Below are 576,716 nucleotides of genomic sequence, written 5' to 3' on the forward strand. Positions count from 1 at the left end.
TAACTGGCGTTAATTAGATATTTGAGATTTGGGGAAAATTACGGTCGCCAGTCCTATGGACAACTACTATAGTAACTGAAAAAGAAAAGTTAATGCACATGTAATCAGCGCTAAAAGTGTGGCAACTGAAGGTTGACACGTGTTGTGTGATAACTGAATTCTTGTCAGAAGTAATGAATTTCGCTACACTCTGACTTAATCTAGCAAAAGAATTAATAAAACGGGAAAACTGAAAGTTAATTTAGTGACTGAAATTAACAGTGAACTTAGCTCCTGAAGCACTACGAAATTAAATTGGATAAGGTTAGTCTTGGCCTGCCTTAACTATCATCTCAAAAGCTTCTTGAATCTACGCAATAAGAGATTTAACTTTGAACTTGAATTAAATGATTTTGAACAATAGTAGAATTTAGTACGTACCAAGCTGAACTGCAGTCACAGGTAATCTAAAATATGGTAACAAAACTCGCACTGATAATTTGTGCTTGCGTAATCTAAATATTATAGCTAGCTATGAATACTTTAACTGAACTTTGAAATTGAAGCAGTTAAATGGAATGATATTACTTTAATGCTGGCGTTTGAATTTCAACGACACTCGGGTTCATTCCGGAAAAGGAAGGGACCCTGCTGGGTAATGCAATTGGGACAATGAGCAACAAATATTCATGTTAAGTTGCTGTATTTTAGGTGTGCAAATGGAACAGTTTGAAAAGCTGAGGTCTGCCATACAGTTCTAAACCTTCGAGTGCTTTCAGTCTTCCTTGTTGGTTGACTGAAGGTTAGAAGCCGTCGATCGAGGAGGTGGCGAGAGTCACTCATTGTTGGCCGTCGCTGTTGCACAAGCCGGATGTTGGCGCGCCTTCTTCTCGACACCGTCTCCAGGCGAAACGGGCTCTTGATGTGCGCCAGCCAATGCTTCCCGTCCGCGACACCGAGTCAGAAACTGTCATAGCACTTCGAGCGCAGTTACATGCTGCCAAACCCCGAGAGCGCGGCAACTCGCGGGAGTGACACACAACACACCTGCTCCACCGCACTCTTCCAGCCAGACTCTCTCTGTTCTGCCCGCGCTCCATGTGGCGAGTTCACACTACCAAAGATCCTAAACACTTTGGTTCTCCACACAACCTATCGATGTATTCGTTCGATAGCATTGTTTTCCCTAGGAAAGACCCAGCGTAAAAATATAAATAAAATTTTTACAAAACAAACCAATTATACATCGACATAAACGCAAATATATAAAGTCACAGAAATGTCATAGCTTCAGGTAACAGAATAAGGAAAAATATTTTAGTACAATAGATGGAAATAGGCCTGATATGCATTTCCGGCGTTAGAAATCCACGAACCATAAAACTCGGGATATTCGCTGCAGTAAAATCGTGAGGGTTCTGTGTGTAAACGTATGTGTAAAATGGACAGCAAAGTTTGCCACGGCACACACAAAGGAGATATTCTGGTTACCAACGGCACTATCAGGAACGTTACCGGTATCCCTCCCTCTATCACGGGCAATACGTCACTTGAGATCGGCTGCCTGATACTCCTCGACTTGGACGGGGCTTCCACGGACGGTGGTATCTGCCGGGCTTACCCCATCGTGCTCTCTGGGGCGGGGATCCGCTCCCCCGCCTGGCGCAATACCGGAAGACCGACAACGCTGTTTCGTGCAACTCCCCAGAGATGAAGTTGTTTTAATTAAAGGCCTTAATCATGATTTTATCGAGAAACTTACGAGGATGTGGAGGGTGGCGGGATAGGGCGGTGGCGGTGGAGGAGCTTGTGAGGAGGTAGGGGACCAGAGTTTGGAGTGGGCAGCGCAAGGACGGGGAAGGCCGAAGCGAGGGCTTATTGCGCACCGGTGCGCCGCCGTGAATGCCTCGCACTCATAATTCACGTTGTTTACTTCTCGTCGCAGACGCAGGAAGTGCGCCGGCGCTCCGAGTTGCGCCGACCGGCGCGCTTCGACTGTTTGCAGACGCGCTTCGTGAATTCACAGAGGCGTGGCTGGCAGCGGCAGCGGCGTGCGTTCGACGCGCAGCAGGCGGCAGGCAGACAGATCCGGATGGAGCAACTTAACTGCTCCACTCTGGGATTCTGAGAAGCCAGCGTTAAGCTGCTCACAGTAGCGAGTCCTCGATGCTCCAGTCTGGCACGAGAGTTAAGCCGGCGTGGCGTGATATTCTGCACGCTCAACAATAACACTTGGTGAGACTTCTCGTCTACGTCTTCATCTGCACTGCAAACCCGCCGCGCGGTGTGTGGCGGAGGCTACCTAATATACAAGTGCTACTTCCTCCCCTTACCGTACCATTCGTATATATCCACCGGAAGAAAGATAAACACTAAATAATGGACGGTGACTGAATTTAGATAAAACACAATACGTGCAACTCAGTACTACCCAAAGCCTGATTACATCATTAGAATGTTATATAAGTCTAAAACAATAAATGAAACGTCATATAAACTCTTAAGTTACACTGATCAGGACCTGAAGGGTTTAATGGTATTTGAATTACGTAACCATTACGACACCGCACCTGAACCTCTCGATACCAGCAATATGCTACTGTGTTTCTGTAAAGTAGTTGACATATTTCTGAGACAACATTCAGATTTGATTTCATTTGTGATACATCGATATGTATATATTGCAATGATATTATTCGTATGTGTATTCTTTCTTTTATCACTATGATCTTTGACGTACTAGTAACTCCTGATAATTTGGCGTTATTAGTTAGTTAGTTAGAGAGTCGGACCTTGAGAAAGTCAAGTCTTAGACGTCATGTTGGAAAGACGCATATTGTAGTCAGCTTATAAAATGTGAACTTAAACAGTGAGGAAGATGTTTTCAAGTATGTTTTGTATTGTGAAATGATGTTTTGTGTGTTAGGTGATATTGCAACAAAAACAATAAAAAGGAAGTGTAACTTAAATTCGGAGTGCTGATTATTTTTTGACATCACCATTGTGCTAACTTTGAAATGTTTAATCTTCAAGAATGGTTTGTGAAGCGCAGCTACAAAACTTTTGAATATATCAGAATAAAACCTAGGCCCCTTTGCATCCTAGCTAGGAATCATCACCATCTAGATTTTCGACGATTGAGCCACGATTTTACAACGAGACCAGCGTGGGAAAAACGAAAAGATGAGTGCTTCGTTAATTCATTATTACATGAAATTACTTTATTAACTGTGGTATAATGACACCTGGCACATAATAACTTTGTTGTTGCCCGAAAATGCAGTATTTTACAGCGTGAGCAACACCACAATCACTATTAAATTTTGCCCTTTGTTGTGGTAGGGTTGTTAGAACGGGAAGTCACATGATACAGGATATCTCTACCTTCGTAGCTCTGCAACATTAGCGTAAAGGATAATAGCAAATTCTGCAGACGAAAGTGTTTGAAATTTGGCTTAATTTTCGGTTTTTCATCAACTAATATCTTACGGCATTGTGTTATCGTGTAACACGTCGACGACAAAAATGCCGTTTGTGGCAAATAAGCATGTAACAAGGATAATATACCGTCTCCCATCTAAGACCCTTTGTAGACGGCTCTCTGAACAGTTGAGCATACTAACAACGGTCTCGGAGTATACTAACTGCCTTGTGAAGTTCCTCGTCAACAGTCAATCACCGCTTGGAAACAACAGTGACGTTTACAAATCTACGAGGTCACTCCAAAAGAAATGCACACTGTTTTTGTAAAAATACAGTTTTCATGCTGCATGTGTGAAAGTCTTACAGTGTGTATATACATCCTACCCGCTTGATTTCAAACCTATTTCATCCGTTTTCCGTGAGTGGCGCCGTCACAGCATGTCTTCAAGGTGGCTGCTACACTTGACGTTCGACAGAAGCAACGTGCTGTAATAGAATTCCTGGGCTGTGAAAACGAGACCGTGGAAAACATCCACAAGTGATTGAAAAAGGTGCGATGAGATGCTGCTGTCGATCGCAGTACAGTTAGTCGGTGGGCAAGCAGGTTACGTGATGAAAGCGGGCACGGCAATATTGAGAATTGTCCTCGCAGTACCAGGCCTCGTATTGTACACACCCCAGACAATGTGCAGAGACTTAACGAAATGGTGACTGCTGACTGGCGAATCACAGTGAACCAATTGTCACGCTACGTTGGGATAGGGGAATGAAATATTTGCAGAATACTGACAGTGTTGGCGTTAAATAAGGTTTGTGCCAGGTGATTTTCAAGGCTGTTGACAGTGGCTAACAAAGAAACAAGAAAAATAGTATGCAGCGAACTTTTGGAACAGTACGAGAATGGTGGAGATGTGTTTCTTGGAAGAATTGTGACGATGATGAAACCTGACTCCATCATTTTTCACTACAGACGAAGAGGCAATCAGTGGAGTGGCATCGTGTAAATTCACCCAAAAAAATATCTAAACCAAACCTTCTGCTGGAAAAGTTATGCCTACGGCGTTTCTCGATTCCGAAGGACTCTTGCTTGTGGACATCATGCCAAGTGGAACCACCATAAATTCTGATGCATATGTTACGACACTGAAGAAACCTCAAGCACGACTGAGTCGTGTTTGATCATATCGGCGAAAGCAGGATGTTTCACGACAAAGCATGGCCATATGTCAGTCAAAAATTCATGGAAGCGATCACAAAACTCGGATGGACAACACTGAAACAACTCGCCTTACAGTCCTGACCTGGCTATCACATCTTTGGGAAACTGAGAGACTCTCTTCGTGGAACAAGGTTTTAAGATGAAGACTCCCTTGTGCACGCTGCCAAACAGTGGCTCCTAGAGGTTGGTCCAGAATTTTACCCTGCGGGTATACAGGCGCTGGTAGGCGTAAGGCGGTTGAGAGGTATGGAAATTACGTGGACAAATGAAAATATTGTTACTAAAGAATGTTTCTACACGCTGTAAGACATTCACACATATAAAACAAAAGATGGATTGAACTTCCGTTTCTTTTTCATGAAGCTTTTAGCTAATTATTAAATTTTGTTTTGTAGATTAGTTGTTGAAAGTGTATTCTTATAACTGCCATCATGTCAAAACTTTTGGAATCTTATCTCACAACAGAAGCTGTACGTGCACTGAAATTATACTGGTAATGAAGTGTAGAGAGTAATTTAGTTTTGACAGGAATCATTAGTTTGGCAAGATGTGAGCATGTAATTTGTCGCGAAATTTAATTGCCCTTCGTATATGGACTATAACAACGAATATTCCATGATGAAATGTAGTTCATATTATATGATAACTGTTGTAAATATTTTCCTTTTTATTGTAATCCAAATTTAATCTTATCAATAAAGCAATATCATACATATCTTTATTAAGAAGGTATATATATAGCCAGGTGCTAAACATCTTTTACTGTGAAGTGAGGTTGACAATGTAAAATGCAAGCTACGACAATGTATTAAACTCCCGATGTACTCTATTTGTAACACAGTGAGAGGTGACAGTCATAAACCAAGGAACATGGAGGTAAGTACTGTGTATTAACTCTTATTTCTCTAAGTTCAGGGTTGTGGGCGCCAGTGCGACTTGTAAGTTGGAAGGAAGTAGAATATCACCAGAGAGACTTTTTAATTTGAGTTTGTTAATAATCCTCTCCGTGATGGAGAATGTTATTCCTATACACAGAATCGGTGCTGTCCGTTTTCCTCATCTATGACAGACTCATCTCGACTAAACCGAACCCTGACGAATGGTGAAGACATTGTTTCACTATTACATGTTTTTATTCATACATAGAAGACAGTACATTTAATATACTCAGTATGTTTGTTGGACAGGTAACACGTTAGTTCTATTTTAGACTATATTTTCTACAACGCTTCATTGTACAATAATCTTATTAAGCACTATAAACAGAAATTACTATGAGATGAAATGGCCATAAAGGCCTCAGTTAGGACTAACAGATGCTTCATTCAGCTATCACACTGAAACCCTGATGCACTGACGTATCCTATCGTACAATTTTGTACCCTTGCACAAGTTGGGCATCAAGAAGTCAATCTTGAAACGGTGTTGGACGCAAAAGACATTTCAAACACCTCACTAGACAAAGTCTAGTGGCTGTAGTTTCGTAGAAAGCGGAAGCCAAACAAGCAGCGTAACTGATCCTATCCAATTTGGCCTAGAGTCCTGTGTTCGGAGGCCGACAGGCATTAACGTTAAAACGAGGAGGAACTCTATCATGCTTAAACTACACAGAACTGGCCACAGAGATAAATACACATCATTATAATATGTGAAGGAATGTATTCTCTATAAAATCATTGACATCCCTTTAGCTAAGCTTGGATAGATGATTAAGCCTTAAACGGTTGTAAGTAGGCTGTTTAGGTTTTTATACCGGTAACGCCACGTAGCGCTCTATATGAAAATCAGTGGCTGTGCTGTGTGCAGTCTGTGGCTAGTTTGCATTGTTGTTGGCTGTTGTAGTGTTGGGCAGTTGGCTGTTAACAGCGCGTAGCGGTGCTCAGTTGGAGGTGAGCCGCCAGCAATGGTCGATGTGGGGAGAGAAATGGCGGAGTTTTGAAATTTGTAAGACTGGATGTCATGAACTGCTATATACATTATGACTTTGGAACATTATTGAGGTAAACACATCGTTTGTTCTCTATCAGAATCTTTCATTTGCTAACTATGCCTATTAGTAGTTAGTGCCTTCAGTAGTTAGAATCTTTTATTTAACTGGAAGTAGTTGCGCTCGCTGTATTGCATTATCTTGAGTAACGTAGATTTTGTGAGGTAAGTGATTTGTGAAAGGTATAGGTTAATGTTACTCAGAGCCATTCTTTTGTAGGGATTATTGAAAGTCAGTTTCCGTTGCGCAAAAAATATTGTGTGTAAGTTTAGTGTTGATCAGAATAAGTAAAGAGAGTAATGTCTGAGTACGTTCAGTTTTGCTCAGTTGTTTGAAAGGAAAATAATGTGAGAGGTTTACCAGCACAGCAATTCAATAATTTTTCAAAGGGGACGTTCCATATGTCGACCCTTAGCCGAGAATACCTCACTGGAATCTTATGATTTTTTCTTATAGTTTGTGCAATTAGTGCAGCCTTTGTTTATTGCTAGCGCGTCATTGCAGAGAGAATTTCCTTTGTTGTTGTAGTTTTTTATTCTTGGACAGTATAACAGTTGTGGCATGCATGTAGATTTGCACCAAGTATTTTGCAGCTGCGCTTGCTACGAGATATTATTTTCCATGTTATGTTAATGTGTTTTCTTGTTTTGCTTTTCAAATTGTTTTTTTTTGTGTTGTCCTGTGAAATACTGTGACAATAATGGCGCGTGAAAAACGTAATACTAGGCTCCATAGTAAACTGAGAAATGACAGTGAAGACGAAAGCAGTGTGTTAGTGCCACCTTGTACTGAATGAACTAATGTTCAAACTAGTAATTTGGTAATTGTGCATAGGGACATGCAGCGGGCGGCAAATATTGGTGTAGACACTGAAACAAGTAGTGAACAGGGAAGCATTATCGATCGATCGGTTGGCAACAGCTCGCCTCAGGAATCCGAAATGACAGAACACAATATTGCAAATACGGTAGTCTCAGGTTTTAGGTCCTCACCATTTTCTCAAATAAGTCAAGACACATTTGCTGCTCGTCAAAATGTGAATGTTGCCGGTGCAAATGCACTGCCGAAAAGGATAGAGGAACAGGTTCCAGACACTAATACATTATTAGTGCAATTAATGCAGCAAATGAAACAAAATCAGAGACAAACACTTTAGACACAATGGAACAAAATCTTCGGGAGCTGGTTACCACGCTTGAACAAAGACGTGAAGATTTAACTACTGAGTTACATAAAATCGAAGCGAGATGTCAAAAAGTGTGTAATGACGTAAAAACACAAATTTGTGAGCATTTCCACCCTATTGTTTCGCGTTATGAAAATGCATTACAGAATCACGAAGCAGCCATAAAGGAACTGCGAATTATTGTTCATGAAAATCACGACACCTTGCAAGCTAAAATTGACTCAGTTGCATCCACCGATTCGGTTACGCAGCTTGAAAAAACTCAGGAAAACTTAAAGGACACAGTAGATGCTCTGAAAATTGGGTCAGAAAGACACATGGAGGAAATTAGTTCATTATCAGAGAAAGTAGGTGAGCTTTCGGATCAGCTAAATAATTTATCTACGAAGGTAGATGATAATCTGAATGACGTAAAACCGGTAGTCTTTAATGACACAGAAGAGTGCGAACAAATCGGGAAGTTGAAACAAAATCAGAATCAAATTAATACGCAACACCAAAGAGAAATCCGGGATGTACAAGAACAGTTGGCACAGGTAATACAAGAATTAAATATTTTAGAGGACACTTGCGCTCCAATACGGGAAAAGGGACATACACTCCTGGAAATTGAAATAAGAACACCGTGAATTCATTGTACCAGGAAGGGGAAACTTTATTGACACATTCCTGGGGTCAGATACATCACATGATCACACTGACAGAACCACAGGCACATAGACACAGGCAACAGAGCATGCACAATGTCGGCACTAGTACAGTGTATATCCACCTTTCGCAGCAATGCAGGCTGCTATTCTCCCATGGAGACTTGATATAATCGTGTAGCTATCAAAGAAACCAAATAATAAGTCAACGGTAATCTCACATAAAGTACTTTAAATAAAGAAAATCTTTTCAAGTAAACGAAAATGTAGCATTAAAATCTGATTAACAGTATATGTTCTAAGTATGTAAGCCGTATATTCGTTACGTAATCGTGCAACTAACAAGCAAGAATATACACACACAGTAACACTGTGTTGTCTGTTCACAATAACAATGCATTCGTAATTTCTTTTTAAATAAGTTCTCTTGGTTCTTGACTGGAAAGTTAACTTCAAAACATAGTTGCATGTTAACGGTTTGTAAGTGTGACAAAGAGTACTAGTAACGCGAAGTGACAAATTTTATAGCAAAGACAAAGTTAACAATCAGATCATCTTTCAATAAACGGATTTACATGTTAAATGTGGTGCAAGGCTTTACTCTTCCTCCTATGCAGAGCTCCAGCTTCAACGGAATTATCATGTGGTATATGGTACATCGGTGAAGAATGCTCAAATTTATCTGAAGGTCAGCTTCTATGTTATTTTTCTCAAGTCCAGCTGGCGTACGTGGCTGCCTGCGGTGCGAGTCATTGTGTTTCTTGGTTGGCGCGCGTCGTTATTGGGATTAGGAGACCTAACTTCTACAAATTATCCTTGCCGAGAGGGCCCTGCCCTGTTTAAGTCCCGCCAGTTCTGATGAAATTCAGGTCTGACATTTTGTCGGTAGTTTACATAGTTTCTTTTTTGTCGGTCATGTGGTGGAGAATTTCTCCCGGAATCGTAACTGCGCGGTGGACCATTGCGTCTGACGTTATCCTATCTCTTGTAATAATTATAGTTCTGGTAGCCATATTGTCTGTTTCTATGATTGTCTCTGTCATATTCATTACTACGGAAATGCGGTCATTCTCTGTAACTATTACCCTGCCAGTGGTTGTCATATGGATGGTGCCTGTTTTGTTCAAGATTTGCGTTGTGAGAATAGCCTTGTCGTGTGCAGTTATTATTTCTTTCATCTCGGAATTACGACGGAGGTGATCTGTAATTGTTGTGTTCCTGTTTTCGCGTTCCGCGATTGTCAGTGTCAATTTCTAATTCTTCTAAGAGTCCATGAAAAGCTTCAATGTCGTCTTTGCAACGTCCTGCCAAAATAATATGTTGTAAATGTTCAGCTAATTTGATTAAGCAAATGCGGATGAGTTCTGAGGGGCTGTATGGATTTGACAGGTACTGATTCTTGTGCAACATGTCTTCAAAATATTTCACAAGACTGGAAAATTCAGATTGTTCGAAATGTTTCATCTTTATGATTCTATGATTTACACGGTCTTGTGTAGCTTGAGACCAATGTGCTGAGAGGAAGGCATGATAAAATTCTCCTTCACTGTGGCAATCGTGAATGACCGATCGCATTCTTACAGCTGGTTCATTCTCTAAATAGCCACACATAAATTCAAATCTGTGCTCTAATGACCATATGGCGGGGGGGGAGGGGGGGGGGGGAACAATGAGAGAATTGATGAAGCCACGCTTTTATATGAATGTCGTTGCCAGAATTCTTAAATATTTTGAATTTGCGTGTAGTAATTAACTGCTTATAGTCAAAACCATCGTGTTGGCGAGTCGCATGTCGTTCACTGTTACTTCGTTTCGGCGGTTCCATCTCAAAATTCGGTGCACCTTGCCAATTTCTTTCATAACTTCCAAAATGCGCTGCGTTATTATTTAGTGGCTGTTCCGTATTTCTACACTCCTGGAAATGGAAAAAAGAACACATTGACACCGGTGTGTCAGACCCACCATACTTGCTCCGGACACTGCAAGAGGGCTGTACAAGCAATGATCACACGCACGGCACAGCGGACACACCAGGAACCGCGGTGTTGGCCGTCGAATGGCGCTAGCTGCGCAGCATTTGTGCACCGCCGCCGTCAGTGTCAGCCAGTTTGCCGTGGCATACGGAGCTCCATCGCAGTCTTTAACACTGGTAGCATGCCGCGACAGCGTGGACGTGAACCGTATGTGCAGTTGACGGACTTTGAGCGAGGGCGTATAGTGGGTATGCGGGAGGCCGGGTGGACGTACCGCCGAATTGCTCAACACGTGGGGCGTGAGGTCTCCACAGTACATCGATGTTGTCGCCAGTGGTCGGCGGAAGGTGCACGTGCCCGTCGACCTGGGACTGGACCGCAGCGACGCACGGATGCACGCACAGACCGTAGGATCCTACGCAGTGCCGTAGGGGACCACACCGCCACTTCCCAGCAAATTAGGGACATTGTTGCTCCTGGGGTATCGGCGAGGACCTTTCGCATCCGTCTCCATGAACCTGGGCTACGGTCCCGCACACCGTTAGACCGTCTTCCGCTCACGCCCCAACATCGTGCAGCCCGCCTCCAGTGGTGTCGCGACAGGCGTGAATGGAGGGACGAATAGAGACATGTCGTCTTCAGCGATGAGAGTCGCTTCTGCCTTGGTGCCAATGATGGTCGTATGCGAGTTTGGCGCCCTGCAGGTGAGGGCCACAATCAGGACTGCATACGACCGAGGCACACAGGGCCAACACCCGGCATCATGGCGTGGGGAGCGTTCTCCTACACTGGCCGTATACCTCTGGTGATCGTCGAGGGGACACTGAATAGTGCACGGTACATCCAAACCGTCATCGAACCCATCGTTCTACCATTCCTAGACCGGCAAGGGAACTTGCTGTTCCAACAGGACAATGCACGTCCGCATGTATCCCGTGCCACCGAACGTGCTCTAGAAGGTGTAAGTCAACTACCCTGGCCAGCAAGATCTCCGGGTCTGTCCGCCAATGAGCATGTTTGGGACTGGATGAAGCGTCGTCTCACGCGATCTGGATATACACTGTACTAGTGCCGACGTTGTGCATGCTCTGTTGCCTGTGTCTACGTGCCTGTGGTTCTGTCAGTGTGATCATGTAATGTATCTGACACCAGGAATGTGTCAATAAAGTTTCCCCTTCCTGGGACAATGAATTCACGGTGTTCTTATTTCAATTTCCAGGAGTGTATATGCGTAATGTATCACAATGCCGACGAAAATCTTTTGGACACTGTTATATTGATAGGATTTTGTTGCCACACATCTGTAACGCAAATTCTCAAACTGGAAAATTTTTATTTGAGACTGTCACTGCTGTGTTAAATATTTCGGTAAGAAAGTTAACTGACCACCTTCACGTAATGGGTCGTGGGCACCCAGCAGCGCGACAGTCGCCTGGAAAAAAGGCATTAGTGTGTGGCTTTCAGAGGCACAGGTGGAGAAAAAAAAAGGAGGCCATTATCCTCGCTATTGACATTCCTTTCTAGAAAGGATCGCAAATACGACACGCTCATTACTGTGAAAGATGCTTACATTTGCACACCTGATTATGACAAGCGTCTTTTTACAAGAGTTGAGTGAATTTCTACTAACTTATGAAATGCCACATGATTATTGAATGACATTTTTATGATGTAATTTGTACATAGTTGCATATTTCATTTGATATTTGGTTTCCAGCTGTGTTGCAGCATTGGTTTTATAAAATAAAATTAAATGCATTTGCTAATGTGAACACTTTATGCCAACAGATCTATTAAATAACAATTTTATGATCCAAATTCATCAAAAAAGGAGCGCTTGGAATGGAAAGTACAATAAGAAGGGATTAATAACAGTAACTGTATACACAAATTTCTTTTCAGATATTTAGTAATTTCATTTGTAGAATACATTGTGGTGCACCACTTTAATGACATAGGCAATAAAATGTGAATAGACATTTCTCTTATCTGCATTGTTGTCTTTAGTGTAATTTTTTTTCTGCTTGAGCTTTTTCATGTTTAGATATAAGTTATTGCATTAGCTGCTGCTGTTTGTCAGGCATAGTGCTACTAAATTTCACTTTGTGTTACTGTGTTAAGCCAGTTTCACTACTGATTTATTTTTCTTGTTGCTGCTCATTGCCTCATATTAGTTGTATTTGCTTTGCTGATTTCTGTAATGCTGCTTGCTTTGCCAATTAGATTTTTTTTGTCATTACTGTTTGTGTTAATTGTTTTGCACAGCTGCATTGCCTCGTCCCTTAATGTATATATATCTGACCTCAGTAGATTTAAGTTAGCTTAAGAGGGGGTAGACTATATAAGAGAATGAGTTGCAATGAATTGGAAGAAATGCATTGAGAAGTTTACGAAAAAAGTACAGAAAGCAGGTATAGGTAGGATTTTGTTGGAAGATGATGATATGGTAAAATAATGGAAAATAATTAATGAAGTAAGAAATATGTGAACATATAAATACAGGAAGCATGCTTGGATAGGATTTTTTGGTGGAAAGAAATGTTGAAATAAGACGAAAGATCTATGGAATGAAGTTTTGGGTTGGACTGCAGTACCAAATGTTACACTGAAAAGTAACGCTGTTCTTTCCTTTTGTGTTATCCCACTATGTGTTTGTGTACCCTTGTGTATTTGTTTTCTTCCTGTCTCTGTGTACTGTTTCATAAAAAAATTTTCTCTTCTAATACTAAACCACATTCGCTATGATGAGGAATACTATTATCCTCAAATATAATTTGCATTAATAATATGTTATTTACTTTGTAAAGATGTTTAAACGTTATTTATTGTGTTTTGTTTTAATGCTCACGTGTTAAGTTGATGTTTCAAAACTTATTCTGATCTTTTATGTATGTACGCATGCCAAAATTCTTGTAACACTAATGTACATTTTTGTTTCTCTTCTTTTGTAAAGCCTGTTTTACTAAAAATGTAATCTGTATTGTTATGTTCTTCAATGATGTGTTTTGTACCTTTGTAATTGTATTCTTATGTTATAAAATTGTAATTGACACCCGCTCGTGAAATTAAGTCACTTGTAGGTTACATTTCACGGCACACGTTTCTGTTGGTCGTACTTTATGCACAATATGTGGAAAACAACGAGAACTGTTAGTGTTTGCACGTGTGTTAATAATTCAGCAAGGGACTGGATAACAGCATCGCTGGTTCAAATGACATTTAAAAAAAAATGTTTGTGAGTGCACAAGTGGTGGTTCATGGACTTGCTATATTGTCCGCAAGACTCTTCGATGGTGATTGGGCACCTGCACAGACGCAACAGATGGCTGCTGGCTGTCTCTACAAGGACTACAGTGGATCTGCAACTATGATGGCCCACCAATACCATTATTTCTACAAGTACTACAGTGGGTCTGCATCTTTGATGGCCCACCAATACCGTAATCACTACCAGGACTAAAGTGGGTCTACTCTGTGATAACCTATTAACCAATATTCTTAAAAACTTGGACTGACTCTGCTATGGGTTTGCTCTGTTGTGGCCCATTACCTGTCTGCATCTCAAGAGTCAGCACTGTATTTCCGTTGGAAGGACAACACTACTTCGAGATAAACACCGCAATTGTACTGCGATGAATAATCTGGACTATCGTTATGGACTGTGAGAGAATTTTAGTTTTCGACCAACATTGTATCAATAATTGCGTGCATTTGATTTCTTCGTTATTGTAATTATGAAAAAAAGTTTATGAAAAAAAAATTTTATGATGGTAACGCCACGTAGCTCTCTCTATGAAAAACACTGACTGTGCTGTGTGCAGTCTGTGGCTGGTTTGCATTGTTGTTGGCTATTGTAGTGTTGAGCAGTTGGCTGTTAACAGCACGTAGCGTTGCGCAGTTGAATTTAAGCTGCCAGCAGTGGTGGATGTGGGGAGAGAGATGGCGGAGTTTTGAAATTTGTAAGACTGGATGTCATGAACTGCTATATACATTATGACTTTTGAACAATATTGAGGTAAATACATTGTTTGTTCTCTATCAAAATCTTTCATTTGCTAACTATGCCTATCAGTAGTTAGTGCCTTAAGTAGTTTGAATCTTTTGTTCAGCTGGCAGTAGTGGCGGAGTAACGAAGGTTTTTGTGAGGTAAGTGATTTGTAAAACGAATAGGTTAATGTTAGTGAGGGCCATTCTTTTGTAGGGATTATTGAAAGTCAGATTCTGTTGCGCTAAAAATATTGTATGTCAGTTTAGTGTTGATCAGAATAAGTAAAGAGAGTAATGTCTGAGTACGTTCAGTTTTGCTCAGCTGTTTGAAAAGCAAATAATGTAAGAGGTTTACCAGCACAGCAATTCAATAATTTTTCAAAGGGGACGTTTCACGGTCACCAATAACACTCTCTTAATCACTGAAAGAAAATATTTGTTAATGATGTGCGCAAGAATACTCATCAGCCCATACCTACAGCCTGTGAAACTGCATAATACATAAGCTAGAACAACGCTTATTCGTTAGCAGGACATCTGGGCGGTTAAAAGTTCACACACTGATAAATGAACCATTTGCAGCATTTTACCTGTGCAGGAAAATCAGATGTTGATAAATGACGTAAATTTGATGGACTTTGCGAGTATTCATGTAACCTCCGGTAGGCAGTTGTGTGGTCAGCAATATTTGCTGCAGCGCATTATCCTGCTTTGCAAAACGGGACATTATCAATTTCTTAAAGATGTTAAACCAGGGAAAAGAAGTATTCCAGGAATAACTTAGGCAGAAAACCCGTCTCTGTTTATAACGTCAGTTGGTGGTTTAAACACAACACTTTTTTCTGCAGTGTTCTGCAATCGCAGATTCTCCTGGCTGGCTTCAGCGTGTATGAATCTTACACTCTAATGAACCATTCCTTACAGACCTGAAAGTCTGACCGGTGCAAGACATCCCACGGCAGTCGGTATCCTTACACATATCCGTCTTACGAAAATACAAGGGCATCCATGACAGACCATTGAACTGGCCTGAACCTAGACACAGGTCGAAAAACACTCTTCACACCAACTGTGTTCGAAATACTACGTAAAAAAGCTGTACACTTGTGAGTCACGAATTGTTCGCGTCCCACCGCTGATTCCTAATTGCTTCGGATCCCTCCCTCCCAGTTAAACTCACTCAGATTCAATTTTCTCTGTAACTCGTTCTCTTGCATTGCGGCAGTAGGCAATTAATATTTCCTAATACATTTGTGGTACTAGATCCTCCTGACATCGAGGAAAGGAAACACAAATATAATGGAGTAGTATTTATTTTAATGGAAATGTGCCACTGCAGATCAAATGTGTTATAGTTATTACTGGACGGGAGGGTTTTGGGAGATGCGATGTCATTTATCTTTTTTAAGATATAGAGCCGATAGCAGAAGATTGTCTATAGTTACATACATTTCTGTGTTAAAAACCGAGACTCTAGTTTCAACATCGACTAAGGAATGATTGACAACCATACGTGTGGCGATGGGCATTGTGAGAGACTCACGGTGCTTCTCAGATCATCGATAACTTAGAAAGACGCTCAACACGTTCATTACCGTAGAGTATACTGGGGATTCCTTTAAGGAACAGGATTTATTTGTCTTGAGAATGTTACTGTGCAAAGAAAGGCCTATAGCTTTTAACCTTGGTACCAACATATTTTGCATAACATATACAGCCAGTGGAGGGAGGGCACATTACGTTCACCACAAAAAATTTAAAAATTCAATTTCATTAATCTTAACTTTTATTAACAACACAATTCTTAAACGACCACGGATATATAAGTAGTGTGCACAACTTGAAAATAGCTTTAAGGACCATCTTAGTAATATCAACGCCTTTTCCGCAAACAAACACTACACGACAGCAAAATTTCACTAATTGTCGTTGGCGTCTACTCTGTACATACTTTCTAAAGATCTATTGAAATGTAAGAAGGGTCCATAACTAGAAAATAAGCATATGACATTAATTGTCAAAAGTAGCATCCATTACTAGGACTAAAATTTTTGTGTTGTTCGACAGAAATATTTAAAACAATTACGGAATGTAGTAGACTAAATTATTAAAAACAATAAAATTTTTTCTTCAAAATTGTAAAATATAAGGTACAAGAATAGATAACAACGTTTAAAAGGTTGGGCATAAAGTATGATCCAACAGCCATCCTAGTACTGCGAGGATTAACGTCCTATCGCTACCAACGCCTACTAAATAATCAGAAAGCAAGAAGATGATTAATAGTGGTGTAAAGGAAAATAACGACTTACTTAACTTAAAAATTGGGGTAGACATGCTAATGAATGCAGTGAAACAATTACCATATACAGGAAATAAAATTAGACATCTTGGCTGAAGCAACATCACATCAGAAGCTGAATGAACCAAAAAAATATAGCCGTGTGAAAAAGCTGTATTTGGGAGAGATATTGATATGGAAGTGAGGAATCAATCCCCGAAAATTAACGTGTCAAGCAACACCTTGTAAGGAAGTGAAAGACCATCCATCTGAAAAACCAGAGAAAGATGCTGTGAAAATTTAGAACTTGACGCTCTCGAGCAATATTAAAATTAAATAGGTGAAAAATTGTATGTACTGAAGAGGTTCTAAAAAAAATATGTTAATACCGAACCCCACCGAAAATCGTTATCAAAAGAAGCTACGGTTTATTATTACACCTCCTACGTCATCTTGGAATAAAAAATGGTTCAAATGGTTCTGAGCACTATAAGACCTACCATCTGAGGTTATCAGTCCCCTAGAACTTAGAACTACATAAACCTAACTAACCTAAGGACGTCACACGCATCCATACCCGAGGCAGGATTCGAACCTGCGACCGCAGGGTCACGCAGTTTCAAACTTAAGCGTCTAGAACCGCTCGGCCACTTCGGCCGCCATGTTGGAATACTTAAGCTAGTACTGGGTGCAATAATATAAGTGAAAATCTGTATGCGCTGGGAAGAGAACGTGTGCAAATCAGACTAAATGGGATGCTGGACGTCATATTTACGTGGAGCGAAAAGTATTGGAGCCCCATATGTTGTTAACGTCGGCAAGTGTTCATCGGAGATAGGGGTAACGTCAGGAGTGCACCAGAGGAGTGTGATGGGACCGCTGTTCTTCTCTGTGTACATAGATGATTTGGTTGACGGGGTGAGCAGCAATAAGCGGTTTTTTGCTGATGACGCCGTGGTGCACGGTAGGTTCAAATGGTTCAAATGGCTCTGAGCACTATGGGACTTAACATCTGTGGTCATCAGTCCCCTAGAACTTAAACCCACTTAAACCCAACTAACCGAAGGACACCACACACATCCATGCCCAAGGCTGGATTCGAACCGGCGACCGTAGCGCCTAGAACCGCACGGCCACACCGGCCGGCTGCAAGGTAGAGTGTCGAAGTTGAGTGACTGTGCAAGGATGCCGGATGACTTAGAACTTGTTTCTGGTTGGTGTGATAAATAGCAGCTGGTGCTGAATATGGAAAAATATATATTACTAAGTAGGAAGATCAAAACTGTAATGTTCGGCTTATCCTGCTTCACACAGTAAAGTCGTTTAAATTTGTGGATATAAAGTTGCAAAGCGATATGAGGTATAACGAGCATGTGAAAACTGTGGTAGGAAAAGCAAATGGTCTACTTCGGCTTATTGTGGGAGTTTTGAGAAGCAGTGGTTCACCTACGGAAGAGACGGCATTTAGGATGCTGGTGCGACATGTCCTTAAGTACTGCTGAAGTGGTTGGGATCCGTACCAGGTCGGACAGAAGGAAGACACCGAAACAACTCTGAGGCGGATTTTTTTCCGGTAGGTTCGAACAACACGTAAGTGTTACGGAAATGCTTCGGGGACTCAAATGGGAGTTCCTGGATGGAAGATAGTGTTCTTTTCGAGAAACAATGTTGACAAAATTTGGATAACTGGTATTTGAAGCTGACTGCCAAAATACATAGCGCTTAAGGACCACTAAGATATGACACGAGAAAGTACGGAGGAACATAGTTGTTTCTCCCTCGATCTGTTTGCGAGTTCAGCAGGATAGGAAATGACAAACAGTGGCACATGGTTTCCTCCACCACGCACCGTACATTGGTTTGCGAAGTATCTATGTAGATGCAGGTGGAAGACAGTAGGGAACTATCTGATTGAATGATCTCTTCAAATGAAAGAAGAGACGTGTATGACAATCTTGCGTTGCTAATCTCAGATAGGGAGCTGCATTAAAAGTGAGCTGGTGCCTCTTGTTTCTGTATTGTTTACATAGTGAAACGTACAATCCAGGTGGATGCTGGGCACTATATGCCAGTCGGAGACAGTGGGGCGAGCTTCACGTGCCGCAGTGTCGGTCCTGAGTCCTGGCGTGTAATGGGGACCAGCTGCGTCGTGTGACGGATGGTCACCATCGATTCCTGTGCCTCGCGGAGCGGAGCCAGTGTGGGAGGGGAGCGGAAAGCCCCTGCCGTGGGCAACCGTAGGCAACCGTGCGTCACAAGCGGTCCCCTGAATGCCTGAGAGCGCACAGCACATTCGTGCCGCTTTAATGTGCGTCAAAAAAAATCTGCGAACCGCGTCGTTCTTCTGGTTAGAAGCTAAAATCCGAATCAGTTGTGACTAACATCAGAATTTACCTGGTCACCTACAGTTAATGGTCGCTGAGACAGACCGCTCACTGTGAAATTGCTTCAGTCATCAGTATTGTAAAAACTTGACTGACTCCAAATGTGAACTGTTGGAATAGACTGTCTACATTTGAGGTCTATTAAACACAATATGATATTAGTACTCCACGCCTTCTTCGTTATTTGGAAGATTTCTTTTGGTGTGTCATTTTCCAGCTTGAGGCTCTTCTTAATTCTGATTCAAATAAGTTAATTGGCGATTAGCTATTTTCATGGCTTGAACTATCCGAAATAATACCACCCATTAATATGTTAAATGCTTCGTTATACTAGCAAGTCATTATCCACACTTAAGTGTTGGAAAAACAAATCGTAACGATACTAGGTATTCCCAACAATTAGCATGGTATAGCACAACAGTTTGCGTATGCCATAGTCCACATTTTCAAAATAAAATCAACTCATGTCAGGCTCCATACAGTCCATGATCAGCTTATTAAAATTAGGCACCTTTGGCTATTTTATGCGAAGTTTCTTCCAATACAGATCATGTAACTACTTTTTGAAGACAACAGATCTCGACATTTCACTACTCTGTTTCAAATGACTCAATGATAACTTGTGAGTCTAATGTGTTTTTAACATCAAAACCGTTATGTGAATTTGGATGTTATAAATTAGGCATAAAAGAAGTTTCTCCAGGCATGGGGGAACAAATATGAGTTTTAATTTTCTTGTACCAAGATACAAAGTTATGAGGTTACCTCATAAATTCTTTCCTGAGAATGAATGAACTTTTTGTCAACAAACCTCTTATGAGAAAACAATATTACACAAAAGATTAACATTAGCAAAGATATACAATCTTTTTTCACAACAAAAGGTACATAATACTGATATACCAAATGCATTTTTTTAAGCATCCTAATATTTCTGGATTGAGCTTAATAATTTGATGATTATCTTATTAAGAAGCACAAGAGACTTCGCTACAAACCTTGAGGTTACTTGATGACATGCATTTATGTAATTGTTCTGGGGCATTATCGTAATAGAATTCGTGAGGTAAGAATCCTTTATAAATAAATTTCTGTGGAAGAGTAATACAATTACCACACATTTATCTTTGAATGCATAGTCTTGGAGAAGAGTTCTATCCGTCGATTCTTTCTGTACTGAAACAGGTATTTATCTTCTGAATTGTATTCAAATACATGTATCTAAAAACTTTACAGGAGATATTATATATAATTTTCTTGTTTGGCGTAAGCAATGGCCTAAGTTATTTTTGTACTTTCTGAACTTTCTATTTGTTTCTAAGGACAGTGACTAGTTTTTGATAGCTTCTTAGTCATTGAATTCCAAACCTCAGGTATATGATCAGTAGTAAGTCGTGTTTCCTTTCATACAAAATCATAATCCAGGCTATGTGTTAAGAAAGAGTGCCCTCATGTAGGATTGTAGCAGGACGTTTTGAGAGACCATTTACAAAGGTATCAGTAAGCTGCTATTCTTTTATTAAGTACAGTAATCTGAAAGTAAAATACTTAAAACTTACGAGGCGAATCTACATTTATGTTTGAACCACTCCTGCGTGATCCAGATATCTTCAGAACGTATCTCCATTTCATACCACAAAACAAGTGTACACATTGGCAATAAGCCACATGATATGTGAATAACCGAATATGAGCTTGGTCCTTTTACGAAAATATGAATAGTTAACTATAAATACAGCATTTATGACATCCACAAAACCATCCAGATTCTACACCAAACCTAGAATTACTGGCACAAAGTAATAAGTTGAACATGTCAACTACCCACACGATGGTATATAAAAACACCAGTGCATCAACGCAGCAGTGCTGATACTCGTGCAGTTCAGCAAGGAAGAATTCTAATTAACAACTTTCCAGGACGTCATACAATAAAAGCAACTGAAGGGTGTAGTACATTTTTAATGCACTCACAAAGTTAATTCCCCCATCTGCTATATTAATACAGAATTCATGAGTAAAGTATAACAATCTGCAAAATTTGTAAAGAACCTAGAGCAAAATAATGAATCACAAGAACAGAATGAAAGGGAAAGAAAACGGTAAATATGCTAAGTCCCATAAAACAGTGTGTAACTAAAGTGTATCGATATTGTTTACACTTGTGTCCAACGATCTGTAACTATCTTGATCTACTCTGATTACATTGCTTATTTGTTACATATTTAACAAAGAGTGTTTGCCTGCATAGCTGGGTGGTAACACGTTTGCCCTCCGTGCAGCCGGCCAGTGTTCGATTCCCCGCCAGGTTGCAGATTTTCTCCGCTCATGGACTGAGTATTGTGTTGTCCACATTATCATTCATCACCACTCACACGAAAGTCGCCCCATGTAGCATCTCGTAAAATAAGGCTTGCAACCCAGCGGCCGAACTTTCCCAGATGGGCCTCCTGGCCAACAACTACACACAATCATTTTTTACACAGAGTGCAGAAGCACTACAAATTAATGATCTGCTGTCAAAGTAGCCTTAAACCACCAATGCATATTACAAAACTGAATAGTGTCAACAGGGATGCTTCACTTATGACACTTTTTAATATAGGAGACCATTTGATTTTGGAAATTGGGCTATGTACCCTAAATTTACTACCATAGTCGTTGATTGTGAACTAACTGTTCATTAAACAAGACCAGAAACGAAATAACACACAGGCCCATCGATACCATAACATCTACCATATCAAAATTTGAACAGTAACGAACAGATCTGATCCCGCAGAAAGCAAGTGTCACAGGAAGGGGGATTAATGTAAAGGTGCCGTAGTCGACAATTAGCGTACACAGATAGTCTGCCTTTGACGATTAAAGGAAAAGTTAAACAAGTAGTTGCCCACTAGGTAAGGAGAAAAACGTGTTTGAAATGTGGAATGTAGTAAGGCAATACTGGTGGAAGTAAAGCTGTAAGGATAGGCCCCAAGTCGTACAAAGATAGCTCAATCGGTAAAGCATCTGCCTGTGGAAACCAAAGGTCTCTGGTTCCAATCCTGGAACGGCACACAGTTTTAATCTCGCAGAAGGACAGTGTCACAGGAAGGGAGATCAGTGTGAAATTTCCATCAACGACAAGGGCATAGGAGAAAATAGTCAAGTCTAGGTTGGCGATGAGCAGGGAAGAAAACTGTCATATCTTTTTCCTGTTAAGTGCCTTAAAACACTTTTGGAAGCCAGCATGTTCTACATTGATGTGTGTGTTCGGAGATTTAAACGTTTCCAATCATAATTACAGTTCATTTTGTAGTTTGATTCTAATTCTTATCTCATGATGTGGCTGTACAAATCAACATCAATTGTACTATTAGCTTTTGTAACATGTGCTACATTTGTATAAAACATTCTTGTATCAAAGAGTACTGATACCACTCAAGATATGGATTCTAATTAAACGTTATAAATCACAGTCATCTTCTAAAGTTACACAGGTTGCGGAAGTGAAATTCACATAGGAACAACTGGCGTCTTCTTAAATGACAAAGGCATCTGTTGTAAAGTAACCTCAAATATCTTTAGGCTCTACGTATTTGTAAAATATGTAGCCCAATTTTAATTTTATAATATATCCAAAGTTGTTTTTAGCTCGTCTCGCTGAGGTAGCGTAACACTATCAGTGGCACACGTAGCCACAGCTAACATGACCAATGTGTCCTCTCTGTTCACATTCTGTATATGTTTGCCACTTCGTTTATCTGACCACGTCGTTACATCGTTTTTGAGCGTTTTCTTTATTTTGTTTCATACAGCTTCCCTTCAAGGCAATGGTAGTGAAAAATATTGGAACTTAAATGGTTCACCAATTTTCACTTTCCTGTTACCCTCATAATCATTCACTGACTACGGACGATCCGCCATATATGAATAATGCTTCCTACATCCCTCTCTTATAAGCTGATGGAAATTTGGTAAAATTTTAATTTTTCCCTGAGTGTTCAAAACAGAATCTTTAAGTCCCAGTGGCAGCTGCGCAGATACTGGATCATATATACACTCTGAAGCATCACTCCTTCCTCAATTTACTTACAAATTAATCTTTTCGGACCACCGTCCTGACCTTCCTGCATGAATACAATACGGAGAAAGATGATGACTTCTCCTTTCTTTGCTGATTCTCTCACAGATAATGATTTGTGCATAATTAGTGCTTCTGATGATACCCTGCTTGCTCACAGTATCAGAATTTTAATGAACAGGAGGTTGGCATGCATCAAAGGAAATTAATTTGGTAATGAAGAGAGTGATGGGAGTTACGTTTGGGAGTGATTGAACTGAGGAGGCGACGAAGGCTTCACTACAGTAACGAAGGTTTAATTGTTGTGGGTTTCACCTGTTACGCTGTGATAATCTTGTTTTCACAGGATACACTAACATGGAGACCTTCATCAGACCTGTCTTCAGACTGTATACCATAACATCAGAGACAAAAGCCATAAAAATGGGGAGTTCTTAAGTTTCCAATCATGATCCTTCATTATACCAAAAAATGCGAGTCAGTGGCTCAAGGAATCAAGATGTAAGACATGTTTATACTCTTTGTGGTTACTGAATTCTTTTAACCGATGCAGCATGACAGTTAGTGCAATCAGTTTCTCAAGGATGTTCCATATAGAGTTTTTATTGAAGGTCGAACCAAATTATTAACCCTAAAAGGATTACCTAACACGTAACAGTATTCTTGAAAGAAATTTATGACTGAACATTCATTCAGTTCGTAATTACTAAAAGAAAATCGCTTCCCATTCGTACTTCTGCGAGTAAAATTTGGCAAAGAATACTGTGTCAGACACAACAAATGATATTTTTACCACGTCTGTACACCTGAACTATAGAATTGCTCTAGTCTCACTCTGCATGCATGAAATGAGAACCCTAAACTGCTTCAGAGATTGAAATGAGGGAAATGGATATGTGTATGAAGATCTTTAAATTAACCTCTGCAAGCTGTACTCACTTTAACCATATTAGCACAAAAATTTGCTTTTCTATTTTGTTGTATTACTGCTCTCGTATTCTAGCATACTGAATCTGCATCAGCAGAATCTTTACGTTACAGCATTTTTAAAAAGTTATCCAATTCTTGTAACGACCTTTCTGAATTTTAATACTGTTGCTCCACGCCTACGACTTGTTTAAGAGCTTAGCCTTGTTTTCCTCAGGTGCTATCACGCAAACATCTTTACCAGAGTGTCTTGCACTTGCTCCTCTGACTTTTTCTACAAATTATTGCTCGACTTCGAGTCTGCGTTTCAGTCATATTTATTAGTACATGTATATCACGTCCGATATAAAATCAATGAAACCACATTAAAATATCATAAATTTTGGATTATGAGCATTTAAATTAAGTTTAATTGTCGAAATTTCCTCTCCAACCTGTCATTTCCTGTTTTTAACTTTGGAACAATGTTTATAGTATTAGGTTTTTATCCACTCCCCCCCCCCCCTCCCCTCTGCAGGTCCAGGGGTCAGAAAAGGCCCAAGGTAACCCTGCTTGTCGTAAGAGGCGACTAAAAGGAGTCTCCACTTAAGGCCCTATAATTCAGGTCCCATTCTATGGTCTGACCTCCCACATTTCAAAGTCTTCTGTGAAGTATGGGAAGTAGGAGACGAGGTACTGGCGGAAGTAAAGCTGTGAGGACGGGGCGTGAGTCGTACTTGGGTATCTCAGATGGTAAAGCCTTTGCAAAGGCAAAGTTCCCAAGTTCGAGTCTCGGTCCGGCACACAGTTTCAATCTGCCAGGAAGTTTCATATCATCGCACACTCCACTCAAGAGTGAAAATCTCATTCTGGATGTTTACGACCTGCTAACTAAACTCGACCTATGTCTACTAAATACAGGTGTCCCCACAGATTCCAGTATGGCACATGGCACGTAGTCGGCCACAGATATCTCGGTTTGCAGCCGTTCTCTCATCTATCTATTGGAGAGCGCATGACGACTTGTTTGCCACTGACCACTTTCCATTTTTCTTGTCCCTACCCCAGCGTACTTCATCTCCATGCTTGCCCAGGTGGGCTCTTCCCAGGGTTGACTGGGACACTTTGACATCCACTACCACCATTGAACATCCTACCAAGGATGAGGTGATTCAGACCATTGCTAATAACATTATTACCGCAACTAAATCGGCAATTCTTTCTCCTCCAGTTGTCCCTCAGGAAGCAAAGTAGTAGCGAAAGTGGTCGTATTTAGATTTACTGTTACACGCGAGCTCGTACCCACTTCACATAGTTAGATCATTCACAATCTCATCGCAAATTACAAGTTCGATATTCCACCTTGTTAACTGTGGGAAGAGTTAGAGTTCACACCAGGCACGTGGCTGCTCACCGCTCAGAGACTATGTCCTGCGATACCACACAATGCGACATTTTCTAAGTCGTTTCACTTCCTAGTTGCCTAAAGGTCGACTATCCACTTTCGTGCCACAATCCGAACTGTCCCCTTTGGTAGCTCGACCAGAAGTCTCCCTACATCTACATCTACATCTACACTAATACTCCGCAAGCCACCCAACGGTGTGTGGTGGAGGACACTTTAAGTGCCACTGTTATTTTCTCCCTTTCCTGTTCCAGTCGCGTATGGTTAGCGGGAAGAACGACTGTCTGAAACCCTCCGTGCGCACTCTAATCTCTCTAATTTTACATTCGTGATCTCCTCGGGAGGTATAAGTTGGGGGAAGCAATATATTCGATTCCTCATCCAGAAACGCACCCTCTCGAAACCTGGCGAGCAAGCTACACCGCGATGCAGAGCGCCTCTCTTGCAGAGTCTGCAACTTGAGTTTGTGAAACATCTCCGTAACGCTATCACGGTTACCAAATAACCCTCTGACGAAACGCGGCGCTCTTCTTTGCGTCTTCTCTATCTCCTCCATCAACCCGATCTGGTACGGATCCCACACTGATGAGCAATACTCAAGTATAGGTCGAACGAGTGTTTTATAAGCCACCTCCATTGTTGATGGACTGCATTTTCTAAGGACTCTCGCAATGAAACTCAACCTGGTACCCGCTTTACCAACAATTAATTTTATATGATCATTCCACTTCAAATCGTTCCGCACGCATACTCCCAGATATTTTACAGAAGTAACTGCTACCAGTGTTTGTTCCGCTATCATATAATCATACAATAAAGGATCCTTCTCTCTATGTATTCGCAATACATTACATTTGTCTGTGTTAATGGTCAGTTGCCACTCCCTGCACCAAGTGCCTATCCTCTGCAGATCTTCCTGCATTTCGCTACAATTTTCTAATGCTGCAACTTCTCTGTATACTGCAGCATCATCCGCGAAAAGCTGCATGGAACTTCCGACACTATCTACTAAGTCATTTATATATATTGTGAAAAGCAATGGTCCCATAACAATCCCCTGTTGCACGCCAGAGGTTACTTTAACGTCTGTAGACGTCTCTCCATTGATAACAACATATTGTGTTCTGTTTGGTAAAAACTCTTCAATCCAGCCACACAGCTGGCCTGATATTCCGTAGGCTCTTACTTTGTTTACCAGGTGACAGTGCAGAACTGTATCGAACGTGACAGTGCAGAACTGTATCGAACCCCTTCCGAAAGTCAAGAAAAATAGCATCTACCTGGGAGCCTGTATCTAATATTTTCTGGGTCTCATGAACAAATAATGCGAGTTGGGTCTCACACGATCGCTGTTTCTGGAATTTATGTGGATTACTACAGAGTAGATTCTGGGTTTCCAAAAACGATATGATACTCGAGTAAAAATCATCTTCTAAAATTCTACGACAGATCGACGTAAGAGATATAGGTCTATACTTTTGCACACCTGCTCGATGACCCTTCTCGAAGACTGGGACTACTTGTGCTCTTTCCCAATCATTTGGAACCTTCTGTTCCTCTAGAGGCTTGCGGTACACGGCTCTTAGTAGGGGGGGGGGGGGGGGGGCATGTTTCGCGTACTCTGTGTAGAATCGAATTGTTAGCCAGCCAGGTCCAGTGGACCTTCCTCTGTTGAGTGATTCCAGTTGATTTTCTATTCCTTGGACACTTATTTCGATGTCAGCCATTTTTTCGTTCATGCGAGGATTTAGAGAAGGAACTGCAGTGCGGTATTCCTCTGTGAAACAGCTTTGGAAAAAGGTGTTTAGTATTTCAGCTTTACGCGTGTCATCCTCTGTTTCAATGCCATCATAATCCCGGAGTGTCTGGATATGCTGTTTCGAGCCACTTACTGATCTAACGTAAGACCAGAACTTCCTAGGATTTTCTGTCAAGTCAGTACATAGAATTTTACTTTCGAATTCACTGAACGCTTCACACATAGCCCTCCTTACGCTAACTTTGACATCGTTTAGCTTCTGTTTGTCTGAGAGGCTTTTGCCGCGTTTAAACTTGGAGTGAAGCTCCCTTTGTTTTCGCAGTACTTTCCTAACTTTGTTGTTGTACCACGGTGGGTTTTTCCCGTCCCTCACAGTTTTACTCGGCACGTACCTGTCTAAAACGCATTATACGATTTCCTTGAACTTTTTCCATAAACACTCAACATTGTCAGTGTCGGAACAAATTTTCTGTTTGATCTGTTAGGTAGTCTGAAGCCTGCCTTCTATTACTCTTGCTAAACAGATAAACCTTCCTTCCTTTTTTTATATTACTATTAACTTCCATATTCAGGGATGCTGCAACGGCCTTATGATCACTGATTCCGTGCTCTGCACATACAGAGTCGAAAGGTTCGGGTCTGTATGTTATCAGTAGGTCCCTCTGCCCATACCTAGCCGCGCCCCCCGCGTGTCGAACATTATCGTTCAACTGACTAGGGCAGTTCACTTTCCTGAAGCCGTCCGTCTGATTGGCTACAGTTTATTCTACATCATTTTACATTTTAACATATAATCAAAGCTTGACATCTTTCACGTTCTAAATAGAGTAACAATAATATCCATAATATTATAAACGTTATTTTCTTTTACATAAAACCAATACAATTTCCTTCTTAGCTTTGAATGCAACCACCAGTAGCCTTGCACCAATGTGCTTCCTGATAAATAAAGAACGTAGGTAATGTGCACTAAAGTGTACAACAAATATACTTTTACCTAATGATTCAATAACGTGTATGATGTCATTGTTCAATGTGTTTTGCGTGGAGGAAATGATGATCTTATACGTAATGAAAATATTGATAATTTAAATTTAATATATATTTCAAACAAATAAAGTTACACAGTTGATATTTACTGAGTTTGTCATTTTAATGATGCTATTTTATAAGAAATGTCGATCGTTAAGATCGACAAAAGCGTTCAGATATTAGCATTCAGGTCTTTCTTACAACACCTGTTAATTTCACTTTGACAGAAAATCCTAAACTGTTAAAGGTATCATCAATATTAAAGTTTTATTGAGATCACCATGAAAATTTATGGAGGATGGCAGATCAAAATTACTGTGGCTTGATTACCTCCATTACTACAGAATTAAGTAGTTTTCATATATGTTTCCCTTTATTGCCAATCTTAAATCCACCATATTTAACACTCAACATCTCCTCGTTCGCAGAAGCCTTCTGCTAGGTTTCCTATGCCACTGGTTCCCCTCTGTCTCACTCGCACACTACAGCCGCTACGCCTCAATAGACAATAGACGTCTGTGTTTCCCCATCTCGTGGTGATTCTGCGCCCTTTGTGGCATCCGGTATTGGACGACAGGGTTCTTTTTATTCCTGAAAGCTGAGTCTTTCGGTCATGTACTTAGAGCGAAATGCATTTAACCCACAACTGGTAATTTCTGTGGCCATTAGAGACCGTAGACGAGCCCTACAAGGTCATAAGCGCCTCCCTCCGCCCACCCTCATAAACTTTATTGCCTTCAAACGGCTCCATGCCCAGAGTCGCCTCCTCGTCAAGTGAAGGAAGCAGGAGTGTTGGGAACGCTATGTCTCCACTATTTGAACACGAACCTCCCCCTCCTGGATTTGGACCAAGCTCAACGACTTTATGGCTATCACACTCCTACAGGTGTATCTGGAAATTCCACAAATGGAGCTCTATGTGCCGATCCTGACGTAATCACAGAGTGTCCTGCTGAGCATTATGCTCGCATCTCTGCCTCTAAAATTACCACGCCACCTTTCGTCTCCTCAAGAAGAAGCCGTAGCAACAAGACCTATCTTTTGCTCCACGCCACCATGAGCCTCATAATGGTACCGTCATTGAGTAGGAATTTCTCAGTGCCCTTGCCGATTGTCATGACACATCCTGTGGCCGAGATCGCATCCATTCGCAAGTGCTGAACCATCTCTTAGCGGATTCCCACCACCACCTCATTGCCATCTTGTGCTGCATCTGGAGCGATGGCAAATTCCCATCGTAATGGCAGGAAAGCATCGTCATTCCAAGTCTAAGGCCTGGGAAGAACTCATTAAATGTTGATAGCTATTGTCCTATTACCCTCATCAACGTTGCGTGCAAGCTGCTCAAACGTTTGGTGAGCTGGCTTTGTGTTGGCTCCTTGAGCCTCAGGGCCTTCTGGATCCATCCCAGGGCGGGTTTTGCCAAGGACGCTCGCTCATCGACAAATTGGTGCTCCAGGAGTCTGCCATTCGATCGGTATTTTATTGGTGACAACACCTTATTGCAGTCTTTTTTGACTGACGATGGCCTACAATACCACTTGGAGGCACCACATCAGCGCTAATCTGTATGAGTGAGACCTCCAGGGCCTGCTCGCGATTTGTATACCGAACTTTTTGCCCCTCCGCACTTTCAGAGTTGGTGCTTCCCAGAGTGCACCCCATATACAAGAGAATGTGGTCCCGCAATGCTCTGTTCTCAGTGTCCCACACTTTCTAACTGCAGTCAATGGTCTCACTTTTGCAGCAGGTTCATCAGTGTCTCCCCTCCTATATACTGACGATTTTTGTGTTTCCCTCTGCTCCTCTTCTACTGTAGCGGCGGAACGCTGACTGCAGGATGCTATACGGAAGGTGCTGTCGGGGGCCCTCACTCACATCTTTCAGTTTTCGGCTCCCAAAACTTGTGTCATGCACTCCTGTCGTCGTCGTACCGTCCATCCGCATCCAGGACTTTACCTCGATGACCAACTACTAGATTCGGTGGATACTTACCGCTTCGACGCCCTCTTAACTTGACTTCCATTTTCATTAGATTAAGGACAAGTGCTGACAGCAACTTAAACTTATTCGTTGCCTGAGCCACACCAACTGAGGTGTTGATCGTCCTATACTGCTGCAGCTGTACAAAGCCCTCATATAGTCAAATACCGATTATGTGAGCGTGGTGTACAGTTCAGCATTGCTATCTGCATTGCGTACGATGGACACTGTCCTCCGCTATGGAGATCGTCTGACGACGAGATCCTTCCGAACGAGACTCGTGAACAGCCTCCTTGCGGAAGCTAGCGTTCCATGATTGCAGCTTCGGTAGCAACTACTGCTTGCGAATTACACCACCCACACTCATATATCGCTTCGCCATACAAGTGACCGTCTCCCTTTCCCTAACATGGCGATCCATCTCCATGAATGGCGGCCCAGAAGTGGAAATCCCTCCACCGTCCGTGTCCGGTCACTTCTTGATGAACTCGATGCTTTCCCCTTACCGCCCATTCTGCGGATCCTCTTCTTTACACGTCCTTGGTCCATACCTTGGCCACTGCTTCGGTTGTACTTCTTGCAAGGGTCCAAAGGCTCAGTTCCAAATGAGTCCCTCCACCATCAATTTATCTCTCCTCTTGGCGAGGTTGAGGGCTGAGAAATAATCTACTCACATTGATCAATGGTCGACGGTCTTGTGGGCCTCGCTTACGCTCACATTGGCCACACTGGACAGCGCTCCTTTCCGTATAGCTGCAGCGTTTTCAATGCAGAGTTGGTTGGCACCTATCGCACTCTTGAGCATGCTCGCTCCTGCTTCAGTGAGTCTTTCGTCATATGTAATGTCTCCTTAAGCAGCCTACAAGCTCTAGGCCAGTGATTCTCGAGACATACTTTGGGAATGATTATCCTGGATCCTCTTTATGCCCTCTGCAACAGTGGATATTCAGTGACCTTCATTTGGACTCCAGGGCATTCGGGATATCGAGCGACGAACTTGCTGACCAGCTGGCCAAAGAGGCTACCAGTAAACCATCTGTAGAGAGGGGCCTCATGGAGACCGATTTACGATCGGTCTGTAAGATTTCTGCGATATGGATTACTGAATGGCGCATATTGAGAACGCCAAATAAATACCGTTATCCAGGAGGCAACAAATGCGTGGGTGCCATTTGCAGAGTAGCTACTGTCCTTTGCCAGCTCCACATCGCCCTATATGGCTAAGACATGGTCACCTCCCTCATTGCGAGGAGCCACATCAGTGACGCTGTGACTCGCCTATGAGTGTCGACCACATCTTGTTGGACTGCCCAATTTAGCATCCGACTTACGGTGTTGAGCGACAATGCCTCAATACCAGACTTTCTTCTACGTTTTATTCGTGAGGGGGTTTTGATTATAGCATCTAAGGTTGGGTGCCCGGCCTTTTTGAGTGGCTTGCTCATCCTGTTTTGTTCTAGTGATCAGCCAGCACAGACCGTCTGCACTATGGTTTTAATAATTTCCTCGGATTTTCCCTGTGGTGTACGTTTTCCCTGTTGTTTTTTTCTTTTCTTTGGTTTTCTCCTTCAGTGTAGTTTCCGATTCCTTTTCCTCCTCTTACTTTCCCGACCTTAATTTGGGTGTTGTTTTATCTTGAGCCTTGTTTGCGTCAGGAAAAGAGTCGGATGACCATGCAGTTTGGTTCCTTTATACCCCAAACCAAACCACCAACCTATTCTCTTCCGCAACACTGGCCACTGGATTTGTCATAAGCAAATCTTGTGTCTCGGAAGTAGAATTTTGATTAAAATGTTTACCAATAACTGACTTACGAGTTTACTGCTATAGTCGAGTTGGAGGAACATCCGCAGCTGACCATTAGAGCAGAGGTTGAAAATACTGCTTCAGTTATAAGTTTATTTTTATTTAAAACACGATCGGTATCGGGCTCTCACACGCCTATCACCGGATGTGATACTGAAAATTTACAAGACATCGGAGCTAGTAATAGCTTTTACACACAGTAGTACACATAAAAAAGCAAAAAAATTCATATCACTTTTTACGATGTAGTTGTCAGGCAATGTGCCACGAAACAGTACTACGAATTACTGACTACCTAGGTGGCCGAGCGGGACAGCCGTGCGGTCGGGGGGGCACACCACGGTTCGCGCGGCTTTCCCCCTCGTAGGTTCGAGTCTCGCTTTGGGCATGTGTTTGTGTGTGTGTGTGTGTGTGTGTGTGTGTGTGTGTGTGTGTGTGTGTGTGTGTGTGTGTGTGTTGTCCTTAGTGTAAGTTACTTTAAGGTAGATTAAGCAGTGTGTAATGTTAGGACCGATGACCTCAACAGTTTGGTCCCATAGATGTTACCAAAAATTTCCATTTCTTACCTTGGTGAACAAATATGCAGTTAACTCCAAGACACTTGCTCTTAATGCTGTGAATCCGCGCACGAGTATAGGACGTGGTGTATCACCACTGACACCAGAGCAAGGAGTAGAGTACACGAAGAGGGAAGTTAACTGGTAAACCAGACTGGCATAAGTACTGTCATTCTGTTGACGGGAGGAACAACGTGAAACCAAATATACAGTTGGTTCACAATATGAATTAGTGATTTATAATCAAAATGAAAGCACCATTACACAGAAACTCACGTGAAAAGAACATTATGAGTGGTAAAGTAACATAGTGAACAGGGGCAGTAAAAAACTGTAATAAAACTGACTTGAAGCTTGCGACATAAAACATATATACACCGTAAAACACAATGCAAATTTTTCCCGTTCCACGAGTGGCATGCCAGGTGTTAACCCCTTCAGACCTTACTTTTTTCGGGAGGAAGGAAAATTTTTATTTGTGTGGCAATGCTCTAAGGCGATATTTTAGTGATTTTAGGTGCCAGATTTATACAAAAATATGTGCCCGTTATTAAAACGTACTTTGTACACTTGGCTTCATTTTATGGACTAAAATAACTAATTGTGAAATATTCTCCATAGTAATAAATAGTAAAATGTTAATTTAATAACTACTATGCAAAATAACAATGACAATGTTCATTTATACAGTGGAATATAGTGAAGCAATAACATCCGAGTACTATGGTGGTCAAGAGCTGCTACACACTGCTACATTGACTTGCTGATATTGCCATAGTAATGCTCAACAGTTGGCATATCCAGTGGGAAAAAATACTTCTATTGCACTCAACACAGTAAAAGTTAATGCGCACATTTGGAATATAGTGAAGCAATAACATCCGAGTACTATGGTGGTCAAGAGCTGCTACACACTGCTACATTGACTTGCTGATATTGCCATAGTAATGCTCAACAGTTGGCATTTCCAGTGGGAAAAAATACTTCTATTGCACTCAAGACACAGTAAAAGTTAATGCGCACATTTGGAGCCAGTGGATCTGAAAGGGTTAATTTAGTGGGGAAATATGTGGCCACGTGTAACAACGCACCGCAGTTACTAGTTAAAAGACCATACACAGGTGGCACTCCCATTAAGAAGCATAGCACCACTGAACAAAGTAAAAGGTGAGATAGACACACGATTGTGCGCATATACGGTACATATCTACAGGAAGCAATATGAAAGTAGTATGAGGCTGTTGTAATACAACAGCCATGAGTAGAACAAAAATAAGCACCAAGATAATTAATACACATTTGTGATTGTGTCCCATAAATCTATGCATTTAAATGTAACTACGATTCCTGTTATTAGAGATTTGACTTCCATCCCCGTCAGCTGACGGGATGTAACATTTAGCCAGACAGTCGATCTCGGCAAGTCAGGGCGCATATTTCGCCCCTGCTTTCAAATACCAAACCACGTATACTAATCGGCTCTGTCCATTTCAGGAGTGGCGAGGGACATGCTTCTAAAACAGTTGTTTGTTGCATAAATTGAACTTGGTGGTCGGCAGCAGCTGTTCGTTTAGTGCGTAAAGAAACGAAAATGTAGCCTCACAATGTCTTTCGCACGATGGACGTTTGGGTGAAGTGGAGGAAGATGTTATTATGAATGAGAGTAGTAATGACGGCATCGACGATTCAAATGATGACGCTGACTTCACGCAGGAATCACTGTATTGCCTATTTCTTCTACAGTGAGTATTTTTCTTAGTGATTTCTTAAAATGTTCGTTTAACGTTATGTTCTTTTAAGTTCTATCTTAGGTTCCTGAACCACGAAAAATTTTATTTCCCATAAGCAAAGAGAAAAGACTGCAAGAAAAGACACTTTTACCAGTGCAGCGAGTGGAAAACAGTCATGTCAAAGAAGACTCATTTCAAGAAAATTATCCCATGAGGAAGAAATATTTAACTATTTAAATATGGAACCCAAAAGTAGTAGTTTCTGCCTGTCATAAAAGATTAGTACCACAGTTAAATGATGGCTAGTATTTTTAATAAAAAAAACATATTGCAAAACCACGTAAATGGCCGGTATTAGAAGACGCAGCATCAATCGTCTGTTCACACAGATAATACAACATTACGCGTAACTGCCATCGTGTCTCGCTGCCACGTCGATACTCTTCGAATCGTCCCGCGAGCACCTGAATAGGCGATCGTTAGCAATCGCACCACGGCAAAGATCGACCACAAGAAAGAGCCGACACACTAACCTATCCAGAGTTAAGTTACGGTTGGTTACCCTTTTTGAGAAATACCTTTACAGAAGATCTCCTGCGAACCATGCAGAACTGACACTCCTGAAAGAGAGGATATTGCGGAGACACGGTTTAGGCACAACCGAGGGCTGTGTGAAGTTTCGAAGCTAGCAGACGGGGTACTGGCTTAAATAAAGGTGTGAGGACGCGCCGAGAGTTGTGCTTGGGTAGCTGAGATGCCGGTACAGTAGCTCAACGTGTTCAGCTAGAGGGCTGCGTGCTCTCTCTAATAAAAAAATTGAGTAAAAGTATCAACCTGAACGGATGTCTTGTGAAGTCCGCCCAGACCAAATGCAACGAACTATATCGAACCCAAAAAAAAAGCAAAAGGATGGTAGAGCACTTATCCTGGAAAGGCAAAGGTCGGAAGTTCGAGTCTCGGTCCGGCACACAGTTTTAATCTGCCAGGAAGTTTCATATCAGCGCACACTCCGCTGCAGAGTGAAAAATCTGATTCTAGAATTTATGATTAATTTGCACGTAATAATATAATAGATTTAATTGTATTCGATTAATGCAATGCCTTGAGAGGGTACTTATTTAAAGGAAAGCAACAAGTGTCGCACCTCATTCGTGAACTGAGAGAACCGTGATAAACTGCGAAACGAGTGAGGTGAACATGGCTACGGCGCAGTTTTCCCAGGTTTTCTGAACGCTCATAGCCCAGATTGGGAAGCCAAAACTGTAATGAACCGGAGGCTAGCATACGGTCATCTCGCAAAGTGGAGGAGCGACATACATTCCTCGAGAAAGTATTGGACAGTGCAAACAAACTACCGTGTCACCATAGTGAACAGAGTGAGCTACGGTGATATACGGTGACGGTGTTGACGTCAATGGCAACATATTGACAAACATTTGCCAATGTCAGTCACATGCTGCCAGGGGGCGTTGTGACGTCTCCTGGCAAGACATTCACCAAATCATTATAATATATAAAAACTAATAAAAATAAACATTTATCTGTATAATTATTATTATTTCATTACTGTATGATTGGTACAGATTAACTATAAAAGGAAATAAAAATTTTACATTCTTTATGTTTCTGCAATATTTATGTATCTATATTTCACAATAACGTCTGTGGTCAGCGAATGTATGTATCGAAGCAGAGAATGAAAACTCATTATAAAGATTCATATTAAATTGCCTATAAACAATGGAGGTTGAAACATTACTCTCTCTGTCTCCTTGTAGCCGTTAAAGTTGTTAGAACCTGTTACGCTCGCTTGAATGCTTAGGTAGCCTTCGTTTATTCACTCATTGACAAAGATTCCATTTGAAGCTGATGTTTATAAAAGATGTGTACTTTCAATTTTGGTTGATTTTTTGAACACAGAAATTGTTAAAGTTATTACCTGTAATAATTTATTGCTACCTTGCTCAAGATTTCATCCCACATTCTTAGCCGTTTTCTGCCTATTACGAATTTTTCATGGCGCAGAGCTGTGCAGCGATGGCGGGAACCGCTGCTGCGGCAAATTCAAATTAAATTGAATGAAAGCAGTTTTCCCGCAATATACCGGGTACGTAATGGTACGTTAAAATTATCTCTTTCAGCTTCCTGGAGACTTCAGAGGAAAATTTTGGATTTTATTAAGTCATTTTCAGGTGGACATGTGCAGCTGCTATTGTTATGTTACGTAAATAATACCTGAGGGACAAAATTTTACTTGTGTGTGATCAAAGACTGCTGTGCAAAACCTGTTCTGGCTAATAACATAAAAATCAATTTTTTTTTAGTTACATGCTCTGATGTTAGTCGTGGCAGTCAATAGTGTTCACATATTAAAAAAAGAATCCACTGCAGCTTTTATGTTTAGCGAACATAACATGCTCTACCTTCCGTACAGGTAATAAGAGTAATTTTCAGTGCATTCAAGAGATGAAAGTAGCGAAGGGCATTTTTTTTTATTCCATAATTAATTACACTAGTGATACCATGTTCCATATGTAACGAGTCAGATCAGTTTTATAGAAAAATAGTTTGCAAATGAAGGATCGTAAAGTCCATAGTAGGAAATCTTTCAGTGTTCTGCGTATCCCCACATAATAGGTCAAAGTGCATAAAGTTAAAATATTTTCAAGTGCAGGAACTAACAGTGAGAATCGTATTTTATCTGTCGTGCTTGCAACAATGAGCAATATAAGATTAATTAAAATATTATGTCATATAAACTCCATATAAAGTAAAAATGGTGTGCGGCGGGGAATACGCGACTCGACAAAGAAACTGGTATTTGGTCTGGTGCAGTTGTCTAATCGGTTACTGCTTCTGCAATGGCAGGTTATTAAGATCAAAGTGAGCTTGAATGTGGTGCAGTAGCGATGGATCACAGCGTCTCCGAGGTAGCGATGAAGCGGGGACTTTCCCGTAAGATCACTTCACGAGTGTACTTTGAATATCAGGAATCCGGCAAAGCATCAACAGAGGCATCGATGCGGCTGGAAATAAATCCTGGAAAAACGGGTCCGACTGAAGAGTTTCGCTCAACGTGACAAAATTGCTACCCCGGATTTCAATGCTGGGCCATCAACAAGCATCAATGTGCAACCATTCAACGAAACATCATCGATATAGACTTTCGGAGCCGAAGGTACACTCGTGTAACCTTGACGACTGCACGATAGAAAGCTTTACGCCTCGCATGAACACGTCAACGCCGATACTGGGCCGTTTATGGATGGAAACATGTTGCTTGGTCGGATGACTCTCGTTTCAAATTGTATACAGCGGATGGACTTGTACGGATATAGAGACAAATGAATCTATGGAGCCTGCATGTCAGCAGGAGACTGTGCAAGCTAATAGAGGTTCTGTAATGGTGTGGAGCGTGTGCAGTTGGAGTGATATGGGACCCCTGATACGTCGAGACAGGTCTCTGACACGTGGCACACGCGTAAGAATCCTGTCTGTTGACCTTAATCTTTTCATGTCCATTGTGCGTTCTGCCGGACGTATACAATTCCAGCAGGACAATGAGACACCCGAATCCTCTCAGATTAAACACTTCCTTTTGAATAGATTACGGGAAAGGCAGCGATCAATATCTTACAAACATTTACTATTAAAAAGAGTCTTGTTCACGATGTAGGGAAGCAGGCTACTCACGCCGTATAAAATTCACAGCAGTCTTTCCATTGTGTGCCAGCCAGTCCGTTCTAACAAGCTCTGGCGTCACAAATGTTGCGCAATACTTTAAAATGAAGTAAATAACATGAAATGTTTCTAGCATGTCAGAAGTAATACCAAATCAGTATGTGTTGAACATCAGTTCAATAACTTTAACCATTTTCGAATTTTGGACGTTTTTCTGTAAAAATCATTGGCGCAACAGAAAAGAGCTAGGAACTTAAAAATTTATATTTAGATTCCTTTTGCATAATAATTAAGTAGAAACAGTGTTCCAGATCTCACAAATTAAAATTTTAGTTGAACTTAAAGATTTTCTGGTTTTGTCTTAAAAAATAAGGAAGCAAGGTACATTAAGTAGGTGAATAAATAAAGCTAGGATGTTTAAATTTAAGTAGAATGGAGATCTGCTATAATCATAAAGATGTGAGAAGTTTCAACTGAATAACTATAAAACTATAACGATAGCGTATCTCCAAAGGGCCAGTTCCGAGCTCGTCTACTGCGTGTAGTGTGATTAAAGTAATTCTCTCGCCCGAAATATTTGACCTAGCCACGTCAGACTTTTATTATGATAAGTTACCTGTGTGCTGATTGTACATTTAAATTGAGAGCTTCATCGGCCATCAGCAAAGGAAGCAATGATTTATTCGATAACTTAAAGTGGTGCATTACTAGCTCAGCGGCTAGTCGGGAGAGCGGATTTAATCATGCGTTCCCTTAGCCGTCCGCACCGCGGCTTTATATATAAGAACGCTGCGCGAGTAAAAGAAGGCCCCAGTTCTCTCCAGACGCTGATTAGCGCACCATCTGTGCCGGGAGTCGCGTCGCGTCAGTATCATTGCTATAAACAGCCTCGGATGCCGTAAGAAGTTACTCGGGATACGCGTAACCATGACATTGTTTTCGAGTGAAGTGTTGATTCTGGGATGACTTTAATTATCTATCTTCAGTTTGCGTATGAAGTATTTTCACGTGCCGCCGCGGGACAGACATTCTACCATTATTTAGCGTGGCGTTTGATGAACATTATCATCAAATTATGGCAGGCATTCACTTAAACATTTAATTTGAACAGTTATAGTTGCATCAGCACATTAGACTCTGAACTGCTCTGGTAGTTGGATTGTGTGGATTCTTTTTGGTGTGTGACTTTCAGAATATAGTGAACATTTTTGAAAGAATCGTTTTTCACTATGAACCCCAGACAATCTCCTAATTCCTCAGAGCTATAAGCTGTAGCTGTAAGTGTATTTCTCAGATGAAGTGGGCACTAGGAATTCTAATTACAGGCTTCACGTTTTGTTAATCACTTTCTGGTTGCCAATATTGTAATTAGAGAGCCAGTGTTGAAAACGGCAAACAACAGCATTAAATAAAACATAGGAACACATTTTAATAACAACAAAATTCCATACGCCGCCCCACATATGGTGCATCGTTGGGAAAGACATTCCACATTCATTTATTTCTAACAACAAATTTCTACACGCCACCCCACATTTGATGCATCGGCCGGGAAGAAAACGGGAAAAACTGAGTAAAAGTAAAAGTGATTTTTAAATATTCGGGAGTGAAATGCGACACGCAGCTGAGCCATAGAACAGTGATAGTGTTACGTGTGCATGTGGACGACGCAATCGAATTAACAACGCATCTGGATTGACGGAGCTGGCACTGAGTCTAGCGGCGCTGCCGGCATCGCGAGAAGCCAGTTTCGCCTCACCGCAGCAACCGGACCCGCGCCTCTGTTGCGGGCCAGCAGCCGTCGAAGTGCCATCTGCAGGTCAACGCGCCGCGTCGCATCAATAATCCTGGAACGCCGCGCCGGCAACGCCATACGTCGTGCAGAAGGAACTAAGTGAAAAGCTGCACTTAAAGACTGTCGGCGATGGAAGTGCCAGAAGAAACCGAGGTTAAACTTAAATCAGAACCTATGTCTGTTGTGGAACTGTAAATCCAGACTACGTTTCAAGTGTAAATATGTATGAAAATAGTAATGTTAAAGTGAAATATGAAGTATTGTCTCCTGACAGTAGTGTGAAAAGGGGCAATGATTCAACGATAGAGACCCCTGTAGCAAAGCAGAAATTTATTTATCAAGGTGAACGGTTTCGACCACTACTGTGGTCATCTTCAGACCATTGAGTAGGAACCACTTTCTGTTGGAGAATAACTAGTACTGATTCTGTTGGAGAATCACTAGTACTGATTGTCCAACAGAAAGAGGTTCCTGCTCAATGGTCTGAAGATGACCACAGTAGTGGTCGAAACCGGTCACCTTGATAATAAATCGTGATCATGACTGTTTTTCATAGTAAATATTTAAACACTGGCCACCAAACTCCCAAAACATGAACATTATTTGGCATATCTGGGATGCCTTGCAACGTGCTGTTCAAGAAAAGATCTCCACCTCCTCTACTCCTACGCATTTATGAGCAGCACTGCAGGGTTCATGGTGTCAGCTCCACCCAGCACTACTTCAGACATGAGTAGAGTCCATGCTACGCGTGCTGCGACACCTCTGAGTGCTGGCGGGGACCCTACACGATATCAGGCAATTGTACGAGTTTCTTTGGCTCATCAGTGTATTTACTGGTTCCGTATAAATTTTGGCTGGCACGTCTTAGGGATCTCACTCTGTACAAAAGTTGACATTATGTCTTTAAATAACGAGGGAAACTAGAGATGAAATTTTCATTTTCTTTTTTTAAAAAAATAAAGGAACAGAATTCCATTTCAGCGCTTTATGTGACCATTTGCGTAGAAGAAACAGATTTGTGGGTATGTCGCTTCATGCCCCAGTAGGAATGTATGGAGACAGCCTTCTTTGAATATAATTACCTGTAGCATGAAGAGCAAATTTTCACATGGGGGAACTCTTTATCTATTAAACAATGGCTGCAGCATCCACACCGCAAAACCCAAAGTACCATCGTTATACCTTACTTCTGTGAAAAATACTCTAGAAACAGTACACTGTCCCAGATTCATTGTTAAATATAGCTATTTTAAAGGCCACAAGGCAGTAACAGAATAAGTGTGTGGAGCAAGCCCGTGACTGGCATTGGTATGGACAGGGTGGCAGTCCCATAGTCTAGGTCGATAGCAGACTGAGGGGCCTTGTGCCGTCCATGACGGAATGGAACGATTATAAATCGCTGTCATTACACAAAATTGAACCCGCGATCTAGAAACGTACTGATATACCTGCTAGACCACCACCGCCACTTTAAAACAATCATATCTGTTGAAAATTATGAGTTAAGACAGCTCTTTTCAGTGGGGAAATGTATATTTTAATGGGTGGAGTGAATGTTAACAATAATTTGACCATATTAATAGTGGCTGTTCTTTGTCGTTCTGGACTGTAGAGAACTTTTTGGTGAGCTAAATAATTTGGATGGAATGGAGGTCCTTCCGTAAAGGGGCATGTATCGCCCAGTTTTCACTACAATATCTCGACATATAGAACTAAACAGAATTTATCACATAGCTGAATGCTAGAATATATGCTTCAGTACAAAATACAATGTGATATGCTGCCTAAAAATCCGGTCATCCAGACTTTCTAGATGGCATATTGCACTTGCATCATATGTTGTACACTAGACTTCTCGATAGTACACTATTATCGGCACCCACACAGAACGCACAGTAACGGACTGCTCTCTCTCTGTTCACACCAAATGAGCAAGAGCAAACGGCGGAAGTTGATTGTCCTTAATGAAGTCAGCCAGAGGCCCCATTCGCAGCTAAAAGAGGAGAAACCGTGCTCACTTGACGGCCTTTTGTGATCGCAGCGCGATCCCTGGCTCCAGGGGACGCTAATTGGAGTTGGCGAACCAAACAAATGTGTGGCTGGCGCGTAATTGCTGTTTACCGGCGCTGTACGAACGGGTACCGGGCCGTGGGGTGGAGCACCTCTCTGAACAGCCTTTCGGTGGGTGAATCGAATCGACTAATCAGATACCCGTGCACACAGAACTACTGGCAGTATCAAAATACATCACTGCCTCACACCTGCAACATGGAAAATCACGTTTCTGTTTCCAAAAGAGCCCTTGGATTTGCACTTTTGTGTAACCACTGTCAGTGAAGCTCTTGTTGAGACTTTTGCTTCGGTGAGCTCTTATTTTCCTATTATCCTGCTACATTGTTTTTTGACCGTCAAGCGCCACAATTTTAAAGCCACTGGACAGTTCAATTAGTTTATGTGTTTTTTCGGTTCCACAATGACTGTGAACTTGTTACGCGCTTATCCGCTTGCAGATCTCTGGTATACACTGGACACCTTAAGGAAGTGAATATTGTTCAATTTCAATTTCTTTTCATATCACGGAAGTTTTCATATGAAATATATTACTGCAGTTTTTGAGAGGAAACAATTATCTCCTCGCTGCGGGAATGTGCTTTCTCGACGAGACGGAACACTCACGCGAACCTTTAAGTCATTATATTTTTTAATGTTGTATAGCTAGTGGGTTGCTCCTTGTGGAAGATAGTAGCGGTAGATGCGTCTCCCAAGAGAGGCGAGGGAGATGGCAAAACTGGGAAAGGTAATAAATGTCAAAGAGATGGGTATTCGACACAAACATTTATCTGTTTGCGACGATTATAAGTACATATTGCAAGTTACTTACTTGATATTTTAGACACGATGCCCAACAGAACTAATATTATGGAACGTGGGCTGCCAATTACACGGTATAAATGTTATTCAAATTGGAGCCTACCGTGGTCCTAATAGAGAGAACACCTACGGCTTCGTTAGCCTCACTTACTTGCTAAAATACAGTTGTAGCTCAAAGCCTCATCAGAATGCTCTATTAGCATGGTACATTTGTCTTGAGTGTCAGCATTTACACACATTTCACGGCTTCTCCAGTCGAATTCAGACAAAATTTTGTTAAGACAACAAACGCAAAAGCAGTTTCCCGCCGGTTACTGTTGATCGACTGACTGTGGCAGCCTGTACCTGTGTACAGCTCTTGCTCCATTCAAGATGGAGCCCAAGGGAGATGACAGTTGTGTGTTAGGAGGGGGGGGGGGGGGGGGGGAGCACTACGAAGGCTACTCCTTTCCTCAACCGACAGCTCCCTTATCCCGGCTTGATGCTTCGGAGCGGCTTTCTGGGTCTTTCTGTGTAATTTTTTGAGTTTCAACAACTTTCTCCACCATATTATTGTAGTGTTAATGATTTGTGTGAAATCTGCTGGCAATGAACGTAACATACTACTGCACAAGCTATACTCAATTTTCCTGTACAACGTCGTGGCAATAAAAGAAACAGAGAGTAGTTTGCTATCTACCAGCCCTGGAGACAATCTGCAACAGTGTCCCTCTCCATGTTGTATCCTTCCGCCGGGAGGCTCCAGAGAAATTCAAGGACGCTATTTCAAGGAAGCTATTTCAAACTGCCTTGTTGGTGATTTATTAACTTGGCCTGCCTTGCAGTAATAGATGATTGTTGACCAGTCAGAACATTCATTCACTGTCTTCAACAAAGTGCTTCTCGCAGAATCTGCAATAGGACACCTATTTTAGTAAGTGCCCCTCAGTAAAATGCGAACAGAGACTGGTCTAAAAAAGGATGTTACATTAGTTAATAATGAGAGAAATATAGGTATTCCTGACACAAATTTTGATGTAATACAGAAATGTCTTTGTTCATCACAACTGGCCAACTTTAGACTAAGAAATCATTTGTCCACTGATACCAACAAGCAGCCTACGGTATCAAGAGAGACTACAAATAGCTCATCTTTCGTATTCCTGGCAGAATGTTGTAACATTTGTGTCCCTTTTTACAGGATTTCACAAGCTGATGCTTTTGGCTGCTTGTTGCTGATGTGTCATATGATGGTCACCACTAGAGCCTGAGACAAGACGAAATAGTCTTCATCCCCAAACAGCAGCATGTGAGCGCAGAGCGAAAGGGGGTTGTGGCTCACAAGCCCAGACAAATAAAGAGCGCAATTTAATATTTACTTTGGAAATCAATAACAAATGTGGGAAAAACTTTTACAGCTGCAATCAAAGTGTAACTTTACGTCGCACTTCAATCGATGGTGACTGTCATATGAGAAATAGGATTAATATTAAAATTTCAAGGGTTTATTTAGTTTAACTGTCATTAAAATAGTAATTGATATCAGGGAAAACCAAGAGAAAAATCACGAATGTAAACTATAGAATATCGAAGGGAATTATAATATTAGCAAGTGTGTACCAATCAAGTAATGGGACGGTGCCTGTTTCCGAGACCTAATCAGATATAGGGTCTTAATTAATTTGCATGTGCAGTAAAAAATTGTGTAGTTAGTGACGCATGGGCATCACAAGTGAAAAATAAAGAAAAATCCTTTGAAATTGAATGAGGTCATGCTTAGGTCGTATGATCTAAAGATGTATTTTTTAAAGTTCAGTCAAATGAAACCAAGAATGAAGTAAAATAAGGTAGGTTACTATTTCAGAAATAATCATCGTAACTGCTAGTATATTTATTCGACTGTGGGGTAAGACGGTCGATGCTTTCGTGGAAAAATATTTGCGGTTGATTACAGAATCATGATTGTACCCATCCGTGCACCTCTTCTTCCGAAGCGAATCGATGGCCACCATCGTATTTCTGCAGGTGTCCAAGAACATCAAAATGACACGGAGAAATATCGGGACTCAATGGAGAATATTTAAAGGATTTCTAGCGAAATTGCGACAGCGTACTCGTAACAATTTTGGCAACATGTGGGCGGGTTTGATGGGATAAGGAATGAGGCAGTTCTCCGCAGACACGGCGCAGAAAGGTACATTCCGAAAACACTCACGAAAAGAAGGAACAGGATGATTGAATATGCGTTAAGACATCAGTGAATAACTTCTTTGGTACCAGAGGTAGTTGTAGACTGGAATAGTTTCAAGAAACAACTGATGACGTAGGCTGCTCGGAGATAGTTGCGGGGCTGCATCAAAAGAATCAGGAGAATGATTGCAAAACAATTTGCAAACGGGCTGGTCGGTCCAGCTATCTCTAACTTGATCCAGCGGCTTCAGTATGTCATATAAAGACGTTCGATGTATTCACTCGTTTCGTGGCGAAGTCTAGCGTTGAAGGTATACGTTCCAAATCGTGGTTGATGTACTTCACCTTTGTGGAGTATGTAGTTGATACTCTGCGTCGACGAGTTCCTCTGCGCCCCCCCCCCCCCCCCCTCTTACGCCACCTAATGTCACACTGTGACGATGTTTTCTTTACTCTTCTCATTAGTTACGTTGTCCGTTCTTACTGGAGTTTCATGTTGCGTTCTAACATTATCGAAAAACTTGGAATAACTGACACATTTTTGAAAATAGATGTCAGCGCTCGAAGGTATAGCGTGGCTGATCCAAATGTGAAATCGGATTGCTCATGACACACTTGCATGTACCATATGAAATGTTAACAGAACTTAGGTAAGAAATCACTTAAGGTCAAATTAACGCCCAACATTCATCGCCGTATTCAGCGTTGTACGAAGTAAAAAACTTCACTTGATGTTGAGACACATTTGAGATACATATTGTGTACTAATAAAATGTTCACCTACATTTATGTACACTAAAGTCTCTAGTGGAAAATGTTCATGTGGTTCCAATGGCTCTGAGCACTATTGGACTTAACTTCTGAGGTCATCAGTATCATAGATCTTAGAACTACTTAAACTTAAGTAACCTAAGGATATCACGTACATCACGCAGGGTTCGAACCTGCGACCGTAGCGGTAGCAAGGATCCGGACTGTAGCGCCTAGAACCGCTCGGCCATCCCGGCCGGCGGAAAACGTTTCTTTTAATTTGATGGTGATAAACTTTTATAATGCAGCGTTTAATTCGAATGATAGACTACATTCTAGTAATCGACATTCTTCATAGGTTAGGTGGGTCCAAAATAATGGCTAGTAATTATCGCTGGAAATGAAATATGTGTGCCAGCCGAAGTCTTCGTAAATGAAATGCATACTTTCCAGATAAATAAATGCGTTCGACCAAATATATACGTATACCCGAGTGCCATGATATTGAAATTCAATTTCTGTGGAGTGGTTTTTATCTTATTAGCAGTTAGTGACATACGCAAGCAACATCTATCACAAATGAGCAGTGAGTGACATATACAAGAAATACACTCCTGGAAATTGAAATAAGAACACCGTTAATTCATTGTCCCAGGAAGGGGAAACTATATTGACACATTCCTGGGGTCAGATACATCACATGATCACACTGACAGAACCACAGGCACATAGACACAGGCAACAGAGCATGCACAATGTCGGCACTAGTATAGTGTATATCCACCTTTCGCAGCAATGCAGGCTGCTATTCTCCCATGGAGACGATCGTAGAGATGCTGGATGTAGTCCTGTGGAATGGCTTGCCATGCCATTTCCACCTGGCGCCACAGTTGGACCAGCGTTCGTGCTGGACGTGCAGACCGCGTGAGACGACGCTTCATCCAGTCCTAAATATGCTCAATGGGGGACAGATCCGGAGATCTTGCTGGCCAGGGTAGTTGACTTACACCTCCTAGAGCACGTTGGGTGGCACGGGATATATGCGGACGTGCATTGTCCTGTTGGAACAGCAAATTCCCTTGCCGGTCTAGGAATGGTAGAACGATGGGTTCGATGACGATTTGGATGTACCGTGCACTATTCAGTGTCCCCTCGACGATCACCAGAGGTGTACGGCCAGTGTAGGAGATCGCTCCCCAGACCATGATGCCGGGTGTTGGCCCTGTGTGCCTCGGTCGTATGCAGTCCTGATTGTGGCGCTCACCTGCACGGCGCCAAACACGCATACGACCATCATTGGCACCAAGGCAGAAGCGACTCTCATCGCTGAAGACGACACGTCTCCATTCCTCCCTCCATTCACGCCTGTCGCAACACCACTGGAGGCGGGCTGCACGAGTTGGGGCGTGAGCGGAAGACGGCCTAACGGTGTGCGGGACCGTAGCCCAGCTTCATGGAGACGGTTGCGAATGGTCCTCGCTGATACTCCAGGAGCAACAGTGTCCCTAAGTTGCTGGGAAGTGGCGGTGCGGTCCCCTACGGCACTGCGTAGGATCCTACGGTCTTGGGGTGCATCCGTGCGTCGCTGCGGTCCGGTCCCAGGTCGACGGGCACGTGCACCTTCCGCCGACCACTGGCGACAACTTCGATGTACTGTGGAGACCTCACGCCCCACGTGTTGAGCAATTCGGCGGTACTTCCACCCGGCCTCCCGCATGCCCACTATACGCCCTCGCTCAAAGTCCGTCAACTGCACATACGGTTCACGTCCACGCTGTCGCGGCATGCTACCAGTGTTAAAGACTGCGATGGAGCTCCGTATGCCACGGCAAACTGGCTGACACTGACAGCGGCGATGCACAAATGCTGCGCAGCTAGCTCCATTCGACGGCCAACACCGCGGTTCCTGGTGTGTCCGCTGTGCCGTGCCTGTGATCATTGCTTGAACAGCCCTCTCGCAGTGTCCGGAGCAAGTATGGTGGGTCTGACACACCGGTGTCAATGTGTTCTTTTTTCCATTTCCAGGAGTGTATATTTCGCAAATACTTCTATGTTCTGCGCCGAGGAAACTGCAGATGTGTCCCATTAACGTGCGTTTCACAGCGGTCATCAACTGTTTCGACACTATTATAAATGCAAATATTGAGCACGCTATGCGGGAATTCACTGCTTATCTACTACAGATAGTTACTCTCAATTTTCAAACAGTTAGTTCTGTCAGAGTATTTGCCTTAACAGACGTGTTCCTTATGAATAGATGTATGAGAGTGTATACGTTGTTATCATGGAGCATCGCACCGAGCCGCGGTAAAAATTGCTGATTTGTAGAGGGCGCCGCAGCGCGTACTGTGAAGTAGTCGTCCTCCGTTTCTGGTGGTGGCGCCGCTGTGGCAATCGCAGCTTTGGTGTCTCCCTCTGGTGGGAAAGAGGAAAGGTTGCCTGTTCACGTGCATTTAAGGGACGCTCTGAGCTCGTCAGTTGGTCAGTCTGGGTCAGTCTCTCGTCCCCAGCTTGCTAGTCCGTCTCTCGTCTGCATTTGTTAGGCAGTTAGTGTCCGTCTGTCGTTCGGAGTGCTAGTATGTCTGTCGTTCGGATCAACCTTTAAATCTGGCAAAATGAGAGTCTTTCCACTCCGCCAATAAGAGAACTCAGTGTGTGGTCGCCCGGTCGGGACATAGCGCGCGGTTGGATCGATCGGTTGGTCGTTCGCTCACTGAGACAAAAGATGACTTGTCCGTCTTGAGCGTCGGCGCATGTGAGGTCGCCATGTGGGTCCAGTGGGCCGCGGCGTATACCGAGGGGTGTTGATTTCGCCGTCGACACGAGGGCAACAGGAGTCAACCCACGACATCAGTCTGGCCGGAGCGAGCTGCGACGCCCTGAGATGGGAGATCGGCCCGCCTTCCTCGTCCGTTGAAGCGGCTGGCAGCCGACGGTTCGGGATAGCGATTTCGCGGCGCTGCGCCAGGTCTTCTCGAGAAATCGTAGTTTATTAGAAGTCATTAGTGATATGTTGTTAGATTTACCGTTTTGCTTTGGGGTCGTCCTACCATTCTTCTCCGTTTGGCCACCCGCGGGAAAGTGCTTGTTTATAAATTGGGTGGTCCGTTTTTCCCTTGTGGAGTAGGGGTGGGTTAGAGCAACCTGCGGTTCGGGTTTTCCGTAATCTCCCTATCAATCTACCGTAGGCTAGTAGCTGCCTCTGTCATGTTTCTCGGATTTGGTGTGTTAACGAATTTATTGATTGGAGTGCAACGGCTTAACACTTGAAATATATTTTGATCTTTGGAAACTTTGATATCATTGCCTATGATCGTGAGAGGCGGTATCTTTGTACTGTAGAGTATCCTAACTATTGTTTGGCCAATCTTGTAGAATTTTATGTAAGATGCATTTCATGGGCTTTTATTTAAATGATCATTTTAGTATATAAAGTTGCCACCCTTTCACTGTAAGATTTTTCTTACAAGTTAAAATCAAGTTGCACCTTCGGTGGCAAGGTTAATATTTTAATTGTTAGTGGTTTGTACCATTTCCAGCGTGTGGGGGGAGCTAGTTTGTGTGCTTGTGTAAATTGTTAGAACTCTTAGTTTAAAGTTATCTGGTTTGTTGCAGATTTGCACCTGTGTTTTCTTTCAGAGGCTGTTAGGAGCGGTCGTAACAACAGTTGTGTCGAAAGAGAGAGGCAAGGTTCTCCGCACGAAAGCTCATACAGTCAAAACTTCTTTCTGTCTCCCTCTGAATAAATTGTAAAGTTGATATTTAAAGGGTACTTTCTGATTATAATTTTAAATCTGTTCCTTTAAAAAATGTTTTTAGCCACTATTAAAGTAAATAAAATTCCCATTTGTTAAAAGGAATTGGGTTATGCTTATATAGTGTGATTAAATGTGTTAATGTTCTTGATGAACCGCTAGTAAAAAAAAAATTAAGAATATTTTTTAAAAATAAATCACGGTTCACATGCATTTTGTGATATAAATGCTCAGTATCGAATGTGACTGTACTGCTTCAAACAGAATAACCTTGTGTTCGTGAGGGTAGAGGCTCAAATCTTCCTCCGTCCATCGTGGTTCGTGTTTTCTGTGGTCCCGTAAATCATTTCAGGCAAATGCCAAGATGGATACTATAATAAGGCTTCTGACGACTACCCGCCCCGTCGTTGTCAAACTAGACTTACATGTAAACGTCCGTACATATAAATTTGGTCATTTACGTTTTTATTAAGTTGTGATACCAAGACATGTTCCGTATCCTTGTAAAAGTGATGTACAGTTGATAGGAATTGCTGCTGCAGTTACTACTGCTACTACTACTACCACTCTATTGCTGTTAGTGGCTACAAAGCCTGTCGTCCGTTGTTGAGAGGTGTGGCGCAAAGCTTCTGTGCAGCAGGATGGCGTCACTGCCCTCCCACCCGGGCGTTGTGGGTTCGATCAGAAGGGCGACGGAGATTGGAGTGCGACTATGGTAAGGGCAGCCACAATGCACGGTGCCTGGCGGCGGTGGTGGTGGCGGTGGCCAGTGCACGGCTGTGCAGTGTCCGTGCAGACAAGAGGTTCGTCGCTGCTGTAGCCGGCGGCGACCTGACGAAGGCTCGTCGCGGTCGCTGCCGCAGGATTCCATGGACAGCCCAGTAACGTCCAACCTCGGGACCATGGGAAGTGTGGCATGTTGCTGTCTGGCAAAGGCTGTCCGACCCATCACAGGTCTCAACTCTTCCATGCTAGTAAGTCGCAGAGCCTGGCTATTTGTAACACCATCATGTCAAGTTTTTTTTTTTTTTTTTTTTTTTTTTTTTTTTTTTTTTTTTTTTTTTGATCTGGCGGCGATGACAAGCGCAGCTGATTTGGCTTAAGCTGCGTCGAAGTATAGTTACTTACTGGAGTCTTGCCACTCGTTGAAGTAACGCCAGTGTGGCTAGTAGGTTGGTTACACCATAAGCTGGTTGCACCGGAATATATTAATTGGATCACTGTGTCTCAAAATTACTCTGCTTCGCTATATTCCGTCCGCACCACGACATATCTTCTCCCGTCGGAGAAATTAGTTCCTCAAACCTCAGCGTGGTGCTGCTCCGACCAAATCTAAGGATGGAGGTGGTAGGACTAAATATAGTCACCTTTAGAAGCCGCAGTTATCTCTGTTGGGTTGTTCAGAAGCTTATGTAACCGCACTGGGAAGAGCCTCCACGATCGACGACACATTTGTACACTACAACTTTTATAGTCACTTTTCCCATACATCTCTCACAGTGTAGTAATTCAACTATTTACGCTGCCCCGCTTCATTTCTCGTTGACACTAGCTTATGGAACACTAATATTCTTGACGCTTGTATCGAATTCACATGGCAGTCGCAACTGTGCCAGTACGTGATCGTAGGGAACAAGTAACTAAGGTCAGGTCCCGAAGGTTATCACATTTATCTACACTAATGGCCTTTAAAATTGCTAAACCACGATGGTGACGTACTACAGACGCGAAATTTAACCGACAGGAAGAAGATTCTGTGATATCCTAATGATTAGCTTTTCAGAGCATTTACACAAGTTTGGCGCCGGTGGCGACACCTACAACGTGCTGACATGAGGAATGTTTCCAACCGCTTTCTCATACATAAGCAACAGTTAACCTGTGTTGCCTGCTGAAACGTTGTTGTGATGCCTCGGGTAAGGAGGAGAAACGCTTACCAACACATTTCCGACTATGATAAATGTCGCATTGTGGCCTATCGCCATTGCGGTTTATAGTAACGCGACATTGCTGCTCGCGATGGTAGTGATCCGTGATTGTTAGCAAAATGTGGAATCAGTGGGTTCAGGAGGGTAATGCGGAACGCCGTGTTGGATCCCAACAGCCTCGTATTCCTAGCAGTCGAGATGACAGGCATCTTATCCCCATGGCTGTAACGAATCGTGCAGCCACGTCTCGATCCCTGAGTCAACGGATGGGGACGTTTGCAAGACAACAACCATCTGCACAAACAGTTCGACGACGTTTGCAGCAGCATGGACTATCAGCATGGAGATCATGACTTCGGTTGCCCTACACGGTGCATCAAAGAAAGGAACGCCTGCGATGGTGTACTCAACGGGGAACCTTGGGGCACGTATGGCAAAACGTCATTTTTTCCGATGAATCCAGATTCTGTTTACAGCATCATGATGGTCGCATCCGCGTTTGTAGACATCGCGATGAACGCACATTGGAAGTGTGTATTCGTCATGGCAATAGCTGGCGTATCACCCGGCGTGATGGTATGGTGTGACATTGTTTACAGTTCTTGGTCACCTCTTGTTCGCATTGACGGCACTCTAAACAGAGGGCGTTGCATTTCAGATGTGTTACGACCCGTAGCTCTACCGTTAATTCCATGCCTGCGAAACCCTACATATCAGCAGAATAATGCACGGGAACATGTTGCAGGTCCTGTAGGGACCTTTCTGGATACAGAAAATAATCGACCACTGCCCTCGCCTGCACATTCTCCAGATCTCTCACCTATTGAAAAGGTCTGGTCAATGGTGGGCGAGGAACTGGGTCGTCACAATACGCCAGTCACTACTCATGATGAACTATGGTATCTTGTTGAAGCTGCATGGGCAGCTGTACCTGTACACGCCATCGAAGCTCTGTTTGACTCAACGCCCAGGGATATGAAGGCCGTTATTACTGCCAGAGGTGGTGGTTCTGGGTACTGATTTCTCGGGAGTCATGCACCCAAATTGCGTGAAAATGTAGTCACATGTCAGTTATAGTATAATATCTTTATCCAATGAATACCTGTTTATCATCTGCATTTATTCTTGGTATAGCAATGTTAATGGCCAGTAGTGTAAAACCACGTTATTTGATCACTATGTTTTTGAGCATAATAGCAGTTGCTTGCAAGCTCCTGTATCGGCATTCAGCTGTAGAGGACTTAGATATTAGTTTGCATATATCATAAATCTTTACTAGCAAACACGTCAGTTTTACTCTGTTTTAATTAACCAAAAGCTGAGAGGGACACATCGTTTTGGCAGTACTCGTATATCAGACTACCTCATAAACTTAAAAACGGTATCTTACAACTCAGCTTCTTGATATCACCGCAAAGAACGACACTTATACAACAGAGCCATTTATACAATAGTCTCATTCTCCTTCCATCACCTTAAGACAGTGAACAATATTCGTTACTGCAGTAAAAAAGGTTCAGCCTATCGTGTCGCTTGGGCACTATGATAAAGTGTGATGCAGTTTTCTCTGTCAAATTAACAACAGATCGTCGAGTTGGAACTTCCTGCTGCATCTGTTCAGAACGTCTGTCAATCGTAGCAGTTTTCCTCGTCACAGTTTTATCATGGCTCCAGTTTGCTTTAGCCCATGTCACACCGTCTACCCAGTCCCACGGCGGAGAAGAAAGTCTTGCTGCCAACTCCAAATGTGTGTGGAACGTGTCCTTTGACACAGAATCCAATTCACGCAGAGTAAAACGAATCCTTTCTCTCACCAAAGCCATGCTTGCTTTACGTTTGATCTAGTTTGCAGCAGGAGTATTTATGAAATGCACAATTTTAGCAAATGTTGAAATAATGCCCTTGTATCTGCAACTTAATAATAATATCAATGAGCTCAGCAGAATAATGTTGCAGTTTATCCTTACAGAGCGTTCTCGCTTTCACCTGTTCTACCTTAGTCCAACCCTCAATCATTACGTAATTAACTACTGATTAATCATCATTCATTATTTCGTCATATTCTGCCATTCGGCGAGTTCTCCCATTCTTCCAACATTTATGTCGTCCTCGCACATGACACGCGACTCTGTTTTCACCACTTACGTGGGTGTAGTTACTGTTGTCACATTATTTTCACTCAAGGGACTTTTGACCGCACTAGAGGGATGGTTTCTTGGCCGATAACATCATGTTGTCATGGCTGTAAATTTCGTTAATGTTAAGTATAAAAGAAAATTGGTTAGTGACAATAGGAAGTTCTCGTATAGCTGTGTATTAAGGGGACTTGCAGAAAACCGTTGAAGTGAGCAAACGCAGGGGTGTCAACATGCAAAGCGGAAAGTGGCGCGAGCACAGCCTCAGCACGGTTACTACGCTGCAATAGCTTCACCCTAGGTAACAATGAACAACCCACAGACAATCAGACATGCTCCCAAGGCTACACGTATTTGTAAATCTTGCAAAATGAATTCGTAAGTTTCCAGAAATTACGACGCAGTAAAAGAAATTAGATTCAAATGGTTCAAATGGCTCTGAGCACTACGGGACTTAACATCTGAGGTCATCAGTTTACTAGATCTTAGAACTATTTAACATCACACACATCCATGACCGCTTATTACCGCTCGGCCAGAACGACATGCATAAGAAATTACAAGTTGTTACAAGATAGACTACAGTCGTGAAACTGATAGCCAGTGATGTGTTGTAAATAAAGGGCCATCACAAGTACCAGTGAAGGTATGGCAGCCGTCGTTGTACATGAGTCGCACGTCGTACGTAGACACAACGTTGTTCATCGGAGGAGCCTCGACGTCACAGTACTGACTGCCATGTGGCAGGAATAAATCTCCAAAGAAGTTGGTACTCCATTTTCGAGAGCAAATGTGAAGCAGTAGGAAGCGATTGGGGGAATGGAAAGATACTACGAGATAAAGCGTACTGGACTAGTATTGTACCATCAGAAAAATTTATCATGTACAATAAGAAAATACGCACTTAAGCTATATCGCTGCAAATGCATGAGAGTAACACGATGCTTAAAAAGGAACAAAGGCGTCCCCGTGTTGGAGGGTCAAAAGGAAATTGTCCATTAATTCTAATATTAAGCAGTAGCTGCCAAACTGTTAATCGCTCTAGGGCTTTGTATGTTAACAGGTAATTCAAACATACGAGTACATATTGACTACCACAGCAACTGCAGAAACGGGCCAGCCGCGGTGGTCTCGCGGTTCTAGGCGCGCAGTCCGGAACCGTGCGACTGCTACGGTCGCAGGTTCGAATCCTGCCTCGGGCATGCATGTGTGTGATGTCCTTAGGTTAGTTAGGTTTAAGTAGTTCTAAGTTCTAGGGGACTAATGACCACAGCAGTTGAGTCCCATAGTGCTCAGAGCCATTTGAACAATTTTTTGCAGAAACGGCTTAAGCTCTAATGATAACTGTCTACTGCGGTGAGCCGAAGGTAGTTTAAAGTTTTAAGTGGGAGCAGTGCAAATGGTTAACTAAGAGTGACACGTGAAGTCAAGAAAAATCAAGTAATTATACTTAGAAAATGCACAAAAGGACTAATTGTAATGGTACATTCGAGCTCTTTTCGTAAAGTAAGGTCAGACCGGTCTCGAAATGAAAACCACAGTGAAAGTCATAAATGTTTTATTTGCAACAGTTAGCTGCAACTTCCAGCTACTTCTCTGCATAGTCGCTGAGCTGATTGAGACATTTGTCGTAACATTGTACCAACTCTCCAACATCCAAAGAAAGCACCTGCCTATGCTTTCTGTCAAATCTCTATGCCGATCTACAGCTTGTTGTCCGTGCCTAAATGTTGGTCTTCATAGTCAAAATATCATGTGAGCAGACATTAAAATCAGAAGGAGCTAATTTTGGACTAAATGGTCGGTGAGCAAACAGTTTCCATTAGAAACGCTGGAGGAGGGTCCTGATAGCCCACGTAGTGTGTGGGCGAGCGTTGTCATGAAGAAAGAAATCCATGACAGTTACGTTTTGTAAGCTGCATCAAATCAGGCGAAATTTCTCACAAACACACTGGCGCAGGGTACTACACTACTGGCCATTAAAATGATATACGAGGATTCGTTGTACAAATATATTATACTAGAACTGACATCTGATTACATTTTCACGCAATTTGGGTGCATAGATCCTGAGAAATCAGTACCCAGAACAACCACCTCTGGCCGTAATAACGGCCTTAATACGCCTGGGCATTGAGTGAAACAGAGCTTAGAGAGTGTGCAGAGGTATAGCTGCACATGCCGCTTCAACACGATACCACAGTTCATCAAGAGCAGGGACTGGCGTATTGTGACGAGCTAGTTTCTCGGCCACCATTGCCCAGACGTTTTCAATTGGTGAGAGATCTGGAGAATGTGCTGGCCAGGGCAGCAGTCGAACATTTTCTGTATCCAGAAAGGCCCGTACAAGGAACTGCAACATGCGGTCGTGCATTAACCTGCTGAAACGTAGGGTTTCGAAAGGATCTAATGAAAGGTAGAGCCACGAGTCGTAACACATCTGTAATGAAACGTCCACTGTTCAAATTGCCGCCAATGCGAACAAGAGGTGACCGACACGTGCAACCAATGGCGCCCCATACCATCACGTCTATTGATACGCCAGTATGGCGATGGCGAATACACGCTTCCAATGTGCGTTCTCCGCTATGTCACCAAACACGGATGCGACCATCATGATGCCGGAAACAGAACCTGGATTCATCCACAAAAATGACGTTTAGCCATTCGTGCAGCCAGGTTCGCCGTTGACTACGCCATCGCAGGCGCTCCTATCTGTGATGCAGCTTCATGGGTAACCTCAGCCATGGTCTCCGAGCTAATAGTCCATGCTGCTGCAAACGTCGTTGAACAGTTCGGGCAGATGGTTGTTGTATTGCAAACGTCACCATCTGTTGACTCAGAGATCGAGACGTGGCTGTACGATCCGTTACAGCCATGCGAATAAGATGCCTGTCATCTCGACTGCTAGTGATGCGAGGCCGTTGGGATCCAGCACTACATACCGTATTACCCTCCTGAACCCACCGATTCCATATTCTGCTAACAATCATTGTATCTCGAACAACGCGATCAGCAATGTCGCGATACGATAAACTGCAATCGCGATAGGCTACAATCCGACCTTTATCAAAGTCGGAAACGTGATGGTATACATTTCTCCTTCTTACACGAGGCATCACAACAACGTTTCACCAGGCAACGCCTGTCAGCTGCTGTTCGTGTATGAAAAATCGGTTGGAAACTTTCCTCATGCCAGCACGTTGTAGGTGTCGCCACCGGCGCCAAACTTGTGTGAATGCTCTGAAAAGCTTGTCATTTGCATATCACAGCATCATCTTCCTGTCGGTTAAATTTCGCGTCTGTAGCACGTCATCTTCGTGGTGTACCAATTTTAGTGGCCAGTAATGTATTTTCTAGGCATCTTTACGTGCTTATTGTGCGCTCAGAATTGGAAAGAGCGTAATTGCCGAACGAGTAGTATACTAGTCACTGTTCAATACATCTTTGCCAATCCTTGCGGGAATTTCACTCTGGTTTCTATTTCGCGATCGATCGCACCTTACTTCCAGAATAGCCATCGTATCTACCATAGCTAATCTATACGCACTAATATAATTTCATTCACTGGTTTCTTTAACAAACACGAGAATTCGACGAGAAAGACTAGTTTATAGGTAACACTGATCAAACTTAAGTGGGTGGAATTACACTACAAGGAATGTTGTTGGCATTTACCAAATTCACACGATAACTATTTTACAGCCGGCAGACATGAAACAACTTTACAACTAGTCATGGTAATTCTATAAATTAGTTACTGTTTTGGAGAATCTTAACTGGAACACAGAGAGCTTTACAAAACAGTAACTAAGCAACACGTCAGTTTAAACTTATACTAAAGGCCGCCTCTGGTTAAGGTCGCTTAGATATATTCAAACGGGATTGCATTAAGTCATACACAATTGACTTCTAAAACAGTAAAACAGGAGAAGCTTGAAGCTTGCTCTTGAAGGAGTTAGCCCGTCACTCTTAAGAGTAAAGCCATTATAATACCCACCTCTAAGTTCAGTATATATGTGAAATAAGTTATCAAATTGTTAACACAATACCAGCTTTACTTCCTAGCATGATCCTCTCCATTCCACCCACTTATCCTAAATAACTGAAGAAAGTTTCTACTCCTTCGCACTTCTTACGACTTTACAAATGATCCAGTCCACAATTTATTGTTGCTAATGTAATGTCTGCAACTAATCTGACGTGGAATATCCGTTTGTGTACCGGTGCCAGTTTATCGTATCTTACTGCCTTATCAGTATATTTTGTATAACGTACTGCCTTTGCGTATCGTGTTTCCTACATTTTCATCTTGTTTACTCGTTTCAGTATACTGCGGATGTATACTTTGTTTTGTGTTGAAATCCGCATCTTGTCAAGCCTACGTAACCTCGCACCATGATACGACTTGAACTGATGTATACTATATGTTATCAGAACAAATTGTAGCATAACGTTTTCATTGATAGGATAGTTGTATGGACACGTTTGAAAATAATCTAATGAGAACACTACATAAGAAAATCTTTGGTGTCGAATGTGTGGCAAGGGCGCTTTTTATAGGCTGGGTCCGAAAGAAGAACACAGAACATAGAAGAGAGTCCGAGGATACCTATCCGCACTCCCGATTGTTACAGCAAGATGAGAGCTGCTTATCCCTGCCGAACCTATAAAAGTAATATAAGTCGAAAAAAGAATGAGTAATCACTTTTAAGGTCCAGACGAGCTTATCAATTTATATATGTTAAAACAGCATGGAAGGCAACGCCACAGGAAAGATGCCATGGGCACTGTAACAGAAGACAACACAGGCAAGTACTACAGCTTTAGTATAAGTATATTCATTTATGTTTCTGTGATACATTCCTGTTTCGGCAGTGAAGTATCGGAATAAGGGGTAGTAATGGAATAATCTCAATAATTTCGTATTTCGATACGAGTAAGTTAGAATTTAGTGAGTTTTCTTAAAAGGTGAAAGCAGGATTGAGTGTCATGCCAAATGTAGCTAAGATATTAATTTTTCAGTATGTAAAGTCTAAAGCTACTGAAGATTCAAGGGCGAATCTAAATTTACACTATAATGGTACCACACTGAGCCTGATACTCGAGATATTAGAAGATAATTACTCAGATCACAGTGTTATAGATGCTTTTTATGTTGGATGGTTCAAGCTACACGACCTAGCCAAAGTAATCTTCTTGTGGGGAAAATGGATTTGACGAGCTTTGCAAATCAGTAGATGCCATAGAATGGATGACAGACGTGGCACAGATAAAAACATGATAAGCTCTCATTCTCGTCCTCAAAGCCCTTGACATCGCTTAGCGCATAGCCACTCGCGTCTCTACCTTCACAGAGTCGGTCCATTTCATGGCTGCTTATGATGTGATTTGCATTTGCCACGTGCGTTAATGCAGTATGGCCTACACTGAATAGATATGCAACCGAATTTGAAACATTTTTGACAGTTTAGATTCTAGTCGGTGTTATTTTTTAAGTATATCTGCTAAGGAGACCATTAAAACTTCGAGTAAAACCGCCCAATCAAAGCTCCAGCAAATTACGTTTATTGTAATCAGTATAAATAGGGTTCTCTTAGGTCGAGGTGTGTCGTGCACGCTCACAGAATGGTTAGTTTTTGGAGTTACGGCATAGTATTTCTGCCAGTAATGCTTCGAAGTATATAAATTTCCGTAATATAAGCAATTTCGAGTTTTTTCGACTATCACCCTTTCGCTACCCCGTAACAGGTGACAGCCTTGACACTGTTTTTATTTTTAACATATGGTGAAACTTTACTGATATCTTTGAAAGTTAGCGAGCATCATGTCGGAGACACTCCAGATCATTCGAACAGTTGTGCTACTGCTTTGTTACAGTGGCTGTTGGTGGGTAAGGAAGAAGGCCGGGCTATCGACTTGCAACTGGGAGTCTCGCCGCAGAGCACCACTCGCGTGGGTGCACTGTGCAAGCCCGCGGGGCTCTGGATCACCAGCAGTCTCGCGGTGCCAACTTCCAGAGCGGAACCATTAAAAAGCCAGCCGGGCCATCAGCGCTCCACAAGTTTCACCGCCCCACCTCTCCCAGTTCCTGGCGACCCCGATACCTGCGCGGGCTTCTGCTATGCTCTATACAGGCACGCATGTCACAAACAGTAGAGCCAGACATTCAACAGCTTGGAAGAAGTCTTTCGATTCGATGCAACCATGACAGTGTGTCTTCCGACGTCAAAGTCAAGTAAGTGAATCGAGGAAGTACAGTACACACTGACGAAACTAAAATGAGCTCTAACATGGAAATTAAGCGTTTCCCGACACATGTCCACTAAACGTCTTTTCTTTATTTGTGTGAGAGTAATGTTCCCTGAAAGTTTGGCCGTACCTTTTTGTAACACCATGTATGTACTGACTTGGCAGAAAATCCTAAGAGATTTTGGTCTTATGTCAAAGCGGTAGGTGGATCAAAACAAAATGTCCAGACACTCTGTGACCCAAATGGTCCTGAAACAGAGGATGACAGAATAAAGGCCGAAATACTAAATGTATTTTTAGAAATCTGTTTCACAGAGGAAGACTGCATTGTATTTCCTTCTCTAGATTGTCGCACAGATAACAACATGGTAGGTATCGAAATAGACGACAGAGGGATAGAGATGCAATTAAAATCACTCAAAAGAGGAAAGGCCGCTGGACCTAATGGGATAGCAGCTCGATTTTACACATGTACGCGAAGGAACTTGTCCCCCTTCTTGCAGCGGTGTACCGGAAGTCTCTAGAAGAGCGTAGCGTACCAAAGGATTGGAAAAGGGCACAGGTCATACCCGTTTTCAAGAAGGCACGTCGAGCAGATGTGCAAAACTATAGACCTATATCTCTAACGTAGATCAGTTGCAGAATTTTGGAACACGTATTATGTTCGAGTATAATGACTTTGATGAAGACTAGAAAGGTACTCTGTAGGAATCAACATGGGTTTCGAAAAAGACGGTCGTGTCAAACCCAGCTCGCGTATTCGTCCACGAACTCAGAGGGCCATAGACACGGATTCACAGGTAGATGCCGAGTTTCTTGACTTCCGCAAGGCGTTCGATACAGTTCCTAACAGTCATTTAATGAACAAAGTAAGAGCATATGGACTATCAGTCCAATTGTGCTTTTGGATTGAAGAGTTCCTAGATAATAGAACGCAGCATGTCACTCTCAATGGAGAGAAGTCTTCCAAAGTATGAGTGATTTCAGGTGTGCCACAGGGGAGTGTCATAGGACCGCTGCTATTCACAATATACACATATGACCTTGTGGATGTCACCGGAAGTTCACTTACGCTTTTTGCAGATGATGCTGTGGTGTATCGAGAGGTTGTAACAATGGAAAGTTGTACTGAAATGCAGGAGGATCTATAGCGAATTGACGCATGATGCAGGGAATTGCAATTGAATCTTAATGTAGACGAGTGTAATGTGCTGAGAATATATAGAAATATAGATCCCTTATCATTTAGCTACAAAATAGCAGGTCAGCAACTGGAAGCAGTTAATTCCATAAATTGTCTGGGAGTACGCATTAGGAGCGATTTAAAATGGAATGATCATATAAAGTTGATTGTCAGTAAAGCAGATGCCAGACTGAGAATCACTAGAAGAATCCTAAGGAAATGCAATCCGAAAACAAAGGAAGTAGGCTACAGTACGCTTGTTCGCCCACTGCTTGAATACTGCTCAGCAGTGTGGGATCCGTACCAGATACGGTTGATAGAAGACATAGAGAAGATCCAACGGAGAGCAGCGCGCTTCATTACAGGATTATTTAGTACCGCGAAAGCGTTACGGAAATGATAGATAAACTCCAGTGGAAGACTCTGCAGGAGAGACGCTCTGTAGCTCGGTACGGGCTTTTGTTCAAGTTTCGAGAACATACCGTCACCGAAGAGTCAAACAGTATATTGCTCCCTCCTATGATATCTCGCGAAGAGACCATGAGGATAAAATCAGAGAGATTAGACCCCACACAGAAGCATACCGAGAATCTTTCTTTCCACGAACAATACGAGACTGGAATAGAAGGGAGAACCGATAGAGCTACTCAGGGTACCCTCCGCCACACACTTTCATGTGGCCTGCGGAGTATGGATATAGATGTAGATGTAGAACCTAACTAACCTAAGGACATCTTACACATCCAAGCCTAAGGATGGATTAAAACCAGCGCGGTTCCGGTCTAAGCGCCTATAACCATTCGGCTACAATGGCCGGCTTCATCTACATCTACACCTACATACATATTCCGCTGTCCACCATGCGCTGCTTGGCTGGGGCCACCTCGTACCACAACTAGCATCTTCTCTTCCTGTTCCACTCCCAAACAGAACTAGGGAAAAATGACTGCCTGTATGCCTTTATACGAGCCCTAATCTCTCTTACTTTATCTTCGTGGTCTTTCCACGAAATGAAAGTTGGCGGCAGTACAATTGTACTGCTGTCAGCCTCAAATGCTGGTTCTCTATATTTCCTCAGTAGCCATTCACGAAAAGAACGCCTCCTTTCCTCTAGAGACTTCCACCCGACTTCCTGAAGCATTTCCGTAACAGTCGCGTGATGATCAAACCTACAAGTAACGAATCTAGCAGCCCGCCTCTGAATTGCTTCTATGTCCTCCCTCAAACCGACCTAATAGGGATCCCAAACGCTCGGGCAGTACTCAAGAATAGGTCGCACCAGCGTTCTATACGCAGTTTCCTTTACAGATGAACCACATCTTCCCAAAATTCTACCAATGAACTGAAGACGACCATCCGCCTTCCCCACAACTGCCTTTACATGCTTGTCCCACTTCATATCGCTCTGCAATGTTACGCCCAAATATATAATCGACGTGACTGTGTCCAGCGCTATATTACTAATGAGTGTTCAAAGATTACAGGATTCTTTTTCCTATTCATCTGCATTAATTTACATTGATCTATATTTAGAGTTAGCTGCCATTCTCTACACCAACCACAAATCCTGTCCAACTGATCTTGTATCCTCCTACAGTCACTCAGCGACGACCCGACACAGCTTAACTGGTGACTTATATTTCATGTGCTGGTGGATTTCTCCGATATTACAAAATGTACTATTGGAAGATATGATCGTCCAAATGTGAAAGCATGTCCCAAGATACAACATTACAACATCGTAATGTATACTCCTGGAAATGGAAAACAGAACACATTGACACCGGTGTGTCAGACCCACCATACTTGCTCCGGACACTGCGAGAGGGCTGTACAAGCAATGATCATACGCACAGCACAGCGGACACACCAGGAACCGCGGTGTTGGCCGTAGAATGGAGCTAGCTGCGCAGCATTTGTGCACCGCCGCCGTCAGTGTCAGCCAGTTTGCCGTGGCATACGGAGCTCCATCGCAGTCTTTAAAACTGGTAGCATGCCGCGACAGCGTGGACATGAACCGTATGTGCAGTTGACAGACTTTGAGCGAGGGCGTATAGTGGGCATGCGGGAGGCCGGGTGGACGTACCGCCGAATTGCTCAACACGTGGGGCGTGAGGTCTCCACAGTACATCGATGTTGTCGCCAGTGGTCGACGGAAGGTGCACGTGCCCGTCGACCTGGGACCGGACCGCAGCGACGCACGGATGCACGCCATGACCGTAGGATCCTACGCAGTGCCGTAGGGGACCGCACCGCCACTTCCCAGCAAATTAAGGACACTGTTGCTCCTGGAGTATCGGCGAGGACCATTCACAACTATCTCCATGAAGCTGGGCTACGGTCCCGCACACCGTTAGGCCGTCTTCCGCTCACGCCCCAACATTGTGCAGCCCGCCTCCAGTGGTGTCGCGACAGGCGTGAGTAGAGGGACGAATGGAGACGTGTCGTCTTCAGCGATGAGAGTCGCTTCTGCCTTGGTGCCAATGATGGTCGTATGCGTGTTTGGCGCCGTGCAGGTGAGCGCCACAATCAGGACTGCATACGACCGAGGCACACAGGGCCAACACCCGGCATCATGGTGTGGGTGAGCGATCTGCTACACTGGCCGTAAACCTCTGGTGATCGTCGAGGGGACACTCAATAGTGCACAGTACATCCAAACCGTCATCGAACCCATCGTTCTACCATTCCTAGACCGGCAAGGGAACTTGGTGTTCCAACAGGACAATGCACGTCCGCATGTATCCCGTGCCACTCAACGTGCTCTAGAAGGTGTAAGTCAACTACCCTGGCCAGCAAGATCTCCGGATCTGTCCCCCATTGAGCATGTTTGGGACTGGATGAAGCGTCGTCTCACGCGGTCTGGACGTCCAGCACGAACGCTGGTCCAACTGAGGCGCCAGGTGGAAATGGCATGGCATGCCGTTCCTCAGGACTACATCCAGCATTTCTACGATCGTCTCCATGGGAGAATAGCAGCCTGCATTGCTGCGAAAGGTGGATATACACTGTACTAGTGCCGACATTGTGCATGCTCTGTTGCCTGTGTCTATGTGCCTGTGGTTCTGTCAGTGTGATCATGTGATGTATCTGACCCCAGGAATGTGTCAATAAAGTTTCCCCTTCCTGGGGGCAATGAATTTACGGTGTTCTTTTTTTAATTTCCAGGTGTGTATAAGACGCGGTCAAAAGAAACGAGCCGGAGTGTGGAATGCGCAAACCGGTGACAGGAGAGCAAAATCGTGGCGTGTGTAACGAGGTGTGGTTCCGACTAGAGGGTGGAAGTTCACAGCCCATTGCTAGAGGGCATGCGTGCATGCCACGTGACTACACAGAGCTATCAGCAGCATCTAGTGCTGCCAATCGCATTGCAAACAGTGACAAGAGCAAAGGGGGTTGTTCGTTTTCTGACAGCGGAAGGAGTAGGAAGAAGGAACATTCATCCACGAATGTCAGAAGTGTAAGGCAAACACTGCATGTCCCTTGCAAGGGTCAATGTGTGGCACAAGCGCTTCAGGGAAGGACGGATGCCATTATCCGATGATACAGTTTCTGGAGCACCACACTGCATTACCGATAACAAAGTCCAGCTTGTGGAGACACTCATCACCCAGGACCGTCGAGTGACAGTGAAAGCCATAGCCACCGTGGTCGGACTCAGCGTCGGAAGTGTTCACACCATCATGAAGCAACGACTGCACATGCGCAAAGTGTGTGCTCCCCAGTTTGTGGCCCACAGTCCTCAACCATACCAGGGAGCATGTCGAATGGCCAACTGACTTCCTCATCTGCAGCGCTATGCTCGGGAAGGGAAAGGCGTTCCTGGCAAGAGTGGTGGCTGGACATGAGTCATGGTGTCATCACTTCGAAACAAAATCAAAACGAAAAAGTGGAAGCAGCCAGGGTCACCACCACAAAGAAAAGGCAAGGCCATCCACACGAGTGCAGGAAAGGTTACGCTTTCTTCTTTGACCAAGATGGCCCCCTTCTGTTTCCCTTCCTGTAGTACGGGACAAGTGAATGCCCAGAGTTACTCGCAAACCTTGACCACCCTTCGCCAAGCGATCAAATCACAACGACCAGGAAATCTCACCTGTGGGGTCATTCTGCCCCACGACAGTGCAAAGCGTCATGCAGGCAACACAGTCGCGGCATTCCTGCCGAAATGCTAATTTTCTAGACACTTAAAATTGTTTTGACATTAACAAAAGTCAGTTAATTTGCACAGTTATCGTGCGAACTGGGTTAAAAGACCTGTTTCAAGGTACGAGTGATGCAAAACGGACGATGTGTGGCTCAACTGCCGACATGTTAGGTAAACAGTTCTAAAAATATTAGCATTTTACTCACCATAAAATTTCGTAGCTGAGGAAGTAATAGTGTATTCCAAATATCTTTAATGTATCATACACTACTTGGACGTGTAGGAGACGAAATAACTACAAATTCAGCACAAAACACGACCGCAGTAACTAGAATGATTTTTCATTGCACAGTGGAGCGTGCGCTGATATGGAACTTTCCTAGCAGATTACATCCAGTACGCAACACAGACTCGAATTCTAGAACCTTGCCTTTAGCGGGCAATTGCTTTGCCGCCTGATCTACCCAAACACGACTCACGCCTATTTTCTCAAAGCATTACATCCACCAGTTCTTCATCTCCCACCTTCTAAACATCATAGAATATCTCTTACAAAACGTGCAAGACAAACACTCGTGGATGAAAGGATATTGAAGAGACAGATGAAGTACTAAAGGAAGTGTAGCTGTGATGGACAGAGCGTGAGCCATGCTTGGATAGCCCAGCGTGTCCGGTCAGCGGGCAGGCTGCTCTTCGTAATAAAAACCTCAGTGAAAGGATCTACGATGAACATGAACGGTTCTCTGGTGACGTCCGCCGCGACCAAATGCAATGAACAATAACGAACAAAATGAAGGGACTTGTCCGCGAAAGGCAAAGGTCTCTAGTTACAGTCTCGGTCCGACAAGCATGTTTAATCGGTCAGGAAGATTCAACCACAAAAACTGTAGAAAATGGTGAAAACTGCTTATGAAGGTCCGTATTGCGCATTCATATATGTAATTCTTGAATCCGTCAGTAGTCTGGAACACTGAAAGGAAAAAAAGGGAAGTTGCGTGTTCCTAGATACACCGTCAATTAGGTGCATCGCTCTCCTGATTTGTTTCAATGGCTCTGAGCACTATGGGTCTTAACTTCTGAGTTCATCAGTCCCCTAGAACTTAGAACTACTTAAACCTAACTAACCTAAGGACACATACACATCTATGCTCGAGGCAGGCTTCGAACCTGCGACCATAGCAGCTGCGCGGTTCCAGACTGAAGCGCCTAGAACCGCTCGGCCACAGACGCTGTCTCCCGAACTAGGTGAAGAGAAATTTTCTGCTTCCTAATTTGCATATGAGTCTTTGAAAACGAGTACATAATAATTATTGATAGCCTTGGGAAACCCAGTCATAACAAAACTCTTTCATCTTGTGATCAATATGTATGCGACAGCTAAAATACCTTCAGACTTGAAGTACAATCCATCATTTCCAAATCTAAAGAAGTCAAGTAGGCAAGTGTGATATTAGCGAACTATCAATTTAATAAACGCTCGTTCTTTACAGGAGAATGGGAAAACTGGTGGAATCCGACATTGGAAAAGATCAGATTGCTTCTAGAAAAATGTAGGAGCACGCGACTCCAGTTAGAAGGTAAGCTAAGGAAAGGGAAACCTATGTTTATAACATTTATAGACTTAGGGAAACCTTTCGACACTGTTGCCTGTAATACTCTCTTTGAAATTCTGAAGGTAGAAGGGGTGAACTGCAAGATGCGAAAGGCTGTTTACAGCTTGTACAGAAGCCAGAGAGCTGTTATAAGAATTGAGAGGCATGAGAAGGAAACAATGGTGGGGTTGTGTGAGGCATGGTTGTAGTGTATCCTCACCGTTACTCACTCTCTACATTTAAAAACGGTAAAGGAAACCAAAGAATTTGGAACAGGAATTAAAGTTCACATTGAAGAGGTAAAAATTTTGAGATTTGTGGAGGACACTGAAGTTTTGTCAGAGTCAGCAAAGGACTTGGAAGATCTGTTTGAAACGAATGGACAGCGCTTTACAAAGAGAATACAACACGAACATGAACCAAAGCAAACCATGGATAATGGACTGTAGGTGATGCTTGGGGAATAAAATTAAGGAGCAAGAAACTAAAGGTAGGCCAAAAGCTCTGCTATGAAGGCAACAAAGTAACTTATGACACGTGAAAAAGAGAAGATAATAAATTCAGACCGGCAGTGGTTAGAAAAGTGCTTCTGTGGAGTAAAAGTTTGTTAACATCGAATATAGATTTAAGTGTTAAGAAGTAGGTTCTCAAGGTATTTGTCTGGAGTGTACCCATGTATGGAAATGCAACATGGACAATAAACGGCTTAGAAGAGAGGAGAATAGACGCTTTTGAAATGTGCTGCTACAGAAGATTGCTGAAGATTAGATGGGTAGATCGCGTAACTAATGAGGATGTAGTGGAAAGAATTGGGGAGACAAAAAAGTTGACTAAAAAAAGAGAATGGTTTAAAGGACATATTCAGAGACATCAAAGGCTTAAAATTTCGTACTGGTGGTGAGGAGGGGGGGGGGGGAGAAGGGGTTAAACGTATAGAGTGACCAAGAGCTTAATATAGTAGGAAGATTGTGAAGGATGTGGGTTGCAGTAGTTTTTTGGAGATGAGTTTTGAGCAGGATAAAATAGCGTGAAGACCTGCATCAAATCTTTATTCGTACTGAAGGCCACAACAAAAACCTTCTGTAATTCAGCATCTTATTGTTGAAAATTTTCAATGGGGAAATAGATGTCAAAGGATAGTTACAAGGCGACAATATAATTGTTCCCTAAACTTATGTATCTTTCTTTCGAACGACACAACAGCAGTCACCAAGTTTTGCATCTACATTCACGTAAATAGTACCTACTACGTTGGCCATATTACAGTGAGTATTTCATGCTTATGTCATTAACTTTCTATCATAGTCATTTTCCGATCTATACCTCATTCCTTATGTCCAAGAGGATGTCATGTTCACAGTTACAGTTTATTTATAACGACACGTTAAAATCCTAAAACCACATCTCTGAAGTAGCTTCATTTCTGTTGTCGCGCTTACTTCACACGGCCTCTTAAGACGGAGAGATTTCTTTACAATTAGTCCTAATTCCAATTTTTGCTTCCTGGTTGCTGCATCTTTCCAGAACTTTTCCAATATATCTAAATATTTTTATTAGACTTCTTTATTGTTGATTTTGCCTTTTCGCTCTACTTCATATATTTCCCGAAAAATGTATTTGATATCATAAGCTACAGACATTTAGCGTTAATCTTTTATCAGAATGGGCATGGCCTTGTGGGAGAATAAGCGAGAAATCTATCTCGGTTCCTTATGTTGTCCAGAGTTTGTTCAGCTGATTCTTTTAAAGTGGTCATGAAATGACTTCTAGCTCAGTCACATTCAATTACTGCAAGACCTGTAAACAAAAAACTTACTAGTAACAAAGGAATGATAGTACTACCCACATTATCCCATTTTTGAAAACATTCTGGTCTTGCCGTCATTGTTTTCACATTTCCTCCAAAGAAAAGAAGAAGATTAGTTTACCGAAATACTTCTTTGTCCATACATGTTCCTCTCGCGTTCTGCTACTGACATCCAACATTTCGCAGTCAGTATCAATAACAACTATGTTCATGAAACTTCGTGGCAGATTAAAACTGTGTGTCCGCCGAGACTCGAACTCAGAACCTTTGCCTTTCGCTGGCAAGTGCTCCGCTGCAGAGTGAAAATCTCATTCTGGAAACTATGTTCATTATACTGAAATGTGGCCATATTCGGGTGAGTGCGAATTTAACAGCTGCGTGTATTAACATATTATGGGGCATTGTAGAGAATAATACAGAAATTTAGATTTTATACCATACTCTACACTACGCCTCTCTTTACCCCATTTTACAACAGTGAAATTATACCGTCTTGAATGATGTTACCTTTCGATAATAACTTTCCGGTGCAGTCAACTAAGCATTATTTCATTTCATACGAATCTTCATCAAGAGTGTTATTTTTCTAGAACTCATGCACTGAAATCTGAGTTCCAGCATATTGCTTCAGTTTGTACATGTAACACATGTTGCTTAAAGCCTCAATCACCAAGTTAGTAGGTTATAAACATTTCTGGCACTCTGCTTACATTTATGGGTAGTGCTTACAAAGCATATTGCTTGGTACACTTCTGATCTAATTTAAAAAAAAAAATACTTATTCGCCAACGGACCATACAAATTGTTGTGCGTACACAGTGTAACGACGATACAATATTATGCTTTCGTATTTTTTACAGCCCAGAAGACGATTCCATTAATGTGATTAATGTGTGTGTGTGTGTGTGTGTGTGTGTGTGTGTGTGTGTGTGTGTGTGTGTGCGGTGTGTTTCTGAAAGGTTCTATATTTATAGTTAAGATCAGTACTGGGTTGTACATGTCACTAACATTCCGCCACCTCTTTCTTGAAATGGTGATTCTTTTCAATTAGATTTTCTTATTTTTGTCGTGATTTGTATGTCTCTATCTATATTTATAGCGCTATGGCTATGGGGTTTCTGTATTTGGTGAATACAGAACGACTTCATGCGCACATCAGACTTCGGATGAGCTCTCTTTGCCTCATTTACAATTTTCTTCCAGTCAATTCTACGTTCAGTGCATTGAAACTTTGTCACTGAAGTTGGTATGCACCTTCTAGTCACAACTACTTCAGTTTTCTTGTAGAGTACGTTGAAGTTTCACATAGAATGTATTTCATATTTGTGAAATACATCAACTACCCTGCTACTACTTAATGTGTGGAAACATTGTGCATCACATCCTACTCCTGTTTGTATGTCAAGACTATTACTCTACCATTCACAATTTAGTGCATGACAGAGGTTTCGTCGTATTCCCTTCAAGCTTTCCACTCTTGAACAGCGTAAGGGAACAACGAACACATAAACCTCTCCATGGGAGCTTTGATTAAGCTGGGATTACGATGATCATTTCTCGCTATTTTAGTGAAGGCCAACAAAATACTTTCACATTCACAGGAGAAAAATTGAAATGAACAATCCGTTATTCTTGTCAGAGCGTAGTGAAACGCTGTGGTAAACCCACACCGTCGAGCTAGGCAAGGTCCTAATGGAGGTGGTTTGCCGTTTCCATCCTCCGACCATAATGGGGATGAATGACGGTAATGAAGACGACACTAACAACAGCCAGTCTTCTCGGGGCATGTTAAAAATACCTCACCCCCGTTGGGAATCGAATCTAGAACCCGTCGGTCGGGGAGAGAGAAAACGCTACCTCGAAACCATTAGCTGCGGCCCAAAGGAGAAAGATGGTGATTGTAATTTCATGAGGAGATCCTACCACAACGAAAAACACGTTTGTCTTAATGGTTTCCATCAGGTTCGCGTATCGAATCCATGGCTCTCTCTCTCCGCTTTTTCGAGATTATACAAAACGAGCCGCCCTTCTTACAGCTTTTTGGATGTCCTCCATCAGTCCAACTCCTTCGGTAGTATATTGTATTTAGATTTACAAGTGTGTCTGTGTATAGCGAGCTTCTGTATATTATGTGGCCTTTTATACGTGGGCATCGGACTTGTGAACTTTTCAGCTACTTATTTCGGTTACTCTTATAGCGGAGCCTGCGTGCTAAGTGTAATATCAAATTTCTTTGCTAATTGTAGACATTTCGTATTACTGTTCCATAGCTTATGTCGTGGAGCTCCTCCTCATTAAATGTAACAGCTACTGAAATGTACAGTTGTTCTTATCAACTACTGGCTGCAGAATCTGATACAGTATTTTCCATAGTCGGTTTATGTGTAAGTGTTAAAAACGAGTCTACATTTAAGTATGCCACTTTTAATCGAAGTGGACTGCTATTTTTCTTTCACATAAATAGACTCCTGGAAATGGAAAAAAGAACACATTGACACCGGTGTGTCAGACCCACCATACTTGCTCCGGACACAGCGAGAGGGCTGTACAAGCAATGATCACACGCACGGCACAGCGGACACACCAGGAACCGCGGTGTTGGCCGTCGAATGGCGCTAGCTGCGCAGCATTTGTGCACCGCCGCCGTCAGCCAGTTTGCCGTGGCATACGGAGCTCCATCGCAGTCTTTAACACTGGTAGCATGCCGCGACAGCGTGGACGTGAACCGTATGTGCAGTTGACGGACTTTGAGTGAGGGCGTATAGTGGACATGAGGGAGGCTGGGTGGACGTACCGCCGAATTGCTCAACACGTGGGGCGTGAGGTCTCCACAGTACATCGATGTTGTCGCCAGTGGTCGGCGGAAGGTGCACGTGCCCGTCGACCTGGGACCGGACCGCAGCGATGCACGGATGCACGCCAAGACCGTAGGATCCTACGCAGTGCCGTAGGGGACCGCACCGCCACTTCCCAGCAAATTAAGGACACTGTTGCTCCTGGAGTATCGGCGAGGACCATTCGCAACCGTCTCCATGAAGCTGGGCTACGGTCCCGCACACCGTTAGGCCGTCTTCCGCTCACGCCCCAACAACGTGCAGCCCGCCTCCAGTGGTGTCGCGACAGGCGTGAATGGAGGGACGAATGGAGGCGTGTCGTCTTCAGCGATGAGAGTCGCTTCTGCCTTGGTGCCAATGATAGTCGTATGCGTGTTTGGCGCCGTGCAGGTGAGCGCCACAATCAGGACTGCATACGACCGAGGCACACAGGGTCAACACCCAGCAACATGGTGTGGGGAACGATCTCCTACACTGGCCGTACACCTCTGGTGATCGTCGAGGGGACACTGAATAGTGCACGGTACATCCAAACCGTCATCGAACCCATCGTTCTACCATTCCCAGACCGGCAAGGGAACTTGCTGTTCCAACAGGACAATGCACGTCCGCATGTATCCCGTGCCACCCAACGTACTCTAGAAGGTGTAAGTCAACTACCCTGGCCAGCAAGATCTCCGGATCTGTCCCCCATTGAGCATGTTTGGGACTGGATGAAGCGTCGTCTCACGCGGTCTGCACGTCCAGCACTAACGCTGGTCCAACTGAGGCGCCAGGTGGAAATGGCATGGCAAGCCGTTCCACAGGAGTGCATCCAGCATCTCTACGATCGTCCCCATGGGAGAATAGCAGCCTGCATTGCTGCGAAAGTGGATATACACTGTACTAGTGCCGACATTGTGCATGCTCTGTTGCCTGTTTCTATGTGCCTGTGGTTCTGTCAGTGTGATCATGTGATGTATCTGACCCCAGGAATGTGTCAATAAAGTTTCCTCTTCCTGGGACAATGAATTCACGGTGTTCTTATTTCAATTTCCAGGAGTGTATTTCTATAAAACCCGATATTCCAGAAGATATGGATAAAATACTGTACAAAATTATTTAATGTAGCAGATAATTAAAAAGATATTTGTTTTTCGGCGCTATTATGTAGCCAAGGCAGTTGGGGTTTTTTTGTTTTACTTATTATGATAAGTATTTGCCGTTTTTTATACGTTGGCCAGAGAAGTAGTTGGAATTCAGTGGCTAAGCTGACACACGAACTACTACCGTAATCACTCGATATGAGATATCATGGGGAAAGACCACATTGCCACAAATAGATTCTGAAAAGTACTTTAGTAAAGATTAAATTTCAGACGTCATCCATAGGAACTCACTTCTAGCAGCAGACAACCCCCGTAGTGCTGTAATCAAAGGAAAACGGACTTTTCACAGAATTTGTTCACTGTTACTTGTAGTTAAGTAAGTTTTTGTAATAACTCATGTTGGAAAGCATATAAGATAGGGTTCAGAAGAGAGCTCACAAAGAAAGCTGCCCCTCTTTCAAAATTTAGCTTACTCAGCTTGTCTACTTTCGTTACCGCCTAATAATATGATTACCTGGCGAATGGATCATTAACGGAGCGCGAAATATCAGCCATCTTTGTTCAGAATTGCGTTAGCGGCGTACCAACCGACGTCGTCAGACGGAGCACAAACTTTGAAGCCGCGAGAGCGAAAGACTTACGGGGTACACCTCTAATGAAAAAGAGAAGTCCGCCCTGCGCTGTGAACTCGGGCCAAAGATTACCGCTCTCCTCGTCCCGAGCCCTCCAAGGAAATTTTCCTTCCTGGACGGCTGCACACGCCCGGAGGACAAGAAGATAAACGGAGGAACAAGTTCTGCGGCGTTATGGAAGATCCTGAGCGGAATGAAAGGCTCCTTCCACGCCTTCGTCGCAGTAAGTGCAACTTTTCGGTACGCTCAGTTTAATTTTTTCTGTCTATATCCAGAATTACGTTCAATTTAGACAGTACGCGCAATTGTGTGAAAGTGTGTTTAGTTTTCAAAATACTTTAAATAACACATATGTTGTCGGACATGGTCATGAAAGTCTTGGATACTGGTATTTAGTTCTAATGACCGGCCACGTGCAAGAAGCGTATGTGTACTCAGCTTGAAAACACTCTCATGATAACCGAACATGTGTGATCTTAATTATGAAAGCTGGTTCATCACGGAGCGCCTGCTATGAGCCAAATTATGTAAATTGAAGTTAGTAGACATAATTGAATTAAGGGTGAAGCCCGGATGACATTTCACTAATTTACTTCACCTACAATCTCCCTAGTATTGCATGACGTATACGCAGAATGAAAGACAAAAGATGCACCTTTAGTATTCTATCTTAAACGTGGAAAGAAGAAAAGGTCTTAAGAAAATACATCATTCCAGCGGAAGTCTGGCCATACATCTTGGAGATAATAAGAGAAGTAAACTTTCCTCACAATTGGTTTACACTGATGTAACAAAGGACGTGGGAAACCACCTGATATAGTATCGGACATCGTTTTGTCCTACGTAGTGCTGCAAATCGATGTGGAACGGACTGTACAGGTCATTGTGAGTCACATACAGAAGTGCTGAGCCATGCTGCATCTATACATGTCCATAACTGCGAATGTGTTGATGGTGCAGGATTCTATTCACGAACTGCCCTCTCTATGATGTCCTATAAATGTTTAGTGGAATTCAGTCGGGCCATCTTGATGGTCAAATCATTTGCTCGAGCTGTCCAGAATGTACATGAAACCAGTCTCGAACAATTGTTGTCCAATGACATAGTGCATTGTCATCCATAAAAGTTCCACCGTTGTTTGGAAACATTAAGTCTAGGAACGGCTGCAAATGGTCTCCAAGTAGGATACCATTACCATTTTCCGTCAACGATTCGATGTAAACGCAGCCGACATCATTATGGAGCCTCTGCCACCTTAAACAATGCCTTTTTGAGAATTAGGGTCGATGCCGCATGGGGTCTGCACCACACTAGAAACCTACTGCCAGCTCTTACTAATTTAGGCCGGGACTCATCTGAGGCCACGATTTTCTTATCATTTAGACTAAAAACCGATATGATCACGAATGCAGGAGAAGCGCTACAGGCTACTAGTCTGTTTGGAAAGCTACTCACGTCAGTCGTCTGCTGCCGAAGCCGATTTCCCTTTATTGTCCAAAAGGATATTCGTCTCACATTGAGTTCAGCAGTTATTCCCCGTACTTCTGGTTAGCACTGACGACTCTACACGAATCCCACAGCTCTCGGTCGGTAAGTTAAGGCTGTCAACCAACGCGTTATTCGGTGGAGATGTGACGGCTGAAATATGGAATTCCCGGTATACTCTCGACACTGTGGATCTCGGAATATCGAATTCCCTAATTATTTACGAAACGTTAGCACATACACTATGTGATCAAAAGTATCCGGACACCCCAAAAACATACGTTTGCGTCTTGAGTTGCAATCTACTGCCAGGTACTCCATAGCAGTGACCTCAGTAGCCATTAGACATCGTGAGACAGCGGAGTGAGGCGTTCCGCGGAACTCACGGACATTGAACGTGATCAGGTGATTTGGTGTCACTTGTGTCATACGTCTCAACGCGAGATTTCCACGCTCCTTAATATCCCTAGATTCACTGTTCCGATGTGACAGTCGAATGGAAACGTGAAGGGACACGTGCATCACAAAACCGTACAGGCCGACCTCATCTGTTGGCTGACAGAGACCGCTGACAATAGAAGAGGGTCGTAATGTGTAATAGGCAAATATCTATCCAGACCATTACACAGAAATTCAAAACTGCATCATAATCAATAACAAGTACTATGGAAGTTGGGTGCGACGTGAGAAATTTTCAGATTTCATGGTCAAGCGGGTACTTACTAGCCACATATCACGCTGGTAAATGCCAAACGACACCTCGCCTGGTGTAAGGAGCGTGAACGTTGGGCGATTAAACAGAGGAAAAACGTTGTGTGGAGTGACAAATCACGGTACACAATGTGGCGGTCCGGCAGCAGGTGGCGGGTATGGCGAATGCCCGGTGAACGTCAACTGCCAGAACGTGTGGTGCTAAAAGTAAAATTCGGAGGCGGTTGTGTTATGCTGTGGTCTTGTTTTTCATGGAGGGGGCTTGTACCTGTTGTTGTTTTGCGTGGCACTATCACAGCACGTGCCTACAATGATGTTTTAAGCACCTTCTTGCTTCCCACTGTTGAAGAGCAATTCGGGGATGGTGATTGCATCTTTTAACACGATTCAGCACCTGTTCATAACGACACGCCTGTGGCGGAATGGTTACACGACAATTACATCCCTGTAATCGACTGGACTGCACAGAGTCCTGACTTGATTTCTATAGAACACCTTTGGTATATTTTGGAATGCTGATTTCGTGCCAGGGCTCATCGACCGTTATCGATGCCTTTCCTCAGTGCAGCAATCCGTGAAAAATGGGCTGCCATTCCCCAAGATATCTTCCAGCACCTGACTCATCGTATGCCTGCGAGAGTGGATGCTGCCACCAAGGGTAAGGGTGGGCACACACCATATTGAATACCAGCATTACCGATGGAGTGCTTTCAGAACTTGTGTGTCATTTGCAGGCAGGTGTCTGGATACTTTTGATCACATAGTATACATCTAGCTCCAACTACCATTCCACGTTCAAAGTGGTATCGAGTTGAAGCTGCATGGGCAGCTGTACCTGTACACCCCATCCAAGCTCTATCTGACTCAATGCCCAGGCGTATCAAGGCTGTTAATACGGCCAGAGGTGGTTGCCCTGGGTACTGATTTCTCAGGATCTATGCACCCAAATTGCGTGAAAATGTAATCAATTGTCTGTTCTAATATAATATATTGGTTCAATGAATAACCGTTTGCCGTCTGCATTTCTTCTTAGCGTAGTGTGCTTTAGGTTTTAGAGGTCGCTAGTCGTATTCTTATCAGCTAACCGTCAAGTATTAGTAGAGGTAGCTAGTATCATTCTTGGATCAGCTTCACAAGAATAATGGGCGGGTCGTGGTATTACAATTTAAGAGCAGAATAAAGTTTCTAATTCTTTTGCACAGGTTCTTACGTACACCCCGGTCAAGTAACAGGCCGAGGCCTAATAGCAGGAAATGTCACGCCATTAGCCAGAAGTGATTTATGAGCGTCAAGGAAAACCAAAATCAGAAAATAAGATAGTTCTAAGAACTTCCACCTCCCCGAATACTTGGCCAATCTGTTCAAAATAGTGTTTATCCTTAGTGAGTAATAGTGTTTCCAAGTAAGTTATTCAATAATGTAAAAGATTCGTGCTACACCACACATTCACTTTCAATTACAGTCACTACACACACCAGACACACGAGATACACGCTATTTCGTAAGGTGGCACTAAACAGCTTCCTAACAGCAGGAACATAATGATTATGTTTGAATTCTATTTTGTGTGCCACAGATTACTACATGCCAGTCAGGAACATTGAGCCCACATCTCACTATAATGAGTGACACTTTGAGCTCTAAAAGGGGATAAGATTTTAGTACCGTGTTTTATATAGCAAGAGGATGGGAAGCTCCCCCTAAAAGGTGGGAGCTAGAGGCAATGGACACAACAGCATTAAAGACACATCATGCGTTTCCACAGGACATGTGCCCTTAACTGAGAAAGTGTCCAGATTATCTTTGTCTCTCCATTGGTAAATGATCTCGGTGAGTCACCAAATTGTGATTTCGTTGAGGGAACTGCCAAGACTGAGTAAACAACGGATGCTTAACGTTCTACTGTTTGAGGTGTGGATTGTCAGAAGTTTGAACTTGGCATGGAAGCTAGAAAATCTGAAAAAGGATGTGCTATGGGTCAATCTATGTATAGTCAGATTAAAATAAGATAAGGGTTCCTGGTCGGAAGAATATAGCGTAATATTAAGAGCAGCAGAAAATCGTACAACGGGAGTAGGATCTGCTACGAGAATGAAAGTAGGCTACAGAGTGAGCTATTGTGAACAGTTTAATAATAGGGGTGTTCTCGTCACGTTCAAGAGTAGACCAACACCGACAACGGTAGTTTAACAATACACGCTGAAGTCACAAGCAGAAGGTGAAGAAATAGAGAAAGTGTATGAGGATATTGAATGAGTAATTCAGGATGTAAAGGGAGATGATAATGTTCAAATGGTTCAATTGGCTCTGAGCACTATGGGACTCAACTGCTGTGGTCATCAGTCCCCTAGAACTTAGAACTACTTAAACCTAACTAACCTAAGGACATCACACACATCCATGCCCGAGGCAGGATTCGAAACTGCGACCGTAGCAGTCGCACGGTTCCGGACTGCGCGCCTAGAAACGCGAGACCACCACGGCCGGCAGATGATAATGTAGTAGTCATGAGGGATGAAATAAGCTCCTAGGGCAAATGTAGTACTGCAGTTAATTTTGAGATGGTACTTGCGAATACTCTGTTCAACAATCAGAAGAGACGGAAGTATACTTGAAAATATTCCAGCTAGATTACATCATGGTCAAACACACATTCTGAAATTAGAAATTGGATTGTAAGGTTTACTCAGGAGCAGACCCTAGATCACAATTTAGTATTGATAAGGAGTAGGCTGAAATTTTAGAGACTCGTCCGTAAGAATCATTGTAGAAGACAGTGGGGTAATGACGTACCAAGGAAAGATGGAATGAGTTTGAAGTTCACTGAGGACATTGCATACTGTGGTGAGGAATACCACAAGAGGCTTTCTAGATGAAGAGGAAAAGACATCCCTAAAAAGATCCATCATTAATTTTCGGAGAGTAAAATACAGGTGCAAGTGACGTAAGTCCGAAGAAACCTTGGGCTACGGGAGATATTCTTCAGTTGATTGGAAAATGAAGGAAATATTCAGTAAAAGACAGGAATAGAGCAACATAAATGATTTAGCAATTTAATAAATAGGCGAGCGAAATGGCTGAATGTAAAATTTGTAGATTCAGAAGAGATAATCATCGGTAAGATTTACTGAACAGATAGGAAAGTTAAAACAGCAATGCATGAACAATGCTGAAGAAATTCGAGTCAGATATTACAATGGAGATCCAGTATTAAACACAGACCGTGCAAAAATTTTGCAAGACCTGAGATCAAATAAAGAACGTGGACTGATAACATTTTATGGGAATTTCTAAACATCGTAGGAGCAAATGGGATCCAAACGACTATTCAACTTACACGTGAAACGTGTTCACAGTTACGAGTATGGTCAATCATCAACTAATTAATGGAATGACGACAATTAAAATATTTTCCAGTCTGGGACTCGAGGCCGTATCTCTCACTTATCGTAAGCGGTCGCCTTACCAATTTTTTCCTGATCTCATTTTATTCGTCACTGTGCGTTGGATATGTTCGGGGCGGACGTTCTATGACACATTGTAGCGTTCATCGTTGATCCGTTCACTCAGTTTTTTTCACTACAGAGGGCAGCAAACCCGGTGACTGAACACGCTGAGCTACCATGCCGGCATACCAATAGGCTCTCCGAGCACAACTCGGTGCCACAATCAAACTTCCATATGAATTCAACCATATGTTTAAAACCTACACTCGTGGAGGAAAGGGTAACGACTCTGTTTAGTTTGTTGGCTGCTTCATCTCAGACTCTACCTGACTAACATACTGAGCTACTGTCCCAATAATTCTGCTTTACGTCTACTTTCAGCTTTTTCATGAATTTCTTGAAGTTCCAGGCAAATTACGGCTGCATAACCAATCCTTATCTTTCTAATTACTTCTGCTGCACAAATCAACACGAACCCTTGCTTTATTGCTGTCCTGCTGCTTATGAGCTATTAGTTTCTTTTATATCATTCACTATTTGTACTGCAGTAGCTTCTTAGCATGTTGTAGTAGTCTCCTGTACCTCATGAAATTCATTACTCTTCAGTACTTTTTACTTTGTTATCTTCAGAATCTTTAAATATACCTGAGATTTCTAAGAGAATCTCTTCTTTCATGCAGTTAATTGTAATATTTACTAATTTAATTTCTTCTAGAATTGCTTGTTCATTCTCCTCAAGAGAAATTTTGACTGCTTTGCTCTTCTCCTTAATAAAATTTTCATTTTTTTATTTGTTTCACTAGGTTAGTTATTTATTTTTGCTTTAATTTACATTTTTATGACTAAAAGCCTTGAAAAACTTAATTGTACTATTCTTATGATAAGCAGCCATTTAATTCCGATGTATTTGATTCTGTTACTTCCTCATTTTAATATGACACAACATCGTCTTCATACTCCCCTCCCCCCCTCCCCCCTGATGTGAATAATTAAACTGCATGCTTCTTAAGACTTTGACTTCTTCCTTTTCACCCGAGTTAACACGAAACAAAAAATTGTTATGTCTCGGCTATTTAATGTGAACTAACGAATGGCTGTACTCTACGCTACAAGTGTGTATGGCCTGTCCCGCATTATGGCACTCACCACTCTATTTCCCTGGCCCCAAAGCGATAAGATCTGAGAACATACACTTTTAAGACACAACGCCTACTACAAAGGGAGCAGGGTGTCCATGTATCAGCTTTCAACGGCTGCCTCCGGTCGTGATGAGAGGTCGTCTCACTTGCCACGTTTTTGTGAGTGGGGTGCCGCGCCTGGCGTTGTTACGAGCCCACCGCTGATGAGGACGTATCGCTAGGTATTTTCTACTGCGCGCGCGCCTCCCGGTTGCCTGTGTCCGTCTCGAAGTTGCCGAAGTTATAATCCCGTGCATTCTTCTGTTCCTGACTTCAGTTCTTCCTCATTGCATTCCCGATCAAAATCTGTATGCTTGCTCAGTCATCAAATAGGTCCCAATCCATTCGCTTACAAGTTGTGTGCACACCACTCTTTCCCACTCCTTAAGCAATATCATTGTGCTGCTGGACTAATGGTAGCGCTTAGGACCACACGAGAGCTTCTTTGCACTTATTTCGTGCGCTGTTCTACACCTATCCCGCGCAGTGTTCGATGATTCCTGTCCGTCAGTAGACTACATGGCGTTATCTTCGTCTTGATTACTGCGGCTGTAGCTTCGCGTTTCTAATTCACAACCACGTCATCAGTGTCGATTTGCGCAATTCTAGAAGGGTTGAACTGTCGCTGCTGCCGGCCGCGGTGGTCTCGCGGTTCTAGGCGCGCAGACCGGAACCGTGCGACTGCTACGGTCGCAGGTTCGAATTCTGCCTTGGGCATGGATGTGTGTGATGTCCTTAGGTTAGTTAGGTTTAAGTAGTTCTAATTTCTAGGGGACTGATGACCTCAGATGTTAAGTCTTATAGTGCTCAGAACTATTTGAACTTTTTTTTTTTTTTGTTGCTGATGCGTTCGTTATTCAGGTGATATCCAGTTATGAGCCACGTTCGAAGTCTCTGATCCGGACTGACCGACCCGTTCTGAAGTTACTGTTTCTGCACTAACTACAACAAATCAACGCCTACATTTTTATTGATGATGATGATGATGATGTTTGGGTTGTGGGGCACTCAACTACACAGTTATCAGCGGCCGTACAAATTCCCAATCATTACATGATAATGATGAAATGATGACAACACTATCACCCAGTCCCCGGGCGGAGAGAATCACTAACCCGGACGGGAATCGAACCTGGGACCCAGTGAACCAGAGGCAGCAAAGCTAGTCACTAGACCACGAGATGCGGACCTTCTTCATTTTTTATTTTTATTTTGAGGGGTCCGCCTCTCGTGACATTTAATTGTGAAATCTGATTTGATAGGGGTTTCCGGACACTATTGATCAGGAAGTCTATTATGAATGTTACAAAGGTTTCTGTTTCACTCATTAGTTTTAAGGAACGTTTTAGTGTATAAAAGCTTGATGTCAGTATAAAAACGTCTTCACAACTCTGACTAAGCTAAAGTAAACGGACATTAAAGAAACATTAAGCCAAATCTTTTAATCTGATTGAAATTCATAATTTCAAAATTACTTTTAAACCTGAGATACTGATCACAGTAACATGTAATCACGCTAAAGGTCGTGTCAGTTACAACAGCAATTTCAGTATTAGAACATCTCCTGCCAGAACGAGTTCATAAACCCATACAATGGGGAATGTGCAAGGAAGAGAAAGATTCGTATATGGACCAGCTGTCAGGCAGGATATGCAGGCAGAAAGAGGAAGTAAAACATAGTGTCAGGAAGACAAGTACGACAGCTTTTAGTGTCAAGGAGGTAAATGTGTTTCTGACTTATTCCATGATGAAATCTGATATTTTTAACGTTATGGAAAGAACGTAGATGTAAAATGTACAGCAGGTCGGTGTGGCCGAGCGGTTCTAGGCGCTTCAGTCATGAACCGCGCGATCCTGCCTCGGGCATTGATCTGTGTGGTGTCCTTAGGTTAGCTAGGTTTAAGTAGTTCTACGTTCTAGGGATCTGATGACCTATGCTGTTAATTCCCATAGTGATTAGACGCTTTTTTGTTTTTTGTTTTTGTTTTGTTTTTGTAAAATGTAGACTGGCAATGGAAATGGCAAGGAAAGCGCTTCTGAAAATGAGAAATTTGTTAACATCGAGTATAGATTTAAGTGTCAGGAAGTCGTTTCTGAAAGTACTTGTATGAATTGTAGCCATGTATGGAAGCGAAACGTGGACGATAAATGGTGTAGACAAGAAGCGAATAGAAGCTTTCGAAATGTGGTGCTACAGAAGAATTCTGAAAATATGCTGGGTAGATCACATAACTAATGAGGCGGTATTGAACGGAATTGGGGAGAAGAGAAATTTGTGGCACAACTTGACTAGAAGAAGGGATCGGTTGGTAGGGTATATTCTGCGGCATGAAGTGATCACCAATTTAGTATTGGAGGCCAGCGTGGGGGGTAAAAATCGTAGAGGGAGACCAAGAGATGAATACACTAAGCAGATTCAGAAGGATGTACGTTGCAGTAGGTACTGTGAGATGAAGAAGCTTGCGCAGGATAGAGTAGCATAGAGAACAGCATCAAACCAGTCTCTGGACTGAGGACCACAGCAACAGCAACAACAACAACAACAATGGAAAATACTTTCATTTTCGTATGCTACATCACAGTTCCCACCATTTTTCAACACTGATCACGTACAACACTAATGTTCGGTGATAGACGAATTTGAAAGTAGAAGAGAAGGCGTATATTAAAGACAGAACAGATAATTCATTACCAATGGCATCCTGTTGGTTGCATATGAAGTGTTGTTCAGATGTTCCCCATTATTGGTACACAGGTACCTCCTGCATTTCTGAAGAATTTAAAGAAGTTAAATTAATCTATAATTCACTGTAGTCGACACAATTGTCCCGAGAGGATTAGCAACTGTTTACAACAATTTTCATTTATTCTACTGTCTGCGTTGGACATTTTTAATTGCACGACACGTTTCGATCACTATGGATCATCTTTTGATGTAAAGGAAAGGCAAACTAAGGATGGAATCAGGATAGTTGGGTGAAGGGAAAGGACGCAGGAAGGGAGGAGATGCACAAATATCATTAGATTAACAAGAAGGGTCTTGCTATAATGATTAATTCTTGTCAAATGTTAACAGTGTAGAACAACAGCGTGTAAACTGTGAATGGCATGAAACCGTATAAATAGTAAAAATATGAAATTTAGTGAGGGGATTGAAAGCAGTGAAGGAAAGCGAATGGGAAAAATGGTAGTGGAAGGGATGTTACGGTTTTAACAAGAGTGGTTCTTACACGGAGATTCATCTTTGTAAAAAATATCGATTACAATATTAAAAATGTGCTCCAGTGGATCAGGAAAACTATAACACCGATAAAGCACATAATAATATAAATATAAATAAGTTAACCAAAAAAGAATGTATGAAAAGTAAAACAGTATAAATATTCACATTAGAACACTAACAGTATAAACCGTGGATGTATTAATAGTACAAGTAGTGCAGATTGTAGGAGCAGATTTACGTACGGAACCTACAACAGATTTAAGTGTCACTAAATATATAATAATTTAATAAACATTTTAACTATAAAACCATGAAAAGTATGAAAAGTAATATATACACTGCTGGCCATTAAAATTGCTACACCAAGAAGAATTTCAGATGATAAACTGGTATTCATTGGACCAATATATTATACTAGAACTAACATGTGGTTACAAATACATGCAATCTGTATGCATAGATCTGAGAAACCAGTACCCAGAACAACCACCTCTGGCCGTAATAATAGCCTTGATACGCCTGGGCATTGAGTCAAACAGAGCTTGGATTGGGTGTCACGTACAGCTGCCAATGCAGATTCAACACGGTACCACATTCATCAAGAGTAGTGACTGGCGTATTGTGACAAGATAGGTGCTCGGCCACCATTGACCAGACGTTTTCAACTGGTGAGAGAGCTGGAGAATGTGCTGGCCACGGCAGCAGTCGAACATTTTCTGTGTCCATTAAGGCCCGTACAGGACGTCCAACATGCGGTCGTGCATTGTCCTACTGAAATGTAGGGTTTCGCAGTGATCGACTGAAGGGTAGAGACACGGGTCGTAACACATCTGAAATGTAACGTCTACTGTTCAACGTGACGTCAGTGCGATTGAGAGGTGACCGAGACTTGTAACCAATGGCACCGCTAGTATGGCGACGACGAATACACGCTTCCAATGTGCGTTCACCGCGATGTCGCCAAACACGGATGCGACCTTCATGATGCTGTTAACAGAACCTGGATTCATCCGAAAAAACTACGTTTTGCCATTCGTGCACCCAGGTTAATCGTTGAGTACGCCATCACATTCGCTCCTGTCTGTGATGCAGCGTCAAGGGTAACCGCAGCCATGGTCTGCGAGCTGATAGTCCATGCTGCTGTAAACGTCGTCGAACTGTTCGTGCAGATGGTTGTTGTCTTTCAAACGTCCCCATCCGTTGACTCAGGGATCGAGACGTGGCTGCACGATCCGTTACAGCCATGCGGATAAGATGCCTGTCATCTCGACTGCTAGTGATGCGAGGCCATTGGGATCCAGCACGACAAACCGTATTACCCTCGTGAACCCAGCGATTCCATATTCTGCTAACAATCATTGTATCTCGAACAACGCGATCAGCAATGTCGCGATACGATAAACTGCAATCGCGATAGGCTACAATCTGACCTTTATGAAAGTCGGAAACGTGATGGTACACATTTCTCCTCCTTACACGAGGAATCACAACAACGTTTCACGAGGGAACGACGGTCAACTGTTGTTTGTGTATGATAAATCGGTTGGAAACTTTCATGTCAGCACATTGTTGCTGTCGCCACCGGCACCAACCTTGTGTGAATGCTCTGAACAGCTTATCATTTGCATATCACAGCATCCTCTTCCTGTGTGCTTAATTTCGCGTTTGTAGCACGTGATCTTCGTGGTGTAGCAATTTTAATGGCCAGTAGTGTAAATGAAACTACGAGCAGCGACTAAGGTTACAGGGAACGGGATGTAACATTTACGGTTAGTTGGGTTTTCTTCTTCTTGGTGGCGCTGTATAGCGCGTTGTTGTAACGTATTTATCGTAGCCAGTCTGCACGCTGACCTGCTGCTGCAACCCTTCGAAATTGCTTAGCAATAATTTCTGAAGCTCATCCTCTATACCTCATGAGTATTAGACGAAGAGCTCTAGACGGCATGAGAGCTGAGATTTCCCTTAATCATTTGGGACACCAGTTTTTCACTAACACCGCAGCAGGAGACTACCACGTTCTTTACTATTACAACTACATGGATGATGTTAGTTAAAGGAGATCAAAGGGAATTTTATGACGGAGCAGAGAGAATTAGCGCTGTCACCTAAAAGTTTGATTTACGGCTAAGCATGCAAATAAAGGAGGCATAAAGAATCTCGACTTTAAGGTAAAGTGGAGGCAGGCAAACACCGTTTAAGCGTATTACTAATTGTAAGTCATAAAATTCTGTAAGAATGAAGACGGCAGATTTTTAATAACACTAAGACGACCAGACTTTTTCTACCTCCTCTAACGCTCAGAGAGGTCATTTTGACCCCTACCATTTAAAAAAGTTTTCAGAACTATTGTTTCGAAATTTTAAGCATTTATAATATTTTGATGTTTACAAGATTCATAGCCATTTCATATACAGAACTATGAACAGACTCAAATTATATTATTTACTGATATATAAACAAATTTTATTGAAGCTGGTAACATCCGAACAAGTGTAAGCAAGTGGAAGTCTTTTGTTAGTTCTAAATTCACAAAAAATTGCATTTTTCATTTGTACAGAAATTGCAGCTACTTCATTGTTTTTCATAAATGACAAATTTGTATTCAGTTTCTTTTGTACAGTTTACAAAAACCACCTTCTTAGAAATATCGCGCTTGGAAATAGTTTTATCCCCTTCGCAGAATGTGAGAACTTGACTTTTACGGCGATTCTGTGGCCTTTCGTCTTCATCTTAATTTTCATTGTTTTCACACTTGCCTGTGGTCATACGAGGAAAGCGGCTCTTCACATACTAAGAGGTTAGTTCATCTGTAAACTACTGCATAAAATGTTTTCTTTAGATCTTATTCCCAGTAACAGCCCCACATATTGCATACACATTTATTCCTCCTAGGTGAAGGATATTGCAAAACGAGTGCACTGGCCATCTTCTTGAATAAGCCTTGCCTAAATACTGACTCGCTATTTCGTCTATTATGTCAATCCCAAACTTTGTTTTTTTTTACAATTACACAGAGTTTGTGGAGTTCTTTCGTCATTTGTATTTATGGTAGCACCAAGATGAAGGGTGTGTGGTTTCCGCACAAAATGATAGGCCCCAGGAATATGACAAATAAGCTGCGAATGTAAGAACTTCGGCAACCACTCACACCACAAACATAAATAATTGTAATAAAAGCTTCCAGTTATTCCGTGGGCATTGACTAGCTATAATTTCCTAGTACTCTGTGTGCCTTTGTTATAGGGCATTTCAAGATATGTCTATTATGTAATATACTATGTGCAAGGGCCAAGCACTTGACACAAGTTCATCACTCACATGGCTTTTTGCATGTGGTATAGGTCCAGGAGATTCTCTCAATATATTGTGATTAGGAAGATGCCCACCTTGTAATTTACGCACTACTTCTACCCAAACTGTTCCATCCCGAGAAACTTCTTTAGGTCTTTCATCAGCAGTCACTTGTTCTATACTGCAAGGAACAGGATATCTCATCTTTTGTTACTTGATTGTTCTCGACATATAGAGCTCGAATAATACACACCTGGAAATTGAAATAAGAACACCGTGAATTCATTGTCCCAGGAACGGGAAACTTTATTTTATTATGATCACACTGACAGAACCACAGGCACATAGACACAGGCAACAGAGCATGCACAATGTCGGCACTAGTACAGTGTATATCCACCTTTCGCAGCAATGCAGGCTGCTATTCTCCCATGGAGACGATCGTAGAGATGCTGGATGTAGTCCTGTGGAACGGCTTGCCATGCCATTTCCACCTGGCGCCTCAGTTGGACCAGTGTTCGTGCTGGACGTGCAGACCGCGTGAGACGACGCTTCATCCAGTCCCAAACATGCTCAATGGGGGACAGATCCGGAGACCTTGCTGGCCAGGGTAGTTGACTTACACCTTCTAGAGCACGTTGGGTGGCACGGGATACATGCGGACGTGCATTGTCCTGTTGGAACAGCAAGTTCCCTTGCCGGTCTAGGAATGGTAGAACGATGGGTTCGATGACGGTTTGGATGTACCGTGCACTATTCAGTGTCCCCTCGACGATCACCAGAGGTGTACGGCCAGCGTAGGAGATCGCTCCCCACACCATGATGCCGGGTGTTGGCCCTGTGTGCCTTGCTCGTATGCAGTCCTGACTGTGGCGCTCACCTGCACGGCGCCAAACACGCATACGACCATCATTGGCACCAAGGCAGAAGCGACTCTCATCGCTGAAGACGACACATCTCCATTCGTCCCCCCATTCACGCCTGTCGCGACATCACTGGAGGCGGGCTGCACGATGTTGGGGCGTGAGCGGAAGACGGCCTAACGGTGTGCGGGACTGTAGCCCAGCTTCATGGAGACGGTTGCGAATGGTCCTCGCTGATACCCCAGGAGCAACAGTGTCCCTAATTTGCTGGGAAGTGGCGGTGCGGTCCCCTACGGCACTGCGTAGGATCCTACGGTCTTGGCGTGCATCCGTGCGTCGCTGCGGTCCGGTCCCAGGTCGAAGGGCACGTGCACCATCCGCCGACCACTGGTGACAACATCGATGTACTGTGGAGACCTCACGCCCCACGTGTTGAGCAATTCGGCGGTACGTCCACCCGGCCTCCCGCATGCCCACTGTACGCCCTCGCTCAAAGTCCGTCAACTGCACATACAGTTCACGTCCACGCTGTCGCAGCATGCTACCAGTGTTAAAGACTGCGATGGAGCTCCGTATGCCACGGCAAACTGGCTGACACTGACGGCGGCGGTGCACAAATGCTGTCCAGCTAGCGCCATTCGACGGCCAACACCGCGGTTCCTGGAGTGTCCGCTGTGCCGTGCGTGTGATCATTGCTTGTACAGCCCTCTCGCAGTGTCCGGAGCAAGTATGGTGGGTCTGACACACCGGTGTCAATGTGTTCTTTTTTCCATTTCCAGGAGAGTAGAACAAAAGTAAGAAAGACACTATACAATCAAAATAAGTACAATAACATTATATCTAGATTAGAATATGATGGTTATAAATTAGCAGAACCGTGGACCTTGCCGTTGGTGGGGAGGCTTGCGTGTCTCAGCGATACAAATAGCTGTACCGTAGGTGCAACCATAACATAGGGGTATCTGTTGAGAGGCCAGACAAATGTGTGGTTCCTGAAGACGGACAGCAGCCTGATCAGTAGTTGCAGGGGCGTCTGGATGACTGACTGATGTGGCCTTGTAACACTAACCAAAACGGCCTTGCTGTGCTGGTACTGCGAACAGCTGAAAGCAAGGGGAAACTACAGTCTTAATTTTCCCCGATGGTATGCTGCTTTACTGTATGGTTAAATGATGATGGCGTCGCTTGAATTTAATTGATGAAAGGAGAAAATATAAAAATGCAGTAAATGAAGCAGGCAAAAAGGAATACAAACGTCTCAAAAATGAGATCGGCAGGAAGTGCAAAACTGCTAAGCAGGGATGGCTAGAGCACAAATGTGAGGACGTAGAGGCTTATCTCACTAGGGGTAAGATAGATACTGCCATCAAGAAGTTTAAAGAGACCTTTGGAGAAAAGAGAACCACTTGTATGAATAACAAGACCTCACATGGAAACCCAGTTGTAAGCAAAGAAGGAAAGCAGAAAGGTGGAAGGAGTGTATGGAGGGTCTATACAAGGCCGATGTACTTGAGGACAATATTATGGAAATGGAAGAGGATTTAGATGAAGATGAATTGGGAGACTCGATAGTGTGTGAAGAGTTTCACAGAGCACTGAAAGACCTGTGTCGAAACAAGGCCCCCGGAATAGACAACATTCCATTAGAACTACTGACAGCCTCGGGAGAGTCAGTCCTGACAAAACTCTACCATATAGTGAGCAGGATGTATGAGACAGGCGAAATGCCCTCAGACTTCAAGAAGAATATAGTAATTCCAATCCCAAAGAAAGCAGGTGTTGACAGATGTGAAAATTACCGAACTATCAGTTTAATAAGTCATGGCTGCAAAATACTAACACAAATTCTTTACAGTCGAATGGAAAAACTGATAGCAGCCGACCTTTGGGAAGATCAGTTTGGATTCCGTAGAAATGTTGGAACACGTGAGGCAATACTGACCCTACGACTTATCTTAGAAGCTAGATGAAGTAAATGCAAACCTGCGTTTCTAGCATTTGTAGACTTCGAGAAAGTTTTTGACAATGTTGACTGGAATACTCTCAAATTGTGAAGGTGGCAGGGATAAAATACAGGGAGCGAAATGCTATTTACAATGTGTACAGAAATCAGATACCATTTCTAAGAGTCAAAGGAACATGAAGGGGAAGCAGTGGTTGGGAAAGGAGTGAGACAAGGTTTTAGCCTCTCCCCTATGCTATTCAATCTGTATATTGAGCAAGCAGCGAGGGAACAAACGAAAAATCCAGAGTAGGTATTAAAATCCATGGAGAAGAAATAAAAGTTTTGAGTTTCGCCGATGACAATGTAATTCTGTCAGAGACAGCAAAGCACCTGGAAGAGCAGTTGAACGGAAAGGACAATGTCTTGAAAGGAGGGTATAAGATGTACATCAACAAAAACAAAATGAGGATAATGGAATGTAGTCGAATTAAGTCGGGTGATGGTGAAGGAATTAGATTAGGAAATGAGACAAAGTTGTAAATGAGTTTTTCTATTTGTGGAGCCAATAAGTGATGATGGTCGGAAAGGATATAACATGTAGACTGGCAATGGCAAGGAAAGCATTTCTGAAGAAGAGAAATTTGTTAACATCAAGTATAGATTTAGGTGTCATTTCTGAAAGTATACGTATGGAGTGTAGTCATGTATGGAAGTGAAACTTGGACGATAAATAGTCTGGACAAGAAGAGAATAAAAGCTTTCGAAATATGGTGCTACAGAAGAATGCTGAAGATTAGATGGGTAGATGACATAACTAATGAGGAAGTATTGAATAGGATTGGGGAGAAGAGAAGTTTGTTGCACAACTTGACCAGAAGAAGGGATCGGTTGGTAGGACATGTTCTGAGGTACCATGGGATCACCAATTTAGTATTGGAGGGCAGCGTGGAGGATAAAAATCATAGAGGGAGACCAAGAGATGAATACGCCAAGCAGATTCAGAAGGATGTAGATTGCAGTAAGTACTAGGAGATGAAGAACCTTGCACAGGATAGAGTAGCATGGAGGGCTGCATCAAACAGTTTCAGAACTGAAGACAACAACAACAACAAATTAGCAGCAATAGTAATGAAATACTTAGTAGTCTGCGAACTTCCATTATCGGTACCTGTAGAATCAGAATCATTAGTATTACATGATTCATCTTGTCTCAATGTCTGCAGTAGAAACTCTTGCTCTGAATCTTCAGAAAACTGTTCGCTACCATCTGAATCATCCCTCCATAGCTACTTGTAACTCAGCAACGACCTCTTAAATTCGTAAAAACTCTTTCCGATTTGTTTCAGTCTTCAGCTCTCAATCACTGATTCTTACAAGGGAATGACGAACAATGGTGAACCGAGTCCAATGTTGTCATTTTATATGGCAATAATGTGAACGAAATTAATTTACTGCACTATAGAGTAAAGTAACCTAAGCTTGAGAATCTACGAGAGAAATGTATGTCACAGCTCTAAACAAAATTTTAAAGCTAAAACAGGAAAAAAGTGATAATCCACTAGATGAAATGCACTCTTTTTTAATACAATGGAAGTACATGCCAAATAAATAAATGTCAAGAAAGTAAATGTCTCTAGAATCGTTCTTCTAAACGTAGCTAGAACTTAAAAACTGATAAGGGTCATTTTGACCCCTCTGGGCGTTCGAGTGATGATTAGTAGGTTATTGGAACTGCCATTAAACGAGTGTGAGAGGAAACAAGAAATTGCTATTATAAAATAAGGTGCAGTTATCATCGGTTACCCAGCCTCAACAGTAACCAGGTTACAACAGAAAATTGAAAGACGGTCAATGGCTGTACACTAACAGCTGAAGTGTAAGACAGGAAAACAGTGTTTTGCCCATGATTTGACTGATTTCACAAATTGTTGCTAGACAATCTCGTAATAGCAGCATGCGAATAGGGTTTAAAACTAATGACGTTATTCGCTTCAGATTGAGGGATCATGTTATCAAAATAGCCTCCAATATCATTGCAGCAGGTGCACATAAACTAAAATGTGGAAGCTTCCCAAAAACTTACGATGATAAAAAGAGACAGGATATTTTAAATACACTTCAAAGATAGAGAACACGGTTCTGTCCACAGGAAAAATAAACAGCTTTTGGTGAACCTCTAATATCGAAGCATGCTTTGAAACCATTAATACACATTTTCAATGGCTGCACAGGAACGTATGCAAGATTTCATCACAATGTTTGAATGAATGACATTTATACACACCTTCTGCTAGAGACTGGCAACGCATTAAATCAGCATAACGATTTATTAACAGAGCATTTTCTTACAAAATCAACAGCCCCACTCATCGACATGAGAGAGCTTCTGCTCACACACCGTCTAGCACCAGAAGGTCGGCGTGCCTACGGGAAACGTCAAATACTGTATCGCCACACAACTCCACCTAGCAGAAGAAAACGCAGTTAACCGTAAGTGTTACATCCCGCTCCTTGTTACTTTACTCACTGCACGTTGTTTAACTCGATAATTTTTAGAATGAGATTGTCACTCTGCAGCGGAGTGTGTGCTGATATGAAACTTCCTGTCAGATTAAAACTGTGTGCCGGACCGAGACTCGAACTCGGGACCCGAGTTCGAGACTAGATAATTTTCGTTTCATACTTTTCATGGTTCTATACTAAAAAAATTTAAGAAGTTTCTTAGACTTAGTGGCACTTGTTATACACACTGTACACAAACAGACCTCGGTAACTTCACGAACTATATAGCTTTTACTACTTATGAATAAACTGTAACAATCTTTCAACATTTTAACGAGAATTTTTACAGATTTTGCTTCTTGTACTTTCAGAGCAAGACCATATGGTTTTATCCATTCAGTGTCTCACAGTTATGATGCTAAGATACTAACTCAGTTTTAGTTACCTTATTTCCAATATCATAATTTATTATCTTATCAATTTTACAATGTTATCATCCATGTCCCTACACTTGGAATAATTTTACAGAAAAATTACATAACGTATTTTTTGCTACTTTCAGATAAGGCCCTCTATTGTTAAACCCACAATACCTTTACTACTACTGCCCCCACCAACTGTCCTCTGTGGCCTTATTTCACGGTATTCAGTCCTCCTTGATCCGTTTTATAATTTTACTGGTTCACCCGATTTACAGTTTAGACACACGTTGTTCTACACTATTAACGTTTAACGAGAATCTTTACATTATTATATGTTTTTAGCAGGGCCCCTCCTATTAAACTCATAACATTCCTGCCACTCCCCCTCCGTTCCTCCTTTCCCCTCTGATAACCACCCTCCTTTCATTCCCCTTTTGCCCTCCCCTCTCCCCTAACGCCATAACCTGCCAATTTCAAACACTGACCGCAGTTGCAAAACAGAGTACATCGGTATGAGGTTCTGAACGGATGTCTGACACAACAACTTACGTAAATTCTGCATTTATGTATAGTTGTTTTCTATTTATTGTAAAATATTACTCGGTACATACTTCAGTCTTTCTTTGTTTTAGACCTGAAAATAATCCAAAGTAATCGAGACATGTCATGTAATTCTGTATATGCAACTGCGGGCAAGTGTAAATTAGACTTTTTTCAGCCCTCAATTGCAATACTTTATATACGCAATGGTTAAGGGATGGCTACGAATGTAACAGTTAAAACCATATTCCCACCTACTGGAACTGTATCAGATACAGAAAATAAATGCGTACATGCCTAAAATTGCATTGTTTCGTACTTGGTTGAATTACTATCACATTTATACTGTAAGCAGGCTCTTTAGGTTTTTATGTTGGTAACGCCACGTAGCGCTCCGTATGAAAATCGCTGGCTGTGGTGTGTGCCGTATGTGGCTGGTTTGCATTGTTGTTTGCTATTGTAGTGTTGGGCAGCTGGATGTGAACAGCTCGTAGCGTTGCGCAGTTAGAGGTGAGCTGCCAGCAGTGGTGGGTGTGGGGGGAGAGATGGCAGATATTTGAGCGCGGACGATCTGGACGTGTGTCCATCAGAAAGAGTAAATTTGTAATATTGGATATACGTATTATGTCTTTTGAACACTATTAAGGTAAATGCATTTTTTGTACTCTATCAAAATCTTTCATATGCTAACTATGACCATCAGTAGTTAGTGCCTTCAGTAGTTTGAATCTTTTATTTAGCTGGCAGTAGTGGCGCGCGCTGTATTGCAGTAGTTCGAGGAGGAGGAAATTAGTGTTTAACGTTCCTTCGACAACGAGGTCATTAGAGTCGGGGCACAATTTCGGATTAGGGAAGAATGGGGAAGGACATCGGCCGTGCTCTTTCAAAAGAACCATCCCGGCATTTGCCTGAAGTGATCTAGGGAAATAACGGGAAACCTAATTAAGAATGGTTGAAAGTGGGATTGAACCGTCGTCCTCCCGAGTACGAGTCCTGTGTGCTAACCACTGCGCCACCTCGCTCGTTAGTAGTTCGAGTAAGGGAGATTTTTGTGAGGTAAGCGATTTGTGAGGTAAGCGATTTGTGAAACGTATAGGTTAATTTTAGTCAGTGCCATTCTCTTGTAAGGATTATTAAATGTCAGATTGCGTTGTGATAAAAATATTGTGTCAGTTTAGTGTTGATCAGAATAGGTAAAGAGCGAAATGTCTGAGTACGTTCAGTTTTGCTCAGCTGTTTGCAAATCAAATAACGTAAGGGGTTTACCAGGACAGTAATTCAATATTTTTTCTAAGGGGACGTTTCACTACGTTTCAATTGAGTTGAAATATTGTAAAGTGGGGTATGGCTAACACGCCGATGATTACGTCACTATACCTTAGTGCTACGGTCGCAGGTTCGAATACTGCCTCGGGCATGGATGTGTGTGATGTCCTTACGTTAGTTAGGTTTAACTAGTTCTAGGTTCTAGGGGACTGATGGCCACAGGTCTTAAGTCCCATAGTGCTCAGAGCCATTTAAACCGTTTTGAACTATACCTTAAGCTGAATTATTTTTAGAAAAAGTACGAGTAATAAGAGTGGGGACTGCCACAACTTTCGTAGGTATATGGACAACCGACTCGTGTCTCTCCCTGTGAACGTCAACGATGTGCGAACAGTCTGTGTCGACGGCTGCAGGTGCCACGTCAAGGGCAGGCACCCACACACACTTTTACCGGGAGCTGGATGGTGACTTACTCGACGAGATGAAATTTTGCCTCTTTCCGGAGACCTGGCTGCATTCCAATTTCCGCCGCAGCTGCGACCGACTTACCACAAATTGCCTCACCTTTGGCTCTTTTCTTCGCTTCTTACTCCATCACAAGAGACACCGCCTTGGAGCTGCGTGGCAAACACGGGAGTGTTTCAGGCGAGATCACGACCTCCCAATTTGACGTCTCGTCCTACGAGGAATAAGAGGTGTAGTGCTGTACGCGATGGCCACGCCGTGCCTCTCTAATGTCACCTTTTGCTGACGGCATGTACTGCACTATCGATGTTTTGAGCGACGTTATTTCATTGACAGGCTCTGCCACCAGTGCTTTCTCGTGAGAGACGTAGTAAATAAGGTACTTGATAACGGTCTGCTATGAAAACTGTATTCAGGTAGTGAAGGGAGATGAAATTTTAATAGTCATGGGTGACTGGAATTCGTCAGTACGAAAAGGGAGAGAAGGAAACATAGTGGGTGAATATGAATTGGGGCTAAGAAATGAAAGAGGAAGCCGTCTGGTAGAATTTTGCACAGAGCACAACTTAATCATAGCTAACACTTGGTTCAAGAATCATAAAAGAAGGTTGTATACATGGAAGAATCCTCGAGATACTAAAAGGTATCAGATTGATTATATAATGGTAAGACAGAGATTTAGGAATCAGGTTTTAAATTGTAGGACATTTCCAGGGGCGGATGTGGACTCTGACAACAATCTATTGGTTATGACCTGTAGGTTAAAACTGAAGAAACTGCAAAAATGTGGGAATTTAAGGACATGGGATCTGGATAAGCTGAAAGAACCAGAGGTTGTACAGAGTTTCAAGGAGAGCATAAGGGAACAATTGGCAGCAATGGGTGAAAGAAACACAGTTGAAGAATAATGGGTAGCTCTGAGTGATGAAGTAGTGAAGGCAGCAGAGGATAAAGTAGATAAAAAGACGAGGGTTGCTAGAAATCCTTGGGTAACAGAAGAAATATTGAATTTAATTGATGAAAGGAGAAAATATAAAAATGCAGTAAATGAAGCAAGCAAAATGGAACACAGACGTCTAAAAAATGAGATCGACAGTAAGTGCAAAATGGCTAAGCATAAATGGCTAGAGGCCAAATGTAAGGATGTAGAGGCGTATATCACTAGGGGTAAGATAGATACTGCCTGCAGAAAAATTAAAGGGACCTTCGGAGAAAAGAGAACCAATTGCATGAATAGCAAGAGCTCGGATGGAAACCCAGTTCTAAGGAAAGAAGGGAAAGCAGAAAGGTGGAAGCAGTAGATAGAGAGTATATACAGAGGCGATGTACTGGAGGACAATATTATGGAAATGGAAGAGGATGTACATGAGGATGAAATGGGAGATATGATACTGCGTGAAGAGATTGACAGAACACTGAAAAACCTAAGTCGAAATAAGGCCCCGGGAGTAGACAATATTCCATTAGAACTACTGATAGCCTTGGGAGAGCCAGCCCTGACAAAACTCTACAGTCTCGTGAGCAAGATGTAAGTGACAGGCGAAATACCCTCAGACTTCAAGAAGAAAATAATTATTCCAATCCCAAAGAAAGGAGGTGTTGACAGATGTGAAAATTAACGAAATATCAGTTTAATAAGCCATGGCGACAAAATACTAACACGAATTCTTTACAGACGAATGGAAAAACTGGTGGAAACAGACCTTGGGGAAGATCAGTTTGGATTCACTAGAAATGTTGGAACACATGGAGCAATACTGACCTTATGACATATGTTAGATAATAGATTAAGGAAAGGCAAACCTACGTTTCTAGTATTTGAAGACTTAGAGAAAGATTTTGACTATGTTGACTCGAACACTCTTTTTCAAATTCTGAAGGTGGCAGGGGTAAAATACAGAAAGCGAAAGGCTATTTAGAATTTGTGCAGAAACCAGATGGCAGTTATAAGAGTCGAGAGGCATGAAAGGGAAGCAGTTGTGGGAAAGTGAGTGAGACAGGTTAGGCCTATTTCCGATGTTATTGAATCTGTATATTGAACAAGCAGTAAAGGAAACAAAAGAAAAATTCGGAGTAGGAATTAAAATCGATGGAGAAGAAATAAATACTTCGAGATTCGCCAATGACATTGTAATTCTGTCAGAGACAGCAAACTACTTGGAAGAGCAGTTGAATGGAATGGATAGTATCTTGATCGGAGGGTATAAGATGAACATCAACTAAGGCAAAACGAGGGTAATGGAATGTAGTCGAGTTAAGTCTTGTGATTCTGAGGGAATTAGATTAGGAAATGAGACACTTAAAGTAGTAAAGGAGTTTTGCTATTTGGGGAGTAAAATAACTGATGATGGTCGAAGTAGAGCGGATATAAAATGTAGACTGGAAATGGCAAGGATACCGTTTCTGAAGAAGAGAAATTTGTTAACATCGAGTATAGATTTAAGTGTCAGGAAGTCTTTTCTGAAAGTATTTGTATGTAGAAGCTGTCGAAATGTGGTGCTACAGAAAAATGCTGAAGATTAGATGCGTAGATCACATAACTAATGAATAGGAATTGAATAGAATTGGGGAGAAGAGAAATTTGTGGCACAATTTAACTAGAAGAAGGGATCGGTTGAAAGCACATATTGTGAGGCATCAAGGGATCACCAATTTTGTTTTGTAGGGCAGGGTGGAGGGTAAAAATTCGTAGAGGGAGACCAAGAGATGAATACACTAAACAGATTCAGAAGGACGTAGGTTGCAGTAGGCACTGCGAGATGAAGAAGCTTCCACAGGATAGAGCATCATGGAGAGCTGCATCAAAGCAGTCTCAGGACTGAAGGCCACAACAACAACATGAAATCTGTGAAGTTGTGTCAGTTATTACAAGACTATGATCGCTTGAGAAATAGTGCATTTCTAAACTACGAATAGAGAAGGAAAGTTTGTTTCAGTTAATACAACACGGTCCAGCCAAATGATGTTACCTCCAGTACTCCTATTCCCAGTAAACAAAGTAATCTCAGCAATACGGTATCGGTCCATCATACGATATATTCACCAAGACTTTACTTAGATATTTCTATTTCGATTTTTTTTATTTTCTCCGTCACTTTTACACCTCTTAATGTACGAGGTGTGTCTGATATGTACCGTATTGCAACACATTTTTTCCTGGAAACGTGTTTGTTACATTCAGGATCCCGCACACCATATTATTCCTCACTCTTTCGGCTGCAAAACTCTATAATTCAACATACTCTCCGTTCAATGCGACGGACCACACCCCACCTTACTAGGAGATCCTGTACGCTCTCACAGTACAATCCTCTTGGTTGACGTCGGAGATAGTGTCCTGCAGCATCAGTGACCTACCACACCATTCACGAACTGCATCCCGGTGAGTGCATATTTCGATGCACCGAACTCCTCGCTCCTCATCGTCTTGTGTTAGGTGCCGAGAAAAGCTTTTGTGTACCCCAACTGGTGGACGATTGTGTCATCACTACCAACAGAGACGTTCACTTATGCAGCGAGATATTTGACTGTGTTCCGTCGATCACCTCGAAGAAGAGTCAGTGTCTGTACATTGAAGTACTGGACTAGTCACCGCTGTATGCATCCGGCCGGCATACGGGAGACCAGACAGGATTTCGCGACGCTGTGGCGATGATGACAGACATCTAGCCCAAAGATGCACCCTGCTTTTGTTCAGCGATGAGTCCCCTTAGATATGCCGCAAGCTCCTACGAATGTCAGCAATACTCTGACATTCCACCAAAAGAAACGCAAGGACAGCGCTCTGCTTGGAAAACACGTCCACTTCAAAAGACGCTTTGAAAGCTATGTACAGTGCCACCAACTATCGGACATTCATGAAATACTGGACCAGCACTAGGCACGAAGACAGAACAAATCACGTCCGGCCTACTATATTTAGGTTTTCTGTGATTTTCCTAAATCGCTTCAGGCAAATACCGCGATCGTTCCATTCATAAAGGCACGGTAGGTTTCCTTCGCCCTACTATCCTAATCTGAGCTTGTGATCAGTCTCTAATGACCTAACAGTCGACGCTACGCAAAAGAACTTATTCCTTCTTTCTTTTAATGGATGCTCTATCTACAATTTGTATTTTACATTGCGAATTCTCTACTTTTAAGCAGTGCTACATCTTAGGTGACGGTTCTTTGCGTATACTGTTGCGAACTAAGATTTGTGTTTGCTATTACGGAGTTATGAGTAAAGGAAATACCTCGGTATCTATCGCGTATAAAGTACAGTTCTGTCCACGCATTTCTTATAGCCGCGTACTGCTATGTCGCTATTAGATTATCAAAAGCTTTTAGTGATTAATATTGCAAGTTCTCACTTCAGAATGTCAGACAATCTTTCTTTCAGTCATTCCATCAACTTACATTGTTTTGAGAGTTAATTTTCTTCATTTTCCCTCCGTAGGACCCCCAGAGTGGTCTTTTCACATGACATTTTGTATTAGTTCATTACAAAATCCTGCTTCCATTATTTATCTACGTATTATTTCCGGCCAAAGTATTGTTACACTCAATAGGAGAAAAATACTTGTATGTTGTGGAAACTGAGATTTGATTTACGTATCCTAAAATAAGCTCCAATTTCATAGTTTACTGAAGCCGACTTCTGTGACAGAGACGCCGACAGCAAGTTATCGACTTGGTTCATGTCAGCCACTTGCTCCAAAAAGTTCCCCACATTCATGCTGTTAACCCAACCAGACTACACTGCTTTCCACTTAACGCCAGTCTCCGATAGCTCTATGGCCTCTCTTGGAACTTGAATTAACGCGTTCCATTTCTAAGACCTAAGACATTGACACCTCGTGTTTGCTTAGTTCTAACACATAAACATCAACTTTGCAAATGGGCAAAAAGATCGTCAAATCTGGAGTAATAGTAAGGCAAACACATGCTAATTGTGGCTCAGCACCTTCTTTTGCACACTGCAACAGAGTGTGCACTATTTTCAAGCTTCCTGAGAAATGAAAATAGTATGCTTTTCCGGAACTGGATATAGATAGTTTTGGCCTCAGTAGGAAATTTCTCTACCGATTGAACACATAGACTCAGCACGTTCGCATTCTTTACTTCTCCGCGTACTGTCTTTGCACTATTATATTTTCTTGAAGCGTTAATGCTGCACGATACTAGTTTCAATTTCTCAGAAGTTAGGAAGCTAGGGTAGCGTTACTTGTGAAAGCTTAACTGTGAGAGAAAGTAGTGTATCGCGTTGGGATAGATCAGCCGTTAGAGTACCGTAATTCTAATAAAAAGTGAGGTCCTAACAGAATAGAATTTAAATACCATATTGCCAAATGATCATAGGTGTGGAACCATCTGACATCGAATACAGGGAGGAAATAGTACTAAATTGTCGATGAAACTATTCCAGTGAAACTAAGGTTACGCTCTATCCATCTTGAGGATATCTCCAAATGTGATAAGTGTGATAAAAAGAGTATACTCATAAACCGATCCACATGTTACCACACACGCGCAATCTGTCTCTGAAAGCAAGAAGCATCGCTATGCAGGATGGGAATGCAGTACACACTCTTAGACAATAAACGAAACGCACCACGGAGCGAAATACTTTGGACAGGCTCAGGATACACTACCGAAATTATCACACAGGAAAGTGTCAATTTTTGCCGAAGGAAGACAAATTAACATAAAAAATCGTATACTGGAGTGCAGCTGGATGCCGGAAATGGAGAGAATGTGAAGACGTTCCCAGTGCGAGAGAGTAGAGAAGAAATATAACGATACCTAGGTTTAATAGTATACTATCAAATGGTTCTGAGCACTATGTGACTTAACTTCTCAGGTCATCAGTCGCCTAGAACTTAGAACTAATTAAACCTTACTAACCTAAGGACATCACACACATCCACGCCCAAGGCAGGATTCGACTCTGCAACCGTAGCGGTCACTCGGTTCCAGACTGTAGCGCGTAGAACCGCACGGGCACTAAAGCCGGCAGTATACTATCAAAAATTAATAAAAAAGTTCCGTGAATTGGCAATCCCATTGCCTGAGCTAGTAAAGGCCGACGAAATATATGAATGCGGAAAACACCATAAGAATATTTTCGGAGGATTAAACGAAGTATTAATGAAGCCTTATATATTACAGCATCCAGATTCTGAGAAACCTTTCATCATTACCACACTTGCAAGCGGTTAAATGGTAGGGCCAATTTTTTCACAAGTTAAGACTGGATGCAACCTACCTTCATCACTAAATATACCAGAGAAGAACTAGTCAGCAACAGCGCTGGACAGTTTGGCATTAGTTTTGACAACGAAGTAATTTACACCAAATATGTATGGCAGCCACTTCACAGTCATAACACATCATACGCCACTGAAGTGCATATTTAGCGTAAAAGAGCAGTCCATACGTTTATTATAGCTGAAGGTGAAACTGGAAGAATATTCTTATGAAATCATGTAAGAACTGGGCCGATTAAACGTTAATGTAAATGCCCTAAGCTGAATGCCGTGATAATATGCAGAGGAAACCGGAAGGTAGGTAGGATAGCGAATGGTAATAGTGACTAAGCACGAAGAAACAGATGAGGATACGGTAGAAATAAGCTACGAAAACTCTGAGACATGTACATAACGCTCCATTGGATGGTCACCAAGGAAACCCTGGAACGCTGGTTTGACTAAAGAAATATTGCACAGGAATGAAAAGTGATGTAAAAGAATACTTCAGAACCTGTGGTATGCACCATTGGAAAAAAAAAATACACGCAAAGTTAGACTGGGATGCCATCAGTTATCGCTGACACTACAGAAACCGTCTTTAACAAATGTTATTTGGAGATATTAGATTTATCGTCAAAAGGAGATACTAATATTTTACAATTTCAGGATAATGTAAGTAAACTTACAGTAGCCATTCTACTAGAATGTCAAGAGGATGATACAGTAACAGAAAGAATGAGAAGAACTTGTATTAAGGTAAGGTTTTGTATTAGTGCAGTTAACAGATGGAGGCTTTCTTTTTCTAAGTGAGGTATTTAGGAGAGACCGTAAATTATTAAAGGTAAAGAAGATTAAGACAACAGTTTTCTGTCCAAGAGAAAAGGAGAGTTGGGATGAACTATTAGGACGTTAGTGGCATATTTGAGACATTTCATAACTGAAGATCATACCAATTTGTAATTATGGGTTCCCTACAGTATGCCCGATTTCAATACCATGACGCACAGTAGTACGGGATACATGCCTTTTAAGTTGATGTTCGCCAGAAGGAAAAACCTACCAGGAGTATTGCAAAAGTAAATGGTTACAAAGAGATTCATTTATGATGATTACGTCTGTAAGTTCAGCACTAGGAGGCAGGAAGCAAATTGCGGAGTAAGAGAAAAATAGAACATACCAAGCAAAGCCCATTAGAACAAGACACAGCACTGAAGAACATTTCAGACAGACGACAAAGTACTGCTTCATGATAAGACATTAAGGCGATGGAGATCAAAGAAACTTGACTCCCTATTCCAAGGACCTTATGACACTGTAAGAGAATAATTGTCTACTCTAGTAATAAAAGAAAAGAGATGAAGGGATTGAAATCACACTCCCATAGACTGAAACCAATTAACACAAAAGTACACAAGATACACTATTAAGGGAAGTAAGATAGGCTTCTACCTTACACAATATCAACCGATCATGATGCCATGTTGATTTGGCTCCTCGTTCGACGAACGGATGAAGAGCCTACAATTTCGAGTGAACAGGGCAATGGACGAGACTGCAGAGACCCATACTATAAATGCATCATCAGGACTATACTACCATCTTGAAGGAGAATTTACCAGTACAACCTGAAAGCAGGTAGCTTATGTAAATGTTAGAACACTTTATAATATTTTTAATAGTGTAACAAGAGTGTGTTTGAGACAATTCGACAATGTAAGGATAAACTAGAGCATCTAAACCTTAGTAAAACAGAATATAATATGCAGAGCATTCATCTGAACATAGCCTTTTAGGTACAACATGTTGCGTCCACCCCTGAAACGTTGAACGTTTTTAGCTCCTTTACTAAAGTCAATATACATTTGAGTTAAACTGATTTGTAGACAGCTAGTTGAAAGACATAAGCTAAATGGTATCAAAAAAGAAAAAATGAATTTAATACAATATAACTTGTTCAAAAGCACTCTTGATTACAAGTAAATAAACTAATTTTATAAAACCGATGAAAGAGAAACTGTTTTTAAATTTACCTACAAATATTGCGTTCACTTGCAATGTTGTGGTTAGGAAAACTCTTCATCTGAGACATCCCACATGCATTTTTCGCTTAATTTATAGCCCTCTACTCTAATGCTCGTCTTGAACCCTCGATCTGCCTATGTGATGGAGCTGACAAGTATGTTATGAAGTGGATCTTCATAACATATAACGTCACAAATATTTAGCGACTCAGCTTCCAAGAACCCTGACAGATGGCTTTTCAAGGAAACAGGACATCGTTAAATATAGTTTCGAACAATCCACCACTGCAGCTTTTTCTCTGCAATTCTTCTCACCAACACTTGACGCACATCCTAGATTCTTCTTATATCTACGTTTCTTCTTCTGTAGGTGTATTATGTTACTGGATAAGTTCGTCATGTTTTTGTTTTTCATGTTGGTATTCTGATCGCTGTAGGTTTATTTACCGAATTTCATTCTTTATTTGTAGTTCACTGTGATTATTTGTGTTTACATCTTGTCACTTTGTCACCTGGTGAAAGTGAGTGGAGCTCTGGACGCTAGAAAATGGATTGCCAAATGGATGAAACGGAACATTTTCGATGTGTTTTTCTGTTTAAGTTCACAGAGGGCTTACAGCAGTGAAGGCAGACAGACACATTTTCGTCGTCTATGTGGACAAGTCTACTGGACAAAGAACGCCAAGAAAATGATTTTCCTGTTTTCAAAAGGATCGTTTTCACGTTAGTGACTCTCCATGTACAGCGAGACTTTTGGGTTTTGATGGAAGATCGTTTAAACGAGTTAATCCATAATGATCCGTGTCAACGCGCTCGAAAACTGACAATTTTTCAGTCTGTGAGCATTTCACCGTCACGCAATAGGGAAGGTTCAAAATTTGGTAATATGGGTACAACATGCTCTAAGCCAAAATCACAAAAATCGGCGGATGGTCATATGTGCACCTTTGCTTGACCTTTAATTGGCTCGTGAACGGCGCCAACCATTTCTATCCTCAGTCGTTTTGGTGACGAAAAATTGTGCCTTTATGCTAACATAAGGAAAGGAAGGAGTAGTTGAGCCCAAACACAGCAGCAACTCCCAGTACAAAGTCCTGTGCGAATCCACGAAACATAATGTTATGCAAGTGGTGAATAGTAACCGAGTGGTGTACTACGTATTACTTCCCTGAGGTATAGCAATCCCTCGTGACATTTGCTGTCAACAAGTGAGACATCTCGCAGGCGCAGTCCAAGAATAACGACCGGAAAGACTGGATGAAGTGATTTTTCTCTATGATCACGCCCACCAGGAATTCGGCTAGACTCACAAGAAACACTACACTGGAGTTATGTTGGGAAGTTATTTCGCATCTACCTTATTTACCTCATTCTGTGCACATTTCCCGTTCTATATTCAACAATCTTCAAGGAAATTTCTTTATGGATGAAAATGCATTTCGAACAAGACTCGCCGGCAGGAGTGGCCGAGCGGTTCTAGGCGCTACAGTGAGGAACCGCAACACTGCTGCGGACCCTGGTTCGAATCCTGCCTCGGGCATAGATGTGTGTGATGGATGTCCTTAGGATAGTTAGGTTTAAGAAGTTCTAAGTTCTAGGGGACTGATTACCTCAGAACCTAAGCCCCATAGTACTGAGAGCCATTTCGACCATTTGAACACAGCTCCACAAGTTCTTCGCCTCAATACCACATTCATTGTACAGTCGTCTAACGAAAAATTTATCCCAACGTTGGAAGACTGTTGTAGGTAGTGAAGGAGGATGCATTACTGATGACTGAAGTCTTTAATACACTCCTGGAAATTGAAATAAGAACACCGTGAATTCATTGTCCCAGGAAGGGGAAACTTTATTGACACATTCCTGGGGTCAGATACATCACATGATCACACTGACAGAAGCACAGGCACATAGACACAGGCAACAGAGCATGCACAATGTCGGCACTAGTACAGTGTATATCCACCTTTCGCAGCAATGCAGGCTGCTATTCTCCCATGGAGACGATCGTAGAGATGCTGGATGTAGTCCTGTGGAACGGCTTGCCATGCCATTTCCACCTGGCGCCTCAGTAGGACCAGCGTTCGTGCTGGACGTGCAGACCGGGTCAGACGACGCTTCATCCAGTCCCAAACATGCTCCATGGGGGATAGATCCAGAGATCTTGCTGGCCAGAGTAGTTGACTTACACCTTCTAGAGCACGTTGGGTGGCACGGGATACATGCGGACGTGTATTGTCCTGTTGGAACAGCAAGTTCCCTTGCCGGTCTAGGAATGATAAAACGATGGGTTCGATGACGGTTTGGATGTACCGTGCACTATTCAGTGACCGCTCGACGATCACCAGAGGTGTACGGCCAGTGTAGGAGATCGCTCCCCAAACCATGATGCCGGATGTAGGCCCTGTGTGCCTGTGCGCTCACCTGCACGGCGCCAAACACGCATACGACCATCATTGGCACCAAGGCAGAAGTGACTCTCATCGCTGAAGACGACACGTCTCCATTCATCCCTCCATTCAGCCTGTTGCGACTCCACTGGAGGCGGGCTGCACGATGTTGGGGCGTGAGCGGAAGACGGCCTAACGGTGTGCGGGACCGTAGCCCAGCTTCATGGAGACGGTTGCGAATGGTCCTATCCGATACCCCAGGAGCAATAGTGTCCCTAATTTGCTGGGAAGTGGCGGTGCGGTCCCCTATGGCACTGCGTAGGATCCTACGGTCTTGGCGTGCATCCGTGCGTCGCTGCGGTCCGGTCCCAGGTCGACGGGCACGTGCACCTTCCGCCGACCACTGGCGACAACATCGATGTACTGTGGAGACCTCACGCCCCACGTGTTGAGCAATTCGGCTGTACGTCCACCCGGCCTCCCGCATGCCCACTATATGCCCTCGCTCAAAGTCCGTCAACTGCACATACGCTTCACGTCCACGCTGTCGCGGCATGCTACCAGTGTTAAAGACTGCGATGGAGCTCCGTATGCCACGGCAAACTGGCTGACACTGACGGCGGCGGTGCACAAATGCTGCGCAGCTTGCTCCATTCGACGGCCAACACCGCGGTTCCTGGTGTGTCCGCTGTGCCGTGCGTGTGATCATTGCTTGTACAGCCATCTCGCAGTGTCCGGAGCAAGTATGGTGGGTCTGACACACCGGTGTCAATGTGTTCTTTTTTCCATTTCCAGGAGTGTATGTATCTGTTGTGTTCACTAAGCTTATGGAAAAGCGGTGTTGCTTACAACTTTTTTTTCAAAAATGATGTCTTATTTTAGTCACTGAAATGCTACAAACTGTCCATTGGCACTTCCAGCAGATGAACATTGGAACATCTCTTGGAGAAGACGTGGTGAGCTGATTTCAGTGAAGAATGCCTTTAAGGCGACAAAGACCCCATTATCACTGAGTGTGAACGAGGTCGTGTAGTAGGGCTAGGAAATAATGGATGCTCCTTCTGCGATACTCAGAAAGACGTGGCAGGAATGTAGCCACATGATTGCTGGCAGCGGGCAGCGGAGGTCACGAGAATGTACAAATGCAATATGACTGGACTCCTGGCGTCCACGTGGAGGAAGACCGACGTTCTCGGCATTTGTTTTCTGGGGCATCGTACTGCATCTGTAACAGACGTTTGAGCAGCAGTTGGCACCTCAGTGACACTACGATCTGTCTCAAGTCGGTTATATCATGGACCGCTCGAATACTGGAGTCTTGTAGCATGCACTGGACTGGGTCCAAACTATCACCATTTTCGACTTCCATGGTGAAAAGGAAGAGCTCATTGTAGGGCGGGGTGGTTTTCCGATGAAAGATTGGTTCTCCCTCGGTATCACTGATAGCCCTGTGTTGGTTAGAAGGAGGCCAGTTGAGGGCCTCCAACCATCCTGTTTGCGTGCTAGACACACTGGAGTCATGCTCTGGGGTATGATTCCGTATGTCAAAAGGAACACTGTCGTGGTTACCCCATGAACGCTGCCAGCAGATTTGTGCGTCAGTCTGGTGATTCGATCTTTTCTAACAGATAACGATCGTCCTCATACCGTTGACCTGCTCTACGACCAGATCTGTCTCCAGGCGAGCCCACATGTGTCATCATTGGACAACTCCAGCGTCAGAATAAGCTGTTCCTGTGCAGTCCGGCCTACTGCAATAGGCATGGAACACTGTTCCACAAACTGACATCGAGCACGTGTGAAACACAATCCATCCACGTTTGTATGCTTGCATTCAACATTCTGGCGGCTACGGTGGTTATTAATCTACCAGCATTTCACCCTTGCAAATGGTTGCTTCGCACTCGCAGTAACCTGTCTTCTTGCAATGTTCATAAGATTCAAAGGGCTTTGAGCACTATGGGAATTAACATCTGAGGTCATCAGTCCGATATAAATTAAACCTAACTAACCTAAGGACATCATACACATCCATGCCCGACGCAGGATTCGAAGCTGCGACTGTAGTCTTGCAATGTTAATCACTTGAATAACGTACCTATAAAAACACATTCTTTCTTCTCCACTAATTATTTTGTGGTGTTGCTATTTCTTTCACCGGCCGTGGTGGCCGAGCTGTTCTAGACGCTGCAGTCTGTAACAGCGCGACCGCTACGGTCGCAGGTTAGAATCCTGCCTCTGGCATGGATGTGTGTGATGTCCTTAGGTTAGTTAGGTTTAAGTAGTTCTAAGTTGTAGGGGACTGATGACCTTACAACTTAAGTCCCATAGTGCTCAGAGCCAATTGAACCATTTCTTTCCGTGAGTTTATTTAAAGTACGAGTAATAACGAATTAGCTCTCTTTAACTTTTGATGGACTTCTGTACAACGAAAATGCCAAAAAAAAATTTCATTCAAAATTTGATACGTGTTTCCTTTTGCTTTCTGCAGGTGGTGGAACAACTAAATCAGTTGGAGACATATCTGCAGGATGACGATGTTTTGAAGCAACTTAAACATAAAATTTAATACTTTCTATTAAGTGCAAAATTCAAGTTGTGTAATGAGCTAATTCTAATTAAATAAAAAATTATAATAACTACAGGCTAATTTTTTGACGTTCTTATTTTTATACTGCGAATGTGAGCTTGTCCACGGAAAGAAATAAAACGCTTTCTGGGAACAACAGTGAAGCTAAGCATACGGAACGCACCATACTAAGCGATCATGGATGCAAAGAGAATGCGTGACAGCGTCGGTGGCTGCTTTGTGACGGTTATCGAGCACAGAGCTTCGGGCGCTTCACTCTCTGCTGAGTCTGCGAGCGGCCGTGTCGCTCTGAAATTTAACCAATCAGCTAAACGCGAGTTATGGCCGCGGGCAGCTTATCAGCGCCCGCTCCCCGGGCTGCAGCTGGTCACCCTCGAACTCTGTTGGGGCTCGCATCACTGCCTGTCTCCCTACCTCCCTAATTGACACAGTGAAGCGATAGGCTGGGCCTCGTAGAAACACAGCAAGCGGAAAAGTAGACTGGCTGAAATGGAAAGTTTTAAACTATGACGTAACTGCTGCATTTCCGAGCCTATGGAATGGGTCCATTAAAATTTAATATTAGCCAGGTGCATATGTTTGCAGCATTATTTTTTTACAAGTTTTACGAACGCAATAGATACATATACCAGAGACTTCAGGCATCAGTAATGTATTCTACCTCTCTATTTACAACGGTCTTTCAACGCTGGGGTAACTTTTTGATTCCGTGACTGTACAAATCAGGTTGTTTTGAGGTGAAGAACTCGCCGAGCCACGTTAGATCACTATTTAATTCTGTAACGAAATTTCTTGAAGCCTGAATCCGAGAACATGAGGGCGCATGTTTAAGTGAATGAGATGGGTATGAAATAGTTTCCCAGCCAAACACCTGTATTGTGTTTTTGTCGGTCTGGCAGAATGAGGGCCGGTGTTATCGTGGAATACCATCACTTCACACAGTCTTCCTTGTCATTGTAGTTGGATTACGTTTGCAAAGCGTCCCTTGTTCCCAAGAAATCCAAGCAGTGAAGGTTACACCTCGGGGAAGTAATTTGCAGTACACCATACAGCCACTCTTCCACCAGTTGCATAACATTATCTTTTGTGGAAGCGCGCAAGTCTTTGAATGTGGAGTGGCTGCTTTGTTTGGGCTCAACCGGCCCTATCTTTTCCTTACGACAGCAAAAACATTTTCTAATGTGTGTGAAATCTTATGAGACTTAACTACTAAGGTCATCAGTACCTAAGCTTACACACTACATAACCTTCATTATCCTAAGGACAAACACACACACCCATGCCCGAGGGAGGACTCGAACCTCCGCCGGGATCAGCCGCACTGTCCACGACTGCAGCGCCATAGACCGCTCGGCTAATCCCGCGCGGCTATGATTGCACAAAGACACCATTTCTCGTCACCAATAACTGTACAGGATAGAAGTGGTCGGTGTTGCTTATAAGCCAATTGACGACGAGCAAGCAGAAGTGAACATATGGCAACTTGCTCTCTTATGTGATTTTGTCTTAGAGCATGCTATACACATACACCCGATATTTTAATCATCCCCATTGCATGGAGACGCCGGACGATACTGGAATGCTCACATTTCACCACGTCGATTACATCGACGAGCATCATTGTGGATTAATGCTTTTAAACGATCTTCATCAAACCATGAACCTCTCCCTGAACGTGGATAAACTAGTGTTAAAACGATCCTTCTTAAAACGAGACATTCATTCTCTTGCTGTGTTCTAACATACGGCATTATCCCCATACACAGAGCAAATGTTTCTGGCGGTCTCCCATTCTGTCGCCGTCTACTAAACTCAAAGAGAAGAACATTCCGGAACAATTTCCATTTCTCCAGTTGGCCCTCCATTTCCTAGTGTCAACAACTCCTATCACTATGTCCAAATGATAAAACTACAGTAGGAAGACTGAAAAAGATAAATCTAAAAATAAAACCATCACAGCCGGAATACTAACATGCAGAACAAAATCTTACGATATTGTGCATCAATCTTATAGTTATGGGACTTTTTTCGATAAATATCATTCCTGCACATAAATGATTGTAAGTGGGCGCGATGATACGTACCGGTATGTATAACGTCACGTGAACTTTTAAGGTTCAGACGGCACCATTGCTTACCCAGATAATGCACAGTATCACTACCTTTCGCTCTTTGAGAAGCGTTGATTCATTGGCATCGAATCATTCGCATGAAGGACTTGGTGTCTCCATAATATTTTTCACAGACAGTACTTTCGGAACCTGTGTACTTCCAATGCAACAATGAGTGCATTTTTACCTGTTATAGCAACATTAGGACTGTACTGGAAAGATTTGTAGTTATTTAATACCTGTTGTCGAATATATATACATTAACTGTGTTAGAGACATGTCATGAATTACCCCCAGATTACTTTCGGTATCTGTATGTTTTCATGTGACAATGAGTACATTTATACCTGTTATAGTCACGTTAGGACTGAACTGGAAAGATTTGTAGTTATATAACACCTGTTGAGTGACGAACATCTCCAAAAAGTTTGATAAGTAAGACACTGGGGCCTCAATATGGAATTTTTGCGGCCTCTGTGTTAGTAGCAAGTGAAAGCGTTAGATAGTGTGCTATTCACATAAAGAGCACTAACCCATACACGTCATGAAGTTCCAACGTGTTCTGAGAAGGAAATACAATAATCTACAGAATGGGAGGTACACGTGAAAGAAATAGCAAACTGGCAACAACAGCGTCCAACCATGCCACTGAACGTCAAGCGGTACCGGCCGGACCGGCCACCATGTCATCCTCAGACTATATGCGTCACTGGATGTGGATATGGAAGCGGATGCAGTTAGCATAGCGTTATCCGAACTGTTGTCGGTTTTCGAGCCCGGAGCCGCTACTTCTGAGTCAACAGTTTCCTCAAATGGCTTCACGATGGCTCGGTACTAGCCAAAATGGCTCTGAAACTGGTTGGCAATCCCGTATAGTTGTCTACACAAGTGTTAGCGAAGCATGACAGCGTTTAACTTTGGAGATCTGATGATAATCAGTGTTACCACTGTGGAAGGGCCTTTGGCAGTAATGTGGCTGGTACTGTGTGATATGTCTGTGGTGGTGTCTGTGCTATGACATTCAACTGGTACTGGCATTGCTTTCCTCAAAACTATCCCTAATGCCAAAGATTCTTCTGCTTCCAGTAGCCAACAGATCTAAACTATGCAATTTCAGACATCCCCAATCTTTACAGGTTACTGAGTGGAGCAGTGGTGAAATACACTCCTGGAAATTGAAATATGAACACCGTGAATTCATTGTCCCAGGAAGGGGAAACTTTATTGACACATTCCTGGGGTCAGATACATCACATGATCACACTGACAGAACCACAGGCACATAGACACAGGCCACAGAGCATGCACAATGTCGGCACTAGCACAGTGTATATCCACCTTTCGCATCAATGCAGGCTGCTATTCTCCCATGGAGACGATCGTAGAGATGCTGGATGTAGTCCTGTGGAACGGCTTGCCATACCATTTCCACCTGGCGCCTCAGTTGGACCAGCGTTCGTGCTGGACGTCCAGACCGCGTGAGACGACGCTTCATCCAGTCACAAACATGATCAATGGGAGACAGTTCCGGAGATCTTGCTGGCCAGGGTAGTTGACTTACACCTTCTAGAGCACGTTGGGTGGCACGGGATACATGCGGACGTGCATTGTCCTGTTGGAACAGCAAGTTCCCTTGCCGGTCTAGGAATGGTAGAACGATGGGTTCGATGACGGTTTGGATGTACCGTGCACTATTCAGAGTCCCCTCGACGATCACCAGAGGTGTACGGCCAGTGTAGGAGATCGCTCCGCACACCATGATGCCTGGTGTTGGCCCTGTGTGCCTCGGTCGTATGCAGTCCTGATTGTGGCGCTCACCTGCACGGCGCCAAACACGCATACGATCATCATTGGCACCAAGGCAGAAGCGACTCTCATCGCTGAAGACGACACGTCTCCATTCGTCCCTCCATTCACGCCTGTCGCGACACCACTGGAGGCGGGCTGCACGATGTTGGGGCGTGAGCGGAAGACGGCCTAACGGTGTGCGGTACCGTAGCGCAGCTTCATGGAGACGGTTGCGAATGGTCCTCGCCGATACCCCAGGAGCAACAGTGTCCCTAATTTGCTGGGAAGTAGCGGTGCGGTCCTCTACGGCACTGCGTAGGATCCTACGGTCTTGGCGTGCATCCGTGCGTCGCTGCGGTCCGGTCCCAGGTCGACGGGCGCGTGCACCTTCTACTGGCGACAACATCGATGTACTGTGGAGACCTCATGCCCCACGTGTTGAGCAATTCGGCGGTACGTCCACCCGGCCTCCCGCATGCCCACTATACGCCCTCACTCAAAGTCCGTCAACTGCACATACGGTTCACGTCCACGCTGTCGCGGCATGCTACCAATGTTAAAGACTGCGATGGAGCTCCGTATGCCACGGCAAACTGGCTGACACTGACGGCGGCGGTGCACAAACGCTGCGCAGCTAGCGCCATTCGACGGCCAACACCACGGTTCCTGGTGTGTCCGCTGTGCCGTGCGTGTGATCATTGCTTGTACAGCCCTCTCGCAGTGTCCGGAGCAAGTATGGTGGGTCTGACACACCGGTGTCAATGTGTTCTTTTTTCCATTTCCAGGAGTGTATATACTGCCTGACAAAAAAAAAAAAATCAAGCACATTAATGACATGGTCAGATGTCAGCATAACTACTGTACAGGTATGTTGTACAAGGAGGGGCGCTGTCAGAATGCGCAGCATTAAAAGTCGTCCAAGTTTCCCAAGTGATTTATTATTTCCAACTACAGTGCCCCCGTTCCCCCCAATCTGCGCCACCAGGCCCCACAATGCTGAGGACACCACTTCGCTGTCATGTGAAACGGCTTCGTGTGGATTAGCTTTCTCAGTGACCCATGCAATGCCCTGCAGTCTGTCGGCCTTGTATGGCTGCGGACTTGTGGCAACGTCGGGATATGCCGGCAGTAAGTGTTCTCTGCACCTGCTGCCTCAGCACCGCCCGCAGAGAGCTCCAAGGTGGCGTGCAGCATGCTTCCTCGCCAGCATGTCTAAGATGGCAGTGACAACAAGCATCGGATGCGATCGGGCATCTGAATCTGTGGCCATCGCCTCGGGATGCCTCTGGCGTGTGTTGGGAGCCACAAGGCTGCCCAGAGTAGCGAGCCATTGGCCGGCATGCTGCTGGCTAGCTGCAGACCCCGTGTTGGCCTCAGAGGGTCGAACCAGTGACCTGCCGTGAACTGGAACGCAGGCGCCCCATCTCCTGCTGTGTGAAGCCGGTAGTGTGACATGCCCCGCCATACAGGACAGCTGTCACACTTGAATCCTTGTTAGTGAACCAGCGCCTATTTATACTTGGCTGTGCGCCTCTCTTTTGCTAAGGTACCGATCCGAGTCGTGTACTCATAACACCTGGGTTGGGCCAGTGGGCCTTTTCTGCCGTTAACTTGCGACATGCAAACCGCTGTGTTTACACTTTTCAGCGGGTCTACGGCCCTGTGGCCTCCATTCTACTCCTCTACTGCTGGTAGCGTAACTTACTGTCAACAGGCCCAAGCTATAACTTGTTCACTCTGAAATATTGCACCAAAGGTAGTTTTTCCCCATCTTAAACGGTGGTGCCGCTGCACTACGTACACACACACATTATTGGCAGATAGAGCAGGAATACTCAGTGACAGGTAGAATACCCACCAGAATGCATTGGCGTTGTTCGAATTTAGTGTTGTTACCAGGCTTGGTACGTGACGCCATTGTGCGTCTTTATTTGGCTGGCTGATTGAATCGTACAGTTCCACATTTTTGGGCATTTACTCTCACGCATTCAAAAACGGAACGTGAGGAGACACAAACAGGCCATCAATATTCCGGTCGACCATTTTTGACCATGATGAGGGAGGATCGCCGTTTTGGGCACTAAGCTTTCCTTAACTTCTTCAAATTTGCACCTCCTATCCGAGAACAAGTAATGACCTCTACATCTACAACGAAAGAGACACACCGAAAGCCATCATACGGAGCATGGCGAAGAGTACTCTGTTCCCACCACCAGTCATTTCCTTTCCAGTTCAACTCGTAAAAACAGCGAAGGAAAAGCAACTGTTTTTATGCCTCTGTATGAGCCTTAATTTCTCGTATCTTTTTGGCCGGTAGGTGCATTGTGTGTTATTGGCAGTAGAGTCGTGTGCCAGTCTGCTTCAAATGCCGGTGCTCTAAATTTTCTCAGTAGTGTTTCTGAAAAGAACGTTACCTTCCTTCAATGGATTCACTTTTGAGTTCCCGAAGCATCTCCGTAATACCATAACACTTACTTGTAGTTCGAACCTATTAGTACAAGTCCAGCAGCCCGCCTCTGAATTACTGGATGTCTTCTCTCCATTCGACCTGGTAAGTATCCAAATATTCAAGCAATACTCAAGTATAGGTGACAATAGCGTCCTTATTTGAACCGCACTTCCTAAAATTCTCCCAATAAACAGCGGTCGGCCATTCGTCTTCCCTACCACCGTTGTCACACGCTCTTTCCATTTCATATCGCTTTACAACGTTATACTATGGTATTTAAAGGATCTGACTGTCTCAACCAGGACACAAGTAATAGTGGATCCAAACAATACAGGTTTCCTCTTCTCACTCACCTTATTTTACTTACATTTTCCACAGTTAGAGCTAGCTGCAATTTATCACACCAACTAGAAATTTGGTTTACGTCGTGTTCTATTTTCCTACACTCACTCAAGTTTGACAACTAACGTAGGCCACAGCATCTTCAGGAAAGAACCGGAGATTGCTGCCCACCCTATCCGCCAAACCATTTTTGTACACAGAGAACAACAGCAGTCGTGTCACATTTCCGTGGAGCACTCCTGAGGATAGCTTCGTCTGTGATGAACACCCGTCGTCGAGGACTACATACTGGGTTATATTACTTAAGAAGTCTTCTAGCCACTCACATATCTGTGAACGTATTCCAAATACTCGGCACGATACCAAATGCTTTCCGGATATCTAGAAATATAGATCTGCCTGTTGCCCTTAATCTATAGTTCGCAGTGTATCATGTGAGGAAATATCAAGCTGTGTATCGCACGAGCGATTCTCTCTAAAGCCATGCTTATTCGTGGACATAAGCTTCTCATTCTCAAGAAAGTTTAATGTATTCGAAATGAGAATGTGTTCTGAAGTTGGGGATGTTGGTTTGTAATTCTGCGGATCCGTTAGTTTACTGTTCATATATACTTGAGTGACCTGCTCTTTCCAGTCAGTTAGAATTCGTGCAGGGCGAGAGATTCACAATAAATCAAAGGTATGTAAGGGCCAGTACCATGGAGTACTCCTCGTAAAGCCGATTTGAGATTTCATCTGGACCTGGTGAATTATTTACTTTCAGGTCTTTTGGTTTATTTTCTTTGCGCTATACAGAGGTCTGTCCGATGGTCAAATGATGATGTGATTGCATGTTACTTCTGTGTGAACGTTTTCTTCAAAGTGAAATGGAAAACGTCGGCTTTCGTGTTGCTATTTTCAACTGCCGTATCAGACTGGTGAACAGGGGACTGAAAGGAAACCTTAGACCGCTTGGCAGTTTTACATAGGTTCGGAATTATGTCGAGTTTTCAGCCAGATCTTTTTCTAAGGTATGACGGTATTGGTTGTACGCTTCGCGCATAGGTCTTTTCACAGACACACGAATATCTACTAATCTTCGCTTGTCGTCATTTATGCGCTCTCTCTTGAACCGAAAGTGTTTTCACTTACATGCCACATGTTTGTGGAAAATCATTAAACTATTGCTTCCTGTACCCTCTTCCTTCTCTAGCCGCAAATAATTACTGATTCTTCCAACTTAAGGACAGTTTACCGGCACAAGGGCAAGGAAGGAATGTAGCCTGAATCCATTTCCGCTCCTCCTTCATCTTTAAGAAGACCGTTCGCCGAATGATAGTGATTCGTTACGTTGGAAATCTTAAGTGATAATATACGAAGAGTTTTGTCCTAAATACACGCTACGATAAAAAAAGAAAAACACGAGTCCTTAGGATGTCATGTAACAACTGTATGATCAATGCGAAGGTGAATAACTGCTTACATATGTGCCAGAAGTGGCCCAACGCATTACTTACTTTCTCAAATTGTGAAAACTATTCTCTTGAAAAAATCATTCAGTTTTTCTGAAACTGTTTTGATTTGTTTGTCTGTACAAGCACATACATCCACCGACTTCCGTCCCATTCGGATAACTCATTTCTTGAAGTCGCTTTATTTTTTTCTTGCAGTCTACGAATATTGACTACGATCCACCAGGAGAACCATAGCTTTTGTGTTACTAGTCAACGACTCTACCCCTTGGCCACTGTGGTCTTCCTGTTCACAGACAGCTTGCGTTACCTCTCGCGCAGAAATTGGTGGTCAACATTACCTGTTAATTTTTCCGGTAAACTGCATCACCCCCTATTCTTGTGTACACATTGATTATAAACTCTTTCGTCTGTTGTGGCTCGCCGATTTGCTTCTGGAAGGAGATTTTCATCTGCAGCCCTGTGGTGCCGTGGAAATTAATTACTGCACCCGGTGTGAATCTGACGTAATTCGTAAGTAAGGCTGAAGCGTTCAACTGTGGAACTTCGGCATTTCTTCTTAGAATCCACTGGCAGAACAATAATTTGGTATAATTGTCTTTAGAACTGTAGCACATACTGAAAGTGGTATGGCTAAAGTAATTCTTCGTAACCATGGAATATAGTGATTTGTACTCTCAGAAGCTCCAACTGTTAATATAACTCTCTGCAGGATAAACTTCTACTGCAGCTTTGAGGACTTCATTCGGTGTACATGATGTGTGGCTGTTAATTTCGTTGGTTAAATTATAGCAGAAAACTATGACAGCTATTTCCCACATAAACTAACATAAGTACTCTCCCTTGATAACATTGTTGATACCCTCAGAAAAGACTGATCCTGAAGCCCGTGCAACCACAGAAGGATGAGTACGTAATGGTTCATTTAAGAGGCAAGTTTGTATTCTGTGACTGACTGTACAATCACAGACATAGACCAACGTAGAGAGACTAAGAGTGTCAGTGAAAATGCGGCAGAGGACATTGTTAGTAGGTTCTTCCAACGACTCTCAGATACTCTGACGTCCCAAAAGAAGGCAAAAAGTCTATTTCAGCATCACAATTTCCACGCCGGATGTGAAGCGATTGTGGTAACTAATAGAAGATTATCCTGGAAACAGGTTTGTGAGCAATTGCATATTCTGAGAGTACAATGGTACAAAAACTGTACCGCTGATTGCTGGGTAATCTCGCCACCAGTTAAATAGCCTATATTTTAACAAGTACTTTCCTTGGACACATATTTAGGAATCTTTGGTAGTTTAGGCTAGTGATGGGGCTATCACGAACAAATGGGACCGGGGGAATGGTTCACAAAAGCAGTAAGGTCGGGGCCGGCGGAATGGTTGACAAAAGCGATCAGATCTCTCTCTTTCCCGGAACGATCACGACGAGTCTCTTTCTGAGAACTTTCGGAGCAGCCACGGGTGGCCTTATTCCCGGAATGGATAGAGAGATTTCGGTCTGTCTCGTTCTCGACACAGTCCCGTTTCTTTTAGGGGACTCGTTCCACGTTCCATTTCAACTTCTTTATAATTACATAACTTAAATAAAAATTAAGTTCTATGTAATATGTAAGTTTTCCTACTTACCAATTCCTTATTGTCATCGCCTGTAGAGCACATACTTATTGTCTGGACCTTTGATTTTCTTAGTAGATTTTTTAGTTTTAATCTGCTTGATATAAGACATAATTTTTCCAATAACTTTTAATAATTTTTTCCTGTTGTGTAAGAATATTTACATAAATGTTGCGGTTTTAGCTTTTGTTACAAAACTAAAACATGACACAGACCGAGGTACTTATTTTTCACGTTTGGTTGTTTCCTTGTGCAACTCCTTGTTTATTCTCTTTGCAAAAGAATGATGTTTTCGTAATTCCGAATTTGTAGGAACAGGGAAAGGGCTGTCTCTGCATTACAAATTTTGTAGACTGATATAAACTCGTATTTACAAAGTTATATAGTTCACAAGCATCCTTTGAGCGAAAAACGTCACTGCTTTCAACATAATAATCAATACAGTATTGCTGCATCAAGTTTAACAATACAACCTATAAACATGAAACTTACATAGTGTGTGAGGCCAAATTGACAAGAAAATCACATCTTCTTTTAACACACACTTAATCTGTGATAAAGTTTCTTTTCAATACACTTATATCTAATGGGATATTCAGCCAAAACCAAGCGTATACGATTATGTAGCATCCATTCCTAGTTTCCTTTGATACATTACTTATTACATTGTTGCATCAAATTGATGTCTGCCTGATCGGATAATTTTCAACTTTGAGCTTATTAACTTGGTGTGGAGCGTCGACATCTTCATTTACATGCCACTATGAAGAATCTCTTTTAAGGAAGTTGTAACTCGAGTAAAATTGTTTGAATATATTATAAACGAGCAGTTCAGTGTCACTAACCATAAGTTGATTGATTTCAACTTGAATCCATATCCACTTACATCAGGTGGTTCTGCTTCACAATTCGGTGCAGAAAGTTTTCTCATATTTGATGAAGAAGATTTAACGGGAAAGAGTTAGGGACAGGAACTATAAACGATATTTTAGTATTCGTGAAGCTACACGAGGAGTAGTACAAACTACAGACTTATGTAGTCCCAATTCTACTTCATTGTTGTTGCTGTGGTCTTCAGTCCTGAGATTGGTTTGCTGCAGCTCTCCATGCCAATCTACCCTGTGCAAGCTTCTTCATCTCCCAGTACCTACTGCAACCTACATCCTTCTGAATCTGCTTAGTGTATTCATCTCTTGGTCTCCCTCTACGACTTTTACCTTCAACGCTGCTAAATTTGTGATCCCTTGATGCCTCAGGACATGTCCTACCAACCGTTGCCTTCTTCTAGTCAAGTTGTGCCATAAACGTCTCTTCTCCCCAATCCTATTCAATAACTCCTCATTAGTTACATGATCTATCCATCTTATCTTCAGTATTCTTCTGTAGCACCATATTTCGAAAGCTTCTATTCTCTTCTTGTCCAAACTAGTTATCGTCCATGTTTCACTTCCATACATGGCTACACTCCATACAAGTACTTTCAGGAACGACTTCCGGACATTTAAATCTATACTCGATGTTAACAAATTTCTCTTCTTCAGAAACGCTTTCCTTGCCATTGCCAGTCTACATTTTATATCCTTTCTACTTCGACAATCATCAGTTATTTTCAGAATGAGATTTTCACTCTGCAGCGGAGTGTGCGCTGATATGAAACTTCCTGGCACATTAAAACTGTGTGCCCGACCGAGACTCGAACTCGGGACCTTTGCCTTTCGCGGGCAAGTGCTCTAGCAACTTTATTTTTTTTAATCTCATTTTGGTCGCTTTTGTTCGTTGCATCTGCTCGGGGCGGACGTCGTAAGACATCCATTTCTGTTCGTATTTGATCGATTGACTCAGTTCTTTTATTACAGAGGGCGCGTGACCCTCTGACCGAACACGCTGAGCTACCGTGCCAGTGAGCTACCGAAGCACGACTCACGCCCGGTACTCACAGCTTTACTTCTGCCAGTACCTCGTCTCCTACCTTCCAAGTGAGTCGTGCTTCGGTAGCTCAGTTGCTAGAGCACTTGCCCGCGAAAGGCAAAGTTCCCGAGTTCGAGTCTCGGTCAGGCACACAGTTTTAATCTGCCAGGAAGTTTCATATCACTTATTTTGCTCCCCGAATAGCAAAACCCCTTTCCTGCATTAAGTGTCTCATTTCCTAATCTAATCCCCTCAGCATCACCCGACTTAATTCGACTACATTCCATTATCCTCCTTTTGCTTTTGTTGATGTTCATCTTACACCCTCCTTCCAAGACACTGTCCATTCCGTTCAACTGCTCTTCCAAGTCCTTTGCTGTCTCTGACAGAATTACAATGTCATAGGCGAACCGCAAAGTTTTTTTTATTCTCCCTGGATTTTAATACCAACTCCAAATTTTTCTTTTGTTTGCTTTACTGATTGCTCAATACACAGATTGAATAACATCGGGGAGAGGCTACAACCCTGTCTTACTCCCTTCCCAACCACTGCTTCCCTTTCATGCCCCTCTGCTCTTATAACTGCCATTTGGTGTCTGTACAAATTATAAATAGCCTTTCGCTCCCTGTATTTTACCCCTGCCACTCTTAGAATGTCAAAGAGAGTATTCCAGTCAATATGGTCAAAACCTTTCAGTAAGTCTACAAATGCTAGAAACGTAGGTTTGCCTTTCCGTACTCTTTCTTCTAAGTTAAGTCGTAAGGTCAGTATTGCCTTACGTGTTCCAACATTTCTACGGAATCCAACCTGATCTTCCCCCGATGTCGGCTTCTACCAGTTTTTCCATTTGTCTGTAAATAATTCGCGTTAGTATTTTGCAGCTGTGACTTAATAAACTGATATTTCGGTAATTTTCACATCTGTCAACACCTGCTTTCAGTGGGATTGGCATTATTATGTTCTTCTTGGAGTCTGAGAGCATTTCGCCCGTCTTGTACATCTTGCTCACCAGATGGTAGAGTTTTGTCAGGACTTGCTTTCCCAAGGCCGTCAGTAGTTCTAATGGAATGTTCTCTACTCCCAGAGCCTTGTTTCGACTCAGGTCTTCGTAAAGAACATAAACATTTACAATATGTAATTGATTTTGTCCATCCAGCTTGCATGATGGTTCTCTTCTGAGCACGAACACATGTTAGAAGAGCTGGTTTCTCCAGAAGATATTTCGCAGTTTGTTAAAAAATTATCAATAAAATGGTCTCACGTGTCTTAGGCCTGCAAGATAAATACAAGAGATGTTTTCCCAAAATGTTTTCAATCAAACCACACGTCTGTGTGAAAGGGATCGTATTTGACGCCACTGTGGCAGAAACTAACTATTTAACGGAAAAGTCGTTTGATGCGAATTTCATGGATAACTTTTTCTTGCCCTTTTCTTTACTAATGTAAAGTACTGGAGTGTGTTTAATATTATTAACACTGAATTAGTACTGCACATTTCGTTTTTTTGAAAACACGTGTGAGTAAATTAAATGTTTTAAGTATTTTACGTTTAATTTACTGATTTATTAATTTTCATATTCGTTTTACTTTCGTCTGTCAATGACATCTGTGCTAGCTCGGAAATTTTCTTTCTGAAATAACTGATGACAGAATCTTTGCACGTACTTTTGGCGCTTTGTAGCTGCCGACTGACGAAAAACTGTTTATCACTTTCGGTTGTAAAGATCTTCAAAGCAAAAACGTATGTCATGTCGACAGGGTTTTGAAAACAATGTCTTACTTCGTTGGGTTGTTAATTGTCTATTTCTGCAGCCACCACTGCTAATACAAACTAGTTTTCCTATACAGTTTCTCAGTTCCCGTGTAGTAAATAGTATTCCAAATAAGTATTCACCTCTCACTCAATATGACACTCTGATGGGTAATTGATTTACGCACGCTTCAATTGTATAACAAAACTATTAATGTTGGTTTTACAGATGATGCGTTACAAGTAGAATTTCCGCCTAAAGTGATTGACGATTGCTGTGGTCTGCGCTGCGCTATGAACGGGTTCCGTCGTTCGAACTTCCGTTCAGCTTGTCCTCGACTCTCACTGCCTGGCATTTGGACGCAGTGATAATGTAAGCTTTATAGTCTCTGCTATTGGTTGTATGGAGGAAAATTCTCCAGCCACGTCCCTTAATTTCTGTTGGTCAGCCATGTCTAGAAAAAGTCGTTGTTTTTATTGATGAGAACTTTGTTTTTTCGTGTCTGTGTCGACGAGTATAGCGTTGGGGTCACTGCGTGGCGTTTTCTAGTATTTCCTACTTTTTGGACTTGCATTTGCTAATGAATTACCGAGTTTTATGGTTCAGCCAGCGTGGTTGCCGTATGTAGGTGTTTGTCTTGCTTTGTTTAGGACAAAAAGATTGCATTCTTGTACTGTGTCAACTACGATTTGTCCCCTATTGTCTGTTCTGTCTGCGTGCCATAGAGTAGACCAGGCATTCCAGTCACTAAGTATTAGTAATCTTGAGTCCATAGAAAAATGTACTATACCTCTTATATGGTCAGCAAAAGGGTCTATATTATACGAATACTATGCATACACGGATATGATCCAAAAGTCTCGTCCACGAGTAATTTCAGTTGTGACCACATGTTTTGTTTTTTCTGATTGTGCAATTTATGTTCGCAATTGTAATTGCAGCTTTAACATTTTGGGTGGTGGTGGTTAGTGTTTAACGTCCCGTCGACAACGAGGTCATTAGAGACGGAGCGCAAGCTCGGGTTAGGGAAGGATTGGGAAGGAAATTGGACGTGCCCTTTCAAAGGAACCATCCCCGCATTTGCCTGAAACGATTAAGGGAAATCACGGAAAACCTAAATCAGGATGGCCGAAGACGGGATTGATCCGTCGTCCTCCAGAATGCGAGTCCACTGTGCTAACCACTGCGCCACCTCGCTCGGTAACATTTTGGGTTCGGGTAATTGTTATAAAGTGTTTGAGGAGGTCTGGAAGTCAATCACCTCGCGTTTATGACTCTTGCACACAGATCATATCTACGTGCACTTCGTTCAGAAGTACAGCCAGTTTCACTCCAATGAAGTTGCTCTTATTGCGGTTTAGTTGTAAGATCTTCGCAGCGTGGAGTATCTCGTAAATCCACAGCACTTAGGTGTCTCTTTAGCGCCGTAATAAACGTGCCCATGCACCCCCATGAAGTCCTTAAAAACTTTATCTATATTTAAACCTTGACGGTTTCTTGTGCATTCTTGTCCTAACTCTCTACGGAGCTCCCGATGTACGGCTAGGATGTTCTTCGTCATAAGTATCATCATGTCGGTCAGCTGCACTGTAGCAAAACATATTATTCCCCAATTCTGGTGACTGAGGTATATCACCACACGCAGTCTGGACAAATACCCTGCTTTCTAACGTACTTAGGCGTAAGTTAGTCTCAAGATTGTCATAATGATTCACTTTATTGTCGTGTTGTTTGGTGTTTCTGTGTGCGTCCTGTGAAACATCCTGATCTTGTCTTCCTCAGTTGTTTGTGTACACTGGAAATTGTGTGTGGATGAAGTATTTTTACCGTATCGTTAGGCAGATTGTTTGTATTTAGCACTGGACTTTCAGTATTACTGTTTTTGGAATATTGTTTGCCTACCTCAAGATTGTTTGGCAACTGGATGTTTTCCGTGTGGCTATTTCCCAGTGTATCTGTGCTGTGTGCGCTGCGACCATATACACTGAAAAGCCAAAGAAACAGGTGCACCTGCCTAATATCGTGTAGGACCTACGCGATCACGCAGAAGCGCCGCATAGCATAGATTCGACTAATATCTGAAGTAGCGTTGGAGGGAGGTTGTACCATAAATCCCGCAGGGCTGTCCATAATTTCATAAGAGTACAAGGGGGTGGCGATCTCTTCTGAACAGAGCGTTGCAAGGACTGCCAGATACGCTGAGTAATATTCATGTCTGGGAAGTTTGGTGGCCAGCGGATGTGTTTAAACTCAGAATAGTATTCCTGGAGTCACTCTGTAGGAATGCTGGACGTGTCACAGTCCTGCTGGAATTTACCAAATCCGTTGGAATACACAATGGACGTCAATGGATGCAGGTGACCAGACAGGATGCTTACGTACGAGGCACCTGTCAGAATCGTATATAGACATATGAGCGGTCCCATATAAAACGGCAAACACCATTACAGAGCCTTCACCAGCTTGAATAGTTTCCTGCTGATATGCAGGGTCCTTGAATTCATGAGGTTATTTCCATACCCGTATACGTTCACCCGCTGGAGTGAATTTGAAACGGAAGTCGACCGATCAGGCAACAAGTTTCCAGCCGTCAACAGCCCTATGTCGGTGTCGAAAGGCCCAGGCGAGGCGTTAAGCTATCTGTCGTCTAATCATCTAGGGTACATGAGTGAGCCTTCTATTCCGAGAGCCCATACCGATGATTTTTCGTGGAATGGTTCGCTCGCTGTCACTCCTTGATGGTCCAGCACTGTTATTTGCAGCAATTTGCGGAAGTCTGGCACTTCTGTCACGTCGTTGGTCCAGTTCTTGCATGTAGCAGAATTGGATGTTTTTTGTGGAAAAGTGGCTCTGAGCACTGCGGGACTTAACTTCTCTGGTCATCAGTTCCCTAGAACTTAGAACTACGTAAACCTTACTAACCTAAGAACATCACACACACCCAAGCCCGAGGCAGGATTCGAACCTGCGACCGTAGTTTTCACGCGGTTCCAGACTGTAGCTCCTAGAACCGCTCGGCCACTTCAGCCGGATGTTTTAGTGGTATCCTGATATTCGCGGTACACTCGTGAAATGGTATTACGACAAAATCCCCACTTCCTCTGTACCTCGGAGATGCTGTGTCCCATCGATCGTTCTCCGATTATAACACCACGTTCAAACTCACTTAAATCTTGATAACCTGCCATCGTAGTATCAGTAACCGATTTAACTGCACCAGACACGTGTTGTCTTATATAGGCGTTGCCGTTCGCAGGGCAGTATTTTGCCTGTTTACATATCTCTGCATTTGAATACGTATGCTTATACCAGTTTCTTCGGTGCTTAGATGTGTAATACACAAGTGGCCATTAAAATTGCTACACTACGAAGATCACGAGCTACATACTGAAAATTTATCCGACAGGAAGAATATACTGTGATATGCAAATGATTAGCTTTTCAGAGCATTCACACAAGGTTGCCGCCGGTGGCGACACCTCCAACGTACTGACATGAGGATAGTTTCCAATCGATTTCTCACACACAAATAGCAGTTGACCGGCGTTGGCTGGTGAAACATTGTTGTGATGCCTCGTCTAAGGAGGAAGAATGCGTGCCATCACGTTTCCGACTTTGATAAAGGTCGGATTTTAGCCTATCGCGATTGCGGTTTATCGAATTTCGTCATAGCTGCTCGCGTTGGTCGAGATCCAATGACTATCAGAATAATATGGAATCGGAGGGGTTCAGGAGGGTAATACGGAACGCCGTGCTGGATCCCAACGGCCTCGTATCACTAGCAATCGAGATGACAGGATCTTATCCGCATGGCTGTAATGTATCGTGCAGCCATCTCTCGATAGCTAAGTCAACAGATGGGGACGTTTGCAAGACAACAACCATCTGCACGAACAGTTCGACGACGATGCTGCATCACAGACATGACCGCCTGCGATGGTGTAATCAACGACTAACCTGGGTGCTTGAACGGCAAAACGTCATTTTTTCGGATGCATCCAAGTTCTGTTTACACCATGATTATGGTCGCATCCGCGTTTGGCGACAACGGGTGAACGCACATTGGAAGCGTGTATTCGTCATGGCCATACTGATGTATCACCCGGCGTGATTGTGTGGGGTGCCACTGGTTACACGTATCGCTCACCTCTTGTTCGCATTGACGGTGCTTTGAACAGTGGACGTTACATTTCAGATGTGTTACGACCTGTGGCTGTACCCTTCATTAGATCCCTGCGAAACCCTACATTTCAGTAGGATAATGCACGACCGCATGTTGCAGCTCCTGTACGGGCCTTTGTGGACACTGAGAAACTTTGACTGCTGCCCTGGCCAGCACTTTCTCCAGATCTGTCACCAATTGAAAACGTCTGGTCAATGGTGGCCGAGCAACTGGCTCGTCACAATACGCCAGTCACTACTCTTGATGAACTGTGGTATCGTGTTGAAGCTGCATGGGCAGCTGTACCTGTACACACCATCCGAGCTCTGTTCGACTTATTGCCCAGGCATATCAAGGCCGTTATTACGGCCAGAGGTGGTTGTTCTGGGTACTGATTTCTCAGTATCTATGAACCCAAATTGCGTGAAAATGTAATGACATGTCAGTTCTAGTACATTATATTTGTCCAATGGATATCTGTTTCTCATCTGCATTTCTTCTGTGTGTAGCAATTTTAATGGCCACTAGTGTACGTACACACTGTATGTAAGGCCAGCTTTTATTACAGTATATTCACATTGTGAGTGTAATTTTTAAAATGTGTGTTTACATAGTGGATTGTTAAGAGGTGTTTTATCTCTTCGTGTTTGTTGTGCTAGTGTGTCAGTATGTCTATCTCTTCCTTTATTTTCGGTGTTGTGAGATGAATATGCGTTGGCGTTGGCGTTGGCGTTGGCATTGCCCTTGGGCATTCTTTTCTTTAAGTTTTCTGATTGTTTTGTTACATTCCGCACAAAACTGGTAGAAGACTTACTCTTCCAGCTCTGCCACTCGTAAAAGAAGTCCAGTCGGGAAGATTGCCCACTGCAACAAATTGTGTTTTATCTGGTAGTGCTAGTCAGTGGCTTCCTGCACCAATTTGTAATCGTAATCAGTGATGTTAAAATATCTTTGCTGTATTAAGTCACAATTTTGCAACGATTCAAGATTATTGTTTCCAGATCTGTTAATTGTGCTCCATACCTATACGTTGTCGACAGGCGACTGCACATTGCTTCGTTTTTAATTGAGGGAGACTTATGTTTGCGCCTATATGTATTGTTCCTTTGCATATGCGTATCTGTATTTAAGGAGGGCTTTGGTGTGTGACCGTTGTAGTTGTACTGAATGTTAGTGAACGTTGTCGGAAACGTCATATTCACTCGTCATATGCACTCTATCTGCATCTCATACAGTTGCCTGTAGATACGGCAGTGCCACTGCTTTATCGCAAGCCCTGGTTCTGTATATTCATGGTATACATCCAGCTGTGTCAGCCTTTCGGTATTCTGACTTTTTGTGGCCCGGCAACGAACATTTTCCGCAGAGTAGTTCTTTATCGCAATGCTTTGGTCCGTGACCTAGGGCCCAGGAATTTAACCATTTCTGCACCGTCACAAAATGTTTGATGTATAAGGACTCTAACTGAATACATATTGATTTTCTTTTGCTGCAGTATATAAGGAACCCTTGGAGTGATTTTCAGGGCGTTATTAACTGTTAGTTAAGGGATTAATTCGGCCAACCGAAGCTGTGCTATCTTTCTCGGTGAATTAATGTGGTAACATAGCACCTTAATTCTCTGACAGAAATAGTGCCACGAGCGGGGACATTAGTCACGGGGTAAATCAGGTGAAAGCAGACAACCGCGAGGAGAGAATTACCTCTCCTTTTGTTGAGGTGCCGACGGAGTAACGGTGACTCTAATTTAAGGGATCCTCAGGAACGACAAATCTCTGCGGCTGGGCAGACAATGGGTACGAATTTCCATGAACATGAGATCTATCCGTCACGTTGCTTGATCCGACACGCCGGTTTTGTGAGAGTACTGAACAATATTGTAAAGCGTATAACCTTACGAAAATGCTCGACATAACCACTTTCTGTTGAATTTATTACGTTAGTAATATCAACAGACCATAGTGAGACGTTCTCGTTTCAGATGCATACTGACAGTATCACAAAGTGGCCTCCGATTTACATTATGTAGGTTCTGAATAATGAATAATATTGTTTTCATTTTAGCAGCTGTGTGCCCATGTATGTGTTATATACTGGATGGTTGTTATTAACGTTTAAAAACCTACGACGCGACGTGGATGACGCTGAGACAACTAATTTCATGTAACACACAATAGGGCTGCACATGCCGGATATGACCCAAAAATTTATGACGAATGTCCTACATGCTACGTCACCAGATATCGTACCTCACCGCAAGTGCAGCGGCGTAACCTCTCTGTCAGTCGCACCTGATTATGCAAAGGCAAGTGAAGTAAGTACTCACGTTGGCGTGGTGCCTGGCCTATGTGCGAGACTTGAGCGCGTTGGGCTCAATGGTCACGTTTAGTGTCTGGTACGCAGCACTTCTTTGCATACCGTTAGACAGCTAAATGATTACTTTGAAGTAAAACTTACTTTCTTTCCCGGTCTTGCGGTCTTCGCTGGTTAGTTGCAAAGTACAGTTCAAAAACCTATCTTAGTGCTTCACAGGTAAGAAAGTATAAGCTTCTGATCTGCATCGCTAGCAGTTGCTAAAAAAAAGTATGTGCTCAAAAAAGAAAAGGAGGGAAAATGGAAAGAAACACAAATTGGAACACCTTCTGCTAGGTTACAGAGGGGAAACTAACTTTGTGGCTTCTACGTTTACCGCAGATGACATTAAAAAATAGTGTTCGAAAACAGAGTAGTCAAGCGGAACGATGAGTAGCACTGCCTCTACCGGCGATGATAGGTTCGACAAGACGAGTCGCTGCCCTTGAAACTGGCTACGTAATGTGGTGACACCGCATGTTCAACATTTTTCATCCACTTTTGGGGTATTTTCCGACATTTGTGTGGTCCAATGTTTCTTATATTAAAGTACGTGTCTCAGCATCATCTAGAATGCTTATCTTTTTACTTTCTTAATTTAGTTTATAGTAATGTAGTTTAATATCAATCAAAATGTATAGGCTATTAGGGTCATTGAAAATTTTGGTGATATACATCTCAGTAAATTAGCTTACCACGCATATTTACATTCTCTTCTTTCGTATGCCATCATTGAGTAAAAGAGGGTTCATTGCACAAAAGCGTGTAATCAGAATAATTGCTGGAGCTCATCCAAGATCATCCTGCAGACACTTATTAAAAAAGAGCTAGAGATCTTCATTGTAGCTTCACAATATATATATATTCACTTATGAAATTGTTTTATTAACAATCCGAACGATTTCAAAAGTAATACACTCCTGGAAATTGAAATAAGAACACCGTGAATTCGTTGTCCGAGGAAGGGGAAACTTCATTGACACATTCCTGGGGTCAGAAACATCACATGATCACACTGACAGAACCACAGGCACATAGACACAGGCAACAGAGCATGCACAATGTCGGCACAAGTACAATGTATATCCACCTTTCGCAGCAATGCAGGCTGCTATTCTCCCATGGAGACGATCGTAGAGATGCTGGATGTAGTCCTGTGGAACGGCTTGCCATGCCATTTCCACCTGGCGCCTCAGTTGGACCAGCGTTCGTGCTGGACGTGCAGATCGCGTGAGACGACGCTTCATCCAGTCCCAAACATGCTCAATGGGGGACAGATCCGGAGATCTTGCTGGCCAGAGTAGTTGACTTACACCTTCTAGAGCACGTTGGGTGGCACGGGATACATGCGGACGTGCATTGTCCTCTTGGAACAGCAAGTTCCCCTGCCGGTCTAGGAATGGTAGAGCGATGGGTTCGATGACGGTTTGGATGTACTGTGCACTATTCAGTGTCCCATCGACGTTCACCAGAGGTGTATGGCCAGTGTAGGAGATCGCTCCGCACACCATGATGCCGGGTGTTGGCCCTGTGTGCCTCGGTCGTATGCAGTCCTGATTGTGGTGCTCACCTGCACGGCGCCAAACACGCATACGACCATCATTGGCACCAAGGCAGAAGCGACTCACATCGCTGAAGACGACACGTCTCCATTCGTCCCTCCATTCACGCCTGTCGCGACACCACTGGAGGCGGGCTGCACGATGTTGAGGCGTGATCAGAAGACGGCCTAACGGTGTGCGGGACCGTAGCCCAGCTTCATGGAGACGGTTGCGAATGGTCCTCGCCGATACCCCACGAGCAACAGTGTCCCTAATTTGCTGGGAAGTGGCGGTGCGGTCCCCTACGGCACTGCGTAGGATCCTACGGTCTTGGCGTGCATCCGTGCGTCGCTGCGGTCTGGTCCCAGGTCGACGGGCACGTGCATCTTCCGCCGACCACTGGCGACAACATCGATGTACTGTGGAGACCTCACGCCCTACGTGTTGGGCAATTCGGCGGTACGTCCACCCGGCCTCCCGCATGCCCACTATACGCCCTCGCTCAAAGTCCGTCAACTGCACGGCATGCTACCAGTGTTAAAGACTGCGCTGGAGCTCCGTATGCCACGGCAAAGTGGCTGACACTGACGGCGCCGGTGCACAAATGCTGCGCAGCTAGCGCCATTCGACGGCCAACACCGTGGTTCCTGGTGTGTCCGCTGTGCCGTGCGTGTGATCATTGGTTGTACAGCCCTCTCGCAGTGTCCGGAGGAAGTATGGTGGGTCTGACACACCGGTGTCAATGTGTTCTTTTTTCCATTTCCAGGAGTGTAACAGCGTACATGGCTACAACACTAAGGGAAAGGATAATCTTCCATACTCAAGGTTAAGTCTAACTTTGGCTCAGAAGGGGGTAAATTATGCTGCCATAAAAGTATTTGGTCACTTACCTAATAGCATGAAAAGTCTGACAGATAGCCATGTAGCATTTAAAGGGAAATTAAAAGAATTTCTTAACGGCAATTCCTTCTACTCATTAGAGAAATTTTTAGACATAGTAAGTTGGTAACTTCCCCTACCCCCACAATAAATAAATAAATAATAAAAACATAAAAATATTAAGTGTCATGTATTATTTTGAGTAATGTAATATCTTGTATAGACACCTTATATTAACCTGATACGTTCCACATCATTAATAAGTGTCGTATTCATGATTTATGGAACAAGTACTTATCTAATCTATCTAAATGTCAGGGTGAAAATTACGCAAATAAAATGGGTTCATTAAATGAGTACTCGAGACGACGAACCAATGATTAGAAATGCATATATATATATATATATATATATATATATATATATATATATATATATATATATATAGAGAGAGAGAGAGAGAGAGAGAGAGAGAGGGGGGGGGGGGGAGAGAGAGAGAGAGAGAGAGAGGAGAAAACGACAGACTGGACACAACTTTCCGGAAGAATCCGAGAGGCCATGAAACTATCACAAGCACGACGCACAAGGAAACACCGATGGTGGAACCACACATGTGACAAAGCTATTGACCAACGAATCAGTGCATGGGAAAAAATTAGTAGCCATAGATCCAAAGAGAATTGGATGAACCTCTTGAAAACCCAGCAACAATCAAGCAAAATCATTCGCAGTAAAAAATAACAGTATGATAAATGGCAACTGAAGGAGATCGAATCGGACTTCATGAACAACAATACAAGAAACTTCAACAGAACGTTCAGAGAAAATATGACTGGATATCAACCACACAACTTGTGCTTCAGAAGACCGGATGAAACCCTAGAAACCTATACCAAAAACAATTGTGACAGCAATTCTTTGAAAAACTGCTCAACACTGAACCCCCTATGGAAGAAGTGATGACAGAAACGACCACGTACAATCCAGATAGTGAACCTCCGACTCTAGAAGAAGTTAAAGAAATAATCAAGTCACTCAAGAATCGTACAGCACCAGGAGAAGAGGGCATCATCGCAGAACTCTGGAAGTTACAAGACCTGAACTCATCAAAGACATGCACAGGGTCTTGGAAGACATCTGGAAGACCATGAAAATCCCTGACGACTGGAAAACTGCCCTGATACACCCACTACACAAAAAAGGTGAAAAGACTGACCCGAACAACTACAGACGAATATCCCTACTACCGGTCACATACAAGATCCTCTCTAAAGCTTTACTGAACAGACTAGAATGCAAGACCGACCACTTGGCTGGGGAATACCAAGAAGGCTTCCGTAAAGGGCGGTCTTGTGCCGAACAAATTTGTGAGCTGAAAATGATTTTACAAGACAAACAGAACCTGATCATTACCTTTGTCGACTACAAAAAGGCGTACGACTCTATCTACCGGGAAACTGTCTTCAAAATTCTAGCAGAATACAAAGTAGACAAAAAAACAGGGGCTATCATTGAGAAAACTTTAACCAACTCGACCTCCAAAGTAAAGTTCTGTTGGGAACTATCAGAGCCCTTTAAAATTCGCACAGGTGTCCGACAAGGCGATGGCCTCTCACCTCTGCTTTTCAATCTGGTGTTAGATAAGGTAATTAAAGAATGGGAAACATCACAACCGGGGATAGCCTTAGGAAACCTACAGATAAACGCCTGGCTTTTGCAGACGATTTGGCGATTGCCACGAAAGGTATAAAGGAAACAAAAGACGCTATTGAAAAACTACACGAATTCGCTTCCAAAAATGAACTACAGACATCTTATGAAAACACACAGTTTGTGAGCACAAAGGAACTGTCATCTCTGAACACAAAGCATGGCACGATTTACAAAATGGCAAACTTCAAATACCTCGTTGAAACACTACAAATGAGTGGACATAACAGAGACTCAAACGAAGAAAGAAAGACTAAATTGGACAAGGCATACAAAGTAGTGAGGAATCACTACAACGAGAGGTCTATCTCACAAAAAGCCAAATTACGCCACTACGACACGGTGGTGCTCCCCGAGGCACTGTACGCAGCAGAGACCTCACTAATCCTAGGGCATACACGTACCAGACAAATGGAAAAAGTAGAACGGAAAATACTTAGGAAAATATTTGGCGCCACTAACAACAATGGAATATGGATCAAAAAACCTACAGAGGAACTATACAAACATTCGAAGACAATCACAAAAAAGATTAGAAAACGTAGACTACAATTCTTTGGACACCTGTACAGAATGCCATCACACAGGTTGACCAAACAGATCTTCGACTGAGCAACCACTAGAAACAACAAATGGGTGGCAGAGGTAGAAAACGACCTGAACCAACTCAACATAACAGCAGACACAATAAACGACAGAATAAAATTCAGAAACATCATTAAGAAAAGTAAACTACATGAGATACAATGTGACAAACGAGTAGGCGTAAAATGGACCGAAGAACGCTAGAAAGATCACAGCCGGAAGATGAAAGAAATATTGGCAACCAAACAGGCAATCAAGATGAAGCCGAAGACACAATGCCGACAAGAAGCATGGCCAGAGGACCGGAAACAGAAACAGAGCGATCGAATGACGGAAGTTAGGACAGCAATGACAACAGCAAAAGGAACTGGCCACGTAGTTTAGTCCAAAAGCACTCTTTAAGGGCAGACCTCACCTCACAGTCTCACAGTTCTAAATCACTAAGGGACGTTCTGTGCAAATTTTGTTCCTGATAGATGCGAAATTGATGTTTCATTACGGTTGCAATGCTATACATCTTGAATGAGCGTTTCTCGTTAACGTTGACAGATGTTGTTGATAGATCCTCATGTAGGCGATTTGGTAAGGAGATTTCCGTAATGAAATGAAAGTAGACTTTCAACATGTTCCCTGTAAACATTCCCGTTCCTATCCTCGTTCCGCTCGACGCATTCGTTGGTGTGCATTGGTTTCCTGTCTACAAAAAAAGGTTTGGGATGCGCACCTGACTGTGTAATTTTTAATCTAAGGATTTCTGATATTGTCTACAGATTACGAAATTTACACATACAGATGAAGTAGCTTTCCATTTATGAATGATATATTTGACACTTCTTCTGAAATTTTCGAGAGTTCTCTTCGAATGACTGAAACTTGAATTAAATCTCTAACCTCAAAGACTTCCGTTTTGAAAGAAGCATGTAATTTCACTTATGTACTTTCACATAATAACTGTTTGACTTAGATTGTTAAGATGAACACATTGCAAGCTATAAAATTACAAAAATGATGAAAATGTTTCAAAGTCTCTCACATTCCCGAATTTCAACACCCTAGTTCGTTTCTCATTTACTAAGACCACACCTAAAATTAGGTGCATTAACTCCCAAACCTTCTTAGGAACTTTCTATAACAAAGTAAAAGTATCAGGCCTTTCATAATCACTTTTAAAGTACATAGTGAAACAACTGTGCCTAGACGAACTATTGAAACGTCAGATTGAGAGTGGGCGTAAATCCGAAGCACTTCCTAGATTACAATAAATGGGTTCACGCACTGCATGAAAAGACACAATTGTATGACAAACTCAGAAGAAGGTGAGTAGGATAGTGTTGCTTTTAAAACTCGTGCTAGTTTGTGGAAGATGATACGTATGAGTTGTTAGTTCAGTAGATCAATTATAGAGACAATAATTAGTTTTCAAATAATGTTTGTAGTAACCAAAAGGAGATTACAGGTCTGCAAATTAATTAACTTATCTAGTAATAAGTAATTTGTGGCCACATCCTTTCAACTAGCATTTTTGCTATATAAATCGTGTAAAACGCCTTACAAAATGACTTCAAACAGAAAATTTGTTTGCTAATAACTTTGCAATGTACTTGAGTAAGTAAAAGCAAATACCAGTTAATTGCCTTATTTGGCTGGTTCCATTATCGGGACTAATCCCATTCTACTTTGAACTGTATTAGAAACTGGAACTCTTTTTGTTGTTCTTGTGATCTTGAGTACAAAGACTGATTTGATGCAGCCGTTTTCACTAGTTTATCTAGATCAAAGTTATTTATCTCCATGTAACCAGTAAAACCTGCACTGAAGAGCTAAAGAAACTGGTACACATGCCTAATATCGTATAGAACCCCCGCCAAGACACAGAAGTGCCGCAGTGCGACGTGGCATGGACTCGAATAATGCCTGAAGTAGTGTTAGAGGAAATTGACACCAATAATCTTGCAGGGCTGTCCATAAGTAGGTAAGTGTACAGGGGGGGGGGGGGGATATTCTGAACGGCGTGTTGCAAGACATCCCAGATACGCTCGATAACTTTCATACCTGGGGAGTTTGTGGCCCACGGAGGTCTTTAAATTCAGAAACATGTTCCTGGATCCACTCTGTAGCCAATCTGGACATGTGAGGTGTCGCATTGCCCTGCTCGGATTGCCCGAGGCCGTCGGTAGGCACAATGCACACGAGTGGATGCTGGTGATCAGATGCTTACGTACGTGGCACCTGTCAGAGTCGTATCTAGACATATAAGGGGTCACATATCACTCATACTGCACACGCCCCACACCATTACAGAGCCTCCACAGACTTGAACTGTCACCTGCTGACATGTAGGGTACATAGATACATGAGGTTGTCTCCATACCCGTACACGCCCATCCGCTCTATACAATTCCAAACGAGACTCGTCCGACTTGCCGACATGTGTCCAGTAATCAACAGCGCTATGTTGGTTTTGACGGGACCATGTGAGGCGTAAGGCTTTGTGATGTCATCAAGGGTACAGGAGTGGGCCTCGGGCACCGAAAGCCCACATCGATGATGATTCATTGAATGAATCCCAAGCTGACTTTTGTTGAAGGCCCTGAATTGAAATCTGCAGCACTTTGCTGAAGGGTTGTTCTTCCTCCACGTTGAACGAGTCTATTCTGCATTCTCAGTCATCATTGGTCCCGGTCTTGCGGGACCATTTTCAGGCCCCAGCAAGGTCGAAGATTTGATGTTTTTGTCGATTCCTGATATTCATGGTACACTTGTGAAATAGTAAATACTCGTATAGCAAAATCCCCACTTCATCGCTACCTCGGAGATGATGTGTCCCATCGCTCGTACGTCGACTATAACACACGTTCAGACTCACTTAAATTTTGATCACTTGCCATTGCATCATCAGTTAGAGATCTAACAACTTCACCAAAGAACTGTCTTGTACAGGTGTTGCCATCGGCAGCGCCGCATTCTGGCTGTTTACATATATCTGTGTTTGAATACACACGTTTATACACCGCACACACCGTCAGGGGGCTTACGGAGTATGGATGTAGATGTAGATGTAGATACCAGTTTTGCTAGGCGCTTCAGTGTACATCCATTTGCAGATGTTTACTACAGTCAAGCATTGGTCTCCCTCTAAAATTTCCCCTACTCCCATATTGAATTAGCAAACTAACGATTGCTTATTACCTCAGGAGATGCTTTGAGTTATGAAGTCCATTTGAGCAGATTAACCACGTAATTGTATTGAAGCTAAGCAACAATGTTAGCTTGCAGGTTATGCTGAAACCTTCTGCCATTAATTATTGTTTCACATGGTCTGTGGTAAGTCTCCCTCTTCCATTGAGAGCCAGATATTCCCAGACGTAATAAAACGATGATAATTCTCACGACGGTGCTCCGACAGTGAACAATATTGCTGAACAATAGAGTACATTGGACAAACTACTATGTGATTTCACAGTGGATCCCACGCGCTCGGGTACCGGGATACTTACGAGCAACACTAATCAGACTAGTTGGATACATATTACCATTATAGTGAAATTTCACAGTAATCTTCCGTTACCTCATCCTGCAATTTAACTGTTCTAAGTAGATGTTAACTCATGGCAGGCGGCTGCTGTGGCCGAGCGGTTCTAGGCGCTTCAGTCCGGAAAGAGGCGGTTACTACCATCACCGGTTCGAATACTGCCTTGGGCTTGGATGTGTGTGATGTACTTAGGTTAGTTAGATTTAAATAGTTCTAAGTGTAGGGGACTGATGACCATAGATGTTAAGTCCTATCGTGTTTAGAGCCATTGGACCATTTCGAACTACTCATGTTAGGGGCACTCAGTTTGCAAGTAAACAACGTTAAGTACCCAGTGATGAAGTCTAAGAATTAAATTTTAGATAGAATTCACGTTCACATTAGCTTGCTGGGGCCAACACGTTTTACACACGAGGCCCAAATTCATTTGCTCCAGGCCTCATGCAGCCAGCTCCATTGTTTTCCATCTCGCATGATGCACATCGGTTCGCTTCACGTATGGAGCCAGATTGAACGATAGTTCTTCCTCTGTAGTTGTCGCCGAGGCAACCTACTGGACTTCGGACCAATCTTAATCTGCCAAGTTTTCTGCCGGGTCGACCAAGTCAGCTGTTCTACTTCGTGCATCACTGACAGCACAAAATTCGTCATTTTTCTTACCTACTTGAATAAACACGCGAATATGTCCAGCAGTATAATTCTCGCCCCATCAACGGCTAATAAATACTAGGCTGTTAAAACTTCACTCCACACCGTACTACAGTCTGGAACCGCGAGGCCGCTACGGTCGCAGGTTCGAATCCTGCCTCGGGCATGAATGTGTGTGATGTCCTTAGGTTAGTTAGGTTTCAGTAGTTCTAAGTTCTAGGGGACTAATGACCTCAGAAGTTAAGTCCCATAGTGCTCAGACCCATTTGAACCATTTGAACCTCACCGTATCTCTCGCACCCTTAGAACTGTTACACTGTATCATCGGTGTTGACGATTTATATGACAGAAACACTATGATATCTGTTACGCATTCGTACAGATTTGAGGTGCAAAGCTTTGCAAACCCGTAAGCGATGTCATAGAAGCGACGGTATCTTGATAGACGTAAGAGAACGGTGGAGAAACATTGTCTCGAAAATTGGTAGAAAATCCGAAGAAATTCTGGTCGTATGTAAAGTACACAAGCGGCAAGACGCAGTCAATACCTCCGCTGCGCAGTGCCGATGGTACTGTTATCGAAGACTGCGCCGCTAAAGCGGAGTTATTGAACGCAGTTTTCCGAAATTCCTTCACCAGGGAAGACGAATGGAATATTCCAGAATTTGAAACACGTACATCTGCTAGCATGAGTTTCTTAGAAGTAGATACCTTAGGGGTTGCAAAGCAACTCAAATCGCTTGATACGGGCAAGTCTTCAGGTCCAGATTGTATACCGAATAGGTTCCTTTCAGATTACGCTGATACTATAGCTCCCTACTTAGCACTCATATACAACCGCTCGCTCATCGATAGATCTGTACCTACAGATTGGAAAATTGCGCAGGTCGCACCAGTGTTCAAGAAGGGTAGTAGGAGTAATCCATTTAACTACAGACCTATATCATTGACGTCGGTTTGCAGTAGGGTTTTGGAGCATATACTGTATTCAAAAATTATGAATCACCTCGAAGGGAACGATCTATTGACACGTAATCAGCATGGCTTCAGAAAACATCGCTCTTGCGCAACGCAGCTAGCTCTTTATTCGCACGAAGTAATGGCCGCTATCGACAGGGGATCTCAAGTTGATTCCGTACTTCTAGATTTCCGGAAAGCTTTTAACACCGTTCCTCACAAGCGACTTCTAATCAAGCTGCGGAGCTATGGGGTATCGTCTCAGTTGTGCGACTGGATTCGTGATTTCCTGTCAGGAAGGTCGCAGTTCGTAGTAATAGACGGCAAATCATCGAGTAAAACTGAAGTGATATCAGGTGTTCCCCAGGGAAGCGTCCTGGGACCTCTGCTGTTCCTGATCTATATAAATGACCTGGGTGACAATCTGAGCAGTTCTCTTAGATTGTTCGCAGATGATGCTGTAATTTACCGGCTAGTAAGGTTATCCGAAGACCAGTATCAGTTGCAAAGCGATTTAGAAAAGATTGCTGTATGGTGTGTCAGGTGGCAGTTGACGCTAAATAACGAAAAGTGTGAGATGATCCACATGAGTTCCAAAAGAAATCCGTTGGAATTCGATTACTCGATAAATAGTACAATTCTCAAGGCTGTCAATTCAACTAAGTACCTGGGTGTTAAAATTACGAACAACTTCAGTTGGAAGGACCACATAGATAATATTGTCGGGAAGGCGAGCCAAAGGTTGCGTTTCATTGGCTGGACACTTAGAAGATGCAACAAGTCCACTAAAGAGACAGCTTACACTACACTCGTTCGTCCTCTGTTAGAATATTGCTGCGCGGTGTGGGATCCTTACCAGGTGGGATTGACGGAGGACATCGAAAGGGTGCAAAAAAGGGCAGCTCGTTTTGTATTATCACGTTATAGGGGAGAGAGTGTGGGAGATATGATACACGAGTTGGGATGGAAGTCATTACAGCATAGACGTTTTTCGTCGCGGCGAGACCTTTTTACGAAACTTCAGTCACCAACTTTCTCTTCCGAATGCGAAAATATTTTGTTGAGCCCAACCTACATAGGTAGGAATGATCATCAAAATAAAATAAGAGAAATCAGAGCTCGAAGAGAAAGGTTTAGGTGTTCGTTTTTCCCGCTCGCTGTTCGGGAGTGGAATAGTAGAGAGATAGTATGAGTGTGGTTCGATGAACCCTCTGCCAAGCACTTAAATGTGAATTGCAGAGTAGTCATGTAGAAGTAGAAGTAGAGAATGAATAAATCAGTCTCATCCCGGACAGTATATTAAAGATTGACAGTAGCTGTATGAAAGTCTGCTACGTACCAGACTCCTTCGATATGGCGTCCAACAAACAAGTACATATTAGTACTGCAAATGTTACAATACAAAGGTTTCATTTGTGAAATCTGAGCTGCCCATACTTCTCTCAGGAAATTTTGGAAATTTGTAGTAAGGTCTTATGGGACCAGACTGCTGATATCACCAGTCCCTAAGCTTCCGCACTACTTAATCTAACTTAAACAGACTTACACTAAGGACAACACACACACCCATGCCCGAGGAAGGACACGGAACTCCGAAGGGGTTGGGGGGGATAGAACCGGAGCCGTGACAACAAGGCACCCCTGATCACGCTGCTACCCCACGCGCCCATCTGTCAGGTCGGACATTTACTTGCGCTTGATAGCGGAACGATTTGCCTCACAAATAATATCCTAATCGTTAACTGCGTATGCAGTCAAAGGAAATTATAGACGTCGTCAGATTTTTGCGCAGATAATGTAGTGATTGATTTTGGCAGGAGGGAGAACACTTTAAAAAATTTTTTATAGCACACAGATTAACCAGTCTTTTTTAATAAATGGTTATCTTGAGGTTATGTTGCTTTGTCCCTTCCTTTTGAAGTTTTCAGCACTGCTCTGTCCGCCCCCAGTAGCTGAGTAGTCAGCGCTACAGAATGTCAATCCTAAGGGCCCGGGTTAGGTTCCCGGCTAGGTCGGAGATTTTCTCCGCTCAGGGACTGGGTGTTGTGTTGTCCTAATCATCATCATCATCATCATCATTTGACCCGCATCGCCGCACTAGTCGCCGAAGTGGCGTCAAATCGAAATACTTGCAGACGGCGAACGGTCTACTCGACGGGAGTCACTCCTCACACGAAATTTTTAGCGCTGCTGTAGCTTTGTATGCAAACGCGTGACGGACATCGACCTGCGGCACACCGGTTGGGAGTCGTGCACTGTTGATACGTTGTGGCGGCGGAAACCGCTGGTGAGATTTAAGCCACTCCGTACGGCTTTGCGCCGCAGCTACACCCGCCTACCAGATTTGCCGGTAATCACTCGCTAGCCGCTTGTTTACACGCTAACAGGAGTGACAGTAGCTCGATTTCCAATTAACGTGACGCAGCATGCTGATGACCCCATTAGATTTATTGACAATTATGAAGCTCTATGCACACATTTACGACGCCTTATCTGCATTATATAACCCCTGCGGACGGTATCATTACAAATGGATGGAACTACTGATTTCGGCCCGTGTCACTTTCACACATATGCCTGACACCTAATTATTGGCCTCAATAATTGGCAGATTATGATGTTTGGAGGCTCTCTGTTGCCTGTACATTTGTTCGTAATTGTACGGCAAAGGCTAAATACGCATTTCATCACGAGATAAATGAAGGAATGTATGTGGACATATATCGCGTGTGAAATGTACTGATATATTCCTAAACAAAATACTCACGTTGTCATACGTACAACTACGTTTCGATCGAGTTAAAAATCACTCAAGACATCTTCAGTATCACATACAGTACGACACTAACGAAGACATAATGGAAAGCGCTCACAAGGCGTTCTAGTATGATTAAAATAACGTGACATGTGTACGTACTGATAGAAACTGCAACAACACTAGCACTGAATGAGGTATGTATGTCACTCTTCAAACTCTTCACATCATTGTCTGATAAAAAAATCATTTCATCTAAATCATTTGTAAATAAAGAAGCTCTTATCTAGGGAATAAACGTCTGTAACACTGTACTCATTATGTAAAGGCGTCACTGGGCTACCTGCCCACGAACAACCCCATTATCCTTGTAATTTCTGTTGTGGTTACTAGAGAGTGGCTTTTCATACAGCGCATCAGTCATGCTCAATGGAAATCATCAGAGCGGCTGCTTGTTGTATGGAAACGTCAGTTCCAGCTAATAAAGACTACACACTAATAACGATCAGAGTTACTTCTTGTCGAGTGTAAAATTAATAAACACACAAAATTACTTCGCTGTAATTGGGAAAATGATTACTGACACGGATACAACTACGAAGTCTCAGGAGACATGATCTACCCCAAGAAAACACTTCTGTAAAAGTATTCATACATTTGCATGTACCAGTTTCCTAATGCTTCTTACAGCTTTAGAGAATAAAATAGATTACAAAGGATCTATACTAGAGCGAGAAATAACTAGTTATGTGGCATTGAGGACACGTTTCAGGCGCTTGTCTGTGGGCTAATCTAAGTTGATAGGCTTGCGCCTAGATCAGCAGCCGCAAACATTCCACTCACGCAATAACACCCATTCAGAGGTTGACTGTACTTAATGCCATAACACATCCAACAGGCCCAGTACACAGGTAGAAACAGCAAACCGAGCAACACAGTAGTATGCATGCTGTTGTTGTTGTTGTTGTCTTCAGTCCTGCAGCTCTCCATGCAACCCTATCCTGTGCACGCTTCTTCATCTCCCAGTGCCTACTGCAACCTACATCCTTCTAAATCTGTTTAGTGTATTCATCTCTTGGTCTCCCTCTACGACTTTTACCCTCCATGCTTCCCTCCAATACTAAATTGGTTATCCCTTGATGCATCAGAACATGTCCTGCCTAGCGATCCCTTCTTCTAGTCAAGTTGTGCCACAAACTTCTATTCTCGACAATATTATTCAATACCTCCTCATTAGTTATATCATCTACCCATCTAATCTTCAGCATTCTTCTGCAGCAGCACATTTAGAGATCTTCTATTCTCTTCTTGTCTAAACTATTTATCGTCCATGTTTCACTCCCATACATTGCTACACTCCATACAAATACTTTCAGAAAATACTTCCTGACACTTAAATCTATATTCGATGTTAACAAATTTCTCTTCTTCAGAAACGCTCTCCTTGCCGTTGCCAGTCTACATTTTATATCTCTCTACTTCGACCACCATCAGTTATATTGCTCCACAAATAGCAAAACTCCTTTACTACTTTAAGTGTCTCATTTCCTAATCTAATTCCCTCAGCATCACCCGAGTTAACTCGACTACAGTCCATTATCCGAGTTTTGCTTTTGTTGATGTTCATCTTATATCCTCCTTTCAAGACACTGTCAATTCCGTTAAACTGTTCTTCCAAGTCCTTTGCTGTCTCTGACAGAATCACAATATCACTGGCGAACCTTAAGGTTTTTATTTGTTCTTCAGAGATTTTAATACCTACTCCGAATTTTTCTTTTGTTTCCTGTACTGCTTTCTCAATATACAGATTGAATAACATCGGGGAGAGGCTACAAACCTGTCTTACTCCCTTCCCAACCACTGCCTCCCTTTCATGTTCCTCGACGCTTATAACTGCCATCTGGTTTCTGTACAAATTGTAAATAGCCTTTCGCTCCCGGTATTTTACCCCTGCCACTTTCAGAATTTGGAAGAGTGTGTTCCATCCAACATTGTCAAAAGCTTTCTCTAAGTCAACAAATGCTAGAAACATCGTTTGACTTTCCTTAATCTGGCTTCTAAGATAAGTCGCTGGGTCAGTATTGCCTCACATGTTCCAATATTTCTACCGAATCCAAACTGATCTTCCCCGAGGTTGGCTTCTACCTGTTTTTCCATTCGTCTGTATAGAATTCGCGTTAGTATTTTGCATCCGTCAATTTTTAAACGGAGTGTTCGGTAATTTTCATATCTGTCAGCACCTGCTTTCTTTGGGATTGTAATTATTATATTCTTCTTGAAGTCTGAGAGTATTTCGCCTGTCTCATAGATCTTGCTTATCAGATGGTAGAGTTTTGTCCCAAAGCCGTCAATAGTTCTAATGGAATATTGTCTACTCCCAGGGCCTTGTTTCGACTCAGGTCTTTCAGTGCTCTGCCAACTCTTCATGCAGTATCATATCTCCAATTTAATCTTCATCTACATCCTTTTCCATATCCAGAATATTGTCCTCAAGTACGTCGCCATTTTATAGACCCTCTATATACTCCTTCCACTTTCCTGCTTTCCCTTCTTTGCTTACAACTAGGTTTCCATTTGAGCTCTTCGCATTCATACAAGTGGTTCTCATTTCTCCAAAGGTCACTTTAATTTTCCTGTAGGCAGTACCTATCTTACCGCTAGTGAAATAAGCCACTACATCCTTACATTTGCCCTCTAGCCATCCCAGCTTAGCAATTTTGCATTTCCTGTCGATCTCATTTTTTAGACGTTTGTATTCCTTTTTGCCTGCTTCATTTACTGTATTTTTATATTTTCTCCTTTCATCAACTAAATTCAATATTCATTCTGTTACTCAAGGATTTCTAATAGCCCTAGTCTTTTTACCTGCTTGATGCTCTGCTGCCTACAATACTTCATATCTCACAGCTACCCATTCTTCTTCTACTGTATTTCTGTCCCCCATTCCTGTCAATCGTTCCCTTATGCTCTCTCTGAAATTCTGTACAAATTCTGGTTTAGTCAGTTTATCTAGGTCCTATCTCATTAAATTCCCACCTATTTGCAGTTTCTTCAGTTTTAATCTACAGTCCATAACCAAAAGATAGTGGTCAGCGGACACATGTGCCTCTGGAAATGTCTTACAACTTAAAACCTGGTTCCTAAATCCCTATCTTGTCATTATATAATCTATGTGGAACCTGCCAGTATATCCAGGCTTCTTTCATGTATACAACTTTCTTTTATGACTCTTGAATAAAGTGTTAGCTATGATTAAGTTGTGCTGTGTGCAAAATTCTATGGAGGCTATGTAGGTGTAATTCTTGCCCATACGCACCCACAATTACAGATACACAGACGATAAAATATTAAATCACGAACTAATTGCTATTGATGTTATAGAAATAACACTCGGGAAAGCCACGTGAAGCTATTAAGAAATTAAATCATGTAATTTGCTAGGGTTCCAAGGCCAGAGTCAATTCGCAGGAAAGTTGTGGGCCAGACACAGAGCAAAACAGTTGGAATTTTGGTCAAAATGTCAATTTAGTTTACACAGTCATTTCACATATCACAGCATGATGGGCAGAAAACTTTTATATTAACATCAATTAAAAGAAGTGAGTGAAAATTTAAATCTCAGTGTCATAGTTACTGAATCATTGTCTTACATACCAAAACCTCACTGGTAAGATATAAGAGTTTTATAACTGTACAGTTTTCTGAGACAAGTATTTAAGAATATAAGTATATTTGTGGATTACCTCCACAAGTGGAAATGGAACTGTGATATGGAAATTCTGAATGTTTACTGTCATATTATAAAAGTTATGTATCTCGGTCAGTTTTACTTTTACAGAGAATGCACCACAAGTATTTACACCCTCCTTACCATTTGGATCAATTTGTGAATTGTATGTACACAGTTGAATGCTTCAGCATCATTTCGCTTCATTAAGCTGTTACATCGATGTAAAATCTTGTAACAGAATAGAAGGCTATGTAGCACCTAACCTCATGGCTGTGGGACTGGTTGTGAATCTATGAGGATCAAGTGTCAGTAAACGTTTTTCACTGCAAGCAGTAAATGTATTAATGATTCTCCATTTACAAGGATTTTAAAAAAATGACATTCTCATGTGTTTGATTATAAGGGCCTTAGTATTCCTATATCTTTACTAACTTTTCCATTTAAATTTGAAACTGTATTTTCTATCGAATTAATCCTTGTTTTTGTGTTATTTAAATCCTTATAATGATGCTCCATAGTACCATCATGAATGTCGTTTCTTCTACTTAAATTTGCTATAAGATTTGCAATTGATTCCACAAGATTCGTTATTATAGAATATTCATCTTCTGATGACTTATTTCATATAAGTTCGGATATAAATCTGTCTTTTAAGAGCAATCTGTCTATATTTCCTTAATATCTTTCTCACATTTAACATTGCTGTTTAGGTTCTAAAAGTGTAATTTCCCAATTTCTTTTACTAACTGCATCGAAATTATCAAATATACATTAATGTTAACAATTCTACTTTTGAAATCAATATAATATTGCACTACTTAAAAAATTTACTCATTATTTTCCAAAATTGTTTGGTTATATTATTAATTTTTGGATCTGTTGATGATTCAAATCTCTGTTTATTTATTGAAAATCTACAGATTTTAGTTCGATGTCTGAAAAATATCCATTTTCTCGGTGAAAAATATGACTAAACTTATAATATTTACATAACAATTCCAATACAATCAAACAAAAATGACCACCAAATATTTTTTAGAACTTTTGTATTCTCACGCTATTGTAGTAAAGATCATGTTTTCCCAAATTGTGAGGTGTTTGTGAATATTTCTTCCATATGAATTAAATACGAATTTTTTACTCTCGTTCCTATAATAGCAAATCCGATTAGTGCCAACATGATTAGAAATATCTAAACTTACTATTCCACATTCTAAACTTTTCACTTCATTTGGCAATTCATCAACTATAAAAACACACCAAAAGTGTTTAATTTTTATTTGTTTAACGTCTTTCTATGTTAAAATTGGATAAAGATTGATAAATTATTGAATTTTTTTTTTGTTCTTTCAGTCGAGCATCAGTTTTCTTTTTCATTTGCTAATTAATATCTTTTTTGTTCTTCTAGCTCTTAATCAGCTTTTTTCTTGTTTATGACTGCATTTTCGATTGCTGGAGGTCTGCCAGTAAGTGCGCTAAAAGTTGCAAGTTAAGGAAAAGTTGCTCACAACAAAAGAAGAATAGCACCTTTGTGTTTTGTTAGCCCAGAACCTTCCTTTTTCACTGACTTTCAGTGATTTTTTTCACAACAGGAATAGTCAAAAATACAAGCAAATTTTCGTCAACCACAGTTGAAGCAGTCTCTGGACTGAATCCAGTATTGTATTCTTTCTTCCTCCTCTGAATATGTGTCAAATTAATTGATAGGTATTAAACCTTGATATAATTGATTTTGGTTTGGTTTTGCCGCTTGGAAGCACAGTATAACCGAACGAAAAGTTGTTCATTTATGAAGATTGAAGGTTGTTATATAAATATAAACCCCATCCAGCTTCTAGGCCCATTCTTAATTTTCGTTTTCTGTACATTATTCCCCTTAGAAGCAGTGGCTGGAATTTTCTCTATCATAGTAGCAGCTGTGCTGTGCATCACTTTTTTCCAAGTAATTAAAGTTCTTTATCAGGTTGATGTCTAGATTCTAAATCTTTATGAACACAGTAAGCTATATGATGGTTTTTTACAAGCTTCACCTAATTTATTTATTCCTGGATAACCGTGTGCTAATCTTTCTTCTAGCTTAGTAAAAGGTCTGCAGTGTGAATATCATGCTAAATTCACCTCTGCTACTGGTAAATTACTTAATGCCTATTTGATTTGTTCATTTACAATGCTTTTCATATTTCCAAACTGTGCGAGGAACACTGTTCAAATTTCTAATTAAATATGGCATTTCTTTTACATTGTTTACGATAGAATTACTAAATTCGTTTTTTAACTTTCGTGTTGTTCGACAGATTGTCATTGTGATAATTTCCTGATAATTCTTCACCATAAGTAACTGTTAATCTGTCAATTAACTGACAAACATCATTCATATGAACATATTCATCTGGTTTTCCTGTATATTTTTTTAACTAATCTTTCATCAACTTTTCATCTGCACCTGAATCGCAATCTGATTAAAATATTTGGGAAGAAAAAGTTTAGAAATTTCTGTTATGAGATACTTTTATTTGTTACCTTTCCTCGATCTTATTTCATTTGGATTGTTGTCAGAATATAATGCTCCTGACTTAATTACAATGTCTGCACTATTTGATAAATCATAACTTGTGAATAATGTGTTCATATCATCCCTAGTTATTTGTTTGTATGTTAAATTGTTCATTTCTCCATCGGTAGCTTCATATGTTCTTTCACAAACTGTTAATTTATCTGCTTAAAACTTTACAGGTAATTACCAACTAATTTAAATGTTCCAACAGGTCCTAATCTAAAACCTTCATCTTCACTGTAACTGATATCTTCTAGCATTCTTTCACTCATGATTATTTTCAGTAAATCATTCCTTTTTTTTCTTTCTTCATAACAGTATGGTAACAAACTCAATGATTCTGATTAGCCTCATGTGTAATCTCTTTTTCCATCTTCATAATGTTTAATTGTTGGAATATAGTTCAATTAATCAAATTAATATTGATTATAAAGAACGATTTGTTTTTTAATGGCTCTATTTTCTTGAATTGCCTTCAGTACTTTATCACCCATGCAGGCCGTTGTGGCCGAGCAGTTCTAGGTGCTACAGTCTGGAACTGTGCAACAACTACGGTCACAGGTTCGAATCCTGCCTCGCGCAGGGATGTGTGTGATGTCTCTACATTAATTAGGTTTAACTATTCCTAAGTTCTAGGGGGCTGATGACCTCAGCAGTTAAGTACCATAGTGCACAGAACCTTTGTATCACCCAAACCATCGATTCTTTATTTAACTTTTTCTGTTGTATCGATAACTGGTTGATCTTTTTTTTTTTTAATTTATTGTTCTCTCTGTTTCCTGTTTTCCATTTCTTAAACTCTTCTTTTAACTGCTCTTTATTTCTTTTATTTTGTCTCACTTTTTTGTCGATTTTGGGATCGTATTTCACAAACATTTGTTGAGAGTAAAATGAAAATTTTTTTATATCATCATTTATTCTTATTGTTCAACATTTATGTTTATTGTTCAATGTTTCTGTTCATGGTTAATGTTCAATGCTCATCATTTATGTTCATCATCTGTCATTTGTGTTATTCATTCAGCATTTATGTTCAATGTTATAAAAATCCTTAATTTTTTCTCTATATTCTCCTTCATTAATTTTTCTTGACATATGAGTAGGGACAAAACCAATTTTTTCTCTATTCCTACATTTACTACATATCTCCTTAAAATCATTGAACTTCAAATCTCCACAAATAAAGCATGATAAATATGATTCATATTTATGTCATCCTGGCAGAAATTATGTAAAACATTTTCTGATCTCTCACTAACTGTTGTGTTTTATTTTTCGGATGTTTGGGCCAAGTAAAAGCAAACTATTACCTTATACCTTGCCATTGTAAAATATTCTCTAACTGTATATTGGTTTTCGAGAACGAAGTAATCAAGAACAACAGCTGAATTATCTTGACATTCATCCAATTGAATAATTTCATGTAGGTTTTTCATAAATGTAGCAATTTTCGCAGTGTGCTTGCCTTCTATGTTTTTCAAATCTTTTAAAAAGGTTCTTGATATTTTGGCTGATCAAAACTTTTGGAGTAAACATACAAATGACTGATTTTATTCCAACTCACCTAACTAATGGCTAAAATACAATTGCTAATTATTAATGTTATTTTTACACATCTGCTCGGTCGTATTATGGCACATCAGACAGAATATGGTATAAGATTGCAGTATTTATTTTTTGTCCTCTTTTGGGAATTCTAACTTTTGGCTCACAATCTCTCATTCATTTATTGATTTAATGAGTAAATTGTGGCAGTCTAAAGACATTTAAACCAAATGCGTGATTTGGAGGACCAATTATTCGTGAACCACGTTATCCAATAAATATCCGATTTTTAACCCATTCAAGATTTAGAAATTCTGTAACTGACAAAAATATTAATTTGACTGGCTTCAAAGGCGCCCATGTGTCTGTAATTTTAAAACATGTATTAATAAACTCTTTCCCAAATAAATCATCATCAGTTAAAGCAGTCTTAGTGAATGTCATGAACCAAACCAAGAGTTAGTGATTCTACTCATTTCTCGTGATTGAGATAACAAAAGGTAATATAAATCTCCCCAACAAGGAGACCGAGATTAATATTAATACTCTTGAGGGTAGGACCCATCCTAATTGCTCACAACTTTACATGAATTTTGACATTATTCATACACATGGAACCGAGTTTTACATGTTGTAAAAAGTATGGCAATTTATGTTTCTGTTGTTAAATATGAACCAGAATTCTTGCTTGAAATAGAAAAAGATTTACTTAAAAACCCAAAAATTCCAATATCCTTCTTTGATCTCCAAACAACTGAATTTGCCAGATTACAGTGAGAACGAAATTTTGAAATGGATATAATTCTACAGAACGTGACATGCTCCACTTTATTTTCCTTGTTTTCTGAACTAACAGTAAGAATAATCATATGCTTGATTCATCTCTATTCGACCCTCTCAAATTACTAATTATGTATGTCAAAAATGGAAGAAATTAAGTTTTTCCCCAGGAATTGTGGAATATTGAACCGCCAAATAACTTCTTAAAAGCTCATAATGTTGTCAGTGATTTTAAAACACTAACTCACAAAAACAACATTGTAAATGTGAGCATATTTAATTTTACTTAAAAATTATATGATCTAAGCAATTAATATGTCCAAGTTAATGGTTGTAACTACTCAAAAAACAACAATGAAATTATATGCATTCTTCAACGAAAATATTCCAAATGATACAATTGCATATGTCGTCTGTAGTAAAAAATCTGACATACGATGCACAACATGGAATACCTACTGAAAATATTTAAACAGATAACCTGATTTTTTCAAAAATGAAATTGGTCTCCAAACATTAGGAAAAAGTTTGGAAAACATTTTCATTTTTCATTCGGTTTTTTAAATGCTTTTCATTTTACATTTTTCATTTTTTAATTTTTTATTTTTTAAATTCCTTTCTACATAAATAGAATTGTGAATGAGCAGAAGTACCGATGATCTATTATCTGAACTCATTGTAATGGTTCAGAATTATGGAACCTGGAAAAAGATTAACAATATTTAATTTCAAAAGCACGAATTTGGTCAACTAAATTTGGAGATATCATTAGTTTTAGGTGAAAAATATAAAATTACTCTTCATGATCGATATGGTAAAAACATTACAAATGTCGTGAAATTGAATTAACTTGGTTAATTTACATTTCGTTTATCAAGTTAATAACAAATAAAAATTTTGCAAGTCGTGTTATTGTATTTTAAAGAATTGATTGATTTCTTCTTTACTCAAATTTAGCTTTTCTTCACATTGACGTTCTAAGCACTCAAACAGCTTAGCTTAGCTCATCATTTTTAATATACAAATTGATATTTAGTTTTTTGAGATGGCCAAACGAGATCTTATTTTTATCTGGAAGTTGGCGAGAAAGCGAAATTGAATTCGGCATTTGTGAAGGTGAGATGTGATGGTTTCTCACTCGTGCAGGTTCTTGATAAACAGCATCAGTGATGCTGTTTGCACATGAAATCTCACGAGTATCCTACTGTTGGGGCTCAAAGGTTGGGTGGACGTTGAGCTGTGGCGACTGGCGCTAGTTATGCTCCACTTGCGTCCCTGATATCGAAACTCGTGAGGTTATTGTATCACTGACTGTTCCGCCTTGGGTTTTCCGGCTTGACGTGTGGCCAGCGCTCTCTCTGGTCGACATTCAACTAGGTTTTGAAGGAAGGCCCTCGTCTCGATCTTCTTCTCTGCCTGGGCCTCGCCGTCCTTGCCATTTTGGCACTCGCCATGTGTACATTGATGATTCGTCGACGCGTTTGCGTATGAAACGGTGGTGGGTCTGTCATCTCATGGTGTACATCTTCTCATTGCGTAACTGTATGCATTAACTTACTTATGATTCATATTCTGCTGTTAACATGTGAAGATTTCTGAAACTTATGGTGGCATGTTTTATTTACCAGAGATCACTTCAAGATAGTTTTGAATAGGAGAGTGTCATATGCAACTTTCAAAGTCTAATGCTTTGATACGTTGCTTCTGTGGAGCGGAGTCTAAATATTTGGGCATACTCAAAAGGAAATAGTGTTTTACTGCTTGTTTTAAAGGTACCTTGCAGTGATAATTTTATGTAGTATGTTAATTAGTGTGCTCTTTGCCCAGTTTTGGTTTTAGACTTTTTTTTAATTTGTAGGTCCGAGCTTTTAGATAGTCTGCATAATTTTAATTGTTACAGTTAGTCACGTAGTAAGTAATCCTTGTACGGTCTTGAGAAAGGTGAATGAGGAGTTGAATTTGTCTGCTGTATGTAGTATTTTCTGTTGAAGAAATGGTCTTGCATGTGGGGCAGATAGGGTTTGTCACTTTGGCGGGTAGGCTGAGGTCGTGTGTGTGTGTTCTGTCCCGGCTTGCAGCCGGATCATCTTCGAAATTGCTTGGCAGTTGCTTTCTACTCGTTTGTTCCGACTACCACCATATATTTGCTTTAGTTACATGTCCGGTCTATCCGCCAGGATGGACGAGATCTTTTCCTAATTAACACAAGTTGAAACATTAGTCTTGCGTAGTGCACCCTGATAGGTGAGTGGTCAACGTGACGGCTTGCAGTCCTATAAGCCCGGGTTCGATTCCCTGCTGGGTCAAGGATTTTCTCCGCTCAGGGACTGGGTGTTGTGCTGTCTTCATCATCATTTTGTTTCCATCTTGCGCGCAGGTCACCCAGTGTGGCTTCGAATGTAGTAAGATCTGCACCACAAGTGCCTCCCGGCCAATGACATCAACTGCTCATTTACATTTCGAATTTTATATTAGACTAACTTTAAGAAAGATAGTACGCCCGATTTTTCATTCCCATCTCTGTTTTTTAACATTTTAGATGTGCATTACTGCTTTACCGTCGTCTACGCTGGCGGCTCCAAACAAGGGAATTTTCTGGGCTTTTTTGTGGTCTTCTCCGACCATGTCACCAGGATTCGCCTGCCTGATGAATATGCCGTTTTCGCAATGGAGCACCATGCGATCCTGTAGGCACTGGAGCACATGAATCGTATTCGGTGCAGTCGGTTTCGCATCTGCTCCGATTCCCTTAGTGCCTTACAATCATTGCAGAATATGTACGCATATTGTCCAGTTGATATATAACCAACGGAGGGTAAGCAGATGTCAATCTGCTGGGTACTAGCTCGTGTCGGAATATGGGGCAATGAACAGACCAATCGGGCTGCTAAGGAGGCCTGCAGAGTGCGGGATGTGGCACAGAGTCATTCTTTCGCAGTCTGTCATTTCTGCATTCCTGAAGAAGTACTTGCAGTTGTGGGAGGATGAATGGTTGGCGGTGACGGCCAATAAGCTGCGGTTGGTGAACTCAAGAACTCGGCCGTGCCATTGGTTCAAATGGCTCTGAGCACTATGGAACTTAACATCTATGGTCATCAGTCCAATAGAACTTAAAACTACTTAAACCTAACTAACCTAAGGTCAGCCCACAACATCCAGTCATCACGAGGCAGAGAAAATCCCTGACCCCGCCGGGAATCGAACCCGGGAACCCGACCGTGGGAAGCGAGAACGCTACCGCACGACCACGAGCTGCGCCGTGCCATTCCTCCTGCCAGTTGCTCAGGAGGGAAGAAATGACCCACACGCGTCTTCGAATCGGACACTGTCCTCTCACACATAGCTTTCTATTACAGCGGAAGGATCTCCCTTAGCGTGGTGCTTGGGATTTGCCCATCTCTGTCCGCGATATTTTAACAGAATGCGTTTTATACCGTGATGCAAGGGTAGAAGCAAGAATTGGTGGTGATCTACCCTCTATTTTAGCTGATTATGAGACGAGTGTAACTAAGGATTTAAAAATTTGAGACACATCAGGACTCTGCCCTAAACTTTTAGGCTGGAGGTTTTCTCTTTGCAGTGATCCTGCCACTTCCGACTCATATATTGTTTTAGCTCCTTCTACCACTTTCCTCCTGTGTTGTCCATGTTTCAATGCTTACGCCTTGCTTCGTCCCATGCTTCAACGTAGGTAAGAACATAGTTTTCCAATCTTGGTTACCTGTGTTTTACGTACTGTTTTATCTTCCTGCTCTGGGTATCGTATTGACACATGTGCCAACCTGTTTTGGAGGAGGCGTTGAAGACCTTGCCGTCGTGCGTCCATACAAACGTCTCCATCCCTCCATCCACCCATGCAGTACCATAAAACCCAGTCCATTTTATGTCCATAATCACACGATTATGGAGCCACCATCAGCACGCACAGTGCCTTGTTCACAACTTGGGTCCATGGTATCGTGGGGTATCCGCCCAACTCGAACCCTACCATCAACTCTTACCAGCTGAGATCAGGACGCATCTGACCAGGTCAGGGCTTTCCAGTGTCTACGAGCAAACCGATATGACCGAGAGACAAGAAGAGGCTCTGCGCGATGCAGTTAGCAGTGGGAAAATTGGTCGTCAGATTCCACGCCCATTTAACGTCAAATTTCGTCGCACTAACGGGTACGTTCGCTATACGTCGAACGTTCATTTACGCAGTTATTTCACGCAGTGTTGCTTGTCATTTGAGCACTGAACACTTTGCGAGAACGCAGGTGCTCTCGGTCATTATATGAAGGAAGTCGGTCTCTGCTTTGTCCGCGGTGAGAGCTAAAGCTTGAAATTTTCTATTATCGGCACGCTCTTGAAAGTGTGGATTCCGGAATATTGAATTCCCTAACGATTTCCGAAATGGAATGTCCAATGCGTCTAGCTCCAGCTACCTATCCACGCACGAAGTCTGTAAATCTACGTCTTGCCGCTGCAGTCACGTCGGAAACCATTTCACATGAATCATAAAATTTAAACAGCTGTAGTGGATATTATCAACCGTGAGTAATAAGTTCACTTTTAGGGTTTTACATCATCTGTAGCTAATTGCTACCTACAACACACAACCAATAGAGCACTCTTAGATTACAGCTTCACAATATCACTCTCAGTAGTGTATAGAGGCCTACAATTTATGTTGACGAGGTAACGGGTGATGTATGAATCGACGAGTGAATCCTCATGCGAATGTCACAAGCGCTAATAAGGAAAGAAGTATCCAAAGCGTAAGCTCTCAGCTACATATTGCAACTAATGTAAAAGTTTCACTGGCCATTGCCTCGGTGGCGTGGTTGTTATTGATCTCATCGCTCTAGTAGTGTGTAACCTTGGGATTAATCTGATGCTCTAACATATAAAAATTTCTACTTGTTCCATTTTTTGACCTTATAATATATTTATTTTTTGTAAATATTATTATTGACGAGAATTATTTTTGAGGAAAAGTAGTGGGTACAGAAATCTGAAACAGTGTTGTTTGATTAAATTGATGGGAAGAAAGCTGGCACCTCGACTTGGGATTGTTTGACTTCTTCCACGAGGACGTGACACATCGTTTTGGAGCGAAGAGCTGCTAAGATGTCAAAAGATGTGCAAAGATGTAGCAGAACCTTTTGGTTCCTACAGATGTGATCTCTGAGCCGTGTTATTGTGGTTTGGCTGAAGAATGAATGGTTTAATGAAGACAACTTGACCACGAAACAAGATAGTTGTCACAAGTATTCAAAGTACTAATTATGAAATCGCCAATGGAGGCTGATGTTAAGTTCCTACGTTTGGATCTTTGTCGTAAGTTCTAGAAGTGACTATCGTGCAGCCGTAGTGAACAGTGACATGGATTCTCAGTTTTTTAATCAGTCGACGTAGGTCTTCTTTCTCACAAAAGGGCTTTCAACGATTACAACACATCTTACTATGTGTGAAAGAGACTTTGTAATATCATTGCAACGGCACTAATAGAAACCATTTTCAGTATACTAAAGGTAACTTAGTTATATCACGTCATTGCTGGTAAAATAAAAGTTGTCCACCATAAAATTATGGACAAGTACAACGAGTTATCGTAATAAAATGGGTACGCAAACAGTTATGAAGAAATGAAAGAGTGTTGCAAGAAACAGGTACTGTGATTCCTCTCTGGTATAAATACTTCTACTCGCCTGAAAGTAATAATTCTACGTTAATGCAGATCACTTTTTCAAAATTGATACTGAAGTGCAGTGTGCTTAAATTTTTATATGCGTCACTTAGCTTTCTATAGGCTACACTTCATTCACATCCAGTAGTATTTGTTCTCTTGTTGATTAAAGTACAGTTGATTTACACACGAGACTTTTAACATACTCATTTCACAAATGGAGTGGTTGTTTTGGTTTATAGATTACATTCAGTGTTAGGTCTGGATAGAGTGTGGGACTGTGATTTAATAATTCAGATAAGTAATGAATGAAACTTAAATGCTATGTTACTGTGTTTTATCGACTGTGTTGTTACTTGTGTATTGAGGCAAACCTACTCAAGTGTTTTTGTTTATGTGGTAAAAGAGAAGCTGTTCGTGATTTATGTTAACTATGGGAGCACACGTTACGTTGTGTATATGTAGAGAACTGTCTCCTTGCGAAGGTATTGGCACATTAACTGTTTTGTTTCTCTGAGAGCCCGAATTGTCAAGACTGCACACGCCACTATTTAGGCAACTGACTGAATAAATTGAGCCAATTATGACACAGAAAGAGAGTCTAGCAAAGCAAAAGCAACTCCAGTCGGCATCTGATTTCTTTGGGTTTACAAGAGTCACATTTACTATGTGGATTATATTAATGATTTCAGAATATCATTTAATTAATTTCCAAATTTAATTATCGCCTAGCGGGTCAAGATGCTGGACACTCGCTGCAGGTTTCCTATTAAATTTGCGAAACAGAAGCTCACGTGGTTCGTCTCACGTGCCATACGTTCCGGTCACGATCAGAGTGTAATTTCGCACGACGCCAAGGGAAATTCGACGACGAAAGAAAAAAACGTTTCGCCTGGATAAGCCTTTGCCAGGATCGTCACCGACTTGAGGCATGAACAGTCACAGCGTCACCGATTAGAAGCAAGGTTCATAGCTTCATCATCGTTACGTCACAATCTGATGCACATCGAAGAAAATCAAGGGAAGGAATCCGCACATAACCATCGGCTGAGTTTGTTCAGATGGTTTAAATGGCTCGGATCACTATGGGACTTAACTTCTGAGGTCAATAGTCCCTAGAACTTAGAACTACTTAAACCTAACTAACCTAAGGACGTCACACACATCCATGACCGAGGCAGGATTGGAACCTGCGACCATAGTGGTTGCGCGGCTCCAGACTGTAGCGATTAGAACCGCTCGGCCACCTCGGCCGGGTTTGTGCAGATATTTTAATATTTATTTTCAGTAGAGGTACTTATATATGTCGTATTTTGAAAAGTATGAAAAACTAGAGATGGCTTTAGACAATTAACTTGTAAGGTGTCAGGCAAATCCAACATATTCCATGAAAACCCTGACATGATAAGCAAATCCAGTAGTATGTCACATAGTTCCGAATAACTTGTGACATTAAATTAACGAAAGTAATACGAGTGACGAGTGAGCAAATGGAATACCACAGAGTAACACAAGAATCCCTAAATGCATGTCATACCTTCCCACCGTGAAACAGACGCATTTCCGAGGGGAGAAACGAGAACAGAAGCCGAGAGCAGAACCGTGTTAAACTAAAAGGCCCTACGATAAGGGACGGACACCCACTTTTCCAGCTAACCGCTAGGACCACCCCCCAGCAGATGTTAAAAGATAGACCCCTCCAGGAGAACAGTATAGATCTTATGATAACACTAAAAGGACCACACCACCTGCAAGTTTTAGCGTGAGACTTTTTCGCGTCTCTGTTACGTTGCAAACATTAAAAACATTGACCCATGACGAAAAGGGTAACGTTTCTCATTGGATAGACAGAAGTTTTATAGGCAGAGCTTAAGGTTAACATTGAGACCCTGATTGGTAAGATGAAAACACAGCCAGATAGATTTTTTTAAAAACCAACTTCGGTAAATTGTAGTAAGGAGAAGTTAGGAGAGGTAGTTGCTTGCGAGACAGTGAGGTTAGCGGAGCTGTGCTGCCCGCCGCCCCCTGACGAACAGCGACAAGGTAATGAACGCACGCGACGCCCCATAACAGCGCATAAAACTTCACTCAGAACTGCAGAATCTCATCTGTTATACCCCCTTTTTGCGTAATACTAGTGTCGATCGTCAATTAAAGCTCATGGTGTTCACATTTGCCACTTGAAGTAAAAATCTGAAACGCGATGACTTTTGTGCTATATAGTTATTGAGAAGCCACATAGCCACTGTAATTTACCACAAGATAGATAGGTAATTAAAGATAATTGAGGGTCACTGTAGACCATTTTGATAGTTTTCCCTTTTGTGACACTTAATTTAAACTTAAATTATAGATGTGATATGGCATAGGTCATCCTTCGATCCATTGTAGAACTTGGAAACCCATTCAGGGAATATTCGTTCACATTTTTGTTGAACGCAGTTGCTTTTTATCATCCTGTATTAAATAATTTCCTTTTATCAATAGTGCAATTTATAAACAATGTTTTGTGAGTAGAATAAAATTTCCAGTGGTAAACTGAACTGCTTTTTCAACGTTATTCTACCAGCTAACTAAGTATAGGAAAGCATTGAACCCCTTCCACTAAATTTAGTTAGTATTAAGATTATTTTACATGGAGTGCAGTGGATCGGACGCTGAAATCATTTAATATTTGGTTATATCATCGCTCGTCTCACTGCACTCTTCTGAACTCTATATGTCATGTGTGGTCTGACGTCTTCTTACCAGCAACAGGTCCCAGGTTCAAACAAGTCAATTCCCTAAACTACACGCTCAGAGCGTTGTTGCGCGGAAGTGGTAGGCACACACGATATAGAACAACAGGCACCAGGCAGAATGTTAGAAATTACCAAGTAAAGGATATAGAGGAACCAGATGGTAAGAAGGAAATTTCGATACATATTGATTTTTGAAGCTTTGTGTACTAAAGGAACTGTAGATGATGTGCTGAATGACACTAAAAGATAGGTCAGTAAGGAGCTAAGACGGAAATGACGAGACCAAGGGTAACGTATTCCAGAGGAGAAACTTATTTTACTTCTAAAGCCGGTATTGCCTAAATACCAAGAGGCAGAACTTTACGGCTACGAGGAATGAACGTACAGTAATAGATAAATCGCGTGTCAAAATGAAATTACAAAAGAATACAACGTGTGTTAAAGCAAGCGAAATACAATTAGGAACCAGGGTCCATAAGTAAGACTGGCCCACTCCCCTGCTTAAAAACCTGAGAATATGGCTAAGTGTGCTGCCTGTATTACAATATTCAAAACGTCGTCTCATAAAAACGAGATAAGGACAATGTAAGAGAATAAAATCATTGAAATCAGACAATTTCATTGTCAATTCATTACCAGAGATCTAACTATATACATATACTGACAAATATAATTAAATAATCTACTAACTTTGCAAAACGTAGCGAAAGCCACAATGAAAGCCGATATCAAGATAGTTAAATTAACAGAAATCAATTATAGTTGCGGTGGTTTACAATTTTGCAAAGAATATTACATATTACACTGGATATAGAACACATTGCTTAATTTTTACTGTAGATGCTGATTGAGCATTACAGTTCCAGTGAATTTAGCCTCGGATAATCTCCTATAAAGACATGGGAATAGCGAAATTCAGAAGGAGAGATTCGTAAGATCCTGCTCACCAAATTAGTGGTCCTCAGTGACTGCGGGGAGAAACCGTTAACAGCTCTTTTCTTCCACTGACCCGACCTCTGCAAGTCACTAGCACGACCCTCTTCAAAGCCAGTCTAGCGACTGAGTCCAGTTCCAAAGGGATCGCGGTGGTTCAGCAAGTACCGCCTTCACTTGTCAGGTGCAGCACGGAAACTCCAAACAGTATAAGAGGGAGTCAGGAACGAGAGTGCTCTAAAAGCCAGCAGGCGGGGTGTATCGCACAGTCCAGTGGAGAGCCACGGGAGCTATTGCTAGGTTATAGTCACAGGTAAAACTGATCCTACGACTTATCTTAGAAGCTAGATTAAGAAAAGGTAAACCTACGTTTCTAACATTTGTAGACGTAGAATGCTCTCTCTCTAATTCTAAGGGCGGCACGGGTAAAATACAGGGAGTGGTAGGCTATTTACAACTTGTACAGAAACAAGATGGCAGTTATAAGAGTCGAGGGGCAAGAAAGGGAAGCAGTGGTTGGGAAAAGAGTGAGACAGGGTTGTAGCCTCTCCCCGATGTTATTCAATCTGTACATTGAGCAAGCAGTAAAGGAAACAAAAGAAAACTTCGGAGTAGGTATTAAAATCCATGGAGAACATATAAAAACTTTGAGGTTCACCGATGACATTGTAATTCTGTCGGATACAGCAAAGGACTTGGAAGAGAAGTTCAATGGAATGGGCAGTGTCTAGAAAAGAGGATATAAGATGAACATCAAGAAAAGCAAACCGAGGATAATGGAATGTAGTCGAATTCAGTTGGATGATGCAACGGGAATTCGATTAGGAAATGAGACACTTAAAGTAATAAAGGAGTTTAGCTATTTGAGGAGAAAAATGACTGATGGTGGTCGAAGTAGAGAGGATATAAAATGAAGACCGGCAATGACAAGGAAAGCGTTTCTGAAGAAGAGATATTTGTTAAAATCGAGTATAGATTTAGGTATCAGGAAAACGTTTCTGAAAGTATTTGTATGGAGTGTAGCCATGTATGGAAGTGAAACTTCGACGATAAATAGTTTGGACAAGAAGAGAATAGAAGCTTTCGAAATGTGGTGCTCCAGAAGAATACTGTAGATTAGATGGGTAGATCACATAACTAATGCGGAGGTATTGAATAGAATTGGGGAGAAGAGGAGTTTGTGGCACAAGTTGACAAGAAGAAGGACCCGTTGGTAGGACATGTTCTGAGGCATCAAAGGAATAACGAATTTAGCATAGGAGGGCAGCGTGGAGGGTAAAAATCGTAAGAGGAGGCCAAGAGATGAATACACTAAGCAGATTCAGAAGGATGTAGGTTGCAGCAAGTACTGGGAGATGAAGAAGCTTGCCCAGGATAGAGTAGCATGGAGAGCTGCATCAAACTAGTCTCAGGACTGAAGACCACAAGAACAACATAGTCACAGGTAATGAAAGCGAAGAAACCTATACCGATACGAGCCGGTGCAAGGCTCCGTCATCGTTAGTAATTAAGGGAGAGAAAACTGGAAAGTTAGGTGAAAGTTGCAGAGCAGAGTGTGGAGCTAGCCTGGGATAGTGTCGGATATAAGGGACTGACTTGGCTAGGGTAGTTTCATGTCAATTAAATCATTTGCTGACGTAGAAATTAGAGAGTGGCATTCTTTCTGTGACGCTTTCCGCACTGACTTTGAACTGTAATCCGGTTTTATTGTCGTTTATTGGGGCAGCTAGGAGGAGGAGGAGGTGGATGATGTGTTATCGGTGTACATATTCTAGGCCCGTCGTTGGATTTCGGAATTTGTTCAAAGTATTTATATAGCTATGGAGTTTTTAATTGTTAACTGTGGAGTTACTAGTTACTCCGTCTCGCGGATTAGCGTGAAGCAGGAAGCCACTGTTACTAAGACGGATTTTATGTGGGGGTAAGCACGGGACGTTGAACGGGATTTGCCAATACACGTTTCCAATTAAATCGCAGAGTACTACATCCCTCGATTTGTTTCACGTGCCGCACATCTTTCAAGTACGTGGATTCTGGCCGAGGCCGTGAGCGTGACTTCGAGCGATGCCACGGAAGCTCCGAGGCACGCACGAAATGAGCATCAACAAAGGAAAGAAAATTCTCATGTAACCCAGAGATCCATCTGAAGGACAGGCTTACGCCCTTGAAACGTGTTGTGGAAGGTATAAAAGGAAACAAAACAGATGATAAATTTTTTCCTATTGATGAATATCGACACATATGTGGACAGTCTAAATATGAAGCAGTTGGTAGCGTATCTCAGTATTATATTTTCTGTCTGTCTTGTTTGCAATGTACAGTACTTACCTCCTTCGAGTCATAAATTCTTTCGGTGGAGATTTTGTAAATATTCTTATTGAAAAAAAGGTTATACATATTTCTAAATGTGTACTGATGTTTACAGTCCGATGGTTTCGACACTGTATTTTGAGTCTGCTGAATACACTTAGTTTCGGACATCCCGCAGAAAGCCGGAAACTATAACTATAATGTATTCAAGCAAGCTGCGCGGGAGTGGCCGCGTGGTTCGAAGCATCATGCCACGGACTGCGAGGCCCATCCCGCCGGAGATTCTAGTCGTTCCTCGGGCATGGGTGTGTGTGTGTTTTTCTTAGCATAAGTTAGTTGAAGTAGTGTGTAAGTCTAGGGACCGATGGCCTAAGCAGTTCGGTCCCTTAGGAATTCACACGCATTTGAACATATTCAAGCAATAAGCTTTCAGAAGTATTTATCTTTAAACATTCCTGACTGCCAATTGAACAAAAGCTCTCCGGTTTTTTTTTTTTTTTTTTTTTTTTTTTTTTTTTTTTTTTTTTTTTTTTAGAAGTAGGTCCTTGGATTTGCTTTATTGGTAACTTTCATTGGGGACCAATAATGTATATGAGTGTAAACGTAGGCTTCCGCAGCCGTTGTCACAGTACATAAAATTCTTCTGGATTTGTGTCCGCATTGTCAACAATAAAATTCCGTCGTTTCGGCGTCTGTTGCAAGACGCTTTCGTAAGGCTGTACTGCAAACTGTTGAATGAGCGCTGGTTTCATCACTTATACACTGTTGAGGAATGCTGTCATTGGATATAAGGGTGAGGAGGAATCTCACTAGGTGTTATTTGTGGAAGGACATCTCTTGCAAAGCAACAGGAGCGCGGTAGGCCGAAGCGACGGATGGTACACAGAGTACTGACACACCCTGGCCGACACTAGGCGGTTAGTAAAAAGCGCTTACCTGCAGTCGCCGCTCAGTTTCCCATTCGCCGACTTTCACCAATCACAAGACGCAATGCAATGACCAATAACATATCATCTAATAACCTTCATTCCCATCCTCACATCCAATGAAAGCATTCCATCGTAGTACGTTTATAAGTATTTAAACTATCATCTATTCAGCAGTTAGCAATACACCTTGAGCAAGGCGTCTTGCGATACTCGTCGAAACGGCGGAATTTTGTAGTTGAAAATGCGTTCACAAACACAGAATAATTTGAATGGCCATGGTATATTTGAAAAAAACTCATTTTCCTTCATAATTGGTAAAATTTGCTTAGGTTTTCAGAATTATCTCAATAAACTTGTGCCTCGCTTTTTACGTAATGAATTGATATTATCGATTTTCCTGTCTCATAATAATTCTGGATAAACATGCTAACTAAATTTGCTTCGGTGAGAAAAGCCTTTAAATATATTTTTTCGCTTTCAGCTGCACATTAACTTTTAAATGTATAAGGCCGGTTTCGTGGTTTCAGATCAAATTTTCAGGTATATATCTACAGGATAGGAAACGTACAATCGACATTATGATAAACAACAGATACTTTCCTAATAATCTGTTCCAGTTAAAATTGTAAGTAGACTGTTTAGGTTTTTGTGTTAGTAACGCCACGTAGCGCTCTGTATGAAAATCACTGACTGTGCCGTGTGCAGTGTGGGGCTGGTTGGCATTGTTGGAATATTCGCTTGTGTAGTGTTGGGCAGTTGGATGCGAACAGCGCGTAGCGTTGCACTGTTGGAGGTGAGCCGCCAGCAGTGGTGGATGGGGGGAGAGAGATGGCGGAGTTTTGAGAGCGGACGATCTGGACGTGTGTCCGTCAGAAAAAGGAAATTTGTAACACTGAATGTCATGAACCGATATATGTAATATAATTTTTGAACACCATTAAGGTAAATACATCGTTTGTTCTCTATCAAAATATTTCATTTGTTAACTAAGCCTATCACTAGTTAGTGCCTTCAGTAGTTAGAATATTTTATTTAGTTGGCAGTATTGGCGCTCGCTGTATTGCAGTAGTTCGAGTAAGGAAGATTTCAGTGCGTTAAGTGATTCATGAAAGGTATAGGATATTGTCAGTCAGGGCCACTCTTTTCGGGGAATTATTGAAAGATTGCGTTGCGCTAAAAAAATGTTATGTGTCATTTAGTGATGATCAGAATAAGTAAAGATAGAAATGTCTGAGCACGTTCAGTTTTCCTCATCTGTTTGAAAATCAAATAACGCAACAGGTTTATCTGCAGAGTCATTTATAATTTTTCTAAGGGGACGTTACACAACCTATACGAATGTCTGAAACATCAGCAAAACATTTAAACCCTGCAATGCGAGGCGGTTGCCTCGAATAGAAAACTATTTGTTTTATAGACAAATCGACATGAATTTACGAAGAATCACTCATGCGAAAGTCATCTTTCCATTTCCTCTCACGATATCCAGCGAACCATCGACTGACTACAGGCAGATTCCATATTCCTAGCCTTCCGGGAAACGTTTGACACGGTCGCACATTAAAGGCTTTTGCCAAGAGTGGAGCAAATGATAAAGGTTCACAGATATGTGAGTTATTCAAACAGAATTTAAGAAATAGAACCCAGAGGGTGATTCTGGACGGCGAGCTTTCATCGGAGACAAGTGTTCTCAGGCGTGCCCTGGGAAGTGTGATAGTACCACTCTTGTTCTACATATCTGTGAACTGTAGCCGACGGTATTAGCTGAGCGGTCTATGGCGCGCTTCAGTCATGGACAGTGCGGCTGATCCTGGAGGTGGTTCGAGTCCTCCCTCGGGCATGGGTGTGTGTGTTTGTCCTTAGGACAATTTAGGTTAATTGGTGTATAAGCTTAGGGGCTGATGACCTTTGCAGTTAGGTACCATTAGATTTCACACACATTTGAACATTTTTTATAAACTGTAGGGTAAGTTGCGACTTTTCATGAGGACGCTTTAGTGTACGGATAAGTGTCGTCGTTCGATCATTGTGATACGGTACAGCATGACGTGGACAGATTTTGTATTTCGTATGTAAAGGAAATTACAGCTAATGTACAAAGGAGACCGCGTACAGAACAGCTGTCCGACCAGTTCTTGAGGATGACTATGGTGTCACCAAAGCCTATCAGGTCAGATTAAATGAACCCATTAAATCACTTACAAGTGATTTAATACCTGTCGGTTCTATCAACATGTAATACGCAAATACTCCATAAGTTCAATTGTAATTCCCTTTATGGAGGAAGACATTCTTTTCGCGAAACACTACTAAGAAAGTTTATTGAAACGGCATTTGGGACAGAAGGCAGATCGGTTCTCTTCTCACCAACGTATGACATGCGTAAGCACCGTGAAGACAAAAAATATGAATCGTTGGTCCTACGAAGGCACAAAGGCAGTAGTTTTACCTCGGTCCATTTGTTAATAGGAGACAAAGGTGAATGACTAACAGCGGTACAGGTTACCCTATGTTGTGCACCTCGTGGTGGCTAGTGAAGTACACTACTGGCCATTAATATTGTTACACCAAGAAGAAATGCAGATGATAAACGAGTATTCATTGGACAGAAATATTATACTATAACTGACGTGTGATTACGTTTTCACGCAGTTTGGGTGCATAGGTCCTGATAAATCAGTTCCCAACAACCAACTCTGGCCGTAATAAAGGCCTTGATACCCCTGGGCATTGAGTCAAACAGAGCTTGCATGACCTGTACAGGTACAGGTGCCCATGGAGCTTCAACATGATACCACAGTTCATCAAGAGTAGTGACGGGCGTATTGTGACGAGCCAGTTGCTCAGCCACCATTGACCATTTCAATTGGTGAGAGATCTGGAGAATGTGCTGGCCAGGGCAGCAGTTGAACATTTTCTGTATCCAGATAGGCTGGTACAGGACCTGCAACATGCGGTCGTGTATTATCCTGCTGAAATGTAGGGTTTCGCAGGGTTCAAATGCAAATGAAATTTAGCGTCCACTGTTCAAAGTGGCGTCATTGCGAACAAGAGGTGACCGAGACGCGTAACCAATGGCACCCCATACCATCACGTCAGGTGATAACGTCAGTATGACGATGACAAATAAACGCTTCCAGTGTGCGTTCACGGCGATGTCACCAATCACGGATTCGACTATCATCATGCTGTAAACAGAATCTGTATGCATCCGAAAAAATGACGTTTTGCCATTCGTGCACCCAGGTTTGTCGTTGAGTACACCATAGCAGGCGTTCCTGTCTGTGATGCAGCGTCAGGGGTAATTGCAGCCATGGTCTCCGAGCTAATAGTCCATGCTGCTGCAAACGTCAACGAACTGTTCTTGCAGATGGTTGTTGTCTTGCAAACGTCTCCATCTGTTGACTCAGGGATCAAGACGTGGCTACAGGATCCGTTGCAACCATGCGGATAAGATGCTTGTCATCTCGACTGCTAGTGATACGAGACCGTTGGGATCCAGCACGGCGTTCCCTATTTCTCTCCGGAACCGACCGATTCCATATTCTGCTAACAGTTTTGGAGCAGCAATGTCGCGATACGATAAATCGTAATCGCGATAGGCTACAATCCGACCTTTATCAAAGTCCGAAACGGGATGGTGCGCATTACTCCTCTTTACACGAGGCATCACAACAACGTTTCAGCAGGCAACGCCGGTCAACTGCTGTTTGTGTATGAGAAATCGGTTGGAAGCTTTCCTCATGTCAGCACGTTTAGGTGTCGCCACCGGCGCCAACCTTGTGTGAATGCTCTGAAAAGCTAATCATTTGCATATCATAGCATCTTCTTACTGTCGGATAAATTTCGTGTTGGTAGCACCTCATTGCCGTGTTGTAGCAATTTTAATGGCCAGTAGTGTACGTACAAAGATGCAGATGCAACCACGCAATACTAGCAAGTCATTTAGGAATGAGGGATCTTTTCTCCACATTCCTTGCACGGTGAGTAGCTTTATGCGCGTTGCCCCTAGCTCTGGCAGTGGAGCGAGTCGCTAGGTTGACACGGTAACGGAGAGACTGGGGCATGCCAGCCCCAGGGTCACGTGTCTGGATGGCGTAGCAGCAGCAGCAGCGGCGGCGCTGAGACAACACAACGGACAGGGCGCCCCCAGGATTGGGACATTGCCGGTGACGTCACAGGCCACAGCAGGCGGCTCTGGCCCGTCTATCTGCGGTCCGTTGCAGGCGAAGCTGCCCCCGGCAGTACAGTGGCGGCGGTGACCCTAATGCCATGCAGATTGGCTTGACGCTGCCGCCGGTCCACAGCTGGCGGGCTGACTTTGACGCCAGGTGTAGCGAATTGTGGCAGCATCAGTCGTAAGCAATTCAGATTAGCCTCTGCCACCAGGGTGGCGTCTGGACCGAAATCAAAATGATGTACACAGAATTTCGCTTTTGAGTTAGAGAGTGGTATCGTTTGTGTGGTGCACCTAATTTCCAATAAGGTAATTCAAATGAATAGATTCGCTACCATTGCTTTTATGGTTGTGATTAACAGTTGATTTTTGTAAGTACTTACATATGGTTCAAATGGCTCTGAGCACTATGGGACTTAACTTCTGAGGTCATCAGTCCAGTATGACGGTTAACTATCAGATGATCAAAAAGTCAGTATAAATTTGAAAACTGAATATATCACGGGATAATGTAGACACAGTGGTACAAATTGACATACATGCATCGAATGACATGGGGTTTTATTAGAACCAAAGAAATACAATAGTTCGAAAAACGTCTTACAGATGGCGTTTCATCTTATCAGTATAGCATTAATTAGCATAACAAAGTAAGACACAGCAAAGATGATGTTCTTTACAGGAAATGCTCATATGTCCACCATCAATCCTCAACAATAGCTGTAGTCGAGGAATAATGTTGTGAACAGCACTGTAAAGCATGTCCGGAGTTATGGTGAGGCATTGGCGTCGGATGTTGTCTTTCAGCATCTCTAGAGATGTCGGTCGATCACGATATACTTGCGACTTCAGGTAACCCCAAAGCTAATAAACGCAGGGACCGCGGTCTGGAGACCTGGGAGGCCAAGCATGACGAAAGTGGCAGCTGAGCACACGATCATCACCAAATGACGGGCGCAAGAGATCTTTCACGCGTCTAGCAATATGGGGCGGAGCGCCATCCTGCAAAACGTCGTACGTTCCAGCAGGTGTTTATCAGCCAGGATGGGGATGATACGATTCTGTAACATATCGGTGTACCTCTCACCAGCCACGGTAACAGTTCTGTTGTCTAGTGCCATCTGTTGGACATTTTGTGTTTTGTTTTGTTCTAATAAATCCCCATCTCATTGCAAGCATGTGTGTCAATTTTTACCTCTCTATCTACATTATTCCGTGATTTATTAAGCTTTCAAATGTATATTGACTTTTTGATCACCCGGTATTTAAACCTAACTAACCTAAGGACATCACACACATCTATGCCCTAGGCAGGATAAGTATGTACATACAACAAATCGTTGTACACAACACGTAAACTCTCAATCTACATCTACATCTACATCCATACTCCGCAAGTCACCTGACGGTGTGTGGCGCAGGGTACCCTGAGTACCTCTTTCGGTTCTCCCTTCTATTCCAGTCTCGTATTGTTCGTGGAAAGAAGGATTGTCGGTATGCTTCTGTGTGAGCTCTAAACTCTCTGATTTTATCCTCATGCTCTCTTCGCAAGATATACGTAGGAGGGAGCAATGTACTGCTTGACTCTTCGGTCAAGGTATGTTCTCGAAACTTTAACAAAAGCCCATACCGAGCTATTGAGCGTCTATCATTTCCGTAACGCTTTCGCGATTACTAAATGATCCTGTAACGAAGCGCGCTGCTCTCTGTTGGATCTTCTCTATCTCTTCTATCAACCGTATCTGCTGCGGATCCCACTCTGCTGAGCGGTATTCAAGCAGTGGGCAAACAAGCGTACTGTAACCTACTTCCTTTGTTTTCGGATTGCATTTCCTTAGGATTCTTCCAATGAATCTCAGTCTGGCATCTGCTATACCGACGATCAATTTTATATTATAAATCCATTTTAAACCACACCTAATGCGTACTTCCAGACAATTTATGGAATTAACTGCTTCCAGTTGCTGACCTGCTATTTTGTAGGTAAATGATAAGGGATATATCTTTCTATGTATGCGCAGCACATTACACTTGTCTACATTGAGATTCAATTGCCATTCCCTGCACCATGCGTCAATTCGCTGCAGATCCTCCTGCATTTCATTACAATTTTCCATTGTTGCAACCTCTCGATACACCACAGCATCATCTGCAAAAAGCCTCATTGAACTTTCGATGTCATCCACCAGGTCATTTATGTATATTGTGAATAGCAACGGTCCTATGACACTCCACTGCGGCACACCTGAAATCACTCTTACTTCAAAAGACCTCTCTCCATTGAGAATGACATGCTGCGTTCTGTTATCTAGGAACTCCTCAATCCAATCACACAATTGATCTGATAGTCCATAAGCTCTTACTTTGTTCATTAAACGACTGTGGGGAACTGTATCGAACGCCTTGCGGAACCCGTGTCTATGGCCGTCTGAGTCTCGTGGACCCATGCTGATTCCCACAGACTCGCTTTCTGGTCTCCAGAAAAGTTACTATACTCCCACATAATACGGGTGAAATGGTCGATAGTGATGTCTCTGTTTGTAAGAATTAATTAACTGCTTATCTTTTTATCTTTTTGCCAAGTATCTACATCTACTCACACACCAGGCAAACTACCGTCTGGTACGTGGCGGAGGGTACCCTGTACAACTAACAGCCGTTTCCTTTCCTGTGCCACACGAAAATCGAGAGGGATGAGGACAACTGTCCGTACGCTTCCGTACAACCTAAACTGCTGGATCTCATCTTCATGGTCTTTAAGCAAGACGGATCGTCGATCACAGTAGAATTGTCCTCCAGAAAACCTCAAATGCCGATTCTTCAAATTTTGTTAATAGAACTCCTAGAAAAGAACGTCGACTTCCTTCCAGTGTTTGCCATTTGAGTTCCCCATGCAAATCCGTAATACTTGCGTGTTGTTTGAACCTACCACCACTAAATCTAGCAGCCCGGCTGTGAATGGTTTCGAAGTCTTCCTTTAACCCGACTTGGTACGGTCCAAAACACTCTAACAGTACTCAACAATCGGTCGCACTAGTCTACTGTAAGCAGTCTCCTTTGCGGATGAACCACAGTTTCTTAAAATTCTGGCCGGCCGGAGTGGCCGAGTGGTTCTAGGAGCTTCAATTTGGAACCGCGCGACCGCTACGGTCGCAGGTTCGAATCGTGCCTCGGGAATGGATGTGTGTGATGTCCTTAGGTTAGTTAGGTTTAATTAGTTCTAAGTTCTATGCGACTGATGACCTTAGAAGTCAAGTCGCATAGTACTCAGAACCATTTGAACCATTTTGAACCTAAAATTCTTCCAATAAATAGAAGTCGTCTATTCGCTTTCCTTACTACGATTCTTACATACGTGTTCCATTTCTTATAGCTTTGCAACATTACACCTACATATTTAATCGGCATGACTACGTCAAGTAGCACATTACTAATTATGTACTCGAACATTATACTGTTTTTTCTACATTTGGAGTTAGTTGTCATTACCTAACGTATATCTACATTTAGAGTTAGTTATAATTCATCATACAAACAAGAAAATTTGTCTAACTCGTATCCTCCTACAGTCATTCAACAAATGTAAACTACAGTATCATCAGAAAACAGCTGCTTACCCTTGTCCGCCATATCGCTTATGTATACAGGAAATAACAGCGGTCCTATCACAGTTCCCTGGGGCACATCGGACAGTACCTTTGTCCTTCGTGAACAATCGTCGTCAAGGACAACATATAGGGTTCTATTACTGAAGAAGTCCCCAACACACTCATATACCTGGTAACCTATTCCGTACGCATGGGCCGTGCGGTTCTAGGCGCTACAGTCTGGAACCGAGCGACCGCTACGGTCGCAGGTAAGAATCCTGCCTCGGGCTTGGATGTGTGTGATGTCCTTAGGTTAGTTAGGTTTAATTAGTTCTAAGTTATAGGCGACTGACGACCTCAGAAGTTAAGTCACATACTGCTCAGAGCCATTCGAACCATTTTGAACCGTTTGCATGTACCTTCGTTAACAGTCGGCAGTATGCTACAGTGTCAAACGCCTTACGGGTAGCTGCCTGTTGCCCTTCATCGATGGTACACAGCGTCTCATGTGAGAAAAGGGCAAACTGAGATCACACGACCGATGCTTTCTAAAACCGTTTCAAATTGTGGACAGCTTTTTCCTCTGAAGGAAATTTTAATTTTTTTAGTTGTTTAATTACATTATTTTTTTGGTAAGTTCTATGGGACCAAACTGCACAGGTCATCGGTCCCTAGGCTTAGTCACTACTCACGCTAAGGACAACAGACACACAGACAGGACTCTAATCTCCGACGGAGGGGACGAAATTTACTATAGTCCAGGTGAGAGTATGTTCGAGGATTCTGCAGAAAACCGATGTTAGAGTCACTTGCGCTTATCTCCACCCGCTTGAGACTTGGCACTGGTTTATAGATTCAAGATAAATGTAAGCTAAGTAGTTAGCCAGTGGTGCAGAATACTATTAGTCAGACTAAAGTGGGATGTCTTCAAGAGCTGGAGACTTACTTGCGTTCAACTCTTTCAGTTGTTTCTGTACACGAGCGATGCTTATTACTACATCCCTTAAAAGCGAGTGTGTGCGATGGTCAAACGATGGTATCTTTATACGATTCTTCTGTATGGGAAATCAGATTTTCTTTTGCTACCCTTTATTGCCACATGAGATTGGTAAACGATTGACTGGATACATGCTGTGGTATGGGCTGCGGAACTAATTGCTCTAGACAGTTTTTGGAAAACATCTTCAAAAGAATTCGCAGGTCACTCTGTGTGTATCCCCTTCAATGAATACATAGACCTCCCAGTCTATAAGCGTTAGGTTAAAATCGCCTCCAACTAATATTGCACGATCTGGATATTCCGCACTGATGACCGAGAATTTCTATCAATCACCGAAACTCGTCACAGCGGAATCGGTGGAATGTAAAAACATCCAACATTTAACTTGATTACACCTATAACTGTTATTCTCGATCAGACGGCTTGACTGTAGCAATGATTTCGACCACAGTAAACAAGACAATGCCTTTGTCACTTGCAATGAATACAACCCTTCCTACGGCCTCTAATCTGTATTTCCTATATACGTTCCATCAGTCAATAAATATCTCAGAGCTTCCTACTTTGGGCTCCAGCCAGCTCTCAGTCCCAATGATAATTTGAGCGCGAGAAGTTTCATGGAGAGCAGTGAATTAGGGAACCTTCGTAGTATACTTCGACAGTAAACTGATAAAACTTTGACAGTCGAATTTCTCTACTGTGAACGCGGTCTGATCTTGATACCTGCATTTCGTCTGTCGAGCGTTCATCAGAGAACCTCAAATCACCACCCCACCTATGAAATCCCCTTGTGCGCTCAGTAAGTAGTTTCTTGCCCGAGGAACTGATTTCTCTACGTAAGGACACCTGATCTTCCAAAGGTAGTTCTACAGTTCCCCACCCAGTAACGTAGGTTCAGATACTTGCAGCCAAGCCCGTCACAGAGTCGACAATGCCATTGGTTAAGACCGTTCACAAAGACCCCTATCGACTCAGTTACAAACTGCAAGCTCCCTTGCACCCTGCGAGAGTAGCCAGCAGTCTTCACCACCTCCGCCAGCCGCCTGTATGAACTGAGGATAGGATGGCCTCAGAACCCAAGCGACAGGTGTCGTGGTGCTGACCTGAGCCGTAACTAGCAAACTGTATCCTGCAAGCTCGAAAGCCGTCGGAATGGCCGTCTAAACGTCTCCAATGAGGCCCCCGGGCGCACCTCCTGACTGGACATTTGGTTTCTTTCCAGCTCTGGACAGTATCTGCCTAGGGGCTCAATAACGCTCCTAACGTTGGAGCTTCAGATATCTACACAGACGGGAAAAAAATGTCAACACTGAAAGGAACTTGTGAGACATGAAAAAAAGTTGGTAGACGTGTTTCTAATGCTGAAGGATGATGTTTATTCAAATTTCGCACAAGCCGCTAAAGAGTGTCGACAGCAACGCAACTATGAGCAAGAAAATCGGGTTTGCATGAAATACACGCTGGAACGGTCATGAGGATTAGTCACATTTGACATTGGGCGTGGTGAGTTGATGTTAGTCTGGAATGCCTTTCAGGAGACACAGACGCCATTATCAACACCTTACTGAATTTGAATAAGGTCGTAGAACAGGCCTACGATACGCTGGATGTGTCATCTGCGATACTGCAGGAACACGTTGCAGGAAGGTAGCCACTGTACATAATTGACGGCCACGGTGGCCACAATAACGTACGGTGGCAAGGAGATCGGGCTGTGGACGTCCCCGTGGCAGTACCGAAAGGAAAGACAGTCGTGTTCAGCGTATGGCCCTGACTCATCGTACTGCATCTGCAGCAGCAATTTGAGCACCACATTGGTACAACCGAACTGTTGCGTATCTGTTACTTATAGGACAGCTCCGAGGCAGACGCCCTCTAGCGTGCATTCCACTGAACCCAAACCACCGTCGTTTGCATCTTCAATTGTGTCAACCGACAGGGCAGGATGGAGGGCTGTTGTGTACCCTAATGAAAGCTGGTCCCACCTAGGTGTAAGTAATCGCCGTGTGTTGGTTAGAAGGAGGAGAGTTGAGAGCCTGCTACCAACCAGTCAGTCTCTTGTCTTGCACCTAGAGCTATGGTCTGGGGCGTGATTTTCTTACGACAGCAGGAGCCCTCTCACGGTTATCCCACGCACCCTGAATGCAGATTTGTACCTCACTCTGATTATTCGACCTCTTGTGCTGACGTTCATGTTCAGCATTCTTGGGGTGATTTCTAACAGGATAACGGTCGCCCACATACCACTGTTGTACACTAATATGCTCTGTTTTCCAGTTTGATCTGCCAGTTCTGTCTTCAGTTGATCACATATGGGACATCATCGGACGAAAACTCCAGCGCCACCCACCTGTGTTGACAGACCAAGCGCAAAACCAATGGAACTAATTCCCACAAACTGACATCCCACACTTGTACAGCAAAATGCATGCACTTTTGCGTCGCGGTATTCGACATTCTACGGGCTATTAATGTACCAGTATTTCACGTGTGCAATGTCTTATATCGCTCTTATATGTTAATCTACATCCACATTTATACTCCGCAAGCCATCCAAACGGTGTGTGGCGCAGGGAACTTTACGTGCCACTGTCAATACCTCCCTTTCCTGTTGCACTCGCGTATGGTTCGCGGAAAGAACGACTGTCGGAAAGCCGCCGTGCGCGTTCCAATCTCTCTAATTTTACATTCGCGATCTCCTTGGGAGATATAAGTAGGGGGAAGTAATATATTCGATACCTCATGCAGAAACGCACCCTCTCGATACCTGGAGAGCAAGCTACACCGCGATGCAGAACGCCTCTCTTGAACAGTCTGCCACTTGAGTTTTCTAAACATATCCGTAACGCCAAAACGCTTACCAAATAACCCTGTGACGAAACGGGCAGCTCGTCTTTGCATCTTCTCTATCTCCTCTGTAAACCCGCCCTGGTACGGATCCCACACTGCTGAGCAATACTCAAGTATAGGCCCAACGAGTGTTTTGTAAGCCACCTCCTTTGTTGATGGAGTACATTTTCTAAGGACTCTCCCAATGAATCTCAACCTGATACCCGCCTTAGCAACAATTAATTTTATGTGATCATCACACTTCAAATCCTTCCGTACGCTTACTCCCAGATATTGTACAGAAATAACTGCTACCAGTGTTTGTTCCGCTACCATATAATCATACAATAAAGGATAGTTCTTTCTATGTATTCGCTATACATTACATTTGTCTATGTTAAGGGTCAGTTTCCACTCCCTGCACCAAGTGCCTATCCGCTGTTGTTCTGCTATTAAAACTGCTGAGTCGGGAGGTCGGTAAAAGGAGCCAATTATTAACCTAACTTGGTTGTTGAGTATAACCTCCACACATAATAATTCACAGGAACTATCCACCTCTATATCACTACAGGATAACCTACTACTAACAGCGACAAACACGCCACCACCGGTTGCATGCAATCTATGCTTTCTAAACACCGTCTGTGCCTGTGTAAAAATTTCGGCAGAATTTATCTCTGGCTTCAGCCAGGTTTCCGTACCTATAACGATTTCAGCTTCGGTACTTTCTATCAGCGCTTGAAGTTCCGGTAGTTTACCAACGCAGCTTTGACAGTTTACAATTACAATACCAATTGCTGCTTGGTCCCCGCATGTCCTCACTTTGCTGTGATCTTCAAATGTTAATCACCTAAATATGTTACTTAGACAAATGTTTCCCAGAAATTTCATTACTATAGGTTAATTATTGTCGGATGTCCCGAATTTTTTCCTCAATGTAGTAAATCTCTGTCCACGTATACCGGCACCTACCCTGCTGAAGGAGCGGCTACGTCGCACTCGAAGGGTGAATGGGCGGGACCAGGCAGCCAGCGTCCAGATTTGCCCTCCACCCCAACGCGTTAGCTCCTGCCAGTCATCCTCCTATGAGGGCGCATCCACTGCTTCCGATACACTGGGAGGTGCCTCAGCAGCTGAGCACTGAGCGAAAAACGTGACAGCAAAAGTGTCACATGTGACACGCCACGTTCTCGCCATTGCTACACCTCTTGTATTGAACCCAGCCCCTCCTGCGGCCGTACACAGCATGCTCGCATCCTAATCATCCCAGAATCATGTTTTTTTTCTTTTCTTTGAGTCATCAGTGTTCTGGCAGGTTTGATGCGCTCCTCCATGAATTGCCCTCTTGTGACAACCTCTTCAGTTTGGAGTAGCACTTGCAACGTGGGTCGTCAATTATTTGCTGGATGTATTCCAACCCCTGTCTTCCTCTACAGTTTTTGCCCTCTACAGCTCACTCTAGTACCATGGAAGTCATTCCCTGATGTCTTAACAGATATCTTTTCATAATGTTCCTTCTCCTTGTCAAAGCTTTCCACATATTCCTTTCCCCTCCAATTCTGCGCAGAACCTCCTCATTCGTTACCTTATCGCTCCACGTTCACAATATACGTCAGTAGCACCACATCTCAAATTTAGTTAAGGCGTATGTTTTATGCAAGTCAAAGTTTCTTGGCCAGGAATGCCCTTTTTGCTAGTGTTAGTCGACTTTTTGTGTCCTCCTTGTTCCGTCCATCATTGGTTATTTTGGTGGGTAGGTGGTGGAATTTCCAACGGCCTTGTCGTAGTAGTAACACCGGTTCCCGTCAGATCATCGAAGTTAAGCGATGTGGGGCTGGGCTAGCAGTTACCTGGGTGACCATGCGGTCTGCCGAGCGCTGTTGGCAAGTGGGGTGCACTCAGTCCTTGTGAGGCAAACTGAAGAGCTACTTGACTGCGATGTAGCGGCTCCAGTCTCGGAAACTGACAATCCGGTGGGAGAGCGGTGTGCAGACCACATGCCCCTCCATATTCGCATCCGAAGACTCCTGTGGCCTGGGGATGACACGGCGGTCGGTCGGTACCGTTGTGCCTCCATGGCCTGTTTGGGCAGATTTTAGTTAGGTAGTGGAACTCCTTAACTTCATCTAGTTCGCGACCATCCAATATCCTCTTCTAGCACGGAGCAGAAGGTGCCTTGCCCCCACTGCCATCCCCAGAAAATAAAGGCACAAAGTTTTTTGGTATTGTTTTCCGGCGAATAATGGCTGTACAAACACGAAGAAGTCGATCAACCTAGGGGACACTACTTCATCTCAGCGCCAACTTCTTACTCATTAAGGAGTGTTTTGTATATGAAGAGAAACTTCCTGCAGCCTTCCCCGTATTTTCTTCCAGAAAGTAAACAATATTCTAGTCCAATGCATAGAGAACAGTGTCGAGTCGTCAGCTCAACACACAGTGTTTCTGAAACAGGACAGTTGTAGGGGGGGGGGGGGGGAGGGTATTGGTTCTATGCTAATTCCATCTCACGTTCTAATAGGAACAGGGTTTGCTACGTTTTGGGGAAATGTAAGTGACGCAAAATTCTGACACGTTCGTAGGATTTGGCGATCCGGAAAAAGCGTGCAAGATGTTCGGAATTCTGAGAAAAGTTGGGATAAGCATAGGGAAAGATGGATAATATATAATATGTACAAGCGCCAAGAGGGAATAACAAGGGTGAGTGACCAAGAACTAAGTGCTCGGTTTAAAAGGGGTGTAATTCATAGATGTACTCTTTCACCCCTACTGTTCAATCTGTAGTACGGAGAAACAAAAAAAGAAGGTTCAACATGGGATTAAAATTCAAGGTGAAACGATATAAATGATACGATTCGCTGATGATATTGCTATCATGAGTGAAAATGAAGAACAATAACATGATGTGCTGAATGAAACGGACTAATGAATACGAATACGGATTGAGAGTAAATCGAAGAAAGACGGAAGTAGTGAGAACAGAAGTGAGAACAGCGAGAAACTTAACTTCGATATTGATGATCACGACGTACCTAGGTAATAAAATAGCCAATGACGGACAGAACAAGCAGGACATAGAAGTAGGGAACCACTGGCAAAGAGGGCGTTCCTGGCCAACAGGTATCTTTTACTATCAAACATAGGCCTTAATTTGATGAAGAAATTTCTGAGAATGTACGCTTGGAGCACAGCATTATATGGTAGTGAAACATGAACTGTGGGGAAACCGGAACAGATAGTTAGGTGGACTAATAAGGTAAGGAATGAGGAGGTTCTGTGCAGAATCGGAGAGAAAGGAATATATGGAAAACAATGAAAAGGAGAAGGGATAGGACATCTGGTAAGACATCAAAGACTGACTTTCATAGAACTACAGTGAGCTGTAGGGAGCAAAGAGTGTGGAGGAAAACAGAAATTGGAATACATCCAGCAGATACTTGAGGACGTATGTTGCAAATACTACTCTTTCATGAATAGGTTGGTACAGGAGAGAAATTCATGGAGGGCCTCATAATAGCATGCAGAAGACTGATGACTGAAGAAAAGAGTGACGCAGTTGCAGTAGCGTGATCTTTACCTGCTTATTTGGCACGAAATTTATGCTGGTTGGTTGGGGTTTAATTTGTGGCACCTTGATGTATCATTAAGTTTGATTTTGCAAGCTACCCAGATGGGCAGATATTGTTACCATTTCCCCGCACAGTCTTCCACAGTTTTGGGTCTCTCCTCACTGTTTTATCATTGTTCAGTTTTTTGAATTTTAGAGACTATGTTATCTTTTAGTTTTGGTTGTAGTATTTGGCATTAGAGCATCATACTCGCTATTCTCGTATGAAAACAAATTTGGTTTATGGCGAGCATTGCACATACGCTTCATAACTGAGATTCAGAACTGGGTCACAGCTTTCAGATTAAATGTATCATATTGCGACTAGATTATCCCATACATAAATTTCCCTTCTCTTTTTTACTCTTCCAGATCACGCTATTTTTCAAAGAATACGGAACGGAATTGCTTTTTAACTGACTCATGAACATGTATAACCCAGTATGTTGCTATTAATAAGAATTTTTGCAACAGGAAGTTAGTCAGGAGGAGTAAATGAAAAAAGAAATCCACATTGATAGATCGCAAAAAAATCTGTTTTGATCATACGTTATGAATATTCACATAAAACTGCAATTGTTTTGGAATCTCTTTAGAGATTCAGAATTTGATTACCTTATCGAGTTTCGGCATGATAACAAATGAAATGGAAATGCGGGGATACAAAGAGTGTAAACCGAGATCCTAGAATATTTCTTGTTTAGAGGTAAGTAATTGAATTGTTTCACTGAAGTTCTCGGAACGAAAGAAAATACAGACTACTGTAGATTTATGTACCGGAACCTAACGGAAGCTCAAGAACGTAAAGCATTGATCTTGGAACATCAGTACTATCAGAAATCATTTATTCCATTAAATGAATGTCACTCTCGTTTTCCATGTGAGCCATTGTTTACCAGACACACAATTGCTGATGAAAACCTTCTACTTGTCTGATGTCAGTCTTCACTACTAAATAACAGGAAATTCTTTTATCTCATATGCGTGTCCCTATTTTCATATGTATCTCATTAACAGTCGCTTTCCATATATGTTTTTTATGTATCGACACTACATACGTCAAATCATAATTTAGGGTCGTCTGGTTTCACGACTTTGGGTGATCGTTTCGCAGTGGAACTTTATTTGGTCCACCATAGAGTTCAGTATGCTCAAGGATGATTATGTGCATTGACATTCGAAAGTTTCCTCTTCCCTACTATGTAAATGAGATATTTCTGGCAGTAGGGCTACCGGCTACAGTCCGTCCTCTGCGAAAGGTGGTAAGGGGGAGGGGGGTGGTTGTGGTGGTGAAGGAAACATTAACACTTGTTCCTTTCATAATCTCTCTCTCTCTCTCTCTCTCTCTCTCTCTCTCTCTCTCTCTCCCCTCCCTCTCTCGTGGGTGTGGGTGTGTTAAGAAAAGGATGGAGGAGTTGATAAACTTCACTAATCGGTATTTAAATTTACATATATGGCACCAGAACATTACTAATGAAAAGGAAAGTAGACTGTCATATATATGATTTAATCGTCATTATGTTGATACATTCCTTTGACGTAAGGTATCTGAGGGATGTGTGTGTGAACACTATTACGTGACACGAAATTTTGCCGCTTTGGCTCTGAAAGACCTGTATTAACAGTTTCCGAACAGTTTCTCTCGATATGTAAGTTCTCTTTCTTCGTGTGTCAGGAGATTAAAATATTTCAATATTTCTGCTACACCTCTGGCGAGGCAAACAGGCATTTTACCATTGGCAGCTCTCTTCTATGTTCATTGTAGAAGGCCAGTGTCAGTTGAACTTGATAAGGGTCTCATTCACTTGATCGATGTTGATGTTTGAACCATACAAGTGCTTTTTGTGGCATCTCATTTCTGACTAAACTGGATTACCCTAATTTACTACCCATTTATCATTGCCTGTCACTTGCAATATCGGTAATAAGCCTCTGCGAACGTTCTACTTCATATCTGCACAGGCTGTTACTCTCAAAAACTTGCACGACGTGATTGGCTCTACTTGTAGAGGTCGTGGTCTAAAGAGAATAGAAGAGTTTCTTGGACCACGATTTCACATAACGAAAGGATTACCAGCAGCTATGTCATCCGGTCGTGAAAGCCTTCATTCCATGATCGGCTTGTTGTCTCATTAACATTGTATTCTCACGACACCACAATGTTAATATTATTGAAATATTTTCATTTTAATTTGTTTTTTACTAGTACTTTTTAAACACTTACTTTGCATGTTGCTATTCTGGGCGCGGTTAGCTTGCTATTTTTGCATTTCTCAATGATTATGTTAAGAATTTTAAACGGACAGAACGTACTCGTCGATAACTAAGTCCGTAGGGAAGGGATGTGATGGCTACTAATTCTATTGAATTAGTCACTAGTTTACACTGACGAGCCAAAACCTTATGACCACCAGCCTAATAGCTTATTCGTCAAATTTTGGTATGAAATATATCATTGATTCTGCGTATGAGGCAACCGATAGATTGTTGGGAGGTTTATGGAGACATACGGCATTAGACGTCGGAGCAGCGTTATTGTCATTCGCTTAGATAACGGGCCGCTGATTAGGGTACGGTGTGATGGCGACCAGTATCGATCCTGATGCGTTCCATAGGATTTACATTATCCAAATTTTGTGGGCAAGACATCATTGTGAGCTCTCTAAGTTGTTTTTCGAACCACTGGAGTATTGGTCTGGCTCCGAGACACGGATGATTATACCACTGAAAGATGACATCATCGTCGGGGAAGACATCAAGCATGAACGGATGCAGGTGGTCCGCATCTCCCAGTGTATTTTAGAATTCTACCACAGGTCGTATGCAAGGGAAAGAGAATGTCGCATGTAGCATAACGCTGCTCCTTCCACCCCTGCATCCGTGGCGCGCTGATGGTTCAGGAAGGCGTTTGAGGAGACGACATCAACATAGTATAGCAAAAATGTTATTTACCCGAAGATCTGAAACGTTTCCGTTGATTGACGGTCGATTCCCGATGGTCGGTGGCCACTGCAATCGTAGTTGAAGATGTCCGTGGGTCAACAAATGAATACGTAGCGGTGGTCAGCCTCGGAGTCCCATCTTCATTCTCCGCAGCACTTGCGCGTGATCCAACATCATGCTCTTTAAGAAGAAACGCCACAAACCACCATCTCTCCTACGTTACTGAGTATACGAACCTCCAAACCCCACATTCTGTGTAGAGTCGTGGAAGTCCAACTTCAGCAGATGCTCAAGACAGCAGCATGAGAACGTTCGACCAACTTCACCGGTTTCAAGGTATTCGGTCTTAGGACTTGCGTTATAGACTACTGGCCATAAAAATTGCTACACTATGAAGATGACGTGCTACACACGCGAAATTTAACCGACAGGAAAAAGATGCTTTAATATGCAAATGATTAGCTTTCAGGGCATTTACACGGGGCGCCATCTACAACGTGCTGAAATGACGAAAGTTTTCAACCGATTTCTCATACACAAACAGCAGTCGACCGGCGTTGCCTGGTGAAACATTGTTGTGATGCCTCATGTAAGGAGGAGAAATGCGTACCATTACGTTTCCTACTTCTATAAAGGTCGGATTATAGTATATCGCGATTACGGATTATCGTATCGTGACATTGCTGCTCGCGTTGGTCGAGGTCCAAGAACTGTTAGCAGAATGTGGAATCGGTGGGTTCAGGAGAGTTATACGGAACGCCGTGCTGGATCCCAACAGCCTCGTATCACTAGCAGTCAAGATGGCACGCATCTTATCAGCATGGCCGTAATGGATCGTGCAGCCCGTCTCGATCCCTGAGTCAACAGATGGAGACGTTTGCAAGACAACAACCATATACACGTACAGTTCGACGACGTTTGCAGCAGCATGGACTATCAGCTCGGTGACCATGGCTGCGGTTACCCTTGACGCTGCATCACAGGCAGGAGCGCTTGCGATGGTGTACTCAACGACGAACCTCAGTCCACGAATTGAAAAACGTCATTTTTTCGGATCAATCCAGGTTCTGTTTACAGCATAATGATGGTTGCATCCGTTTTAGGCTACATCGCGGTGAACGCACACTGGAAGTGTGTATTCGTCAGCGCCATACGGGCGTATCACCCGGCGTGATGGTATGGGATGCCATTGGTTACACGTCTCGGTCACCTCTTGTTCGCAGTGACGGCAATTTGATCAGTGGGCGTTACATTTCAAATGTGTTACTACCCGTAGCTCTACCCTTCAATGGATCCATGCGGAACCCTACTATTTCAGCAGGATAATGCACGACCGCATGTTGCAGGTCCTGTACGAGCCTATCTGGATACAGAAAATGTTCGACTGCTGCCCTGGCCAGCACATTCTCCAGATATCTCACCAACTGAAAGCGTCTGGTCAATGGTGGCCGAGCAACTGGCTCGTCACAATACGCCACTCACTACTCCTGATGAACTGTGGTATCGTGTTGAAGCTGCATGGGCAGCTGTACCTGTACACGCCATCCAAGCTCTGTTTGACTCAGTGACCAGGCGTATCAAGGCCGTTATTACGGGCAGAGGTGGTTGTTCTGGTTTCTGATTTCTCAGGATCTGTGCACCCAAACTGCGTGAAAATATAATCACATGTCACTTCTAGTATAATATATTTGTCCAATGAACACTCGTTTAGCATCATTATTTCTTCTTGGTGTAGAAATTTTAATGGCCTGTACTGTATTTAGCTGGTAGTGGTAGGCTCACTGTAATACCAGTCGATGCTCAAGACAGCAGCATTGAACACTCGACCAGCTTCACCGGTTTCTAGCTATTCGTTCTTAGGACTTGCGTAATAATAATCTTTTCTTTACCGAAGTTAGTGATTTCAGTGAATTTCACCCATATGCAGCTAATACTTTGCTAATCCCCCATCTGTCTCCGTAGGACTTACATACTTTTCATAGCGCGTCACGTACCAGCAACGTCACCAGGCGGCTTCCAACCACGTAGTGGGCTGCGGTCACAATGTTTTGGCTTATCATTGTCTAACATGTAGCAAACGATAGTAAACGATACTGTTTCACTACCTGGGGCACTCCTAACAATTTATTAGTAATCTAGACGATTTTAGAAGAAGAATCTAGTTGAAAACCTGGCTAGACGTCAAATAAGAACGTAATTTCTTCACGACGCTTCTGAATTTTACATGTCTCCAAAAGCCTATACACCACGAGAGAATTTGATTTCTTTTAAGCCTGATACTGAGTACAGGGCAATTCTAAATGAATATGTGATTACATACGGTTAAAACTATTTAATGCAAAAAGTACTTAGACTGAAAAGTAAGCTCAGAATACTGTATGTGACCCATCGTAAGTAAATTTGTTCTGTGCCATATCAGCACAAAACAGTTTCAGTCCTTTCCTCTTCAATCAGTCACGCATTTCAACAACAAAAATTCTGGACGTTCTTGAGATACTGCCACAGCGTGATACAGATACTATAAATTATTTAATCTTTCAGCAGGATTGAGTGCCCAGGCATCAGGGATTCTAGGTTCGCATTGGATGAGAGCGTGTAATGCTTAGCATATCAGACTTGCATTTCGGAAGACAACGATTGATATCTTCGTATGGCGTTCGAGCTTGGGGTTTGATTGCCCTAAATCGCTCCCAGGATGGTTCCTTTCACTAGGAAACGGGCGGTTTCTTTCCTCATCCTTTCTTAATCCGATCTTGTACTTTGTCTATAATGACCACAGTGTCAACGCTGCGTTAAACTCTAATCTGCCTGCCTTCACTCTAGGCTTATAGCTTCTAAATCAGATCTTCCAGCCCTAATATTAATAAGAAGCACCATTGTTTTTAGATCACATTTAATATTTTGCAATAGGTTTCGTTCAAAGAACATCAGGTGAAACTGCCGATACCCTTCGTAAAAAATTCTAACTGCGTAAGAACATAAGATGGTCGAGACTACCAGCCAAATCGTTGGATAGGCCACACTGAATACATACTATTGTTCTCTTTGATGTCTGGCTCTGTCACCCATTGATTAATTCTTATGTGGTGATGTGAAAGGTACTACGTATGTGCCTCCTTTGATAGAAGCAATAACCTCTAGTTGGTGATGGTACCTATGCTTCGTAATGTGTGATGCGGAGAGATCAATCTTAAATTTTGTCTATGTGAGCAAGGGGAATCATATAAAAGACCTATGAAAAATTTAAAAACACTTTGTACTTTCTTTTATAAGCTCTGTAAGTCTTTTTGATGCATAACAATCACATAAAAGCATTTCTAATCCCTTTAATCAGTTTGAATCACCCTATATGTATTGTGTGAAGAGCGTGAGTCAAGTTCATATAATCGATGTTTGCGAGAATCACACGTTACCTTATGGCGAATGTTACATAGGTCCCTAACGTTTCAGCTCCATACATGACCTAATATTCTGCTACAATTCACGTGGGTTTTCTGGATCTGTTGTACATCGTTTTCTATCGCCACAGGGGGCAAGTGACATACTTCACCCGTCAGGTTCTGCGTTGCATCCTTGGTCTCACACCGCTTTGGTGTTTCAGTATCTGTGGAGAAATACTGCTTGTATATACATGAAAAGAGAATAAATAACCTGAGATTGGGTGATGCTGTTTTGGTATTAGCAAAGAGTATACAAGAACTTCAAATATTAGTTGTTGTTGTTGTGGCCTTCAGTCCTGAGACTGGTTTGATGCAGCTCTCCATGCTACTCTATCCTGCGCAAGCCTCTTCATCTCCCAGTACCTACTGCAGCCTACATCCTTCTGAATCTGCTTAGTGTATTCAGCTCTTGGTCTTCCTCAACGATTTTTACCCTCCACGTTGCCCTACAGCAATTGGTGATCCCTTGATGGCACGCTGCCCTCCAGTACTAAATAGGTGATCCCTTGATGCCTCAGAGCATGTTCTACCAACGGATTTCTTCTTCTAGTCAAGTTGTGCCACAAATTCCTGTTCTCCCCAGTTCTATTCAATACCTCCCCATTAGTTACGAGATCTACCCATCTAATCTTCATTATTCTTCTGCAGCAACAAATTTCGGAAGCTTCTATTCTTTTCTTGGCTAAACTACTTGTCGTCCATGTTTCACTTACATACATGGCTACACTCCATACAAATACTTTCAGAAACGACTCTCTGACACTTAAATCAATAATCGATGTTAACAAATTTCTCTTCTTCAGAACCGCTTTCCAGGCCGTTGCCAGTCTACATTTGATATCCTCTCTACTTAAACCATCGTTAGTTATTTTACTCCCCAAATAGCAAAACATCTTCACTACTTTAAGTGTCTCATTTTCTAATCTTAATCCCGCAGCATCACCCGACTTACGTCGACTACATTCCGTTATCCTCGTTTTGCTTTTGTTGATGTTCATCTTATACCCTCCTTTCAAAACACTGTCCATTCCGTTCAACAGCTCTTCCAAGTCCATTGCTGTCTCTGACAGGATTACAATGTCATCGGCGAACCTCTAAGTTTTTATTTCTTCTCCATGGATTTTAATACCTACTCCAAATTTTTCTTTTGTCTCCCTTACTGCTTGCTGAATATACAGATTAAAAAACATCGAGGAGGGGCTACAACCATATCTCACTCCCTTCACAATCACTGCTCCTCTTTCATGTCCGTCGACTCTTATAACTGCCATCTGGTTTCTGTACAAATTGCAAATAGCGTTTCGCTCCCTGTATTTTACCCCTGCCACATTGAGAATTTGATAGAGAATATTCAAAATGATTCAAATGGCTCTGAGCACTATGGGACTTAGTTTTTGAGGTCATCTGTCGCCTAGAACTTAGAACTACTTAAACCTAATTAACCTAATGACATCACACACATCCATGCCCGAAGAGTGATTCGAACCCGCGACCGTAGCGGACCCGCGGTACCAGACTGTAGCGCCTAGAACCGCTCGGCCCCCAAGCCGACGAAAGGGAGTATTACAGACCTCATTGCCAAAAGCTTTCTCTAAGTCTACAAATGCTATATACGTAAGTTTCCATTCCTTAAGTTTCCTTCTAAGATAAGTCGTAGGGTCAGTATTGCCTCACGTGTTCAAACATTTCTACGGAATTCAAACTGATGTTCCCTGAGGTCGGCTTCTACCAGTTTTTCCATTCGTCTGTAAAGAATTCGAGTTACTATTTTACTGCTGTGACTTATTAAACTGATAGTTCGGTAATTTTCATATCTGTCAACAACCGCTCTCTTTGGGATTGGAATTATTATATTCTTATAGAAGTCTGAGGGAATTTCGCCTGTCTCATACATCTTGGTCACCAGATGGTAGAGTTTTGTCAGGAATCGCTCTCCGAACGCTGTCAGTGGTTCTAATGGAATGTTGTTCAGTCCTGGGGCCTTGTTTCGACCTAAGTCTTTCAGTGCTCTGTCAAACTCTTCAACCAGTAACATAGCTTCTATTTCATCTTCATCTACCTCCTCTTCTATTTCTGTAATATTGTCCTCAAGAACATCGCCCCGGTATAGACCCTCTATATACTCCTTCCACCTTTCTGCTTTCCCTTCTTTGCTTAGAACTGAGTTCCAATCTGAGCTCTTGATATTCATGCAAGTGGCTTTCTTCTTCAAAGGTCTCTTTAATTCTCCTGTAGACAGTATCTATCTTACCCCTCATGAGATAAGCCACTTCATCCTTACATTTGCCCTCTAGCCATCCCTGCTTAGCCATTTTGGACTTCCTGTCGATATCATTTTTGAGATGTTTGTATTTTTTGACTGCTTCATTAATTGCATTTTTATATTTTATCCTTTCATCAATTACATTCAATATTTCTTCTGTCACCAAAGGATTTCTACTAGCTGTCGACTTTTTGCGTACTTGACAGTCTGCTGTCTTCACTACTTCATCCCCCAAAGCTACCCATTCTTCTTCTACTGTATTTCTTTCCCCCATTCTTGTCAATTGTTCCCTTATGCTCTCTCTGAAACTCTGTACAACCTCTGGTTTAGTCAATTTATCCGGATCCCATCTCCTTAAATTCCCACCCTCTTGCAGTTTCATCAGTTTTAATCTACAGTTCATAACCAATAGATTGTGGTCAGAGTCCACACCTGCCTCTGGAAATGTCTTAAAATTTAAAATCTGGTTCCTAAATCTCTGTCTTCCCATTATGTAATCTATCTGAAACCTTCTAGTATCTCCAGGATACTTACATGTATTCAAATTTCTTTCATGATTCTTGAACCAAGTGTTATCTAGGATTAATTTATGCCGTGTGCAAAATTCTACCAGGCGTCGTCTTCTTTCATTTCTTAGCACCAATCCATATTAACCTACTACGTTTCCTTCTCTTCCTTTTATTACTGTCGAATTCCAGTCACCCATGACTATTAAATTTTCATCTCCCTTCACTACCTGAATAATGTCTTATCTCATCACACATTTCATCAATTAGTTCATCATCTGCAGAGCTAGTTGGCAAGTAAACTTCTACTACTGCAGCAGGCGTGGGCTTCGTGTCTATCTTGCCCACAATAATGCGTTCACTATGCTGTTTGTAGTAGCTTACCCGCACTCCTATTTTCCTATCCCTTATTAAAGCTACTACTGCATTACCCCTATTTGATTTTGTATTTACAACCCTGTAGTCACCTGACCAAAAGTTGTGTTCCTCATGTCACCGAATTATCTAACCTAGCTGCCCGATTAAGGGATCTGACATTCCACACTCCGATCCGTAGAATGCCAGTTTTCTTTCTCCTGATAATCATGTCCTCTTGGGTCGTCCCCACCTGGAGATCCGAATGGGGGACTATTTTACCTCCGGAATATTTTACCCAAGTGGACGCCATCATCATTTAACCATACAGTAAATCCGCATGCCCTCGGGAAAAATTACGGCTGTAGTTTCCCCTTGCTTTCAGTCGTTCGCAGTACCAAAACAGCCAGGCCGTTTTGGTTAGTGTTACAGGACCATGTCAGTCAATCATTCAGACTGTTGCCAATGCAACTACTGAAAAGGCTGCTGCCCCTCTTCAGGAACCACAAGTTTGTCTGGCCTCTCAACAGATACCCCTCCGTTGTGGTTGCACCTATGGTACGGCTATCTGCATCGGTTAGGGTCGGAAGCCTCCCCACCAATGGCAAAGTACATGGTACATGGGGAGAGGGGGGGGATATTAGTTATCCGACATGAATAAGTCTTCCCTGAATTTGGTCTGGAAACGATCTATGGCAAAACCAAAGTAATGATAAGTCCGAGATAGGTGGCGCTGTGGCTAGCACACTGGACTCGCATTCGGGTTCAATCTTGTGTCCGGCCATCCTAGTATAGGTTTTCCATGATTTCTCTAAATCGGTCCAAGCAAAGCCGGGATGGTTCCTTCGAAAGAGAACCCGATTGCCTTTCGTAATCTGATGAGACCGATAACGTCGCTGTCTGGTCTCCTCCCCTAAAACAACCCAACCCATAAAATAAAAGACGCCGAACTGAAATATAGGTTTTGGGAGTAGACAGGTGGAAAGAGTCACTGAATATCTCTATCTCGGTAAGTTTCTAAAAGAGAAAGGAGGCTTTAAACAGAAATATTTGGACGTATTAAATTGGACTGAAAAGCTCATGGAAATTTTCATCTAAAAGATATCGGCTGAGCATTTTTGACAAACGTATACCACCTACAATAGCTTTTGGATGGGGGCATGAACCTTAAATAAGTTGTTTGGTGCAGACCTCACAGTAGCTCCAATAGGAGTGGAAATATTAGTGTTGGCATGCACAAAGATATATAGAAAAGAAGCTGTAAGTATTAGAAGTACAGCAACTGTCAGTACCACAATACGAAAAGTACATACATAAAGTGGCAGTGGACTGGTCATGTCACGCGAAGAAACAATGACAGGTGATCACAACAAACCCCAAATAGAAGCTCAAATAACCAATTTACAAAAAAAAGTGAGAGAGACTTGCGAAAAACAAGTGGATTCAATTGGCAATGGGATGCCGAATATAATCAGAAATGGAAGAAATTGCTAGGATGCGATGCTTCACACTAACTCAAGAAGTAACTACACCTAGTATGGCAACTGGGCAATGATATGCAAGGTGTTCGGAACTTCCAGTACAGACGTCAACGACTGGTAGAGGGAAGTGAGAACACAATATTCTGAGTAGGAACCAATGTCTTAAAAAGTAACATTTACATGTTACAGCTGTTTGAAAAAATGTTTGGTAGCTAGGCAGCATCAGAGTAGTGGCAGTAAGTGATAGGGTAACGACGGTATCAGTTTAGTTTTAATATCAAATTGATATGCAAATTAAATTCATCAATTAATTATGACCCCCAAATTACCTTGCCAGCCCACAGCCACACAACAGGTTGACATCATATCATTTCCTCTACCAGAAATGAATCACCTGTCCGTGTCCCTCCCTCCCCCTCTCTCCTCCTCCCTCCCCCTCTCACTTCACCATCTACCATATAGGCAGTAATTTAGAATTTTAGCGGTAATTTCGAAGTTTCGTGCGAATTTATTTGTCTCAGGGCTGTGCTACATCCCGCATCACCCCTACCTGAGAGGTGACAAGAAATTAAAAATAGTGCTTCCCTTTCCGGGATCTGAAACCTGGTCCTTCTTGATAAAAATCCCAAGTGCAATAATACATGGGAATCTGCCCAGATGCAGGAGACGGAAGTTTACGTTAATGTAATTTATTTATTTTGTTTGGGAAACCGAATCAAAGATCGGTCGTAATTACGATGATAGGAATATTGCGACACAGGAACTGCCTGAAACAACAATACAGCTCAAAAATGGATGATGCAAAATAACTGGTGTTATACTACTTCGAAAAGCTTTCACAGTACCACTCGAAACAAGTGGCAGACACACTCAAACTCTACCTTATCCTACAAGCTAGCGGGAGAAAAGACTCGAGCGGGAGATAAGATAATTATTTTTTTGTGGGAAATATATTCAACTAACGAGATGCTGATATTGGACAGAGAGTAGTTTAACAAGTGTATTACCTATAGGCATACAGCAAAGGGTTGTACCAATAGCTAGCTGTTCACTGTCAGAGATCGCTATTGATGCCCTCTCGTCAATCATCCTTCTCCCAGGAAATCTAAGACAATACAGGCTATCAGAACTGATGGAAAATGCTTCTCTGCTCTTATGATACATCAAAAATGCCGTGTAAAAACCAGCGCTCGTAATCACCGTGTCACAATATGACATATGCACTGGGGAGGATGGTCGCCCCAAAAGACTGCAGATGGGGCGGTAGTTGAACGTGCAATCTCCTCAATGTACGGTCACAAACTTCGTAAATTAGACGCCCTCTTATCTCCACTCATCCCTCCCCCACCCTCCCACCTTCCACCTATGCTGGGGACACAGGCCTTTTCACACATTCAAGTACTACTGATGTCTCGCAATTTTTCTGCCAGCTCTCACCATTCTGCTGGCAGACGAGTGTCACCCAGACTGCCTTGAGGACATCGTCCTCCACCAACACAATGCAGGTACGCCCAGCAAATCAATAGGAGATAAATGTGGCACTGCCCCAAGTGCAACTTGTTTTTCCATAAAACTTTTAACAGTGCAGCACCACCACACACTGCCCCCTGACTGAAGCATATCTACCTCGAGCGACTACACTCTACACTCGCCAGTGCCCGCGATTCTGATAGGGAAAAAACTCCCTGTAACAATTGTATTTAACGTAAATACGTCTCTCAGAATCGAGCATCTATTTGCAGAGGAAAACACAACTAAAATGATAATAAATGGCTTCTATCCACGAAACTAAGTACAACCACTTTCTACTATTTCTATGAGCAGAGTCGGTGCAATTTTGACACTTGACTGCTGGCTACAATTCACATCCCTGCGGCATCCAACTAAGTGCACCGCCACCGATTACAGATAACAAAAATTCAGATGTTACCCTATAGACCCCCTATACACTCACCCTGTGTAAAATGGAAAAGAAACACTTCCACTGTTTTACTGCAAAATCTAGATATCACTGCAGAACGTCCTCGTTATTTCGAAACCACCATCGACGTAAAGTAAAGCGAGAATTTAAACTGAGAAGAAAAAACATCAATTTTAAAAAATTTCTTTCAGCTTCATGGACAGAATACGAGGCTAGACAGCGTATTTTGGTTTCAAAAGAGTGTCTGTTACTACACTGACATGCCCGTCTGCATTACAAACATTTCACAGACGTGAAATACCATTACATTCTATCACGCCGTATTCTCACATATCGGAGAAAACACGATCAAATTACGTTCGACTGCAACAAATTATAATTCAAGAGGACGTTTGCTATGGCAAGTTAAGTGTTACCAGTACGAAGCTATATCACACCAGCGTTTGCGAAATAAATCATGAGAGCTTATCCTGTAGTAATACCTCCTACACGATTTTACCACATCCCTCTCTACCAGTACATTAAAGTAGAATACTTTAGCGTTCTAGTTTTGTAAGTAATTGGATCACCACAGACTGTTCCATACAATCCACTGACATATCGGGATCAAAACCATCGTGTTGAGATTCCACAAAGAGCTATATATTGAGTGATGTCTAATTTATAATTAGACGTTATGATGTATGACATTACACAGCATTTGTGGTAACACCAATTTTGAAACACGCAATGATGATGATAATATTAAAAACAGTCGTGATCCACCAAGAATAGATAAGCCGGTTTCTGTTAGTGTTATGGGAAAACCGTTGTAATTTTGAGAGAACTATATGCATCCAAACCTTAACCAGTAATACTAGTCATTGCATAGAATCTCCCTTAAGATTTTACAAGGTTTTACCGCAGCTCTCTCTTCCAACATATCGTAAAACAAATCTGCCTGGTGGTCGACATCGACCACATTACGCATACACCCATCGTGCTATTGAAACAGGTGGTCAGTGCTTGAAGTCCCTTCCATGAATCTTCATAAACTGTTGTCGACTGTATTGGAAGAAGACGATATCGAACAGCTTATCAATTTAAAGAAAGGGTTCCTGTAAAATTTCCTTCACAGTCCGTTTAACACATTGTTTTACTGGCTGTAACACATCTAACCCCTGTTTGACTACAGCTTTGAACACAGCCTTTCACTTCGTTTTTCTAACATGACTTCGAGGTCTGTGGCGGGTGCTAAATAGTCATAACTGTTTTTGATTAACTGGCTCTCACAGGAAGCTGAACATCCCTTTGGTGTAAACTATTCAGCTCCTAAACCACAATGATTGGTAGAATTAAAACACAGAGGCAATATCCGTCAGCGACAAAAATGTGGAAGACATCGCAACATATGCAAACTGGTATGGTTTGCGGGAGTGTAGAGTGTGATGATCTATACAGTTAATCTCGTCTGTGACAGGGAGTTAGAGGTCTCAGTGATGCCATTTCAAAGAGCATTCTTTCCTCAATATGAAGTAATTTACATAACTATTGTTCTGGTGTATGTAACTCCAGAAATGCATATCCTCCTATTTCCATCTATTGTACTATAAATTTGTTCCTTATTTTATTACCTAAACATATGACAATTATGTGTCATATATATATATTATATATATCGAACAAAGAATCACCAAGCTCCAGACGGCCTACATGGACGCATTACAACAAGAAGTGCATTTCGACAGACGTAAAATTAAGGCACTATACAACAGTGATTCTTCCAGAAGCAATCTATGCAACTGAAAAAAGGTGACTGATGCTCATTCTAAAATTAAGGAAATAGAAAAGCAGGAAAGAAATCTCAGGAAGATTTACGGTCCAATCAACAAAAATGCCATTTGGATGAGAAGACCACAAAATGAACTCTATAGAAAGATCAACATATAACAGATGAAATCAGAAAGCGCCGAGCCAAATTTTACACACACATCTACAGGATGGAATACTCCAGAACAGGAAAGAAATTATTCAATATTATAACAAGGAGTAAATGTCGCACAGAATGGCTGAATGAAGTCCAGAGGTATCTACAGCACATCAGCATAAAAAATCTGCACCGAGTGCAGGCATAAAATCACAAGTGTGAAGTTTGGGAAAGAACATCACGTGAGCCTGGTAAAAAATGGACAGAGGAATGGAAGAAGGAGCATTCTGAGAGGATGAGGAGGTTTCGAGAAGCAAAGAAGAAAAACATCCGAAGGTGAAATTATGAATTCAAGTTCAATCGCTCTCCTAAAGGGGAACAATCGTTATATATCGACACACACACACACACACACACACACACACACACACACACACACACACACACACACATATATATATATATATATATATATATATATATATATATATATATATGTGTGTGTGTGTGTGTTTGTGTGTGTGTGTGTGTGTGTGTGTGTGTGTGTCGATGTATAATTGGTTTGTTTTGTAAATATTATTTGTATTTTTATTATTGGTCTTGCCTAGAGAAAACTATGCTCTCTAACGATTACATCGATAGGTCGTGTAGAGAAGGAGAGTGTTAAGGATCTTTGGTAGTTTTAACTCTGCCGCGTGGAGCGCGGGCAGATCTGAGTCTGGCTGGAGTAGGGCGGTGGAGCAGATGTGTTGAGTGACGCTCCTGTGAGTTGCCGCGCTTCTGTGGTTTGGCAGCATTTAATTGCGCTCGACTTGCTATGACGACTTCAAACCTTCAATCAACCAACAACGAAGACTGGAAGCACGTAAAGATTTAGAACTATATGGGAGACCTCAGCTTTTCAAACTGTTCAATTTTCATCACTAAAATACAGCAACTTAGCATGAATCTTTGTTGCTCATTGTCCCAATTGCATTACCTTGCAGGGTCCCTTCCTTTTCCGAAATGAATCCGTTTGTTGTTTATATTCAAACTCCATCATTAAAGTAATATCATTCCATTTCACTGCTTTAATTTCAAAGTTCACTTAGAGTATTCATAGCTGGCTTGCTACAATAATTAGATTACACTACCACAAATGAAGAGGGCGAGTTATATTACCATACTTTAGCTTACCTGTGACTGCAGCTCAGCTTGGTACGTACTAAAACTTAGTATTGTTAATTGTTCAAAATCATTTAATTCAAGTTCAAATTTAAATACTTTATTCTAAATTGTGTAGATTTAAGTAGCTTTTCAGATGATAGTTCAGGTAGCCCAAGGCTAACCTTATTTAATTTTATTTCATACTGCTTCAAGAAGTAAAGTTTACTATTAATTTCAGTCAGTAAATTAAATTTCAATTTTTAAGTTTTATTAATTCTTTTGATAAATTAAGTAAGAGTGTAGCGAAATTTATTACTTCTGACAAACATTCAGTTTTGACACAACATGGGTAAACCTTTAGTACCACACTCTTAGTGCTAGTTTTCCGTAGGACTGGCGACTCTACTTTTCCTCAAATCTCCAATATATTATTAATTCCAGTTAGTTGTTAACGTAACGACTGCACATTTACTCTCTTCATTAAATGTACCCTTTTTTCCAAATTAATTTCACCAATTTCATTTGCATTTTCCTTTCATTTAGATGTAACCCTTTCCTCCCTCTTTACTGACAGATTAACTTCAGTGACAATTGCTTTCCCCAAATTTCTATTAGGTACACGCAGTTTAATTTTTGTCATTAAGGTCGAATAGTGAGGGAGAGGATACATGTTGACCATTGCCAGAATGTGCTGTTCACAACATGTGTGGGGAAGTAGGAATCAAATTATGTACTGTTGTCTTATTGATGAAAGTGAAAACCGTGTGGAGGGTGTCGCAGCATACAGAAATAGGGAGAGTCTCCAGCGTTGAGGATCACTTCCAAGCAACTGTGTGAAGGTGATGACCTCTACATGTAACCCTATGCTCCAGAGCGACAAGTAGCTGATATTCAGTGTTCTGGCAAGGCACTATCCATCTCAACCAAGTGTTGTCAGTCAATCATTATGTGGTAATCAACAGCGTACCAGTGGACGAAGTAATGGCAAAGATTCCACTGATGGGTATAATGTACTGTAATACACACGTAAGTAGATAGTGCAATACATTTCAGCAAGTTTATCAGTTCTTCTGTAATTTCAATGCCAGGCAAGGACTCAGCAGAATGCTTCCCAGTTTCTATTCGTTACTATATCACCCCTCTACTACTTTGCAATTACCATGTGCTACATTGTCAATACAGATAGATGATTGTACAGCACATCCATATACACTAAAGAATATCAGACAACATCCTATACAATGCAATTAGTCTATCTACAGATTTTCAGTGCATCCATGTAGTACAGGTTTTTTTAAGATTATGGCTGGTCAGCTTTCAATGCATGGATGGGCATCAGAGAGTATTTTGACATTGGTAGGAAAAAGTCAGAGAATAAGAGATCCCTCTGACACTGTCCTTCACCAATACCCCCTGCAACACTAATCTCGCCCATGGCACAAGATCTCAGCGGATGAGCACGTGTCGTGGATAAAGCCACTTCTTGTCGGTGTGTAGAAGACATGAACGTGTTACAGTGATACAACAGATAGCTAAGAAGAAAAACGTGTGGTTTATACATGATGAACCTCCAAATGGAAGGAGTTTGAAACAATTTATGTCAGTCAATGGTATTATCGATTCTGAAGTATCATTCCACTTTTTGGAACCAGTACCAACATGGTACCAGAAAGACAGAAATGACTATAGAGCATAAACACCTACTCATATGGTTATATGGTTCCCCACATGAAAATGCTATATTGTTAAAGCCTTCTGGTTTTCGGAGAATTAATTTTGTAAACTGCAACACTCTGAATGCTCTAATGCAGGATATATTTGTCCAACATCAGACATACAACCACCCCACAAGTTTTCAACCCCATTCACTAGAGTGAAATACTTTAAATTGATAAAACTACTTCCCTATACAAAGTTCTGGTGTCATAAGAAGGTGGCATCAGTGTGTATTCACTATTTGAGCTGTTTATAAACAAACTACAATGAAGTCTGGGGACTTCTGTTCGGTCTCTTATGAAATTAATGGACTCTGTATGTCTTTTTAAGTCGGAAATGTATTTACCTTCACTCAAACGTAATGTGTCAGTTGCATATGCATCCCAATGTATAACTCCACACTCACACATGGAGTCAAATATCGTTATTACTAAATTATAGTAGGTTCTCACAAACAATGTTTTTCCTAAAGTATAAAGGACAAGAATCAATGCATTTATAGGACTTAAACCATTCCCTATAGTATTCTGTTGGAGAGTGGATCAATGTCACATCACATTTAATAGAGTGAGGGGGGGGGTGAGGCTGTGATGTTAGAACGAAATTGCGGTATTATCTTACACATGAGCAAAGCTACCTAACCCACACCAGGACTTCCTCGTGCAAGAGGAATGCTACCAGAACTGTAGTGATAACACTGTAAACAGCAATAAGACTGTAACATCTCCTCTGGCTACTAATGTTGGTGCTTACTCTTTTGTAAGAAGTTGCTGCTTCTTCTTGCGCATTTTCGTGCAGAAGTGCGTGGATGGTTATTTAGTGTATCAACTATCGAAGATATTCATGTCAGTTTTTCATCGATCTCTTTCCCAGTGAGATATAGCCACATCCATCAAAAGTGACATTTCTAATAATAATGATGATAATAACAACGGATGCAGGAAGTGTGATTGATTGTATGCACATTGCCACTTGAAATTGTCATATAGAATCCATTAATTTCCGAAGTGGCAGAGCAGAAGTCTCTCATTTTAGTTGGTTTAGAAGCTGGTAAAGCAGTAGATATACACTGACAGTGCCGTCCTAGGACACCAGAATTGTCTAGAAGGAAGTAGTTTTATCACTTTAAAGTTTGTCATCGTAGTGATTGAGGTAGGAAACGTGCTTGATGATTGTGTGTCTCAAGTGGGACGAATATAACCTGCATTAGAGTATTAAGAGCATTTGATTCCATGCAACTAATATTTCGAAACCACAAGGCCTTAACAGTATATCATTTTTATGTGAACAACCATTTAACCATAGGAATGTGTGTGTGTGTGCTCTACAGTCATTTCTCTCATGCCGATACTTTGCTGAAACTGGTTCCCGACAGTGAAATAACGCTTCAGAGTTGATAGTTTAAATTTGCCACTCTTTTTTAGTTGTTTCTGCAACAGTGTTCTGACACATTTTGTGTACCACGTGGGGTCAGCTGCGTCGTTTGTTGATTTATTTGGTATACATCTCTCAGCTGCTCTCCATAGTATTTATCTGAATTCCAGCCACATCTGGGCTATAGTTACATTGTTAATTTGGAAGATGTGGAGATTTTCCCCCAGGAAGGAATCAAGTGAATTTTAACCACTTTTCTGAATAGGTATACTTTTCTTTAAGTTTTGGAGGATTAGGGGTTACAGTATTCAGTTTCGGTACGACAACCCAGTGTTCACTAATCCTTGTACTCGGTTTTAGTTCAGGATTATTTGTTTCTAAGAGGTCAAGTGTGTTTTCGCAACCGTTTCCTATTTTTCGTGAGCTCATGAACCAATTGCTCGAAAAAATTTTCATAGAACGCGTTTACCACGATTTCGAATGATGTTTTATGGGTGTCTCGTGATTTATACATGTATTTTCGCCGACATATCGAGGGTAAATTAAAGTCACCACCAACTTTAACAGTACGAGTTGGGTAGATGTTGGAAATGAAACTCAAGTTTTCTTTGAACCTTTCAGAAATTGTTTCATCTGAATTGGGAGATCGGTAAAACGGTCCTGTTATTATTTTATTCCGGTTGCCAAGAATGACCTCTGCCTATATTAACTCACAGGAACTCTATACATCAATTTCGCTAGAAGATAAACTACTTGTAACAGCAACAAACACGCCAGTGTCAACTGCGTTTATGATATTCCTTCGGAACCCCCCCCCCCCCGTTTTTAGCCAGCTCTTTTAGTACCTGTAACGACTTGAGCATCAGTGCTTTCTAATAGCGTTTCGAGATTTATTACCTTCCCAATATAGCAGCGACAGTTTACAACTGTTATACCGATGGTTTCAGCATATATGTTCATACTTTATTCGATCTGAATCTTTAGAGACTGAAGCCCTTTTAGTGTTTTGCAGAGGCCCTTTACTCTAATCTAAAAAGCGCCCAGTCCACGACACACAGCCCCTGCTACTCGTTTAGCCGCCCCCTGCGTTTAGTGGACACCTTACCTATTCAGATAAATCCTAAAAGCATTGTCGAAGTCGAGAAAGCTGCAGCAAACACGATCGCGGAACCATCTAACCCTGTAATTCAGACTCTGTTGTGTACCAGAGAACCACAATCTCTCCTGTCGACTGCGGTGCAAATGGCGAGCTCTTCTTTCATCTTCCAAGCAAGACTGCTAGCCTTTACCACTTCTGCTAGTCGCTCGAAACCAGAGATAATCTCTTCCGATCCAATGTGCTACACATCATTGACATCGACGTGAGCCCTCACCTGAGGTTGGTTGCACCCTCTTCTCTTCATGGTATCTGACAGGACTCGTTGCACATCTGTAGTTACTCCACCCCGTATGAGTACGGAGTGCAGATTGGCTTTCTTCCCCTTCTTCGTAGCCATGTCCCTTAGAGGCTTCAAAACGCACCTGTAACTGGAGCTCCCGCTTGCCTATAACCCCACCATGATTGCCTTGATCTTGCTTACTGAGATGTTTCCCCTGAAGCACGACAAGTTACGGACTGTGTCTGAGGGACAGTGTCCGCCACGGACGGCACCTGGAATCTGTTTGTCTGACTAACCGGGGAGGCCTTACGTGCGGCCCCTGGGAAGTCTTTCGTCATGAACTAAAGCGACCTCCCACTCGATCAGGGGTAATGGATCGGCCTCAGTGCGAGTATTGACTGGACTGGCCATCGGCGTGGACTGAACGGCGTACTCAGACATTCTGCTCGTCCGTTGGATCCCAACATCGAGTCCACAGTAGTAATGCTCGTCCATTGCGGCTTCAAGCTATGTGGCCAAAGCCATCACAGCCTGCAGGTGAGAGCGAAGTGTCCCCAACTCAGTACGCATACGCATACAGCAGTCACAATCCGTATCCATGCTAGAGACCGCGGAAAACTATGCTACACAGACAGGGGACAATCGATAAGCGCTTCGAAAATCCACTGTAGACACGGAGGAAAACTCGAGGTGACTAATAAATTACATTAATTCGCAGAGATTGAAAAGCTGAACTACCAAAGCACTCAGGTGCGACTAAGTAATTGTCTCCTAGTCAGGAGTTAGCAATAAGTCCTAGAAACGGTTTACTTTCCAACACAAACGAAAACAGGAGAACTGTGTCTATTAAACATTAACATGCAGAAACTCAAGAAACTAAACTACCAAAGCGCACCAATAAACTATACAATTTGCTCCTGGTTAATAACTCGTAATATATCAAAAACTTGGTTTCTTCCCTGTTACTGCTTGTGTCTCGGCCTTCCGTTGCTGTCTGACTAGCTGACCACTTTGAACCTAATGGCATTTACAATGTTCACGAGACAGTCGTTTCTAATGTCCTAAGGAATTTAAGGGTTTTGTCACCAACGTGCCACAAACTAGTGGATATGGCAAAAAATTGGTGAAAATGGCACTATACCAACAGTTGTTTCTGCATTAGTGCTTGAGGAAAGCATGTTCCTCCGTTTTCTTTATTTTTAAGAGGAAGCTAATGAATACTCAGTTAGTGCGTGGAGGCAATGCTGATACGATAGCAACAATTAGTGATTCGAGTTGGATCAACGACAAACTGTTCCTAGACTGGTTACACTGCTTCATCTCCCATGCTAAGCCAACTCTTACAGAACCCAGTATACTTGTTGTAGACAGTCAGTTAAGTGACGCTAATCTTGCTTGCTATCATATTTGTAACTGGAACAGAATAATATCGTTATCCCTTACACCGTATGCATCATATCGTGTTGCAGCCACTGCAGCTGACACATTTATGCAACAGAGAACGCGACTTGTACATCTCTCCAAATGTAAACCGACAACTTACACAGTAACAAGTTGTAGGACTTTTCATGAAAACCTTTAGTCGCGCAGCAGTATAGAGAAAGCAACAAACAGTTTCCAAGTAGTTGTCATTTGGGCAATAGATAGAACTCGATGTTTACTCGCATAGCAGTATAGAGAAAGCAGCAAACAGGTTCCAAGTAGCTGGCATTTGGCCAATAGATAGAACTCGATGTTACGAAAATCTCGTAGATGGGACAACCGTGACACCAGACGCGCAGGTGTCATTGACATCAAACGTGCTAACAGCAGTGACATTTGACACACAGCTAAGCCTGGTATCGACATTAAGCTGTTTTGGACGCATCAGTTCCAGCCAAAGATATTGTTAGGACTAATGTTCCCATACTGCCACATCCGAAACGTAAAGTAAATGCCAGAAAATGGCATTGAGATATAATAACGAGTTCCCTACGGAAGGTAGTTTAGAAGAAAAGAAGAAAGGAAACACAATAAGGAAAAACCTTAAGAACCTTCAAGCATTTGCAGATGATAACATTAAAATGAAGGTTCCAGAAAAGGAGGTTTCATCTGTGACTTACTTACGATTAGACCATGTGCATCATTAACTCACACACCAGCCGTAGTTACCCAACCCTTAGTGGTGTAATGACCAACGCCAAGGTTTAGTTTCCTTCTTAATATTTCATTCAGTACTGAAATTTTATGTACATTAATTATGTGAACTTCGTTTAAGTAAAGTAAAGTTGTTTCCTTCTTAATATTTCATTCAGTACTGAAAGTTTATGTACAGTAAATATGTGAACTTCGTTTAAGTAAAGTTTATGTAATAAATAGTATTTTCGGCTTTAACTGGATTTGTTTTATTTCAACTCTCCCTGAAGTATTCGCAATTATCCCACTCTTCCCTACGCTATGACTCAAGGTGCTGGCTTGTAAAGAAATATGGGCTGTTAGTGCGATATTAGCTTTTTCATGAGAATCGGTAGTTATGTTATCTGTCTATTGCTTAGGAATATTTGAATCTATTTAAAATAGTTTCTTATTGAAACATCTTACAGGTTAAAATAGTGTAAGACTACAACTAATCTAGGACAGTTTTAGTCAGCCAGAAAGTTTCATATCAGCGCTCACTTCGTTACAAACTGAAAAACTTTTTCTCGATTGTTCAAATGGTTCAAATGGCTCTTTGCACTATGGGACTTAACATCTATAGTCATCAGTCACCTAGAACTTAGAACTACTTAAACCTAACTAACCTAAGGACATCACACAACACCCAGCCATCACGAGGCAGAGAAAATCCCTGGCCCCGCCGGGAATCGAACCCGGGAACCCGGGCGTGGGAAGCGAGAATGCTATCGCGAGACCACGAGATACGGGCATTTTTTCTGGAGATTTTATTATTATTATTTTGCTGTTCCCAATTTAAGAAAGAATTATTCTTTGAACAAACTATTCTTTATTTACAAATTTCAGAGTGGGAGTTATCTGTATTTCGTAATGAAGGGTGTTAAAAACAAATAACTTTAAAAAGGAGCCCATTCTCAGGCAACCATCAACCCAAAAGCCCCTCGACCAGAATTCTCTGCTACATTGATGTCTGTTGGAGCCCATAGCCTTAAGATTACCTTGTTTACAAATTGTGTTTTCCTTTCTTTTTTAACGTTGCAGATATGGCCATTAGTTGTCTTGTTGTCGTTGTGGTCTTCAGTCCTGAGACTGGTTTGATGCAGCTCCGCATGCTACTCTATACTGTGCAAGCTTGTTCATCTCCCAGTACTTACTGCAACCTACATCCTTCTGAATCTGCTTATTGTATTCATCTCTTGGTCTCCCTCTACGATTTTTACCCTCCACGCAGCCCTCAAATACTACATTGGTGATCCCGCCATATCTCAGAACATGTCCTACCAACCAATCCCTTCTTCTAGTCAAGTTGTGCCACAAGCTCTTCTTCTCCCCAATTCTATTCAATACCTCCTCATTAGTTTTGTGATCTACCTATCTAATCTTCAGCATTCTTCTGTAGCCCCACATTTCGAAAGCTTTTATTCTCTTATTGTCTTAACTATTTATCGTCCACGTTTCACTTCCATACATGGCTACACACGATACAAATACTTTCAGAAACGACTTCCTAACACTTAAATCTATATTCGATGTTAACAAATTTCTCTTCTACAGAAACGATTCCCTTGCCATTGCCAGTCAACATTTTATATCCTCTGTACTTTGACCATCATCTGTTATTTAACTCCCCAATAGCAAAACACCTTTACTACTTTAAGTGTCTCATTTCCTAATATTATTCGCTCAGCATCACCCGAATTAATTCGACTACATTCCATTTTCCTCGTTTTGCTTTTGTGGATGTTCATCTTATATCCTCCTTTCAAGTTACTATCCATTCCGTTCGACTGCTCTTCCAAGTCCTTTGCGGTCTCGACAGAATTACGATGTCATCGGCGAACCTCAAAGTTTGTATTTCTTTTCCATGGATTTTAATACTTACTCATAATTTTTCTTTCGTTTCCTTTACAGCTTGCTCAATATATAGATAGAATTACATGAAGGAGAGCCTACAACCCTGTCTCACTCATTTCCCAACCACTGCTTCCCTTTCATGCCCCTCGTATCTTATAACTGCCATCTGATTTCTGTACAAATTGTAAATAGCGTTTCCTTCCCTGTATTTTACCCCTGCCACGTTTAGAATTTAAAAGAGAGTATTCCATTCAAAATTGTCAAAATCATTCTCTAGGTCTACAAATAGTAGAAACGTAGGTTTGCCTTTCCTTAATGTTTCTTCTAAGATAAGGCGTAATGTCAATATTGCCTCATGTGTTCCAACATTTGTACATAATCCAAAGTGATCTACCCCGCGGTCGACTTCTACCACTTTTTCCATTCGTCTGTATGGAATTCGATTTAGTATTTTGCAGCTGTGACTTATTAACGGATAGTTCGGTAATCGTCACATCTGTCAACACCTGCTTTCTTTGGAATTATTGTATTCTTCTCGAAGTCTGAGGGTATTTCACCTGTCTCATACATCTTGCTCACCAGATGGTAGAGTTTTTTCAGGACTTGATCCCCCAAGGCTGTCAGTAGTTGTAATGGAATGTTGTCTACTCCTGGGGCCTTGCTTCGACTCATGCCTTTCAGTGCTCTGTCAAAATCTTCTCGCAGTACCGTATCTCCCATTTCACCTTCCTCTAACTCCTCTTCCATTTCCATTATATTGTCCTCAAGTACATCGCCTTTGTATAGACCTTTTATATACTCCTTCCACATTTCTGCTTTCCCTTCTTTGCTTAGAACTGGGTTTCCATCTGAGGTCTTGATATTCATACAAGTGGTGCTCTATTCCCCAAAGGTCTCTTTAAATTTCCTGTTGGCAGTATCTATCTTACCCCTAGTGAGATAAGCCTCTACATCCTTACATTTGTCCTCTAGCCATCCCTGCTTAGCAGTTTGGCACTACCTGTCGATCTCATTTTTGAGACGTTTGCATTCCGTTTTGCCTGCTTCATTTACTGCATTTTTATATTTTCTCCTTTCGTCAATTAAATTCAATATTACTTCTGTTACCCAAGGATTTCTACCAACCCTCAGCTTTTTACCTACTTGATCGTCTGCTGCCTTCACTATTTCATTCCTCAAAGCTACCCATTCTTTTTCTACTGCATTTCTTTCTCCCATTCCTGTCAATTGTTCCTTTATTCTCTCCCTGAAACTCTGTACAAGTCTGGTTGTTTCAGTTTATCCAGGTCCAATCTCTTTACATTCCCACCTTTTTGCAGTTTCTTCAGTTTTAATGTGTAGTTCATAACCAATAGATTGTGGTCAGAGTCCACATCTGCCCCTGCAAATGTCTTACAATTTAAAACCTGGTTCCTAAATCTCTGTCTTACCATTAAATAATCTATCTGATACCTTCTAGTACCCTCAGGGTTCTTCCATGTACACAACCTTCTTTCCTGATTCTAGAACCAAGTGTTAGCTATGATTAAATTATACTCTGGGCAAATTTCTACCAGATGGCCTCCTCTTTCATTGCTTACCCTCAATCCGTATTCGCCTACTATGTTTCCTTCTCTCCCTTTTCCTACTCTCGAATTCCAGTAACCCATGATTATTCAATTTTCGTCTCCCTTCACCAACTGAATAATTTCTTTTATCTCATCATACATTTCATCAATTTCTGCATCATCTGTAGAGCTAATTGGCATATAAACTTGTACTACTGTAATAGGCATGGGCTTTGTGTCTATCTTGGCCACTATAATGCGTTCACTGTGCTGTTTGTAGTAGCCTATCCGCACTGCTATTTTTTTTATTCATTTTTAAACGTACTCCTGCATTACCCCTATTTGATTTTGTATTTATAACCCTGTATTGACCTGACCAAATGTCTTGCTCCTCCTGCCACCGAACTTCACTAGTTCCCACTATGTCTAACTTTAACCTATCCATTTCCCTTTTTAAATTTTTTAATCTGCCTGCCCGATTAAGGGATCTGACATTCCACGCTCCGACCTGTAGAACGCCAGTTTTCTTTCTCCTGATAACGACATCCTCTTGAATAGTCCCCGCCCAGAGATCCGAATTGGGTACTATCTTACCTCCAGAATATTTTACCCAAGAGGACGCCAACATCATTTACTCATACTGTAATGTTGCATGCCTTCGGGAAAAATTACGGCTGTAGTTTCCCCTTGATTTCAGTCGTTCGCAGTACCAGCACAGCAAGGCCGTTTTGGTTAGTGTTACAAGGCCAGATCAGTCAATCATCCAGACTGTTGCCCCTTCAACTACTGAAAAGGCTGCTGCCCCTCTTCAGGAACCACTCGTTTGTCTGGCCTCTCAACAGATACCTCTCCGTAGTGGTTGCACCTACGGTACGGCTGTCTGTATCCCTGAGGCACGCAAACCTCCCCACCAACGGCAAGGTCCATGGTTCATGGGGGGAGGATTAATTTTGTACCAGGCGCGAATTGATTATTCAACGAAGAATTACTCTAACATGTACGCATTTGGGGGTGGTCTCCTGCAAATAGTGTTGATGAGTTTTTGTGACAGCTTTGACAGGTGATGGACGAGTTACTGCAGTTGACATTTGGTTAGAAAATATACACGAATAAGGTCATTGAAAATGTCGAGTTGGTCCTCGCAGTAATCGAATTGGTCCTGAAGTTTTTAGAAAATGAGACATAGCCACAGCGGCCGCTGAGTATCTTAAACGTCAAGATTACACACTGTGTACCTGTTGGCTATGATTTGTTGTTTATAGTTATGCAGACGGATATTAAATGGATCTCAAAACAAGGCATGTGTATAAATTAGAATTAGCGAATTGTTGTCTGCATCCGCTTCGCTTGACCAAGTATGTATTTCATTATGATTCTAGTGGTATGTGCCACTGAGGCATACAAACTAGAGGCCTCTGAATTTAATACTAGTCACGTGTTTTTTTCAATGACATGTTGAAATTTTTTTCCCAGTATGGCCAAGAGTGAGGTGTGGCCATGTTCGTTTGAGTTATGCTTTATGTTAGGTAGCTATTGAGATTTCAGTTGTTGTCAATTCCTGTCCTTTTTGAAAGGGACAGATGCTAGCTAGTTTTGCAGGAGGGGGGAGATAGTATGCATTGCAAAAACTTCACAAAACCGTTGTCCGTCTACCTGCCCTGCTAGCCATGGCACTCTGCTTCCCTGAACTTCGCTAAGGCGAAGCAAAACAGCAACATTCAGTCAGCTGTTTCGGATAGAATAGGCAACATCGAATTAGGCTGGTGCCAAGGATTTGACCATACACTGACCACACTTGTTTATGTTGGTGTGGTTGGGCAAGGAGTCGCCACAGCATGCAAGGTGTGAGAGAGGACAAATTTTACCAGCACTGGACTCCACTGCTGTGGTGGTGAACAATCATTGGAAACGTCCTGCAGGTTTGGTCGGATGACGACATATCGGTGATGACCAGCAAAAGCGCTGAGGAAGTGGGCAGTTTGCTTTTAGAGTCACAATGGTCAAAACTGGGCGTGAACCAGATGTGTGGGGAAATTTTCTACTTAGGGAGCGGATGATGTCAAGGACAAGACAATAGCTTTTAGCAAAAGACGAGGAATTATGGGCAATTTCGTTACTGAAGTATTATAAAGAGTACAAATTATGGTGCTCTTGTGGCTGTATCTATGGATAAGCAGGTGATTCAGCTGGTAACTGTTGTGGTGGCGCTTACAGTCACGTCAAAGACATTACATATTGTGCAGAGTGAAAATCGACATTGCACATTCAGGCCTTATTGCATAACAAAGTGCTCCTTTTTTGCATTGTTACTATTGTCTTCCTGCAGACATCATGATTCAGCCCTGAGTACTCTGTGTTGCATTTTCCTTTGTCTGTAATAGCTACGTCTGTGTGATTGATTCATTAGCTTAGGCTTGGTAGTGTGTGGAGGTTGATGTTGCTTGAATGTATCTGTTTTTGTGACAGCTATTAGTGTCCGTTACACATGTGATTCTGGTACAACGCTTGTAAAGCCTTTATAGACTGGTAATGTAATATTTGCGTCTTTGTTGTTGCCTTCTTGGTACGTCGTGTGTGCAGAGTAAGATGACTGCATATAATTGTTACCACCTGTTTAGTGTAACTTTTTGTTGTCATATTAATGAGCTAGTTTCAGGTAAGATGCATTCCTGGGCTGAATAGTGTACATGTGATATGTTGCTATATAAGAGACACGGTCTCAGAGCCCACAACCTATACTCACGCATACACACTGGCACCTTTCCTACCAATCAGTACGCTAATACGGGCCAGAGTTGGTGCAACGTTTTTATGAACTTGTTTCCGTAGTTTAATCATGCAACCATCATCTCATGGTTTCTCACTTTTTATCTCACTTCCTATCCTTCATCTCTTGGAGATGCTTCACTTTGTTTGTCAGGTATTATATGAGGGTTGACCAGGTACAGATGTGTTGGGCAGTATCTCTAGTATGCCCGTCAATCGTGTCGCGTCGCTGTTTTCAGTTTTGAGTGAAAAGTGAGCAAGTACAGATGCGTAGGGAATAGCGTCTACCGCCAAGTATGAGGGCCAAGTTAAAGATTTCGCCTGTGTCATGCAGCCCACATAACACAACTGTCGAGCCGTTCCTTCTCCATGCCAGTTCACGGCCGCACACTGCAGCGCCAATGAAGAGTACCCTGCAGCGGTTCCGATGATAAGTGTTTGATGATTCAAATGGCTCTGAGCACCATGGGACATAACGTCTGAGGTCATCAGTCCCCTAGAACAAGAACTAATTAAACCTAACTAACCTAAAGACATCACACACATCCGTGCCCGAGACAGGATTCGAGCCTACGACCGTATAAGTGTTTGATCACCCACAATACAGTCCTTAATTGGCTCCCTCTGAGTCCCATCCCTGCTGAAAAGAACCGGTGGCTATGAAGACAAAATTATTCCACAGGCAACGAGCTGCAGACCAGTGCAGGTAACAGGCGAAAACGACAGGCAGCTGCTTTCTAGGACGAGCATATTGGAAAGTTGATACAACACTAATACAAAACTCGAAGTTGGAGAGGCGAGTGTGTAGAGAAGTAGATGGAAGGTGTACCTAAGTGGTGCAGATAAAACATTTCTTGTTTTCGCTATGGTTCCTTTTCGCGATATATACGCGCAACAGATGTAACCTCAGGCTGCCAAACTTCATTTCTAAAGAAACATTTGTGGCGTAGTTAGACGTTAGTGACATATTTCTCTATGTTCATTGAATTGTGTCGTACATGCAGATCACCACAGTAGCAATACAACACATATTTAGTACAGGATGGTGACCTATTGATGATATTTTACAGAGAGGGCATGAAATAAGTAAGAATCATGAACATAATAAGAGTTGGCAAGATTCCCATTTGTGGGACAGTTATTTATGACTGATTTTAAATTCTGAACCGTAATTCCCCTTAATACTACATCTCGCTCAAGAATCACGGGTTTGATACCTATGCAACAGATTATGTAACTGCAATTGTTCTGAACTGGTTCTGGTAGTGAGTCGTGAGTTGTCACTGTATTAGAAGTTAATAAATAGCTGCCAGTGTATTGCCATCTACAGATACCGTTGTGTGTAAACCCCATGGTCACCGCTGAGTAAAATCTGGAAGCTGGCGATCTGAGCCACTGGCTGTGAGTGAATGAAGCCATCACTAGTATCTCGTCTCTGAATCGCTAGGCCTTCCAGATCTGAATACTCCGACCTACTCATCCACACGTCCGGCAGTCCACAGATCGCGCATTCCGATCTTGCATTCGGTCCCTATCTGCACAAAGATTGCAACAGGACGAGTCCGCCAAAGGTCAAAACAGGCGATAGTGGACGGCAGAATTTATATTTATCAGTCGTATAAAGAAACGACTGGAAAATCCTCATACCAAAAGAGACCCTAATCGGGTCGCTTTCCGCCGAAAATTAGACACCGCATTGTGTCGATTGAAGTCACAGTCTGTTCTCCAGCCAGAATGGAAGAGTTTTAGGGGCGCAGAAGTTCAGCAGGCGTGCGTACACAGTCTTACAGCCACCCTGCTGCGCCTGGCGCATTTGTATTTGGAACGGGAACGATCAGAATGCCTACAGATACTGAACTCGGAGAGTACGCGCCCTGCTATTCAGCCAGCAATCTCCGCCAGGCGTCCAGAACCCTCCTTCGCTGCCGTTAACTCATTTACGAGGCTCCAGCTCGGTGTGGCCTGCTGTGACAGGAACGCAGGGACAGCGGCACAACTAGCGAACAAAAGCAGTGGTCCAGCGTTAGCAGCAGCGCAGTAGCGTCAGTTCAGTGCCGTCTCGGGTCTCCCCTTTGCATCAGCCAAATCCAGGCCCACTGTTCCTACCTGGCCCGCTCCTCCTAAGATTTCGCCCGGCATCTCTGCCTGGTGAGAATTTTCCCCTGTAACGTAATTTCTGAGAGCCAAGTGGCAATGAAACATGCCCCTCACAAATACGAAGCAATGAAGGAACAGTTTGTAACCACAGCAACACGTTGTCGAAGCTCTCAGTGCCCTTCAGTGTCATTTCATAACATTAGCCGGTTTGATACCAGTAAGTAAACTTAATAGACATAATGAAAATTATAGGAATTCAAGCCAAAAGGGCTTGACGTTTTGCAGGTTCTTCGTTAATTTAATTGGAGAAGGCACAGTTCTAGAAAGCGTGAAAATTCCTGACAGTGGTTAACAAGCTTAGAAACTGGGCAACTAGTCAAACGGTGTTACAGGTTTTATGCCAGTTTCTGACTCTTCTTCAATGTTGACATCTTATAGCGTTGTGCTACAAAAAGACTGGATGCATATCACAAGCCAGCGGTCGTTAGATACCGGACCTGTGGATTCGCTTTGGTACTTTAAGTGATCAGCGGAATAATTTCCATAACACATGAATTCCTGTTCCACTCTCAACAAATGTGGTAAAGACAAATGTGTTAAAAACACATCCCAAATGATCATAATATTATTTCCTAGGACATAGTGAATGCTACTTCAAAGATTTATTTCTTCTTTCTACGTATTTTAAAATAGTTCTGTTTGTAAGTCTATGTTATACGAATATAAGGAAAGATTAACAGGAATTCAGTGTCTTTACTCCAAAGTTACCGGTCGATCATCATTCCACCCATAATCTTACACTAGTTAGACTTTGAAGCTGGATGTGAACGGATTCCTCCTCTACCCAGACAGAGGTGGACCATTGTTATTTCTAATCATGCAATGAAGGCTTTCACGACCGGATGGTACTGTTATTGATAATTCTTCCGGGTTATATGGCCGTGGTCCATGGAATTCTTCTATTCCTAACGTTTCGTCCAATACTACGTTGGACATCTTCAGAGGTATGGCTGGTCCTGCTGAGTTTCTCCAATGACCTAGAAGACCAGGATATGTTGCATTGTATTTTTGCTTCAAATTCAGAGAAATACGAAACGAAATTTTGTATAGATGAACTATCAGATGAGGTTGCAACATGTTGTTGTTGTTGTTGTTGTGGTATTCAGTCCTGAGTCTGGTTTGATGCAGCTCTCCATGCTACTCTGTCCTGTGCAAGCTGCTTTATCTCTCAGTACCTACTGCAACCTGCATCCTTCTGAATTAATCATACAGTAAAGTTGCATGCCGTCGGGAAAAATTACGGCCGAAGTTTCCCCTTGCTTTCAGCCGTTCGCAGTAGCAGCACAGCCAGGGCGTTTTGGTTATTGTTACAAGGTCAAATCAGTCCATCATCCAGACTGTTGCCCTTGCAACTACTGAAAAGGCTGCTGCCCCTCTTCAGGAACCACTCGTTTGTCTAGCCTCTCAACAGATTTCTCTCCGTTGTGGTTGCACCTATGGTACGGCTATATGTATCGCTGAGGCACGCAAGCCTCCCCTCCATACTACCCAGCCTGAAACAATTACTTCACTTTCAGCGCACAAAGAATGTGTTGCAAATCCCACGACACATATCGCACACACTTCTAATAATTTACGGGTACGCAACCGGATCCCGTCGACATTCTGCCACCGACGGCAGAATGCCGACGGGATTCGGCTGCATACCGGGAAATTATTAGAATAAGAACTACCCTGGGAAAATTTCAGAACTCACATCGCATATACTGATTGTGATAGTGACACAGGCATAATTTATTCCTTAGTAAGGGTTATAACACGTCATTTTGAAATCATTACGAAGATTTATTTGTGAATAATAGTAGTGCATATAAAGTTATCGATCTCGTTATCGTTGTAGACGGTGTTTTTATTTGAATGGAGTTTCACACATCGAATACTTTTTTTCCTTTTATTTCCTGTGGCGTTGCGAAAATTCAACTGCTGTTGCCTCAGTATGATACTTGAATTTCGGTAACTTATGTAGATATCTCATTCGTAAAGCAGATTGGCTGTGTTTTCACGTAATACCAAATCTTTTCCAACCTCCCGCTCCATTTGAACCACACATCTGTGCGACGAACCTCAAAAACAACCTGCGTCTGATCCAAGACTCCTTTGTGTTCAAGAGAAGACTAAATCTTAACCAACTACCTTGTCTGCAACATCGCACTCAGTATATCGCCCCTTCCTTCCTCCTCTCCAACAGAAAACCAGAAACTGTGTTGTATTTTCAATGCCATTCTAGTTTCTCCAGCTCTACATCTCAAATTTTATCTGCTAATTTTATTGTCTCTGGCTCTTCTCCAGACAAGCCAACATGTTCTTCGACATAATTTCATCACTACAGCTGTCTTGCATTCCTGTTATTATGTCGTTACTCACGGTTGAAAGATACGTTACGTTGTGAAAAAATTACTTAATGTTAAGGACTGGCATAACTGCAATTCTTCTGAAACTACCTGGCAGATTAAAACTGTCTGCCGGAGCGAGACTCGAACTCTGGATCGTTGCCTTTCGCGAGGTTGTGAGGACGAGTCGTGAGTCGTGATTCGGTAAGTCAGATGTAGAGCACTTGACCGCGAAAGGCAAAAGTCCCGAGTTCGAGTCTCGGTTTTAATCTAACAGCAAGCTTCATATCAGCGCACACTCCGCTGCAAAGAGAAAATCTCATTCTGGAAACATCCTCCAGGCTACGGCTAAACGATGTCTGCGAAATATTCTTTCTTCAAGGAGCACTAGTTGTTCAAGTTCCGCAGAAGAGCTTCTGTGAAGATAGCAGAAGACTCACTGGCAGAATTGAAGCTGTGAGGAGGTGACGTGAGTCGTGCACGTGTAGCTAAGATGGTAGAGCAGGTGCCCGCGAAATGCAACCCTCCCAAGTTCGAGTCTCGGTCCGGCAGACAGTTTTAACCTAGCAGGAAATTTCATATCAGCGTACGCTCCGCTGCAGAGTGGAAATCTTATTCTGCAGTTCCTCTATTATTCTTAATTATGTCCTGCTCGTTTCCTGTACAAATTGCTATGTGAGCTAGCTAAACAGTTTGGATATTAGAGAAGGCCTGAATGCCCTACCCTTGCCAGGTAATATAAGTTGGTAAATAAATAATTTGAAAACTGCACAACAGGAAGCAGCTGTCCATCGTATTTGGGTTACAAGGGAATTTTCTGTAGGATAATATTGTGATTTTCCTGTGCTTGCCTGGTCATTTGAGAGTAGCTCTTGCACTCTGCGTCCTCGATTATTTGATCGATATATTCGGATCTCTGTCCTCCCCAAACAGTTTTTATTCCTATAACTCCCTCTAGTACCATGGAGTTTACTCGCTGATGCCTTTACAGATGTGCTATCATCCTGTCCCTACATTTTGTCAGCGTTATCACTATGTTCCGTTTTTCACCTATTCAACAAAGAGAATCTCATCATTCCTTATCAGTCCACATGATTTTCCACATCATTCCTTAGCATTACATCTCAAAGGCTTCGATGCTCTTTAGTTCCAGTTTTCCCACTTTCTATTACTCACTGTCATAAATACTGCGTGTTCCAAACATTATCAGGAATTTTTTTCTCGATTTCAGGCCTATGTTTGATACTAGTATACTTCCCTTGACAGGAAATGTTCTTTTTGCCTGTACTAGGATGTTCTTGCCTCGTCCATCACCGGTTGGTTTGCTTCCAAGATAGCAGAATTCCTTAAATTCGTCTACTTCGTGACCACCAGCTTAGATCTTAAGTTTCTCGCCATTCTAATTTCAGCTACTTTACATTACACTTGTCTTTTTTCGGTTTATTCTCATTCCACATTCTGAACTCATATATTACTTATTGCATTTAGTAATCGTTTAATTCTTCTCTTTTTTACTGAGGATAGCAACGTCATTAGCGAATCTTGACATTGATACTCTTTCTTTACGAATTTTAATCCCACTCTCGAACATCTATGCTGTATCGATCATTGCATCTTAGATCTATGAAGTGAGCATTAGGGGCTAAAGATTGCTTACCTGTCGTAGCCCATTTTTTAATCAGAGCACATCTTTCTTCGTCTTCAAATCTTATTGTTCCTCTTTGCTCTTGAACATATTGTTTATACCTGTCTTTCCCTGTAGCTTACTTCTGTTTTTCTCAGAATTTCGAACGTCTTGCACCATTTAACATTGGAGAACGCTTTTCCTAGATAAATAATATAAGCGTATTGTGATTTTCTCTCAGTCTTCCTTACATTATAAAGTGCGAAGTAAGAAATGTCTCCTGGTGCCTTTGCTTTTCCTCAGTCAGACTGATGGTCCTCTAACAGATCTTCAGTTTATCCACGTGGAAGCTTCATAAACATCGGTAATTTTGCTTCGTTAAGCCAGTATTAGAGACCAAACAATGATGATAAAACAGCCTCACCACCTGCCCTAGCCCTTCCTAAGTGCTAAGAAAGACTGAACTGGAATCAGTTGCTTCATTAATCGAATGAAAAATATTAATTTCATTTAAATTAATTGGGACAGTTGATGAACATAACTGGTGTGACAATGTCTTGAAATATAACTCATTCCTCTTTTTCTGACCATATTGGGCTCATGCATTTATCTGGTTACAGCGCTTCCCAGAGAATATATAAGAGGAACATAAAAATTTCAATTTTTAAAAATAAGGAAGGCACTTAAACAATTGTAGATAAGCGAAGAGGACACAGTAGGTTAACTTTCACGAACACTGAAGCATTGATGTGATACAATAAGACAAAGCACTTCATTCTGTAACGAGGACGAGGGGGCGATAGAATAAAGTGCGGGAAACAGTCACTCATACACTGATACGCCGGAACAGAACAGGATACAATTTACCACCACTAAATGCATATGCAAACTCATAAATAACTCTGATCCGTTTAGAATAGCTTACAAAAGTAATATCAACGCATAATAAATTGCGTCCGACAGCCGACAGCTGAGCTCTCCACGTGGCAAATCACCATATATATTTTTGCGAAGTGGAACGTTTCTAAGAAAATAGAAACTCCAATAACACCGGAAAGTTGACTAAAACCACGGTAAGATCAAATGATTGCGAGCCACACATTAGAGAACTAACCTTGCAAAAGTAAATGCTTGGGAACGATTTCACGGTGCACGTGTCCCACTACTAGACAAGACAGCTCTCACAAATAAATACTCAAACCTGTAAGTTTGTATCATCTGCCGGCAGAACGGATTTTAAACCGAATCAAGAAACACGATTACAAACTACGAGCAGCACCCAAGGATCACCTAACTTACAAGAAGTTCAAACACGAGAGGGGTCCAGACATAGAAATCACACAGATTAATACGGAAAATCAGAAAAACCAAAGCAACATGCATTTATGTGCAATCACAGCACATTCACAAGATATTTTAAGTAACTGGCTCACATAAAACACCTACACTTGTGATTATTCCACCCGCTGTTCCAAAGGAACAAGGGAAGTTTTGCTCCCTGATAAATACAAAGACAAACCTTTTCCACTTCAAAATGTAAAATGAACTGAAAAATGAAAAAGGAGCTTCAGCTAACGCGAAGGAAATTAATTATACTCAACGATTCCCTTAGCAACTATGTTGTAGTTGTTATTGTTGTGGTCTTCAGTCCAGAGACTGGTTTGATGGAGCTCTCCATGCTACTCTATCCTGTGAAAGCTTCTTCATCTCCCAGTACCTACTGCAACCTACATCCTTCTGAATCTGCTTAGTGTATTCATCTCCTGGTCTCCCTCTACGATTTTTGCCCTCCACACTGCCCTCCAATACTAAATTGGTGATCCCTTGATGCCTCAGAACATGTCCTACCCCCTTCATCTAGTCAAATTGTGGCACAAACTTCTCCCCAAACCTATTCAACACTTCCTCATTAGTTATGTGATCTACCCATATAATCTTCAGCATTCTTCTGTAACACCACATTTCGAAAGCTTCTATTCTCTTCTTGTAAAAACTACACTCCAGGAAATGGAAAAAAGAACACATTGACACCGGTGTGTCAGACCCACCATACTTGCTCCGGACACTGAGAGAGGGCTGTACAAGCAATGATGACACGCACGGCACAGCGGACACACCAGGAACCGCAGTGTTGACCGTCGAATGGCGCTAGCTGCGCAGCATTTGTGCACCGCCGCCGTCAGTGTCAGCCAGTTTGCCGTGGCATACGGAGCTCCATCGCAGTCTTTAACACTGATAGCATGCCGCGACAGCGTGGACGTGAACCGTATGTGCAGTTGACGGACTTTGAGCGAGGGCGTATAGTGCGCATGCGGGAGGCCGGGTGGACGTACCGCCGAATTGCTCAACACGTGGGGCGTGAGGTCTCCACAGTACCTCGATGTTGTCGCCAGTGGTCGGCGGAAGGTGCATGTGCCCGTCGACTTGGGACCGGACCGCAGCGACACACGGATGCACGCCAAGACCGTAGGATCCTATGCAGTGCCGTAGGGGACCGCACCGCCACTTCCCAGCAAATTAGGGACACTGTTGCTCCTGAGGTATCGGCGAGGACCATTCGCAACCGTCTCCATGAAGCTGGGCTACGGTCCCGCACACTGTTAGGCCGTGTTCCGCTCACGCCCCAACATCGTGCAGCCCGCCTCCAGTGGTGTCGCGACAGGCGTGCATGGAGGGACGAATGGAGCGCCACAATCAGGACTGCATACGACCGAGGCACACAGGGCCAACACCCGGCATCATGGTGTGGGGAGCGATCTCCTACACTGGCCGTACACCTGTGGTGATCGACGAGGGGACACTGAATAGTGCACGGTACATCCAAACCGGCATCGAACCCATCGTTCTACCATTCCTAGACCAGCAAGCGAACTTGCTGTTCCAACAGGACAATGCACGTCCGCATGTATCCCGTGCCACCCAACGTGCTCTAGAAGGTGTAAGTCAACTACCCTGGCCAGTAAGATCTCCGGATCTGTCCCCCATTGAGCATGTTTGGGACTGGATGAAGCGTCGTCTCACGCGGTCTGCACGACCAGCACGAACGCTGGTCCAACTGAGGCGCCAGGTGGAAATGGCATGGCAAGCCGTTCCACAGGACTACATCCAGAATCTCTACGATCGTCTCCATGGGAGAATAGCAGCCTGCATTCCTGCGAAAGGTGGATATACACTGTACTAGTGCCGACATTGTGCATGCTCTGTTGCCTGTGTCTATGTGCCTGTGTTTCTGTCAGTGTGATGATGTGATGTATCTGACCCCAGGAATGTGTCAATAAAGTTTCCCTTCCTGGGACAATGAATTCACGGTGTTCTTATTTCAATTTCCAGGAGGGTATTTATCGTCCGAAGTTTCACTTCCATACAGAGCTACACTCCATACAAAATAGTTTCAGAAATGACTTCCTGACACTTAAATCTGTATTCGATGTTAACAAATCTCTCTTCTTCAGAAACGCTTTCCTGGATATTGCCAGTCTACATATTATATCCTCTCTACTTCGACCATCATCAGTTATTTTACTTCCTAAATAGCAAAACTCCTTTACTACTTTAAGTGTCTCATTTCCTAATCTAATACCCTCAGCATCACCCGATTTAATTTGACTACATTCCTTTATCCTCGTTTTGCTTTTGTTGATGTTCATCTTATATCCTCCTTTCAAGACACTGTCCATTCCGTTCAACTGCTCTTCCTAGTCCTTTGCTGTCTCTGACAGAATTACAATGTCATCGGCGAACCTCAAAGTTTTTTTTTCTTCTCCATGGATTTTAATACCTACTCCGAACTTTTCTTTTGTTTCCTTCACCGCTTGCTCAATATACAGCTTGAATAACATAGGGGAGAGACTACAGATCTGTCTCACTCCCTTCCCAACCAGTGCTTCCCTTTCATGGCCCTCGACTCTTGTAACTGCCATCTGGTTTCTGTACAAATTGTAAATAGCTTTTCGCTCCCTATATTTTACCCTGCCACCTTTAGAATTTGAAAGAGAGTATTCTATTCAACATTGTCAAAAGCTCTCTCTAAGTCTACAAATGCTAGGAAAGTAGGTTTGCCTTTCCTTAATCTTTCCTCTAATATAAGTTGTAAGGTCAGTATTGAATCACGTGTTCCAGTATTTCTACGGAATGCAAACTGATCTTCCCCGAGGTCGATTTCTACTAGTTTTTCCATTCGTCTGTAAGGAATTCGCGTTAGTGTTTTGCAGCTGTGACTTATTAAACTGATATTTCGTTAATTTTCACATCTGTCAACACTGGTTTCTTTGGGATTGGAATTATTATATTCTTCTTGTAGTCTGAGGGTATTTCGTCTGTTTCATACATCTTGCTCACCAGATGTTAGAGTTTTGTCAGGACTGGCTCTCCCAAAGCTGTCAGTAGTTCAAATGGAATGTTGTCTACTCCTGGGGCCTTGTTTCCACTTAGGTCTTTCAGTGCTCTGTCAAACTCTTCACGCAATATCGTATCTCCCATTTCATCTTCATCTACATCCTCTTCCATTTCCATAATATTGTCCTCAAGTACAACACCCTTGTATAGACCCTCGATATACTCCTTCCACCTTCCTGCTTTCCCTTCTTTGCTTAGAACTGGGTTTCCATCTGAGCTCTTGATGTTCATACAAGTGGTTCCCTTATCTCCAAAAGTCTCTTTAATTTTCCTGTAGGTAGTATATCTTATCCCTAGTGAGATAAGGCTCTACGTCCTTACATTTGTCCTCTAGCCATCCCTGCTTAGCCAGTTGGCACTTTCTGTCGATCTTTTTTTTGAGAAGTTTGTATTCCTTTTTGCCTGCTTCATTTACTGCATTTTTATATTTTCTCCTTTCATCAATTAAATTCAATATTTCTTCTGTTACCCAAGGATTTCTACTAGCCCTCGTCTTTTTACCTACTTGATCCTCTGCTGCCTTCACTACTTCATCCCTCAGAGCTACCCCATCTTCTTCTACTTTATTTCTTTCCCCCATACCTGTCAATTGTTCCCTTATGCTCTCCCTGAAACTCTGTACAACCACTGCGTCTTTAAGTTTGTTTAGGTCACATCTCCTTAAATTGACACCTTTTTGCAGTTTCTTCAGGTTTAATCTACAGGTCATAACCAATGGATTGTGGTCAGAGTCCACATCTGCGCCTGGAAATGTCTTCCAATTTAAAACCTGGTTGCTAAATCTCTGTCTTAACATTATATAATCTATCTGATACCTTTTAGTATCTCCAGGCTTCTTCCATGTAGACAACCATCTTTCATGGTTCTTAAACCAAGTGTTAGCTATGACTAAGTTGTGCTCTGTGCAAAATTATACGAGGCGGCTTCCTCTTTCTCCCTTTTTCAATACTCGAAATCCAGTCGCCCATGACTATTAAATTTTCGTTTCCCTTCACTATCTGATTAATTTCTTTTAATTCATCATACATTTCTTCAACTTCTTCGTCATTTGCAGAGCTGCATATAAACTTGTACAACTGTAGTAGGTGAGGGCTTCGTATCTATCTTGGCCACAATAATGCGTTCACTATGCTGTTTGTAGTAGCTTACCAGCATTCCTACTTTTCAATTCATTATTAAACCTACTCCTGCATTACCCCTATTTGATTTTGTGTTTATAACCCTGTATTCACCTGACCAAAAGTCTAGTTCCTCCTGCCACCGAACTTCAAAAATTCTCACTATATCTAACTTTAACCTATCCATTTCCCTTTTTAAAGTTTCTAACTTTTCTTTAGCAACTATAAGTGCACTAAACGCCATATTCTAACCCATGAGACGACCTACTTCATGCTTTGACCATGTTCCGCGGCGACCAGACGAAAAGTACCCTTCTGAACGAGGCTCCCAGCTACCCGGATTACAGTCGGAACTGACAACAGGGGCCGTTTCCGTTACCAACACAACAATAAGAAACCCCACGTGCTTGATGGATAGCCCTCTATGTTCATATTAGACGGATTCTAGATTAATCACCCTGTTCCGAAAGTAGGCGACAACCATCTTCACTTCTGTTCCGAGCAGATGAAACTCCACGCTGCTAGTACTAGCTAACAGACCCCGAAATATACACAAAAATATTCATTCGCTTACATACAGTCACACGTACAGTAAAATAAAGGAAGGACATGACGTTTGTATTCAGGTCTGAACACAAAACTGTGGAGAATAATCAGCTAAATTGATTGTACAAACAGACACAGGTTGCTTGTATTTATGTCATGCAAGCATATAAATTGTCTGATATACACTTTTCAGTGTTTCAGGATTTGTTGATGAACTAAGCTGCAAACCTGCGGTGTGCAAACGTAGGTGATACAATATTATAGGAGGCAATAGCGTTAGCGAATGGCGGTGCCGAGAGGTTTTAGCTTTTGTATTCTTGTGCATTTTAGTCTTTTTTTTTATAGGTTAATAAAGCGTATTAGTAGAACTTTTATATGATAGACACCGAGAGGCATCCAGCTACTGATCGAAAAATCCATGTAAGGGTCCATCGACCGTTGCTTCGGTAAAACATTCAGATTAAACGAAAACTTGACCAACGGAAAGTAAGTTGAAATTCAAATTCGTAAAGATCAGGGCTACCCTTAGGAGAGATATGACTGAAACGACATTCGTTCAACATATTCATTGTGAAAGTTTAGTCACAAGAGGTGTGTCAGTCCAGGGGAAAATGCATGAGACGCACGATGTAGGTTGGTTCAAATGGCTCTGAGCGCTATGGAGCTTAACGTCTGAAGTCATCAGTCCCCTAGAACTTAGGACGACTTAAACCTAACTCACCTAAGGACATCACACACACCCATGCCAGATGTAGGATTCTACCCGGCCACCGTAGCAGTAGCGCGCTTCCGGACTGAAGCTCCTAGAACCTCTCGGCCACTGCGGCCGGCTCACGATGTAGGAAAAGGTGCCTTGGGCGACCTCCGCGAAAGAGTTCTCGCAAATAGAAGCATGAAACAAATGTTTCAACAAGTGTTTCACGCACACAAGAGTAAAACTAACTTTGGCACTACAGGTCAGTAACATAATTCAGCTGATCATTGTCATGGAAATTCCTCAGAATGTCTAGAGATACGTTCTTTAAGAAAGCGCACTAAATCTAGCGAAAATAATTTTCGAAATGGAGGTTCCAAATTCATTCTTCTACGTTCTGCTTCACATTTCAAACATTTTCGCTGACTAGTGTTTGTATGAATAATTCATGCAGGAGATCTTTTCCATTTTGGAGTTACAAGGACTATGTGTAGGCGACCAGCCTGAGATATATTACAGAATTCCCGAACACTCACTGACCATTACTTTGAAATGACAATTTATCTCTGATACACTTAGAGCCTTTGACGTAGGAAAGACAGCGGGGATTGGTAATCCGTCACACGCGGCGCTCACAACCACTAGCATTTCATCAGCTCCGGTGAAGCTCGCCTACGAGAAGTGAAACGCGCTGGAAAGCAGCCAGAGGTGGGCGGGTATTTTTCTCGCGGCGAGACGGATTACGGTATCAGAAAGGAAACCTTGACGGAAAGCCCCCAGAACTGGCTCGTAAAAGAGCACCCCCACCAGACCATCCACAGACGCTTTGGCTGCAGCGCAGATATATTTATATACGTACGTGTATTTTTTATCCGCTCGGCGGAAGAGGGAAGTTCACACCCCAGAGGGCGCGGCGGTGACACCGGCGACGGATGCTCGGCAGCAGCCTCCAAAGTGTGCGGGGGTGGCGAGGGACGTGCAGGGGAGTAACGGCCACGGTTGCCGCCTGACAGAGCGGATTTATGGGGACCAGCGACAGCGCTACGCAGGACTGCAGCTGCCTGCGGAGGTGGCCACACCCGCGTTCGCCACTGGACGGTAGTGGTAGGGCGTCAAACGGGCTGCCTTGGAATAGGAGAGGCACCACCGGACATTTTAATTTCCGCTGTGCATACCTTTACAAATAAATTCAAAAAACTTCTTCACCATGACCAGGAAGGATTCATAACTCACACTCATAGCAGTGGAAGTTCAAAAACATAACAAAATACTTTTTTTTTACTTGTGAAATTTCGTCATTTCTTCCGCTTACTATTGGGTGCATTTGTTGCTATAGGTACACTTTTCTTCGTAAGTAACAGAGACTGTTAGATAAATTTTGCACAGCATACAAACCATACTTACAGGTGTCTGAAACTCTAGAATCTACTTAATTTATGAAAAAATGGATGAGCTGCTACGTTTTACACTTTATGTTTAGAAAAAATCTAATTTTATAGTTAGTTATCTCAATTTTTACCATACTTTTTTATAGATTTGGAAAATTCCAGAGTTTCCTACACCTGTATGTATGATTTGTATGCTGTGCAAAATTCATCGAAGAATCTCTCTTACTTGCGAAGAAAAATGTACCTATAGCAACAAATGCAGCCCAGAGTAAGTGAAAAATTGATGAAATTTCATTTCTAAAAACATTTATTTTGTTATGTTTTTGCACTTCCACTGCTATGAGTGTAAATCATAAATCCTTACTCGTCATGCTGACAACGTTTTATGAATTTATTTGTAAAAGTATCGACAGTAGAAAAGAAAAGTCCTGTGGTGCCTCTCCTGCTCCAAGTTGGCCCGTTTCGGGTCGTACCCCACTTAACCGTAGTACGAGTGTAGGATGCCACTACGAGATTTATCAGTAGAATTAAGCTTCCTATTTCAATTCTAGTGTATAAAATGTTTTTACATTTATGTTTTATTCTATGCGCCAGACTTCTTGCTATCTGTTATGCTCATTAGTCCGAAGATTGGTTTGATGTAACTCTCGACCCTAACCTACCATGTGCAAGTCCCTTCGTTTCTGGATATCTACCGCAGCCAAGAGAGATTTGAGCTTCATTGCTGAATTCGAACATTGGTCTCTTCCCACTGTTTTTTCTCTCAAACTACACTCCTTCAATAAACTGACCGGTCGTTGTTAAAAAATATATCGGCTCAACCACTTGTTTATGGTGTAAAACACTCAGATTGACGCGTTTCGGAGGTCAACCTTCCATTATCAGAATAATAAAAAGTAAAAGAACCTGTTAAGACGCACTGAAATTGAACATGCACCAGGCACAATAAAATCGATAATAAATTTAAAACATCGTGACTACTTGGTTTGTTGCAGCCGTGTCTTCCAAGGTGCATCTCCACATAGCCGTCAAAATATAAAAAAAACTCTAAAATTGTTTCGCCTATGGTGTTAAACATCTAACCACGTCGCTCTCTCCTCTATCGTCGTAAACCGCCCGTGCGTCTTCGTTGATACCACACACGACGCTGAAACGCGAGTGAGCTCACGCGCAAGTAAACAAGGTAGTCACAGAGATGTCTATACAAACAGATAACGTATACATGTTCCAAGAACCTTATGAAATGATGGTGGCCTGCCGATTGCTAAAAATGGAGTTAATAAAAGAAACCAGTGAAATGTTCGAAAAAGGTATTTGTATCACCAGACAGCTGTTCATTCAGTGTGTTCTGATTATCAACGCTATGTATCGTAACTTCCAGCCGGTCTAGTAAGTATAAATTTTATTCAAATGGCTCTGAGCACTATGGGACTTAACAGCTGAGGTCATAGCGCGGGTCAAGACTGAAGCCTAGAACCACTCGGCCACTCCGGCCGGCTTTAATTTTATTATCAGTTTTATTTATGTTCCATTGTAGCCAGTTTTAACAGGTTCTTTTACATTTTACTATTCTGATGATGGAAGCTTGACCTCCGAAACGCGTCAATCTTAGTGTTTTACACTATAAACAAATGGCTGAGCCGATATATTTTTTAACGTTGACATTCACAACAACGACCTGGATAAAATCAAAATGACCGGTCCTTAATGCCTCAGGATAAAAATGTCAACCAATCCCTTTTTTTCAAGCAACGTCGGGACACAAATTTCTTCTCCATTTCTTGTCAGGACCTCCTTATTTGTTATTCGATCTGCTAATCTAATTTTCCACATTCTTCTGTTATATACCATTTCAACAGCTTCTGTAACCTCTTTCTCGGAATTGCTTATAGTCCAGTTCTCATTTACGTACAAGGCTATACTCCACACATATACCTTCCTAATACTGAGATTCGATTAATAGAATTTTCTCGGGCTTCCAGCCGCGTCAGATGCTTGAATGCAGACGAGCTTTCGACCGAGTTCTGCTCAGTCATTTTCAAGTGGTAAGAATGACAGTCATTTTCTCGGGCTTCCACATGCGTGAGGTGGTTGATATCCCACAAGCATTCGACAGAGCTCTCCTCAGTCATTTTCAATTGGTAGGAATGACAGTCATCTCAGCCTCATGACGTGGGTGGAAGACCGAGAAAATTTTCTTCATTCATATCGCCGCGAAACCATACATTCATTCTCAGATTCGATGTTATGAAATTCCTCTTTTTTCATGAACATCTTCCTTACTGCAGTTAACCTATATTTCACATCTTCTCTTCTCTAGCCATTGTTAGTTATTTTGTTGGTCATGCAGGAAAGCTCTTCGACAACATTGTGTGTCTCAGATGCTGATCTAAGTCTCTCAGCTTCGTCTGACTTAATTCTATTTGTATTACTACTAGCGATCTTCATCTCACAACCACTTTTCATGACACTGTGCGTCCGTTCACCGCACTAGGAAGCACATCGCCATCTCTGAAAGAATTAAAATGCCATTTGTAACCCAAAAAACATTTTTTACCGTAAGTTCGGTTCCCTTCTCAAATTATTGTTAGGTTTTCCTTACTGCTCGCTCATCGTACAGCATGAGTACCTTAGGAGAGAAGGTACAACGCTACCTCATTCTTTTCTTAAATTCTGTATCCATTTGATGTCCTTCGATTCACAAAACTGCATTCTGGTTTCTCTACAAGCTGTAGTGACGTTTGTCGCTCGGCAGTTCGTCTCTGTTACATTCAGACTTTCAAGGACTGTAGTCCTGTCAACACTGTCAATAGCTTTCTCTAAATTTTTAACCTACGTTCTAAAACAAGGAGCAGCACTATAGTCCATCACATCCTACCTTAATTCTCCTGAACCCGAAATAATCCTCCCCGATGTCGGCTCCTACAAGTATTTATATTCATCTCTGAATACTTCGCTTCAGAAATTTTCAGTCATGACTGACCGCACAGATTGTTTCGGTAATATTAACATCACTACATTCATGAAGTCGGGAGGTACTCATATTTTGCCTGTCTGGCACATCTTACACATGTTGGAATATACAGGATGAACACGAATGAACTCCACAGACTGCATGGATGTATTCCTTACTGCAAGTGGGGGAAAAACTCCCTACGAACACGTGTCCGGGAGTGGACAGAGTGCATGCAACGGCTACAGATCGCACCAGAACACATGACAGAGAAGCATCGCATACAGAAGATTCGAAGAAGAGCAGCACTTTTCGTTACAGGTTCCGCGAAAGTATAACGGAGGTAGGCAAATCCAGTGTCAGAGGCAGCAAGACAAGCCCTCAGCATCACGGTGTGGTTTACTGTTAAAGGTGCAGGGAGCGGACGTTCTTTTAAAAACGGACACAAATATTGCTTCCTGCTATGTACATCCTGTGGAGATACCATGAAGGTAAAATTATGAAGTTTAGAGCCCTCGCCGGGGCTAGCCAGCAATCATTCTTCTTCACGTGACTGGTATGGGAAGAGGGGTAAGAGACAGTCGGCCGTTGTGGCCGAGCGGTTCTAGGCGCTTCAGTCCGGGACAGCACTCCTGCTACAGCAGTCGCGTGTTCGAATCCTGCCTCGGGTATGGCTCTGTGTGTGATGTCCTTAGATTAGTTAGGTTTCAGTAGTTTTACGTCTGGCGTAGTGATGACCTCAGATGTTACATCCCGTAGTGCTCAGAGCCATTTGAACCATTTTGGGAGGAGACACTGGTAAATAAAATAACCTCCGAGACAAACCTTAACATGGCTTTAGGAGTACAGATGTAGATATAGATGTAAAACTGGGGACTAAGTGATAAGTAAAGTGAAGAAATTCATCTACCTTTGAAGTAAAATAACGCATGACGTACTAAGCAAGCAGAACAACATACCAAGCTGACTAACAGTGGCTAAGAAGACATTCTTGATCAACGGAAGTCTACCAATGTCAAACATAGTCTTACACTGAGGAACACATTTTTTGCAAGGTACATCTGCAGTACATTATTTTGAGGTAGTGAAGAATGAACTGTGAGAAAATCAGAAAGTAAGAGAAACAAAGGATTTGGAATCTGGTGCTTCTGAAGGACGACAAATATCAAGTTCGCTGATAAGGTAAATTTGCATCCTAAGAATCGTCGAGACAGGAAATGTGTGGAAAATACGACTTACATGAAGGAACAATCAGAGAGAAACTTCGTTAAAACGTCACTGAATATCTCCAATGGTTCTGGCGGGTGCCACAAGGGAAAAATGTGGATTGAATGTATGCAACGAACGATGCAGGTCGTTGTGTGCAGGTGCTTATTTCAGAGTAACAGAAACACACAGATTAGGAAGTCGTGGTGGACCGCGCTAAACACTCTGTCTTTAGAAAAAGAAAAGAAAATGGCTTGCGATTGCCGAGAGGCCTTCCGCGCCAGTGTGGTGAGAAATACGGTTGATAATTTCACCCCTTTAGCTACCTTCAGTTTTCAAGACGAGGGCTCAGATTTTTTTCGTCGACTGTCCACTGTCGTCTAGCCGTTGCTAGGCTAAATTCTATTTTCCTTCCTTGCTCTCACAGGGAGTGCTCCGAAGGTAATGTGGCATTCATGCCCGTAACATGGGTAAACGAGGTGTCAGTGTCATCGGCAGCACTGCATGGTTGTTCGGTGATAATAGGGTTCACTGCATCGTTGTTGAACGCTCGTAAGCAAATGAAACACTTTGACGAAACTTCCACTAGATGAATAGCAACTCCATTTATGTGTAGATAAATGCAGGTTTAAGCCCATACTAATTAAAATATCCCGATGGTATCCACTTTTAGTTATGGCGCAGTAGAGCGTTTACTTTTGACGTTTACATTTGTCTGACTGAACGGACACATGATCACGTAAACACCAAATAAGGGAATCAAATGTTGTGTGGCGGAGTTGGTATTGCTCCTAGACTGGTTGTATCTGCTTGGCCGTGCACAAATACAATCTCAGCTTGTTTACCACATGGATACCGGACCACTGTGCTGCTTATAGTATACTGCTTTAATCACACAGCCTATAGCGCACATGGAACACACAGCACGTGGTCAGAAGGACTGTCATTTGTCAGCCCACTTTACCTTGTCACGTGTTCTTAGGATCATTTTTCCTCCATTTCCAGTCAGGAACGCGTCCCTTAAATTTTCCGGTTTTCCTGAATTCTCACCCTGTGTTTGATACGGTTGGTCCTTCCAAGGATATCAGTAACTCCGATGAACTGCTGTCTGCACAAAGGGGCTGTTTCGATCTAGGTCACTCAAGAAGGAAAAATGAAGATGACCATCTCGGCGGCAGCCAGGTCAATAAAGACGGAGATCACGCTCTGGTAAGTAAATCGACGACCACATTTGAAAGGAACTGAGCCGTGGCGACTGCCGCCAGTTATGCTCCACTGGCGCAGCTGGTATCGACACTCGTCTGGTCTTTTATCTCTGACTGTTCCGCCTTTGGTTTTCCGGCTTGGCGTGTGGCCTAGGGCTCTCTCCGGTCGGCATTCAACGAGCCAACGTGTTTTGAAGGCAGGCCCTCGTCTCGATCCGCAGTGCCTGAGCTTCGCCGTCCTCGCCGTTCTTGCCGTTTTACCGCACGCCTGGTGTACGGTGCTGATTAGTCGACGCGTTTGCTTGCGAAACGGTGGTCGGTCGGTCATCTGATGCTGTACATCTTCTCATCACGTAACTAGAAGCATTAAGCTACGTACAGGGTTATTCAAAAAGAATACCACAACTTTAGGAATTTAAAACTCTGCAACGACAAAAAGGCAGAGCTAAGCACTATCTGTCGGCGAATTAAGGGAACTATAAAGTTTCATTTAGTTGTACATTTGTTCGCTTGAGGCGCTGTTGACTAGGCGTCAGCGTCAGTTGATGCTAAGATGGCGACCGCTCAACAGAAAGCTTTTTGTGTTATTGAGTACGGCAGGGAATTGGCTGTTAGAGAATTGGCTGTTCGCTCAGCTCGAACAAGAAGCACAACAATTCATATTTCAGCAGGATGGAGCGCCACCACATTGGCACTTATCTGTCCGTAACTACCTGAACGTCAACTACCCGAGGCGATGGATCGGCCGCCAGGCAGCCCGTGACAGAGCACTTCATCACTGGCCTCCAAGAAGCCCTGATCTTACCCCCTGCGATTTTTTCTTATGGGGGTATGTTAAGGATATGGTGTTTCGGCCACCTCTCCCAGCCACCATTGATGATTTGAAACGAGAAATAACAGCAGCTATCCAAACTGTTACGCCTGATATGCTACAGAGAGTGTGGAACTAGTTGGAGTATCGGGTTGATATTGCTCGAGTGTCTGGAGGGGGCCATATTGAACATATCTGAACTTGTTTTTGAGTGAAAAAAAACCTTTTTAAATACTCTTTGTAATGATGTATAACAGAAGGTTATATTATGTTTCTTTCATTTAATACACATTTTTAAAATTGTGGTATTCTTTTTGAATCACCCTGTATGATTCGTATTCTGCTGTTAACCTGTGAAGATTTGTGAAACTTATGGTGGCGTGTTGTGTCTACTGGAGATCAGTTAAGGATGATTCTCAATAAGAGTGAGCCCGCATCGTGTGGTCGTGCGGTAGCGTTCTCCCTTCCCACGCCCGCATTAAAGGGTTCGATTCCCGGCGGGGTCAGGGATTTTGTCTGCCTCATTATGGCTGGGTGTTGTGCGATGTCCCTAGGTTAGTTAGGTTTAAGTACTTCTAAGTTCTAGGGGACTGATGACCATCTATGTTAAGTCCCATAGTGCTCAGAGCCATTTGAACCATTTGAGCCATCAATAAGAGTGTTATACGGAGCTTACGAAATCTAAGGCCTCGACGTGTGGTTTCCGCGGAGCGGAGTCTAATTATTTTGGCAAATACAAACGAGAATAGAGGCTTACTGCTTGCTTTAAGGGTTCCTTGCAGTGTTAATTTGATGTGGTATGCTAATTAGTGTGCTCTTCGCCCAGTTTTGGATTTGAGCTTTCTTTTAATATGAAGGGTAGAGCTCTTGTTAAGTCATTGTAATTTTAATTGTTCTTTTATTCGGTAAATGCCTCACTTTGGTTTTCAATTATGTTACAGATAGTAACGTAGCTAGTAAGCCTTGCATGATCTTGAAAAGGTAGATGACAAGTTGATTTTATCTGCCGCGTGAATTATTTGCTGTTACAGAAATAGTCTGGTATGTGTGGCAAATAGGGTTTGTCGCGTTGGCGGGCAGGCTTAGATCGCGTGTGTGTTTGACATGTTTTCTGTCCTGGCTTGCAGACTGATCATCTTCGAAACTGCTTCGCGGTTGCTTTCTGCTCTACACCACCGTGTATAAGACTCGCTTCCATCCTTTAGTTAAATATCCGGCCTGTCCCCAAGGACGGACGAGATCATTTTATAAGTAACTCAACGTGAATCATTAGTTTTGTGAAAATTTTGGTTACGTAAGCAATGAACTTTAATGTGTGCTTACGCTGGTGACTGTCTGTGATCCTTTTGCAATCAGGTCTAACTATTATCTTTAAAATAGTCTTTGTTATGTTAATTCGTGATCTAATCACACAGTTTTTCTAAGTTTGGTGAAAGAGAAGCTTCCGTAGTTTGTAGACTTGATCTTCGGTAGCTTCATTTGTATTTTTTTTAAAGGGGAATACGCTTAATTCAGTTCTATGTTTTCTTAAGAGGACAAAGCACTCCGTCTTCACGCCACAAGTGGCCCATCGGGACCATCCGACTACCGTGTCATCCTTTATGAGGATGCGGATACCAGGGACGTGTGATCAGCACACCGCACTCCTGGTCGTTATGATGGTATTCTTGACCGAATCCGCTACTATTCGATCGAGTAGCTCCTCAGTTGGCATCACGAGGCTGAGTGCACCCCGAAAAATGGTAACAGCGCATGGAGGCTGGATGGTCACCTATCCAAGTGCCGGCCACGCCCGACAGTGGTTAACTCCAGTGATCTCACGGGGATCGGTGTATCCACTACACCATGGCCGTTGCCTCTAAGAGAACAAACGACCGAATTATATTTTTATATTGTAATTGTGATTGTGTAATAATGAAATTTGTTCTTTGCTTGAAGTTAAAATTATGTAGCAACCACAAGTTTGTCCATCAGCAAACATTCCTAGCTCCTTATCTCATTTGAGTAGCTGTGGTAAAATAGCAATTTTGATTTCTCTAGCACGTAACTTGAGAAGTAACACAGCTCAGGAACCATTTGCCTGGAGCCATTTTGAAAAACAACTGTAAGCCTTAATCAGGATGGCCAGACGCGGATTTGAACCGGTGTTCTTATTGAGAGTCCATTGTGAAAACTACTGTACCACCTTGCATTATCGTATCTCCCGCCCGATTGTCAAATGTAAAAGCTCTAATGTGCCTAACTGAAAGTGGATCTTGTACTTAGTATGGGCTTAAACTTGCATTTCTCAACATGTGAATAGAGATGCCATTCATTTGGTGGAAGTTTCACCCAAGTCTTATTTTCAACGACACCTTCATGCAGAGGACCCTATTGTTACCGATCTACCATCAGTGCTGCCGATGACTCCGACATTTACTCATATTACGGAGATGAATGCCTCATTACCCTCGGAGCACTCCCTCTGGGAGTATGGAAGGAACATCGGATTTCGCTTAGGAACGGCTACACGACAGTGACCAGTCGTCGAGAAAATATCCGAGCCCTCGTCACTTAACGTTGGAAGCTGGAGGTAGCTGAAGGGGTGGGATCACCAACCGTATTTTTCACCCCATTGGCGAGGAAGGCCTCTCGGCAATCGCAAACCTTTCTTTCCTTTTCTAAAGACAGAGAGGGTTTAGCGCGGTCCACCACGACTTCCTCATCTGTGCGTTTCTCATACTCTGAAATTAGTACCTGCACACAACGACCTGCATCATTCGTTGCAGACATTACAGTAACATTATTCCCCTCTGGATTCCACCAGCACCATTGGAGTTATTCAATGACGTTTTAACAAAGCTTCTCTCTACTTGTTCCTTCATCCAAGTTGTATTTTCCACACATTTCCTCTCTAGACCATTCTTAGGATGCAAATTTACCTTAATCAGTGTACTTCATATCTGTCGTCCTTCAGAAGCACCAGATTCCAAATGCTTTGTTTCTCTCCGTTTCTGATTTTATCACAGTTCATGCTTCACTTCCATAAAATACTGTACTACACATGTACCTTGAAAAAAATATGTTCCACAGTGTAAGACTATGTCTGACACTGGTAAACTTCCGTTTATCAAGAATGTCTTCTTAGACTCTGTTAGTCAGTTTCGTATGTTCGTCTGCTTGCTCACTCCGTCATCCGTTATTTTGCTTCCAATGAAGCTGAATTTCTTCACTTTACTTATCACTTAGTCCCCAGTTTTACATCTAAATCTTCATATGTACTCCGAAAGCCATCTTAAGGTTTGTCTCTGAGGTTATTTTATTTAGTAGTGTCCCTTCGCAAAAATGGTTCAAATGGCTATGAGCACTATGGGACGTAACATCTGAGGTCATCAGTCGTCTAGACTTAGTAACTAATCTAAGGGCATCACACACAGCCATACCCGAGGCAGGACACGAACACGCGACTATAGCAGCAGCGCGGTTCCGGACTGAAGCGCCTAGAACCTCTCGGCCACAAAGGCCGACTGTCCCTTACCCCTCTTCCCATACCAGTCACGTGGCTAGCCCCTGCGAAGACTCTAAGCTTTCTAATTTTACTTCCATGGTCTCTCCACAGGATGTACATAGCAGGAAGCAATATATGTGTTCGTTTTTATAAGAACGTACGCTCTCTGCACATTTAACAGCAAACCACACTGCGATACAAAGGGCTTCTCTTGCAGCATCTGACACTAGACTTACATACCTCCGTGATACTTTTTCGGAAACTGTAACGAAACGGTTTTCTTTCCTTCGCATCTTCTCAAATTTTGTCTGTTAAACCTTTCTTGAACCACGGATATCAGACTGCCAAACAATATTTAAGTACTGGCCGCCAGTTTTTTTTTTTAGACTATCTCCATTGCAGAATCCTGAGAATTCTTCCAAAGAATCTCAGTCCGGGATCTGCTTACCCGTCGATAAATTTATGCGGTCATTTCACTTTAAATCACCCCTTACGAATATTCCTACATATTTTATGGCAGTAACTGTTATCAGTGACTGTTCTGTAATCGTGCAATCACACAATAATGTGTCTTCCTATCTACATATGTTTATACTGACTTGACTACTAATAACGTTTCTGATTATTATGAATACATTCAGTGAAACCTGGTGGCCAAGGGAAGGCTGGATTCCGTTACGATTGTGGACGGGGCCGTAATCAGTTACTACTGGTTGCCTTTTACAGTTACACACATTTATGTTAAAAACAGTAATCACACACTAAACAATTAATAAAAGATAAAACAAGTCATTAATGAAGTAATAAACAGCTGTGTAAATAACACTGTTTTCAGTGCGATACAATTTAGAAAATCACCGTAAAATACAGATACAGATAATGTTAAAAAAAAAAAAAGAAGACACTGACCACTACTGAAGGCTGTAAGGCCGTGAATGGAAAAAAAATTAAGAATGTTTTAGAACTTGCTGAAATTACAACTTACAGATATTGAAATATTAAAAAGTGGCCAGAAACATAGCAGAAGGTATCATGCGCCAGAAATGTCAGGAAATAAGGTTTTAATGCTTACTGCCATAATACAAATATCGAATTATTATTTCAAAGCAAATGACCACCATCACGGCTGAAGGCTTTACATGCCAGGAACGGCCATTATATAAAAAAAATTAGAGACTTGCTGTAAAAAAGCAAATACAAGCCCAGATTAATTAAAAGAAAGAAGCAACTGACCACCAAACGGGTGAAATAAGATGTTGGCAACCTTGTAACACAACCCTTACACTGCTAGATTTATTCCAGAAGGCGACCGGTAATGTTAACTAGACATACATAACCTTAAATTTAGGCATTACAAGGTATGATAATAAATAATACAATAATAATACACAAGGACCAGTCACAAACGGTGCTCCAGGAATCGACCTCTGAGAAGGTCCGGCAATAAACAGTTTCGCGAGCGATGAGATAGTCAGCCTGGAGTAGCATTCACTTCACAAGATGGTAACTCAGACTAGTGGCAATCTAACGAATGACTAATGACAATCTTGCTGAATCTGCTTACTTCAATAAACTGAATGCAACGATGGAACAGTACGCTAAAGCCGGAACCAGTGGTCTGCATTACTTCCCAGGAATACTGCGTTTAGAGCACTCGGAACGAGAAAGGAACCTCTGCCACCAGAGTAGAAGAATCACCAACGGGCCGCTGGTTGAACTTAATAAACTGTAACAGGCTCAACCCAGTAAACAGTAATAAGAAGTCGACGAAAGCTAATCAGATCCGCCTTCCCCAACCACACTACTCACTGCTCTTCACCTCGGCGACACTACGAGCAGCATCAAGAACCCAAGTCACTGGAGAATCGCGAGATATCACAATGGTAGAGGTTTCTCTACTTGGATAAAAAGGCACTCATCTTAAAGCTTGCACCCTCGTGACTATAGCCCTTCCATCCCACAGACCGTGCGTGCCGCCAGCGGTCCCGACGTGTTCTCCCACTGCGTGGACCTGGTTCCTCCTGAGCCCCCAACCGAACTGACACACACACACCATCCGGAAAATCAACGACGTCGCCCCAAAATAGGGCAACATTTACTACATGTCGTTAACGACCGCTGCTGCCACTAGCGGACAGGCAAGGCTGGCGTCAGTCAACACGACAGTAGAAGACGAACAACCGCAACCATGCCAACTAAACGATACCGTCTGTCCTCCAACAGAGGTCAGAAACCTACAAACAGCACCACCGCGAGCCGCCGCATGGCTCATTCAGCTTTGGGGTATTACAAGTCCATATTCTGGGTTCAACAAAGGCTTAACAGCTTTCAGTATTTCCTGTTATATGTATTGAATTATACATGGGAAAACAATGTCATTAATGAATGTCATCACTTACGTTTCTGATAAACTAATTCCGTTTTAAAATCTCGGCCTGAATATTTTACTGTAGCTTTTTACTATTAGAATTCTCCATGACAGTTCCTTCTAATCGGATTAACACAGAAAATGTTATTTTTGTGATCCAGAAGGAATAAAGTGATGCCAAGGAATTTTGTGGGCAAGTGGTCCCCTTCCCTGTCCTATTCCTATTCCCATATTTCGTAAGGAGATTGGCGGCCACACATTCAGTCCAATGTAGACAAACAATTCTGTATTCCGTAATTTCAGAGTAGACCAATAGTTAAGCAAATAATTCATTTCTGACCACCTCCCTTCTGGCAACACCATCTCCCATCCTTGACGTAGGCCACCTCCACACCAGGTGTGATCTGTATGTATCTGTGTCAGAAATGGAACCACCTATCATCTGGATCGAATGATGGCTGTGTAACCACCTCCCTTCTGGCAACACCATCTCCCATCCTTGACGCAGGCCACCTCCACACCAGGTGTGGTCTGTATGTATGTGTGTCAGAAATGGAACCACCTATAATCTGGATCGAATGATGGCTGTGTATTTTTGGGTTCGCGTCGAAGTTGTGTGGCTGATTAGAGATTGTTACTGCTGTACTCTGCTGACACACTGCAATGGCGTGCCAGCTCTACTGACAAGAAGATGCCGGTTTCTAAGGTTCCTGCTCTTGAGTCCAGCCAACTGCCTACCTGCTTACAGACAGCTCACTCACAAGTCCACGGAGTCGCTGCATGCTGCTGTGTTCACCTGCACGCTGCATATGTCTGGCATGTCTGATGGCTGCAGCTAGTAGTTTGGATCCTCGCAGATCTACACTCGCTGTGCACTAACGCTTAGCCAGTTGCTAGGGCATCAAAAACATGCGTTTCGTCTTTGCTGTTTCCAAAGACTCGTCAGCACTTCCCTGCATTGTACGTAGGATATGGTTGTCATTTTCAGTGTGCTTGGCTGAACTGACGCCACTGCTTCCGAAATACGTCACTCACTGGTATCACTTTGTACATCGCTCAGCAGCCCGAGCTGTCATCCTAGATGTTCACGCTGCCAACCACGCTGTACCCGCCACCTGGCTTTGTGGTCCTTATGCCTCAACCAGCGCTTGCAGTGATTCCCCACTGCCTGGGTGTAATCGATCATTGCAGTCTATATACAGACCATACGGCTCGTCACCAGTCATGCTGCAGCACCAATGATGACGTAACCCACATGATCTGCTGCTGACTGTGCCTATGTGTTCCACTTGCCTCTTGCTCATCGTAGCAGCCCTTCTCCCCAGCCCAAAGGTCCTGGCATCGAATCGGGTGCATATCTTTCTCCCTACCCTTCTGCTAGCGCCTGCATTCTCCATATCACCAATGCATGGGTGCTACGTGTCCGTCACCCACTCGCCAACAAACGAACCATGCCACACTGTGCCTCGACGAGTCAGTGTTGGATAAGTACCTTTAAACTCTCATTCCAGAATATTGCGTTTGTAATGAACAGCGCCTCTTATAGCTGCAACGACAGAGTGCAGACTCGCACATGAAAGTATCGTGTGGAATTATTGACTGTATTTGGTAGGTAATTTATAATAGTGTACAAGCCGTGTAGTTAGATTTGTTAGCAAGAGATAGAGATTTGTCCATGTTTAAAACCGTTATGCCGAAATGATGAGAGATATTGGTTCTAGTGAGAAAATAAGTTCATCATGTGGCTACGTGAGACCCATCTTCCTACAACGCCTTTATTAAACCTAGTAAACACGTTTCATGCAGGCTCCCCCGGCTCTCTAATGGGTGGATGTGAGTCAGCTCATTGACGGAGGTTTCATGTGCAGTGCCCCCACAGAAAGCGAAACTGACGCTTCGTGTCTCCACCTCTGGAGGGCCAGTGTTAACACCCGGACTGGAGCCACTTACCACCTGCAGGGCAAAGACGTCGATCGACGCGGCGAAAGGGCTAACAGGGGGCAGAGCCGGGGTGGCGACCTCCGAGCCTCCGGAAGCTAATTATTCCGCGGCTCCCAACTTCCCGTCTAATTAGTCTCCGCGGGTCGCGAAAATTTCACAGTAATTAGCGTATTGACCCATTAAAGTTGGCGAAGCCCACGCCTATTGTTTCGCCGGGGAGCGCGTTTCCTATTTCCACGTCGCAAATTTACGGCTAGGGTGGCGGTTCGGGCTGCTGACGTGCAGTTTGGAACTTGCAGTTGGTCTTTGTGCGAGGCTCCATTCTCGGTGACGGTTAGAGCTCGGTGTTAGCACTGTCAGCTTCTGTCCTACGTTTCACGTGGGACTCTGCCTCATGAGATATACGGATTTCCCTTACTGGGGAATTTGACAGGTGCTGGGATGACAGGCTTTACTGGAACACGTGCATGTTCTCTTGCTCCTGTGTAGAACTTCATTACTCCCAAATTCAGTACGTTGAAGCTACTGAAGGCTGCAATGCGCACGAGCTCTAGTGCATAATGGCACATACTGAAACGTCCTGCTACCATCGCAGGACAGGACACGTAGTAGGAATTGCGGAAGGGGGCCAGAATGAGCGGCTGTCAGCTACACTCCAAACACAACACTTTATTTAGTTGTCCACACATTACAGCGCAACTTCTAAGCTTCACTATCGACTGAAAACGTCTTTAGTTTTAAAAACGGCTGAAGGCTCATGTACTACATAAAACTGCAATTTTTTTTTCGAGGTAGAAGGGGCTCTTGGCTTTAACCTAAAATACTACTTAAGCCCAAGCTCTGTAAGACTTGACTAGACAGATATATTAAGTTTTTAAAACCAGCTGAAGGGGCATAAATTTAAAATAACATAACTACAATATCGTTTCAACAGGCGGAAGGCCCAAGCTTCATGACTAATAGGAAACCTTACTTCAAAACGGCAGAAGGCTTTTGTTTTCATAAAAACTGCAACCAATTTTTCAAGGCAGAAGGCTCAAAGGTTTTAACCGTAAATAGTATTTAAGTCCAAGTTATGTAAGACTTGATAAGTAAGAATACAAAATTATAAAGCGGCTGAAGGCCCATTATTTTAAGAACACAACTTCAGTAAATTTTCAACAGGCAGAAGGCCCACAGTTTTATCTCCCAATAGGTAATACTTGATAAGTAATAACCTTAAAACTTAATGTGGCTGAAGGCCGACGCCTTAAAAAAAATGCAATAAATTTTCAATAGGAAGAGAGCCTTTGATTTTCTGATGCAATTACAAGCATACAGATTCAAACCATCTCCTGTAAGCCATTAAAAACACACAATGAAACGTCAGTAACAAAGGCAGTATAGGCAACGACACTCAGAAGTTTCCAGTGGGCTCGGTCTGCACCTGAAATCTTAACGTTCGCCTAGGTGAGACAAGACTTCGACACAACCATACTCGCTCCGCCGGCAACACAACCAAGTGGCAGTCAGCAACCCTCCGATAAGACCGCTTGCTAACCACTGACCAGTATACAAGGATTCCAAAGCCAAAACGTTACAGACACAGCCCCTAACAACCAAATAGACATTACGCTGTCAAAAACTACACACGATGTTGGACAGCGACAACAGGTGAGGAAAGGACACTGCCAGAATTTACGTCAGCGACCAGGGCAGATAACCGGAACACCATCGGCTAGAAGGCAGGAAATTCCGCTGGTGCACTTGTATTTCAAATCTACAAATATAGTTAATTCCACTACACGGAGGCTAAGTCTTCACTAATTTGAACACTCGCTGTTGCTCCCAGGAGTACCACCAACAGCGAACCACCAGCCAACGGCACAACTCGAACAGACATGTCCTGGGTAGGTGAGCCACGAACCTTGCAACACTCGGGGCAGCCCCCACACACTCCGACACTGCGTACAGACCGCCAGCAAGCCTGGCCGACTGCGCCACGCGGAGACTTGCTTCCTGATCCACTCCAACCGACTCGCTGCACACTGCCAAGCCAGAACAAAAAGCAGCAGACCAAAGATGGTATATGGTGGAAATATCGATACACACCGCTGCTGCCACACGTAGAAAGAGGAGGAACCACAGCATAATGACAATAACCGTGGGAAACCAACCGCAGAGTAACAGCCAAGATTTAAAGCAACGCATAAGCCTGGGTCAGCACGGCTCACAAACCACTCTAAAAACACAATTATGAATATAGTTTGCACCAACATACAAACGTAACTGACTTACCGGCACATCAGCGATGAGTGAGATTAAAGAACAGAACAAAAAATAATCTATTACACCTAAGTCATACTGAAGACGAGGCAAAAGAATCTCGAGAAGTGATAGGAAACTTAATAACAGGTTACAATCAGTTGAGAACAGACATTGACAAGGTACAAGCGGACGAACAAACATTGCGTAATGACATTCAGGACGAGATCAAAACATTACGTAACACCACCCAGGGAGAAGTCAAGAAACTAAAGAAACAGATAAACGTAATTACTAGACAAGTAGCAGGTACAGCGCGTGAAATTGTTGAAAAAAGTGTGTTACACAAACATATAACAAAAGCAGCGCTTAAAAGATATGATAACCGCATAGTCAAAATAGAAGCGCAAACGAAGCGACAATTTCAGAAATTAAGAACAGAGTTGTTGCAAACCATTGAAGAGCGTAGTGAACTGGATCGAACAAGCACAGAGTCTGCAACCACATCCGTATCTCTAACAGCTCCGGAAAAACAAGCAATTAAAGAAGATATTACGCAGAATGAGATTTTCACTCTGCAGCGTAGTGTGCGCTGATATGAAACTTCCTGGCAGATTAAAACTGTGGTCCCGGCTGAGACTCGAACTCGGGACCTTTGCCTTTCGCGGGCAAGTGCTATACCAACTGAGCTACCGAAGAACGACTCACGCACGGTACTCACAGCATTACTTCTGCCAGTACCTCGTCCCCTACCTTCCAAATTTTACAGAAGCTCTCCTGCGAACCATTCAGAACTAGCACTCCTGGAAACATCCCCCGAGCTGTGACTAAGCCATGTCTCCGCAATATCCTTTCTTTAAGGCGTGAGTCGTGCTTCGGTAGCTCAGTTGGTAGAGCACTTGCCCGCGAAAGGCAAAGGTCCCGAGTTCGAGTCCCGGTCGGGCACACATTTTTAATCTGCCAGGAAGTTTCAAGATATTACGCATTTGAGATTCCAATCACAGGCGGAAAGTAACATACGTGAAATCAGACAGCCTGCACAGCAACAAACACGCTTAGAAATTCTCGATGAAAAAACGTCATCACAAACACATGCGGAACCACAAATGTTGTTTCATGTTTCAAAGCAGTTTGGATCGTGCAATGAAGCAGCAAGGTTAGCCAGACAAGATACCCAACCAATGCGTGACAATGGAAAGCCAGGTGGCGAAGAGCACAGTGCAATGCATTCAGCTTCACGTTCACAACAGGTGGAAGAAACTTATTGCGTGCCACTCCAACGATACTACGCAAGGTAGGCGAAAGTTACAGTGGACAATATCCAATGGATCTACCACAACAGGGAAGAACGACGGGAGAAATGATCAGAAACAAAAGTGTCGAAGAATCGCGAATTTCATATGGAACTATGACGAAGTACGACAACGATCATTTCCTCACAGTCAGAAAATTTCAAAACTTTCGAGAAAGAAACTCATTACACCCACGAACTTTTATTGATCAATTCCGAGTAGGATTACCAGAACACTGGACGCTAGCACACAAATTAGACTTTATATGTGCACACATGTCAGGAACAGTCGCAGAAACCATGCAGAATGTTGCAGCGATATGCCGATCGTACGAAGATTTCAGACAAAAGTTTCCCTCACGATACTGGTCCAGCGAAGCACAGAACAGAGTGAAGAACGAATTATTACAGAACCCATATTTTGATAATTGAGGAGAGAAGAGTCCCGTGAAATGTTTCGAAGTAATAGCAAACAAAAATCAATGCTTAGATGTACCATACAGTGACGGAGAGTTGATTAAATTATGCTCGATGAAGCTACCATTGAAATACCAGCAATCATTAGTAGGTCGCGGAGGCAATGACGACGAAGCATTTAAAGGTATTCTGAGGGAACTAGAGTTCATATTTTCGGAAGAGGGCGCAAGAAAAAGACGAATTGCCCGTGAATACGAAACCGAAAAGCAGTGGAATCCGCAAGACACAGTACGAAGAAACAATAATTATGAACCACGTGATAACTTCGCACCAAGATACGACGGTTATGGATTTAGAAGATAATATGGCAATAACTATAATTCACCCACGAACGGCAACAACTATTACAGAGGGAATAACGACAACCGGAACGAGTACTGGAGAACCAATAGACCGACAAATTATCAACAAAGAACCACTATCAACAAGCTGAACAACAAAAGCGAATACAGATAGACCACATGGAGGTAAGACCACCAAACCCCAATAAACGTTCGAGTTGACAGTTAAGCGCCCATGCCAAAGAGAATGGCGCACCGACCCAGGACAATTGCAGCACCTTGAACAGAAAAGTAAAAATCTTATCACGTCAAGAGAAGAAGGAAGAAACAAATCCGCAGGGGCCAGTTGAAAACGAAGAGAAGAAAATAACAATATCGTGCTGGGACGAAATGAATTGGGAGAATACTGACGAAGAAGATGAATTACCAGAGACATGCACAACAAATGTAGGAGGAAAGGATGAAGTAATGAGTATTGCAGAGTTATTTGAGATGGAAGCCAGGGAAAGCGAATTCAATGAGGATAATGCGCAGTCGACAGAAGTTGAAAATAAGTGGGCACACAACCCAACATATATAATGAAGGAAGTTATGAAGCGATAATTAGAGCATTAAGATGCGATTAAGTGGAAGTAGCGACGAAGGAGGAGAAGATAGACGAGGATGAGGAAAAAGTAGAGGATGTTGAAGAAAGTGTAAATGAAGGAAGAAATAGAGAAGCGGAACTAAACGAGAGAGAAGTAGCAGTCAAAGCTTATCCTACTGAAAGCTCGAATTCACAAGGGAAATTCCTAAAGAGACTCATGTATGATTCAGTGGAGGATTCGTTGACACAACAAGAAGAAGAACAGAATCAACCCTTTCAAATTCAACCAGTTGTGAAGGCCATGGTAAAGCATACCCCAGTCAATATTGTAATTGATAGTGGAAATGAACTGACCGCGATCTCAGAAAATTTATTCATGCAATGTAATGCCAATGAGGAATTGCCAGTTCTGAAAACACGTAAGATTAAAGTCAGAGGTCCTATTAGAAACAGTGCTGCGAAGGTTACGAGACAAACAAGGTTGACTCTTTCGTGCCAAGGTCAAAAGATCGAAGCCAATTTTGTGATTATACCTAAACTAACTGTAGATTTGATTATAGGTGCAGATTTTTTTTAAATGAGAGACGAGCGATAATAGATATGGGGAAAGGTAGCGTAAAATTTTGGAATGTCACACTTCTCTTTGAGCAAAAGCTAAAATTAGAAGAAATACCAGTTATAAACAAACAGTTAAGAAGGATGCGAGATAAAGAGGAGGAAGAATTAGAATGGTATGCACGAAAGAAGGAATCGCCTCAACTCATGTTAGAAGTCCATAAAGAAATCAACGAAAAATAGCAAGAAGTTCACGGTATTTCAGAACACAGTAAACAGAATTAGAGAGTATTTTACGAGATAAAGCAGAGGTATTTTTACCTAAGACTGGCAGTATTAAACACTTTCAGTACAAGTTTGAAGATTAATATTATTGCTCGTAAATAATCAGCACAATATCTCAAGATTATGTTGCAGATAAGATCGTCAGGAAAAAGAAAAATGAAGAGAGAGGAAGGTGGGAAAAAGAAAGTAGTTTCAATAATAACACCAATAGTACCACAGATGAAGATGAAGGGATAAAGTGTAGATAGTCTAATAGCATGAAATACTAAAATGCCATACACCAGGACACTACACAAAAATAAAAAACGAATTTGAGGATTCTTGAGTAGACGTTAAGACTGCAAATATCTTACAATTGTAACATGGAAAGGGCGCCGAAATTTGTAAAGCTTTTTAAGAAGGTGCAAAACAATGTACCTACTAAACATATGTTAGATGATTATAAGTAAAACTTTTTGTAAGAACCATTGAAAAAACTCCAACAAAGACCAGATGCAACGACCCAAAAGTTGCAATGTGAGATGTATCAAGAAAGAAAAGGATGTAATTAGCAAGACATGATTCCTACATAGCAGGAGTGTCGAGAGATGGGAAAGGACAGCGAAATCAACAGAAGGCCCTTGTATAGAAAGTGGGCAACAAATTTGCCCACTAGGTGGGACCTTGCTGGGATGGAACAGGGAGCCACACAGTGACAGCCATGCAGAGGCGCCACGGGATGCCAGAAGAGACACAGGACGTCAGAAGGGACCCATGCAGGGAAACCGGATTTTACCGCTCATAAACCCTGTGGCGCATCCCCTCCCCACTCAGCGGAGCGAGCAAAACACGGCCCGACGAGAAGACCGCTTGGGCAAGCCACGACTGGCAAAAAATATGCGTAAAAGTCACATTACTGCTATTAAACAGCACAGTGATGCACGAATCTGAAGAAAATTTCCACAAAGTAAAAATGACATGCACAAACAATTTATCGAACTGTTACTAGGAGGTGAACTTCAAAGCGACTAGTTATCAATAAATATTTCCATATCCTGCCCAGAGAAGAACCAAGAAGCAAGTAAGAAGCAGAGAAAGAGCAGGAAGAACAGAAGTTGAAGATACGCAAGATTGAGACCAGGAAAGAAGACGGGTGAAATATAGACGACATACCTTCCCAAATCCCTATCCTATTGTAAACTAGTCGTCTGCGAAGTATTACAACGAAAAACGACCGCATTCAGCTACACATAACGATGACTTTCACGCATACAAAGCCAGTAAACAACGAGATTCTGCAATCACAACTCCATTCCATTATGGGACATCCACAACAGCAACACACACTTGCAAAGCCAACAAGGAACGACGAACGAAGCTGTACATCAATACTTGCCCACATCCATCTCGTTGAAGTACATCACCTTCGTGCAAAAACATTCACGAACCTCATGCTTAAACATTCATAGGATTGTGTGAATGTGTGAAATCAAATTATGTGATGTAGGAATTGTGCAAAAGAAACGTGTGAACAACTAAATAAGTTAAGCACACCAGACAGCTAATAAACTACAAAATAACAGTCTTTGACTATGGACTTAAGTAAAAAATAGCCTATCGATAAAAAATAAGTCATTAGTTCTGAAATGGACAGTATATAAAGAAACAATATGCCACTTACTTTCTCCTCATAAAAATAAAAGAATGACATATTTTACTTATTTTCTCCATATAAAAACAAGGAATAGAAAAATTATCTTGTTGGGTGTTTTCCCTTTTTTTTTAACCTTTGTACCATTTGTTACGATAATACCTCAATACTTGTGTATGTATATTACTTTCCCAAAGCAATTCTTGGATATAATTTTTATTTGTTAGTGTAACACTGTTGAAATGAGTGTCTACAAACAAAAACATTTTACTTGTACATGATATTTAGAGTATGTGTTAGGAATAGATTTTACTTAATTACTACATTTACAAAAACAATATTTCTAAGAAAATCGATGTGAAAGACTCCTCACTTTCGATAAACTTCACACTTAAATAAAGAAAGAAAATAATTAAAAACTAATAATAGCATAAAAATATTCTTCTCTTGTTATTTTTAATTATAATGTGGAAGAATATAAAAACATAAATTAGTAATACAAACTAGCATAGAACAGAATAACGTGTCTGAACAGTACACAACAAAATTTAGATAAATTAGAAAATTTTTGACTGACTTAGACAACGATTCTATCATTTCCTAAATTCAGTGCAAAAAGTAAGTCCGAAGGGTGGTGATATGTAAGGTGACAGGCAAATCCAACATCTTCCATGAAAACCTGACATGATAAGCAAACCCAGTAGTATGCCACATACCTCCGAATAAATCGTGACATTAAATTAACCAAAGTAATACGAGTAACGAGTGAGCAAATGGAATACCACAAGAATGCCTAAATGCATGTCGTACCTTCCCACCGTGAGACCGACGCAGTTCCGAGGGGAGGAACGAGAACAGAAGCCAAGAGCAGAACCGTGTGAAGCTAGAAATCCCTACGATAAAGGACGGACTGACCCACGTCACTAGGCTACCTCTAAGACTACCACCTGTACGTTTTAGCGTGAGACTTTTTTCGTCCCTGTTACGTCAAGGGCCACGCCCCCCCAGCACATGTTAAAAGCTAGAGCCCTCCAGAAAAAACAGTATAGATCTTACGATAACGCTAAAAGGACAACGCCAGCTACAGGTTTTAGCGTGAGAATTTTTCGCGTCTCTGTTACGTTGCAAACTTTAAAAACATTGCCCCACCACGAAAAGAGTAACGTTTCTCATTGGATAGACAGAATTCCTGTAGGCGGAGCTTAAGGTTAACATTGGTCAGTTGAAAACACATCCAGATAGTTTTTTTAAACCAACTTTGGGAAATTGTAGTAAGGAGAAGTTAGGGGAGAGTTGCTTGCGAGATGGCGAGGTGGGCGGAGCTGTGCTGCCCGCCGCCCTGACGCTGCCTAAACACCGACAAGGTAATGAACGCACGCGATGCCGCATTTTTGAGCGCATAAGGTTTCACTCAGAACTGCAGAAGTCTTATCTGTTACACCCCCTTTTTTGCGTAATACTAGTGTCGATCGTAAATTAAAGCTCATGGTGTTCACATTTGCCACTTGAAGTAAGAATCTGAAACGCGATGATTTCTCTGTTACATAATTATTGAGAAGCCACATCAGCCACTGTAAATTACGACAAAATATATAAGTAATTAAAGATAATTGAGGGTCACTGTAGACCATTTTAATAGTTTTCTCTTTTGTGAAACTTAAACCTAGATTACAGATGTGATATGGCATAGGTAATCCTTCGATCGATTGTAGAACTTGGAAACCCATTCAGGGAATATTCGTTCACATTTTTGTTGAACTCAGTTGGTTTTTACCATCCTGTATTAAAACATTTCCTTTTATCAATAGTGCAATTTATAAACGATGTTTTCAGAGTAGAATAAAATGTCCAATGATAAACTTAACTGCTTTTTAGACGTTATTTTACCAGCTAACTAAAAATAGGAAAGCCTTGAACCCCTTCCACTAAATTTAGTTAGTATTAAGATTCTTTTACAGGGAGTGCAGTGGAGCTGACGCTGAGATCATTAAGTATTTGGTTATATCATCGCTAGTCTCTCTGAACTCTTCTGAATTCTACATGTCATGTGTGGTCTGGCGCCTCCTTACCAGCAACAGGTCCCAGGTTCAAACTAGTCAATTCCCTAAAAAACACGCTCAGAGCGTCGTTGCGCCAAAGTGGTAGGGAGACAGGATATAGAACAATCAGACACCACCATGAATGTTTAGAGGTACGCCTACCAAACAGTTGCGTCTGGAATGCCGGTGCGACGTGCAACTGCACGAGCGCTGACTTCCCCGTGCATAGACGAACCCGCTACAGTCTCCATTTGTTCCTGAACTGTCTCAGCAGCATTGCGCCTTGTGCTCGGCCAGCCACTACGAGACCTATCGCCTAAACAACCCGTGGCTTAGAGCTCCGAAATCATTTTCGCCACAACTGCATTTGTCCCCTTCCTATGGCGATAGGTACGAAACGCTCAACTAGCACATTTTCCATTCTGATAATACAGCTTCACTAAAAGCGGCTTTTCAGGTAACGTCAACATTCTGCGACAGCTGGCGCATCTTATTCTATGTCTCATTACAGCTCCATTTAGACACGGTTGTCATGGACAGTCACTGATGTTTTGCTGTCCAGAGCCATCTGTCGGACATTTTGTGACCTTAGTTTTTTTTTGTTCTAGTAAAACCCCATGTCATTCCAAGCATGTGTGTCAATTTGTACCTCTCTATCTACATTATTCCGTGGTTTATTAAGTTTTAAAATTTATACTGACTTTTTGAACACCCGGTATATTGCTGTGCTCCACAAAATTCCGTAGCTATGGAGTTAATATGTTTTTAAGTTTTCTGTCGGCCTCTGCAAAGCAATAGGGGTCACGTCGGACCGTTGAGCTGATCAAGTAGACTACTGGTCAGTATTGCTGACATTTTGTCAAACACTTTGGCCAGACGGGTTTGCGACACTCCCAACTCGTGAAGCGCGTAGAAAAGCTAATGCTTGGCTGGCGGTGTGGCCGAGCGGTTCTAGGCGCTTTAGTCTGGAATCGCGCCACTGTTACGGCCTCAGGTTCGAATCTTGCCTCTGGTATGGATTTTTGTAATGTCCTTAGGTTAGTTAGGTTTAAGTAGTTCTAAGTTAATAGGGGCCTAATGATCTCAGAAGTTAAGTCGCATACTGCTCAGAGCCATTCGAACCAATTTGAACCGTGCTCAGGGATTTGGAACCATTTCTGAAGCTAACGCTGGAATAGGTGTAACCCTGAAGGAAGTGATACATGGATGTCAGAGCACTTGTATGTTGGCGAAAACTAACAAGTGGCAAAAATTATTGCACCTAGCCTTGGAGCGAGCCAAGAAAAGCTGACGGGGCGAGCAGTGTGTAACAAATCCGCCCCTCCCCAACCGCTTCTGTTAGATGACGTCAGAAACATAGTAATAAATGTATAAATGATCGAGTCTAGAGGCTCAAGATATTGAGTCGTGCCGACATTCTGTCAGCATCTGAAACTACAGACAATGACGGTGTGCTGCGTTTCAGAGAAACCGCCACTGACTCTGGTGATAAACATCTGCTGGCTGCCTGCCTCCAGTACGGTTGGGGCAGGTGTGCCATCAGTGGTTGGGGGATGTGCGCCGTCACAGCCTCCTACCCACCTAGACGTCACAGTGGCCGATTACCGGTGGGAGACTGGGCCATTATTCCTCGTTATTGATCATCTAAATTCGGATATCGCATTCAAAGACGCGACTCAGGAATCACGTGTAAGCACATGGGTGAGCATGATTCTTTTTTTTGGACCACATTTTTTTCCAAAAATTTTACGCTCAACCCGTAGATATTATCTGTTCTGTTAGATGCACTCTGAAAAGTAATTCATCTCACTAGCATGACATTAACCGATGCTGACTCTAGTCGAATGACAGATTTTATTATTGGGAATGTAAACAGTTTGTAGTATTTAATCATTGTGAAATTATTGACGACTAAATTAAATTGACATTAAATACTATTACGCTTCTTAGGGAGCGCTAGTGTTCTTGAGAATACTTTCCCAGTATTTCTGTCTTGTAATCGGGGTATTGTCTACGATATTCTTTAACTCAACTACAGTTCGTGAAATTCTGGCATTAGCTTAACATACCTTTTAGATTTTCGCTCCCTAACTATCGTTTACCGTCTAAATATGAAGCGCTACACTTCCATGTCGAAGGATATGCTTGAATAAAACTAGCGTCCGAAACCGTAATGCAAGATATCTGATCTCTGTTTTCTCTGAAACAAAGATGAGAGTGAATTAGGAGATGTAAATTAAAGAATTAAAACCAATAATAAATATTAATCACAATAATATTAATCTTATCATATACTGATCCAAACAGATTTCCAATAGATCTTTTCCATTTGTAGATCTCCCTGCCCAAATTTGCTAGCATTTCAATTTTGGTTTGTACGATTGCTTCATCATCAAAGAGCGATAAGAGAGACGACTATTCTGCTGAATCCCAATAATGATGACTTATTCCCTTAAACCAGTGGTTGAAATCATGGAATCTATGTTTTCCTTTGATTTCTGATATTTTGCGAAGCACAGATACTGATGAGATGCTTTTACAGCTCTGCTGCACTGAAGCCTTTTAATTTTGAAGAGGCGGTTCAACTTCTGATCTTAGCAGAAATATTTTTAAGCAATAAATTGCCATCCATCCTGTTTGATGCATTGGTACAGCTTTTTTTCCAAAGTCTCCTCCCAAAAATACTACACAGAGCTACGAGATGACTGTAATCATCTCTCACTGCTGATTTATCTAACACCTCCTTTATATCTGACTCATTAAAAACCACGTAGACGATCTCTTTCTGCCAGTGTAATGAGTACTGACACTGATACTTTTCCAGCTTTCTCTCAACCTCGGGGCTGCTTGTCACACCAAATACTTCAGATTCAAATCTACTTTTTAAAATAAGTTCATAATTGTGATGACGGCCTTGTAAATACAGCAACTCTCTGTCCAGGCTGTGTTAAAGTAAGATACATCACCCATTAATACGGCCGGTGTTTGAAGCAGTTTTATCACTGCAGATAATTTGTAAATTGTCTTCAGTACTTCAATACTGTATTGTGTTCAAAACAGCATTTGCTTGCTCTTCATCAAAACCATTCTATAATTCTGGAACATCAAAGAGCTGTTCACTGTCCCCAAACGTAGCAATGACAGGAAATCTTTCTTCTTTTCAATCCACGACGTTTGACGCTGGCAAGTTTACCACCCATATGAACCGTAAAAACTGCAGGGATATCATTCTTAAAAGCTCATTTTGTTGTTTCAGACCGTTCTCTTCTCTTGTTCTTCCTGATACTATAAAGAGAGGATTTATTAATACAGAGCTCATCAGCACTGTCTGCAGCAATTGATGTACACAGATTCTCTTACTGTCAGTGGGCATCTATCCAAGGCAACCGCTAATATTTCGGTAATAAAGCCTTTCGTTCGTCGCCTTTCAGAACTCAAGACCACCAGTTTCAGTTATGATCTTAACTTGAAAGTGCCTTGTCTGACTCCTCAGATGAATAATATGGAAATATATCATAAGATTTAGAAGTAGATGCTCTACACTTTAGTTTTTCTTGTATTCTTATCTTGTTCCAAATGTCTCTGCATGGCCTTATCCTTTATGTCCGCAAGTATTCGGTTTGCTCCTGCCATACAACCTCTGTGCCATGTAAAAGTATCCGTTTTTCTTTTCCAGTTTGTATTTTTGTAGAGCTTTGGCATATGCGATATGAAAGAAATTTTCCAAATTATTTATAAACTTCTCTTCATGACGCTCCAACAAATCTTTACACTTGTTTCGTTGTATTTGCACGTTTCTACACTCGAATGCAAGTTAATACGTTTTGTGAATAATTGTCCGAATTTTTGCTCCCTCGCAAAATATAGTGCACTCGAGAGCCTCAGGTTTACTGCTTTCATTAACAGTTAATTTTACTCCCGATATTTAATAAAACTAAGCTTCCAGAACTTGTCGGTTTGGTGGTACAATGTATACAGTTAGGTGTTGTTTTAGAATGAGGTGGCGTATTGTAACGTTCTTTAAATTTTTTGAATGCTTAAATGATTGCCTGAACTGGGAATGCATACAAAACTCGAGTTACGGTGTATGCGTGTTGTAACTGCAAGTGGTGTACTTTTCTCCGTGTTATTTTAGCAAAGCTTTATACGAATTGATTGGAGAAGGCAACATCAATACTAGTAAAGAAAGAGAGTCAGTACAAAATAAATTCTGTCGCTTACGTACTGAATCCTCTGGCCCTGTTCAGAACTGATAACTTTCGTCAATGTGCACGTAACAAATAAATAAAACAGTCCTAGCTCTAAAAGAGCAACGGTGGATGGCGATATATTCTGCTCTCTCACGAAGAAGAATAAAATATACTAGCTATAGGCTCAGTGGTGCCCAATGCTGGCCGTAATACTTTGAAATATACATGAAATTCATTTGGCTGATAAATGAAAACATTTAAGAAAAATTCTATGTCTTTAAAAAACATGTGACAATAGGGAGGCGGCAATGATATGGATGAATTACTGACATTGACGTTTTCAATAGTGCAGTTGTATTGTAAGTTAAGTTTAGCTTTTTAAAATATCTGTCAACCAAAGTTACATTACTCAGAAAAATTACATCCTTTTTACTAAATCAAAACATATCTTTGCTGACGTAGTCACAATCAACGAGATTTGCACAAGTATTATGTAACATCACTAAAAAGCCTAAAGATAAATTATCAAATTACATATACCTGTGTTGACAAATCTTAGAAACATTACAAAAGGTAATATCTAACTAGCCTCTACATCAAACCTGTTTACGTACATTCTGGGGTTACTCGACATAGAGCTCACTGTTACCAGTTATTATCCAACTCATCTGCACTAATGTGCTGGCAAAAGTAAAGTCACGTAAAACTAATTTCTTTATTTTAATTGTGGAAAGACACTAATACATGTACTCGTAAAGATTGCAAAGAATATCCTTTCTTGTCACAGATAAATTTACATTTCAATATAAAATCGTATTCAGCTACCTATTTTACGTGTGGTGTAACACGAAATATTGGTATGAGAAAATTCCTAGATTATAATCGAACAGTTGATGGCTTTGCAGAGCACAGCAAAAAAACTGCCTACAGTATCCTCTTTCACTCACAGACTGATACACACTCACTACACTGCGCTAAGCGCTCTCTTGCTCCAAGACTACAATCTCAGACCAGAAGCAGTATCTTTGGCTCTGCGATCGTGCAAAGTAAGCGATCCGCTTTATAGTCCATCAGAAAGATACATCGCTTACAATATACTCTACTGGCCATTAAAATTGCTACACCAAGAAAGAATGCAGATGATAAACGGGTATTCATTGGACAAATATATTATACTAGAACTGACATGTGGTTACATTTTCACGCGATTTGGGTGCATAGGTCCTGAGAAATCAGTTCCCAGAACAACCACCTCTAGCCGTAATAACTCGCTTGAGTCAAACAGAGCTTGGATGGCGTGTACAGCTTCAACACAATGCCACAGTTCATCAACATTAGTGACTGGTCTATTGTGACGAGCCAGTTGCTCGGCCACCATTGAGCAGACGTTTTTAGTTGGTGAGATATGTGGAGAATGTGCTGGACCGGGAAGCATTCGAACATTTTCTGTATCCAGAAAGGCCCGTACAGGTCGTGCATTGTCCTGGTGAAATTTAGGGTACCGCAGGGATCGAATGAAGGGTAGAGTTAGGGGTCGTAACACACCCGAAATGTAACGCCCACTGTTGAATGTGTCATAAATGCGAACAAGAGGTGACCAAAAAGTGTAACCAATGACAGCCCATACCATAACGCCGCACACAAGGCCACATGACCACTTTAGGCCACCAAAATTCAAATATGTTAAATAATATGTGCATTTATACTTGGAAAGGCTTCTGAACTTAGGGTTGATGTGTATTCAGAATTGATAAGATTCTGAAAGTACCTACTAACTTCAAATGTGATTTATAGGTAGCTAAAAATGAAAAATAGAATGAAAATCGAATTAGTATATTTTACTTAAAGTTTACAGACATTAAAACAGTTAGTGTCTCTCATCACAATCATCCATTGTTCCTTCATCGTCGTCGTCGTCGTCGTCGTCATCGTCATCGTCATCGTCATCATCACCATCATCACCATCATCCATTGTTTCTTCGTCACCATTATCTTCAAGCATTTTCGCAACAGGTTCTTCTAACATTAACAGTACCCCCTTAGGAAAGGGTTCCCTTTTTTTAATGTGCCTCCTCCTAATGGACGAGTGATAGGATCTGAAGCTGTCAGCATCCAGTGGAGAGTATCCTTATTGTTAGGTATACTTGAAGTTTTCCTTGCATGGAAAGTAAGCCTTTATATTCTTTCTGACTAGATTCCAAGACATCTTCTGAAAAATGTCCCACAGGGAAAGGTAGTTCCTTTATTATGGCTGCACCATATATTAGCAGCCTGTGCACAGATGCACTCATTTTGTACTACTTGTGCGTTTCTAAACAGATTTTTGCTGTTTCGAGGCAATAATTTTTAAAATTACTGTAATTAACATTAAATTCGGAAGACAAAACGCTTAGGTGTTTGCAAATCTTTGTATAATTTCGGGCTCTAGACCTGTTATAGTCGCAGATTTCGTGGGCTCTGCAAATAATTTTATTGGAGTAACTTCCTCCTGGCATGGGCTGGTCTACCACTAATCCCATTTCACGATAGAATTTGGTGGTTATTTCTTCTTATTTTTATATTTTCTTTGGGTTCTTTACCTCTGGCTTGCCACTGCTTCAGTTCCAATTTATATGATATATGTAACAAGTACTCGTAACGTCTAAGGTATGAGTGTAAAGCAAATATCCCAAACTTACATGAACTAGTCGTAGGATATTGTTTTCGCAAAAGTAAGTCAAGGTTGCTGTGTTCTTTGGGTGTTGCCTTGCACACATTACACGCTTGTGTAGGCGAAGTGTCCATGAGCACATTACACATTATTCCGTCCTTCATTGTACATACAACACAATGTTTAAATGTGTAAGATTTATCCCTAAGGGTCACCTCAGTGGGCTGCATAGTTTATATTTGTTCCTCAATTGCTTCGTAATGGAGTTTTACTGAATCCTTTGTCTCTTTTTCAATCTGCGCGCGAACGATGCGATTATATCTGGACGAAGAAGGACTCGGGTTTTGCTAGAAAATCTGTTTACCATTAGTTTGTAAATGGAATGTCCACCACTACCGTCGAGGCCCCACTTGTAGATGAATTCAATCGCTGAGTTTGCAGTGTTATCGTGGTGTAACAGAAGTACAGCGTGCTGTTCATGAAACAAGTCTTTTCATTGTGTGGTCCAAAATATCTTCAACTGCAATTTGCACTTCGGTCTACGTGATTGTTATGTTACTTGGGTAATATTGCTTCTTTGTTTATGCTATGACACTATAAGGTGGATAGATGTTCGCGCCTCGACATTTAACCCCTTTTTGCCAATGAATATAACCTTGTTTCACGATGTCAAAGTCATTAACGAGCGCTAAAGCTTCTTCGGGTGAGTAACGCTTCATAACAGAATATGATGGCTTTTCGTGAATGTGTTTCATGAGTTTGTATCTGCGAGGGGTTGTGGTCAGGGCTAAGTTTATTACTTGTAAGGCTGTTCTTTTTCCACGCTTATTAAGTTTGCTTTGAGCAGCAGTACACAAAAGTTCTGGAGTTGACTCAGCAATAATTGCTGGCACTATTCTTCGTTTCGATCGTTGATAGTTCTCTTGAAAAGATTTTGCCGGTCTTCCTCTGGGTTATATTCACGTGTACATCTTAGTTTGTGGTAGTAGTGCTTAGAGCTGGCAAGACCAAGTCATTTTTTAACCATTCTGAATTGGATTTGGTAAATTTTTCCATATTCAAATTGGATTTTTTCCACTTTTGTACAAATTTTGAGACAACCACTTTTAAAATTGTTTTCATTTTACATACACTGACGTTTGACTATTCATATTCACTAAAATTTATCCAATATGTGACTCGTTAACCATTCAATACATTTAGACTGTGATTTTTTGTAAAAGTTCTCCTTTTTTAACACTAAAACTAGATCAATTTTCCTCGTATTTAATTCCGAGTGATTTGGTCCACTCCGACTACCTGTAAAGAAAAGAGTCTGGAGTCACAATGCGTTGGTTTGAGGTCCTAGAATTTACAATACTAATAATCAACAATCGCACAAATCTTAATATTTAGGACAGAAAGCGGTACTAAGCGGAACTTTTTTGAAAGTCTAAGGGAATATATATTTTTATAAAATCGTTATTTACTATTAACAAGGGTAAGAAAAGTTAATTGTAACGTTGTCTGTTTATTGAACAATCCTGTGGCATCCATCTCCATGATAAATATTGAGATTTTCGCATGAGCTTATCAATAAATTAACGTTATAATACTTTCAAGTTTCGCATGCAACTTGTCTGTCAGACCCTCACACATCTTTATTATCAACATAACTAAGGATACTTTACGCCGTGCGATGGACCAGTTACCTGAGGTGAATAATACAAGGACGTTCAGACATAATCTATAAGTGCGAAAATCGATTTTTGGACGCCTAAAGTGGTCATTTTGCCGCGTGTGCGCCGGGTGACACGCCAGTATGGCGATGACGAATACACCCAATGTGCATTCACTGTGATGTCGCCAAACACGGATGCGACCATCATGATGCTGTAAATAGAACCTGGATTCATCCGAAAAAATGACGTTTTGCCATTCGTGCACCCATGTTCGTCGTTGAGTACACCATCGCACGTGCTCCTGTCTGTGATGCAGCCTCAACGGTAACCGCAGCAGTGGTCTCCGAGCTGATAGTTCATCCTGCTGCAAACGTCGTCGAACTGTTCGTGCAGATGGTTGTTGTCTTGCAAATGTCCCCATCTGTTGACTCAGGGATCTAGACGTGGCTGCACGATCCGTTACAGCCATACCTATAAGATACCTGTCATCTCGACTGCTAGTGATACGAGGCCGTTAGGATCCAGATCGGGGTTCCATATTCTGCTAACAGTCATTGGATCTAGACCAAAGCGAGCAGAAATGTTACGATACGATAAACCGCAAACGCGATATTCTACAATCCGACCTCTATTGAAGTAGGAAACGTGATGGTACGCATTCAACGTTTCACCAGGCAACGCTGGTCAACTGCTGTTTGTGTATGAGAAATCGGTTGGAAACTTTCCTCATGTCAGCGCGTTGTAGGTGTCGCCACCGGCGCCAACGTTGTGTGCATGGTCTGGAAAGCCAATCATTTGCATATCACAGCATCTTCTTCCTGTCGGTTAAATTTCTCGTCTGTAGCATTTCATCTTCGTGGTGTAGCAATTTTAATGGCCAGTAGTGTAATAGTTTCATTTTACTTTATATTAGTATTACTACGATATTCGGTAGCGACCTATAAGTGCACCCCATTAGACTCCCTTCAATATAAGGTGGCGATTGGAATACACGTGCCACACGATTTGTAACAAAAAAGAAAAAAAATACTGCGTTGTATGTGCACGTACTGAAAAGCTGAGATGATGGCAGCGCGATATCTGTGAATAACCTGAGACGTCATATTCCTCATACAAGTTCACACTGAAGTCGCCACTTAGACAACGGACGTCACAATTAGGACATGCACAAATACTTGCCCTTTCATATGTGATGGATGGCCTAGAGGGCAGTCTTCATAATATATATTGCTGCTGGAAATTAAAGAAAAATCGTTTTCACTATGTGCCTCAGCGTAACAAAAACCGCCCCTCACAATATTTCTCTCGCCTATCCTGGCACTTAGTGGTCCTGAACAGGCGGGGTTGCTACAGTTGGTATCAGTAAGTGGTTTCCGTTCGACGTCTAAGCTCTAGTGTTTGGTGGGAGTAATGATTGTTGGCTAACTTAAGGCACCCAAACACTGTACTTGATTGTCGATTAGTAACGGCTGAGTACTCAGGTAGTTCCGAGTCAGCACAATGTTCTAAGGTGTGTTTGACCTTGTTTTTGTTTCATTCTATATCTCATCTCAGCTTTTAGACGTAATTAGTGTGAGAACTGGTTGATCTATGTTTATGGCTAAGTTTGTAAAGCCACGTGTAATGTAGAATGAAGGCTTTCACAACCGGGTGACAAGGCTGTTGATATACTTTTCGGGATGTGAGGTCTTGGTCCAAGAACTTTTTCTGCTCCTTACGTTTCGTCCAGGACTGCGCTGGACTTCCTCAGAGGCGCTGCTCCGCTGAGTCAGTCGGCAAAACTCATCGGAGCAGCGCCTCTGAGGAAGTCCAGTGCAGTCCTGGACGAAACGTAAGGAGCAGAAAAATTTCTTGGACCACGACCTCACATCCCGAAAAGTATATCAACAGCCACGTGTAATGGCCATATGGTTTGAGGCGCCATCACGGATTGCGCTTCCCCTCCCGCCGGAGGTTCGAGTCCTCCCTCGGGCATGGATGTGTGTGATGTTCTTAACATAAGTTAGTTTAAATAGTGTGTAAGTCTAGGTACTGATGACCTCAGCAGTTTGGTCCCTTAGAAATTCACACATTTCACCCCTCGTGGAAGTGTGGAATTTTATTTATTTAATTGTAAGTGTATTTGGGAATATTAGGTGGTTACTTGTATTTTTGAGTATTAATAACAGTTGGAGGTAAGTACGGAAAATGGTAGGGAAACGTGCTGCTGCTGCTGCTACTGCTACTACTGGATCTGTTGCCTCTAACAGGACTAGTGTGCGTGTTAACAGTTGCAAATTACCAAGAGCATGAATATGTAGGGCTCCTTCGTAGATTTGACGTTTTGGACGCCGTTCAGTTTCGATCACAGTCGGAGTCAAAGGAAAATAAGACAGAGTTGGGGGTTCCTTTCCCTTTTTTACATCCAGTTGTATCCACACTTATATATCCCATGATATCAATAGTCATTCGTGATTTTACAGCTACAGCTCCAATTAGCGGCTGGTCAGACGAAGTGACATTGTATGAGGCTAACTTGAGTGTGACACTGGAAGCCAAAACATAAGTGTTACATCATGTGACCCTCAATAAATCATTGTCACTGGGCAGCGCCAGTATTCCCAAAAACAAAACAGCACACTGTTTGTTCACGAGAAGCTCAATACTTCGTCTTTGACGGCTAATGATATGGTTTAAGTTGCTTAAAACATGATTTGCGGAGTTAATGTGTAGACATAAGTATTTAGGAAAATATGGAGGCCAATTAGGTGGTTTTCTTGGAATACTTGCCGAGATCGAACTGAAATATTTATTGGTAATCCTTGTGTTTGGACAAGATGCATAAATGTAAGGGCCAAATAGAGGAACACTATCGGCAGTCAGTGTTACTCGTGTGCGAAAGTGGGCCACTGGGCATCGGACTGTCAGATCAGGAAAAATGAAAAACATCAACGGGAGAAGCAGTCGTTGTACTCAAACGGGAGTGCTTCGACCATCGGAAAATAGTCCCGACAGACTGTAACACAGCACAAGTTAGTGCACCGAGGGAATACTGCTTAATGAACTTTGTGAGTAGTGTGGCACAAAGATTACATGGCACACACTCATCTGTTATTCTGTTATCAGTCTGGAACTGGTTAGCGGGATCAGGCTTTTGCCACCAATGTGTAAGTTATGAGTAGCTGGCGATAATATTATGAAGTCATTGGGTATGATAACACTTGACTTTACTACTGGGAAAACGAGGTTAGCAGAACAGGAGGAAGTTTTGCCTTGTGAGTGAAGGACATTCAGTGACTGGCTGCAGTTTGCATGAAAACGCTACGGGACTACACAGACATTTGAGAGCACATTTATTTTTCCAACAGCCTTACGCATTTCGATTATTCGTGAGTTTCAATGGTTAAAAATGAAACACTAAACTGGTATCAGACGATATGAAAATATGTTAACATTTCAGCGTTGATACGAGATATACTACAACAATTAGAATATGGCTTCCTAGACACCAGTGTTATATCACTCAGTTAAAATTGTTCATTAGATAGTACTGTGTACCCCTTAATCCCCTTACCACACTTCTTTAATTGTAGTATGGCCTTCTACAGTGTTTCTTATCCACAAAAATTGTTTTAAAGTCATACAAGCGCGGAAGATCTTATGTACGTTACCTTAAGTGTGCCTACTTTCACAAGTTCACATCCAGCCTTCTATTAATCTCCGTAATGAAAAATTATATTAAATATTTATGAACTTCTAATGGCGACGATAATTCAGGTTTTGTGCTTTAAAAAAAGAAAGATTGGTTTGTTAACAGATAATTGGCCCCCGCGGCACTTCGGGCGATGTTCCAATGTATTAGTTTCGACTACTCAAAAGATAAAAACATAAACAAGAAAGATGTGTTACACACTGATTTATTACGTAATACCTTTTTGTAAAACAATGTAACGCGATTTCGATGTTTACTGATGAAATTATTTTATTCGATGCAATGGTGAAAATAGTGGTTTTAAACCAAAGCAAACTTCGGTATGTACGACATACCCAGTGCCATCTAGCGGTTTAGTCCACTTGGCTTCCAAAAATTTTCCCTTGGTAGCAGTTTGCACTCGTCTAGTTTCAGAGATTGTTGATATGATAATGAAGAATTTTAAGTGACAGAATAACACTGGTAAGCAGGGAAGCCATATTCTAATCGTTGCATAATGTCTCTTATTAATGGTGAAATATTATTATATTTTCATATCTTCTGATACCAATTTTGTGTCGTAGCCTTTGAAAACAACGAAAAGGTGAAACGCATAAGGTTGTTGGAAAAGCAAAAGTGCGTTGAAGGCATAAGAAAAGTCATTAAAAGTTTATTCACTGATTCTTTGGCAAGATGTTTTCCACAACATTTTGCTATTATTGACGTCAATATACATTTGAGCTCAGTGAAAGCTTGTTTCAATTGGGGGCCACAGTTTCAAAATCAGCATTTTCGCAAGGTTCCCTGTCATGACGGCGTTGCCACCGAAACTGCAGACGAGTTTGTTAAAGATTGATCAACAGGGTAACATACTAGCACGTGTGTGAAAAGATGTGTTGGTTCCAATGAGTAACCACCCACCTTGTGGGACTTTGCACATGATCGAGCCAACGTCAAGCAATGAAGAGTTGGACGGTTGGCATTATTTCTTGCACAATAATACCAGGATCTATAAGTAATACTGATAGAGAATGTATGGTTCCAGTTGGCAGGGGTGAGATTAGCCTGACAAAAGGTATAATGACTCAATCTTTGGAAATATCAGAGTAAGAAGGCGTCGACCTGCCGAGTCTTGATATAAGTCATAGGCAGACTGTCGATGCTGCATATTTAAGCTAGAAAGTGAGTCACTTGAAGGAAAGTGGTTTCACAGCTGTGGAATGTTTAAGTTAAGCAACTTGTTTTCACAGATAGGTTGTTATCAGTAACACCGGCAACTCAGTGCCATATAACTACAAGAGCTGTTCCCCGATTAATAAGAAACCATATCACATAATAAGACATTTACACTATTAATGGAGTAGTAAATTGAACAGCAAGCAGAATACGGGATTATAGAACCTAATGAAAGCCCCTGGAGTGCAAATATAGGCATCTTCTCTATGAAAGCATAGGGTAGAACGAAGAAATAAATGTTTTGCTGCAAGTATAGGTATCTGAATTAGCAAACTCTACCATGGATAATTCGGGTCTGTCTCATTGGGGAACGTTATCAATACAAGCCGATCTTGTTTGGTTTAAAAAACGCACCAGCTACTTTTCAGAGGATACTGGATGGCATTTAAAGGGGATTGAAGCGCACGAACTGTATGATTAACTGAAACGGCATAATAGCTTTTCCATGGGATGCATCAGAACGTATGAGATAACTGGAGGACGTTTCTAATAGATTATTGTCAGCACATTTGAGTCTGAGCATGGACAAGTGATTTATTACTCAAACTCGAATTAACTAGCTCGGACAAAGCAGTGAATGTGGTGCAGAAAAAATTCTCATTACAGAAACGACTCAAGTTTTTATTGACTCAAATGTTTTAAACACCATGGACAACAAAACAGATTTAGTCATTCGTAAGTTTATGTAACTACTACCACAAGCTCGTAAAGTAATTTGCAAGATTAGCTGAAAATTTTAAGTGATTTCTCAGGATGGGAGTGAGGTTTCAATAGGCACTACCATGTCAGCTGTCATTCGAAATATTTAAGGCTACATTGATTTCTGATCCAGTATCTGCTTTTCCCAATTCTGAATAAGAGTGTATCGTCTCATACGACATGTCTAACGAATCAATGGCTGTTTTTGGGTCAGTTTGTTAATGGACAGGAGCATCCAGTGGTATACTCTTTGAGGCAGTTAAATTAAGCAGAGAATAAACACTTAAATAATTGTGGCGTTACTTGATTGGTTGAACATTCAAAGTTGGGATTTACCATGTGTCATCCAGACAGCTGGTTGGTTTGAAAGGTCCAACCTGTCTTCTAACATATTAGTCTCTCAACTCAATGACTTTGATTACGAGGCCATCAATAAGCCAAGCAGGAGATTGACATAGACAGACACATTAAGAAACAAAGTAGGTATTATGAGTACACTGGGCAAGAGTGTGTTAGAAAGGCGGCAAGCACACTCAGATTTTAAGCCGCAGCAACACTTTGTAATAAATGAGAATCTGTTGTGCAGTGGTATGAGATGTAGATCATGTTGTACCAGCAGCTTTTTAGAATGAAGTGTTAGGAAATGCTCATGATCATGTGTTGCCAGGTCATGTTGGATGACAAGCAACAGATAGACACATTGTATAACTGTTTCTCTGGAGCAATGGAAAGTATAGTGTGGAGCAGTAGGCATGGCTGTGTACCCTGCACATAGAGAGTGGATATTTTACATCGAAAATCCTTTAGCAGAGGTTACCAGAGTAGTGTTTGTAATGCTTGGGCTAGACATCCTAGGACCATTCAAAAAAACATTTATAGGCAAAGGGAATGTGTTCACAACCATCAACAATTTTTCGCAGTTTTTGTGAATGACACTCAGACCTTTGGGAGAATGGAGCATGTCCACAATACCATTTCTAGGATCCTAAGGTTCTAAGTGAATGCTAGACAAAATGACCAGGATAGCTATTTTCCATAAGCAGTTTGTGTGCACAACTCAAAGGCTCATGTAAGGACCGGAACATCACAGTTTGAATTTGTATATGGGAGGAAGACGCAATTCCCCTTAATGTTTTAAGTGCTAAGTATCAGATTGCGAACCAGTAAAGAAGATTGTGAGAATAGTAGGAGAAGTATGGAAAAATGTGCGAAAAGGCGAACATAAAAGATCTTGGGCCCAGGGAACATCCGAACAGGCATGTTGGTAAACAATATTTTTCTTCTTCTTCTCGTAATATTTTGGCTGTATCTCCATCAGCCATTCTAAGAGTGAGCCTCAAGACAGTCTTCTGGGTAACTATTAAGATAGCAGAGCAATATACAGCGAGAAATTAGCAAAAGATTGGCAATTTATCAGGCTTATCGCCCAAAATTTAATGGAGCTTCTTCTGTTTAGCTTGTGTAATCATGCCTTCGGCGTGTACTGACACAATTATGCCTTCTCTCGACCACAACACACCCATCCACACGCTCCACATACTATAGTTACAGCAAGCTATTACACAATATCTACAGCCTTCCATGTAGGAAATTATGTTACTCGAGCCTAGATTCAAAACATTTTCAGACTTATCATAGTGTATTGCTTCATTTACAAAGTCCACACGCCACCACCGTCAGCTCTGAATGACGCAGGTAGTACTTCGTATGAGCAGTAGAAGCAATTTCTTGGCCTTCTGGAGAATGGCTGGTGTATGGCCAGGTAAAGACAACAACTGCTCCACCAGATTGTTGCACACACAGAAGGCCTTTCCATACTGCCCATTGTTGGGAACATCAAACACACACAGCCCCTCAAAACAGGTTTATCACAAGACTCGCTGCTTTCTTTTGTTCCAGCAAATGGTCCATTGAGCCATTACTTTCCTTTCTGGCTCGCTTGCCTTACAGGCCAAGACTTCCTTAACTACACAGTCACAACTGCCAGCCTGTGCTACTGCTTTAGCCCTCTGCGACCTACACTGACTCCCAACGATGCACCAGACGCACTATCTATGGCCACAGTACTGGCTTCCAGATGATGTGGGTCGTTCAAATCTATGTATCTGACTCCCACATTCGTGTGTGCTTACTTTCATCTCAGACAGAGTGTCATTCACACCCAACACATGACCCATTCTATCGGCCTTCTCGCCACACTAGCATAGCATATGGCTTATACGATATCTCTGAAAGCGGTACTATTCACACAACACAATTGGCCAGAGATCACCTCTACTAGCTGCTGCTGGGCCTGCAGCAACATAACTGAGCCTTAGTATTGCTAAGAAGACTGAATATATCACAAGAACTAAACCAGCGGCCAACAGTCACTGGGCTAACTGCTCAGTAAGTCTGGTCTGAGCCGTACTGTCATGTTTACGACTAGTGTCAGGATTCTGACAGAGCACCACCATAGATGATCATGGGTTAGACACGTATTCTGCTGCCTGCACATGGCCTTGAGCATTGCTGTACCATAAATAACACTAATAAATATATATTGCTGCAACAAGTTGTGAGGAGGTCGGGATGGCCACCCAAACTCTCCAAGTGGATAGACACTCACTGACATTAACGTCTCCATTACAGTTTTAAACTATTTTGTGATTTACTAGGCAGGGTAGCGGAATGACGAGCATCTTACAGTACTCGCCTGTTATAAGTCATGTATACCCATCATATTTATGATGGCTTGAATTTTGATAGGAACAAATTCAATAATTTGTTTGAATGATTTTAGTGGAATGATAGCCCAAACCATAAGAGGTATTACGAAAGAGGGTAGCGAATTTGTGTGCTGGGTTTGTAGCTCAACTAAAAGGTTTTCATAGTGTGCAGGTTGGTCCCCAGAGGAACGAGTCGATTCAGGAATATTGCTATACGCTAAATACGTGCTCACTCATTCTGGTACAATCTATCATCTCCAAATTGTCTGCAGTACATAGGGCTGTTCATATATGCATTTGTCATAAGCTCGTTACAGGACACATCTCAACCACGAAATACCCCATCATGTACTGTATCTCCACTTCCTCCATGATTCACACATGTTGGTAGGTAATGTTTTCCACGAAATTGCCTTCCATTGGATTGCCACAGGGCGTAGCGCGATTCTCCTTCCTCGCTTGTAGTCCTGCACTGTCCAGGGGTATCGCTCTTTATACGACCTCAACTGTTGCTTAGTGAATACTGTGGATATATGTGGCTTATGAAGTGCTGCTCGACAAATGTACCCCACTCTCTTCATCTCCCTACACACAGTTATTGTGTGTTAAGCTGGACTGTTGGTAGCTCTTTGTAACTCAGAAGTGATTTCCTTGGTTGATTTCATGAGAGTTTTTCAGTAATCCTAAACAATGTTCGACGATCCCTCTCGATCGTTTCATGAGATCTATTTGGTCTTGGGTTAGCTGCCACTGCATTCCCATTCATATTTCACAATCATATCAAAACCAATCTGCGTGGACATCTGTAAGACAGCAGAAATTTACCTGATGGGATTCTTAATTTTTATGTACAATATATGGTCCACATATTAAGTCACTTAGCCCTTCTGATCGACCTATTCTGCAGGCACTGCATCTTAATTGAGAACACAATACATCCTGACTCCTCTTACACTGATGAGTTAGCTTCTCGAGACATCTAGTGGTGAATTCTCCATTCCATCATATAGTGTACACCTATCAGTTGCTAGACGTCTTGCGTAAATAGCGCAGTCTGTACGAAACATCCTGGCAGACTAAAACTGTGTGCTGGACCTTGACTCGAATTCGGGATCTTTGCCATTGGCGGGCCATTGCTCTACCAGTTGAGCTACCCAATCACGACTCACGTCCCATCCTCAAAGCTTCCCTTGTGCCAGTACCCTCTCTTCTGCCTTTCAAACTTCAGAGAAGCTCTCATGCGAACTTTGCAGAACTAGCACTCCTGGAAGAAAGGATATTGCGGTGGCATGGTTTAGACACAGCCTGGGGGATGTTTCCAGGATTATATTTTCACATTGCAGCGGAGTGTGCGCTAATATGAAACTTTCAGTCAGGTTAAAACTGTGCCGGACCGAGACTCGAAATCGGGACCTTTAATGACGGGGCATGAGCCGTACTTGGGTATCTCAGCCGCCAAGAGCACTTGATCATGAAACATAAAGGTCCCGAGTTCTTGTGCGGGTCTGACACACTGTTTTAATCTGCCAGGAAGTTTCATACTAGCGCACACTCTGCTACAGAGTGAAAATCTCATTCTGGATGTAGTCTGTTTCACATGAGAATTTTTTACTTGACTCGCTCCGATACTTCGAGAGATATTTCTTCTTGTAATTAACTTAAAAGTTTGCTAGCTTCAATGTATGATATATCGCAAAACAATCGGAGTTAACTGTAATTGTAAGCAAATCTGTGTATGTTGTTCTTTTTATAATGGGGAGTTACGTGCGCTCTCTTTCTAATTGGGCAGTTTTATCAGCAGTTTAAAAGATTCTCAACATATTTTTACTACATATCATTTTAAATTTAACATTCTTACAACTATTTATTAATTAAGATATCGCCAGTTCACAGCAATAAATGTATCAGCTATATTCAGCTTCTTAAACCATAATTTAATATACATCTGCCCCTTTATCAACTCCACATCTCTGACTGAAACCATTAATGCATTGTGTTACGGCGAGAGTCTAAATACTTGATGAGTTTCTTGACCTGTGTAGCAGGTACCTACCACCAGAGTACTGCGTCCTGACTGTGCCATCCATGAATTAGGCTAATCAACTCTGTCCGGGTCGCCACCTCCTCGGAGAGGCGCTGAATGCCTAACTCTGGCCCCATTAACGGAATTGCCTTCTCCACCACCACCTGTCAGACCGAAACGAGAGCTGTTACATCTGTCTGTCCTTGGTCACGTCTTGGAATACTGCTGCTTGACTAATGAGTTCCATACCTGTTTATCAGAGGAGAATCTTTCGTATCCTCACCAGCACATTATAACAAGTTTGCCAATCTAAAATGATACGTCAGATGACTATGTTTGCGGAGGGCATGAAGGGGGAAAGGGGGTACAGTCTCACAATGTTTGCTGAAGTACGTTTCACGTATGGAGAAGTACTGTCTTTGAGTGAGTACGGCATTCAGAATACTTTCTGATGAATGGTGGCTAAATTTAAATGCAGATAAAAGTAGTACTCTAAAGTACTCAACGGCGCACTTTATTCACATTTATGACATCACAAGACACACTGTAATGTAATAAAATAAACTTTTTTAATTATTTGGTGACTATTAGAGTAATATAATAAAGTAAAATATGAGCCATGACTTATACAAAAAAGAAACACACATTAATGCAAGGGCTCAGCATAAAAGAGAAATAACTAATGTAGGAATGTTAAGAGTGTAATACGTTGTTTAATTTAACCCGATGTGTGTAAGCAATCATTAAACTTGTTCAGTTTCAGGGTAATTACGTAATCGTCGATAGATCGTGGTTTCGTCTCGATTCCCCAGTATAAGATAACAAGAGTAGCATCTACAAATGAAATACTATAACCGGAACTGGAATCCTGTGACAAGACCTTTTCTGCCTGGGATGTTATCTTGCTATTTAAAGAAAATCTGTAATTAAAATTGTTAAAGTATTAGTAGCTGCCTCCGGTCTCGTGGGATCTGGAACAAAGTTAATTGTCCCAACCGACGGCACGTGTCGTAGATGAGCAAAAAGAAAAATGTTTAAGATTTTTCTAAGATGGCGCCTAACAATGAAAATTCTTTGTTAAGGCCCATATCTACTTAAGGCAATAAAGGCATCTGATTTACGATAGATTAACCACATACACAAATTCTTTTGACGAAATAACCATTATATTTTTAGGGTTTTAAGTAAAACTCACGTTATCAGCTGGTACTGCAAGATGAGCTTTACACAAGAATGTCCTCTTACGTATGAATCCAAGCAGATAAGATAAGCGAATGACAAAGGAAAGATAGTTGATGCACATAAGCGCAAGAGTTCGTGGAATAACATGTCTATTGTAGTTCTATCTGCGTACTTGTCGAATATATATAAGATTTATCGTATTATTTAGTTTTAACATTTTTAACCAGTGTCCACCAAGGAGGAACAGTACAACACCCACTTATCTATGACATGATTATGATATTACAAGCCACATTCCTTTTTCAGTGAAATAATGTTGATGAGAAATCTGCAAATGGAGGTAGTCAAAAAAATGAAGATACAGTAACGGAAGTCTTAAAATAGTCTTCCAAGTAAAACGAGTTAACCAGCCAACCCCTTCTACACCCTGTTCCCCCATCCCTTCTACTGCAATCTGAACCTACTACTTTACCCACCATTGTAGTGAAAAAGCCAGTTCTGGTGCACTGTAAAGGCTCCATTTAAAAACAGAAACACATTCGCAATGTAGACCTAGAGAGACACCATCTTGACCGTGTTCAAAAGCATCCAACTGATCTGAATTTTTGCACCACCCACAAAAGAATTCACCCAAATAATTGTTTGCAACACTTCCATGTACATCAGCAACACACACACACACACACACACACACACACACACACACACACACACACACTTAAAAATAACATAGAGGAAAGAGGGCAATGGCAAACTCTTATCTCTGCACCTCTATCAACAGTTGTCCAATTGCTGCAGAATGATAAAGTTCCAAGGTTAGGTTTAACTTTACAGCAGATATGTTGAACGGATCACACACACTGACCAATCAGAAAATGCTGAGTGCCGACGTACTGTCGATATAAATTCGCCCAGGCGATAGGATGGTCACCTGAAGGGCACATGCATGGTGCATGTAGTATGAATTAGTGTGCTGTCCATGTGCAGAATGGGGAGGATGCGTGATCTACCTGAGTTTTGACTGAGGACAGATTGTACCACCCAGAGGTATGGCTCGAGTGCTTCGAAAACTGTAAGACATGGGTGTTCGAGAAGTGCTGTAATGAGTTTCTTCGACACGTGGCGAAAACTAGATGACACAAAGTTTTGTATCTCTGCTAATCAATTAAGTGAAACTGCAGCTTGGCGCATAATACGAATAACGAAAAAAATGTCTGGTTTTGATCTGTACTCTTTTTAAACCATGGTGCCATCTTCAGACTGGTTCATATGGAAATATACAAAAAATGACAGAAGAGAATGAGAACATGAACAATATAATTCAACGTTTATGACTAAAAGAGGCATACCACCACACAGGATTACATTGTAACAATATGTTATTGTTACCTACATAAAGCGAAGTTAACATCTGAACTTAGACTGAATTTTTTTTTACACCAATTACCTATAAGCACCTTATGGGAACACACACAGATAAAAATTACATCAGCAATTGGTTCTCATCACATATATCCCAGCAGCCACCATCAGTACGTACCCACAGAGTTAAAAGTATCATACATGATAAATCTCAACAAACTATTGCCAAGGAACATCTCATGTGGCAGATTCAGTATTTACGGGTAACTGAAGGCTTGATGAGTAGCCTAGTAAGAGATCAGTGAAACCAGTATCCACGTATGTGCATCTATACATATTGCACCATAAACTAAGAAATGCCAATAGAGAAACCCAGTAAAATAGCACCAGGAACCTGTACGTATTGATACTCGATACAGTGTCATCAGTGTAACCAAACTGTGCAAAGCAAAAGGAGCTTTGTGCAGAGAAATCAACACTGACCCACTCCCAGTTGCTAATGAACCAGACACAACCATACGTTCCGAACAATAATAAAAGTGCCAGTTGAAGTCCTTTATTGTATTGCATTACATGAATCACAAAAAAGTCACAATCAAACACTAAACAAAAAATACAAAGTAATGAAAGGACAAGCAAACGACATGCTCACATCCTTTATAAGCCAAAAGTGTGCGTTAGGTTTAGAGTAAAACTGGTCCACACAACCATCACAGTAACACACAACGGAAAATTTTTAGATACCACCCCATACCACCCCCTGTAACCATATCACAACTAACCTCAGCACATACGTTCGCCACCAAAATGACATTATCTAGACAGGCACTACAGGAACACAAAATACATTTCGGTGATTGTGTTTGTGTGATATTCGTTACTATGTAGGTATTCCAGTCTTCTGCCATTGTTTGTCTTTAGTACGTATAGGTATTTCAAAAATCTTCCCATTCCCCTGTGAATTTGTATTAGGTTCAGAGTTTATGTTTTTAGGGTTTCAGTGGGGTCTGTCTAAAAAGGCTCTTTTCGGTGGCTTACATATGTATGGTGTCTATGGTAAGTTCCAAACGGTTACTGAGGTTAGTTGTGTGGTTACTGGGGGTGGCACGTGCGAATTTTCCACGGTATAGTACTGGAATGTATGGTTCAACTGGTTCATTAGTAACTGGGTTCAGTGTTGATTTCTCTGCACATAGCGTGTTTTTGGGCGCTCAGTTCCCTTACACTGGTGCAGTGTTAAAAAATCGTTCAAATGGCTCTGAGCACTATGGGACTTAACATCTCAGGTCATCAGTCCCCTTCAACTTAGAACTGCTTAAACGTAACTAACCTAAGGACATCACACACAACCATGCCCGAGGCAGCATTCGAATCTGCAACCGTAGCGGTCGCGCAGTTCCAAACTGAAGCGCCTAGAACCACTCGACCACTCCGGCCGGCGTTACAGTTATAACAGTGTAGCTTATGTGTGCAGATGTATGTATATGAATTATGCATTTCATCTAGGACGAATAGGGATGGACTCAACCATTCTATCATTTGCAAAAGTTATTACGTAGATTCCCATTAGCATGGGATTTTCAGAGCTCTTTGACTTGTGCTTGTTCGTCATTACATACAGCTTCTGGGTTTTATTCTGCTGGGTTTATTCATGGGCGTTTCTTAGTTTATGGTCCAATACGTGCCGGCCGCGGTGGTCTCGCGGTTCTAGGCGCGCAGTCCGGAACCGTGCGACTGCTACGGTCGCAGTTTCGAATCATGCCTCGGGCATTGATGTGTGTGATGTCCTTAGGTTAGTTAGGTTTAAGTAGTTCTAAGTTCTAGGGGACTGATGACGACAGCAGTTCAGTCCCATAGTGCTCAGAGCCATTTGGACCATCCAATACGTGTATCTCCATATATGATGATAATGGCTTTACTGATGGAACTCGTGCAAAGCACCATGAACGCAATGGACAACAATACACTGGTTGCAGAGCACATACGCCCCTATATGACTGTCCATGTTTCCCGACGCCAAGGCATTTTTCAGCAAGATAATGTGTCGCGTTACAAAGCCAGGCATATGTTGGAGGTTAGAGGAATACAGCGGTGAGTTCCTAGTGATACACTGGCTCCCCAATTTGGCAGGGCTCAACGAGATGGAGCAGAACTAGTATGTTATGGAATTTGGTGCATTGCAATACCGCAGCCACTCTCGCCAAGTCGCCGCAAGCAGTTGTGGAGGAGGAAGGGGTCGGACTCCCTGGGGCGAGTTCCCGGATGCAGCCATTCGGCAAGCGCACAGCGGGAAGCTGGGCCGACGTCCTCGCCAACCTTAAGAAGGGACACGATGCGTATGGCGCGTCTGAGCTGATGGACACTGATGGACTCCTGGAGTCACCAGGACGGAACGCCAGAAGGTACGCTCAAAAGTATTTGATTCCTTCTGGTCTTGTGGCATTCACTTTAACTGCCTTAAACAGCGATGTGCCAATAATTCCAGCACCACAGGGGCGCAGGGAGCAGTGTGCAAGAAAGTGCGAGGCATTGGTGCAGGGAGGCGATTGAAAGAAGTCAGCAGTCTTCAGAAGATTTTTTTTTTCTCGACAGTGAGCGCATTCCTAGAAAATGACGGACGCCAGCAGATTATGAGATGGAGGACAAACATGAGTCTGTCCATAGCTCACGCAGAGAGCAGTTATAAAGGTGTGTTGGAAAGCTGTTCTCCAAACAGCCTCGGAGTGCAAGAAAACATCTTAAGAGTGTGGAATTGAGAGAAAGATGCCAATTCACGAGGCACACGCCAGCCAGTCCACGTCAGATAGAAAATTTAAACCCTGCTCGGAGAGGCGTGGCGATTAAACATTGATCTGTCATTGGGCTACAATGAAAATTTCGTCTGCCAATGACATCGCCGAAATTAATATTGTTTCGAAGAGGAGTTGAGCTCAGAGATGGGTGAGAAGCTAAGAGAGGGAGTCGCGGAGACACCCCGGAAACGAGAGAACATGGGCGCTCTTCCACGCATCACAAAAATCCGCCTTCCGATGCCGTGATAGCACAGCTTTGGCCACGCAGTCGATGACGGTCAGATAATTCGGAGATTGTGCTTGGGACCCGCCACAAAGCCGCGATTGCTAAAGAAGTCAGCCAAACCTTGCAGCACAACTCCGACGGGACGCGCCGGATTAACGCAGCGCCCGCCGCCGATAGCCGTATACGACGAATGATAACATTAATGGTGAGACGATTCGTTCCCTCCTCTTTCCCCTTAATAGCCTAGTCGTGTCCATGCCCAGTCAAATCGGTCCTGAGATTTATAATTTTATTTTGTTTTTGCGTAAACAGCAGGTAAGTAAGTACATTAAAAAAAAATGTGTGTGTGAAATCTTATGGGACTAAACTGCTAAGGTCATCAGTCCCTAAGCTTACACACTACTTAACCAAAACTATCCCAAGGCCAAACACACACACCCCCATGCCCGAGGGAGGACTAGAACCTCCGCCGGCACCAGGTGCACAGTGCATGGCTGCAGCGCCCCAGACTGCTCGGCTAATTCCACGTGGCAAAATACAGTTCTATCATGCTCTGAACACATAAGCAGTCTTTTATATTCATACATGAACTCCGTAATTTTGTATCCTTTGTTTTTGATTGCATTTAGTGTCTCGAATTCACTACGGTTTTCCACCCAAAATGGGGCTACCGGTATCTGATGACAAAAAATAATTTCAAGAGAAGTACAATAAAATTTTTGGCTCCCAACCTGGGGTGACCGGATAAGTAATTTTTGCAGTATCTGATGTGACAAAATAACTTCTAGAGTTCACTACAGTATATAGATGATGTACGAACTCCCTTCATCGACCTATCAAGGCCTCGTTGCTTCCATGATGCCACGACACATCGCCACTATTATCGGTGCCACAGATTACATACTTGTTATTAGGTAGGAGGCCATAATGTTCTCGTTGAACAGTGTAGGTGCCTCTCTGTAACATTAAAGCAGCGAATAAAAAATTTTAAATGGGCATTGCGCACCTTTCCCCACCCATCTGAGGTAGCAGTACAAAGAAAATTATTTTTTTTTTTCTGAACCACATAACGTACACTATAGTCATACTTAAAGGTAAGCCTGAAACAACTGTATTCATGAAGATCTTCTGTGTGACACTAGCGAATATTTTTTAGTAACTCCCCCCATGAACCATGGACCTTGCCGTTGGTGGGGAGGCTTGCGTGCCTCAGCGATACAGATAGCCGTACCGTAGGTGCAACCACAACGGAGGGGTATCTGTTGAGAGGCCAGACGAACGTGTGGTTCCTGAAAAGGGGCAGCAGCCTTTTAAGTAGTTGCAGGGGCAACAGTGTGGATGATTGACTGATCTGGCCTTGTAACAATAACCAAAACGGCCTTGCTGTGTTGGTACTGGGAATGGCTAAAAGCAAGGGGAAAGTACGGCCGTAATTTTTCACGAGGGCATGCATCATTACTGCAGGATTAAATGATGATGGCGTCCTCTTGGGTAAAATATTCCGGAGGTAAAATAGTCCCCCATTCGCATCTCCGGCCGGGGACTACTCAGGAGGATGTCGTTATCAGGAGAAAGAGAACTGGCGTTCTACGGATCGGAGTGTGGAATGTCAGATCCCTTAATCGGGCAGGTAGGTTAGAAAATTTTAAAAGGGTAATGGATAGGTTGAAGTTAGATATAGTGGGAATTAGTGACGTTCGGTGGCAGGAGGAACAAGACCTCTGGTCAGGTGACTACAGGGTTATAAACACAAAATCAAATAGGGGTAATGCAGGGGTAGGTTTAATAATGAATAGTAAAATAGGAATGCGGTTAAGCTACTACAAACAGCATAGTGAACTCATTATTGTGGCCAAGATATATACGAAGCCCACACCTACTACAGTAGTACAAGTTTAAGCGCCACTAGCTCAGCAGATGACTGAGACATTGAAGAAATATATGATCAAATAAAAGAAATTATTCAGATAGTGAAGGGAGATGAAAATTTAATAGTCATGGGTGACTGGAATTCGGTAGTAAGAAAAGGGAGAGAAGGAAACGTAGTAGGTGAATATGGACTGGGGCAAAGAAATGAAAGAGGAAGCCGCCTGGTAGAATTTTGCACAGCGAACAACTTAATCATACGTTCAAGAATCATAAAAGAAGGCTGTATACATGGAAGAAGCCTGGAGATACCAAACGGTATCAGAAAAGGGCTAGTAGAAATCCTTGGGTAACGGAAGAAATATTGAACTGATGAAAGGAGAAAATATAAAAATGCAGTATATGAAGCAGGCAAAGAAGCATACAGACGTCTCAATAATGAGATGGACAGGAAGTGCAAAATGGCTAAGCAGTTATGGCTAGAGGACATATGTAAGGATATAGAGGATTATCTCACTAGGGGTAAGATAGATATTGCCTACAGGAAAATTAAAGAGACCTTTGGAGTTAGGAGAACCACTTGTATGAGCATCAATAGCTCAGATGGAGACCCAGTTCTAAGCAAAGAAGGGAAAGCAGAAAGGTGGAAGGAGTATATAGAGGGTCTATACAAGGGCGATGTACTTGCGGACAATATTATGGAATTGGAAGAGGATGTAGATGAAAATGAAATGGCAGATACGATACTGCGTGAAGAGTTTGACACAGCACTGAACGATCTGAGTCGAAACAAGGCCCCCAGAGTAGACAACATTCCATTGGAGCTACTGGCGGCCATGGGAGAGCCAGTCCCGACAATACTCTACCATCTGGTGAGAAAGATGTATGAGACAGGCGAAATACCCTCAGACTTCAAGAAGAATATAATAATTCGAATCCCAAAGAAAGCAGGTGTTGACAGATGTGAACTATAAGTTTAATAAGTCACCGCTGCAAAATACTAACGCGAATTCCTTACAGACGAATGGAAAAACTAGTGGAAGCCGACCTCGGGGAAGATCAGTTTGGATTTCGTAGAAATGTTATAACACGTGAGGCAATACTGACCCTACGATTTATCTTAGAAGCTAGATTAAGGAAGGGCAAACCTACGTTTCTAGCATTTGTAGACATAAAGAAGCTTTTGACAGTGTTGACTGGAATACTCTCTTTCAAATTCTGAAGGTTGCAGGGGTAAAATAGAGGGAGCGAAAATCTATTTACAATTTGTACAGAAACCAGATGGTAGTTATAAGAGTCGAGTGACATGAAAGGGAAGCAGTGGTTGGGAAGGGAGTGAGACAGGGTTGTAGCTTCTCTTCAATGTTATTCAATCTGTATATTGAGCATGCAGAAGGAAACAAAAGAAAAATTGGGAATAGGTATTAAAATCCATGGAGAAGAAATAAAAACTTTGAGGTTCGTCCATGACATCGTAATTCTGTCAGAGACAGCAAAGGACTTGGAAGAGCAGTTTAACGGAATGGATAGTGTCTTGAAAGGAGAATATAAGGTGAACATCAACAAAAGCAAAACGAGGATAATGGAATGTAGTCGAATTAAGTCGGGTGATACAGAAGGAATTAGATTAGGAAGTGAGACACTTAAAGTAGTAAAGCAGTTTTGCTATTTGGGGACCAAAATAACTGATGATGTTCGAAGTAGAGAGAATATTAAATGGAGACTGGTAACTGCAAGGAAAGCGTTTCTGAAGAAGAGAAATTTGTTGACATCGAGTATAGATTTAAGTGTCAGGACGTCATTTCTGAAAGTATTTGTATGGAGTATAGCCATGTATGTAAGTGAAACATGGACGATAAACAGTTGGACAAGGAGAGAATAGAAGCTTTCGAAATGTAGTGCTACAGAAGAATACTGAAGATTAGATGGGTAGATCACATAACTAAGTGTTGAATAGGATTGGGGAGAAGAGACGTTTGTGGCACAACTTGATCAGAAGAAAGGATCGGTTGGTAGGACATGTTCTGAGGCATCAAGGGATCACAAATTTAGTATCTGAGAGCAGCGTAGAGGGTAAAAATCGTAGAGGGAGACAAAGAGACGACTACACTAAGCAGATTCAGAAGGATGTGAGTTGCAGTGGATACTGGAAGATGAAGAAACTTGCACAGGATAGAGTAGCATGGAGAGCTGCATCAAACCAGTCTCAGGACCGAAGACAACAACAACAACAACAACTTACCCCATATAAAATACGGTTTCCGTAAATGAAATGTAATACTAATTATAAATCTTGAATATGTGTTGTTAATTTTATCTATTACCAATGAAGTAATCACATCTGAGTTTTTCTGCGGTGCTGGCTTCATGAACTCATTCCATAGTTCTCCGTAGTGACCCAGTTCCCCTCCGAAGAGAGATGTCTTACATGTGTCATTTCGTTTGTCAGGGACAATCTGGAGATCCTGAATGTCAACATTATCCTAGGTATCATATGGACATAGTTCCGCTTCGTTATCAGTTTCATCTGCCGCAAAGCTACCTACATAAAGGAGCCTTTATCTTCTTATTCTCATGTTCTTCCTTTTAAACTTCGTTTTCTGCTGCAGCTTCAGCACATTTATTATTGTCCTTATTCGCTGTCACATCTTCCAAACTTCTTTCCCTTGGACTGGGTGTTAGAATTTCTGATCGTTGTTTAAGCTTCATTTTACTGATTCAAATTTTTTTCGTTCCATGTTTCGGAGGATTGTCTAGAAGAGTCATCTTGCACCGGTGCAACAAGTTTCATCTCTTGGGTGATTTGTACACTGCAGTGAACGGTTTGCAACAAGATTTAATTTGAGCTGGTTTCGACGCCAGCTATGGGTGTCTTTATCAGAAACCCTAAAATCATTATTCTTGTGACATATGAAGAAATTTACAAGCGAAATCCTCTCGTCTTATAAAATAACTTCTTAAAGTCATATTTAAATTCATGTAAAAACCGTAGATATTGAAACAATCGATGGGAATTGTGCGGTGGCATGGAGACCACTACAATGCAATTTTACCTGTAGAATTGTTAATTTATTACGGATTTATGAGAGGAATGACCCTCCGTAATCGGAATGGTTGGAGTTCCTACGGAAGACTATGTGCATTGTGTAAAATATCTCTGCACATTAGAAGAAACTCATAAGTGATGACAACGGCTATATGCAGCAATTCATACTTTCATTCAATATGTTCACGCTGGAAAAAGTAAATATTAGCGGTATTAAGATGTCTAGAGCACTCAAAGCGAAACACAGTTATGTTTCACCAAGGTTCCTAACTTATCGTAGTTCCTCGTTATTTTTTCTGTCCTTTCCGACCGATGGCAGGTGGAGGTTTCTGTACTGTACAAATTCCCGTCTCGTCGAGTCTGGAAATCTGTGATGATGGAAATTCATACTTCTCAGTAACTTTCATGATGTCGTAAGACAGCCGCATCTCTTGTACATTACATGAAAGTATTGCGTTCACACTTGTTGGCTCATATTCCACAAGCTTGCATTTAGGTGTTGCCTCAAATACTTTTCTGTTCAATTTTTACCATCCAATTTATTTTTAGACTGAAACCATTATTTATGACGTGTCCTTCAACAAATTCATGAGTTCGCCTCAGTTCTATTGAACTCACATTGTAAAAAAATTCGTCAATATCGGCAAACGGTGAGCAACTTCTTTTTCCCGTTGATCATCAGACACCGTTTTTGCGACCATTTTCAGTCAATCTTCAATACCCATCTACAACCTTTCCCGAAGAAAATCCTCATGAATACCTAACGGTTGTCCAGATTCTCTGTTTTTCACTCCGTTTCCAGGTGCAGTCGCTGGTGCAGCTAATGATTCATCTGTACACGAAGCTTTAGAAAGTGGGCATAATTCTGGAACATCTGAAGTAAAATGATTCTCTCACCAAAAGCTTCGAATATTTAAAATATTTACTATCTTAAAGTTTACAGTTATAATTGAATAGGTTATTATGTAAAGCGTAAAGGCACATAGCGTAGAGCACCAAGTTTCGGTCTGCTTGCCTTTACCCAAGGTTATGCCAGTTTCTTTGTCTCTTTCATATTGAAACGGAATATATAATTTACGAATCAAAGCAAGTGTTTTGAAGCCCATGGTTCACAGAATATCATTCGGTACTTTGACTCCTTGTTGAAACAATAGTAGTCTATTTACGCTACTTACAACCCTAAATCTTATTACCACCATTTGTATCAACACAAAAACCCAACCACAACTGAAACGTGTCTCCGGCCACTATCATTTAGACTACAGGACAGTGCATGAACGACTCTGTTCACAAAGCTCTGATTTGTCCCCCAAGGTTTAGAGAGAGAGAGTTTTAGCCTGTAGTACGTGTCACTTCACTCACCTGCTCCTGTTGACCGGAAGCACTTGAATTTTTCATGATGTGTTGCTTTCTTCACTGCATACTTCCCTTACTTTCATATGGACTGCGTAAAAAAACGACGTGTTGATGAAAACTGTTCCCAAGTATGATTTCATTCTTCATTACAAAAAATGTTCTTCTAGACTCTCCACAGTCACACCCTTATATTTTTTTTATTTATTGGTATTTCATCCCCCTCGCCACACATGGGCAGGAGTGGGCTGCCAGCGGTATGATGCCCCAGTCCTCAACCAAAGGCTTGTCTAATACAAATCAGAGACATGGTAGTAAGAAATTAAAGAACAAAGTTAGAAAGTCTTTAGAAGCAGTGAGAAGTTCATTGTATGATTTTGCTTCATAAAAATACGGCATTATTTTTCTTTGTTTTAAATTGATTTAAAAATACAAAATAAAAATAAAAATAATATATGTTAAAGAATGACAGGATTTTTATTGAAAAGAAGCACTGCTCTTTTATTAAAAATGCTGAAGCGCGTACAATGTGGAAAAACAGTTTGAGAGGGCAATACATTTTTTTTTCGTGGAAAAGTATGCTTAAAATATATATGGGCCCATTCAGTAGGAAACAAAGAAGATGAAAGTCGGCGTTAAGGTACATATTGGGCAGAGTTCATTGTCTCGGTGTGGAGGTCAACTGAAGTTGTATTTCGCCAAGCTGTTGATTGTATGTAGGTGTAGGGGTGGTGCGATGTATTTTTAAAGGTGTGGCAACATTGGTACTCAAAGGGGAATCCATAGGTCATAGGGATGTAGTTTGCAGATAGTGTAGGATATGCATACATGTTCAATATGTGTAGGAAGGGGTGGAAATTCGATGAGATAGTAGACGGTCGACGTTGGGTGAAGCTAAACAGATGTGGAAAGCTAGGTAGAGTGGATGACATTCAAAAATGTGGAGGTACTAACAAAACTTATATGAAGTGCCTAACCTTGCCTAATAGAGGAAGGACCAGAGCTACATTTTGTAGTATTACTGGGCAGTGAAAGTGAGTAAAACCCAAGTATGGTCAGTAGTTTTTGGATTGTAGCTGAATCGTTAGCACTGGCCACTATCACTTAAAGCATAGAAGAGTGCGTAAACCGATCTATTCACCAAAACGAGATTTTCACTCTGCAGCGGAGTGTGCGCTGATATGAAACTTCCTGGCAGATTGAAATTGTGTGCCCGACCGAGACTCGAACTCGCGACCTTTGCCTTTCGTGGGCAAGTGCTCTACCATCTGAGCTACCGAAGCACGACTCACCGCTGATACTCACAGCATTACTTCTGGCAGTATCTCGTCTCCTATCTTACAAACTTTACAGAAGGTCTCCTGCGAACCTTGCAGAACTAGCACTCCTGAAAGAAAGGATACGGCGTAGATATGGTTTAGCCACAGCCTGGGGGTAGAGCACTTGCCCGCGAAAGGCAAAAGTCCCGAGTTCGAGTCTCGATCGAGCACACAGTTTTAATCTGCCAGGAAGTTTCAATCTATTCACGTTTATGAATTTCGTCCCTCATACGTTAGAGAGGGATTTAGCCCACAGTAGATGTATTTTACTCATTTGTCAATAACGATAAGTAGTAACGTATTACTGAAACCTTGTACAAGATGATGGAGAGGAGAAGAGCAAATCATGTAGTAAAGCTAGGAAGCCACCTGGGCCCCGGTGATGATGTAGTGATGCCAGTATCAGTTCATGAATGGAAAATGACGTGCGAAGGAAAATGTAGCGTTGTGAGTAAGTGAAATTTTATGTGTAAATAACTGTAAATAAGCCAGTGCCTGTATTTCAGCCTCTCTGAGTGCAGATTTTTTTTGGTATTGGGTAGTAACTATAAAGGGAAAAATTTATAACGAGGGCTGGAGCCAGTGATGCAGTTGTACTAGAGTCAACCAAGCAATGGTCAGCGACCGTCGTGGTGAGTGGACCTACAACAGTTCCATGTTACAAACTTCCTCGTGGCGAAAGTAGCCAGGTCACCAGGAAGAATTATAACTGACCCGCTGCCTCTTTGATAGCTGCCTATTGCCTCTATTCGAGATGACTGCTGCAGACACTCAGTGGCGAGTAGCAACACTGAAAAGTCCACCAGAAGCAGCCCATCAAAATTCGAACGTCTGGGCAGGTATGTGACGTCGAGCCTGTCTTGTTTTACGCCGTGCTGATGGTGCATACACATCTATCACCAGCAGGACAATAACCACTACCTGTCGCCTAAGCATTTCGATGCCCTGGAAGGAACCTTGGTGGCCACCTTCTGGGAATATGACGTAAGGATCCGGTCATCGATGCTTTGCCGGGATGTCACCAGAAGACGACCTCCACGCTGTGCGCTGTGGAGCGTGGCGTAGCCTGACGCCGCCACAGCAAGTGCTGTCGGCCATCGTCTACAACTCTGGAGTCTAGGAATACAGCGATACTGCAGCAGCAGCAGCAGCAGCAGCAGCAGGAGCACTAGGAGAGCACAGTCAGCAGCTGCAGTCCTTCCCACTGGGAAATACCATTTATTCACCTCACGCAACATCGTTACTTGCTATCCCAAGCCAATAATTGTAAACAAGCTGCTATTAAAAACCTATTCTAAATATGACTCAACCCCCTTCAGCTGCACACGTATCCATCTTCAGCAGAGAATCACAGCCGACACCAAGGCTTCGTAGACCCTGTAACAGATACCAGCAATCGAAATGGCGAGGAATAAGTCATGGATGTGGGAGGTGTGAGTAGTTAGTCCTATTATTATTGTCAGAGTTTTAGATAGATTTAGCTTAAAAATTCTCTTATTGCGTCAGGAGATAAACTAATTGACGCGGATTTGGAGGGATCTTTATGATTCCAGGGATGTAAGTAAAGGGCGAGGATAGCATTGCCATCAGCATACTCAAGATGGTGAAGTGGAGGAGGAGGCTTGGGATTATCGATTGTGTAGACGAGGTACAGAGGAGGAGAGGACAAGAGACAGAAACTTGGCGTAAAGCTCCAGTGACAAGGAGCGTATGGGAGATGGTCTTGTCAATCCTGACAAATAATGAGCGGTTAGATAGGGAGAATGCAACTATATCTACATCTACATCGACACTCTGCAAATCACATTCAAGTGCCTGGCAGAGGGTTTATCGAACCACCTTCACAATTCTCTATTACTCCAATCTCGTAGAGCACGCACAGAAAATGAACACCCATATCTTTCCGTACTAGCTCTGATTTCCCTTAGTTTATCATGGTGATCGTTATTTCCTATGTAGGTCGGTGTCACCAAAATATTTGCGCATTCAGAGGAGGAAGTGGGTGATTGGAATTTCGTGAGAAGATTCCGTTGCAACGAAAAACTACTTCCTTTTAATGATGTCCAGCCCAATCCTGTATCACTTCAGTCACACTGCCTCCCATATCTCCCGATAAAGCAAAATGTGCTGCCCTCCTTTGAACTTTTTCGGTGCACTCCGTCAGTCATATCTGGTAAGGTCCCACACCGTGCAGCTGTATTCTAAAAGAGGTTGGACAAGCGTCGTGTAGGCAGTCTCCTTAGTAGATCTGTTACATTTTCTAAGTGTCCTGCCAATAAAACGCAGTGCTTGTTAGCCTTCACATGTTCAAATGTGAGTTAAATCTTATTAGACTTAACTGCTAAGGTCATCGGCCCCTAAGCCTACACACTACTTAACCTAAATTATGCTAAGGACAAACACACAGTCCATAACTACAGCGCCCTAGACCGCTCGGCTAATCCAGCGCGGCTGTTAGCCTTCTCCACAACGTTTTTATGGGTTCAGTGCAATTCAAGTTCTTACTAAATGTAATACCTAGGTATTGAGTTGAATTTAAGGCCTTAAGATTAGACTGATTTATCGTGTAACCGAAGTTTAAAGAGTTTGTTTTAGCACTCATGTGGATGACGTCGCACTTTTCGTTATTTAAGGTCTACTGCCACTTTTCGCACCATTCAGATATCTTTTCTAAATCTTTTTGCAGTTTGATTTCCGATGACTTTATTAGATACAAGCGACAGCGTCATCTGCAATCAACCCAAGACGGCTGCTCAGATTGTCTCCCAAATCGTTTAAATAGATAAGGAAGAGCTAAGGGCCTATAACACTATCTTGGGACCCTCTAACCTAGAAAACCACCCAGTCCACGCTACACAACCCCTGCGACCCGTGTAGCCGCCACCTGCGTATAGTGGACACCTGACCTATTTACCGGAACATGAAACCCAACCACCTTTTGGTGCAATTTGAATCTGCAGCCATAAAGGTCACAGAACCTTCCGAGCCTCTGATTCAGACCTTCTACTCGGCTCTGTACCACAGGTCCGCCATCGGTCCTGTCGTCTATGCTGCCAATGGTCAGCTCTGCTCTCATGTTCCAAGGAAGACTGGTAGCCTTCACCCCTTCAGTTAGCCCCTCGAAAACAGAGAGAGTCTCTTCTGTTCCAAAGTGACACAAATTATTGGTACCAACGTGAACAACCACCTGCAGTTGGCTGCACCCTGTGCTCTTCATGTCATCCGGGAGAACCCGTTCCACATCTGAAATGACTCCATCGGGTATGGACATTGTTTTCTTTCCCTTCTTGGCACCCAAATCCCTAAGGGCACCAATAATGCGCCTAGCGTTGGACCTCTCAACTATCAATAATCCAGGCTTCTGTGATGGTCCGGATCCTGCTGCGTGAGAGGTTTCCTCCGAAACAGGACAGGCGACAGCATCTTGGCCAGCGACAGTGTCAGCCCCAGACAGTACCTTGAACATGTTTGTCAGACAAACCGAGACGGCCCTACGTGCGGCAGCCTGGGAAGTCTTTCGCCGCCTGCTACGCTCTGGGGCGACCTTGCACTCGACGACAGGTGAGGGGTCAACCTCAGTGCGAGCAGTAACTGGGCTGGCCACTGGTGAGGACCGATTGGACGAGTCGGACGTGCTGGACGTCCGTTGGATCCCCATGGCCGGCCCACAACAATGGTGCCCATCCACTGCAGCCTCAAGCTGTGTAACCAAAGCCAACATAGACTGAAGCTGAGTTCGAAGCGTCACCAACTCGACTCGTATCCGTATACAATTATCGCAGTCCTTGTCCATACTAAAGGCCATGGAAAACTTAACAATACAAATAAACGGAATATCGGCACGTGGTGCACAATTCTACTGTAGACCCTGACGAAAATGCAGGAACTGTGTCTCATAAATTATATTAATACGCAGAGATTCAAAAACCTAACTACCGAAGCACTCAGGTGAAACTAAATAAATTGCCTCTCATTAGGAACTTTTAATACGTCACAAAACCGGTTAACTTTCCGACGCAGACGGAAACGAGAGAACTGTGGCTGTTAGATATTAAATTTACGTGCAGAATCTCAAGAAACTATTCTATTAAAATACACACATGATATTACAAAATTCGTTCCTGGTTAGGAATTCGTAAAAGTCACAATACCGGCTACTTCCCTGTTGCTGCTTTCGTCTCGGCCGGCTACTACTACCTCATATTTTTCACTCTTGCTTCTTCCAGAGAATGGGATAATAATCAGAATAATTTATAAATGTATTTAACACATTACTGTCGATATCAGAGAATTAGCTTGATACATTCCGCATCTTTGAACCATTGGCATATAAGAATTGTTCATCTTTAATTATATCTGTAGAAATGACTTCAAAATTAGGTAGCTTTGTGCAGTAATTGCTTTCTGACAGTAAGTATTTTACTAATGTTATGTCATCTCATAGTAACTTCACATAGACAACTTTCGTCTTCACCAGCTGTTTTTCCACTTATCCCATTATTCGGTTAGATGTGACCTACTGTATATGTAAGGTAATGTATGTATGTCTCCATCTCAAAATTTCGTTTGAACACAACAGTCCTCTGGGATCTGGTATTTCGTTTCCTATCTCCTACCTTTGGAAAGATTTACCCAACCAGTTGTAGGGGATTCATACGTTTAATGTAAATTCTAAACTACGGTGATACTTGGCACTTTCGACAGTTAACAAACAGTCTGAGAAATAAAAGAAATTATATCTGTCAGACAAAAGTCTTTAGACTAACCAGCAATAGAAAACAGGACCTTTCGGTCCACTATGAGTCATTTTATAACCCAGCAGCTCAATAACAAATTTCTCTGGATAGTTCTCCATACCAGAAATTAACAAAAATTTCTATCGATGTTCGCATGTCAGTTAAACTAAACAAGAAGCAAAAACACGTTCAGCACACAAATACAAACCAGCCTCAGCTCAGGACAGGCAAAATACTGTAATAGAAAGGCTTAAAAAGGGGCCTTTGCTAAGAGTTTGACTGAATATGTATTTTAAAGGTTGGACTACAAACACAAATTCAGTGCAGGCGATATTCTAACATCCGTTACGTTTGCAGATAAGACGGTGTACTAATTTAGACCTGTGGCTGGCTTTGGTTGGCGGCCACACGACACACACACTGTACAACAACAGATAAAGTACATATGTAATTCAAACAACCGAAAAAATGTCATGTACCGGTAATATATTTCCTAAACTATACATCATCTGTATTTGTGTTGCAGAAAATTAAAAGAGAAAGGCCTACTTAGGATTCTATATCGGTGATGAGACGTGTTTGAGTGTTGAAGGGAAACAATCATTTCGTACCTGCTGAAAGATGGACCCATAATTAACTCGGTAATACATTAGAAACGGTGACGGATATTAGTGGCATATAATAACACAAGAAATGGCAGTCACAGCCATTTAACCCTCTGAAACGTGAGTCTTAAAAGCATCTAAGTTTAACCTTCCGAAGCCACCCTTTTAAAGACAGCAAAGCAAATAATAATCCCAACAACAGAGTTGACAAATCATATGGGAACTTTAAAAACATGTTCATTGCGAAGCAAGAAAACGAGCTGGTATCATACCTGAAGTCAATAGGGAGGAGGCTTACTGCAGAGCAAAAGGACGGTTGTATATCTCGTCGTGGAAGGAGAATCTATAGTCCAACGATGAAGCATCCGATTGCCAGATCATTAGCCTGTCACCTTGCAGAAATAAAACTGTTACTACTCAGATTTGAGGAGGAAAACGTTAAACCAGAGAAGGGCATGGTTGTAGGGTCTATTAATAGGCATGCTAGGTCGTCCATTCTCACGCCTGCGTACTAAATGAAATTTATTATTTTCGAAAAATTTTTGTGCACAGATTATAACAGTGCAATAAATCTTTTGTGACGGGCCTGTCTTTGTAATGTTCACTATACATAACAAATTTGGGTTTCCATCATGTAAAATAACAAACGTTATTTCACTGTATTACGGTTGGTACATTCAAAATTCCAGTGACATCTTAGGCTTTTTAGACATTAAAATTTGACAGGCTCCTTCATTGTTTATTCTGTGTCCATATGCTTTTTCTCACGGTGAACATAATGGTACAGCAAATAAATTGTATATGCGTTGCTAAAGGTCTCTGGGAAGAAATCTCAGTTAAAAAATTACAATTAAATTAATTTGTCATTGTTTACAATTTTCAGTACATTTCGTATTCCTTAACCTGAAGTGTTCCTTACATAACATTGTAGCTCAGTCCTAAGGCGATATCCGTAATAACTTGAACGTTAAAAAATAAGAATAAAACAAAATCCTGAACTTATTCTGTACCATGCAAGGGAAACAATGGAAAATACGCAAGCATTCCTATGGAAATACAATGCTTACGTAACGTATAGTTTCTAATAACGTGCATTAGTTTATGCAATAAACTGAATTTGGTATTCCTTTAAGTATTGGTTTATTCCGTTCTTTTATTTCACAGACAAATGTTCCCTTTCCACTCCACGCACCACTTTATTATCATACATTACTCAGAATATAAGGGACTTTTGAAGTTCTTGGCAAGCAGTTACAATTTCCATACTAAAATCTGGAAATCGAGGAAATATTTACTCTCTTGTGTGATTTTGACATTCTCCCAGTGTACTGAATGTTCGATGAGGTTTTGGGATTGCAGCAGCATCATGTTTACTTCTTGCCACAATATTTCGGCTGGCAATCGTCCAGCCATCTTCAGGAGTTTGTCTGCCACAGGAGACTGCAAGTTTTTCTTCTTACTTGGCCCAGATGCGTGGGCGGGGGGCAATCTGAGAGCAGCTTTAGACACTGCTCTTCAGCCAACAGAATAAGAAGAACCAAACAATAAAAATACGTGACAAAACGGTGACTTTTTAAACGATTACATGGCGAAAAGTCGCGGAAGTTAAAAATATAAGAACAGAGGGATGTTAATGCTAATTAAGACACACAGTAAGCAGACAGCCAAAAAAATTCGGCGACAGTCTGGTTTCTGTTCGCAAGAAATAGAAGTGACACTTAGGGACAGTATGGTTTCTGTTCACAACACGAAAAAAGACGCACAACACTTCACACGCACTAAACACAGCACTAAAGAGTAGACACGAAGATGAAAAATCAAAGATTAGGGCAGATGAGTGGTGGCAAGTGAAAAGAACAGAGGTAGGGATGGAGAGGTGAGGATCGGAGTTGACAGGAGGGAAAATGGAGGGCATCATCCTGGAGGGGGAGTTGACGGAAGCCACCTTGGGAAAGGTGATGAACGGTTTGGAGGTGTAGGGTACGTGGGACACAACGTTGAAGGCATGACAGTGGGTAGGGGTTGGAGAGGAGAGCAGTTAGCAGGGGATAGGGGGATTTAGTCTTTTGTTAGGTGTAGAGGACTCGGATATGTTCAAGGAGAAGGAGTAGGTGGGAGGAAGGAATCAGGCCATAGAGGATCTGTGTGGGGGATGGGAGACGTATACTGAAAGCGAGGCAGAGTGCAAGGTCTAGGATCCGGAGGGACTTACAGAACTTCGTGGGAAGGTGGGGGAAGAGGTCCAGGAGGGGCTGGCATAGCAAAGATTGGGTCATATAAAGGATTTGTAGGTGTGGGGGATGGTAGAGGGGTTCAACTACTGTTTTTGGCTAGAGAGGAGTTTAGGGAGGCAGAGAGTGTTGTGGACTTTGGACTGGAGAGAATGGAGATGAGGGGCCCAGGTAAGATGATGGTTAATGATAAGTATAATTCATGTGAGGGTGAGGGAGAGGCAGACAGAATGGGAGCAGATAGTAAGGGGAAAGTCAAGAAACCGGAAGGAGCAAGTGGTAAAAACTATGATGACTGCCTGGGTATTGGTAGGATGGATTTTTAGGAGCCACTGGTTACACAAAGTGGCAAAAATGTCAATTTGATTTTGGAGAAGGTGTTGGGACCGTTGAGGGTAGGATCCAAGGCAAGGAAGGCGGTGTCATCGGCATACTGCGTGAAGTGGACTAGAGGGGGGGGGGGGGGGTTGGGCATATCTGCTGTCTACTGGAGGAGAGGAGAGAGAGCAATGCCCTTTGGCACACCTCCAGTCGTGTAGAAGGTGCAAAGTAGTCGGCCTTACATGGGTTGTTAAGAAAGGGACGGTCTTCAAGGAGGAGCGGGTACTGCAGGGGATAGAGGGTGCAGGAATTTGTATTATGGATGGTAACGTAGGAATAGCAGTTGGAGAGGACAGTGGCAATCAGATGGACATAGTTGATAGGAAGTGCAAAGTTCTGGAGTTTAAACAGGAGACCAGAATGCCATATGCATTCTAGATACACAAAAATGATGGAGCGACTGGATTAAACTGTGGGGAGAGGAGATGGGTGAGGCATAGGAGTTGGTCATCAGCAGGAATTGTTGAGGAGGTTCAAATGGCTCTGAGCACTATGGGACTTAACTTCTGAGGCCATCAGTCCCCTAGAACTTAAAACTGCTTAAACCTAACTAACCTAAGGACATAACACACATCCATGCCTGAGGCAGGGTTCGAGCCTGCGACCGTGACGGTCGCGAGTTTTCTGACTGTAGTGCCTAGAACCGCTAGGCCACTTCGGCCGGCTGAGTGTTGAGGAGGAGGTGGAGTTGGTTTAAGTGGTGTTAGATTCACCAGGTAAGGATGCATTGTAAGAGGTTGCTGAACATCAGCGTGAGACATATATGATGATAGGGAAAGGCATCAAACAGTGTTGTTGGGTCTGGGGAACATGAGGATGCAGAAGGTAGAAGCTGGTGGCAAGGATTACGTTGTACAGGGCGGAAACAACTGCAAGGAAAGAATGATGGCAATGTTTGAGGTGGCAGCTGGTAATGCAGGCAAATCTGGGGGCAGTGATGCAATTAGAGTGGCGTGTGAGGATGATGTCCTGTGTAATGATGGTGGCATGTGGTCCAAGTACTGGAAGCTAGGAGTTAGAGGAGGAGTGAAGGTACCCATACATTTGATGATGTCAGAGAAGAGGAAATAATCAAATTGGGGATCACCTGGAATGAAAAAGACATTGGATAGGTGGGAGGCAAAGTGGTCGGTCTTAGAGAGATTATCACGAAAAGGGATGGTCATCAAGGATGAGTGGGTATTGCAGGGTAGGACGGTTCGCAGGAAAGTGGTAGGAAGCAGACCATTACATCGACAAGTTTATTGGGATCAAGATGAGTTGTATTCATGTCTGTCGCCTGACATGGCGTTTCTTTGCAGTAGGCATGTTGCAGAGGTTTCGTTGTAATTACCAGTGGTGAGTGAGTGTCATGGTCAGGAGTACACAGGAAGGACAAGTAGAAGCGACAGGATGCACAAAAGAGGCCTCTGGGGGCAGTGTTGGGTGGTGAGGGTCGCTGGCATTGGTAGGGATATGGTTGGCTACGGCGTCAGTCAAGGTGTGGAGGAAGAAAGTAGCAGTTTGGGAGATGTCGTCGGGAGAATGGATGATAGGGTTTTGGTATTCGGCCTATGTGTGTATGGTGTCGCGGTAGGCAACCAAGATGGAGGAAGTTGTAATTGTGGACAAGTTAAGGATGAGTGTCATGTCGAGGAACAGGGTGGGGTTGGCGATCATCAGAGACAGTGGTTGCTGCCAGTTAGGTCAAGGACGTCCGTGGTGATACACCCAAGGAGGTTGGGAGATTCTAGGATCACATCAGAGGTGGTATTGCTTTCGGCCTAGGTGTGCTGGGGAGGGGAAGCAGGTCTCCACGCTATGGAGTGTGACCGCACGAGGATTCTGGTACAGACGTCAAGATACTGGGACAGCGTTGTTAGAGAGGCCATCGAAATTCGCACCAATGACGACCTCATAAACCGTGACTGTGGCTATAAACTTAGCAAGGCTTGGGAACCAGCGATTGGGTTAATCAAGAGTAAATCGAGCAACCGCATAGTTGTGACGACCACGGCGGACAGAGCCATCACACTGACGTCATCTCAGACGCCGTCGCAATCTGTTCCACCGCGCTACCGTGGCGCGGGGCGCGGACGGCGGAGGAAGGGCGCCGCGGGCGGAGGATATTTAAATCGGCCGCCGCCGCGACGGAACCCAGTAACCCCTGATCAGCCATAGCGTACGGATCTCCGTGCCGGCACGTTCACAGGAGCTCAGTCCGTCAGTTCACCTGATGATGGCGACATGTTTGATAGCCGAAATATTGTGCCCGTTGGACACTATAGACCGGCAGTACATCCGTGGATATTTTGATTATCAAATACGCTGGGAGAAACTCAAGAATCATACATGTATGCTCTTTGTCAGAAAGCACCTTCGTGTCGCTGAAATCCAGAATTCAGATGGCACTTTTGGCTGGCAATCATCCAGCCATCTTCAGGGGATGTTGCGCCATTTTCAATTTCCTTTATTGTAATTTCATGCCCCAGACTCACATGTACTAATTTCTTCTCTCTGAAGACATTTTAGTCTCCATATCCACGTCCTATACATTGTCTGCAAGCTTGATACCCCCCCTGCGCAACCCCTGGGTTACTCCTGGAACCCAACCCGTTGCTGCACCTCTAACACTGTATCCCCCTTTCTCCCCACCTCCAGTCCTTCCATCTCCTTGATCAGGGCAATTTCCAGCACATCCCCCTCCCAGATGACAAACTTCGCTATGCTGCCTACCTTTCCCACCAACTGAGCTCGTCCACCGCCCCATCCCCAATGCACCCCCTATCCTCTCCCCTCCTTCCCCCATAGCGGTTTATCCTCATGCACCCCATGGGTCTCTGCACCCCCTCCTCAGCAATTTTCGTCTCCTTTTGTTCCCTTCCCGACCTATTCCGCCCCCCCCCACCCTTTCCCCCCTTCTCTCCCTCATCTATCACTGCCCATTTCCCCTTTCTTCCCTCATATCCCTACCCCTGGCAGACCCTCCCAATTTCTTCTTCATCATGAGTGTGCTACGTCAGTGTTGTGTTTGGTGCCATTCTCCAGTGACGTCAAGTGTTGTAGTTTTAATTGTGTTCTTGACTCGTACATAGTTTTGCGCTTCACGGTTGCTCTGTGCTACGCCGCACATCGCGTGGCTGTTTTAATTATTCTGCGACTTTTATGCTCTGGCCGTACTTCGCCTTGTGTTAAAGAATCCTTAGAGTGTGTGGTTTTATGTGTTAAATATTTTTATAGATTTTATCTCCATTATTTAAGTCCCCATTTGTCGTATACTCTCTTCTATTATGCTCCCCCGTTTTATGCCTCTGTTCCACCATATTGTCTCCTTTCTGTGGTTTTAAATGTCTTCCTGTTATATAATTAATGTTTCTCAGATCAAGAGCAGCGCCTATGCTGCTGCCAGCAAGCTCGGATGGGGAACTGCAATACAAAGAGAATTCAATTTTCAATGTACTTAAAGTCTCCCACAAACCGCTAACTGTGTTATTTTAACCTTATGTCAACTTTTTTTACTGTCCCCTAATGAATGTCCTAGTGTTACTGTATATTTTAACTTTATCTCTATTTACCATGTTTTCATATCTCTCATTTTCGATCACTTTTATGTATAATTTCTCATTTTTATTTTTTGTAATGCCACTCGCCTGAAGAGCGGTGGATTGTGCTGTTGCCAGCGATCCCCTGTCCATGTGGGACTGAGGCAAGAAATTACAATAAAGGAAAAAGAACATTACAGTCTGCAGTGGCGGACACTCAACTGAAGGTGACTGGGTGATTGACAGCCGAAATATTGTGGCGAGAAGTGAACGTGATCCGGTTGCAATCCAGAAACCCCATTGAACACTCACCGCATTATCACCAAGTATGTTATGCACTACGCGCTTCGGTGGAGTCTATGCCATGATTTCGCGGTACAGTTTGAGTCCAGTCACACTCGGTACAGAGGCCGTCACAGTCGGCTCCGCCGGTGTCGGCGAGTGAGCAATCGCAGCAATGGTCAGGGACATTTGTGGGCTGCATCGCACCAGACTGAACTTAAAGCCAGTGTCAGGGAGAACGACAGGCGGATGCTGGCTAACAGCACTTGGAGAGCAGTCCCAGATGCATGGTGGGTGCACCATCCCGTGGTGTGTTAGTTTCTGAGAGGTTGATTCCTGAGTCTTGTGTCGCGCAGGAGGCTGGTGGAAATTTCGAGTCAGTACCTGGGGTAATGGCTGGTGGCTGCTTGCTGACAACACAAGAACAGCGCCAGCGAAATGGTTCGTCTGTTCCAAAAGGCATCTCGTGAGCAGTGGATAAGCTGGAGCTCTTAACTGATGCCTTGAGAGGCTGCTGCCAGCTGACAACATTCGGATGGCTGCCCTGAGTGCACAGAGATTAACCGTTCGGTGTTGTCTCAGTTCAAAGAAGTCTGTCCTAAGTCTGCCGGGGGAAAGGTGGAGGCGGGTGGGAGGCCAGTGTATTAGTCTCGACTTGACGTATGCACCTGTTGAGCCCAGTCGCCGTTGGCAGCCGACGAGGAGTGGCAGAGACGAGAGTGCATCACGTGCACGGTCTGTGCTAGAGCTATGTTTTCCTCATGCCGGAGAGTTTAAGGGAGCTTTCACATCTTGGAGTGTGCAATTAACAGTTCCATAAAAACAGTTATGCATTCCTTTGCTGCATCAACGTGATTTCGCACAGAGTTGTCTCCTCCAGACTGTGCAGCTTATTGCAGGATAGGTACTCATAACGATACTATCGTTGGTCCAAAGAGACTTTCTCCATTTGCCGGGTTTTTGGGCCAAGTATCGAACGGCCTTTCCCGGTTGGTGTTTAGCTGCGTTAGTTTTTTATTTTGAGATGTCTCTTTCGTATTACTCTATTAGGTGTTTGTGTAAGAAAGCAGGTTTCAGGTCTTGTAAGGATACGGTCTAACGTGAATACTGCATGCGCACTATTTTATGTTCTTGCTGTCTGCACTTATTATACTTAATTTAAGTTGTGACTGAACCACTGTATTTTGCGTCAGGAGTCTAGGATTCACTTATTGATATTCTCTAATTCTAGACTTATTAAAGTTTGTGCGTGAACGCACACTTGGAGAGATTTTGTAATAAACCTATGAAGAGTGATTGCGTGTCTCTGTTATCTGAACAATAGTAAAAGCTATATCTCTGCTCCAAGATTTCAGGTACTGTGGTTTCGGGTATTATTACTAAAAGTGAAAGACAAAATTTTTTCTTGTTGTAACTGTGCTCTTTTGAAATAGTCTATTTAGGAAGAGTCTTACATAATCAATAGCACATTCAAGTTTGCTCTAATTTTTTTTCGGTTGCCTTTACGGTTTAGCGTGTTCACCAGGCTCTAGATGGAACCCTTGTCTTCGTCAGTGCTACGTTGTAGCGTTATCGTATCTATCCACTTAGCACTTTTGCGATACAAAGACGTAAGGACTACTATTTGCATCATAGAATATGAGCGTTTCATAATCCATTGTTTTGTGGTCTGGAGGTGTACCAGAAACGGACATTTATGGATGAGTTTCAACGCAATAAGGGGACAATACTTTGTAGGCTCTGATTTGGGGGGGGGGGGCAGAGGGGGAGGGAGGGACATATCGGGGTATCTGCCATTGGCGGTAATTTTAGATGGCGCCAGATTCATATCCTTGAAAGAAAAAGACTTGTTTTACAAAGCACCTAGCATCCAGCTCACGTTGGTCTATCGACTGTTCACACGATTTTGAAAGACACCCGCTGATTTTGGTAGGGTTAGTGAAGCTAACCAGAGAATAAATTTTGACAATGGCAGGAATAGTTACCGATGAATAGTTTGTTTGTTAAAACGAGGAAGAAGAAAAACGGAGACATCACACAAATGATATGGAAGGATATAAAGATTCCAAATTTATATTGATTTATTTCGTACTACTACTAATTTTCGATATCATCCTTGAGAAACTTAAGCATATGAATGGAATGTAAAACTATTTCCTAAGATATACATTTTTGCTTGTAGTAAGACTAATAGGAATTTTATATTGGTAAATTGTGAATAATATTTTGTTGTGTTATTTATGTAAGTGAGGTAGACGAAAATGACCATTTTTGCAAAAACAGTCTCACATATTTGGGGTGTGCTACAATTGCTGCAACATTGTAAGGGTCAATTTCGTTTTATCTAGCAGACAGTGACAAAATAGGCGCAATCAAATCGAGGAACCACACCAATCTTGGGTACTATTCGTATCAACAGCTTTTTCAGTATTCACTAAAAACTTCAGGGCTAACAGGCTGTGGTCGATGAATAAAACTTTTTCCTGGCGTTTCGTCTCCGACTGCGGGAGACACCCGCCGAGATAAAGCGGCGATAACGGCCTATCAAGCTGGAAGTTTTGAGTGAAGACAATACCGGCCGTGATAGCCTAAATAGGTTGATCAGCATTTTCGGTATTAGAAAACGACATTTTGAGTTATCAAGTAACAAAATTTTTAACGAACTTCGATGAAATAATAGATTTTTAGGCAGAAAGGAATGAACGCCTTGTACAGCTCTTGCAAGAACAGAGAGAAAAAAATGGTGGGGACTAAAGATTGAATAAATGTGGATTTGCTTGTCTCTTGTGTTTACTGCTTTTATGTTTCCTATGCTGAATTTTATGTGATGAAAAAGAGAAAGTTATTAGGTAATAGGCAAAAAAATAGCAGATTTCCTGAAGAGTTATTATCCCGGTTATAAAAAACCCCACCCAGTGTTAATTGTGCTTTTTTGTGATAATGCTCTCTATACTACTGGCCGCAACACAGGCCAGCTCCTTGCTCGCCTCCAGAGACAGGTGGACGAGACTGTGACCTGGTGCCATTCCAACAAGATTGCCCTCAATGACGCGGAAACCACGGCAGTCTACTTCACTCAATGAGGCCCCATCCTCCGCCACAACATCACTATAGCACGCGTCTAGGTCCATGATACACTGATACCAAGTACGTAGGTATCCGAATGGATAAAAAAACTGCTGTTCCATCGCCATGCAGAATATGTAGCCCAAAAAGGATTCAAGCTGATCAAAGTGTTGTACCCAATTCTCACCAGCAGGGAACTGAGCCTCGACACCAAGCTCCGGCTGCACTGGATGGCTGTCCACCCTTTCTTCACATATGGTTCCACTACATGGGCTACGATTAGTGCCTCCCGGTTGCAAACCCTCCAGTGCCCACAGAATAAGGTGCTTCAGTGGAGTCTGCACGCACCTCCCGTCACGAGGGTAGTTACCCTCCACTCTCAAGACGTCCAAGAGAGAGAAGGCAAGGCATGTCTATGCCAAAGTAGAAGCCCCACACGACACGGTCACTGGCTTACAAAATATTGGCACCACGACACCCTGGCACTGGCACTGACTCCCAGTTGCTCTCAACGTCCTTGAGGACTCCGATTGCTACCACGGTTAACGTCAGCCTTCTTAGGACACTAATGCAGCGTTATTATTGACTTGACAACTCGATGGATGTAGAGCATCATAAACCACCTACGTTGAGATCTAACGTTGTTCGTCGTTAACTTACCTCTTGCCTGCAACCTGCACTTCCTCCGTTGGGGGATGGTATGGGACATAAAGTCCCATCGCTACCTCTTCACTCCGGTGATGTCTTTGGAATGGCATCACTGTCGAATTGCACAGTTTCACCATCCACCAAGACAGTAACACGTGTGCAATCCGTGAAGCTGTACTTCAACCTCCCACAAAAGAAAAGAAGGGGGTAGATGGCAAACTTGCTGACTGGGGGGCAGGAGAGGTACCACAGGAAATTTTAATTTACGTTCACCTGAATATAGGTTTGACTGCTTCCATTACAAATTATGTACATTTGAATACATTGACTTACTACAGGTGAACTCTGTGTGACGAGGAGTAGATCTGTACTTTAGCACACTTAATACTAAATAGCATGTCATACATTTTCTCTATCATATATATTCTGTACTTCATATTCTTTAAAAAAAATTGCCCTAAAAAATGAACATATTCTGGAAAAAACATTTTTTAAAGTTTTGATGCCGTATATCAAACGCTCTAGAGGGAGACTGAGGCGCCAATATCAAGTTTTTGCCTCAGCTAGCAAAACTCGTAGATCCGGGGCTAATGTTTCGTCAAAGTGGAATGTTTACCAGTGGAATAATTAGTTCAAAAGTGCTCGAACGAGCGTGAATGATGAGGGCGTCCAGAAAAAGCCACAATGTATACCGATATCGAACCAATTCATGCTTCGATGCTGAATAACAGACGGGAAACTGTTGATTCTGTGGCATACCATATGCAGATTAGTCACGGTTCTGCGTATTGCATCATGTATAATAGGCTCAGTTCAACATATTCTGTGCCAGAGGGTTTCTAAAATATAAACGTAATCGTACGAAAATCTGTCACCATCTATTGCATCGCTGTGCTGACGAAGGTGAAAGGCTTATGAAAAGAGTCATGATCCTAGATGAAGAGTAGATTCATCATAAGTAGAGAGCAAACGCCTGTGTGCGGAATGGAAGGATCCCGAATCTCCTCCCAACGAGAAATTCAAGCGTCAACAGTCTATAGGAAATCTGACTCTAATAGTCATTTGGGACTCACAGTGGCTAATTGATCATGAGTTGACAGTGAACGTGACAGTGACATAGAGTCAAACATAATGAAGCCTACAGGACACAATGAGCGCAGAGGTCTGCTGAAGGACGCGTTGTTTTGTTTTTGACAATGCGGCTCCATATTCCGCCATCCACCCTGTTCCGACTGTTCAGACGCTTCGTTTCGAGGTGGTGGAACCTACCGCTTACAGACCATAACTTGTCCCGTCGGATCATCATCTCTTTGTTCCACCTAATGATACTTTAAGAGGCTTCCGATTCAACGCCGAACATCAGATGAAAGAAGGGGTTCATACTATGATTGCATCCAAATACATTCTTTTACAGAGAGTATCGGGAAGCCCGTGTAATGAAGGACCAAGGGCATTGAAAAAAGCAGATCATTATGTTGAAAAGTTATATCAGTATAAATTGTGTACTCCTGTAGCAATAAATTACAAAAATTGACTTTAGATCAGTACTGACTTACTGTAGTATTTCTGTAATTTTCTTCAGCAGTAGAGTTATCAACAAACGGGGTCGCTACCAAAATACAATAACACCTTCACTTCCACCCCACGCCATTGCTAAGGAACACGTCCTACCAATGTGAAAGAGCAACGAGGCATAGATATTTATAAAGCGGACGTTTTATATTAAATTGAGGAGAACGTTTATCTCGGATGACAGGTTATTTCCTTCTAAATTTTGGTGTACGTTAACGTGAAATTGCATTCCTCGGCAGAGCATTCCACAAGTTTCAGCTTGCTGCCCTTTCTGGGATTTTCCGGCATAAGATGCGACAAAAGTCACGACCATCTTGTCCTCAGATGTATGGAGAATAAATGTGACAATGTCGTGGCTCCGATGTAGTCGGCTGTATAAACCTCTCGAGTGCTACAAAAGCCGGCATATTCGTTCCTAGCTAGATCTCTCAGTAACGCAGAGAAGGCTACTGCTGGAGATAAATGTAAGCCATAACCCTAGAAGTGGTGTGTCAGGTAAGGCAATTTGGGGACCGCTCAAGTGAAAGCAGCTGTGTCGAGCAGGATTTGCAAAAGACAGACTCAGAGAAATGGTAAGGCTTATTTCCTTTGCTAAGAGCAAAATTTTTCCGAGTTAACGACACCCTTCCAGTGAGTTAACCCTTGAGCGAATAAAATCAGAATCAGTGCTGGTAGATCAAATAATGAACAGGTAAATGAGAATGCGCTTGATTACTACTAAACACGTAGTGCAGGGAAAATTGCAGCCACTACAACTGTAGTGAATAGTAAAAGTGCATGTAGCCACTTGCACAGCAGTTGACGAAGATACTAAATCACAGCTGATAAAAAAAAATCTATACATTGAAGTGTCATTATGGACTGAAATTCCATAATGAGAAAAGGAAGAGAAAGGAAAATAAGGAGGGAACGTCCACGAGGCTGTGCCGGCCGGAGTGGCCGAGCGGTTCTAAGCGCTACCGCCTGGAACTGCGTGACCTGCCTTGAGGATGGATGTGTATGGTGTCATTAGGTTAGTTAGGTTTAAATAGTTCTACGTTCAGGGGACTGATGACCTCAGAAGTTAAGTCCCATAGTGCTCAGAGCCATTTTTTTTGCACTAAGCAGTAAAAATTATATATGATGAACTTTGTAGATGCCGGTCGATGTGGCCTTGCGGTTCTAGGCGCTTCAGTCTGGAACCGCGTGACCGCTACGGTGGCATGTTCGAATCCTGCCTCGGGCATGGATGTGTGTGATGTCCTTAGGTTAGTTAGGTTTAAGTAGTTCTAAGTTCTAGGGGACTGATGACCACAGATGTTAAGCCCCATAGTGCTCAGAGCCATTTGAACCATTTTGAACTTTGTAGAATTTTCCACATAGTGTAACTGAACACTTGGTTTAAGACCAGTGAATGAAAGTTATATACGTACAAGACGACGAGGAGACACCGGTAGGTTTCAGATAGACTACGCGATTGTAGAAAGAGATTAATACGCCAGATTTTAAACTCCAAAACGTTTCTTGGAGCTTAATTTATTAGTTGTGACTATCATAGTAAAGCAGAAGGTGTGGCAGGAATGGGGCATGTAAGAGTTTGTATATAGGTGAGTTGAAGTACCCTGCGATTTTTGAGAGTTTCAAAGGAAGCATTAGGCAAAGTATTTTTAGTAAAAACAGACAAATAAAGAGCCGTATATGATGATTAGGAAGCCTTGACAGATGCCATACTGAGGGCAGGGGTAGAACAGTCAGACAGAAGTAGAGAACACGCTATAAATCCTTGGGTGGCGGTGGGTTGGGGGGGGGGGGGGTTGTTTTGAGGGAAGAGACTAGACAGCGAGGTCATTGGTCTCATCGGATTGGGGAAGGACAGGGAAGGAAGTCGGCGGCGCCCTTCCAAAGAGACCGTCACGGCATTTGCCTTCAGCGATTTAGAGAAATCACGGAAAACCTCAATCAGGGTGGCCGGACGCGGGCCTGACCCGTTGTCCTCCGGAACGCGAGTCCAGTGTGCTAACCACTGCACCATCTCGCTCGGTGTTGGATGGCGAAGGAGACATTGAATATACAGGGTGGTCAAAAATGCATGAAAAGCCCGTAAAGGTACTGCAGGTCAGGCTGTACTGAGGAATAACTGTTAAGCTAAAAACTATGTGTTGAGCCGTTTCCCAGTTAAATGGAACTTAAATTAGCCAGTCAGGCGCAAATTCTAACGGTGCTCCAGAGGCGGTGTTGGGTTACATGTTCTGCATTTTGTTTCCTCAAACCCAACAAGACAGTGATACAAAAATTGGGGAATGGGACGGTAGTATGGACGAAATCCGAGCCAAAGGCTGAACACTCTCGTCAACTAATATCTACACTGTGGAAACAACTGACAGTCATTATATCTGGCGGATCTCTTGAATGTTAACATTCGGCAGACTCATTGGATGTCTTCATTGGTAATTAACGCGGCCAGTGCTCAATGTATCAACTTTTTTCTTAACAATGGTTTCTCAGCAATTATTATCCTGTAACACACTTACAGGCTTTCAAGATTGTTTCTGGCCACCACGTATATGGTAAGGAAGAATATCTAAAATTACAGAAAATGACCCCCGAACAATGTCAAACAAATTAATAAGGCTGCAAACTGATAACGCAATAGCGGTCAAGGGAGAAATGCAAATAGGTAAAACGTGCTTCACTGTAATAAACGTATACCCTAGATGTACGTAAATTAACGAAATCCTAGAAGAAAAAAGTGAATGCCTCAGGTTCAGATGACAGGCCGATACCAAAAACAGAAGAGAATACCTAATGGCGGGTGGAATACGTAAAAGGACTACAACGAAAAAAACTGAATAATAAATCATTGGGAGGAAATGATGTATGAGCTGAGAAGAGTTTTACTAGTCACTGAATGATCGACGTCGGAAGAAGGTAATTGTAGTAGAATAATTTCCCTCCGAATTATTGAGGCAGTTGGGAGAACCAGTCATTATGAAACTGTTCCATTTAGAAAATAGAACACAGACCAGTTAGTGTAATGTAATCATTACGGGAGCAAATAAGGCAAGTATACTACGTAAGAACAATACCGAACCATCAGTTTCACACGACAGTCAGGAATTACCTATAAAGAATGGACCCACTGGTAGAGACGACGTGGTAGCGGATAAATTCAGAGCCTAGGGAAATTTAGGTACATAAGAGAGAAAATTTACCGCTCATAATTCATAGATTACATAGCGAAGAAAGGCAAACATAACTTCTTCCAGTTGTGTTATCTGGGATAAACTGCAAACAAAGACCGAAACTTAGTCTCCAACTAGTACAGCAATCCATCTACAGTCATAAAGATCGAAGGACATGGTATACAGGCAGTTGTAGAGAAGGAGTTGACACGTGGTTGTGGCCTGTCTCTTATTCTTTATACATAGTTTCCCAAATAAGTAATAACAATGAAAAACCAACAGATCTTATAAACAGGTCACTTACACCAAGACAAGGAAAACTTGTCTAATAAACAAGGGCTCTCAAGTGTATACTTTAAGACAAGTCGGTACTTCTTCATCTTCGATACCATGAAACATATCTCTTTTACTACAAGCTGTTTGCTTTTCATATTTTGAGAGGGGATAATATGAACCAAAGCAAGAAAAAGTCTACAAAACGTGGGCTCTAAAATGCGTATCTTTAAGAGCAGTGGGCACTTGTTCAGACGAAGAAAGTTTTCCACTGGCGAAGATGAACAAATGCTCACAGCTCTTTAGGTATGCATGTTAGAGCCCATGTTTTCTAAACATTGTTGTTTTGTTTTGATCCACACTTGCTCCTCACAATATACGGAAAGCAAGGACTCACCTGCACATGTAATCTGTTTCACAGTATCGACTGTGAGCAAGTGTCTCATACCTCATAAGGCATCCATTTTAGAGCCCAAGTTTACTAGACATTTTTTACTAACTTCGGTATAAGGAACCTGTTTCTAACGTTTGTCGATGTTTCTTTGGGATGTATTGCAAAGAGCCAGCAGTAATGGTGAAGGAATTAAAATTCATTTAGAGGAAACCCGAAAATTAATTGTTGCTGATGTCTTGATTGGATCAAAGACAGCAGTGGCCATGGATATGATATTTGAAATTACAGACACGAACCTTCTTTGAGTACCTAGGAAATGGAAGCGAGATATCAAGATTTTATTAACCACAGGGCATGCATCCAAGACAATAAGAGTAATACAGGAATGAGGTTTACCGGACACGTTAACCATTTCAAACTTACAGGAGGTCTACAAAAAGAGACATTAAGGGATTCAGTGTCCTCGAAAGACAATTACCTAAATGCGCATGAGTAAGTAGTCCATAGTATCAGTTGTGCACCACCTGCTATTAGTTGTGGTTTTGGTTATGGCTTTAGGGCGCAAAACTGCTACCGTCACGAGCACCCTTTCTGTGGCTTAGGGGAGGATAAAAACAGAATGTGGCACTGATAAACTCAAGGAGGCAATCGACTTAGCACGTGTCATGTGCTAAAACGGAAGATACATCAGACGACAACTGTAAACGGGTGCGTAGCGGATTAAAATAAGGGAACTGAAGTAAAAAGCGTCTCACCGTCAATGGTTGAGAACAGTGGGGACAATGTATGGGAGGATCGCCTCTTAAAATATGTCGATGGCTAAAAAGACACTGCCCTATCGGGAGTCTAGTTATCTACCGCTGTCTTCACCGGAACCACTCTAGTGGACCTGAAACTTTAATGTCCTTCCTTTTTCTTTGATTAATCAGCCTTCTCAGTCGTTGGATGAGACCCTCCATCATTTCATGTCCTGCTCTAATATCTTCATCTCACAGCAGTACTTACACTCTGTGTCGCCAATTACTTATATTGTACATAGCTATCTTTTTTTAAATAATGTAAACGCTCTTTTACTTCACCTGCAAACTCCCGACGCCTAACTTCTCCCAACATTTCTTGGACTCCTGTACTGCCACAAGCTGAACTCAGTAGTATCAACATGTAATGTTGCAAGGCAAAGCCATTACCAGTTAATTTACATAACATTTCAATAACGCTGACACTGTGTTATAGAATATATAGCTGCATATCGGAGGTGTAGTGCAGATGAATTTGTTATTCTCTAGATATTTTAATTTCTCAGCGATGGAGTTTGTTGCTCGACAGTATTCGCTAAGATCTGTTCAGTATTTTTCGTAAGTTTAGCAGCTTCAGTTCACTAAGGTGTGAAACTAATGAAGTGTACTGTAGTCTTAGAGAATATTGCTCAGTAACAAACTCCACTGCTGAGAAATTAAATATCTAGAGAATAACAAAATCGTCAATGCTACACCTGTGATACGCTGATATATGAGGTGCTGGACAGCGATGTGTTATGAAAATACATTAACAATGGCCACGGCGCCGAAATAAGCTCATAGCACCAGGTATAACATGTTAATGAAAAGGCTTTGGCTATAACAAGGTTTTGGGTCACTATGCACATACTTTAAGGACATCTAGAACACTGCATGTACGGAAGAACTCAATAATACTCAAGATATGCTCCTGGAAATGATGCTCGTTCTGTATAGCAGTAAACGTTCCGCGCAAAACAATTTCTTCCACACGTAATCTCATGTCATGGCCCTCAATCAGATGCATTAAAGTTGTGTATCAAAGCGCGAGAATAAATTCTCCAGTTGCGCAAGTTGAGTCGCGTAAAAATGCTATTAGAATCCGAGAGATTTTATATGAGCAGCTGCAAACTGCTTGTTTTACATCACACGTAGATCATCGCATAACAACTTTAACACTTATCAGAATGCGGAAAGTTATTCACACAGAAAAGTAATTTTTTTGAATTTAACAGGGGCGTGTGTGAAGCCCAGATGAGACCCAAAATGCAGCACCATCTGGAAACTATTGTTCTAAGTCAAGATTTTGTGTACTTGACAGTTGCTACAGTAAGCAAACCAGTATAAATGAATCAGTAGCTGGCTTACATTTAGTAATGGAGGGCAGACATTTGCACGAACTGTTCTGTTCTGAGCTCATGAGAGTGCTTGCACCAATGCTTCATACTATTTAATCAGATAACACACATGTTATGTCACTGAAATCTTCATCACACGCTCGTTCCGGTACTACATAAAAATATAGAATGTCGTTCAGAAAATAAAGAGAGTGGGTGTCATAATTCGGTTGCTTTAAATGTTTCAAATGTTTTGCATAATTCGGAAAAGTCAGCACATTGTCCGCTCTAATTTTACAGAAACCACTCCTCGATTTATTTTTCATACTTTACACATTCTGAGAATGTATTTTAACTGCCTTACCCTGTGTAATACGTAATTAAGACTGATGAGTGTGTTTGCTACTCTGACAAGGGAACGGCCAAATCCGACATGTCGGAACCAGCCTTGTATTTTTTTATGCATGAAGAATATACCGAACGGAACACAGTATTTAAATATCAGTTAGCATTTTTAAAATAATGTTCAAAATTGTAAAATTCATAGTTTCGGCCGGCTGCTGGAGAAATGTACACCCTTGCCGTAGCTGTATCATAAAGGAGACAGAACATGCGCCACACGGCGCGTGCATGTCCTTGGTTGATGGCACATTGGTAAATAGATACCATGGCACAATTAGATCGTAATTTGTGGAGGCAATTTCAGTTTCTGTTGATTATTTCTCTGACACAAATGTCCATAGTTACTATCCACCCGAATCTGTAACTGATTTAATATCCATAAAAATTAGCAGTGGTTGATAATGCCACTTCTCATCTTGCTAGTTCCAGAGTTTCTCAGTAATATGGAATCTAATTAATGTTCTCAACTTCGCAAACATGATGTTTTGAAGAACATAATGTCCTACGGAAATCACCTACGTCTGCTGAGACCTCCATATGTATTATTTATCAATTACTTTCTTGGACAATCATTCAAATTATGTCAACATTTAGTTAGAAATTGTAGAAATATTAGAAAGAAGAAACAGAAAATATATCATATGGTTCGGTGAAGTTTTGTTAGAGAGATGATTGTTGTGATAACTGAACCCCAGCAGAAAGTTAAGAACCTCCCAAGTCCAAAGAAAACACTTGTAGTAATAGATTTCAGTGACTAGGAAATGGTTGCAATTGGCGAAAAGAAGGAGCCGAATATGTGTAACCTTAAGCGGTGTGCAAAACAGCTGAATGTTAGCTGCACAAATGGAAGAAATATTTACACGAAATGGGCCATATGCGTCAAAATGGAACTCGCATTAGTGTGAAAGATAAACTAATCCCAAGATTCAGAACTACTCGTGGGAGTCAGTACATTGTTGCTCATGAAGATCTTGGAGACTGGGAGCAAAGAATTACAAGTGAGTTGAACATTACGAAATTTCAGGATTTAATGACGTGGTTAAACAGATTCAGCACATCATATGGAAAAGGAAATCACAGAATCACGGAGTTAACTTCAAACAAATGTTTTCAGTCATCAATAGGTAATGCTGTAAAAAATTAGTATCTGACAGAAAACGAAACTTCTAGTTTTCCACTGAAAACCCTTACATAAGACCTGTCAGTCACCTTACGTGCCAGGTTTCGTGCAAAAACTGCGTATAAACATCACTTTACCACTTTGATCGAAAAGACAGACTCGCTTGATCAGTGAATGAAAGCTGTGACAAATTCCAGTGGTACGTATCAGTGAATTACTGTTCCCGCGGCTCAAAGTCTGTCTTCAGGAACATCAAGCCAAATTAGAACAAAAATTGTAAAGCCGTTGTTTACTTGCAGAAATTGTGTAACCTAAAAGCAAAATCTTGTAAAATGTGAGAAAATAAATTTCAGTGTTACACCTGAAACGTTTTCTTACTTTTGCAGACTGTAATTCATTACCTGTCTTGGACTCTTTACGTGGACCTGATGAAACCTCTGTCTTTAGCAGCACGACGAAAATATTGTTAATATAATTTATAAAGCACCTGGAAACAACAGTGTAATTCAGCCACTTCATAAAAAATTTTCAGGAGTGAGAATGTACTTTTCACAAAATTGTTTCAGAGCATAATATCCGATACCTCATCGTGACCCCATTTTTATCAGTGAAAAAGAATTGTTATACCTGAGTGTTTTCTGCATTTTCAGTCTGCATCATCAGATTATACGAACTTGATCCAGTACACGTGGTACTCAACACGGTATGCAGAACCATGGCGACTACCGTTTCTTACGTCAGTCCAGTTCTTTATAAATAAAACTAGTAATAGTGGTGAAATGCCTAAACACACGATTACAGGGAATAAAGAAATAACCGTTTCTTCGTTAGCAAAATATGATGATGATGATGATGAGGTCTCATACTGCGAGGAGCATAGGGGATGATGCGGGATACCCGCACCGCAGACTAGGCGTCATAGGAACTGCGCTACATATCTGATCTGTACGAAATACTCAGTATCAGTAAATTAAAGTCCTGAAACTTCCTGGCAGATTAAAACTGTGTGCCCGACCGAGACTCGAACTCGGGACCTTTGCCTTTCGCGGACAAGTGCTCTACCATCAAGGCTACCGAAGCACGACTCACGCCCGGTACTCACAGCTTCGCTTCTGCAAGTATCCGTCTCCTACCTTCCAAACTTTACAGAAGCTCTCCTACGAACCTTTCATTCTGGAAATTAAAGTCCTGATTAATGGAATTTGTCTGTAATGTAAAATCATTAACTCCTCTCCGCTGCTAGTCAGTGCGTAACAGCTGCATCTGCAACAGTTTAACTCTCAATATGAATTGCAAGCTACCTAAAAAAGTAAGGATTTGACATACGTTCGGCGTGGTTTTAGTTCTTAAAATTCACCTTGCGTACTTCGAACTTCGCTCTACATGAGGCTACGTTCTCTGAACAGGCGTACGCCTACTTATTTACCAACCCCGCGCTAGAAGGGAAAGGCTATGCAAACAGCCGTTATCAGCAATTCTTTGTGGGGCACAAATGCGTAGTGTAGCTTAGCAGCTTAAACTTTGACACATTGTTTCTTTCGGTGCATTCTTGCTGTGTGGTAAATTTCACATAGATTTCGACATGTCGCATTGGACCATTCTCTGAGATGAGTGGATGAAGCGATTGGTACATGCTTGGAGATCTTTGCCTGCCGCATGAAGTTACTCAGAAGGAGAACCTGAAAGTAAATCATGCGATGACTGAATGACGACAGATGTTCCCTGAACAACATCACCATCACCATTATTAAAATGTGTGTGCGTGCAGGCAGCATGCCTGTGAAGAACACTGAAAAACTGATACCGGTGTCTGTTCGTATGGTCATATAATGATGAAAATCTCTAGTCGAATCATCCTGGGCCAGCATTAGGTACACCGTACTTTTATCGAAATCATGCTGGTACCCTTTTAGTGGGAGGATGGAAGGTCGGTAGGATCCAGTAGATTACGGAAACCATTCGTACAACTATCCCTTATATGTTATTACTATTAAATTCCTCTTAAAAAGGTATCGATTTTGCTGTGGTGTTACACAAGTGGATTACAGTGAATAATTTGAATAGCTCGTGGTTGATGGAACACATTAGTGGCCTAACAGTGGACTTCATAAAATGTAACGTAACTAAATTCGAAAACTATATTGTTACATTTTCATATGCTCAAAGTTAAGTTCAAAACGTATTTAGTACTTCATTCTCACAACTGCTAGTATATTAAAGCGGAGTGTATATCTTAAGGAAAGGTATCGCTATAACTGCGGGATACCACATATTATAAAAGGTTTCCAGATACGTTCCATAGCACTCAGTAATTACATTCAAGCAGAGGTGAGTACTTCAGTGTAAATATTAAGCTTGTCAGATAATGTTAATAGCCGAGAAGCACTAGTGAATTGTGGTTGCATATTATACTAAACGCTCGTTATCTTAAGATCTTCTGTAAACGTAAACAAATGCAGTATTCTATAGCATAACCACTGAGGCGGTTAATTGTATATTTTGTTATTCAACATCTGCGCAGCACAAGCTTATTCCAAAAACAAAATTCTTTCCAATTTGCATGATCAGATAAACTATGCAACCCTGCCATTTCAGTGGAAGAGCTATCGCAAACATTGAGATTAGTAGCCCACAGTTACTATGTTCTAAGTATACAGTGTTCATATTTGCTAAAATACTGAGCGTTTCATAGTATTTGCGCAAAACCTCTGTGGATGATAGATCACACCAAGGGGGAAAACTTCTGTGAGACACTAAATTTTTTCTGACGCTTCTCAGCGACGCTAGGCATCGTTTCGTATTCGCCGCCCTTTGGACAAAAGATTTCTTTGCTAGGATTGGTTCAGTTAACCCCGAAGTACAGTATACTAAGTACTGACATAAACTAATGGAGAAACTTTCAGCAATAAACCATAGGAATTAGTATCTCTGAGATAATAAAAAGGGTTTTGAAAACACTAGGAATAATTTTGCTTGGGCCACCGCCCTTCGTATCGGTTCCTATCACATGACAGAAATTACGAGCTGTCGGGTTTGTCTAGCAAACTGATGGATTACCGTCCGGGTTTGCCGAGCGCCGTTGGTAAGTGGCGTGAACTCAACCCTTGTGAAGCCAATTGAGGAGCTACTTCATTGAGAAGTATCGTCACCGGTCACGAAAACTGAGAAGGGCCAGGAGAGTGGTTTTCTGACTACATTCTCCTACGTATCTACATCGCGTGATGCCTATGGGCTAAGGTTAACAGTGCCTTATTGTTTTGTTTTTTCTGTTTTCGCCATCCACGCAGTGTAGATGACTGGATGATAGGCAAACTGCATTGCGTGTGAGCAGTGCTGGGTGCATACATTCTGCCGCCTCTCAGAAGCTTAACAGGTCTGAAAAGACGCCTAGAACCTTCGGGAAACGTCAGCAAACATTTTCTGTCATGCAGACGTTCTTCCCCATGACAGAAATCTATAATTTTAAACATTTGTCGCAAAGACGTTGAAAAACGCTGCCTAAAAGTTTGTCCGACTGCCGTAAGCGATGCTCTACTTTTATTTCTGAACCATTCTCAGTGACGTGTAAAAATTTCTGAAAACAGTTTCTTTTGTCTACATGCTATCCAAGGTTCTAACAATTTCTGTGTGGTTTGACTTACAATTTCGAAAAACAGTAGGCAAAGGAAAAAAATGGTCCACCAGTATTAGCGAAATGAGATGTTTTCTAAGCATCGGTATTTCGTGTATAAGCACCTTCAGCGAATTTAATGTAGAATAACGTAAGTGGGCGTATACAGGCTTTAGGAAACTAGACCCTGTGAATATCAGATATATTACTATTAATTTCGTTATTTGCCGATCTGAGTATCAAGGCAGGCAATTTTCAACAAGTAACGTCGACACGGAAATTAATCGTCTACCTGTTATCTGGACTTGTCTGTGACAATCGACTTGTTCAAAATGTGAGTGAAATTATATGGGACTTAAGTGCTAAGGTCATCAATCCTTAATCTTACACATTAGGTAACTTAAATTATCCTAAGGACACACGCACACACCCATGCCCGAGGGAGGACTCGAACCTCCGCCGGGACCTGCCGCACCGTCCACGACTGCAGCGCCCCAAACCGCTCGGCTAATACCGCGCGGCACCGTTGGCTTGGTAATTACTTAATTTACGCTTAGGTCTGTAACAAATGATAACATGATGTATGCAAATTTAGTTTATTAGTTCCCAGCATACAATGTTTCTAACGATGCTTTGCACAAACATGCCCTTTTAATCCACATTGACGATTATTCATTCCGACGTCAACGCTTAAGTTATCTTGATTCTTTCATCGAAACAAGTTTCTAACTTTACTACAGCGGTCTACAGTTTATCATTTCACGTAAATTCTAGTGAGCAACTACAGTACGACTCAAACTAGATTCACCGACACTCGCTCCTTCTGGTAAATTTTATGTATTGATTATGGATTAATAACCGCTGGATTTCTTAATTCTTCTTCTCAACACCAACTACTGCTTTGATTAACAGCGATCCAAATCTGAACGATCCGACCAATACGTCCTGTTCCAGAAGCCAAACTGATAGCTCTAATAGTTTGCCCGCACGTTACATGCTGGAACAATGCAAGTGCGATTCGGCAATGCTCCCGCAATAGAAAATGGCAAGTAGACACGAACGTTGCAGAATGTCGGACTCGCGCGGCTAGCACATTTTAACAGGTGGGTACGAATGCAATGTGCACAGTACTCTTACAAACTTCACCAAGTCGTTCTAATGCTAACAAGGCTTTAAAATCTTCTTGGCATTCTGCCCACATATGCAGTATCGTCTCCCCGAACAGTTTTTGGTCTCTATTGCATCCTCTAGTACCATGGACGTTATTCCCTTACGTACTAAAGCATAACCTGTCTCTTCGTGTAGGCAGGGTTTTCCACAAGTCTTTTTTTTTTTTTTTAAACGATTGTGCGGAAGAACTCCTCACAATTTATCTTATCAGACCACCTAATATCCTATATTCTTCAGTAGCCCAACATCTCAAACGCTTCGACCTTCTCCTGTTCTGGTTTTGCCATGGTCCATCGTGCATTAGCATACCATGTTGTGCTCCAGACATAGCTCCTCAGAAATTTCATCCTCAAATTAAAGCCTATGCTTGATACTAGTAAGTTTCTCGTGGCCAGGAGAGCCCGCTTTGCCTGCGGCAGCCTACGTTTTGTACTGTCGTTGCTTATCCGTTACGTAATGTTTTGCTTCCAAGGTACCAGAATTCCTTGACGTCGTCTACTTTGTCATTACCATTCTTGGTCTAAAGTTTCTCTCCATTTTCTTTTCTACTACTTCTCATTACTTTCGTCTTTTCGAAATTTACTCTCAGTCCATAATTTACTCTCATTCCAATCTACAGATTTTTCTTCCCTATGAGTGAGGATAGCACTATCATCAGTGCATATTATCATTGATATTATTAAAGCCAAAATTTTAATTCTGCTCTTGATCCTTTCTTTTATTTTCCGCACTGCCTCTTACATAGGTTGATTAAAAAGTGGTAGTGAAAGATTTCATTTCTGTCCTGCCCGTTTTTAGTCCATTTATTGGTCTTAGAGTCTTCTTATTAACTCTTGGTACCTGCGAAAATTTTTTATTACCCGTCTTTTCCTTTGCCTTACTCTCATTTTTCTGAGAATTTCGCGCCATTTTACACTGTCGAACGATTTTTTTTAGCTCAGACAGTCCGATGAGCATGTCTTGACTTTTCGTCAACCTTGTTTCCATTATCAAGCGCAACGTCACCACTGCCTCACTGATGCTTTTAGTTTTCCTAGAGCCAAACGCATCGTCGTATAACAGATTCTCAAATTTCTTTTTATTCTTCAGTATATTATCCATGTCAGCAGCTCGGAGGCATGAGTTGTTAATCTGAATATGCAATAGACCTCTCTTGTGGGTGCCTATGCTGTCTTCGGAAGCGTGTGGCTAAGATTTTTACGAATGTCTGTTCGTACATAGTCAGTCCCCCTGATTTTACACACCAATTTAAATAGTCGTTCGGTTCCCAGTCCAACCAACGATTTTAGAAACCCTGATGGTATTTTATCTATCCCCACGGCCTTATCTGATCACAAGACTTCCGGAGCTTTTTTAAATTCTGTCTCTAATATTGGATCCCGTATGTCTTCCATATCGACTTCCGTTCCTTCTACCACTTCATCCACAGTTGTCCCCATCAAACAGGCCTTTAACGTAACCTTTTACTCTATACTCTCTTTCCTCTGCGTTGTGAATGAAATTCACACAACGATCTTAATATTACCAACCTTACTTTTAACCTTATCAAAGATTATTTGGACTTTTCTTTGCGCTGAGACAGTTTTCCCTACGACCATTTGTTTTTAGGGTACTTAACACCTATCCTGAACCTGCCGCGGTGGTCTCGCAGTACTAGGCTCGCAGTCCGGAAGCGTGCGACTGCTACGGTCTCAGGTTCGAATCCTGCCTCGGACATGGATGTGTGAGATGTCCTTAGGTTAGTTAGGTTTAAGTAGTTCTAAGTTCTAGGGGACTGATGACCACAGCAGTTGAGTCCCATAGTGCTCAGAGCCACTTTGAACCTATCCTGAAACTATTTCGCCTTATCTGCCATGCACATCCGGTTTCTTTTATTTCCTAGATTTCTATATTTCTGTATTCCTGTATTTTCCTGAATATTTTTTCAGCTTCCTTCTTCCGTCAATCAATTTAAGTATTACTTCTATAGTGCAATGTTTCATCGCAGTATCCATGTTGCCCGTCCAACGTAAGTGATTGCTTCTTTCAAAGATGTCCACCCTCATCAGCTGACCTGTATACACCCGTATGTCTTATAGCAGTATCCTCAGCGAGCTTCGAAAGCATTTCATCAATTGTCAGTACTTCCGCATCTCATTTCCTTCCAACTGATTTTCTCCGAATAATTTTCTTAAGATCAAGTCTATTCTTAATCATTACTAAATTATGATTTGTCTCTATGTCTGCATCTAGGTACGACTTATAATACATTATGTGCTTTCTGAATCTCTACCTAACCTTGATGTAATCCAGCTGGAATGTTGATGCATCTACAGGTCATCTCAAACTTTAATTCTTCGTTTTGTATTTGTAATTATCATCTGAAATTTATTGCCGAACCCAGTCATACTCCTCTCTTACTCATGTAAGCACCCATGTTTTCAACCCCTTCTTCTATTCCTTTTGTACAGGATTACTAGATACTTATTTATCCTTCTGTCTAATCCCTTCAGTGTAATTTCTCCCACTTTACTTATTAAAATTAGCTTTACTTACTTGTTCCAAACGTTTCCAGTTAGAGAGAGACACATTCATTATTTTTTCCCGTTCCTTCTATATTGTTTACCCTGCTTGTATATTTCTTCCTATTAGAGGAAGTTATACTCTTTAGTGCATTATTCTTAAGTTCTAGTTGTTATTAGTGTGAAATATTAGTCACATTATAAGTAGTAGCTGGGTTTCCATAAACGTTAGTCACATAGCTTTCATCATATTCCTATATTTAGTGTTGAAAATGTGCACACATTTTTGTGTATCTTATTAAACTGATGGTGAACTTTATTTACGTAATTGATTCCACGATGAAGACAAATATACTCACAATAATCTGGTATCTGCTATATATGACCTGCTTTTCTACATGTAGTAAGAATTTGTTTTCTATTGTGCCGGGAAGTCAGCGTGCCATGACTGTAGCATAATTTTTATTCTTCAGTCTAAAACTGTACTCAAATTAAGGTTGTAGTAATTCAATTAGATCCACATTTTCCACACGATTTTTACTTTTCAGAAGATTATTCCTAACTATATTAGTAACTACTTTTATTGAGACGTTACCATAGAATATAGGTGACTAGAAGTGATACAAGGTAGCATTCAGCTGGAATTTTCACGATTTTAATTTTGTCAATGAGAATAGTGACTGTGGAAAAATTAATGTTATCTAATTAAGTAAATAATTTGGCCAATGTTGTAAGTACCAGAACGTGTTAATTGAACGCCATATTTATGTAACTGGAACTGATATTTTAAGTCCTTGATCACAATCCACTCACGCATTCTTTACTATGTAAATGAGCAAATCACAATTATTCGCCCTTTCTTCCACGATTATTGCAATTTCACTAAATGTCCTTATTTACTATCTTAACGTAGTTTGTACATAAAACCACAACTGCTTCCTCTCCATTAGAAGCATAGAATTTTTAGCAGTACATGAACACTTTTTAACCATACTGTTAACGCTCTTTCCAGAGTACGTGCAATAAGTCTTTTGCGGTTGTTCTTGATACCTACAGTCTGAAGAGTCTGAAGAGTGTCTCTGGGAGCTCTTCACTCTAGTATATGGTGTGCAACCTTCTTCATCTCTAAACAGCGGCAGCAACCAACACACGTTAGAACCTACTTACTGTATTCACTACTGAGTCTCTCTGTAGAGTTTTAACCATCCTAACCTCCTCCCCACTGCCCCCACAACCTCTTTCGTTAAGGAACTGAGCTTTACCTGATGCTCAATTCAGTATCTCCTGTAATGTTGCTACTAATCAAAACTACAGCATTATTCTTTAGCTTCACATCTCAATATTATATTTTCTATTTGTCTGAAATGCTTATCAGTTCCTTAGAGGGCATGCTGTTCTCCTGACAAATACGCTCAGTAAATATTTTCTAGCTCTTAAATTTGTGTCAGGTGCTAACTGCTATTGCAAATCTGTAAGTCATATCTTTACTGCTTCACGCATAATCAGTTATTCTGATACCCAAACAGTAGTATAGCCAGCAACTTTACAGCGCCACTGTTCAAGCGTTCTTCTCTAATAGGTGGTGCAGGTGCCGAAAAATAAAGATGACGCCGGTTGGCATTCAAATATGCGAGTTGATGGTGATAGTAATTTAAAAAATCCAAATGGCAATAGAACGAAATTTTACAAAATGTGCCATTGAGAGGTGGAACTTTGAAAAAGCAAGATTGCTATGGCGTGAAATTAAAAAAAAAGGTAATACCCGTTGAAATGAAAGAGTAAATCACGAAGCAGCTGCTTACCGAGATTTCATTACACACACACACACACACACATACAGATGGCGCAAGATTCCATATCACTCTGTTTTCTGACTGTACTCATATTTTTTTTTAAACACTGTACTGCCTCATCAGTAAATTTCATCTCCCTCTATTTTATACTCCATTAGAAAAATGTTTCGGGAAAATACTGTACTGCTTCCTCAGTATATTACATATATATTGGTTTTATACTTCACCAATGAATACTGATTTGACATTGGCATCAGTAATAAACAGTAACCTTGTGTATGGAAACCAGATTCCCTTTAAAATTAAATACAGAAAATTAGCAGTTACCCTTTAAAAAATTGACATTCATTTAGCTTATAGTCCCACTATTTCATACGTTATGAACAGGAATTGGGAGTTTATATACACAGATATTACTAGGAACATATGAATACTTTTGGAATTATCTGTATCCTGGTTATTCGCATTATCAAATAGTGCCGCTAATGTCAAGTTCCCCATCACTGATAGCGGAGAGACTTTATAGTAAATATATCTTACAATCTTTCAAATAAATCAAAACTAATGCTCCAAATTTCGTATTGATGAATACCTCGCATAAGATCATCCTTCTGATGCGTTATACTTTCCCGCCATCAGCAGGTGATTCCTATTCTACAACACTGAAGCAGGAGTTTCAATTGATGATCAGAAGACAAATTTTATTACTAGTAGAAATAGTGCTTATTAGGCTTACGTATTTTGTAATTCGATTATGCTCACGTGGTGAACAGGTAGAGCAGCAGCATCCATTAGTAAATTTCTACATTTTGTACCTACTGTTACTGCTGAAGCAGCAACTGTCGACCTCTTTCGGCAGCTTACGATTTGTTGTGACTGTTTGAAGCATGTTCCAACAAGCAAACGCAATCAGGCATCAAGTCAAATCTTTTGCAATATCTAAGTGTGTCTCATTTCGTTGATATCAAAGAATTATGTGCTTTCTCACAGACAAGCAAGGAAAATTGCTACATATTCCAACAAGTACAAAATCGTAGACAATGTGTGTAGACTTCCTGGAACCTGCCTGCGAAGTAATTGCATTTTATGACATACAGCATTGCTCTGAGTCAAATGCATTTGTAAGTAGCTTAGACCACGTAATAAACGAACTGCCTTTTCTTCTGACTTAATGCACCGAATTTCACGTTTACAAACACAAGTGGGTCGCCTGTGTGACGATCAGAAAGCAATAATTTTCATTATAACCAGTGAGTGATCGCCGTTAGGGAGCGGTTCCTGTATTACTCGTATTTACGGTTTTTAAAATGCTCACAGGGAGATTACACACATGTGTCCATTCAGTTTGTTTTCGGCACACATCTCAAACGTCGCGTAATAGCAGATGATTCTAGCATTTCCTCTTCAACAGACAATATTTTATTATCGTGTGAATCATCGCCGGCCACCTTCAAAGCTGAAACATAACTAATTTGTCTAACAGTTCATTGTGGTTGTTTCCAGTGAACAAAATTTATATGAGCAGACGAGTCGTCTACCTGCCGTGAACATCGCGTGCACTTCCTTTCTCCCCATAGTGACATGTCTGTCATCATCTCTCAAGAGTAACCAAGTCATTTTATCTAATTAGGTTTCACGAAATGGGTATATTTTTCGCCTATGTTAGAGTTTCATTATCTGTAGGAGAGATAGTACCGCTTAAAAGCATTGGGAACCTCGAGAATTGTAATCTAATTTTGAAAATTTCCTGTTGTGTAACTCTGTTAATGAGGTTAAGTTTTAACCCTAGTATAGTCTTTGTGGTCGTATCTGAATCAGCTTTAAAAAATGTTACTCGACGTTCATAATTCTATATACAACATCTACCTATTAGAGATACGCCTACTGAAATCTTATTGTCTCCTGAAAGTGAACAAATACTCTAAACACTGGAATTGTGGGTCACCCATAGGATTTCTTAAAGTATCCGTTCCTAAAATTAGGACATTTTTTTTTCTTTATATATTTTATGTTGTCGATTTTGTCGTAATTTATAGCAATGCTGTTGTATTCCAAATTATAAACAGAGAGTAGAGCGCATTGTTGATTATATCCAGTTTCTGTATTTTCACCCTACAAAAATAGCTATTAGATATACTGAAGGTTATAGTCAGAAACAATTTGTGAAAGTTATACATAGGGAGCATGAGGAATACTCAGAGAGGTACGTCGGCGATGAAGAAATTGATCAAACTCAAGTAGAGGAAGAAGTCTGTGATACCATTTACGCTGAAAGTAATCGAGATGTGTTTAAAATTTCAGGCACGTCGCTTGTAGCAAACACGATAGAATAACATACAGAACCAGTCAATAGGCGGTGATTCACAAATATTCTGCCGCAGACTGCGTCAGTGCCTCGACGGATAGGAGAAATAATTACGTCAAAAAAGAATTCTTTTTTTTACGTTCCACTACTGCGGAGATGTGCAGAATTATATCTAATAATATCGATTACCGAGCAGAAGAATCAAAGGCCAAATATGACTATTTTCAAAGACGGCAAGAGATAGATGACACTAAACTCGTAGACTTTATGGGGATTCTGATTGTGTATGGTATATATAAAGGCAAAAGTAGGCCTCTTCGTGAGTTCCGGTCTCCATAACAGGGAATCTTATTGTTTAGACAACTAAGACTAGAACAAGGTTAGAGGATACACTACAATGTCAGAGATTTGATGATAAAGACACAAGACAACAGAAAAAAAGCCGTAAAGTATTTGAGATGTACGTGGAAATTAGCATTTCATCATGCATAGAAGGCGTTAATAATGCAGTGAGCGAGCGTTTTTACCCATTTAGGGGAAGTTGTGGCTTATAACTACATTTGCCACCAAAACCAAGGTATGTACGGTATCTAAATATAGGCTGCTGTAGACTGTGAGGCAGAGTAATTAGTAAATGCAAACATGTATACACGTGGAATACGCAAAGTCACAGAAGACCATCAGTGCAAGAGATTGGCCTACAAAATGACAGATGAGATTAGAAACAATGCAAGAAATATCACGAATGATAATTTCCTCATAAGCTATGAATTTGGTCAAGAGCTAGAGAGAGAAAATATTACCTAGGTGGGAATGGTCCGCTCTAATTTCGCGGAAATACCAAAAGAAATGCTGCCATGCGGGCCTAGGGATGTGTTTCCCTGTAATTTTGTGGTAGCCGGGAATACGCTTTTGGTATCATTGGTCCTAATGAAAAACCAAACCGTCATTCTGTTAACTACACTGAATGAAATATTCGACAACAGTCCAGGTGAGAAGATAACAGCAGACGTTATATGTGTCTACAACAGTGCATAGTCTGGAGCAGATATCGTTGACGTGACGGCAGGTTTTCAGCTAAACGTGATACGAGAAGCTGGCCTCTTGCTATAAGAATTAGTACGCTAGCGCTGTGGTGCTCCGGTGATAAAGATGCATGATCGGCTAGATAAAGTTCATCCATGCCACTGGTTGTTTAAGACCTACACCTACACATAAGCTCCACGGTCTTGTAGGCATAGCTCCTTCACCAGTGAGACACAATATTGCAGCTAGATAAGAGAAAAACAAACCTATGACTAAGAAAACACACCCATTACATGACTGTCAGTCATCATATAATCTGCTGAAATCAAGGAGGAGCTTCCTGGCCACTACTGATGTTTTTGCAGGATCACCACTTCGAGAAAGGATCTGAAAGTGGCGGGGAAAATGTCTACATTTGGAGAAATGGATGGTTCCGAAGGAAGAGTTACATCCTCGTTTTACAGAGAAGTGCACAACACAGAAGGATCTCAGCAAAATACAGTCTAATCTTAACTCCATCGTTGACATATGGAGTGAGGAACAACAGCTGGTCGACCGGATATATATATTCGTTCATTTTGAAAACTTCTTTTAGGCTTCTAGTTTCAACCCCTCAGTAGCGTCTTCTTCGACCCTCTATATACTTACAAAAATGCTTAAAACAACGAAATAAATAAGTAAAATAAAGTAACAAATCTGTTATAGCAGATAGATACAGGTAAATACTTATGAACTGAAAATAATAAGATCAACCGTAATTCACAGACATAATGCGTGACAGACATTTGTCAGTTCTGTTATGATATCTATGGAACTCAATGGTGTAACGGAGTCACTGTAATGGTATGTAGCAAACCTATGTATATATCGTCGAGGATATGAACCACACTTAGTAAGAAATCAAATATAAGAATATTTGGAAAAAAATATATAACAGGGATGTTGCGCAAAGATATAGTCATAGTGTATAAAAATATAATATAGTACTAGGAAAGTAAATAAGTAAAAGAAGTGTGTGTAAATTTTGTATGAGAATAAAATCAATTAATTTTTATGCTTAAAAGATACAATGACAATATCACGTCATATAAAGAAATATGCCAGCCTATGTCACGAAAACTGTACAATGTGGTGCACATGCAAAGTATGCTGAAATCAGGAAAATAGGGAGTAAAAAACAGTGGCAACTGCGTTCCTAGACCATCCCATCGGTAAGAAAGGTACGAGACACTTGTCATGTTGTGCAACAAAAGAAATACGGAATGGAAATTAACAGGAAAACAAATCATTAATCTTTACAATGTTGGAATGTCCTAAAGCATCGGATTAGTGTATCTTACAGTTGAGAATACGCATGAAATTTGGGAAACAATACCTTTTGTATATATGAATATGAAAATGAACTGTGAGGTAGACTAAAATAACAACTCTCTCGATCATGAAAGAGCAGGAATGAAGTGATGTGTTGATAACTACAGCTGTAAGAGGACCCTGTATCATCCTGATAATGAACGTGTTGGTATATAGCATGAGAGTGAATTCAGAATTAAGAAACGGGGACTCAGGATATATTAATAAGGGTAAATTTATACTCATAGTTAAGTAGAAGAAAAGTTATCCATTAACAAACTACCAGACATAAAAACATTTCATTATCAAATGGATGATATAATTAATGTGAATATACAACTAGGGCAGAAACCAAAATCAAGTCATAATACTGGGTACAAAATGGCTTAAAATAATTTGATGAATTAAAAAGAATCTACTACAGATAATTCTATTTAGTGTATATTATGGTGGAAATGTCCCTAAGCTAACTTCATAACATAAATAGGCAAAATTTATACTTTTAACATGTCATCTCATAATAGTAGAGGATAGAAAAAGAATATTACAGAAATATAAGTGATTCATGATGCGGTTTGTCAAAGAACTAGGCCTTTTGTAAGGAGAAAGGGAATGGGTACCAAGACTATTGATTTTTTAATACTAACAGTGAAGCGTCCCCTTAAAACAATTTATACAAGACTGTTCTATATGAAACGTCCAATTAGAAAAATTATACAAGATTGTGCTTAAACTGACACACAGTAATTTTAGCGCAACGCAATCTCACTTCCAAAAATCCCTACGAAAGAATGGCCCTGGCTAACATTAACCTACACGTTTCACAAATCACTTACCTCACAAAAATCTTCGATACTCAAGCTACTGCAATACAGCGAGCGCCACTACTGCCAGCTAAATAAAAGATTCAAACTACGGAAGTCACTAACTACTGAGGCACAGTTAGCAAATGAAAGATTTTAATAGTGAACAAACAATGTATTTACCTTAATAGTCATAATATATATGTCAGTTCATGACACCAATTCTTACAAATTTCAAAACTCCGCCATCTCTCTCCCCACGTCCACCACCGCTGGCGGCTCACCTCCAACTGCGCAACGCTACGCGCTGTTAGAATCCAGCTGCCGCTGCCCGACACTACAATGGCAGACAACAATGCAAACTAGCCACAGACTGCGCACAGCACAGCCAGTGATTTTTCATACAGAGCACTATGTGGCGTTACCAATAAGAAAACCTGAACAGCCTACTTACAACACTTCCTGTTATAGCTTCTCTGTGATTTTTAATAGCTAATCAGATACTGGCATTACTGCCTCGCCCCCTTCTCACCTGATCCCCCACTCCCACCCCTTACCACAGCTGCAGTAATACGTTTGGTGTATCTTTTCAAAACCGCTGACCTAATGATATTGAATGTTTCGTTTGTCACTTTTCAAGGCTACAATTGAATTCGTTATAAGCATATGATTATTCCTGAGATGGTTTATATGCTGTTTGGATAGTTACTGGTTTTCCTACGTGAATGAGTTGAAAATAGGTTAAGGTAATATACAACTAGTTCCCAATTCAAAGTAAATGTTGCTGCTTTGGCTGTTCCTACATCAATCAAATCAAATATAATGGCTGTCTTTAACATCATGCTAAATGTCTCCTATTTAAATGATAACTGAAAACCACAGCTGCCGACAGGTGTTCTTGATATACCACGATGTGGAAAGCTGAAAATATGTTCCCCGAACGGTCCTCAAACCTGCGATCTCCTGCTTACATAGCAGATGCTCTATCCATCTCAGCCACCGAGGACACAGATGTAAGCAGCAGATCCCGGGAGTGAGTCCCGGTCGGGGCATATATTTTCAGCTGTCCACATCTAGGTATATCAACAACACCTGCCGACAACTGTGGTTTTCAGTTAGTTATCGTTTATTCCACGGAAAAGCTGCGCGGTCATCAACAGTAACTATTCCTTCGATAACAAGTTACTGTCTTCGGATTTCTCTCCTTATTTACCTACAGTTCCACAGTAAATTTTATTTTTTGATTTTGTACATACTATCAATTATGAAGGTTGCCTATCTTACAGACCTCGCAACAACAGTACACGTAGTTGGATTTCGCTATCAGAGCCATCCGAACAATTGTCACATATAACTTTCAGCTAGATTGTTTCCTGGCTAGGGTCCATTGCCTCAGAGTTATACACTCCTGGAAATTGAAATAAGAACACCGTGAATTCATTGTCCCAGGAAGGGGAAACTTTATTGACGCATTCCTGGGGTCAGATACATCACATGATCACACTGACAGAACCACAGGCACATAGACACAGGCAACAGAGCATGCACAATGTCGGCACTAGTACAGTGTATATCCACCTTTCGCAGCAATGCAGGCTGCTATTCTCCCATAGAGACGATCGTAGAGATGCTGGATGTAGTCCTGTGGAACGGCTTGCCATGCCATTTCCATCTGGCGCCTCAGTTGGACCAGCGTTCGTGCTGGACGTGCAGACCGCGTGAGACGACGCTTCATCCAGTCCCAAACATGCTCAACGGGGGACAGATCCGGAGATCTTGCTGGCCAGGGTAGTTGACTTACACCTTCTAGAGCACGTTGGGTGGATCGGGATACATGCGGACGTGCATTGTCCTGCTGGAACAGCAAGTTCCCTTGCCGGTCTAGGAATGGTAGAACCATGGGTTCGATGACGGTTTGGGTGTACCGTGCACTATTCAGTGTCCTCTCGACGATCACCAGAGGTGTACGGCCAGTGTAGGAGATCGCTCCCCACACCATGATGCCGGGTGTTGGCCCTGAGTGCCTCGGTCGTATGCAGTCCTGATTGTGGCGCTCACCTGCACGGCGCCAAACACGCATACGACCATCATTGGCACCAAGGCAGAAGCCACTCTCATCGCTGAAGACGACACGTCTCCATTCGTCCCTCCATTCACGCCTGTCGCGACACCACTGGAGACGGGCTGCACGATGTTGGGGCGTGAGCGGAAGACGGCCTAACGGTGTGCGGGACCGTAGCCCAGCTTCATGGAGACGGTTGCGAATGGTCCTCGCCGATACCCCAGGAGCAACAGTGTCCATAATTTGCTGGGAAGTGGCGGTGCGGTCTCCTACGGCACTGCGTAGGATCCTACGGTCTTGGCGTACATCCGTGCGTCGCTGCGGTCCGGTCCCAGGTCGACGGGCACGTGCACCTTCCGCCAACCACTGGCGACAACATCGATGTACTGTGGAGACCTCACGCCCCACGTGTTGAGCAATTCGGCGGTACGTCCACCCGGCCTCCCGCATGCCGATTATACGCCCTCGTTCAAAGTCCGTCAACTGCACATACGGTTCACGTCCACGCTGTCGCGGCATGCTACCAGTGTTAAAGACTGCTATAGAGCTCCGTATGCCACGGCAAACTGGCTGACACTGACGGCGGCGGTGCACAAATGCTGCGCAGCTAGCGCCATTCGACGGCCAACACCGCGGTTCCTGGTGTGTCCGCTGTGCCGTGCGTGTGATCATTGCCAGTACAGCCCTCTCGCAGTGTCCGGAGCAAGTATGGTGGTCTGACACACCGGTGTCAATGTGTTCTTTTTTCCATTTCCAGGAGTGTACATTTACGCTTCTCCGACATGGCTGACAGTTTTTAAGATCACCATGGAATCAACCACCATACGCACTGGACAAGCGTCAAATAGAACGTAGTACGAGAAAGAACTCTGTATTTTGGTGAAGGACGTCTATGATTTATCCAAAAAGGAGACAGGAAGTGAAAAGGAAATAGTGTAAAAGGTAAAACGTAAGATAAAATACGAAGGGGTGACCGACTCCCAAGAAATCTGAACTATGTAAGATGTAATTTAGTAGGGAAATCATAGTCAGATGCGAAACTAGTGTCTACCTTATCTTAAGATACTCTAATCGGAGGCACATTTTACTCGATATAGATGAACTGTTCGGACAGATACTCATGCTGACCTCTGAGGCAGTGGACGACACAGGGGACGTATTGAGAGAGGGTGGAGAGTGGTTTGTCACGTCAGCAAATTGTTAAAACTTGTTGAGAGCTACAGAGAATTTGGGCATAATCTGTAGCCAGACAACACGATATGTATAAGAATACTGGCACAAAACAAACTAACTTGTTCAAATATGTGTGAACTCCTAAGAGACCAAACTGCTCAGATCATCGGACACCTAGACTTACACACTACTTAAAACAGCCTACGCTGAGAACAACACAAACACCCATGCCCGAGGGAGGACTCGAACCTCTAGCGGGAGGGTTCGCGCGGTCCGTGACATGAAGCCTCATACGACACGGCCACTCCGCGCGGGAAAACTAAGTTGAAAGTATTGAACACGAGAATAGAGTGAATTGTGGATTTAGATACAAAACTACGTTCTAGTGGTGGAGACAATGAACGTATTGGCGAACTAGGAAAAAATGTAAAGCAGGTTGTTCGAAGGAAGAGACTGGGGAATCACTCCGTCTTCAGGCCACGAGTGGCCCATTGGGACAGTTTGAACGCCATGTCATCCTCAGCTGAGGATGTGGATAGGAGGGGCATGTGGTCAGCACACCGCTCTCCCGGTCTTTGTGAGGGTTTCCTATGACCGGAGCCGCTACAATTTGGTCGAGTATCTCCTCAGTTGGCATCAAGAGGCTGAGTGGACCCTAAAAAGTGGCAATAGCGCATGGCGGCTCGGATGGTCACCCATCCAAGAGCCGGCCACGCCCGACCGCGCTTAACTTAACTTCGGTGTTCTGACGTGAACCGGTGTATCCACTCTGGCAAGGCCGTTGCTCAGACTGTGGTCTAGAGAACAGTAAATTTTGTAGTAGCCATCTTTGAACATACAGATATGCAGTGACCCGACTTCGATAGCTCGCGCCAGGCGAGGTGAACACTTTCTTTGCCAGTTAGTGTGTTTTTGGTTTCCTCTTTGGTGGAAGAGAGGAAGGGGGATGTGGAGAAACGTAGCGGGCAGTGCGGACTGGGCGGTTGTGGAGGTTGGTGTGTCAGGTGGAACGTAAGGGCTACCGGCAGAGCAGTTGGTCAGTGCTGCCAGCGCTCCGTTTTCCTGGTGTGAGCGTTGACGGTTCCCTTTCTCCGCGTAGGGTGATGCGGCCTTCGACGTGCAGTGCTGGTCATCCCAGTCCTTCCATTCTGCAGTACACGACCGGAACGCCCTCATTACACAGTTTTGCCGGACACGAAGTGAAAGCGTTTTGCTGGTTCGTTGGTCGAGGAAAGGGCCCGATTCCGCTTTCTTATGTTTATGGTGAGCGTCATTTGTATTCTCCAAAGTCTTGCCTCCATTATCTGTTGCTAGCGTTGAAATTTTATGGCCCTGGTCTTCTACTTGGTATTTCTATTGTTTTAGTTAAGCTGATCTCCCCCATTTTCGATTTCATGTGATTTTGGAAGAATTTCTTGGGACGGGCTGGACTCTGTCTACCTCTCACCGGGAAATTGGCTCTTATCCAAACTGAAATTCTGGGAGACCAATTGTAAGTTATGTGGAGACATTTCCTTTGGCTCACTGCGCAATTATTGCTGGTTGGGCAACTTTTCTTGGCCCCTTGAAACCACGGTCACCAAAGGTCTGAATGTCGATTTACTACCGGGCTGTGATTTTATTACCAAGACCGTCCTTTTCCTAGATTATGGCCAAGGACGCTTTCATTTTATTAACTTCTCATATTAAATGAAACAACAAGTTTCAGTTACAGTCACGGTAAAGCCTAACCTAAAAACGTTCGCATTTAACTTCTCATGGTTGGGATTCACAGTCATAATAATTCTTAAAAGACATAATAGTCGCCTTTGACTGTATAAAATACTTGTTATTACGATTGCAATTTCGGTCTTATGGCCATTTTCAAGTAACACTCCAAAATTATCTTCTGTCAGAATATGAAACTATCTGACACGAGTACATGTCGTCGTCAAAATGCAGCCATTTGACTGTGAGAGTCCCCAAGATCCGATGAGTTCGACATATTACAATGTAATAAGTGTCTCGTTAGATACAAAAGGATTTTTGAAAGTGGAATTTTAACTACTTATTCGACGAAACGGTGCCCATTTTACCGATACGTATTAACAGTGACAGTAAAACACGATCTTACTGGGGCTGAAGTTCGATTTAGGAACGGATGTTGATGGTATCACGTCATGTCATTCCAAAGAAAACATCTCGTAATCTTCTTCAAACGATTAAATGCTATCATTGAAAACCTAAATCTGGATGACGGTCGGGAACTCGAAGCGAAACGAATAGGGATTCTCTACCTTGTGAACGATTATTTATAAGCCAGGAGTTTTTTGTGGGAACTGCAAAAAATTTAGGAGTTGGTAGTATAGTCTACTTCTAATAAAACATTCCATTTGACACGTTTCCAACTTAAATTTGTTATAGATACAGCTGTGATAATGTAATCCTAAGAAATACTCACAGAAGCAAATGATGAAGTTCAAATTTGATTTTCCTCAATTCCACCTTCCACTACAATGCACTTCTTAAATGCATTTTCGAGTTCCTTTGACAACACGACGAGCGCCTCTTCGAAGGTCATCTCGACGGTCTTTCATGAGGGTGACCGATTCATATTGCGAACGAGCTATTCACCCTTTTTGTTTACTTTTTCTTCGTACACTTTGCCTACCAATCACCCCAAAGCAAACGTCTGAAAATTTTGGGTCTGCGGACCTTGATGACCAGGAAACCTCACCGTCTCTGTCGATGCATCTTCCGCGGAATATTATGTTGAAATGAGGTGTCATCTGGCGACTAAAATGTGCAGGGACCCAGTGTCCTGGAAAGCATACCTATACCTGTAGACGAAGGAACGTCTTCCAATAACGCTGGAGACTCACATTCAAGGAAGTCTAGATAACGGAACATTATAAAACTACTTTTAACATTATAGGCCCAATCAAATCTCCATTATACAGAACCACGCCTGTACATACAAGCTTTCTTCACAATGTGTCTCCATAAAGGGTGTAGGTTTTTATCTGACCACAAAGTCAATATTCAAACATCTGATTTAATCTCTTTCCTGAAGGCGTTAAAAGCGCTCTAAGTGATAACGATGGTTGCCGCGCATATGTAATGTCCGGCAAACGCTAGTATGTGGAAAACATACACATGTAGAATCTAGCGTGTGCCTTGTCGAAGGACTATATTCCTCAGTTGGGTGATGCCTCATACTTCGTCAACGTCCCGATAAAGACGACTGCTCGGGACTGCACCAGTCTCACGCTGTTTACTACAAACACTAGTAAACATTCTTGAATCAGGGCTCAGCAACAGACACTACTAGAAACAGCAGCGTTTTCACAAAGATATTGGCGTAGTTAGCATTTGTATGTACTAGGAACTTGCTTAAACGATACACTAGAATAGACCATCAAATCAATATCACAATCATATTTGAAACATAAAATTATCTTGATGAATTCTTCTCGTTTTATTAGCAGAGTAGTGGCGTATCTTGTCGCAACTTTTCGACAAGTTTCGTGGACCTTATCTTCTGGCGAACGATGATGGGCACGAAACTCGTCGAACCATTGCGCGACGTTTCGATGAGTTTCGTGCCCATCATCTTCTGGAGAACGATGATGGGTACGAAACTCATCAAAACTTCGCGAGAAGACGACGCCACACCTCGGCTGATAATCTGAGAAGAATTCATCATTGTAATACTCCGAGAAGTACTGAAATCACATAAATTCATGTTAAATCACTCACCATTCATAAGTAGCTCATTTTCGGATTTTTTCTTTATTCCTATGACTAGTCTGTTGCAACCCGCTAAGAGTTCCGTTCTTTTGCCAACCTCTTCATCTCAGAGTAACATTTGTACTCCACCTCATTAATTATTTATTATTTGAATTCCAACAACGAGGTTCACCCGCGGTCAAGGGATAACGTTTTGGATTAGTAACTAAAACATTCTCAGTACAGGGTTTGAATTTTGAATAAAAACGTAAGAAATGCTGGTCGAAGGCTTCGAGCGTAAGAAATCATCCTCGTTCTGCTAACGGGCATAGTAAAGGGGGTGGAGGAGTAGACAGATGCTCAGGGCACGCTCTTACCCTCTGGGTGGGAAACTAAAACTAAAAGCAATCGGAAGAATCAGCTATGATCAGAGTCATGAGGATGTAGAGCGGAATGAAAACCACTGCATTAAAGACAAAAGAATGGCTCTAAGTACTATGGAACTTAACATCTGAGGTCATCAGTCTCGTAGACTGGAACTACTTACACCTAACTAACCTAAGAACATCACACTGATCCATGCCCGAGGCAGGATTCGAACCTGCGACCGTAACAGCAACGCGATTCTGGACTGAAGCGCCTAGGACCACTCGGCCATAGCGGCCGACCATTAAAGATACATTATGTGTATTCACAGAATATGTGGCATAAAACTGAAAACGTATCATGACTATCTCTGCATTGACGAAAAATTCCTGGCTAATCCCCCTTCGGATCTACCATTCCGACTCCCAGGGGGGAAGTAACCATACGAAAAAGAGTGAATAACCAATGTAATGGTAATGTTCTGCTGCTCGAGACAATATTTGGACGTCATGGATAAGTTAGAAAATCAGAAAATCTTTGCGTTTCCTTACGTTTTTTACCCTCTATAACAGTGTATAGTACGGCAGAAGTGATTGCCTGTTGTCAACATACTCGTGTTTTTTTCATCACCCTGTCCCATCTTCTTGTCATTATTTTCCGTTAATTCCCTTTTTCGCGAATTCTACGGAGTATCTCAACGTTACTTATCAGCCCACCTAATATTCATCAACATTCTGTAGCACGATGTCTATGTTCCTTCGATTCTCTGCTGCTCCGATTTTCCCACAGTTCGTGGTTCACTAATTCACATTTATGTGATCCAGAAGCATATTCTCAGAAATTCCTTCCTCAGATAAAGCTTTATATTTAATACTTGCGCATTTCTTTTGGCCAGGAACGCCCATTTTAAATGTCCTAGTCTTCTTCTTGATTCTCCTCGATTCGTCCGCCATGTGTCTATTGCTTCCAAGGTATCAGTGTTCCTTCATAAGGCATGAAAGAGTGCGAATGGTGAAGATGCAGTCAGATGTGACAGTAGGTAAGCAGACTAGAAGTAATAACTTGTTTACTCACGAATTATTACAGGACAGAATAACATTGCTGTTTGCGACACAGCTCTGAGGTGAAGTACAGGAAGAGATAACAAACGGAATTACTCCGTTGGAGCTGTTCGTAATGAAACCCTAACACAGTGGGGTGCAGCATGAAGTCTAAGGTCTGCACTGTGAAGTCCGGTGAGACAAGGGTCCCTCTAGGTTCTGAGGTGTTTTGCGCTAGCAGGGAGTTATTCTGAACGGGGAATCGTGGAACATTCAGCACAATTTCTTGGTTTAACTTGTACCGTTCCGCTTCCCTTCTATCGACAATGTTACAAATATATGACCGTGTAAGCAAGTGCCTAAGTAATTGGAATAATATTTTGAAAAGGCTATCGTTCCGAATATTCAATATAAAGATGATAAATGAGGGGGAGGTTAACAACAAGATGCCTTGTAGGACAACTTATTCCGCGTACTTAATACTGTAAAATTTAGTATGGTTGTTCGAATGGTTTATGCTATCATTAACGCACTGTGCCGACGAGAACGGGTACCATGTAAATCGGAACAGAATAATAATAGTAACTGAAATCATTATAGCTAAAAGAAATACGGTCGCCAACCCAATTGACCAAATTTCGGTTCGGTAGGTCAATTAATGAGCCGAACAGTCAATGTCAAGAATTAGTCTAACACGAGCGGCAACAGAAGGCTGTACGCACGTTAGCAAAAACAATTGAAACATTTACGTAATAAAGCGAGAAAGAAAATAGTTTGCACTCGAAATATCATTAACTAATAGAGCTGAAATTTTGAAAACGTACAATTAATACTTAGATTAATGGTTGCTTACTGTTGACCGAGCGAGGTGGCGCAGTGGTTAGACACTGGACTCGCATTCGGGAGGACGACGGTTCAATCCCGCGTCCGGCCATTCTGATTTAGGTTGTCCGTGATTTCCCAAAATCTATCCAGGCAAATGTCGGGATGGTTCCTCTGAAAGGGCACGGCTGACTTCCTTACCTAATCCGATGAGACCGATGACCACGCTGTCTGGTCTCCTTCCCCAAACCAAACAACCAACCAAAGTTACTTACTGTTGGAAGTGACAATGGCGGTACCTCAGAATAAAGTGTACTTTTCATATGAATTTTGGAAAATGGCAAAAGAATAATTAAAAGAAACTCTATTGACTTGTGAACAGGGAAGTAGAAAGTGTTAATTACTGTATCAAAATGTAATTATTATACTTTAGCACGACTGCAAGTCAAAATGTGACCCAGAACTTTACTAACATCAAATTACAATAATCACTGATATTTACACTGATTCATTAATTCTGGTTAGTGCTTTTGTTCATAGTGCCAGGAATCATTTTAATTTGATTAGTTGATTTACTATTTGCAACAATTAGATCGTCTTAGATGAAAGTACAAATGTAAAGTTAGTGAGACTGGAATTACAGAATGCTTTAAGTTCAAATCTTTAATCGAAATCAACCATTTAGTTCATAAACAAAATTAAGTGGCACCTCAATTTTAATCTTTCATAAACGGTACTCGGATTATTGTAACAATAGGACAGGACAGGAACCTACTTGGTGAATGATTTTAGGAGAATCAAAGGTAAACAGTTTTGATTAAACTATGGTAATTGTTCACTCGCAAATCACCACAAAACTCAGTAACGCCGTTACAAAACTAGTTGGCAATAAGCTGTGATGCAGCAATCTTACTTCAGTGCATTCTCGCCGTAACGAAGTTGCTGACGACGATACTGCTGCTGGCTCCTTTCCATGCTAATTAGCGAGCACGGGAGTTATTGGAAATGATATTGGCGTGGCGGGTTCTTGATGTTGCTGCAGCCAATATTTCCGCCACCCACGCTCATCACTTGCCACGTGCCGCTAGACAAACCCTCCTCCAGTACAGTGCACGCCATCCACACGTCCGCACTTCATGAAGTCTGACACCAGAGTTTTCTCTCTGTATAACGCGCGCTTTGACGTGACACCCTCCCGCGTCCAGCGACGCTGCTACTCCAACGATACCTTTTCTTTGGCAAAAACCTAACGTTTCCCTAATATTCCCTCAGCGATTACTCAGCAATATTTACATGATATACATAATTGATTATACAGCAAAATAAACAAAATTAATTCATACTTCGTGTACATATAAATTTACATAAAGATAAAAGCAAATATATATACAATAAGAAATGGTCAAAGAGCACATCAGCATGAAAATGTTACAAACTCCGGAAAATTACTGACTTCTTGGCGGCCATGCGGTTGTCCAAGATCTTCTCAGGTGAATGAACACAGCATGGAGTACCTCCGAAAACTTGACTTGCACAGGTGAACGGCACCGTGATGGCTGCGCCACGTGTCAGAGGTAGGGACTCGGTTTGTCGGGGATAGTAGCGCCTCCGATGGGGCCTTCTCTGCTTCCGACCATTAAAAGCCTCATATTTGTCGTAATCTTACTGGCCTGATACTCAGAACTGTTGTTCTAGTAGCTTAATTGCTGACGCCAGTGGTGGTATAGGACGACACCTGAACCTAGGCTACCCGCAGGACAATAGTGGGGGTGTGGTTGCAGGCTGCTCGGCGTGTAGTCCGAATACTGCAGTTAAGGCGACAAGCTCGTGAATACGACAAACATTTTGAAACAAATTTTCTTTATGTACAGAAAAAAGTATTTCATGCTGATTTCAGAAATGTGTAGTTTATGGGCATTATCATTTTCCGTTCGTCCTAAAATTGAAGTTGTGCGTAATGTGGCACAGGGACAGCGCCCATCTGTCAGTTTGAAGTGCGTCAGAATACCGTAATGTTCATCAAGTGTTAGCGGATTTCGTGACTGTGTTTTCGCGCGGTAGCGCTGAGACGATTTTATAGCTGCTTAATAGACACTGTGATTAAAATTAAACCTCTCTGTAATTTCATTATCTATGTTAAATGAACCGGACCGGCAACCTTTTGTTCTCTCTCTTACTGTTCAGCCATTTTTCAGTACGGTCGCAATAATCTCTATTAACTGGGGTTTCTGTTTTTTGTTCTCACTTGGCGTAATATTAATTATTTAATTTCGTTGTGTTTATCATTTAGACTAATCACACCTGTTTTCCTCAGCTTTTTTATGGATCTGATAACTAAATGTGGTTTAATTCGTGTGGGGATGTCTGTGAATGACCGCATATTAACGGCAATTATCAGTGGAATACGACTGGTTTGGTTTCAAAATAGAACCTGGATCTAAAATGTCACCTTTTGCAAAAGGAAGTCGGATAGCTTTTAGGCGTAAATCACGTCCCAAAATTATACTCGCCAACAGACATTCCCTTTAGAGCGGCCTAGCTAAAAATAAATCACCCATTATCTATGATTGTGGTAATTGCATTCCAGTTTCATTATTCAAAAAAAATATAATTTCAAAACAGAGTAACAGTAATAAAAATTAAAACCGCCACTATAATACGTGATGCATTACTTTGTTCTTCCGCTTTTTCCGTCGCTAGTTACAGATCGTTAACACAGGTGTATTCTAGAAGGCACTGACTCCCGGAACCAAATTATGGGCATGTCTAGAGGGCTATGGTTCGAATGTAAGCAAAGATATGATAATATATGATTTCGGAATTTCATATGCGTGTCAGTTTGTAGTTATTGTCGGTTGTTTTGTTTCTGTGTGCGTGTTTCCTGTACTACAAATGTTGAGAGTAACGAAATTTGGGCCCAAGGAAAGTTTCGAAGCGGCCAGTTCCATACAAAACCGAATAATATACGTCAGTTGCTTCAACAGTCACCTGCAACAACTGTTTCTAAAGGCAGTGCTTGTAGACGTAAACTTTCGCTTTCTGAATGGTTCAAATTTCTCCAAGTATACGTTCTCCTCTTGTGTTTGTGAACAGTGTATTTCCTATTACTAGCTGACATTTATTACCGAATTCTATTAGTCATATCGTCTGTCATTCCTACTGCAAAGCGCACTTTCTCCAGTAATCGTTTCTTCTGGTGCTTCCCCTCCAACAGATACCATTTCCCCTTGATTATTAATTTTTCACCTATATTTGCATACTGAATTACCAGTTCAATATCTTCACATACCTTCTCTATCTCATCTGATTGTGACGTTGGCATGTACACCTGAACTATTGTTGAAAGTGTTGGTTTGCTGTCGATTTTGTTGACAACGTACCCATGACTTAACGGTTCACAGTAATTACTTAACTGTTCAACCTTGTTATTCATAACGAATCCTACTCTAGTTTTATTTTTGTTCATATTTCCTTCCATGAGTGTCATGCCAAGGGGCTCAGGTTCGAATTCCAGTGGTGTGAGAGATTTTCTATGCTCAGGGACTGAGTGTTGTGTAGTCTACATCATCATCATCATCTGATCCCCATCGAAGCGCAAGTCGCCGTAGTGGCGTCAACTTTAAAGACTTTCACCAGGCGACCAGTCTACCAGTCTACACGATACTTCCTTTCATTACCCTCCATGTTTCTGACCAGAAAACCTTACCCTTTTCCAAATCACTTCACTGACCTCCGCTGTAGCTACACTGAGTCTTTTCAATTCCGTTTTCAGATTTGCTGCTTTCCCTACTACTTTCTAACTTCTGAAAGTCCAAGCCCGACTGACAGTGTATTACCGTTTCGTTGGTTTCTCAATCTTTTTGTAGTGGTTTAGTTTTTCTCGGCCGCCTGCTTCGAAAGATCCGAATGGGTGATCAAACCGGAACTCTCAGGTAACTGATAGAGCACCATGACTTTTTTTTCAGTTACAGGGCATGTTTACTGGAGATACACGGTGCGTTCTCTAAGTGCTGAGGATCCTATTGCCTTCACAGCCTAATGCCATTGATGACTGGCGGTTATTTCTACTATGAGAAGCAGTTTCCAACGACTTGAGCCCATACCCTCAAACCCCCATCACAACCCAGCCACAGACACATACACACACACACACACACACACACACACACACACACACACACACACACAGCACTGGAAAACCAATACACGAAGTGCATACTCAAATCTGTATCCAGCTATGTATCTGATAACACTACAAGTTGGAAACAAGATATAAGAGATTACTAGTGGAGCAAAGAGAGAGGTGAGCAACTTTGTTTGTAGAGACTACATACATTCATGGGCATGGATACATGAAAGGCAAAATATCCCCCTCGCCCCTTAAATTAATGTTATGTTCATTTATTTATCACCCCCTGGCAGTTGATCAATGCAAACCCTGGGGATCACCCATCACTTTGAGAAATCTCAGATACCTCACCCATATCCTCCACTTACCCAACCAGCCTTTGAAAAGGAACACATTTTCTCCACCCCCTCCCCAGTTCAATTCAGAGCCATTTTCCTTCCTCCTGGGAAATCTTCATCTCTCCCCTTCTTGACATGACTTCCGTTTTGCCCTCCCCCTCTTCCCCTCCTCTCTTTCGCTTGTAAATGGTGGGAAAAACTCAGTCTTTGCCGAGCTGCTGGAGAGGAAGGAAATAAGGAGGTGCCCCCATTCATTTATTTTGTTTATTCATATTATTCAGGTTGTAATACTGCTGCTGGATTGTCCTACAGCTGCCTGCAAATTCCGTTACTCCTAGCCCACTTTCTGCTACAACCCATCCCCACTTTTTCCGACCACATGTATTAAAATTCGCCTTAAAGTTTGATGACTGATTAATCTAGTTCACAATATTGCCAACAGAGCATACTCAATACCATCCTGCAGCCACCCCATGTATCCCACAATTTTCACCAACCCCAAAACCACTTTCTCTGGCTCCATGTCTATCAATTCATTCAAATGTGTGCCATAATCAAAGGAACCATTCCACATTGGGAGGACACTGCTACAAAAGTAACTGAAACATTCCTATGGAGTCATAGACACACAAAAAGCAGCTTAGTAAATGGTGTAATCATAATTGTGTAGGTCGAAAAAAAATCTTCGAACTACACATACATAAATTTCAAAGGAAACTTACATGCGATAGTCTACCCTTGCAGGCTCATAAAAGCCATACAACTTGTGTAACAATTTATTAGATCGTCCCTGACCAGCGACCATCTCATGTTTCAAAGAATGTCTTACACGCCATGGCGCAGAGTACGAATTGTGCATAAATTGTATCGATAACGATATTTTGTGTTTCTTATTTTTTGCCAGCGTAAGAATTGTAATCCTCTTCTGTTACCATAGTCCTGATATATCTTTTAAAGACGGCGGACTCGTATATGGCGTGGTCCGCAATCACCTATTAGTTATTATAAAGTATTACTATTGTTCAGTGCTATGTAAGAATTTGTGTGAGCATCTTAGATGAAATATCGAAGTTGTTAAAGGACTTTATTTAAAGAAACAGCGAGCAAGAAAGAAAATTGAAATTTTACGGAGCTTATTATTAGCAATGCTAACTAAGGTAATGGTTATGGTTCTCTCAAATGCTGTAGTGCCTGCTTATTATAAAGTATTTCTATGTTATCTATCTCCTATCAATGCAAAAGGTACAACTGTGACCCTCTAGTTTTCATACAGCTACCAGGGACCGACTGCATGTCGGCAAACGTCGTAGTCAAGGCATAAGGCTCAATGCCATTCATCTTGTTTGTGATTTAAATCCAATGTCTTTTAACGTGTGGTGTACTATAGCAAAGAAAATTTCCAGCTCTGTCCCTTAGGTTTCCCTGTTAGTAGTTGCTATGTCTCATATGCAGTCGTGGTCGAACATGATAAGGACACGAATAAAGTAAGTGGCGATGCGAATTCTGATCTTAATCTTGAGAACGCTCCGCTTTCTGCAAACGATTTCAGGTGACATATAAGGTATCAAATACAGTACTTAAGTTTTTGAAAAGTCTTTGCTCTTCTCACCAAGAAGTGATGGAAAACTCACAACAGATTTTTTTTAAAAAAACACCACACTTGGTACCCAAACTGGGACTTGACTGATAAAAATGGGTCTGAGTACTATGGGACTTAACATCTGAGATCAGCAGTCCATCAAAACTTCGAACTACTAATACCTAACTGACCTTCGGACATCATACACATCCATGCACGAGGCAGGATTCGAACCTGCGACGCTAGCGGTCGTGAGGTTGCAGACTGAAGCGCCTGGGATCGCTCGCCCACCTCGGCCGCCAACTTGGCTGAAATCACGAAAATCATTCCTCTTATATTTGCTGCTAATATAGATGTATCTAACAATACGTTTATTTTTCATGTGTACGCTATGCGCTTAAAAATATTGTGGACGAAAATTTCAAAGAGGAAAGACGGGCCTACGGCGGGAAAGGAGACATTTTATATCCAATTGCCGACTTTCAAGACATGAACCGTAAGTTACGAAAAAATCTTCATATGCAGTTGTGACGCTTCAATAGTACAGTTGTCTTTCGAGCTACATTCCAAAATTTGAAAAATTAGCTTAAAATAATTTTTTTGTCAAAATTTAGTATGGTTTGCAACGTAGTGTCTAAATCCCATTGTTGAGTCTTGATTTGAATGCGTAAATATGGCGTCGTGTTACATGTAAAATACCAGCGCTGTGTGCTAATTCAGTTGTTTAGTGTGCCCGTCTTCGATCTTGTCTTCTCCACTTCAAATCACAGTTTGTTATGCGAGTGCAACTTACATACTTGGCAGGCAGCACGTGACCTGACGTCACAAGCAATGGACAGACGAAGCGCATCGCAGACCACGTGTAGCTGACGTAATACAGTTGACAAACAGACAACGCGAGAGGGCGGAGGGTAAACACAAATTAATCCCGACAGCACGTGATAGTGACGATATGAACCGAACTCAATATTCGTTGCGCTCACCTGCAATTAGCATGCGAGTGGAGACGGTGGCTAACGCCGGTGATATGACTGACACAGACCAAACAATTAAAATGATTCCCGAGGGTAGCAACCCAACCGTATATACGATTGCAGTGCTCCTTCAAATCCAAAACTGGATGGCAAATAATTATAGAGAAAAGAAAAAATTAAGGTTAGGAAAGGAAAAGAAAATTCAGGAAAAGGAACAGTTGCGGTTAGAAAAGGAACGAGAAGCAAAGCAAGAAAGAGAGCTGAACGAGAGGACGAAAATCATCATCATCATCATCATCATTTAAGACTGATTATGCCTTTCAGCGTTCCGTCTTGAGCATAGGCCCAATTACAAAATTCCTCCACAATCCCCTATTCAGTGCTAACATTGGTGCCTCTCCTGATGTTAAACCTATTACTTCAAAATCATTCTTAACCGAATCCAGGTACCTTCTCCTTGGTCTGCCCCGACTCCTCCTACCTTCTACTGCTGAACCCATGAGTCTCTTGGGTAACCTTGCTTTTCCCATGCGTGTAACATGACCCCACCATCTAAGCCTGTTCACCCTGACTGCTATATCTATAGAGTTCATTCCCAGTTTTTCTTTGATTTCCTCATTATGGACACCCTCCTGCCAATGTTCCCATCTACTAGTACCTGCAATCATCCTAGCTACTTTCAACCTTGTTGATAAGGTAACCTGAATCCACCCAGCTTCCGCTCCTATCCTACAAAGTTGGTCGCAAGATTGAACGGTGCACAGATAACTTAGTCTTGGTACCGACTTCCTTCTTCCAGAAGACAGTAGATCGTAGCTGAGCGCTCACTGCATTAGCTTTGCTACACCTCGCTTCCAGTTCTTTCACTATGTTGCCATCCTGTGAGAATATGCATCCTACGTTCTTGAAACTGTTCACCTGTTCTAACTTTGTTCCTCCTATTTGGCACCCAATCCGTTTACATTTCTTTCCCCCTGACTTTACTTTCGTTTTGGAGATGCCATTCTTCATACCATAGTCCTTACTTTTCTGATCTAGCTCTGAAATATTACTTGGCAAGCTTTCAGTCGAATCTGCCATCACAACTAAGTCATCCACATATGCGAGACTACTTATTTTGTGTTCACATATCTTAATCTCACCCAGCCAGTCTATTGTTTTCAACATATGATCCGTAAATAATATAAACAACAGTGGAGACAGGTTGCAGCTTTGTCTTACCACTGAAAATACTCTGAACCATGAACTCAATTTACCGTCAACTCTAAGTGCAGCCCGACTATCCATGTAAAGACCTTTAATTGCTTGCAAAAGTTTGCCTCCTATTCCATAATCGCGTAGAACACACAATAACTTCCTCCTAGGAACCCGGTCATTTGCCTTTTCTAGATCTATAAAGCATAGATACCATTCTCTGTTCCACTCATAACACTTCTCCATTATTTGCTGTAAGGTAAAGATCTGGTCCTGACAACCTCTAAGAGGCCTAAGCCCACACTGATTTTCACCCAATTGGTCGTCAACTAATACTCGCCATTTCCTTTCAACAATACCTGAGAAGATTTTACCCCCAGCGCTGATTAATGAGATACCTCTGTAGTTGTTACAATCTTTGCTGTTTCCATGTTTAAAGATTGGTGTGATTACTGCTTTTGTCCAGTCTGATGGAACCTATCCCGACTCCCAGGCCAAATCAATTATCCTGTGTAGCCATTTACGACCTGACATTCTGACTTAATTTCATCCACCCCAGCTGCTTTGTTGCACTGCAATATATTGACCCTCTTCTCCACTTCCTCAAATGTGATCCTATTTCCATCGTTATTCCTATCCCATTCTACCTCGAAATCTGAAACATTACTAATCGTATTTGCACCTACATTGAGCTACTCTTCAAAATATTCCCTCCATCTGCCCAAGGCATCCACAGGATTCACTATCAGTTTTCCAGACCTCTCCAAAATACTTGTCATTTCCTTCTTACCTCCCTTTCGAAGACTGCTAATTACACTCCAGAATGGTTTTCCAGCAGCTTGACCCACAGTCTCCAACCTGTTTCCAAAGTCTTCCCAAGATTTCTTCTTGGATGCTGCAATTATCTGTTTGGCTTTGTTTCTTTCTTCAACATAACTTTCTCTGTCTACCTGAGTTCTAGTATGTAGCCATTTTTGATACGCCTTCTTTTTCCTTTTACAGGCTGCCTTGACTCTTTCATTCCACCAAGCTGTTTGCTTCATCCTACTTTTACACACTACTTTTCCAAGACATTCTTTAGCACTTCTATTACTGCGTCCCTGTACCTTGTCCATTCCTTTTCCAATGACTGTAAGTGATTACATTCAAATAACTGGTACCTTTCTGAGATCGCTGTTATGTACTTCTTCCTGCTTCCTGCACTTCGGCCTCACAATTCCAATTTCATTGCAGATTAAATAATGATCAGTGTCATCAAAGAATCCCCTGAATACACGATCTGGTTCCCCTGCCTTCCCAACTATACCGGTGCATGTTCTTATGTTTAAAAAAGGAGTTTGTGATTACTAAGCCCATACTGGCACAGGAATCCAAGAGTTGTTTCCCTTTCCTGTTGGCCTCCATATCCTCTCCAAATTTACCCATAACCTTTTCATACCCTTCTGTTCGGTTTTCAATCCTGGCATTAAAATCACCCATGAGCAGGGCACTGTCCTTGTCCTTTAACAACTACATCACTGAGCGCGTCATAAAAACTATCCATCTTATCTTGATCTGTCCCTTCACAATGCGAATATACTGACACAATCCTAATTTTCTTGATAGACACTGTCAAATCTATCCAAATCAGTCGTTCGTTTACATACCTTATTGCAACTACGCTGGGTTCCATTTCTTTCCTGATGTAAAGCCCTACACCCCGTTGTGCTATTCCTGCTTTGTCTCCTGACACGTAGACCTTGTAATCTCCTACTTCCTCTTATGTCTCACCCCTTACCCGAATGTCACTAACAGCTAAAACGTCCAGCCCCATCTTACTTGCACCCTCTGCCAGCTCTACCTTCTTCCCAGAGTAGCCCCCATTGTTATTAATAGCTCCCCATCTCATTACCATTTGTTTGCCATGTCGTATCTTAGGAGTTCCTGGTTTGTCAATTAGAGGTGGGACTCCGTCACCTCCATAGGTGCGAGGCATTTTCCTCTGATTGTTGCCAGCATTATATATAAAGTACCAGAGAAGCAGGTTGCTAGACTTACTTGTCCCGAGTCCCATTGAGTTTTACCCCTAACGGTTGAGGGACTAACCGGTGGATTTGGTAGTCTTTGCCGTCTGAGCACAAAGGTGACCACGACTCAGAATATGTCCGAGATGCCCAGCCTTATTCCAAAGTAACTGGTATCCCGGCAGTCGGGTCCACTTACTTGGCCACTCATACGTTGCCCGCGGTTCATGAACTAGGTCATGTAGGACATGCCTAGAGGAACCCACACCATGAACCACAGAGGACGAAAAAAAATAACCAATGCGAGATTTTACCGATTAAAATAAACAATTTGATGCTGTAAATGAAACATTTGAGTAGGTAAATGGAAAATTTGACAGACTATAAACTGAAATAACTACCGACTTGAAAACTGATCTGAGTAGCCTATTGGGCGAGGTCACGTCAAATAAGTGGGCAAACCGAAGCAGTAAAATCTGAAATTCTTAAACAGGTTGAGGCTGAGATAAAGCAGGTATCTAGTAAATTTGATGCAGCACTAGTAGTTGCGAAGGGTGAAATTATTGCCACGCAGAAGCATACCATAGCGAAACTGTAGCATTAAAGGGTAACTGTGATACCACGTCAAAGGAGGTCAGCGCCGTGAAACTGGTAACTAATATGAAAAACTAGATAGATAATTTGACGAAAGAAGTAAAATCACTTGACATAGAGGAGCAGTAAAAAATTACGGTAAAGGCTCCCGCCGAAGCGTTACCCGACCCCTACACAGACTGGATAAAAACCATAGACCATCTGATAGAGAAAAACGTAAAGACAGAACTGAAGGAAGTAGTAAGGGGAGTTACTTATGATCTTTTACCAAAATGTAGACTTTCACGGCTGGAAATATCATATCTATTATAATTAAGGAGGCTGTTATGCCGTGGTCGGTTGATGAATTCAGTGTCAATTCCGAACGTTTCGTTCGCATCTGTGGAGGACATCTTCAAGGGGGTCTGTAGCTCGATGGAAGGTCCAACACACCCACTGGCTCGCCACTGACTGCCGCTAAATTCCGTGTCCTCGCGCTACCGCGCCGAGGCGTGACGTCACGTGTTTTGAAAACGTCAGTGCAATTGGCCGCTGGCCGCTCCCGTCAATCGCCGTTGCCATCACCCAGTGGTGGACGGGTGATACACATCTTCTTCAACACCGCCATCCATATACCGTTTAATTTCACGCTCTCTTCCTTTCGACTGAAATTATTAGGGTGTTTGGCGATTTCGATTGACTCCCTGTAGAGAATTTCGTAATATCCGGTTTGGCAGCTAGTACTTGCGTCTCCTCAAAACGAATATGGTGATAACCTAGCTGGAAAGCATGATGTTTTGGTGGAACCAGGAAAATGGGAGACCCAATGTTATTTGAGCTAGGATAGATAAGGCGAACTTTGGCACAAGACCTTCCGCAATAGAAGCAGCAGGTCATTGAAGAAGTGCAGACACTTAAGAATAAAGTGGAAAGGCCCTCACATCCGGTGGGTAGCGAATGGAATCACTCCCCATTATGAAATGACAATAGGCAAATTCATTACAGCACTCCACTCGATCACACGTCATACTACAGTCCGACAGACACGTTGCATAACCACAATGAAGTGAACAGCCCACCAATACTCATAACTCAAATGCAGGAAGAAAGTGTATTGAAACAAAAAAAAACATTTCCAGCTTTACACCCGCAAAAACGTGACATACACCCGATCGTATTTTTACGAAACTTCTCTGGAGTATTTCCGAACAGTTAGACAGAGAAGCAAAGAATACAGTTTGTAACAGAGTATATAACTGGAGATGCCGCCTTACAGGGATCAGAAACGACAGACAAGTGCAGAACATATAATGAATTCGAGCGGATGTTCCTAACAAATTTTCGAGTAATGGTGTTCAGCGGTGCTTAAGGAAAGAAGTGTTCAGTGCCTAAATAATCAATTCGAAACACAACAGTCTCAGATGATATTTTGAGAAAAAAAATAGCAATAATTAATTTGTGGGATTCGCCATTTACAAATAAATACGCGATCATCATTTTGAAAACTAAATTGCCCATCTCTATAAGGGAGAAATTAGTTAATGTTTCCGAGGGCGATACCGAAGGGTGGCTTTCCGTATTGTACTCACTGGATTTGATTCGCGGAGTCGCGTTAGCAACTGTTGGTAGCGCTCCGAATGAAGTGAGCAGGCGAAACAGTGGAGCTTACGCGGTCAACAATGGCAATGATAGAAGAGCACGAGGTAGCGACGCTTACTACCAACCGTCCGGCGGCTACAAAAATCAACATGTGTCGTACGGAAAGAGAGAGTTTCGAGCGAAGGATAACAATAAACAACGGTACAATCCAATGGATAGTACACAACGGCCGAAGTGCGGAAACTCAACACACAATTATTAACAAAATCAGTACGGAAACAAACCACCGTGGCAAGGAAATTTTCAGAGCGGAACAGCCTTTAACAGGACGCGTGAGTGGATATCAAATAAATGGAATGGGACGAGTGGATGACTACAAAATATTGCTAATAAAAACAACACAATACACTACATGGCTCAGAACACAGTCCGACCTCTGACAAATAAAATTTTTCCGGTCACTCAAATAATTAGGCTGGAAATCCGAAGCCGAAGCGGAAAAACATTGTACAAATCTATTACGCAGATATTATGAATCTATGGAACCTGCATGTCATCAGGGGACTGATCAGGCTGGTGTAGGTTCTATAATGGCGTGTGGAGTTGGTGTAATATGGGGTTCCTGATACATCTAGATACAACTCTGACCGGTGACTCGTACGTAACCACCCTGTCTGACCAACCACATCCATTAATGTACATTGTGCATTTCGACGAACTTGGGCAATTCCACGAGGACAATGCGACACCCCAAACGTCCAGAATTGCTACAGAGTGGCTACACAAAAACACTGTTCTGCGTTTAGACACTTTCACTGGCCACCATGCTCCCCAGACATGAACATTATTGAGCATATCTGAGATGCCTTGCTACTTGTTATTTAGAAGAGATCTGCACCTCCTCGTACTGTGATGGATGTATGAACAGCTCTACAGGATTAATGGTGTCAATTGAATCCAGTACTACTTCAGACATTATTTGAGTCCATACTGTGTCGTGTTATGGCACTACCGCGTGCTTGCGGGGGCTCCACTCGATATTAGGGAGATGTACCAGTTTCTTTGGCTCTCCAGTGCATTTACAAAACTTGACATACATCCATCCTGCAACGTTTCTATCGCACTCACTATAGTGAGGAACATTAAGATTGTAAAACTACTACCTTCCACGCCATAATGGTAAAAATACTACCTTGATCACGAACGGGCGAAAATCATACATTCTTCGTGATATATACAATATATACCTTTCTAGAGGTGTGTAGCGTCCATGGTCACATCCAATTGCAGTTCGGAAGTAACTTCATGTTTGTTTCAGTCCTATGAACTGATCGTCAGCAACAGGAAATGCATGAATCAACGACATTTTATGAGAAAACAGGCACCAACAAGGCAGCTGTATTGAATGTGTGAAATTATACGCCAAGCTGCACTATATCTGTGAGTAGAACACAGTCTCTTCCACAAGTAACAGCTGTCGAGCTGACGAATACACAGTTTTCGCAGTACGTCACAAGGGCTGTCAGTAATTTAGAATCATTGTAGGTATCTAACTGAAGACTCAATTTAAGTCAAAGATTCTTCTACAGAATGATACCGAAATAGGTTTACCATCGATTTGGGTGACATGACTTATCACATAAGCGTTGTACGTCCTCTATTGACTACAATCTATTAACGATTGAGTGAGATAGCGTCCTAAGTCACACATAGATCACGAAACTGTGTGCGAGTCGAATGCAGGTTACGCCACACAATTCATACTGACTATGAAAACAATGGGAAAAGAGTGAAATGTACTGCAAACGACCTGCCATAACGTCTCCACCTCACTATAACGTATCATCGGCGTACCATTAACTCCTGCGACAACTCTCAGCCGATTACTACATCTATTTTCTATTGTCCTTTATTGCAGATACAAGTCAGTTTAGTGGCTGACGACTCACTTTTCTACAAAACCATACAAGACTGCAGTCCAAACTTTTATGTATTCACGTTATCTCAGTTTACATACAGTATGGTGTTGTTAAAAACCATGCAGTAATCGACTGTAAGTTATTTGTTAGCTGATATTCCATGGTTGCCATTGGTGAAGAGTACAGAGAAGCGTATTGTAAATACTGTGTTTTAGAGTTTAAAAACTAAACCAGTCTTGCACAGGGTCAAACACGCAATCCATTCGATAGTTGTATATTTAATGTGAAGTTTGAAATTTTTTAGCGATATGCAGTTATGATCAGACTATTTACAAAGCGTCTATCGATTTTTAGACGGGTTTATAAGATTGTTTCTGTTATCGTTTTAACAACGTCCAGCCAACTTGAGTGGTATTGTCAGACAGGACACACAGCAGGTAAACATATACACAAGCGGCCAGAAAATGTGGGGGTGGATGTGGCGGAAAATAGGGGCTACTGGCAGTGGAATGTGGAGGCAGCTGTATGAAAATCCGGCAGTGGGATACTGCCCTTAAAAACAAATAAAGTAAATAAATAGAGAAGGTGCCTTACACCCTCCCTCTCCAGCAGTGCAGCAGGGACTGAGTATATTTCCCACCAGTTACGAGTGGGGGAGGGGTAGGGAGTAGTACAGAGGAAGTAGGAGGAGAAACAGGAGGGCTGGAACATTTCCCATTAGGGGGAAAACTTGTTCTCAACTGAACTGGGGAGAGGTGACAAAAAATTCTCCTTTTTCCCAGATAGATGGAGGAGGAGGAGGGGAAACAATGGGGGTGGGTTTTTTCAGAAGGACAGATTATCCCCCAGAGTTAAGAAATCAACCCCCATAGGATCACAAATGAATTACCATATCAATAGTTTAAGGGCAAAGGAAGTGGGTAATTTTACTCTGAAAGTATAATTGATCCTTAACATATGTAAACCATATAAAAAAGGATCTCATTTCTCTCTTTATCTCACTACTGAGACGATTTATTCTAGTAAGCCTACTCTGCCTCTGTCTTCAAAATTTGCTCACCCTCCAGTGATAACCTATATAGCCTATGATGTGGGCAGACTAACTAATTGTCGGTGCCATTGGCGTTAAAGAACTTGAGAGTAACTTGTGGTAATACTAGCCACAACGAAACACTGAGAAGGCACTGAAACGATCAGCTAAATGTTGAAACGTTACAAACATTCAGGTTATGTGTGGCATATTTTCTTCTAAATGTACAGAACAATCGCAATGACATTCATATTAGGTTAAATTTTGTAACAGTTTTAGTCGAACTAAAACCATGTTCCAGTTACAAGTAATGACTTAAATCATTCCAGTGAATGTTAACTTACTAATGTTGCCTATGGCCTTTTCTTATATGCAATTAATGTCACATATAATGTTCCCATTCTCTAAGGATAATGGGTTTCTTTATGTTCAGTGCTTTGATTGTCTATATGATGATGCTAAACATCGTAGTTACAACATTCTTTCTGCACTAATCTTAGCATCTTGAAGACTATGTAGAGGTTTTTTCTGGTCCTAGCACTGTATTCATCGTTAGGAAAGAATAATTTTGGTAATGAAGGAGTTTATGACCCTCTTACCTCTTCAGCTAAGTGAGCTTTTCTTTACGGCCATGTACACAAAGTCCCTAATCTCTGCAGAAAAGGCATCTGCTCCGAAGAATAATGCAAAACCGAGAGACGTATATGAAGTTATAACCGAATCGGCACTGCTCAGTACTTTAGCAATGACTATTAGAAACAAAGTTCGGTAAATTTTATATATATTTTAATTAAGTTAACTAGTTTTTAATTAACAGTAGTTAATGTAAAAGGTAAAAGGAAGGTTTTCAAAGCATGTCTTTAATGAAATAACCAACGGTCGCCAATTCCTCACTAAAACAAGAATAATTAAATTGAACTTTATACTAGAAAGAAATCTTCCTTAAGAATAATTATTGCCGTCATGACGTAGGAACAGTACCTAACGCACACTTTTAAGTATTTCACATTACACATGTCACAGTAGTCAGATAATAGTCAAATAGCAAACAGGTGCAACATGTCATATTAATTTTCAATTGTAAGTGGCTGTGGACACAAACTTTTGATACGTTCTTCATCGTAATACTGTCTGTCGTAAATGAAGCAATCAGAAATATGTTTTGAAGTGAACAGTGAAACTGATGTTTCTTTGTAACAAAAATAACAAAATATGCCAGAAGCTATTAACTGGAACTGTGCTTCGCAATGACATTCAGTGTGCAAGTTACATAAGGCTTTACTACCAATTTTTAATGAAATTTACTCTATTTTTAGCAAATCAATTAATACTGGCTTCTGAATCATTCTATTTCCGACATTATTCATACTACAGTCAAAGATTTCATTATTATGTAATTGTCCAAAGTTGGAAAAATTAGGTTTTGATAATTTGGTAAATTTTATTCACTTGATTTTCAGTTTATTTTCTGCTTATCTCGGTTCATACAAAGGGAAATGTTTGATAATGCTTGGATAATGACTTAGGGAAATTATTTACGAGATAATATACACGAAAGAAATGTTATTCAAGCAACAAAATTCAATCTACGCTGGTCACTCCATTACACTTCTAGTTATAATAAGTCTAGATCTTACGTCACTTCATGATGCCGTTGGTTTGTCCAGTAGCTTCATTTAGCGGTAAATAGGGAAACAGGTTGTTCTCCTTGCCATACCATAGACAATAACAAGTGTCAACTCTAGATGTCATGTGAATTTCTCTTGCTGCATTCGCACTGTGCCCAATAAATGAAATGACTTGCCCATATTACACATCCGCCAAAACAACCATTGCACTTTTCACTGCTCCACACTTCGGAAACAGACTTTTGGCTCCGCAGTTTTGCATAGCCATTACGGCGAACACGCACAACCAATGACACCAATCGTCTCCTCACGACGTCCGACTGTTACTACTTTGGCCGCGCTCGCTCGATCAGTAATGCTGCATTCACAATTTATTGCTCTCTTTGACAATAGCTTTTGTCTGAGTAGTCCAGCACGTCTGCTTACAGAATGTTAGCATTCCATTCGTATTCTCTTTCTTAAATAACAAAGAGCATTTACAACTTGACAATATATTTTCAAGAATAATATTGAGCACAACTAACAAAGCAAACTTCGCAAAACACGTAGAAATTCTATGACCATCAACAGAGCTCTGGTGTTACAACCATAATGAATATATAAACTGTGAATGAGTTACCAAAGTACATTGGCTCCTGAAGAGATCTGCGCAAGGTGTTGTTACTGATACGCACAACAGGTCATATACTTGTAATTTCAAAAGACGGAAATGTTTTCTTCTTAGAGACTGTACAGTTATAGGAATAAGAATAACGGTAGTGACATTATGGACGTATTCGTAAATATTAAAGATGGTTCAAGAAAAAAGGATCATTATCGAATTACTCACTGATACAATCCTCATAAAGTAGCTGGCTATGAAGAAAAGTGCCGGTCGCTGTGGCCGAGCGGTTCTAGGTGCTTTAGTCTGGAACCACGTCACTGTTATGGTCGCAGGTTCGATTCCTGCCTCGGGCATGGATATGTGTGATGACCTTATGTTAGTTAGGTTTAAGTAATTCTAAGTTCTAGGGGATTGATTACCTTATATGATAAGTCCCTTGGTGCTCAGAGCCATTTTAACCATTTTATTCAGAAAATGACAATCATAATATAATACTTCCATCATTATTATCTCACCATGAGGAGTAATCATGCGTACTGGAAAAATTGCTTTCCTAAGATACTTCGTTAATGCTAGGCTGTGTGGCCGGCCGCGGTGGTCTCGCGGTTCTAGGCGCTCAGTCCGGAACCGCGCGACTGCTACGGTCGCAGGTTAGAATCCTGCCTCGCGCATGGATGTGTGTGATGTCCTTAGGTTAGTTAGGTTTAATTAGTTCTAAGTTCTAGGCGACTGATGACCTCAGACGTTAAGTCGCATAGTGGTCAGAGCCATTTTTGCTAGGCTGTGTGTTTGCCAGTAAGGATTATGACCTACCTATAGTCGCAAAACTTTACGCTGTCTGATATTTTTCTTGGATTGGTAGGAGATGCGTGAATAGTGCTGTACAATAATTTAGTATCTATTCTGATTAGCTTAGCTCTATAATCGAATACAGGGAGAAAGAAATATGAAAGAGGTTTCATACGTGTTGCTTTATTGTGTTAATTTCTCCCTGAACGATGGCTAAATAACAGAACAAATGCGGATACATACGAAATTACTAAACAGCAAGTTATCTCGTATTTCTTTTGATATATTTCTTCTGTTGCTTTCCACCTGCAAAAATGTATTTCCTTGTTTGAGAAATCTAATTTAAGTGGTTTTGGAGTTCTATGATAACTAATGTACTGCATGTATTACTCATGACGAAATTCGTTAATAATAGAGCTGTTTTGAGCCATCTATTAATATTTCGAACATTTAACTAAGCACACTGGAATTATTTTATTCCTATAGTTGCACAATCCACAAAAGGGAAACATTTGCACCTTTTGAAACTGCAAGCATATAATCACTTATGTATATCAGAAACTACAGAGGGAACTTTTTAACAGCTTAAATAATGGTTCTGCGCTGTTTATGATTTATACAAATGTTCTACCACTTGCAGCTTCAGAATATGCAAATAAAGTTACTTCTGCAGTTGAATTTCTTGAGTAAGACGACTGTTGACAGTGGTCTTTCAGCCATTATGTGTTCAGTGGAATAAGAAGAAGGACGTATAGAAAATCACAAATGTCTTGAGCTGGTTTCATTCTATTATATTAAGCACGTCCGGCTTCATGTACCATTAAGACAAAGGGTATATGGGAGACAAATAATTGTGATCTGAATAACATTGTTGTCTGCTCAAAACTATTAATAAAATTCACGAGGGCAGAACTCCGTCTGACGTATGTGAGCCCGTGACCCAGCTTCTACACCTCAATTTGTAGAGTGGGTATCGCCAGTCTAAATTCGCGCGAGGTAATACGCGATTAATAGGACTGATGGTGGGGAGCTTTATTACCTGAAAGGCTCGCAGAGTTCATCGGCTGCGTTCCACGCCTGGGGCCGTGACATTTACGTGACGGACGTAACAGCGAAATTTTATGGTCCTTAATTACTACCGCTGGAACCTCGGAAATTTAATCTAATGCATTCGATATCAAGTTTTATGGCACCCGACTTTCAATTTGGATTGTTTGGCGTAACAAATCAGTAATGAAGTAAGTAATTCGCCAAGCCAGAATAAATTAGGATTATTTTAGGCTTTTGATGGGTGAGGTACACCGAAACTAAACTACACAACAAAATTAGAGAATCGTTTGTTCGAAATCCTATTAAGTCTCCCACTGCCGCACACATGTTTAAGATCTGTCCTGTAATTGCCTCCCATTGCGAGGCACACGTCTAAATATGTCTCAGTGATGCCTACAGTCTTCGTCTGTAATGGTACAAAAGCGTTGTACATCTCGTCGTCAGCTACGTGGACGTTTCAGACACCGTGGTGTTGAAGCATTCGAGATGAAACGGTGTAGTGGGTGGATGACGATTACTTTTCATGACCACCGTCCCTCAGAATCGACACGAAAATACGCTACTGGCCATTAAAATTGCTACTCCACGAAGATGACGTGTTACAGACGCGACATTTAACCGACAGGAAGACGATGCTGTGACATGTAAATGATTAGCTTTTCAGGGCACTCACACAAGTATGGCGCCGGTGGCGACACCTACAACGTGCGGACACGAGGAAAGTTTCCAATCGATTCCTCACCCACAAACAGCAGTTGGCCGGCGCTTCCTGGTGAAAAGTTGTTGTGATGCCTCGTGTAAGGAGGAGAGATGTGTACCATCACGTTTCCGACTTTGATAAAGGACTGATTGTAGCCTATCGCGATTGCGGTTTATCGTATCGCGACGTTGCTGCTCGCGTTGGTCGAGATCCAATGACTGTTAGCAGAATATGGAATCGGTGGGTTCAGGAGGGTAATACGGAACGCCGTGCTGGATCCCAACGGCCTCGTATCACTAGCAGTCGAGATGACAGGCATCTTATCCGCATGGCTGTAACGGATCGTGCAGCCAGGTCTCGATCTCTGAGTCAACAGATGGGGATGTTTGCAAGGACAACAACCATCTGCACGAACAGTTCGACGACGTTAGCAGCAGCATGGACTATCAGCTCGGAGACCATGACTTCGGTTAGCTTGACGCTGCATCACAGACAAGAGCGCCTGCGATGGTGTACTCAACGACGAACCCGGGTGCACGAATGGCAAAACGTAATTTTTTCGGGTGAATCCAGGTTCTGTTTACAGCATCATGATGGTCACATCCGTTTTGACGACATCGCGGTGAACGCACATTGGTAGGGTGTTTTTGTCATCGCCTTACTGGCGTATCACCCGGCGTGATGGCATGGGGTGCCATTGGTTACACGTCTCGCTCACCTCTTGTTCCCATTGACGGCACTTTGAACAGTCGGCGTTACATTTCAGATGTGTCACAACCTGTGTCTCTACCTTTCATTCGATCCCTGCGAAACCCTACATTTCAGCAAGGTAATGCACGACCGCATGTTGCAGTTCCTGTACGGGCGTTTCTGGATACTGAAAGTGTTCCACTGCTGCCCTGGCCAGCACATTCTCCAGGTCTCTCACCAATTGAAAATGTCTGGTCAATGGTGGCTGATCAACTGGCTCGTCACAATACACCAGCCATTACTCTTGATGAACTGTGTTGAAGCTCCATGGGCAGCTGTACCTGTACACGCCATACAAGCTCTGTTTGACTCTATGCCCTGGCGTTTCAAGGCCGTTTTTACGGCCAGAGATGGTTGTTCTGGGTACTAATTTGTCACGATCTATGCACCCAAATTGCGTGAAAATGTAATCACATTTCATTTCTAGTTTAGTAAATATGTATAATTAATACCCTTTTATCATCTGCTTGGTGTAGCAATTTTAAAGGTCAGTAGTGTATCTTAGGGCGTGAATGAGACCATCCCGTCCCCATTGACGATGATTCACATATATTTCAAGGCTAAAACAGCAATTATTAGTGCGAAAACAAGAGGACCAAGTTCTTGACAGCTGTGATACTGCTGATAACCTCCAGACTATTCAACGAATCTCTAAGGACATATTGGACCTGTAAGTCCACTGAATGTGAATGCACGCCTTTGGACTGTCTCGCAAGTGCAGTTTTCTGTATGGTGTAAATAGTGGAACCACCAGCAATAGCAGAAAACAATTCGATGACTTGTGTACGTCATCCGAGGCAGCAATTGCTTTTTATGACTTTCAGTCTTCCTGTATCGCGCACTCTTGTTGCGTGATCACGTGGACGAGCGACATTGACGTACGCGAGAATAAACCTCTAATTTTCCCTATATTTACCCTAGATCGGCAACCAACTCGGATCAAAAGCCTTAATAAATGTTTGAAAATGGGGGGTGAAGACTGGGTGACTCAGTTGCCCTCGAGGTATTCTGACTTAAGTATCAGGGAGCCAGGGAATACCTCTGCTGCTCGAGCAATGAGCTTCAGTCGTACAAGCGTATCCAAGATTCCTCAGCAGCTGGCAGGACTTGTCGACAAGTACAAGATGTCTGCAGATAGCAGTTATAATTCCGACGAGACTGGGATATGCGTCAGTCCAGACGGTCATTCGAAGATAGCTGGTCCCCGAGAAAGGCATCACTTAGGTGTTCTCATGCCATCACAGACGAAAGAAACCATACCAGCAGCCATATGCGTTCCATCTGGCAGTGCCTATGTATCTCCTATGTTGATCTTCCCCAGGAACAGACTGTAGAAGGAGTTCGTGTTGGGTCTGTCGGCGAGTGGAAGGGCTGAATGCAGTGAATGAAGCTGGCTTTTAACCAAGAAAATGAAGATATTTGTAATGTTTTCCAGGTCCACGAAATGAAATTTGGTGCTACTTATTCTACATGGCCACTCAACGCACACAAGGAATCTCCAAGTCATTGACTCGGCGACATAACGTGATGTGCTTACGTTTTCCTCCCCTTTCATCTCAAAAGCTACAGTCTCTTGATGTGTCCTTAATGAAGTCTACCTTTCTTGGGGTGAGCCAGATACTCGAAGGTAGCTCAGAACATATCCTGGCAATGTTATCATTCTATGGTATCTAGTATCAGCTTTTACCACAGCATGTTCGTATACTGCGTCCACAATATCTGCAGTTAAAGAGACTGCAGGAATTTGGTCTCCCAACGTGTATGTCTCCACCGGTACAGACTTCTAACCACCAGCACCAAATAATCGGCCTATGGAAGACAAGACACCAAAACCAGCAACTTCATTTATCATTGTCGTAGAACAAACAAAGGGTCCTGTGTGCGATAATATGCTGAAACTGGCTGCAGTAGAATAAAGAAGTAGGCCTGTTGAAGAAGCAGCATCCCCTTTAAGTTACACAACATTCAGCATGCTCATCTACAGCGCTTTGTTGTTATTCCAAAATTCGATGCAAAAGGGGAGAAAGGCGGTGCTGTGACTCTTCGTCTGCTTACTAGGATGAACTTCACGCAGCCGTTGAAAGTGCTAAAAGCAACTGCACAGCATGAAAAAGGCTAAAAGAAGAAAAAAAATCTTTCCTGTGAAAAGGAAAAGCAACATGAAAAATTCAAGTAAAAATAAAACAAATGTCGAAAGTGCAGCATATGGGATTGTTGCTGAGTGTCTTTATATATTTATGTCCATGCTCGGCTTAAGATTGGGTGGCATGTGTTTCCCGTCATTAATGTGCACACACCACTTATCCAGGAACTGACAGAGAAAACGATGAAAGATAACTCGTCCGTGAATTTTGTGATCCATGTCACTAACGTTCTGCCGTCTACAAACTCATATACTTATTGTGTTTTGTAAAGCCTTTGAAGTTAAATTTGCAAGGAAATGTAAATCAGTAGTAGCCCATACACTATAGTAGAGTTACGAATGTGGTTCCGTTGGGCCCCGGGACATACTGCCAGCTGTTTTTAATTTTCTATAGTGTCCACCTGTGTGGCTTTGCATCTGGTTTCTTTGTTTTACTGTTTAAAGTATGCACTAAATGTCACGCAGAATTTTGTAGCTTTTTCTTTGCCATTTTAACTGAAATGCGATCATTTAAATGTTAGCGTTACCGCTCTGCCCATGGTTCGCCCTACGTTCGTCAAATGTCCGTTTTCAAAATTAATTCAGATACATTCTGTGTACATTGGACCTGACAATTCCCCGGGGCTATTCGCGTGGAATTATATACAGAAATTTAATATCATTACGAAATACGTATAAGCTCTCTTATAACGGCTGCTCGCCAGTTTGTAAACTGTTCACGCAGCACAACAGGGCTTATCAGTGAGGAAGACTCATAGTGCACAAAATAAGATTCAAAGCACCAACATCTGAAAAATGGTCATACACTAAGTTGTGAGCCCGTAGCAGGTGCAAATTATCAGCAAAAGCTTGCGAACAGTCATCCTATCAAAGTCCAGAAATAAGGACCATATATCGCATTTCTGAAATACAAACTGTTCATACGAAACAAAACAGTGAATGAACACCGCGGACGAGAATTCGTTTTTGCGTGATGTGGCCATGCGTGATATGGAATTTTAACTGCATTGTATGAGACTTCTACGGATGATCGATTACGATAGCTTAGAGATAAAATTTTCGTTGACACTTCCCAGCGACAGTGCGCATCTCTGTACTGAGTTCGCTAGCTATAGTAGAACGAGTTTTCACCGACCTTTGAGGGTCTACTAACCGAGTGTGCTGCATCTACATACTACCAACCCCAATAAATTGATAGTGTTTCAACAAATATACCTTAATAATCAGTGTCTATTAGAGTAAAAATGGTATCAGAAGCTTATCAGGTAATCGGCGTAATCCCTATCACGCGAAGCAGATATTTAAATCATAGGCAAAACACAATGCTTGCGCATGCCACAGAGAGCGTATGCCCTACCGCCTTCGATGGGAGTAACCAGTCTTACAAGACACGTAGCACCGCCGGGAGGCACCAGCTAATACTTTGTCTCTGACAAATGCTATTCGCTGTAATATGATGTTTCCTTCTGGACATCTTCTTGTACACTACGATAATGTAATGAAGATAATACGAGAGAGATTCACATACAAAACTTTTAAAGCAGTCGTTTCTGAAGCCTACATTTCACTGCCGCCACAGAAAAGGAGGGACGTCACACTGATGCACACATTACCCTCCGCCACACGCCACTAATATGCTTGCGGTTATAAACGTAGATACAAATACGCTCGCGAGATGCTGATATAGCTGCTTCTATACGGATGTAGCTACTGACGACGCGGCGAGAGGGGGGGGGGGGGGGAGTGACGACGAGGGTTGCAGTGTATACTTTGACCAAGATCTGACCGAATATCGCGAATGACTGGAAAGAAGTTGTTGAGGATAGATCGACGAGTCATGAGAAATCACCAGGGGTTCACTGAATGGGAACGCAAGAGACAAACAATAATAATATACGGACAGCGCTAAAGATAAACAATGAGTGATCCGGAGAACGGCAACGAGAGGCGTATCGAAAATGAGGATTAGTAAACCACAATGCATTAAGACAACAAGACGATAGCGAAGAAAATAATTCACTGAGCCCTACGTCACTGAAATGTGAAAGTTGTAGCTGTGCTGACGGTATAGTATATGCTGCCATGCTGGCCATCCTAGCTTTGGTGATTTTAACAGCTCCACCAGTTGGCCGAGATGTCCTTCCATGCCCTCTTGAGAGCTACCATGGTCGGCGGGCGCGATACCAGAGCTGCTACCGACTGTCATTAGCCGGCAACGGCTGTTCAGTGATCTTTATTCCTTGCCATATTACGACTGACGTAGCCGTTACAGTCCTTGAACTTGTCTACTGTCTATTCTACACATCAGTGTGATACCAAGTTGGTGTACTGCGGTGTTTGTGATCACGTACAGTGCATTTTGTGTCAGTGTTTTGCAAGCATTTCTTGTTAATCGCTGGCATATGATTGACACCAATATAAAAGTACAAAACTCTTGGTACTGCGTACTGGGATCTAACAAATGTGTGGACACCCTGTAGCAATAAGTTGAAATCTCGACGTCGAGTACATCTGCTGCATCGACAGAACGGTCGTACTCAGCTGCCCAGGGAGAGGAAGGGCTGGCTCGCAGCATCTGTAGTATTCTCAACGAAGCCACGATTGCCTCGCCCGTGCAGCCACACCATCCCAAGTCACAGACGGCTCTAAATAGCAGCCGGCCCGGGAACCTCTGCCTTGACTGGCTAGTAGATGTTGGTGATTCCAGGTTTCCTAACTGGGGGTCGAGGACTGCCACAAGTCCTTTGAAATTGTGATCTCTGCCCATGCTTCAGAGACAACTATAGAGCGCGCTGCGGTGGAGCGTCTCGTGTCTTAGGAATTGGGTATCTTGATTTAATTTGTCAAAGTCGTAACGATGACAGAAACCTACACAAAAACCTCAGCCTTAAGGTATAAGTGCCGTGGATAACCATTCGCTAGTGGGTATTTCATGAGGGACCACCCACATCACTGTTGCATAAGGCTCACACAGGCTAGCGAAGTTCTGCTCCGGTGGACTCCTGTAACCCTAGAATTCTATTACATACAAATCCTCTAAACAGTGTCGATGGAATGACTGCGAGTAATAACACCATTCAACGAAAGTGGCTTAAGACCACCGAGATCTTCAGCTCAAAAATGGATCCCTGTGAGTAACAGTACACTTACTGCGTCTCAATATGTGGTTGTTTGATTATTAAAGGACAACTAGGAACCTTAGAAAAATGGTTGCCGTTTGTAATAATCCGTGTTCTAGGGTAGCGGCTTGTAATCAAAACAGCCTCGGTTCCAGGTTCACCAATGCTTAAAATTCGAATAAAAATCATAGGAAATAGCAATTTAAACCCTCTGGCGTAAGAAGTCAGTCTCACTCAGCCAACGGTCTTTTGGAAGAGACCGGAAGAACAGAAAGAGATTCAGGGCACTGTCTTACCGTTGGGGTGGTACACTGCCCCAAAGAGGAGGTAGAAGCAGCAATGATGAACGGCATGAAGATGCAGAAGGCTACAGAAACCACAGCTTTAAATATACATAATGTGTATCTCTTGGAGATGTGGTCCAAACTGATCAAGTGCGATGACACCCGCATTAGCAAAGTATTGTGGACTAGGCCCCATTCGGATCTCCGGGAGAGGACTGCCAACAGAGAGGTGACCATGAAGAAACGAGTAGATAACCAGATTAACGCAATATTCTACAAATTTGGACGTGGAATGGCAGACGTTGGAACGTTGTAGTGGGGGGGGGGGGGAGGGGGGGGGAATTTGTTGGAACACTTAAAAAGGGAAATACTAAGGTTAAATCTAGGTAGTGGGGGACTAGTGAAGTGAAATGGAAAGACGACAAGTATATTTGGGCAGCTGATAATAGGATAATAACAACAGCACAACATTATATAGCGGGAGGGGGATTCATTGTGAACAGCAAGGTTGGGCAGGGACTGAGTTACTGCGAAAAGTTCGATAATAGGGTTGTTGTCCTCAGAATCGACAGCAAAGCAACACCGACAGTAAGAGTTCGGGTATACGTGTCTACGTCGAAGTACAAGATGAAGAACAGAGGCAGTATATAAGGATACTGAACTATTAATTCAGTACATAAACAGAGGTAAAAATTAAATAGTCATACAAAATTGGACAGCGTTATTAGGAAGAAAGTAATTCTGTGGCCTGGAAAGCCAGTCATTTCGTATACAAGACAGACGACATGCCATTTGAATATAAACGCGAATAATTCTGCATCCAAAGCTCAAAGGGAAAAAAAATTATCATTTATTCTTACCGGGGTGGACATCTTATTCTCAACGGGAGCGGACAACACATGCAGAACGAATGAATGATATACTTTTGCCAAGGTTACTGTAGAAAAATCAGCCTAAGCAGTCCAAATACGAGACAAAGGAAAACCACCTGATTTCGCAAATGATGGTAAAGCCTGATGAGTTCAAATGGTTCAAATGGCTCTGAGCACTATGGGACTCAACTGCTGTGGTCATTAGTCCCCTAGAACTTAGAACTACTTAAACCTAACTAACCTAAGGACATCACACACATCCATGCCCGAGGCAGGATTCGAACCTGCGACCGTAGCAGTCGCACGGTTCTGGACTGCGCGCCCAGAACCGCGAGACCACCGCGGCCGGCGCCTGATGAGTGATGAATATTATGAAGAGGACCACGATGACGATGACATTTACAACGACTATGACGATGATTGTGATGATGCAGACGATAATGAAGATGATGATGGTGATTGTGAAGATGTTTGTGGTACCAGTGTTGTGAACTGAAAGAGAGACCTCATGTAGTGGCACTTAATCGTTACATTGCATCTCCACTGGCTACAACCGTATAGTTCCAATAATTTCTTTGCACTTCAGCCATGTCGTACACACAAATGCAGTGTTCTCAGAAACAAATAATTTTCATATAAATAAAAATCGCAAAAAAGTAAAAACGGTTTTGGAAACACAATTACACTGAAGCACCAAAGAAACTGGTGTAGGCGTGCTTATTCAAATACAGAAATATACAAACAGGCAGAATTCGATGCTGCAGTCGGCAACACCTATATAAGACAAGTGTCTGGCACAGATGTTAGATCGGTTACTGCTGCTACAATAGCAGGTTATCAAGATTTAAGTGAGTTTGAAAGTGGTGTTTTAGTAGCCGCACGAGCCATGGGACACAGCATTTCCGAAGTGGCAACGGAGTGGGGATTTTCTCTTAAGACCATTTCAGGAGTGTATTGTAAATATCAGGAATCTGGTAAAATATCAAATCTCCGGCCGCGAAAAGATCCTGAAAGAGCGGGACCTACGACGAATGAAGGGAATCATTCAACCTGGCAGAAGAGGAATCCTTCCTGAAATTGCTGTAGATTTCGATGCCGGGCCATGAACAAGTGTAAGAGTACCGACCATTCAAAGGAACATCATCGATATAGGGTTTCGGAGGCATAGTTCCACTCGTTTACCCTTGATGACTCCACGAAACAAGGTTTTACGCCTCGTCTGGACATGTCAACAGCAACATTGGACTGTTGATGACTTTAGGCCCACTGACTGGAGTGACGGTAGCCCAGCCATTACCGTACCCCTGCGACCGAAAGAGTAACACAATCCTGCATCACGTAACCTAACTGTACATACACGTACATGATTGTTACAAGAAAACACGTTAAACTGCAATGGTTTCAACCGAGACTAAGGGCTCATAGCATGCTGAATGTTTGTAAATCCGATGAGGCGTTTCTGGTCCTATTGCGTTCCTTCTACACAACATCCACGAATTGACAGAGCTGATCTAAGATCGCACAGTCTTACCGTTTGAAGACAGCAGTGTTTCTCCACTGAAGAAGGACCATAGCCTCCTTCGACAATGTGCCACGCATTTACAACGCAACCGAGAGGTAATTATGCTCTCTTGTTTAGGTAGATACCTGTAATTTTACTTTTTTTCGGATCCGGAGCTATGTCCGTGACAAAAAAGCAATAGGAGTATGGAGCACTCGGAATAAACAAGATACAGGACTTGCATATCGCTTGATAGTTTGTGGTGAACTATAGACGGGACTGTATCATCACTATGTCTAGAGGTTCGGGTCTAAAACGAAGCTCATTTCATTCATTTCACCGGCATCACACTACATTAGCATATTATACAGGCGATTTGTGTTATCTGACAAACTTTGTATGTCGTTTCATTTGCGGTTTCGACTGCACATTCTTACAGTATTAATACTTTAGATCTACTTGAATCATTCATTGTACAACTCTATATGGGTGTTGGATTCTATTATTTTACTAAAACCAGACTGTCAACGTATTACTAATACTTACTTTCGGCAGTCTGACTCTCACTTACCCATGCTTCACCGAAAGATACCATAATTAGTACACGTAACTGTGCGGCGTGTGAAATTTGCCTGTTTGATTCCACAAACCCATTGTTTCTGAATTGTACCGAGGTAATGTTATGGTCGTCATTCGGAATCGGAAACACACTTCAATCAACAATAAGATTCTAATTTTTAAACTCAAAATTTCAATAAATAAGTAACAGCCGTCGTTAACTGCTTCATTATAATGCTATGAATCAAACTACAGAGCTGAATATATGTCTCCTTGTGAGACACTAATCTACCAAAAAGTCACTTCCTCACGTTACCGATTTCGATATTATTTTACTTAGCACACCGTAAAGCACCATTTAAAGGAACATTGGAAGCTAATCTGCAGCTCTACTTCCTCTATAGAGGTATTACATAATCATAACCACAGGGGCTACAATACACGTAAATGAACATGCAATTTTCACTTACTGCAACCTATGAAAAGCTAAACATAATTTTATCATTTATCACAACTGTTTGTTGAATGTTACTGTCACAACTTAGTTACTTATAGATGAGAAGTCCGTCCGCAGCTCGTGGTCGTGAGGTAGCGTTCTCGCTTCCCGCGCCCGGGCTCCCGGGTTCGATTCCCGGCGGGGTCAGGGATTTTCTCTGCCTCGTGATGACTGGGTGTTGTGTGATGTCCTTAGGTTAGTTAGGTTTAAGTAGTTCTAAGTTGTAGCGGACTGATGACCATAGATGTTAAGTCCCATAGTGCTCAGAGGCATTTGAACCATCTGAAAGTGGCTGGGTCAACGTAAAAGCTAAAGATATTAACAACAGAATTCAATTAATCAGAGCGGATGATCAAAACAGAAGGAGAATTACCAGTGATCATTCCACAAATAGAAATTAATTTAGTATCTAGCATAAAATGACAAAGGATCAAATTCCTGGCCTTCAAAATAGTTTTAGTGTTAGAATAACGAAAGGGTTCACAATACAACAGTCTTACCACTAAGAACTATAAAAGCTGGAAGAAATGACAAATAAAAAAATGAAATAGCGAAATTGTAGCTCAGGACTCAATATCCAGAAGGAAACTACATACAGCCGAAGCACTACAGCTCCAAAGCTATTACAAATACAACCAATTAACAAGAGATGTAGTGAACACACTGATCTAAGCTACCAAATGCTGTAAAAGTGACCAAATACATAAGACCAGCGATTCAACCAAAACGAACAGTAACGATGTTAAGACGTTAAAACATTTAAGCACATCTGACAGTATTCATTGAAGGTGCACTCATAGAATTATTTTCAGAAGCTATATTCTCCTACCAAAACACACTTAGCTAACAACGTTCCACGACGTCTTAACAGATTTACTAGCATCCTACCCCTTCTCCTTGTCTTTGATATCCATACATTCCTTTCCTCGCCGATTCTCAGGAGAACCTCCTCATTTTTATCTTATCAGTCCACCTAATTTTCCATATTGCTTTGTAGAATAACATCTCAATTAGAATGAGATTTTCACTCTGCAGGGGAGAGTGCGCTGATATGAAACTTCCTGGCAGATTAAAAATGTGTACCACACCGAGACTCGATCTCTAGACCGATTCTCGGTCCAGCACACAGTTTTAATCTGCCAGAAAGTTTTAAAATCTCAATTGCTTCCACTCTTTCTGTTCCAGATTTCCCACAGCTCTTGTTTAACATACAAAACTGTGTTTTAAAAGGAACTATCTCAGAAATCTCTTTCTCAAGTTAACGCCTATGTTTGATACTTGTGCTAGTCTGTCCTTTACATCCTCCTTGCTCCGTCTGTTAGTGCTTATTTTTCTGCATAGAAAGCAGAATTCCTTAATTTCGTGAACTTCGTAATCACCGATCCTGATGTTCAGTCTCTCGCTGTTCTCATTTCCGATACCTATCATCGTCTTTCTTGTATTTACTCCCAACACATTTTGAGTACTGATTAGACTGTTCATTCCACTCAGCAGACCCCATAATTCTTCATGACGTTTCCTGAGAATAACAATGTCATCAGCTCATCTTCTCATAAAATTCTTTCTTCTTGCATTTTAATTCTACTCTTGAATCTTTCCTTTATTTCCATCATTGCTTCTTCTGTGTATAGGATTGTTCACTAGGGGCGAAAGATTGCATCCGTGTCTTGCACTCTTTTTAATGTGAACAATTCGTTCGTGGTCTTTCACTCGTAAGATTCTTTCTTGGCCCTTGTACATGTTGGACAATATCTGTATTTCCTTGTAGCTTTCGCCTGTTTTTCTCAGAATTTCGAACATCTTGCACCATTTACCACTGTCAAACACTTTCTCCATTTCGACAAAACGTTTGAACGTTCTTGAATTTTCTTAGTCTTGCTTCCATTATCAGCCACAAAGTAATAATAGCATATGTGTTGACTTTACCTATCCTAAAGCCAAAGGTATCATCCAACAGATTCTGTTTTATTTCCATTCTTCTCTATAATATTCGTGTCAGCAATTTGGATGCATTTGCTGTTGAAGATGATTGTGTGATAATTCTCACAGTTGTCGACTCTTGTTATCTTCGGTACTCTATGGATAATTTTTTCCGGAAGCCAAATAGTATGCTGACAGACTCATACATTCCACATACCAACGTGAACGATTGGGCGCAGGATTAGCCGAGGGGTCTCAGACGCTACAGTCATGGACTGTGCGGCTGGTCCCGGCGGAGGTTCGAGTCCTCCCTCGGCCATGGGTGTGTGTGTTTGTCCTTAGAATAATTTAGGTTAAGTAGTGTGTAAGCTTAGGGACTGATGAAGTCCCAAACGACTTCACACACATTTGAGCACTTTTTTGAACGATTGTTCTGTTGCCATTTCCCCCAATGATTAAAAAAATTCCATTGGAATTTTATCCATTCCATCTGTTTTATTGGATCTCAAGTCTTCCAAACCTCTTTTAAATTCTGATTTTAATAACAAATTCACTATTTCTTCTATATCGAACCCTATTTCGCCTTCTATCACGCCATCTGAGTAATCTTTCCTCTGATATAGGCCTTCCGTGTATTCCTTTCACCTATGTACTCTCTTCTCTGCATTTTTTTATTTTTCTATATACTGAGTCAGTCCTTCTACAAACATTTCTTGTTTGGTTTAGAACGAAGCACTTTTCTTTTAGCTCCGCTCTACTTCCTGTTTATCTCATTCCTCTGTGACTTTTATTTCTGTATTCTTGAATTTCCCCAGACATTTTTGCACTTCATCCTTCAGCGATCATCTCAAGCGTCTCTTCTGTTACTAAAGGTGTCTAAACAGCTACCTTCTTCGTACCCATGTTTTCCATTCCAGCCTCTCCGATAGCTCTTTCTATAGGTTTCCAATCCTCTTCAAATGATATGCCTACTGAGATTTCCCTTATCGCAGTGTCTATAGCCTTCTGAAACTTCAAACGCATCTCTTAATTCCCTAGTATTTCCGCATCCCACTTCTTTGTTCTTTGATTTCTATGATTTTTCTCTTAATCTTCGGGCTACACTTTATCATTACCAATTGCGAACTGCGTTTATATCTTCTTCTGGTTACGCCTTACAATCCAGACTATAATTTTGGTTTCGCTGCCAGACCACAATGTAATCTAACCAAAACATTCCATATCTCCTGGCATATACCAAGAGTGATCCCTGAACGAAGTATTCACTTTTTCTAGCTGATATTCATTGCAGAACTCAATTACTCGTTCTCCTCTCTGATACCTATTGTAAAGGCCATATTTTTCTTGAACCCTTTCTTGTACCTCTGTAACTGCATCTGCTTTCCAGTCTCCCATGACTGTTAGATTTTTATCTCCCTTTACGTACTGAATTACCCGTTCAGTATCCTCATGTTTTTTAAATCTTCATCTTCGACTTCCCACGTCGGCATGTAAACCTTAACTGTAGATGTCGCTATTGGTTTGCTGTCTGTTCTGATGAGAACAACCCTATCATCGCATTGTTAACATGAACTGACTGTGTCCTACCTTCCTGTTCATAACGAATCCTACTCGCGTTATACCATTCCCTGCTGTCATTGATATTACTCTGTAGTCCTGTGACCAGAAGTCCTTGTCATTAATCCATCCCTCCTTTTTCCTCTCGTTGGTTATTCAGTCTTTTACTAATGGTCACCTCCTCTTTGGCAGTCCCCTCCCGGAGATCCTAATGGGACACTGTTCCGGATTCTGCTGCCAAAGGAGAGGTTATAATGACACTTTCTCAACAACAGGCCACATATCCTGTGCATACATTTAATATGGCCACAATGCAGTGATTTTCAGTGCCTTCTGCATTCTCATGGCGTTTATCATTGCTGGTTCTTCCGAATTTCAGGGACAGTTTAGCTCCCGAAGAACAAGAGACTGCCCTGAATGTCCGCTCCTTCGCCGTCTTTGATAAGGCCGTTGGAAGAAAGATGGTTACTTCTTACGTCGGATGTCTTCGGCCGTCATTGATGACTATTATACAAAATGTAGACGGGGCAAATTTCGAACAGGCGACCGGAGATAATTTAATTACCAATCATAGACTCTACCTCTAGACTTCATATCATAGCTGTGACGTGCTCACTATGATGGCTGACCACTGACTTAGGCTTTGATCTCCATGTTCTGAAGATCCGTATTGTTAAAGTGGAATAGGATTGCTGCTGGTCAAAGACTTAAAGATAATAAATACCGACAGTCGTAATTGCATTAATTATTTTATTGGATTGCCAGTTTCGGTGCCTCATTGGCGCCATTTTGTGGCCCCTATACAGGTAATTAGGTAAGTCATCTAACTGTCCACTCTATTGCAGGGGTCAGTAATTTCAAATGTCTTACGTAGATACCTGAAGCGTATCTTCAGACGTGCACTTTCTACACCACCAACGACAACTGTCTCCATTGTCGTGCTTGTCTTGCACCGTCCAAATTTTCCATTGACGCGCTTTTGCCTCCATATAACAGAGGAACTCTCTTCCGGTGTTTTCTACCCTATTATCATAATACTGTTCTAGGTCGGTGAACTATGCGATATACGAGGTGCAAAAGATAGTAAATAAACGTTATTCGAGACCATGTAGACAAATTTATAATACAAAATTATCCTTAAGCACTTAAAAATCATGGACAACATGCTGTTTCAGTGTTTCACGTCATTTACAAGAGGAGAAGTCGGATACATTGTTGATAATTTTTGTCAGAAGCACAGGAAGCTATAGAAGTGAATCTCAAATGTAAATTTCGTGTGACTAGGGCCTCCCGTCAGATGGACCGTTCGCCGGGTGCAAGTCTTTCATTTTGACGTCACTTCGGTGACTTGAACGTAAATGTGGATGAAATGATGATGATTAAGACAACACAACTCCCAGCCTCTGAAAGGATAAAATCACCGACCCAGCCGAGAATCGAACCCAGGACCTTAGAATTGCAATTCTGTTGCGCTGACCACTCAGCCACAGGGGATGGATGAAGTGGATTATACGCCGCTGGGAAACATGCAAGTAAATGAAGCGTAGCTTTGGGGAGTGATGTTAAGACAAGATGCTGAAAATTAAATGGATTGATAAAATGAGAAATGAGGCAGTTTTCTGCAGCATCAGTAATTAGTCGTATAAATGGCAAGATGCTGAAAATTAAATGGAATGATAAGATGAGAAATGAGGCAGTTTTCTGCAGCATCAGTAATTAGACGTATAAATGGCAAACAGTACACTAAAGGCTGAGGACCGTATGATATGTGTTATGAAATTAGGGAATAGGTTGTATGGTACAAGCGGGGAATTTTGAGGGAATAAACCGTAAAGGAAGATAGAGATTCGAAAATATACAGTAACTGAAGGTGTTGCGTGCAAGGTCTGAAGGGCTCCACACAACTCGCGCCAGAGAGGACAGACGTGCAGTATTGTACGGCCAAGTATCTTAAGTTATAAAATGAGATCGTTTACGGCAAGGCACGTATCCACACGGACCGTACAGCGACGTCTGCAGCAATGCATCTACATCTACATCTACATGATTACTCCGCAATTCACATTTAAGTGCTTGGCAGAGGGTTCATCGAACCACAACCATACTATCTCTCCACCATTCCACTCCCGAACAGCGCGCGAGAAAAACGAACACATAAACCTTTCTGTTCGAGCTCTGATTTCTCTAATTTTATTTTGATGATCATTCCATCCTATGTAGGTTGGGCTCAACAAAATATTTTTGCATTCGGAAGAGATAGTTGGTGACTGAAATTTCGTAAATACACTCCTGGTAATTGAAATAAGAACACCGTGAATTCATTGTCCCAGGAAGGGGAAACTTTATTGACACATTCCTGGGGTCAGATACATCACATGATCACACTGACAGAACCACAGGCACATAGACAAAGGCAACAGAGCATGCACAATGTCGGCACTAGTACAGTGTATATCCACCTTTCGCAGCAATGCAGGCTGCTATTCTCCCATGGAGACGATCGTAGAGATGCTGGATGTAGTCCTGTGGAACGGCTTGCCATGCCATTTCCACCTGGCGCCTCAGATGGACCAGCGTTCGTGCTGGACATGCAGACCGCGTGAGACGACGTTTCATCCAGTCCCAAACATGCTCAATGGGGGACAGATCCGGAGATCTTGCTGGCCAGGGTAGTTGACTTACACCTTCTAGAGCACGTTGTGTGGCACGGGATACATGCGGACGTGCATTGTCGTGTTGGAACAGCAAGTTCCCTTGCCGGTCTAGGAATGGTAGAACGATGGGTTCGATGACGGTTTGGATGTACCGTGCACTATTCAGTGTCCCCTCGACGATCACCAGAGGTGTACGGCCAGTGTAGGAGATCGCTCCCCACACCATGATGCCGGGTGTTGGCCCTGTGTGCCTCGGTCGTATGCAGTCCTGATTGTGGCGCTCACCCGCACGGCGCCAAACACGCATACGACCATCATTGGCACCAAGGCAGAAGCGACTCTTATCGCTGAAGACGACACGTCTCCATTCGTCCCTCCATTCACGCCTGTCGCGACACCACTGGAGGCGGGCTGCACGATGTTGAGGCGTGAGCGGAAGACGGCATAACGGTGTGCGGGACCGTAGCCCAGCTTCGTGCAGACGGTTGCGAATGGTCCTCGCCGATACCCCAGGAGCAACAGTGTCCCTAATTTGCTGGGAAGTGGCGTTGCGGTCCCCTACGGCACTGTGTAGGGTCTTAAGGTCTTGGCGTGCTTCCGCCGACCACTGGCGACAACATCGATGTACTGTGGAGACCTCACGCCCCACGTGTTGAGCAATTCGGCGGTACGTCCACCCGGCCTCCCGCATGCCCACTATACGCCCTCGCTCAAAGTCCGTCAACTGCACATACGGTTCACGTCCACGCTGTCGCGGCGTGATACCAGTGTTAAAGACTGCGATGGAGCTCCGTATGCCACGGCAAACTGGCTGACACTGACGGCGGCAGTGCACAAATGCTGCGCAGCTAGCGCCATTCGACGGCCAACACCGCGGTTCCTGGTGTATCCGCTGTGCCGTGCGTGTGATCATTGCTTGTACAGCCCTCTCGCAGTGTCCGGAGCAAGTATGGTGGGTCTGACACACCGGTGTCAATGTGTTCTTTTTTCCATTTCCAGGAGTGTAGATCTCGCTGCGAAGAAAAACGTCTTTGCTTTAATGACTTCCATCCCAACTCGCGTATCATACGTGCCACACTCTCTCCACTATTACGTGATAATACAAAACGAACTGCCATTTTTTGCACCCTTTCGATATCCTCCGTCAATCCCACTTGGTAAGGATCCCACACCGCGCAGCAATATTCTAACAGAGGACGAACGAGTGTAGTGTAAGTTGTCTCTTTAGTGGATTTGTTGCATCTTCTAAGTGTCCTACCAATGAAACGCAACCTTTGGCTCGCCTTCCACACGATATTATCTATGTGGTCTTTCCAGCTGAAGTTGTTCGCAATTGTTACACCCAGGTACTTAGTTGAATTTACAGCCTTGAGAACTGTACTATTTCTCGAGTAGTCGAATTCCAACGGATTCCTTTTGGAACTCATGTGGATCAGCTCACACTTTTCGTATTTAGATTCAACTGCCACCTGTCACACCATACAGCAATCTTTTCTAAATCGCTTTGCAACTGATACTGGTCTTCGGATGATCTTACTAGACGGGTTGGTTTATAGCCGTTGCTATTGCCACGAGCGGTAGGTTTTCGTACTTACACTACTGGATATTAAAATTGCAGCATCACGAAGGTCACGTGCTACAGACGCAAAATTTAATCGACAGGAAGAAGATTCTGTCATATGCAAATGATTAGTTTTCTGAACATACGCACAACGTTGGCACCGGTTAGGACACCTACATCGTGTTGACATGAGAGAAGTTTCCAACCGATTTCTCACACACAAACAGCAGTCGACCGGCCTTGCCTGGTGAAGCGTTGTTGTGATGCCTCGTGTAAGGAGCAGAAACTGGTACCATCACGTTTTCGACTTTGATAAAGGTTGGATTGTAGCCTACCGCGATTGCGGTTCATCGTATCGAGACATTGCTGCTCGCGTTGGTCGAAATCCAATGACTGTTAGCGGAATATGGAATCGGTGGATTCAGGAGGGTAATACGGAACATCGTGCTGGATCCCAACGGCCTCGTATCACTGGCAGTCGAGATGACAGGCACCTTATCCGCATGGCTGTAAAGGATCGTGCAGCTACGTCTCGATCCGTGAGTCAACAGATGGGGACGTTTGCAAGACAACAACCATCTGCACGAACAGTTCGACGACGTTTGCAGCAGCATGGACTATCAGCTCGGAGACCATGTATGCGGTTACCCTTGACGTTGCATCACAGACAGGAGCGCCTGCGATGGTGTACTCAACGACGAATCTCTGTGCACGAATGGTAAAACGTCATTTTTTCGGATGAATACAGGTTCTGTTTACAGCATCATGATGGTCGCATCCGTGTTTGGTGACATCGCTGTGAAGGCACAATGGAAGCGTGTATTCGTCATAGCGATACTGGCGTATAAACCGGCATGATGGTATGGGGTGCCATTGGTTATACGTCTTGGTCACCTCTTGTTCGCATTTACGTTACATTTTAGATGTGTTACGACCCTTGGCTCTATGCCTGCAAAACCCTACATTTCAGCAGGATAATGCACGACCGCATTTTGCTGGTCCTGTACGGCCTTTTCTGGATACAGAAAATGTTCGACTGCAGGCCTGGACAGCACATTCTCCAGATCTCTTACCAACTGGAAACGTCTGGTCAATGGTGGCCGAGCAACTGGCTCGTCACAATACGCCAGTCACTACTCTCGTTGAACTGGGGTATTGTGTTGAAGCTGCATGGGCAGCTGTACTTCTACATGCGATCCAACCTCTGATTGACTCAATGCCCAGGCATATCAAGGCCGTTATTACGGCCAGAGGTGGTTGTTCTGGTTGCTGATGTCTCAGGATCTATGCACCCAAACTGCGTGAAAATGTAATCACATGTCAGTTCTAATATAATATATTTGTCCAGTGAATACCCGTTTATCATCTGCATTTCTTCTTGGTGTACCATTTTTAATGGCCAGTAGTGTAACCTCGCATCGTGTACAACGCCGAACCGCCTGTAAATTTAAGCTTGTATTCATCTAAAATAATGTGGACATACTGTGAGTAAAATTTCCTTATTTGGTATCCTTCCCGGTATTACAATGTTGAAGGTCAGCAGTGTAGTTAGAAAATTATTCGTTAGACTTAAGTAACAGTCACGGACGCTCTTGATGAAATGTCCGTTAATAAAGACTAGCACGTGCCGGGGGCTACCTGGACACTAGTACAAGGCATGCGGGGCCTAAGTGCTAAAGCGGGAACGCTACACTAGGCGCCGCTAACTTCGCCATGTCCTGTCCTGCACTGTGCCCTCTGGCACATCTTCTGAAGCTGGCGGGGGAACGCAACACCAAAGTTCTCCACCCTTCTCCATCCCGCCCCGCCACCCTCACCTCCAACTGCCCTAGTCCTAACTGAGCCGCTTTCCCGCGCACTGGGTGTCAGGCGGGATCGTGTGCGGTGGCAAACTTCCGTGTCCGCCACCCCTGCCGCTTCCACGGCCACCACCGTACCCCATGCCGGCGAGGCTATACACCTGCCGGGGACCAGGACATTCTCTGCCTACAGCTGCCGCTGCGAACTGTCCCACGAAACTTTAATTGTATTCCTCCCCTTCTGTTGTTACATAATTCGAGTGCCTTTTTTGCGTCTTTCGGAAGTCCATCTCTTGGAAAATTGCACAGCATTTTCACGATCCAAAAAAGTGAGTCCTTGGAAATGAAAAAGTTTCTCTTAATGAGTCAGTGTTGATAACAAGACATTAAACACCAGTCTTCCATCCTTCCTTGATTTAGCAAGGGTTCAAGATACACCGCTCGAATGAAACTCACGTGACGCCTTACAAACAGAAGATGCAGTTATACAGGTACATTCTGTCTCTCAGTAATTCCGAAATGCGATTGACATTATAGCACATTGCCAACTATTAAGCAAGGTACGATCATTACAGAATATCTTCGCTGGTTTATGACTGATCCGATGTTTATTTCAGTCACACAGTGTAGCACGTCAGTACCATGAAGTGTCTTCCAGCGAAGCGCAATAGGACATTTAAGGTTCTCAGTATACCAAGGAGACTTAACCAACGAGATCTAGATCACTACAGGATAGTTTGATGTCGATGCTGATGTCTCCAGAATAGTATCGTCAGTGGACTAAGGAAATGGAATAACACTTAGTATTATTTAATGGCAGCTTTCTTTCAGAGTGAAGAAGTGTAAGATAATGCCTATAAGAAAAAGAAAGAATCCGATAGGATCCGACGATGGGATAGAGTGAAAACTTTTTGAGGACGTAGCAGCTTTTGAGTATTTACGTATAGTGCGAATTAGTGATATGAAATGGCATGATCATGTCAAATCACTATTAAAAAACGCTAATAAATAAATTAATATCATTCAGGAAAACTGGAAGGTATCTGGAAAGTTAATCACATACAAGGCTCTAGTGCGACCTATGCAGAATATTGATAGGCTGTTATAAAAATTCTGTCAGGTAGGCGTGAACTTAGACGTATATCTAATTCGGAGAAGTGCTGTTGGGATCGTAGTTAAGGTCGCTAACCGATACTGGCTGAAAAATTACTAACGAACAGAAAAATCAAAGGACAGGAATAATGACAGGCAAAGACAAACAACTTGATACACAGCATGTAAGTAAAAGAGGAGTACATTTATAACGAAAAAAAGGTACAAATAAAATCGTATGGGAATATGTACAACAGACATAAATATATTTTACACAGGTCAGACGCCCAACACAAAGGTCACTGTCGGACTGTCAGAAAGGAATATACCCTCTTCGGGCACTAGTGCACACATTGTACCTTTCTTTATTCTGTCTACCGTACTGTTGATACGTTCTTGGGGCATGTTGTCTCATTCCTAATTCAAACGGTTTTCAGTTGTTGCATAGTTCATGGAGGGGCCTTTTCGTCGGGAAACACGTCTACCAAGAACCTCCCCCACTTCCCCTGTAGGCTTTAGGTTCGGGGAGTACGCAGACATTCTATACGTGCAGTATCTTCACAATGCAGCGTGTACACCACCTCAGCGGTCCAGAATGAGTGGGTGCTGTCATCCATAAGCCGAATGTCGGAACCTACCGCCCCCCAAAAAAGACGGACATGATCCAGTATGTCCAGTATATCCGCTCTACCGGGGACAGGGTGTTTGTGTTGTCCTCATCATTTCGTCATCATCATCATCATCATCATCATCAGGCGTGACTGTGGCTAGACAAGATTATGTAAAAGTTGGACTGCGTCAAAATTGGGAATTCGTACGGGTTGATTCAAATGGGTCTGAGCACTATGGGACTTAACATCTGAGGTCATCAGTTCCCTAGACTTAGAACTACTTGAACCTAACGAACCGAAGGACATCACACACATGCATGCCCGAGGCAGGATTCAAACCTGCGACCGTAGCTGTCGCGCGGTTCCAGGCTGAAGCGCCTAGAACCGTTCGGCCACACCGGCTGGCAGTTTGTACGGGCGATGATGACCACGCAATTGAGCACCTCACAAACCAACCGTCATGATTATCATCAGTATATTCTCCGTGAAATACCGCTGTGCAAAATCGGTACCTTGCAGAAAGGTATGCAGGGTGTTCAGCCACTGAGCATATAGCCAGCCCATACGATAAAGCCTAGTGTATACCGATGACGTTCATGAACATTTGGTAGTGTGTATGTGTTTACCTCTCTCTCTCTCTCTCTCTCTCTCTCTCTCTCTCTCTCTCTCTCTCTCTCTCTCTCTCTCTATACTAACAGGCTGAGAGTATCACTGAAGCGGAATTTTTCGACGAACATCACTCTGTAGCACTGTTGCTGATCCCAACACGGATGAACTCTCTCTCGACAGTGACGTTACTGAAGCGAGTTGCATTTAACAGGCTTCCGAGCGTACATAACAGGCTGAGTTGATCGCCGCGAAATGATTTTGGCAGAGAAAAGCCTATCGGTAGTGGCTGCAAGGTCTGCAGCAATCTTTTGGGGAGTTAGCTGCCTGTTCCTGTACGCCACCAGATCTACGTATGAACTCCACTGCGGTGTGGTGGTCTGTCTACAAACACCAACATGCTTTCTCATAATATTTACTTCAGCAGCCTTTTTTAATGGCCAGGTGACACTTTTGAGCCCATCCATTACTGTGGCCACCGTAGTGACACTGTGACCAGCTTGGAGCCATTCAGATGATCATGACCGTAAGAGCTCTAATGATGTGTTGCAGACATGTTGCCGTACCACGTGGAACGTCACACTGGTCATTTCCACAGCCTCCTTCGTTATTTACACTTCAGGTTTGTAATGGGTGCAAAGCAATAAAATAGTAAAACTGCTGTCTTCCATGTAAATAACTATGTCAACACATTTCGTTTCGTGAAAAATTGTGTAAAGCCCTTCCATTGAACTGGCCGGAAATTTTGAAGAAATCGAGCACATCGAAGTCGTGGCCCCTGTGCGATCGATACATATCGAACCTTCGACTCTTGAACGAGGAAGTATGGGTAGTGTTTTCCGCTTGAAGGGTGGATCGTGGCGTGAGAGTAGTGCATTGCATGACTGTACATATTTCAGTTTTTATATTTTCACAACGTACTACTATCTGGCAAATCTCGTTTCTGTGCGAATATCTCAATATATCAAAATGTGTCAAAATTGTATCAGGGGAACGGGAAAAATGAAATGTGCATGCACCAGAAAAGGCATTGCTCACGACGATAATATAACCTATGACTAATGTAAGTGATAATAATTTCTTTATTAAGGTAAGTGAAAAAAGTTCTATTCACTTTTTCATAATGACTTTTGGTTTTCAGTGCGTTCCTCTATTGTCGACTCTCTTGTCTGAATCTCGAGAGTAGAACGTTCAGTCTGTATATCGCTCGTAGTGAGACCACGTTTTCCATGTGCATCTTTCTCTGAAATTTCTTTTATGCTGCGTACGTAATTATAACCCGCCGACTTGCTGAGAGAGAATTATAAATGAGATGAATCTGAAATCGACATGAACCCATGTGACACTTTCAGTGTGTATACCTGGAAATTTTGTGTTGACAAATATCAGTTAATATTTGACAATGTGATTGCATATACGTGTTTCTAGCTTCTCCCTACCTGGAAAGTTAGACGCCATGTCTTTGGTGACGATGCTTCGTTGTTTCGTTGATCGTTGCTCTGAAGCACTTAACAGCGATGCAAGATTCCTAATGATATTACGATGTCTGCTCCGAAGAGGTGTTCATGTTATAATGAATTTAACTTTTCCTGAATATGGACAGTTCATATGAATCTCCGAAATCAGTAGAAATACATAAATGTTCAGCCAAGACAGTGCAGAACAACAGAAGCCGACTATCGTATGAAGAAATCCAGTGATCTCTTCCCCAGTCAAGAGAAAGGAAGACGACGAAGAGGACATAGTTGTAATACTAAGCCAGTCCATATCACGGCTATTGGTCACTTCTGTACACTCTTGTATTAACAGGTTGCGGCCATGGTCCATCATCAGAATATCGTAGAGACGTTAAATACAGATTATGGTCTCACGTGGTATCTATAGCCGCACTGGTGTCTTAGCTTATTATCTAATGCTCTGCAAGTATTCATCGTGGGAGATGTCACCAAGAATACACATTTAATTGAGTTAACCGTAAGATAAACGAAGTGGTATTGCTGAAAAAATTTAGTAGTTTGTATACGGGGTTTAACTACGAATTGGATATGCCGATATTTCTCTTCAAAAATGAAACGTTCACTCTGTTATATTCAGTAGCAAAAACAATGCACAGTGATAAATCGGACTCACGTAGATTCTCATTTTAGAAACGAACAATAACTGAATACTACACTCCTGGAAATGGAAAAAAGAACACATTGACACTGGTGTGTCAGACCCACCATACTTGCTCCGGACACTGCGAGAGGGCTGTACAAGCAATGATCACATGCACGGCACAGCGGACCCACCAGGAACCGCGGTGTTGGCCGTCGAATGGCGCTAGCTGCGCAGCATTTGTGCACCGCCGCCGTCAGTGTCAGCCAGTTTGCCGTGGCATACGGAGCTCCATCGCAGTCTTTAACACTGGTAGCATGCCGCGACAGCGTGGACGTGAACCGTATGTGCAGTTGACGGACTTTGAGCGAGGGCGTATAGTGGGTATGCGGGAGGCCAACACCCGGCATCATGGTGTGGAGAGCGACCTCCTACACTGGCCGTACACTTCTGGTGATCGTCGAGGGGACACTGAACAGTGCACGGTACATCCAAACCGTCATCGAACCCATCGTTCTACCATTCCTAGACCGGCAAGGGAACTTGCTGTACCAACAGGACAATGCACGTCCGCATGTATCCCGTGCCACCCAACGTGCTCTAGAAGGTGTAAGTCAACTACCCTGGCCAGCAAGATCTCCGGATCTGTCCCCCATTGAGCATGTTTGGGACTGGATGAAGCGTCGTCTCACGCGGTCTGCACGTCCAGCACGAACGCTGGTCCAACTGAGGCGCCAGGTGGAAATGGCATGGCAAGCCGTTCCACAGGAATACATCCAGCATCTCTACGATCGTCTCCATGGGAGAATAGCAGCCTGCATTGCTGCGAAAGGTGGATATACACTGTACTAGTGCCGACACTGTGCATGCTCTGTTGCCTGTGTCTATGTGCCTGTGGTTCTGTCAGTGTCATCATGTGATGTATCTGACCCCAGGAATGTGTCAATAAAGTTTCCCCATCCTGGGACAAGGAATTCACGGTGTTCTTATTTCAATTTCCAGGAGTGTGAAGGAAATACGTGTGAAGAAAAGATTTTACGTATCGAGACCTGTTCTTCTCGAATATCGAATCATGTTATAATCGGATAGGAAACAGAGACTAGTGCTAGAGGTGAAGGGAAAGAGTAGCATTGCATCATTCAGCAGTGGAGGCGAACTTGCGTTACAATGTAATATCTATTTCTGGTAAAGATAACCCCACATCGCACATCCGTCAAATTTACTGGTAAGATGGCCCAGTGGACAGCGCATCAGAAAGTGAACAACGATGAAACACGAGAACAGGAAGAAGTGGTCCCGGCGGAGGTTCGGGTCCTCCCTCGGGAATGGGTTCAAATGGTTCAAATGGTCCTGAGCAGTATGTAAATTAACATCTGTGGTCATCAGTCCACTAGAACTTAGAACTACTTAAACCTAAATAACCTAAGGACTTCACACACATCCATGCCCGAGGCAGGATTCGAACCTGCGACCGTAGCAGTCGCGCGGTTCCGGACTGTGCGCCTAGAACCGCTAGACCACCGCGGCCGGCTCGGGAATGGGTGTGTGTGTGTTTGTCCTTAGGACAATTTAGGTTAAGTATTGTGTAAGCTTAGGGACTGAAGACCTTAGCGGTTAAGTCCCATAAGATTTCACATACATTTGAAAATCTGATCAGGAAGAAGGTGTACTGAACAGTAAAAAGAAAAGCAAAATAGATGCAGTGAAATGTCTAAGTATAGGAAGTGCAACATGAGCAGATTCGAGCAGTGACAGCGTTGTGCTAGAATGGTCACTGGTGTTAGACTGCAGGAAAGACGAGCAGTGTTCAAAACCTCCCTCGTGTCAACTTGTTTCATTTTTTAAGCTGTTCACTGTATTCAAATTTGTGTTTGTGTCGTGGTGTAACGTCCGTTTGAAACAGCGAGGTGTAAGGAAAGGACCTATAATAAAAGTTGATTCAGCGCAACTACTCTGTTAACAACAGATAGGAAATGACTTTGGAATGGAAACCTGAAACATGTGACGACAAGTAAACCGATTCTTCTACCGGAAAATACGTCAGGAGTGTCGTAAATGGCATTAGTGACCGGACATGTGCCAAATGGTAGGAATATCTTACCGACGCACCTGATTTGTACGCCTGGTAAGTGAGTGACATAAACCTCCTAGCCTGATTTAGGTGTTCGTATGACTGTGAATGTGAATGTAACCACTCCCAAGGAAATAATGAAAACATACTAGTTTGTTTCACAAGCTGCAACAAATGGACGCAACAGTTTCACAATCACGCACTTTCTCTATGCTCCGTCAAAACACATGGTTGTTTTTTCGTTTTTTTTTCCGTGGTGTTCCATTTGGAAGTTTTGAATTCGTTTGTTATAACATAGTTCAGACCCGTTTCTTTGTTCTTTTCGTATCTGTGAGGCGTTTATGTCCTGTATCGTCTGCGCTAAATATTCATCACATTTTCTTGCCACATGACTCATATTCTGTTTTATTACGACATGACTCATATTCTACAACCAATGCATAGTATGACAACTGCCAAGACTACTGAAAGAGAACAGAAGAGTAAGTGACCGGACAGACAGTTCATAATGTTGCGGGAACATGTTAAAAAACAAGAATCAATGGCACCAGGAAATTTCAACCGTGCTCGTCTGTTTTGCAGTCTACTACCGTTAGTACTAAGCCACGATGCGGTGGCGCTTTGACGCCAACCGAATTTGCAGTTGTTAATCTTGGACCGTTAACTCTATCTATTTTGCTTCCTTTTCATAGTTGAATACACCTCCTGCCTGCTTTCATATTTTGTCTGTGTTCAATTTTTTACGAACTATCCACTTGGCCATCGTATCAGTAGATCGGAGGGAAAGGCGATGGGGAGTTTCGCTTGCAAGCTACGACTATGCCGGCACTTTATATCTTGTTTGAACATCGATTCCTCTCTTTCTGTCTCTGTCTCTCTCTCGCTCTATCTCTCTCTCTCTCTCTCTCTCTCTCTCTCCTGTTCTGTGTGTAGAGGCAGTCGCGCTGCCGCGGGATACGGCGGTGACGTCCGATAACGTTCCACGTGGAAGTGACGTTTACGCCTAGCTGGAGTGGCACTTGGTAGTACAAGAAGACCTAGACACTAGCAGAGGACGACATGAACTTTCTTGCAAGCATACACTGTGGACGCCAAACCTCGGTAAAGGCCGTGCAAGATGGTTTTGATAACACAGTGTTTGAACGGCGTTGTTCGATGGAAATTTTTGTGTGGTCACACGTAGAGTTTCTTACCTGCTCTTCTGATCAGCGTTTCTTGTCGATGCGTATTGTAATAGAATAGAATACTACGTAGTATCTGGTCTGTTAGTTGCACTTGTGTGTAGTGTACTTCGTTGACTCTCTGGTTGGCTCAGAATGACTGGTTGTGTAAAATTTAATCTGTTACACAGTGTCAATTTAAAATCATTCCTTCCTATGCTTATTTTAAGGAGAACAGGATTCCTGCATGTCAGTGTAGTCATGACAAACATAGTGTATTTATTCCCAGAGTATGTATTGGATAAATCTTATATGGGTCGCTAATCCATCCACTTTTGACTACTATGAATTTCATTGTTATTTTCTGAGCTTCATTTCTGTAGCTGTTAAGTGTTGCTGTTTCAGATTTGCAAAGGAACTCAAAGGAGCTCCTTGCGTCAGGTGTAAAATTTTCAGTTGACGTGATTTATAATTAATTGTTTACTTTCAATATTGTAGAAGCCTTGCTGTGTCTGGAATCTTTTCAGTTTACGGTTTGGAACCAAGGAAATTGCTGGGAGGGAGCGATCTAAGGAAGGAGCTAGTTCAATATGAACTGGCTGTTCTCGGACAGTCAACAGTAGAGAGCTGGGAGATCTGATACGTGTTTGACCACGTGCTTGGTGTCAACACTGCGTAAGTAGCCGGAATTTGTGTGTCTATTGATATCATTAACGCCAGATTAAAATTGTTGCTAGTTGACACCTCTAGCGTGGAAACTGGTTTCCTCCAGTCAGAGGACTCAACCTCACTTCCGAAACTTTCGTCGTGGCGGAACAATTACTTCACCTCCTGTATCTTGTCCGGCTTTCTTTTTTGATGTGCTTAGAGCCCTAATCCTTGGTCTGTTGGTCAGGCCCTTTTATCTCGTATTTCATCGCACGTCACTGAGAAACCAAAAGGAACACACACACACACACACACACACACACACACACACACACACACACTAACATAATACACACGTTTCATACAAAGCACTAACGGAACACTACCGCATGCTCCCACACAAGACGGCTTCCATCCTCATTTAAACACGCCTACATTAGATAAGCTTCATAAGACTTTTGGCGAAGCCTAAGTCTTGAAGAGTGGCAGTTAGTAAATGAGACTGGAACATCAGAGTCATAATTACGAGAGCGCAATGGTTAGCCTATCAACGTGCTGCGTTGCCCGAAAGTTTTAATCTCGTCAAATGTAAAGAAACTTTTTACTTCTCCAAATCTAATCAGAGCACTATCATTATCATTTTTATTCATGTAATTGGTTTGAAAGTAACTTTATATACATAATTATTAACCGTGTCATTTTCTTCACCATATTAACTTTCTTATTTAGTCTTATGTTCCTTCTCTGTCTTTTTTTCGTTTCGAAGCTGCTTGTTTCGCTTATAATGTGGTGTCAAGTTCAAACGAAGACTGTTGAACGGTTGATAACGCGGCATCACATGTAGCCAGTGAGAGGTCAGCTTCAGGTAACCAATAATAAAACGAGAGGAATCACAGACGCACAGAAAGATTTACGTTTTCATGTTTTTCGAGCACCATTGTGGTGGAGAACGGTAGAGAAATAGTACGTGGACTTATAATCGATAAAGTGGCAGGTGAAGTCATTGCTTATGGGAAATTTCAGGTCGCAGAGGTCTATAATAGAGATGGGTCTATAATAGAGATACGGGTAAGTCGTATTACATGTCGTCGATGATCTTGGTTCTCAGGACCAGGAATCATCGTAAAAAAAAATGAATCTGAATCTGTGTCAGTGTGGAGGAAGGTGTTTGCTTTTACCACTAAAACGGACATTTTGCTTTGGAAGATGGCTATGCAACATTTTACATAATTTTTCTGTATTGGGCTTGCTCGTGGAGGTCAGCCCCAAAGGCCTTGAAAACAGCAATAGCGATTTTAGACGTCCTGCGGATCGTCGACCATAATTTTCTGTGGATACATAGCATATCACGTGGTTGATGTTATGTTACGAAGCGAATTTAAATTTAGAGCTACTAAACCCCTCGTTCGCCGCATTTCATTCGGTGGTCGCCTAAAATCAGATGTAGCCGGAGCGTCTCCCATTTCCTTCAAATGGTCAAATGTTCAAATGTGTTGAAACGTTCCCTTAGAACAATTATACAAGACTGTGCTTAAACTGACGCACAATATTTTTAGCGCAACGCAATCTGACTTTCAGTAATCCCTACAAGAGAATGGCCCTGACTAGATTCACCTATACGTTTGACAAATGAGTTACCTCACAAAAATCTTCGTTACTCAAACAACTGCAATACAGCGAGCGCCACTACTGTCAGTTAAATCAAAGATTCAAACTACGGAAGGCACTAACTACTGATAGGCATAGTTAGCAAATGAAAGATTTTAATACAGAACAAACAATGTATCTACCTTACTAGTATTCAAAAGTAATAATGTATATAGCAGTTCATGACATCCAGTCTTACAAATTACAAAACTCCGCCATCTCTCTCCCCACATCCACCACTGCTTGCGGCTCACCTCCAACTGCGCAACGCTACGCGCTGTTAACAGCTAACTGCCCAATAGTACAATGGCGAGTATTACAACAATGCCAAGCAGCCACTGACTGCACACAGCACAGCCAGGGATTTTTCATACAGAGCGCAATGTAGCGTTACCAACAAAAAAACCTAAACAGCCTACTCAGATAGCCCCCATGCTCCCCACAAAAATTTTACAAATTGTTTTGGGCAGTGGCCAATACAGTTTTGAAATTTTTTTCATAATTACAATAACAAAGAAATGAAATGCACACACTTATCGATACAATGTTGGTCAAAAGCCAAAATTTTGCTCACAGTCCATAAAGACAGTCCTGATCGTTCATCACAGTAAAATACCAATGTTTTTTTTTTTCTCAAAGTCTGAGCAGCAAAAGAAAGTGCACAAGGAAGTTGTGGATTTCCATGCAGTCTTGAAGAAGTAGTATTGTCCTTCCAACAGGAAGACAATGCTGACTCTTGACATGCTGACAGGTAATGGGCCACAACAGAGCAAACCCACAGCAGAGTCATTCGAAGTTTTGAATAATATAGGTAGGTAGGTCATCACAGAGCATACCCACTGTAGTCCTGGTAGAGAGTATGGTATTGGTGGGCCACCATAGGTGCAGACCCACTGTAGTCCTTCTAGCGATGTCAAAAAGTCTGTAATAACGTAAAAGCACCAATTTGTGAGCATGTCGAACCTATTTTTTCGCGGCATGAAAATGCATTACAGAATCATCTAGCAGCCATAAAAGAACTGCAAACTATTGTTCATGAAAATCATGAGACCTTGCAAGCTAAAATTGACTCACTTGCATCTACCAAATCGGTTACGCAACATGCAAAAACTCAAGAAAACTTAAAGGAAACAGTAGATACTCTGAAAATTTGTTCAGAAAGTCACATGGAGGAAATTAGTTCATTATCAGAGAAAGTAGCTGAACTTTCTGATCAGCTAAATAATTTATCTACGAAGGTAGATGATAATCTGAATGACACAAAACCGGTAGCCTTTAATGACACAGAAGAGTGCGAACAAATGAGGAAATTCAAACAAAATCTGAATCAAATTAATACGCAACACCAAAGAGAAATCCGGGAAGTACAAGATCAGCTGACACAGGTAATACAAGAATTACGTATTTCAGAGCACACTCGCGCTCCAATACAGGAAGAGGGACTTAGAAATACGGAACTGCCACAAAATAATAACACAGGGCACTTCGGAGATTATGAAAGAAATTGGCAAGGTACACCGAATTTTGAGATGGAACCGCCGAAACGAAGTAACAACAATGACCGACATACGACTCGCCGACATGATGATTTTGACTATAACCTGTTCATTACTACACGTAAATTCAGAACTCCGCCATCTCTCTCCCCACATCCACCACTCACCTCCAACTGCGCAACGCTACGCGCTGTTAACAGCCAACTGCCCAACACTACAATGGCGAGTATTACAACAATGCCAACCAGCCACTGACTGCACACAGCACAGCCAGTGATTTTCATACAGAGCGCTATGTGGCGTTACCAATAAAAAAACCGATACAGCATACTTACTGAGTATGAAATCATATGGGACTTAACTTCTGACGCCATCAGTCCCTAAGCTTACACACTACTTAACCTAAATTATACTAAGGACAAACACACACACCAATGCCCGAGGGAGGACTCGAACCTCTGCCGGGACCAGCCACACAGTCCATGACTGCAGCGCCCAAGACCGCTCGGCTAATCCCGCGCCATTTCCTTCATACCTCTCGCCGGCCGCTTCCAAGATTGCTCCCCGTTACACATTAAAAGCATTTGTGGTGTAACCTCCGTGTTTGCGTGATGCCTACTGCCAGGCTCTAGCCGGCTGCTCTCTGTTGTAGGCCTTTTTTTAGAATCAACCGAAACGCAACTTAGGCAGATAAATCGAGCAAGTTTAGCATTTCCGCCACCTGTGCCACAGATAAGAAAACTTCTGTGAATTATGGTTGAAAATCAATAATAGCATAGAAGATGACGTCAGTCAGCCTATATATATATATATATATATATATATATATATATATATATATATATATATATATATATATATATATGTGTGTGTGTGTGTGAAGTGTGAAGTCACCAACATGAGTACTAAAAATAATCTACAAAATTTCGGTTACATGATAGATCACACAGGAATCTAAATTTAGTTAAAACATAGACGACATAACGATATTGTCGGTATAGCAAATCAATTTGTTACTGGCAGAACACCGAGAAAATGCGACAGGTCTAATAAACAGAGTGCCCACACTACGTTTGTTCGAACTCTTCTATAGTACTGCTGTTCTGTGTGGGATCAATATCAAATAGGATAGATGGAGAATATCGAAAAAGTTCAGAGAAGGGCAGCTCCTTTTGTACTGTCGCGGAGCAGAGGAGAGAACGTCATCTATATGATAGTGCCCTGGGATGGCAAGGCGTTTTTCGTTACAGCTGGAACTTTTCATGAAGTTTTAGTCACCATCGTCCATCTCAGAGTGTAAAAATATTTTATTGGCGCTCACCTACGTATGGAGGAACGATCATATTAATAAAACGAAAGGAATCAGAGAGCAAGCACAGAAAAATTTAAACGTTCATTTTTTTGAGCGCAGTTCCGGAGTGTAAGGGTAGAGAAATGGGTTGAAGGTTGTTCGATGAGCACTCTGCCAGGCAAGTAATTGTTATTTGCAGAATAATTATGCAAATGTAGGTGCAGAATTGCCAGCATTCCAAATGCCTGATCAGTAGTTACTCAGGCTGCTGCATTCCTTTGCTAAACTGGAGTTGTGTCGGCATATTAGTGAGCCGAACATGGTGGGAGATAGCTTAAACCGACTTCCTAGCTATGTTTCGCTACATTTAATCCAGATAGGTTTATGAACGAGCAAATAAAAAAAAAATTATTCACGAACACAAGGGGCGAATCAGTCTTATTCCGATATTTAAATGAGCTTTTAACTGTTGTGGATGTTTGGTAAATAAAGGTACATTAAACAGAGACACTTGAGTATGTTAAAGAAGAATAAAAACCAGGACGTAGGCCTAGTCTAATTTTTATACCGTGACCTCAAGAGTGCTTTACCGTTATTTGCCGACATGTTTGTCTATTGTGAAGGTATGGTGAATAGAAATACATGATACAGAGATAATTAAAAACTTAACATAAGAATAAAGACAATGAGATGAGTCTAGGTTTATATTTTTACCGAGACCTCAGATTATTAGACAGTGAGGGTAACTGAGTTTTCAAATCAGTTGGATGACAGGGGATGAAACCAGTAAGGTTCGGATCCGGAGGTAGAACGAAGAAATTTTCTGACTGGAATATGGGGATTGGGGGAGGTCGGTGTTCCTATCATTTTACCGCTGTGAGAAGATTGGTCATGTCGCTTGGTTGGAAAGCAAGGTGAAGTCACATACGGTTTGGTAGGTGGGAGGCGTAAAGAGATCCGATGTTCCATAGTGCAGCCACATGAAAATGGCGACTAGTTAACGCCTACGCTTTGTTTCGTGACATGTTGTAACCTCCGCACAGTAAAATATTATAAATAATATTCTAATTTAGTGTGGCCTTCCAATAAATAAATTGCGCAACCTATCAATAATAAAATGCGACTAATCTCTCAATAAAATTGCGACTCATTAATAACCTTTCAATAATTGACTGTGAATTTAAGCTGGTAAATTTTGGACGTCAGCAGTGCTGCGTCATAGCCCTGAAAATTCATTCTAAATTAATTGAAAAATCTTACCTTAACTAGGTCGCCGGATAACGCGTATATATCTGCTCCTATAAGAAATTTTTCTGGCGCAGCTAAGTGCAATGCTGGCGGATACATTTGTCATGTATAAAAAGAAACAACTGATTTTTCTTTTCAATAATCGTTATGACCAAGGATTGGATAAATTAGTAAATTCTTTAAATTGAATTGAATGATTGTCAAATTTCCTTTTTTGAGAAAGATTACTATTAAGAGATTTTTTAAAAACATTTACATGGGACTTGATATAACAATACTACATTTGCGCGAGGCTGCTTTTACCTTATACCACAACGCTCAGGCTCCGCCATCGCTCCACCACGACCGGCCCAGCCAACACGATACACCAGACTGCTCGCTAGCAACTACTTACTCCTACTGCTACACAGTTCCTACTGCAGTCAACACTGCTCTTTGGTCTCAGATTCTCTTATAGCTTACATATCGTAGGCAGCGCGTGAGAAATCCATCGGCTCGAGTGCGCTAGCAACAAATTCCTTACTCATGGACCTCATGAGGAGTATGTGCGCGCGTTAATGGATTCAGGAGGCACTGTGACAGTTGTGGCTGGAAGGTTCTAGAAACGGTAGAAGACTCTACAAAAATTTACGGAGTTGCTCTCTTCGAATCAAGTTTGTCAAACGACGAATTAGCCTTGTCTTTCATTGAAGGGGAGTTTACATTCAAAGAATCGTATCTGGGGATTTCCTTACCGAATTCGGATTCTAACGGCTGTTGTTTTAACAACCTCACCAGTTCTAGGTTGTGATTTTATGAACAAGATAGGTGTGATGTTACACTGGGGGGAGTTTGGGGGGGGGGGGGGGAGGGGTCGTAAATTTGCCGTGAAGGTCCGTCAGTCAGAGTTTCCTTCTTGTCAACACATGGCGCAAGGGAGGATTAGCAATATTGTGGATAAGGGGGTTGAGAAACCTGAAAAGTCTTGTTGAAACTCCAGTCGGAATCTGAACCGAAAGCCTTCAACAGGTCATCCGAAAGTTTCTAGTTTTTTTTTACGACTAAAGTAGATATAATCAAAGAAACTCAAGTTCGATACAACTCAACGATAAAGAACCAGTAAGGCCGACCGTTAATAGATTATCGCCACCCAAAATGAAATATTTGCGCCAAATAACTAATAAACTTCTGCATCAACGGTAACCAGATTTCGTACATCTCCTTATTTCCCACCTACGTCTTTAGCCCTGAAGCTAGCGACACAGGAATTCAGCGAGTAGACGATTACAGGGCCTTAAATAAATAATAATAATAGTAAAAAGTGTTCTGCAATCAGCACCACTGCCGGATTTCCGCGCATATTTTTTATGGCTTATTTTGAGATTGATATTTTACCACTGAATCTGAACGAAACGTAGTACCAAATTCCGCTTGCTGAAGATCCGGAGGTAGCGACTGATTTTTGTACTGACTTGATGCTACATGAGTTCAGTCATGTACCATTCGGACATGAGCCACCGTATTATCACAGTTAGTAGAGATTGTTTTCCGATCTGTAAAATGAAAAGTTTCTCTCTCACTAGTTGTGTGATATCGTCATTCTTAGGAAAATCATTGAGAGGATTTGCATTTTTAGAAAAACCTTTGAGAGAACATTGAGGCGGTCTTGCAGCGTTTGAAAATAGCATGGCTAACGGAGTGAGTACGAAATGTGATTTCTGCGGCATACTATCGCCTCGCAAAAGGAGAAAGTGGAGAAATTTTGAATGACTGTTGTCAGGAAGCTTAGGTCGCCAAAATCCGCTGCAATTGTAAATTTCTTCTCAAATTCATATCCAGCTTTGAACAGATGGCCGCACCACTTCACCAGTTATGAAAGAAATTTTACAAATCTGTTTTGTATCACGGTTTAACACAACCGTTAGCCAGTGCTACGATATTGGGGGTGCCAGACTTTTCTAAATATTTCATGAGACCAGTTCCTTCATTACAGGGGCACAGCTGTTTTATTGCTAACGGATGGTCGAGAAGAACCGAAAGTGTATTCGTTCCACGCTCTATCACCTCTTGAAATAAAACACTTAACTTACGACTTAGAAGCTTCATTTGCCCTGGAAAAATTTGAGTTTCACATAGAGCGCAAACAATTTTGTCTGAAGACTGGTAAACAACTTTTACTTTCGTATTAGGGCTATCCAGCAGGAGAGGGTAGCAATATTGGACCAATCACATATTAGGAATAGTTCCGTGACACCCACGAGTGACCCTGAACAATTTTGATGATGTTGATGCTAGCATACGCGCGTAACTCTTCCATTTCCAACTGGAGGCCTGCAAGGATTTGGAAGATAGGAACCCTAAACTCATTAGGGAGAACTGGAAATGCACGAAGGTCAACAACCACATCGCACAATGATGGGGGGAACGCAGTGTAACGCAGGTAGGCAGTTATGCAGAAATCGTCGTAGGAAGAGGACTATATATAGGACTTCCATATGTATGGTTAACATGGCTCCGGATGAGATTCCGCAGAAAATCTTACCCCAATGTTCAGGGTTTTGGGTGGTGATGGTGGGATGGTGGGTTGGGGGATGGGGGGAGGGAGGTCCTGAGATTCGTGGCATCGTAACTGTCCACGTTAATAATCTGCAAACACAGAAGGTCTATAGTGTGTATTTGCCTCACGTCTAGTGAATTAGGTGGTAACTCGAGTGATGTGATGGCTCTCAAAAGATATAATTTAGTGGTAGCAGATATATATACGAGATGCTGGTTCAGAAATATATTTTTGACGATCGGAATAACTGGCCAAGTTATTTTAGGTTCTAGTCCCGCTTTCGTAGCGGTTAGAAGACCGAATTCTAGTCCTGTCATTGAGTTTTGCTTCTGTTCCTTGCTCTGTTCCGCTGTTCCAGTTCTCGGGCCACCTGTTAATGGTTTAGATGGGGAAGGATGAGCCGTTACCGTGACGGCTAAAAGTATCGATGTCAGCGGTATCTTTCGGCTAGCTCTGCCATCGACAAGTAGGGCCTTTGACAAAAGCCTGAGTAAAGTAAACACTTTGAGTTGGAAGGTAGCGATGGAAGAGCCCACAAGGAAGCAAGATGGCGGAGCGAGAACACGGGCACTTGTAGTGTGCCGGTCATAACTGCATTGGCTTTCCTCTCTCTCTCTCCTCTTTCCACCTCTGGGCTGTGTATAAAGGATGTAACGCTGCCAAGGGAAAGGGGGGGGGGGGGGGTGAGTGACGTCCAGTGTGGTTCCATGTGGAAAATACGGTTACGCCTAACTGGAATGGGGCAGCTGGTACAAGGAGACATAGTCGCTAGCAGTCGACGACTTGAATATTCTTGCAAGTGAAACACTGTATAGACTCCAGTCTCGGCAAAGGCCCTGCAGTATGCTCTCGGTTTTGCTGTGTTATTTGGACGGGGTCGTTCGGTAGAAATTTTCGTGTGCTCGTTGAGTTTCCTACATGTGGTTATGATTAGCGATCGTTGTCAATGCATACGGTAGGAGTTTTTTTGCCACAGAACAGAATTTTATGAACCATGGACCTTGCCGTTGGTGGGGAGGCTTGCGTGCCTCAGCGATACAGATAGCCGTACCGTAGGTGCAACCACAACGGAGGGGTATATGTTGAGAGGCCAGACAAACGTATGGTTCCTGAAGAGGGGCAGCAGCCTTTTCAGTAGTTGCAAGGGCAACAGTCTGGATGATTGACTGATCTGGCCTTGCAACATTAACCAAAACGGCCTTGTTGTGCTGGTACTGCGAACGGCTGAAAGCAAGGGGAAACTACAGCCGTAATTTTTCCAGAGGGCATGCAGCTTTACTGTATGATTAAATGATGATGGCGTCCTCTTGGGTAAAATATTCCGGAGGTAAAATAGTCCCCCATTCGGATCTCCGGGCGGGGACTACTGAAGAGGATGTCGTTATGAGGAGAAAGAAAACTGGCGTTCTACGGATCGGAGCGTGGAAAGTCAGATCCCTTAATCGGGCACGTAGGTTAGAAAATTGAAAGAGGGAAATGGATAGGTTAAACTTAGATATAATGGGAATTAGTGATGTTCGGTGGCAGGAGTAACAAGATTTCTGGGCAGGTGACTACAGGGTTATAAACACAAAATCAAATAGGTTAACACAGGAGTAAGTTTATTAATGAATGGGAAAATAGGAATGCGGGTAAGCTACTACAAACAGTATAGTGAACGCAATATTGTGGCCAAGATAGATACCAAGCCCACACCTACCACAGTAGTACAAGTTTATATGCCAACTAGCTCTGCAGATGACGAAGAAAATTAAGAAATGTATGATGCAATAAAAGAAATTATTCAGATAGTGAAGGGAGTTGAACAGTTAATAATCATGGTTGACTGGAATTCGAGTGTAGGAAAATGGAGAGAAGGAAACTTAGTAGGTGGATATGGATTGGGGCTAAGAAATGAAAGAGGAAGCCGCCTGGTAGAATTTTGCACAGAGCACAACTTAATCATAGCTAACACTTGGTTAAAGAATCATGAAAGCAGGTTGTATACATGGAAGAACCCTGGAGATACTAAAAGGTATAAAATAGATTTTATAATGGTAAGACAGATATTTAGGAACCAGGTTTTAAACTGAAAGACATTTCCAGAGGCAGATGTGGACTCTGACCACCATCTGTTGGTTATGACCTGTAGATTAAAACTGAGGAAACTGCAAACAGGAGGGAATTTAAGGAGATGGGACCTGGATAACCTGAAAGAACCAGAGGTTGTACAGAGTTTCAGGGAGAGCATAAGGGAACAATTGACAGGAATGGGGGAATGGAATACAGTAGAAGAAGAATGGGTAGCTTTGAGGGATGAAGTAGTGAAGGCAGCAGAGGATCAAGTAAGACGAGGGCTACTAGAATTCCTTGGATAACAGAAGAAATATTGAATTTAATTGATGAAAGGAGAAAATTAAAAAAAAAGCAATAAATGAAGCAGGCAAAAAGGGATACAAACATCTCAAAAATGACATCGACAGGAAATGCAAAATGGCTAAGCAGGGATGTTTAGAGGACAATTGTAAGGATGTAGAGGCACATCTCACTAGGGGTAAGATAGCTACTGCCTACAGGAAAATTAAAGAGGTAAGCGCACCACTATTATGAACATCAAGAGCTCAGATGGAAATCCAGTTCTAAGCAAAGAAGAGAAAGCAGAAAGATGGAAGGAGTATATAGAGGGTCTATACGAGGGCGATGTACGTGAGGACAATATTATGGAAATGGAAGAGGATGTAGATGAAGATGAAATGGGAGCTACGATACTGCGTGAAGAGTTACACAGAGCACTGAAAGACCTGAATCGAAACAAGGCCCCCGGAGGAGAGCCAGTCCTGACAAATCCCTACCATCTGGTGAGCAAGATGTGAAACAGGCGAAATACCCTCAGACTTCAAAAAGAATATAATAATTCCAATCCCAAAGAAGCAGGTGTCGACAGATGTGAAAATTACCGAACTATCAGTTTAATAAGCCACAGCTGCAGAATACTAACACGAATTCTTTACAGACGAATGGAAAAACTAGTAGAAGCCGCCCTAGGGGAAGATCAGTTTGGATTCAATAGAAATACTGGAACACGTTAGGCGATACTAACTTTACGACTTATCTTAGAGGAAAGATTAAGGAAACGCAAACCTACGTTTCTAGCATTTGTAGATTTAGAGAAAGCTTTTGACAATGTTGACTGGAATACTCTCTTTCAAATTCTAAGGGTGGCAGGGGTAAAATACAGGTAGCGAATGGCTATTTACAATTTGTACAGAGTTGTAGCCTGTCCCCGATGTTATTCAATCTGTATATTGATCAAGCAGTAAAGGAAACAAAAGAAAAATTCGAAATAGGTATTAAAATCCATGGAGAAGAAATAAAAACTTTGAGGTTCGCCGATGACATTGTAATTCTGTCAGAGACAGCAAAGGACTTGGATGAGCAGTTGAATGGAATGGACAGTGTGTTGAGAGGAGTACACAAGATGAACGTCAACAAAAGCAAAACGAGGGTAATGGAATGTAGAAGAATTAAGTCGGGTGATGCTGAGGGAATTAGATTAGGAAATGAGACACTTAAAGTAGTAAAGAGTTTTGCTATTTGGGGACCAAAATAACTGATGAAGGTCGAAGTAGAGAGGATATAAAATGTCGACTGGCAATGGGAAGGAAAGCGTTTCTGAAGAAGAGAAATTTGTTAACATCGAATATAGATTTAAGTGTCAGGAAGTCTTTTCTGAAAGTATTTGTATGGAGTGTAGCCACGTATGGAAGTGAAACATGGACGATAAATAGTTTGGACAAGAAGAGAATAGAAGCTTTCGAAATGTGGTGCTACAGAAGAATGCTGAAGATTAGATGGGTAGATCACATAACTAATGAGGAAGTATTGAATAGGATTGGGGAGAAGTTTGTGGCACAACTTGACCAGAAGAAGGGATCGGTTGGTAGGAGATGTTCTGAGGCATCAAGGGATCACCAATTTAGTACTGGAGGGCAGCGTGGAGGGTAAAAATCGTAGAGGGAGACCAAGAGATGAATACACTAACCATATTCAGAAGGCTGTAGGTTGCAGTAGATACTGGAAGATGAAGCAACTTGCACAGGATAGAGTAGCATGGAGAGCTGCATCAAACCAGTCTCAGGTCTGAAGACCACAACAACAACAATCTATTACATTATCTACCGTATTTGTATTTAGCCCTGGATGGTTAAGAATAAGAGGTTTGCACTATTTTTATTATTACCAAGTGACATATGGATTTTTTAATTGGATATTCTATGAATTACACTGTATTATTTAATTTGTTAAAATAGTTTATGGACTGTAGCAACTTATAACTATTAGTTACTTCGTAATTGTAAACTTTTTTATACATGTTGTTTTTAGAACATGTCTAACTAATTGATGTAATAGTTAATTGATGTGCAGTATACGTACACATCCTGAGAAACTGTAAGTGTGTAACTGAATATTATCTTATTGAGATTATGTGTAAAAATTGTTCAAATGGCTCTGAGCACTATGGGACTTAACTTCTGAGGTGATCAGTCCCATATAACTTAGAACTACTTAAACCTATCTAACCTAATGACTACACACACATCCAAGCCCGAGGCAGGATTCGAAACTGCGATCGTAGTGGCCGCGCGGTTCCAGACTGTAGCGCCTAGAACCGCTCGGCCACTACGGCCGGCGATTATGTGAAAAATAATTATACTTATGGCGAATGTCTCTAATTGTCACTATGATTAAGAGCATAGTTACTCTGTAAGTCTCTTTATATGTAGATGTTAACTGTTGCTATTTGAATATTATACAGGTGCTCTCTTTGAGTCAGGCGTAGATTTTTTATTTGGTTTTCAATTTTTAAAATAAAATTCTGGAAGTGTAATTTGCCCAGAGCAAATTCAGGACTTTCCACAAGCCATACCTGATAACTACAGTCGCAATTACATGCCATAGGCCTTTCAAGTCAGCCCTGGTGGTAGATTTCTAGAATAACTTTTACGTAGAGTCTCACCAGGGCCGCTGATTACTCCCTTGTATAGCTAATTCTGCCTCTCATAGTGTTCAAAAGCGGCCATTTGGGTCACGTCTAAGGAGAGGCGCCTCTGAAGAGCGTGGTGCAGGCAGTTGACGGGAGTTGGAGTGCAACAGCAGTGATTGGGTACGACGGACGTCTTTTCCGGCTGGTCGTTCAATCTGCTTCGCCAGGAGTGGGCAAAAGGCAAATGTCTGGTTCGCTTTTTCGATCGCAACTAGCTGTTCACCCCTGTGCATCGACTTACCGCTCTGCAAAATATTTGAAACCATGTTGACGTTTATGTTCATTGAGTCGTTATGCAAGCCTGTTATTAGGCTCTGTGATTTTTGGAATAGGATAATTTCCGGCCGGTCTATGTAATTTTGAAGGATCTTGTTTCCATAAACTACGTGTTGGCTTCTGTCTCGGGTTCTCGGGCCGACGTTCGTCTGATAAGTGTGAGACCGACCACGTAGTAAAATTCGCCGACATGGAAGTTCTGGCTGCCGAGAAACACTAACACACCGACTTGTTAAGAGAGGCTATAGAAATACAAAAACACGTTAATAGCTTCAACAAGAAAGGCGAAAGCCTTAAGGTAAACGGATCCTGGCTGCCCTTGCTGCAGTTCACCACCAGCAATTGAGGGAGAGGCTTTGACAATGCCAGCCACTCGCGCTGACGCAACGTCACTAAAATCATCAGACGAACGTCGGCCGAAGAAACCGAGACAGAAGCCAGTAGAAGTTTGTCAAGAAGTGGCCACAAAAGCCTTAACAGGTTTGTGTAACTTGAGTTGTACATAAACAGGAATCAGTCTCGATCGCATAGTTTTTTAATCTGGTTACGGGTTTCGATCTTATTATAAGATCATGTTCAGACCGACAGTAAACAAGAACCCTTACAAGCATATATAGGACGAAATCGCATAATGAGAATACAGTAAATAACACTAATACACCGTAAACGTCTGCCAGAGGCAGTGGAGCATGGTAACCCTCTTGCATGTGGCTGGTGGTATACTGCAAGGTGAAGGACGCCAGCCCCTAACTAAATACTTGAAGCCCTGTCCACTGACTCCGGCATAACGTCATGGATAAACAATGACGTAGGTTGCATTTCTGCCGCTTAAGAAAGTAACATGGTAGTTACTGTGTGTCAGTATTACCATCTATAGGACTTACAAAACACGTTAAAATCTTAAAGCTAATAAAATATAGTGCGAAAGGTAATAACTGCGACCTAAACAGTGTGGCCCTCTATCATGTACTGTTATCGACCAACAGGAAGATGATGACAAGGACGCCACTGAAGTAACCATGGCTACCTGCTCGTCTTACTAGGGCCAAAGAGGCCATCTGTGGTGAAAACATCCTGGTCGCTCAACGGCTGCCAGGTAGACCCAACGAAGGTCGATCAGTACATGTTATGGGTAACTGGTATGCGCATGAGTTACTGCTACCATTAAAATTTTAATTAGAAGACATCTCGTCCAAATAAATGTTACGTCTAGAATGCGATATCAATAGTGGAATGTTACAGAAATTTATAAGAGCTATATTACCCTTACGATCTTCGATCTGCACAGAATGCAAGGCAATGGTTATCATGAGCGCAAAAAATTTATGGCATTATGTCAATAAAGATCAGATAAAACCACTCTCTGCTCGGTCATGTCATAGACGGACGAAATAATATCTGCGGTAACCATAAAGTTTTATTGAAAACATAGTGTGAATACATATACCAATAACCGCTGCATAGCAGGGTAGGGGAGAAACATACCTTGCCAAATAAAAACTACAGACAATGACATATAGCGTATAAATAGGGCACGAAAATAGCTTAGTGCACACACACACTTAATCCTGCATAAAATGTGGTCAAACAACAGTCACTGGTTAATGTAGTACACAAAATATGAAGCATGATAATGTGATACTAAGCAAACTGAAGACCATAGGCACATTCGTATGACGTAATGTCCATTGCAACCGTAGAACGACCAGTACGCTTTCTCCACAGATAGCCTCTTTGCTTTGGTCGGTAACAGTATATGTAGAGGTCCACACTATTTCGCAGTAATAACCTTTCTTCGCTATATTTTATAAGCTAAAAGATTTTAACTTGTTTTATAAGTTCTATAAATGGTAATATGACTTAACAGTAATTACCACGTTACTTTGTTAAGCGGTAGAAATGCAACTTACGTGATTGGCTACCGATGACGTCATACCGGAGACGGTGGGCGGGGCTTCAAGTATTTAGTTAGCAGCTGGCGTCCTTCACCTTGCAGTACACCACCAGCCACAAGCAACAGGGCTGCCATACGCCACTGCCTCGGGCACACATCTATGGTATATTAGTGTTTTTTACTGTTTTCTCGTAATACGATTGCGTCCTTTGTAAGTTTATAACGATTCTTGTTTATTGTAGGTCTGAAGATGATCTTATAATAAGATTGAAACCGGTCACCACATTACAGAAATTTATGTGAACAAGACTGCTTCCTGTTTACTTATGATAATTATAGATCACTGTTTTCCATAATAGTAACTGTGTTTTTTAAAAAGTTAACTTGTGTTGATCTGTTGGCTAACGTTCTTTCTCAAAGAATTTGACATGGTTAATGTTGTTAGGGTTATGTAATAAGCCCAGTTGTCACATGTAGCTATGTCAGGAGCCAACATCTTATCCAGCTTTCAAAAAATATTTGTGTTTGTTGCTGGGAGAGTGTTCCGTGTTGGGGGCTTCTTGCCATGTGTAACTGGTTTATTTCCGGCCAAGGGCACGATTGTCTATCATTTCCTAGCGCGACTTGCTATATGTTTGCAGTTGCGCGTCCTGGCTGTCTGGGCTTGAGTTATGTTATCTGAACTTGCATTCTAAAAGAAATTTGGCAGACGGCCTGGAAGCTATTGATTAAATGGCTTGGCACAGCAAATTTTCTCTTTCATGTTTAATACATATTGTATCCTATTTCTCGTTTTATGGCAAATTTTTTTTCAAACCCTATGATCAATAATTCCTATGTTACCTTTGTTAATATTTATCTTTTGGGGGTCCGCCTAATGTTTTGGACTTGAATTAGCATAACGAAATTTATCTAGAAGTGTTTTAACTATTTTAATTAGCTGGTTTACCTCAAATTCTTAGTTTCAGTAAATTAAAAGGCCAATATCCTTGACGTCTTATTTCTTGAATTCCTTCGAGGTAATTATTATTTTAAAGTAACGGCTGTCTCACTGACCAATTTGAATGCTCGTAATGGCATATTAACGTCAATTTTTATACCTCTTATTTAAAGGTAACCATTTGCTGTCAAAGAAAATGTATAAAAATAAACGTTATCGTCCAACGATAAACGATGTTAATTGAAGGACCCTAGTCTTTCCATGTCATTTCCCTGATCCTCGTAAATCAATATTTCACCAACCATTGTTGATCGGAATGTTTCGTCTGTGGGTTCTAGAAAGGACGATCAAGTAAAAATGGAATGTCAGATCTGTTTCGTAACAGCAGAGCAAAACAGAACACACACAGAATCAATCGAAAATGTTTGCTTAGTGCTTCCGTTAACGAAACATGTAGCAAGCACTCAAACGGAATTTTAAATGCTGAAAGAATACGTTTCCACAGTCACGAGGGATAAAGAGCCCCCTTAAAAATGCGCAGGACAGAGCGTAGCAGCACACAGTTAATTTGGCAGTATGGCCTTACATTTGATGACCCTTTCATCGTTTATCGATGCTTCAATACGAGACGCACAAGCACCGCCTCGTATCTGTTATGACTGTTACAGAGAATTTGAAGGTTGTCATGTATCACACGTCACAGAGAATGATGTATCAAATACGGAAGTAGATGTTGGAACTATGCTGTTTTTAACGTGAATGAAACGAGAAATAACTTAGTGTCGCATCATAAACTCAAAAATCTTCACAGATGACATGATACAAATGATTGTTTGTGACCACAGCCGAACACGTAGGTCTAAAAATTAACATTTTCTCTTCTTCAGTACACGCAACTGCGCGATACTTCTTGTAAAGGGAGAAAATGGAAACAGCATCCAAACTCACGTATGAGCCACACTGGTGTCTAACAAACTGACAGTTTACATCACTGAAGATGGGGAAGTGAATTGACTTGAGCTCACAGATAACCTACAAAGTTATCTTTATAATGAAGTAAGTACTCAAAAATGTTTCTTTTCTGTTTTCTGTGTTAGATATGCAGTGGAATATGAATCAGTTCGATAATGTGAGTGTATAAATATAAGTTTGATGTACGAGTGTTAAGGGTGAAGGAGTGCTAGCAGAAGGTTGTACGTTTGTGTTTGCATGTATGGTAGAACAGGTGACTCGTGTTCCAGTAATGTTTGACGTTCTGGTGCACAGTGTGAGCTGTCTTTACACACGCAGATGACCTAACACCCGCTGGCCGCTGTGGCCGAACGGTTCTCCGCGCTTCATTCCGGAACCACGTGACTGCTACGGTCGCAGGTTCGAATCCTGCCTCTGGCATGGATGTGTGTGATGCCCTTATGTTAGTTAGGTTTCAGTAGTTCTAAGTTTTAGGGGACTGATGATCTCAGATGTTAAGTCCCATAGTACTCAGAGCCATTTGAGCCACTTGAACCAAAACATAATCACTATAGTCCCGAGTAAGGCCGAGTGCCACCTAGTGAAGTTGTGGACATGTGGCGTGGTAAGGAAAGTATTCATGTTGATTCCTTTATGATGTTACAAAATATCATAGATGATGGAGAAGGGTAAATATATCAATTTGAGATTAAGGGCAATCGTCCGGTCCGAGTCGAAAGTAATGAGCGAAAATAGTTCTGATGTCTCTGACATTGGTGTACATTCACCAGTACTGTTGGTGCAGAGATTGTAGGGTAGGTAATCCACGTGACCACTTACGTGTAGAGATTTGGAAAATAAATCTGTTAATCCAGTACAGATGGCTTACTATCTGGTGACATGAGCAATACCGATGTACAACGTCTCTAGAGTAGTAACTTACCGTCTGTTAATACAAATGGAAGCAATAAACCCTATCAGGTCTAACCAGATGGAGTTGTAGACGGTAATACAACTCGAATAGGTGATTTTTGTGTACGGAGAAGCAAATGAAAGGAGTAGAGAAGCGGAAAGGTTGTAGAGCACTAAATATATGCGTCGAAGATATTCTGTTCCCACTATGTTTGTAAGCCTCTTCGAACGATTAAGTGAAACAGGCCAGTGGGTACCACAGTAGAACGACTAACAGGGACAACGAATTACGCATACTCTTGACTTAGAAGACGCAGTGCTTGTTGAAATGAATGAGGCATCTGCACTCAGCACACGATCAGCTGAACGTTAAGAGAATGTTTCACAGAGTACAGTGGGCCAGTATTACGGGAAATGCAGCTACTCCCTAGGCGTCCACAGAGAGTGCATTCTTTGACTCCTGCTGACTTCAGACCACGTATCGTGTTCGGCCAACGATTATTGCAACGCATTTCACGATGCTGAACAGTCACGTTTGAACGGATGACAGCGTCCACGCAACAATAGTGAAGAGCAATCGACATAGATTATCAGCCCACATCTGGTCAGGCATAGTCATTGTTTCGGTATTAGGTCCGTTTCTTCTTCCTCCCAATCTACATGCAGCAGTGTACACAGTGTCAGGAATAGCCGTCCCAGATTCCTCGAACATATACACTTGTCATTTGACAACAGTTGTGGTTCCACGTGATGGAGCCACACCTTACTTTGGAATGACTGTTCTTGAACACCTAAGATACCCAATCTCTTGATTTCTTCCTGCCAAGGTATGTGAAAAGTCTTGCGTACGAGACATGTGATGGAAGAGAAGAGGAACTACTGGCAAGAATTCTCACTGCCTGCGACACTGTTGAGACACCTAAGGTATTGGAACGAATAGAAGAGTATGTGCGTCGATGCCATGCGTGCATTCGGAGGACGGAGCTGTTTGAGCGTTCGGGAGGCTAAGACCGAACTTGAGTCTACTTTCCCTTTTAACTTAGGACTCGGTCGTTTCCGGACTAGGGTCCACTACCTCAGATTGACACGTATACCTTCCTCCGTCATCCCTGAAAGTGTACACATCGATCACAGAATTACCATATATAAGTGGAGCAGTGGGCATCATTCACGGGAGGATTTGGTCTGCGGTTGAGGAACCTTACTGACAAAATGAAATATGATAATGGGTGATTGTCACAGCACTACGCGTGGAAACGAGCCTCTCGGTAACAATAAAACTGGTCGGCTATATGTCAGCCACTATCGTTAACATCTATGCGAAATGCAGAAGGGATGAAGAAACCATGAGGCTACAATGTGTTGGACGTCGGCCTCTCAGCACGTTAAGGTGTAAGTCGAAGGCTGCCCCTATCACTAAATCAGGATAAGTGGCTATCTGTGGCAGCTGTAGCGACAAAGTACAGTGTTAGCGCTGGTGCAAGTTTTTAGAAGTAGATCGTTCAGCACAGTTTGTTGAATGCGGAGTGCACAGCACGCAACCCCAGTGTGTTCTCATTTTAAACCAATAACATTGCCACTTCGGTGCGTGCACGGAATCATCGGGATAGGGTGAAATTATGATATATGGTTGAATGATTCATATTTATTGTTGCATCAGGTCAATGGTGTTGTCCGTATACGCAGTCACCTAGGCGGATATCTATTCCGTACATTCGCCAGAACACATACACAACCTTGAGGGGGGGGGGGGGGTAGAATTATGGATTGAAGGTCTTTCATCTCGGCCTCCATGGGACCTGTGGTAGTAATCAAAAGCACGATGACAGCTTTGGACTACCAGGATATAAGTGGAGACCGGGTGCATCTCTTGACACTTCATGTCTCTCCCGATGGTGGTGATATCTTCCGGAGGGTAACTTTCTCTGTTATAAGGCCAGAATAGTGGGACAATTGCTTAAGGAGAATTATACTGAACCCACACTGACAATTTGGAGCCACGAAATTCACTTAGTCTGAAATCCCCAAAACACATCATGGACGGAAACAGTGGCCAACCACATGCTCACGAGCCGCTGGACCGTAATTTACAGAAATTTTTCGATTTGTGCATAGACATATGGTACTACATACCTCCGGATATCTACCAAGGTTTTGTGGATTCCATGCCACACGAAATCACTGCTGCATTGTGTTCCAAAGATGCACCAACAAGATATTAAGCAGCTGGATTTGGATAAAGAGTTTTCACGTGTCATTGATTATGTGTTTTCAAATGAAGTACGGAAGGATGTTATACCTACTGTACCCGGAAACACGTGGTGTTTTTTGGCTGGTCCTTCAGTCTAGTGAGTGAGTTTATATTCATAGGACAGGATGGGCACAAGAAGCCGCCATAAGCAGTTAAAGCAATTTTGTACAGTTCTTGTTTTTATTAGACGAAGTAGGGTTTTACACAGTATTCGTCGAGATTCGACGCTCTACATATTTAAGTGCACCATAATATACGAACGATATCTGGAGCATTTTGTTAATGTTTCAGCTACAGATGTTATTGCAACAGATTTTATTATTTCTACATATTTTTAGAACAATATGTTGCACCACGCCATAGTTTGAGCACTATTACAGCTCCAGATAGTCAGGAGGTGACCAAATGAGAAGAGCAGAACGAAACTGTTTTAGACCAGTCTGCGGATGGCAGTGTCCCTCTATCTCTGTGCATCGGTCCCGAAGGTTTCCTGTGACGCTGCTCATCGTCCACATGGAGAACACGACTTCTATTTCAGTCACGGTGTGACTACAGTTTGAGCCCCGTGCCGTGCGGACCAACAGTTTGGCAGAGTTGTATCATACATCGGCTGTGGCGCTCTGTCTGTGCCAGGAACTGCCCTCTTACTGAATTCAGCGGGTGACGGTACTTAGGCACACCACTGCCCTGACGTACTTGCAGTGTACGGCTCATTGAACTCTGCGACTCATTACGTTACCCCGTGGTGGACGGGCTCTCCAGTCCATCCACGGGTGTTTGACTTGTGCAACGATGCTCGTCTCCAGCCACCTCCCCCTCACTAACCGACATCACAGCGAAGGAGGCGACGTTACTTCTCGACTATATAGCAATTTCGCCTGCCATCGTAGATGTCACATCCGACGTCACTGGTATTTATAAACATGTTTACACTTCCGCCATACTTCGTCCGTTATGCACCATCTTGTACCTTAAAACAGAAATAGGTCTATCGCCTAGGAACATGTGATACTTGCAAATAACCTAATTTTTCTTAATGTCTTAATAATTTCACTTGTCCTGAAATATAAATTTGTGTTACACTCCTGGAAATGGAAAAAAGAACACATTGACACCGGTGTGTCAGACCCACCATACTTGCTCCGGACACTGCGAGAGGGCTGTACAAGCAATGATCACACGCACGGCACAGCGGACACACCAGGAACCGCGGTGTTGGCCGTAGAATGGCGATAGCTGCGCAGCATTTGTGCACCGCTGCCGTCAGTGTCAGCCAGTTTGCCGTGGCATACGGAGCTCCATCGCAGTCTTTAACACTGGTAGCATGCCGCGACAGCGTGGACGTGAAGCGTATGTGCAGTTGACGGACTTTGAGCGAGGGCCTATAGTGGGCATGCAGGAGGCCGGGTGGACCTACCGCCGAATTGCTCAACACGTGGGGCGTGAGGTCTCCACAGTACATCGATGTTGTCGCCAGTGGTCGGCGGAAGGTGCACGTGCCCGTCGACCTGGGACCGGACCGCAGCGACGCACGGATGCACGCCAATACCGTAGGATCCTACGCAGTGCCGTAGGGGACCGCACCGCCACTTCGCAGCAAATTAGGGACACTGTTGCTCCTGGGGTATCGGCGAGGACCATTCGCAACCGTCTCCAAGAAGCTGGGCTACGGTCCCGCACACCGTTAGGCCGTCTTCCGCTCACGCCCCAACATCCTGCAGCCCGCCTCCAGTGGTGTCGCGACAGGCGTGAATGGAGACGAGGGACGAATGGAGACGTGTCGTCTTCAGCGATGAGAGTCGCTTCTGCGTTGGTGCCAATGATGGTCGTATGCGTGTTTGGCGCCGTGCAGGTGAGCGCCACAATCAGGACTGCATACGACCGAGGCACACAGGGCCAACACTTGGCATCATGGTGTGGGGAGCGATCTCCTACACTGGCCGTACACCTCTGGTGATCGTCGAGGGGACACCAAATAGTGCACGGTACATCCAAACCGTCATCGAACCCATTGTTCTACCATTCCTAGACCGGCAGGGGAACTTGCTGTTCCAACAGGACAATGCACGTCCGCATGTATCCCGTGCCACCCAACGTGCTCTAGAAGGTGTAAGTCAACTACCCTGGGCAGCAAGATCTCCGGATCTGTCCCCCATTGAGCATGTTTAGGACTGGATGAAGCGTCGTCTCACGCGGTCTGCACGTCCAACACGAACGCTGGTCCAACTGAGGCGCCAGGACGAAATGGGAGAATAGCAGCCTGCATTGCTGCGAAAGGTGGATATACACTTTACTAGTGCCGACATTGTGCATGCTCTGTTGCCTTTGTCTATGTGCCTGTGGTTCTGTCAGTGTGATCATGTGATGTATCTGACCCTAGGATGTGTCAATAAAGTTTCCCCTTCCTGGGACAATGAATTCACGGTGTTCTTATTTCAATTTCCAGGAGTGTAGATTCCAGTAACTCCTGTTTTAAAATGTATTTAACTTCTAGGTGGTTTCTGTTAATACTTTTCATTAATATGATTTCACTTACCGATTATACGTGTTTAGTGTTGCTGTAATATAACAGAGAATTAGATACACTATTTGTAAGATTATTCTGTGCTGCAACTATATTCAATTTCAGATATGAAACGTTGTTTCACTTTTGGAAGAACTTGATTTTACGAAATAATTTTTGTAAATTCAGATGACGACTGCATCACATAAAAAGTCAGTGCCATCATTTAAATGTGAATTAAGAAAAATATGCGCTCTAAGACGAAAGAATCAAGCACAACGAAGGAATGATTTGAACGTGTCGAAGTCCCTATACGTGATGTATATTTACAAACAAACAGATGATTACAATTGCAGAAAAATTGGGAGATTTATTCGAGAGAAACGCTTCACAATTGGAGCAAATCAATAACATTTTGGTCCTGGTCTGGTACTTATGCAAGCAATTATTTGACTTGACATTGACAGATTTCTTCGATGTCCTACTGAGGGCTGTTGTGCTGAACACTTTCCAAATGGCACCACCCTTACAGTACTATGGTACTGCGACGATATTCCACATCTTGTTTTGTTGCCTTCATTTTAAGCCGTCATGGCCATACAATTCAGAAAGATAATGACGACCTCTACGAGAATTTCTACTATTTTGCCCTCACACTTGTCAAACCCTACGTGGACCAACGGGGTGACGTAATAACTCCCCAGGTGAGAAATTTTTGGAGTATTATGGGCACGGAATTTCACCCAGGTCGGGATTCTGACGATGTACCGTATCAGTTTACGGAATTTGGGACGATGTCCCTCAGCAGGACATCCAACAACTGTGTTAATCAATGTTAACTCTTACGGCGTTAAGTTAGCGCCGGTACTCCAGTCAGGAACAACGGAGAAGAGAAGTCTGTGAGAAGAACTCAGCCAACCGCATGCTGACAGACCTCCATTCCAGAACGAGAACCCGTCAGCAGTGGCCTCTACGCGAAGAAGCTATAGGTGGCGTGCCCCACTCATGACAGCCCACTTGGACAGCAGCGTCAACGATAGCCACTTCGTTTGGAATATCTATTTCTCTTGCGTTTGTCAGTTCTGAAGAGGACTGATTATTTTGTACGTCGCCCTTTGCTTGCGACACGTGTAGCAAAGTTAAACACTGTAATTATGTTATTTTAAACTCATTAATACGAGTTGTTTAATTTTTTGTCTAGCGAACACAGTAGGCAGGATTCCTAGACACAACACTAAGCAGAATAACCGCTTCCATAATGGACAGAGGTGAAGCAACGCGTTACTGACTTGCTCAATTCGTAAAGCTCCCTTTTTTAAATTAACGATCACATTTTTCTGTAACTGTAACAATTTCTTTGTCCGTGCATGCACATCATATCTCCCCACTTTCGTCCCATTCGTGTAATCCTCGTATCGTGCTTCGTCGTTTTTCTCTCTTTACTCCCTTTCCTTTCAAAATGTTTTAAACCTTTTATACGGCTGGCCAGAGGCGTAAGTATGAGAATTGTACAACACTTTCCCCTATCGAGTTAGGTGGCGCTGTAGTCTGATACCGGACAAGTATTTATTAGAATCGGTCAGGGAACCACCGTTTGGTCAAAATTACCTGCGTGAATGAAGCGATAGGTCTCTTGAGAAGAACAGGTCAGACATTTTGCTTCACACGTATTCAGAGTGAGACAGGTACAAGTTTGTAGAGTGGCTACATGATGAAAAGCATCCCAGGTTTCTTTTTTTTTTTTTGTACTGATAAATCATTTAAAAAATGAAAAATAAAGAAACAACAGTGAATGGCGCTAGCTTCCTTCTCATTGGTGTTCATTATTTACATCCCGTTGCATATGTCTGTATTTAGGTCTCTGACTGTAATGACGTCGTTAGACTTGTAACGATGTTTCACCCTTTCCTGCATACAGCATGGACCTTGCCGTTGGTGGGGAGGCTTGCGTGCCTCAGCGATACAGATGGCCGTACCGTAGGTGCAACCACAACGGAGGGGTATCTGTTGAGAGGCCAGACAAACATGTGGCTCCTGAAGAGGGGCAGCAGCCTTTTCAGTAGTTGAAGGGGCCACAGTCTGGATGACTGACTGATCTGGACTTGCAACATTAACCAAAACTACAGCCGTAAATTTTCCCGAGGACATGCAGCTTTACTGTATGATTAAATGATGATGGTGTCCTCTTGGGTAAAATATTCCGGAGGTAAAATAGTCCCCATTCGGATCTCTGGGCGGGGACTACTCAGGAGGACTTCGTTATCAGGAGAAAGAAAACAGGCGTTCTACGGATCGGAGCGTGGAATGTCAGATCACTTAATCGGGCAGGTAGGTTAGAAAATTTAATAAGGGAAATGGATAGGTTAAAGTTAGATATAGTGGGAATAAGTGAAGTTCGGTGGCAGGAGGAACAAGACTTTTGGTCAGGTGAATACAGGGTTATAAATACAAAATCAAATAGGGGTAATGCAAGAGTAGGTTTAATAATGAATAAAAAGTAGGAGTGCGGGTAAGCTACTACAAACAGCAAGTGAACGCAATTATTGTGGCCAAGATAGACACAAAGCCCATGCCTACCACAGTAGTACAAGTTTATATGCCAACTAGCTCTGCAGATGAAATGTATGATGAGATAAAAGAAATTATTCAGGTAGTGAAGGGAGACGGAAATTTAATAGTCATGGGTGACTGTAATTCGTCAGTAGGAAAAGGGAGAGAAGGAAACATAGTAGGTGATTATGGATTGGGGATAGGAAATGAAAGAGGAAGCCGTCTGGTATAATTTTGCACAGGGCATAACTAAATCATAGCTAACACTTGGTTCAAGAATGATAAAAGAAGGTTGTATACCTGATAGAATCCTGGAGATACTAAAAGGTATCAGATAGATTATATAACGGTAAGACAGAGATTTAGGAATCAGTTTTTAAATTGTAAGACATTTCCAGGGGCAGGTGTGGACTCTGACCACAATCTATTGGTTATGTCCTGTAGGTTAAAACTGAAGAAACTGCTAAAAGGTGGTAATTTAAGGACATGGGATCTGGATAAGATGAAAGAACCAGAGGTTGTAGAGAACAATTGACAGGAATGGTGGAAAGAAACACAGTAGAAGAAGAATGGGTAGCTCTGAGGGATGTAGTAGTGAAGGCAGCAGAGGATAAAGTAGGTAAAAAGACGAGGGCTGCTAGAAATCCTTGGGTAACAGAAGAAATATTGAATTTAATTGATGAAAGAAGAAAATATAAAAATGCAGTAAATGAAGCAGGCAAAAAGGAATACTAACGTCTCAAAAATGAGATCGATAGGAAGTGCAAAATGGCTAACCAGAGATGGCTAGAGGACAAATGTAAGGATGTAGAAGCTTATCTCACCAGGTGTAAGATAGATACTGCCTACAGGAAAATTAAAGAGAAACCACGTGTATGAATATCAAGAGCTTAGATGGCAACTCAGTTCTAAGCAAAGAAGGGAAGGCAGAAAGGTGGAAGGAGTATATAGAAGGTTTATACAAGGGCGATGTACTTGATGACAATATTATGGAAATGGAAGAGGATATAGATGAAGACGAAATGGGACATAAGATACTGCGTGAAGAGTTTGAAAGAGCACTGAAAGACCTGAGTCGAAACAAGGCGCCCGGCGTAGACAACATTCCATTAGAACTACTGATGGCCTTGGGAGAGCCACTCATGACAAAACTCTACCAGCTGGTAAGCAAGATGTATGAGACTGGCGAAATACCCTCAGACTTCAAGAAGAATATAATAATTCCAATCCCAAATTAAGCAGGTGCTGACAGATGTGAAAATTACCGAAATATCAGTTTAATATGTCACAGCTGCAAAATACTAACGCGAATTCTATACACACGAATGGAAAAACTGGTATATGCGGACCTCGGGGAGGATCAGTTTTGATTCCATAGAAATGTTGGAACACGTGAGGCAATACTGACCCTACGACTTATCTTAGAAGAAAGATTAAGAAAATGCAAACCTATGTTTCTAGCATTTGTAGACTTAGAGAAAGCTTTTGACAATGTTGACTGGAACACTCTCTTTCAAATTCTGAAAGTGTCAGGGGTAAAATACAGGGAGCGAAAGGCTATTTACAATGTGTACAGAAACCAGATGGCTGTTACTAGAGTCGAGGGGCATGAAACGGAAGCAGTGGTTGGGAAAGGAGTGAGACAGGGTTGTAGCCTCTCCCCGATGTTATTCAATCTGCATATTGAGCAAGCAGTAAAGGAAACAAAAGAAAAATTTGGAGTAGGTATTAGAATTCATGGAGAAGAATTAAAAACTTTGAGGTTCGCCGATGACATTGTAATTCTGTCAGAGACGGCAGAGGACTTGGAAGAGCAGTTGAACGGAATGGACAGTGTCTTGAAAGGAGGATATAAGATGAACATCAACAAAAGCAAAACGAGGATAATGGAATGTAGTCAAATTAAATCGGGTGATGCTGAGGGAATTAGATTAGGAAATGAGACACTTAATGTAGTAAAAGAGTTTTGCTATTTAGGAAGTAAAATAACTGATGATGGTCGAAGTAGAGAGGATATAAAATATAGACTGGCAATGGCCAGGAAAGCGTTTCTGAAGAAGAGAAATTTGTTAATATCGAATATAGATTTATGTATCAGGAAGTCGTTTCCGAAAGTATTTGTTTGGAGTGTAGCCATGTATGGAAGTGAAACATGGACGATAACTAGTTTGGACAAGAAGAGAATAGAAACTTTAGAAATGTGGTGCTACAGAAGAATGCTGAAGATAAGGTGGATAGATCACGTAACTAATGAGGAGGTATTGAACAGGATTGGGGAGAAGAGAAGTTTGTGGCACAACTTGACTAGAAGGAGGGATTGGTTAGTAGGACATGTTTTGAAGCATCAAGGGATCACAGATTTAGCATTGGAGGGGAGCGTGGAGGGTAAAAATCGTAGAGGGAGACCAAGAGACGAATACACTAAGCAGATTCAGAAGGATGTAGGTTGCAGTAGGTACTGGGAGATGAAGAAGCTTGCACAGGATAGAGTAGCATGGAGAGCTGCATCAAACCAGTCTCAGGACTGAAGACAACAAGAACAACAACAGTTCGGAGTTAGTGCAGCGTAGTGCAGTGTCACCAAATCTGGAGTGTGGAGCTCATATGTCTTCCGCTTCAGCAACACCCGTTATTGAGGAGAAGGAATACGTATTGCGTTTTATTAATTCCTGTGAAGTATTGCAACTGATTTCTCTATAGAATTACTTGTATTCCATGGCGACAGAACTAAATTGCGGTTTACCGATGTTCGCTAGAGTATTGAATCTAGCCGACTACGCTATTAACGCGTACTATAATTTCGTGTAACGGCAATGAAATGTATGAGTGTATTTGTATTCGTTTCCACTTGCAGCAGAGTGGTTGTTGTAATCAGATGTTAACCACTTGGTCTTTTATTGTAATCGATATTACGGTATACCACTGTTACGAATATATCTGTATAAGATGTGTAGTGATACTATCCTCTTATACATTACTGTAGAGTAACGAACCACCGGTACGTAAGTCTGGCTACCGTACATATCTTCACTTACCTTTCTTATTGGTTCCATCTACACATATCTACCCTGAAATTCGAAGGAATTAATGACTGTTTTCATGTTCTTGCCCACTCTTGTGGGTGAAATGTGTGCACTTACTATTGAATTAATTCGTTAATAAATTCAGTTTGCTCAAACTCCAAACCGCGCATGTGTCTCAAATTGTTATCCTGAGGCAAAAGGTTTGCTTGAGAGACTGAAACACCGTGAGGACACAAAATGAATTACTGTGCACAAAAGGATTAACTAACAGGAAGTATTTATGGTCCTAGCAGTAGATACTGAAGTGGATAATTACATAATATTAAAATTAGGTTAACTGTAGGTGTTAACAGAAACAAATTGTAAGTGAATACATTAATGTATTTCATTAAAAACACAGACATGAAACGCGTCTGACTGTCTAACAGCCTCAATTACTATTACAAAGTTGTGCTGGATGGATTACAATTAGTGAATCTGCTATTTATCGGAGTTAAAAGAAAGTGGAGAGAATTTTCTTTTTGGACGCCACCGACATTCTAAAAATGACCCGCAACTTTTTAACTAAAGAGAGAAAGTGACTATTGGGCTGTTCATGGGCTGAGAAACTCACGGATGTACCAAAGCACTTGAGACAGATAACTGAAATGAAGTGACTAAATTACAACCAAGGGTGCTCTTAAGATGCCGATGCTGCTAATAATTCTCGCCATACATTATCAGCATGAGGCATGCAGAGGATTTCCGTCGCAACTGACTCTCTGAAGCACCGGGAGAGGGTCGTACTTTTGCCTATATGAAGACAGGAGCCGTGATCGGCTACGCGAATGGAGATTGCAGCTCATAGCAATCCGTTCCATGCCAACACTCACGTCAAAGATGTGCAGTTTTCTCCATTTGAGCATGAACTCTCAGGTACACACTCACCTCCAATCTCGAACGAACTTCCTGCTATCATGCTGAATCGTACAGCCTGCTTTATCCAATACCAGCAAACAAGACACGGCAACCAGTTGCTGTACAAGAGCACACATCCTGCCAATAGTGAACGTTATCTGTTTAAATATGGTTCTATGAGTGAAGGTGAAAGTTGAAGTGACCTGAAAGTGAACCTGAATCGGACGGTAGCTTAAAGCTAACTGTAGATGAGAAGATTCAACTACAAGAAAGAATAGATTATTGAGCTGCGAGAATCTTAAGAACATCGTACGAGTTGTTTGTATCTCGCCACAGCTGCCAGATATTCTTCCACACGGGATTAGTTATTTTGGCCTGCCACAAAGTCCTTTAAGCAGAAGAGACATAATTTTCGAAAAAAACCAGTTGTATGTATGGAAGACGGACATGAGACTGACAGAATTCTGTGGATGAACCAAATTGTGAGCCACCAAGATATCGTGAAAAGGCTTCAGCAACAACATCCTCTTTTACAGGAATGTGAATAATGTCTCCCCAAGCGGGCTTGAGGACGTTTCGCGCTCATACGACGATGCAACGCAAGTGGTGATCTGTATATAATTTTGTATGATTGTCAAATAAAAAATATCGAATTTCTGCAAAGCCCCAAAGTACAGCTAATGCCTCCAGTTCTGTGATTTCGTTCGGAAGCGGAAAGAACACTGGTAGTTAACGTAATGCTCTTGGTTACAATAAAATCGTTCTTGTCTATCTCTTGAAACACGTGAACGCCAAGGGCTGCTTTAGAACTGCCAGTCGTGATGCACAACTCGTTCTAAAGGCTCGGGTGGGAAAGTAATGGTGCAGTAAAGGTGCATTTCATAAAGGTTGTTCCAGTGTATCAAATTCGTTTTGTGCTGGTTTGCCCCTAATTTAAGTTGAATTTTACCACTTAAATGACATAATTTTGGAATGCCCATAGATTTTCAGTGAATGAAATGGCGAAAAAAGTACTGACGAGGCACAGAAAACTTCTGACCTGGAAGTTAGAAGTAGGACCTGCAATGTGACGAATGACCTGAAGTTGGTCTGGATCGGGTACAATACCAGCAGCTGAAATTATATTAATTAAAACTTTAATAATACATTTTCCAAAGACAGATTTGCTTGAACTGACAGTAATTTCATGATTTGAAAATGTTTCCAATAATGGGTTCAAGACACTGTTATGTTGGTACCAGGTTTCCTCAGCAGAGAGTACATCATCACATAAGCAGTAATTCTGCCCTTTAAATATGTTAGAGGCCCTGGTGAATTCTGCAGCTGAAATATTAAGACCGGAAGGCACTCTGAAAAACTGATAACAAATTCCGAAGCGTAGAACGGCTGTGTATTCGCAACAGTTCGGGTGTGGTGCGATCTCCCACAATCCTGATTTTAAATCGAAATACGTGGAAAATACGATGAGTCCATGATATTTTTCGGCAACTCATGTAAAGTTTGTCTGTCAATTTCTGTTACTACGATGTCATTAATTAGTCTCGAATCTTAAACAAGACTGAGGGAATCTTCCTTTTCTGGAACGAGTAACGCAGAGATAGCACATCCTTCAGTTATGCATTGTTGAAGCACAGTTTCCGTTTCCCGTTTTACTTTGTCTCTATAAATGAACAGAATAAGTAACGTAGAAACAAAAAAATATGGGGTTTCTCTTGAAATTCGAAAAGAATTCCGCACATAGGTTCAGGAAGGTTTCAAAAACATGAGAATAAGTCTGTAGGACTAACTCTGTTTCGTATTCCTATCTGCTGCAGCTTCCACTTGTGTATATTTGCTTGTATCATTTGAGAAACATCAACATTTGATTCTTGATTTTCATTAATATCTACATCAGTGAATAATGATATGGACCAATTCTGGTTTTTATTTGGTGTGAAAATCTGTAGCCTGTAAATCCCGTGTTCGTCGATTGAAAAACTCTTCTCGCGAAATAACCTGCGTATCATTCTTTTGTAGCGAAGTACACGAATTCTCGAAATCCAGTACGTCTTTTTGTCTGTTTAAGAAATCCATGCGTACCGTAATCTCTATTATTAGCAGTGGAACTATCCAGAAATATCTAAGGAAAGTGTGACCTTCTACAGTAAATTGTACATATATTTTTGATTTTACATGCACGCATTTCCCTGAAGCTGCTCTCTAACTTTTGTTCTATGTACTGGTGAAGAAGGGCAGGTATCATACTAACTACCTTTCTTGAATTCTGTATCACTGCTCGCTGAAACTGTAGAGCTTGAACCTAAAATACGATTACAGTATGTTTGCCTATTTGATTTCTAGTCGCTGGATTGTCTCTGATATGTTTTAAACAAATGACTTTCCAATAATGCGATGCGACTGGCAATGCATCCTGTAGTGTCTGTCTGTGTGTCAATCTTCTGTAGTATTCTCCTCTAGTTACCGTTGCCCGCCATCGTCGCGTCGCCGTAATGTCGGTTGCGAAACTTCACTATTTGTATAGATCGTCTCATTTATGCGTAATAAATTAAAACCAACTTGTCCTGTGTGGAAACGACTCTCCGATTCTGCCAAATTGAATTTTTCTCTTTTCTGTAATTTTCATTTCTCCTACTTCCATATCTGTTGTTTTCTCGGAAGTCGTGGTTTTGTTTTCACAATAATTGTGATTATATGTTTCCTGCCTATGGCTATGCAAATTTTTATTCCTATGTAATTGTCTGATAGGTTGGTGTGCATGATTGTTTTATGTGGTCTCTTGAATTATGAAAGTGCTGATTATTTTGATAAAAAATCGTATTTCGTTGTTTGTCCATTGAAATTGTTATTCAGTGGTATAGTCTTTGGTACTGTCGGATATTCTCGTCTCTGTTGTCATTGGATGATCTGAAATGACCCCTAGGCTATTTAGCATTTTAATTTTGGTTGATCTGATAAAAGGTTCTGTTTTTCTACATATAGTCGGATTCTGGAATCTCAGGCAATTGTGAAACTTCACGGAATGCATTTATGTTTTCTCTGTGGTATCATGTCAGTAAAGAAACAAGTAATCGTCTTGGAAGTTTAATAAATTGGAGTAAAAGGCATTGGCTGAACGGTTCTTTTAAATGATGGATCTGTTGTAAAATGTACTAGCACAACTGTGTTAAGGTTGCCAATTGTAGTGTTCTAAAATTTGGCGAAGTGATGAGTTCGTCCTTACTTCCTTGCGGTTTACTCTCTGACCAGTGTACTGCAAGAAATTCGTTTGTAATTCCTCGGAAGAGAAGCATTGTCTTACTACCGATCGCATTCAATAGCTGGATCACCTTCGAAAAAACTGCAAATAAATTTAAATATGTATGTTGCTGGACAAGCTGGAGTCAAAAGTTAAATTGTTGGATCCATTCCCAGGGTTGTAAACCATTGACGCCACTGCGGAAAATTTAAACACTGTAAATTTCAGCGAAATAGGTCGTGTCTTCTTATTTCACTTAAGTTCTGTAGGTTGTAATACGAATGTGAATGTCTGCGTTCATTTTCTAACTCTCTTTCACGTCTAAGTTGGCCAGAATGTTCTCCTAGGACGAAATATTTTTCTTGCTGCTGATACCCCTCAGTACTAGTGTCAAATGGTTTTCAATGTCAGCTACATTAGCGTGTAACATAATGATTTCTTGTTTGCTCTGTTTCTTTACCGTCAACCGTCTTTCCTGATAAAGCTTTAAAGACTGAAATTCGATTTGCTCAACTCTCTTTGAATGTTTACCAATCTGTGCTTTCAGTGTTTCAAATTGTTCTTTCGTACTGGTGTCATTGTTATTTGTTTCTGTGTCCTAATTCTGTTCCTGTTTCGAATGCTTTTGTGATTTGCGCGGCAAAGATTGAGACCGCAGCACGAGGAAAATTTTTAAAATTTTTTCAGTAACTGAAAGTTTCTCTTTTCGGCAGGAATCTTGAATTTCTTAAAATTTTGTTTCAACCTTAGTCAGTCTCTGAGAACACAATAGTTGTAATTATGTAAGTGTTTTTGCCATTTCTTCTAGCAGATTTACGTGCCCGTCGTCACATTGATTCAAGCATTTTATTGTGTTCTTGCCATTTTGTCTGAAGGTGACTTGATACCTCATTTACCAGTGTTTTGTTATTTGCGTACAATAAATTCTGATGCATAATTGCAAAGCCTTTTCTTCAAAGAATTCATGCTAACAGTTGTATAATGAAGTGATTGTTCGTCTGTCTTTTCATTCAATGCGAACCTAAGACTTATAATCACGAATCTCACGTCTCATCATCAAAAGAAATATTGAAGCTCGCAAAAATGTTGCCAGCCGAAATCTATGGAATTAAAAATGTTCCTCGTGATCTGTCTTGGAGGGAAGCATCTACCTCAAGCACTTATGAGTCTGAATTTGTCTCTATAGAATTAATAAATTACTCGTCAGAAGTTAAGGTACTCTTGTCCCATGAATTTTGCATATTGGCATTCTGAGAATGGCAGACAGCTAGGTGATTTGATATTCAATGTGTTGCGAAGTATGGTAGGGACTATGTAAAAGAGAAAATGGTAAAAAAGAGACTTTTAGAGCTTATCCCAATAAGCTGTAAGAAAAAACCGGTGATTAGTAAATAGAGGAAATCATAAACAAAACTATCAACAAAAACCGATCGAGTGTAGTACACTTTATCTGACAACAAACATATCTCGGAATATTTTCTAACACCCGAATCTAGACAGAATTTTTCCACTTGAAAGTTATCTGTTTAAATTAGTTATTGTGAGGGGGGGGGGTGAATGATAAAAGGATCAAAATCTGTAAATAGCTTAACTGTTGGTGACAAATTCAACTGCTTGATCGCAAAGATGTAACTGCGAGAACCTTGTGAAAATAATGCGTTTGTTGTGACGACAGAATCTGAATTTTAACTTTGTTAAAGGAAATCTGATTAACTTGGAAGAAAAGTTGGTTCATGTAAAGTTTAATTAAAGAAAGCATCTGTTCTCTGCACAGTTTGTTTCACGTGGGTGCAAACTGCTCTAGTAACTACGGCGCAACCCGATAATAGAGCTCCTAAATCTAACAACAGAGATACGCAGAGGTGCAATGCGTACTCTAAAAAAGCTGCTATCATTTTTCATAAATTTTTAGTAATGGTTTTTTAAATAACTGAAAATTGATTGACTATTTGGATGTGGGCAAAAACTCTGGTTTAATTGAATTCAATTTCAATCTTAATAACATTTAATGAACTTCAAAAATATTTAAGCTTTATCTGATAACACGTAACAATAATCAATGAATTGCAACAATTGAACTTGCAAAAGCTGACCTTCACATGTATAGTCACTCCTTAAACAAAATTCCAAGACATAATACTTAAATCCAGTTCTCTCTTAATGATAAATAGATCCTAAGAAAAAAGAAATAAGCCAAAAGATTCGTGATCTGAATGTCTGACGAACTAAGAATGTTGCGTTATCAAACCGGTGGCGCAAATGAAACAAACTTAATCATTACCTGTAATCCACGATTCACAAATACTAGAGTAAGAGTGAAAAAATCAGTTATTTTTCTCTCCGGAATAAGTCTTCTACTGATTCACAATACATTCCAATGATCTCCATTGTTTGTGTCGTGGTGCTAAGAAACCAATACTCGACGGCTCACATTTAGCACCAAGGCTCAACTGTCTCCACTTCTCACCTTGTGATTAACAGATAAAACAGGCTCGCTCTTCGAAAAGCAAATATTACCTGTTTATGGCGTGGCATCTCTGTTGAGGCTGCCCACGCATGTCTAAGATATTCAAAGCTACGATCGCGATTTCAGACATCCAAAACAAGAAAAATTCCTAGAATTATTAACGCACACGGTTTTCAGTTGAACGATTGCTTCTTCATTATAGACGCAAATGACTTTTCGACCCTCACCTCTTTCCCAAACAGACTATTCTGTTATCCGTCTTCCTGAGTCCACCAGAGTTTTTATCAGTCGCACGTTTTCGTGTCCCACAGTGTCTTCTTAGGTTCACAGAAAGTTAGTAACTGTGCTCGAGGCTAGGCACTTACATTTTGGCATACAGTGACTCTTTACGAAAGCACTAGATTGTTATCTAAAAGTGGCACTCGTCAGAATACAGCAGAACACCATTCTTCTTCAGATGGAAGTTCTTCCGTTCGGCACTGCTCAGACGCTTGGTTGGAGACGAGTCGTAAACGAACAATACGACAGGGCCTCGAGGCTCGCGCAGCAGTCCAACTTTAACAGAGATAGGTCCTTACCTTACCTGCCCTTTTCGAATGTCCCTGCTGGCAGTTCGGGCAGGTTTTTTCGTTTCATCGGGAACTGTCCTGGCTGCCGCATATACAGTTTGCGCTCTGTTTCCAAGCACTCTAAGAAAGCAAAGGAGACGGAGATCTACGCCATGTTAAGTGCAGTTACGATGTGATGTTAGTTGAAGTTCAGTACGTAGAGCAGATGCAACCCAATTCACTTCTGTAAGCTATTGTAGTAGTAGCCCGTGTACTTCGTAATCTCTTACTAGCGTGTAATTCTCGTATTAAATATCTTAACAGTTTTCAAATATTGATTTTAGTTCCGTATGACAGCATAGTTGATTTTCCGTTGGTATCACGACCGAAGATAGATTTTTAATTACGGTTTCTTTAGACATCACAACCGCTCTGTTCAGCGCTAATTGTGGTCGAAAAAGTTTTTTTTTTACGTGTCAAATTCATCATTTTTTCACTTATAGTTGGCTGCATTTGTTGCTATAAATACACTTTTCTTCATAAGGAAGATAGATTCTTCGTTTAATTTTGCACCGCTTACGAACCATATTTACATTTGTATGAAACTCTAGAATTTACTTAATTTATGAAAAACTTAATGAGGTGATACAAGCTAGAAAAATCTCAAATTTAAAATTAATTATATTAATTTTTACCACAGGTATTAATTGATTTGGAAACTTGTGTAGTTCCATACATCTGTAAATATGGGTTGTATGCTGTGCAATATTCATTGAAGAATCTTTCTTACTTACTATGAAGAGTGTACTTATGGCAGCAAATGCAGCCAATGGTAAGTGAAAAATTGATGAAATAATTTTTTTATGTTTTGAGCTTCAACTGCTATGAGTGAGACTCCTGAATCCTTCCTGGTCATGATGAAAAAGTTATATGAGTTTGTTTGTAAAAGTACAGGCAGTGAAGATTAAACTGTCATGCGATGTCTCTCCTGCTCAATGTCGGCCCGTTTGACGTCCTACCCACCTTAATGACACTCCATACATGTGTCATGTTGAACACCACAACCCTACATCTTCCCAAAAGTAAATTACATAACAGTATTACGAAGCTGGATACCGTGAGTTTACGAGCGAGAGAAAGACGTGGTAGCACTTGCACCTTTGAAATGGAACCGGATAATGACTTTTACATGATCTTGTGAAATCAAATGTGGCATAAAATGCTTTCATGTTCCCTTCACATACAGAATGAAAATACGTCACGGGAAAGGAATTCGATTTTGCACAGCTTTATTACATCTCTAAATTTCAGCATCGTAAATGAAACGCGAATGCTGGAAGCGGACCACAATTTCATCATTCATATGATAATGCAGGTTGTATCTGCTCATTTCGAAATACACACGAGAAACGTCCTTACTACATCCATTCAACAAAGAAGCAGCAACAAGGTAGGCTTTGTTCTCAAACAAATCACTGCATTCCTTAAATTTTGCGGCCTGCCAACTGACTGGCAGTCAAAGGCCACAATTTTACGAGCTGACCAAGAGATACCAAGTAGTGGTTTTTAAGGCCACGAGTCTCTAGCAGATTATTTCTCTTACATTCTCTGAGTGAACGAGTGAATAACATATGGCGCCCAGGCGCGTGTAATATGAAACGCAGGTGACGTCACAGTGGCCATATTTCACTGCAGGCAGCAAACTTTATTGTTAAGTTATTTGTCTGAAGGAATGATTGAGAATTACAGTTACACATATACGCAGCCAATAAAAGATACTGTCCCTAACGATACAATCTCTGGTCCGTGAAATTAGATAACTGTACACTCTGTTACGAATTCTATGTGAATGAGATGTTTTACAGTCAGGTTGTGCACTGGTTGTTGTTGTTGTTGTTGTTGTTGTCTTCAGTCCTGAGACTGGTTTGATGCAGCTCTCCATGCTACTCTATCCTGTGCAAGCTGCTTCATCTCCCAGTACCTACTTCAACCTACATCCTTCTGAATCTGCTTAGTGTACTCATCTCTCGGTCTCCCTCTACGATTTTTACCCTCCACGCTGCCCTCCAATGCTAAATTTGTGATCCCTTGATGCCTCAAAACATGTCCTACCAACCGATCCCTTCTTCTAGTCAAGTTGTGCCACAAACTTCTCTTCTCCCCAATCCTATTCAATACCTCCTCATTAGTTACGTGATCTATCCACCTTATCTTCAGTATTCTTCTGTAGCACCACATTTCGAAACCTTCTATTCTCTTCTTGTCCAAACTAGTTATCGTCCATGTTTCACTTCCATGCATGGCTACACTCCAAACAAATACTTTCAGAAACGACTTCCTGATACATAAATCTATATTCGATGTTAACAAATTTCTCTTCTTCAGAAACGCTTTCCTTGCCATTGCCAGTCTACATTTTATATCCTCTCTACTTCGACCATCATCAGTTATTTTACTTCCTAAATAGCAAAACTCCTTTACTACTTTAAGTGTCTCATTTCCTAATCTAATTCCCTCAGCATCACCCGATTTAATTTGACTACATTCCATTATCCTCGTTTTGCTTTTGTTAATGTTCATCTTATATCCTCCTTTCCAGACACTGTCCATTCGGTTCAACTGCTCTTCCAAGTCCTTTGCTGTCTCTGACAGAATTACAATGTCATCGGCGAACCTCAAAGTTTTTACTTCGTCTCCATGAATTTTAATACCTACTCCAAATTTTTCTTTTGTTTCCTTTACTGCTTGCTCAATATACAGATTGAATAACATCGGGGAGAGGCTACAACCCTGTCTCACTCCTTTCCCAACCACTGCTTCCGTTTCATGCCCCTCGACTCTTATTACTGCCATCTGGTTTCTGTACAAATTATAAATAGCCTTTCGCTCCCTGTATTTTACCCCTGACACTTTCAGAATTTGAAAGAGAGTGTTCCAGTCAACATTGTCAAAAGCTTTCTCTAAGTCTACAAATGCTAGAAACGTAGGTTTGCCTTTCCTTAATCTTTCTTCTAAGATAAGTCGTAAGGTCAGTATTGCCTCACGTGTTCCAACATTTCGACGGAATCCAAACTGATCCTCCCCGAGGTCTGCATCTACCAGTTTTTCCATTCGTCTGTAAAGAATTCGCGTTAGTATTTTGCAGCCGTGGCTTATTAAACTGATAGTTCGGTAATTTTCACATATGTCAGCACCTGCTTTCTTTGGGATTGGAATTATTATATTCTTCTTGAAGTCTGAGGGTATTTCGCCTGTCTCATACATCTTGCTCACCAGCTGGTGTAGTTTTGTCATGACTGGCTCTCCCAAGGCCGTCAGTAGTTCTAATGGAATGTTGTCTACTCCGAGGGCCTTGTTTCGACTCAGGTCTTTCAGTGCTCTGTCAAACTCTTCACGCAGTATCGTATCTCCCATTTCGTCTTCATCTACATCTTCTTCTATTTCCATAATATTGTCCTCAAGTACATCGCCCTTGTATAAACTTTCTATATGCTCCTTCCACCTTTCTGCCTTCCCTTCTTTGCTTAGAACTGGGCTGCCATCTGAGCTCTTGATATTCATACACGTGGTTCTCTTCTCTCCAAAGGTCTCTCTAATTTTCCTGTAGGCAGTATCTATCTTACCCCTAGTGAGATAAGCTTCTACATCCTTACATTTGTCCTCTAGCCATCCCTGTTTAGCCATTTTGCACTTCCTGTCGATCTCATTTTTGAGACGTTTGTATTCCTTTTTGCCTGCTTCATTTACTGCATTTTTATATTTTCTCCTTTCATCAATTAAATTCAATATTTCTTCTGTTACCCAAGGATTTCTAGCAGCCCTCGTCTTTTTACCTACTTTATCCTCTGCTGCCTTCACTACTACATCCCTCAGAGCTACCCATTCTTCTTCTACTGTATTTCTTTCCCCTATTCCTGTCAATTGTTCCCTTATGCTCTCTCTGAAACTCTGTACAACCTCTGGTTCTTTCAGTTTATCCAGGTCCCATCTCCTTAATTTCCCACATTTTTGCAGTTTCTTCAGTTTTAATCTACAGGTCATAACCAATAGATTGTGGTCAGAGTCCACTTCTGCCCCTGGAAATGTCTTACAACTTAAAACCTGGTTCCTAAATCTCTGTCTTACCATTATATAATCTATCTGATACCTTTTAGTATCTCCAGGGTTCTTCCACGTATACAACCTTCTTTCATGAATCTTAAACCAAGTGTTAGCTATGATTAAGTTGTGCTCTGTGCAAAATTCTACTAGGCGGCTTCCTCTTTCATTTCTTAGCCCCAATCCATATTCACCTACTATGTTTCCTTCTCTCCCTTTTCCTACTATCGGATTCCAGTCACCCATTTCTATTAAATTTTCGTCTCCCTTCACTATCTGAATAATTTCTTTTATTTCATCGTACATTTCTTCAATTTCTTCATCATCTGCAGAGCTAGTTGGCATATAAACTTGTACTACTGTAGTAGGTGTGGGCTTCGTATCTATCTTGGCCACAATAATGCGTTCACTATGTTGTTTGTAGTAGCTTACCCGCATTCCTATTTTCCTATTCATTATTAAACCTACTCCTGCATTACCCCTATTTGATTTTGTGTTTATAACCCTGTAGTCACCTGACCAGAAGTCTTGTTCCTCCTGCCACCGAACTTCACTAATTCCCACTATATCTAACTTTAACCTATCCATTTCCCTTTTTAAATTTTATAACCTACCTGCCCGATTAAGGGATCTGACATTCCACGCTCCGATCCGTAGAACGCCAGTTTTCTTTCTCCTGATAACGACATCCTCCTGAGTAGTCCCCGCCCGGAGATCCGAATGGGGGACTATTTTACCTCCGGAATATTTTACCCAAGAGGATGCCATCATCATTTAATCATACAGTAAAGCTGCATGTCCTCGGGAAAAATTACGGCTGTAGTTTCCCCTTGCTTTCAGCCGTTCGCAGTACCAGCACAGCAAGGCCGTTTTGGTTAATGTTGCAAGGCCAGATCAGTCAATCATCCAGACTGTTGCCCCTGCAACTACTGAAAAGGCTGCTGCCCCTCTTCAGGAACCACACGTTTGTCTGGTAGCTTTACATATCATGTTGAAATTATTACTCGAGGACTTTCAATCAGCTGTAACTTTGCTAAAATGGTAATTAACGAATAAATCAGATTATTTACTTAAGATTTTCACCCAACCTGTGCTTACAAGCTGCAGACTGCTATTTATCCGTTAGTAGCCACTGAAATCAGTTAATAGTCTACTTGGACATTCTGATAAGAAGAAGGATAAGCGTAAGTATGTGCGGTACAGCCTTAAGTCATAAGCGACGAGACATTACTGTGTAGTTAAGCATCAGACGTGTTAGTCTAGGAGCGGATAGGGTAAAGACTAGCAACACATGCCTCACACGTTACGTACGCAACTTTCCGAAAGCAAGCAACAAAACTGAAAAACTATGGCACAAATAATAAGACAATTTTTTGAAGCAAATAGAAGTAGCAGGTTACATACTTTTCTCACTACCAAAGCGTGTATGCTTATAAAGCAGACTGTTTTCTAAACAATGTTAGTTCGGGACCTACAAGAATTCTGCATTTTATAACTTAATACTCACGAACACATTAAATATTACATTGAAACATTGGTATCAAAATCACTGATGATGTCCTCTCGAGTATTTTAGATCAAAGCTTTTGTTCCTTTCTGATCCAAATTTAAAAGCATTAACAGTGGGTAGAGACCCTGCAACATAAAATGCGCATTTGCAAAATTATACGATTCGTGGAAAGTTCCTCTTATTTTAAAAACCAAACGTTATACTTGAACTTCGTGAAAAGAAAAAAAAATCAAGTTATCTGTCCTGTTTCAAATTTCACATTAAACTGCTAACATTTATTGGCAGAGTCATACATTTTATTCACGAGACTGTAACATTTTTTCAAGTGTACAATCTCCATGAGCTAATTCTTTCGAATCTGAGACAAGACCACTGCGATATTTAGTTTCAAGTACTTCTTAGAAGGAAATTTCTTAAATGAGGGGGATATCGCAGACTAAGAGAAGGTCAAGATTTCTTGGTGCAGACACACAGTTTCCCACAGATGACGAGATTTTACTTACTGGACTCTAACAGATTTATGTGAAATTATTCTTTATTTTTCTCATACACGACCTATATAGAATTTGATTCTAAATAGTAATTTCTCTGGTCGGCGTCATGCGAATGCCTTTCCACTTAAAATTCAGGTCATGTCATGGTAATTTTTATCCTTCTATCACTATCCCTCTCATGTAAACGCGGTTCGTTCGATATACTGTAGATATAAACTGCATACATAAAGTCCTGCAAGCGTGTGAAGTTCATTACCTTTCATTATAATCACTGATCCTTATAGAAAAACGCCGGTCAGCCCAAAAGAGCTTTACTCATTGTACTAAGACTTGCTGTCATTAAACACTAAAGCTTAATTTAAAGTTTAGCAGAAGCATCACGGGACGCGGAACAAAAATAATCTGTTCCAGCTGAGTCTAAGTTTGAAGATTATGGGACGTGTATGACGTTTGTTTTACATATAATTATGCCAAGATTGGCACCATTTTTGGGTTTGGGTTTGGGAGCAGGGATAGCACAACCCTTGCTCGACATGTCACTAGGCTGAAACAGTCTGTGCTCCCTCTGCCAAGAGAGTTTGCAACGAAATGCTTCCTTCTTTGACGATAATACAGTGAGGGAAATAATTTACTCGAGCAAACAATATACAGTGCATGAATAAAGCTTTTCCTCTGGGAACACACATTACAAATTCTGTGGTTTCTTCCGGTCACTATTGTAACACACATCACTAATTACACTGTTATTTTATTATATTGTATCATTTTCATTTTTTTTAGGCCTTTGCTTATTATCTATTTTGATGTATATGGCCCTGGCGGGTATTGTACAACATCATTGTTTGTAAACAATTTGACCATGATAATGTTAAACTGACTTACACATAAAAAGTGTTAACAAGCATTATTTCGGCTTTCGGAGATAATAAAATGGAAGTTCGAATTTTAATAATGCAGTATTTAAACGACACTACGCTATAAGCTCTTCCTCGTTCTGCCTTCGAATAATGTGTGTACTGATATTGACACAAGTGCAACGGAAAACTCTTACCTTAAAGTTAATATATCATTACCAAAGGGTTTCTACACATTTACTGTCAGCATTACAGCTATCATTCAATAAATGAGGTAAATTAGAGGGCTCATTCACACTACCTCCTATAGCTTCATAGACAACACCTGAAGTGTGTTACAAGATGTGGCAGGCCTCTTTTCGGAATCTTGTGTCTTACTAAAATTTTATAAGATATACAGATGTTCTTTAACACCCTTCAGGGTAACCGAGAGCGCTAATGCGCTCCTTCCTGGACTCAGGTAAGTGCGCCAGCTCCAGATCGAATCTGCCCGGCGCTGATGTACCGCCCAGCCTGGATGTAGTTTTAGGCGGTTTTCCACATCACGCTAGGTGAATACCGGGCTGGTCCCCACTTCTACGACTTCTTTCCGCTCCAGCTCTGTATGTAGCCTCAAGCTTTGGACGACTCCTCTCTCGTTGTCATCAGGAGGTAGCTGTACGCTGTGTGATGGGGTAAGTGGGATGTATCTGCAAATAGGATAAAAATTTGCACCGAGTTTGTGAATTGAGTGCCTTAGAATCAGGAGTTGACCACAGTGTGTGTGTTTGTGACTTATTGTTGCACTAAAGTTCGTCCCAGCAGGTCGCTCCATAGGTGTCAAAATGAGGTAAGGGTGGTTTTTACTTCAAAACTGTATAACGTAGGGTTTGAAAAGAAGAAACAGCGAACTTCTCGTTGGGACTATCGCATTTAAGCTTCACATTCGCTAGGAAATAATTGACCCATATGGTCCCCATAATAAACAATGGCACATTTATCAGAAAATGGCGAAACTGGGCAAATCCACTCAGGTGCTTTGGGGTAAGTCCCCGCGACTCCAACGAAGTGTCGAAAATTCTTTGATAGTAACAGTCGCAAAAGATGACGTTCAACCAACACTCAATGAGATTACCTCCCACAAAAAGTATAATCCCCATAACATCGACGGCAAAACGAGTAAAATAAACGATCAGCCAGCTGGTTAATCTTCAGAGTCACATTCAGATGTCTATATCATGAAAGTAGTTCAGAATTAGACTTAGAATTTAGAGAAGAAGTGTAAGAGGAATAAGAAGAAAGAGAACCTGGGATTTCAGGAAAGAATCAAATTTCTCTGTTACGCAGTGACTTCACGGCAGTAAGAGTGCTGGAGAAACTAAAACCTCATGCCATCACTTTGTGGGCAAAATTTCAATGTGTCAAGAAGAAGGCTATGAAGGTATCTTTTATAAGAAATTTCCAGGAGACTACAAATACACTGTGGCACCGGAACCGTCATTCATTGACACCGACGATATAATATGAACTACCGATACCGACAGTAAAACTCATCACGATTCCATAACGCAATAACTTTTTCTGGGGACTTAATCATAGTATTAGTTTTGTATAAGTACCTTTAAACATTATTTATGAGATACACAACAATCATTGTGTTGGGTGGCATTGTGTTAAGCTGGCGATTTTGTTACATAGTTTTCCTTCTTTATCCAAGTTTATCACGAATGGTGCAAAGACCAAAACTGCTGTGCATTGTCCCTTTTTTGGGAAAAAACTCGTAATTTTTGGATAAATTTTAAATTTATCTCTAATTAATAACTAAACAGAGGTGAAATTTTAGTAAGTTATATATAACACCCGGTCCACGACTTCACTTTTCCGTTTAAAGCTTTGTCGTAAGGTCTTGTCTCAACAATTGCTTTCTTGACAGAGTACCAGAAGGGGGGAGAAGCTTGGGATAAGATTTCCGTTTCATAATTTATCGCTTATATTTGTTCGTGATGTTGTGTTCGGCAACAGTAAATTTATCTGAATTGCTATGTTTAACGTGGCGTCGGTAGTCTACTTATTTACAACTCGTACAAAACAGATAAGTGTTTCAAAGTTTTACTGACTCTGAAAGTAGTCACCAGCAATGTGTATAACCCGTTGCCAGCGATGTGGGAGTCGTAGCATACTCTCAGCAGTGCCAGTTGTGTTGACAGTTCGAGCGGCGCGGTCTATTAGACGACGAATTTATAGAACTTCTGAAGCAAATGATTTGAAGTGTTTCCTTCAGTTCATAAATCGAGTTGAGCTGACGAGGGCTTCAGTCACGCGAGTGCATTAGGTGGTATAGCGCTTAGCAGCCCCATCAGACAAACAAATCAGGAACAGCTTGCACTGTAAGCGCTTGAGCATTGTTCCGCAAAATGATGGTCAGGACCTGCAGATAGTGTCATCACTTCTGTCTCTTTGCTGTTCATTTTTGGTACACAACCTACGACTAGCTTAGAGACAAGGTGACGACACTTTCTGCACAGCGATTTTTGCAGGAGAATGGTCAAGCACGTACAGTGCAAGCTGTTACTGATTCATTTGACTGATGGAGCTGCTAAATGCTACCTACATCTACATCTACATCTACATCCATACCCAGCAAGCCACCTGACGGTGTGTGGCGGAGGGTACCTTGAGTACCTCTATCGGTTCTATTCCAGCCTGTTGTTCGTGGAAAGAAGTATTGTCGGTATGCCACTGTGTGGGCTCTAATCTCACTGATTGTATCCTCATGGTCTCTTCGCGAGACATACGTAGGACGGAGCAATATAATGCTTGACTCCTCGGTGAAGGCATGTTCTCCAAATTTCAACAAAAGCCCGTACCGAGCTACTGAGCGTCTCTCCTGCAGAGTCTTCTACTGGAGTTTATCTATCATCTCCGTAACGCTTTCGCGATTACTAAATGATCCTGTAACGAAGCGGGCTGCTCTCAGTTGGATCTTCTCTATCTCTTCTAGCAAACCTATCTGGTACGGATCCCACACTGCTAAGCAGTATTCAAGCAGTGGGCGAACAAGCGTACTGTAACCTACTTCCTTTGTTTTCGGGTTGCATTTCCTTTGGATTCTTCCCATGAAAGTCTGGCATCTGCTTTACCGACGATCGACTTTATATGATCATTCCATTTTAAATCACTCCTCTGGCGTACTTCCAGATAATTTATGGAATTAACTGCTTGAAGTTGCAGACCTGATATATTGTAGCTAAATGACAAGGGATGTTTCTTTATTTGTATGAGACCTACTGCACTACCCTGACTGAAGCCCTTGTGAGCTCAACTCGATTTATGAATTGAAGGAAACACTTCACGGCATTCGCTTCAGAAATGCTACAAATTCGTCGTCCAATAGACGGCGCCGCTCGAACTGTCAAGACAGCTGGCACAGCTAAAAGTATTCTACGACTTCCACATCACTGGCAACGGGTTATACACAATACTGGTGAATATATTCAAGGTCAGTAAAACTTTGAAACACGTATCTGTTTTGTACGAACTGCAAATAAATAGTTGCTGCCATTATAGTTCCAACCCTCGTAGATCTACTGACTACGGTTGAAATAGAACCAAATGGGTGCTTGATGCTGAATGGCTCCAGAGTAATAAGCTGAGTCAAAAACTGCCTTACGACTCCAGCGTCACCACCAATGTTCTGGCTTTAGAAACAGCGACGTAATCCCAGGCACTTTGGCCAGTTCTGTGACCTCTTAACTTACCACCTAAGTAAATTACCATATAGCATACAGATAACACCTGACGTTCTCTGTAGAGGAAGTCTTAGAAAGTTTGAGATTTCGTACCAGTCTAACGCCGATAGAAACCCGTAATACGTTTATCACAGGATGTCTCTGCGATGAACCATATGCTGATAAACTCATGTAGTCATTTGTAATAAACAAAACGAACATTTTACACACCTATCAAGGGGATGACAAGCGACAATAGATCGCCATGCCGACTCACATTAGCCGTCTGTTGCTCGATTAGAAGATATAGTGCAAGAAGGTAGCTACACATGCCTTGTAGAGTACGAGAAACGGTTGATCTTTAGAAAACAGGAGGCGTACTAGAAATACAGGTAACGACCGTGCCTCATGGAGCGAGAAGGACGTTTTGCGGCAACTGCCCGTGACGGGACGAACACACAGATCGTGATGAGTTTCGTTGCGGAAGGAAATGGTGGAGAACTACACCACCCTGGCGCTAAGGGACAACAGGAGGGGTCACAGACGAGCACTCTCTGGCTTAAAGGCAACTGCACATATACCTGTACGCATGGCAGCGAGGCAGACATGTTTGGGGGCGGATTTGCAATGAAGCGGTGACGAATTTCCATTTCGGAGACCTCTTTACGCAACTACACCACCAGATCATAGACGTCACTGTGGCAACAAAATGGCCACAAAGTACTTGATGCAAGGAAAAGTGAATAAGTGATGGCAATGTTTTCCTACTTTGGCATTTCTTACTTCCTTCAGTCTTTACACATCACGCCTGTTAATTGTTATACACTGAAGAGCCAAAGAAACTTGTACACCGGCCTAACATTGGACAGTGACCCGCGAGCACGTAAAAGGGCCGAAACATGACTTGACAATGACTCGGCTAATGTCTGAAGTAGTGCTGGAGGGAACTGACACCATTGATTCTGCAGGGCTGTCCATAAATCCGTGAGAGTACGAGGTTGTGGAGATCTCCTCTGCACAGCACGATGCAAGGCGTCCCAGATATGCTCACTAATGTTCATGTCTGGGGAGTTTGGTGGCCAGTGGGAGTGTTTAAACTCAGATAAGTGTTCCTGTAGAAACTCTGTAGTAATTCTGAACGTGTGAGTGTCGCATTGTCCTGCTGGAATCGCCCGTCGGAGTGCACAATGGACACGAATGGATGCAGCTGATCAGACAGGGTGCTTAAGTGCATGTCACCGGTCAGAGTCGTATCTAGACGTATCACGGGACCCATATAACTAACTGCACGCACCGCGCCGCATTACAGAGCCTCCACTAGTTTCAACCTTCACCTGCTCAATGGATCCATGAGGTTGTATCCATACACTCGACCGACCAGGCAAGATGCTTCCATACATGAACAGTCTAATGTAGGTGTTCACTGGTCCATGCGAGGCGTAAAGCTTTGTTTCGAGCAAACATCAAGGGTACACGAGGTCTCCCTCTCCGAAAGCCCAAATCGATGTTTTGTTGAATAGTTCGCCCGGTGACACTTATAGAGGGCGCAGCATTGACATCTGCAGATTTGTGGAAGGGTTACACCTCTGTCACGTTGAACGATTCTCTTCAGTTGCTGTTGGTCCCTTTCTTGCAGGATTTTTCTCCTGACACAGCGATGTCGGAGATTTGATGTTTTACCGAATTCGTGGTATTCACGGTATACTAGTGAAATGGTTGCTACATCGGAGCATTTGTGTCCCATCGTTCTTGCGTTGACTGTAAAACCACGTTCAAACTCACCTAAATCTTGATAAGCTGCCGTTGTAGCAGTAGTAACCAGTCAAACTATAAGGTGTCAGGCAAATCCAACGCCTTCCATGAAAAGCCTGACATGATAAACAAATCTAGTAGTATGTCACATAGCTCCGAGTAAATCATGACATTAAATTAACCAAAGTCATACGAGTAACGAGTGAGCAAATGGAATACCACAGACTAACACAAGAATGCCTAAATGCATGTCATATCTTCCCACCGCGAGACAGATGCAGTTCCGAGGGGAGAAACGAGAACAGAAGCCGAGAGCAGAACCGTGTTAATCTAGAAGGCCCTCCGATAAGGGACGGACTGGACACCCACGTCGACTGCTAACCACTAGGGCCACACCACCCGCACGTTTTAACGTGAGACTTTTTCGCGTCTCTGTTACGTCAAGGACCACCCCCAGCCCATGTTAAAAGCTACAGCCCTCCAGAAAAACAGTATAGATCTTACGACAACACAAAAAGGGACACTACCACCCGCAAGTTTTAGCGTAAGACTTTTTCGCGTCTCTGTTACATTAGGACCACCCCCCAGCCCATGTTAAAATATAGAGCCCTCCAGAAGAACAGTATAGATCTTACGATAACGCTTAACGGACCACACCAGCTGCGAGTTTTAGCGTGAGACTTTTTCGCGTCTCTGTTACGTTGCAAACTTTAAAATCGTTGCCCCACCACGAAAAGTATAACGTTTCTCATTGGATAGACAGAATTTATGTAGGCGGAGCTTAAGGTTAACATTGAGACCCTGATTTGTCAGATGAAAACACAGCCAGATAGTTTTTTTTTAAACCAACTTCGGTAAATTATAGTAAGGATAGGTTAGGGGAGAGTTAGTTCCGAGACGGCGAGGTGAGCGGAGCTGAGACGGCCGCCGCCCCTGACGAACACCAACAAGGTAATGAACGCACGCGATGCCGCATAACAGTGCATAAAGCTGTACTCAGAACTGCAGAGGTCTCATCTGTTACACCCCCTTTTTGCGTAATAATAATATCGATCGTAATTTAAAGCTCATGGTGTTCACATTTGCCACTTGATGTAAAAATCTGAAACTCGATGATTTTTCTGTTATATAGTTATTGAGAAGCCACATCAGCCACTGTAATTTATGACAAGTTAGATAGGTTATTAAAGATAATTGAGTAGACCATTTTGATAGTTTTTCTCTTTTGTGAAACTTAATTTAAACCTAGATTATAGATGTGATATGGCATAGGTCATCCTTCAATCCATTGTAGAACTTGGAAACCCACTCAGGGAATATTCGTTCACATTTTTGTTGAACGCAGTTGGCTTTTACCATCCTGTATTAAAACATTTCCTTTTACCTATAGTGCAATTTATAAACGATGTTTTGTGAATAGAATAAAATTACCAATGTTAAACTTAACTGCTTTTCCGACGTTATTTTACCAGCTAACCTAAAATAGGAAAGCCTTGAACCCCTTCCACTAAATTTAGTTAGTATTAAGACTCTTTTACAGGGAGTGCAGTGGAGCTGACGCTGAAATCATTAATTATTTGGTTATATCATCGCTAGTCTCACTGAACTCTTCTGAATTCTACATGTCATGTGTGGTTTGGCATCTGCTTACGAGCAACAGGTCCCAGGTTCAAACTAGCAATTCCCTAGAAAACACGCTCAGAGCGTCGTTGCGCGAAAGTGGTAGGGAGACACGATATAGAACAAACAGACACCACCATGAATGTTTAGATAACTGCGCCAGACGCTTGTTCTCTTGTAAGGCGTTGACTATATACTGCCTTTTTATACATCTTTGTATCTGAATGCGTAGGCTTGTACCAGTTTCTCTGGCGCTTCAGTGTGTATTTAGTCACAGCTTGTTTAATTCAATTAACATGTGCTCCCAGACATATTAAGGAGTCCATCTCCTTACAGATTTCCTGAAAATTGGGCGTTATTACGTAGTTTTCTGCTTTGAAGTGTCTTATGCTAAACTGGGGGCATTTGACAGTGGCGGAGCGTGACTTTAGTGGAGTATGTGCTTAGCGTCCAATCTTTTTCCTACACCGCCCTCGCCAGCTGTTCTCCACAATGACATACCGTATGTCAATGTATATTACATATAAAGCATCCAGCAGTCCGATGTCCTTGGCCTCGTGCTCACATTTATAACATTATCGCAAATTGGTAACTTGGTACACTTGGCGTTTGTGTGACCTGTCTCGACACAATGGTGACACCGGTCTTGAAGTTTCCCAACTTCTTCCGCCCTCGTGGATTCATGCACCAACCTTACTCAGGCGTTCTTTCGGTGATTATGACAGTGTCTGGATATATGCCCCGGTTGCCCAGAATTATAACCTTACATATCCCTTGTTTATTACCATCCTGTTAGCCTGTTCAAACAGGAACTTGATGATTCTCTCTCATAGGCATTATTGCATTTCCCTATTGTAGGGCTAACTCAGCTGCGTCACTTAAACAAGTTTTCTTTTCCATGCCTCTCACTGCGGTCAGTACTCCGCCAATCCCTGAATCAAACATGTCTGTCCTAGTGCAAAAAACAATTCCATCGCACCATTTATATCACCCTCACTGTGTCAGCCTCTCACGATTTGGATAGCCCATCTACCCTGTTTCATGGTAGGCTATGAATTCTCCTGAATGTGGTCTGACTTGAAACAGTCTGTATGGGTAGTCATTAATCGCCCTGTTATCAGAATGGTTTTATTCTGAAATACTTTTTACATCCAGACAACTATTTATATTATGTATATCAATTTTTTTCTTTCATCCACGGAATTTTGGACCATTCATATCTAAACAATGGTACCCTGTACTCACTTTAACTACATCAACTGGGCCATTCACGTTCACAATGAACTGTTATATTCCTGTTTCGTATTCCGCAAAAATATTCTAAAGAGCAATACTAGCGAATCATTAGAACGTACACCACTCTTGCTGGTACTGGAGAGCATCAATTTACACACTAACGAAGGACCTACTACTTAATTTTTCGGTCTGCCTTGCCTGTTTTGATGTCTTGAGTTGGTGCGGTTACTTCAATCGGCTGGACTCCTCCAGCGTAAGTTTGCACAGCACTGCTTACCATAAGGGTATGAATCAGCTTGGCTCTTCCGGTCTTCCGCTTTTTGGGTGGTGCTGCTCGTATGGACTTATTCTTTTTGCAGTCGTACCTGTTCCACTACGCAGAAGCACACACAGCCCGCACACTCGAATCGTTTGGCACAAAAATTTTATGTCACGTCTTCGCACAGGTCCAAGATGCCAATATAAAGTTGGTGTGGCCTGCGTGTTAGAATAACGACTTTAAGTACAATATTGTTTAGTTTTGTAATGCGTAAGTCCGTTTTATAATGGAGTCGTGAGGCAGTAGATTATCTTCCATTATTTGGGGTTGTTGCTGGGAACAATGAAGGGTCTTGACAGGGATGGCGATCAGCTAAAGTATCAAATTGATATAAACTCTTTAACGAGGTTTATTTGTTACTTGACAAAGTTATATGTGAGGTGTCTCCAACACATCCCTTAACACCTTAAGGAGAAAAAAATCTAGGAGGAAAGTTAATATTAGTAAAAGAGTCATCTGTCTGCGCTACTATTTTCCACATCTTAACCTCCCCTCCTGCGTGGTCAGCTTCGTGTATATAAATGGGAACTCCCCCAACCCCAACACAAACACATGTTATTGCATATTCGGATTCTAGGCCAAAAATACGTACTTTTGTGCTGAAACCACTGTTTTCCATTGGTGGTGTGTGGTGCTGCAGTCGACAAACATTAAGTGTGCCTGTTTTCGCAATTAGAGACCGACGAATTATACTCTACATTTAATTTAACATGTATTTGTAAGTGATCCTGTTCTAATGATTTATATTCACGCTCTAAATTTACTTTGGTGATGCTAATTTTTTGCACGGTTCAGTATGGTTAACGATTTCAGTGTCTGCTTATAAATTAGGTTTAATCGTGATACAGCAACAGCGATGTGCATCTAATGGGTTTATGTTCCCATCGGGATTGGTGATTTCAGTGCAAAGCTCGTTGCCTCTTTTCATTTTGCTGCGTTATTTCGGTGGATCCCATTGCCTGTCCCCTGCGTGGTGCTTGGTTTCTGTAAGTCCCGACGGGATGGTCAAGGGGTAGCGTCCTAGATTACTAATAATGAACGTCTTCGGTGTCAAGTTCGAGACGCACCACCACTTAGGTTAGTACTCAGCATTGGCGGCCGAAGAATTCCAGCATAAGAAGTCACCCTCATTCTGCCAACAGCCTTGTCAAAGAGAGAGGAGGTGCGGACAAATGTTTAGGGAAGTCTCTTGATCTTGGGGAGGAACACTGCCTCAAAAGGCGAAATAAGAAGCAGTGGTGAACTACATTAGCTTCCTGAAGGCAATGGAACCACACCATTAAAGACGTTAATGTGTATTCCCATGACATGTAGCCTTTAATTGAAAAAGCGTCATGATGATCTCTAAATTGGCAAAAGAATCTGGAATAGTCCCCCATTCCGATATCCGGGAGGGGACTGCGATACGGGAAGTCCATGAGAAGAAGATTGAACAATAAGGAAGAGGATAATGTACTACGAATCGGGGAGTGGAAAGTCAGAAGCTTGAACATGGAAGGGAAGGAAAAATTCTGAAAAGAGAAATGCAAAGGCACAATCTAGATATGGTGGGAGTCAGTGAAGTGAAATGGAAAGCAAACAAGGATTTCTGGCCAGGTGAGAGTAGGACAATAGTGACAGCACCAGAAAATGGTATAACAGGAGTATAATTCGCTATGAATAGGATAGTAGGGCATATAAGTTGTTATTGGTTCAAATGGCTTCAAGCACTATGGGACTTAGCATCTGAGGTCACCTGTCCCCTAGACTTAGAACTACTTGAACCTAACTAACGTAAAAACATCACACTCATCCATTCCCGAGACAAGATTCGAACCTGCGACCGGCGCAACAGCGTGGTTCCGGACTGAAGCGTCTAGAACCGCTCGGCCACCGAGGTCTTCTAATTTGTTATTGTGAGCAGTTCTATGATAGGGTTGATCGTATCAGAATCGACAGCAAACAAGCACCGACAGTGAAAGTTCAGGTATACATGTCAATGTCGCAAGCTGAAGATGAAGAGCCCGAGGAAGTTATGAGGATATTGAAAGGGTAATATAATACGTAAAGGAAGATGAAAATATAATATTCGTGAGGGTTGAAATGCAGTTGTAGGAGGAGGAGTAGAAGAAAAGGTTATATAAGAATATTGGCTGAGACAAGGAACGAGAGAGGTGGAACACAAACTGAGTTACTAAATTTCAGTTAGTAATAGTGAATACTCTGTTCATGAAGCGCAATGGGAATATGTAAACTTCGAAAAGGCTTGGTGATACGGGAAGATTTCAATTAGATTACGTCATCTTCCGACAGATATTCCGAAATCAGATACTCCACCCATTACTCCAACTTTATCCTACATCTACACACTCATTTTGATTTTTCCTGCTTTAACTGTTAATCAAATATTCAAACATACCCCAAACATCCACTCACATTTTAACTCCTATTGTTTACTTTCGGATTTTTATTATCAGTGGCACTTACTATATTCGTTTGTGATTAATTGTCTAAGAATTTTCTTTTGTTTCATTCATTTTAGACTTTAGTTCCTCATCCAACATCATGTGGGTTCACTCTAGATGTTGACGACTTGTTGTATACAAGTTTGTTGCAAAGATGATGACACACAATGTCACTCCAAAGAAAATAATGTATAGTCTGGAGATATTAATATTAATAATCCTATATCTCTGATACCCATCGTTTTACTATTCTGTTGCTCTATTAACCATACTATTTGATTTTACTGTCATTACGAAATTAGAACTTGTGTTCATTTGTATTTACCAAAATATATCTTTTTATCTTTATCTAGTTACTGATCATCTTACAAGATGATGATTTTACACCAGAAATTTTGTGGGGAGCGAATATTTTTCCTAATTTATGGCCGATTTTCAGCTTCATGTCCAGAAATATGTGCTAACGTTATATTAGCGGTAGGTATATATTTCGTAATTATCAACTAATTTACATTTATTGTTTAATACATTTTAAATCTCTTGATGCAACTTTTGCTTTTAGCAATCACTTGAAAACAGCATAAAAGACAGAAACCTAGCTCGTAAGTAAATACACCACAATAGAAGCAAATGGCGGTGTGTCCATAAAAAGAAAATAAAAAAAACTAAAGACACTGGATTGTAAGACGTACACAGTAGCAGATATAGACGCAGCTCACAATGAAATAGTGTTGAAGAATAGGCTCGATACATGAAGAAGTGGGATACGGATGCAGTAAGGAGTGACGAGATGCGATTTTGTTCTCTAAGGCTATAGAATTGAAAAGAAATGGACTTCTCTGAAAAAGGAAGTCACAATAGTTGAAAGGAAAAACATAAGTACAACGAAAGTAATTGCGAAGAAACCATGGGTAACTAAAGAAAAACTTCATTTGTTCAAGAAAGGATGGAAGGACCAAAAAATACAGAAATACAAGTCGCTGAGGAATGAAATAAATAGGAAGTGCAAGCGAGCTAAGACAAAAACTGCATAACAAATGTGTGAAATCGCAAAGGAAATGATTTTAGGAAGATTTACTTAGCATATAGGAAAGTCAAAATAGCCTTCAGTGAAATTAAAAGCAAGTGTGGTAACATTATGAGTGAAACCGGAATTCCATTATTAAACGCAGAGGAGACAGCGTTTGGGTGGAAAGAGTACATTGAATGGCTCTATTAGGGGGAAGACTTGTCTCATGTGATAATAGGAGAAGAAGCAGGATTCGATTTCGAAGAGGCTCGAGGTCCAATGTTAGAATCAGAATTTCAGAGAGCTAAGGAGAACTTAAGACCAAATTAGGTAGAGAAGATAGACAACATTCCATCAGAATCGTTGCTATCTCGGCGAGATTCACTCGCAACTGTGGCTAGCAAGGCAATGGGAAGATCTAATTGTGTCAGTTCCAGCGACAGAAAATTCAAGACCCTTAGAACCTAACTAAACGATAATGAATAATATTCAATTTTGATGAAACTTAATACGTAGCCGTTTGTTATTAAAAAGAAGCTGGTTGCAAAATCTCAGCTCCTGGCTGGGATCTTTCTAGAATTAGGGAAATTTACCTAAAATACCTAGAACCGACAATTAGGGAATTGAATTCAGTTAGGAACTGTAATAGTTTGTCTTCTGGTATTTTTTGAAGACATAAACAGAATTCTCAATGCGCAGAATTGATTAATTGAGACTTTCATACTAAAACTTTAATTTTCTTGTGCCATAATATAAAATTCAGACATAATTGTTATTTGTGTATTATGTCGTTGTGGGAGTAAATGAGACTGAGTGAGGGTGTGTATGTGGGACATACGTTAAATTTCAAGATGAATTTTATGTCATGCATTACGCAGTCATAGCGTGGGAAAGATGTTTCTACCCACATTTGCTGATGACGTTTTCCAAGAGTACTTGTTTTTATAAGAAGGCAGCCAGAATAGTCATTTGTAGGGTAATGTTTCTCTAAAGTTATTTCAAGATTAATTTTCGTTTAGTTTCAATTAATAAAAATCATAGTAATAATTGGCATGTCAACGTGACGCCAATGAATCTGGTGTAGTGATTTGCTAAGAACAGTTTAGTCGCGAATATGATCTTGAAAGATTGATCTGATTGACTGTTCATTAGATCAACCAATCAGAGTGAAGTCTTTCCCGCGCTCTGTCAAGCACTTTGATCAACTGCACTGAGGGAGTCGTGGACTAGCTTTAGAGACACGAAAGACATGTTAAATGTGTCTGTCGGTAAGATGTGCTAGATGAAGAAATTTTGGGTCCTTCGCGTTCAGGTGGATTTTTAATGGTACCTTTTGTTGCTACGAACAATTTGTAAAAGTTTGAGCGTCGTGGGATATTTTGTTCAGGAGATACACGCCTGTGACTTGTTGGACATAGAAAATTCCGAGTAGCGATGTTCTGTGATCTACTACAGAATATATTCGGCGAGCAATCTTTATGAAAGAAATCCACTGAATGACTTATGTAAGAAATCAATGTAATATCTAGAAAGTGACTGTATATTCACGTGACAGTTTTCGGAATGGATGTAGGAGAATTGTGACCGCTTTACATCTCACATAAAGTGGGAACTTCTAATAGCAGCTTTGCATACTAAATGTGGGCTCATGACACATGTTTAAGCAAAGAAAATAAAAGCTACTTTTACCAGATTTAAAAACTCTCAATGAATATATGGACTCCGTTTCCCACCTGAAAATTTTATTACGAACATTTACTGCGGCCGCAGTAATTATACATCTTAGGTGCTGTTTTCTTAAACCCAGCTTTCTCATCACCGTGTAAGTATCTGCGTTGCAGAGTGAAGGGACGCTGAGCCGGTGCCGTTCAGAGTTAGGTGGGACTTTAAATTTGAACAGTACGACCAACAACGATTCTAACTCGCCCCGCCGCAATTGCTGCTTTATCGGCCGGGAAATACAATAGTGAAGTTCGGATGTGTGGGAACTTTATAAAAGCAGCAGTGGCAATTGAACTCGAGAAGTGTTCACATTCTTGCGTATGAGTAACAGTATGAGGACAATAGACATGTGTGCAAACGATCTATCGTCAAGAAACGGCAGCAGGTGAAACGTGGTGGTAGATGACATAAGCGAACACTGAATTCCGAGAGGTGGGGTTACTGCAGCAGCCGACCAGCATCTGGTGCAGTTGGTAGCTGTGGCCGAAGCAGTGGCCTGTATTCTGGACTAGTAGGCAGAGCTTGGCGTAAGGACACACAGTATCATCGCGTCGTGCAGTCAACCGGACGAGGCAAAAGATAAGTAGAGTTGTACCTAGAGTTTTGTGTGTGTGTGTGTAGCAAGACAATTTGTACAATGGCGGAGAGTAAGGGTCATAAAGTAGTAACAATTTTTTGTCCGAAAAACATTTTCTGTTCCGGAAGTACACAAGGAAGCTGTTCGAGAAATGATACAAAATGTGCTCCAATAGGGCATAATAGAAAAAGTTGTTAGTGTGTATAATAACCTATTGATTGTTGTACCTAAGAAGGGTGGCTCCATTAGGCTTGTTTTCTATGCTAGAGGGTTAAATAAAATTATCTTGGCAGAATGTGATAGGCCTGAGAACTTGGAAGAGTAGTTAAAAAAATTTTAAGGTGCAAAATTTTAAACATCCATGGACGTAACATGTGGTTCAAATGGCTTTGTACACTATGGGACTTAATTTCTGAGGTCATCAGTCCCCTAGAACTTAGAACTAATTAAACCTAACTAACCTAAGGATATCACAAACATCCATGCCCGAGACAGCATTCGAACCTGCGACCATAGCAGTCGCGCGATTCCACACTGTAGCTCCTAGAACCGCTCGCCTACCCCTGTCAGCTAACGTGTGTTTTCCTGGAATATACCAGTGGCTAAAGAATCTCGAAAGTACATAGATTTATGGTTTGAGGGTAGATATTACTGGTATAAGGTAGAGCCTTTTTGTTTGAATATCAGTGTTTGTGTATTTGTTAGGGCGATGTCCCAGGTTTTAGGTGATCATTTGTTAAGGAGAATTACAGTTTATGTGGACGATGTGTTAATTTCGACTACCACTTGAGAAGACCACTGCCTGTTGTTAGACAAGGTGTTAGATGGCATTAAAACGGAGTGCCAAAGGCAATTTTATCAGGCAATGGGCCGCAGTTTATTTCTAGACGTTTTGAGGAGTGGTTGAAGATGAGAAACATAGAACCCATTAAAATTTCGGCTTAATTTCCACAGGGAAACATGTGTGAAAGGATCCTGAAAGAACGCAATCGTCTCTGTAGAACATACTGTCACAAGAAGCCCTCTGCTTGGGCTAATTACATGGAATATTTTGAAGAAGTGATTAACAATTTGAAGCATGAAGTTATGGGTTTTGCAGTACTAAAATTAATTGGTGGAGTTAGACCTAATAATCTCCTCTTTGACCTAGGAGGATGTCTGACTCTTACTGGAGCAGAAAAAGAAAATAGCATGTGCCAATATTAGGAAAAAAGCTTTGGACAGGAAAAGGGGACATGACACGAAGGTAATTTCTACTAATTTCCAGATTGGTGACCTAGTGCTAGTTAAAACCAAAGAAAAGTCTAAGAAACTTACGTCAGAAACTAAATAATTTACTGATGAATATGTGGGGCCTTTTAGAGTCGTAGCCAAACTTCATGCAAATGCCTCCAGATTGGAATATGTAATGTCCCACATATTACTGGACTTAAAAAACATTATTAATTGAAAGAAATACATATTGAAGGATCATTAAATATCAGTAACTGAGGAGCGTCAGAGGGCATTCCACTCTACACAATGGTAAGTGTTTACGAACATTATGTCCTTGAATTATTGACAAATACTATTTCCCTTCCTTTCGTATAGTCAATCTTGCTATTCTTCATTCAGAACTTTCACTATTGTCTTCCCTTCTTCTCTATCAGTAAACAGTGCACTGGTGTAATACAAAGTATACAGAAACGTAGTGTCCCAGTAGAAACTAAGAAGTGACTGATCAGATGAAAGAGAATTACCTATGAATGACAGAAAAGATTACTTTAAGGTGACTATACAGTAATATGATGAGTAATAGAAAAGTTTTTGTAACGTGTAAAGACGTTGCAGTGCAATAAATGTAACTAAGGGCGGAGAGGGCCTATTCAAGGAAGTAATTTCTAAAATGTGGTGTGTTTTGAAAGTCACAGAGGTGAGCTTAAGATTTGTAATTTTCCCGATCTTTTATGTAACTGGTAGAAATTTTATTGTAAAGGTGATGTGTTCAGAGGCAAAAGAGGATTGCCTGCCTGAAGGGTAAAAAGAAGTTTTGTATTTGAGATGACTTGAAAGCAACAGAGAAATGGGCTTAAGTGTATTTAGTAATTTGAGTGAGGTATATTATACTTGAATATTGTGTACAAGAAGTGAAGAGCCACAGAAGTTGCCTGAAGTTAGTTTCAGTATTCTCCATAAGAACTTCTGGTATTCTTTGCTGATAAGTATGTATGCTTTTTATAAATGATGTGTCTAATGTGTATTGCTAAAGCCACAGAAGCTGGCAAGAATAATTTTCGGTAATTCTATAAGAATTTTCTGTAGAATATGTATTCTCTGTAAATAGTAGTAGGTAAGATGTGCCTCTGAGCTACTGAAGCGGTCATGGGCAATTTTACTGATTTTATAAAATTGTTTTTCTCTTTGTATATGATGTATATATGAGGTGTTGCAGAACTGCAGGAGGTGGCCTGGATGTTTTTCAATGCTCAATAATTTTGTATTTCTTTATGTAATATGTAATGATGTTTTTCAGAGCTTCAGAGGGTGGCAGAAATAATTTTGCAGTATATTTAATGATGTTCTATTTCTTTGGTGTATACTAGATTATTTGTGTAAAGTTCAACAGTAATTTTTTTCTGAAAGAGTTTTAAAAAGAGCAAATTTGGAATTTGCCAAATTTTGTAACAGTAACTTGCTTAATCACTAACAGTGTTTGAAAAAAACATTTCAGTAGTAGTGTCAATTTTGGGTACTACTGAAACTTTGGGAAACAGTTAATTCATTTTTCACTGAGTTCATTTATGCTAACTGTAAGGAAATATTGGATAGATAATGAACATGTGGTGCCTGAAAAAGAATTATGTGTAAAATTTGGATAAACAATTTCAAAAACATTTATTGAAAGGTATTTTTGTAAAAAGTTTTGCTTTTAACTTTTCAATTTAAGAAGGAGACTTGAAGACATAATTGTTTACTATAATTGATATGTGTGTTAAATTAGGATGTAAAGTTTAAGAATGAAATCTGAGATGTACTGTATTTTACAGTTCCGAAAATTTTAATGAACCTTAAATGAGACTGAGGGAGAACCCAAGGTTGAGACCCAGCTGGACGCTGTATGTCAGTGATGATCTATTTTCTGAGGTGTTTATCTTTGAAATGAACTCCCCCAAAGTGTCAAAATTTTAATGTTATATTTATAATTGACGTAATGCTTCAACTAGATTTTCTGTAAAGTGTTTAGTAGTCATGGAAAGATGAAACAAGTTTAACGTTATTTTTTTCCGAAATATAATAACTAGATTTAAATTAGAGTTGACTTTTAAAGAACTTTTGTAAACATTTTCGTTATGAGTGTTTAAAAAATTATTAATCATGATTTGGTCAGACGTATTCTTTGAACAAGAAAATATTATCTTGTAAGGAAATCTTGTACGAAGAATAGCGTATATATGACGATAGTATCTTTTCCTGAAGAAAGGTTACTGTAGATGACAATGCAGCTTGAAATGTAATCATAATTAAATGGACACCCTAACTGCAAACAGACATTGATGTACTTCATTGGGGTCATGTTGAAAATGTGTGCCCTGACCAGGACTCGAATCTGTCGAATCTGGTACATACTGCTTACATGGCAGGCGCTCTATCCATCTGAGTCACTGAGGGCACAGGGTATAGTGTGACTGCAGGGACTTATCCCTTGCATGTTCCCCGTGAGACCCACATTCCCAACATGTCCACACAACTACATTCGTAGTGGGCCTAATAGATGTTTGCCCTGCAGGCGCACTATCCTTAGTGCCCTCAGTGGCCCAGATGGATAGAGCGTCTGCGGTGTAAGCAGGAGATACTGGGTTCTAGTCCCGGTTGGGTCACACATTTTCAACATGTCTCCAATGAAGTATATCAACGCCTGTTTGCAGTTAGGGTATTCATTTAATTATCATTTCATTTCAAGCTGCATGGGCATCTACGGTAACTGTTCTTTCAGGAACAGATACTACCGTCATATATAGTTAAAATATGGCTTCCTGGCCATTGACTTTCTTGTACAAACGCACACGGTATGCCTGAACTCGTGCAGGACTTGGTACATTAATGTGCCATGAGGTACGAGTATGATGGGCAAATATCTATTAAGAGCAATACGAATGTAATGGTGTGGACATGCTGGGAATGTGAGTCTCAGGGGAAGCGTGCAAGGGATAAGTCGTTGCAGGCGCAATATCCTCTGTGCCTTCGGTGGCTCAGATGGATAGAGTGTCGGCCATGCAATTAGGAAACCCCTGGTTCGAGTCCTGGTCGGGGCACACATTTTCAACACGTCCCCGTTGAAGTGCATAAACCCCTGTTTGCAGCTAGGGTGTCCATTTAATTATCAAGAATAGATGTGTTTTCTATCAGCTAGTGACAATTCTTATTCTCATAAAAAAAATGTTTCATCAGCCCTAGCCATTGACAATTTATCTAAATAGCTATATCACAGTATGATGTTACATACCCTGAACAATTTCATTCATTAAGAAAAGTTTCTTGTTGATAGAAACAATGTTTTGACAGTATTTTTGTAGCTTTTGAAATCTTCCTTAATTAGCAAGTGTTTACTGAGAACCGTAAAACATACTCAGGAGAAGTTTTGGGTTCTTAGGGGCTGTGTAACGTTGCGAGTCAATCCGCAAAATGTGTTTTAACGCAGTAATGGCTCGTAGCTTTGGAGCCGGTAGCGGTGACAGACGATTGTATCTTGGCGTGATTCACTCGCACCTGTCGCTAGCACGGTCGTGGGAAAAGCTACTTGTGTCAGTTCCAGCGACAGAAAATTCAAGTTCTTAAGAATCTAAATAAACGATACTAAATATTATACAATTTTGTTATAACTTAATATGTAGCCTTCTCTTTTTGAAAGGAGGCTGGTTGCAAAATCTCAGCTTCCTGGCTGGGGTAATTTCAGAATTAGAGAAAATCACATAAAATGGCTAGAACCGACACTTAGTGATTAAATTCAGTTAGGAATTACAATAGTTCATCTTTTGGTACTATTTGAAAACATAAACAGAACTCTCAATGTGCACAATTGATTAATTGAGATTTTCATGGTAAAACTTTAATTTTCATTTTCGTAATATAAAATTCAGTCAAAATTATTATTTGTGTCCTATGTCGTTGTGGGAGTAAATGGGAGTGAGTGGGAGTGTGTATGTGGGATACTCATAAAATTTGAAGATTAATTTTATGTAATGCATTACGCAATCTTAACGCAGGAAAGCTGATGACATATCTACAAGAGCACTTAATTTAGTAAGAAGATAGCCATAAGAGTTATTTGTAGAGTAATGCTTTCCTAAAGTTATCCCAAGATTAATTTTCGTTTAGTTTCAATTAATAAAAATCATATTAATAATTTGCTTGTCAACGTGACGCCAATGAATTTGATGTAGTGATTAGCTCAGAACAGTTTAGCCGCTAATAAAATCTTGAAAGATCGATCTGATTGGCTGTTCACTTGATAAACCAATCAGAGTGAAGACGTTCCTGAGCTCTGTCAAGCAGTATATGCACTTTGCTCAACTGCACTGATGGAGTCGTGGACTAGCCTTAGAGACACGAGGGACGTGTTAAATGTGTCCGACGGTAAGATGTGCAAGATGAAGAAATGTTCGGTTCTTCGCGTTAAGGTGGATTTTTAATGGTACCTTTTGTTGCTACGAACAATTTGTAGAAGTTTGAGAGTCGTCGGATATTTTGTTCAGGAGATATTCGCGGGTGACTTGATGTACATAGAAAATTGCGGGTAGCGGTGTCCTGTGATCTACTACAGAATATATTTGGCGAGCAATCTTTGTGAAAGAAATTCACTGAATGACTTAAGTAAGAGATCAACGTTATGTGTAGAAAGTAACTGTATATTCGGGTGACAGTTTTCGGAATGGATTTAGGAGAGTTCTGATTGCTTTACATCTGACATAAAGTGGGAACTTATAATATCAGTTTCGCATACTAAATGTCGGCTGATGACACTTGTTTAACCAAAGAAAATAAAACCAACTTTTACCAGATTACCGAGCTCTCAATGAAGATAAGGACTGCGTTTTCTACCCAAAAATTTTATTATGAATATTTACAGGAACAATCATAACGAGATTTAGGCGAACAACGATTCTAAACCTCCCCGTAGCAGGGTGTAGAATACCTTCAGACTGCCGGAAACATATCATCCCCACAATTCGGAACACTGCAAGAACAGGTAAGAGCTGAATTATCGCAAAATCAGTTTAATAGCTCATGTATCCAAGTTGCAAATAGTAATAATATACAGCAGAATGGAAAAGAAAAACGGGGATGTGTTACATGACAATGCAGCAACGTGTTCCAAATCTGGGACAAACTGAGGTAAGTTTTAGGGAGAGACGGGTGTTATACAGTATGTAAAGGAGATAGGATGAAATAAGAAGAGTGGACGATCGAGAAGGAAGATTACAAAAGTGTGTAAGATAGCGATGTAGTCTTTCGCCAACACTCTTTAATCTGTACACTGAAGAAACAATGATGGAAATAAAAGGAAGTTTCAGGAGTGTTGGTGAAATGTATGATGAGAGAAAAGAAATTATTCAGGTAGTGAAATGAGACAAAATCTTAATAGTCATGGGTGACTGGAATTCATCAGTAGGAAAAGGGAGATTAGGAAACGTAGTAGGGCTAAGAAATGAAAGAGGGAGGCGCCTGGTAGAATTCGGCGCAGAGCATAACATAATCACAGCTAATGCTTGGTTTAAGATTCGTGAAAGAAGGTTGTATACATGGAAGAACCCTGGAGATACTAAAAGGTATCAGATAGGATATAATAGTAAGACAGAGAATTAGGAACCAGGTTTTAAGTTGTAAGACATTTCCAGGGGCAGATGTGGACTCTCACTACAATGTATTGGTTGTGAACTGTAGATTAAAACTGAAGAAACTGCTAAAAGGTGTGAATTTAAAGAGATGAGACCTGGATAAACTGAAAGAAGCAGAGATTGTACAGAGTTTCAGGGAGAGCAGAAGTGAACAATTGACAGGAATGGGTGAAAGAAATACAGTAGAAGAAAAACGGCCAACTTTGAGGGATGAAATAGTGATGGCAGCACAGGATCAAATAGGTACAAAGACAAAGGCTAGTAGAAACCCTTGGGTAACAGAAGAAATATTGAATTTTATTGATGAAAGGAGAAAATATAAAAATGAAGTAACTGAAGCAGGCAAAAAGGAATACAAAAGCCTCAAAAATGAGATCGACAGGAAGTGCAAAATGGCTAAGCAGAGATGGCTAGAGGACAAATGGAAGTATGTAGAGGCTTATCTCATGAGGGGAAGATAGATACTGCCTACAGGATAATTAAAGAGACCTTTGGAGAAAGGAGAACCACTTGCATGAATATCAAGAGTTCCGCTGGAAACCCAGTTCTAAGCAGAGAAGGGAAAGCAGAAAGGTGGAAGAAGTGTATAGAGGACCTATACAAAGGCCATGTACTTCAGGAATGGAAATGGAAGAGGATGTAGATGAAGATGAAATGGGAAATATGATATTGCATGAAGAGTTTAACAGAGCACTGAAAGACCTGAGTCAAACAAGGCCCCCAGAGTAGACAACATTCCATTAGAACTACTGACAACCTTGGGAGGGCCAGTCCTGACAAAACTCTACCATCTGGTGAGCAAGATGTATGAGACAGGTGAAATACCCTCAGACTTCAGGAAGAATGTAATAATTCCAATCCCAAAGAAAGCAGGTGCTGACAGATGTGAAAATTACCGAACTCACAGTTTAATAAGCCACAGCTGCAAAATACTAACGCGAATTCTTTACAGACAAATGGAAAGGATTCCGTAGAAATGTTGGAACACGTGAGGCAATACTGACCTTACGACTTATCTTAGAAGAAAGATTAAGGAAAGTCAAACCTGAGTTTCTAACATTTGTGGACTTAGAGAAGGCTTTTGACAATGTTCATTGGAATACCCTCTTTCAAATTCTGAAGGTGACGGGGGTACAATGCAGAGAGCGAAAGGCTATTTACAATTTGTACAGAAACAAGATGGCAGTTATAAGAGTCGAGGTACATGGAAGGGAAGCAGTTGTTGGGAAGGGAGTAAGACAGGTTTGTAGCCTATCCCCGATGTTATTCAATCTGTATATTGAGCAAGCAGTAAAGGAAACAAAAGCAATTTTTGGAGTAGGTATTAAAGTCCATGGAGAAGAAGTGAAAACTTTGAGGTTCACCGATGACATTGTAATTCTGTCAGAGACAGCAAAGGACTTGGAAGAGCAGTTGAACGGAATGGACAATGTCTTGAAAGGAGGATATAAGATGAACATCAACAAAAGCAAAACGAGTATAATGGAATGTAGTGGAACTAAGTCGGATGATGCTGAGGGAATTAGATTAGGAAATGAGACACTTAAAGTAGTAAAGGGGTTTTGCTATTTGGGAAGCAAAACAACTGTGATGGTCGAAGTAGAGAGGATATAAAACGTAGACTGGCAATGGCAAGGAAAGCGTTTCTGAAGAAGAGAAATTTGTTAACATCGAGTATAGATTTAAGTGTCAGGAAGTCGTTTTTGAAAGTATTTGTATGGAGTGTAGCCATGTATGGACGTGAAACGTGTACGATAAATAGCTTAGACAAGAATAGAATAAAAGTTTTTGAAATGTGGTGCTACAGAAGAATGCTGAAGATTAGATGGGTTGATCACATTACTAATAAGGAGGTATTGAATGGAATTGGGGAGAAGAGGAGCTTGTGGCACAACTTGACTAGAAGGAGGGATCGGTTGTTAGGACATGTTCCGAGACATTGAGGGATCACCAATTTAGTATTGGAGGGCAGCGTGGAGGGTAAAAATCGTAGAGGGAGATCAAGAGATGAATACACTAAAAGATTCAGAAGGATGTAGGTTGCAGTAGGTACTGGGAGATGAAGAAGCTTGCACAGGATAGAGTAGCATGGAGAGCTGCATCAAATCAGTCCCAGGACTGAAGACCACAACAACAACAACAAATAAAATTCAATGTTAAAGAATATTACCGATACGATTCGTTGTTGACATTGCTATCCTGATTGAAAGTGAAGAACAATTACAAGGTCTGCTGAGTGGAGTGAGCAGTCTAATGAATAAATAACACGGTCGGGAGTAAATCGGAGAAAGACGAAAGTAATGAGAAGTAACAGAAATGAGGACACCGAGGAATTTAACACCACAATTGATGGTCACAAAGTGGACGAAGTTAAGGAAAAATAAACAGTGACAGGCAGAGAAAGTATTGTTTCAAAAGCAGTGCAGCACTGGCAGCAACGGTATGTCCTTCCAACGAAAATCTACTAACATCAAATACCGGCCATAATTTGAGGAAGAAATTTCGGAGAATGTATGTATGGTGCTCATCGTTGTACAGTAGTGAAACTTGGGCGTTGGGAAAACCGGAATGGTGAAAGATCGAACCATTTGAGATGTGGTGATATTGAAAAGTATCTAGACAGATTATATAAGGAACGTTGAAGTTCTGTGCAAAATAATAGACGACAGGGATCTGTGGAAAACACTCTCAAGGAAAAAGGACAACATGTGTTGAGACATCAGGGAATGAGTTCGATGGTACTAGAGGGAGCAATAGAGGGCAAAAACTATAGAGGAAGACAGGGATTGGAGTATATCCAGAAAATAATTGAGGACGCAGGTTACCAGTGCTTCTTGGGACGAAGAATCTGACGTAGGTGAGGAATTCGTGGCGGGCCGCTACAAAAAATTAAAGAAAGAGAACCCAGTGGTAAGTGCGCCTGTCACCTCATGAACACTTATCCTGTTACTAAGGTTGTTGTTTCTACTCCACAAGTAGCCACGTAGTGGCCAGCAGGAGAATTACGATTCTGTAATGAAAATGTACGCCAAAACCAGTCACCCTGATAACGGGGATCGAGGATGGCCACCAATATTAAGCATTCCGGTGGTTTCGGCATTTACTACGGCCAACCCGTATGGAAACCGAAAACTACGTTATCATACAAGTAGCTTAAGTGACGGAAATGCAAGGAACAATTGCTGAACTCCATGGAGTAAAATCGTCATATATTGTGAAAGGTTTGCGTTAGGACGTTCAAACTGCACGGTTGGCCGCGGGCAATGTCTAGTGGTTTGCTTTAGCGACTAGGCCCACTTTTCTTTCGATGGGTTCGTCAATAAGAAAAATGTGCGCCTTTAAAGACTGGGAACCCGCATTTCGCGATCGAGGGGTGTCTCCACCCTCAGTAGGTGACTGCGTGATGTGCAATGTCCAGTCACGGAATAATCGGTGCCAGTTTCCTTGAAGGCAGGGTGACTACCGACCAGTACGTGGAGATTTTGGAAGATTATTTCATCCCCATTGTCGAAAGAGACCCTGATTTCGACAAGATGTGCTTCCTGCAGGAGGGAACTTAACCCCATCGAAGCAGCAGCGCGTTTGATGAGTTGGAGGAGCACTTTGGGGACCTCATTCTGGTTCTGGTGTACCCAGAGGCCACTGGCATCGGTTTCGGTTGGCCGCCATATTCTCCGGATCTCAACAGTTGCGACTTCTTTAAGTGAGGCTATAGTAAAGGAAGGTATACAGCGATAATAACAGAACCATTTCTGAGCAGAAAACTGCCATTCAGGAGACATATTGAACATAATCTGTATCCGAATATTTGTAGTGACGTCTACATGTTTAATAAGTCGTGCGTACGCCGTAATTTGTAGCAAATTTTCGCGTAGTTTTCATGTTGTTCAATAATTGTCATCCTGTATCGATGTGTAGCTATGTTATTTCAGCATGAAGTACTTCCAGAATATAAATTCGCTTTACCACAATTGCAATCATGGTCCCTAGCTCTGCTATCTACTGAATCAATAGCTACTTGCCACTTGGTTTAATTGACAAGGGATGAATACTAAACATCTACTTTTTCCAAAAAGGAAGTAAAATCCGGAGCAGTGTCTTTTTGGAAAGACAAGCTATTTATTTTCAACACTGTTCAATGAAACAAATGTAAGACACTTGCCAGATTGCTACTCATGCTACTACCATGTGCGTAATAATGGTAGCCCACTGCTCCATCAGTAGCGGTACCTGTCGATCAGTGTTACTTCTTCTGGATATTCCATCACTGTACTCCTCTAATATTCTGTTCTACTTCTCGTTACTCCATTACTGGCCATGGCGTCCCTTACACTCCCATGGAGAGCATCCTTCCATTTGGATCTGGTAGCATACGATATATCTTGAACAGTGTATCTACGTGCGTTCGTCTTAATTGCAGTATTACACCAAAGAATCATAGCTGGATGCCTCTTATCACGAGTGTGGCCATGACCCTCAACGTAAAGAGCGTTTTGACATGTGGTAGAGCCAAATGCTGGCGTCTTGACTGACCTTCGAGTGGTAACTTGCTTCGAACTGTGTTAATGTTACTTCTGGCAAACATCCGTGTCACTTATATGGCTTCTCACGTCCACACATGAATGCCCACCATAATGTTTTCTTTTAGAATGCTGTTCAAATTACACTCTTACTTTAAACTAAAATATTCACCAGACATGGCAATTATGATCGATATTCTTTCAATGTATGTGTGTCACCTGACACAATCCTCATTAGGTGCATGATCATAAGAAGACCATTTTAATAATTACATATGATTAACAGTATTCAGATGAAACAAATATGAAATAGTAGTAGAACTTTTTCTGAGGCTGAATGATGGAGAGGTTTCATCGACTGGTATAGCGATTGTACGATGAGATGGGAACACAGAAGCGGACACACTTCACGATAGCAAAGATGTTGCAGACACACGCAAAGGAGAAGTGCAAAATGGTTGCTGGACATCACAACCAGCTAAGGATACAGTAAAAGTTCTAGAAGTTGTTTCATGTGAGTAATATGATAGATTTTAATATGTCTTCATATGAAAAAAGTAGATAAATAGCCTTGACACGCCTTGACGTTACGTAGGGTTGGGCATTACATACACGTTTTGAAGAAGTACATAAACCTATGCCAGTAAATTATATTTCACGCTATCCTGATTGTTCTCGGATGTAGCAAAATGATCTAAAATGTTTGTATCTGGGTAGCTTTAATTTCCCTAGTACTATCTCTGCATGCAGCTGACTATTCATGCTCCTCCTGAAATCTATAGATTACAATTCTAAACATTTCCCTTCATCCACTTCTGTGTTTACTGACAATACATAGCACGCACGGGATACGGGCGCCATTCAACATGGAATTATCATTCGTAGCGTGAACAATGATGGGCTAGTAATTACGTGACGGAATCTGACCCTATACTACGGCAGCTGCGCCACTCAATTACGTCAGGTTAACCTCATTACATCACGTTATGCTTCATCTGTCATTACATTCCGATTCGCCAAGCTACCAATAACTGCTGTTGTATGACGTTCATACGACGAATACGATGGTGAATTACGTCAGCTCGCAAACCACGCTAGTTTTATATTTTGTGACGAGTGTTTTAAGTGTGAATTTCTGAACAACCTCGAAACCATAACAGAAGGAGTCAGAAATCTGCTTATATTATAAATCTGTGATGAAATTAAGAAAGAAGACGTTGTAAGTCTCTTCAAATATTAATAGCTATGAAATAATTAAGAATACAGTAGGGAAGGACGTTGTACTCCACCAGACTTTTGCCAGTAGCCAGTACTACAATAGAAGTTTCATATACATTCTTACTCGCTCTCAAGTTGTTGGCAGGACTTTTTATGTACTACAAGCTCTTTTTGAATTTACAAAATTTACTACTTAAAATATACGTTTGGCCAAGTATTTGACCTTGTTAGAAAGTACAACATGGTCATAAAAGTAGCAACCAATATACTACTGGAATTTTAAAAGCACTACAATGGAGAAAATCTTGTCACGATGGTATGTAACCGTCAACCTGTTACAGTATTAATCTAATGGACATTAGTAATCAGTGAAATCAAGCTAAGCAAAATTATTACCAAAAACCCGTTACCAAATGAATACATTTTGAAATCGAAACTATTGGAAAACAAAACCAGTTTTCAACTTCGGGTCAGGTAAAATTATCGAGTCTTCAAAGGAAGAGATCATCAGCACATACAACATTTTCCACGATATAAGAGTGGAACGTCCCTTTAGAAAAATTTATGAATTACTGTGCTGATAAACTTCTTACGTTAATAGATTTTCTAACAGCTGAGCAGAACTGAACGTACTCACACATTTCTCTCTTTACTTATTCTGATCAACACTAAACTGACACAGTATTTTTAGCGCAGCGCAATCTGACTTTCAGTAATCACTACAAAAGAATGGCCCTGCCTAACAATAACCTATACCTTTCACGAATCACTTACTTCACAAAAATCTTCGTTACTCCAACTACTGCAATACAGAAAGCGCCAGTACTGCCAGCTAAATAAAAGAGTCTAAATACTGAAGGCACTAACTGCTGATAGGCATAGTTAGCAAATAAAAATTTTAATAGAATACCAACAATGTATTTACGTTAATAGCGTTGTAAAGTTACCGCTGGATATATTTCGTAAACCACATCAAATACTGACGAATCGATTCCACAGACCGAACGTGAGGAGAGGGGATACTGTAATTGGTTAATACAAACCATAAAAAAATGCACGGAAATATGTTTTTTAACACAAACCTACGTTTTTTTAATGGAACACCGTTAGTTTTGTTAGCACATCTGAACACATAAATAAATACGTAATCAGTGCCGTTTTTTGCATTGTAAAATGTTAATTACGTCCTGAGATATTGTAACCCAAAGTTGACGCTTGAGTACCACTTCTTCGCTCTTGGATCGCTTGTATCGGAGAGCACCGAATTACATAAGGATCCAAAGGGAACGGTGATGGACCTTAGGTACAGAAGAGATTGGAACAGCACATTACGTCCACATGAACACACCTTTTTATTGGCCTCTTTCACTGACGCACATGTACATTACATGAGGGGTGAGGTAAACGTACACGCGTGGTTTCCGTTTTCAATTGCGAAGTGGAATAGAGTGTGTCCCATTGAAACAAGCCGACGTATGTGGTAACAGCATGATGGTGCACCTGCACATTCCACAATTAACACTAGGCTGACCCTTGACAGGACGTTCGACGGGCGTTTCATAGGACGTGGAGGAGGCATAAATTGGCCGGCCCGTTCTCCTGACCTTACACCTCTGGACTTCTTTCTGAGGGGTACGTTAAATGAGAATGTGTACCGTGATGTGCCTAAAACTCCAGAGGATATGAAACAACGTATTGGGACAGCCTGCGGCGACATTACACTAGGTGTACTGCGGCGTGTACGACATTCATTACGCCAGAGATTGAAATTGTGTGCAGCAAATTATGGCCACCACATTGAACATCTATTGGCCTGAAATGTCGAGACACATTCTATTCCACTCCGCAATTGAACACGGAAACCACGTGTGTACGTGTACCTCACTCCTCATGGTAATGTACATGTGCGTCAGTGAAAAAGACCAATAAAAAGGTGTTAGCAGGTGGACGTAATGTGCTGTTCCAGTCTATTCTGTACCTAAGGTCCATCAGCGTTCCCTTTGGATCCCTACGTAATTCTGTGCTCTCCGATACACACGATCGAACAGCGGAGGAGTGGTACTCAAGCATCAACTTTAGGTTGCAGTATCTCCGCATGTAACTAACATTTTACAATGCAACAAACGGCACTGATTACGTATTTGTTTATACGTTCAGATGTGCTAACTTACCTAACGGGGTTCCTTTTAAAACAAACGTAGGATTGTTTTAAAACACATACTTCCGTGCATTTTTTTATAGTTTGGATTAACCAGTTACACTATCCCCTCTCCACACGTTTGGTCTGTGAAATCGATTCGTCAGTATTTGATGTGGTTTACGAAATATATCCAGCGGTAATGTTAGGTGACTTACCCCTATCAGTTAATGACATCCAGTCTTACAAATTTACTCTCTGATGGACAAACGTCCAGATCATGCAATCTCAAAACTCCGCTGTCATACTCTCCACATCCACCACTGCTGACGGCTCACCTCCAACTGCGCAACGCTACGTGCTTTTCACATCTAACTGCTCAACAGTACAATAGCGAATATTCCAACAATGCCAACCAGCTACAGACTTCACACAGCACAGTCAGTGATTCTCATATAGGGTGCTACATGGCGTTACCAAGATAAAAACCTAAACAGCCTACTTACAAGACGTTCATCTCTTTTAAAGTACTAGATGGTTTACGACCGACGAAGTATGGCTTAACAGTCCACATATTATATAAAATGTCACGAAATAAATTCACTATGAAAATCTGTACTTCAAGAATCAATAACGTATTCCAAATAGTGTTAATATAACTTAGGGCACCTAGATGTTCTGAACGAGAGATATTCTCGTGAGCAAAGCTTAATGACGAAAGAAACTCTGCTCTGCGGTTTGCTCCCATCCTGGCTACAAGTTTGGTAAGGAGTTCTTGTGGTACTGAGTTGCGATTAACAAATGCTGGATGGTCGGTTGTGTACACGGGCGGTACGACGGGGCTATGGACACACTGCTGCCACCACGCCACTCTCAAAATGGTATTTGTCGCTCAGCCTCATAAAGCATCGTGAACATCTACATATTCATGGATACTCTGCAAAACACATTAAAGTGCCTTGCAGAGGATTCATCGAACCACCTTCACAATTCTTCAAGATAATAAAAGTTCTCATTTATGTGGAGAATGGCATTCCTTTAGCCTAAAAATTGCATTTTCTGTCTCAGTGTCTTAGTTTACATGAGTATTATATTATAGTCATTCAAATGCAAAGTGAATATCAAATGAATTTAGCGAGTCAATTCAGTACCATACACGGAAGTTATTGCACTGTCACATTCTTGCCAAATGTTTGTGACGATGTTGCCAATTCTCAGCTGTGCTGGGAACTGCTCTGTAGCGGTATGCGAGGAGAATCCTGTGCTCGTGTCATAGGAAGGTACGGAGAGGAGGCGTGGGGTTTGGTTCATATACAGCGTTTTTTCCTACCAGTTGTGTCAAACATTCATGGGTACAACCTACCATCACGATTGCACTTTCCCACTAAATATATACGATTAAAACACTTACCTTGTTACTTTGTGACAAAAGATTATTTCAGTACAATAAAAGTCTTTGGAAATCAACTTTGCCCACCTTTCATGGAAAGTAAGATAACAAACACCTTGCACCCCGAAGGATCAAACAGAGTAATAAATTCGTTTAGTGCTGAAAACTACCCTTGAAAGCAGGTAAAGAATGCGGAATTCGCTTGGTCCGAACTTCCCTCGACGTGTGACTCTGGGGGTGGCTATCTGCGTACGAAACAGTCTTCCGTGAGGCACTGGGAGGATTACTTTCAGGAAAGATTGAAACCTAAGCCAGCTTCAGCTTTCAGAGAAGGTAGACCGTCAGTACAACCGTTTGTGTCAACAGACGTGCTACGCAGTAATGTCAGTTTAAAACACTTGTAACCAATTTTCTCACTGGAGAGCACGTGCTTTCTACGTATAAGTATTTCAATTCATCAGCTTCAGAATCTTGTTATGGACTGGGAGAAGTTTTCTGCCTTCCTCCCCACACCTTGCAATTATTGATTAATGATAACAAAATCCGCAGGAGTACAAGTTTGTTTAACTTATGTACAAAACAATTACTGAACGGAACTCGCAGCGTCCGCTGCTATTTTCCAGCGATTTTCCTCCACTTGTAGAAACAGGAAAGTTATACATGGTTAAAATAGCTCACACGTTTTGGAGCACAATGAAATACACTCCTGGAAATGGAAAAAAGAACACATTGACACCGGTGTGTCAGACCCACCATACTTGCTCCGGACACTGCGAGAGGGCTGTACAAGCAATGATCACACGCACGGCACAGCGGACACACCAGGAACCGCGGTGTTGGCCGTCGAATGGCGCTAGCTGCGCAGCATTTGTGCACCGCCGCCGTTAGTGTCAGCCAGTTTGCCGTGGCATACGGAGCTCCATCGCAGTCTTTAACACTGGTAGCATGCCGCAACAGCGTGGATGTGAACCGTATGTGCAGTTGACGGACTTTGAGCGAGGGCGTATAGTGGGCATGCGGGAGGCCGGGTGGACGTACCGCCGAATTGCTCAACACGTGGGGCGTGAGGTCTCCACAGTACATCGATGTTGTCACCAGTGGTCGGCGGAAGGTGCACGTGCCCGTCGACCTGGGACCGGACCGCAGCGACGCACGGATGCACGCCAAGACCGTAGGATCCTACGCAGTGCCGTAGGGGACCGCACCGCCACTTCCCAGCAAATTACGGACACTGTTGCTCCTGGGGTATCGGCGAGGACCATTCGCAACCGTCTCCATGAAGCTGGGCTGCGGTCCCGCACACCGTTGGGCCGTCTTCCGCTCACGCCCCAACATCGTACAGCCCGCCTCCAGTGGTGTCGCGACAGGCGTGAATGGAGGGACGAATGGAGACGTGTCGTCTTCAGCGATGAGAGTCGCTTCTGCCTTGGTGCCAATGATGGTCGTATGCGTGTTTGGCGCCGTGCAGGACTGCATACGACCGAGGCACATAGGGCCAACACCCGGCATCATGGTGTGGGGAGCGATCTCCTACACTGGCCGTACACTTCTGGTGATCGTCGAGGGGACACTGAATAGTGCACGGTACATCCAAACCGTCATCGAACCCATCGTTCTACCATTCCTAGACCGGCAAGGGATCTTGCTGTTCCAACAGGAGAATGCACGTCCGCATGTATCCCGTGCTACCCAACGTGCTCTAGATGGTGTAAGTCAACTACCCTGGCCAGCTAGATCTCCGGATCTGTCCCCCATTGAGCAAGTTTGTGACTGGATGAAGCGTCGTCTCACGCGGTCTGCACGTCCAGCACGAACGCTGGTCCAACTGAGGCGCCAGGTGGAAATGGCATGGCAAGCCGTTCCACAGGACTACATCCAGCATCTGTACGATCGTCTCCATGGGAGAATAGCAGCCTGCATTGCTGCGAAAGGTGGATATACACTGTACTAGTGCCGACATTGTGCCTGTTCTGTTGCCTGTGTCTATGTGCCTGTGGTTCTGTCAGTGAGATCATGTGATGTATCTGACCCCAGGAATGTGTCAATAAAGTTTCCCCTTCCTGGGACAATGAATTCACGGTGTTCTTATTTCAATTTCCAGGAGTGTAGAAATACTTGTGGACAAGCGACTGAGACGAAAATACTTGCTGCCAGATAACAGTTGCAACCATATGGATGTTTCCATTGTAGTTCCGAGTGCAGAGGTCAAGCTATACTCAACTGTTACCACCGCTGGGTACTGCATTCATGCTGTAATAGAGTGGTAAGAATGAGCTTTCAATAGAATCACTATGTCTATTGTAGTTAACTTCCATGAGAGCCTGACTTGCCAATTTTAACATTCTCAGCCTTATACTTGCTTGCGTCATTCACTTTAATGGTTCTGCTGGTGTTGGTTCTTATTTTTCCCATTTCTTGCTTTTAACCACATCCCGTTCTTGCAGTATCCAAGACTTATTCTCTTGGTTATACATTTACTGTGCTCACTCACCTGACACAAAGTTAGATTCCATGAATAAAATCCTTCGTTCTTTCACTAAATGTTCACTTGCTTATCTCAGTGAATCATATATTGATGCTTCATGATAATAAACTTTGAGTCTTACAGTGACTGCTTTGTCCTTTACGGATAAAAATTCCACTCTCAGTAATACAGGGTGAAAAATATTTAAACCGACAAACTCTGGGAGGTTCTATAGGACATCAAAACAAATATTTTTCCCTAATGTCATTTTTTCCTATGAGGATTATTTAAACCGGTGGAGACCGTATTAAGATCTTCAGTTGTTACAGGGCGTATTATGCTGTTGAGTTGTAGGCAACTGCAGTCCACCAGTGTAGTAGTGCATTGTCTCTGTTTACTAAGCGCACCACAACGGACGAGCTGCACAGAGGGTTTATCAACAACAATATCCTAATCGTCGTACCCCGCATCATACGACCTTTTCTGCTGTGTACCAACGTCATCGTGAAACCGGGTCATTCAGCAGATTACCTGGACAGGGACGCCGTCCCACGGTAAGAATGCTGCAATTTGAGGAAGCTGTCTTGTAGCATGTGGAGAGGGATCCTTCAATCAGCATTCGTGCAATTACACTTAACATGGGGACCAATCTGACGCACATGGGGACCAATCTGACGCATGTACGAACAGTCTTTCGAGAGCAATTGTTACGTCCATTTCACTTACAGTGAGTCCAGAACCTGGAACCAGTTGGTTATCCACCCAGAGCACAATTTTCGTACTAGTACCTGGAACAGTGTGAAATGGATCCTACATTTCCATCCTCTGTATTGTTTACCGATGAAGCAACGTTCGGGCGTGATGGAGTCTTCAACATGCACAATTTGCATGTTTGGAGTGAGGATAACCCACATGCCGCAGTTACTAGCGCTCATCAGGTGCGGCTCTTCGTTAATGTGTGGGTCGGTGTTGTTGGGGGCTGTTTAATTGGGCCGTATCTGCTACCTAGGCAATTTAATGGCAGGAACTATTACAATATTCTCGCCAGAGCATTTCCAGAAATGCTGGAAGACGTCCTGTCAACGCATGTGGCTCCAACATGACGGACGCCGGCACATTTCAGTCGTCGTGTGCGTCGATTCCTGGACCGACGGTTCCCAGAAACGTGGATTCGCAGAGGTGGTCCTGTACCATGGTCTGCTCGATCACCAGATATGTCCCCTTTGGACTTTTTTGTGCGGGGAGAGATGCGCAACCTTGTTCACGCAATTCCTGTTGCATCAGAGGAGAATCTGGTTGCCTGGATAGAAGCAGCAGCAGGAACAATTCAGGATACTCCTGTGGTTTTTGCCCATGTCAGACAGAAAATGATTTGATGGTGTAACCTTTGGCCGGACGGTGCTACGGAGCGGTTCTTGACGCTTCAGTCTGGAACAGCGTGGCCACTACGTGCGCAGACTCGAATCCTGCCTCGGTCATGGACGTGAGTGATGTCCTTAGGTTAGTTAGATTTAAGTATTTCTAAGTTCTAGGGGACTGATGACCTCAGATGTTAAGTCCCATAGTGCTCAGAGCCATTTGAAACATTTTGTGTAACCTTTGTTTACGTGTCAATAGAGGCATTTCTGAATATCTACTGTAACTGAAATTGGGTTGCGTTAATGTGTTGTCTCTTGGTCATAAAAAGTGGAAAAGTGCTTGTTGGTTTAATTAAGCTGCAGCCACAGAAATCTTCCTCTGCCGGTTGAAATACTCTTTGAAGGAAAAATTGACATTAGGGAAAAATATTTGTTTTGATGTCCCCTACAGCGTGCCAGAGTTTCTCAGTTTAAATACTTTGAACCCTGTGTAGTGTGGTACCTATAGAAGCACAACAGTATTTTTTATTTACTTTCTTGATTAAATGAAATTTCTTTCTTTTTGGAAAAGATATAATATCAATTATATTATCTGTCCTTAAAATGTAAAATCATAAGTATGATACCAGTTAAAATGTAGCAGAATATAGTTAAAAACGATCATGTTAGTCAAATTAATATTCGTGGTTTTACCGACACCCTTCACTTGTCACTTTCCTCTTCATCTTTCCTCCTCATTGTAACTGTATTGGTGCAAGTAACTGTCTATTTTACACCAGTAATGACTTTACTTTTATTATTTGTTAACGTTAATCTATCTGTTATATTATTAACAATCTAACAAGTGGAGAAGTGGGTAAGTGTTGTATAAACCTCAGGACACGCAGTTAATTTTTCATATTTTTCTGGGGTATTATCTAATTCACCACACAGTTATATTATTTTATCCGTATTTTCAGAAAATAGGGATATTTATTTAGTGCAATTTTATTCGTTTGCTCTGAGTTACAAGGGTTGGTTGTTGGGAGTATATATTTCGGCTATAACTCAAAAGCATTTAATAATGTTACCTAAGGAGACTATGGAAATCTGTGCCTTGTACACATATAATGATAAAGCTGTCATCAATCTGAAAAGTGATTCGAAAGCCATGGTCCCGTTGCTTTTAGCGCCTTCTCAACTCATTTATCCAGTCTATTGTAAGAGGCCCTACAGTTTAACAGACAATGTGAGTTTTAATTCGACCTCGCATTACTAACATTAACAAATCATTGTCCAACGTGAAAGAATAGTTACGTGTAAAAAAATTCTTTGGACAAATCCCGGATTGGTACTTGGACCGTCGTGATTTGTAATCTTACACATACACTCTGCACTGCCGAGTAAACTGAAAATCAAAATATTTACACTTCTATTAGTTATTGAAACAGACCGCTGCACATTAAAAAAGATAAAAACTCTTGTGAATTTATCAAATAAAAATATTTAAGTTATTTTATGATGATACTGAAGCACTTCACTGCAGACAATTGATAGTAGAACATCTGCTTTCAAAGGATACGCTGGAAATAGGACGATAAGCTTAGGGTCGTAATGGTGAGGGCGTAGGAGAATTTGGGCTTGACAAGCCGTAACATTTTGTAATACCACTTTGGTAGGTAAGTAGGTTTTTCTGCTCTTCTGTAGTTACAGTTACGACTTGCATCAACTGTGTAGGCAACTACTGTTTTTAATAATTTCTTAGTCTGAAAGGTTCAAAATTCGTCGTTACGTGATGAAGCAGTAATTCTACTGAGGTTGGATGAATGCGACTAATGGTCGACTACTCACATTTTAGATGTTTTGTAGAAAGGGGCCTTACATTAAATTAATTCCACCTTTCATTACTTAAATGGATTAGCTTTGTAGTTAATAATCTCGGCACAGTGTTTCAGATGAAAACACTTTTTTTCGGTGCCTTATCAGGATTACCTCGTTATATTTCCCCGGCGTCACATTGCAGTTGGAAAGCTCTGCACATCTACGTCCATCTACGTGCACAGCATTTGCTGCAGCAGTCGACACAGATATTTGCGTGATGCCCTCAATAGTTCACATACCTCTGTTAAGCGTTTAGGACTGCTGTGCCAGTGGTGCTGCGTTGCATAAGCTGGAAGAGATGTCAAAATCACCTTAACTGCGTGTCGACACCTCTCTCATCTTATTCTTCTCCCCTTGCGAGGCGCCGACGGAAGATCGTTTTGGCAGTTGGTTAACTACAAAGAGCGGAAAACTGTCAGAACACGACCCACCATTTGATGTAATTATTCTTTCCTGAAAGTATATTTGTTACATCTCTCAGTTTCTGGCGGTTGCTACTGCTATTGGTATTGATCGCTATTGGTTGCCCAATACACAGACGGTTAATCCTGGTTGTGGAATGAGGCTGCAATTGTCGCCGGATGATGCCCCATATTGCTCGAAAGGAGACTGATCTGGTGATGGAGCAGGCCAAAGCAACATGCCGACATATTGTAGAGCACTTTGGATTACAACAGCAGTATGTGGTAGAGCGTTATCGTGTTGGATAACACAGGACTGATTGCTGTTCATGACTGGTAGCATGACAGTTCGAATCACCAGAATGGCGGACAGTCTTGCAGTCAAGTTTCGTAGAATGACCACAAGAGCGCTCGTGCTGTCATACGACATATCGCAGAAGGAACATGCAGCTTTTTGTAGCCCTAATACACTGCCTCATTCTTACAGGTTGTGGAGCTGATAAATGTCTCTTGACTAACATCAACTCACCTCGCTCTGTCTCAAAGGTAACTACCGCTCACGAAATTTTCTGTGTGTATTTAAAAGAAACATAATTTGCATCATCATAGTGGAGCTACTGCGTTGTGAGTTGTTTCAGCTTTTTTTCCGTCAGTGTATATGGAATGGTGTTGTTGTTGTGGTCATCAGTCCTGCGACTTGATTGCTGCAGCTCTCCATGATACTCTACCCTGTGCAAGCTTCTTCATCTCCCTGTACCTACTGCAGCCTACATCCTTCTGAATCTGCTTAGTGTATTGATCTCCTGATCTACCTCTACAATTTTTACCCTCCACACTGCCCTTCAGTACTAAATTGGTGATCTCTTGATGCCTCAGAACATTTCCTACTAACCGATCCCTTCTTTTAGTCAAGTTGTGCCACAAACTCCTCTTCTCCCCAATTCTATTCACTACCTCCTCATCAGTTATGTGATCTACTCATCTAATCTTCAGCATACTTCTGTAGCACCACATTTCCCAAGCTTCTATTCTCTTCTGGTCTAAACTATTTATCGTCCATGAGTCACTTCCATACATGGCTACACTCCATACAAATACTTTCAGAAACGACTTTCTGACACTTAAATCAATACTCGATGTTACCAAATTTCTCTTCTTCAGAAACGCTTTCCTTTGCCATTGCCAGTGTACATTTTAATCCTCTCTACTTCGACTATCATCAGTTACTTTGCTCCCCAAATCTGAAAACTCCTTTACTACTTTAAGTGTATCATTTCCTAATCTAATTCCCTCAGCATCACTCGACTTAATTGGACTACATTCCATTGTCCTCGTTTTTCTTTTGTTGATGTTCATCTTATGTGGAATAAAAGTACCTATTGTTCATGTGATCCGTCTCAGTGACAAATCTTCCGTCTTCATGACGTAGACATTCAGCGAAAGATATAGGAAGGTAATACAGCACAAGATATAGGAAGGTAATACAGCACAAAATGTGTTTGTGGTATTACACAAATGGACACAGAAAAATGGTGAATGTTCGCTGCACTGAGAGAAACCATTTTTGAGCGTGTGAAAACATTTAACCATATTCCGTGAATGCGGGATCCAGGACACGTCGCTTTGAAGCAATGCTATAATCTGAAAAGCTGCAACATATATTTAACTTTTTAAAAATTTTATTTCAGTGGTCATTTAACCATTTCTGTGGTCGTTCCTATAAAATTTTGTGCTCTGTTATCTCTATGTTGTTCATAGTGTATGCTAACAACAATGCTGTGTCACCTAAACTGCAGAGGACCGTTGCCTAGCAATTACTTCTATATTCTCTCGAGTACTAGAAGTGCCTATCTTAATTCGCTGTGTGAGTTATTGAGTGAAAGAAGCTATGGCTTTGATTCAAGTGTTGTTGAGTGAATTCTGTGTTTCCAGAACAACTATTGAAACATTTTAAAGTTCTTGTGTAGCTATAGAAGCTTTGAACGAAGCGAACGCCCAGCTTCAGTAGCGAGGAGCAGTGCACCCGCAAGAGGTATGAGCCATTCGCGTATCTATCAATTATTTATTTACCTCGCGGATTCATCGGTAGTTGGAATATTGTAGAAATTTTTAATTGTCTTTGTACTTCGTGGAAAAATACTAGCAGATCGAAGCGCGTAGTGAAGTTCGATATGATTACAGAACCTGAAGTATTTAACTTGAAACAGCATTTTGTTTCAGTTTTTCATGAAGATTCAAATATTAAGTGCTTGCTTTTTCAGGCAGACGTCTATACTTTCTATTTGGCGTAGTTCATGCACGTTCATTTTGTATTCTCAAACTAATTTCTTAGTCCTCGATGGCAAACGTGTCGAACTCATTGTCCTTTTCCACCCATTTGCTTTGACCCAGGACGTCCTACGTGACGTCGTGGCTTTATGTTGAATTGGATGTAAGCGGACTGTTATTAAAAGTTAGCCTGTGGGTGTGTTACTTACGAGTGTAGTCTGTGATATCTGTAAACTATGCTGTTATTCCAAATGCGTCGGGACATACGAGGGTTTGGTTTGGGTGGAACCTGAGACCACAGATTAATCTGCCGTGGTGAAACCAGTAGCTATTATATTCTGTTTTCTGAGAAATATACATCTGTTTCTTTTTGCATATCACTCGATTTCCCAGGGTAACGGTAGGCAGGACCTTCAGAGCATAGAGAACTTTTTGTGAGTGAAACGATTAGTGATTATGGTTATCTTTTGATTCTTATAGTTCTTTAGGTGTCTTTTAATGTGGGAAGTTCGTCGAGAGTGAGGTTAACCCTAACGGCATTGCATTGCTAATGGTAATGTTATTCATCATTTTTTAATTTACAAATATTTGTCCGTTTTTCGAATGTGACTCTTTGAGACGCTGCGCTTATGAAGTCCACTGCTCCTAAGAGGCTCAATTTATTTTTACCTCTCACTCACTCCCGCGCTGCATAATTGTTTTTTTTTTTTTTTTTTTGTGGTTCATGGTATCTGCTTAGCTGAATTAGATCGAGGTTTTAGTAATTATTGCTGAAGTATTTGTTTTCGGTTTCTGAGCTACCTATTTCCGTTTGTACTGTGATTCCACTATTTTGTACATATTTTATTTCGGTTTATTCTAAAAGAATTTGTTTGTATAATATTTCCATTAAGTTGATGTTATGTGGGTGTTGTTTTGTATCTCTGTCCTCGGTTTAGGAATAGAGTTCACACGAAATATGATACCAATTGTTCATGTGCCTTTCTTTTTTGTTTCCCTTGTTCGCTTTATTCTGGAGAAATTCATGTGCGTCATCCTTGTATAATGAGATTCGTGTGTATGAATATATGTGTGTGTGTGTGTGTGTGTGTGTGTGTGTGTGTGTGTGTGTGTGTGTGTGAGTGTGTGTGAGAGTGTGTTTTTGGGGGAGGGGGGGCTGTATATACTGCGATACAATATGTGTGGTTTTTTTATAATTTTAGGTTTATTATGGAAAAGTTCCTAGGCAATATTTTTCGATCATGTTGTTTTGTGGAGCTGTGTGTGATATCGCTGTCTTCCTTTGAGGTACAGGTGGAGCAAAGGATTCGATTCCAGTTCTGCCATTTTGCAGTTTTTTCTGTTTATGTTAGAGACATTTGTAGGGCATATGTTACAGCTGTGTGTTAAAGCTATATAGGTACAGCGTACGCTCCAGTTAAACCAGTTTTTTTAAAATTTTTGTTTGCATCATTCCGGCGGAATGTGTGTGTGAGTGTGTGCTGTTTTCCAGTTATGTAGTTTTGTGGAGGTGTCTATTACCATTGTCTTCATTTCATCTGTATTGGTCAAGCGAATTATTCGAATCCAATTTTGTGTTTACTGAATATTCTCGTTCGGTTTATTCTAGAGAAGTTCTTAAATGTTCTTAGGTTTAGTAACCTTTTTAGTATGTCTCCATCCACAACTCTCCCATTCCTCTGATTGTTCCGATAATTCCATTTAATGTGGTGATTCAAATAGTTCCCACGGTTTTTTGTGTGTTAAGAAGTGCGTTATACAATACCCAACGGTACATTTTAACAGAAACCATCGATTTCGGTCTAGGAGCAGACCATCATCGTGTCCAAAAACAGTCTCAGCTATACGTCTGAGTAAATGGAATCGCAGTTATCAGATGTACATTGTTCCGTCATTGATACTAGCTGTACCTTCATAACATTAGGTGCATTTAACCTCGACAACGCTTTTTTCCCAGTATTCGATATATATAGATAATATCAATGATGGAGGTAAGTACATCTGCTAACTCTGTTCCAATTAAACAAACGCATAGGAGAGATGGTTTTGGACCCGATGATTTTCTGGTTCTAGACCGAAATCTATCGTCTGTAATAAAATAACGCTGTTACAGCTGTGTGCTATATATGGCAATTCTTAAAATTCATTAAAGCTGTATAGCACCACCTACAACAAATGTTTTATGTTTGTTTTTAAGTGTAATGGTCTATATTGCTGTCGCTTTCTTGAAGAATGTCATCGGACTCTTTTTAAATTTTATCTGTGGCTGTCATAGTATCTCGTGTAAATTATCTACTTTACTCCAAATTAGACGTCGTGGGTGAGAGCAGACGAATAGAATTGTAGCGTGCTCTATTCCTTTCACTTTCTGAGATTTACAACGACAACGATATTAGCGATCTTTCTCACTTGTCGATTACACATACATAGTCTCTGTGGTCATAACAGGGTCATACTGCTGGAATTTTCTTCCGTCTGGGAAAACTAACATATTTTGGAAACTGATGGCATGTGTGTGGTGTCATACTGAGTTGACCTTCCACCGTAACAAAGGAGTATAGCTATCTTATTGGTTTAGGAAATTGAATTAAGTGCTTGGAGTATTTTTAATTGGTAAATTCTTCGTGAATTTATTAGTTATTCGAGCGTTTTCATCCTTTAGACACTGGTGCCTATCTTTCATCTGACATATATTGAAATTACCAAAAATTTTACTGTGGTGCTTGTATACCTATTGATATTGATGTTCCTTTAAAATAGCGTGATCTGTATTTGCTGGGATTGCTATTAATGGGGTTGCTATTTAATGTTGATCACAGCGTATGCTAACAACAATGCTATAACACCTAAATCGTCGAGGATCGTTGCCTAGCAATTACTTCCGTATTATCTCGAGTGCTAGAAGTGCCTATAGGAATTCGTTCTGTGAGTTATTCAGTACAACAAGCTTCAGCTTTGATTCTAATGTTGTACCGTCGAAGTTTGTGTTTCAAGAACAACTAAGGAAACTTTCTAAAATTCTTGCCGATATTTAGAAGCTTTGAAGTATGCTGACACCCAGCTTCAGAGGCGATGTGCATTGTACCCGCAAGAGGTATGAGCCATTCACTTCAATGTAACATGTTTGTTTACCATACAAAGCCATCTGCAGTTACAATATCGTGCAAGTATTTAAATGGCTGTGAATTTAGTAAAGAAGTACTGGAAAGTTAAAGTTTTACGACGGATCTTGATATAATTTCGGAATACGTAATTATTACAGTGCAACATGTGAAAGATCACTTTGTCTTAATATTTCATACAGGTTCGTAAGTTACGCGCCTGACTTGTAGAGACGAACCACTTTACAGAGTTTCTGATGAAGTTCACTTACTTTTTTCATGCCTTCACAGATTAATCACCTAGTTCCACAATGAAAAGTGTCACCAATCTCCTTACTTCTCAATTGTACGTACATGTTGGTGTGAACTTTGCACAATCCTCCCGCAGAACTTTCTTCCGTCTGTGGGGAAGAAGAAGAAGCAGCATTGGAAACTGATGGCAACTGTGTAAAGTAAGATTTAGTAGAGCTAGCTCAGTAACAAAAGAGTTTTCGTATCTTGTTGCTTCAAGAAATTAAATTAATATCTTGGAATGCAGTTAGCTGTTAAATCCATTGGGAGTTGATTACCTATTCACGTTTTTTCATTAGATACTGCTGGATTCCTCCCAGCCGCAAAATACCATTATTTTGTGGTACATAGAGTGATTTATTTCACATTTTTCAGCACTGCTCGTTTACCCATTCCTACCGACGTTGCTAAACAGTGTAGAGCTCTGCAGCTACTGTCGTCACTCTTTAATGTGGTTCACAGGATATGATAACACCGATGCTTTGTTACCTAAACCGTAGAGAAGCGTTGCCTAGAAATTACGTCCGTATTCACCCGAGCACTTAAAATAACGATACGAATTCGTCGTTGTGAATTATTGAATTAATGAGGCTCCAGTTTTGATTCATATATTGTACTGTTACAGTTTGTTTTTCTAGTTCAAATAAGGAAACATTTTAAAGTTCTTGGGGACTCCTAGAAGCTTTGAACGAAGCGAACGCGTAGATTCAGAAGCGAAGTGCAACGTATCCTGGAGAGGTATGAACTACTGATCTAAGTGTCTTCTGTTTACCTACCGTATAGAATCAAATGCAATTTCAATATCATATAAACTTGTAAATGACTGAATGTGTAGCGAGGAAGTACTGGAACACTGAAACGTTACGACGTAGTGTGATGTGATATAGCGGTATGTAAAATGAAAAAAAAAAAACAGTCCCATTCACATTCCAGTACACTGTGACAGCACGTCATGAGGCTACAAAGGTTACGAGAGAGCGTGATTTATAGGGACAGATCTCTATGCTAATCATTAACTTATTATTTAGTTTCACAACGAGAGTGGTGTCACCTATGTGTGTCACCAAATCTTCTGTGAAGAAGGCAATACATAAACAAGTTCCAGCTGCGTGCAGTCATAAAGAGCTGACATGGCACCATATCAAAAGTATTTTCTCTTTCTGTTAAATAAATTAAATTAATACCTTTGAATATCGTTAAATGCTAATTCCGTTGGGAGTTTGTAAGCTGTACTCGCGTTTTCTTCATGCAAATCTCGCTGGTTAAATTTCAATCGTAAATATGGTTGCTACGTCGTACGTGTTGTCGATTAGTTCACATGGCGCTGAAGAGTGATTCTTGGTTAGGGTTGAAATTAGGTTGTTGATGACTCTTCCACAAAGGTGGAAAGGCGCAGCCCTGTGAGAATTCACTGACTGACTGACTGACTGACTGACAGACTTGGTAAAAATCGTAATCTCCTCAGACACTGCGGAGAGATTTGGTATTTGAACCACCACACTGTTGCATACATTATTTAGTAGTAACTTCTCATCACCGACAAGATGTTCCCTTAAGTACACGCTAATTAAATTACCGGTCCTGCCTCGTGGTACCATATTGAGCGAACGGATGGTAGTAACCAAATGGCAGCCTACTGTCTGAAATTTCGAAGTTTAAATAATTATACTTGGTGTACATCTGAAACTAGCGATGCACTGTCTTGCTAATAGTACTGTCTGTCTGTATAATAGTGATAGCTTTAAATTACTGCTATCGAAACAAAATTATTCATTGCGGAAGAAAAGTACCTCGTTACGAGCACAACTTTGGTTGTCATTGAAGAACTAGTGTTATTTTAATTATCTATTAGGAATTAGTAAAAGGGAATTAAAATAATGAATTCCTCACCAGTCATAAATGGATAATATTTTTCAATTAAATCAATGATATTTAATGGATTTGGATCTTAACAGATCCCTTGTAACACTGACAGCTCTTATTATTATTAAAGAATTTAAATTTAAAGATATGACATGACGGTCTCAAGTTTTCCCTTGCGGTGCACTAGTGAGACATCACAATAAGATTTACTCGTGGACACGGTATGGTCGTACCTAACATGCTACCCGTTATCGTTGCAGCAATGTTCCGAAGCAAGAAGACGTTGTGATGTTTTATGGAACAATCAAGACGTTTCTCCCCCGATGTATGGGAGGGGCCAAAGACGAAGGTCTGAGACTGGATAAGACGTTGGTCGCTGCTCGACGTACCTTTGAGGTGACCCACGTCACGTTGAATTACTAATATCATAGTAAGCACAGTAGTAGAGTTTTAGTGATTCTTCACTGTAAATAGGTTGGTCAGAAGGTATTACAGACTTTCACGATTTACTGTAAATGAATCTGGGGTTCGCTATAAACATCCCATGTGAAATTTCATTATGAATAATACATCTGAGACGGGAACGTTTACTAGACTATTGGCTACGACGATTGCGTGTTGGTTTCCGTACAAGAAAGCAGTACGTTTAAGGAAAGAGTGTGGTTCATTGTAAAAATTTAACAAAGAATTAAAATGTAAAAAATGTCTTAAAACACACGCAGGCATACGGAAGCACGCGCGACTACACACACACACACACACACACACACACACACACACACACACACACACACAGACACACATAATTACCAATTACATTTAATACCATTTCGATACCTGATAATAAAAGTGATTGCGTTTCACTAGTTTAGTAGAATGATCTAAAGAACAACTAAGAAATTTATTACGTCAGAACGAGCCTCTGAAAGCCCAACGGTACTGACCGACCGCCACGACACACTCAACAGATAGGCTGCACTGGCAGCAGATATGGAGGGATCATTTTCAGTTGTCGTGACCATACGGACGTAGATGAATGTCACTGGCGAATGGAGGGATTTCTTCATCACTGGGGGAAATGGAATTTGCTGGTCACTCAGCAACACACCAAGGCCTTCAACTTCGTCTCCAGCGATACACAAAATATTTCAAATTTACCGTATCTCGAATTCAAGTAAAATAAATGGCTGGTCTCCTCTTAAATTCACATCTGCCTTCTAATCAAAATATAACGTGCACAGAAAAAATGGCGTATAAATCTCATCCATTACAGATTTAATTGTCTTCTTAGCAGACTGTGAAGACATTAGTTAGAAGTGCAGCCGATTCGGGTAGGAGTCAGGGTAACTTCAGTGTCTGAAAGTGAGATATATACGGTCGGACTTAATATGATGATTGGCCAGTCACACGTCTTCCAATAGTCGTATGTCTTTCTCGCCTGCAGGATAATGCCACGTTGTCTCGATGGGTTGGTTTCACACAGGCCTCCTTGGCTGAATGATATTCCTCACATCTAATAGGCTACTGCTTGTCTCCTCTATGTTATATTCCCACTTCTGGCATTGGATAGGACGAAGTTGATAGTCCAGCCGAAAGCCAATTAAATGGTTGCAACAACTCTACTGACAGCCATTAAAATTAACACTGACCAACTGGGAAGTTGTGTCTGACATTAGTTAAGAATGCCAGGACCATGATGCTGATACGGAGGTGCTTGACAATGCAAAAGACCGTATTTAGAGAACTGTGCTGACATTTCTTGTAAGAGCAGAGTTTAACATAATAAGCATCCTAGACATGTGACTTGCTGAAGACAACATTCCAAACCATCTGTTGGCACTACGACATACCTGCGATCTGGGATTAATACCTGATGACCAGAGACGACGTATTCCTGAATTTCAGACTTCGAAGCCTAATGTTGTTTTCGGAGGAGTCAGAGAATAGAGAAATTGGAACTGTTAATAAAAATTGTCACTGTCCCACTTACATTCCTTTCCAGAGAAAGAACACACCAGAAGAGGGAATAAAAAGGGCATGGTGACACTGTACCTCGAATAATTCCTTTGTAGCCCTGAAGCTTAGCAGTTCACCCATAGCATAATGGTAGCTATTACAGCCAAACAACGTATACTCACTATCGATATCTACAGACCCATACATTCTTAATAAGTGTTACAATACGTAACTCCTGTACATATTAAGAAGTAGCGCCATATCTGAATTATAAAAGTGATCTTTACGATAAAACTAATAAGTTCTTTTCCAACAGGAGCGTTAGTTTACACTTGACGTGTTCTTTGTTGAGCTGCTGCAGAAGCGGCTGCAGGAAGAAGAAGAAATCCATGTTGCTCCGGTGAGTGTAAATTAGTTCAGTATAGGGAATAATGGTTTTAGGTTTCAACGTGTACTATTCGTTTCATGTTCCAATCAATACTCTCTTACGAATGTGATAGTAGTTAGTTAGCCCGCTTCGGTTGTTTTGCCGAGTTGTTAGAATTTGAGCAAAATGCTTCGATGTGATTGACTGGAGTGCAGCGTGCTTTGCCGTTACGTGAAATCGATCCCTGGACTCCATCTAGTCAAGGAATGTCATACGACCTGAAGGATACGGCTCGGTCGGTCTTTGAAATATTCTGCATACAACAAGAGGCGAAACTTGGCGTAACTCCCAGAAGTTCCTCAATAACCAATCGCGCAAACAAAAAACTTGTACACCATGGGACATCCGTATTTGTTTAGTATTATTAGTTGGCCAGACATGGACTGAGTAGTGATGTTACTTGAATATTAAAATCTATCACTGTATAAATATTATAAAAAATGTAGGTAGTAAAATTATTGATAAATGTAGCACTTCGTAAAAAGCGGCCATGTTAGAATCCAGTACATGTTATGTATTACTCCACATCTTGGATATCCCAAAAGTAATAAGTTCTTTTCCAACAGGAGCGTTTTTTGAGGAGCTACTGCAGAGACGTCTGTAATGAGAAGAGGAAAGCCACACTGCTACGGTGATTGAAACTTCTATCAGTAGATTTTAGTTTCTAAGTGTTTTTCTGGTTTATGGCCACATCGTAACTCCCTTCAGAACAGTAACCTGCGTTTGCGTAATTATTCCGACTCTACCATTGTACGTTTTTAATGTCACTAAATTGCTGGCAGCATAGGTACATAGGCAAGCTTACAAAATGTAAAATTCTATGGTCGACCGTAAATTTTGATGTACTGAGCTGTTGGTGGTTATCAAGATGCTTGCAATACTATTATTCTATTACACTTGTGAATTATGAGCGGATACGCAGCCTTTTTCGGCAGAGTATTATTTCGCCCTACTATTACTATTAAGAATGAACGGTACGATATACTGGTCTCCCCTTTCACAGTATGGAGGGACTTTCAGTAAACATTCTTATCTCCTCCTGCCCATGAAGGTGTTATCAGGTTTTCAGTATTGTTTCACCTCGATCACGTTATGCTGGTCTTTTGGTGATGCCCTCGGAATTTCAATTAAATATTTTGGGAAGTTGTTTCACTGACCTCTACGTTTCTGACATAAGTGCATATATCAGCAGTTTCAGATGACACGGTTGGTTTATGCGTAGAACTTAGTTCAGTCTAATGGTCAGTATAAAGGTTGAAATGTTGAGTCGTTTGACTATTGAAAATGGTTCCAACAAGTCAGCACCAGAAAACATTCATCTGTATCGCAATAACTCAAGATGTAAAGTAATACCACGATACTACAAATATCAGGGAACATCTTATCACAGTTACTGATTTATGATGCTTAGTTTGCAGTCAATTCTGAGTATTATTAGTAACTATGCTCCAGTCCCTAAACCTAGTTACAGAAATGCGAGTCAGATGCATTACGTGTACCAGGCCGTGGCAGCGGCGTCTTTGAGACGCCAGCTCTGGTCACTTCCGAGCCCGCTGTAAGGTCACATCGCTTCTTCTTCTTCCTGCTGGAACTGTAACTGATATTAGGCAACAAGGCAAGATATGTTTGACAAGTCTGTGGTCGACGAGTTACTTCCTCGTGTGCACGGAATTAAGTCTCCAAGTTCACTAGATTTTTTCTGTCATTTCTATTGAATAATCTGAGTTATTATCGCTTGAGGTGTAAGAAAAGATTGTAAATTTACGGTTTTCAGCCCAGGAAAGTTGTTGCAGACGGAAATCGCTACTAATCTCGTCCTTTATATAGCGCTTTACAAGTCTAGCCACTACTGGCCTCGTAAGAGGAAGCCAAGACGCATACCTCATCGTTAGCTCTGAGGTAACGTACTGATATTTGAAAAAGCGTCTGTTATGTTTCGCGGTCCCAGTTTCGCTGTCAGTGACGTTGTTATCCCTTCTGTGATAGAGCTACAAGCAGTCAGATCAAACATCGATAAGGAAATCGCAAGAAAATACTTTCGGCTCATAGTGCAAAGGTGAAAAACGTGCAATGCGGTGCAACTGGTAACACCTCTTTCCGCTGCTGACAAGCAAATTTTGCGTTTCTAGGAATACATAACTCTATTTATGAAATGACACATTTGCATCCCTCTTCAGTTTGACACAGCATACCAGTTAAATACTGAGCCAATCGAAAGTGGGTAGTATTTTACTAATTCGTACCTAAAGAGGCACGCTTGTGTAGAGATTATCAGTTTTATTAAAACAGATTTTCGTCGTAAGGTTATCGTGGGTAGTTTTACTTCATTTCTTATAATACAGTGCAAAATTTTCGGGAGGTTTCTTTCAGTGTTGTTAAAACAACAATAAAAATGAGAGAGAAATTAACCTTCAACGATATATGCAGATTCTCTAATGTTATCTATAAGAGTCTGACATTGCACATGCAGTTTATTGATTACATGCATGTTGAAAACTTGTTCTGAGTTAAAGCTGTGAAACAAGTTTTGACGAAGCATAAAGTACCACGACCACACAACAGCTAATGTAGAAAATACTTTTCTGACGTATTTGGGCACGATGCTCTCTCCCCATACACAATACAAAAGTTTCGAGATGGATCTGCTGCCTGGCCGTTTGTTAAACCTGAAAACAACACTATGTCTCAGAAGTTAGCCCTTTTTCCACATGCAACTGTTTTGGGTTGAGAAGGGAAGATAATGACTTTGAAAGTTCCATTTAGATTGCTAACTTCAGCAGACAGCAGAATTGCGTTTTCAAAAAATTTAGCAGTGAATGTATTCGAACTCGCGACGACTTATCTATAGTACGCGGCACGTACCGTTACGCTAGTAGCTGACACCTAGTGACAGCACCTCCATAAGTTAACAATTCCTCCAGAACTTCCTAATTCCACAGTGCTGTGAGATAATGCATATGGCCGGATCTAGACTTTTCAGAGACACACAGTCACAGCTTTTTGTTTCCAGTGCCCGATGTTTTCAACAAACAGTTAGCACAATAGAGTAGCTCAAGCGAAAAGGAACACTGCCTATTTAAATTACTGCATCCTACACTGTTGGCAGTTCTGTCCAAGTGGCAGCTACGTGATTTTATTTTAGCGATTACAAAATAGAGCCGAATGTAAGCACTGCGTTGCCGAGACAGCTAGTTCATGGCGATTAGATCAACCAAGTAAATGAATGTACTGAACATGCTGCAAATCACTACAGGGAGCCTGTGTGTCAGAATTCTCATCCAGTGTGGCGCAATGGCGTTACGATAGAAAAATGAGTCACACAGCAGAGGATTTGGTGGTCTTTTAGACTGATGACAGGTTCATAAACTTATGGTGTGGGTTCGATTTCCACTTCTGCCAATGGGTTTTGATAGCGAGAGACAGATTCTGTTCTCTTCTGGCTACGCCGCGTGAAGAAGGTATAATGGCATTGTGATCTGAAATTCACATTAAACATGATAGTCCTTCTCTACCAAGTAGACGTTATGTTGAACCACAATAATGTCAGGAGTGGCGACATGTGGAAACTCTATCACGAGTGACCTTTCGTATACTAGTTATTTATTTATAGTGACGAACGAAACGCTATATAGGGTAAAAGGACACTTATTCCATCACTTATTTGAGCTTCTGTATGTTGATAAAATTAGTTATGAACTGGGAATGCAACTCAAGAGCGCCCTTAACGCGGAATTTGCTTCCTTCGCGACAGTAGAACTCGACTATAATTTGTTGTTTGTTCAAAACTGCAGATTACTCATCATTTCCACATATTGCGCGTGAATGGGTTCGATTCCTGGCCGGGCAATTAAGTTATCGTCATGTATTATCAAACTCTAGCGTGAAAACACATGTGTACTGGTGGATAATATTTTTTATTTTTAATCTACTTTCATTCATTGTCAACACTAACGATATCTGACGTGTTTGAGTACCAGGGAGACACAGAACTGTTTTCGTGATCACTGTAAGTTGAAGGATGTTATTCCGAGCTGCTGGTGGAGAAAAATTCGGTAGCTCACGTCTATTTGTGTGTAGTCAACAACAATAAGTGTCGGGTTAGATTCCCAGTCAGCACTGGACTCGCTGTCATACTATTTCTACTTAAAACGTGGGCTTCGATTCCCAGTCAGCACTGAACTCCCTGTCACACTATTTCTACTTAAAACATGCTTACATGTCGCTACTGGTGTAACAAACCCATATTTGACGTTCGTTATCTCTTGAATATAACAGTGATTAGTGCCGGGCTGGAGTCGTGTTTCTCGGCTTCTGAAGGAAGCTGTCTCTCGAACATGTGACTATTCGTGCTGCCCTCCTTTCTGTATGTTCGATGTGCTCTGCTAGTAACATTTAATATTGGTTCCACACACATCAGCAACCTCTCATAATAGGTCTTATAAGAGATCTCCTTTCGAGATTGCACTTCCTCTGCATTCTAAGAATTCACCACCTGACTTACTTTATACTGAGCCAGTGTCAGTACTGTGTTTCGTATTCCACAAACTGTTACACCTAGGTACTTTTATGACTAGATACATCCTCGTTGCAACTCATTGATATTGTTATCACAGAGCACTACTATTCTCTGTTTTACGAAGCACACAATTTTACATTCCTGTATATTTAGTGCATGTTGAAGGACTTTGGGCAATTTTGAGATGTCATCAATATCTGATTGGATACTGTCCAGCGTTTATTCAGTTTTGTTACTCACTATCAACAACTTCATGATTGTTAGAAGTCTGCGGTTACTAATAATATTGTCCGATAATGTACAGAAGAATGGGAAAGAAATCTGAGAATGTTTTAGACGAAGATTAGGTTGACATTAGGAAAGGTGAAAGCATGAGAGAGGCACCTCTGACGTTGCAATTGATAATGGAAGCAAGACTAAAGGAAAATGAAGACAGATACACAGGATGTGTGTACAATGTAAAATTGTGAAAATCATTTTAATCTCTGAGACAAAGAGAGGTAAACTATAGGAAAAGACGGGTGATATACAATATGTACAAGATCCAAAAGGGAATAGTAAGACGAGGTGCTAGGATTAAAAGGGCCGTAGACAAGAGTGTAGACTTGCGCCCCTAGAGTTCAATCCATATATCGAAGAAGCAGTAACAGAAACAGAGGTAAGATTCAAGAATACAATTAAAATTAAAAGTGAAAGGATGTATATGATCAGATTCGCTGATGACATGGCTGCTGCCAGTGAAAGTGAAGAAGAATTATAGGATCTGTTCAACGGAATGAACAGTCTACTGTGTACAGAACATGGATTGACAGTAACTTCAAGAACAACTGAAGTAATGAGAAGCAACAGAAACTGGAACAGCGAGAAAGTCACCATCAGCATTAGTAATTACGAAGCAGGTGAAGTTAAGGAAGTGCAACCTAGGCAGCAAAATGACGGATGGAGCAGAGGGCATAGAAAGCATAGTAGTACTCGCAGAAAGGCAATTCTAGTGCCACACACAGCCCCTAATTTGCGGAAGAAATTTCTGAGAATGTACGCTTGAAGCACATCGTTGAATATCAGAGTCACTAAAACTCGCTCCCTCTAATCTACGTAAGATATCCTACGACTTCTTCACGTGATTCTAGCACCGGCCAAATTGTTGACTCAACCGAGTAACCACATGTTCTGGCAGAAGACGTGTCGGGGTACTAATATTTCAAGTGGACAAAGAGGAACGCCTTCTCTGCGGACAGTTAGAGGGCTTTGTAACCTAGGGGATATTAACTCTTAACAGTCTCCTGTGACAAAGAACTTCGCTTCAGGACGCTTTTAGCCTCCCTCTCTCTCTCATCACTTTTTGCGTTGTGACAACCGACTGTGCGATACGCTAAATCAAACTGTAAACACTGAATTTTCTTAACAACCCTAGCACTGTCCTTGTCCACGGGTAAAGGAATAATATCCGCATCAAATCCAAGTGAACGTAAAGCACATCCACTGAAGAGCAACATACACTGGAGCGCCAAGGATGCTGGTATAGACATGAGTATTCAGATACAGAGATATATAAACAGGCAGAATACAGTGCTGCGATCGGCAACGCCTATATAAGGCAACAAGTCTATGAGCAATTGTTAGATCGGCTACTGCTGCTACAATGGCAGTTTACCAAGATTTAAATGAGTTTTAACTTGATGTTATAGCGGGCGCAGCAAAGGTGTCATACAGCATCTCCGAGGTAGCAATGAAGTGGGGATTTTTTCATACGACCATTTCACGAGTGTACCGTCAATATCAGTAAACCGGTAAAACATCAAATCTCCGACATCGATATGGCCGCAAAATGACCCTGCAAGAAGTGTACCAACGACGACTGAAGCGAATCGTTCAACGTGACAGAAATGCAACCCTTCTGCGGATTGCTGCAGATTCCCATGCATGGCCATCAACAAGTATCAGCGTGCAAACCACTCAATGATACGTCATCGGTATGGGCTTTCGGAGGCGAAGGCTCACTCGTAAAAGCTTGATGACAGCACGGCACCCTGCTTTACGCCTTGCCTTGGTCCGTCAATACCGATTTTTCACTGTTATTGACTAGAAACATGTTGCCTTGTCGGACGAGTCTGTTTCAAATTGTACAGAATGGATGGACGCGTACGGGTATGGAGTCAACCTCATACATCCACGGTCCCTGCGTGACAGCAGGGGATTGTTCAAGCTGGTGGAGGCTCTGTAATGGTGTGCGGGGTGTGCAGTTGGAGTGATAAAAGTAGCTTGATACCTCGAGATACGACTCTGAGAGGTGACACGTGTGTAAGCACCCTGCCTGATCACCTGCATCCATTCATGTCCATTGTGCATTCCGACAGGCAATTCCAGCAGGATCTTGCGAAGCCAAACACGTTCACAGTTGCTATGAGTGGCTCCAGTAACACTCTTCTGAGTTTAAACACTTCCGCTGGCCACCAAACTCCCACGACATCAGTATTATTGAGCACATCTGGGATGCCTTGCAACGAGCAATTCAGAGGAGATCTTTACCCCGGGGTACTCTCACGGTTTTATGAACAGACCAGCAGGATTCATGGTGTCAGTCCCTCCAGCACTAGATCACATCATAGTCGAGTACATGTCACGTCATGATATGGCACTTCTGCATGCTTGCGGTGGCCCTACTCGATATTAGGCGGGTGTGTCAGTTGCTTTGGCTCTTCAGCATAACTGCAGCATGAGGGACTGCTTTTTAAATTGCCTTGCACAGAGATTTCCAGTAGCAGTGTTGTCATTAAAATGACAGAGTGGTCTCCTGTCGAAACATTTGACGGTTGTGGACGACGTTACCCGGCTGTGTTCGTGTAAATTATCTGAACATTTTGTATCCCAACAGAAACTCATGTCACACCTTGCGTATCACGGAAATTGTTTTACCCAGATATATACTCATGTGAATTGGATCCCTGATCTCCTGTCCAGCGTTTGTTAAGGCACTACCTTACGATTGTTAAAACATTTATTTTGAATTTGTATCTACATCTATGTGATTAATCGGCTCAGCACAATAAACCACGTCGCAGAGGGTTGAAAGAACCACCTTCAAGCTGTCTCTCTACCGTTCCACTATCGAACAGCGAGAGGGAAAAACGAGCACTTTAATTTTTCTTTACAAACCCTGACTTCTCTCATTATATCGTGATGATGATTTCTGCCCACGTAGGTGGGTGCCAACAGAATGTCTGCGCAATCGGGGGAGAAATCTGGTGATTAGCATTTATATGAATTACCTCACATCCTTGTTTAATTTCGTAGATAATCTGACTCCTTTATCAGCGTTTTGGAGGCAACGGGTTAATTACTTCAGAAAGACAGTGCCATTTTAAGATATCCAAATAAAGATTTATGTCTCTTAGCCACCATCTCCAATAAACAGCTAAAAACAACAAACACCATTAGGAGGGCTCGCAGGTACACACCCTATAAGGCTGCTTGAGGAGTCTACGTAAAAGTAAAAAAAAAATGCGCAGTACATGTTCACAACCGCTTTGTACGATACTTAAATACGTTACGAGTACTGGCAGAACAAAGTCAGGCGTATGTTGACTGACACTGGTCCTTCTTTGAAAGCGATCACTGTAAACTGAAAATATTTCGCGTGTTCGAAAATTTACTGTATAAGTCTCTTTTTGTGTGTCATGTGTACACGATATTTTCCAGAGGTGCTCAGAAACTAGTCTCTAATAACCCCTCTGAGACTGCGATTGAAACGATTGAATTGGACGAAACTATGTGTGGCATAAATACGCCGTTGAAGCAAAAAAAAAAATAAATAAATAAATAAAATAAATAAATAAATAAATAAATAAATAAATAAATAAATAAATAAATAAATAAAATAAAATAAAAATAAGTCGTACACTGATACACCAGATTCAGTAATGCGAAGAGTGTGGCTTCTCCTTCTTGAGTCATGGCACATTAGCAGCTGTTAAGATTAATGATGGGCCACAAGTGGCTTAGATCGTACGCCCTCATACTTCATCTAATATTAACTTTAAGGATAGACGTATGGAAAGCATATAACTGAAGAACGTAGTAACGGGGGAGTTATAGAACTGTAAAACGCATACGTTGAGTACAGATTGCTTGATTTCATGAGTGATTGTGTCCCATGCAACGCGTAGCTGAATCGGTTGAAAATTAACACCACAGATACTGTTGACAGAACTCGGAATAGCTATTGACGTAATAAACGTATGTTCGGACGAAGTGGCAATAAATTTTCACTTTATTGTCACAAAATACGCAGTCGACACTTGCGTCACCTATTTCTTCTCGACAAACAACAGCCGTTTGCAAGTACTGAAGGCTAGCACGAGTTCCAGACTCTGCGTCCCGCTTCAAACAGTACACCGCACCTTTGTGGGGTGGATTTGAATCCGAGTGTCCGGAATGCTGTTCGAACCAGCAGCAGCTGCAGTAGGGCTTTTTCTCGCAATCACGGCTCATGCCTTGTAATTACGTTTCCAATCAGGCCGTGTTTGCACAGCCACCCGCTGGGACCATTGCTACCGGCGCCGCCTGCGCCCTCTTTTGATGGAGTCTCACAGCAGGTGGCTGGCTGGTCGGTCACTGGCGGCTGGCGACGCGGAAAGCCCCATCTGGAGCCGTGATGGGTTGGCGTCTCGTCTACTTTGGCTCCGTTTCGTCCCAGTGACAACGCCCTCACCGTTGCACCAAATAACACGAAATGCAGTGCACTGGCCACCCAGGAGTCTCATCTCCATCTTACATTAAACTACATAATTTCAGGGACATTTTGAGGCGTATGTTGGAATATGTCTGGTTATGTTACCAACTACAGAGCCCAGAGCAACTAAAGTGAAATTCCTAAACACGGCTTACCGAAAGTATTTCACCAACGAGGTGAAGTAAATATTAGAGAACTTGAACCAAGAACATGCAAACAAACAGTTTTTTATTCAAACGTTTTCAGAAATTACCACAATCAATTGCCTTTATATTAGATGTATTTCAGTATAGCACGATTTGTTTGGAGCTGCCTAACAGGTCATCACCAGTTGGTACGTGCACTGCTCGTGATCTAGTGCCTAGCGTTGCTCGCTCTGGATCACGGGGTCCCGGGTTCGAATCCCGGCTGGCTTGGCGATCTTCTCTTCCCGGTGACGGGATGTTTGTGTTGGCCTCATCATTCCATCATCATCATCATTCGTGACAGTGGCTAGACAGGACTGTGTAAAAAAATTGGACTGTGTGAAAATTTGGACATCTAAGTGGTGCTGACGACCGAGCAGTTGAAAGCCTCATAAACCAAACATAATCATCACATCGCCAGTGTATAAATTCAGTGCTTTTTTGCTATAGCTTTGTGAGGCTTATTGTGTATCTGTGGCAAAACAGAAAACGTCAGCAAACATGCACTGCATGTGGTACGATTACACGTAATATTTACAATAAATGCTCTACGTAAAGGTGTTACTTACAGTTAACAGAGTCCGCCTGCTTAGCTGGGTGGTAACGTGCTCGCCTCCCATGCAAGTGGGGCAGGGTTCGATTCCCGGCCGGAGACTTTCTCCACTTCGAGACTGGGTATTGTGTTGTCGTCATCATTTCATCCTGAACACCGGCGCGCTAGTGGCCCGATGTGGCGTCGAATGAAATAAGACTTGCACTTGGCAGCAGAACTTTCCCGAATTTGGCCTCCCGGCCAACGATGCCATACGCTCATTTCCTCAATTAATAGATTCTGCAGATATATATTTCCTCCGCGTAGCACTTTGAAAACATTATTTACATTTTATTATAGCTTTCGCACACTATAGTTAACTGACTTTGCCAGAGAAACCAGTTTCCACGTATTAGGAATTGTAAACAACTTAAGAGAGTGATTAAACTACAGGCTAAGAGATTTCGTGTTGAACAGAAGACTTTTTGGTTAACACTCACGTCGATGAAGGTTATATCTTACTTGCAGGGAACATGATTCCCAAATAAAGATGTATATTTTTTTCATTGATGAAGATAGTATCATTCTCATACTAAAGAAAAATGCCTAATTTACTTAAATTAGTAAAAATTTAGCTGCATATTAATACGTGCAATTTAAATGGTGTGTGAAATTAGATTTCAGATGATATTTCCATTATAACACATCTAGACTTAGATTTATTTTAGATGATATTTCTATTACAATAAATCTTATTTCATATACCTTATAAATTGGACATATTATTTAGCAGCTCAGTTGTTACTAATTTAAGTTGATTTGGCTTATATATTTCCTGTAAGAAAAATACAATCTTCAACAATGCAAAAAATATACTGCTTTAAATTAATTTGGCATACATGTGCCCTGTAAGTAAGATATAACCTTTATCGATATGAGTGTTAAGCAACAACGTCTTTGGTCCAACACGAAGTCTTTCAGCCTGTAGTTTAATCACACTCTTTGATTTGTTTACCATTCCCAAAACGTGTTAATTGGTGTCTGTGGAAAAGTTTGTTAATTTTAGTGTGTGAAATCAATGCTAAAACGTAGCTAATGTTTCAAAAGTGCTACATATATGTATACATCTGCAAAATCCATTAAGTATAAGTAATGCCTTTAAGTAGAACTTATATTGTAAATATTACGTGAAACTGTACCACATGTAGCGTTTATTTGGTCTCTTTTCTTATGTTGCCACAGATAAACAACAACCCTCACAAAGCTACAATAAAAAAGCACTGAATGTATATAAGTACCATCTGATGATGAGCTTGCTGGCAGCTCGAAACCGATCCTGCTTTACTTAAATATATCTACTTAAAAAGGCGACTGGTTGTGGTAATTTCTGAAAACCTTTTTTATTACAGTCGCAGTGTTCCAAGTCCACAATGGATAATTTTTTTTTTTTTTATTCTGAGGATTTCCGCCGGTCCACGTTTCGCTTCCATATAATTCTGTGCTCTAGACTTTCACACTGAGTAACTTCTTCCTCGTTTCCATATCAACATAGTATAGCAGATGAGCTCTTCTGCTAAAGACAATTTTATTTGCCGGTGCCGGACTAATTGCTCAAGCCTTCCTGAATAACGGCGCTACGGCAATGAAAGAATTATGTCTCCCATCTTCGACTTGCATGTTTTTCACCGCGCTGATTTTAAGCATTTCGTTATTCTCTCTACTAGGTATACTATTTGTCACGTTCGTCATCCTTTAAATTTTCTCTGTGCGCTTAGCTCTTCAACCAATTCAGTGGGTCTCCTTCGTCTTTCTTACTTCTAGGGAAAATGTTGTTGTCAACCTGTAATAATTTTAATTTTTTTCTGGCAGACACACACTTTCATTCATTTTGACAAAGTTATTTCATGTTTGTTCGACTCCAAACTTCAACAGCTGAAGTGGTAAGTTGTAACCTTACGTTATCTAATTATTATATACGACATTTCTTCTTTGAGCTCCCACTTATATTTTTCCCACTTTCGTTATGTATTGGATAGAAATCGTTGGTCACTCTCGGTTCTTAAGCCGACACTTCCGCATAGATAGTGATTATCTTATTGCCTCGTTCATTACCGAAGGCTGTCTCTAGGTTTCCATTCTCGTGGAACATATCTTGATTTTCCTTCACTCTGTCTTCCATTACCAAGCTCAAGATAAGATTTTTTGTCTGCGTATTTATATTATAGTTCATATGATTACTTACTCTTCATAATTTCAGTTGCTCTTTCTAAAATTTAAAAAAGAGCTTATTACTAGTATTTTAATAGTTAGCGCACCCAGTGATAAAATGAAAAGGCAGACAAGGTCCACATGAAGTCTTCAGGATCCAGAAGATGCTGTTCAGAGTAAAACCATAGCACAGATGACATTTATTTTAACTTTTTTGTAGTCATCAGTCTTCTGAATGGTTTATTGCAGCTCACAATGAATTCCTCTCCAGTACCAGCCTCTTCACCTCAATTATTTGTTGGATGTGTTCCAGTCTCTGTCTTCCAATACAATTTTAACCTTAAGCAGCTCTCGCTAGTAGCACGAAAGTTGTTCCTTGAGGCCTTAACTGATGTTCTACCAACCTGTCTCTTCTTCTTGTCACTGTCTGCCATACACTCCTTTCCTCGCCGATTCTGCGGAGTACCTCCTCACTTCTTACCTAATCAGCCCATGTAATTTTCAACATTCTTCTGTAGCACCAAATGTCAAATGCTTCATCACTCTTTTTACACGTTTTTCCACAGTCCATGTTTGACTACCATACAATCCAGTGTTTCAAACGAACATTCTCAGAAATTACTTCCCAAAATTAGGTTCTTTAGTTGATACTACTAGACTTCTCATGGCCAAGAATGCTCTCATTGGTCATTGCTAGTCTGATTTTTATGTCCTCCGTGATTGGTTCGTTACGGATTATTGCACTGCCTAGTTAACAGAATACCTTCATTTAATTTGCTTCGTAATGTTTGGTTTCTCACTGTTCTGATTTCTGCCACTTGTCATTACCTTTGTTTATTCGATTTACTCCCAGTCCACATTTAGCACCCATTAACCTGGTAATGTTATTCAGCAGGTATTAATGTTCTTTTTCACTTTTCACTGAGGATATCAGTGCTATGAGCGATCTTACGATTGATATCTTTTCACCTTGAATTTTAATTCCATTCCTAAAACTTTGTTTTATTTCAGTCATTGCGTATCCGATGTACAGAATGAACTGCTGCGGCAGAATATTAAGTCCATGTCTTACGCCCTTTTTAATCCGTGAGAAAAAACAAGGGACTAACAATAATTTTAAAATACAAAATAATTCATACAGGACTTTCACAACTTATATACTACGACTTAAAGCGCTTTCAAAATTGTCCTCTACATTTTTACTGCATCGGCTATTGCAAACAGTAAACTCCTTCAATTTGAGTAGATATTTGAAACAACTGCATTTTACAGCCAAGATTTCACTGGTGCATTAATAAAACCGAAACAGCACTATTTGCATTCTGGATGCAAGTTGTGTATATCATTAGTAGTAAATTATTAATGTAGTTATTTGTCAGCTTCTTATACAAGAACACAAAAAGTTATATGTTGTAAATACACTCGTAACTGGCGTACACTTCGGAAACAAGTTTATGTTCTGTATCGACGAAGCGCCCTCTCCGAAGAGACTGTAATATTCTCTCCTTCACATATGTAGAACATTTTAGGCCACCAATTGTTTTACATGTGAGAGTTAAGCATTCTTACGAATAAAACAATAGTCTTCTCTTGGAGACCTATTATTAACATCTTCTATTGCCCGATTATTGTGAATATAAAGCGACATTTTTATATACACAAACAATTACAAAACAAGAATTGGAAAATGAAATGTGTCTGTGCTATTCTCTGTTACACAATATATTAGGCACATTTGACCGCTGTTGAGGAGGTTGACATTGGTTGCACTGATGGTCCGGAATCTTGGTAGTAGATCTATCTTGCAGTCCTGGGGAAACAGCACCGTTGCCACAGACTCCTTCAAGACACGTTTGTACCCAATATGGGAAGGGGACAGCTCTTTTTCCAACAGTGACAGCCTTTGCGTATTGTACTCGCCAGACTCTTCGTGTTCTGTACCATGGAATTCATACTTTTACGTATTAGAGTAAGTAACTGAGAAGCAGGATATGTTTTTGTATAAATGTATAAATTCCTCTTTCTGCACTGAGCTTTCTTTGTTGAAAATAGCGAGTGACATTTTGACTCTGCGGGATCAACCGATAGTTCATAAACGAGTTTTTTCCAGCCTTTATAGGTCCCTATGCTAAGTCACAAGGAATTTCTTATTTCACGCACCGAATCGGGTACTGTGCAATAAACATTGCCAGAAACACCTATTTCTGACATAACAGGACATGCAAGAAAAAGCGAGCAGAAACTTTCATACTGTTATCCCAGTCAACTTTTTCTTCTTCGGACTGCAAGGCTCTACAGAGCTATCAGAGACCTTCTTCACATCTATATTTATTTTTATTGTCAAGAGACAACTCTGCGCACGCAAAAATTAAATACAAGAGTTCGTGTGTCGGCGTGGCTGTATGCGTGGCAGCGTACTTGCAATAGGTTACATAAAATGTAACACATTAAGCTACGTTTTCATATATGGTGATAATATGTTCTTGGGTTTCCGTCCACATGGCTGCACCGAAGAGCCCGAGAAGATTTCATCAACAATATAAGCCGAAAATGACTTCCTTCATCTCTGTATATAAGCTGAAAATCCTGACTGATCGACTGATTGTCGGAACGACAGACACACTCTCCATCCCCCTGCTGAAGCTGCTAAGGACAGAAATCTGAAATTTGAAGAAGGTGTTGACTTCATACTTTAGATGTAGTTTAAGAAGGGATTTTCAGGACTTTCACCCTTAAGTGGATGAAATAGGGAATGAAATTTTGTTTTAAATATGTCGCTATTAATGTAATTTTGCGGAAGAATGAGCCGTTCTGCGGCTCACCTTGGTGCTGTTTGTAGGATTCCGCCCTCTGTTGGGGACCAGACAGTATCCTTTAGTTGACATGTTTGCGGTTGTTAGTCTTCTTCTCGTCTTGACTGAAGCCACTCGTTTCGCAAGTTTTGCCTGTCCGCTAGTGCAGGTTATCGATATGTAGTAACTGTTGTCCTATCTTTGGGGCGACGTCGTCGTTTTTCCGTGTCGTGTGAGTGTGCCAGTTCGGTTGGGGACTCAGGAGGAGCCAGGTCCGTGCAGTGCGAGAAAACGCTGGGACCATTGGCTGCGCGCATGGGCTGCCAGATGGAAGGGCTGCGGTGAGAAGGGTGCAAGACCTTGTAGGAAACTAGATTCTGCCGGCTTTAAGATGAGTGCATTTCAATTCAAGTAGAGAAACCTCCACCATTGTGACATCGCGCGATTCTCCAGTGACTTGGGTTCATGTTGCTGCTCGTAGTGTCGCCGAGGCAAAGAGCAGCGAGTGGAGTGCTTGGCGAAAGCGGATCTGATAAGCTTTCTACGACTTCTTATTACTATTTACTACGTTCAGCTTGTTACAATTCATTAAGTTCAACCAGGAGTATTTTTCCTGTCTGGTGGCCGGTAACGCCCCAGTTACCTGCCCAGGGTGTTAGTGTATGTAACGGTAGTCTACGTTTCCTCTCCTTGCCCCTGCTGTCTGGCAAGGAGTGTAGTTTTGACAGCTTTCTTGATTGTAGGCCGTTTGTGATTCTTCTACTCTGATGGTGGTAATTCCTCTCGCGCTCCCTTCGCTCTAAGCACAGTATTCTGGGGGCGTAGTGCAGTCCGCCAGTTCCAGATTTGGTGTGTTGTTGGTTAGTTGGTTCGTTTGTGGGGGTTAAAGGGACCAGACTGCGACGGTCATCGGTGTGTTGTCCCATTCTTGTATTTGGTTTACTGGTCGTCAGGTAGTTTCAGCAAGATTATCATGAGTCATTAGTTATACTGATCCTAGTCTGAGTTACATCTTGTGATGTGAATGCAACTCTTTGCTGCCTACCTCATCGCTCGCGAAAGTGTTTGTTGTCGGTCCTTCTCAGAGGTCGATTCCTGGAGCACCGTTTGAGACTGGTCCTTGTGTGTTATTATTGTGTTATTTATTACCATGTCTTGTAATGCCTACATTAAAGGTTACATATGTCTAATTAATAGTTCCGGTCACCTTCTGGAATAAATCCAGCAGTGTAAGGGTTGTGTTACAAGGTTGATGATGATGATGAAGTCCCAGACTCCAAGGAGCGTAGGGAACGTTGCGGGAAACCCGCACCGCCGTTCTAGGCAAGGTCCTAGCGGAGGCGGTTTGCCGTTGCCTTCCACCTACTGTAATGGGGGTTATTATCACCATATTTCACCCGTTTGCTGGTCAGTTGCTTGCTTCTTTCAGTTAACATTTGCTTGTATTTGCTGTTTTACAGCAGGTGTCTAAATTTTCTTACATAATTGCTATTTCTGGCCTGTAATGTCTTCAGCCGTGATTGTGGTCATCTGCTTTGAAAAAAATAATTCGATATTTTCATTTTAGCAGCAAACCTTAAAACCTAATTTACTGCCATTCATGGCGTCTCATAACTACTGCTGTGTTTGTGGTCACGTACGTTGTAATATTTCAGTGCCGGTAAGTAGTAATTGTTGCGAGTCTTTAAAAATTCTTAACTTATTGCCGTTCTTGCCTCCTAAGGACTTCAGCTGTGATCACACTGGCTTGTTGTTTTTTTTAACATTATCGGCACCCGTATGTTATGGTGATTTACTAAACTGTAAGGCACTGAAATCAGAATTATTTACATAGTTGTTTACTCCTTAATTAACAATATTTGGTATTTTTTTAATTTATTGTTGAGTCTGAAATTACTGTTCTAAAAATAAATCTGTGTCACTGTTAAAGACAACCAATAGTAACTGATTACGACCCCGTCCACAATTGTAAGCGAATCCTGCCTTCCCTTGATAACCTGGTTTGTGGAAAACTGGTTATTTGGTTTCAGAAATAAAAAAGTACATGCTTCAGAATTTTTTCGTAACCTGAACACTTACGGAGTTGAAAACATAGGGTGAAATGTTCTTTTAAATAAGTCATTACTAAACGACTGTAAAGAATTTTTAATGGTACATCTGTGGAAACATGTATTCGTCTCCTCGGTTCTAAATAAATTACACATGTTTCAATGGTTTTGAAAATTCAAAGCCGTAACGGCTACTGATAAAACTTGAAATTTGAAGAGGGTATTGATCTTAACTGTACACACAGTATAAAAAGAGGTTATTAGAAATTTTATCGCTAAGGCATTGATATGGACGATGAATAGTTTTATCTTTTCATTTATTTGGAAAATATGTAGATTTAAGGCAATTTTGAAACTAAAAGAACGAAAATTCGTATTTACGTCACACTGTTTGTACGGTGTGTATATTTACGCATGAAAATGTGGGTAACAACACAAAAACTCGATTTAAGTAAAACAAAAAATGGGGGTACCATCAGGTATGTATTTTTATACCTCAAAACTGCAGTGATTTCATTGGGTTGTTGTGCAACTGCTGCCCGTTAGTACCGACATTTTCGGAAACTACTGAATAAATTGGCGTCAGTTCCAGCGCATATTACTTTCACAAAAAACATAACATATTAGTCTGTATTTTGATGCAGTTGCCCATTTATGGCAATGACTTTAGTGGCTTATTACTGAACACTTGCTACCGGCCCGTACTGCTCTGTAGCATACGCTGGCTTTCTCAAGGAGGAAGAGAGAACCCCGCTCTCTATGCGGACGGTATTAGTTTACACACGTGTAGCGAGTGTGGTGTCGTACTTGCTTTCCAACATGCTACAAGACTGATGTACCTGAATACGAAGCAAACAGTATAAAACACAGTGGGTTCTTCATTCATAGCGATGTCCACCAACTGGGTACTTCAAACGTAGTTTTGAGCTGGCTAATATGATCGAGCACAATGTAATGAAACTCATATGGCGCATGAGAAATAGCAATACTTACCTGCTTGCTAGATATGCATCAACATACAAACGCGTTGACATTGGTCACAAACGCCATCATTTTACAATAAACAACGAAATAATTTATATTAAACAGAAACTGGAGAATGTATTGCATTAACCGCCGGCTACTGAAGAAAATACAGAAAAGAGTTAAACAGCAGTTTCACTGAATACGAAAAGACCTTTTTGAGACATTCTTCCAAAAGATATTGTGATTCATGAGAAATTGTGCAATATAATGTTAATTCGAGGAGTGGCGAAAAAGAAAATGATATCTACCCTTTGCGCAATGGAAGAGAAGAAAGCATAGTGGTAAACCGTTACGACACGATTTTCTCTTAGCTGGCGACTGGGGAAAACTCGTGACCCAGATTTAAGAAAAATATATTGCAACAGGGTAAAGCAGCGTTATGTGACAAAGGGCCACAAAAGAACAGTAAACACGGCTTGTGACAGTAAAATAATAAAATAAAGAATACGGCTTCCCCGTTTATCTAGTGGGTCGTATAACGAACGGACCAGAGCTATAAACTACAAAGAAAATGGAACACTGTTGCCATCGGATGTATAGACGTACAGATGTTATTAACTGCTGTGTATAGCTTTCTATTTTCTAGGGTCTCTCCTTGTTTTTTCTCTCCCTACTGAAAATTGTGGTAGTATTGGACTGATTAGTATTCATGTTCTTTGGGGCTTGCATTAGCTGTTAAATGTTTTGTGGCAAAATTAAGCACTGATATGACACTTATAAGCGAATTTTTTTAAATTTACCACGTGTACCACACGGCCAGATATCAAACGAAGCCTGTCGCCTTACAAGCTCAAATGACTCGAACAGACCTTCACACACAAGGTACCTCTTTGCTCGGTAGCAGCAGAATGACCACGAGCGGCTAAACATCCGCTTTACACTTCTCCTAAGCCCTGCACTACACATAAAATAAACAAATTGGACTACTATTTAAAATACATACAAATACCATTTACATGGTGATAGGAGCACTACAGTCCACCCATCTTTCTCAGACCACCTAAACGCAACAAGTAATAGGAATGTAAACGCCGTGCACACACTCAACATAAATGGTGTAGAATACATCTTAAAAAAAGAATTTGTAATGAATGTGGTCAGCTTAATAGAAGCTCTATTAGATAGTGGTGTCACGTTTTACAGAAGTAGTAACTCCTTCGTGTACCTAAGTACAAACATATTTACAATGCTTCAAATAAATATTTAATTACTTAATTTAATCAGTCAATCAATCAATAAAGCCAAAAAGTATATTTGTGAAACACTGATGAACAGAGTATGGTTCCGCGTACAGCGTGCTACCTGTATAGTAATAAGTATGTGTGTTGGTGGTTGGTGTGTGTGTGCGCGCGTGTGTGGAGAAATCCTCGTTCTGATAAATTTGCATAATTTGTAATAATTAGAGCATGATGTAATTCGTAATAGTAGTGGAACAAGTACTTTACTACCGAAGTCTGCATTATTGACAGATCTCTCCAAAAGTCGAGCGTCAAAGTCCAACCCCTCCGCCTCCATCCACCACCGACCTTTTCGGAAAATTCAGTGTCTTAAAAATGGAGGGAATTCAAACATTAGTGTTTCTATTGGCTACAGCAATGAGCTCATCAGGCGTGGTTGACCGATTTGTCCTCCAATCCAGGACTGTGTGCACTGTTCTCCTTATATCTGGGGCAATTGTGTGTCATAAAATTTATGACCTTTCACCTTTATCAGCACTGTTTATTACCCAATCAATGTAAATAATAATCTGTTACTTTCGTTACTACTATTTGTTACCAAATGGAGGGAAAGCCGTAGATGTTGCAGTAGTCGCTTTATTCGCACCACTTACCACTTTCCCACCACTAACTCTGGCATACATCCGTCAGATGCTTTGTGTACTGTAGTGATGCTTCAAGAAATACCATACCACCCATCCTCCTTTCCAGACGGCCAAACACAGGGTACAAGACATAGCTAAAATTACATTTCTTACCCCAGAAATAGGCAAATATAGAGGTATAAATCATTTGAAATTCAAAATTTTGCAGTGGTACATTTGTGCTATTGGTTACTATCCTGTTATTCTGCAGTAATTTATTACATAATTCAGTATCCCTACACAAAATATAGTAGTTACTGAGATGTACACGAAAAGGACTCAGAGCCATTTGAACCGTTTGATGCAATACGAGTCGTGCCTTCCGCCTCTTCTCGGAAAGTCTCGTTAGGTGTCCTATTAAGACGATCATGATGTATTCGAAGGCTATTTACTTTTCTGTAAGCGGTAATTATAACTGTCGTTTCGCCTGTATCGCCTTGCAATCAACCCATACGTTCGTAACGTATATGGCAGTGCATAAAGTTTATTCCGAAACAGTGCCATCACAACGCTCTTTTTCATTTTTTGTTTTTATTCATTTCCTTTTTATTTATTTAATTAGTTTTCTTTAGTCAACTGCAAATTGCAGGTATCAGGAGATATCGATTCTCTGGAGTTTTTTCTGCGTTCCCCTACAGTTTTCTAGCCTAGCGCCTTCTCCACGTACAACTGAATTATCAGCGATTAGTGTGTAAGTAGGCTGTTTAGGTTTTTTTATTGGTAACGCCGCAACCACGTAGCGGTCTGTATGAAAATCACTGGCTGTGCCGTGTGCAGTCTGTGGTTGGTTTGCATTGTTGTCTGCCATTGTAGTGTTGGGCAGCGGCAGCTGCATGCTAACAGTGCATAGCGTTGTGCAGTTTGAGGTGAGCCGCCAGCAATGGTGGACGTGGGGAGAGAGATGGCGTAGTTTTGAAATTTGTAAGAATTGGTGTCACGAACTAATATACACTCCTGGAAATTGAAATAAGAACACCGTGAATTGATTGTCCCAGGAAAGGGGAAACTTTATTGACACATTCCTGGGGTCAGATACATCACATGATCACACTGACAGAACCACAGGCACATAGACACAGGCAACAGAGCATGCACAATGTCGGCACTAGTACAGTAATACCCACCTTTCGCAGCAATGCAGACTGCTATTCTCGCATGGAGACGATCGTAGAGATGCTGGATGTAGTCCTGTGGAACGGCTTGCCATGCCATTTCCACCTAGCGCCTCAGTTGGACCAGCGTTCGTGCTGGACGTGCAGACCGCGTGAGACGACACTTCATCCAGTCCCAAACATGCTCAATGGGGGACAGATCCGGAGATCTTGCTGGCCAGTGTAGTTGACTTACACCTTCTAGAGCACGTTGGATGGCACGGGATACATGAGGATGTGCATTGTCCTGTTGGATCAGCAAGTTCCCCTGCCGGTCTAGGAATGGTAGAACGATGGGTTCGATGACGGTTTGGATGTACCATGCACTATTCATTGTCCCCTCGACGATCACCAGAGGTGTACGGCCAGTGTAGGAGATCGCTCCCCACACCATGATGCCGGGTGTTGGCCCTGTGTGCCTCGGTCGTATGCAGTCCTGATTGTGGCGCTCACCCGCACGACGCCAAACACGCATACGACCGTCATTGGCACCAAGGCAGAAGCGACTCTCATCGTTGAAGACGACACGTCTCCATTCGTCGCTCCATTCACGCCTGTCACGACACCACTGGAGGCGGGCTGCACGATGTTGGGGCGTGAGCGGAAGACTGCCTAACGGTGTGAGGGACCGTAGCCCAGCTTCATGGAGACGGTTGCGAATGGTCCTCGCCCATACCCCAGGAGCAACAGTGTCCCTAATTTGCTGGGAAGTGGCGATGCGGTCCCCTACTGCACTGCGTAGGATCCTACGGTCTTGGCGTGCATCCGTGCGTCGCTGCGGTCCGGTCCCAGGTCGTCGGGCAAGGGCACCTTCCGCCGACCACTGGGGACAATATCGATGTACTGTGGAGACCTCACGCCCCACGTTTTGAGCAATTCGGTGGTACGTCCACCCGGCCTCCCGCATGCCCACTATACGCCCTCGCTCAAAGTCCTTCAACTGCACATACGGTTCACGTCCACGCTGTCGCGGCGTGCTACTAGCGTTAAAGACTGCGATGGAGCTCCGTATGCCACGGTAAACTGGCTGACACTGACGGCGGCGGTGCACAAATGCTGCACAGCTAGCGCCATTCGACGGCCAAAACCGAGGTTCCTGGTGTGTCCGCTGTGCCGTGCGTGTGATCATTGCTTGTACAGACCTCTCGCAGTGTCCGGAGCAAGTATGGTGGGTATGACACACCGGTGTCATTGTGTTCTTTTTTCCATTTCCAGGAGTGTATATATTATGACTATTAAGATCTTTTAAATAATAATTTTATGATCCACGTTCTTCAAAAAAAAGGGGCACTTGGAAAGGAAAGAACAATAAGAAGGGAATAGTAACAGGAACTGCATACATAATTTTCTTTTCAAGTACTTGGTAATTTATTTCATAGAATAAGTTGTGGTGCAGCACTTTAATTACATAGTCATTAAGATGTGATTATAACTTTCCCTTATCTGCATTGTTGTCTATAGTGTACTATTTTTTCTGATTGTGGGTTTGTCATGTTTAGATATAAGTTATTACATTTACTGCTGCTTGCTTCGCAAATCTGCATATTTTTGGGTCATTGCTGTTTGTGTTAATTTGATTTGTGCTCCTGCATTACGTCGCTCCTTAGTTTAGCATCTGAGCTCAGCAGGTTTAAGTTAGCTTAAGAGGGGGTAGACTATATAAGAAACTAACTATGATGAATTGAAAGAAAAGCATTGAGAAGCTATAAGAAAATGGTTTGGCCAAAAAAAAGTAGTGTACAGTGGATAAAAACGATTTTTGAAATAGGATGTGAACAAAATACAGGAAGCATGTTTGGATAGGATACTTTTGGCGGAAACAAATGTTGAGATATGACGAAAGATCTACAGAATGAAGTTTTGGGTTGGACTGCATTACAAAATGTTACACTGAAAACAAACCCTGCCCTTTCCTCTTGTGTTATCCCACTATGCGTTTGTGTACCCTTGTGTATTTGTTTTCTTCCTGTCTCTGTGTATTGTTCATAGAATTTTTCTCTTCTAATACTAAGCTACATTCACTATGATGAGGAATACTGTTATCCTCAAATATAAATTGCATTAATAACATGTTATTTACTTAGTAAAGATGTTTACACATTATTTATTCTGTTTTGTTCTAATGCTCATGTGTGAAGTTGATGTTTCAAAAGTTATTCTGATCTTTTATGTATGTACTTATGTCGTAATTTTTGTAACACTGATGTATTTGTTATTTCGATACTTTTGTAAGGCCTGTATTACTGCAAATGTTATCTGTACTATTATGTTCTTTAATGATATATTTTGTGCCTTTGTTATTGTATTCTCATGTTATAAAATTGTAATTGACACCAGTTCATCAAATTAAGTAACTTGTAAGTTACATTTCACTGCAGACATTTCTGTTCGTCATAGTATATGGACAATATGTGAGAAGTAGGGACTGATATTGTTTGCACATGTGTTAATAATTCAGCAAGGGACTGGATAACAACATTGCTGGTTCTAAGGACATTTCAAACACATTCTTTGTAAGTGGACAAGTGGTGGTTTATTGACTTGCTATATTCTCTGTAAGACACTTCGATGGTGATTGTGCACCTGCACAGTCGCAATAGATAGCTGCTGGCCATATCTGCAAGGATGACCCACCAATACCATTATTTCTAGAAGGACTGCAGTGGGTCTGCACCTCTGGTGGCCCACCAATACCGTAATCTCTACCAGGAGTACAATGGGTCTACTCTGTGACGACCTACCTACTAATATTCTTCAAAATTTTGACTGACTGCTCTGGGTTTGCCCTGTTGTTGGCCATTACCTGTCTGCATGTCAAGAGCCAGCACTGTCTTTCCGTTGGAAAGACAACACTACTTCTTCAAGACTGCACGGAAATCGACTACTTCCATGTCCATTTTCGTTTACTACTCACACTTTGAGAAAAACACTGCAGTTTTACTTTGATGAATGACCAGGACTGTCTTTATGTACTGTGAGAAAATTTTAGCTTTTGACCAACATTGTATCGATAAGTGTGTGCATTTCATTTCTTTGTTATTGTAATTATGAAAAATATTTTTCATATCTGTATTGGCCACTGCCCAAAACAATTTGTAAATTTTTTGTGGGGGGGGGGGGGGGGGGGCATGGGTGCTATGTAAGTAGGCTGTTTAGGTTTTTTTATTGGTAGCGCCGCCGCCACATAGCACTCTGTATGAAATTCACTGGCTGCGCCGTGTGCAGTCTGTGGCTGGTTTGCATTGTTGTCTGCCATTGTAGTGTTGGGTAGCGGCAGCTGGATGCTAACAGCGCATAGCGTTGCGCAGTTGGAGGTGAGCCGCCAGCAGTGGTGGACGTCTGGAGAGAGATGGCGGAGTTTTGAAATTTGTAAGAATTGGTGTCACAAACTGATTTTTTTATATATATATATATATAATGACTATTAAGGTAATACATTGTTTGTTCTGTATTAAAATCTTTCATTTGCTAGCTATGCCTATGAGTAGTTAGTGCCTTCAGTAGTCTGAATCTTTTATTTAGCTGGCAGTAGTGGTGCTCGCTGTATTGCAGTAGCTTGAGTAATGAAGATTTTTGTGAGGTGAGTGATTTGTGAAACGTATAGGTTAATGTTAGTCAGAGCCATTCTTTCGTAGGGATTTTTGGAAGTCAGATTGCGTTGCGCTAAAAATATTGTGTGTCAGCTTAAGCGCAGTCGTGTATAAATTGTTCTAAGGGGACGTTTCATAATTGTCATGGAACTTGCGACGTCACCTACTATATCCGTATAGAGCATAGTCTACACCTAATTCCGTATTACTCAGGCCGCAACGTAGTACCACTGCTATTATTGTCGTTTGCTTCCTTTCCTATATGCATCAGTAGAGCCCTAATATCTCATGTCTTTGTCGTTATTACACGAGATGATCATCAGGATCAGTAGAATCGCTCTGCAGGCAGTTGGAAATGACAGTTCTGTAATCTTTCCGAACAATAGTTCTTCAAAAAACAATATAGTCTACCGTCCACGGATTCCCATTTCGAGGTCTTCCTTTAATCTGACGTGCTGGGGATGTCAAACACTCCAGCAGTGTACTGTGCACGGGCTCCTTTGAAGACAAGCTGCACCATAGTCGACGACCATTTCTCCTCCCTACAACTTATGTATTGATTTATTTCTTAATTCATCTGTAGACAATTTTCACCGGCTGTCGTCACGTTATATACATTACATATATACAGCGTGTCCCATTTATATTCACCGTCCTAAACAATTGTCTGTCCAGGTGCGAATTACAGAATGTTTCGAGCAAATGTTTTTTAGCAGTCAGGGGGTCGTCGGTTAACATGATTGCCTTCATTGTGGCGTTGTTTTCTTTATTTACGAAGATGTCAACAGCGTTATAACTTTTTAAATGGCACCCTGTATATTTTATTCGGTAATTCATTTCCTCTCCTAAATATCTATTCAAAAATGTATCACAGAGTACCACCCACTGAGACACAACGTTATTAATTTACATAACACAACACTGACGTTGACTCTCCCAGCGCTTAGTGTAGGTACTCGGGGAAATGGAACACATCCACGTGCTGACGTTGAGAGAGATCAAACGAAAAAATAAGTAGAATTCACACCCGTCATTCCGTCAAACATCGTCAGTTGAAGAGTTGTTTGAATAGAATGTACAAAAATGAAGAGAAGGTAGAAATACTGCTCACCTATGGGGAATGTAAGTTATCAGAACAGTAACTGAAACAATGTTTTCTTATGTAGTATACATTTCGTACAGTAGTTTAGTCCTTTTCAATACCGTTGTGTAGAGTAGGCATACAGTAAAGGCTGTTGTTCGTACAAACTGGGATCCACTTTCGCCTGATAAACAAAGTAAGAGCCTACGGAATATCAGATCAGCTGTGTGGTTGGATTGAAGAGTTTTTAGCAAACAGAACACAGCATGTTGTTATCAATGGAGAGATACTACAGACCTTAAAGTAACCTCTGGCGTGCCACAGGGGAGTGTTATGGGACCATTGCTTTTCACAATATGTATAAATCACCTAGTAGATAGTATCGGAAGTTCCATGCGGCTTTTCATGGATGATGTTGTAGTACACAGAGAAGTTGCGGCATTATAAAATTGTAGCGAAATGCAGGAACATCTGCAGCGGATAGGCACTTGGTGTAGGGAGTGGCAACTGACCCTTAACATAGACCAATGTAATATACTTCGAATACATGGAAAGAAGAATCCTTTATTGTATGATTATATGAGAGCGGAACAAACACTGGTAGCATTTACTTCTGTTAAATATCTGCGAGTATGCATGCGGAACGATTTGAAATGGAATGATCATATAAAATTAATTGTTGGTAAGGCGGGTACCAGGTTGAGATTCATTGGAAGAGTCCTTAGAAAATGTAGTCCATCAACAAAGGAGGTGGCTTACAAAACACTCTTTCGACCTATACTTGAGTATTGCTCATCAGTGTGGGATCCGTACCAGATCGGATTGACGGAGGAGATAGAGAAGATCCAAAGAAGAGCGCAGCGTTTCGTCACAGTGTTATTTGGTAACCGTGATAGCGTTACGGAGATATTTAGCAAACTCAAGTGCCAGACTCTGCAAGAGAGGCGCTCGGCATCGCGGTGTAGCTTGCTCACCAGGTTTGGAGAGGGTGCGTTTCTGGATGAGGTATCGAATATACTGCTTCCCCCTACTTATACCTCCCGTGGAGATCACGAATGTAAAATTAGAGAGATTCGAGCGCCCACAGAGGCTTTCAGACAGTCGTTATTCCCGCAAACCATATGCGACTGGAACAGAAAAGGGAGGTAATGACAGTGGCACGTAAAGTGCCCTCCGCCACACACCGTTGGGTGGCTTGCGGAGTATGAATGTAGATGTAGATGTAGATGTAGACTGATATTTCTTCGTCTTGTGGCGAAACAGGGAATTTCGACTCACGACAAATCAATCGCCGACGTTACTGTTCTCACTTCCCCTGCTATGAATCGACATGTGAGCACACGAGAGCTTGAACACGAGATTGGCATTCCTAAAATTAATGTACATCGAAGTCTTGCACGTCACCGTTTCCATCTTATGATATACATCTACATCAAGAATTGCATTGGAATGATTTCAGGAATCTTGTACTGTTCTGTCAGTGGACACAGCAGCAGATCCTCGCCAACTCGAACTACCTCTCCGATGTTCTATTTACCGATGAATGTTCCTTCTCAAACAAGGGAAAAGTAAATACAAGGAATATGCATTATTGATCCAGCGACAACCCACGATGGCTTAGACAGGTGGAACATCAGCGTCAATGGAGAGTCTGGTGTGCGATGCATGGTACTACAATTATTGGCACTTATTTCATCAATGGTAGTCTAAGCGGCACAACGTATGGCCACTTCCTCAGACAAATTGTTCCTCCTCTTCTGGATGAAGTGCCATTAAGAACCAGAATGCTTATGTGGTATCAACATGATGGATGCCCATCAAAAAATTCCTTGCGAGCATGTCGTGTTCCAAACCAAAGGTATCCTGCCAGATGGATTGTTCGAGGTGGAACAGTTATTTGGCTTGCTGGGTCTCCTGATTTAAATCCTCTGCACTTTTTTCTTTGGAGATGCATTACAGTCTCTGTCTATCGCGATATTCCAGCAACTCCAGAGGACATGCACGAACGTACATTGTTTGCTTGTAATTCTCTTCAGCAGGTAACACTGAAAGCAGTAAATAATTCTTTCATTCAACGAGTGCACCAATGTGTCGGTGTCCAGGGTCACCACTTTGAACACCTCCGGACGTTCTGCTTCTGGGCAATGGTACAGGAGAGTCAAAGTCACTTTTGTGTTATGTTTGTACTTGGTTTTCATCTGTTTACCGGCAACTCCAGCAAGTGGACGTGTTTGTCAGAAGTCAGTGTTGTGTTACGTAATTAATAGCGTTGTGTTTCAGTGAATGGTACATTGTGAAACATTTTTGAATAGGTATTCAGGAGAGGAAATGAATTACCGAATAAAAAAATACAGGGTGGCATTTAAAAAATTCATACCACTGTTCATATCTTTGTAAGAGCTACAACGAAAGTAATAATGCTGATTGATGTCCCGCTGATGGCTAAAGAACATTTGCTTGAAACGGAATGGACAGTGTCTTGAAAGGAGGATATAAGATGAACATTAACAAAAGCAAAACGAGGATAATGGAATGTAGTCAAATTAAATCGGGTGATGCTGAGGGAATTAGATTAGGAAATGAGACACTTAAAGTAGTAAAGGAGTTTTGCTATTTAGGAAGTAAAATAACTGATGATGGTCGAAGTAGAGAGGATATAAAATGTAGACTGGCAATGGCAAGGAAAGCGTTTCTGAAGAAGAGAAATTTGTTAACATCGAATATAGATTTATGTATCAGGAAGTCGTTTCTGAAAGTATTTGTTTGGAGTGTAGCCATTTATGGAAGTGAAACATGGACGATAACTAGTTTGGACAAGAAGAGAATAGAAGCTTTCGAAATGTGGTGCTACAGAAGAATACTGAAGATAAGGTGGATAGATCACGTAACTAATGAGGAGGTATTGAATAGGATTGGGGAGAAGAGGAGTTTGTGGCACAACTTGACTAAAAGAAGGGATCGGTTAGTAGGAAATGTTCTGAGGCATCAAGGGATCACAAATTTAGCATTGGAGGGCAGCGTGGAGGGTAAAAATCGTAGAGGGAGACCGAGAGATGAGTACACTAAGCAGATTCAGAAGGATGTAGGTTGCAGTAGGTACTGGGAGATGAAGCAGCTTGCACAGGATAGAGTAGCATGGAGAGCTACATCAAACCAGTCTCAGGACTGAAGACAACAACACCAACATTTTCCAATTTCATCTGGATAAACAGTTATTTAGGGTGGTCAAGATAAAAGGTACATACTTCAGTAATGTACACCATGGACTGAGTAATCTATACCCTCTTATGCTCTGGCAGACTCATTTTGTAATATCATGTCTTTCAAGAAACCTGATTCAAAAATGCCCAAGCAACAGATGGATCAGGATCATTCTTATATAATAAGACAGTATATGTATTTTATATTCGTTCTAACTGCCTTATGGATGTATACACTCTTTATGACAGCACCTGTGCTTGAACAAGATCCTCTTTACTGCATAGTTTCTAGGTATCCATTTAAACCATATGGGGAAAACGGAGTAAAAAAACTTTTAATTTGGTTCTGAAAGAAGATGTATTTTCAGGGATATTTATTCTGGGTGGCAATTTATAGCTTGAAATTCACCAACCAGTTATTGGATTTTTTTTTTGGGATTACTTGAGCTGCTTACTGTGTAGAAGAATTATTCCTATTTATGGTATTATAATTATGTTCATCTCAATTCAACTGGATAGTTCTATTTGGTTTCAGGTGTATAATTCTTCGAATATGTATTGTGAAGGGACTGTCATGATACTAAGTTCCCAGAATTTTTTCTGCAGTACTGTCTTAGTCTAGAACGCACCTGACAGTAAAATGCAGTATGATAAGTGGGAATAGACCAGGCCATTGTACATTGTTCATAGTATGTCTATGTTTACAGTCTTAGATCTCTTCTTCATTAAAAATATGTTAGTGCTTAATTTTGAGCATACTTTGCTGACATTGTCCTGTCATGTCAAATGCTTATCCGCAATCATACTCAAGAATGTGTAATTCCCTACGTCTATGAGATGTGAATCACCCACTTCAAGGGAAATATTGTCTCTCTTTGCAGTTTTATTTACTTTAGTTTTATGTATGTTGAGTTACTCGCCGTTACAAGCATACATTTTCACATAAATATTTGTAAGCCTCACTCAGGCTTGCTTAAGCATCTGACTCCATTTCTTTTACTTAGTCACTTTTTACTATGAGTGAAGAGTCATCTGTAAGCATTACTACATTGTCACCCACTGCTGATGTCATATCATTTATTTATGGAAGGAAAAGGAGGACCAAAACTTGTCCCCGAGGTACACCACACATATCTGCCTGAAAATTAGAGTATATGTTTACAATAGTGCAACTCGTTTTATACTTTACTTCGGTACATTGCTCTCTGTTTTCCACAAATGATTTTATGATATCTGCTGCCTTGCCCCTGCCACAATAAGTGTTCATCTTTTGAATTACATTGCAGGGACACACACGATCAAATAAAGTTGAGAGATCAAGGAAAATACAAAAGACATTAGTGTGTTGATCTAAGGTTCCAGAAACATCGGGTAAAATTGTAGCTGTGGCTGTGGTGATAGATTACGTTTTTTAAAACCATACTGTGCAGAAATTAGTATGTTATTCTTCTCTATTACATTTAATCTTCTGCCTTTCAAGAGTGTCGTCACAATTTTAGATAAGATAACTGATAGTAATTGGCTTATAGTTTCCATGGTTTTTCTTCTCATCACCCTTATAAATCACACAACCTTCCTCTTTTTCAGATATTTAAGAAATACCCCACTTTCCATGGCTAAATACCTGAATTCAGTCAGATGTCTCACACAGCTACTGAAAACTGTACTTTACTACACAGGTAAATATGCAATAAAAGACACCCTTTTTTTGCTTTGGAATATGTATTGTTTTTGGTAAATCTGATTCACTTATTGGCATCAGAAAAGTATGTTCTATAATGTCGGAAGTGTTAGACATACTACTTGGCTTTTGGCACATATTGTTATGCTTTATTAGTTTTTCCACTACTTCAGCATTATGTAGATTAAAAATATTGTTCGTACTATTTAGATCCCTACATTTCTTAGTATCATTCTCTAAAACTACATTAATGCCATCATTTCTAATAGACGGTATCCTGCACCCATTTGTGTATGTCCACACAGTCTTGGCATTGTTTATAGAAGTTGAAACTTCACTCGAGTGAAATCTGTATTTAATTTCTCTTATAATTCTACTATTGCCTCTCTTCTTCTCCTTCTATGTGTCAATGTTAGTTATGGGTTTGTACATTCAGCTGTTTTCATATTCCATTTTCTGGTTCTCACTTGATTTTATAACATCTCAGATGATCCACTTCGTAGTAACTCCCGTATTTAGACTTCTGGATACAATGGAGAAAGCAATATTTATGGAATAGGGTAGTGTTGAATTCCCGTCAACATCGTATGTGGAGTGTGTATCCTTCCATTCTTCTCCCATTCGCAATGTTTGTAGTTTACTCAAATTTTCTAGGGTTTGCTATCTACATTGTGGGAGAATATTTTCATATTTAACATTAATTCCTACTGTTTCAAATACTTTCCATAACGCTCTGAGATAAGAGTGTTTATCACTTGCACTGTTCGTGTGCTATAAGATATATCATTAATTTCATGAGCTATCAGTGTTTGTGGGGCCTGACAACATCTTTTCGTGCTTTCTACACAAAACTGGGGATTGTAGGCATTGAGCTCATCACAGAAATTACTTCTATAACATTTATCTTTAAATGTATGAATATTTAGATCTCCCCACAACAACTATATATGGAATACAATTTATTACTTATCTATAAATACTACTAGTTACTTAGAAAGCTAATTACTGTTTAGTTAGGTGATCTGTACAGACCCCACCCTGCAACTTTATTTGCATAGTTATTGCTCCTAAAACATTTCTGGACTCTTTTCAACTGCCTATGTAGATATTTTCTTCGTCTCACTGCTTACATATGCTGCAGTTGCCCCTCTCGTATGTTTACCTGTGCAGAAATAAGTTGATCTTAATAAAGTTGTCGAGATTATAAACATATATTTTACTCGCTTTAATGACATGTCCTGACAAAATAAAAATTTGTAGTTTCTGAGTATTTCAATCTCCTCAAGTTTACTTGACACATACTAAACATCCTAGCGCAAAATTTTTAGGGTGGAAGTATCTACATCAATAGTATCTATGTTACTTCCCCCCCCCCCCCCCCCACTTGCGAGTATAGAAGATTCTGGTCCTTTTTGAGTGTGGTAATGCGACTTCTTCCTCTTTTTCTGCATTCCTCTGAACTCCCTGTTGTTGCTGCTACTGATGCTTTTGATGCAGCCGCTGCCAGTGACGATGATATGTATTCAGCTGCTGATTTTGGTGCAGGTGGCGCATACAATATGGCTGGAGCTGTTGTCTGCAGTGTTGGAGATTCAGCTGCTAGCGACAAAACTACTGTTTCAGCTGGTGAAGGACCTGCTGCTGATAGATATGTATTTACTAATAGATCTGCCTCTCTATCGCATTCTGTTGACTATGCCTGGCGAATGTGAATGTTCCTCTGCATCAGTCGAACGCCTTACTGACACTGGCATTTCTATTTAAACCTTGGCTGGTACACTTGGAACACTACTCACAGTCACCTCTAACATGTTTTAGCAGAGCATGATCTTCCCTCTTCCAGTTCTCTGTAGACCATGCTTAGTAAAATGTTTCCTCACATCACTTGTTTCAACAAATATGGCATGCTTATATCTCCTGCAGATCTTGTAGAACTTCCTATTTGTTGGGACAACTTCCTGAATCACGCAAGAGTTTTCTGTTGAATAGTGTCTGTGAAGGATAGTGACAATAAAAATATTTGATTGCACATGTTGTTCGAGAACGTCTGTCAGTGCCCGTGTTGCAATGTCTAGTCTCATTCCGATATTTGTCTTTTCCTCCGCCAATTATGACGCAACCGACACTTTTCTTCAATACGTTCTCGTAACTTCTGAATGCTGAATAGCGCACCAAACTTCATATGTGCTGTCTGCATTTGAGACATGATAGTGGTTAGGCGTTTTCCTTGACTTGCAGATAAGATTAGTATTTCACCTTTTTCCTGCTTTTGGCTAGTAATATATTCACTAACGTTTGTGCCTGACTTTCCCTCCACATGGCTTGGGTATTTACGAGTCTTACGCCTAGATTGCGGCGCTCCTACGGCTATTACGGCTAGTTAAGTCGTTTCTCATGACACTACATTTCTTTATACAGTTTTTACCGTCTTGGGACAGAACGTAATACCTGGTGTTAATGGAACACTATATCTAAAGTCACAGGAAACAATGCGAAAGTTCTGTCACTTAAATTTAGTGATAATTCTTGCACACAATTTATTACACGTCCTTCCAGACATTGCATTAAGTCTTTCAATACAATAGCGTAGTTTTTAACATCTAAAGCTTTATAGAGTTTATCGAAAACTTTTAGCTCAAGTTCTTCGTTACACAGTTACACAGGCGATTCATGTTCGTAGCACACAATTCACAAACATTTAAATCAAATGTTTTCTGCACGAAACAACATTTATGACACCACTTTCTCCTTACCGGACATGTTCTAACTATCGACCTTTCACGATAATTCCATTTCATATCGCTTCTTAACGTTATGTCTACGTATAAAATCAACGTGATTGAGTCAAGCAGTGTTTATTTCTCATACACATATACATTAGCTCGCATTTCTGTAGATCTATAGCAAGCTGCCATTCAGTACACCAAAGATAAATTCTGGTTGTGTCATCTAGCATGCTTCCAAGGTGGCTCAATTATAACTTTTTTCCGAACACTACAGAATCATCAAGAAACCATCGCGCGCTGCTGGTCCCACTAATGGGACAGATCTCTTATGTTGTGGTTGGCAGGAGAGCCAACACCTCGTAACTAAAGGAGGCCAAAATGCACGGGTTTCAGCTCACGTTTGCTGGCGTGAGGTCTGGAACATGACAAGGGAATTAGAATTGAGAAAAACGGACGTAGCTGGTGGAATACTTAACTTTAATCCATTAATGGAGAACGTCGCTCTTTATGGTACATGATTCAGAATGTCAATAGTACGGATACTGGCTCTTTGCTAGGTCGTATCAAATAACGTAGCTTAAGGCTATGCTAACTATCGTCTCGGCAAATGAGAGCGTAGAAGTCAGTGAACCATCGCTAGCAAAGTCGGCTGTACAACTGGGGCGAGTGCTAGGAAGTCGCTCTAGACCTGCCGTGTGGCGGCGCTCGGTCTGCAATCACTGATAGTGGCGACACGCGGGTCCGACGTATACTAACGGACCGCGGCCGATTTAAAGGCTACCACCTAGCAAGTGTGGTGTCTGGCGGTGACACTACATCTTATTTATATAGTGGTTCTGAAGAAAAGGCATATCAGTAGCACTCGTTTTCTAGCGGACAGCCGGCACGGTAGCTCACGGTGTTCGGCTAGCGTGTTAACTGCCTGTTCGATAAAAAACTGAGTGAACGGATCAACAAAAAACTGCAATGCCGGCAGCGAACAATAAAGAGAAAAATGAGATACGAAAAAGGGGTAGCAGGTTAGATTAACAATCAAACCATACTTGGTCTAATGTTAGAACCCTGCCACAGCTTATATTCTGAATAAAATCACAACTTCCTGCATAAGTAGTCAATCACATTCTGTCAACGCCGTTTCATAGAGAATTGAGTGGTGAAAAGAGGTTCAGGGCACTCTCTTGTACTTTAGGTGGTAAAATGCCCCTAAAGACCGAAGAGTCAGCAATGATCAACGGCACGAGGATGCAGAAGGCAATGGAAACCACTGCATTAAAGACACATAACGTGTACCCACAGCACATGTCGCCTGTAACTGAAGAAGTGTCATGATGATCACTCCGTTGGCAAAAGATTCCGGAACAGTCCCCCATTCGGATATCCACGAGGGGACTTAGAAGGGGGAGCTTACTATGAGGAAAATATTGAATAATCAACGAGAGGATAACGTTTTGCGAGTCAGGTCGTGGGATGTCGGAAGCTTGAACATGGTAGGATAACTAGGAAATCTGAAAAGGTAAATGTAAAGGCTCAATCTAGATATAGTAAGGGTCAGTGAATCGAAGTGAAAAGAAGGCAAGGAGCTCTGGTCAGATGAGTGTAGAGTAATATCAACAGCAGCAGAAAATGGTGTAACTGGAGTAGGAATCGTTAGGAATAGGAAGGTAAGGCAGAGGGTATGTTATTGTGAACAGTTCAGTGATAGGGTTGTTCTTGTCAGAATCGACATCAAACCAACACCGACATCGATAGTTCAGGTATACATGCCGACGTCGCAAACTGAAGATGAAAAGATAGAGAAAGTGTGGGACTGTATTGAAAGGCTTATACAGTATGTAAAAGGGGAAATAAAAGCTAAAACTCATGCGGGACTGGAATGCAGTGTAGGGGAAGGAGTAGATGGGAAGGTTACAGGAGAATGTGGAGTGGGAACTAGTAATGAGAGAGGGGAAAGACTAATTGAGTTCTGTAACAAGTTTGAGCTAGTAACTGGGAATACTCTGTTCAGGAATCACAAGAGGAGAAGGTATAGCAGTAATGGCCGGTGATACGGAAATTTGTCGGTTGAATTACTTTATGGTCAGACAGAGTTTGCGAAACCAGTTACTGGATTTTAATGTGTACGCAGGAGCAGAGATAGAGGGTGAAAACTATTTAAACCGACAAACTCAGGGAGGTTGTAGGGGACATCAAAACAAATATTTTTCCTTAATGCCATTTTTTCCCATGAGGATTATTTAAACCGGTGGAGGCCGGTTTACGCTCTTCAGTTGTTAGAGGCCGTATTGCAATCTTAAGTTGTTAGAGGGCGTATTACGTTCTTCAGCTGTAGGCAACTGCTGTCCACCTGTGTAGTAGTGCATTATCTCTGTTTACTAATGGAGCGATATACATGGGATGATTACACTGATATGGTTGGTGCGTACTACGTAGCTCACCACAACGGACGAGCTGCTCAGAGGGTTTCATATCCTAATTGCCGTTTCCCGCATCGTACGACCTTTGCTGATTTGTACCAACGTCTGCGTGCGACTGGGTCATTTAGCAGATTACCTAGAGAGGGACGCCGTATCACTTTAAGAACGCTGCAATTTTAGGGAGATGTGGAGCGAGATCCTTCAATCAGCATTCGTGCAATTGCACGTAACATGGGGACGAATCAGACGAACGTAAGAACAGTCCTTCGAGAGCAATTGTTACGTCCGTTTAACTTACGGCGTGTCCACAACCTGGAAGCAGTTGATTATCCACCCAGTTTTCGCAGTGGTACCTGGAACAGTGTAAAATGCATCTTTATACTTCCTACATTTCCATCCTCTGTGTTGTTTACCGATGAAGCAACGTTCGGCAGTGATAGTCTTCAACATGCACAATTCGCATGTTTGGAGTGAGCCTAACCCACATGCCACAGTTACTAGCGCTCTTCATGTGCGGTTCTTCGTTAAAGTGTGGGTCGGTGTTGTTGGGGAGTGTTTAATTGGGCCGTATCTGCTACCTAGGCCATTAAATGGCAGGCACTATTACAATTTTCTCACCAGTGCATTGCCAGAATTGCTGGAAGGCGTCACGCTCCCTATAAGACAACGCATGTTGTTCCAACATGACGGGGCGCTTGCACATTTCAGTCGTCGTGGGCGTCGATTCCTGGAACGACGGTTGCCAGAAAGGTGGATGGGCTGACGTGATCCTGTACCATGGCCTGCTCGATTCCCAGATATGTCCACTCGCGATTTTTGTGTGTGGGAGAGATTCGCAACATTGTTTACGTAACTCCTGTTGCATCAGAAGAGGATCAGCAGTAACAATTCAGGATACTCCTGTGGTTTTTGCCCGTGTCAGGCAGAACATCATCCAACGGTGTAACCTTTGTTTAGGTGTCAGTGGAAGTATTTTTTAAAATCTACTGCAATTGAAATTGGGTTGCGTTAATGTGTTGTGTCTTGGTCATAAGAAAATGCAACAGTGTTTGTTGGTTTAATTAATTTGCCGCCAGAGAAACCTTTCTCTACCGGTTTAAATACTCCTCATAGAAGAAAATGACATTTAGGGAAAAATATTTGTTTTGATGTCCCCTACAACCTCCCAGAGTTTATCGGTTTAAATAATTTTCGCCCTGTAGACTCAGATAACAAAATAGTAGTGATGAAGAGTAGCCTGAAAGGTAACACATTAGTCAGGAAGAATCAATACGCAAAGAAGTGGGATACAGAAATACTAAGGGACTACGAGATACGCTTAGTGACATAGCAGGTGTCACTGTGCATTCAGTGGGAAGTGTAGTGTGCAGTGTCCGTTTATCACATGTGTGACGTCTTTGCTAAGGGATCTGGGAATAACAACCGGTACTACGGTGACATATGAAAATCTCATAACATTTTGAACAATCTATCCTCATACACGTATACCGCAATTAGATTATGGGTTAGTGATAAAATGTCTACTTATTTAATCCTAGTAATACCAACGCATTTTGCATGACGTATACTACCAAGATTGGGGAGGGGGGTGGGGGTATACTTTGGTACTTCACAAGAAAATTAAAAAGTGAAACAAATATGACTCACTGTGGCAAAACTGTGTTTACAAAAACCTTTTTAATTAGGTACTGATGTCTAAGGAGTTTCCTTAACCTGCTAATATGTTAGTGCAGTGAAAGGCATTTTCTATAATGTGTACACTGAGAGGAAGGGTACTTTATGACCACCATAAAAATGTGAAAAATAAAAATTTTGTTGATAGTCGCTGAATTTTATTCACAAGATACTTTTACAGGAAATATAGATGTGTAAGAAATGTCCTGAAATAGAAAATATGAATTTGACATTCTTTGCGAAAAGTTGCTTTCAATACTGAGAACTAAGATTTGGTATAAATGTGGCCGAAAAATTCGAAAAAAATACAGAATGTGATATAAGAAATGATTAAAAACAATAAATACTTTTTCAAAAATTTAAAATGTACATTTTTTTTACAGTATTTTCATATGAAGGTCATAAAGTAACTCCCTTCTCCTTTCGCTTCTGGTATTGCGATGGTTAAGGAACTGCTGCACCACTCAGTGAAAGATTTGCACGAAAATGAATGGCACTCATTATGCAGAAAAGTTCAAATGGTTCAAATGGCTCTGAGCACTATGGGACTCAACTGCTGTGGTCATCAGTCCTCTAGAACTTAGAACTACTTAAACCTAACTAACCTAAGGACATCACACACATCCATGCCCGAGGCAGGATTCGAACCTGCGACCGTAGCAGTCGCACGGTTCCGGACTGCGCGCCTAGAACCGCGAGACCACAGCGGCCGGCTGCAAGAAAGTGTGCATAAGTAAAGAGCACGCATTTTAAATTTGCTTCTACCGAAACTCAAAATTTTAGTGACACGCATCATTTATAATGCGCAGAAGTCCCTCGAAAGAGTATAGAGCCGTTTCCGGTGTCAATTTATAAAACACATGGTTTCCACGTTTAGTTAACTTTCATCTCTGGCTGTTTTCTATATCATCATTTATTAAAACAACTACTGTGTTGTTCCCTTGCTGAGTAGCTTTGACTCATGTCATGTGAGAGAAAAGGCGGAAGAAACAAAAATGCCCCTCTTCAATCTAAGTTTTAAATTACTCGATGATTCTTTATTTTAATTTCTGAATATAGGTTCTTGTAAGACTCACCTTTCTTATGTACAGTGTCGTAAAATGAATACAGCGATTTTACCTAACGAGAAACTTTCTAGACTAGTGTATTGCGATGCTATGGGAAAGTTGTACGAAACGAGGCGAGTAGTTCCAGAGGCCAGACTGTTGCGTAATTCATGAGGGAATTCATTAGAACTGTGTTTCCAGACAGCCAGTCAGAGTGACTGCTTTCGTTGAAACCTCTCAGGCAACTAACAAGGGTCTGGTCGATATCTTTTAGTACAGCTAACCGTATGTTACACATTTCGGATCTTTCAGTGGTGCCATTTGTTACGCCTAGAACCTCTATATTATGTTCTTCACATTCATGTTTTCCACATTACCTTGACGTGATGCAGAGAGAGGGATTACAACTGTTCCACGTCTGGTGGCCTATTTAATCGGGTGTTTTACTGTGATGCCCTATCCCTACCAGGTCTGAAGCTACAATTGGAACACATAGGACCCACTAAACGCAAAAGAAACGTAATAATATTTGTTTGTCTGATGTGGGCAGTTTGTAGTTATTCGAATTATAAAGGATTATTTGTATTTACAACAACTGGAAGGTTAACAACAAATTATGTCGATTATTATTATTCTTAGAGTAATATGCACTTGTATTTCATTGCCAGAGGCTTTCGTTCAACGATTAGATAGTTCGATAACGACGTGACCTAATGATGAACATAATACAAAAACGATATGTACAACAAGAACCTTGAAAAAGATTTTTATTACATACATTTACTTTTACACACAGAAACAACTGTGACATGCTTGGCAGACTGTACGACTAATTCCTATTGGTCCTCTCATTAGGCTTCTTCGCTCTCACTGACGAATGGAGCAGTGGAAGTAATTGGTCATATGCCTTAAAAATGGTTCAAATGGCTCTGAGCACTATGCGACTTAACTTCTGCGGTCATCAGTTGCATACAACTTGGAACTAATTAAATCTTACTAACCTAAGGACATCACACACATCCATGCCAGAGGCAGGATTCGAACATGAAACCGTAGCGGTCGCTCGGCTCCAGACTGTAGCGCCTAGAAGCGCACGGCCACTCCGGATGACATCATATGCCTCTGTAGGCATAGGCATTAGTCTAATCATTTATTCATCACACCAGACCCTCCTATGGCTACAAGTGCACGCTATGTGATCAAACCTATCCGTACATTAAAAAAACATACGTTTGTCGTGTTAGGTGGACTGTGTTGCCACGTACTGCCAGGTTCTCCAAATCGGCGACTTCGAAGGTGGTCAGGTGATTGCTTGTCACTTGTGTCATACACTCCTGGAAATGGAAAACAGAACACATTGACACCGGTGTGTCAGACCCACCATACTTGCTCCGGACACTGCGAGAGGGCTGTACAAGCAATGATCACACGCACGGCACAGCGGACACACCAGGAACCGCGGTGCTGGGCGTCGAATGGTGCTAGCTGCGCAGCATTTGTGCACCGCCGCCGTCAGTGTCAGCCAGTTTGCCGTGGCATACGGAGCTCCATCGCAGTCTTTAACACTGGTAGCATGCCGCGACAGCGTGGACGTGAACTGTATGTGCAGTTGACGGACTTTGAGCAAGGGCGTATAGTGGGCATGCGGGAGTCCAGGTGGACGTACCGCCGAAAAGCTCAACACGTGGGGCGTGAGGTCTCCACAGTACATCGATGTTGTCGCCAGTGGTCGGCGGAAGGTGCACGTGCCCGTCGACCTGGGACCGGACCGCAGCGACGCACGGATGCACGCCAAGACCGTAGGATCCTACGCAGTGCCGTAGGGGACTGCACCGCCACTTCCCAGCAAATTAGGGACACTGTTGCTCCTGGGGTATCGGCGAGGACCATTCGCAACCGTCTCCATGAAGCTGGGCCACGGTCCCGCACACCGTTAGGCCATCTTCCGCTCACGCCCCAACATTGTGCAGCCCGTTCCCAGTGGTGTCGCGACAGGCGTGAATGGAGGGACGAATGGAGACGTGTCGTCTTCAGCAATGAGAGTCGCTTCTGCCTTGGTGCCAATGATGGTCGTATGCGTGTTTGGCGTCGTGCAGGTGAGCGCCTAATCAGGACTGCATACGACCGAGGCACACAGGGTCAACACCCGGCATCATGGTGTGGGGAGCGATCTTCTACACTGGCCGTACACCTCTGGTGATCGTCGAGGGGACACTGAATAGTGCACGGTACATCCAAACCGTCATCGAACCCATCGTTCTACCATTCCTAGACCGGCAGGGGAACTTGCTGTTCCAACAGGACAATGCATGTCAGCATGTATCCCGTGCCACCCAACGTGCTCTAGAATGTGTAAGTCAACTACCCTGGCCAGCAAGATCTCCGGATCTGTCGCCCATTGAGCATGTTTGGGACTGGATGAAGCGTCGTCTCACGCGGTCTGCACGTCCAGCACGAACGCTGGTCCAACTGAGGCGCCAGGTGGAAATGGCATGGCAAGCCGTTCCACAGGACTACATCCAGCATCTCTACGATCCTCTCCATGGGAGAGTAGCCTCCTGCATTGCTGCGAAAGGTGGATATACACTGTACTAGTGCCGACATTGTGCATTCTGTGTTGCCTGTGTCTACGTGCCTGTGGTTCTGTCAGTGTGATCATGTGATGTATCTGACCCCAGGAATGTGTCAATAAAGTTTCCCCTTCCTGGGACAATGAATTGACGGTGTTCTTATTTCAATTTCCAGGAGTGTATATCTGTACGCGAGATATCCACACTCCGAAGCATCCTTATGTCCGATGTGTCTGATGTGATAGTGAGCTGGAAACGTGAAGGGAGACGTACAGCGCAAAAGCGTACATTCCGACCTCGTCTGATGACTGACAGAGACAGCCGAAACTTGAAGAGAGTCGTAAAGTATTACAGGCAGACATCTATGCAAACCATGACACAAGAATTCCAAACTGCGTCAGGATCCCCTGCAAATATATGACAGTTAGGCTGCAGGTGATAAAACTAGGATTTCATGGCCGACCTACTGCTCATAAGCCACACGTAACGCCGGTAAATGCCATACGACGCCTCTCTTGGTGAAACAAGCGTAAACATTGAATGATTGAACAGTAGAAAAACTTTGTGTGGAGTGACGAATCACGCTACACAATGTGGCGATCCACTCACAGGGTGTGGGTATGGTGAATAGGCGGTGAACGTCATCTGCCAGCGTGTTTTGTGTCAACAGTAAAGTTCGGAGGTGGTGGTGTTGCTTTGCTGTTGTGTTTTTCATGGAGGAGGCTTGCACACCTTGATGTTTTGCATGGCAGTATCACAGCACCGGCCCACATTCATGTTTTAGCCACTTTCTCTTTTCCCACAGTTGAAGAGCAATTCAAGGATGGCGATAGTACTTTCCAACACGATTGATCACCTGTTCACAATGCACGGCCCGTGGCGGAGTAGTTACAAGACAATAACATCCCTTGAATGGACTGGCGCGCCCAGAGTCCTGACCTCAATCCTATAGAACGCCTTTGGGATGTTTTGGAACGTCGACGTAATGCCAGGGCTAGCTGACCGACATCGATACCTCTATTCAGAGCAGAACTCCGTGAAGAATGGGCTGTCATTCCCCAAGAAACCTTCCAGCACTTGATTGATCGTATGGCTGACAGAGTAGAAGCTGTTATCAAGGCTAAGGGTGGGCCAACACCTTATTGAATTCCAGCATTACCGATGGAGGGAGCCACGAACTTGTAAGTCATTTTCAGCCAAGTGACCGAATGCTTTTGATCACTTACTGTATATGTTCAATATCCCCTGGAAATCCTGTCTGCTAAGTCTAGAGCATACGTTGGTAAAATTCTAGGATGGGTCATAAAAGGGTTTTGTAGACGCCTCCCAGTATCCCAACGATGAATCAAAGTCTTTCTACCGATTTTACCTATGACGTATCATACGTCATCATTTCACTTAGTACAACTAAAATATACATCATGCAATAATGCACCCACTTGCACTGGTGACGGTTGAGGTTCACTGAGACACTGTTTTTACCTTTTGTAAAGTGAACATTGAGCTGTGTGTGGCTCGAGTTCGTGGCATTTCTTATTTTACATCTTGTTTTTCTTCCGTACTGCCACCTCGTAATATTAATTTTCAGTTACTGGTGTCACTGAGTTGCTGCCTTGCCTGACCGTGAGCGGCAGCAGTAACCGTTATCAATATCGGCCCTGCCGTATTATCTTTGCTGGACTGCTATTACTTTCCAGTCGTCGTACGTTGAGTTTTAGATCGGACCTGGCAATATTTGAGTTTGCACGCAGCAGTGAGGTCCGGACAGCCATTACTTGCCCAACGGTTGGTGACAGACGTGATTGGAGTAGGGCCGACTTTGGTTGGTCGTCGGTCGGTGGGTCGTGTTGTCGGACGACGTGTATTGGGCCGGAAATCGGTGATGGGTTGGCTGTGTGTACCGACACGTGATACGTCCCTGTTATTGTGCAGTCTCTGCCGTTAGCATTGTCTAGTTCTTCGTGCAAGTGTTCGTGACACTGTGTGCAGTTGGTGAGATTTTGACTGATAAGTCATTTTAAATGTTGTCGCTGTACTGGCTCTGAGGAGTCGGTCTGTTGGCGCGGAGCAGGGAGGAATTCTCGGCGGGGCGTAGCTTGGCCGGGCCCCGCGGGTGGTTTCTACGCGGTGTCGGAGAGTATGACACTGTTTCAATTGCTACGGTGTCCGTGGCTCACCCTACCTGGACACGAAAGTTGAGTTTCGATTTAACCTACCAGCAAGTCAACACTGTTCACATTGTGTCATTTGGAGTTCATTGACGGCTGTTGGAATTGTACCGCGAGCAATGACGTGGTTTCCAAGCTGGAAAATTCTTGCCTCCCTCGGGCGGAGTTTCACTGTATATGGTTATTTTAATTGAAGTGCACCAGCAGAATCTTCTGCCTTGTGGCCGTTAACGTTCCGGTTACCTGCCATGGGAGTTGACAAAAAATTTCAAACATGGTAGTTTCCTCATCGTGTTGTTGCTGTCCAGCACGGTGAGTGGTTTGACAGCTCTGTCTATGATTGGTTGTGGCGCCAATATCTTTGACATTGTTCCATTGAACTCCGTGTTGTCCCTGGTCGGGTGAATTTGAAGTTATCTTCTCGATGCGTCCGACAACTGTCGGTCAGTTGGGTTGTCTTCGGATCGTGAATGGTTGACCCGACTGCCTATCTCACCTAAGTGAGCGCTAGGGCCCTGCCGCACTGGGATCCCACCGCATCTCTGCTGGCTGAGACGCCCGATACAATACACTGGGCTCAATGAGGCCTGCCGCACGTGGCATCCACCTGACGCTGGCAGCGCTGCCAGCAGACCCGCCACTCCAAGCCTTTGCCAGGCTGGCGGCGCTGCCAGTGAAACCCGAGGCGGCTTACGGGAGCTACCGCACCCGGACGCCAGCAGACCTGCCACGCTCTACCTGCCGCTCACCTTTACTCAGTTTTGTTGCAGATTTGCACGTGTGCCACAGTGGATAGTTTCGATACGGAAGCTTTTATATGTGAAATTCAGGTGAGTCCAGCAATTTTGGACACATCCTCCGTGGATTATTCGAACCGCGAACGGAAAAAAAACATGTTGGGAACAAGTTGTTGATATTTTCGGAGGTAAAGAATCGTCTTTGGAAGTGAAGAAAGAACTCCGTAAGTGCTTCAAAAACATTTTATTTTTCGTTACTAAAGTTTACTGAACGTAAGTACTTTGCCACTTTAGGGGATCACGATTAACAAAATACTCTGAAAATTTGTCTCTCACTGCAAGTGCAGATCGACCGCTTCAGCCTGAATGGCCTGCACATTCATTATTCTCCAAACCAATTACTTCAAGTGAGTCTTCATAGACGAACCCATCTCTTTCACGTACAAAATAATGCAAAACACAACAAGCTTTAACTATGTCTTGCGCAAAATCAATGCCCACATTTAGTGGACGATGAAAGATTCTCCACCTGCTGGAGACGGTACCAAAGGCACATTCCACATAACGCCTAGCTCTGTAATTGCAGATCTTCTTCTCGCAACTATGATTATTTCCACCGTATGGACGCATCTAATTCCCACATAACGCCTAGCTCTGGATAATCTGTAATTGCAAATCTTCTTCTCGTAACTAAGATTATTTCCACCGTATGGACACATCTAATTTTCACTCATGCCAAAAGCCTCATCTCCTAGCAACACATAAGGATAAACAGCTGAATGTTTTTCTGTCAGTGGTGAAGCTTTAGGTATCTTCAGGGAATTGTTCATTAGTTTGTTGTAAAACGAACTATCTTTGAAAATTGCAGAATTATTACTTGTTCCTTAATCTCCGACGTCTACGAAAGTAAAGTTATAGTTAGCATCGCACACAGCGAGGAAAACAATGGACAAGTAATTTTTGTAGTTATAGTACAAGGAACCTGAGTGAGTGGGCTTAATCACTTGTACATGTTTGCCATCAACTGCTCCAATGCAGTGAGGAAAGGTATTTGTCATTTTTAACCATTCTTCTGTTGTCGGCATAGCTTTACTTGCATACAGTTTCTGCCATAACAGGATACACACTTCTCGAACAATTTCTCTGATTGATGTGTTCCCGGTATTCATAATGCAGTTGCATGAAAGAACAGCAAGTCGCCAGATACCTGTAATAAATTAGGCGACAATAAGTACGACAAGCGATTCGTATGACTAGTTTTCTTTTTATATAAGTTACCTTAATCCCACAATAATGTTTTCTTCTGGTGAGATGGCTTTCCTTAAAACAGTGTCCTTTTTCTTCAGTTCATCTCGGCAGATCTCCACTAATTCGTCGAATGAACCCACTAATATTCTCACGTAATTAAAAAATGTATCACTGTAATTTTCTAAATCATTGTATAATGTATGAAAACTTCCGTTTACATCACGATCAGCAATGAAGGGGTGTGCCCAGAAATGCTTGTTTCTCTGCATTCTCTTTCTCTGTCGACGACGCACACAAAGCACAGCTACTAGTAGACTGAAGGAGATCCCCCCTGTGGCGTCCCTGCTGGCAGCCACACCGGCAGACCGCGTGCTGCCAGGAGAGATGCCGTGGCATCCCAGTGCGGCAGGGCCCTCTGTGTTAGAATTATAGGCCGACCGCCGAACATCTGAGCACCCTTGTATGCTCACACAGTTTCCGGCATTTCAAGTAAAATGACAACATGTGTCCAACTTAGAATTATTATCAAAATGTGACTCGATATCTGTGAAGCTCCTTTCGGCACCGTTTCGTTAAAGATATCTGCTAAATATCTGAAGCTACAAGATTTATAATCGTGTATACAAAAGCATGAAGCTGTGTTGGCCACGGCTGACAGGCTTCGAGCTGCTGCCGTGGACGTAACTGCCGCTGGGGCGACTAAGGCGGGGCCACTACCTATGTGGTATGAGAGTAAATTGAGATATTTGGTGGCAGATACCTAACAGTGATCCAGAGGTGTGTGACTTGACGACAGTAGAAGTGACACGACACTATCTCTTTTTCGGACGTGGAACGTGTCAACTTCATTCATACTGTATGGAACTGAGGAAAAGAAATATCGGTCTCTCTGCTTAGTTTCCAACAAAATATTTATTTTACTTGTAAAGATATTAGAAACCACTTTATGGATTTGTGCTTGACCTTCGCCATACAGTATTTCTCATTCTATATCGAAAAAATTATTGGACAAAATGCTATAGTTCTTTTTCAGCCGGCCTGTGTGGCCGTGCGGTTCTAGGCGCTTCAGTCTGGAACCGTGTGACCGCAACGGTCGTAGGTTCGAATCGTGCCTCGGGCATGGATGTGTGTGATGTACTTAGGTTAGTTAGGTTTAAGTAGTTTTAAGTTCTAGGGGACGGATGACCACAGATGTTAAGTCTCATAGTGCTCAGAGCCATTTGAACCATTTTTTTCTTTCTCAACCAATGGTCTGATATCGTAGCTTTACGATGAACTGGTTCACTTCATGTTTGCTGGAATCACTATCTTACTCAGAAGACAGTAGAACAGACTACATACTTCCAGAAGGCAGCAGTGAAAAAAGTAGTCCTTGGTCGGTTTATGTTATGTGCATTTAGAATCACACATTGTCTTATACAGTATCTAGCTGAGACATCGAATTTGCTTCTAACGGCAGAGGGGAAACCATAACATTTCAATTCTCGAGTAACTAAGAGATATATTTAGATGTTTGAATGCGATTGGCTTCGGCCCACCACATTCTATGTTAATGCCATGCGATATGTGAAGTTGTTGTCCATGTAACTCTCTCGTATATGCTTTATACAATCAGCTATTGTCGAATGCTACACCGAAATTGCCTTAAAATGAGCTTTTATTTAAAAAATAGAGATTGACAGTTGCAAATTCAGCAGCAGAATTAGCTAAATGTGTCAGTTATCTTTTTCCGCACTATCAGTTTCGTTCACGCAATATACAGTAACTGTGTTTCTTCACATTACGTCGATCAAATGATGTGTGTCCCAGCGAGCAACGAATGTGAAATGGAATTTTGATATTAATAACTAAACAATATTGTGTTCTATATGTTACTGTATTGAAGGGATCATTTACTGAGATTTCAGTTTGCCGCAAACTTGGATGAAAGAATGAGAAACGTATCAGCGATAAGAACCAGGAAATCGGATGTTGATATTGATATAACTAAAACATATGTGTTTGGATGTTCCACACTGAAGACATATTTACTGCCACAGACTTTGATGAAAGAGGAAGAAATGTATCAGCGGTATGAACTAGGGCTGAATGAATAACGATTTTGTAAGTCACAGTGGTAAACTATCTAGGCAGGACAGCAACAGATGAGTCTTATGTAAGGCGTAATACGACGTATGATATTGATATCCTTTTACGTGTAAAATTTTCTTAGGCGAAAATATAAATTGACATGGAACAACTATCTGGGCGATATGATGCCACGTCAACCAGAATATCTTCCACTACCAGCTACATAATTCTGGAAGAAGACAGCTGATCTTTACTGGCAAGTAAGGAATTTACCAAACTGCACGAAAAGTCTAACGTAGCGGCTCCGTCTCGATCAACATAATATAGGTCTAGCCCATAGCGTTGTTATCTGTTTTCTATATGCAGTTGATCTATTTTGATCAGTTGTCACTGGAGATTATGACCGTAATAGTGACGGGAGAATATGAAACAAAGTTGTTTCGAGAAAACATAGTTTAGAAACGCGCTCTCGTTTTCTGATTCTAAACCTGTACCAGAAGTGGACTAAAGATTTCGTTACTGCTTTCTGCGATTCACGCTCTTTTTCTCACAAAACATAATGAGACATTTGTCTCATAGACATTTGACTAATAAAAAGCACGTGTTTAATTATGGATTATCGAGGGGAAGAACGTCTGTAGCATGTTTTCCTCCCTTTTTTTATTTTACGTTAAAATTGACACAAATAAAATCGTTGCGATGGTTCAAGCTGTTTGTATCCTAGCTGTATACGCATTCATGATTATGTATATCTGTGTAGCATAATGTAGACCAACCTAATTAGAACAAACATCATAGTTCACGAAACCAACACATTTACAAACACTGTTACGAAAATTAGTAACCCATGCTGTAGTTTTATTCTTAGCCTAAGACTTTTTTGGAAGGACGTGTACAAGTGGCTATATACACAAATGATCTAATGATTTACTCCAGGAAACCACGAAAGCGATTATCAAGTGTGTTAAATACACTCCTGGAAATTGAAATAAGAACACCGTGAATTCATTGTCCCAGGAAGGGGAAACTTTATTCACACATTCCTGGGGTCAGATACATCACATGATCACACTAACAGAACCACAGGCACATAGACACAGGCAACAGAGCATGCACAATGTCGGCACTAGTACAGTGTATATCCACCTTTCGCAGCAATGCAGGCTGCTATTCTCCCATAGAGACGATCGTAGAGATGCTGGATGTAGTCCTGTGGAACGGCTTGCCATGCCATTTCCACCTGGCGCCTCAGTTGGACCAGCGTTCGTGCTAGACGTGCAGACCGCGTGAGACGACGCTTCATCCAGCCCAAACATGCTCAATGGGGGACAGATCCGAAGATCCTGCTGGCCAGGGTAGTTGACTTACACCTTCTAGAGCACGTTGGGTGGCACGGGATAATGCGGACGTGCATTGTCCTGTTGTAACAGCAAGTTACCTTGCCGGTCTAGGAATGGTAGAACGATGGGTTCGATGACGGTTTGGATGTACCGTGCACTCTTCAGTGTCCCCTCGACGATCACCAGAGGTGTACGGCCAGTGTAGGAGATCGCTTCCCACACCATGATGCAGGGTGTTGGCCCTGTGTGCCTCGGTCGTATGCTGTCCTGATTGTGGCGCTCACCTGCACGGCGCCAAACACGCATACGACCATCATTGGCACCAAGGCAGAAGCGACTCTCATCGCTGAAGACGACACGTCTCCATTCGTCCCTCCATTCACGTCTGTCGCGACACCACTGGAGGCGGGCTGCATGATGTTGGGGCGTGAGCGGAAGACGGCCTAACGGTGTGCGGGACCGTAGCCCAGCTTCATGGAGACGGTTGCGAATGGTCCTCGCCGATACCCCAGGAGCAACAGTGTCCCTAATTTGCTGGGAAGTGGCGGAGCGGTCCCCTACGGCACTGCGTAGGATCCTACGGTCTTGGCGTGCATCCGTGCGTCGCTGCGGTCCGGTCCCAGGTCGACGGGCACGTGCACCTTCCGATGACCACTGGCGACAACATCGATGTACTGTGGAGACCTCACGCCTCACGTGTTGAGGAATTTGGCGGTACGTCCACCCGGCCTCCCGCATGCCCACTATACGCCCTCGCTCAAAGTCCGTCAACTGCAGATACAGTTCACGTCCACGCTGTCGCGGCATGCTACCAGTGTTAAAGACTGCGATGGAGCTCCGTATGCCACGGGAAACTGGCTGACACTGACGGCGGCGGTGCACAAATGCTGCGCAGCTAGCGCCATTCGACGGCCAACACCTCGGTTCCTGGTGTGTCCGCTGTGCCGTGCGTGTGATCATTCCTTGTACAGCCCTCTCGCAGTGTCCGGAGCAAGTATGGTGGGTCTGACACACCGGTGTCAATGTGTTCTTTTTTCCATTTCCAAGAGTGTCATTGTTGTGGTCGTGCATACAAGATTGCTTCACCACAAGACAAAAAAGCTAAAATTTGTCTCTCTTATGGTATTCCTGGGTACAGAAACCATCGCAGAACTTAAGTCGAAGCAGTCGTAAACTTTCAGTATAACAGACGTGGCTCGTGGGAGAATATTGAGCACGCCGCATTTAGCTGGCTGTGGCGTGGACTCCGTTACATACGCCAGCCCAGTAGGTGCTGTTGCAACACACTCTGCTCGTTCCGCCTACAGCTACAAGCTTCGTGTGTGGCTCGAGTGACGTCACGCGTCCCGCCAGTTGCCGCGTCGCTCTGGTGGGCGCCATGGGCTTACGATAAATTCAGGACTGAGGGCATGTCTTTGTGACATCAACAACTTAGCGCAAACACGTACACATTGCACTTTAAAAGATCATTGTCCAAAATTTCATTGATCTTCCTAGACCAAACTACCTCACTGGATCTTATTACATGATCTAAAAATATTTCGCCATAGATATTTGGGAATGGAAGCCGAATAATTAATCGTCCGTATACAAAAGCACATGTTGGTAGTGAGCGCGTTGCTTGAAAAGAAAGAGAAATGGATACAATAGTGGGTGAAACTTTGGATAGTGAGAAAAAAACCTCGAAGTCTTCACCAGAATTTTCTTCGTGAGCTACAGTACGAGGACATTAAGAACAATGTAAATTATTTGCGATAGCGGAATAGTGTTCCCATTTCTCCTCGTGAATGTTGTCCGTCCTATTTCCATATACGACACTCACTTAAGAAATATTATGTTTCATTCATCATAGTCGATGTTAATGGGCATATTGCAACTGTATTTTCACGACTTAAATAATGAATCACCCACTAGTTACTTATTTTTTCACTCTGAATATGATCCATTTTGAGAATTTATTCTCGTTATCAAGAGTGAATACTCACACAGGTATTTAATGTGGTGTTCGTATGTGTGTGTTGTTCTACCACTCTTGCATTAAAGTTGTATTTTAATGATTCACTACAATCGTACAGGCCTCTTTTGTCCTCACTTCGAAGCACGACGTAACATACCTATGTGAATATTTGTACTTGATCATGAGAATAAGTTTTCACAAAGAATCTTCAAAATCATGAAAAATTACCTACTGGTGCTGTGTTTCAATATTTACATCATTAACTCTATTTCTGCTAAATATCCTCTCACGGTCAGGTTGAGATTTTCAGCAACAGGCGAAAGCTGTTCTAGCTTGTATATCGTTTTCGAATCCATCAGTGTATCAATTAATGTATTAGGCCCTGCTACGCTATATACACTCCTGGAAATTGAAATAAGAACACCGTGAATTCATTGTCCCGGGAAGGGGAAACTTCATTGTCACATTCCTGGGGTCAGATACATCACATGATCACACTGACAGAACCACAGGTACATAGACACAGGCAACAGAGCATGCACAATGTCGGAACTAGTACAGTGTATATCCACCTTTCGCAGCAATGCAGGCTGCTATTCTCCCATGGAGACGATCGTAGAGGTGCTGGATGTAGTCCTGTGGAACGGCTTGCCATGCCATTTCCACCTGGCGCCTCAGTTGGACCAGCGTTCGTGCTGGACGTGCAGACCGCGTGAGACGACGCTTCATCCAGTCCCGAACATGCTCAATGGGGGACAGATCCGGAGATCTTGCTGGCCAGGGTAGTTGACTTACACCTTCTAGAGCACGTTGGGTGGCACGGTATAGATGCGGACGTGCATTGTCCTGTTGGAACAGCAAGTTCCCTTGCCGTTCTAGGAATGGTAGAACGATGGGTTCGATGACGGTTTGGATGTACCGTGCACTATTCAGTGTCCCCTCGACGATCACCAGAGGTGTACGGCCAGTGTAGAAGATCGCTCCCCACACCATGATGCCGGGTGTTGGCCCTGTGTGCCTCAGTCGTATGCAGTCCTGATTGTGGCGCTCACCTGCACAGCGCCAAACACGCATACGACCACCATTAGCACCAAGGCACAAGCGACTCTCATCGCTGAAGACGACACGTCTCCATTCGTCCATCCATTCACACCTGTCACGACACCACTAGAGGCGGGCTGCACGATGTTGGGGCGTGAGCGGAAGACGGCCTAACGGTGTGCGGGACCGTAGCCCAGCTTCATGGAGACGGTTGCGAATGGTCCTCGCCGATACCCCAGGAGCTACAGTGTCCCTAATTTGCTGGGAAGTGGCGGTGCGGTCCCCTACGGCACCGCGTATGATCCTACGGTCTTGGTGTGCATCCGTGCGTCGCTGCCGTCCGGACCCAGGTCGACGGGCACGTGCACCTTCCGCTGACCACGGGCGACAACTTCGATGTACAGTGGAGACCTCTGGCCCCACGTGTTGAGCAATTCGGTGGTACGTCCACCCGGCCTCCCGCACGCCCACTATACGCCCTCGCTCAAAGTCCGTCAACTGCACATACGGTTCACGTCCACGCTGTCGCGGCATGCTACCAGTGTTAAAGACTGCGATGGAGCTCCGTATGCCACGGCAAACTGGCTGACACTGACGGCGGCGGTGCACAAATGCTGCGCAGCTAGCGCCATTCGACGGCCAACACCGCGGTTCCTGGTGTGTCCGCTGTGCCGTGCGTGTGATCATTGCTTGTACAGCCCTCTCGTGGCGGAGAGAATCCCATACCACTACCCGTCATTCCTTTCTTGTTCCACTTCCAAACAGTACGAGGGAGAAATCACTGTCTATATGAATCCGTATGAGCCAGAATTTATCGCATCTTATCTTCGTGGTCCTAACGTGCAGTGTATATCGGAGGAAACAGAGTCTCTCTGCAGTTAGCTACAAATGCAGTTTCTTCAAATTTCCTCGGTAATGTAGCTCGTAAAGAAAGACGACTTCTCTCAATATATTTCCATTTGAGTTCCCAAATAATCGCCATAATACTAAACGCATTGTTCGAACCTATCAATAACGGATCTAGCAGCCCGTCTCGGAATTGCATCGATGTCTTCTTTCAAGCCTACCTGGTCCTGATCCCAAACACTCGAGCAGAAAATGTCACACTAGCGTCCTATATGCCGTCTACTTTGCATATGGACCACATTTCTTTATAATTATTCCAAAAAAGCGAAGACGACCATTCATCTATCCAGCACATTACTCACATATTCGTTCAATTTCATACCGCTTTGCAACGTTACGCCCAAATACTTACACTATTGGCCATTGAAATTGCTACACCACGGAGATGACGTGCTACAGACGCCAAAATACACCGACAGGAAGAAGGTGCTGTGATATGCAAATGATTAGCTTTTCCGAGCATTCACTCAAGGCTGGCGACGGTGGCGACACCTACAGCGTGCTGACATAAGGAAAGTTTCCAACCGATTTCTCATACACATACAGCAGTTGACCTGCGTTGTCTGGTGAAACGTTGTTGTGATACCTTGTGTAAGGAGGAGAAATGCGTACCATGACGTTTCCGACTTTGATAAAGATCGGATTGTAGCCTATCCCGATTGCGGTTTATCGTATCGCGACATTGCTGCTCGCGTTGGTCGAGATCCAATGACTGTTAGCAGAATATGGAATCGGTGAGTCAGGAGGGTAATACGGAACGCCGTGCTGATTTCAACGGCCTCGTATCACTTGCAGTCGAGGTGACAGGTATCTCATCCGCATGGCTGTAACGGATCGTGGAGCCACGTCTCGATCCTTGCGTCAACAGATGGGCACGTTTGCAACACAGAAACCATCTGCACGAACAGTTCGATGGCGTTTGCAGCAGCATGGACTATCAGCTAGGAGACCATGGCTGCGGTTACCATTGACGCTGCATCACAGACAGGAGCGCCTGCGATGGTGTACTGTACGACGAACCTGGGTGCACCAATGGCAAAACGTCATTTTTTCGGATGAATCAAGGTTTTGTTTACAGCATCATGATGGTCGCATCCGTGTTTGGCGACATGGCGGTGAACGCATATTGGAAGCGTGTATTCGTCATCGCCATACTGTCGTGATGGTACGGGGTGCCATTGGTTACACATCTCGGTCATCTCTTGTTCGCATTGACGGCACTTTGAACAGTGGACGTTACATTTCAGATGTGTTACGACCCATGGTTCGACCGTTCGTTCGATCCCTGCGAAACCCTACATTTCAGCAGGATAATGCACGACCGCATGTTGCAGGTCCTGTACGGGCCTTTCTGGATACAGAAAATGTTCGACTGCTGCCCTGGCGAGCACTTGCTCTAGATCTCTCATCAACTGAAAACGTCTGATCAATGGTGGCCGAGAAACAGGCTCGTCACAATACGCCACTCACTACTCCTGATGAACTGTGGTATGGTGTTGAAGCTGCATGGGCAGCTGTACCTGTACACGCCATCCATGCTCTGTTTGACTCAGTGCCCAGGCGTATCAAGGACGTTATTATGGCCAGAGGCGATTGTTCTGGGTATTGATTTCTCAGTATCTATGTAACTAAATTGCGTGAAAATGTCATCACGTGTCATTTCTAGTATAATATATTTGTCCCCCCCCCCCCCCCCCATGAACCATGGACCTTGCCGTTGGTGGGGAGGCTTGCGTGCCTCAGCGATACAGATGGCCGTACCGTAGGTGCAACCACAACGGAGGGGCATCTGTTGAGAGGCCAGACAAACGTGTGGTTCCTGAAGAGGGGCAGCAGCCTTTTCAGTAGTTGCAGGGGCAACAGTCTGGATGATTGACTGATCTGGCCTTGCAACATTAACCAAAACGGCGTTGCTGTGCTGGTACTGCGAACGGCTGAAAGCAAGGGGAAACTACAGCCGTAATTTTTCCCGAGGACATGTAGCTTTACTGTGCATGGAGAGCTGCATCAAACCAGTCTCAGGACTGAAGACCACAACAACAACAACAACAACAATATTTGTCCATCCGTTTATCATTTGCATTTCTTCTTGGTGTAGTAATTTTAATGGTCAAAAGCTTACACTATTTCACTGTATAAGCAGGACACAATTAATGCTGTGTATAGACATTACTGGTTTGTTTTTCTTTCTCATCCACATTATCTCACATTTCTCTGCATTTAGAGCTGGCTGTCATTCAACAAACAAACTAGAAATTTTGTTTACGTCATCTTGTATCCTCCTACAGTCACTCACCTACAGCAGAGTGCTTCCCACCCTGTCCGACAAATCATTATAAAGAGAAAAATAGCGGCCTTATCACTGTTTCCAGGGTCTCTCCTGACGGTACCCGTATCTCTGATGAACACTCGCCCTCGACGACAATATACGGGGATCTGTAATATAAGAAATGATGTCTTTGAATCTCTTCCATATACCTCTACCTTCTTTAACAGCCTGCAGTCGGGCTCCTTGTCTAACGAAAAATGGTGCAAATGGCTCTGAGCACAATGTGACATAACTTCTGAGGTCATCAGTCCTCTAGAACTTAGAACTACTTAAACCCAACTAACCTAAGGACATCACACACATCCATGCATGCCCCAGACAGGATTCAAACCTGCGACCGTAGCGGTCGCTCGGCCACTGCGGCTGGCCACTGTGTCTACGTTTTGGCAATATAGAAATATAGGCTTAGCCTATTGCCCTTCATCCATAGTTCGCAAAATCTCATGTGAAAAAACGGCAAGTTGAGATTCACACGAGCAAGGCTTTCTAAAACCATGCTGGTTCGGGGACATATGCTTTTCTATCTCAGATAAATGTATTATATTCGAATTGAGAATATATTCACGGTTTCCGCAGCAAATAGAAGTTAGTGACATCGGTCTATAATTTTGCGGCTTCGTTTCTTGCCCATCCTATGCACAGGAGTCACCTGCACTTTTCTCCAGTCGCTCTGGGACTTTGTACTGCACTAGAGTTTCGCGATAAATGCTTGCTAGGTCAGGGGTAATTGAAGTAGTGTACTCCCCGGCTGGAGTGGCCGAGCGGTTCTAGGCGCTACAGTCTGGAACGGAGCGACCACTACGGTCGCAAGTTCGAATCCTACCACGGACATGGATATGTGTGATGTTCTTAAGTTAGTTAGGTTTAAGTAGTTCTAAGTTCTAGGGGGCTGATGACCTCAGATGTTAAGTCCCATAGTGCTCAGAGTCAATTTTTTGAAGTGATTTTACTCTGCACTCGGTCTGACTTCCCTAATAGAGTTCGACTAGCGAGTGTTCACCAGCTACCTCGAACTACTACCTAGCCCAGAAAACCCTCATGTGCACTCCATAAGTACCCTGCTACGCGAGTAATTGCTTTGTTTGTGTAGTGCTCCCCTGATGTATCAAGGGGAGTCCCACAAAACCCCAACCCATATTTTAAGTATAGAAATCCGCAGCCAAGTCCATCACAAAATGTACGAATCATTTGGTTGAAACTCTTCACTAAACCGAAGGACCATGATGAACCCTGAGAGCAGTGCTCGAAATTGTGGGCTCCGCTTGCACCCCAGGCCTGAGGCCAGCAGGTTTCACTGCTTCCGACAGCCGCCTGTATGAACTGAGGATGACCTCAAAACCCACGAGACAGGTGTCGTTGGTGCCGACGAGAGCCACAATTTGCAGAGGACTGGACCCTGCACTCATGGTAGCTGCTGGTAAGGCTATTTCCACATACTTGGTGAGGTCTCCTGCACAGAACCAAAAAATTCTTTGATTCCAGCCCCGAACCCTATCTGCCTTAGGAGCTCCCTAACGCCCTTAACGTTGGAATCCCCGATAACTTGTAAAGACGTACCTCCTATAACTGTTCAGTACTTGCTGCAGCAGCGGACAGCTCCACTCTTGGTTTGAATGGGTGAGGCCGGACGACCAGTCTCCACATCCGCCCTCTGCCTTGAGCGACGTTAACGCGTTACCTTGCGCCGCTCTGTCTGCTGTGAGAGCGGATCCAGTACCTATGGAAGACTGGGAGGTGCCTCGGTAGCAGAGCTCGTGGGCGAAACAAGCGATCGCTGACGTATTCCATGCGACGCTCCACATTCTCCGCCACCGCTCTACCCCGGGACAGCAACCTGAAGGTGATTGACCGTAGCCTAACGCACATTGAGCTGTTAACGATCTGCGCCCAGCCCCTCCTGCACCGCGTACGGCATGAACCTCATCCTACACATACTAACAAGACTAACTGTAGAGGTATACTGTAAAAGCAGACAGAATACTAGATATACCACTTGCAGCCTTCGTGATGTTTCACCAATGGACTTTGATGCTGAATGAGCTATGTAGCAGGCTGTTCAGAAGAAATGAAAACTGCCGACTTCACGATTACAGAAAACGAGTTTATTCCTCTTAAACGGAAACACACACGAATTTTGATAACTATACTACGAGGAAAAGACAAGAAAAGTTAAATACTTAAGTTGTCGCTCTCTATAAGTCAGTTACGTTATAATTAAAATACAGTACAGTTCAATAACTATAGACTACGGCGTCAAAACTTAAGCTGAGAAAAAAGTTTGGAAAACTTTAGAAAGTAGGTGATCAGAGCGTATACAAATTTACAACTGAAAAATAACCAATAAAATTCAGTAAGGAATGTGGAGTAGTTTAACTAAATTGAATTGGTTGAGGTTATTGTGCAGATAATTACATTGGGCACGGGGAACGTGATTTATACATGAATTCCAGGACCTAGTAATTTGAATGAGTTAAGAATTTACCTCACGGACAATAATCACGAATGAAGTCAACTGATGAAATACGGAAAACTTTAAATCTGGCAGTCGTTGACAAAGATCACCTAACTCGAGGTCGCCGATGAAACTGAGATCTTCTTACATCACAAAAGAAAGAAGAGCGAGGTATAATGAAAGAAGTGCTATGAGCAGAAACTATTCCTTTTACTTGTTTCACGTCCACTTGGAATAATTTTGGTCTTGGACCACATGATTAAACAACACTGTTCTCTGTTCCCATGTGGAAGAACTTGATTCGAGTGACATATGACTCACTTTATTTAGTTTTTTTGTTATAAGCAATACTTTTGTTTTAAATACTTTTTTCACGTTAGTTTTCCCCTGTTATTCTTCGCCGTTTGAGGTCTTCTTGAGTACTGTTTCTAAATCGTTGCGTTTGTTAATAGGCCAATACACGCAGTTATCTGAAACAGTCTGTCATACAGGTGACTTTGTTTTCTTTTTCCATTGAGATGAGTTGAATCATTCTGCTTTGCCTTTACAAATATTATACACCTTTAGTTTCTTTTTCTTCCTTGTAAGATGTTTCTATCTTCTCTCTCCAATGTTGTAACATAATGCTTTTTGTAACGTATGCATTGTTATTTACAATCAACTGTCACACCACATACTTCACTGATGTCGTTCCATTCAGATAAAATGCAGCATCGCACTGCTGTCGTCCACAAAAAAGCTATGATCTATACTGATCTCTCTTGGTGTCTTTTTAATCCAGTATCCTATTACCCTAAACTTATATGCAATTTTGAAAATTTTACTCCGACGTTTATTTTGATACTATAGTGTACGATGCTCTAATTGTATTGTATTCTAATTGCGACCGGTGTAGCCGAGCGGCTCTAGGCACTACAGTCTGGATCCAGGTGAAAGCGACGGTCCCAGGTTCGGATCCTGCCTCGGGCATGGATGTATGTGATGTCCTTAGGTTAGTTAGGTTTAAGTAGTTCTAAGTTCTAGGGGACTGATGGTCTCAGAAGTTAAGTCCCATAGTGCTCATAGCCATTTGAACCACTTAGTATTTTAATTGTTATTTGATTGGCATGAGCTATTTTTTTTATTTCGTTTAAACATTTCTTTTATTGGTTGTGATCATTATGTGCTATTCATCTACAGATGTGTCGTTGTGGTAGCTGTTGATGACTTTTGAACCAAAGACACATAGAGCGTTATACACTACTAATCATTCCACCCAATACTTGTCTGAATTGAAATGGGAGATGTTATGGAATGACTAACGATCATGATGGTACTTATAACGTGTAACTAACGATATCGTTACGGTTCCTCCTATTGTATTATCATGCCTTGATCCTATAACCTCCACATTCTCCAAAAATTATATTCCGTCATTGTAACTTTTTTTAGAAACTGAATATAAGCCACAAATTGTGTTTTTATAGCGCCATGTAACAGTGCATTTAACGTTGTCATCTCTTACCTTGAGACGTTACAGCATGCTAGGTATCAGTCAGCTGCTTTACACGCAGGTGACAAAAGTCAAGAGATGCCTCCTAATACCGGTGTCAGACTTCCTTCTGCCCGACAATATGCAGAATTTCAACGTTACGTGGACTTAACGAGTCGTCCCTTGTACAAATATTGAGCCATATTGCCTCTATAACCGTCAATAATTAGGAAAATAAGGCCCTGGCGAAATGTTGTGCACGAACTAACCTCTCGATTGTTGCATAAATGTTCCATGGAATTTGTGTCGGGGGATCTGTGCAGCTAAATCATTCACTTCAGTTGTCCGAAAAGTTCTTCGAACCAATTGAGAAAAATTGTGGCCTGGTGAGATGGCTTGTTTTCATCCACAAAAACTCTATCGTTGTTTTGGAACATAAGGCAATGAAAAGTAGCAAATGCTCTTCAAGTAGCCGAATACGACAATTTCCAACCAATGGTTCGTTTGGTTGGAGCAGACGATCCACACACAGCCCACACCATCATGGAGATAACTTGCATAGTAACTTGTTGAGAACCTGAGTCCATTGCATCGTGGGGTCGGTGTCACACTCATTCTGTGTCATCAACTCCTACCAGCTGAAATCAGAGCTCGTCTGAGCAGGCCAAGGTTTTTCAGTCGTGTACGGTCAAACCGATATCGTCGAGCCCAGGCGAGAGACTGCAGGCGATGTCGCACCGCTAGCAAACATCCCAGCGTAAGCGATGCTATCGCCATATGTATACATTTGTGTATATATGACTTTTGTCGCCTCAATGTATTACATTACCTCCTCGTATTGTATACAAAACTGTTATGTATATATTTTTTGTAAATAACAATTTTCCATTATAACAGATAAATAATTCACATCTCAGAAAACATTGTTGTACAACAGGTTACCTTGCCGTCATAAACAGACTGCAGTAATCACCACCTACTGGTTAGGTGGTTTAGTTGGTGTCCTGTTGTACTGCTTGCGTGAATTTGCTCACTGACAGTGCCACATGCAAGAGGAGGCAACGTAGCATTTGGATTGTATATGGTTCTGAATATGCACTTAGGTCAGCTTCACTGCGTTGTTCAAATTAATATGTATTTCCGACTTTCATTTGGGTGTTCAAATGGTTCAAATTGCTCTCAGCACTATGGGACTTAACTGCACTGGTCATCAGTCCCATAGAACTTAGAACTACTTAAACCCAACTAACCTAAGGACATCACAAACAGCCATGCCCGAGGCAGGATTCGAACCAGCGACCGTAGCAGTCGCGCGGTTCCTGACTGCGCGCCTAGAACCGCTAGACCACCGTGGCCGGCCATTTGGGTGTCTTTTGTTGTATATTTCTACCCCAGATATGATGATGTGGGCATCGTGTAACACGAAATGAGATGTTAATATAATTATATTGGTGACCAAGAGGACTGAGATTCCATTAACAAGGGTATTTAGTATAGCTCGGATTGTAGCACAAAGACTTTTCTGAGACTTTAAAAGCACGTGACGAATCGTAACAGCTATCCATTCTAGACCTTTTACAAAGAGAGAGAGAGAGAGAGAGAGAGAGAGAGAGCTTAAAATTAAATTATAGCCGCGTTTGCAATCACGAATGCAGATTGCTTGTGCAATTACGAGTTTACTGGTACGAGGCACAGGGCTTTACACCAAATAATTAAAAAGTCGATAAGTCTAATCTGCTTAGTTATGCAGCAAAAGTAATTTTCAAAACCTAACTTGAACGACCAATAGCTTGCCTATATTAACCTCTATCGGACGTTGGGTGAGTAACAGTTTTCGTAATCATATACGGGGTGAGTCACCTGACGTTACCGCTGGATATATTTCGTAAACCACATAAAATTCTGACGAACCGATTCCACAGACCGAACGTGAGGAGACGGGCTAGTGTAATTGTTTAATACAAACCATACAAAAATGCGCGGAAATATGTTTTTTAACACGAACCTTCGTTTTTTTAATGGAACCACGTTAGTTTTATTAGCACATCTGAACATATAAACAAATACGTAAATCAGTGCCGTTAGTTGCATTGCAAAATGTTAATTACTTCCTGAGATATTATAACCTAAATTTGACGCTTGAAACCTCCGACGTTCAGTTGCGTGTTGTAACAAACACTGGTCACGGTCGGCGAGCAGCATCTGCAGGGCCAGCCCATTCTCCTGATCTTAAACCTCTGGACTTCTTTCTGTGGGGTACGTTAAAGGAGAACGTGTACCGTGATGTGCCTACAACCCCAGAGGATATGAAACAACGTATTGTGGCAGCCTGCGGCGACATTACACCAAATTTACTGCAGCGTGTACGACATTCATTACGCCAGAGATTGCAATTGTGTGCAGCAAATGATGGCCACCACATTGAACATCTATTGGCCTGACATGTCGGCACACACGCTATTTCACTCCGTAATGGAAAACGGAAACCACGTGTGTACGTGTACCTCACCCCTCATGGTAATGTACCTGTGTGTCAGTGAAAGAGATCCATAAAAAGGTGTTTGTATGTGGACATAATGTGCTGTTCCAGTCTCTTCTGTATCTAAGGTCCATCACCGTTCCCTTTGGATCCCTACATAGTTTGGTGCTCTCCGATACACACGATCGAACAGCGGAAGAGTGGTACTCAAGTGTCAACTTTAGGTTACAACATCTCCGGACGTAATTAACATTTTACAATGCAACAAGCGCACTGATTACGTATTTGTTTATATGTTCAGATGCGCTAACAAAACTAACGGGGTTCCATTTAAGAAAACGTAGGTTTGTGTTAAAAAACATACTTCCGTGCATTTTTTTATGGTTTCTATTAACCAATTACACTAGCCCCTCTCCTCACGTTCGGTCTGTCGAATCGATTCGTCAATATTTGATGTGGTTTACGAAATATATCCAGCGGTAATGGTAGGTGACTCACCCTGTATAATTCAGTTCATAAAATACACAAGATGACGTCAACTGGAAGGACTTCCAGTGTAAAGTAGCTTCAAGTTAAAGCTACGTCCACGGCAGCACAGAGGGACACTGATCCCCCCCGCGCGTGGGCAGGGAAATGCCACCACCACAGGACCACCAGCCTGCCAACCTGCGCATTGGGAGGACCGAACTGTCCCATGGCAGAAACCAATACAAAACTGCTTTTCAGCCCTAACGTAAGCTGAAGGTAGGAGCCGTTTCCTACAGGAGGAAGCACACCATGTGCAGCGCTTGTGGTAAATAAATTAATGGTAGACGTCTTGGCAATCTCAGTTCGTTATAATTGTAGATAGCCACCACATTGTGACCAACCTAGCACAATTACTGCCACCATTTCGGAGGTACAACATAGGAGGCCACCATGCAGGCTTATATCCAGCATTTGTCAAGGAGATCGAGGTAGAACGATTACAGAAATTATTATTTTACATTGACTGCCTAATTCCCTGTTGCATGATAAGATATCCGATGTCTAAACCGTTCTGCGAGCGGAAGAGTATCAGGGAAGCACCTTTAATCTGGCGTCAGGGGAAACAGCGAGAGGTAGAACGCTCTGCTTTTCTCAACCCCACGATAGCAGGAAAATCCCTAGGTTTCGTGAACTTGAAAGGACGTACTACGCCGTTTTTTCTGCTAATCAACCGCACTACTGTTGGTAGCGACTGTGTTTGTGTATCATTGTGGCGACAGTATATGCCAGAGCGGGTTTGTGCGCATCCGGGCAGGTGCTTTAATAATAAGGAGCTGGTCAGACACCATGCAAAGTGCAGCTTAACAGCCCACCAGTCATAGAGAAATAGAGCTGTACCGACTGCGTAAGGTCAACAGCCTACTCCTAACCATGGGCTGCCTCTCACGTTGTCGAGCTACCCGAGGACCTGCGCGACCCCTGGCCAGCGCCAGTACATTACGCAGGTGCGACCCTCACGCCACCACCACCGCCCACGATGCCACGACGCCGCTACTCACGGTAATGACACCGCCAGTACGTACAAGATGCATCATGCTGACGTTGGGGAAACAACCAACAGGCCGCCTACGCTGCTGATTGCAGCTGAGGTTCGTCAGAAGTTGAGTCCTGTTTCGCAACCAGTAGTTGTCCTGAGCAAGATGACACTGTATTTGGGCAGTGGGTGACAATATTCCAAAAAATTTTCAAATGTGGGTGAAATCTTATGAGTCTTAACTGCTAAAGTCATAAACCCCTAAGCAGACACACTACTTAAACTAAATTATCGTAAAGACAAACACACACACACACCCATGCCCGAGGGAGGACTCGAACCTCCGCCGGGACCAGCCGCAAAGTCGATGACTGTATCTTCTTTAGACCGCTCGGCTAATTCCGCGCGGATGACCGTATTGAAAGCATAATTATTTGTAGGTTTTGAAGTACATCTTATAAGTTTCACAGAGGTTTAGGGCACTGTCTTGCTCTTGGGGTGGAAAACTGCTTCTAAGGAAAGAAGTATCTGTAATGATCAATGACATGAGGATAGAGATTAGAGAAACTGTAAGTAGGCTGTTTAGGTTTTTTTATTGGTAACGCCGCCGCCACGTAGCGCTCTGTATGAAAATCACTGGCTGTGCCATGTGCAGTCTGTGGCTGGTTGGCATTGTTGTAATACTCGCCATTGTAGTGTTGGGCAGCGGCAGCTGGATGCTAACAGCGCGTAGCGTTGCGCAGTTGGAGGTGAGCCGCCAGCAGTGGTGGACGTGGGGAGAGAGATGGCGGAGTTTTGAAATTTGTAAGAATTGGTGTCATGAACTGATATATGTATTATGACTATAAAGATCCAGTAAATAATAACCTTATGATGCACTTTAAAAAACGAAGGAGCCTAAAAAGACATTTCCCTTGACAGGACTTGCAAAAATAATTTTTTTACGATTTGGTAACTTATCTGCTAGCGTATGTTCTCGTGATGTATCACTCTAGTGTTAAGATGTGACATAGGTATTAAACATTTTTACTGTAATATGTTTTCTGCTTCAGCTTTGTCATGTTTAGATATAAGTTATTGCATTTGCTGCTGCTTGCTTTCACAATTTCCATTTTTGTCATTGTTGTTTGTGTTAATTGTTTTGTGCTGCTGCATTGCGTCGTCCCTTAATTTGGCATCTGAGCTCAGTAGCTTCAAGTTAGCTTAAGATGGGGTAGACTATATGAGAAACTAACTATGATGAATTGGAAGAAAAGCATTGAGAACCTATAAGAAAATGGTTTGGCCAAAAAAGCAGTGTACAGTGGAGAAAACTATTTTTGAAAGAGGATGTGAACAAAATACAGAAAGCATGCTTGGATATGATATTTTTGGTGGAAACAAATGTTGAGATATGACGAAAGATCTACAGAATGAAGTTTTGGGTTAGACTGCAGTACCAAATGTTATACTGAAAACAAACCCTGTCCTTTCCTTTTGTGTTATCCCACTATTTGTCTGTGTACCCTTGTGTATTTATGTTCTTCATGTCTTTATACGTTCATCTGATAAGACATATGTTGTAGAATTTTCTACTACTAAGCTACATTCACTATGATGAGGAATACTGTTACCCTCAAATATAATTTTCTTTAATAACATGTTATTTACTTTGTAAAGATGTTTACACATTATTTATTCTGTTTTGTTCTAATGCTCATGTGTGAAGTTGATGTTTCAAAAGTTATTCTGATCTTTTATGTATGTAATTATAATTATTGTAACACTGATGTATTTGCTATTTCGATTCTTTTGTAAAGCCTGTACTACTGCAAATGTTATCTGCATTGTTATGTTCTTTAAAGATGTATTTTGTACCTTTGTTATTGTATTCTTATGTTATAAAATTGTAATTGACACCAGTTCATCACATTAAGTAACTTGTAAATTACATTTCACTGCACACGTTTCTGTTGGTCATAGTATATGGACAATATGTGAGAAGTAGGGACTGATAGTGTTTGCACGTGTGTTAATAATTCAGTAAGGGACTGGATAACAGCATTGCTGGTTCTAAGGACATTTCAAAACAATTTTTGTGAGTGCACAAATGGTGGTTATGGACTTGCTATATTATCCGCAAGACTCTTCAATGGTGATTGTGCGCCTGCACAGTCAAACAGATGGCTGCTGGCCATCTCTACAAGGACTACAGTGGGTCTACACCTTTGATGACCCACCAATACCATTATTTTTACAAGGTCTACAGTGGGTCTGCACCTCTGGTGGCCCACCAATACCGTAATCTCTACCTGGACTACAAGGGGTCTACTCTGTGATGACCTACCTAACAATATTCTTGAAAACTTCGACTGACTCTGCTGTGGGTTTGCTCTGTTGTGGCCCATTACCTGTCTGCATGTCAAGAGTCAGCACTGTCTTTCCGTTGGAAGGACAACACTACTTCTTCAAGACTGCATGGAAATCCACTACTTCCGTGTGCATTTTCTTTTATTACTCAGACTTTGAGAAAAACACTGCAATTTTAATTTGATGAATGATCAGGACTGTCTTCATGAACTGTGAGAAAATTTTAGCTTTTGACCAACATTGTATCGATAAGTGTGTGCATTTCATTTCTTTGTTATTGTAATTATAAAAAAATTTCCAATCTGTATTGGCCACTGCCCAAAACAATTTGTAAATTTTTTTGTGGGGAGCATGGGGGCTATGTAAGTAGGCTGCTTAGGTTTTTTTATTGGTAACGCCGCCGCCACCTGGCGCTCTGTATGAAAATCACTGGCTGTGACGTGTGCAGTCTGTGGCTGGTTTGCATTGTTGTCTGCCACTGTAGTTTTGGGCAGCGGCAGCTGGATGCTAACAGCGCGTAGCGTTGCGCAGTTGGAGGTGAGCCGCCAGCAGTGGTGGACGTGGGGAGAGAGATGGCGGAGTTTTGTAATTTGTAAGACTGGATGTCATGAACTATCATATATATTTTGACTATTAAGGTAAATACACTGTTTGTTCTCTATTAAAATCTTTCATTTGCTAAGTATTTCTATCAGTAGTTAGTGCCTTCTGTAGTTTGAATCTTCTCTTTAGCTGGCAGTAGTGGCGCTCGCTGTATTGCAGTAGTTCGAGTAACGAAGATTTTTTGTGAGATAAGTGATTTGTGAAAGGTATAGGTTAATTTTAGTCAGGGCCATTCTTTTGTAGGGGTAATTGAAAGTCAGATTGCGTTGCGCTAAAAATATTGTGTGTCAGTTTAAGTACAGTCTTGTATAATTTTTCGAAGTGGACGTTTCAAAACATAAGTTGTAAACACAAGACAAGTGCCCCGTAATTGAACAAGTGTCATCATTATTTTTCCATTGGCAGAAGAATCCGGAATATTTCCGCATTCTGATCTCCGGGAGGACATAGAAAATGGGAGGAAGGTAAACATGAGAAATAGATATAATTACTAATGAAAGGATAACGTTCTACAAGTCGGGGCATCTAATGTCAGAGATTAGTATGAGTTCAGTGAGCAAGAAAACCTTAAAAGGAAAAAAAACTAAGGTTCAATCTTGATACAGTGGGGATGAGCAAAGTGAAACAGAAAGAGGACAAAGATATATGGGCAGCTAAGAATAGGATAATATCAACAGCAGCAGAATGACGGGGGTAGGATTCATTATGAGTAGGAAAGTACGGCAGAGAGTGAAATACTGTGAACAGTTCAATGATATAGCTGTTCCCATGACAGTCGACAGCAAACCAGAACCTACAACGATAGTTCAGTTTTACATGTCGACGTTGCAAACAGAAGATGAAACATAGACAGAGTATATCAGCATTCTGAACGGCTAATTCAGTACGTTAAGGGAGACGAAAATCTAATAATCATGAGAGACTTGAATTCTGTTGCAGGGGAAGTAACAGAACGAAGAGTTAGGAGAGAATACCAGCTTGGTACTAGGATTAAGAGACGAGAAAGGCTAACTGAGTGCTGCAATAAATTTCAGCTAACATAGCGAATATTCTGTTGAAGAATCGCAAGAGGAGCCTGTATAGTTGGAAAAGGCCTTGAGATACGGGGTTTTTAGTTAGATTACACCATGGTCAGGCATAAATATCCAAGTGAGTTACTGGATTTCAAGAAGAACCCATAAGCAGACATAGACTCAGATCACAGTTTAGTAGTGAAAAACAGTAAGCTAAAGTTTAAGAGACTAGCCAGGAAGAATCAATGCTGGAGAAGTAGGATACGGAAGTGCTAAGGATTGACGAGGTAGTGTTGACTCTTTCTGAGGCTACAGATAATGTGGTAAGGAGAAGCTCAGTAGGCAGTACAGTTGAAGAGAAACGGATATCTCTAAAAAGAGCCACCACCGAAGCTGGAAACAATAACAAGTTCCAAAGAAGGTAAAAGCGAAGATATCATAGGTAACACAAGAAATACTTCAATTCATCGACGCAAGATGGAAGTCCAAGAACGTGCATAGAAACTAAAGAAGACAGAGACAAAAGCCAATTAAAAATGGAATAAATAGGAAGTGCACTTAAGGTTAGGCGAAAGAGCAGCAACAAAGATGTGAACAAATCCCGAAATAAATGATTGGCAAAAGGAATGAATCGGCGTATAGAAAAGTGAAATCAATCTTCAGTGAAATTGAATGCACGAGTGATAAGAATAAGAATGCAATAGGAGCTCCAATGCTACAAGCAGAAGAGAAGGGGAAGAGGAGGGAATACATTGAAAGCCTCTACAAGGGGTAGGAATTATTGGATGACATGATGGAAGGAGAAACAAGAGTCGATATCGAAAAGGTAGGGGATCCAGCATTAGAATTAGAATTTGTTAGGGCTTTGGACGACTGAAAATCGAATAATTCAAAATGAATATACCACATTAATTTCTAAAACCATTAGAGGTAGTGACAACAAAACGACGATGCAATTTCATGTAGAACGTACGAACTGGCGATATACCATCAAACTTTACAAAAAACGTTATCCAAACAATTCCGGCAACAGAAAGAGCCAACAAATGTAAGAACCATCGCACAGTCAGGTGAATAACTCATGCTTCCACGTTACTAACAAGAATTACGTATAGAAGAACGGAAAACAAAACTGAGAATGTGAGAGATGACTACCAGTTAGGCTTTAGAAAAGGTAAATGCTGCAGAGAGGCAGTTCTGAAGCTGCGGTTCATAACGCAGGCAAGATACCGGAATCGCAAGACACGTTCATAAGATTTATAGGCTTGGGAAATGTGTTCCGCAAAGTAAAACGGTGCAAGACGACCGAAATTATGAGATAACTAGCGGTAATTTGTATGGAAAGACCAGTGATATATGATATTTACTAGAACCAATAGGAAACTATCGGAGTTGGAGACTGTAACGCCGGAAATGCATATTCTCCTGTTTCCATTTACTGTAGTACAAATTTTTTTCTTATTTCGTTGCCTGAAGATATGACATTTCTGTGTCTTTATATATTGTAATTGTTTTACAATTTGTATATATATTTATGCCTGTATATCGCTGTATGATTGGTTTGCTTTGTAAATATTATTTGTATTTTTATGCTGGGTCATGCCTAGGGAAACTACGCTACCGAACGATTACATCGATAGGTCGTGTGGAGAACCAAAGTGTTTAGGATATTGGCTAGTGTTAGCTCTGCCGCGTGGTGCACGGGCAGAGCATAGTCTGGCTGGAGTAGGGCGGTGGAGCACGTGTGTTGAGCCAGGCTCCCACGAGTTGCCCCGCTTTCGGGGTCTGGCAGCATGTAATTGCGCTCGACTTGCAACGATAGTTTCTGGCGCGGGCGGGTAAATTTGCGGGGCACACATCAAGAGCCCGTTTCGCCTGGTGACCGTGTCGAGAAGAACGTGCACCAACAGCTCTTGCAACAGCGACGGCCAGCAATAAGTGACTGTAGCCACCTTCTCGATCGACGACTTCAAACCTTCAATCAACCCACAAGGATGACTGAAAGCACGTTAAGTTTTAGAATTATACGGCAGACCTCAGCTTTGGGAACTGTTCAATTTACATCACTAAAATACAGCAACTTAGCATGAAGCTTTGTTGCTCAATGTCCCAATTGCATTACCAAGCAGAGTCCCTTTCTTTTCCGAAATGAACCAGAGTGTTGCTGAAATTCAAACGCCAGCATTAAAGTAATATCATTCCATTTCACTGCTTTAATCTCAAATATAAGTTAAACTATTCATAGCTGACTACAAAACTAAACAGTACTATATTTCGATTATACAAGCACAAATTAAGAGTGGGAGATTTGTTACCATATTTTCGCTTATCAGTGACTGTAGCTCAGCTTGGTACGTACTAAATTTTACTATTGTTAATTGTTCAATATCATTTAATTCAAGTTCAAATTTAAATCTTTTATTTCTAAATTGCGTAGATTCAAGTTGCTTTCAGATGCTTGTTGAGGTAGCCGAAGACTAACCTTATTTTATCTAATTTCGTAGTGCTTCAGAAAAAAAGTTCACTATTAATTTCAGTCACTAAATTAACTTTCAATTTTCCAGTTTTATTAATTATTTTGCTAAATTAAGTCAGAGTGTAGCGAAATTTATTACTTCTGACAAACATTCAGTTTTCACACAACACGTGTCAAACTTCAGTTGCCACACTTTTAGTGCTAATTATATGTGCATTAACCATTCTTTTTTAGTTATTATAGTAGTTGTCCATAGGACTGGTAACAGTAATTTTCCCCAAATCTCAAATATCTAATTAACGCCAGTTAATTGTTAATGTAACAAACGCACATTTACTTTCTTTATTAACTTTACCATTTTTCAAAATTAATTTCCACCAATTTCATTTGAATTTTTCCTTTCATTTAGATGTAACCCTTCACCCTCTATATCAAGTGATTAACTTTGATGACGACTGCTTTTCCCAAATTTCCATTAGGTACACATGGTTTAATTTTTCACTCTCGTTATGATCGGTAAGTGGGGGGGAGATTACACGTGGCGACCTGGTGACACGACAAATTTCTGATTTGAGGTTGTTCTGGACACGAATTTTGCATTGTGCAAATCTTGTAACAATGTAGTGGTAACGAACAGGTCGTTACGTCAGCGAGAAAAAGCAGTTGGAGGAATTCTAATTAGATTTGCGATTTGGCATTTATACTGAAAATTAGTTAAATGATTTATGTCAACAATTACCAAAATTTGGTAGATTTGGGTACGGAACAATCGGTCGAACAGTGTGAAACGCGCAGCGCGGAACCCATTGTTCAGGGACAGGAGGCTAGAATGAAAGACGCGACCGTCGAAACGCTACAAAGAGCAGAAATGGAATTCCAAATTTTAGAAAATGTTTCGGAATCGGAAGTGAAAATCAAATCTGAACCCCTTGATGACGAATACGGGGGGACAATTAATGAGGAACCCCGGTACGGAAGTAAAACCGGTAGTTCCCGGGAATTTAATCTATTTATTTTATGTTTTGATTAACGAAATCAACGCTCAGTATAGCAAGATAGAAACTAAATCGGCCGAAATGAAAGCGCAGCCTGCCACGCAAGAATCTCAGTCGGAAAAAATTGACAGGAAACTAGACAATCAGAACAAAGCTATTAATGTTGTTTAGAATGTTGGAGTTGTTGAAAGTTGATAAAATCAAAGGAGATATTGTCGTGATTAATGCCGGAATCGGTAATCTTAAACAGGAAATAGTAGGAATTCAGGCGGAAATTGCGGGCATAAATAGTCGTTCTGTCTCCGAAGTTAGCAAAATCGAGAAGAGTGTAGGAAAAGCAGTTGCTCCGATCATCGAGAATAAGGAGACGAAACAAATTCAATTAGCGAAAAAATAGGATCAATGGAAGGTGGAAACTTTAAGGGCTTTAGTATCCGAGGTAGATACTGAAGTGAGGAAGCAGGCTAATACCTCCGGAGAGAAAAAGATGGAAATGGAAACGCTTGCTACAACCATTTGCCAAGTAATTACGATGGTGTCGGAAATAGAGAAGAAACTTGGCGAAAAACAGAGCTATGTGCAAATCTGTGTACATAGTTCGGATGTGTTGACGAAAGAGGAGTGATTCGAGGCCTTGAAAAAAGGCGGTGTACACGGTACCGATTTCATAAAAATTGTGAAAGAGTTTTATCCAGATCATGGACTTCTGAAAGAAAAATTAATGCGGTGTTGGCTGGTGATGGCAAGCATTGGGGCTTAAACCTCAACATCACAAACCTGACTTCCGACGGGTTTAAAAATTTGTTTCTGGCTGAATACTGGTCAGAGCAAAAACAGCAAAGTGTCTGAGCCGTGTTCGTCGTATCGATGCCTTTCGATGCGAATTCGCGCGGCTCGATGAAGGAGTTTTGTGAGGGCTGGATCCCAAAGTTGGAATATTTGCGTGATCGCCGCACAGAATCCTAAATAGTCTGGGAACTTTACAAGAAGCTTAAAGAAGATACAAAACGATACATAGGTAGCAACTACAGGACAATGAATGATTTCCTGGAAAGAGTCGAGGACGAGGACAATTGGCGCAATAATCGCGACAGGCCATGGTAAGAACAACGGGTACCACAACAACAATTACCATGGGACTAATGTATACCGCTACCGTGGCAGCAATAACAATAATTGTTCGGACTGTAATGACAATTGGTACAATGAAAGTAATACGAGGAATGACGGAAACCAGTATCATACTAGCGTGATACGGTCTTCACAGAATAGTAATAACGCCAGAGGGTGTGATAAGCCGCCTCAGCAGCATCCGGGGAGCGTATCTGCTGGTACGAGACAGGGAACCATTAGCCGCGCCGGTGAGGGGCCGACCGGGCGTGGAGAAATTTTTGCGGCCCAATAACAGGAGTAAAGGTGTCGTCGTTATGAATACTCCGTATGGAATAATCAACGGCGAGAGAGTGTGCCAGTGTTAGGAGAAAGGAGTGCGCCCACAAGTAGTAGATCAGCTGTAGACACAGCAGCAGAAAATACGTTCACTTTCAGTGAGAACAATTGAAGTAGTGTTCCGGAAATCGATTATAAAGTGGTAGCTGTAACTCACACAGCGGAACCGGAGATTCAGTTTAAGAATGATTCGCAACTGTTTAGAGAAGATCAGATGTCGGATAACACGTCCATCATGGAGCGAGGGGATGCAGAGAGGGGTGAGTTCTGGTTAAGGCAGTTAGGTCTCTCATACGACGAATTAAGAGATTATAGGGGCCTGTATGGGAGGAGTGTTTATGGGGAGTGCGGGCAGGATTTGCCGCGTCTCGTCCCGCAGGAAGACAGTATTTGGGAAGTGATAGAAAGTTCTGGCCCTAACCGGCAGACTTTACCAGAAATAGTTGATGTTAATGGGGAGCACGAGCAAGATTCTTCGTGTTTCGTCCCACAGGAGTTGGATGTTGAAGTAGTAACGGAAAGTTCTGGCCCTGGCCGGCAGACGTTACCGAAAGTTATAATGGAAGAAGTGGCCGACCCATCCGACGCATATCTCCAGTTTAAACATTGTGAAACTATTAAGGACAAAGATTACGAGAATTTTAGTGATAATCGGACACGATTGGTAGTAAAGCACGTAGATTGCAGCGTGTATGAGGTTAGAGCTGACGTAAAACTGTCGGACGGTAGCAGTGTGGGTTGCGCAGATCCAGAGGAAGTAATTGCAGATACTACTGGGCACATTCCTCCAGATAGATTGGCAGATAAGATAAATATGGCCAAAGAGGAATCAACGGAGGTCACAATTATTGAAGTGATAGCAAAGCAACATTCACTAGTTGATGAGTTACAGAAAAGGTTTCGGTGTTGGAGGTGAAGTTACAGAAATTAAAACTATATGTGAACAGAGTATGAAAAAGCCGCCAAATAAGCCGGATTTAGGATCAAAGCCGGATGTTTTTTTTTTTCTGGAATGACTTGGATATAGACGAGGATCTATTGTGGGAAAATAAAGAAACAGTCGAGGACAAGTATAGATAGATAGATGTGTCTGTTAATAATAATGGCCTACAACTAAACGTATTCATTGAAACCTGTGCAGAATTGAGTGTTTTATCTGGGAAAATATTTGAGTTACTGAAAGACGGACCTGGCATCGCTGTTATGCCAGTAACAGGAGTGAAAATTATCTGCGCTACTGGTAAGGGCAGTACACCGGTACAAAACAGATTTTTGTCAACTTCGAGATATGTGGGGCATGATTTGAACAACAGTGTGTTGTCGTACCAGACTTAACTACGGAAGCAATTATCGGGTTAGATTGGCTATTTAAGTACCGTGCAGTGATTAATTGCGAAAGCAGTTACAAGTGCAAGAAAGACGTGCGTCGATTAAAATGGTTGCGAGACGGGGATGCGGTCTTTAATCCCTATTATTCAGTGAATACATAGAAGAATAATAATATTAACAAAAGGAAGATTCCAGAGCTGGACTGAAATTCAGGGTGAAAGGATATCAATGATATGTTTCGGTGATGACATCACTATCCTTAGTGGAAGTGAAGAATAATTATGGAATCTGCGGATTGGAATGAACAGTATAATGATTACAGAATATCGACTGAGAATAGATCAAACAAAGGGACAATATTCAGATGTGGCAGAAATAAGAACTGCGCGAAAAGAGTTGGCGATCACAAAATAGACGAAGTTAAGGAATTCTGCTATCTAGGCGAAATAATAACCCATGACGGACGGATTAAGGAGGAAATCAAAAGCGGACTAGCAGTGGCAAAAACGGCATTCCTGGAAAAGAGCTGTATACTATTGTCGAAGATATGCCTTAATTACAGGAACAAATTTCTTATAATGTATGTTTGGAGCACTGCACTGTCAGGTAGTGAAATATGGACAATGTGAAAACCGGAAAAGAAGAGAATCGAAGCATCTGAGATGATGTGATACAAAGGCGTTTTGGAAATAAGGTGAACTGGTAAGGTAAAGAGTGAGGAGGTTCTGCATAGAATTGGTGAGGAAACAAATATGCCGCGCGGGATTAGCCGAGCGGTCTATGGCGCTGCAGTTATGGACTGTGTGGCTGTTCATGATGGAGGTTCGAGACCTCCCTCGGGCATGGGTGTGTGTGTTTGTCTTTGGGATGGTTTAGGTTAAGTAGTTTGTTTTCTTAGGGACTGATGACCTTAGCAGTTAAGTCCCATAACATTTCACACACATTTGAAAATTTTTTTAACGAATATGTGAAAAACACCGACAAGACGAAGGGAAAGGATGGTAGGACGTCAGGCAAGACATTAGGGAAGAACGTCCATGGTACTAGAGGAAGCTGTAGAGGATAAAAACTGGAGGGCAAGAGAGAGATTGGAATACATCCAGCAATGAATTCAGGATGTAGGACCCAATTGCTAGTCTAAGATGAAACAGTTGGTACAGGAGAGGGATTCCTCGCGGGCCGTTAAGAGGTCCATGATTAAGAAATTCGTTGATAGGGCACTCGAACGATTGTAATTTCGATGGATTGCTCACGCGCTGCCTGCGATATGTAAGCTATAAGAGAATCTGAGACCAAAAACCAGTGTTAACTGCAGTAGCAACTGTGTAGCAGTAGCGGTAAGTTGTTGCTAGCGAGCAGTCTGGTGTATCGTGTTGGCTGGGCCGGTCGTGTGCAGCGATGGCGGAGCCTCAGCGTTGTAGTATAAGGGAAAAGCAGCCTCGCGCTTATGTAGTATTGTTATGTCAAGCCCCATGTAAACGTTTTAAAAAAATTCTTAATAATAATCTTTCTTATAAAAAATTAACTTTTGATAATCATTCATTTCAATTTAAAGAATTTACTAATTTCTCCAATCCATGGTCATCCCGATTATTGAAAGGAAAATTCAGTTGTTTCCTTTTATACATGGCAAATCTATCGGCCAGCATTGCACTGGACTGTGCCAGAAAAGTTTAGTTTCATATAGGAGCAGATATACACTCCTGGAAATGGAAAAAAGAACACATTGACACCGGTGTGTGAGACCCACCATACTTGCTCCGGACACTGCGAGAGGGCTGTACAAGCAATGATCACACGCACGGCACAGCGGACACACCAGGAACCGCGGTGTTGGCCGTCGAATGGCGCTAGCTGCGCAGCATTTGTGCACCGCCGCCGCCAGTGTCAGCCAGTTTGCCGTGGCATACGGATCTAGGTCGCAGTCTTTAACACTGGTAGCATGCCGCGACAGCGTGGACGTGAACCGTATGTGCAGTTGACGGACTTTGAGCGAGGGCGTATAGTGGGCATGCTGGAGGCCGGGTGGACGTACCGCCGTATTGCTCAACACGTGGGGCGTGAGGACTCCACAGTACATCGATGTTGTCGCCAGTGGTCGGCGGAAGGTGCACGTGCCCGTCGACCTGGGACCGGACCGCAGCGACGCACGGATGCACGCCAAGACCGTAGGATCCTACGCGGTACCGTAGGGGACCGCACCGCCACTTCCCAGCAAATTAGGGACACTGTTGCTCCTGGGGTATCGGCGAGGACCATTCGCAACTGTCTCCATGAAGCTCGGCTACGGTCCCGCACACCGTTAGGCCGTCTTCCGCTCACGCCCCAACATCGTGCACCCCGCCTCCAGTGGTGTCGCGACAGGCGTGAATGGAGGGACGAATGGAGACGTGTCGTCTTCAGCGATGAGAATCGCTTCTGCCTTGGTGCCAATGATGGTCGTATGCGTGTTTGGCGCCGTGCAGGTGAGCGCCACAATCAGGACTGCATACGACCGAGGCACACAGAGCCAACACCCGGCATCATGGTGTGCGGAGCGATCTCCTACACTGGCCGTACACCTCTGGTGATCGTCGAGGGGACACTGAAGAGTGCACGGTACATCCAAACCGTAATCGAACCCAGCCTTCTACCCTTCCTAGACCGGCAAGGGTACTTGCTGTCTGCACGTCCAGCACGAACGCTGGTCCAACTGAGGCGCCAGGTGGAAATGGCATGGCAAGCCGTTCCACAGGACTACATCCAGCATCTCTACGATCGTCTCCATGGGAGAATAGCAGCCTGCATTGCTGCGAAAGGTGGATATACACTGTACTAGTGCCGACATTGTGCATGCTCTGTTGCCTGTGTCTATGTGCCTGTGGTTCTGTCAGTGTGATCATGTGATGTATCTGACCCCAGGAATGTGACAATAAAGTTTCCCCTTCCTGGGACAATGAATTCACGGTGTTCTTATTTCAATTTCCAGGAGTGTATATGCGTTATCTGGCGCCTAGACTGAGGTAAGAGTTTTCAATTTATTCAGTATGATCTTTCAGGGCCATGATTCAGCACTGCTTACGTCCAAAATTTATCAGGTTAAATTGACAGTCAATTATTGAAAGGTTATAAGTGAGTCACAATTTTATTGAGCGGTTAATCACATTGTATTATTGGTAGGTTACGGAGTTTATCTGTTGGTAGGTTACGCTAAATGTCAATGCTATACATATTTTCACTGTTGGGTAGTAACGCTAAATCAGAAAATTATTTATATTTTTTTCTGTTAGGAGGTTACAGAACATATTTTGTGGGGAAGTTACACTTGGCGACCCTGCGAGGATCGTGTTTTCTTTGCGCATTTCTGAGAAGTAGTCAGTTATATATCTGCTCTTATTTACACTATTGTTAAAGGTAATTTGCATCTGTCGCCACTCTTTCTTTCACAGATCATCGGCAATTTATTGCTCTTTGTTGTAACTTTGTTTGTTCTCTTTTTGCTTTGTCTTTGTTTGATTTTGTGCTTAACTTTGAGTTGTGAAAATGCCGCGAAAAACTGCTAACAGAACATCGCGATCCGTAATGAGTGAAAAAGCCTGCTTGAATAATTTGACTGGTAATCCTAGCGACACTCTGTGGCTTGATGATCATCCTCCAGTTACAGACAATCAGTGCATACCGGCCACCAGTAATGATTATAATCTAAATGATGAGCAAACAAATTCAATCGTGTCCACTGTAAATTTAACGACAATTGATGACGCGGCACTTCCCGTTACAATAAACGGTGTCCAGTTTCACACGTCTGATTTGCTAAATTTACGTAGCGAACAGATAATTGTTTCTAACGAAGGTGAACGATGTACTCAAAGTACGTAAGATTTATTTGATTCTGATGTAGTGACCAACAGTGCACATCCTTTTCGTGTATCAGACAATGACCAAATGGTTACACAAAACGTGACACTTGCAGATACATCATCACACAGCACAGAAAATAGTCACTATTTTTAGCATGAATCAAGTTGTGGCATTATTGCTACAACTTAATGAAAATTTCAAACAGTTGAATGGAAAACATGACAACCTTAATCAATCGAACAAACAACTTAATGAAAATTTCAAGCAGTTGAATGAAAAACAGGACAAGCTTAGTCAATCGAACATACAACTTAATGAATATTTCAAACAGTCGAATGATAAACAAGACAACAATTTCAAACAACTTAGTGAACACATTACAGCCATTGCTGTGCAATGTCATGATACTAAAGAACAATTATGTGAGGAAATTAAGGCTTGTGCTAGGAACAGAAGTGAAGAAATTAGATCTGTGGCACAAGAATTAAGTAATACAAATGCAGCCACAACTAAATTACTTCGAGATGAAAATAGATCAGTCGCTAAACAATGTTCTGAAAACGCGTTGCCGTAAATGTATACAGGAACAGTACAAAGTAAAGAAACAAGTCATGGAAACAATTACTGCACAGAGGCAGGAAGATAGGCATAAATTGTTTACGAAAGCAAAATCATACGTAGACAATAACATTGCTGCAGTATCAGACGAAATCAATACTATCAAACAGTTGAACACCGGATTGCATGGTGAAATCTCTGATCCTAAAACAAAAACACACACACAGTAGACTTTCAGACAGTGACCGACAGACTTGAAGAATTAGAATTAATACAGGATCCCGATGCCATCAAAGCAGACGTTAAGAAATTAAACAAAACCACACGTACAATCCAAAAACAAATTGATGTTTGTGACACTAAAAATGATGATCAGGTTAAAGCATTGACTGAAATATTTGATGAACTAGCCAGTCGTATTGACGTTATCGAAAATAACAATGATACCAAATCAGACATTAAGTCACCAATTTCTTTCAATCAAACACCTCAATTCCAAAATTTACAGCAAACAATCAGTGAGATAAGTGCGTCTAATAATACATTGCGTAGAAAAGTGTCGTCTTTACAGCTAGAAGTAACAGAAACGAAAAATGTTTCAGCCTCTAACACGTCACAGCATACACCACATTGTGAAAATTTGTCACATTCACACAGCCAGTGTAATTTAGGTAATTTACAGAGTGTACGTGACTTAGACTCCGAACAGTCACAGATAAACAGATTATCATACAATCCTGAACCTGCTCAGACATACACAACGATAACTTTGATTATAAGCTCTTTCTATCCGTGAGAAAATTTAAGCTATTTAAGAATGACAGAACACAGATTCACCCCTTGGATTGGATACAACAATTTCGCTTTGCTTTTCCACCAACGTGGCCTGTAGCACACAAACTTGAATTTATTTGCAGTTTTTTGGCAGGCGAACCGGCAACTCGTATGAGACCGATCGCGAGACAATGTTATTCGCTAGAAGAATTTCAGAATGCGTTCCTGACAGCTTATTGGTTGAAGAAGACACGGCGCGGAATCAAGGATCAATTAATTAGCTTACCGAATTATGAGAACTCCAAATTTCCCACTGTCACGCAATTTTTTGAACACATGGTCCAACAAAACCAATACTTAAGTTAGCCATACAGTGAATCAGCACTTATCCAATAATGTATTTCCAAAATACCACGATCGTTAAGAGTATCACTTTTAACAGGGCAGCAGAAAGAAAATATTTCGGCATTTAGAGATATGCTACAGCTTTTGGAAGTTCAGCAATCAGACTATTCTTTCATAAACAAAAATTTTTCACGTCATAACCAAGGCCAACAAGCATACAGTAATTACGACCAGCCATGCTATTTTAATAGCAAAGGTGATAGACGATCTAGGAATGACAACAACCAGAATTTCAATAACAGACAAAATTTTAATTATCACTACCGTCAAAATTATCAGCAACAGCAAACACATTTTGGTAACAATAGAGGCTTCTCCCCACAACAGAAACAAAACCAGCCGGTTAGCATACCTAACCAACAATGTGGTTTGCAAGGTCAATCAAGCTTTAATTTTCGCCACCTTCACGTATAACGACGGCCATACCAAATAGTAACGCACAGAAGCAAGGAAATCAGTACGTACAGAGAACACACTCCATTTCAATTCCTATCACAACGCGCCGTATAGCAATGATTATTATGACAGACGTAAAAGTAATGAGCACAGTTTTCAGCGTAACAGTCGGCGTACGCAACAACGCAAAATTCTTTTACAGCAAGCTCCAGGTTTTGACAACATCCCTGGTACTATGTCCGGTTCCATGTATGAATTTCAAGTTAAACAGCACGACGCATTTAAAGCCAATCATTACCCTATTCCTTATATTCACAGAGAACTAGTTAAGAAAGAATTACAAGCTATGTTAGATCAAGGAATTATTGAACCGGCAGTTAGTCTGTACATAAACCCGCTCCATATTGTTAAGGAAAAGGATGGATCACTTCGACTCGTACAGATCGCCCAGAGACACTAGAAGAACTTCTACAGAAATTTCATGGTACTGCTGTTTAATCCACATTAGATTTGAAATCGTGATTTTGGCAAATTCAGCTCCACCCGAACTGCAGAAAGTACACAGCATTTCTCTGCTTCGGTGATTGTTATCAGTTTTGCAAATTACCTTTCGGTTTAACAATTTCTTCAGCAGCATTTATTCGCGGTTTGAGTACTATACGTCCGACAGAACTTGAAGACCGAATCACAACGTATGTAGGCGACATCCTTATCGCAGAAGCTGAGTGGTCTGAACACAATTTGATTCTGAAAAAACTGTTGCAAACTTTCCGTGCACAAGGACTGACAGACAGTTAATCTTAGCAAATCAGACTTTGGCAAAACCTCTATAAAGTTTCTTGGACGTATAATTTCAGCATAAGGCATTGCGCCTGACCCGGAAAATCTTCAAGCTTTACGTGACATTACTGTTCCAACGACAAAGAAACAATTACGCAGCTTTCTGAGATTAATTAACTTTTTCCGTAAATTTATTCATTACTCTGCTTTATACACCCCTAGATTATGCCAATTGACCGGTAAAAACGCTATTTGGTCCTTGGATAGCCAAGTACATTCTGAATTTGTTAATTTTAAACAAGCTTTGTTGAACGCACCACTTTTATCACACCCAGACCGTACCAGAAATTTTTCCATTGCCACAGACAGTTCTAACACAGCTTTAGGCGTACACATTTTTCAGAAAATCGAGTAAGGCGGTACTACAGTAATTAAAAACATCGCCTTTGCTAGTCGCATTCTGTCACCTGCTGAACGCAATTATTCTGTCACAGAAATTGAAACATTATGTGTTGTACGGGCATTTACGAGATTCAGGCATTTTCTTTATGGAAGACATACCACCGTTTAAACAGATCATAGGGCTATACAGTTTTTACTTTGAGCTAAATTCACACATCACAGGTTAAGCAGATGGAAACTTTATTTACAGGAATTTAATTTTACAGTTGTTCACATTCCTGGTACACAAAATATTTTAGCAGACGCACTATTCCGTTCTGTCAGCAACAATCAGCAAGACATCGACACCAACTTCTGCTGAGCGAATTTTAACGTAATGTATATTCAACAAGTCGCATTTGAAAATTTCATTTCGTCGTCATTACGAGACATAGCACAGGAGCAGAGCAAAGACAACGTATGGAAAGAAATTAAACACCTTTGTCAAGATAGGAATAATGTTACCATTAGAAACCATTACACTGTATGCAATAACATCCTGTTTCGCCGCTCTCACCCTGATAGCAACAATTGGTTATTATGTATTCCTGACGAGCTTGTTAACAAATTAATTTGGTATACTCATTTAAGTTACGCACATTGTGGAGCCAGAAAATGTTTTCTTATACTGAGACAGAACTGTTATTTTGCCAACATGGGAGAAACGTATTAGACGAGTTTTAGCGTCATGTAAAATCTGCCAGAAAGCTAAATCAGACACGACTTCACATATTCCTCCGTTACATCCCACTGTATCAGTTAAATTGAGACACATGGCCACTGTAGAAATTTTAGTCCAATTCCCAAAACTAATAGAGGTTTTTGCTACCTCTTTGTCGCTGTTGAACTCACTTCGAAATTTGTTACCTTTACTCCGTTACGCAAAGCTACTGCTAAATCTGTTTCGAATGCATTTGTAAAACATTTTCTATTTCATGTAGGGCATGTATTGAATGTAAATTCCGACAATGGACAACAATTTCGATCTGCAATATGGACACGTATGTTACGAGCTAGAAACATTTCTCCGATTTATATATCCAAGTATCACGCTTCTTCGAACCCTTGTGAACGACTAGTGAAAGAAATTGGTAGAATATACTGCCATAAAAACATATTGATTGGTACGCACAAATACTCTCATTCCAGGATGTAATTAACTCCATACCAAATGAGTCTGCTATGCTATCTCCGACTGTTATATTAACAAAAAAAAAGTTGAACCACCTAACAAACTTAAAGAATTAGTATCTTTTCCTACATCTCGTCGACTACGCCACCATGAAATAATTGACATTGCACTCAACAATATCAAGCGTGCCGCAGAGCGCCGGAGAAGACAGCAAAAACTGGTTTGTACACGCCGTGACTTTCACGTTGGACAGAAGACATTAGTACGCACACACTATTTATCTAACAGAGGAAAAAGTAGATGCAGTAAATTTGAGCTTCAATACGAAGGTCCGTATAGAATTCGCAGCATTCCTCACCCCAATGTAGTACATTTCGAAACTTTGAGAACCAGAAAAAGCAAGGGCAATCACCATATTTACAATATTCAACCCTTTATTGAATGAACATACTTTACGATTTATCACACTGCAATGCCATTTCCAGAATTTATATGACCACTTATTGATGATGATTATATCTTCTCCTGGCAAGTGCCCGGCAAGATAAAGGTTAGCAGGTAGCCTTTCTTGTCATTAGACATCAGTCCGCGCACATTTTCCATTTTTTGTGTATGTGTGATTGTCTTCCAATCGAAAATAGCATTTTTGTCTGTATGCATTATGTAACCTTTAAGATATAACAAACACCAGTTGACTTTGCCCTTTTTTCGATGATATCTCAATATCTTGACTATTCTACATTTTGCTACTACATTATGATACTGTGAGTACATTTTATGCACTTGAAAACTATGTTTTGACATAATACGTTTTCTGTCATGCTATGCTGTATGCTTAGTTATATCACTAGAAACAATTTTTTATCTAATGGGTATATGAATTAAATGCAAGATATTAATCCATATTCATCATTTTCAGATAGCAATAAAATGTAAAAGAAATAAATTAAACAAACCACAGTGGATTACTATGAAATGGCAATTTCACCTTCGGAATGAACGAAAGAAAATGCAATAACTTCTCATGAAGAGTACATGGATAAGAATTAACAAGCATTAACAAAAATATACTACACACATCGTATGATAGCAGTCTTGACTAATTATTTTTCTTTCAGAATACGAGGCGATTAGTGCAGGTTGTCAGACAGAACACCACATGTTAATTTTAGTATTGAAATATGATAGAAGTAAGAAACTCTATACTATATGAAGTAATGAATGATAATGAATAGTTGTATGAAGTAAATAGTAATATGAATATGAATAGTTAAATGTCTGTTTTTTTCAGATGATAATAAATGATGAATAGTTGTATGAAGAATATGGTAATATGAATAATGAAGTTTTTCTTTGCAGATGATGATAATGACGAGGTTATGTTAATATGAATAATAAAGGTTTTCTTTGCAGATGAGAATAATGATGAAGGTTATATATTTACTATTAATTAAGAGATGTTATGTAGTTATTTAAGTATTTGTTGCAGTTCCTTTTGACAGTATGTCTTATGTTGCATAGTATAATGATTGAATGTTTTGGGAAAGACAACTAGAGTACATACATATTAAGTACACATCTCATTACCTGTTAATTCGAAGTTTACTTCTTCTCATCATAATATGAATACAATTCTTCTTTCAGCTCAGTAATCCACTTTGCATTTTCTCCAGGAGTAGCTTTTTATGATAATAATATCCTATGAACACTTAGTTATGAAACCTGTCCTAATACTTGCATTTTTTTACCCATTAGTGTGTATCGTTCATGAATATGGTCACACACACTCTACATGTTTCATATCCTTGCTACTGCTGACTCATGACAAATAATGTTATTGGTCCTTATTTCCAGCAATAAGTCAAGAGCAAATATTTTCATGCACCAGCAATTAATTATCGATCCCAACTCAATGCATTGCCAGCAAAAAAAAAAAAAAAAAAAAAAATTACCAGTCCCAATTATTACCGGTATACAACTAAATAATGCTACCAGTTGAAGATATATTTCTAGTCCTAAATATAATGCAAATTTCTCAGATGCATTGCATCCATTATATCTATGTTTTATTCGAGTACAGACCTTGAGTAATAGTTAAATTGTGTTACATTTTAAATATGTCCTATGTCACTTGAATGATGAGTTCTAAGTAATACTGAATGATGTTTTGTAATAATGCATAAATGCTATGCCAATGATTACTGTAATGAGATGTAATATGAATTATGTTTTGTAACACTGCATAAATGCTATGCCAATTATTAACTCTTGTTTTCAATGATGACTTCTGAATAATGCAAAAAAATGCTTTGTAACTGGACAATGAATGCCACTGATTACTGTAATGAGATGACTTATTCATAAATGAATGCCAATAACTACAGCAATCAGATGAGTTATGAATAGTGTTTTGTAATACTCAATACTTGCTACATGTTTAGTAACTGGCCAATGACTGCCATTGATTATAGTAATGAGATGTCTTATGATGCCAATGATTACTATAATGAGATGACATGCCACTAATTACTGCAATTAGATGTCTTATGAATAATTTTCTGTAATAATTACTGTGATAAGATGACTTATGCATAAATGCAATGCCAATGATTACTGTAAACTGTAATGAGATGAGATGACTTATGATGCCAATGATTACTATAATTAGATGACCTATGCATAAATGCTAAGCCAATAATTAACTCATTTTGAATGATGACTTCTGAATAATGCATACAAAATACTTTGTAAGTGGCCAATACTCCAAACATACTATTTAAATGCTGTGTAAATAGCCAATGAATGCAAATAATTATTCAAATCGGTTGATGCACTAAGGTAATTCTCAATTATGACTAGCATAAGAGTTAATGTCCTTCACCTTCTGACCTAATTAACAGCAGTTACTGCAATATCCGTATGTCCTGTCTATCCTCATGATCATGGAGCTCTATATTTGGTTTTTGCACTATTCTACGTTGATGTAAGAGTACTGATTCTACAAGAATGTGGTGACGACAAATCAAGCTGTCCACCACCTTGAACGATCTAAATGTTATTATGGTCCTACTGCTTGGTGTACCTAATGTACTACCAAAATGATAACATACAATAGTAATGCAACATTTCAGTGTCTTGGCCACACTGATAAATACTTCAGGAAGAGAACTTAAGATTGTCTCACTGGTATTGTGCTTCTGTAGAAAGATATGGACTTTCAGTGCAGCTACGTGCAACCTACTGTGCTACAACCATGTTGCAATCCTTCTCATTCCTTCCCTAGTGCTTATAAGATGGTAAAGACTTATACAGTGCGTTTAAATTCTTGTACAATGATAAAGACATATACAGTGCGTGTGTATATCATTTCATTTGTTAGTAAGATCAGTTGTCCTAAATATGCTAAAGACTTCTACAGTGCCTGTGCACTTTATTTCACTCCTGGTATATTTAATTCACATAAAAATACTAGAGACGTTCACAGTACGTGTGCACTTCATTTCATTTGTTAAGAAGATCAGTTGTCCTAAATATGCTAAAAACTTCTACAGTGTGTGTGCACTTTATTTCACACCTTGATATGTTTATTTGTTGTAAAAATGCTTAAGACTGATACAGTGCGTGTGCACTTTATTTCATTTCTCAAAATATCTAAATTCTTGTAAAATTTAAAGAGATATACAGTACGTTTGCACTTCATTTCATTTCTCAGTTTGTTTAAATTCTTGTAAACTGGTAAACACTTATACAGTGCGTGTGCACTTTATGTCATTTTTTAATATGTTCTTTACTCATTGCGTAAACCTTTTGTCATTTCTTGTTATGTTCTTTACTCAGTGCGTGTGAACTATATTTCATTTCTTAATATGTTCTGCACTTTTCAATAATATATGTACTCTGTGACTGTAGACTTAGTAACTAAATAGATTATAGAAAAATTTGTTGCTCATGGCAAGTCCAAGTGACTCACCATCGCCGACAAATTTTTGCCACCCCAGTGGAGGGTTATGATAGAGGTCCATGATTAAGAAATTCGTTGATAGCGCACTCGAGCAGATGTAATTTCGATGGATTGCTCACACGCTGCCTGCGATATGTAAGCTATAAGAGAATCTGAGACCAAAGAGCAGTGTTGACTGCAGTACGAACTGTGTAGCAGTAGCAGCAAGTTGTTGCTAGCGAGCAGTCGGGTGTGTCGTGTGGGCTGGGCCGGTCGTGTGCAGTGATGGCGGAGCCTGAGCGTTGTACGATAAGGTAAAAGCACGCTCGCGCATATGTAGTATTGTTATGTCAAGCCCCATGTAAATGATTTAAAAGAAATGTCTTAATGATAATCTTTCTTATAAGAAAAATTAACTTTTGATAATCATTCATTTCAATATAAAGAATTTACTAATTTCTCCAATCCATGGTCATCCCGATTATTGAAAAGAAAAATCAGTTGTTTCCTTTTATACATGACAAATCTATTGGCCAGCATTGCACTGGGCTGTGCCAGAAAAGTTTAGTTTCATATAGGAGCAGATATATATGCGTTATCCGGCCACTAGACTGAGGTAAGAGTTTTCAGTTTATTCAGTATGATCTTTCAGGGCCATGACGCAGCACTGCTGACGTCCAAAATTTGCCAGGTTAAATTGACATTCAATTATTGAAAGGTTATAAGTGAGTCGCAATTTTTTTGAGAGGTTAATCACATTGTATTATTGGTAGGTTACGGAATTTATCTGCTGCTAGGTTACGCTAAATGTCAATGCTATATATATTTTCACTGTTGGGTAGTTACGCTGAATGAGAATATTATTCATATTGTTTTTACTGTTGGAAGGGTAAGGAATCTATTTTGTGGGGAGGTTACTCCTGTGGAACCAGTCACAAGGTTGAATTGAAAACAAAATCAGTTCATAAAAAAAAGTTAGAGAACGTAAGCAACTCCTTCTCTGAGACTTTTCAGGCCAAATATGACCGAAGGTCTGTTCACAACGAAGCTGAGTGAGAAGAAGCATGTTGAAAGTTATGGTATTCATCTCAGAAAATAGTGAGGTACTGACTAGCAAAAAATCAAAATTGAGTGCAGTAAATCAGCAAATAGAATCATTGCTAGTCACAATTGTAGCCAGAGTCACTGAGCCAAGAAGTGAGAGGAATGTACTCGTTAAATTCTGACTGCACTGATCTGTTATCAGAACGAAATGTTGGTTTAACTCGACTGAGGGCGAATCAGAGTTCAAAGCAGAGCCTCTTAATTTGAAGTGAAATATCCGGTAATGACTACAGGTCGAAAACGCGAGAGGAAGAAAGCAAAATGCATGCTATTGTGCGACATGCATACCACCACATGAAGCAACTGAGGTTGAGTTGCCAACGGTGACGGCTCCATTTCCAAGAGTTACATTGGGAAACTAGAAACCACAGATGAGTTACTCCTGACTGATACGTTTAGTGATATGGGAAGGGAAGTGAATGCTTTTCAGTTCACCTTGTTCACCTCTTCTTCCTAGTAACTGTTACGTAACAGCACGAAGTGGCAATCCACTTGGAGCTAATCCGACACACACGTTTGTCAGAGAAGTACGAAATTCGCCTGCACGAATCCTTCGAAATGGGTATAGCCTATTATTCGAAGAACGTATCAAACTGCTAGAGAACTAAACTACTATTTTTACCAAAGCCAAGCTGTTATTACATTGTCCTGTAATCGCTCCGGTAACGTGCAAGGCCAACTCACAAATACATTGTGCGGGCCATGAGAAATGAAGCATTGAGAAAAGACAGTCATGACTGCACGTATTGTGAAAGAAGGAGACCTCGTATTCGTCCAGAATCAGATTCTATCAGACAATGACACTACCTATTCCCTTAATTAAAAGTATTATAAAAATATTTAGAGGGTGCAGCATGTACTACTAAATTACACAATGTCAAGGAATAGTAATGGACAATTAGCTTCCGCCTTCAATGAAACTGTGCGCATATCTTTATCGTACACTTTTTAAAACAACGACAAGACTTATTTTCCTAGAATCTCTACCTTGGTTTGTAATATATTGTAGTGTCGCTCGTGTAAAATAATTTTGCGACTTGTTAATTAATTACTTTTGTAGAGATGTTCTATTTACTACACATATTTGAAACACACGTCATTATATAGCACCCAAATAATAAAAATTGCATGTTATTTGGTAAAGGAGACCGATTTCAACAGGATTACATCGTTTAATGCCGAAACGATTTGGGCTTCACGTTAGCGCAGAAGTTGAACATTTATCTTCAAAGAAAGACTCTGTCTTCATAGAGTCGAAGCCCAATAATTTCATTTTCTTTCTTCTCTTACACTTCAGCGTGTCAAAATTTCAAGGCGAAAATGTAAATGAATATGTTGGAAGTCATCTAGAACGCACTGGCTGGTCACCAGTAATGGGAGAAAAGGAATGAAATTATTTAATTGCCAAATACTTATTTTTTATACTATTATCAGGAACTAGACAATCACAATGAATCAGTCCCATCGTTGTTGGAATGTACTTTCATGACGGGGTAAAATTTATTTAATAACGCTTACATTTCTCGTATTTTCAAATGTCGCATAACGGGTGGATCTTTCCTTTCATGTGACTTACATTTCCACGAAGACACATTTCAACTGTCGTCCGTTTTCTTCAGGAGTTTATCTAAAAAATTTTAAAGTTCGCCATTAGAATTGTATTCTTCTTGTTCCATGTACATTAATAAACAAATAGCTTTATAACAATCATAAATCGATAAGAATAATTGTGTAAATTTAATGAAGAAATAATGATATAAAATTAAAAGGAAGAAAGAGAATTTACACCGTGAGGGTCGTAGGTAAGTACATATTTGTCGGAACGAGTGTATTCCGTTCTCAGGGATGGATAACCGTGATAATGGTAAGGTTTCTCGGTGATTAACAGATTTAAAAAGTGTCGTGTCTATACGTGGATTGCATTGCACTTCAAGAAAGTCGTAAGTTGGGTGCTTTAACTGAGGTGAAGGGAAAAGGGAATGATGAATTTTCCTTGATTTTACGAATGCGCGGAATCCTTCTTGCAAATGTACTTTCTTTAAATTTACACTTCAAGGTATAATCTTGGTGGGTAAATATTTGAAGTACGAGACTTTATAAAACCAAAATGTGTTACGGCTATATCATGCACGGTTACAATAACATTACTTCCAGGTATCAGTGAAGACAAGTATCATGTCGATGATGGTAATACGGCCAACCCGACAATGGAAGAAGTACACTCAAGAACCGTAGAAACTGGCAAACCTGCCTAATATCGTATAGGGACCTCAAATCAGGCGGAAGTGCAGCAACTCCACGTGGCTTGTACTCGACTAATGTCTGAAGTAATACTGGAGGGAAGTGACACAATGAATCTTGCAGGGCCGTCCACAAATCCGTATCAGTAAGAGTGGGCGGAGATCTCTTCTGAACATCACGCTGAAAGGCAGAAAGGCATCCTAGATGTGCCCAACAACGTTCATACTTGGGGAGTTTGATGGCCAGCGGAATTGTTTACATACAGAAGAACGTTCCTGGAGTCACTCTGTAGCAATTCTGGAAGTGTTGGGCGTTGCAGTCTACTGTTGGATTCGTCCAAGTCTGTCGGAATGCACTGTGGAAGATAGATGCATGCAGGTGATCACATAGGATGTTTACGTATGTGTCACCTGTCAGAGCCACAATAGACGAATCAGGGGGGCAATATTACTCCAACTGCACACCACATCGCAATTACGGGGCCTCCACCAGTATAAATAGTCTCCTGGTGATGTGCAAGGGCCATGGACTTATGAGGTAGTCTCTATACCCGTACACATCCATCCACTCGATACCATTTGGAACGAGACTCGTCCGACCAGGCAACATGCTTCCAGCCATCAACAGACCAATGTCGGTGTTGAGAGTCCCGGGTCAGGTGTTAAACTTTGCGTCGTGCAGCCATCAAGGGCTCACTATTTGAACAAAGTGATGCTAAATAAGTGCGTAGACCAAGTAAAGCTCGTGATATAGGACAGTCATACGAGAGAGTTTTAAAGTCAATCTGAACGACAAACGGCTCAATGAGTAGCATTTGAGAAGAAAGGTGAAATTATGATGGAATTCTTTCAGACAACATTGAGCTCTTGACTGAACAAATCTCAAAGTTCTATACAGTAAATGAGCACATGGAGCTCCTGGTAGTTACGTTCATAGCCAGAGTCACTTATTAAAAACGTCAGAGAAACGAACAAAGTTAATTCTGGTCGCAATGCACGAATACAGTAGTTCCTGCCTGATATCCAAATCTGTTTTAACTCGAATGATGGGGACATCAGATTCCAAAGTTGGTGTAGATGTTAAGATTGCTGCATACGATTAACAAATAGAGAAAACAGCTCAGCAATAAGATAAGTCGTGAAATTTAAATGTGGCTCAGCCGCACACGGCTCGTGTTCATGCGATTTATGGTTGCTCACCTTCTAATACGGTACTGCCGCCTTGTTTTCTTATTCTATTTACTGGCGTCAGTAACATCCTGCCTTACTTGCCCGTGAGCGGCAGCAGCAGCGCGAATCGATAATAGCAATGCCGTACCATCTCTGGAACGACCAATAGTATTTCCGAGTCGCCGTGTGTCTGCCAGTCAGTTGGAGACGAACCAGCAGTGCAGTTGGGACGCAGCAGCAGTGAAGTCGGGAACGGAGCGCCGGTGAGGCGTGGACAGAGAGTGCTCGCCGACCGCTGCCGACACACATGAACTGTCCGACGGAGAGAGGTGGGGCAGGACGACCGTTGTTTGTCGGTCGTCTCATTGGCCGACGATATTTGGTCCTTCCACCGTTTCCGGGCCTGGGCAGCCGGTCGGTTGGCGTGCAGCAGTAAGCAAGTCTCCGTTGCGCGAGCTCTGGCGGGGGCTGCTGGCGGTGTGCACGCGCGGTTGGAGTGTGAGGTGCCGCTTCCGAGTGCTACGAAGTTCGTCGCCCACCGATCTAGGAAATGAAAGTTGAGTTCTCACTTAAGCTACTATCGAGCCTCAATTCTTTACATTTCTTCGTTTGATCCTGGTTGTCTCTTCTGGGACATTCCAAAAGCAACAACGTATGTGTATTCAAGTCGTCTAAGATTCCAGCCATCGTCCTGTGGAGTTTAACTGAAATTAATTTATACCCTGTTACTGAAGCCTACCAGCCTTGTGTACGCTGTTGCAGCTCTACAGAGCCGTTGTCCAACCCCGAATTGGTATTGGAGTGTGGTTTACGGTTCGGCACCGCCTGCAGCAGTGCATTTACTCAACCCTGTGCACCACTGTGGCGTTTGATTAACGACAGGAGCTTTGAGGACGAGTCCCGCGATCAGCGTACTGGTAGAGGCAGGTGTCCCTTCACTGCAGATCAGACACGCTCAACTGCCCGCCAGTTAGACAGCACACATTCATAGTTCCCCTCAGTATCTGAATTATATAGCCTGGTCGTTGACGTACTTTTCGGCAGTGTATCCTCCTCGTCGTGTTGTTGCTGTCCAGCGTGATGTGTAGTTCGACAACTGAGGTGTTGTTGGTCGTCGTGGGCGCCAATATTCTGTGTGTCGTTGCACTGAAATCTTTTGGTCGTTTTACTGGTTGCATGGAGCGGAACTGCTTTTGTTGATTGATCGGTTGGCTAACTGTCGGTTGGGTTGCCTTCTGATTACGAAGTCATTGGACAAGCTGCCTGTCTCACCTAAACGGGCGTTAGGGTTACAATCTCAGGACGGTTCTTGGGAAACTCTGAGCGCCATTCCTTGTATGTTACACAGCAATTTCCCTGTTTGGGTTTTAGTTATTTGGTTGATGTGTGGCCTTCAGCCGAGTATCAGTATGTCTTAAGTTAAAGCCCTTGTCTAGTCCTTAAGGAATGAGATTGTTATTCTTTTATGTGGGGCCTTCAGCCGAAGTTTACATGAGTTGTTTTAAGATAAGGCCTTTCTATTGATACTCTTCTTAATGCTTAATAGGCAGCCTCCAGGCAAAGTCCATTAAAATTAAATTGATAAGTCCTTCACCGTGTTTAGATTGAACATTTAGAAAATATTTTGTGTGAAACCTCCAGAAGGGTATTTCAGTTTCTTGCTTAGGCCTTGTGTCTTGGATTTTTAGTGTGGCCTTCAACCGGTCCAAAGTTAATCACTGGAGGCCTATAGAAGTTTTGAGTTTTGTACATCCTTGTTCTAATTTTGTGTGTTGATAAATAAAGTTTGTATGTTGTGTGCAACTGACAGCAACTTATATTGGCCCTTTCCGCAACTAATTCGCCCTGTTCCGCTAGCCCAGGAATTCCAGTTTTTCTTTCTTAATTCAATTTTTGTTAACTCCACAGGAGGACGGGTGGAATCTTACCCTACTTGAACCCATACGTGTTATTACTCGCAGGAATTCCCCAAAAGCGACAATGAGAATCAAACGAAGAAATGTAAACTGTTGAGGCTCGATAGTAGGTTAAGCGAGAACTCCACTTTTATGTTCGGATCGGTGGGCGACGAACTTCGTAGCACTCGGAAGCAGCACCTCACACTCCAACGGCGCGTGCACACCGCCAGTGGCCCCGGCCAGAGTAGACGCAACGGATAGTTCCTGGTGCTGGCACGCCAACCGACCGACTGCAAAGGCTCCATACATGGTACGACAGTGCACTTGTCGATACGCGCTGATGCTGCCGCTCACGGGCAAGTAAGGCAGGAAGTTAGTGACGCCAGTATATGGAATAAGAAAACGAGGCGGGAGCACCGTAATAGAAGATCAGAAACCATAAATGGCATGAACACGAGCCGTGCACTGATCAGTGGTTTCTAACAAGCGACTGAATTAAATTGGTATGGCCATGCCACTGCTTTTAGAGCCCTTGACAGCCTTCACTTTCATGAGGAATAGCTTCAGGTGGTTCCTCCCATGGTCCAGTGAGATCGTCTGATATCCCCACCCTCTCTCCCTATGTCGCTGTGGCGACTGCTGCCCCGCATGCTGAGCCGTTGTGAATCGACACTTTTCCACACAGCAACAGGCTTTCCACCTTAGCCACAATCAGAAGCTTATCATTATCTGGGAAAGATACGGTAGTGACTACTAGGAACCTCACCACAACGATATGAACGTCATGTACGTAAATTTTAAAAATGAGGGAGGAACAAAGCAAAATTCAAACTATTGTTGGCCATGCATACCACCAGATGAACCAACTGAGGTTAAGTTGCCAATCGCGACAGCCTCTTTCCCCGAAGTCCGTTCTGGAAACATGTTACTCCTGATCGTTGTGTTTAGTGATCTAAGAAGGGAGGTGAATACTTCTCAGCTCACCTATTCTTCCAAGTCACTGAAACGCAGCAACACGTAGTAACGATCCACTTGGCGCTAATCCTACTGAAAGATTTTTTCAAATGGACGCCATTTCGGCGACTAGCCTTAGTAATCAATCATTATGGAAGATGCATCTTAAGCGAGGTTTCACTTTATTTTGATTACTTTCTAAAATACACATAGCAAGTAAATCGTATAAAATATTTTTATTTAAAGGCAATTTAAAGAAAATGCAACACCTGGTGTACATAGTGATATGGGATATTTTAGTTGTAACTGATGTATAAAAATAACTTGTATTAATTTATATCTTGAAAACTCACAGTGTTAGATAATTCACGTAAAGAAATTTAACATCTTAGAGATAATTAGTGACTTTTATGTAGCTGTAATTTTCCTTTCATAATTACCTCCAGTTGTGGTTCAAGTTAACTGGTAGAGATAATCATCAGCGACTTCAAATGCTCATCACTTAATTTCGATCACTTAATTTTGATCTGTAAATACTTTTGGAATGTTTCATTTTGGAGAAAGTTTTTTCACACAAGTAAGTAGTGCCAAAAGTGGAAAAAAGCCACGGGCAAATCTATGTAAATTTGGAAACTTTGTGGATGGAAGAAATTTATATAATTCCACTAATATTGACTTTGAATGTTTTTCTTCAAAAAAGTCGCTACATTGCAAATCAGTAATTTCAAACTGAAGTTCTGCGGGTAACGCTTCTATATCGACATCAAAGGGATTTTGAAATATCTTGATATAGTTTGAATTTGCTTCGATACCTAAAATCACTCAAATCTGAAACCAATCAAAATTATGTAATTAAATAAAAATCGTAGTTCGTTTCAGTGCTAGCTATTCCCACAACCTTAGATTTTTGGCGGTTTCATCTTTCCCTTAGGCTTACATTACAGTGATCATGGAGTGCTAGGGTATTCTAATCCCTCTAGGTAGATCTTGGCCCTTATGACTTCGTGGAGGAGTCAGTGGGTCCCGCGGACTAAAAAGTTTTGAGACCGCTGCTCTATATGGATACAGCCTTTTATTCGAAGAAGCTATCAATAATATGGTGACAAACACTAATGGCTGTTCACCGAGTTAACTGATGTTAGACAGGCCCGTAATCACTCCAGCGTCAGAAGCGTCGAGATAACCCCATGCCCATCTATAAACCTGGAAAGCAAACTAGCAAGTAATTGAGGGGAATCTTGAGAAAGGAAGAATTGGGAGAAGACATGCATGACTATTCCTGTTGTCAAAAAGACAAAGACCTCCGGAATCACCTTCAGTCAGAAGAAGACCCTAAGTTTTCCTTTATTTAAAAGTGTCATAAAAACATTTTGTGGACATAGCATATACCAGTCACAAGGGAAAATCCTCATCGCGTCCCCTCAAACTTTGTGGTAAGATGGCGCAGTGAACAGTCCGTTAAAAACTGAACACAGATCAAGCATCAAAACAGGAGGAAGATGTACTAAACTGTAAAAAAAAGCAAAATAAAAATATCAAACGGTCTAAGGACAAGAAGAGCAATACAGGGCATCTTCAGAGAGCAATGGAGTCTTCGTTAAATAACGACGGTGGACAGTGGAGCGGGTGACCCATGTTCCAAACTCTCTTGTGCCAATCATTTTCTATCACTTACTGTTCACTCTCTTCAAATTTGTGTCTGCGTCTTATTGTAAAGTCTGTTTGCAACAGCGAGGTGTAAGGAAGGGACCTATAACGACAGTTGATTCGGCTCATCTATTCTACTAGCAGCCGAAAGGAAGTGGCTCTTAAATCGGAATTGCAAACGTTTGATGAAGGTGCGACAAATGGAGAACACGTCTTGTGTGTCATACACGGCATTTGTGGCTGTGGTTGTACAGAGTTTCAGGGAGAGCATAAGGGAGCAATTGACAGGAATGGGGGAAAGAAATTCGGTAGAAGAAGAATGGGTAGCTTTGAGGGATGAAGTAGTGAAGGCAGCAGAGGATCAAGTAAGTAAAAAAACGAGGGCTAGTAGAAGTCCTTGGGTAACAGAAGTAATATTGAATTTAACTGATGAAAGGAGAAAATATAAAAATGCAGTAAATGAAGCAGGCAAAAAGGAATACAGTCGTCTCAAAAATGAGATCGACAGGAAGTGCAAAATGGCCAAGCAGGGATGGCTAGAGGACAAATGTAAGGATGTAGAGGCTTATCTCATTAGGGGTAAGGTAGATACTGCCTACAGGAAAATTATGGAGACCTCTGGAGATAAAGAGAACCACTTGTATGAACATCAAGAGCACAGATGGAAACCCAGTTCTAAGCAAAGAAGGGAAAGCAGAAAGGTGGAAGGAGTATATAGAGGATCTATACAAGGGCGATGTACTTGAGGACAATATTATGGAAATGGAAGAGGATGTGGATGAAGATGAACTGGGAGATATGATGCTGCGTGAAGAGTTTGACAGAGCACTGAAAGACCTGAGTCGTAACAAGGCCCCCGGAGTAGACAACATTCCGTTGGAACTACCGACGGCCTTGGGAGAGGCAGTCCTGAGAAAACTCTACCATCTGGTGAGCAAGATGTATGAGACAGGCGAAATACCCTAGGACTTCAAGCAGAATATAATAATTCCAATCCCAAAGAAAGCAGGTGTTGACTGATATGAAAATTACCGAACTATCAGTTTAATAAGTCACAGATGCAAAATACTAACGCGAATTCTTTACAGATGAATGGAAAATCTAGTAGAAGCCGACCTCAGGGAAGATCAGTTCGGATTCCGTAGAAATGATGGAACACGTGAGGCAATACTGTCGCTATGACTTACCTTAGAAGCTAGATTAAGGAAGGGCGAACCTACGTTTCTAGCATTTGTAGACTTAGAGAAAGCTTTGAAATTCTGAAGGTAATAGGGGTAAAATACAGGGAGCGAAGGGCTATTTACAATTTGTACGGAAACCAGATGGCAGTTATAAGAGTCGAGGGACATGAAAGGGAAGCAGTGGTTGGGAAGGGAATGAGACAGTGTTATAGTCTCTCCCCGATGTTTTTCAATCTGTATATTGAGCAAACAGTGAAGGAAACAAAAGAAAAATGCGGAGTAGATATTAAAATCCATGGAGAAGAAATAAAAACTTTGAGGTTCGCCGATGACATCGTAATTCTGTCAGAGACAGCAAAGGACTTGGAAGAGCAGTTGAACGGAATGGATAGTGTCTGGAAAGGAGGATATCAGATGAACATCAACAAAAGCAAAACGAGGATAATGGAATGTAGTCGAATTAATTCGGGTGATGCTGAGGGAATTAGATTAGGAAATGAGACACTTGAAGTAGTAAAGGAGTTTTGCTATTTGGGGAGCAAAATAACTAATGATGGTCGAAGTAGAGACGATACAAAATGTAGACTGGCAATGGCAAGGAAAGCGTTTCTGAAGAAGAGAAATTTGTTAACATCAAGTATAGATTTAAGTGTCAGGAAGTCATTTCTGAAAGTATTTGTATGGAGCGTAGCCATGTATGGAAGTGAAACATGGACGATAAATAGTTTGTACAAGGAAAGAATAGAAGCTTTCGAAATGTGGTGCTACAGAAGAATGGTGAAGATTAGATTGGTAAATCACATAACTAATGAGGAAGTATTGAATAGGATTGGGGAGAAGAGAAGTTTGTGGCACAACTTGACCAGAAGAAGGGATCGGTTAGTAGGGCATGTTCTGAGGCATCAAGGAATCACCAATTTAGTATTGTAGGGCCGCGTGGAGGGTAAAAATCGTAGAGGGAGACCAAGAGATGACTACACTAAGCAGTTTCAGAATGATGTAGGTTGGTGTAGGTACTGGGAGATGAAAAATCTTGCACAAGATAGAGTAGCATGCAGAGCTGCATCAAACCAGTCTCAGGACTGAAGATCACAACAACAACAACATGTGTTTCATATGTTAAGAATCTCTTACCGACGCATCTAGTTTGTAGCTTGGTGAGTTAGTGAGATATGCTTCTTGCCTGATTTAGGTGTTTGGATTAATGTGAATTTGATCACTCCCAGAGGAACGGTGAAAACATAATACTTTGTCACATAAGGTGCAACAAATGAACATTACAGTTTCAGAGTCAAACAGTTCCATTTGGTCTGTCAAAACATATGTTTTTAACATTTTTGAGGTCTGCGTTCCTTTATGGAAGTTTTCACTCCATGAATTCCTATGTTGTAACATAGTTCACACCCGTTTATTTGTTTTTTCATTTCTGTGAGACGTCTCTGGTATCTCGCCTGCTGTCATTATTCACCATTTTTACTTCTGATGGTAAAGTATTGTTATCACATGACTCATAGTGTGCAACCAATGTATAGTATAACAACTGCCATGATGGCAGCTCATGATGTGAAAAAAGGAAAGAAGTGGAATTGTGTACTAAGACGGCGTTTTGCTCGCCAGCTTTATAGTCCATCACTGTGACCAGTTAACCACGACCCCGCGGCTGATCACCTTTCCTCATCATTGCACTTGTTAAGCTTGGACCGTTCACTGTTTCAGTTTTGTATTTTTCACAGTTCAGTACAATTTCCTCCTGTTTTCAGGCCTGAACCGCATTTAGTTTTTTGTCGGGCTATGCTCTGAGCGTATTCCACTAAATCTGGAGGGGTGCAATGGGGAGTTTCCTCGTCATTAACACAGTGTCAAGAAATGGTAATTCTGAAGTATTTTCCACCCTCAAAGACGCGTGTGCACATATTTATCAGTTATTTCTGAAAACAACGAAAGACTGCTCTTCTTCCTCTGTCAGGATATTGTGTGTGTAGTTGGATTAGAGATTTCGGTTGGTAAACTACTGTATGAGTCGCTCACGTAAAAACATTTTACGAATAAGCAATATGTACTGTATTATAAAAGTAAGTGTAGAATGCGTGTGCCGCTAAAAATCAGAAATGAATCCCGGTATGATGAAGTATATTATATGAGATATTAACCCTCTATCCCCCATCCACGAACGAGTTTCCCATTTTTACCTCAAAGGCGTGCGTATGAAGATATAAGGGCTGTGAAGTTTCGCCCTCTAGAAATTGCTAGAACATTCGAGATTATTCGACAGCGTTCCACAACATTCCATATTGTTCCGGAATGTTCCACAATTCTTACGAATGTTCTTCAATGCCCAGGAATAGTACGCAGCATTCAGAAACATTGGAGAACGTTCGTGAATATCCCAGATCATTCTGGAACATTCGAAGCATTTCAGATGTAGCGCTACAGACAAATGGTGAAAATCAGATTGACTGATAAGATAAGGGAAGATGAGGTTCAGCACAGAATCGGAGAGTAAAGGAAAATGAGGAAAACACTGACAAGGAGAAGGGCTAGATGATGGGACATCTGTTAATACATCGGGGAATAAGTTTCATGGTAGAAGAGGGAGCTGTAGAAGTAAAAACTGCAGAGGAAAAGAGAGATTTGAATACATATGGCAAATAAATGAGAATGTAGGCAGGAAGTGTTACTCAGAGGTAAAGAGGTTGACACAGGAGAGGAATTCATGGCGGACCACATGAAACCAGTCTGAAGACTGATGACTCAAAAAAAAAGTAAGTAAGTAAAATAAATAAATAATAAACTTCCAGTCGCTGTTAATTCCAGGTGGAAGCCGTTGAATAGACCTTTTCCACAGAGAACTGGCACCACCCTAGGACCACAAATCCGTGAGTTGGGTGAGCTGAACTACCCCATGGCAGAAACTCATAACATAATCTTCAGTTCCACCCCCAAGGCAGATGGCATCAAGAGGAAGCTCACAGTGTGCAGCATATAAGGTGACAAAACTACTGAGACATGCCTGCTCAATCTCTGTTCGTGGCCGTTTTTGATAGGCATTAATTGGTGGCTCGCAAGTGCGACGGTAACTGTCACCATTTTTGCAATACTTTTCATGGTTTCCAACACCTTGACAGCCGTTTCCTTCTGTTTACCCCAAGAAGTACACGGTAGAATGCTCATAGCAAATCAGACTACGATTAATATGCAAAGTTTAATATATGCCAGGAGAAATCAGCAATATAGTTTCATTAAGCTTGTCTTCAGATTTTCAGTTTCGGAGAATTACTTTCGATATGCTAAGCAGGACTCTCTCTGTAGGGACTGGACTAGACATTTTTCAAGTTGCTTGGTGCACGTACAATTATATATATATATATATATATATATATATATAATCATGATCACACTTTTGTGCTGTCACTGGCGTTTATTTATTCCGATCCACATGATATGATCATGTTTTAAATGACGATCAATGAAAATTAGGGCTTAAACAGTTTTCCTTTCTTTCTGTCACCTCAAACGATATCCAATCTCAATTTTTTATTATGAAGGGGTTTTGCGATTATATTTGCAATTAATTACAGCTGTATTTGCCAAATCCTCTTTCATCAACATTTACAAGATTGTTGTGAAACGCACACACACAACCAATACATACTTTGCTGGACGTCGTTTGCTGTTTCTGACTTGAGCTAAACACTGTTTGTATTAGGTACACTCTGACTCTATTCAGATATCACACTTTTCTCCTATTATTTTTCCATTGCAATCACCAGAATATATTTCCTGTGACAGATTCATCAACCTAAAACAGATAAATCTCGCCATACATTGTAAAGTGCCCTCCTGGAAAAGACCAATAAAACAGTGTTTTAACACAAACGTGTGGCACAAAACAACAGAGGAATTCATATCAGAATCTCAGCAAACTGAGAAGAAAGTTTAATACTTACTACACCAAATATTAATGCCAACATAATAAGAAAATTAGTAGTTGGAGAAATAACACAAATTCTCAGAACTTACAAATCCAACTCAAATAATAGACACCCGAAGAAATTGCATCCAAGAAGCTAAAACAGAAAGCAGAACAACGCCTCTCTGTACTTACAAAGACAGATAAAGTGCATGTAATGGGAATCATGGCTGAAACAGAATATGTAGATAAACACTAGATTTTATGAAGGCGAAGAATATAACTAAGTTGGACAATGACACAATAGCGACGTATCAGAAAAGCATTCAGAAACCATTGAAACAGATTACAAAGTCTGTATAAACGGCCAGAAAAAAGAATGTCACAGGAAAACTCAAAGATGGCCACTCTAATTTCCCTACTTAAAGGGCACAGACAAAATATTCCATTAAAACCTGCAATTAACTTCAAAAACCCAACTCTCAGTCTCTCTCTCTCTCTCTCTCTCTCTCTCTCTCTCTCTCTCTCTCTCTCTCTCTCTCTCACACACACACACACACACATATCACTAAAAGAATTTACACTTTTTATAACCTGGACAACTCAAGATAGTTAATGTGCTCAAGAACACAGGCTTACGGCACAGTAGGCTTTGTCTCATTCGATGCCACATAATTGTACATTTTCATTTCAATAGATGAAAGGGTCGTCGCTGTCATACAAGGACTAAACCAAAATGGCAACACGCCAGCTATACAGACAGACTGATGGAGTAGCAACGATACTCGGAAAACAACAGCAAAAATTACTGTAAGTTCAAAAAAGAATTTAATTTACAACTTGAAGAATAACGAATAGCATCATGGCCTCATAGCAAATATATTCATGAAGAACTTAGAAAACAAATCATTACAATAAAATCAAATTAACGCAACGTCAAGTACTGTATCGTTAATTTGATGATATGACTTGCCTAACTGACAAACTTCATACACAGATAAGACAGCTATTCAATGAAATAAACGATTTACACCCAAAAAAAAATCACTTCACATTGGAAAACAGATAAATTGCACAACATTTTCGGGTCTTAGCATCACAAGCGTAAGCCAAACTCATGACTTCCCAGTATTCCTCACATGGAGATTTCAGTGCACCATCACTCACAATCAACCAGACTACCCCCTTGACATGCCAACATGTAAGCTGCATGCTCCATAGATTAAACAGTTTCTTTTTAAATAAGATGAACTATTCAGGAAATAATACAGTAAAACAAACAGCAGGGGAAAGTGGTCATCGTACCACTATTATAAAAAATATTTTAGACAATTTTGAAAGGGGTGAACGGGCTATATTCACACAAGACCTTGTACAATAACGTAGAAGAACCCCACATGCATACGAGACGCAACAGACAAACAGCTCACACAAAATGCGAGATGGCCATACTTACCTACAATAACAAAGTTGTTCGCAGAGGAAGCAACATTTTAAAGAAACAGACGACGAAACAAAAAAAAAAACCTCGGAGAGCAGGATACACCCACAAATAACTTCAGCAGATCAGGCACACATAAACTCACATGGAATACTTGTATGTCAGAATATATGGTCAAAACATGCAGGAACTTTAAAACTAGATAATCAGATCACTTTGAAGCTGTAAGAAGTATTAACACCTAGAGAACATATGACGACTATACAATAGCCCGCATCCATCAGCCTACGAAAACAGAAAAGATTTAAAACTTCTAAAATCCAGTCACACAACAGAACTAAAACACACTGTCACCGACTACACTACAATATGAAGTGGCATATATTTAATATATTAAAGGAACGTTGCAGAAAAGACGGGACAGACAGATAAAACTCTCTCTCTCTCTCTCTCTCACACACACATACACACACACACACATATACACACACACACACACACACACACAGACGCACTTAATGAGGGAGAGGGAGGAGGGAGAGGGAGGAGGGAGAGGGAGGGAGGGAGGGAGAGGGAGGATGGAGGGGGAGAGAGAGAGAGAGAGAGAGAGAGAGAGAGAGAGAGGAAGTAAACGGCTTTTATATTTGACAGCAGACTCATTTCTGTTCATATGGACTCCTACTGAGACTGGGAGAATATTTACATTCGCTTCACAACAGTAATGAAAATGAAAAAGGATGTGCGAAATAGAACTCTAATTGTTTGTCTATATAGAGGCAAACTGTCTTCAGGTAGAAAAAATTACGTTTAGGTACAATGTGAGGTGTAACTCGACAACCAAATTCACATTAACTTCGTTTACTTCTAGATGGCTGTTATGATACAGAGTCCTACACACCGTATGACGTAAGATGAAGGTAATGACAGCAACAGACAAAGAGCGTTATGGTTCTAGTTTTCGTAGTTTAATTTTCACTTAATTATATTTCAAGTAAGAATGAGTGATAAGAAAGTATACTCGGGCAGAAAAGGCTTAACATCGTATTAAATCCGGCGTCTAGGCAGTGTGTCGTCAAAGCGTCCACACAGCAGGTATGAGGCATTTCGGAAAGAATCAGTCCCTCTATTACGGAACTGAAATACCATGACCAAGATTTTGATGTGAATTACGGATTGAGCAATACGATTATTAATTTTCTTGACGTTATCTCTGTTATTTCTTGAAATGTAAAACGAGAACATCACGTTGCGAGAACAAAGTTCTCCATGCTTATTTTTCTCAATAACTACTGCCCTTCCAAATTGCCCAGAAGTTGTTATACCAGACTATAAGTTTATATGAAATTCATATGAAATCCACTGTGGCATCGTCCGAGCAATGGGCCTCCTTGGAATAGTACTAAACCGAATTATAAGGTTTTGTACATTCATGCTATTGCCACGAGCGATGTTTCAAGCGTTCTGTGATAAACTAGAGGATATAACGTCGACTGCAACAGAACACGGTACGACATACCAGTCGTGGGATATCACCTTAATGATAAGAGTTTACTAAATGTATAATTTTTTCTTTTTCTCATGTTTTTTAACACATTTCAAAACTTCAAACGCGTTTTTCTCGGAATATGATTTTTCAAAACGGCACGCACTATAACTCCAACAATTATCGATCTTTTTGTTTGAAAATATAACCGGAACTGTCAAAGTGAACCACATACGGTGTTTTCGATGAGCTCATTTAAATAATATTTGTTAGCATGTGGCTGTCCTTTTTTGATGAAAATTGTATGATTTTATTGAAGCAATAGTCAGTTACACTGAAATTAACATTTCTAAAATCCCATACATGGTACACTAGCTACTCGTACGTAGGTTGCAAGGACCTCTTTTTTCAGATTCAAGTTGGTGCCAGTTATAATTCGTGGCGCAGATTGCCTCATATTCAACATGCCTCGTGAGAAGTGCTACAGTTTAAGATATTCGAAAGAAACTGTTCGTAATATACTTAAATATCGGCTCAATAACTCTCCTACGTAGTATCTATCAATCATTTCTCCTTCCACCAAAAACACCGCGCGTGAGAAAGCTTTTTTAACGCTCTTTCGCTAGTGTTACCCTTAAATAATTATTCCACATTGGTAATCGAATTCACTGCTATACAACTAAATATTCGATATCTTCCACGGTCCAGGGTGTAGTAGACTATCAGGCGGGATTTTTGAAATTTGATAACAGGGCAATAGGGTAGCCAGAACACTTCGTTTTCCTATCTACGGGCTGATGCAGCCCCTTAGGAAAACTGCAGGCAAGTCAGGAAAGAGATCCCCATTTGCTTGCAGTGAGGGTCACGTCCGAGTTGTGGAGGAGGCTCTGCCTACAGTGACTGAGGGCAGTGGTTGCACCGGGCTCCTAATATTGGCACATTCAATAATTCTGTAACGTGATATGACTTCAACAAGAGTAGTAAAAAAGGCAAACAACTTTAGCGCACCAGTTAGTTGGCCATTTGAAGTAATTTATTTTAAAAAAGTTCGAAGATTGCATCTCACAGAAGCTAAAACGTGGACCACTGAAAATTTTTTACATTACACGTCACTGCTAAAGTAAATGTACATATATAAGCCCTTAGTTATAATCTACAGTACTCTTTAATAGCACAGCTGAAAAAACAAGGTTCTAAGGCAAACAGCATTCAACATGCCACTGCAAATACGGATCTGACATTAAAAGGAGCAGTGTATCTTCTGCAACCTAAAGTGAGTGTACTAGAAGAGTGCTAACGATCTTTCACTTTCGGGATTCCAATATTTCAAAATAATTGTTATTTTTATAATGGTCGTGCTGGTGACACAGGATCACAAATAACTGCCTACATCGCAAGACATAAATGCAGATAACAGCATCTACTTCAAACACAAATTTCTGGAAAGAAGGCATTCGTGCCTAACGTCCATTTCGGGTGGTATCAATATAATAAGCTTCCATGTGATATGGGCCTTGCCTTCGCTGTATTTTAACGGTAAATACTGTACATCAGCTCATCATGGGCATCACTTTGTGTACAAACTACCGGACGACGACATAACGTAAGGTATTTTCGTATGTAACATTATGAGGATACAACTTGTAAATAAACGGAAGAGAATTTTTATTCACGGATGATCAATGACAACAGTCATCAGATATATTTTCCTTTACATGTAAAATCGTATTAACATTGCAAACGTCACGTGTTATCCAAAGCGACAGAGTTGTTAAGAACCTAACAAAATAAAACAAATCTTAAGCGAATGGGAGACCTGTTTGATTAGCTCGATTACGAATCTAATACACTAAGTAAATAGAACGGAAACTGCCCCCATCAATCCTAATCGCGAGACTCACTCTGCCTCAGCATGCAAAAGATACTCCTTTTCCATTATAGCGTGCCAAAAAACTAATTATAGAAAAACATTATCCCGTGATCCAGAGCAGGTCAGTCTCTACTGACCTCAATATTGGCTGGCTGTTAAACTTAATCATCCTTCCTTCCGCTCACAGCAGGCTACAAGCAGCTCTTAGCATAACCTCACATGAACTAAGTCAAGGCTTTACCCATATATTAGCCTCCTTCCCTCTCATTATAATTCAAAACAGCCACGCGTATTTCCACAGGTAACAGAAACATTACCAGGACCCAGAACAAACTCTAACAGAACAGCGGGAAGGTAAGCTTTGTTTCCCTTTATACTTTCAAGACATGCAGACAGTAAAGCAGTCAGCCTCGGGGACGAGTTAGTTAATGTTGGGGCGGAGTTCGGCGAGTTTTGTGGCATCTCTTCCCGCTGTTTCTCGTTGAGGAGCTGTTTCGTCACGCGAAACACCATATAATTTCTGCGATATCTCGGCATCATGCCACCTAGCGTGGAACCAAAAACAAGCTACAATACTTCCTACGTCGCAAGCAGAAAGCAAAACGCAATACTGTTTTTGTGATGTTGGGCGGAAATCCATAATCCGTAGCTTTTAGATTATACTTTGTACCCTATGATTATATGTTGTTTCACAGCACCCGCACATTGAATGTCTCGAGAAAGATTCGTTATTGGTACGATTCCTTGTAATAAAATGACAGCAAACGTCCTATAGGTGGATAAAAAAATTTCAAACATTTTCGCTGTACAACTCGCGTACTATGATTGCAAGCCCTTTAAAGGCAACGATTCATTCAAGGTTCATGAAACGTCTTCGTCTTGTTAGTATTTGTTACAATTATACGTCAATAACAATTCGGAGATTAAGAAAAATGTTAACACAAAATAAGAATGCGTTTCAGCATAGCGCATTTGACTGATGCGCCACGATCCGGTTCCAGGTGCAAAAAGGAAGAGTGATCGCATCGCACTGTATTCAATTTGTTTTCCACCTTCCTTTTTTTAAAAAGGTTGTGGACGTTTCCTATGAAATTAACAGAAATGCAAATATAAGTGCGTTTTCTGACAGGAGTGAGTTTGTTCGATATGATGAAATTTTATAAGGTAGTGTCCTTCTTATGTGGGCATGTGTATTTAGCTTTTGTCTTCTTACACGTTCACAGGTATTGAAGTTTATATTTGTGTTTACTACAGACAGAAAAAGATCAAGGGCATATGGTCATTATGCGTTTCAATAGAGCTAACGTAGGAATTCTATACGCCTGCAATGCCGAGAACAAACTGTGGTTTGGGAGGCAGATAAGGCAGACAACTGTAACTGGAGAGCGCTGTGAGCTAAAACCACGTTAGCCAGCTCGTGACACATCCCGACAGCACCGTATCAAGTAAACGTTAGCTCTCTGGTACGTGCGCCAAAGACTTAACTGCTAATTCTGTTCTCGTTTGCGAAGAAGTCACCTCGAATGTCTTAGATCCTAAATAGCATCAGAAAATTACACAGTTCTGAAGAAAGTATATCCCTCATAATGGAATCAGTGCTTAACGGTTCAGGACCAACGTTCTTTGGGTAAAGGAAAAGGCAATAACTATACTTCCTATGGTCTAAAGTGTTCACACTATTCTCTACACAACAGACCGAATGTAAATGTTTTACAATTCAAGCACATATACCCAACAACAACACTGGTTAAGACCATATAGCTGTGTTTGTATTTAGCTGAAATAAACGTTATTTGTTAAATAATAGTTAATTGTCACGAGCACATTACCATTTAATTGTCTAAATACTTATACATTAGTATGCAAGTTATTCTTAAATTGTGTAATAAACAAATGTAGGAGAACATTTAAACCTCTTTAGCCCAAAATTTATATGAAAACGATCAGATTAAAAGGGATGTTTGACATTATTTAAAATATAGCCAACGATGTGTTGACAAACATGCAACTGAGAGTTAACATCCTCGTGTAGCACGTAACAACGCTCTAGAAGAAGATATGTAGAACATACTGCTGTAGCAGAGCACGCTGAAAAGTAATTGAAATGCATTGTAGCTTATAACTATTACACAGACAAAGAATTAGAGGCCTTACTTAAATATGAACTCTTTGTGACCTTTTGCAAAGGTAAGTGAAATGCACATCTATATTAAAAGCAGCTCTAGAACTTTATGAAAAAGTAGAACAATCCACTACCAGTATAAAGAATCTTCTAGCATGTCCATTCTCACAAATTTTGGTTCATCGACTGAGATGGTTGCTTAGAAGCGCCACTTATTTCCTTTCAGTTCCTTCAATTCGTTACAATCGCCATTTTATTTGTGAACGTCTTTGAATAACTTCAATTGTCCTGTGTTATAGACCTTCTACTTTCGGAGTTAGCAAAAGTGTTGTCCAGTTAACAATTTGAGACGTTTTCTCTATAGATGCAAATGCTACAACGTAGATTTGCCTTGCTTGTACTTACCTTCTAAGATAAGTAATGCAGTCAGTATTACCTCTCAAATTCTAACATTTCTCCGGAACGCTAAATGATATATCCGCTGTCGAACTGCACCAGCTTTTCCAGTTTTTCTTAAACAATTAGTATTACTATTGTGTTACCATGGCTTATTGGACTGATGATGCAATATTATTCATCTGTTTAACTGTATTCTTTAAATCTTTCTTCAAGTCCGAGAGACTATCACATTAGTCTTTCAAATGGTTCAAATGGCTCTGAGCACTATGGGACTTGACTATTAAGGTCATCAGTCCCCTAGAACGTAAAACTACTTAAACCTAACTAACCTAAGGAGATCACACACATCCATGCCCGAGGCAGGATTCGAGCCAGCGACAGTAGCGGTCCCGCGGTTCCAGACTGTAGCGCCTAGAACCGCACGGCCAACCCGGCCGGCCACATTAATCTTGAACACCTGCAGGTGATTTAATTTTGCCATTGTTGGTTCTCCAAACCTTATCAGTACTATTGAGGGAATATCGTCTACTCCAAGGACATTGTTACAACTTAGGTCTTTCAGTGCTCTGTCAAATTCTTCTAAATAAAAGCATGTCCCTTACCTCATTTTCACTTCCCTTTGTATAACATTGTCTTCAAGTTCATATCCGGTGTATGGTCCATCCATATATTCCTTCCACCTTTCAGCTTATGCTTCTTTACATCTAATCCTCCGATGTTAATACACTGCCTCCTTTTCTCCAAAGACATCTTCAGTTTTCCTATAGGCCGCATATATCATTCAGTCGGTCATACGTGCTACTACAGCCTTCTGTTTCTCCTTTAGCCATTCTTGCTCAGGCTTTTTGCACGTTTTTTCATTTAATTTTTTTGATGCATGTTTCAATTTTGTCTACTTAATATCCTGCAACTTTACGTTGTCTACTTTCATCAATGAAATTTAGTATGTGTAGTCTTATCCAAGGATTCCCACCAGATATTGCCTCTTTGATTATCTGATCTTCAGCTGCCTTTCACTCTTTCATCATTCAAAGCTACTCATTCGTCTCTTATTGTATTCCATTCTCGTATATCAGTCACTCTTAGAACTATACCCCACTGAATTTCTGAATAGTATGTGGAACTTTCAATTGATAGAGATCACTTTTTCTTTATTCCATCGTTGTTGCAGTCGTTTAATTTTAACCTGAAACATATAACCGACAATGTATGCCCAGAGATAACATCTGCTAATGGAAATGCCTATCAGTTTAAATCTGAGTTCTTCATCTCTGTCTTACCTTTATAAGATCCATCCGAAAACGTCAGACGTCTAGACGTTGCTTCCACGCGTCCCCCTTTCACGATTCGTAAACCAACTATCAGAAACCAGGAAAAAAAGCACTGTGTAATATTTTAGTAGTCAGGTTTCCTCTTTGAGTCTTTTCTGCACTCCATTCTCTCATTTCATTTTTCCTCCTCTTTATTTTTCTGCTGTCGAATCCCAGTTCGCATCACAACTAAACTTTCATTCACTGAATATTCTATTACCTCATTTCATCATCTGGGAAAGTAGCATGCAAATGAACATGTATCATTGTGGTGAGTATTGGCTTTGTAACTAACTTGGGGAAGATACTGTGGTTAATATGCTGTCAGTAGTACGTTGCACAATTCTATTTTCCTTATTCAACTTTAGAGATGCTCCTGGATTACCCATGTTTTGGTTTGTGCTGCTTACTCTAGATTATGAGATCCTGTTCTTAATGCATCTCACTGTATCTGACATGTAGCTCTTTATGTTCTATTTTCTCTAAATTATCTACGTCATTACTGGATCTAATAATCAACTCTCTGACCCGTAGAACGCCAGGTATTTTATTCATGATGACAATGTGCTCCTGAGTAGTCCACACGCGCTAATCTGAATGAGGAACTGTTTTGCTCCAGGAATACGCAACTGGCCATTAAAATTGCTACCCCAAGAAGAAATACAGAATATAAACGGGTATTCATTGGTCAAATATATTATACTAGCACTGACATGTGATTACATTTTCACTCAATTTGGGTGCATAGATACTGAAAAATCAGTACCCAGAACAACCATCTCTGGCCGTAATAAAAGCCTTGATAAGCCTGATCATTGAGTCAAACAGAGCTTGGATAGCGTGTACAGGTACAGCTGCCCATGCAGCTTCAACACGATACCACAGTTCATAAGGAGTAGGGACTGGCGTGTTGTGACGAGCCAGTTGCTCGGCCACCATTGGCCAGACGTTTTCAGTTGGTGAGAGATCTGGAGAATGTGCTGCCCAGGGCAGCACTCGAACATTTTCTGTATCCAGAAAGGCCTGTACATGACACGCAACATGCGGTCGTGCATTATCCTGCTGAAATGTAGGGTTTCGCAGGGATCGAATGAAGGGTAGAGCCACGGGTCGTAACAAATCTGAAATGTAACGTCCACTGTTCCAAGTGCCGTCAATGCGAACAAGAGATGACCGAGACTTGTAACCAATGGCACCCCATACCATCACGCGGGGTGATAAGTCAGTATGGCGATGACAGATACACTCTTCCAATGTGGCATGACCGCGATGTGGCGAAACACGGATGCGACCATCATGACGCTGTAAACAGAACCTGGATTCATCCGCAAAAATGACGTTTTGCCATTCGTGCACACAGTTTCGACGTTGAGTGCACCAGCGCAGGGGCTCCTGTCTGTGATGCAGTGTCAAGGATAACCGCAGGTATGGTCTCCGAGCTGGTAGTCCATGCTGCTGTATATTTCATCGAACTGTTCGTGCAGAAGGTTGTTCTCTTGCAAACGTCCCCATCAGTTGACTCAGGAAACGAAACGTGGCTGCACGATCCGTTACAGCCATGCGGATAAGATGCCTGTCATCTGGAATGCTAGTGATACGAGGCCATTGAGATCCATCATGGCGTTCCGTATTAACGTCCTCAACCCACCGATTCCATATTCTGCTAACAGTTATTGGATCTCGACCAAAGTGAGCAGCAATGTCGCGATACGGTAAACCGCAATCGCGATAGGCTACAATCCGATGTTTATCAAAGTCGAAACGTGATGGTACGCATTTCTCCACCTTACACGAGGCATCACAACAACGTTCCACCAGGCGATGCCTGTGAACTGCTCTCTGAGTATGAGAAATCGGTTGGAAACATTCCTCGTATCTGCACGTTGTAGGTATCGTCACCGGCGCCAACCTTGTGTGAATGCTCTGAAAAGCTCATCATTAACATATCACAGCATCTTCTTCCTGTCGGTTAAATTTCCCTTCTGTAGGACGTCATCTTCGTGGTGTAGCAATTTTAATGGCCAGTAGTGTATTTTGCTTGCAAAATCATTAGTCCATTGAACAGAGCTGCGTGGTCTCTGAGAAAAGTAGTAGTGTCCTTAGATTCCCGTTTATTTCAACCAATCGCAGTACCAACATTGCAACTTCATTTTGGCTGGTATAACAGAGTCAGATCAGTTAATCATCCATATTACTATCCCTGCAACTACAGAACAGACTGCTGTTCTCTTCAGAAGACACATATTAGTCTGCGCTCTTGCGGTTGCACCTACGATACGGCAAGCTAAATCACTGATGCAAGTAAGCCACCCAACTTCTTACTAGGTAGTTTTCAGGAGAGGGGTTTAGAATTCCTCTCCAAGACGCCTTGTAATGCCCACTGTTTATAAAACAGTAACTATCCAGACTGACTGTAGGATTATTAATGTTTCCACCAATGATTACCGTATAACTGGCGAACATATGTTCTGTAGCATCCCAGAATTAGTTTAGAGTGCGTCCCTAAAATTTTTTGAAATTTCTACTCGGCGAGGTCAGGGCAGAGCAAGTCAGCCTGGAACAGTGCGCCAATCGTTAGCTCAACACCACTTACGCCCAACATAGCTGAAGACAACGAAGTAATCGAGCATCCCCACACGATCTCCGAGTGAGTGAAGCGAAGTAGCGAAGACCGCAATACACCATAACAGGGCGTCATGAAGCAACGCTCCGTGATTGCAAGTACCAGAGCGCCGCTGTATCAGTCAAATACTTCAGGAAGACCCGAGATCGATAGCCGAGAATTGTTGCTGGTCCACCTTAATGAGAGAAGGAACGGTGACGAAATTGTCTCATCCACCTTGAGCCAGGCGTCAGAGGAGTGTACTCAGCTGTTTAAGTAACCGCGCTTTCGGATCTCACGGATGTATTTAGGCGTGACGTCAATCTGTCCGTTTCACCAGTACCCTAGAGAATGTCATTCTGTTCAGTTTCAATGAAACCGCGACAAACTGATTGATGATGGTCTGTCTATTACCAACTTGCTGACTTCAACATCGGGGAGCTGTCATTCCGATGCAAGCCGCTCCCGTGGACTGCTGTTGTAGCCAACTTGGGCACTGCGGATGAGGAGAAGACTGGCATTCTGCGAGCCATCCTTCTACTGAGGGTAGTTCGTGATCTGCAAGCTGTCATCCCCACGCTGCAAAAGCATTGCGCGTCGATGCAGCCTCCTGGACTTCCGCTATGATCTGTTGCAGTCTTAGTCTTCCCATGGTGGGATACCATCGGCCGTTACCCACGATAACCGTTGCCTCTTATCGCACAGTCGGCTACACTATGCTAAGCGGACGCCTATATGACGACCAAGAGAGCGCTGAAGCGTAGAGCTACCCTGTGCTGTTCAAAAATGGCTCAAATGGCTCTGAGCCCTATGGGACTGAACTTTTGAGGTTATCAGTCCCCTAGAACTTACAAATACCTAAACCAAACTAACCTAAGGACAGCACACACATCCATGCCCGAGCAGGATTCGAACCTGCGACCGGAGCGGTAGCGCGGTTCCAGACTGTAGCGCCTAGAACCGCTCGGCCACTCCGACCGGCCCCTGTGCTTTAAAACGCCTGGTAAATGGCAATGCGTAGTCATCTCCCCCGCTGCAGCCTACATCCCATCGAGCTAGCCGCAGCTCTTTGACCTGTGGCACCAGCATAATTTGCTGCCAATTGCATCGTCAGTTCTCCCTAACATTCTCCCTGAGAGCCGTGCACTTCCCAGATATTCGAGGCAGCTACATTTCTCTGTGTATTCATCCGGGTAATAAGATACACTTCTAGATGTGTCACTGACACCTTGGGGTGTAGCACGAAACAGTTCCCATATCACCACTCTGCTTCCTGATCCTTAGTGGCCTTGGCTGACTAAGTAACCCTTATCAGGCCGTAGGTCCTGCACAGTTATCATAGTTTAGAGATGTAGAGGGAATTGTAAAGATCCGGACGCCAGTGCACCCAGATGGCTGCGCTGACAGTCGGGCTTTCGTGCCAACTGTATACTTGGTCACGTATTGTGTGAGATTTTGACCGCAATGCTATGAAGAATTATTAAACGAGTGAATTTTGTAACAGCTTGAGCGAAAATCGAAGATAACGCAGTGATTGTCGCTTCCCCCTTGTATATTTACGGTTTCGTGGGTGTAGTGCTCATTATAATTTGCAATATCCTCTTGTTCCTATGTGCTAGTGACTTTTGTGCATAAAAGTGTCATCAGAGTTGGATAAGTACTGGCAGATGTAAGCAATGGTTGTGGCGAGTTCTTTTAGATATTTTACTGTACTGTAATGAATATTAATAGTGTTATTAGCAATGGACTGTGACTGTGTTAGCACCAAACGGCAATTCATAGAACGAACTTCTATTGTGGTGCAGAGAACAGATAACGATTGATACATAACATTTGGTGATACACAGATCGAAGACTGTTTTGTTGTAAGCTCCGAACTTAGACTGTGGTAATTAGAACAGACTAAGGTCGCGCCATAACCTAAATGTTTTACACAGGACAAACCCTGGACGTGATACATAGAACAAACAAAAATCGCGTCGCTCATTAACGTACAGACAGTCGGTTCTATTTGGTCTGTGGTACAATAAAAGAACTTTTCAATCTTCAACCAAAGAACCTCTGCCTGTTGACTGTCTTAGTTACCGTTAGTCTCCACTGGCTCCTGTTGCTTGTGTTAACGAAATAACTGTGTAAGAGATCCATGATTAAGGAATTTGTTGTTAGCGCACTCGAGCAGATGTAATTTCGATGGATTGCTCACGCGCTGCCTGCGATATGTAAGCTATAAAGGATCTCAGACCAAAGAGCAGTGTTGACTGCAGTAGGAACTGTGTGTTAGTAGGAGTAAGTTGTTACTAGCGAGCAGTCGTGTGTGTGGCGTTGGCTGGGCCGGTCGTGGGAGCGATGGCGGTGCCTGAGCGTATAGTGTAGGTGAAAGCAGCCTATCGCATATGTAGTATTGTTATATCAAGTCCCATGTACATGTTTAAAAAAAATTTCTTAATAATAATGTTTCTCATATAAAGTAACTTTTGACAATCAGTCATTTCAATTTAAAGAATTTTCTAATTTCTCCACTCCTTGGTCATCCCGATTATTGTAAAGAAAAATTCGGTGGTTCTTTTTATACATGAGAAATCTATCGGGCAACATTGCACTGAGGTGTGCCAGAAAAATTTATCATAGGAGCAGGTATATACGCGTTATGCGGCGACCCAATTGAGGTAAGATTTTTCAGTTTATTCATAATGAATTTTCAGGGCCATGACGCAGCACTGCTGACGTCCAAAATTTACCAGTTTAAATTCACAGTCAATTATTGAAAGGTTACTGAAGTGAGTCGAAATTTAATTGAGAGGTTATTCACATTGTATTATTGGTAGGTTACTGAATTTACCTGTTGGGCAGTTACACTGAATGAAATAAATGATTATATTGTTTTCACTGTTGGGAGGTTACGGAAACTAATTTGTGGGGAGGTTAAATGTGAATATTATTCATATTATTTTATTGTAGAGAGGTTACAACTGAGATGCCAGTGATTGACGTTTCGGTTTGTATTCCTTCGCTCTCGCGATTAGATGTGCGTCGGTGGCAGAAGTACCATCATTGCAACCACCTGGAGAGTACCAAGATGTACTCACACTTCACCGTAAAAAGGTACTCACAAAATGGAAGAGGAGAATCTTCTGAGCACTGAGCTTTGCTACCACTAAGCCGTGAGTAGCTCGTTTTTGTGCCATTTATTGCTTGGTATCTTGCCTTTGCGATACTGCCGTCCCATTTATTATTCGATTTACTGGCGTCACTAAGTTGCTGGCTTGCCTTCCCGTGAGTGGCAGCAGCAGCACTTACATATACCAGCACTGTCGTACAATCTTTGGAGCTTCGGCTAGTATTTTCGGATCGTCGTGTGTCGGCAGTTGAGTCGGAACTCGGGCATGGGTGTGTGTGTTTGTCCTTAGGGCAATTTAGGTTAAGTAGTGTGGAACCTTAGGGACTCATGACCTTAGCAGTTAAGTCCCATAAGATTTCACACACATTTGAACATTTTTTGAGCCGGTTTGGAGCAGCAGTGAGGTCCGGACAGCCATGACTCACCCGATCGTAGTCAACACACATGGCTTGAGTGGGGACGACCTTGATTGGTCTTTCGGTCGATCGTCTCATCAGACTACCTGTATTTGGCCGCCGGCAACTTCTAGGTCTTCATGTACGTCGACTTGTGATTCATCCTTGTTGTTCCACAGTCACTGGTTTTCTACTGTTCGAGTTGTTGTGGAAGTGGTGTGGTCCTATTTTAATGCTGTATACGTGCTGCAGGCAGTCGGTCGATTGGGACAGAGCAGTGAGGAAGTCTCCATAGAACCAGGTCAGTCCAGGGCCACTGGCAGCTTGCACGCGCAGTCAGGTCTGTGAAGCACTCGCTATGAGAGCTACAAAGTTCGTCACTCACCGAACCTGGACATTCATGTTGAGTGATCAATTAACTTCTAATGAAACCTTAACTGCTGTGCCATCTCTTCCTTCATTGCTGGTTGCTGCCTCCTAGACCCTTCCCACATACAACAACGTATGGTGTGTTGGAGTCGGCGAAATTTTGCAGCCGCCTTTCTGTATGGTGTTTAACTACAGAATTGGTTGTTACATATTAGTGCACTGCACACCGGCGGTATTTTATGCCTTGTGGCCGTTAACGTACTAGTTGCCTGTCCTGGTCGTTAGCATAGTTTTCTGGCAGTGTGATATTTGTCGCCGTATTGATACTTTCCGACACGGCGTGTAGTTCGACTGCCTTCGTGTTGTTCATATTTTGAGTGGTTGTTGTGCCTTGACTGTATCTAGACGCCAATTTTCAAGACGTATTGCAGCTGGTATCCTCGTCCTAGCTGATACTTTGTTGTAGTGCCATTGGCCGGGAGGAAGGGAATTGATTGGGTTGTAGGTCGGTCCTTCAGCCATCCCTGTGTCGGGTTGCCATCCGATTATTTAACCTTACTCTTGGCTGCCTGTCTCACCTCACCTTCACGTTAGGGCTACCTACTCAGCTGACCCTTGAGCATTACTGTTCTGTTAGTTTTAGATTGTAACTATCATTTTAGTGTGAAGTACTGTGTGAGGATTTCAGCCGTGTATTTATTTACTTTGTTTTAATTTTAAAATAAGGCCTTTATACATCTTAAATTAAAATATGTAGATTCATCGTTTAAAACGATTTTTTTTTAATATCTTGTTATCCAGGCCCTAAGCCATGACTTGTTCAGTGTCTAGTGTGTGGCCTTCAGCCAAGCTCTTACGTGAAATATTTTTAAGATAAGGCCTTCAGCCACCTTTAATTAAAATTTGATTATTCATTTCTTTTTAATTATTTTTTGTTGTCCAGGCCCTAAGCCCAGAGCTGTTCAATGTCTCTAGTATTTAGGTGAAATATTTTTTTTTGTGTGCCCATCAGCCCCGCGTATTTTTTAAAGCAATTTTTAATAACTTGTGTACAGGCCTTCAGCCGTTCTTATTTCTGGTGTGGTTTTGGGCCTTCAGCCCAGAGGGTATTGGAAGTTTTCTTAACTAGGCCTTCACTCGTATTTTTTTAATTCGATCCCTTTAAGGCAATGTGTAATAAGAGATTCTCAGGAAAATAAAAGTTTGTTTTGTGCAACTAACAGTAATTGATTAAGGCTCCCTACACAATCGTAACCTGATCCGTTCTATCGTGCGAAACCACTATATTTCAACCCCAGAAGTGAAACTGTCCGCCATACATAATATAATCACTGAGTTTCCCAGGAAATAGGAGCTATAAAATTGCCACTGGCATGTGTGCAGAAACTGAAATGCACTTTAACCATATTCATTATCACCCAGTCAAAACTAGAAGGGGAAGTCCCGATACTCAAAAGTAAGAACGCCAGACTGTGTGCAGGTTTAAAGGTATAGATTGGGCCTATACAACAACAGGAGGCTGAGTCCTTAGCTGCACTAAGAGAAGCACGTCTAGATGGACAAATTGACATTCTGAAAACTGGCAATAATAACCTCAACGACCAGATCATAGATCTACGTGTTAATAACATCCCCAACACGAGGGAGTCGGTAGAGAATCTGCAAGAAGAGATCTTTAAGTTGAAATTAGAAATTGAATGTATCAGGAAGATAGTGATGGAACCACCACCATTGACCTACCCTATAGTACCGGCTGTTCCAACACTAAAGGCAAGCCTTAACACTAAAGTACAAGAAACGAAACAGAATACAACAGTCTTCATAAAAATTACCGGCAATTTCATTGGGCTTCAGAATTCTGTTGGTAACACCATGTGCAGCTCCTCTGAGGTGGATACGGTAATTCTTTGTTGGGCACCACTATTCAAATCACGAACGATCGATTCGTCTCCTGTGTTTACTATCTCTTTGGGGACTTCTCCTTTCAATCATCACCACAGGAAAAAATCTGATGAAGCAAATTCTGGTGACCTCTGTGGCCAAAAAACGCACCATTTCTGATTAATTACCTTGCGGGAAAGGTCAGGTTTATACTATATGTCACCTGGTGACGTGAATGTGCAGGGATTTGCTCGTAATGGAAGCACATACCCATACTTGCAGCCATAGGACTCTTTCCCCAATAATGCTGGGAGCTTGTTCCCAAGTACGTCTACGTAATCGAGATCTGTTAGACCGTTCGGTAACACAACAGGCCCAATCAACAGACTTTCTCTCATAATAAGCCACACGTGTACAAGGAAGAGTTCTTCAAAGTACGTCTTCACCAAGGCATGTAGGTCTTCATCTGATCACCAATGTGAGTTACGAGCATCATTTACACAGTAACGAGTAAAAATGGCTTCAAACGTAAACTATATCATTGGTAGTGCTAAGTGGGATGCAAGTATGGAATGACAAAATTTGAACGAGCTACTTATATTTGCTTCTTAAAGTAAATGCAACCAGTGCGTT

The sequence above is a fragment of the Schistocerca gregaria genome, chromosome 5 (assembly GCF_023897955.1).
Source record: "Schistocerca gregaria isolate iqSchGreg1 chromosome 5, iqSchGreg1.2, whole genome shotgun sequence".
Lineage (NCBI taxonomy): Eukaryota > Metazoa > Arthropoda > Insecta > Orthoptera > Acrididae > Schistocerca > Schistocerca gregaria.